Below are 576,716 nucleotides of genomic sequence, written 5' to 3' on the forward strand. Positions count from 1 at the left end.
AGCTGATAATTTCAAAGAAATTATTGGCATTATACCCTTTCCCGCCAGAGGTTAGGGAGCGCTGGGAAACACCTCCTAGGGTGGACAAGGCGCTAACACGCTTATCTAAACAAGTGGCGTTACCCTCTCCTGAGACGGCCGCACTTAAAGATCCATCAGATAGGAGGATGGTAAATATCCAAAAAAGTATATACACACATGCAGGTGTTATACTACGACCAGCTATAGCGACTGCCTGGATGTGCAGTGCTGGGGTAGTTTGGTCAGAGTCCCTGATTGAAAATATTGATACCCTGGACAGGGACAATATTTTACTGTCGTTAGAACAAATAAAGGATGCATTTCTTTATATGCGTGATGCACAGAGGGATATCTGCACACTGGCATCACGGGTAAGTGCTATGTCCATTTCGGCCAGAAGAGCTTTATGGACGCGACAGTGGACAGGCGATGCGGATTCAAAACGACATATGGAAGTTTTGCCGTATAAAGGGGAGGAGTTATTTGGAGTCGGTCTATCAGATTTGGTGGCCACGGCTACAGCCGGGAAATCCACCTTTCTACCTCAAGTCACTCCCCAACAGAAAAAGGCACCGACTTTTCAACCGCAGCCCTTTCGTTCCTTTAAAAATAAGAGAGCAAAGGGCTATTCATATCTGCCACGAGGCAGAGGTCGAGGGAAGAGACAGCAACAGGCAGCTCCTTCCCAGGAACAGAAGCCTTCCCCGGCTTCTACAAAAGCCTCAGCATGACGCTGGGGCTTCTCAAGCGGACTCGGGGACGGTGGGTGGTCGTCTCAAAAATTACAGCGCGCAGTGGGCTCACTCGCAGGTAGATCCCTGGATCCTGCAGATAATATCTCAGGGGTACAGGTTGGAATTAGAGACAGATCCACCTCGCCGTTTCCTGAAGTCTGCTTTACCAACGTCCCCCTCCGAAAGGGAGACGGTTTTGGAAGCCATTCACAAGCTGTACTCTCAGCAGGTGATAGTCAAGGTACCTCTTCTACAACAAGGGAAGGGGTATTATTCCACTCTTTTTGTGGTACCGAAGCCGGATGGCTCGGTAAGGCCTATTCTAAATCTGAAGTCCTTGAACCTGTACATAAAGAAGTTCAAGTTCACGATGGAGTCACTCAGAGCAGTGATAGCGAACCTGGAAGAGGGGGACTTTATGGTATCCTTGGACATCAAGGATGCGTATCTCCACGTTCCAATTTACCCCTCACACCAGGGGTACCTCAGGTTCGTTGTACAAAACTGTCACTATCAGTTTCAGACGCTGCCGTTCGGATTGTCCACGGCACCTCGGGTCTTTACAAAGGTAATGGCCGAGATGATGATTCTTCTTCGAAGAAAAGGCATATTAATTATCCCATACTTGGACGATCTCCTAATAAGGGCAAGGTCCAGAGAACAGCTAGAGATGGGATTAGCACTGTCGCAAGAAGTGCTAAAACAGCACGGGTGGATTCTGAATATTCCAAAATCCCAGTTAATGCCGACAACTCGTCTGCTGTTCCTAGGGATGATTCTGGACACGGTTCAGAAAAAGGTTTTTCTCCCGGAGGAAAAAGCCAAGGAGTTATCCGAGCTTGTCAGGAACCTCCTAAAACCAGGAAAGGTGTCTGTACATCAATGCACAAGAGTCCTGGGAAAAATGGTGGCTTCTTACGAAGCAATTCCATTCGGCAGATTCCACGCAAGAATTTTCCAAAGGGATCTGTTGGACAAATGGTCAGGGTCGCATCTTCAGATGCACCTGCGGATAACCCTGTCTCCAAGGACAAGGGTGTCTCTTCTGTGGTGGTTGCAGAGTGCTCATCTATTGGAGGGCCGCAGATTCGGCATACAGGATTGGATCCTGGTGACCACGGACGCCAGCCTGAGAGGCTGGGGAGCAGTCACACAAGGAAGAAACTTCCAGGGAGTATGGACGAGCCTGGAAACGTCTCTTCACATAAACATTCTGGAACTAAGAGCAATATACAATGCTCTAAGCCAGGCAGAACCTCTGCTTCAGGGAAAACCGGTGTTGATCCAGTCGGACAACATCACGGCAGTCGCCCATGTGAACAGACAGGGCGGCACAAGAAGCAGGAGTGCAATGGCAGAAGCTGCAAGGATTCTTCGCTGGGCAGAGAATCATGTGATAGCACTGTCAGCAGTGTTCATCCCGGGAGTGGACAACTGGGAAGCAGACTTCCTCAGCAGACACGATCTTCACCCGGGAGAGTGGGGACTTCATCCAGAAGTCTTCCACTTGCTGGTAACCCGTTGGGAAAGACCAATGGTGGACATGATGGCGTCTCGCCTCAACAAAAAACTGGACAGGTATTGCGCCAGGTCAAGAGATCCGCAGATAATAGCTGTGGACGCGCTGGTAACGCCTTGGGTGTACCAGTCGGTGTATGTGTTTCCTCCTCTGCCTCTCATACCAAAAGTATTGAGAATTATACGGCAAAGAGGCGTAAGGACGATACTAGTGGTTCCGGATTGGCCAAGAAGGACTTGGTACCCGGAACTTCAAGAGATGATCACGGAAGATCCGTGGCCTCTACCTCTAAGGAGGGACTTGCTTCAGCAGGGTCCCTGTCTGTTTCAAGACTTACCGCGGCTGCGTTTGACGGCATGGCGGTTGAACGCCGGATCCTAAAGGAAAAAGGCATGCCGGAAGAAGTCATTCCTACTTTGATTAAAGCAAGGAAGGAAGTAACCGTGCAACATTATCACCGAATTTGGCGAAAATATGTTGCGTGGTGCGAAGATCGGAGTGCTCCGACGGAGGAATTTCAACTGGGTCGATTCCTACATTTCCTGCAATCAGGATTGTCTATGGGTCTCAAATTGGGATCTATTAAGGTTCAAATTTCGGCCCTGTCGATTTTCTTTCAAAAAGAATTGGCTTCAGTCCCTGAAGTCCAGACCTTTGTTAAGGGAGTGCTACATATACAGCCTCCTGTGGTGCCTCCAGTGGCACCGTGGGATCTCAATGTGGTTTTGGACTTTCTAAAATCTCATTGGTTTGAACCACTAAAGAAGGTGGATTTGAAATATCTCACATGGAAAGTGACCATGCTTCTAGCCCTGGCTTCGGCCAGGAGAGTGTCAGAACTGGCAGCTTTATCTTACAAAAGCCCATATCTGATTTTCCATTCGGACAGGGCAGAACTGCGGACTCGTCCGCATTTTCTCCCTAAGGTGGTGTCAGCATTTCATCTGAACCAGCCTATTGTAGTGCCTGCGGCTACAAGTGACTTGGAGGACTCCAAGTTACTGGACGTTGTCAGAGCATTAAAAATATATATTGCAAGGACAGCTGGAGTCAGAAAATCTGACTCGTTGTTTATATTGTATGCACCCAACAAGATGGGTGCTCCTGCGTCTAAGCAGACGATTGCTCGTTGGATCTGTAGCACAATCCAACTTGCACATTCTGTGGCAGGCCTGCCACAGCCTAAATCTGTAAAGGCCCACTCCACAAGGAAGGTGGGCTCATCTTGGGCGGCTGCCCGAGGGGTCTCGGCCTTACAACTTTGCCGAGCAGCTACGTGGTCAGGGGAGAACACGTTTGTAAAATTTTACAAATTTGATACTCTGGCTAAGGAGGACCTGGAGTTCTCTCATTCGGTGCTGCAGAGTCATCCGCACTCTCCCGCCCGTTTGGGAGCTTTGGTATAATCCCCATGGTCCTTTCAGGAACCCCAGCATCCACTAGGACGATAGAGAAAATAAGATTTTACTTACCGATAAATCTATTTCTCGGAGTCCGTAGTGGATGCTGGGCGCCCATCCCAAGTGCGGATTATCTGCAATAATTGTACATAGTTATTGTTAACTAATTCGGGTTATTGTTGAAGGAAGCCATCTTTCAGAGGCTCCGCTGTTATCATACTGTTAACTGGGTTTAGATCACAAGTTGTACGGTGTGATTGGTGTGGCTGGTATGAGTCTTACCCGGGATTCAAAATCCTCCCTTATTGTGTACGCTCGTCCGGGCACAGTACCTAACTGGAGTCTGGAGGAGGGTCATAGGGGGAGGAGCCAGTGCACACCACCTGATCTGGAAAAGCTTTACTTTTTGTGCCCTGTCTCCTGCGGAGCCGCTATTCCCCATGGTCCTTTCAGGAACCCCAGCATCCACTACGGACTCCGAGAAATAGATTTATCGGTAAGTAAAATCTTATTATTACCCATGCCTCTGGAAGACATGATAATAGCAGTATAATATGCACACATTAGAGTAAATTTACTAAGATGGTAGTTCTATTTAAGATGGGATGTTGCTCATAGTAACCAATCATATTCCAGGTATTATCTTCTAGAAGGCGCTAGATAAATGAGAAGTAGAATTTGATTGGTTGCTATGGGCAACATCCCATCTTAAATAGAACTCCCATCTTAGTAAATTTACCCCATTGAGTGTATAGCCAAATAGTGCAATGTGACACTCCTCACAACTACAAGTAAATGTGAGGTGATACTGGCGTGACCACGGCGGCAGAGGACTAGGCAGCAGGATCGAGGAGCTCCCTGGATAATTAATCCTGAAACAATCCTGGGGCCCCGATCCTGCTCTCCTCTGGACTGATCTCCTGCTTGACGGTGCTGGGGAGGCTGTGGAGCGTGTGTACGAGCGCTCCCGGCCCGCGTCAGCGGCCGCCCGGACTCCGGGCCTAGGCCGCAGCTCAGTCCCCGGCCTCGATTTTGAAGCTCCGCCGGGCGCGTGCGCGCGCGCACACGATCGAGCGCCCGAGGCGGACGCGACGACCAGCGGCACAGGAGAGGAGAGGTACCCCACTCCTGTACCCCCAGGGCCACATATAGAAGACAACCTGACACCCTGAAGGCTGGTACAGAGAGGGAAGGAGGGGGAGATCTCTGTGCTGGGCGGCCATTTTAACTGCAGCTCCCTGAGGCACAGAATACAGCAAGGTGCAGTGTGGGTGAAGGCTGCACTGGGCTGGAGGACTGGACACTGTCCCAGCTGCCCTGTCTCCTACTGCTTATACTGCTGGCATACCACACACTGGACACATTTATTTATACCATTGGACCCCCCAGGTCCCCCTTCTCCCTTCATTACAACATCTGGCCATCCCAGTGACTGGCGTGCTGCTGTTACTGCATTTACCATCCACGGTTATACTTTTGATACTGAATAACGGGGCTCTTATTACTGCTGGACCCCCACAAGATGGTGAGGGGCGGCCAGAGCGCGGCCGCGGCTAAACTGGAGAAGTTCGCCCGACAGCCTACATCTCAGTCGACGCAGTCATCTCCTAAGCCTTCCCCCCCTGCCAGAATGGATCCATCGGCTGGGGCCGACTCGGGGGCGAACACGCAGCCGTCTGCACCCTCCATCCAGCAGGTCCTGGAGGCCATAGCGGCCAGCGAGCAACGCCTATCAGACAAGATGGAGAAGGTGCAGTGCGATTTATCACTGCTACGACAGGACGTCCAACGAGTACGGGAGAGGGTGGGCGAAACTGAGACAAGGGTCTCCAACCTGGAAGACCTCAGCGGCCCTCTGCAACAATCGGTGTCCGCAGTTACACAGCAAGTCACAACGATACAAGCCAAACTCCTGGACATGGAGGGCAGACTCCGCAGAAACAACGTGAGGTTCGTTGGCCTCCCTGAAAAAGAAGAAGGGACACACCCCGAGGATTTTCTGGAATCCTGGTTAAAAGAGGCATACGGTGCTGAATCCTTTACATCTCAGTTTGCAGTGGAGCGGGCTCACCGCGTGCCCTTCCGGCCTTTACCACCAGGTGCCCCACCACGAACTTTTATAGCAAAATTCCTGCACTACAAGGACCGGGACTCCGTCCTGCGCCTGGGACGTGTGAAGGGTCCCCTGATGAGGAATGGAGTCCGGGTGTCGGCATTTCCGGACTTTGCAGCGGACGTCCAAAAAGACCGAGCACAGTTTCTCCCCATAAAGCGACGCCTTCGTGACCTGAATATATCATACTCAATGCTGTTTCCCTCCAGATTGCGAGTGGTGGCGGACGGGGAGACTAAATTCTTCAGCTCGCCCAGGGAAGCGGCGTCATGGTTGGACAGATATGCTCCGGGGGCACGCCAGCTGGCTCCAGACTGACATCGGGTCGCCTTCCTTTATGGGCCTTCAACTCGCAAGTATAAGTCCGGGGAGCTTCCTCTTGTTTAGCAGTTCTGGACTTTACTGAGAAGTGTTATAAACGTATAAACGTATAAGGGTTTAAATATTGGGGTTGTTTGATCTGTACGCCTAGTACAGTGTTGCCGTAGGCTTTGGGTTCTCCAGGGCTAGAGTTCGGTTAGGGAACTAGGTATGCCACAGTTCGGGGAGGTATACGGGGAGGGGGGATGCTGGGGGGCTGCTGTTGGCCCCCCAGTAGTTTTTCTGTTTTATGTTTTGAATTTAAGAAGCCTACATATAAGTCATTCGGAGGGTGTGGCGGGGTTGCACTGTTCTCAGGGGTTTGGCTTGAGGTCCGGGGCCGGTGGACGGCGCGACCGCGCGAGTGAGGAGCCGGGGGGTCGGGTGGTAGATAGGAGTGATGTGCTCCAGCAGATGACTTGGCTGACATGCCTCCCTTAAAAATCTTGTCGTGGAATGTCCGGGGCATTAACAACAAAGTAAAGCGATCCTTAGTGTTTAAGATGATCAAGAAATATGGCCCGGATATAATCTGTTTAAGCGAAACTCATTTAGAGGGAAATAGGCTGTTGTCGCTCCGTAGGCCTTGGGTGGGCTGGGCATATCATTCCTCGCACTCCTCATATTCCCGAGGGGTGTCGGTAATGATAAAGAGGACTGTACAGTTTGAGATGATTAGGGTAAATACAGATCCGCATGGTAGATACGTGTTCTTAGAATGTAAATTATTCTCACGTAATTTTTTCCTGTTGTCTGTGTATGTTCCCCCCCCTTTTTCATACGATGTCCTGCAAAAGGCCGCCCTGTTTGTTGCCTCCTCCCCACACACCCCTGTCGTCTGCTTGGGGGACTTCAACGCTGTGTTGGATGCCTCCTTAGACAGATGGAGGGCGCCCCGGGATCGGGGGACGGGGGGCGGTTTAGCCTCATCGGGATCTAGATTCGCAGAATTTCTAGACGGTATGCAGTGGGTAGACGTCTGGAGAATTCGGAATCCTGGCCTCAGGCAATACTCCTGTTATTCGGGTACACATGGCTCTTTTTCTAGGATCGACCTGGCCCTGGTCTCGCCTGGGCTTTTGCCTGGCGTGACGGATGTCCGTTACGAGGCACGGGGGGTGTCAGATCACTCGCCCCTGGTGCTCTCAATAAATGGGGAATGTCAGAGGGGACAGTCATACTGGCGGCTACACCCTTCCTGGCTGGCCCAGCTGGGCGAATGCCCGGAGTTGGTGTCCACATGGGAGGGATTTTTTGCAGATAACGTGGGATCGGCCCGGGCCCCGGTTGTATGGGACGCGTTCAAGGCATATTTACGAGGTACAATGATCGGCAAAATTGCAGCCTGCAAGGTGGCTAGAAGGGCGACGGAAAGACAGCTTGAGACTGAGTGTAGGGATCTGGAGATGCGTTACCTGACAGAGGGTACTCCTGAGCTGAAGGCCCGCTGGCTTGTGGCTCAGGAGGCCTGGCTGGCCCACCTTTCAGATATAAATGCACGTTCCCTTTTGTTTAGGGCTACTAACATATATATGCAGGCGGACAGACCAGGTAGCCTGATGGCCCACTTAGTGCACTATGATAGACCTGGGACCACGATAGCGCAAATGCTCGACCCAGGCGGCTTCACGGTGGATGCCACCCCCGACATCGCTCAGATGTTCCTCGGCTACTTCAGAGAAATTTACGACAGTAGACTGACATGCTCCACGGAGGAAATAGACCTGTACCTGATAAACATTCCCCTTTCTAAACTCTCCCATGAGGCCAGGGACGCACTGGACGCACCTCTGACCCTGGAAGAGGTGGTGTCGGCGGTGGAGGTGTCTCCTAGAGGTAAATCCCCGGGTAGTGACGGTATTCCCACGGAACTATATAAACAGTATATAGAATTCTTTGGTCCCCAGCTGCTTGACACGTACGTTAAAATGAGTGTCACTGACAGCCTTCCTCCCTCGATGTCCGAGGCGATCCTTATAATGCTTCCAAAGCCTGGTAAGGATCCCATGTTGTTGGACTCCTACAGGCCGATCTCCCTCATCCCCACTGACGCCAAGATCCTGGCGAAAATTCTCGCGGTCCGTCTCAACCTAGTAATTGAATCCATAATTCATCCGGATCAAACCGGCTTCATGCCTGGGAAATCCACATCCATTAACTTGCGCAGGCTATACACCATTTTGCAGGCCCCCCGCGACTTCCCCTCGGACGCGGCTGTAGTCTCGCTGGATGCAGCCAAGGCATTCGACAGCGTTGAATGGCCTTACCTGTGGGGAGTCATGAGGAGCATGGGCTTCGGCCCAAACTTTATTCAGTGGATTAAATTGCTATACCAGAATCCACGCGCCAGGGTCTTGGTGAACGGCTACATCTCCTCCTCCTTCCCTTTGACACGGGGCACCAGACAAGGATGCCCCCTCTCTCCTGCTCTGTTTGCCATAGCCATAGAGCCACTCGCTTGCCTGATCAGATCGCACCCGGACATCGAGGGAATAGGTACCGGCCCCTGTACTGACAAGATAGCCCTTTATGCGGATGACCTGTTGCTATTCCTTCAAGACTACGCAGTAGAGATGCCCACTGTGCTGCGGGTCATCGAGACATTCGGTGGGTATTCGGGTCTCCGCATAAATTGGACTAAATCATTTATTATGCCCATTATAGGCTCCCTCCCTCAGGTTCCGAAAATATCTCTGCCACTGTGCTGGACAGTTCAGTTCAAGTACCTCGGAATTCTAATTACAAACGACCCATCAGACTTTGTGCCCTTAAACCTCGACCCCCTAGTACAAACAGTAGTGCGCAAATCTAGAGCCTGGGGTAAGTTACCACTGACAATGACGGGCAGGGTCGGCCTTATTAAAATGGTAGTCCTGCCTAAACTATTGTATGTTCTACTACAGTCCCCTGTATTCATTTTTCCAGCCTTCTTCAGGAAATTAAATAGCGTCCTGTCCTCCTTTGTATGGGCCAATAAAAGAGCTAGAATTAAATTAACCACCCTCACCAGACAGAAAAGGGACGGCGGTCTGGCCTTGCCTCACTTCCAACTATATTACTATGCTGCTCAGCTATCACATATCAGTATGTGGCTTCGGGAGGGGGGGGGGGCTGGGCTGGAACGGGCGTTCCTTCAGTGCTACTACCCAGACCTTTCCCCGGCACAGGTCTTGGTGGGGGAAAACCCTTCCAGATCTTTACCTCCTATTGTCTTTCAGGCGATGAGAATATGGCTAGCACTGAGGGGCCTGCTCGGGTATGAAGGCATGGACCCTGACACCCCCCTATGGCACTCCACAATGCTTAATGAGCTGAGGTCCCTAGAGGGCGGGGAGGTATGGGCTCCGTATTCGATAGACTCACTGTCCCAATTATATAGTGGCGGTTCATTGAAATCATTTCAACAATTAAAGGAGGAGTTTGGACTTCCGAACTCTCACTTCTACAGATTTTTACAGCTCAGGCACGCCTTGCAGGCGCAATTTGGAGACTCCCCCCCGGCGCTCCTCCCATTTCCCATCAAAACATTCCTACAATCTTTGGGTCGAGTCAAGGTGATCTCCTTCACTTACTCATACCTCCTCCAAACAATACACGCAGACCCGCTCTCGAATCTTCGGGCGAACTGGGAGCGTGACTTGGGTCCCATAGACGGGGGAAGACTGGGAGGGTGCTTTGGGCAATCCGAGTCAGGTCACCAAATCGCTACGGTTTCAGCAGATTCAGTTTTTCATTCTGCATAGGTCATACATGACACCGAGCAGGCTGGCCAGATTCAGGTCTGATAATGTTGATGTTTGTCCCAAGTGCAGGGCTGCCGGAGGCACATTCTGGCACCTCATATGGGAATGCCCGTCGCTACAGGTGTTCTGGGCTGGGGTCAGGTCGATTTTGGAACACACAGGAACACAGAGGGGAATGCTGACTCCGAGATTTTGCATTCTGGGGGTGGGTGACTCGAGTTCTGGGTCCAGATGGGAAAGCATGTATGCCCGCAGCGTATGCGCACTTGCAAAAGTGTGCATCGCGCGGACATGGATGGCCCCCAGCCCTCCCACAATACCTGCTCTTAAAAGTTTGATCAATGATACCCTATTAAAAGAACGATATGTATATATGAAATATAATGCCCTTACCAGATACGAGAAGATTTGGTCTCCTTGGATCACTTCCACATACTCCTCCCTTGCCCTTCAAATGTAGCGGGCACTGGCCATTGATGCAGAAGCGCTGTTTGGGCCCCGGGGCGTTGGGCCGAACCCTTTACCTCTCCTAACGCAGTTGCTTAGGTGGTTAGCTGTCGCACCACACCACGCACACATCAGGTTGACTAGGCTTGAGTTTGTTTAGAGGGTTAGTTTGGGGGTAGTGGGGTTGTGGGCTATATACGGCTCAATAGACGGGGTAATTACACATAAGGTGGGGGGAGAAAATCTAAAAAATGTTAAGTATGTGAATCATAACTTGGATACAGACTACATACAATATGCATATTGCGTGAAGGCCGCACGGAAATGGTGATGTGGGGAATAGTATTCATGCATGTATAATACCATAAAGCTGATATGAATGACTGAATAATGTGATTATCCAATATGACCAGAAATGTATCCTGAAGTGTCTGTATCTTTAACTTTTGTGGTGAATAAAAATTACTCTATTTAAAAAAAAAAAAAAATGTGAGGTGATACTGAACCCTGAAACATCTGGTATTTGGGCTACCAGATGTAAGTGTAAGTGATGGATATTTCTGGCAGAAATAGCAAAACTCACATTCAACTCAGTCTTAATAGGCTGGTAGAATCAGCACTGTATAACCTGGCCCTGGGGAGTATACAGGAAAACTGGACCCGATTCTCCTGAGACCTGCTGCAGCTAAAGCCTGTGAGGAAATGGCAGCTGAGCGTCGCACTGGAGGAGAAAGGTGAGGAGGAGCAGCGCAGAGGTGGGAAGCCTCTGTGGAAGCAGGCTCTGAGCTGGGGGAGGGGCCATCAGAGGAGAGCTGACCTCCCCTATGCGACATTATTCTCCAGGGCACACTGACCTCAATAAAAAGTGTCCCCAATGCCAGCCTCCGGTGGCCAGTGCCGTTTCTAGCGGCGGGCGAGCCGTGCAACCGCACGGGGCGCCCGCCGCGGCACTTTGCTACTTCTTATCGCCTCTCCCGAGCGCTCCTGCTCGGGAGGCGGAGTTTCGCGTAATGACGCGTTGCGTCGTGACATCACGACGCAAACGCGTAATTCCGCGAAGCCCTGCCCCCCGAGCAGGAGCGCTCGGGAGAGGAGATAAGCATGAAGGAGGAGGCGGCCGGCGCGAGGCACGTGAGGCGGCGGGACCGAAGAGCGGGAAGACGTAAGTATTCTCTCTCTCTCTCTCTCCCCCCCTTCCTTCCCCTCAACTTGAAACCTGCCTACCGCTGCCGCACTGTGTAAAATGGGGACACCTGCCTGCCGCACTGTGTAAAATGGGGGCACCTGCCTGCGTACTGTGTAATATGGGGGCACCTGCCTGCGTACTGTGTAATATGGGGGCATCTGCCTGCGTACTGTGTAAAATGGGGGCATCTGCCTGCGTACTGTGTAATATGGGGGCATCTGCCTGCGTACTGTGTAATATGGGGGCACCTGCCTGCGTACTGTGTAAAATGGGGGCACCTGCCTGCGTACTGTGTAATATGGGGGAACCTGCCTGCCTACTGTGTAATATGGGGGCACCTGCCTGCGTACTGTGTAATATGGGGGCACCTGCCTGCGTACTGTGTAATATGGGGGCATCTGCCTGCGTACTGTGTAATATGGGGGCATCTGCCTGCGTACTGTGTAAAATGGGGATATCTGCCTGCCGCGCTGTGTAAAATGGGGATACCTGCCTGCCGCACTGTGTAAAATAGGGATACCTGCCTGCGTACTGTGTAATATGGGGGCACCTGCCTGCGTACTGTGTAATATGGGGGCATCTGCCTGCGTACTGTGTAAAATGGGGATATCTGCCTGCCGCGCTGTGTAAAATGGGGATACCTGCCTGCCGCACTGTGTAAAATGGGGATACCTGCCTGTCGCACTGTGTAAAATGGGGATACCTGCCTGCGTACTGTGTAATATGGGGGCACCTGCCTGCGTACTGTGTAATATGGGGGCATCTGCCTGCGTACTGTGTAAAATGGGGATATCTGCCTGCCGCGCTGTGTAAAATGGGGATACCTGCCTGCCGCACTGTGTAAAATGGGGATACCTGCCTGCCGCACTGTGTAAAATAGGGATACCTGCCTGCGTACTGTGTAATATGGGGGCTCCTGCCTGCGTACTGTGTAAAATGGGGATATCTGCCTGCCGTGCTGTGTAAAATGGGGGCACCTGCCTGCCGCACTGTGTAATATGGGGATACCTGCCTGCTGCACTGTGTAATATGGGGATATCTGCCTGCCGTGCTGTGTAAAATGGGGATATCTGCCTGCCGTGCTGTATAAAATGAGGATATCTGCCTGCCGTGCTGTGTAAAATGGGGGCACCTACCTGCCGCACTGTGTAAAATGGGGATACCTGCCTGCTGCACTTTGTAAAATGGGGACACCTGCCTGCCGCGCTGTGTAATATGAGGACACATGCCTGCTGTAATGTGTAAAAAGGGGACTTTTTTATTTTTATTTCCCCCCCCTGTGGTGGGTGTGATGATATAAGATGAGGCCATGCCCACTTTAATGAGACCACGCCCATTTTAATCGGGCCACACACCCTTGTCGGGAGCGCGCATGCTTTTTCTTTTTATGGCTATATGGGGGGGGGGGGGGACGACATTTTTTTTTAGAGCAATTTGGGGGGGGGGGCGCATTTTGAAATCTCGCACTGGGAGCCAAATTGTCTAGAAACGGCCCTGCCGGTGGCCTAGTGGGGTTGCGGACGAACCAGACACCCACATCATCACCTCCGGTGGTCTCCACAATCAGAGGTTAAGGCTGTACATGACGCAAGCAGGAAATCGCCTTACCTGTGTCGTCATCCCCACCCATGACCCCCGGTATCTGGCTGCAGCCTAGGTCCCCTGAGGAGCATTTTGGTAGCAGAGCTCTGGGTGGTGCCCGCCAAAACACAACCACTTACCAGTGTGGCGGCACTGGCAGGAGGTTGTAGGAGCAGCAGTGGGGACATCCTATAGGACTGACCAGCGCTGCTTATTCCGATTAGGAATATGCTAAAAATTAAATACATAAAAAAAACAAAACCTTGGTGCTGCTTGAAGTTACATCCGGCTTCTGCTGGCACCAAACGAAAATTGGCTAACTTGGGGCTGGAGGCAGGCAGTATGGGAGGAAGAACCAGTGCATCCTGGGAGCAAAAGATTTAACTGTTGGGTGCCCCATCAGTCTCCAACCACCTACACTCTAGTGTAATCCCCGTGGACCCCTATGGACCCTGAAGAAAAAAATCTTGTTCTTCTAGTATTCACCTTCAGGGGTCAAGCTGGGAAACCCTATCTTTGGCATGTCCATAAGTTGATTTGTGAAACCTAACATTGTCCATTCCTCAACACCACCCCAACAGTGAAATATGGGGATTCACCTTCATGGGTCAAGCTGGGAAACCCCTACTCACCTTTGGCACGTTCATAAGTTGATTTGTGAAACCTAACACTGTCCATTCCTCAACACCACCCCAACAGTGAAATATGGGGATGACAGCATCATGTTGTAGAGCATGTTTTCCCTCTGCCAAAACTGGGAATCTTGTTGAAACAGAAAGACTGATTGATGGTGCAAAATACAGGTAGATACTGCAAAATAACTGCTAGAACATTAAAGCTTGGGAGAAAGCTCACCTTTCAGCATGACAACAATCCAATACTGGCATGGTTGAACAACAAAAAAGGAGCATTATGGTAGACTTACCATCATCAACTCTTTCTACAAAGTCCACAGGGAGACAAGGGCATGTAGGTGGTGGTAAAGAATGAGGTACCAAACAGTTGAACTTTTAAGTATCCTAAGATGGTCCAGTCCCCCTCCCCCCCTCCATGCTCAGTCACTTGTTTTGTCAAGAAGCCTAAGGCAGGAGCACAGACAGGAAACACACGCTCTCAGACAGGAGAATGGAACCAGTGACCAAGGAAAAGAGACCCATAAAAGCTAGGTGCGTCAGGGTGGGTGCCCTGTGGACTCTATGAACCTCGAAGAAAGAATTAACTAAGGTGAGTCTGCCATAACTCTCCATTTCTTCTTCGGGCTCCACAGGGAGACCAATGGGGATGTCCCAAAGCACTTGTTCAAGGGAGGGGACAATCCTGAGCAGATAGAAGAATCTGGCATCCAAAGGAAGCATCCTAGGAAGCAAAGGTATCATAGGCATAGAACCTGAGAAAGGTGTTGACAGAAAGCCACATGGCCACCTTGCACAGTTGTTCAACAGATGCACCATAGCCGACTGCCCACGAGGGACCCACAGAGAGAGTAGAATGAGCAGAGACTGTATCCGGCACAGGAAGGTCAGCCTGCGTGTAAGCCTGAGATAGTCATGCAAAGCCATCTGGCAAAGTCTGTCAGCTGGCCAGCCCCTCTTGTGGAAGCCATAGAGGACAAACAGGGAACTGGTTCGATCTACACAGATCAGTAGGTCACGGACCGCATCCAAGGAGGACTCCCACATCGAAAAGTCCAATGAGAGGAAGGCCAGTACTATGATTTCTCATTAAGGTGTAAACGGGACACCACTGTGGGAAGGTATCCAAGCAGAGTTCGAAGAACAGCCCTATCACAATGAAAAATCAGAAAGGGAGAGCACCCCCAAATCTGACACCATGAGGGCAGAAACAAAAGCCAGAAGGAATAGTCTTTGCAGTTAGCCACTTGAGATCCACCGAATCTAGGGGTTCAAACAAAGACTGAAGTGCTTTGAGAACCACTGACAAATCCCATGGAGGCACTGGAGGTACAAATGGAGGTTGAACACCTTGGAGAAAAGTGCAAAAATATGGCAGTGGAGCAATTCTGTGCTGGAACCAGACTAACAGAGCAGAGATGTGCACTTTTAAAGAAGCCAGGTGGACCCCGAGATCCAATCCAGCTTGAAAAAAAGGCAAGAATTCAGGATACTCTAAAAACCAGAACATCAAAACATCTAGCAGAGCACCATTTGAAATATGTATGCCACACACCGTAATAGATACGGGCAGAAGCTGGCTTCCACGTTCTGTGCATGGCCTGGATCACATAGCGAAAAGAACCCTTTAGATCTTAAGATGGAGCCATGCTATCACAGAAAGATGGGCTAGGTCCAGGTGTAGACAGGGACTTTGAGACAGCAGGTATGGTCATAGAGGAAGTGGAAAAGGAGAGTCTAAGGAGAGACTCAGTAAACCGGAGAACGAATGACGCCTGGGCCATGCAGGAGCCACTAAGAGGGCGGTGCCTCCTTCTTACTTGAACTTCCGAAGAACCTACGGTAGCAGGAAGATTGGAGTAAAGACTTAACGGCAGATCAAAGGCGTCCGCAAAGGCTGCTTCGGTATCTCTTGTCCTGGACCCATACACGGGAACCTTGTGGTTGTGTCTGGAAGCCATGAAGTCCACGTACGGTTGACTCCACCTATGCACCAGGAGCTGGAAGACGCTTTAACGGCTGAGGAAGTCCGCTTCCCAGTTGAGTATACCTGGGATGAAGACTGCTGAGATGGCCGGAAGATGGCGTTTCGGTCTACTTGAGAATATGAGCAACTTCCTGCATTGTTGACTGCGAGTGCTACCCTGTCGGTTGAGGTAGGCCACCGCCGTGGCAGTGTCAGACTGGACCTGGAAACGGTCAGCCCTAGAGAATGTCCTGTCAGAGTGAGTTCTCTGTAGACAGCTTGTAATTCCAGGACAATGACTGGTAAACAACTTTCTGTGAGGGTCCAATGGCCCTGAAAGGAGTGTTGTTCGGTTACCTGCACAGACTGGCATTAGTGGTAAGACGAACCCAATTCGGAATCTAGAGGGGCAGCCCCTTGTCCAAGTGTGGTGTCCAGAGTGACCAGGTTAGAGACAGTGGAACCTCTGGGGAGAGAACCATCGTTTGGGACCTGATCAGATGTGGTTGTCCATTCCACCAGGACAAGATCAGTTGATGAGCCAGCCATGCTGCTGCAGGAAGGCCATAGTCAGCTGGAGATGGCTTTGCAAGACCTCCGAGGAGTGGGACAGAAGGAGCTGGTCGTCCAGATGAGTATTCTGACTCCCTGATGACGTAGCTATGCCGCCATAATGTTGTTGGATGATAGCAAACCGTACGAATTGCTGATGAGAATCCTGAATGTCCAGGGACACCATAAAGTCCCCAGGCTCCATAGTTAGGACAATATAGCTGAGGATTTCCATACAGAACCTGGGTTCTCTGACAAACTTTGAGAGATTTGGAGAGTGAAGATAGGCCAATGAGACCCATTGGGTTTCTGAACCAGGAGCAGGGTGGACCAGAAACCGGTAGTGACCACGGAACTGGAACTATCACTTGATTGCTTGATGGATTGAATAACTGTTTGGGGGGCAAAAGCCTTGCTGGGGTCCAATGGAGGGCCTGTGCAAAAGAATTGTTGAGGGGACAGTCTTCTGAATGAGAAAGTGTACCCGTGAGACCACTACTTGCACACAGGCATCTGTAGTGATCAGGCATCAGGCTTGTGTGAACTGATGTCGGCCTCCCAACCCTGGGGTCCCCCAGGAGGAGGCCCTCCCAGTCAGGCTGAGGGCTTGTTGTCAGGTTTGGTAGGTGGATGTCTTGCCACCTAGGTCTGTTTGGGTCTGGACATGGTAGTCTTTGTTGAAGCAGTATGTCTAGGGAAGGACTAACCTTTAGCTTTATCTTGTGGGCGGAAGGAGTGAAAAGTGAAGGTTTGAGCCCATGGAGTAGGGGCCCAAGGGCAAGAGAGCTGTCTAAAGGGCCCCGTACACTAGGGAGATGTACCTCAGCAATTAGTAGCATCCAATTTTCCTGCAATCTGACCGGGAGCTTCCCGGGAGGCCTGTGATTGCGATTTATTAAACCTATTTCCATGCAATTGAGATAAATCTAACGTGTAGCACGTGAGATCTGCGATTGTGATGGGAGACACACGGGAACGTGCATTGCAATCGCACTAAAAAGACATGCAATGTGACACTTTTCATGCAAACCGTCTCAATTGCATGAAAATATACGTTATGATAAGAACTTACCGTTGATAACGGTATTTCTCCTAAGTCCACAGGATCCAGAGGATAACAATGGGATGATGAAGCGACAGTGGATATGCACCAATCGGTCAAAGCTTTCTGGCCTCCCAGCATGTAACGGGCCCGTCCACATATCCCCAGCTCCTGGCTCAGGCAAAGTTGTAATTCAAAGCTCAAGGCAGGCGCATCATAGATAACCCTAATCAGGCGATAAGAATATACATGCACACTCTTCCGTACAAGAAGGAAGAGGTTAGTGAGTGGACTTAGGTGAAATACCGTTATCAACGGTAAGTTCTTACCATAACGTATAGGCAGGGTCCACAGGTTATCCACAGGATAACAATGGGATTTCCCAAAGCAATTTAGTGGTGGGGACGCTCCTGATTGGACAGGAGAATCCTTCGTCTAAATTCAGCGTCATGAGGCAAAGGTATACATGGCATAATGTCTAATGAATGTGTTAATGGGAGACCATGTGGCTGCCTTACATATCTATTCTGCTGAAGCACCACGTTGTGCTGCCCATGATGGACCTACCCTACGAGTAGAATGAGCAGAGACATTAGCCGGAACAGGGAGATCAACTTGAGAGTATGCTTCTGAAATAGTCATCCGAAGCCATCTTGCCAGTGTCTGCTTATCAGCAGGCCATCCTCTCGAGAAATCCATAGACAATGAAAAGAGAATCTGTCTTTCTGATGGCACTGGTACGATCCATGTAGATCCTTAAGGCACGGACCACATCCAGCGATGCATCTTCCGCAGAAAGGCCCAGTACCTGGAAAGCCGGGACTACAATTTTCTTCATTAAGGTGGAATTTAGACACCACCTTCGGAAGATACCCAGCTCTAGTTCTGAGAACTGCTTTATCTGGATTAAAAAAAATCAGAAATGGGGAACAACATGATAATGCCCCTAAATCTGATACTCTTCTAGCTGATGCCACAGCCAGTAGAAAGAGAACTTTAGCTGTCAACCATTTAAGATCCACTTTCTTAAGTGGTTCAAATGTGGCAATTTGAAGGGTTTCCAGGACTAGACTTGAGTCCCACGGCACTGTAGAAGGAACAAAAGGAGGTTGAATGAGCAGCATTCCCTGGAAAAAAGTATGCACATCCTGTAAATTGCCAATTTTCTTTTGGAACCATAAAGTCAATGCTAACACTTGCACCCTCAAGGAAGCCACCTTCAAACCTTTATCCATTCCTGCCTGAAGGAATACTAAGACCCTAGAAACTCTGAAAGACTTAGGGTCCATTTTCCGTTCACTGCACCACTGAATATAGGTTTGCCATATTAGGTGGTAAATGCGAGCTGAGGAAGGTTTCCTTGCACTGAGCATAGTTTGAATTACCTGTTGTGAGAATCCTCTTGACTTCAGGATAGAGGTTTCAAGAGCCACTCTGTCAAAGATAGTCGATCCAGATGTCTGTGATAACAAGGACCCTGCATCAGTAGATCTGGACGTTGAGGGAGCAGAAGTGGAGCATCCATCGACATTCTCTGCAGATCTGTGTACCAATGCCTTCTGGGCCAAGCTGGAGCTTTTAGTATCATGGCACCTTTCTCTTGCTTTATCTTTCTCACCACCCTGGGTTATAGGGTGATTGGAGGAAACACATAAGCCAGATGAAAGTCCCATCTCACCGACAGGGCATCCACAAAGATCACTCTGGGATCCTTTGTTCTTGACCCGTATGCAAGAACTTTGTTGTTCAGATGGGACGCCATTAAATCTCTCTAGCAAACCCCACTTGTCTACTAGAGTCTGGAAGACCTCTGGGTGTAGAGCCCATTCGCTTCCCTGAATGGCGCGTCGACTGAGAAAGTCCGCTTCCCAGTTTAGGACTCCTGGAACGAACACTGCGGACAAGGCTGGATGATGAAGTTCTGCCCACTTTAGTATGTGACTTACCTCCTTCATCGCTTTTTGGCTGCGAGATCCTCCCTGATGGTTGAGGTACGCTACTGCCGTCACACTGTTCGAGCAGATCTGGACTGGTTTTTCCCTGAAGAATGTCCTTTGCCTGAATCAGTGCCATGTATATGGCCGAAGTTCCAATATATTTATTGGCAGGCAACCTTCCTCCTTGGTCCATTGCCCCTGGAAACAGCCTTCCTGACACTGCTCCCCAGCCCTGGAGACTGGCATCTGTCATCAAAATTTCCCAATCTGATATCCAAAAGGGTCTCCCCTTGTCCAGATGGGATGTCTGTAGCCACCAGGCTAATGACCTCCTATCGTAAGAACCATAGTCTGTGTTTTTATCGTCTGATGCAACCCATTCCATTTGGCAAGAATCAGACGCTGCAGAGGCCTTGAGTGGAACTGCAGACTCCACCATGTCGAATGTTGACACTATCAAACCCATCACACGCATTGCTGCGTGAATGGATACCTTTTGACTGTGTAGCAAGTCTTGAATCCTTGACTGAAACTTGGATATCTTGTTCAGACGTAACATTACTCTCTGAAGACTTGAATCCAGTACAGCCCCCAGGTGAGTCATCCGCTGTGACGGAACCAGAGACGATTTTGCCCAATTTATGAGCCACCCGTGCTTCAGCAGACACGTTATTGTCTGTTGCAGATGACATAAGAGCAATTCCTGCGACTGTGCCAGGATTAAAAGATCGTCGAGGTATGGAAAAATTCTTCTCCCCTGCTGTCGGAGATAAACTGCCATTACCACCATAATCTTGGTAAATACTCGGAGGGCTGTGGCTTTCCCAAAAGGTAGGGCCTGGAACTGAAAATGCTGTTGGAGGATAGCGAACCTGAGATAGCACTGATGGGACAGTGCTACCGGAACATGTACGTAAGCATCCTGTATATCCAGGGATACAATATAATCCCCTGGCTCCATGGGCAAAATGATGGAACGGAACGTCTCCATGTGAAACAGAGGTACCCAAATGTATTTGTTCAGTACTTTGAGATTGAGAATGGGCAGAAATGACCCATTTGGCTTCTGAACTAGAAACAGGTTGGAGTAAAACCCCTGTCCTCATTGTGCATGAGGAACTGGAATGACTACTCCTGACTGAAGCGATTTCTGAACTGCCTTTTGCAAAGCCCTAGCCTTAGTCTCTCCCCGAGAAAGGCTGGTACAAAAAAAAACCTTTGAGGAGGGTGCTTCTTGAAGGCAAAAGCATAACCTAGAGATACCGCTTCCTGCACCCAGGCATGTTGTAGACTGCTGCCAGATCTGTGCAAACTAAAGAAGTCAGCCCCCCACCCTGGGATCCCCCAGGTGGAGGCCCGCACCATCAGGCTGATGGCTTAATGCTTTTTAGTCTTACCAGACTTCTTGTATTGGGACTGCCTGCTATCAATTTTACCATTAGCTTTTCCTTGAGACCGAAAGGGCCGGAAAGCCGGAACTTTAGGTTTGAAATTGTATGTGGAAGGAAACTTTACTTTCTTGGAGTCTGCTTCTGACGCCAAAATATTTGTCAATTCTTTACAAAAAAAAAGAATATCTGCAGAAAAGGGCAAAGATTCCAAAACCTTCTTAGATTCTGAATCAGCTTTCCACGTACATAGCCAAACTGCTCTATGAGCAGCTATTGTTGAAGCTGATGCCCTGGAGGCAATTGTACCCATATTTAATGCTGCTTCTTCAAAGAACATTGCAGCCTGGTTTTATATGTGCTATATTGGATCTTTACTTTCTTGAATCCCCCTCCAATGCATCAGCCCAGGGAGCCACTGCCTTTGCCATCCAAGCTGAAGCCATGGCTGGCCTTATGACTGCCCCAGACATGGAAAAATAGTTTTTTTTAAAAACCACCCACTCTCCTATACGTGACATCATGTAATGATGTTGAAGGCAAAGGTAATGTAAATTTTCGCACTAATCGAATCACATGCATATCTACTTTAGGAGCCACCTCCCTTTTTAAAAAATCCCCAGCTGGAAGGGGATAATTGGAATTCTAAACTTTTTATTAGGCGTAGCCCAAACCTCTTCCATGATTTCCGTCAGCTGATCTGACCCTGGAAACTCAGTCTTAACTGTTTTGGGACATTTAAAGACAGGTGCTTTGGTTTATAACACAGGCGCCGCTGAATCCTCTAAGGATATAATGGCTTTTATTGTTTTAATTAACTCATTTATATCCACTGAGCTGAGACCTTCCTCCTCCTCTTCATATGCCGAAGAATTGAGCTTTCATCTGCCTCCGAATCCTCATCTGAACCATGTGTAGCCTGCGAGGATGAAGATTTACTTACCAAGGGCTTAGCCTGTTTCTTTTGAGAGGCAGCTGCTGGAAGTGATACACCACAGGTTGGAAGCTGCATGTAAGGATTAATAGTGTAATCTATCCCCGGTACAGGAGTTGGAGGAACTATCCTTTAAGCTATACTAGATAAAGTCTGTGCAAACATAGCACAAGGTGGATCAACCTGCCTTGTATTTTTCATTAACCCCTGGTGAAAGCTAAAACAATTTGCACACAAACCATCCTGAACCAGATCCTGAGAGGATAACACAGCTTTGCAAGACAAACATGATATGAGTGTTGGTGTTGCTGCGAGTGTATCTTCCTCACCTTTGCCGTTCTTAGACATGATAAATAATCAACACTTCCACAGTGTACTATACAATTTGTGACTGTAATCACTAAGCTTTTTAAGAAGTCATACAATACAACCCATGCACCAACATTGAGGATCGGAATAGAACAAAACCGACAGAATATAGTGAAGTCAACAATCACACTAGCAGTCAAGTCACATTATACATTAGTATAATAAGCAAAATGAGCAACTACATTTCAGGTATGTAGGAGAACATATTACTGAATAATGTTTAAACAGATCTGCTGTATTCAGACTCATTGTGAAAGAAACATTAAATGTATAGACACATATGCAATAGGAACTTATCTAACTATTCATACTCAAAAAGGTAGAGACTTAGTGCTCTATTACCTATACGCAGTAGAGTGGGATACAGGGAGACTATCCTCGCTTCCAGGACCGATCAATACATTATCGAACGCTAAGTGGATCCAGATGCTACTAGTGTACACTGCGGCTCCATGAACCTTCAGTGAACACAGACGCACCAGTCACACAGCCGCCTATGCTTAGACTGGGTCCCCTTCGTGTACAGCGTCTGAGATGGAAGCAGGAAACAGTTCATGGCGGGAGACTTGGAGGAAACTGGTCATGCACCGGGGGGAGGGGCGACCAGGAGAGCGTCTGCCTCCCCACTGCTGACATCAACCATAGGAATCACAGCCTCATACTATTCCTGGAGCCTCTGATCCCTAAGGCCTAGCACTGGTGCACCCGAGGTGGCATCCGCGCCAGCGACTGGTAGTCTCCTCCCAAAACAGTGCAGCTGTCTGTATTCCCCTTCTAAGCAGAACCGATGACTTACCTTCTCCCCATGCTCCAGCCACAGCCTTGTAATGTCTGTTGGACCTGCTAGTATATCCAACACAGACGCCCGCCGAAACAGCACTGTACTCGTGGGTAAGCGTCGCGACCCAGCGGAGAGTTGTAGGAGCGACTTTCTAAGGTACATATAAGACGCTGTTTAGAAAGATTGCTCAGAAAAATAGTAATACTATAAAAATAAAATAAGACAGCTTAGGGCTGCTAAAAACTAGCGGCCCTCTGATCATGGTCTGGCTCCTGCCGCACCAAACAAAAAACTGATTTGCCTGAGCCAGGAGGCGGGGATATATGGACTGGCCCGTTGCATGCTGGTTGGCTCAGAAAGCTTTGACCGATTGGTGCAAATCCGCTGTCGCTTCATATCCCATTGTTACCCTGTGGATAACCTGAGGACCCTGCCGGAGAAACAGGCAATATCACACTAGTGTATGGGGCCCTTTAGCAGCAGCCACAACTTTGTCCAACTCTGCTCCAAACAGGATAAACCCAAGGCTTTCTTGGAATCCATGTCCGCTTTCCACTGATATGCGATAGGCAAGATTCTCCAGTGAAATGTCTGAGGGAAGCACATCCTCTAAAATGTCAGCCCAGTGTTCAATATCCTTAGCTACCCAGGCAGTGGCCACTAGTAATAGTACCTATAAGGAAATAGACTTGAGACTAGCTTCAATCCTATCCGTAAGCTCTAATACTTTAGGTAAGAAGTTGAAGGGATAGGCAAAGTGGAGGATTTACCCAAACGGACATGAGAATCCACCGGTGGGGGAGTCTCCCACTTGGAACAGTCAGCTTCTGGGACAGGGTAGACGTTAGTTGCTTAGGGAGAGGAAACATTTTACCAGGAGTATTGCAAGCTTCACACCTGACCTCCATCAAACATCAGCCCCCCTCTTCCTCACCAGATGATGCCTTAACCGGTAAGCGGTGTAGATTGAGAGGAGGGGACAGTATGCCTAGTGGCACTAGAGGGCAAGGGCCTGTCGCTCTGTAACACCTGTTGGAAAACCATGTAGGTGTGTGCCCAGCTCTGTACTGAAGTAGAGAGCACGTCCACCTAAGAGGGAGTTATGGCTGTGACTGGTAGTCGGAGGCATGGCTGGGACTGGTATTGCAGGATGTACCTGCTAAGGGAATCCCATAGGGGGAGTAACCACAGGGGTAGCCAGGCTAATTGACCCAGTAACTGAGAAAAGGAAGCCCAGGGGGGTTCCTGCACCAGGTCTGGAGGTGCTGGATGGTTAGGTGGGATACGAGCTGCACATAAACCATCCTGTACAATGGGGGTAATTCAGAGTTGATCGCAGCAGCAAATTTGTTAGCTGTTGGGCAAAACCATGTGCACTGCAAGGGGGAGGGGGCAAATAAAACATTTGCAGAGTTAGATTTGGGTGGGTTATTTTGTTTCTGTGCAGGGTGAATACTGGCTGCTTTATTTTTACACTGCAATTTAGATTTCAGATTGAACTCACCACACCCAAATCTCTCTCTCTGCACATGTTATATCTGCCCCCCCCTGCAGTGCACATGGTTTTGCCCAACTGCTAACAAATTTGCTGCTGCGATCAACTCTGAATTAGTCCCAATGTCCTGAGGTGATAAACCTGCATGAGACTAACAGAGGTACTTCAGTCTCTTTACGATCCTTGCCTTTGCTAGACATAACTGCAAGATGAGTGTAGCACACAATACACCAATTCTATATGGTTAAAGGGGAAGGAGTATGCCGACAGTGAGAAAAAATAGGATTTTAATTACCTATCGGTAAATCCTTTAATCGTAGTCCGTAGAGGATGCTGGGGTCCACATTAGTACCATGGGGTATAGACAGGTCCACTAAGAGCCACTGGCACTTTAAGAGTTTGAGAGAGTGGGCTGGCTCCTCTATGCCCCTACTACCAGACTCAATCTAGAAACTGTGCCCGAGGAGACTGACAACTTCAAGAGGATTTTACACAGATAGTGGAGAGATTCACATCAGCTCACACATACAAGACAAACCAAGCTAACTAGCTTGAAACATCAGCAACGGCTGAACAAGAATACTTAACCAAGTAACAAACAGTACTTAACCAAGAACTAAGCAGTACTGAACTAAGTAACCACTGCAGGATCACGAAGCACTGGGCGGGCGACCAGCATCCTCTACCTACTGGTAAATCCTTTTCTCGTAGTCTGTAATTAAAATACTATTTTCTCTTACGTCCTGGAGGATGCTGGGGTCCACATTAGTACCATGGGGATGTACCAAAGCTCCCAGAACGGGAGAGTGAGCGCAGAAGCTCCTGCAGAACGTATTGCCCAAACTTCAGGTCCTCAGTAGCCAAGGTATCGAACTTGTAGAACTTTGCAAACATGTTCGACCCCAACCATGTAGCCGCTCGGCAAAGCTGTAAAGTTGAGACACCCTGGGCAGCCGCCCAGGAAGAACCCACCTTACGAGTAGAGTGGGCCTTAACAGACGTAGGATACGGCAATCCTGCCATAGAATACGCATGCTGGATAGTGAACCTGATCCAGCGAGAGATCATTTGCTTAGAAGCAGGACACCCAAGTTTCTTGGGATCAATGGACAGTCAGATTTTCTGTGACGTGCCGTCCTCTTCACATACCAAAGCTCTCAAAACAGAAGGGAGAGCGCGGAGGCTCCTACAGAACTGATTGGCCTCTGAAGATCTGAAGTTCAGTCAAAGTATCAAACTTGTAAAACTTTGCAAACGTGTTCGACCCAGACCAAGTTGCAGCTTGGCAAAGTTGCATTGCCGAGACACCCCAGGCAGCCGCCCAGGAAGACCCCACTTTACGAGTAGAGTGGGCATTAACAGATCTTGGACATGGCAGTCCTGCCGTAGAATAAAGCATGCTGGATAGTGAACCGAATCCAGCGATAAATACTCTGCTTAGAAGCAGGACACCCAATTTTCTTGGGATTATATAGGACAAACAGAGTCCGATTTTCTGTGACGAGTAGTACTCTTCAGATAGATTTTCAGAGCCCTTACAACATCCAAGGACTTTGATGAAATTGAGGATTCAGTAGCAACTGGCACCACAATAGGTTGGTTGATATGAAATGCCGACACAACCTTTGGAAGGAACTACTGACGTGTCCGGAGCTCAGCTTTATCTTCATGGAAGATCAAGTAGGGGCTCTTACAAGACAAAGCCCACAGCTCCGACACACGTCTAGCAGAAGCTAAGGCCAACAAAGTGACAGCCTTCCATATGAGAAACTTGACCTCAACCTCCTGTAGAGACTCGAACCAATCCGATTGGAGAAACTGCAGCACCACGTTAAGATCCCATGGTGCCGTAGGCAGCACAAAGGGAGGCTGGATGTGCAGAACCCCTTTAAAAAATGTCTGAACCTCAGGGAGGGAAGCCAACTGTTTCTAGATTAAAACGGATAGGGCCGAAATCTGGACCTTTACGGATCCCAACCTCAGGCCCATATCCACACCTGCATGCAGGAAGAGGAGAAACCGTCCCAGTTGAAACTCCACCGTAGGAAACTTCTTGGACTCTCACCAAGATACATATTTTTTTCCAAATACGATGGTAATGTCTAGACGATACTCCTTTCCTAGCCTGTATCAGTGTAGAAATAACCTTGTTCAGAATGCCCTTCCGAGCTAATATCTGGCGTTCAACCTCCATGCCGTCAAACGTAGCCGCAGTAAGTCTTGATAAGCGAACGGCCCCTGCCGTAGCAGGTCCTCCCAAAGAGGAAGAGCCCTCTGCTCTTCAAGCAGATCCAGAAGATCCGCGTACCAAGCCCTTCTTTGCCAGTCCGAAACAATGAGGATCACCTGAACTCTTGTTCAACTCTTGGAATGAGTGGAAGTGGAGGAACCACGTATACCGAAAGGAACACACAGAGTGACTAGGGCGTACACAGCCACGGCTTGAGTCTCCCTCGACCTGGAACAAGACCGCCGAAGCTTCTTGTTGAGACGAGAGTCCATCATGTCTATTTGAGGTACACCCCCAAAGATCTGTTACCTCCGTGAACACCTCCGGATGGAGTCCCACTCTCCTGGATGGAGATCGTGTCTGCTGAGGAAGTCCGCTTCCCAGTTGTCGACTCCCGGAATGAAGATTGCAGACAGTGCCAACACATGTTTTTCTGCCCAGGGGATGATTCTTGTTACCTCCGACATTACAGCTCTGCTCTTCATTCTGCCCTGTCGGTTTATGTAAACCACTGTCGTTACATTGAATGCATTTGAATGGCTCGATCTCGCAGAAGATGGGCTGTTGGAGAAGACCGTTTTAGACGGCTCTTAGTTCCAGAGTGTTGATTGGTAGGCCGGATTCCAGGCTTGACCACCTCCCTTGGAAGGTTTCCCCCTGAGTGACTGCGCCCCAGCCTTGGAGACTTGCAGCCGTGGTTAGATTGATCCAGTCCTGAATCCCAAACCTGCAGCCCTCGAGAAGGTGAGGTAGTTGTAGCCACCAGAGGAGTGAAACCCTCGCTTTTGGCGACAGACGTTTTCTCTGGTGCATGTGTAGATGAGATCCCGACCACTTGTCCAGGAGATCCAGTTGGAAGGGACAAGCATGAAACCTTCCGTACTGTAGAGCCTCTTAAGAGGCCATCATCTTCCCCAGAAGGCAAATGCACTGACGAACCGAAACCCGGTCTGGCTTCAGGACATCCCGGACAATTGTTTGTATCACCAATGCTTTCTCCTCCGGAAGAAACACCATCTGCACTTCTGTGTTGAGGATCATTCCCAGAAAAGACAACCTCCAGGTCGTCTCCAAATGTGATTTTGGAAGATTGAGGATCCAACCATGGACCCTGAGCAGATGAGTCATGAGAAGAATGGACTGCAACAACCTCTCCCTGGACGATGCCTTTATCAGCAGATCGTCCAGATATGGGATTATGTTCACCTTGTTTGCGGAGGAGAACCAGCATCTCTGCCATCACCTTGGGGCTGTGGAGAGGCCGAATGGCAGTGCCTGGAATTGATAGTGACTGTCTAACAGTGCAAATCTGAGATAAACCAGATGAGGCGGCCAAATCGGAATGTGGAGGTACACATCTTTGATATCCAGGGATACCAGAAACTCTCCCTCCTCCAGACATGAAATCACTGCTGAGAGACTCCATTTTGAATTTGAACACCCACAGGTAAGGGTTCAACATTGGTCTGACCGAACGGTCCGGTTTCGGTACCACAAAAAGGTTTGAATAACCCTCGTTTTGCATATGAGGTGGACCTGGGACAATGACCTGTGATTTTTCCAATCTTAGGATGGCTTCCTGTAGGATTGCCCTGTGTCAGCAAATCTGGCAAGCCTGATTTGAAGAACCGGTGAGGCGGGAGTTCTTGAAACTCCAGTCTGTACCCCTGGGACACAATATCCTGTACCCCGGGATCAAGGCTGGAGTACACCCAGACGTGGCTGAAACGTCAGTCTCTCGCACCCACCAGCCCGACCTCCAGACTTTGAGGTCCACCGTCATGTTGAGGATTTTGAGGAACCAGAAGCAGGTCTCTGGTCCTGGGAGCCTGCGGGTGCAGGCTTTTTGGATTTTGCCCGACCACCTCTAAAGGAAGGAGAAGGTTTGGGCTTTTTCGTCTTAGTGGTCCGAAAGGACTTCTGCGCAGCTGAAGAAAACGGTTTCTTCGTAGGAGTAGCAGAGGGAAGGAAAGGTGACTTACCCGCGGTTGCTGTGGAAATCCACGCATCCAACGCTTCCCCAAATAGAGCCTCCGGCGGCTGAGGGTATTTGCTCAGCCGCGCGGCATTGTGATCTCCCGCTGGCCGGCGCGCGCTGGGAACACTCTCATCAGGTCCTGTAGCGGCACCTCTCTCATGCTGACAGGGGAGACTTTTGCTGGTGCGCTGCTGAAGGGATCCCGGCTCGCCTCACACTGTTGTTACATTTCGTGCTGACTGACCGGCACGCTGCTGCGGGGATCTGAGTAGTTATTTAACTTCTCTATAAGGGAGCCTCTCCTATGCTATGAATAAAGCCCTTCTAGGAAAATAATTAAAAAATAATAAAAAACAAACAAAACAAAAAACACCTATGCTAACTGGCCCTTACAACAACCAGTACTCACAGACTTGATGATAGACCGAATTGAAGAGGATCTCCTGTGAGAGATGCAGGTCCCTTCAAAAGGGATCTTTGTCTCAATATTATCAGGCTTTGTCCTCCGTTTCATAGGGAGACGCAGCACATATATTTTCTTTATAGTTTAGGAGCTCAATGCCCCCACGTGCTGTACCTCCAGCACAATTTTTCAAACTGAGGGATGTGAAGGGGGAGGAGCCGGCTGTGCAGACAATGCTAATTTTTAGATTGTGCCACACCTCCGGTTGCAAGCTTCACACCCCTACTGTATAAGACTCCAGTGTCCCCTAGTGGATGAAAGAGAAATCAAATATATATCTGTGTTGCCTCAGAAATTGTGCTTTAAACCTATAGCTTCTATTGTCTGTAACTAGTATCTTTATTTCTGTAGAGTTAATTTTCATGAAGAAATGTTTTCTGTCAACCCTTGTCCATCATCTAAGTGGTTGCATGACTATTAGTAAGACCCTTGTAATTTAGATAACCAGGTTTTAATGACATTTTACGAGGTTATGTACCAAGACAACAAAGGACAAGATATGGAATATCTGATAGACCTTTGCTTTGGACAAACAACATGCCATTATGAACAAGAATGAGCCCTATGCTGACAAGGCCTAATCAAGGACCCAATTATTAAGTATAGGAGATCCAAGATTCATGGACCACTCTGCCATCTTCTGGAAAAGTTCATTCACTTCAATTAGCTCATCTGACCATATTTGGAACTTCCTCCTTTTGCCTTTCAACCAATGTATCGCTATGATTTAATCTATATGTACGCCTTGTTAGTAAAACAGTTATGAACGATTGTGTAATGTTATGGTATACTCAACTCAAAATGGCTGGTGTGAGTCTCTGAGGCAGAGAAGCAGCTCAGCTGCAGTGGAATGGCGCCATGAGCCGGGGAGAGACCACAGAGTGCTGACCTCCCATTTGCTGGCTTTACCTTCAGGTGCTCTGGCCCTTTTAAATTAAGTGCCTATGTCAGTAAAAAGCCCTGGCGATCTCATGGAGTCCTGGACAAACAGGGGGTCCACACCAGCCACTGAGGTCCTTCTGCAAGAACCGGAGGAAGGATTGCGATTAAGATGTGCTCCTCGTTCTCCCGCCAGAAGTACCTAGCCTGAGGCCGGAGTTTTGGCAGGGGTGGGGGTGTGTGTGTGTGAAGCAGCAGCGCTGCCATCCATAGGACAGCCTAGCGCTGCTACTTGTGTTCAGTAAAAAGAAAAATAAGATTTTACTTACCGATAAATCTATTTCTCGTAGTCCGTAGTGGATGCTGGGACTCCGTCAGGACCATGGGGAATAGCGGCTCCGCAGGAGACAGGGCACAAAATTTAAAAGTTTGACCACTAGGTGATGTGTATTGGCTCCTCCCCCTATGACCCTCCTCCAAGCCTCAGTTAGGATACTGTGCCCGGACGAGCGTACACAATAAGGAAGGATTTTGAATCCCGGGTAAGACTCATACCAGCCACACCAATCACACCGTACAACTTGTGATCTGAACCCAGTTAACAGTATGACAAACGTAGGAGCCTCTGAACAGACGGCTCACAACAATAACAACCTGATTTTTTTGTAACAATAACTATGTACAAGTATTGCAGACAATCCGCACTTGGGATGGGCGCCAGCATCCACTACGGACTACGAGAAATAGATTTATCGGTAAGTAAAATCTTATTTTCTATGACGTCCTAGTGGATGCTGGGACTCAGTCAGGACCATGGGGATTATACCAAAGCTCCCAAACGGGCGGGAGAGTGCGGATGACTCTGCAGCACCGAATGAGAGAACTCCAGGTCCTCCTTAGCCAGGGTATCAAATTTGTAGAATTTTACAAACGTGTTCTCCCCTGACCACGTAGCTGCTCGGCAGAGTTGTAATGCCGAGACCCCTCGGGCAGCCGCCCAAGATGAGCCCACCTTCCTTGTGGAATGGGCCTTGACAGATTTTTAATGCTCTGACAACGTCCAGTAACTTGGAATCCTCCAAATCGCTAGTAGCCGCAGGCACCACAATAGGCTGGTTCAGGTGAAACGCTGAAACCACCTTAGGCAGAAAGTGAGGACACGTCCGCAGTTCTGCCCTGTCCGAATGGAAAATCAGATATGGGCTTTTATACGATAAAGCCGCCAATTCTGACACTCTCCTGGCTGAAGCCAGGGCCAGTAGCATGGTTACTTTCCATGTAAGATATTTCAAATCCACCGATTTGAGTGGCTCAAACCAATGGGATTTGAGAAAATCCAAAACTACATTAAGATCCCACGGTGCCACTGGGGGCACAACCGGGGGCTGTATATGTAGTACTCCTTTTACAAAAGTCTGGACTTCAGGAACTGAAGCCAATTCTTTCTGGAAGAAAATCGACAGGGCCGAAATTTGAACCTTAATGGACCCTAATTTGAGGCCCATAGACAATCCTGTTTGCAGGAAATGTAGGAATCGACCCAGTTGAAATTCCTCCGTCGGGGCCTTCCTGGCCTCACACCACGCAACATATTTTCTCCAAATGCGGTGATAATGTTGTGCAGTCACCTCCTTCCTGGCTTTTACCAGGGTAGGGATGACCTCTTCCGGAATGCCTTTTTCCCTTAGGATTCGGCGTTCAACCGCCATGCCGTCAAACGCAGCCGCGGTAAGTCTTGGAATAGACACGGTCCCTGCTGAAGCAGGTCCCGTCTTAGAGGTAGAGGCCACGGATCTTCCGTGAGCATCTCCTGAAGTTCCGGGTACCAAGTTCTTCTTGGCCAATCCGGAGCCACGAGTATCGTTCTTACTCCCCTTTGCCGTATAATTCTCAGTACTTTTGGTATGAGAGGCAGAGGAGGAAACACATACACTGACTGGTACACCCATGGTGTTACCAGAGCGTCTACAGCTATTGCCTGAGGGTCTCTTGACCTGGCGCAATACCTGTCCAGTTTTTTGTTGAGGCGGGACGCCATCATGTCCACCATTGGTCTTTCCCAATGGACCACAATCATGTGGAAGACTTCTGGATGAAGTCCCCACTCTCCCGGGTGCAGATCGTGTCTGCTGAGGAAGTCTGCTTCCCAGTTGTCCACTCCCGGGATGAACACAGCTGACAGTGCTAACACATGATTTTCTGCCCAGCGGAGAATCCTTGCAGCTTCTGCCATTGCCCTCCTGCTTCTTGTGCCGCCCTGTCTGTTTACGTGGGCGACTGCCGTGATGTTGTCCGACTGAATCAACACCGGCTGACCCTGAAGCAGAGGTTTTGCCAGGCTTAGAGCATTGTAGATTGCTCTTAGCTCCAGTATATTTATGTGAAGAGACGTCTCCAGGCTTGACCACACGCCCTGGAAGTTTCTTCCCTGTGTGACCGCTCCCCAGCCTCTCAGGCTGGCATCCGTGGTCACTAGGACCCAGTTCTGTATGCCGAATCTGCGGCCCTCTAACAGATGAGCACTCTGCAACCACCATAGCAGAGACACTCTTGTCCTTGTGGACAATTTTATCCGCTGATGCATCTGCAGATGCGATCCGGACCATTTGTCCAGCAGATCCCACTGAAAAGTTCGTGCATGGAATCTGCCGAATGGAATCGCTTCGTAAGAAGCTACCATTTTTCCCAGGACTCTTGTGCATTGATGCACAGATACTTTTCCTGGTTTTAGGAGGTTCCTGACTAGATCGGATAACTCCCTGGCTTTCTCCTCCGGAAGAAATACCTTTTTCTGAACAGTGTCCAGAATCATCCCTAGGAACAACAGACGTGTCGTCGGGATCAGTTGGGATTTTGGAAAATTCAGAATCCACCCGTGTTGTTGGAGCACTACTTGGGTTAGTGCTACTCCGACCTCCAGCTGTTCTCTGGATCTTGCCCTTATCAGGAGATCGTCCAAGTAAGGGATAATTAAGACGCCTTCTCTTCGAAGAAGGATCATCATTTCGGCCATTACCTTGGTAAAGACCCGGGGTGCCGTGGACAATCCAAACGGCAGCGTCTGAAACTGATAATGACAGTTTTGGACCACGAACCTTAGGTACCCTTGGTGTGAAGGACAAATTGGAACATGAAGGTAAGCATCCTTGATGTCCATGGACACCATAAAATCCCCTTCTTCCAGATTCGCTATCACTGCTCTGAGTGACTCCATCTTGAACTTGAATTTTTGTATGTACAGGTTCAGAGATTTTAGATTTAGAATCGGTCTTACCGAGCCGTCCGGCTTCGGTACCACAAATAGCGTGGAGTAATACCCCTGTCCCTGTTGTAGGAGGGGTACCTTGACTATCACCTGCTGAGAATACAGCTTGTGAATGGCCTCCAATACCGTCGCCCTGTCGGAGGGAGACGTTGGCAAAGCAGACTTTAGGAAACGGCGAGGAGGGGACTTCTCGAATTCCAACCTGTAACCCTGAGATACTACCTGCAGGATCCAGGGGTCCACCTGCGAGTGAGCCCACTGTGCGCTGAAATGTTTGAGGCGACCCCCCACCGCCCCTGAGTCTGCTTGTAAGGTCCCAGCGTCATGCTGACGCCTTTGTAGAAGCCGGGGCTTCTGCTCCTGGGAAGGAGCTGCTTGTTGCAGTCTCTTACCCTTTCCTTTGCCTCGGGGCAAATAGGAATGTCCTTTTGCTCGTTTGTTCTTATAGGAACGAAAGGACTGCGGCTGAAAAGCCTGCGGCTTTTTCTGCTGGGAGGTGACCTGGGGTAAAAAGGTGGATTTTCCGGCCGTTGCCGTGGCCACCAGATCCGATAGACCGACCCCAAATAATTCCTCCCCCTTATACGGCAATACTTCCATATGTCGTTTGGAATCCGCATCACCTGACCACTGGCGCGTCCATAAACTCTTCTGGCAGATATGGACATCGCACTTACTCTTGATGCCAGAGTGCAAATATCTCTCTGTGCATCTCGCATATAAAGAAATGCATCCTTTAACTGCTCTATAGTCAGTAAAATACTGTCCCTATCCAGGGTATCAATATTTTCAGACAGTGACTCCGACCAAGCCACGCCAGCACTGCACATCCAGGCTGAGGCGATTGCTGGTCTCAGTATAACACCCGTATGTGTGTATATACTTTTTAATGTATTCTCCAGCCTCCTATCAGCTGGATCCTTGAGGGCGGCCGTATCAGGAGACGGTAACGCCACTTGCTTTGATAAGCGTGTGAGCGCCTTATCCACCCTAGGAGGTGTTTCCCAGCGCGCCCTAACCTCTGGCGGGAAAGGGTATAATGCCAATAACTTCTTTGAAATTAGCAGTTTTCTATCTGGGGTAACCCACGCTTCATCACACACTTCATTCAGTTCCTCTGATTCAGGAAAAACTATCGGTAGTTTTTTCACACCCCACATAATACCCCTTTTTGTGGTACTTGCAGTATCAGAGATATGCAAAGCCTCCTTCATTGCCGTGATCATATAACGTGTGGCCCTACTGGAAAATACGTTTGTTTCTTCACCGTCGACACTGGATTCAGTGTCAGTGTCTGTGTCGACCGACTGAGGTAAAGGGCGTTTTACAGCCCCTAACGGTGTCTGAGACGCCTGGACAGGTACTAACTGGTTTGCCGGCTGTCTCATGTCGTCAACCGACTTTTGTAGCGTGCTGACACTATCCCGTAATTCCATAAACAAAGCCATCCATTCTGGTGTCGACTCCCTAGGGGGTGACATCACCATTACAGGCAATTGCTCCGCCTCCACGCCAACATCGTCCTCATACATGTCGACACACACGTACCGACACACAGCAGACACACAGGGAATGCTCTGATAGAAGACAGGACCCCACTAGCCCTTTGGGGAGACAGAGGGAGAGTTTGCCAGCACACACCCAAGCGCTATAAATATATATAGGGACAACCTTAATAAGTGTGTTCCCTTTATAGCAGCTCAAATATTATAAATATCGCCAATAAGTGCCCCCCCTCTCTGTTTTTACCCTGTTTCTGTAGTGCAGTGCAGGGGAGAGGCCTGGGAGCCTTCCTCGCAGCGGAGCTGGGCAGGAAAATGGCGCTGTGTGCTGAGGAGAATAGGCCCCGCCCCCTTTTCGGTGGGCTTCTTCTCCCGTTTTTTTGGAACCTGGCAGGGGTTAAATACATCCATATAGCCCCAGGGGCTATATGTGATATATTTTAGCCAGAATAGGTATATTACATTGCTGCCCAGGGCGCCCCCCCCCCAGCGCCCTGTACCCTCAGTGACCGCTGGTGTGAAGTGTGCGGAGAGCAATGGCGCACAGCTGCAGTGCTGTGCGCTACCTCATGAAGACTGAGACGTCTTCTGCCGCCGGTTTCTGGACCTATTCTCTATTCGGCATCTGCAAGGGGGTCGGCGGCGCGGCTCCGGTGACCCATCCAGGCTGTACCTGTGATCGTCCCTCTGGAGCTAGTGTCCAGTAGCCTAAGAAGCAAATCCATCCTGCACGCAGGTGAGTTCACTTCTTCTCCCCTAAGTCCCTCGTTGCAGTGAGCCTGTTGCCAGCAGGACTCACTGAAAATAAAAAACCTAACAAACTTTTTCTAAGCAGCTCTTTAGGAGAGCCACCTAGATTGCACCCTGCTCGGACGGGCACAAAAACCTAACTGAGGCTTGGAGGAGGGTCATAGGGGGAGGAGCCAGTACACACCACCTAGTGGTCAAACTTTTAAATTTTGTGCCCTGTCTCCTGCGGAGCCGCTATTCCCCATGGTCCTGACGGAGTCCCAGCATCCACTAGGACGTCAGAGAAAATAATAAAATAAAGCTTGGGGCTGCTCAGAGGCAGCCCCACTGTTAAATGGACAGCATTCGAATCCTGCCAACACCAAAGCATAACTGAAGTGCCTAAGCATGGTGGAGGGGTATAGTGGGGAAGGAATCGGAGCATCTCTGGAATACCTAAAAGTTTAGCAGTTTGGTGCCGGGTCCTTTACCACCTATACCAGGCATTCCCATCCACGGTCCTCAAGGCACACTAACAGTGCAGGTTTTAGTGATATCCCTGCTTGAACACAGGTGACTTAAGTAGTAGCTCAGTTATTTTGATTTAACCATCTGTGCCGCAGCCTGGATATCACTAAAACCTGGTGTGCCTTGAGGACCGTGGTTGGGAATGCCTGACCTATACCCCCGTCTCCCTGTGGAGCCCTATGGAAGCCTTAGAATAAAGTTGAATGATCTACTATGACAAAGTCAAAGTACAAATATGAATCAAATTAAGAATCTGTGGTACTATTTGAAAATTACAGTCCACAAAAATCATCTGTAAAGTCGGGTGCAAACCTGACCAGAACGAATGGGCAAAAATAACTCCCAAAGGGGGAAATGTACTAAGCCTATGAGAGTGCTAAAGTGGAGAAAGTGCCAGCCAATCAGCCCCAACTGCCATGTTACAGGCTGTGTTTTAAAAAAAAAGACAGTTAGGAACTGGTAGTTTCTCCCTTTCCACTTTATCACTCTCCAAGGTTTTAATAACACTTTTTTTTTTAACCCCCCCCAGTTGCAAGCCACTCTACATATACACACAAAAAACGGGACATGAGACATCATAAAGCAGTGTACAGTTTATTGTACATATATACAAAGGTGTACAAATGACACAAGAACACTGAGAGACTTAAAGGGTGTCTTTCAGATACCAATCCATGTAAGAATCTTACCAAAAAGACATTTGTGTAAATGAAGTAATTATATACAACTCATAAAAAGTTAATACGTAAAAAAATTACGTAAAAAGTGTGTAGATGCTACACAACATTCACTTAATATGCAAAACAGAAGGGGTTTGCCAGGAGGATTACATTTAAGTTTTCTAAAGCTTTAAATAAACTGTTTTGTGTAAAAACTGTAAAAAGTTGGCACTATAGAAAAATCACTGATAAACCACCATGAAGAATGTGACACCAATGAGTATTAGACAAACTTCATATTAGCAGAGTGTAGCGAGAGCACTACTTTATCTAATGAATGCCAATTTGTGTCTATGATCTAAATAAAACATGCAGAAGGCAGTGAACTTGAAATAGAAATCTCAAATACTAAAAAAAAATTGAATGTCCAAGATGCGTTAGATTACTACATCAAGAAAACAATTTCTGTCCATCATTACACCGGACTCAAAACTGGGTCAGAAATCCCTGGTTTTCGGAAGAGTTCTAATGAACCAAAAAGATTGTAAAATAAAAGACATGTAACTTATCACCTTGCACAGATTTTACTGGACAGCAATATCCCTATTCTTTTGAAGCATACAATATATAGGATTTAAAATGCATACAGAAAGAAAAATAGCAGTTAATGGTTTGCCCTCTCGCTCACAACATCCTGAAGGCGTTTTAGCAGAGCATCGTCATTTTCCTGGCATAATCGCTTGGCTGGAGATTCAGAGTCACTGTCTATGGTTATTGCTCGTTTTTTGCTCCTCTGTTCTTGTTTAATCATGCTGTTTATATCCATCAAACTCTAAAAGGGAGGGAAAAAATAAAATAAAGATTAAAGCCATAGGAGAAGGGAGCATGCAATGTAAGATACAGTATATATAACTACTAACACACAGGCCAGAAGAGGGATCTAAGTAATCCAGTGAAATGAGAGGTTTCTCAATTAGAGGGGATTCCCACACATCCAAGTCTATTTTCATTTGAACCCTAAAAGTAGAAAGATGCTATTGGATCTGCACATTCCCTAAAATTAACCCATTTAAGAGCTAGAGTGGGAAAAAATAAGTGCAATAGAATAAATTCACAAAGGAGCCAGTACAGGACACAAAATCAGACACAGTCAGGACAAAACATTCAACTCAAGATTCCTATTTTACTACTACTGCACTCTTAATAAATGTAGTATTAAAGAATATGAATTTGCAATAAATCTGCAGCTATTTTTTCCCCTATTTTAGGCAAATTTTAATACATCAGAACAGAGAAAATATACTTCTATGCTGATGTTTATTTTTTATCAGTCATCTCAACTCTACTTTATGGGCTTTCTCCTCATGCCACATAAGGGGGGTACACACGGGAAGATGTGTGCTGAGCGATCTATGACAGACCGCTCAGCACACATCTCTCCCTCCACTCAGCGCGATGTGTGCTGAGCGGGAGGACGACACACACGCCGCTCACTTCACACATCGGTGAAGTGAGTAACCTGCCAATCTAGAGTCAGCAATAGCGGCGCGCGGGGCTGCACATCTCTATCGGGCACACACGCGCGATGTATGCTTCTTTTCTAAGGAATCTAGTAAGATTGCTTAGAAATTAAGCAAAAATCGCTACGTGTGCACCCCCTTTTCTTTTCTGCAAGATCAAGATAATGTTCAGAGAAGCACGAGACTGACCTGGAGTGCTGGGAAATGCAGAATAAGTCATTGGTGCTTATACGTGAGTTAATGAGCTTTTTCTTGCTCTACCTTCTGTTACTCGAGTCTGCATATTACAATGACAGGGCTGAAATGCTATATGGTAAACGGTACATTGGACATGTTTTGAGCATTAAACCTAACGGCACAAATGTAGTATAACCTTAATGAATGCAGAATGAAGCCAAATTTATGTACACAGCTTAGCGGCACTTTTTCAATGACGGCGTATATACAAAACGGAATGTCATTTGGTTCGTGCAGGCGTTTTTTTCACTTGCCACAATATTTGGATTGGATGAATCCTTTTGAGTCCATAGGAAGCAAAGGCATTTACGCTAGGTATAGGCTGGATAGGATGGAGTCCGGGCACCAAAGGGTTACAATTCTTGGAAACCAGCAGCCCTCAGTCCTCCACTCCCCTATACCCAGCCCGAGGCCCACCAGTTTAGTTAGGAAGCCCATGGCAGGAACGAGGAAGAAAGATCAGGAAGACCATCACACACAAGACATCCGCACCAGAGAGTCAAACACACACTCACCGATACAGGAAAACGATCACGCCAGCCAGGTGCATCAGGGAGGGTGAGTCCCAGTGGACTGAAAGAAAAGGATTTATCCATGTAAGACCATAAATCTCATTTTCTCTTACGTCCACTAGGGAGCACAGATCTATGCTGGGACAGCTTAAAGCTGTCCCCTCAAGGGCAGGGATGCTCCTGGACTGCACTAAGGACGGCATCAGCTGACGCAAAAGGTGTCAAACACAAATTCTAATGAAGGTATGGGCAGATCATCACTTGGCAGCCTTGCTTAAGCTGTCGCACCGGCAGGGGTAGGAAGGTTTGCCACCGAATAGCCTGGTTAGACATTCCCGCTTGAACTTGCGGAGAACTCACAGGAGGGAAGACCTAAATGAGTGGGAACATCCAAGGAGCAGTCAGTGCGTCCACCAGAAAGGCTGCAAGATTCTGTAAAAGAGAGCCATACCTCAGCACCTGATGGTTGTGGCAAGAGGACATATCATCAATGTTGGAAAGACCCCAACAGTGGACTAGTAACAAACACCTCTGGAGGCAGAGCCCACTCGCTGACGGCTTGGGAAGTCCGCTTCCCAGTTGGGTACTCCGGGTATGAACACTGCCGACAAAGCGGGTAGATGGCACACTGCCCAATGGAAGATGTGTCTCATCTCTAGCATGGCCACTTGACTGCACGTGCCTCCCTGATGATTTATGTATCTAAGACTGCTATCTCGTTGCCCGACTGAACTTTGACTAGACAACCTAACCTTGGAAGAGTGTCTGAACTGAGCAAAGTTTGTGTCTTGATGTGTGGATACGACCCGTTGCACTTAACCAGAATCGGCAGTTGCAGAGGACGGGAGTGAAATTGAGCGTACTCCACCATGTCGAAGGTGAAGCAAAGGAGGGAGCGCTATGAGAGTCTAATAGTTAAATTTATTAAAACAATGTTTCAAATGCCACATAGCTCATAATGGATATAAAAAGGTAAATACATTTATTTAATAAAATAAACAAGACATTGCAGCTGCAATATAACACCTGAATTGATAGAATTGTTATAAATTATCACTTTTGAGAACCAGTATTACGGCCGTGCGTCCACGGACTGTAAATTGTTATAAATGGGAGACTGATGATAGGTACTTCTTATAGAAGCATTGCTGTTAATAATATTGAGTATAAGTCTCTAATTTCTTTTAACATGTACAAGTCCCGTTGTATGAATTGGAGACGGCTCGGTTTGTCCGAGCAACCAGCGTCTCAATGATTAGGTCATGACCGTTAACACTGGACTGCTCATACGTACTGATCAGACGGGAGCCGACTTCTCTTGTTAGATGGTATCCGGTGAAGAGAAGGCTTTCGGTATTGAAGGCTGTACTGAGCCGGGTATGCAGCGGCTCAATGCACTCTGTGTACAGATCCTTTAACCGCTTGTTGATTCTGTCCGTAAATTGCGGTAGTGAGTAATGCACCCGACTGGAAAGATGCTAGGTGAATAAGCAGCAAGATGAAATCCTTAATAAGTGCCTTAACGCGTTTCTCGGCCTCTAGCACTGGCCATTTCTTCAGAAGGAAGTGAATGTTACCATTTTTCCCAGAAGCTGCATTCAAGAGTGGTTGGACACCCTGCGATGCCCAAGTAAGGACTGAATCTTGGACCGCAGGGTCTGAATTTTGTCCATTGGGAGGAAAACGATCTGAAAGCAGGAACCCAGTAATGCTCCTAAGTGTAACATCTCCTGTACAGGCGTAAGATATGCGCCAATTTATCTTCGAGCCGCGAGACTGTAGGAAGGGCTGCTGTTCCAGCACTTTCAGTGACCGGGCCATTATGAGAGTCTAGAAAAGGTAAGATTTTGACACCCCTGCTGTGCAAGTATGCAGTCATAACAGAGCAAATGTTAACACAAATTGGTAATGTTCCGTGTGAATGGCAAAACTGAGAAAGTGTTGATGGTTGGATGGAATAGGAATGTGCAAATATGCATCCTGAGTGTCCATGGATGCCATAAAGTCCCCCGCATCCAGAGCCAGAATGATGGATCTAAGAGACTCCATATGAAACCTGGGGACACGAAGATACTTGTTGAATGACTTTAAAGTGAGAATAGGGCGATTTGAGCCATCCAGCTTCTGTACTAGAAAAAGGGTGGTATAAAAATCCTGACCCTGCTGAGATGGAGGACCAGGAAAATGACATTTGAGGCCAGAAGGGAGCACGCTGACTTCCCTGAAAGCTTCTGCTTTTCTGGAATCCCCCGGCAGACCCGTGGTTATAAAAAAAAAAAAAAAAAAAACAACACCTGTTGAGGCAGCTGCTTTTGCTTGAAACATGGACATCAGGTAGCCCAGGGTGTTGTGCGAGGCTCTGATCCTCGGGATGAGCCTGGAACCGCAAGAACGTCTGATCTTTACCTTTTGTATGCAGGGTCTTGGGCCTTGTTGGCACACCAGCATGGAGATAGGATGTAGTTGAAATGCCGGCTGTATGGATTCTGACGTTCATGATACAGACGCCGGAATCCCGCCAGTCGGAATCCCGGCGCAACAGGGCTATTCCCACTAGTGTGGGAACATATTCTGGGGCAAGCGCAGCAAGCCTGCAGCGCGTCTACAAGGGTACTCTCTAGCGTTTGCCCCTCTGCTGGCATTCTGGTGGGTGTGACGCCGCTGCTGGGATATGGACAGCCGCTATCCCATCCACCAGTATAACGTATCTCACCCGTGGAGACTATCTTTATCACATCCGTGGGGACTAAAATGTGTCCCAATAGCAAAAAGAAGTGCTTCTAAAGCCTTAGTGTCCGCCCTCCGGGAATGGAGCCACAGGTCCCTTCTGGCTGCTATTGTCAAAGCAGACATATTGGAAGTTAACACTACCACGTCCATGACCGCCTCTACCAGGTATGTGCTCGTTCTCTGGTAACCGCAGAAAGGCCGTGTTCCAGTTACTCAATTCAGGTAGCAATGGCCTTGGCCACCCAAGATGATGTTAGGGCTGGGCGAGCAATAGCTCCAGCATACAAATAAGCGGCCTTCAGAAAATTTAAGTTTTCTATCTGTAGAAACCTTGAGGGAAGACGTATCTGAAATAGGAAGAACCGAGGCACTGACTAATCTTGCAACATGCGCGTCCACCGGAGGTGAAGCTTCCCACTTGGCCAGCTCCTTTGGTGGAAGCGGGTAAAAAGAAGCCATGTGCTTAGAACTCTCTCGCACAGGAGGTCTGCGCCTATCTCTGTCTAGCAGCTACTGGACTAAAAAACCTTTCCAGGAGCAAAGTACAGGGGAGACACAGCCCTGGCCTCCCTCTCTGTGCAGTGCTGGAGCAGCAATGTGCTTAAATGGCAGCCCAGCACTGTGAGGGAGGAGAGAGAAAGAGGAGTTACACCGAGCAGGAGGTTAACTATGGTTTCAAGCAAGCTCTAGGGGCAGGGGAGGGGCTACAGGCTAGGTCTACCTCCACCTCAGGTGCTAAACCTCCAGAGAACCCGCACTGACCTGTAGCACCTGCCCTGGTGGGAAAGTGCAGTGTCGTCCTGTGCCCCGTTGTCTCCTAAGAGCGTTGCGGTTTCCTGATGGCAGGGAGCCAGCCAGTCTGCTTCCCTTACCTGCTGTGCGTTCCCAGAGATGTGCGCGCTCCCTCCTGGAGTCCTGCAGCGGAAGTCACCAACCTGGTCGCTGGTGCTGCAGTCGCCTGTTGGGGTGGCAACCTGTACCACCGCTCACTGAAAAAAAATTAGGATTTTAATACCTACCGGTAAATCCTTTTCTCTTAGTCTGTAGAGGATGCTGGGGACTCCAAAAGGACCATGGGGTATAGACGGGATCCGCAGGAGACATGGGCACACTATAAGACTTTGAATGGGTGTGAACTGGCTCCTCCCTCTATGCCCCTCCTCCAGACCTCAGTTATAGGAACTGTGCCCAGAGGAGACGGACATTTCGAGGAAAAGGATTTTGTTAAACTAAGGGTGAGATACATACCAACTCACACCACACCACACCGTACAACATGGCATTCAACTAAACCCAGTTAACAGTGTGAACCAAAACAGATCAGCAACAGCCTGACCTTTACCAAACACAACCTTTGTGTAACTTAAACAATAACTATGTACAATTACTGCAGATAGAGTCCGCACTGGGACGGGCGCCCAGCATCCTCTACGGACTAAGAGAAAAGGATTTACCGGTAGGTAATAAAATCCTATTTTCTCCTTCGTCCTAGAGGATGCTGGGGACTCCAAAAGGACCATGCGGTTTATACCAAAGCTCCAAACCGGGCGGGAGAGTGTGGGGACTCTGCAGCACCGATTGAGCAAACATGAGGTCCTCATCAGCCATAGGTATCAAACTTGTAGAACTTTGTAAAAGAGTTTGACCTCGACCAAGTAGCTGCTCGGCAAAGCTGTAATGCCGAGACGCCCCGGGCAGCCGCCCAGGATGAGCCCACCTTCCTAGTGGAATGGGCCTTCACCGATTTCGGTAATGGCAATCCAGCCGTAGAATGAGCCTGCTGAATCGTATTACAGATTCAGCGTGCAATAGTCTGCTTAGAAGCAGGAGCGCCAACCTTGTTGGCCGCATACAGGACAAACAGAGCCTCTGTTTTCCTCACCCGAGCCGTTCTGGCTACATAAATTTTCAAAGCTCTGACCACATCAAGGGACTTTGAATCATCCAAGGCTTCAGTAGCCACAGGCACCACAATAGTTTGGTTCATGTGAAATGAAGAAACCACCTTCGGTAGAAATTGTTGACGAGTTCTCAACTCCGCTCTATCCTCATGAAAAATCAGTTAGGGTCTTTTGTGAGGCAAAGCCGCCAATTCGGACACCCGCCTTGCGGATGCCAAGGCCAATAGCATGACCACTTTCCAAGTGAGAAATTTAAACTCAACCTTTTGTAAAGGTTCAAACCAATGTGACGTAAGGAACTGTAACACCACGTTAAGATCCCACGGCGCCACTGGGGGCACAAATGGAGGTTGGATGTGCAGCACGCCTTTCACGAAGGTCTGTACTTCTGAAAGCGAAGCCAACTCCCTTTGAAAGAAAATTGATAATGCCGAAACCTGCACTTTAATGGAGCCTAACTTCAGGCCCGCATCCACACCCGCTTGCAAAAAATGGAGGAACCGACCCAGCTGAAATTCTTCCGTAGGAGCCTTCTTGGATTCACACCAAGACACATTTTCTCCAAATACGGTGATAATGCTTCGCCGTTACCTCCTTTCTAGCCTTAAGTAGAGTGCGGATGACTTCCCCGGGAATACCCTTTCTGGCTAGGATTTGGCGTTCAACCGCCATGCCGTCAAACGCAACCGCGGTAAGTCCTGGAACAAGCACGGTCCCTGCTGTAACAGATCCACTCTTAGAGGAAGAGGCCAGGGATCTCCTGTGAGTAATTCCTGAAGATCCGGATACCAGGCCCTCCGTGGCCAATCTGGAACCTTGTTCTTCTTATGATCCTTCTCACCTTTGGGATGAGTGGAAGAGGAGGGAACACATAGACCGACTGAAACACCCACGGTGCCACCAGAGCGTCTACCGCTACTGCTTGAGGGTCCCTCGACCTGGAACAATATGTCGGCAGCTTCTTGTTGAGGCGCGACACCATCATGTCTATTTGAGGAAGTCCCCAACGACCTGTCACTTCTGCAAAGACCTCTTGATGAAGACCCCACTCTCCTGGATGGAGATCGTGTCTGCTGAGGAAGTCTGCTTCCCAGTTGTCCACGCCCGGAATGAAGACCGCTTGCATGCTTTTCCGCGAAGGATCCTGGTGGCCTCCACCATCGCCACTCTGCTCTTCGTCCCGCCCTGGCGGTTTATGTGCGCCACGGCTGTTATGTTGTCCGACTGAATCAGGACGGGCAGGTCGCGAAGATGAGGTTCCGCTTGTAGCAGGCCGTTGTAGATGGCCCTTAATTCCAGAATGTTTATGTGCAGACAAGCTTCCTGGCTTGACCATTTTCCCTGGAATTTTTTTCCCTGTGTGACTGCTCCCCAACCTCGGAGACTCGCGTCCGTGGTCACCAGAATCCAATCTTGGATGCTGAACCTGGACCTTCTAGAAGGTGAGAACTTTGGAGCCACCACAGGAGAGAAACCCTGGTCCTGTGGGACAGTTATTTTCCGGTGCATCTGTAGATGGGACCCTGACCACTTGTCCAGTAGGTCCCACTGAAACGTTCTTGCATGGAACCTGCTAAATGGAATGGCCTCGTAGGCCGCCACCATTTTCCCTAGCACTCGAGTGCATTGATGAATCGACACTCTTGGCAGTGTCAGAAGTTCCTTGACCATGGTCTGGATTTCCTGGGAGAAAAATCCTCTGCCGTTCCGTGTCCAGGATCATGCCCAAAAAAGACCGCAAAGTTGTCGGAATCAACTGCGACTCTGGCAAATTTAGGAGCCAGCCATTCTGTTGCAGCACCTGCAGGGTGAGCGCAAGGCTGTTTAGCAACTGCTCCTGTGATCTCGCCTTTATCAGGAGATCGTCCAAGTACGGGATAATTGTGACCCCTTGCTTGCGCAGGAGTACCATCATTTCTGCCATTACTTTGGTGAAAATCCTCAGGGCCGTGGAAGGACCAAACTGCAACGTCTGAAATTGGTAGTGACAATCCTGAACAGCGAACCTCAGGTACGCCTGATGAGGAGGATAAATGGGGACATGCAGATAAGCATCCTTTATGTCGACTGACACCATAAAATCCCCCCCCTTCCCCTTCCAGACTGGAGATCACCGCTCGGAGAGACTCCATCTTGAATTTGAAACTTTTCAAATACACATTGAGGGATTTTAAATTCAGAATTGGTCTGACCGAGCCGTCCGGCTTCGGGACCACAAACAGGCTTGAATAAAACCCTTCTCCTCGCTGCGATGGGGGAACCTCAACAATAACGGACACAGCTTTTGTATTGCCGCACACACTACCTCTTTCCGGAAGAGAAGCTGGCAAAGCCGATTTGAAAAATTGGCATGGGGGCACGTCTTGAAACTCCAGCTTGTAACCTTGGGTCACAATTTCCAGTACCCAAGTATCCAGGCCCGAGAGAACCCAGACCTGACTGAAGAGTTGAAGACGCGCTCCCACCGGTGCGGACTCCCGCAGGGTAGTCCCAGCGTCATGCAGTGGATTTGGCAGAAGTCGGGGAGGACTTCTGCTTCTGAGAGCTTGCCACAACCGGCGATCTTTTTCCCCTTCCCTTACCTCTTGCCGCAAGAAAGGATGACCCACGTCCTTTCCGGAATTTATACGACCGAAAGGACTGCATTTGATATGGAGGCGTTTTCATTTGCTGTGGAGGAACAAAAGGCAGAAAAGAGGACTTACCCGCGGTAGCTGTAGAAACCAGGTCCGCGAGGCCTTTACCAAACAATACTCCACCCTTGTAGGGCAGAGCCTCTATAGCCTTCTTAGAATCAGCACCACCATTCCATTGATGAGTCCACAACGCCCTTCTAGCCGAGACTGCCAATGCATTGGCCCTTGATCCCAAGAGGCCAATATCCCTCGCTGTCTCTTTTAAATAGACTGCAGCGTCCCTGATATGACCCAGAGTCAACAGCACGCTATCCCGATCCAGGGTGTCTATGTCCGATGACAAGTTATCTGCCCACTTTTCAATCGCGTTACTCACCCACGCCGAAGCGACAGCCGGTCTGAGGAGTGTACCTGTCGTGACATAAATAGATTTCAAGGTAGCTTCCTGCCTCCGATCAGCAGGATCTTTAAGGGACGCCATTTCAGGAGATGGTAGAGCCACTTTCTTGCATAAGCGCGCTAGAGCTTTGTCTACTGTGGGTGTTGCCTCCCACCCAACCCTATCCTGAGAAGGAAACGGGTATGCCATAGCAATTCTCCTGGGAATGTGCCACCTCTTGTCTGGCGTTTCCCAAGCTTTCAAAAAAGGCATTCAGTTCATGAGAGGGAGGGAACGTAACCTTGTCTCAGGGACAGCGGGGTCTTCCGTAATATGTAACACGTCTTTTATAGCCACAATCATGTACTGAATACTCTTAGCCACCTTAGGATGTAACTTCGCATCATTATAGTTGACACTGGAATCAGAATCCGTGTCGGTATCAGTGTCTGCTATCTGGGTAAATGAACCTTTTTGGGACCCCGAGGGGGCCTGAGTGTGTGGTACCACGTTTCCCATGGATTGCCTCCATGCTTGGTTCTGAGACTCAGATTTGTCCAACCTCTTGTGTTACAAAGCCACACTGCTATTCAACACATTCCACATATCAACCCAATCAGCAGTCGGCGGTGCCGACAGTCACTCCTTCATTTTGTTCAGCTCTCACACTAACTTCCTCCTGGGAAGAGCATTCAGTTTCTGCCATGCCGACACACACGTACCGACACCCCCACACACACTGGGCTAAAGGGGACAGACCCACAATAAGGCCTTTCAGAGAGACAGAGAAGGAGTTTGCCAGCTCACAACCAGCGCCACCCCAGTCTGAAAACAAAATGTCCCAGACCTATAAGCGCTTGTAATATAATACAACCAATCACCAAATTATGTGCCCCCCCTTCGTTTTTAGCACCCTGTTACTTGTGACAGCAGTGGAAGGGCCAGGAGCAGCATCTCTGCAGCAAGCTGTGGAGAGAAAATGGCGCTGGTCAGAGCTGAGGAGGAAGCCCCGCCCCCTACACTTCGGTCCTGCTATAATTATACTGGCGGGGGTCTCAAAACAGTGCCTATGCACTTTATTTTAGCCAGATATTGCCCAAAAGAGGTTTACATTGCAGCCCAGGGCGCCCCCCCCCCCCTGCACCCATGCAGTGCCTGTGTCAGCGGGAGCAATGGAAGACTGAAGTCTTCTGCCGCCTTCCGATGTCTTCTTTGCTTCGGTTACTCACCTGTCTTCTATCTTCTGGCTCTGTGAGGGGGACGGCGGCGCGGCTCCGGGAACGAGCAGCTAGGCGACCCAAGTGATCGGACCCTCTGGAGCTAATGGTGTCCAGTAGCCTAAGAAGCAGAGCCTATCAGTCTCACAGAAGTAGGTCTGCTTCTCTCCCCTCAGTCCTGCTTCTCTCCCCTCAGTCCCACGATGCAGGGAGCCTGTTGCCAGCAGTGCTCCCTGAAAAAAATAAACCTAACAAAAGTCTTTTAGAGAAACTCAGTAGAGCTCCCCTAGTGTGTGACCAGTCTCCTCTGGGCACAGAATCTAACTGAGGTCTGGAGGAGGGGCATAGAGGGAGGAGCAAGTTCACACCCATTCAAAGTCTTAAAGTGTGCCCATGTCTCCTGCGGATCCCGTCTATACCCCATGGTCCTTTTGGAGTCCCCAGCATCCTCTAGGACGAAGGAGAAATAAAAAAAGCAACCAGGGGACTATGAACTTAGCCCCCAGCCCAGCCCAGCCCCCTCCTCCTCACGAAAGGTGCCCGCTCCTGATGGAAGCAAGAATAAAATAGGATTTTGAATACCTACCGGTGAATCCTTTTCTCATGGTCCATAAGGGATATGGGGGAAAGAATTAGTACGATGGGGTATAGACAGGTCCAAAGGAGCCAGTGCACTTTAAATTTCTTCCACTGGGTGTGCTGGCTCCTCCCCTCTATGCCTCCTCTTACAGCTCAGTTATAGGTAAAACAGTGCCCGAAGGAGAATGATAAACTTGAGAGAAGGAACATAACAGGTGTGGTGAGATTTGAACACCAGCAAACAAATACATTAATTAGCCAGCAAAGTCTGGCAACATTAACAGCTGAACAGGAACACGTAACAGAGAACCTGCAGAAAGTCACCGCACAGAGGGGGGTGCCCAATATCCCTTATGTACTACGAGAAAAGGCTTTACCGGTAGGTATTCAAAATCCTATTTTCTCTAGCATCCATAAGGCATATTGGGGACAGAATTCGTACAATAGGGATGTCCCAAAGCTTCCAGAACGGGTGGTAACGTGTGGAGACAATTGCAGCACCGCCAGCCCAAACTGGGTATCCTCTTTGGCCAGGGTATCAAACTGGTAGAACTTCACAAAGGTGTTAGTCCCCGACCAGGTAGCAGCTCGGCATAGTTACAGGGCCGAGACTCCACGGAAGAACCCACTGATCTAGTAGAGTGGGCCTTCAGAGACTGTGGAACCGGTAAGGCTGCCGACGCATAGGCTTGTTGGATAGTAAGCCTAATCCAACGAGCAAGGGCAACCCTTTTTCCGCGCATCATGCAGCACGAACAAGGAATCAGTCTTTCTGATCCGAGTCGTCCTCTTGACATAGATTTTCAAGGCTCGCACTGCATCCAATGCCTCCAGAAGAGCACAACCGGACGGAATCACAATAGGTTGATTCAAGTGAAACGCGGAGACCACCTTCGTCAGGAACCGCTGTCTAGTCAGGAGCTCCGCTCTGATCTCATAAAAGACAAAGAACGGACTTTGGCACGACAAGGCCACCAATTCTGAGACACGCCTAGCAGAAGCCAGGGCCATTAACATCACCGTTTTCCACGTGAGGTACTTGTCTTCTACAGTCATCAGAGGTTCAAACCAGGACGACTGTAGAAAGCGTAACACTACATCCAGATCCCAAGGTGGCGTAGGCGGCACGAAAGGAGGTTGTATGTGAAGCACCCCTTGCAATAAGGTCTGAACTTCCAGCAAGAGAGACGACTTCTTCTGAAAGAAGATGGAAAGAGCTGAAATCTGGACCTTAATAGATCCCTGACGTAAGCCTTTATCCACTCCAGCCTGCAGAAAATGGAGGAACCTACCCAAGTGGGATCCGCAGAGGGATATTTGCGTTCCTCGCACTACGAGACAACAGATCTCCGCCAGATATGATAGTGTTTTAACGTCACAGGTTTTCCAGCTTGCACCATAGTGGCAATGACCTTTTTGGAAAGCCCTTTGTGAGCTAGGATGCTCAACTCCCATGCCGTCAAACGAACAGTCCTTGCTGAACAAGATCCCTTCTTAGCGATAGAGGCCAAGGGTCCTCTACGGACATGTGCAGAAGAGCCGTGTACTACGTTCTTCGCGGCCAATCTGGGGCAATTAAGATTGCTTCCACTCTTTAATGTCTGATCCGCTTGAGCACCCTTGGGATCAGCAGAATCAGAGGAAACAGGTAGACCAGCTGGTAAGGCCAAGGCAATGTCAGCGTATACACTGCGCTCGCCTGCGGGATCCTGGTTCGTGAGCAATAGCAGCGAAGCTTCTTGTTGAGACGAGAGGCCATCAGGTCGATCTGTGGGCATCCCCAACTGCCGATGATTTGCTGAAACACCTGAGGGTGTAGTCCCCACTCCCCCGGACGGAGGTCGTGGCGACTTAGGAAGTCCTTTTCCCAACTGTCCACCACTGGAATGAAGATAGCGGAAAGTGCTCTTGCATTTCTTTCTGCCCACAGGAATATTCTTGACACTTCTCGCATGCAGGCCTTGCTTTTTGTCCCTCCTTGTCGATTGATGTACGCCACTGCCGTGGCGTTATCAGATTGCCTGATCCCGGAGTAGAGGGGATGCCTGAATCAGAGCATTGTAGATAGCCCGAAGTTCCAGAGTGTTGATCGGAAGTAGGGCCTCTTGGGCAGATTACCTGCCCTGGAACTGCGCCCCCTGGGTGACAGCTCCCCATCCTCTCAGACTCGCACCCATCGTGAGGATAAAATCCTGAATCCCAAAGCGTCGACTTTCCAGCACCAAGATTCCAGCATTAGGCTGTCACCACAGGAGAGAGATTCTGGCCTGAGGTGACAGCCGAATCATCCGGTGCATCTGAAGATGGTAACGGTACCACTTGTTCAGGATGTCCAATTGGAACGGTCTGGCATGAAACCTTCCGAATTGAATTGCCTTGTATGAGCCCACCATCTTTCCCAACAGTTTTATGCAAAGATGAATGGAGACTCAAGCAGGTCAGAGCACAATGCGAACCATTTCTTGAAGTGTTCTTACTTTGTCCTCTCGGAGGAACACTTTCTGTGCTACAGTATCCAGTAGCATCCCCAGAAACAGTAGCCGTTGAGACAGTTCCAGGTGGGACTTCTGCAGATTGAGGGTCCACCCGTGGTGTGACAGAAGTTGGATAGTGCGATCTATGTGGAGCAATAGAAGCTCCCTGGAGTTCACTTTTATCAGATCGTCCAGGTATGGAATTACATTGACCCCCTGGACCCTGAGCTGAAACATCATTTCTGCCATCACCTTTGTGAACACCTTCGGAGCTGTAGACAGGCTGAAGGGTAACGCCTGAAACTGGTAGTGATCGTTCAGTAGGGCAAACATCAGATAGGCTGGATGAGGAGGCGAAATTGTGATATGTAGGTAAACATCCTTGATATTCAGGGATACTAGGAATTCCAGTTCCAGGCCTGCGATCAGCGCTCTCAAAGATTCCATCTTGAATTTGAAAACCTTCAGGTAAGGATTCAAGGACTTCAGATTCAGAATGGGTCTCACAGACCCCTCTGGTTTTGGTAAGACAAAGACTGGAGTAGTAACCCCGTCCTTGTTGTAGTAGGGGTACTGGAACAATGACCTGGGACTGGACCAACTTGTTTATGGCCAGTAGTAGCGTACCACTCATACTTTCCAAAGCTGGTAAGTCTTTTTGAAAAACCATTGGGGAGGAGTACCGTTGAACTTCAGCATGTAACCCTGAGAGATAAGGTCCCTTACCCAAGCATCTTGGCAGGAACCGTCCCAGATGTGGCTGAAGTGACATAAACAAGCTCAAACCACAAGATTTCCTCGGGGTGGGTGAGCACCGTCATGCTGAAGTCTTTGCGGGAGCAGAACTGGTGTTCTGGTCCTGAGATCCAGCAACGGCTGACTTCTTAGGTTTTCCTCTGGAGCCTCTAGCTGCGCTGGAGGCCCCTCTGGCCCTCGAATAAAACCTGGAGGACCGAAAGGACTGAGTAGACGGTCTCGGATAGGTACGTCTAGCAGGTGGAGCCCCCGAAGGGAGAAACGTGCATTTTCCAGCAGTAGCTTTGGAAATCCATGCGTCCAATTAACTTCCAAAGAGCCATTCACCTGTGAAGGGAAGAAATTCCCTTGGAGCCAGCATCAGCAATCCACTGACGTAACCATATGGCTCTGTGCACAGACACAGCCATAGAAGTGGTCCTAGCATTAATATTGCCCGTCTCTTTAAGGGAATCACAGAAGACTCTTGCCGTGTCCTGAATGTGAGCCAGGACAGTAACAGTATTAACTAAGGTCATATCACCAGAGAGACCTTCCTTAATTTGATTAGCCCAGGAATGAATTGCATGTGTCATCCAGCAACCTGCTATTACCAGCCTTTGAGCAACACGTGCAGCAATGTAAATAGATTTTAGAGTGGTCTCAATATTCCTATCTGCCGGGTCCTTTACTGTAAAGAAGCCCGGAGCAGGGAGTACCGCCTTTTTAGAAAGGCGTGAGACTGAGACGTCTACTGCAGTAGATTTTTCCCAGAATTTTCTGCCATCAGGGGCAAAAGGGAATGTATGCAAAAACCGTTTGGACACCTGAAACTTTATCTGGATTCTTCCAGGCCAATTTAAATAAGTCATCTAATTCCTTGGAATCAGGAAATGTGACTGCCATTTTATCTTGTGGGAGAAAAAAATGACTGCAGATTAGTAGTATCATCCAGGGGGAGCTTTAACACATCCCTAATAGCCAATATGAGGGGCTCAATATCCTGGGTGAAGGTGGGATCAACACTTATGAGGTCCACATCATCATCAGTATCAGAGTAGTGCAGGTAAAGCACATTTATGTGCACCCCATAATAAGCAGGGTGAGGAAGGGGGGGGGGGGGGGGTGAGGATGTTTAGCAGTGAGACTTGCCACTGCTTGTTGCAGTTACTGAGTCTTATTGGCATTTGCAGTGAGCTGAGATGACATATCAGCCCCCCAACCAGGAGGGCTCTGGACTCTCCCCCACATTGTTAAAAGCATTTAGGGATGTCTGACTTTACTGCTCACATGATATGGAGTCAGATGAACTAGGAGAGAATCTAGCAGTACATAAACTGCATGACTTCTGTTTTACCACTGTGAATCAGAAAAAAAACAGGTTCAATATACATACAACACAGCCTGATATTGAGATATTGCAAGCCTGCCCTAGTGCATGTTAGAGGAGACACAGAATAGAGGACCCTAACGCACCCCAGTGAGGCTGTCAGCGTTTTTATGTAAACACAGTGAGACTGTAATTTGATAAAATCCCTCAGAGGAATTGTTATTGTGCAGTAATATAGCGGCTCTCCCCCTCTCTACCTGGTACCAGCGATCCAGGGACTGTTTGGAGGAGCTGTGGAGGCTGCTGCTGCTATGCAGAGGAAGGCGCAAAAATACAGCTGAGCCCGCTCTCATGTAGCTCCGCCCCCCCGCCATGGCACCGGAGCCACCTCTGTATATTTATACTGGCCAAGTCTCCCAAGTTGTAAAACCTTACATAAATGCTTGGTTTACCCTAAATTAGCCCAGGAGGGACCCGGTCGCCACACTCACGCTTTTTGCCGCACAGTAAACTGGGGGATCCCCCTAGGTCCCGGCTGGTACTCACCACCGATGATCACCCTCAGGCAGCGTTAGGGGTGTGCGGCATGCTGCCGCTGCGACAGCCAAGGCGCCATGCCCCGCTGATCAAATAGCCCCTCAGGACAGTGGTCCTGCAGCGGGGAAGTGGCTCTGTACCTCAAGAGGCCGGTGATCGTCTCCCCTTTAACTCCCACGGTGCAGGTATGCTGTTGTTCAAACAGCATACCGAAATATATATAACTTTAAAAGAAATTGAAGAAAAACTCTGGAGGCTAGCAGAGTGTGCAATCTCTCCTGAGGGCACTTTTTTCTAAACTAAACTGAGCTGTAGGAGGAGCATAGAGGGGAGGAGCCAGCACACCCAGTAAAAGAAATTTAAAGTGCAGTCTATACCCCATCATACTAATTCTGTCCTCAATATCCCTTATGGATGCTAGAGAAAATAGGATTTTAATAACCTACCGGTAAATCCTTTTCTCGTAATCAGTAGGGGATACTGGGAATCCTTTCAGTACCATGGGGGTATAGACGGGTCCACTAGGAGCCATGGGCACTATAGAAGTTTGATTGTGTGGGCTGGCTCCTCCCTCTATGCCCCTCCTACCAGACTCTGTCTAGAAAACTGTGCCCGAGGAGACGAACATACTTTGAGAAGAGGATATAGAGAAGGAAAGTGGTGAGAATACGAACCAACACACACAGAACAAGAGGATAGCTATGCTAACCAAACTTGAAAACAGGAACAGCAACAGCTGAACCAAACCAGAATACTAAACCAAGCAACAGTGCAGGAAGAACGAAGCATCGGGCGGGTGCCCAGTATCCTCTACAGACTACGAGAAAAGGATTTACCGGTAGGTAATTAAAATCCTATTTTCTCTTATGTCCTAGAGGATACTGGGGTCCACATTAGTGCCATGGGGATGTACCAAAGCTCCAAAACCGGATGGGAGAGTGCTGAGGGTCCTGCAGAACTTATCGACCAAACTGAAGGTCCTCAAAGGCCAAAGTATCGAACTTGTAGACCTTAGCAAACATGTTCGAACCAGACCAAGTAGCTGCTCAGCAGAGGGCCAAGGCCAAGACACCCCGGGCAGCCGCCCAGGAAGAACCCACCGACCTAGTAGAGTGGGCATGTACAGATCTAGGAACCGGCAAACCTGCCGTAGAGTAAGTATGCTGAATAGGAAGCTTGATCCAGCGAGCAATAGACTGCTTGGAAGCAAGACACCCAATTTTCTTGGGATCATAGAGGACAGTCAGATTTTCTGTGACGTGCCGTCCTCTTCACATAAATCTTCAAAGCCCTCACAATATCCAAGGCCTTTGAAGCAATTGAGGAGTCAGTAGCCACTGGCACCACAATAGGTTGCTTGATATGAAAAGCCGACACAACCTTAGGAAGGAACTGTTGACGAGTCCTGAGTTCCGCCCTATCTTCATGGAAGACCAGATAGGGACTATTACAGGACAAAGCCCCCAATTCCGAAACACGTCGAGCCGAAGCCAAGGCCAACAAAGTTACCGTCTTCCATGCGAGAAGCTTGATTTCAGCCTCCTGTAGAGGCTCAAACCAATCCGATTGCAGGAAATTTTAACACCACATCAAGATCCCAGGGTGCCATTGGCACCACAAAGAGGCTGGTTGTTATCCACACTTGCTTGCAGGAAAAGGAGAAAACGTCCAAGTTGAAACTCCACCGCAGGAAATTTCTTGGATTCACACCAAGACACATTTTTTCCAAATTCAATGGTAATGTTTAGACGTCACCACCTTCCTAGCCTGTATCAGGGTAGGAACAACCTCGCTCGGAATACCCTTCCGAGCTAAGATCTGGCGCTCAACCGCCATGCCGTGAAATGTAGCCATGGTAAGTCTTGATAAATGAACTGCCCCTGCAGTAGAAGCTCCTCCCGAAGAGGTAGGGGGGCCTTGGATCTTCCAGCAGTAGATCCAGCAGATCCGCGTACCAAGCCCTCCTTGGCCAGTCTGGAGCAATGAAGATTGCCAGAACTTTTGTTCTTTTAACAAGTTGTAGAACTCTAGGAATTAGAGGAAGTGGAGGGAATACATACACTCTGACATGAACACCCACGGCGTTACTAGTGCGTCCACCGCCATATACATATACACATATACATATATAAGATTTTACTTACCGGTAAATCTATTTCTCGTAGTCCGTAGAGGATGCTGGGACTCCGTAAGGACCATGGGGAATAGACGGGCTCCGCAGGAGATAGGGCACTTTAAGAAAGCTTTGGCTTCTGGGTGTGCACTGGCTCCTCCCTCTATGCCCCTCCTCCAGACCTCAGTTAGGGAAACTGTGCCCAGAGGAGATGGACAGTACGAGGAAGGATTTTTGTAAATCTAAGGGCGAGATTCATACCAGCCACACCGTATAACTTAAGATAAACTTACCCAGTTAACAGTATGAACAACAACATAGCCACGGTATCACCGAAAACTATAACATAACCCTTATGTAAGCAATAACTATATACAAGTCATGCAGAAAAAGTCCGCACTTGGGACGGGCGCCCAGCATCCTCGACGGACTACGAGAAATAGATTTACTGTTAAGTAAAATCTTATTTTCTCTAACGTCCTTGAGGATGCTGGGACTCCGTAAGGACCATGGGGATTATACCAAAGCTCCCAAACGGGCGGGAGAGTGCGGATGACTCTGCAGCACCGATTGAGCAAACAGGAGGTCCTCCTCAGCCAGGGTATCAAACTTATAGAACTTTGCAAAGGTGTTTGTCCCCGACCAAGTAGCTGCTCGGCACAACTGTAATGCCGAGACCCCTCGGGCAGTCGCCCAAGAAGAGCCCACTTTCCTAGTGGAGTGGGCCTTAACCGAATTCGGTAACGGCAATCCTGCCGTAGAATGCGCCTGCTGAATCGTGTTACAGATCCAGCGAGCAATAGTCTGCTTTGAAGCAGGGGCGCCAACCTTGTTGGCCGCATACAGAACAAACAAAGCTTCAGTCTTCCTGATCCGAGCCGTTCTGGTCACATAAATCTTCAAAGCCCTGACTACATCCAGGGACTCGGAATCTTCCAAGTCCCTTGTAGCCACAGGCACGACAATAGGTTGGTTCACATGAAAAGATGAGACCACTTTTGGCAGAAAGTGAGGACGAGTCCTCAACTCTGCCCTATCCACGTGAAAAACCAAGTATGGGCTTTTATGCGATAAAGCCGCCAATTCTGAAACACGTCTCGCCAAAGCCAACGCCAACAACATGACCACTTTCCACGTGAGGTATTTCAACTACACAGATTTAAGTGGTTCACACCAAGGTGACTTAAGGAAACTTAACACCACGTTAAGATCCCAAGGCGCCACCGGAGGCACAAAGGGAGGCTGAATCTGTAGCACCCCCTTCACAAAAGTCTGTACCTCAGGAAGAGAGGCTAATTCTCTTTGAAAGAAAATGGATAAGGCCGAAATCTGGACCTTTATGGACCCTAATTTTAGGCCCAAGGTCACTCCTGTTTGAAGGAAGTGAAGTAGACGGCCCAAATGGAACTCCTCCGAAGGATCAGCTCTGGCCTCACACCAAGAAACATATTTCCGCCATATACGGTGATAATGTTTCAACGTCACGTCTTTCCTAGCCTTGATCAGGGTAGGAATGACTTCCTCCGAAATTCCTTTTTCCACTAGGATCCGGCGTTCAACCGCCATGCCGTCAAACGCAGCCATGGTAAGTCTTGGAACAGACCGGGCCCCTGCTGCAGCAGGTCCTGCCTTAGAGGAAGAGGCCACGGATCTTCTGTGAGCAACTCTTGCAGTTCCGGATACCAAGTCCTCCGTGGCCAATCTGGAACAATGAGGATTGTTCTGACCCTGCTTATTCTTACAATTCTCAACACCTTGGGTATGAGAGGAAGAGGAGGAAACACATAGACCGATCTAAACACCCAAGGTGTCACCAGAGCGTCTACCGCTACCGCCTGAGGGTCCCTTGACCTGGCGCAATACCGCTTTAGCTTTTTGTTGAGACAGGACGCCATCATGTCTATTTGAGGCAGGCCCCACCGATCCGCGATCTGTGCAAAGACTTCTTGATGAAGTCCCCACTCCCCGGGATGCAGGTCGTGCCTGCTGAGGAAGTCCGCCTCCCAGTTGTCCACCCCCGGGATGAACACCGCTGACAGCGCGCTTACATGGCCTTCCGCCCAGCGTAGAATCCTGGTCGCTTCTGCCATGGCCACTCTGCGCCTTGTTCCACCTTGGCGGTTTATATGAGCCACTGCCGTGACATTGTCTGACTGAATCAGAACCGGTCTTCTCCGAAGTAAGTTCTCCGCTTGACGCAGGGCGTTGTATATGGCCCTCAACTCCAGGACGTTGATGTGGAGACAAGTCTCCAGGCTTGACCAGAGACCTTGTAAATTTCTTCCCAGTGCCACTGCTCCCCAGCCTCGGAGGCTTGCGTCCGTGGTCACCAGGACCCAGTCCTGAATGCCGAACCTGCGACCCTCTATAAGGTGAGCACTGTTCAGCCACCACAGGAGAGATACCCTGGTCCTGGGAGACCGGGTGATCCTTTGATGCATTTGTAAATGGGACCCGGACCACTTGTCCAAGAGGTCCCATTGAAAAGTCCTCGCATGGAATCTACCGAAAGGGATGGCCTCGTATGAAGCCACTATCTTCCCCAGGACCCGCGTGCACTGATGCACGGAAACCTTCTTTGGTTTCAATAGGTTCCTGACCATGGTCATGAGTTCCTGAATCTTTTCGATCGGAAGAAAAACTTTTTTCTGGTCTGTGTCTAGGATCAGGCCCAGAAAGGTCAGACGCGTTGTAGGAACTAGCTGGGACTTCGGTATATTGAGAATCCAGCCGTGTAGCTGCAACGTCTTCATGGACAGAGACACGCTGTCCAGCAACTTCTCCCGAGATCTCGCCTTTATTAGGAGATCGTCCAAGTATGGGATAATTGTGACCCCTTGCCTGCGCAGGAGCACCATCATTTCCGCCATTACCTTGATGAAAACCCTCGGGGCCGTGGAAAACCCAAACGGCAACGTCTGAAATTGGTAGTGACAGTCCTGCACTGCAAATCTCAGGAACGCCTGATGATTTTGGGGGGAATATCGGAACATGAAGGTATGCATCCTTTATGTCCAGGGACACCATCCAACCCCCCCCCCCCCCCCCCCCTCCAGGCTGGCGATGACCGGCCAGAGTGATTCCATTTTATACTTGAACCTTTTCAAGTACAAGTTCAGAGATTTCAGGTTTAAAATGGGCCTGACCGAACCGTCCGGTTTCGGGACCACAAACAGGGTTGAATAATATCCCTCTCCCTGCTGGAGATGAGGAACTGTGACAATCACCTGTTGAACATACAATTTTTGGATTGCTGTCAACACTGACTCCCTCTCTGACGGGGAAGTCGGCAGAGCCGATTTGAAAAACCGGCGAGGAGGCAAGTCTTCGAATTCTAGCCTGTATCCCTGAGCAACAATCTCTACTGCCCAGGGATCCACCTGCGATTGAACCCAGACGTGGCTGAAAAACAGAAGACGAGCCCCCACCAGATCTGCCTCCCCCCGGGAAGCCCCAGTGTCATGCGGTGGACTTTGCAGACGCAGGGGAGGACTTCTGCTCTTGGGAACTAGCTGTGTGCAGCTTCTTTCCCCTGCCTTTTCCTCTGGTAACAGAGGACGATCCCCGCACCTTCTTGTTTTTATTGGAACAAAAGGACTGCATTTGATAATGAACAAAAGAACAAAAGGACTGCATTTGATAATGAGGTGCCTTCTTAGTATGCTGCGGGGGGACATAAGGTAAGAAATTCGACTTACCAGCCGTAGCGACAAGGTCCGAGAGGCCGTCTCCAAACAACTCCTCCCCCTTGTACGGCAAGGACTCCATGTGCCGCTTAGAATCGGCATCTCCCGTCCACTGCCGGGTCCACAGGAGTCGCCTAGCAGAAATAGACATAGCATTTATTCTGGAGCTTAATAAACAAATGTCTCTCTGAGCATCTCTCATATACAAGGCAGCATCTCTGATATGCTCTATGGTCATTTGAATGGCATCCCTATCCAAGGTGTCAATCTCCGCAGATAAGGAATCTGCCCATGCCACAACCGCACTACAAACCCAGGCCGACGCCATAGCCGGTCTAGCAATAGTACCGGAGAGTGTAAATGTGCTTCAAGGTAATTTCCTGCCTGCGATCAGCCGGTTCCTTGAGGGAAGCCGTATCCTGAGAAGGCAGTGCCACCTTTTTGGACAAGCGTGTCAGCGCCTTGTCCACTTTTGGTGAAGATTCCCAGCGTATCCTATCAGTTTGTGGAAAAGGATACGCCATAAGAATCCTTTTGGGAACTTGTGGTCTCCTATCTGGAGAGTCCCAAGCCTTTTCGCACAAGTCACTTAATTCAAATGATGATGGAAAAGTGACTTCAGGCTTTTTCTCTTTATACATGTGTACCCTCGTGTCAGGAACAGGGGGTTCCTCAGTAATATGCAAAACCTCTTTAATGGCCATAATCATGTACCGAATACCTTTTGCCACCTTCGGCTGTAATTTTGCATCTTCATAGTCGACACGAGTCAGAATCTGTGTCGGTATCTGTGTCATCGATCTGTGATATGGTGCGCTTCTGAGACCCCGACGGGCCTGGCGCCACAGGGACAAGCATGGACTGGGTACCTGACTGATCCCTAGCTTCTGCCTTGTCTAACCTTTTATGCAATAGATGGACATTTGCATTCAAGACATTCAGCATATCCACCCATTCCGATGTCGGCGTTGCCGACGGCGACCTGACATTCAAGCACTCCCCCTCCACAGTAAGCGAGCCTTCCTCGTCAAACATGTCAACACACGCGTACCGACACACTTCACACACACACACAGGGAACCCCTTTTCTGAAGACAGTATCCCTGTCAAGGCCCTTTGGAGAGAGAGAGAGTATGCCAGCACACACCCCAGCGCAATAATCCTGGAGACCAACACAAAATGTTTTTCCCCAGCAGCACTGTATAATATGTAAACCGCCAATTATGTGCCCCCCCCCCCTCTTTTAAGCACCCTTTCACCGTGTGTAAGCAGGGGAGAGTCCGGGGAGCTTCCTCTCAGCAGTGCTGTGGAGAGAAAATGGCGCTGGTGAGTGCTGAGGGAGATGCCCCGCCCCCTCGGCGGCGGGCTTCTGTCCCGCTCAAACTTAGTAAAATATGGCGGGGGCTCTTTTATATACATGTACAGAGCCCACCTGTACATGTATATAGTCTTTTTGCCATGCAGAGGTTTATATTGCTGCCCAGGGCGCCCCCCCCTGCGTCCTGCACCCTTACAGTGACCGGAGTGTGTAAGGTGTATGGGAGCAATGACGCACAGCACTGCAGATGTGCGTCATTGCTCCCATACAGTGAAGCGGATGGCTTCTGCCGCCTGAGACGTCTTCTGACTTCTGTAATTCTGGCTCTGTGAGGAGAACGGCGGCGCGGCTCCGGGGGTGGATGCCCAGTAAGAACCTGCGTTCACCCCCTCTGGAGCTAATGGTGTCCAGTAGCCGAGGAAGCAGAGCCTATCTTTGACAAGAAGGTCTGCTCCTCTCTCCTCAGTCCCTCGATGCAGGGAGCCTGTTGCCAGCAGTGCTCCCTGTGAAAAAGTAGTAAAAAGTAGAAAGAAAAATCCAAACAAAAATGCTTTCGGGCAGAGAACTCTGGAGAGCTCTCTGCAGTGCACCCATCTTGCTCTGGGCACAGTGTAAAACTGAGGTCTGGAGGGGGGGCATAGAGGGAGGAGCCAGTGCACACCCAGCATCCAAAGCTTTCTTAAAGTGCCCTATCTCCTGCGGAGCCCGTCTATTCCCCATGGTCCTTACGGAGTCCCAGCATCCTCAAGGACGTTAGAGAAATTTTATATATATATATATATATATATATATATATATTGAGAGAGAGAGAGGACAGGAGCCATATGCCAATTGCATATGCAGGGCAGTAAACATAACTCAAGAATGATATAAGGAGGAGCCAGTCCTAGTAAAGGATCAACATCCTGCATACCCCAACACCTGAAGTGGAAGATTTTTTTTTTTTTTTTAAATATATACACGTCTTTGTTTTATCTCAAGTATTCCGATAGGCTCCCTTCAAAATATAAAACAAATAGAGATGCAAATTTTAACTCATTAGGGTGCATCAAACGCCCCGACATTTGGAATGCTTGCTGTCCCTATTCTTAAAATGTTCTTTTTTAGCATAGAAACAACTGTGCAAATTTTTTTTGATGTACGATTTGACTTAGGTGGTCCACCTCCACAGCTAAAAATTGTCTGTATCTTGGTACTAAAGCACGTGTATTGTATTATACAAAACTACTAACTTTAGCAAAACGAAGCCAACTTTTGTATGTGTGCCATCAATGCGTGTCTTATATTGATTTAAGAACATAAGAAAAGGGAACAGCATGAAGCCTCATGGGCCTATCGTGGCTGTTCCCATCCAAATCACAAAACATTAATCAAATCGTTATTTATTTTTCAGATTTGTCACATCAGAAATAGATTCATGGTTTATGTTTAACATTCTTCAGCTAAACAGTGATTTTCTTAAGAAAGACATTGGTGAATGGAAAGAATCTGATGCTTATCAGAATTCACAAACCAATAGTCAAGCATTGACTGTTGTCAATGATTGTGCTAAACAAGCTTAGTTCAGACTTCTTATCATCGGCTAAGAAGGAAGAGCACTATCAAAATGTACTCCAAGTAGTTGAAGATGGTCACAAAGAGAGACCAAACTTACGTAAGCCCAGCGGCCAGCAATAAGAGAGATTCAACTTTGTAATAAGCCAACTGTAACATGTTGTTCACTGTTCCGTCACTAATTCTGCTTATATCTCTGTTTAGTTGATAAAACAATTTAGTAGGTTAATGATAAAGTGATTAAGTCCTTGTATCAGAGAAGTTAAAACAAGTGTTATTGCATTTAAAATAAATAGAAATCTTTAGGGGTATATGCAATTGCGGTCGAATTCCCGAAAATGTCGAAAAACGGTCATTTTCGACACAAAAATAAATAAATAAGAATTTACTCACCGGTAATTCTATTTCTCGTAGTCCGTAGTGGATGCTGGGTACTCCGTAAGGACCATGGGGAATAGACGGGCTCCGCAGGAGACTGGGCACTCTAAAAGAAAGATTAGGTACTATATCTGGTGTACACTGGCTCCTCCCTCTATGCCCCTCCTCCAGACCTCAGTTAAGGAAACTGTGCCCGGAAGAGCTGACAATACTAGGAAAGGATTTGGAATCCAGGGTAAGACTCATACCAGCCACACCAATCACACCGTACAACTTGTGATAACTAAACCCAGTTAACAGTATGAAACAACAAATGAGCCTCAGTAACAGATGGCTCAAACAAAAACCCTTTAGTTAAGCAATAACTATATATACATGTAGTGCAGAGTGTCCGCACTTGGGACGGGCTCCCAGCATCCACTACGGACTACGAGAAATCGAATTACCGGTGAGTAAATTCTTATTTTCTCTGACGTCCTAGTGGATGCTGGGTACTCCGTAAGGACCATGGGGATTATACCAAAGCTCCCAAACGGGAGGGAGAGTGCGGATGACTCTGCAGCACCGAATGAGCAAACTCAAGGTCCTCCTCAGCCAGGGTATCAAACTTGTAAAATTTTGCAAATGTGTTTGAACCCGACCAAGTAGCAGCTCGGCAAAGTTGTAAAGCCGAGACCCCTCGGGCAGCCGCCCAAGAAGAGCCCACCTTCCTCGTGGAATGGGCTTTTACAGATTTAGGATGAGGCAGTCCAGCCGTAGAATGTGCAAGTTGAATCGTGCTACAGATCCAGCGAGCAATAGTCTGCTTTGAAGCAGGAGCACCCAGCTTGTTGGGTGCATGCAGGATAAATAGCGAGTCAGTTTTCCTGACTCTAGCCGTCCTGGAAACAGATTTTCAGGGCCCTGACTACGTCCAGCAACTTGGAATCCTCCAAGTCCCGAGTAGCCGCAGGCACCACAATAGGTTGGTTCAAATGAAACGCTGATACCACCTTAGGAAGAAATTGGGGACGAGTCCTCAATTCCGCCCTATCCATATGGAAGATCAGATAAGGGCTTTTACATGACAAAGCCGCCAATTCTGACACACGCCTGGCCGAAGCCAAGGCCAACAGCATGACCACTTTCCACGTGAGATATTTTAGCTCCACGGTTTTAAGTGGCTCAAACCAATGCGACTTTAGGAAATCCAACACCACGTTGAGATCCCAAGGTGCCACTGGAGGCACAAAAGGGGGCTGAATATGCAGCACTCCTTTAACAAATGTCTGAACTTCAGGCAGTGAAGCCAGTTCTTTTTGAAAGAAAATAGACAGAGCCGAAATTTGGACCTTAATGGAACCCAATTTTAGGCCCATAGTCACCCCTGACTGTAGGAAGTGCAGAAATCGACCCAGCTGAAATTCCTCCTTCCTGGCCTCACACCAAGCAACATATTTTCGACATATGCTGTGATAATGTTTTGCGGTCACATCCTTCCTAGCTTTAATCAGCGTAGGAATGACTTTCTCCGGAATGCCCTTTTCCTTTAGGATCCGGTGTTCAACCGCCATGCCGTCAAACGCAGCCGCGGTAAGTCTTGGAACAGACAGGGCCCCTGCTGCAGCAGGTCCTGTCTGAGCGGCAGAGGCCATGGGTCCTCTGAGATCATTTCTTGCAGTTCTGGGTACCAAGCTCTTCTTGGCCAATCCGGAACAATGAGTATTGTTCTTATTCCTCTCTATCTTATTATCCTCAGTACCTTGGGTATGAGAGGAAGAGGAGGGAACACATACACCGACTGGTACACCCACGGTGTCACTAGAGCGTCCACAGCTATCGCCTGAGGGTCCCTTGACCTGGCGCAATATCTTTTTAGCTTTTTGTTGAGGCAGGGCGCCATCATGTCCACCTGTGGCCGTTCCCAACGGTTTATAATCAGCTGGAAGACTTCTGGATGAAGTCCCCACTCTCCCGGGTGGAGGTCGTGCCTGCTGAGGAAGTCGGCTTCCCAGTTGTCCACTCCCGGAATGAACACTGCTGACAGTGCTATCACGTGATTCTCCGCCCATCGAAGAATCCTTGTGGCTTCTGCCATTGCCACCCTGCTTCTTGTGCCGCCCTGGCGGTTTACATGGGCGACCGCTGTGATGTTGTCTGACTGAATCAGAACCGGTTGGTTTTGAAGCAGGGGTTCTGCTTGACTCAGGGCATTGTAAATGGCCCTTAGTTCCAGAATATTTATGTGTAGGGAAGTCTCCTGACTCGACCATTGTCCTTGGAAGTTTCTTCCCTGGGTGACTGCCCCCCAACCTCGGAGGCTTGCATCCGTGGTCACCAGGACACGAATCTGCGGCCTTCGAGAAGGTGCGCACTCTGCAGCCACCACAGCAGAGACACCCTGGCCCTCGGGGACAGGGCGATCAATCGATGCATCTGAAGATGCGATCCGGACCACTTGTCTAACAGATCCCACTGAAAGATCCTCGCATGGAACCTGCCAAAGGGAATTGCTTCGTAAGAAGCTACCATCTTTCCCAGGACTCGCGTGCAGTGATGCACCGACACCTGCTTTGGTTTCAGGAGGTCCCTGACCAGAGATGATAATTCCTGGGCCTTCTCCTCCGGGAGAAACACAGAATCATGCCCAAGAACAGCAGACGCATCGCAGGAATCAGCTGTGACTTTGGGATATTTAGAATCCAGCCGTGCTGAAGTAGCACGTCCTGAGATAGTGCTACGCTGACTAGTAACTGCTCCTTGGACCTCGCCTTTATAAGGAGATCGTCCAAGTACGGGATAATTATAACTCCCTTCCATCGAAGGAGTATCATCATTTCGGCCATTACCTTGGTAAACACCCGCGGTGCCGTGGACAGACCAAACGGCAACGTTTGGAATTGGTAATGGCAGTCCTGTACCACAAACCTGAGGTACTCCTGGTGAAGTGGGTAAATGGGGACATGCAGGTATGCATCCTTGATGTCCAGCGACACCATAAAATCCCCCTCTTCCAGGCTTGCAATAACCGCCCTGAGCGATTCCATCTTGAACTTGAACTTCCTTATATAAGTGTTCAAAGCTTTCAAATTGAGAATGGGTCTCACCGAACCGTCTGGTTTCGGTACCACAAACATTGTGGAATAGTAACCCCGTCCCTGTTGAAGGAGGGGTACCTTGATTATCACCTGCTGATGGTACAGCTTGTGAATAGCCGCCAGTACTACCTCCCTTTCTCTGGGAGTAGCTGGCAAGGCTGATTTGAGGTAACGGCGAGGGAGAGTCGCCTCGAACTCCAGCTTGTATCCCTGAGATACCACTTGCAGAACCCAGGGATCCACCTGTGAGCGAACCCACTGGTCGCTGAAGTTTCGTAGACGCGCCCCCACCGCACCTGGCTCCGTCTGTGGAGCCCCAGCGTCATGCGGTGGACTTAGTAGAAGCAGGGGAGGATTTTTGTTCCTGGGAACTGGCTGTCTGGTGCAGCTTTTTCCCTCTCCTCCTGCCTCTGGGCAGAAAGGAAGAACCTTTGATCCGCTTGCCTTTGAGGCCGAAAGGACTGTACCTGATAGTACGGTGCTTTCTTAGGTTGTGAGGGAGCCTGAGGTAAAAATGTCGATTTCCCAGCTGTTGCTGTGGATACGAGGTCCGAGAGACCATCCCCAAACAATGCCTCACCCTTATAAGGCAAAACCTCCATGTGCCTTTTAGAATCAGCATCACCTGTCCACTGCCGGGTCCATAATACCCTCCTGGCAGAAATGGACATTGCATTAATTCTAGATGCCAGCCGGCAAATATCCCTCTGTGCATCCCTCATATATAAGACGACGTCTTTAATATGCTCTATGGTTAGCAAAATAGTATCCCTGTCGAGGGTATCAATATTATCTGACAGGGTATCAGACCACGCTGCAGCAGCACTACACATCCATGCTGAAGCAATTGCAGGTCTCAGTATTAGTACCTGAGTGTGTATAGACAGACTTCAGGATAGCCTCCTGCTTCCTATCAGCAGGCTCCTTCAAGGCGGCCGTAACCTGAGACGGCAGTGCCACCTTTTTTGACAAGCGTGTGAGCGCCTTATCCACCCTAGGAGACACCTCCCAACGTGACCTATCCTCTGGCGGGAAAGGGTACGCCATCAGTAACTTTTTAGAAATTACCAGTTTCTTATCGGGGGAACCCCACGCTTCTTCACACACTTCATTCAACTCATCTGATGGGGGAAAAACACTGGCTGCTTCTTCTCCCCAAACAGAATACCCTTTTTAGTGGTACCTGGGTTAATGTCAGAAATGTGTAACACATTTTTCATTGCCGTAATCATGCAACGGATGCCCCTTGTGGATTGTGTATATGTCTCATCCTCGTCGACACTGGAGTCAGACTCCGTGTCGACATCTGTGTCTGCCATCTGAGGTAGCGGGCGTTTGTGAGCCCCTGATGGTCTTTGAGACGCATGGGCAGGCACGGGCTGAGAAGCTGGCTGTCCCACGGCTGTTACGTCATCCAGCCTTTTATATAAGGAGTTGACACTGTCGGTTAATACCTTCCACATATCCACCCACTCTGGTGTCGGCCCCGCAGGGGGTGACATCACACTTATAGGCACCTGCTCCGCCTCCACATAAGCCTCCTCATCAAACATGTCGACACAGCCATACCGACACACCGCACACACACAGGGAATGATCTGACTGAGGACAGGACCCCACAAAGTCCTTTGGGGAGACAGAGAGAGAGTATGCCAGCACACACCACAGCGCTATTTAATCAGGGATTTACACTAATAGTGATTTTCCCCTATAGCTGCTTTACATATACAGTTTGCGCCTAAATTTAGTGCCCCCCCCTCTCTTTTTTACCCTTTGAGCCTGGAAACTGCAGGGGTGAGCCTGGGGAGCTGTCTTCCAGCGGAGCTGTGAAGAGGAAATGGCGCCAGTGTGCTGAGGGAGATAGCCCCGCCCCTTTTCCGGCGGACTTCTCCCGCTCTTATATTTATATTATGGCAGGGGATTTTTGCACATATATAGTTTATTTGACTATATTATGTGCTGTTTGCCAATGTAAGGTACTCTAATTGCAGCCCAGGGCGCCCCCCCCCAGCGCCCTGCACCCATCAGTGACCGGAGTATGTGGTGTGCATAGAGAGCAATGGCGCACAGCTGCAGTGCTGTGCGCTACCTTAATGAAGACCGGAGTCTTCAGCCGCCGATTTTCAGGATGTTCTTCTTGCTTCTAGCTCTGCAAGGGGGACGGCGGCGCGGCTCCGGGACCAGACGACCGAGGCTGGGCCTGTTCGATCCCTCTGGAGCTAATGGTGTCCAGTAGCCTAAGAAGCCCAAGCTAGCTGCAAGCAGGTAGGTTCGCTTCTCTCCCCTTAGTCCCTCGTAGCAGTGAGTCTGTTGCCAGCAGATCTCACTGAAAATAAAAAACCTAACAAATACTTTCTTTACTAGAAGCTCAGAAGAGCCCCTAGTGTGCAACCAGCTCGGGCCGGGCACAGATTCTAACTGAGGTCTGGAGGAGGGGCATAGAGGGAGGAGCCAGTGCACACCAGATATAGTACTTAATCTTTCTATAGAGTGCCCAGTCTCCTGCGGAGCCCGTCTATTCCCCATTGTCCTTACGGAGTAGCCAGCATCCACTAGGACGTCAGAGAAAAAAAAAAAATCGACAATGCAATACAGTACTTTTCGTCCAAAAAACTGACTTTTCAGGTTCGACTTTTTGCAATTCGACATTTTGAAAATTCGACATGTCTGCAGTGGTAAAAATGCGGCAATTCGACAAAAGTATATTCAATTGAAGAATGTGGATTCGACTTTAGTGCTTTTCGACAGTAATATCGTCAATTTCCTTCCGCCTCACTTTGCTGGCGGAATCTAATAAAAAAAATTTAAAACCTGTTTTTTTTATTGCTAATATCATATCTATTTATATTAGAAGGGATTATGTACTTGGTTTGTCTATTAGAGGGACACAAGTATTATTTTTATATTTTTTAAAAGATTTTTTTTTTTTAACTGACTAAAATAGAGAGAGCATGGTTTTTAGTGGGAATGGGTTAAAATCAGGAAAAAAAAAATGCGTGGGGTCCCCCCTCATAAGCATAATCAGCCTCGGGCTCTTTGAGTCGGTCCTGGTTGCCAAAATACTGGGAAAAAAAATGACAGGGGATCCCCCGTATTTTAACAACCAGCACCGGCTCTGCGCCTGGTGCAAAAAAATACGGGGGACAAGACGTAGGGGTCCCCCCGTACTTTTTGTACCAGCACCGGGCTCCACTAGCTGGACAGATAATGCCACAGCCGGGGGACACTTTTATACCGCTCCCTGCGGCCGTGGCATTAAAAACCCAACTAGTCACCCCTGGCCGGGGTACCCAGGGCCAGGGGTGAAGCCTGTCAAAGTCAGAAAAATGTCTCAATGCACGTTGCCATATTTGCACCGCACACTGGTCCGCGCTGCGCGTGCATGCGCTCTCCCGTGGATTCGCATACCCGCAATAACGTGCACTCGCAGGCGCGGTATGCGTATTTACGGTAGAGTTTATGTAGTCGTAGCGTGCGACTCATTCGTTACAAATGTTCACAATTAATGTAGTTTATAGATCATGGTCCCTTTGATAGATTCTGAAAGTTTGGTTAAAATACAATGTCCCAGAGCTGAGGAATCCCTCTTTATATCGTACAAAGGGTCTAACAGGAATCACACAGCAGTGTTTGGTACCCATCGGAAGAGTATTTAATTAGCAATATTCCGGTGTTGGTTTGGAGCGTATTAATCGCTCGTGCGAATAGTTATGAACATAAGAAGTTTATGTCCATTTCTATTAATTACACATACTCAGGTATGCGGCGGGAAACCCAGTTTCCCACCCACCTGAGCTGTTGGAAATCGTCACAGCCCACCTGTATGAATCACCCTATGACCTTTTGTTATGATACAGGGCCGAATTCCTTCGGCCAATGGACAATGGGATTGTAGGACCAGGAGATTGCATTGTGTGTGGGGCATAAATAGGCAGGCCGACCACATCCAGCTCTCACTCTCTCATCAACGGTTATCTGCTGATAGCCGGGAGCTGGATATCGAGGCGCAGGCGATCATACCCTTTGTGCGTAAGTTTCTCTCCGTAATCATTGTCTTTCTGTGAGCCAATATCTCTCTCTCTCTCTCTCTCTGTTCTGTTCTCTCATATCTCCCCTAGACTAGGCTAGTATTGTATTGTATTAGATAGTATTGTATTGTATTTCATTTAGGTCAGAGTAGTATTGTCCTTTTGTATTTATTGTTTAGTTCTGTGGTTAGGAAGTCTCTGTTATATTGTAGTGTATCATTTGTACTGTTATCCCCTTTTTACAAGTATATTAGATATAATACAGTTAATAGGCTTTGGAACCTAAACCAGCATCTGTGTATTTTCTATAGTGTTAAGTGTTCACTTGAGCGTCGGTGACGCTCAAGCAGCTTTGTAGTTAGTCAGGTTACACAAGGTTGCACTTACACCCTGTACTCACATTAAGGTATTCAGTGTATTTCATTGGTATAAGGTTTTATCATAAAGGTATAGTGTTGTGAGCGTCTGCATCGCTGGTGACCTCCTCGTGGTCTCGAGCGTAAGCTACGCCATAGCGAATCATTACCCTAGACATAACCAATAACGTGTCCTGTGATCGCTGGGCCGTGAGCGAATGTGACGCTTGAGCGTCTCGCCTACGGCTGAGCGATCGTTACGCAACTAGCGTACCATTACGGTACTTCTTAAGTAAACAGCGTACAGTGTTCTTAGCTTCATAAAAGGGTTGTTATACGACAAAGGAATTTAGCATTGTCAATTGCGGGCTCGTCCTATCCTTCTCATATCTGCACTAGGTAGATCAGCAGACATTATCCCTCCAGCAAAGGGTGGGAGGTTGTCTCACAGTGCTGACGGGATAAGCGTCTGCTTCGCTTAGATAAAGAGTGCTGAAGGAACCCGGTAACCGGAAGTAAGAACAAAACGCTTGTGTCTTTTAAAAACGGTTTTATTTCTCTTCTGTCTTGCGTATACACGCACGCATACATATATCTGCATTTTCTGTTTCATTTTCGTATATCACTATTCCTGTTTGCCAAATTTTATAGTTGATAGAAAGTGCTAAAAAGAGATTTGCTGTTATTTCATAGTAGAGGTGATAGTTAAAGTATAGAACAAACACACGGTTTGTCTGAGATACAAGGCAGTCAGTGTGGATTGCGGTAGATGATCAGGGATCATTTACATTGATAAAAATATATTGTGTTACGGTGGATCCTTTGCATTGCATACACGTGTCGCTAACAAAGACTAGCGTACGCAATCCAAAAGGCAGACGCACGCAGCGTACATTACGCAACGTAGCGTCCGGTTACGCCCACGTAGCTCAAGTTGTGATAAAGTGAAGTAACGCAAAGGCGATAATTAACGCACAGCGGTAGATAACGCGACGCGGTAAATAACGCAAATCTATTTTTGGAAAATCTGAAATTTAGTTTAACAGATCCTGCTCCTAATTGGTAACACTTTTGGCCTAAAGACAATTTCTGCGCAGAAATAGATATAGAAACAAAAGTGTACTTGTGTTGAGTGAGTGTGTTTTGTATACAAAAGTTTATATAACTTTAAGGTGGAACCAAAAGGAAAGCCGGGTACTCGTCAAGGGACATACGTGTAAGTGACATATACGGTGGCTAGGGAGGCATCTCTGGTTAAATAATATTTGAGCATTAGAGTATAGCGGACCATAAGGTAACAAGACCAGGAGGTCATAAGGTAACAAGACCAGGAGGTCGTAAGGTAAAAGGTCCGCTATAAAAGTCCAGTGGCACAATGCCTGGGGTGTTGGTGCAGAACCCATATAGGCCATACAAGCTCTGGCTGAAGGAATCGCAGCCGGAAACATAGATTCCATTGATCTTTCAGTACATGACAAGTAGTGCTCGTATACTGAACGATTGGACCGCACGTTATTGTGTGCAGTAGTTAGTAATCTGACCTAATACCATTAGAGTAAAGTGGTCACAAACGCTATCTGTACATTCTGACGTGATTTGTGTAATTTTTTATTTTTGGAAGGGAAGTTCGCTGGTCACTCAGGAACTATCTAACAACCCCAACTTTACTGGAAAGAGTAAGTGTCCTGCGGGTAACCCTCATATGTTCCAGTAAACTAAAGGTTCACAGGGGCCCTAGGTTGGGTCCAGCAGCTCTGGCTACAGTGATTGCAGCACAGGCCAACGTGGGCGAGAAGTAAGTGGGGTACTTGATAAACCACCACCGCCGGCCTGCCCAAGGACATCTTGGTTTGTTTGTAAGGGTTCGCTGAAAGCCTTGATATTCAAGGAGGAATAAGCAACGCCTGCAGATTATGGGGGCCAGTTGTTCAGGTAGGGGGCGATCAACCCTGGTTCAGGTTGATTCTGTGAACCGACCAGTTGGGTCGGCACGATATGTAATGTGTGAAAAATATGGAATTCACACCGAATCTTTATGTGATGAATGGGAGAGAATGACTGTACAAGACAGGGACAAATTCCCAAGAATAGGTAGCTTTAGTCCAGAAGTGTTACAAAATTTAAGGAGGAGGATATGTCTCGTAAAATCAACAAAGAGACGAATTCAACATCATGATTGTTTACAGTTATGGCACCAGGAAGGTGAGATACAGAGAGGTTTGGCTCTGGCGGCAGGATCTGGGGCAGTCAGGAAGTTGATTGCCACAGCTCCTCCTCCACCATACATTGCAGGAGAGAAGTTGATTGCGGAGAGAAACGCACTGGGTTGTAAAACACAAACTCTTAGTAACCCTGTAAATGTTAATGATGTTAACCAAATAACTCATGCAAGATGTACCCTGTTTTGAACCTTCCTCAGGAGTGTGATCAAGAAGACGATTCAGCAACAATTTCAGCTCTCTCTCTTGCAGCCACCATAGCAGAGACCACAGTAGGCACAGCGACACCCACGAGATTAGTGAAAGCCCCTAGCGGAGGGATAGGTGAGGTCGTGTCAACGGGTAAGTACGGCACCATGCACTACACTGAAACAATTGTACCACAACAAGCTGTAGAATCTACACAGGAAGAGGCTGTTAGAATTGCTCCTGTAAGGGTAATAGCAGTTCCCAATGGAAAAACAGATGTGTCTGGAGCCACTCCCATAAGGAACATTGCCATGTACACTCCATTTTCCAGAATGGAATTAAGAACAATAGTGTCCGAATTTCCTGACCCCAGGAAGGATTTAGTTGCTAGCCAAAAATACATCAGGGATCTAGGTAACACCGTAGAACCCAACAACAAGGATTGGCAGATACTGCTAAGAGCTTGTTTACCTTCCAATGTTGATGCAACTCAGTTTTTAGCTGATTGTGCATTGGATAAAGATGTACCGCTTACAGACGTGTACAACAAGGATAATGTAAAGAGGATAAATTTACAGCTAAAAGAGTATTTCCCAGCCGTTGTTAAATGGAATAAAATATTTTCCATTAAGCAAAAGGAGTCCGAAACGGCAACAGAATATTTTCACCGGGCACTATTAGAAATGGCAAAGTACACTGGTATAGAAGACATTAAGACCAACCCAAACCATCGGGAAGTAGCAGTATCTGTACTGATGGATGGTTTAAAGGAAACATTAAAGACTAGGGTTCAGACCACGCAACCGTGCTGGCGAGGTCTGTCAGTGTCCGGCTTGAGAGAGGCTGCTATTGATCACGACAGAAACATCACTAGGCACAGGGAATCGCAAAGTGATAAGTTGATGTCCGTAAGTATACAGGCGCTGACCACAAGGCAGCCTGCGTATGTACCACCGAATCCTGTGGGTAAGGCAAGTGTAATAACATGTTTTTCTTGTAACAGACCGGGACACTTTGCACGAGAATGTAGAACAAAGAATGTACAAAGGTCTTTTCAACCCCCTAGACAACAACACAACACACGACATTGGGAGCAGGGTCCACAGAGGCGGAGTTTTGAGCCACATACAGGGGAAACAAAAAGATATCCCCCAAACAGAGACTGGCATGCCTCTGGTAGTTCCCTAACTCCCTCACAAGTAGTTGCTGCCAGCGGGATTCAGGGAGGTCAGCATACCCAATAGGGGTGTGGCCATACCTGTAATCTGCACCCAGTTAAGTTGATTGCCAGTCTTGGAAGCGAACCAGAAATTGCAATCAATGTAGCTGGTAAAACTTTAAACTTTCTTGTAGACACAGGGGCGGCCAAGTCAGTGATAAATTCGACAGTGGGCATGAGAACCACTGGTAGGACAATTCCAGCCATGGGAGTAACAGGAGTAGTCCAGCACTACCCTGTTAGCAAACCAGCCGAGATTACAATAGGGCCTTTGCATACCAAGCATTCCTTTTTGCTGGCTGCATCGGCACCAACTAATCTCCTGGGGAGAGACTTACTATGTAAAATGGGTTGCGTCATTTATTGTACCCCTGAAGGTGTATTCTTGGACATTCCTGAGAATCACGCTCAGGAAGTACGAGACATGTTAGACTCCCCATCAAAATTAATGTCACATTCCATTATGACAAATAGGAATCCATCCCAAGTAGAAGAGATGATATCTCAGATACCAGAGTCACTTTGGACAAAAGATGGACAGGACACTGGATTAATGGCAAACGTAGCTCCAGTAGTTGTGCAAGTAAAAGATGGTAGGATAGCTCCAAAAATCCCACAGTATCCTCTGAAGCCAGAGGTGGAGCTAGGAGTTTTTCCCGTAATAGAGCGCTTGCTACAACAGGGCATTCTAGTAAGAACGTCCAGCGCCGCAAATAGTCCCATCTTCCCTGTTAAAAAGAGTGGGGGGAGGGGTTACAGGCTAGTGCAGGATCTAAGGGGGATTAACAAAATAGTTGAGAGTCAGTTCCCCGTAGTGCCTAATCCAGCTGTCATCCTAATGCAAATTCCTCCCACTGCCAAATTTTTCACTGTTATTGACCTCTGCTCCGCTTTCTTTTCGGTACCTCTGCACCCTGACAGCCAATATTTGTTTGCATTCACATACAGAGGAGTCCAATACACGTGGACTCGGTTACCCCAAGGTTTCATAGATAGTCCAAGTATATTTTCTCAGGCTTTGCATGATTGTTTACAGTCTTTCCAACCAGACAGTGGATCAGTATTGATACAGTATGTGGACGATTTATTACTGTGTTCAGATTCACTGGAAGCATCTCTGAAGGATACGAAACAGCTCCTGTTTCATCTTTCAGACACAGGTCACAAGGTTTCCAAAGACAAGTTACAATTATGCCAAACTAAGGTAAAATATTTGGGACACTGTCTAACACAAGGACTGAGACACCTGACCGCTGATAGAATCCAAGCCATTAGAAACATGACACTGCCACAAACCCAGCAACAGATCAGGACGTTTTTAGGAATGTGTGGGTATTGCCGTAATTGGATCCCAGGGTTTTCCATATTGGCGCTACCTTTGCAGGAAATGGTCTCTTCAAACAAACCTGATCGGATTTCGCATACAGACGAATCTGAAACAGCATTTGAGAGACTCAAACAGTGCCTAACGCAGGCACCAGCACTAGGTATGCCAGACTATGGGAAACCCTTTGAACTATACGGAACAGAAAGTGCTGGGTGCGCAGCAGGTGTACTAACACAAAAACACGGTGATGCCAGCAGGCCAATTGCATACTACAGCGCCCAGCTAGATACGGTAGCGCGATCCCTCCCCACATGCTTGCGTAGCGTTGCGGCGATAGCATTGCTAGTGACAAAAAGCGAAGATGTCGTGCTAGGCCACAACCTCACAATCCATACACCGCATGCGGTATCTGCCTTATTGAATTCTGCCCAAACCAGACACGTCTCATCTGCAAGGTTTACAAGATGGGAATTGGCATTAATGGCCCCCGTAAACATCACCATAAGGAGATGCAGCGCATTAAATCCTGCAACATTTCTCCCAGGTGTGCCTGGTCAGACACAAAGGGTGGAAGGTGAGAGTGATGGGGAAGGAGGATTTAATGCAAAGGAAGATACACATGATTGTATGGAATATTTGACCCAAAATTTTACCGCAAGGCCTGACATCAGTGACAATCCACTGGAAGATGCAGAACTCACGTTCTACACGGATGGTAGTTGTCACAGACAGTCAGACTCGGGAGACTTGTGTACTGGATACGCAGTCGTAGATGACCAAGACACCATAGAAGCGGAACCGCTAGGCCCACCTCACTCAGCCCAGGTTGCTGAACTGGTCGCCCTAACCAGAGCATGTGAATTGGCTAAGGGTAAGTCAGCCAATATCTACACCGATTCCAGATACGCGTTCGGGGTAGTCCATGATTTCGGAGCCCTATGGCGGCTCAGAAATTTCATGACGGCAGCTGGTACACCGATAGCGCATGCAGCTCACATAAAAAGGCTTCTAACAGCGATACAGGAACCCGACAGAGTGGCTGTTATCAAATGTAAAGCACATACATATAGCCAAGACCCAGTATCCCTTGGTAACAGCCGAGCAGACGAAGCCGCAAAGCTTGCAGCTGCTACCCCCACACGGACAGACACCACACAGTTGATGGTATTTAATACCATCAACACACAGAAGTTGTGTGAGATGCAGAATCTGTGTTCCACACAGGAAAGAGCAGTCTGGAAGGCAAAGGGATATGGCCAGGAGTCCTCAGGGCTCTGGACGGATGGACATGGTAAACCAGTGGCCCCCAGGGCATACCTTCCATGTCTGGCTGAAGCAGCTCACGGGCTGACTCATCTAGGCAAGGAGGGGATGTGCAAATTGGTAAGAGCATACTGGTGCGCCCCAGGATTCTCCTCTCATGCGAGTAAAAGAGCAATGTCATGCCTTACCTGTCTGAGAAAGAATATTGGAAAAGCAATACCTACAGAACCATCCCATATCCCACCTGCCGGCGGCCCTTTCCAGGTAATACAAATTGACTTCATTCAATTACCCCCATGTCGAAATTTGAAATATGTACTTGTCTGTATAGATGTTTTCTCGAATTGGGTCGAGGCTTTTCCAGCAGCTACAAATACCGCTATGTTTACAGCTAAGAAAATTGTGCAGGAATTTGTATGTAGATATGGTATCCCTAGAATCATTGAAAGTGATAGGGGTACCCATTTTACAGGTGATGTCTTTCAAGGAATGTGTAAATTGATGGGTATTGATAGCAAGCTGCACACTCCATACCGTCCACAGGCGAGTGCGAAGGTCGAAAGAGTGAACAGCACTATTAAAAATAAATTGAGTAAAGTAATGGCAGAGACAGGATTGACGTGGCCAGAAGCTTTACCCATTGTTTTGTATAGCATCAGAACCACTCCCAGGTCCCCTCTTAATCTGTCTCCTTTTGAAATCTTGTTTGGTCGACAACCGCATGTCATGATTAACCCTCAGGATGATTTGAAATGTAACAATGAAGTAACTGTAAAGTACTTGATTAGAGTAAACAGTTGAGGAATCAAAATGATAATCTGAAGTTGGTGATTCCTGATTTACCAGATAGTAATTGTCATGACATTGAACCTGGGGATTATGTAATGATACGAAATTTTCTACGCTCAGGTTGTCTTATTGATAGATGGGAAGGACCATACCAGGTCTTATTGACTAGCACCACAGCATTGAAGGTTGCTGAGAGAGAGACTTGGGTCCATTCATCCCACTGCAAAAAGGTTGCTGATCCAGAGAAGTCCCGCGATAAGGAACAGACGGTAGAGGTTGTATCACTGGAGTGTCTGTTCCAGGAGGATTGAGGCGGCACCTGAGCCTTGAAAATCGAAAGCAGCTGTCGACTCCCCTCTCCCTTTTATTGTTTTTCTCCACTTCCCAGCCCCTCTCCCTTAAAATTTCTTTTTCCCCCTTCTCATTCTTCTCTATTTCCTCCTCAAAGATGGACTTGCCCCAAGAGACTGTGATCCGGATTTTGATGTTAACCATGATGTTGACCAGAGCAGTCTGTTCCGGCGAGAGTACCATAGAGGTCGAAAGAGGTTCTGGAATGGGTTCCGATTATGATGATGGAGGCGTAGTTTTCCAAGATCAACCAAACCAACAAGCAAAGGCGAGTATCAGAAAACGATCCAATAGAAGAAATTGTGATGGATTGTTAGCTGAAGAAAATTGTATCTGTAGGCTCTGTGATAATCTGGTTGAAGATGGATGCATAAAGAAATGCCAATCTAGTTTTAATATCCATATAGACCGGCATCCATTGAGTGACTATCACTCCTTAGTGGGTAACGTGTTAAACCAAACAGATTGTTGGGTATGCTCTCAAGTACCTCAGGGTCACAGCAAATCAGGGCTAGTACCATTTCCTTTAACGTTAGGGGAGGTACTTGAGCTAAGTGGTGGGAGACCGGTGGACCGGAGGTTTAATATCTCCAGCCCTCCTAGTTTGAAGCTCCACCAATACCATGTGGATAGGTCCCTCTTATGTTTTAACATCTCCAATCCCAGAAAACCGGGAAATTGGGAAGTGTCATGGAGCAACCTTACCATGACCTTTTCACACAGAGCAGATAGAATGCCTACAGATACAGAGCTCGTACGCCACATAGCCAGTAGAGGAAAATCTTTCCGGTATCGATATACCTTAGGGAATAGGATTACTAGAGTTGGAGAGGTATCACCAGGATACTGTGCACATATCGTACAAACCGATACGTGCATTAAGCAGTTGGAAGAATTAGGGTCAGGAGATTTCACCTGGAAGGTTTGTAACATGGTCATGTCCTTCTCCGTCCCTTATGTTCTCCCCGATGATGCATATTTCATATGCGGGAGAAAGGCGTACAAGTGGCTTGCCCCAAACTCTGAAGGATTGTGTTACATTGGAAAAGTATTGCCTGAAGTGATGACTGTTACACATGACAAAATGAAGGACATACACCGTGGTGCCCAAGCTCCTTATACTCACACTCACTACGAGCACCGGGTTAAAAGACAACTGTCAGAAAGGTTAGAGCATCCGGCCTCTGATCTTATCCATGAATCCACCGGGATTCAGGTTCTGGTAGCGTTAGATTTCACTCGTACCGCTCGGGGAGTGATGAATTATAAATACATTTCCGCACTCGCCAATTTGTTAGATAATATCACTGAAATGTATGATGACACGTTTAGATACACTGGAAGAGAACTTCAAGCTTATAAAACAGAACTAGTTCAGCATAGGATGGTTCTTAATTATCTTACAGCAGTAACAGGCGGATATTGTGTTACATTGGCAACACAGTACGGCATAAAGTGTTGCACGTATATCACAAATAGCACCGAGGATCCGGTAGAGGTCATAGACCAAAAGATGGACGATATTCTCCAATTGAAGTGGGAATTTCGTCGAAAACACAATCTCACCCTTGCTGCTGTAGGTAATGAGCTGACTGGTTGGGTGTCATGGTTGAACCCGCGAAATTGGTTCTCCGGTTTAGGAGACTGGGCTCAAGGAGTCATAATGGATGTTGGAAAGTTTCTACTATGTATCTTGGGTGTCGTTATATCGATTGGATTGATATTTAGATGCGGGCAGGCTTTAATGAGGTGCAAACAAAGTACAAAAGTGATGAGCTTGAGGAGTGAGGAAACTGTAATTAACCTGGATTTGATTTATGACCCAATGATAGAAACCAGGATGTGATGAAAATGCGATTATACGGTCCGTTTCTTTCACCTGTTTTTCTGCTTTTCTCCAAGATACAAAGACCCCCTTGGACGAGGAAGCTGACGAGACGAGATGTATACAGACAACAGACAAGCACCGAAGAAGAAGATTTGACAACTTTAAATATGGACACTTGATGAACTTTGCCATGGATCCCCAGTTTCCCTAGTATCTTTAAACTCACGCTAGCCCAACATTTTTGTAAATCTGATGGCTCAGACAAAGCTATTTGCTCATGCCTAAGGAGCAAAACAGCGCAAAGAAGACGACTCTCAATAGATACCGAAAACAACTTCGACGACAGATGTACATTTCCCTGACATAGAATATCATTGCATTTTTCGTAAGTGTTCTTTATCTTCATCTCTACAACCCTCAGGTAACGACACACATAGACGATAGGGAATCCAGGCACAGATATCAGCAACCACATACCTCCCCCATTCATGTATCATCAACTAAAATGTGCATCCCCATTTTGTTACAACCACAGCCGAAATGAGCTCGGTAAAGTTTGACAGCCCATCCACAGACCTGTACCACAGGATAAGAAGGAATTCAAATGTATACTTCGCAATACCTCGAAGCTTGATTTACCACACGTACGGCACGATGATACATGACCCTCCAAACATGGACTCATACACACATGCTTCTGCTTTCTCACTAGGTCATACCCTCTTCACACCTTCTCCTCTCTCCTCCCCTACCCAACCATGGAAATCAATTAACCCCTGACTTACATTTTTCTCCTTAAATGTTTTGTGGCAGTTATTATTGACTGCCAAAGGGTGGACTGTCAAAGTCAGAAAAATGTCTCAATGCACGTTGCCATATTTGCACCGCACACTGGTCCGCGCTGCGCGTGCATGCGCTCTCCCGTGGATTCGCATACCCGCAATAACGTGCACTCGCAGGCGCGGTATGCGTATTTACGGTAGAGTTTATGTAGTCGTAGCGTGCGACTCATTCGTTACAAATGTTCACAATTAATGTAGTTTATAGATCATGGTCCCTTTGATAGATTCTGAAAGTTTGGTTAAAATACAATGTCCCAGAGCTGAGGAATCCCTCTTTATATCGTACAAAGGGTCTAACAGGAATCACACAGCAGTGTTTGGTACCCATCGGAAGAGTATTTAATTAGCAATATTCCGGTGTTGGTTTGGAGCGTATTAATCGCTCGTGCGAATAGTTATGAACATAAGAAGTTTATGTCCATTTCTATTAATTACACATACTCAGGTATGCGGCGGGAAACCCAGTTTCCCACCCACCTGAGCTGTTGGAAATCGTCACAGCCCACCTGTATGAATCACCCTATGACCTTTTGTTATGATACAGGGCCGAATTCCTTCGGCCAATGGACAATGGGATTGTAGGACCAGGAGATTGCATTGTGTGTGGGGCATAAATAGGCAGGCCGACCACATCCAGCTCTCACTCTCTCATCAACGGTTATCTGCTGATAGCCGGGAGCTGGATATCGAGGCGCAGGCGATCATACCCTTTGTGCGTAAGTTTCTCTCCGTAATCATTGTCTTTCTGTGAGCCAATCTCTCTCTCTCTCTCTCTCTCTGTTCTGTTCTCTCATATCTCCCCTAGACTAGGCTAGTATTGTATTGTATTAGATAATATTGTATTGTATTTCATTTAGGTCAGAGTAGTATTGTCCTTTTGTATTTATTGTTTAGTTCTGTGGTTAGGAAGTCTCTGTTATATTGTAGTGTATCATTTGTACTGTTATCCCCTTTTTACAAGTATATTAGATATAATACAGTTAATAGGCTTTGGAACCTAAACCAGCATCTGTGTATTTTCTATAGTGTTAAGTGTTCACTTGAGCGTCGGTGACGCTCAAGCAGCTTTGTAGTTAGTCAGGTTACACAAGGTTGCACTTACACCCTGTACTCACATTAAGGTATTCAGTGTATTTCATTGGTATAAGGTTTTATCATAAAGGTATAGTGTTGTGAGCGTCTGCATCGCTGGTGACCTCCTCGTGGTCTCGAGCGTAAGCTACGCCATAGCGAATCATTACCCTAGACATAACCAATAACGTGTCCTGTGATCGCTGGGCCGTGAGCGAATGTGACGCTTGAGCGTCTCGCCTACGGCTGAGCGATCGTTACGCAACTAGCGTACCATTACGGTACTTCTTAAGTAAACAGCGTACAGTGTTCTTAGCTTCATAAAAGGGTTGTTATACGACAAAGGAATTTAGCATTGTCAAGCCCGAGGCTGTCCCCTCCATCCAAGGGCTGCGGATGGGGGGCTGATAGCCTTGAGTAAAATTAAAGAATAATGTTTTTTTTTTTTGCAGAAGAACTACAAGAACCAGCAAGCCTCCCCCGCAAGCTGGTACTTGGAGAACCACAAGTACCAGCATGCAGGGGGGGGGGGGTCCCCGCTGGTACCTGTAGTTCTACTGCAAAAAAAAAAAATACCCAAATAAAAACAGGACAAGCACACCTTGAAAGTCCAACTTTATTGCATACATGTCGACACACACACATACTTACCTATGTTGACACGACGTTCGGTCCACTTGTCCAAGTAGAATCCATGGGGTGTACCTGAAAATAAAATTATACTCACCTAGATCCAGTGTCCAGTGATATTTGTAATCCATGTACTTGGCAAAATAAAAAAACGCATTTACCCGATCCACACGGACTGAAAGGGGCTGACCGCGGGTAACCTCACCGCTGACCGCAAAGTTCCCACCATTGAATATAATGGAGGACCTGTGCGTTGCGCTTCTGTCACGTCAGACGCGCACAGGCAATCAGGAGAGTGCCACGACGTGGCGCTCCCTGATTGCCTGAAGGGACCCTCTGTGACAGAAGGGACCCTCTGTGACAGGAGTCACAGGGGGTGTCAGCATTCGGGGAAAGGGGTCCCATGTTTTTCAGTCCGTGTGGATCGGGTAAATGCGTTTTTTTTATTTTGCCAAGTACGTGGATTACAAATATCACTGGACACTGGATTTAGGTGAGTATAATTTTATTTTCAGGTACACCCCGTGGATTCTACTTGGACAAGTGGACCGAACATCGTGTCAACATAGGTATGTGTGTGTCGACATGTAGGTAATAAAGTTTTACTTTCAAGGTGTGCGTGTCCTGTTTTTATTTGGGTATTTTTTTTGCAGTAGAACTACAGGTACCAGTGGGCCTGTTTCCCACCCGCATGCTGGTACTTGTGGTTCTCCAAGTACCAGCTTGCGGGGGAGGCTTGTTAAGACTTGTAGTTCTTCTGCAAAAAAACAATATTCTTCCATTTTACTCAAGGCTATCAGCCCCCCATCCGCAGCCCTTGGATGGGGGGGGGGACAGCCTCGGGCTTCACCCCTGGCCATTGGGTGGCTGGGGGGGGACCCCTTGATTGAAGGGGTCCCCACCCCTCCAGGGTACCCCGGCCAGGGGTGACTAGTTGGGTATTTAATGCCACGGCCGCAGGGAGCGGTATAAAAGTGTCCCCCGGCTGTGGCATTATCTGTCCAGCTAGTGGAGCCCGATGCTGGTGTTAAAAATACGGGGGACCCCTACTCTTTTTGTCCCCCGTACTTTTTGCACCAGGACCAGGCGCAGAGCCCGGTGCTGGTTGTTAAAATACGGGGGATCCCCTGTCATTCCCCCCCCCCCCCCCGTATTTTTGCAACCAGGACCGGCTCAAAGAGCCCGAGGCTGGTTATGCCTAGGAGGGGGGACCCCACGCAATTTTTTTTCAGGTTTTTTACCGTTTTTTGTACAGTCTGAAAAGTCGATTCAAAATCCGTCAATTGGTCCGTTTTTCGACAGCGGGACTGTCGAATCAGTTTTTTATTGAATATGTCGAATTCCGGCACCCGCCGGCCGGAATTCGACGGTCGAATTGTGTCGAATTTAAAAACGGGCGAAAAAGTGCCGCAATTCGCCCGGAATTGCATATACCCCTTAATCTTCAGGGGCATGGTGGGCCACATAAATATCATCTCAGATTCTTAAAAATTGGTATGCAATATATCCTTACCAATTCTAAAAAATGTAGCATGGGGACAAATTTTTTTTTTTTTTTTTTTTTAAATCATGCAAGTTTTTATTGAAATTTTACATATAGTTACATAAGTGAAACAAGAAAGAGAAGATAGAGAGAAGCAGAAAGGAAAAAAAAAAAAAAAAAAAAAAAAGAGAAGGCAATTCAAAACATGCAACGTACAGTACAGTGCATCATATTGATCAGTAAGTATTACAATGATTTACAGTATAAAACATAGAGTCAGTGATACTTGAAAGAGGGGGAGAGCGCTCAGAACACTAGGTCTGGTCCCTACAACACTATCGTCATTGATTTTTAACATGCATAGGTAGGAGGGAGGTCACCTATACGAATATAGGGTTATGTGTATGGGAAGCATGATAACATCATCAAAATAAAGAATAAACTGGGCGGTGTCAGAGAGCATCGGCCTCGGCCAAAAAGGTTAAAAGAAAAAAAAGAGAAAGAGGTCTACAATCTCTGCCTATCAACGTGCCCTGTCAGCTCCGCACCCGGATGCACCAGAGTCCACTTATCCCACTTACGGTGAAACTTGGACACAGAGTTGCGGGATAAGTACATTAGTTTTTCATGCCTTATGACCAAGGTCACCAGAGCTCTCCATTCCTGTAACCCGGGAGGGGTCTCTGCAAACCAGGAGCGTGCAATAACAACCTTGGCAAGCGTGATCAGACACAGGACATACTGATATGTGAGCAATGAGTGAGTTTCTTCCAGGTCCACCCCGAAGAGACAGGCCCTGGGGTTTAGTTGAGGAAGAGATGGGTCAGTAGCTAATATGTCAGACCAAACCCGAGTCCAAAATTCGGAGACTTTCGGACAGTCCCATAACAGATGCCAGAAGCCAGCATCTGCCATCCGGCATTTGGGGCACAGAGCGTCAGGCCTTAAACCCGCTCGCTGGAGAAGTAGAGGGGTACGGTAAACCCTGTGCAGGATAAAGAGGTGCACCTGTTGATATCTGACGCAAGGAGTGGTAGACCTGGCGGAGCCCAGTATTTGTAACCATTGCTCGTCTAACAAGGGGCCTATATCACCCTCCCAGCTCAGCCTAAGCGAATCTAAAGAGGCAGGTAGGACTCTATTGTTTAGTGAGGCATATATCGTTGAAATTTTCCCCGTGGAGGGCAAGCGTTGTAGCATAAGTTTAACTGGAGAGGGGGATATGGTGGGGGCCGTTCTGAACTGGGTTTGTATTGCATGTCTTAATTGGAAGTATCTAAATAGGGCTGTGTTTGGGAGCTTGAACTCAGCCTGTAGCTGCACGAATGATTTAAGGTAACCATCCACATACAGTTGTCCCAGGGAAATCACCCCACTTTTTACCCAAATGTTGTCTATAGACAGCTTCTGAAGTTCCACATAGGAGCTGTTGAACCATAAGGGTGAGTCTGCTTCTAAGTCGGACCAATCATGAAGGCTGTGCACTTGCTTCCAGACCAGAAGGGCCTGTCGTAGGATAGGAGGAAGACCCGACACAGACATTCCCGAAAGCAAGAAAAGGAGGGGAGTGAAGAAGGGTCCCACCCAGTCTGTCAAGTATCCCTGTAAGGACGGGCCACCCACTCCCGTGACCCAGTCAGAAAGGTGCACCAACTGTGCCGCCAGATAATACAATCTAAGGTTAGGCAGGCCCGCCCCTCCAGTGAGTTTGGTCCTACAAAGTTTTTTAATAGCTATCCTCGCCGGTTTATGACCCCAGATAAAGGAAGATATGAGACTGTCAATGCTAGCAAATACTTTTTTAGGCAAGTAAATGGGGGTGTGTTGCAGGACATATAGGTACTTAGGCTGGATAGACATCTTGAAGAGATTGATGCGTCCCAAAACAGTCAGCGGCAGTGCCTTCCATGTGTGGATTTTACGTTTAAAAAAGGCTGTGATAGGGTCAATGTTCCATCTAGCGTATTCTGATGCTGGCCCTGTAACCCAAACACCCAAGTATTTAAATTTCAGAGTCCATTGCAGTGAGTGTGACGTACATGCACTCTCCGGGATATGTCCTGAAATGGGAAAGATAAAGGATTTGTCCCAATTTATACATAAGCCAGAGTATTCCCCAAATTCATTAATTGTGTGGAGCATAGACCGGAGAGAGATATCCGAGTCCCCCAGGAACAGTAACATATCGTCGGCATACAGAGAGACCTTATCCACTGTGGAGCCTGCCGCCAGTCCCTGAATATCCGGGTTGTCCCGTATCATACAAGCCAGCGGCTCTATAGCCAGTGCAAACAGGGCTGGGGACAGTGGGCAACCCTGACGCGTGCCCCTGGCTAGAGAGAAGGAGGACGAGGTATACCCATTAACAGAGACACGGGCCACTGGAGAGGAATATAGCAACCGAACCCACCCGATGAATATGGGGCCAAAGCCAAACCCGTGCAACACCCGCCACAGGTAGGACCACTCAACCGAGTCGAAGGCCTTGGCGGCGTCAAGAGACACCACCACTGCCCCCGAACCCAGCAAGTCATCCCCCTGCAAGTGATAGAACAATTTTCGCAGGTTTTGCATAGTGGACCTCCCCGGCATGAAACCCGTCTGGTCCTGATGTACAATAGAACCGATGACCGTGTTCAGACGAATGGCAAGCATCTTTGCAAGGATTTTAACATCAGTAGAAAGCAGTGAAATAGGGCGGTAGGATTCGGGAGCCTTGGGATCCTTCCCCGGTTTGGGCAATACTATAATAGTGGCTTCAGACATGGACGGGGGGAGTCCACCAGCTTCAAACAAGGTATTGAATAATTCTAATAAATAGGGACTGAAATGGGAGTTAAATTTTTTATAAATCTCCACTGGGAGACCATCCCCACCAGGTGCCTTGGACGAGGGGAGCGACGACACAGCGCGCTCCACTTCCTCCAGGGTGAAAGGAGCCTCAAGTACCTCAAGCGCCTCCTGCGACAATCTGGGTAAATTCACCCGCGAGAGGTAGGAGTGCAGCTGCTCGTCGGAGTGGGAAACTCCTGACGAGTACAGTTTGGAATAAAATTTTTGAAATACCCCAGCTATATCTTTTCCCGAGTAAGAGACTGCCATCCCCATCGGCAATACACTGAACAGTGCGGGAGTGGGATTCATCCCTGGCCAGAAAAGCCAGGCAACTGCCCCCCAACTCCGCCTGAAAATACTGCCTGTGACTGGAAAACAACAGTCTGCGTTTGGATTTATCAAAGAGGTAATCGGCCCACTCTCTCTGTGCGTTTAGCCACGCCCCCCGATCCGACTGAGAATGTGATTCTATATATACAGATTCCAAATCACGGCAAGCCTGTTCAAGTCTCGCTTCCTCCCTCCTGTTAAACGACTTGACGCCAGCTATTCTCTTAATAAAAGTGCCTCTAATATATGCTTTATATGCGTCATGTCGGACAGTGGGGGAGGAGTCTGGGGGGTTGTAATCAAGGAAGTCTTTCCAGTCCGAAATAAGGTCGGAGCCCTCTCCCATTAAATTCAACCAGAATGGGTGCAATTTCCTCTGACTGTTGCCCCTATCGTGCGTCATAGACAGCTCTAGTAAAACTGGAGAGTGGTCCGATATACCCCTAGACAAATATGTTAGTTCAGAAATTCTAGGCGATAATGTCGGGGAAATGAGGCACAAGTCTATCCGTGACAGTGTGTTGTGGGTAGTGGAATGACAGGAATAATGCGCCATAGTAGGATTTCGCATTCTCCAGACATCTATCCAGCCAAGTTCAGCGACAAGTCTTGCAAAAGGGGTCGGGGCAGGGGGGAGAGAGGTGGAGTCGCGAGACTCCCGCCAGCGATCAATAGACAGGTCCATGACGTTGTTGAAATCACCCACACTAATAACCGGTGTGTCAGGGGACTGAGCTATAAAGTCAGCTGCTTTGCGCAAAACTTCACTGTTATAGGGAGGGGGGATATATATAGCCATGATATGGTACAGTGCGTGATGTATAACGGCCCGTAAAAAAACATAACGACCCTGAGGGTCCACACTACTATGTTCCAAATGAAAGTGTACCGACTTCTTAACCAATATCGACACCCCTCTAGCGCCGGAGGAAAACGTGGAGTGGTAAGCCCATCCAACCCATGGCCTCTTAATGGCCATGACCTTACTACCATACAGATGAGTCTCAGAAAGGCATGCTATGTCAACTCTATACTTTTGAAGTTGTTTCAGGACAAGTGAGCGTTTAATTTTGTCATTTAAGCCACGGACATTCCATCCCATCAGTCTAATCGTGTCCCTCCCCGTGGAGTCAGTGTTAGAACCCATACCGTTGATCGCATTGCATGGGCACAGGGAGAAAAGTCATGGGAGACAGAAAAGGTATAGTATGGGAGATTGGATTCATAGTAAATCGTATTGTAATAAAGCTATACCCTTTAGCATAGAAAACCCGTTCAGCACCAGAAGGTCGAGGCCGAGCACCCTCCAAATGTGACACCTGAAAAACCATGCACTTCCATAGCGTTTGAGCACAATAATAAGTTGCAGAGAGAAGAAAAAAAAGAAAAAAAGGGAAAGTAACAACAACAATTAAACATCCCATCCCGTACCCACCCTGTATGACCAGCAAGCAACCTAGTGTCATACCTATACACTAACAAAACTCAATTAAACTAGCTGGATTCAGAACAAACCAGCTGGGGAAAAAAAACAGAACTGTGGGACTAAACCCCTAAGCTATCTACAGCAGGGAACTCCCGCACATAGAGCTTAGCCAGTGTAGCTACCCGATGCTATGTAAGAAAAACAAACAGAAAAAAAAAATAAGCGATACATATCAGCCCATAAGTGTGAAGACAATAGGAACCGTACGGTTTACGCTATAATAGTTACCACACGCCAACAACATATGACCAATATGAGTTCATTCATGAGCTGGAGGTCTGCGTTCCAGCCAGGATTCCACATCTTTCGGGTTTGAGAAAAAGTGCGTGGTGTCGTTGAATATAACCCTCAGACGAGCCGGAAACAACATTGAGTATTGAATATTCCGGTCCCGGAGTTTGCGTTTGACAAGAGAGAATTGGGCACGGGATTTCTGAACTTCAATGGCAAAGTCCGGGAAGATTGAGATCGTGTGATTATCAAACATCAACGGGCCCTGGAGCCGAGCCAGACGAAGTATAGTGTCTCTATCCTTAAAATGAAGAAGACGAGCTATAAATGTTCGAGCAGGAGCGCCAGGTGGAGGACGACGAGATGGAAGACTATGCGCTCGTTCTACCGCGAATTGCGGGCTAAAGGCTTCACGTGTAAACATCTTAATCAGCCAGTCTTCAAAGAATTTCTCCGGTGCCGTTCCTTCCGCCCTCTCAGGCAGTCCGACCAGGCGGACATTGTTCCGGCGAAGCCTGCCTTCTATGTCGGATAGTTTAGCATGTGCCGATGATAATTGTGTGGAGAGGTCGTCCACCCTAGTTGTGAGTGGAGAGGTGGTGTCCTCCAGGTCTGATATGCGGTGCTCAGTCTCACTCACTCTTTCAAGAATCTTTTGAAGATCCTGACGAAGGAGAGAAACATCTATCTGCACACGTTCAATTTTATCAGAGACACGTTGCTCAGAGGCAGCAATAGCCTGTATTATTTTCTGTGTGGAATGCGTCGAGTCATTCAAGGCCGGGTCCTCGCCCTCAGAGCGCGGAGAAGGAGAGTTGTGAGCCGCATTGGAAGTGGATTGGGAGGAGGAGGATTCCCTCGCATATTTCTGTAGTTTCGCGGCCGCACCTGTTTTCCCCATTGTAGTATCCAATATATTGCACAGGGCTAGTGCAGGAAGCGTGTAGAGTAGGATTACAAGTGTGGAGGAGTATGGAGGGAAAGCAGCAGCAACACACCCCTAAAGAAGCACAATCACTTCGGTGTGATAAGCACAGCTTCCACGTGCAGCAAGTAGGGGAGCCAAGGAAGTCAGTATAGTATATATAGATGCCAGCACGTTGTATTAAGGCAGAGATATATTTTCGTAAGCGTGTGCAAAAACCGGGGTAGTGTGTCCTGTACAGTTCCCAGAAGGGTGCACTATCCAAGCAAGGGTTTAATGCAGGGGGCACTGCAGGAGAGGGTATGCAGATATATGCATATACATGTGCAGCCGGGGTGGTGTGTCCTGTCCAGCTCCCAGAAGGGTGCACTATCCAAGGAGGAGATTAATGCAGGGAGCACTGTGGGGAAGATGCGGTGTAATTACCGTGAGCTGCAGGAGCTGATGGTGTGCCGATTAGCCTGTATGCGTCGGAGAGGGATCAGGCTGAGTAGTGCAGGCCGCGCAATATCTCTCTGCGGCGGTGAAGATTTCCCTCCTAGGATGCAGCACGTGGGACGCTGCCCGGAGTCAGCGCCGGCCCCGGTGAGCGCCGACCCGGAAGCGCCGCGGAGCCCCAGTGACAGGGGGGTGAGAAGCGGAGGGGCACCCGGAGGGCGTCCAGGCACCGTGGCGGTAAGCTGGAGGTGTGCGGTTAGGGAGCGGAGGGCAGAGTGTGAGGCAGGCGTCCCGTCCCACGATGGCAAGATGGCCGCCGTGAGCAGCTCCGAGACACCACCCGCAGCACTCTCCGTCTTTTGGCCGCTATACGGATCCGATGGGACCGGCAGATAGATCCAGGGAGGCACCAGCAGTTGGGGCTGAAGTAGGTTCACTTTTTAAATAGGTAGCATCGGGCTGAAACGGATAAGTGTAGGATTTTGTGCGGGAGCTTAAAAGCTATGCTCCTACTCCATGCTATGCCAAGCCACGCCCCGGGACAAATCATTTTTATTACTTTTAAAAATTCATGGGGCGTTTGATGCACCTTAACACTCATCATTCTCCACCTTTTTTATCCAAGCAAAAACCCAACATATACGAATATATTTCACAAGACTCCTAAAGACTACTGTAACTGTCTTTTAGTAAGTCCATTCACAAAGTTCGTTCCTGAGGCTTTTCAATATACTCTGGCTGTATAAGAAACTTACTTTAGAAGGACTTCCATTAAACTTATATAGAAGTGCTGTGCAGGGCGCGAGACAATTCGTATTCTTGTGCGGAGAAACATAAATGGAATGCTGTTGGGACACACGACAGGGAGAGACAACTTGCTGTTTGATGTACTCCAAGTAGTTGAAGATGGTCACAAAGAGAGACCAAACTTACGTAAGCCCAGCGGCCAGCAATAAGAGAGTTTCAACTTTGTAATAAGCCAACTGTAACATGTTGTTCACTGTTCCGTCACTAATTCTGCTTATATCTCTTTGTTTAGTTGTTAACAATGAATAAATCACTTTATCATTAACCTACTAAATTGTTTTAAGTCCTTGTATCAGAGAAGTTAAAACAAGCGTTACTGCATTTAAAATAAATAGAAATCTTTAATCTTCAGGGGCATGGTGGGCCACATAAATATCATCTCAGATTCTTCAAAATTGGTATGCAATATATCCTTACCAATTCTAAAAAATGTAGCATGGGGACAAATCATTTTTATTACTTTTAAAAATTCATGGGGCGTTTGATGCACCTTAACACTCATCATTCTCCACCTTTTTTATCCAAGCAAAAACCCAACATATACGAATATATTTCACAAGACTCCTAAAGACTGTAACTTTCTTAGCAAGTCCATTCACAAAGTTCGTTCCTGAGGCTTTTCAATATACTCTGGCTGTATAAGAAACTTACTTTAGAAGGACTTCCATTAAACTTATATAGAAGTGCTGTGCAGGGCGTGAGACAATTCGTATTCTTGTGCGGAGAAACATAAATGGAATGCTGTTGGGACACACGACGGGGAGAGACAACTTGCTGTTTGATGCTGGGGAATGGGGACAGCGGTGGAGCTGCAGGCTAAAGATAAGACTTTGTTTAGCAAACAGATCCAAGTTGAGAACTTAACCACACAAAATGAAATATTCAAGTTCATACCAAATGTTCATTAGCGGTGACTGCATATTTTAGTGCAAATAATTTCACCCGTTCCATATAGACGTTGTTATAAAATGTAATCAAGTCTCCTCTTTCCACTGGATCGCCAGCACCACTGTCAGAATTTGTCGAGAAGGGCGGAGCCTCATTGGAGTCTGAAAAAAGTAAAAATACAAAGAACAATATAAGAAATTCGTCGTTCCAGGAGCAATATCCCCCACAGGCAGCTTATCCTATTGCATTTTTACATGCCCAGCATTACACCAGTTCTGTTATAAGAACTTTTTCAAACTCTCATTGGACCAACCCAGTAGACACTATTACAAAATCTGTGCTTGACGAAGAAAGCTATTTCGACAATTTACACTTGCATACGCCAGGTATTTATACCAGACAATTCCGCTAAGAATCTTACTCCATGGCTCTCCCAACTTTCCAATATACAATTGAACGATTTTCTTTGATTCCATGCCAAGGCATGTACACTATTACCCTTTTCTTCATATATTGCCATTTTTTAAACATAGTTTATTTATCATCAAACAGAAGGTTCTTGATAGGGGAGTTGTCAAACTCGAACTGTTACAAATGTGGAACTCATTCAGCAGATTTATTTCATTGTCTTTGGGGCTGCCCTGTAATCCAAGGCTTTTGGCTCCAGGATAAAAATAATTCTATAGCCAACATCCCTGTAACACCTGAATGGGCTGTTTGATATGCTTCCGCTAAACACTTGTATCATGCAGGGAGGCAAACGTCCCTTGTTGGCCATTAGTGTGGCAGATTGTAAGACTATCTAACAAACCAGGTTGCAACCCTCTCCACCATCACTTTCACTTTTCAAAGCTAAATTACACTACTTGTTTTGAATGCAATGGGTTGAGGTTATCCTAGATAGAGAAGACAAAACTGAGATATTTTTTCTAATGTGGGAGTCACACATAGCCACCCAATCAACTCCACTGAGAACACAAATTCACAACAGCTTGAAGAACTTGTCTTGGTATATGTTACAAATGGCAGCTAATGATCGTCCAATTCAATTGTAAAGTAATCATTAAGTTACTGGATGATGTAAGCCTAAGCACTTCATATACACCTTCTTTGGTTGAGGGGGGAGGCTGGGGGGGATGACGGGACACTGATGGCACAGCAACTTATCAATTTGGACATATCAAACATAATTGTTACTGTATGTAATTTAAATGTATTGTTCCTAGAGATGAGCGGGTTCGGTTTCTTTGAATCCGAACCCGCACGAACTTCACTTTTTTTTTCACGGGTCCGAGCGACTCGGATCTTCCCGCCTTGCTCGGTTAACCCGAGCGCGCCCGAACGTCATCATGACGCTGTCGGATTCTCGCGAGACTCGGATTCTATATAAGGAGCCGCGCGTCGCCGCCATTTTCACACGTGCATTGAGATTGATAGGGAGAGGACGTGGCTGGCGTCCTCTCCATTAGAATAGATTAGAAGAGAGAGAGAGAGAGAGAGAGATTGTGCAGACAGAGTTTACCACAGTGACCAGTGCAGTTGTTGTTAAGTTAACTTTTATTTAATATATCCGTTCTCTGCTATATCCGTTCTCTGCCTGAAAAAAACGATACACAGCAGTCACACAGTGTGACTCAGTCTGTGTGCACTCAGCTCAGCCCAGTGTGCTGCACATCAATGTATAAAAGCTTATAATAATTGTGGGGGAGACTGGGGAGCACTGCAGGTTGTTATAGCAGGAGCCAGGAGTACATAATATTATATTAATTTAAAATTAAACAGTGCACACTTTTGCTGCAGGAGTGCCACTGCCAGTGTGACTAGTGGTGACCAGTGCCTGACCACCAGTATAGTAGTATATTGTTGTATACTATCTCTTTATCAACCAGTCTATATTAGCAGCAGACACAGTACAGTGCGGTAGTTCACGGCTGTGGCTACCTCTGTGTCGGCAGTCGGCAGGCAGTCCGTCCATCCATAATTGTATTATAATATATACCACCTAACCGTGGTTTTTTTTTCATTCTTTATACCGTCATAGTGTCATACTAGTTGTTACGAGTATACTACTATCTCTTTATCAACCAGTGTACAGTGCGGTAGTTCACGGCTGTGGCTACCTCTGTGTCGGCAGTCGGCAGGCAGTCCGTCCATCCATAATTGTATTATAATATATACCACCTAACCGTGGTTTTTTTTTCATTCTTTATACCGTCATAGTGTCATACTAGTTGTTACGAGTATACTACTATCTCTTTATCAACCAGTGTACAGTGCGGTAGTTCACGGCTGTGGCTACCTCTGTGTCGGCAGTCGGCAGGCAGTCCGTCCATCCATAATTGTATTATAATATATACCACCTAACCGTGGTTTTTTTTTCATTCTTTATACCGTCATAGTGTCATACTAGTTGTTACGAGTATACTACTATCTCTTTATCAACCAGTGTACAGTGCGGTAGTTCACGGCTGTGGCTACCTCTGTGTCGGAACTCGGCAGGCAGTCCGTCCATCCATAATTGTATTACAATATATACCACCTAACCGTGGTTTTTTTTTCACTCCTAGATGGGCCCGGTGTTTGTGTCGGCCACTAGGGTCGCTAATCTTACTCACACAGTCAGCTACCTCATTGCGCCTCTTTTTTTCTTTGCGTCATGTGCTGTTTGGGGAGGGTTTTTTGGAAGGGACATCCTGCGTGACACTGCAGTGCCACTCCTAAATGGGCCCGGTGTTTGTGTCGGCCACTAGGGTCGCTAATCTTACTCACACAGTCAGCTACCTCATTGCGCCTCTTTTTTTCTTTGCGTCATGTGCTGTTTGGGGAGGGTTTTTTGGAAGGGACATCCTGCGTGACACTGCAGTGCCACTCCTAAATGGGCCCGGTGTTTGTGTCGGCCACTAGGGTCGCTAATCTTACTCACACAGTCAGCTACCTCATTGCGCCTCTTTTTTTCTTTGCGTCATGTGCTGTTTGGGGAGGGTTTTTTGGAAGGGACATCCTGCGTGACACTGCAGTGCCACTCCTAGATGGGCCCGGTGTTTGTGTCGGCCACTAGGGTCGCTAATCTTACTCACACAGCTACCTCATTGCGCCTCTTTTTTTCTTTGCGTCATGTGCTGTTTGGGGAGGGTTTTTTGGAAGGGCCATCCTGCGTGACACTGCAGTGCCACTCCTAGATGGGCCCGGTGTTTGTGTCGGCCACTAGGGTCGCTAATCTTACTCACACAGCTACCTCATTGCGCCTCTTTTTTTCTTTGCGTCATGTGCTGTTTGGGGAGGGTTTTTTGGAAGGGACATCCTGCGTGACACTGCAGTGCCACTCCTAGATGGGCCCGGTGTTTGTGTCGGCCACTAGGGTCGCTTATCTTACTCACACAGCGACCTCGGTGCAAATTTTAGGACTAAAAATAATATTGTGAGGTGTGAGGTATTCAGAATAGACTGAAAATGAGTGTAAATTATGGTTTTTGAGGTTAATAATACTTTGGGATCAAAATGACCCCCAAATTCTATGATTTAAGCTGTTTTTTAGTGTTTTTGGAAAAAAACACCCGAATCCAAAACACACCCGAATCCGACAAAAATAATTCGGTGAGGTTTTGCCAAAACGCGTTCGAACCCAAAACACGGCCGCGGAACCGAACCCAAAACCAAAACCCGAAAAATTTCAGGCGCTCATCTCTAATTGTTCCCTATTACAGTGACACTATTGATCCACAATCTAAATATGGATTTATAATACCATATGTTGAACAATCTGATTTCCAACAACTTTATTACTACTTGTCACTTTGTATGTGAATTTGACATTTGATGCTTCAATACAAAATAGACATTAGATATGGTTTTACATGAAACGTTGTTGTTGGCCCTGTTTGGCTGTGGGGAAAAAGTGAAATAACCATGACTCAACAAATTAGTGTGCCATGTTAATAAGTGTGATAGCTTTGATAAGCCATAAAAGCCATCTACAAAGCTACACATGGCTAGAGACAAGCCATGATCACAGTGCTTTAAACTAAGCTTTGTCCCTATTCTTACCACAATCAACCATTTCCACATCTTGGCTGACTCCAACACCTTCTTCCTGATCTTGATGCACCCTTTTCAGTAACACACTTCTATACACCTGATAAAAGAAAAAATAGGATTTTAATTACCTACCGGTAAATCCTTTTCTCGTAGTCCATAGAGGATGCTGGGGTCCACATTAGTACCATGGGGTATAGACGGGTCCACTAGGAGCCATTGGCACTTTAAGAGTTTGAGTGTGTGGGCTGGCTCCTCCCTCTATGACCCTCCTACCAGACTCAGTCTAGAAGCTGTGCCCGAGGAGACGGACAACTTCGAGAGAAGGATTTTACACAGATAGTGGCGAGATTCACACCAGCTCACACATACAGGGCAAACCAAGCTAACTAGCTTGAAACTCCGCAACCGCTGAAACATTACTTACCAAGTAACAATGCAGTACATAACTAAAAACAAAGTTGTACTGAACCAGATAACCATTACAGGAAAACGAAGCGCTGGGCGGGCGCCCAGCATCCTCTACGGACTACGAGAACAGGATTTATCCTATTTTCTCTTACATCCTAGAGGATGCTGGGGTCCACATTAGTACCATGGGGATGTACGAAAGCTCCCAGAATGGGGGAGAGAGCACGGAGGCTCCTGCAGAACTGACTGACCAAACTTTAGGTCCTCATAGGCCAAAGTATCGAACTAGTAGAACATTGCAAGCGCGTTCGACCCAGACCAAGTAGTCGCTCGGCAGAGTTGGAAAGCCGAGACACCCTAGGCAGCCGCCCAGGAAGAACCCACCTGTGACTAGCAGTCCTCCTCACAGATCTTGAAAGGCCTTACAACATCCAAGGACTTTGATGAAATTGAGGCGTTAGTCGCAACTGGCACTACAATAGGTTGGTTGATATGAAATGCCGACACAACCTTCGGAAGAAACTGCAGTCGCGTCCGGAGCTCAGCTCTATCTTCATGGAAGATCAAGTAGGGGCTTTTACATAACAAATCCCCCCAACTCCGATACACATCTAGCAGAAGCCAAGGCCAACAAAGTGACAGCCTTCCACGTGAGAACCTTGACCTCAACCTCCTGTAGAGGCTCAAATCAGTCAGATTGAAGGAACTGCAACACCACATTAAGATCCCATGGCGCCATAAAGGGAGGTTAGATGAGCAGAACTCCCTTCAAAAAAGTCTGAATCTCAGGGAGGGCAGCCAATTGTGGAAAAAAATGGATAGGGCTGAAATCTGGACCTACACGGATCCTAACCTCAGGCTCATATCCACACCTGCTTGCAGGAAGTGGAGAAACCGTCCCAGTTGAAACGCCACCGTAGGAAACTTCTTGGGCTCACGCCAAGATACATATTTATTTTTAAAATACGATGGTAATGTTTAGACGTTACGCCTTTCCTAGCCTGCATCAGGGTAGGAAGAACCTTGTTCGGAATGCCCTTCAGAGCTAGTATCTGGAGTTCAACCTCCATGCAATCAAACTTAGCCGTGGTAAGTCTTGATAGGCAAACGGCCCCTGCCATAGCAGGTCCTCCCGAAGAGGAAGAGGCCATAGCTCTTCTAGCAGTAGATCCAGAAGATCTACGTACCAAGTCCTTCTTGGCCAGTCCGGAGCAATGAGGATCGATTGAACTCTTGATTTCCTTATGAGCTTTAGAACTCTTGGAATGAGTGGAAGTGGTGGAAGCACATACACCGACTAGAATATCCACGGAGTCACTAGGGCGTCCACCGCCACTGCTTGCGGGTCCCTCGACCTGGAACAATATCGCCAAAGCTTCTTGTTGAGACGAGAGGCCATCCTGTCTATTTGGGGCACACCCAAAAGATCTGTTATCTCCTTGAACACCTCCGGAATGAAGATTGCAGACAGCGCCAATGCGTGTTTTTCTGCCCAGAGGATGATTCTGGTTACCTCTGACATTGCAGCTCTGCTCTTCGTTCCGCCCTGTTGGTTTAAGTAAGCCCCTGTCGTTACATTGCCCGACTTCACTTGAATGGCCCGATTTCTTAGAAGATGGGCCGCTTGGAGAAGACCGCTGTATACGGCTCTTAGTTCCAGAATGTTTATCGGCAGGCCGGTTTCCAGGCTTGACCACCTTCCTTGGAAGGTTTCCCCTTGGGTGACTGCGCCCCAGCCCCGATGACTTGCATCCGTGGACAGAAGGATCCAGTCCTGAATCCCGAACCTGCGGCCCTCCAGAAGATGAGGTAAATGTAGCAACCAGAGGAGTGAAATCCTGGCCTTTGGCGACAGAAGTATTCTCTGGTGCATGTGTAGATGAGATCCCGACCACTTGTCCAGGAGATCCAGCTGGAAAGACCGAGCATGAAACCTCCTAATACCGCAGAGCCTCGTAAGAGGCCACCATCTTCCCCAGAAGGCGAATGTACTGATGAAAAAAAAAGGAAGAGAAAGGGTGGTGCACAGTGTCTTATATTAAAATATAACTTTTATTACAATATATAGTAAAACCAGCGAATATTAAAAGGAAAATAGAATGGTGTGAATAAGAAAGAAATCGTGATTAAAATTAAATTGCTGTGCACTAGATGTCACCGGATTGGCTCATATATTGCTATTAAAGTTTATAGATGGTCAAGAGTGTGTTAGGAGTGTATAAATAAGATTTTACTTACCGATAAATCTATTTCTCGGAGTCCGTAGTGGATGCTGGGGTTCCTGAAAGGACCATGGGGAATAGCGGCTCCGCAGGAGACAGGGCACAAAAAGTAAAGCTTTTTCCGATCAGGTGGTGTGCACTGGCTCCTCCCCCTATGACCCTCCTCCAGACTCCAGTTAGGTACTGTGCCCGGACGAGCGTACACAATAAGGGAGGATTTTGAATCCCGGGTAAGACTCATACCAGCCACACCAATCACACCGTACAACTTGTGATCTAAACCCAGTTAACAGTATGATAACAGCGGAGCCTCTGAAAGATGGCTTCCTACAACAATAACCCGAATAAGTTAACAATAACTATGTACAATTTATGCAGATAATCCGCACTTGGGATGGGCGCCCAGCATCCACTACGGACTCCGAGAAATAGATTTATCGGTAAGTAAAATCTTATTTTCTCTATCGTCCTAGTGGATGCTGGGGTTCCTGAAAGGACCATGGGGATTATACCAAAGCTCCCAAACGGGCGGGAGAGTGCGGATGACTCTGCAGCACCGAATGAGAGAACTCCAGGTCCTCCTTAGCCAGAGTATCAAATTTGTAAAATTTTACAAACGTGTTCTCCCCTGACCACGTAGCTGCTCGGCAAAGTTGTAATGCCGAGACCCCTCGGGCAGCCGCCCAAGATGAGCCCACCTTCCTTGTGGAGTGGGCCTTTACAGATTTAGGCTGTGGCAGGCCTGCCACAGAATGTGCCAGTTGGATTGTGCTACAGATCCAACGAGCAATCGTCTGCTTAGACGCAGGAGCACCCATCTTGTTGGGTGCATACAATATAAACAACGAGTCAGATTTTCTGACTCCAGCTGTTCTTGCAATATATATTTTTAATGCTCTGACAACGTCCAGTAACTTGGAGTCCTCCAAGTCACTTGTAGCCGCAGGCACTACAATAGGCTGGTGCAGATGAAATGCTGACACCACCTTAGGGAGAAAATGCGGACGAGTCCGCAGTTCTGCCCTGTCCGAATGGAAAATCAGATATGGGCTTTTGTAAGATAAAGCTGCCAATTCTGACACTCTCCTGGCAGAAGCCAGGGCTAGAAGCATGGTCACTTTCCAAGTGAGATATTTCAAATCCACCTTATTTAGTGGTTCAAACCAATGAGATTTTAGAAAATCCAAAACTACATTGAGATCCCACGGTGCCACTGGAGGCACCACAGGAGGCTGTATATGCAGCACTCCCTTAACAAAGGTCTGGACTTCAGGGACTGAAGCCAATTCTTTTTGGAAGAAAATCGACAGGGCCGAAATTTGAACCTTAATAGATCCCAATTTGAGACCCATAGACAATCCTGATTGCAGGAAATGTAGGAATCGACCCAGTTGAAATTCCTCCGTCGGAGCACTTCGATCTTCGCACCACGCAACATATTTTCGCCAAATTCGGTGATAATGTTGCACGGTTACTTCCTTCCTTGCTTTAATCAAAGTAGGAATGACTTCTTCCGGCATGCCTTTTTCCATTAGGATCCGGCGTTCAACCGCCATGCCGTCAAACGCAGCCGCGGTAAGTCTTGAAACAGACAGGGACCCTGCTGAAGCAAGTCCCTCCTTAGAGGTAGAGGCCACGGATCTTCCGTGATCATCTCTTGAAGTTCCGGGTACCAAGTCCTTCTTGGCCAATCCGGAACCACTAGTATCGTTCTTACGCCTCTTTGCCGTATAATTCTCAATACTTTTGGTATGAGAGGCAGAGGAGGAAACACATACACCGACTGGTACACCCAAGGCGTTACCAGCGCGTCCACAGCTATTGCCTGCGGATCTCTTGACCTGGCGCAATACCTGTCCAGTTTTTTGTTGAGGCGAGACGCCATCATGTCCACCATTGGTCTTTCCCAACGGGTTACCAGCATGTGGAAGACTTCTGGATGAAGTCCCCACTCTCCCGGGTGAAGATCGTGTCTGCTGAGGAAGTCTGCTTCCCAGTTGTCCACTCCCGGGATGAACACTGCTGACAGCGCTATCATATGATTCTCTGCCCAGCGAAGAATCCTTGCAGCTTCTGCCATTGCACTCCTGCTTCTTGTGCCGCCCTGTCTGTTCACATGGGCGACTGCCGTGATGTTGTCCGACTGGATCAACACCGGTTTTCCCTGAAGCAGAGGTTCTGCCTGGCTTAGAGCATTGTATATTGCTCTTAGTTCCAGAATGTTTATGTGAAGAGACGTTTCCAGGCTCGTCCATACTCCCTGGAAGTTTCTTCCTTGTGTGACTGCTCCCCAGCCTCTCAGGCTGGCGTCCGTGGTCACCAGGATCCAATCCTGTATGCCGAATCTGCGGCCCTCCAATAGATGAGGACTCTGCAACCACCACAGAAGAGACACCCTTGTCCTTGGAGACAGGGTTATCCGTAGGTGCATCTGAAGATGCGACCCTGACCATTTGTCCAACAGATCCCTTTGGAAAATTCTTGCGTGGAATCTGCCGAATGGAATTGCTTCGTAAGAAGCCACCATTTTTCCCAGGACTCTTGTGCATTGATGTACAGACACTTTTCCTGGTTTTAGGAGGTTCCTGACAAGCTCGGATAACTCCTTGGCTTTTTCCTCCGGGAGAAAAACCTTTTTCTGAACCGTGTCCAGAATCATCCCTAGGAACAGCAGACGAGTTGTCGGCATTAACTGGGATTTTGGAATATTCAGAATCCACCCGTGCTGTTTTAGCACTTCTTGAGACAGTGCTAATCCCATCTCTAGCTGTTCTCTGGACCTCGCCCTTATTAGGAGATCGTCCAAGTATGGGATAATTAATACGCCTTTTCTTCGAAGAAGAATCATCATCTCGGCCATTACCTTTGTAAAGATCCGAGGTGCCGTGGACAATCCGAACGGCAGCGTCTGAAACTGATAGTGACAGTTTTGTACAACGAACCTGAGGTACCCCTGGTGTGAGGGGTAAATTGGAACGTGGAGATACGCATCCTTGATGTCCAAGGATACCATAAAGTCCCCCTCTTCCAGGTTCGCTATCACTGCTCTGAGTGACTCCATTTTGAACTTGAACTTCTTTATGTACAGGTTCAAGGACTTCAGATTTAGAATAGGCCTTACCGAGCCATCCGGCTTCGGTACCACAAAAAGAGTGGAATAATACCCCTTCCCTTGTTGTAGAAGAGGTACCTTGACTATCACCTGCTGAGAGTACAGCTTGTGAATGGCTTCCAAAACCGTCTCCCTTTCGGAGGGGGACGTTGGTAAAGCAGACTTCAGGAAACGGCGAGGTGGATCCGTCTCTAATTCCAACCTGTACCCTTGAGATATTATCTGCAGGATCCAGGGATCTACCTGCGAGTGAGCCCACTGCGCGCTGTAATTTTTGAGACGACCGCCCACCTTCCCCGAGTCCGCTTGAGAAGCCCCAGCGTCATGCTGAGGCTTTTGTAGAAGCCGGGGAGGGCTTCTGTTCCTGGGAAGGAGCTGCGTGTTGCTGTCTCTTCCCTCGACCTTTGCCTCGTGGCAGATATGAATAGCCCTTTGCTCTCTTATTTTTAAAGGAACGAAAGGGCTGCGGTTGAAAAGTCGGTGCCTTTTTCTGTGGGGGAGTGACTTGAGGTAGAAAGGTGGATTTCCCGGCTGTAGCCGTGGCCACCAAATCTGATAGACCGACTCCAAATAACTCCTCCCCTTTATACGGCAAAACTTCCATATGCCGTTTTGAATCCGCATCGCCTGTCCACTGTCGCGTCCATAAAGCTCTTCTGGCCGAAATGGACATAGCACTTACCCGTGATGCCAGTGTGCAGATATCCCTCTGTGCATCACGCATATAAAGAAATGCATCCTTTATTTGTTCTAACGACAGTAAAATATTGTCCCTGTCCAGGGTATCAATATTTTCAATCAGGGACTCTGACCAAACTACCCCAGCACTGCCCATCCAGGCAGTCGCTACAGCTGGTCGTAGTATAACACCTGCATGTGTGTATATACTTTTTTGGATATTTTCCATCCTCCTATCTGATGGATCTTTAAGTGCGGCCGTCTCAGGAGAGGGTAACGCCACTTGTTTAGATAAGCGTGTTAGCGCCTTGTCCACCCTAGGAGGTGTTTCCCAGCGCTCCCTAACCTCTGGTGGGAAAGGGTATAATGCCAATAATTTCTTTGAAATTATCAGCTTTTTATCAGGGGCAACCCACGCTTCATTACACACGTCATTTAATTCTTCTGATTCAGGAAAAACTATAGGTAGTTTTTTCATACCCCACATAATACCCTGTTTAGTGGTACCTGTAGTATCAGCTAAATGTAACGCCTCCTTCATTGCCAAAATCATATAACGTGTGGCCCTACTGGAAAATACGGTTGATTCGTCACCGTCACCACTGGAGTCATCGCCTGTGTCTGGGTCTGTGTCGACCGACTGAGGCAAAGGGCGTTTCACAGCCCCTGACGGTGTTTGAGTCGCCTGGACAGGCACTAATTGATTGTCCGGCCGCCTCATGTCGTCAAACGACTGCTTTAGCGTGTTGACACTATCCCGTAGTTCCATAAATAAAGGCATCCATTCCGGTGTCGACTCCCTAGGGGGTGACATCCTCATATTTGGCAATTGCTCCGCCTCCACACCAATATCGTCCTCATACATGTCGACACACACGTACCGACACACAGCAGACACACAGGGAATGCTCCTAACGAAGACAGGACCCACTAGCCCTTTGGGGAGACAGAGGGAGAGTTTGCCAGCACACACCAAAAGCGCTATATATATATCAGGGATAGCCTTATAATAAGTGCTCCCTTATAGCTGCTTTGTTATATCAAATTTTCGCCATAAATGTGCCCCCCCCTCTCTGTTTTACCCTGTTTCTGTAGTGCAGTGCAGGGGAGAGACTTGGGAGCCGTCCTGACCAGCGGAGCTGTGAGAGGAAATGGCGCCGTGTGCTGAGGAGATAGGCCCCGCCCCTTTTCTGGCGGGCTCGTCTCCCGCTATTTAGAAAAATTAGGCAGGGGTTAAATATCTCCATATAGCCTCTAGGGCTATATGTGAGGTATTTTTAGCCTTTATAGGTAATCATTTTGCCTCCCAGGGCGCCCCCCTCCCAGCGCCCTGCACCCTCAGTGACTGCCGTGTGAAGTGTGCTGAGAGGAAAATGGCGCACAGCTGCAGTGCTGTGCGCTACCTTTTGAAGACTGCAGGAGTCTTCAGCCGCCGATTCTGGACCTCTTCTGTCTTCAGCATCTGCAAGGGGGCCGGCGGCGTGGCTCCGGTGACCATCCAGGCTGTACCCGTGATCGTCCCTCTGGAGCTTGATGTCCAGTAGCCAAGAAGCCAATCCATCCTGCACGCAGGTGAGTTGACTCCTTCTCCCCTCAGTCCCTCGCTGCAGTGATCCTGTTGCCAGCAGGAATCACTGTAAAATAAAAAACCTAGCTAAACTTTTTCTAAGCAGCTCTTTAGGAGAGCCACCTAGATTGCACCCTTCTCGGCCGGGCACAAAAATCTAACAGGAGTCTGGAGGAGGGTCATAGGGGGAGGAGCCAGTGCACACCACCTGATCGGAAAAAGCTTTACTTTTTGTGCCCTGTCTCCTGTGGAGCCGCTATTCCCCATGGTCCTTTCAGGAACCCCAGCATCCACTAGGACGATAGAGAAATTCCTGTATATACGCCCATTAACTGTAGTTCACGTTCACACTACGGTTCTTCTGGCTATAAATAGGACTCCTAAAGTAAAAGTCTAAATTTTCTAATCCCTCCCAGGATTTAAAGTATGAGACCGTTTAAAGAAGCAGGATTCCAGATGTCATCGTATATAATAATGATAATACCCTGATTTGTAATGCTTACTGTGTGTGTGATGCTTTCAATAAATATTCTCAATGAAGTGATCAAACAAATAGTGTGTATTATACTTTCTTATTCCACTATATCTCAGAATTGGTGTCCATACTCTATTATAAGGTGTCAATAGCACCTATGTACCCTCCTAAACTTCATGAATAATGTTATGTCCACTGAAAGAGAAACATTAGGGCATTAGGATACAAATGTATTCTCTACAAGAGAGATAGCAGCTGTCAGTTCAAGGATTAAACTCTGGCGGTATTAAGCCTTTCAATTGTAACAAGTGATAGATACAATTATCCCAATTTCATTGTAACATCATTTTGGCTCATTTAGAGCTATAATAGTTGCTGACAGTAAGTAATCAATAATCCCTTGACAAGGTATTGCTATCACATTCTTTCTCTCAGAGTTCCTATAAATCAGTATGTGTTAGTGATCCATATGAGATCATTTTAGTTTCTCCGTATTATAACAGGAGATAATGAGGGCTCGTCCCGTTCTTATCTAAGTCTATTAATGGCTCATGCACTGTTCGTTTCTGTATTTTGATGAACCGTAAGAGTGTATATAGAATAGTAATTAGGGCTTACACCAATAGTCTGATACCTTAGTATATTTAGCACCCTGTAATTCACTGTTTTTTTGGGAGGGTTTCACAAACTCTGTGATTATATAGCATGTGCTGTAAATGAATCTGTGATCACCATAAAATAATTATAAATGTGTGTCATGTCACTGATGTCCTGACATGCTCAGCCCTTTTCTTAATGATTTCTAATATAGGCACGTATACACATTAAATATCTAATAATATGCGTATTAAAGCTTTATTATACAGCCTTATAGACACTATTTCAGATTGACACAATTCACTACACACAGTATATTTTTATATGAACATTTGAGTATATAAAATATACTGTGTGTAGTGAATTGTGTCAATCTGAATAGGTGCTATTGACACCTTATAATAGAGTCTGGACACCAATTCTGAGATATAGTGGAATAAAAGTATAATACACACTATTTGTTTGATCACTTCATTGAGAATATTTATTGAAAGCATCACACACACAGTAAGCTATACAAATCAGGGTATTATCATTATTATATGCGATGACATCTGGAATCTTGCTTCTTTAAACGGTCTCATACTTTAAATCCTGGGAGGTATTAGAAAATTTACTTTAGGAGTCCTATTTATAGCCAGAACCACCGTAGTGTGAACGTGAACTACAGTTAATGGGCGTATATACAGGAATTATACACTCCTAACACACTCTTGACCATCTATAAACTTTAATAGCAATATATGAGCCAATCCGGTGACATCTAGTGCGCAGCATTTTCATTTTAATCACGATTTCTTTCTTATTCACACCATTCTATTTTCCTTTTAATAATCGCTGGTTTTACTATATATTGTAATAAAAGTTATATTTTATTATAAGATTGTGTGCACCACCATAGGGCATTTCGAACCCTTTCTCTTCCTTATTTTTGTAGATTTATTTTGCCTGTGGTAGCACTCCCCAAATAGCTTTGAATAACATTAACATGTTCTTGATAAAAATGGGGGTCATTTACTCAATCGGAATCAACTAGTGCGACCAGTATTATAGCAGAATGTACTGATGAACCAATACCTGGGCTGGCTTCAGGACATCCCGTACCATTGTTTGTATCACCAATGCTTTTTCCTCTGGAAGAAACACCCTCTGCCCTTCCGTGTCGAGGATCATTCCCAGAAAGGACAACCACCTGGTTGGTTCCAAGTGTGATTTTGGAAGATTCAGGATCCAACAGTGTTCTCTAAAAAGATGGGTCGTGAGAACAATGGACTGCAACAGCTTCTCCATAGACGATGCCTTTATCAGCAGATTGTCCAGATATGGAAGTATGTTCACCCCGTCTGCGGAGAACCATCATCTCTGCCATCACCTTGGTGAATACCCTCGGTGCTGTGGAGAGGCCGAATGGCAGCGCCCGGAATTGGAACAGACAGTCCAACAGTGCGAATCGGAGATAAGCTTGATGCGGCGGCCAAATCGGAATGTGGAGGTACGCATCCTTGATATCCAGGGATAACAGGAATTCCCCCTCTTTCAGACCTGATACCACCGTCCTTCGAGACTCCATTTTGAACTTGAACCCCCTCAGGAAAGGGTTTAGCGATTAAGTTCAGAATGGGTCTGACCAAACAATCCGGTTTCGGTACCACGAAAAGGTTTGAATAGTAACCTTCGTCTTGCAAATGGGGTGGGACTGGTACAATAACCTGTGCCTCCACCAACTTCTGGATGGCTTCCTGTAGGATAGCTCTGTCTGCCAGCAAAGCTGGCAAGCCAGATTTGAAGAATCGGTGAGGGGGGAGATCTTGAAATTCAACCCTGTACCCCCTAGGACACAATATCTTGCACCAAGGGATCCAGGCTAGACGACACCCAGACATGACTGAAATGTCTGGAGTCTCGCCTCCACCGGCACCACTTCTAGGCCGTGCGGTCCACCGTCATGCTGAGGACTCTGGCGTACCTGAAGCAGGTTTCTGTTCCTAGGAACCCGCAGCAGCAGGTTGCTTGGATTTTGGCCGACCTCCCCTAAAGGTGGTGTTGGACTGTTTGGCCTTTCTTGGCTTGGCAGTCCGAAAGGACTGTGATGCAGCTGAAGAACAGGGTTTCTTCGTGGCAGGTGCAGCTGAGGGAAGAAACGGAGACTTACCCACTGTGGCCGTCCAACGCTTCCCCAAAGAGAGCCTGACCTGTGTAGGGTAGGGTCTCCACACCTCTCCTGGATTCCGTGTCGGCAGACCATTGGCGCAGCCAGAGACCTCTACGAGTTGAGACAGACATGGAGGATATTCCTGCAGCCATCGAACCCAGGTCTTTCATGGATTCTACTGTAAATCTCGCAGAATCCTGTATGTTACGCAAGAACAATTCAACGTTACTTTTATCCATTGTAACCAATTTCTCAAGTAACGTGCCAGACCACTTTACTATAGCTTTAGAAATCCATGCACAGGCAATGGTAGGCCGTAGTATCGTCCCTGAAGCAGTGTATATGGATTTGAGCGTAGTGTCAATCTTGCGATCAGCCGGTTCTTTCAACGCGGCAGATCCCGGGACAGGTAAAACCACACTCTTTGACAGTCTGGACACAGATGCGTCAACTATGGGTGGGTTTTTCCCAATTCTTTCTATCCTCCTCAGGGAAGGGGATAGTTACCCAGAACACTTTTGGGGATCTGGAATCCTTACACTCAGGATTTTTCAAATAGCGTTTAATACTTTAGACGCAGGGTAGATAAGGGAGGCTTTCTTAATGTCAGTGAAGTAAGCCTCCTCAACCTGCTCAGACGACATGTCTGCAATATTTAACATATCTCTAATGGCCTCAAACATGAGCGGGGTGCCGCCCCCCCCCAGCACGTCCCCATTACCGTCTGCAGTCTGTGGAATAGGAGCTGCAGACAGGAAAATGGCGCTGAACTCTGCTGGGTCCGCACTGAGAAGAAGCTCTGCCCTCCGAAGATGGTGCGTCTTCCCGCGCAACCTCTATATACTGGCCTGAGGATTCCGTCGCTAGCCGGGGAATTCAGTCCCTGGTTAGCGTATGTGTACTGGAGGATTCTGTCACTAGCCTGGGGATTCAGTCTCCAGTTAGCGTCTGTGTACTACGGATTCTGTCGCCAGCCTAGGGATTCAGTCTCCGGTTAGCGTCTGTGACCAGTGTAGGGTATTAAGACGCTGGCTCAGGACGCCCCTCATAGCGCCAACATTGTGTGCCGCTGAGCCTTCCCGGAGCGCAAAAAAGGGATTTTTGTTACGTACCGTAAAATCTCTCTTTCTCTGATTCCATCTGGGGGATGCTGCGCACTTACTGATGGGTTAGAGTGTGTGGGATAGGGAGTTTGGCACAGAACCTATAGAAACTAACTCCTCCCCCCTCTAACCCCTCCCATCTCCAGCCTGACTAGCAGATCACCTCAGTTTACGTTTAGCAAAGCCGGAAGAGAGAGAGCAGAACATAACCAATAATTCCAGACAAAACTACGGGAGGGATCGCAGCGTCCCCCAGATGGAATCAGCGAAAGATTTTACGGTAAGTAACAAAAACCCCTTTTTCTCTTTCATCCATCTGGGGGACGCTGCGCACTTACTGATGGGATTTCCCAAAGCAAGCTAATTAGAGGAGGGAGAAACAGACGGCATAGCTGTCTGCAAAATTTGACGCCCAACAGAGGCAGTCTCCAAACCGAAAGTTTGAAAACGGTAAAACTTAGTAAAGGTATGCACGGACGACCAGGTCGCCGCCCTACACAGCTGCTCGACAGAAAGACCACCGCGAACAGCCCAGGAAGCTCCCACAGCCCTAGTCGAATGAGCCCTCAATGAGTCAGGAACCGGTAACGCCGAAGAAATATAAGCCTGCCGAATAGCAGACGTAACCCAGCGTGCCACCGTATTCTTAGAGGCCGGCCAGCCTCGCTTGGGAGCATCAATCAAAACCAACAAGGTATCCGTACGACGAATAACCTTAGTACGGGACAAATAAATTAATAAGGCTCTTACAACATCTAATAACTCTAAATGACAATCCTGTCCAGAAGACTCCGGAACAAATGCTGGAAGGACTATGTCCTGATTCATATGGAAAGCCGACACAAATTTTGGCAAGAAGGAAGGCTTTGTACGTAAGACTACTCGATTTTCATGAAAGACCAACAAAGGAGGTTTGCAAGAAAGCGCCGCTAACTCGGAAACACGTCTGGCCGAAGCAATGGCCAAAAGAAAAACCACCTTTAGAGTAAGATAGCGAAGCTCAACAGAGTCCAGCGGCTCAAACGGAGGCTGCTGGAGTGCCCGAAGAACCAGATTTAAATCCCACGGTGGGACCGGAGGAACAAAAGGAGGCTGAATCCTGACCACACCCTGAAGGAACGTTTGAACCTCCAGAATAATAGCCAATCTTTTCTGAAAGAGAACCGATAATGTCGAAATCTGCCCCTTAAGGGAAGACAAACGAAGTCCTTTAGTCAGACCATCCTGAAGGAAAGACAATAGACGAGGTAAACGAAAGAGGTGCGGTGACAACCCCCGCTTTTCACACCAAGCAATGTAAATACGCCATACTCTGATAAATACGAGAAGTGACCGGCTTCCTAGCCTGAAGCATAGTCTTCACCACCGGTCGAGATAACCCTTTTGCTCTTAAAATGCCGTATTCAAGAACCAAGCCGTCAAAGCCAGACGATTTAAATCTTGGTGGAGACAAGGACCTTGTAGCAGGAGATCGGGTCGCAGTGGCAGATGGAACGGTTCCTTGGTCACCATGCTGCGGAGAAGAGTGTACCACTGACGACGAGGCCAGTTTGGGGCTATAAGAATGACCGGAAGACCCTCTCTCCGGATACGTTGAAGTAGACGTGGTATCAAGGGAATTGGTGGAAACACATATCCCAGGTGAAATTGCCACGGAGCTGTTAATGCATCGACTAGTGTTGCTTGAGGGTCCTGAGTTTGCGAGCCGTACTGAGGTAGCTTTCGGTTTAGACGGGATGCCATGAGATCGATGTCTGGTGTTCCCCACATAGACACTAGGGCTAGAAAGACCTCCTGATGAAGTTCCCATTCTCCCGGATGAATCGTGTGACGGCTCAAGAAATCCGCTTCCCAGTTGTGCACTCCTGGAATGTGAATTGCCGAGATGGTCAGAACCCACCGTTCTGCCCACTGGAGGATATGGGCGACCTCCTGCATGGCTCTCCCACTGCGAGTTCCGCCCTGTTTGTTTATGTAGGCCACTGCCGTGGCATTGTCCGATTGAATGCGCACTGGACGACCTTGGACTTTGTTTTGTACCTGAAGTAGAGCATAACGAATTGCTCTTAACTCGAGAATGTTGATCGGTAACCTCGATTCCTGATCGTTCCATAGACCCTGGAAGTGCTGAGATTGAAACACCGCCCCCCAACCGACTAGGCTGGCGTCCGTGGTGATCATCATCCAAGACCAAACAGTGAACGGTGCCCCCCTGGTCAGATTGGGACTGTGAAGCCACCAATGGAGAGACTGTCGAGTCTGAACCGACAGCCGGCACAATTGCGAGTCCAGATGTGGGCTCGTTAGATCCCAAGACCCCAGAATCTGAGCCTGAAGGGCCCGAGCATGGAATCTGGCATATGGTACTGCTTCGAAAGTCGCCACCATTTTGCCCAACACCTGCATACATCGGAGGACCGAGACCCTAGGTAATTGTATCAGGGGGGCGGACTCTGGATTGCAGATCCTTAAGTCTGTCCTGAGGAAGAAAAATCTTCTGGCGTCTCGTGTCGAACAGGAGACCTAGGAAAATCATCTCCTGAGAGGGAATCAAGGAAGACTTCCGGAAATTCACAATCCATCCGAAGGATTGGAGAGTGTCCGTGGTGTGTTGTAGATGTTGTTGAAGAAGGTCCGGTTATGGAGCCTTTATCAACAAATCGTCCAGGTAAGGAGTAATGTTGACCCCCTGACACCTGAGGATGGCCACCACGTGACCTAATATTTTTGTAAATACCCGAGGGGCTGTGGATAGACCGAAAGGAAGAGCTCGAAACTGGAAATGCCAAGGGCCTAGTGCGAACCTCAACAGTTGTTGATGACCTGACCAAATTGGAATATGAAGGTATGCGTCTTTTATATATCGATAGATGCCAAATACTCCTCCGGTTCCATGGCCGCGATGATCGAACATATCGACTCCATCTTGAATTTTTGAGTGGAAAGATATGGATTGAGGCATTTAAGGTTTAAAATGGGACGAAATTAACCTTCCAGTTTGTTTACCAGAAAAAGACTCGAGTAAAATCCCTGACCCTCTTGAGACCTGGGAACTTAAGAAATTACTCCCTGCTGAAAAAGTATGTAAGTAGCCTGAATGAGTGCTTGTCGTCTGAAGGGATCGCGTGGGAGGAGTAACGAAAAAACGGTGTGGAACAGGTTCCTCGAGGTCCAAAATGTAACCCCGGGTTAAGACCCCTGTCACCCATTGATCTGGATGTGACAGAAGCCACTTGTCTTTGAACTGTAGTAATCGTGCTCCCACCACCAAGTATCCCTCCGGATTGCTCCCCGAGTCATGCGGCAGGTTTATCAGTAGGCTTGGCTGCCGGTCTACGAGGTGTCTGTGCGCCTCTACCACGGTATGCACCTCTGCATGGAAATCGTGAGAAGGCTCGAAAGGACTGGACACCACCCCTGCTTTGAGTACGAAAGGACCGAAATTTCGTTGGCTTTGATTTTTGAGAGGCACTTGGAAGAAACGGGCTCTTGCCACCCGTAGTGTCGGAAATAATCTTTTTAAGTTCCGGACCAAAAAGAAATTCACCCTCAAACAGTACGGCTGTCAAAGTCTGTTTTGAATCAGAATCCGCGTTCCAAACACGAAGCCATAGTGAACGCCTCGCCGTAACCGCTAGAGCAGATACCCGTGATTGTAACGAAGCAGAGTCCAACAAGGCTTCTCCAACATAAGCGAGAGCTTCAGAAATTTGTTCAGCTAGTTGAATAGCTTCTGACGGATCATCCGACTGCATACCAGAAATTACTTGAGCTGGCCAGTCATCAACTCCCTTAAGGACCCAGGCACTAGCTAACATTGGACACAGAGAAATTCCTGATAAGGTAAAAACGGACTTAAGAATCGCTTCAATCTTCCGATCCGTCGAATCCTTCAACGTCACAGATTGTACCGAAGGGATTACCGTAGCCTTTGCCAAATGAGAGATAGGAGCATCCACCTTTGGTGCAGTTTCCCAGAACCTTGTATCTTCCTCTGCAAATGGATATAAAAATCTTAGTTTTTTAGGAGCCTGAAAGCGCGAGTCCGGCTTAAGCCAAGGCTCTTTTAAAATTTCTGCAAAATGTGTATATGAAGGAAATACCGTTACATGTCTTTTCTGACGTTTAAAGAAGCCCGACGAGGTCTCCGCCTCCACTGCATCCTGAAGATTAAGAGTCTGACGGATGGCCTCTATCAATAACCTGACACCTGAACAGGAAGACAATTCTTCCCCTTCCCAACCGGAAGCATCCTCCCACTCAGAATCCAATTCGCCTTCTTCCAGGGGGGTGGCTACCTGATCCAATTCCTCTCCTGGGAATGTGATAGCGGGAAGCTGATGCTGTCGTTTATTAGCCACGGGACCTGAAGAAGAGACAAACTTGTTAATAGACTGTGCTAAGTCTGAAAGACTCTTGCCCATATGTCTTGCCCATGGAGGTTCCACATTAGATTGACTAGAATCAGTACTTGACTGCGATTGGCGCAAATCAGCAATAGCCTCGGCCATGCTTTTGGCCCATAGAGGGACAGACTGGTCTGTAGACACACTAGGCTGTTCTACGTCAGGTGTAATGGAGCACGCCGTGCAGAGAGGACCCGGATCCGTGCTACCCTTTGAAAGTTTGGAGCCACACTGAGAACAAGCAAAAATAAGAATTTACTTACCGATAATTCTATTTCTCATAGTCCGTAGTGGATGCTGGGGACTCCGTCAGGACCATGGGGAATAGCGGCTCCGCAGGAGACAGGGCACATCTAAAGAAAGCTTTTAGGATCACATGGTGTGTACTGGCTCCTCCCCCTATGACCCTCCTCCAAGCCTCAGTTAGGTACTGTGCCCGGACGAGCGTACACAATAAGGAAGGATCTTGAATCCCGGGTAAGACTCATACCAGCCACACCAATCACACTGTACAACTTGTGATCTGAACCCAGTTAACAGTATGATAACAAACGAAGTAGCCTCTGAAAAGATGGCTCACAACAATAATAATAACCCGATTTTTGTAACAATAACTATGTACAAGTATTGCAGACAATCCGCACTTGGGATGGGCGCCCAGCATCCACTACGGACTATGAGAAATAGAATTATCGGTAAGTAAATTCTTATTTTCTCTAACGTCCTAGTGGATGCTGGGGACTCCGTCAGGACCATGGGGATTATACCAAAGCTCCCAAACGGGCGGGAGAGTGCGGATGACTCTGCAGCACCGAATGAAAGAACTCCAGGTCCTCCTTAGCCAGAGTATCAAATTTGTAAAATTTTACAAACGTGTTCTCCCCTGACCACGTAGCTGCTCGGCAAAGTTGTAATGCCGAGACCCCTCGGGCAGCCGCCCAAGATGAGCCCACCTTCCTTGTGGAGTGGGCCTTTACAGATTTAGGCTGTGGCAGGCCTGCCACAGAATGTGCAAGTTGGATTGTGCTACAGATCCAACGCGCAATCGTCTGCTTAGACGCAGGAGCACCCATCTTGTTGGGTGCATACAATATAAACAACGAGTCAGATTTTCTGACTCCAGCTGTCCTTGAAATATATATTTTTAATGCACTGACAACGTCCAGTAACTTGGAGTCCTCCAAGTCGCTAGTAGCCGCAGGCACCACAATAGGCTGGTTCAAGTGAAAAGCCGAAACCACCTTAGGGAGAAAATGAGGACGTGTCCGCAGTTCTGCCCTGTCCGAATGGAAAATCAGATATGGGCTTTTGTACGATAAAGCCGCCAACTCTGAAACTCTCCTGGCTGAAGCCAGGGCCAGTAGCATGGTTACTTTCCATGTAAGATACTTCAAATCTACAGATTTGAGAGGCTCAAACCAATGAGATTTGAGAAAATCCAAAACTACGTTTAGATCCCACGGTGCCACTGGGGGCACAATCGGGGGCTGTATATGTAGTACACCCTTGACAAAAGTTTGTACTTCAGGCACTGAAGCCAATTCCTTCTGGAAGAAGATTGATAAGGCCGAAATTTGAACTTTAATAGACCCTAATTTGAGGCCCATAGACAATCCTGCCTGCAGGAAATGTAAGAATCGACCCAATTGAAATTCTTCCGTTGGGGCCTTCTTGGCTTCACACCACGCAACATATTTTCTCCAAATGCGGTGATAATGTTGTGCGGTCACTTCCTTCCTAGCCTTAATCAAGGTAGGAATAACTTCCTCTGGAATGCCCTTTTCTTTTAGAATCCGGCGTTCAACCGCCATGCCGTCAAACGCAGCCGCGGTAAGTCTTGGAACATACAAGGTCCCTGCTGAAGCAGATCCCTTCTTAGAGGTAGAGGCCACGGATCCTCCGTGAGCATCTCTTGAAGTTCCGGATACCAAGTTCTTCTTGGCCAATCCGGAGCCACTAGTATTGTTCTTACTCCCCTTTTCCGAATAATTCTCAGTACCTTTGGTATGAGAGGCAGAGGAGGAAACACATACACTGACTGGTACACCCATGGTGTTACCAGAGCGTCCACAGCTATTGCCTGAGGGTCTCTTGACCTGGCGCAATATCTGTCCAGTTTTTTGTTGAGGCGAGACGCCATCATATCCACCTTTGGTTTTTCCCAACGGTTCACAATCATGTGGAAAACTTCCGGATGAAGTCCCCACTCTCCCGGGTGAAGGTCGTGTCTGCTGAGGAAGTCTGCTTCCCAGTTGTCCACTCCCGGGATGAACACTGCTGACAGTGCTATGACATGATTTTCCGCCCAGCGAAGAATCCTTGCAGCTTCTGTCATTGCTCTTCTGCTTCTCGTGCCGCCTTGTCTGTTTACGTGGGCGACTGCCGTGATGTTGTCCGACTGGATCAACACCGGCTGACCCTGAAGCAGCGGTTTTGCCAAGCTTAGAGCATTGTATATCGCTCTTAGCTCCAGTATATTTATGTGAAGAGACGTCTCCAGGTCTGACCATACACCCTGGAAGTTTCTTCCCTGTGTGACTGCTCCCCAGCCCCGTAGGCTGGCATCCGTAGTCACCAGGACCCAGTCCTGTATGCCGAACCTGCGGCCCTCTAACAGATGGGCACTCTGCAACCACCACAGGAGAGACAACCTTGTTCTTGGTGACAGTGTTATCCGCTGATGCATGTGCAGATGCGATCCGGACCATTTGTCCAGCAGATCCCACTGAAATGTTCGTGCATGGAATCTGCCGAATGGAATTGCTTCGTAAGAAGCCACCATCTTTCCCAGGACTCTTGTGCATTGATGTACTGACACAGTTCCTGGTTTTAGGAGGTTCCTGACCAGTTCGGATAACTCCCTTGCTTTCTCCTCCGGGAGAAACACCTTTTTCTGAACCGTGTCCAGAATCATTCCCAGGAACAGCAGACGTGTTGTCGGGGTCAATTGAGATTTTGGAAGATTCAGAATCCACCCGTGTTGCTGAAGCACTACTTGGGTTAGTGCTACACCGACTTCCAGCTGTTCTCTGGACTTTGCCCTTATCAGGAGATAGTCCAAGTAAGGGATAATTAATACGCCTTTTCTTCGTAGAAGAACCATCATTTCGGTCATTACCTTGGTAAAGACCCGAGGGGCCGTGGACAAACCAAACGGCAGCGTTTGAAACTGATAATGACAGTCTTGTATCACGAACCTGAGATACCCTTGGTGTGAGGGGTAAATTGGGACATGCAGATAAGCATCTTTTATGTCCAGGGACACCATGAAGTCCCCTTCTTCCAGATTCGCTATCACTGCTCTGAGTGACTCCATCTTGAACTTGAATTTCTGTATGTACAGGTTCAAGGATTTCAGATTTAGAATAGGTCTTACCGAACCGTCCGGCTTCGGTACCACAAATAGTGTGGAATAATACCCCTTTCCCTGTTGTAGGAGGGGTACCTTGACTATCACCTGCTGAGAATACAGCTTGTGAATGGCTTCCAATACCGTCGTCCTTTCTGAGGGAGACGTTGGTAAAGCAGACTTTAGGAACCGGCGAGGGGGAGACCTTTCGAACTCCAACATGTAACCCTGAGATACTATCTGCAGGATCCACGGGTCCACCTGTGAGCGAGCCCACTGATTGCTGAAAATCTTTAGTCGACCCCCCACCGCTCCCGAGTCCGCTTGTAAAGCCCCAGCGTCATGCTGATGGCTTTGTAGAACCCGGGGCGGGCTTCTGGTCCTGGGCAGGGGCTGCTTGCTGCCCTCTCTTACCCTTTCCTCTGCCTCGCGGCAGATAAGACTGTCCTTTTGCTCGCTTGTTTTTATAGGAGCGAAAGGACTGCGGCTGAAAAGACGGTGTCTTTTTCTGTTGGGAGGGGGTCTGAGGTAAAAAAGTGGATTTGCCGGCAGTTGCCGTGGCCACCAGATCCGATAGACCGACCCCAAATAATTCCTCTCCTTTATATGGCAACACTTCCATATGCCTTTTGGAATCCGCATCACCTGACCACTGTCGCGTCCATAAACTTCTTCTGGCAGATATGGACATCGCACTTACTCTTGATGCTAGAGTACAAATATCCCTCTGAGCATCTCGCATATAAAGAAACGCATCCTTTAATTGCTCTAGAGTCAATAAAATACTGTCCCTATCCAGGGTATCAATATTTTCAGTCAGGGAATCCAACCACACTACCCCAGCACTGCACATCCAGGCTGAGGCTATTGCCGGTCGCAGTATAACACCAGTATGAGTGTATATACTTTTCAGGTTAGTTTCCAGCCTCCTATCCGCTGGATCCTTGAGGGCGGCCGTATCAGGAGACGGCAACGCCACTTGCTTTGATAAACGTGTGAGCGCCTTATCCACCCTAGGGGGTGTTTCCCAGCGCGTCCTAACCTCTGGTGGGAAAGGGTATAATGCCAATAACTTCTTAGAAATTAGCAGTTTTCTATCTGGGTTAACCCACGCTTCATCACACACGTCATTCAATTCCTCTGATTCTGGAAAAGCTACAGGTAGTTTTTTCACCCCCCACATAATACCCCTTTTTGAGGTACCAGCAGTATCAGAGATCTGCAAAGCCTCCTTCATTGCCGTGATCATATAACGTGTGGCCCTGTTGGAAAATACGTTTGTTTCTTCACCGTCGACACTAGATTCATCTGTGTCGGTACCCGTGTCGACTGACTGAGGTAAGGGACGTTTTACAGCCCCTGACGGTGTCTGAGACGCCTGAGCCGGTACTGACTGGTTTTCCGGCCGTCTCATTTCGTCTACTGACTTTTGTAATGTACTAACATTATCACGTAATTCCATAACTAAAGCCATCCATTCCGGTGTCGACTCCCTAGGGGGTGACATCACCATTACCGGCAATTGCTCTGCCTCCACACCAACATCGTCCTCATACATGTCGACACACACGTACCGACACACAGCAGCCACACAGGGAATGCTCTAATCGAAGACAGGACCCCCTTAGCCCTTTGGGGAGACAGAGGGAGAGTTTGCCAGCACACACCAAAAGCGCTATAAATGTATATAAACAACCCTAAAAGGTGTTGTTTTTGTTATAAGCGCTTTTAATATATAAATATCGCCAATTTATGCCCCCCTTCTCTTTGTTACTCTGTTTCTGTAGTGCAGTGCAGGGGAGAGTCCTGGGAGCCTTCCTCACAGCGGAGCTGAGCAGGAAAATGGCGCTGAGTGCTGAGGAGAATAAGCTCCGCCCCTTTTCCGGCGGGCTTTTCTCCCGGGTTTTGAGAAATCTGGCCTGGGTTAAATACATACATATAGCCTTAATGGCTATATGTGATGTATTCTTTGCCACTAAAGGTATTTAATATTGCTGCCCAGGGCGCCCCCAGCAGCGCCCTGCACCCTCCGTGACTGGTCAGTGAGAAGTGTGTAGCAACAATGGCGCACAGCTGCCGTGCTGTGCGCTACCTTCATGAAGACTGAAGAGTCTTCTGCCGCCTGTTTCCGGACCTCCGATCTTCAGCATCTGTAAGGGGGGTCGGCGGCGCGGCTCCGGGACGAACCCCAGGATGACCTGTGTTCCGACTCCCTCTGAAGCTATGTCCAGTAGCCTAAGACTCCAATCCATCCTGCACGCAGGTGAGTTGAAAATCTCTCCCCTAAGTCCCTCGATGCAGTGAGCCTGTTGCCAGCAGGACTCACTGAGATTTAAAACCTAAAAAAACTTTTTCTAAGCAGCTCTTTAGGAGAGCCACCTAGATTGCACCCTGCTCGGACGGGCACAAAAACCTAACGGAGGCTTGGAGGAGGGTCATGGGGGGAGGAGCCAGTACACACCATGTGATCCTAAAAGCTTTCTTTAGATGTGCCCTGTCTCCTGCGGAGCCGCTATTCCCCATGGTCCTGACGGAGTCCCCAGCATCCACTAGGACGTTAGAGAAATAAACAGCTGAACCAGCTTTCCCTTTAGCAGTCTTGTCTGGCTTACTGGTCATTGTTAAACCTATCAGCAAGTATAACTATCAAAGAGAAAAAATAAAGAAAAAAATAAAGAAATTACAGTAGTCCTATAGAGCGGTAACCTATACAAGAATTCCCTTTAATATGTCCTGTACTGTAGTATATCCTATAGTGATCCTAAAGAATCCCTTAGAATAAAATGAGACCCAGAGCACATGAAATAAGCGTGTTATACTTGCTGTTTTTGCTGCCCCCCCGCCTGTACAAACAGGGTGAGTACGCTGGGCTCCCTTGTGCTGTGTTTTGTGCAGCGCAGCATCCCCCGCTGATCTCTCAGGCAGAGAGACGAAGATGGCGCCTGTAGCTGGGTACCGCCCCCACAGGGTACGGACGGCGGCGGGAAGAAGACAGGGAGCGAACACGTCACCGTTTAGCGCCCCGCCGCGGTGACCGCCTCCCTCCCTTGCAACCTCCGTACGGACAGCGCGGCAGTGACACCTCCCATGAAACGAGCGGCGGAAGTGGGACTGAACCGCTCCGACCGCTCGCGGGGGTGCGCTGTAGTCGGAGAAGTGTCGCAGTGACACCGATCTGTCCGCGGGCGGGGGAAGGGGGAATGGGGGGGCGCTGCACATATACATAAAAAAACATGAAACAACAGCCCAACGCTGCACAGGCAGGTTGTGGCTGTCTTACCCACACAGTGCCTCCTCGGAATCCATCCGGTGTCCAGTAAGTCCCAGTGACTAGAAGTATGGTGGCTACTTAGAGGCTCTGAAGAGTGGGAAACACACAACTAACTAACACCACTCTCAGCATGCTTGTCTCCCGTAAACAGGGACTAAGCATACTTAAATAAAAATGAAAAGAACAAAAAAAAACTAAAATCTACACTGAAGAAATCTGTGCCTGTACTCCTCAGGCACAAAACTAAAACTGAGGTGATCTGCTAGTCAGGCTGGAGATGGGAGGGGTTAGAGGGGGGAGGAGTTAGTTTCTATATGTTCTGTGCCAAACTCCCCATCCCACACACTCTAACCCATCAGTAAGTGCGCAGCGTCCCACAGATGGATGAACGAGAAATAATAAACTCTAAAAAATAACTTTACTAGAGAAACTCTGGTGAGCTGCCCTAGCTGTGACCGGCTCCTCCGGGCACATTTTCTAAACTGAGTCTGGTAGGAGGGGCATAGAGGGAGGAGACAGCTCACACACTCAAACTCTTAAAGTGCCAATGGCTCCTAGTGGACCAGTCTATACCCCATGGTACTAATGCAGACTCCAGCATCCTCTAGGACATGAGGGGGGGAAAAAATCACACGTGTAATTACTAATATAGCCTTGCATATCATTACCAGAAGTAATGTGATTACAGAATGTGGATTTAAATTGAAGTAGATTTTTATGGTCATCTATACCATATTTTGTTAATGGCTAAATCAGAGGTTCCCAAACTGTGTGCTGTGGCTCCCTGGGGTGCCTCGGGACACTTGCAGGGGTGCCCTGGGTTGGTATTCCAGAACCAATTCAAATTATTCATGGTCAATATAATAGGCAAAACCAGTGCTGATGGCTGGCAGTCATAAAATATGTGGCCAAACGGAAACAAATCTTGTCCCTCACCACACAACTGACCCTAAGGATGACATATAAACGCGATCTACTTAATGTAATGTTTCTTTCTAAATTTCTCAATAAGAAATTTTTGGCCTAGGGGTGCCGTGAAAAAAATTCTGATATTCTAGGGCGCCGTGATTCAAAAAGTTTGGAAACCACTGGACTAAATTGCTATTCCTAATGGGGTAGATTCAAATCAGTCACTAACCGGTTCACCCTGCAAGTAAGTTTGCGCACATTCTAGTTTTACATAACTACCGAATGCAGCTCCATAGGTCAAAATCTGCAAGTTCGTGGGGGGCTGATAGACACAGTTTAGGCCTCACCGCTAACTGAATTGATCCCTAAGTGGAAGAGAGGAACCAAAGATATTATATTTACTTACATGACTGTGTGCTTGTGGTTGATTTCTGTAACATTTCATTATGTCCTGAAATAGCTGTTCTTCTTTTGTAATCTAAGGGGGAACAAGGTGGTCAGATTAATACTTTGAATTAGTACCTTGTACAATATAAAATGTGCCCAAGAATGCATATTTACGAAGCAGCAGGTAGCGTCTTGCAGAGTTTAGCGAATATTAAGTCCAACACATGCAGGGCTTTGTACATATTAGTGTAGTTTTAAACTTCAAACTCAGCTAAAAACAGCAGCTTGCAATAGCCCCCACCTCCTCAATAAACCCCTTGTTGAGAGAATTGTTCCTTTTGTCTTGTACTGTGAGGTACCTGAACCTTTCAGATATTCCCATCTTAACCATTCTCTGATTCATGTTTGAGATTGTGATGTTAAGGGTTGTATATAGATGTATCCTAACCGCTTTCAAGACATGAGCATTACCATAAGCCAGAACTACAAAGAGATTCTAGTTAATAAAAAGACCTTCTGGCTATGCAGGACTTTAAACAGCCAGATTCCACACACAAAAAATAAAAAATATTTTTTTTCTATTCATCGTAAAATCAATTCCAGAGTCCATCTAGGGACACCAAAGACTGTGGGCTTAGAGGGGAGGCTGAGGAATAGGCACTAAATAGTTTTGGAGCTGAAATCTCCCCCTCCTCAAGCAAGCGCAAAGTATAATGCATCAGTGCAACAGGCACAACCAAACACCCCAAAATGCCCACACCATATCCAAGTGTTCAAAAAAAAATATCAGGAAACAATCTTCTGGTTCAGAAGCAATGGCCAACAAAAAAAAAAGCAATCTTCGAAGTAAGCCAATTCAGGTTAATCTCCAGAGGCTAAATGGAGCCCACTGAAGCACCACCAAAACCAAATTGAGCGCCCTAGGCAGATCAAGCAAAATGTATGGAGGATGAACATGCAGCACAGCCCTAACTAATTGAATGTCCAGAAACAAGGCCAGACTCCAGAAACCTGCCCCTATAAAGAGGATGACTGTAGCCCCCGAGTCAACCCAGCCTGTAAAAAGGTGTGGAGACATGTTAAGCGGAACTAAGTAGAGACTCCCTGGTGCTCACACCACTCAATGCAAGTCTTTACATCCGAAAATGGCTGCTGTGGCCAGTTTATGAGCATAAAGAATAGTCTGCATCACAGCCGCAGAAACAACTCACATCATGTGGTGCACACAGATCCGTTCTTGCGGTCTTTATTCCAGGAATGGACAGTTTGGAGGAAGACATTATCAGTTGGCACAGGGTTCACCTGGGTGTGTGGAAATTGCACCAGAACACATTCTACCTGCAAGTGATGGGACTCTCCGTAGATTAACCTCATCGTGTCCCACGTTAACAAAAGCTGCAGTGTTAGTGTGCGGGCCATAGATCCTCAGACAACCTTAGTAGACCCTGTGACTGCCAGGTGGTTCTTTCACCTGTCTTACCTGTTCCAACCCTGCTGCTGCACGTTATACAGCATTTCAAGACGAAGGCTCATGTTCTAGCTCTGGACTGGCTGTGGGAGGGAGTGGTAATCGTACCTTCTGTCTTGAAAAAAAATGAAATTGAGGCCAGTTCCTGCATCCTGATTTGCCTTGGATGGCATTGTTGGTCTGGTTCTTGAGGTGTAAGCAGTTTTCTGCCATAGCCTGGTGACTTCTAATCCCGCCCTGCCAGGTGATCTATGCCACTGCAGTGTTTTGTCCGATAGAATCCACTGAGCCTGAATCATGACAATGCAAACTGCTTAGAATTCCAGCACATTGATGGCTGATGACAGGACTGTACTAGCTCGAGCATGCTAATAAGCGGTCTTCAGAAAAATCTCCATATTTTTATCAGTAGGATCCATGAGGCAATATGTATCCGGAATAGGAAGGACAGAGTACCTGACTAATCTTGCAACATGAGCATTCAGCAGCTTCCCACTTAGGCCGCTCCTTTGACCGAAGTGGGTACAAAGAAGCCATGCGCTTAGATAGCTGAAAAAATAGACGAACCTGACAAGAGCTTCCACGTCAGCAAGGGACATAGAATCTTCCGGTACGGAGGAGGATTCCACCTCCGACGTGGCGGAACCACTATCCTCCTGGTTCGAAGGGGGCTCTTGCTCAAATTCTCCCTCAGATATCGGAGTAGAACTCTCCCGCACAGGAAGTCTGTGCGCAGATGCCCTCTCTGTCTAGCAGCTGCTGGACAGAGGTGGAAACTTGTGTTCTGTCCTGCACAGGCTGCGCAAAAAAGACTGCATCCAAGACGGCTCCACTGTAGAAAAGTGGACAGCCTGCGTAAGTCCGGCACGGACTACAGGTCAGACAAGAAATCGCACCAATAGAGATAGCTACTTGCGGAGCAGACAGTCTTACTGAGACATTACCTGTGTCAATGTAGTAACTGAAGCTGGTTCTTGAGTGGTTGACGTAGCTGAAGGCGTTTCCCGTGGAGGAGCCGCAAAGCAACGGACACACAGGCCCTCGTTGTCTGGATCCTGAGGAGAGAGAATGTTGAAACAAACTCTGCAAGTATGAGGCATTGGAGTAGCCGCCTCTTTGTTAGCTCTGTTTCTGGAAGACATGTTAATGCAATCCAATATCGATCCCTCACTCTAAGCTGCAACAGCAGAAAGTAGTTGAAAGGGAGTGGGAGAGAGTAAGGCCTACCCAAACTACAAGTACTGGGGTAGCTATAAAATATCTATAACTAAAGCACAATATAGATATGCATATATATGAGGCACCAACCAAAGGTTGTTCCTACAGTGAGTGGCTATTGGTACACAAACACAACAGATAAACTTCAGGCACACAGACTCTCAAAAGTATAACCGTAGTGGGCAATGATACTCAACCGTCCAGCTATGGGTAGCAGGAAGGCGTAAAGGCAAGGTACAGGGGAGACAGTACCCAGGGCTCCCTCTCTATTCAGTGCTGTAGCAGCAATGTGCTTAAAATGGCTGGCAAGCGAGGAGATAGATGGATGAAGATTTACCCCAGACAAGTAGTTAAGCATGTTCTAAGCAAGCCTCAGGGGTGGGGGAGGGACTACAAACTAGGCCTACCGCCCCCTTAGGTGCTAAACCTACAGAGACCCAGTGATCTGTTGCATTTGCCCTGGTGGTCTAGCGAGAAAGCATAGTATCCTGTGCGCCCACTGCAACCTGCTGTCTCCCAATAGCGGGACATATCGATGCAGCGGTGTGGCTCCCTGAGGGCAGGGAGGCGGTCTACTTACCGCCACAGGCTCCTGGAGATGCGTGTGGTCCCTGAATGGAATCCCGTAGCTGAAGTCACCAAACCTGTCTCTGGTGCGGCTGACAGGTGTTGGAGCGGCTGTATGGGCAGCCACTGGACGCCTGTACTGCCGCTCAAAATGGAAAAGTTAAAAATGAAATAAATATTAACCTGCTCAAAAATGGTGCAAAGAAAATTCTGACAGGCTTCGGGCGGGGTATAGGGGATAGGAGGACTAAGGGATGCTGGGTACACAAATGCCCAATCCAGCCTACGCCCTCAGCGTTATTCCCTGTGCCCCCAGTGGACGAAAAAGAAAAGGGAAGCACTCACTGCCCTGGTAGAGTTTGCAGCCACTTACTCCTAAACTGACCACCCTGCACTGTCTGGGTGATTAAAGAGCGGATCCACCATGCAATAGTCTGCTTTCCTGCTGGTCAATCATGCTTTTCACATGAGGAAATAATCGGTCCATACAGATAAAGGGCCATGATCACATCCAAAAGAGCCAATCTGTCCTCATCTCCAGAAGGATGTTTTGCAATATATCCGACTCTGTGAAGCACCTTAAATAGGTGTTATATAGGAAAACGTGTAAGTTAGATTGTTTAAATTTGCCCTCTGTGCTCATCTATAACATCTCGTTTAATTTGATCGCGGAGTAAGTATCTAGTGCGGATTCTAAACCTTCTGATGATTTCCAAATGTAAAAAGAGGACACATCCTTTGGCTGAAATGATGAAACCATATGCAACACCACCCGATCCTCATGCAAGCCAAGAAAGGAAAGTTAACTTGCAAGACAAGACCCCAAGCTCAGATACCTTCCGGGCTATTGTTATAGCTATCAGGAAAAAAAGCTTCCAGGTTAAAAACTTCAGTTCCACAGACTCCCAGTCACTGGAGTCACTGAAGTAACAAAGGTAGGATGACCACCGAAAACACTGCAAAAAAAAGTACAACAGTCTGGAAGAAGGTCAACCAGAGCTGGACTGGACTCTGAAAATAATTGCATAGTGCACTTTCAGGGAACCTCGGTTGAGACCCGCTTCCAAACCAATCTGACAGAAACCTAGGAATTGGAAAGGCAAATCAGTGTCGCTTTTTCTAGCAGAAACACTTTCTGGCTCGCAACATGGTCTGTATGATGCTGGAAGAAAACCCTCAAGATACCAGCTTCAATAAAAAGCTGCACCATTAAACACAACTGTGGAATGTTGTGGAGTAAAAATGGACCTTGCTGCAACAGATTTGCATGCAAGAGAAGCTGCCAACTGGGACTTAACTACCAGTTTGAGAACATGCAAGGCAAAACCATACCTTGTAAGTTATTACCCCTTTTTATTTATTTTTTGAAGTTAGAATTTTTTATTGAGAATGAACAGTGTCCATAACATGAACAATAGTTAGGTTGTACAGGTAGAGGGCATAAACTTGGTTACAGGATGTGTACATAACATACCGCCTAAATAGAGACAGTTCTATGGCGACAAAAACAAATCGGTATCATCAAAATATGTCATATAAAAGTCTATTCGTAAGCCTAAACAATTCTCAATTTTATTTTTTATTTATCGAATCAATTCTAAATCTAGACTGAGTGTAATTCCATGGAGGATAGAGCAAGAAAGAGGAGGAGGGGGAAGGGAGTAGAGAAGCAAGAGAGTGGGCGGTGTTAAAGGAGGAAGATTAAGAAGGTTCCCTATAAGAAAGCAAGAGGTTGGGGATATTCTTCTGGTTTGATACCATAAGGAGGGACAATCAGTGGGCTAGAGGAGAAAGTAATGCTAGTGATAGTAGCATTATTAGCTATATTATTAATATTAGCAGTATTATCAGTATTAGGAAAATTAACAGGGTTATCAGAGTTAGAGTCCGGGCATCACTAGAGAGCGGGCGAAGTACCAAGGAGACCAGGTGTTGTGGAACTGCGCCACAGTGTTATTCCTTAGGCTTGTAATGTACTCCATATTGGCTATGTGGTTAATCTTATTCATCAGTACAGCCTTGGAGGGTGGCTTATGGTCTTTCCAGCATTTAGCTATCATTGCTTTAGCCGCCATGCAAAGTTGCATGATTAGCTTGTCTTGGGTATTGACGGTATGGGGGTGTGGAGCAAAGCAATGTCAGGAGAGAGGTCAAAGGTATGCCCGCAGGTTTGAGCAATAAGTGCTCCGACCATGTTCCAGAAGGGACGGATAGAGGGGCAAGTCCACCATATGTGAAAAAAAGTTCCCTCCTCTCCACAGTGTCTCCAGCACAGATTTGATGTTGTGGGGAAAATGGCGTGAAGCCTGGAGGGGACCAGATACCACCTAGTGTAGACCTTATAACATGTTTCCTTAAGTGCTACACTGATAGAAGCCTTAGCTATACGCATTCTAATTTCCTCCCATTGATCGTCTTCCAACGGATGGGAGAGATCTGATTCCCAGGCTATTTCGTGGGGTTCTCGGATTGGGGGGTCTGGTGCCAAGATTGAGTTGTATATTGTTGAGATATTCCCCTTTTTGCCGATTGAACGTAGACACATATGCTCATAGGAGGTGGGTGTTTTTAGAGGGGCGGTTTTAAGCTGAGACTTGAGGAAGCTGAGGATTTGGATATATTGGTATTGGCACGAGGATGGAATACCAAAGCGTTCTTGAATTTCTCCAAAAGTGGACGGTGCTGAGATGCCTTTAACATGTAAGAATCTCGTGATACCCTGAGATTACCATGGGGCCGCTATTCTTTGCTCGCACCCTGGGGGCCCTTTTTATTTATTTTTATGAATAAAGTCTGTATCAGAATTACACCATATTTTGATCTCCTCTTCTATATGTATACCACATTGGAGTATTCAGAAGTAACCCAGATGAGGTTATACGCTGACTAAATTCTGTCATTGGAGGAGAACCAATGACAAGATTTACCATCCATTGAATGCAGCGCTACATGTGTGGTGTTTCCAATTTGTCCAAATTATCCATAGCAACAGGATAAGTTAAACATCTAGGGACCTGAAACAGTCTCTCTCGTCTTTGCCATGCTTCAGGAAACACTAGTTGCAAGAGGCAAAGAGAAAACCTTTTGTGGGGCGCTCATCAACAAATCAGAATTTTTTTTTAAACTTAACTTTTAATATTACTCTGAGAACACTTATAAATGTGTTCGTATTAATAGAACATCTATGTCACGTTATAAAATAGATATTTTTGGAAAAAATATACAGCAGCAATCACTTTATGGATAAATCAATTGGTAAGAGCTATACAGTGTGGAAATACATCTCCTTTAATTTAATTTGGTTTTCCCAATAGTGGCATCAATTGTCCAGAAAATTAGCTGAAACAATTGGTCTATATTCTTGTATTCAAGGAGAGAAACACCAGAGTCTTCCTTAGGATCAGGTTGACCCTAAAAAATCTGTAGCAGACATATAACCAATATCAGTGAACCAGAATATCCAATCACAACCCTTAATATTTTCTGAACCTTCCTGACAATCCTCTAGGTCTACTCAGACTGTTTTAATCAGTGTCCTCCTTGAAATTAACTTTAGAAGAATCTGAATATTTTTTTAAATTTAAAAGAGGATACTTCACATAAACATCCAAAGTAGATGCTACTAAAGAAAAATCCTTCAGCATAGTTGAGACCCACTTTTACAGTATAATACTATCAAAAACACTAAATTTCAGCTATAGTTACATACACTAACGTATGTAAACAATAGTCCTGTAGTAATGTAAAGTACAAAAAAAAACCAAAGTCCCAAAAAAAACCACCTCAGACAAACAGCAAACCATTTTGAGGACTATTTCATTAAAATGAAGTGTATGGGCAGGATGTAATGAAGTCAGAGGTCGTAGGAGATGCCGGCGATAGAGGACTTTTTTTTTTTTTTTTTAAAGGGGCAACCACTTACAAGGTATGGGTTTGCCTTGCAAGTGACTGCTCCTTTCCAAGAAAAAACAAAACAAAAACACGCCAGATCGTCCGGCAACCCAACCCTCGGCAATCTTGAACTCCATTACATCCCGCCGCAGACATAAAAAAAAAAAGATGCTGAAATACAGTGCTGCAATCCCCCAGAGTGAAGCAGTACAGTTACTTCAGCTTCCTGGGGCTAGTGATGGAGCTCAGTCAGGAAAAGCCTATCCTGAAGTAGATCAGCCACCTCCTCCACTGTCAACAAGGCAACATGACACCTCTGAATGAAATGGGCGACGGGGAGTCTGCAGGTAATAACCATGGTCTCTCTGGACAGCACGTAGTCGCGGCAATCTGACACTCGCATTGTAGGGGGCGATATCTGGACAGGTCAAAATGCAGAGACAAGGGTTAAGTATGATAGTCAGGGTTAGGTTGCAGAAGGAGGGGGTATAGGGTTTGGCTTGTGCACAGGTAAGGTAGGGTTAGCGTTAGAATATGTATGAAAAATTACAGCGATCACGCTGCCAGAATTCTTACAGTTTGAGTGCGGTGCACAATCCCCCTAGACTACCCAGACACTAGAGTCCTTTACTAGCCAGGTGGGCATGACCGATCCCTTGACAATCTCCTTAGAGACAGCCGTCCTCATAACAACTCTCGATCCTGATAGTGATCCCCAACAGTCTCAGTGAGCCTGCATAGCTGTGGTACCGAAAACTTGCATCTCAGTCTCCAAATATGGACAGTTATAAAACGGAGAGCCATGATGTTAAAAAAGTGCGGTGGTCAGATAGTAGGAAAAAGTTTTATATTAAAAATAAAATAAAAATACAATATTTTTTTAAATTATAAAATTCTTTATTTTAAATGGTGAGCCAAAAAAGGAATAAACGTAGAAAAAAAAGGACAAGAGACCAATACAGACCACATTTTAAATACTGTAGTATACAAAATAAAAAAAACAAAAATCAGATGGCAAATGGAAGGGAGAGGGTAGTACGGGGGACATGGGCAAAAAGAGGGAGGTGGGGACGACAAAACAATAGCAAAAGGATAAATACACAGTAAGCATCCATAAAGAGAAACATACGGGGTAGAAACAAAGAAGTGAAGAGGAAACATCATTCGATGCCCACAAGTCCAAGTATGAGGATGAGACTCAAGAGGAAGTGAGCGGGTGGTACGCTCAGTAAACATCCAATGAGACCAAAAGTTGGGTAAAAACATGCCCTCTATCATGAAGGTAATAAGTTATTACCTCCATGGCCGCAACATGCCAAAACTGGGTCTTAAGTGCTGAGAGAAGTGGGGGAGAGGTAATTTTCCAATTTAGAGCAATCAGGCATTTTGTCGCCACCACAATGTGCGCAGCCAATTTTTCGTGAAAACTTGCAGAGGTCTGGAGGGAGGGAAATAAAAAAATATCCAGAAATCCGATAACTTTTTTTGTAGACTCAGGAGCAGATTCAAAAAGATAAGTACCATCTGGGCACAAGTATGAAACAGGAGTTACAGGCTGATTTGATTTAGACTGTTGAGATGTAGAGGAGAAAAGCTTTGTTTCACACACGTTAGGAAGGTTGTGCAAGGAGCGATTTGCAGATGTGGTTAAGCTCCACCCCCCCTCAATCATTACTGACTGGGTGGAACACTCCTGTGCAGACTTCCTGGCTGCGGAAGAAGAGTACTGGACAAGTACTGAGCGGTCGGACTCCGTATACACCCAGCCAGGCCTGGATGCTGCATGAGAATCAAGGTGATAGACCTGGCCACCATCTGGGTTCCTTCATGCTGGTCGTTTTCTACTTCCAGAATAGCCTGACCTCAGGTAAGTGTATCATGACTTAATCCCCCCCCCCAATCCATTTTTAACTTCACTTGCAGACATAACATGCAGACACTATCTGAGGAAAAGGTCTTCCCTGGCTTTATCACAGCAAAGGTGGGGTAATGTTTTTCTTCTTCAGGTGGCTGCAATCACTCACGCCATGTTTGGTGCATTCTAACTCGCGCTCTCTGTTTGGCTCTATTCGCTCTTGCACTCACTCTGCTTGGCTGCATTCTCTCAAGCTCTAGGACATCTTTCTTGGGTCATAAGCTGGCCATACACCTAAAGATTTATCTGTCAGATCTGGCTGGTTGGAATGAAAATCTGGTGATGGATGAGAGCAGATGACAATTACCATTTGCTCCAAAACACTGGAAAACAGACAAAAATGGTCAAATTGGTTAAATCCATTTGATTTAACCAATTTGTCTGAATAATAGGCCCTACACACAGGGCAATATCACTCAAACATATGAACGATCTTATTCATTAATGAACGAGATACCGTTCATATCTTTGAGTGTGGAGGCACCAGCGATGAGCGATGCACGGCCCCGCACTCGTTCACCGCTGGTGCCCCGTCAGCTGTGCATGCAGGCCAATATGGACGATCTCGTCCATATTTGCCTGCACTTCTATGAAGCCGGGTAACGGGGGGAGTGAAGAAACTTCACTCCCCCCGTCACTGCCCTCCCGCCGCCGGGTCACCCGTCGACCGTATCCACCGTCGGGCAGCTCGGCGGCGGATCGTTAAATGTGTAGGGCCCTTAACCTTTGTCAGTTTTACGGCATTTAGAAGCAAATGGTAATTGTCATTTGCTCTCATCCATTACCAGATTTTCATTCCAACCAGCCAGATCTGACAGATAAATCTTTAGGTTATGGCCAGCTTTAGAAGAACACAGCGACAAGAGCTTTGAATGGAGGTATGCTGTATAGCATTCACTGTGATGCTGCCAACACTAGAGCTTAATGGTCTGCTAACCTCACAAACAGCTGCTTTTTGCCATGCTTACATTGGGACACCTTTGGAAATATTTCCAGGACCCCTATAAATTCCCATTCCGTCCCTGACCACAGCATACACAGTATATCATTCTACAAACACCTACATTATACATTATTGCTGGCTTCACGTTATTTGAGTATTGTTAGCCTAATCATTTTAACTGGTTTTGGGACATATTCCATCTCTAATGTGTTTAACCATAACTTCTACGTACACAGTCAACATTGTTGACTTTGGAGGCAGGACCTACACTCAATATTCTGGAACATGAGCAAAGGTGTTACAGTCTCAACCAGCTGTGGTCACGTCAGCTTTATTACATCCTGCCCATTGCTTGTGTTTATTATACTTTTGCTGTTTTGCCTACTTACACAAGTTATTTGCTGTTAAAGTAACAGCATTAGTCTTATTAACTTGCTGACATGACCACAGCTGGTTCAGACTAACACCTTCGCTCATGTTCCATAATATTGAGTGTAGGTCCTGTCCCCAAGAATGTGTATTGTGTACTTACAAGTTATGGTTAAGAAACACAGAGATGGAATATGTCACAAAACCTTTTAGAATGATTAGGCTAACATTACATCCTGACCAAGATATTAAAACTTATTTGCTTATTATTTTACTAAGCTAAAGACAAAACTTTACCTTTGCCATGATGTAGACTGCACACAGGAGGAGTTGATCAAGATGTCTATCTTTCATTAGGTCTGTGCAATGAACCAGGGAGTATTCAAATAAAGTCCAAATCTTGCGTCTCAAATCATTCGACAAATCCAGCTTTAGACACAAATCTCTTAAGCGAACACTGGCCAAATGGTACATCTGGGTGTATAAGATGTCACATTTGAAATATATGGGAAACAATGAAAAAGTTACTGAATAGTAATTTTGAACAACCTTTTAAAATTGCTAGGGAAATAAATCACGTGCGACTTCATCAGTGATACATGTAGAAACCCCAATGAATGGAACAGGAAAACTATGTATTTGTTTGGAGTTCCGCCCTATTAGACACATTGCTGGAAAGTGTTGTGTATATTGCAAAGGATTCTGCACGGTGTACAAATTAGCATTTAAAAGTGTTTGGAGATACTCAGCAGTGTTAATGGTTGTACTGCCACAGAGATTCTGAAGTCTAAAGCTGGCCATACACAAAGATTTATTGTCAGATCTGGCTGGTTGGTACAAAAATCTGGTAATACATGAGAGCAAATGACAATTGACCATTTGCTCGTAAATGCCATAAAACTGACAAAAAACGGTCAGACATATTGGTTAAATCAAATGGATTTAACCGATTTGTCTGATTGACCATTTTTGTCTGTTTTCCAGTGTTTGTGAGCAAATGGTCAATTGTCATTTGCTACCATGTCATTACCAGATTTTCATTCCAACCAGCCAGATCGGAAAATACATCTTTAGGTTCAAGAAAAAGTAGAGGTGAGTAAGCACTTGCGCGCAAAGGTTCTATAATCACCCAAAAGTGCAACACCGTATAAGAACCAAAAATTCTTCTCAATACGATCTTGCTTTACTGTATAAGATATGCTTCCATATATAGAACGTCAACGGATATATGCAAAAGAAAAGAATTTCCACATAGTATAATACTGTTTTAGCTCAACTATCTTGGGTGCAGAATGCCCCAGTGTTCAATATAATAACTCCTTAGTTTATCCACCAGTTGATCTGGTAAAGCCTCCATTTTTTATCATATTGGTGGCTAAACTGAGGAGTGATTATATTGAACATTTGGCTTTCTACACCCAAGACAGTTGATCTAAACGGTATTATGTGGAAATTCTTTTGTTTTGCATATATCCGTTGACATTCTAAATACAGAAGCATATCTTATACAGTAAATCAAGATGGTATTGAGAAGTATTTTTGGTTCACATACGGTGTTGCACTTTTGGGTGATTATAGAACCTTAGCACACAAGTGCTCAGTCACCTCTACTATATCTTGAACTTCATATTTTAGTTATAGTGTATAACCACAACAGAGTACAGCAGCTGCTTCGTTAGCACCTATAGGGTGTCTCCACAAAACCTTTTTTTGCAATAAATCTTTAGGTGTATGGCCAGCTTTAGTGGTCTATTTTCTCACCAAGATTATGCTCAATAGGGAAATTTCCCCAAAACATTACACTAATGCAGCATTTCCGAAACTCAATCCACAAGGAACTCCCCACAGAAACAGGATTTTTGTACTTGCCAATACCACCTATTTCTCTAATACCATGGGGGACACTGGGGTATAGATGGTGTGGAGTAGAGCCTGGAACTTTTCATCGATTTTGACTGGGTTCCTTCCCCTCTATTCCCCACCTGAGTTAAAATTAACCAAGCACAGAGGAGATACAGGACAGAACAAAAATAAATCCCATAACATCAATCCGACATAAGCGTCAAAGACAATAGAAAGTGTCACAACAGACAACTGAAACAAATAAAAAGCAGAGCTGGGTGGGCCTCAATGGAATCGGAAAAAGGGAATTTACTATGAAGTACAAAAATTCTGCTTTCTCCTACTTCCACTGGGGACGTCTGAAGGCAGTCTTCGCAGAAGGAAACGCTCTGTAGCAGCAGCAAGAACCATAGGTCAAAAACTTGCATCCCTAGATGCCAAGGTGACAAACCGATAAAATTTTATAAAGGCACCCACTAAATGTGTGGAAAGAGCCATAAACCTGAGAGGAACATCCAGCAATGTAGGCATGTCAAATAGCAGCACACAAACGTAATTTTGAAAGTGGCCAAACCCACTTGTGAGAATCATAGAGGACAAATAAGTCGTCCATCTTGATGAATGACAGAGGTTCAGCAATCATAAATCTGAAGAGCATGGACCACATCCAAAGGACGTTAAGCATCACTCTCAAGGTGAAGAGCCATCATTGGAGAAAACCGAAACCATCGACTGATTAAGGTTGAACTGATAAAACCACCTCCAGTAATAAGGAAGGTTGCGTATGAATCAATGCTCATCCTGTTGAGAAACACAAGAAAAGGGGGTCAAGACAGAGCACTAATCTGTATCCTCCTAACCAAGCCAATTGCAAAAATTAAAACCATCCATGTTAGATACTCAAGATCGACATAAGCCAGAGTTTCAAAAGGATCTCACTGCAGAAAGCAGACAAAACCGAGGTCCCACGGCACTGCAGGAAGAACAAATGGCAGTTGGACATAAAGTACACCCTGCATGAATGTCTGAACTTCTGGGAATAATGGCAAGGTACTGCTGATAAAACACAGGCAAGGCTGACACTTGCTTCTTCCAGGAACCCAAATAAAACAGTATCCAAGAATCTTGACAGACCACCACTTTAATTTTATACTCCGCTATGTAACACTTTATGCACATAAGCTGCTAGTTAATAAAGTAACACATAATAAAACTGCTACATCTTACTAGTGTGATGCCTTTGGGCAGTTGGGTTGTGCTGGACTCTAATGTGCCCATACATTTGTGAGATAATCGGTGCTAACTTTCGATTTCGACTGCATCTGTATTGTATGCACATTTTAGGTGCCTTTTTACGCGATGCGTGGGCACGCTGGTCGAATCTCACATCTCAAGATAGTATGTGCTGCATTTAATATTTATCGAGTCGCAGTGCGATCGCATGTGTTTTTAAAACACATGCTATATATTGCACTGCGAAGTGCGATGGGCACCCGCCGGGAGCGGCCAGAGGCTGCTCCCACTCTGGTGACATGCCCATTACAAGATTACCATGCAATCTATCGCATGGTAATCACTTCGGCAGAGCAGGTGCGATTTCATCGCACCTGAACTGCCAGTGCGATGCCCCATGATGTCGTGTCGCGGGGCATCGCACAAGTGCATGGGCACCATAATCTTAAGAACCCACCTGCTGAGGTCACCTGGGCGTGGTAGGTGGGCCGATATTTTTGCACAAAAATTATGCTACGAACATCAATTTTACTCCATGTTAAACTGCAGCGTTAATTACCAGTGTTCTTAGTGCTTAGAGTGCACACATGCATATTTTTTTTCCTGTGGGAGAAAGAAAAAAAAAAACCAGTAGGACTGTTGCTTGTTCCATCTTAATGCATTTCAGAAGCTGCAGAAGCAGGAAGGGGAGGATTTGAGATGAATCAGGCAAAAATATACGTTATGGTAAGAATTTACCGTTGATAACGGTATTTCTCGGGCAGGGTCCACAGGATAACAATGGGATATGATGGAGCGACAGCGGATTGGCACCAAACGATCAAAAGCTTTCTGGCCTCCCAGGATGCAATGGGCCCATCCATATACCCCACCCACTGGCTCAGGCAAATCAATTGCATTCCAAAGCACAAGGCAGGAGCATCGTGTAGAGCCCCAATCAGGCACACATGCACCCCCTTCCATACAAGAAGGAAGAGGTTAGTGAGTAGAAGGATCCTCAAATCAGGTGCGTCAGGGTGGGATCCCTGTGGACTTAGGAGAAATACCATTATCAACGGTAAGTTCTTACCATAACGTATATTTCTCCGGCAGGGTCCAGAGGTTATCCACAGGCAATTTAGTGGTGAGGACGCTCCTGATTGGACAGGAGAACCTTACGCCCGAATTCAGCGTCATGAGAGGCAAAAGTATCCAAGGCATAATGTCTAATGAATGTGTTAATGGAAGACCATGTGGCTGCCTTACATATCTGTCCTGCTGAAGCACCATGTTGTGCTGCCCATGAAGGACCTACCTTACGAGTAGAGTGAGCAGAGACAATAGCCGGAATAGGGAGATCAGCATGATAATATGCTTCTGAAATAGTCATTTGAAACCACCTTGCCAGCGACTATTTAGTAGCAGGCCATCCTCTCTTGTGAAATCCGTAGAGAATGAAGAGAGAATCTGTCTTTCTGATGGCACTGGTACGATCCACGTAGATCCTTAATGCCCGGACTACGTCAAGCGACGCATCTCCCGCAGAAAGTCCCGATACCTGAAAAGCCGGGAATACAATTTCGTCATTAAAGTGGAATTTAGACACCACCTTCGGAAGATACCCAGACCTAGTTCTGAGAACTGCTTTATCTGGATAAAAAAAAATCAGAAATGGGGAACGAGATGACCGCTCCTAAATCTGATACTCTTCTAGTTGATGCCATAGTCAGTAGAAAGAGTACTTTTGCTGTCAACCATTTAAGATCCACCTTGTTAAGTGGTTCAAATGGGGCAACTTGAAGGGCTTTCAGGACTAAACTTAAGTCCAACGGTGCTGTAGGTTAAACAAAAGGAGGTTGAATGCGCAGCATTCCCTGTAAAAAAAAAGTATGCATATCCTGCAAATTGGCAATGTTCTTTTGGAACCATACAGCCAATGCAGATACCTGCACTCTCAAGAAAGCCACCTTCAAACCTTTATCCATTCCTGCCTGAAGGAATGCTAGGACCCTGGAAACTCTAAGAGATTTCGGGTCCATACCTCCTTCGCTGCACCAATGAATATAGGCCTGCCATATTCGGTGATAAATACGAGCTGAGGAAGGTTTCCTTGCTCTGAGCATGGTTTGAATAACCTGTTTAGAGAATCCTCTTGACTTTAGGATAAAGGTTTCAAGAGACACGCCGTCAAAGACAGTCAATCGAGATGTCTGTGATAACAGGGACCCTGCACCAGTAGATCTGGACGTTGAGGGAGCAGAAATGGAGCATCCATCGACATTCCGTGCAGATCTGTGTACCAATGCCATCTGGGCCAAGCCGGAGCTATTAGAGTCACGGCACCCTTTGCTTGCTTTATTTTCCTCACCACCCTGGGTAACAGGGTGAATGGAGGAAACATAAGCCAGATGAAAGTCCCATTTCACCGACAAGGCGTCCACAAAGATCGCTCCGGGATCCTTTGTTCTTGACCCGTATACGGGCACTTTGTTGTTCAGACGGGATGCCATGAGATCCATCTCTGGCAACCCCCATTTGTCTGATACAAAATACAAATTGTGCATTTAACAGTAGCGCTCTCCAACCACCATGTTTAAACTCCCCCAACAGAAGTGAAACAAAATTATAAAAAATGATTCACCCTGAGGGAATGGAGGGATTCTTCGCCCTCCCTTTGCTTAGATCTATATAAGCAGCAGCACACACTTCTCTCTTTAGATCACAGGACAAGGGGAAAATTCTCCAGAGCCTCAGAGAAAAAATCCGTAATGGATTGGGATGTTTTTACTTCTTGCTGAACATCCTAAAACACTTTAGAAAGAGAGAGACATAGTGTAGCAGTCCTTAGACATGGATGTTAATTTATTCCACAGACCGCACTTACAAAACAATGATTAAAAAGAAGCATTTAAAATCAACTCCAATGGACATATCACCAAGATGGCATCTTTCCTCCTCGGGAAATTCCTGCAACACCAGCTGGACACGGTGAGTGGAAGTGCCGGGTTCCGGATCCACAGCTCCACAAAAACCAGGAAGATCCTTCAGAGCGAATGGAGAAAAGTCCACGGAATAAAATAACAAGCGAAGCTCAACGTGTATCGGACATTCAGTCCTTCATCAGGACTGAAGGATGAAGGACTGAATGTCCGATACGCGTTGAGCTTCGCTTGTTGTTTTATTCCGTGGACTTTTCTCCATTCGCTCTGAAGGATCTTCCTGGTTTTTGTGGAGCTGTGGATCCGGAACCCGGCACTTCCACTCACCGTGTCCAGCTGGTGTTGCAGGAATTTCCCGAGGAGGAAAGATGCCATCTTGGTGATATGTCCATTGGAGTTGATTTTAAATGCTTCTTTTTAATCATTGTTTTGTAAGTGCGGTCTGTGGAATAAATTAACATCCATGTCTAAGGACTGCTACACTATGTCTCTCTCTTTCTAAAGTGTTTTAGGATGTTCAGCAAGAAGTAAAAACATCCCAATCCATTACGGATTTTTTCTCTGAGGCTCTGGAGAATTTTCCCCTTGTCCTGTGATCTAAAGAGAGAAGTGTGTGCTGCTGCTTATATAGATCTAAGCAAAGGGAGGGCGAAGAATCCCTCCATTCCCTCAGGGTGAATCATTTTTTATAATTTTGTTTCACTTCTGTTGGGGGAGTTTAAACATGGTGGTTGGAGAGCGCTACTGTTAAATGCACAATTTGTATTTTGTATCTGTCTCTTGTGTGTTTGGTGGATTTACACACTTGTGTATTGTGTAGCTGCACTTCAGTCTAGTGTGCACGGAATCTGAAATTTCTCCTTTCAACCCCCATTTGTCTACTAGAGTCTGAAAGACCTCTGGGTGTAAAGCCCATCCGCTTGCTTGAATGGTGTGTCGACTGAGAAAGTCCACTTCCCAGTTTAGGATTCCTGGAACGAACACTGTGGACAAGGCTGGAAGATTGAGTTCTGCCCACTTTAGTATGTGACTTATTGCTTTTTGGCTGGGAGTTCCTCCCTGATGGTTGAGGTACGCTACTGCCGCCGCATTGTCCGAGCAGATCTGAACTGGTTTTCCCTGAAGAATGTCCTTTGCCTGAATCAGTGCCATATATATAGGCCGAAGTTCTAACAGGTTTATCGGCAGACAATTTTCTTCTCTGGTCCATTATCCCTGGAACCATAATTTTCCGGACACTGCTCCCCAGCCCTGAAGACTGGCATCTGTTGTCAGGATCTCCCAATCGGATATCCAAAAGGGTCTCCCTTTGTCTAGATGGGATGTCTGTGTAAAGACTTCCTTACCTTTACTGGAAGTACCATTGTCTGTTTCTTTATTGTCTGATGTACTCCATTCCATCTGGCCAGAACAAGACGCTGCAGAGGCCTGGAGTGGAATTGTACATACTCCACCATGTCGAATGTTGACACCATCAACCCCATCACTCGCATAGCTGCGTGAATGGATACCCTCTGACTGTGTAACAAGTCCTAGATCTTTGACTGTACCATGGATATCTTGTTCCGAGGTAAGAATACTCTCTGCAGACCTGAATCCAGTACAGCCCCCAAGTTAGTCATCCGTTGTGACGGCCCCAGAGATGATATTGCCCAATTTATGAGCCACCCGTGCCTCTGCAGACATGTTATTGTCTGTTGAGATGGCACAGGAGCAATTCCTGTGATTGTGACAGGATTAAAAGGTCGTCGAGGTATGGACAAATTATTATCCCCTGCTTGCGGAGATAAGCTGCCATAACCACCATAATCTTGGTAAATATTCTGGGGGCTGTGGCTAACCCAAAAGGTAGGGCCTGAAACTGGAAATGCTGCTGGAGGATAGCGAACCTGAGATAACACTGATGGGACAGTGCTATAGAAACATGTAGGTAAGCTTCCTGAATATCCAGGTATACCATATAATCCCCTGGTTCCATGGCCAAAACTATGGAGCGTAACATCTCCATGTGGAACCTTAGTACCCAAATATATTTGTTTAGCATTTTGAGATTGAGAATGGGCCGAAATCACCCATTTGGCTTCTGAACCAAAAATAGTTTAGAGTAAAACCCCTGTCCCCGTTGTGCAGGGGGTACTGGAATGATTACTCCTGACTGAAGCAATTTCTGCACTGCTTCTTGCAAAGCCGTGGCCTTAGTCTCTACCCGAGATGGGGTGCAGGAGAACCTTCGAGGAGGATGCTTCTTGAAGGGAAACACATAACCTAGATATACCGTTTCTTGCACCCAGGCATCTGTTGTAGACTGCCGCCAGGTCTGTGCAAACTGAAGAAGTCGGCTCCCCACCCTGGGATCCCCCAAGTGGAGGCCTGCACCATCAGGCTGATGGCTTATCTTCTGGTTTGGAAGCTGGCCCTCTGGTAGCCCAATGCTTTTTTGACTTGCCAAACTTATTGAATTGGGGCGGTTTACAATCACTTTTCCCTTTGGTTTTCCTTAAGACTGAAAGAGCCAGAAAACTGGACCCCTAGATTTGGGGTTATATGTACAAGGAAATTACCTTCTTGGTGTCTGCTTCTGCCTCCAGAATATCTGTCAATTCCTTACCAAACAAAATATTTCCAGAAAAAGGCAAAGATTCCAGAACCTTCTTAGATTCTGAATCAGCTTTCCGCGTACTCAACCAAACTGCTCTGGCGAGCAGCTATTGTTGAGGCTGATGCCCTAGAAGCAATAGTACCCATATCTAATGCCGCTTCTTCCAAGAATACTGCAGCCTGTTTAATATGGGCTATATAGGATTTTTGCTCTCTAGAAGCTGATGAAAAATCACCTTCCAATGCATCTGCCCAGGCAGCCACTGCCTTTGCTATCCAAGCTGAAGCCATGGCCGGCCTTATGATTGCTCCAGACAGGGAAAATATGTTTTTTTAGAAAACCATCCACACTCCTATCTGTGACATTTAAAGATGTTGACGGCAAAGGCAATACAGATTTTCGCACTAATCGAATCACATGCGTATCTACTTTAGGAGCCTCCTCCCTTTTTGAACAGTCCCCAGCTGGAAAAGGATAATTTGAATCCCATTTTTGGGGAATTCTATATTTTTTGTTGGGTGTTACCCAAGCCTGTTCCATGCTTTCCGTCAGCTGGTCTGACCCTGGAAACTCAGTCTTAACTGTTTTGGGATGTTTAAACACAGGTGCCTTGGTTTTTAACACAGGTTCTGCTGAATCTTCTAAGGACAGAATGGCCTTCATTGCTCTAATTAATTCAGCTACATCTATTGAGCTGAGACCTTCTTCCTCCTCTTCATATGTTGAGGTAGAGTAAACTGAGCTCTCATCTTCCGATGAATCATCGTGTAGCCTGTGAAGGTAAAGATTAACTTACCATCGGTTTATCAGCTTGTTTCATTTGAGAAGCTGCTGGGGTAAATTATATACCGTAGTTAGGGAGCTGCAGGTATGGGTACCCTGTACCTGGTACTGAAGCTGTAGGAAATATCCGTTCAGCTATACTGGACAAAGTCTGTGCAAACATAGCCCAAGGTGGATCCATCTGTACCTGATTTTGTACAGGGATCTGCCTTGTATTCTGCTGAAGAGCAAAACAATTTACACAAACTATCCTGAGAGAATACAATTTTGTAGAACAAACATGATATGAGTATTGCTGAAAGTGTACCTTCGTCACCTTTGCCGCTCTTAGACATTATAGATAAATCAGGACTTTCACAGTGTACTACACAATTTGTGACAATTTGTGTTTGTTTGGTGCGGCTCCTGCCGCAACAAACAAAAAATAATTTGCCTGAGCCAGTGGGCGGGATATATGGACGGGCTCGTTGCATCTTGGGAGGTCAGAAAGCTTTTGATCGTTTGGTGCCAATCCGCTGTCGCTCCATCATATCCCATTGTTATCCCGTGGATAACCTGTGGACCCTGCCGGAGAAAATCCCACTGAATAGCTAAGGTGTCGATTGAGAGGGCTGCAGGATTCCTAGTCTTGATGCAATAAAGCAGAACCTTATGGATCAGACGAGACGCCATCAGATCGACGTCTGGCAGGCCCCACCTATCTACCAGGGACCAAAAAGGTAGTCTGCTTCCAAAATATTGACCCTGGAAATGTACACGGTCAATATCACTGCATGTGACATTCTAGAGACCCTTACAGATAAACCTGAGCCACCAATGCTTGGAAGATGGCCATAAGTTCCAGCACATGTATAGGTAAGGAGCTCTCCCAGAGGGATCAAACACCCTAGAATTTGAACTGAAGAACCACAGCCACCCAAGCCTTGAGATTTGCATCTGTGGTCACAAGAAAACCAAACGCCAAAGTGTCAACTCATACTGAGATGTCTGGAATTCGGGACAGATGAACCTGAGGGGAGAGACTGATGATCTGGGACAGGCGACGTGAGCAATCTCTTTTGGACAACAGAAGGTCCTGGGAATGCAACTGTCCAAACTGAACCAGTTTGAAGAAGGACACAAGTTTTCCCAATGGTCACATACAGAGATGGATTGAAACTGCAGTCTTTCATTAAACCATATGAATCAAGGTCTGGATGGCCACAGTCCTGTCCTGGGACCCGTTTAGTGGTGTCGAACAGCATGCTTAGGAAAATAATTTTCTGTGATGGGACATGCTTGGAGTAGTTTTTTTAAATTGATGATCCAAGTCCCGATGCATCAGCAAAATATGGGACTGAAGTATCTTAGCAGAAGGGGCTTAAATGAGAATGTCATCTAGGTATGTAATAATCGTGACAACCAGTGATTGGAGGTGCGCCACCATGACTGCCATGGAGCGGTCAGATGGTAGAGTCCTGAAATGGTAAGGATGGTCTCGAACCACAAATCCATGGAAGGATTTAGGAGTATCCCATATGGGAATGTTGATTAAGTACCCTTGATGTCTGTGGATACCAGGAACTCCCCATTTGTCCATCCAGAGGTTCACGGAACAAAGAGAAATCTTGAACCTCCAAAGTAAAATATGAGCATTCAGGTACTTTAGATTGAGAATAGGTCTCCCAAAACTATTCAACCTTAGTACCACAAAGACATTGGGATAAAAACTCTGTTGCTCTTGATCTGCGGCGACTGGACTTAAGACTCACATGGAGTGTGCACAGCCCCCTTCAAAGCCAGATGCTTGTGACAAGACACCAGAAACCCTGTGGTGAAGATTATTTGAGGAGGAAGTGCCATCAGGTTTATCTGTACTCCACAGAGCGCTCTCCTCTCAACCAGGCATCAGAAGATATCCGAAAAGAGGCATCCAGAGCAAACAGTTGTTCTAAAGGTTTTTCTAAAGGACTCAAGTTTGCTTCAAGACCAGGATTGATGGCCCCACACTGCAGAAAACTGCCCACTAGAACATAAATATGCGATTTACCAGAGTGCCAAAATAGAGGTCCTAACAGACTATCCCTTGGAAGCTGAGGAAGAGAAAAACAGACCCCTCTCCCTGTGGAGGATGATCATGGTCAAGCAGAAGACACCACCAGCAAAGGTGAAAAGGCTCCAAAAGATCATTTTGAATATGCACTGGCCAGTCAGGACCACTGCTAAAGCAGAGACCCTAGAACAGATCAAACCTACAAGCATCAGCACCTCACCCAAATAAGTGGCAGATTCCCAGATATGCTTCACCAAATGAATCGATTCAGAACACAGGGTACCAGACCAGAGTCCCTCGCCAAGTAGCTCTACCTATTTTCCTACCATATTGTTTACCCAGTCCAAGATAGGATGAAGAGAAGTACCAGCAGCAACATAGATGTTCTTCAAAGTGGATTCCAGATTACGACCAGAGATATCCCCAAAGAGAGGAAGACCCCGGAACTGGAATTGATGTATTCTTGGGAAGTCTGGCAATGGAGGGGTTCACCAGCAGCCGGGATTCTCACTTTGATCTATCTCCAGACGGTAAAGGATAGAGAGATTACATGCACAGAGAAATCTGGAACTTATTATCCAAATGGGACCAAGCCGTGTATAGGATCTCTAACGTCAGAGAAACAGTTAAGGTAAGCAGCTGCTTAAGTTTCATCTAGAAAAAATAATCCTCATGAGACACTGGGGACTCATGAGAAAAGAGCCACATCCAATTCTTCCAAAGGGTCATCCTCCGTCGGACACTAAGCTTCCAGATAAAAACCCTCCCAAGAATGAAATTCACAGAAGTCTGGAAGACCAAATTTCTGTGAAAAAGGGACCTAAATCCGTTCCAGAGGCAGAAGCAGCGCATGCCGCAAAGTACCAATGTTTGGGACTTTGCGTATGTGCCAGACCGTTACTGCACATGTGCAGTACGGGTCCAGTGATCGCGCTGAGCCAAAAAAAAAAAAAAAAAGTGGGTCCCAGGGACCCCTCACTTTTAAAAATTGGAGTCCTATCGGTCTTTTTCTGGGTCCCATTGGAATGAAGGTTCGTATTAATCTTAATCTTGTTTGGACACTACAAAAGTGTTGCAAGGTGGGGGGGATGGGGGTGACAACGCTGATGGGCCGTGTAGCATGCAGGACATCCTGCACCAGATGTGTAACTAGACATTTTGGTGCCCTTAGGCAGAAAGTGAATTGGTGTTCCACCTCCTAGACCGGAAAGCATAGGTAGTGCGCTGCAAAATTTTAGGGGTGTGGCTTCATGGGGATGGGGCGTGGCCAAATAGTGCCGCTTATACACATTGCACCAGGTAGAACCTCCTATGCACAATGCTCCAGGTACAGCACGTTATACACAATGCTCCAGGTACAGCACGTTATACACTATGCTCCAGGTACAGCACGTTATACACTTTGCTCCAGGTACAGCACGTTATACACTTTGCTCCAGGTACAGCACGTTATACACTTTGCTCCAGGTACAGCACGTTATACACTTTGCTCCAGGTACAGCACGTTATACACTTTGCTCCAGGTACAGCACGTTATACACTTTGCTCCAGGTACAGCACGTTATACACTTTGCTCCAGATACAGCACGTTATACACTTTGCTCCAAGTACAGCACGTTATACATTTTGCGCCAGGTAGAACACGTAATACACATAGCACTCGGTAGAGTGCATTATACACATTGCACCAGGTACAGTGCATTATACACATTGCACCAGGTACAGCGCGTTATACACATTGCACCAGGTACAGCACGTTTGTCAAAGTCAGAAAAATATCTCTATACACACTGCCATATTTGCACCTCATACACGTCCGCGCTGCGCATGCGTACGCTCTCCCGTGTGTGCGCATACTCACAGTCGCGGGCACCCGCAGGCGCACGGTATGCGTATTTACGGTAGAGTTTATGTGATCGTAGCGTGCGACTCAATCGTTACATATTTTAACTATATAATGTATTTTGTAGATCATGGTCCCTTTGATAGATTCTGAAAGTTTAGTTAATATAGCATGTTCCTGGACAGGGGGATCCCTCTTTGTATTGTACGAAGGGTCTAACAGGAGTCATACAGTGGTGTTTAGTACCCATCGGAAGAGTATTTAATTAGCAATATTCCGGTGTTGGTTTGGAGCGGATTAATCGCTCGTGCGAATAGTTATGGACATAAGAAGTTTATGTCCATTTACTATTATTTGCTCTTACTTAGCCATGCGGCGGGAAACCCAGTTTCCCTCCCACCTGAGCTGTTGGAAATCGTCACAGCCCACCTGTATGAATCAACCTATGACCTTTTGTTATAGTGCGAGGAGGAATTCCTGTGTCCAATGAACAATGAGATTGTAGGGACCATTGAATTGTATTGTGTGTGGGGCATAAATAGACAAGCCGATCACATCTAGCTCACTCTTCAACGGTTATCATTGCTGAAAATCGGGAGCTGGATGTCCAGAGGCGCATGCGATCGTTTCCCCTTGTGCGTAAGTGTTTCTCCGCAACCATATTGTTCTTACTGTTATTGTGGGCCATTTCTCTCTCTCTCTCTCTCGTCTCCTCTTTCTCTCTTATTTTCCCTTAAAACATAATTGTATTGTATTGTATTTCCTGTGTAGTTATCTGGTTAGGTAGTCTATGTTATATTGTAGTGTATGACTTGTATTGTGTTAATTCTTTTGCAAGTATATCATTCATAATATATATATATATATTAGGCGTTGGACCCTAAGCTCAGGTATCTGTGTATTTCTTATAGTGTTTAGTATTCTCAGAGCGTCGGTGACGCTCGAACAGCATTTGAGTTAATAAGGTTACACTAGGTTGCATCTACACCCTATTTCTACACTAAGGTTTTACTGCATAATATACTGTTTATGGTTTAGATATAAAGGTTTAACATTGTGAGCGTCAGCGCCGCTGGTGATCTCCTCGTGGTCCCGAGCGTCCGCTACGCTATAGCGAATCATTACGTTAGACGGCAGCCAATAGCGTGCCTGCCTGTGATCTCTTGGCCGTGAGCGAACGTGACGCTTGAGCGTCTCGACTACGGCTAAGCGATTGCTACGCAACGAGCGTACCCTTACGGTACTCCATACGTGAATAGCGTACAGTGTTCTTAGACCTCATAAAGGGTTTTATATAAGATAAATATTTAGCTTTATCACGTTATACACATTGCACCAGGTACAACGCGTTATACACATTGCACCAGGTACAACGCGTTATACACATTGCACCAGGTAGAGCTCATTATACACATTGCACCAGGTAGAGCTCGTTATACACATTGCACCAGGTGACCATTTAGACACACTGTAGCCACCATCTCGGACCGCCAGTTGTCATCCCCAGACACAGTGATCGTGGGTGTCAGCGGAGGGGGTGTCTACAGTGATTGCGGGTGTCAGCGGGGGAGGGTGGTGTCCACAGTGATTGCGCGGGAAGGGGGTGCCCATAGTCATCGCATGTGTCCGTGGAGGGGGTGATCGCGGGTGTCAGTGACGGAAGGGGGTGCCCACAGTCATCACGGGTGTCAGTGGGGGTGCCGAGGGGAGGTGTGATGACTGACATGTAGTGCAGCAGCTCTGGTCCTCTTCCTGCTCTGGTGCTGCAGCGATGGCCACTGAGCCCAGTGTGATAGATGTAGGAGCCCGCTCTAAACCCTCCACCCAGCTCTCACCTCTCCCCCGCACAACACACGAACAGTCACCGGCGCAAACTCCCCCCCTTCCCCGCAGCACATACATAGGCACCAGCTCTCACCTCTGCCCCCCGCACAACGCACACACAGTCACCGGCGCTCACTCCCCCCCCTTCCCCGCAGCACATACATAGGCACCAGCTCTCACCTCTCCCCTCCGCACAGCGTACACACAGTGACCGGCGCTCACCCCTGACGGATGAGCACATATAGTCTCCGGTGCCCGGCGCCCCCCCAGTACTCACCGTTGTTGCATAGAAGGAGGGCGCTGGTGACACTGTGCTGGGTGAGCAGGGCCAGTCTCTGCTAGTGCTGCAGCACAGATACATGGTGCTGGCAGCAGAGCCTAGGATCAGCGTGCAGCGGCACCGAGAGGAGGATTCAAAGCCGCAGAGTGCCGGACTGGCGGGCACTGAGAGGGAGACACCGCAGGGCAGGCTATGATACGCTGGAGACTACAGGAGGTGACTGGCTGGGGAAGCAGCCAGTCACCTCCTTCGTACAGCTGATTGGCTAGGGCACTGACACATAGATCTAGAATGAGCGCGTCCTGTGGGGCCCGCTCATCTTCTAAAAGTGGGTCCCAGGTGGCAGTTTTGGGGTAAAATACACGCTATAGCGCGTTTTTGCGATCACTGGGGTCTGTGGTGCCGGTTGCACTGCGGCATCAGACTGTCAGTGATTGTTGTTTGGGGGTGACGGTGGCCTCCGTAACCCGGCTTGCGCTGCCTGCAGATTGTGTCGCAGATGATCTGATGTTGCCTTCTAGGACATGGCTTGGATCAGTAATGCATCTCCTGCTGCATTACCATATTAGTGCTATCGCTGCTGGTTTCATGTAAGCAGAAGCGATAGCACCTCTGTCCACACCTGAATAAGGCCCAGTGTGCGTACCTGGAAGAAGCGGTCCAGAACCTTCTTTAAGGAGGATGAAAACTTAACCAAAACCTGGACCAAGCAAGCCTGTCCCTGGGCCCAAGGCAGTTGGCACGGACGCCCACAGCATAGGTTTCATAGCCCCGGGGAACAAGAAGAAAATAAAAAAAAAACCTAACAGGCTACAGCTGTTGCCTGAAAAAAAAAAAAAAAAAGATGCCCAGCTCCATCAAGCACTTAAACTGAGTCAGGTGGGGTACAGAGGGGTAGGAGCACAGTCAAAATCTGCTCATAACCATCTTTACACCAGAGTTCCCAATTGGAATTAGGAGAAATAATTAGAACAACCTGTGAATCTTTTAAAAATGTGTCAATCAGTAATAAATATACCTCTTCTCAAGCAAAAAGCTCTGGAAAACATGCACTGATAGGGTTTCCTATTCCTGTCCTCAGGGAACCCCAACACAATGGAAGTAACATCCATACTAAGCAGAAGGCGTTGTGGAATTTTAAAAGAAAAACAATTAAGTAATAACTATGTGGAGACACGGAAATAAAGAAACTAAAATAAAATAGGAGTTATGCTAAAACTCACCTTTGTTCACGCTTTTTCTTCAAAATACATAGGATCCACAGGGATTACATTGTGGTATGATGGTTGAAACCAGGATCAGGCAGCAAACAGTTTAGCCTTTTGAGCTCCCAAGATGCACTAGTCCTTCTCCCTCATACCCCACCCACAGCTCAGGCTCTTCAGTTTTGTTAACAAGCCCAATGCGGGAGCTGGAGATGAGAGAAGGAAGAACGGTACACACAGGAAACACTAATATACTACCAAGACGGGAACCGGTGACCAAGAGAAGTAACCCACTGAAGCTAGGTGCATCAGGGTGGGCACCCTGTGGATCCTATGGACCTTGAAGAATGAGTTAACAAGGGTAAATTTTACCAAAACTCTTATTTTCTTCTGCAGGATCCATAAGAATACACAATGATTAATTGGGGATGTCCCAAAGCAGTTAATCTAGGGAAGGGACGCTCCTAAACTGAGAGGAGACTACTGCATCCAAATGAAGCATCTGGAGAGACAAATATCAAAGGCATAGAACATAAGAAATATGTGGACAGAAGACCATGTGGCTGCCTTATGTGCCTCAGCGGGCTGCTCACGAAGGTCCACAGAGCGAGTAGAATGAGCAGAGACTGTATCCGCCACCGGAAGATCAGCCTGCGTGTAAGCCTGTGAGTGAAGTCATGCAAAGCCATCTGTTAGCTAGCCAGACTAGCTTGTGGACTCTATATTGTACAAAGAGGAAATACATTTTCCTGATGGAACTAGTATGGTCCACGTAGATCTGAAGAACACAGACCACATCCAAATAAGCCTCACCTACCAAAAGGTCTGGTGATTGGAGGGCCGGAACACCTATTCCTTGATTAAGATGAAAGCTGGACATCACCTTGTGGAGATAACCCTGCCTGGTCCGTGGGACCACTCTGTCGCGATGAAAGATCAAGAATGGGAAGCGGCATGAAAATGCTCCCAAATCGGATACCCTTTGTGTCGAGGCTATAGCCGAAAAAAATAAGGTATGGACCTCAGGAAATGGAGCAATTTGTCTCTGGTACCAAACTGACAAAGCCGAAACCTATACCTTAAGATGCAAGTCCAAGATCTTAAACCTGTCTGGAAAAAGGCAAGGATTCTATTAGTCCGAAAAACCAGTGGATCATAGTGTAATTGAGCACACCACTGGAAGTATGCCATACTAGATTGATACGGGCTAACGCATCAAAGCATGATCTGAACACAGAACTGAGAAATCTTTAGACCTTAAGAGGGATGACTCAAGAGCAACTACATCAAAGACAGTCAAGCAAGGTCCTGATGGAGACAGGGACCCGGAAACAATAGGTCTAGTTGTACAGGAAGATGAAAGGGAAAGTCCCTGGAAAAACTTTGGAGATCCTTGAACCAATGGCGCCTGGGCCAGGCCAAAGTTAGTTGGATCATGGTGCCACCTTCCTGCTTTAATTTGCAAAGTACCCTGGGAAGGAGGGAGAACAGAAGGAAGAGGTACGCTGGATTGAAAGGCCATTTGACTGCCAATGCATCCACAAAGGATGCATTGGGGTCCCTTGTCCTGTACCTGTTTATCGGAAACTTGTAATTGTGCCTTGAGGCCATGAGGTCTACCTCTGGAAGACCCTACTTGTCTACCAGAAGCTGGAAGATATCTGGATGTAGAGACCATTCTCAGGCGTGCACATCCCGACGACTGAGGAAGTCTGCCTCCCAGTTGAGGATCCTTGGGATGAAGACCGCGGAGATGGCATTCGGCCCATCTGTGTATTTGTGCCACCTCCTTAATTGCAGAGATACTGCAAGTGCCTCCCTGGTGATTGATGTAGGCTACTGCCGTGGTATTGTCTAAATGGACAGAGACAGGACAACCCTGAAGAATGTCCTGAGCTAGAGCGAGTGCCCTGTAGACAGCCCAAAGTTCTCGTAGTCCGTAGTGGATGCTGGGGACTCCTTAAGGACCATGGGGAATAGACGGGCTCTGTAGGAGACAGGGCACTTTAAGAAAGAATTAGTACTACTGGTGTGCACTGGCTTCTCCCTCTATGTCCTTCCTCCAGACCTCAGTTAAGGAAACTGTGCCCGGAAGAGCTGACAGTACAAGGAAAGGATTTTGGAATCCAGGGTAAGACTCATACCAGCCACACCAATCACACCGTATAACTCGTGATAAACTTACCCAGTTAACAGTGTGAACAACAGAGCATCAGATAACCCTGATGCAACCATAACATAACCCTTATTTAAGCAATAACTATATACAAGTATTGCAGAAGAAGTCCGCACTTGGGACGGGCACCCAGCATCCACTACGGACTACGAGAAATAGATTTACCGGTAAGTAAAATCTTATTTTCTCTAACGTCCTAGTGGATGCTGGGTACTCCGTAAGGACCATGGGGATTATACCAAAGCTCCCAAACGGGCGGGAGAGTGCGGATGACTCTGCAGCACCGAATGAGCAAACTCAAGGTCCTCCTCAGCCAGGGTATCAAACTTGTAGAATTTTGCAAATGTGTTTGAACCCGACCAAGTAGCAGCTCGGCAAAGCTGTAATGCCGAGACCCCTCGGGCAGCCGCCCAAGAAAGAGCCCACCTTCCTTGTGGAATGGGCTTTTACTGATTTAGGATGCGGCAGTCCAGCCGCAGAATGTGCCAGCTGAATCGTGCTACAGATCCAGCGAGCAATAGTCTGCTTTTAAGCAGGAGCACCCAGCTTGTTGGGTGCATGCAGGATAAATAGCGAGTCAGTTTTTCTGACTCTAGCCGTCCTGGAAACATAAATTTTCAGGGCCCGGACCACGTCCAGCAACTTGGAGTCCTCCAAGTCCCTAGTAGCCGCAGGCACCACCATAGGTTGGTTCAAATGAAACGATACCACCTTAGGGAGAAATTGGGGACGAGTCCTCAATTCTGCCCTTTCCATATGGAAGATCAGATATGGGCTTTTACATGACAAAGCCGCCAATTCTGACACACGCCTAGTCCAAGCTAAGGCCAAAAGCATGACCACTTTCCACGTGAGATATTTTAGCTCCACGGTCTTAAGTGGCTCAAACCAGTGGGATTTTAGGAATCCAACACAACGTTAAGATCCCAAGGTGCCACTGGTGGCACAAAAGGAGGCTGAATATGCAGCACCCCTGTAACAACGTCTGAACTTCAGGCAGTGAAGCCAGTTCTTTTTGAGAGAAAAAGGGATAGGGCCGAAATCTTGACCTTTATGGATCCTAATTTTAGGCTCATAGTCACTCCTGACTGTAGGAAGTGCAGGAATCGACCCCGCTGGAATTCCTCTGTAGGGCCTTCCCGGCCACACACCAAGCAACCTATTTTCGCCATATACAGTGAAAAAGTCTTGCTGTCACGTCTTTCCTAGCCTATATCAGCGTAGGAATAACTGCATCCGGAATGCCCTTTTCCGCTAGGATCCGGCGTTCAACCGCCATGCCGTCAAACGCAGCCGCGGTAAGTCTTGGAACAGACAGGGCCCCTGTCGCAACATGTCCTGTCTGAGAGGCATGGGCCATGGGTCCTCTGAGAGCATTTCTTGCAGTTCCAGGTACCGAGTCCTTCTTGGCCAATCCGGAGCAAAGAATATTGTTCACACTCCTCCTTTTATTACAATTCTCAGCCTTGGGTCTGAGAGGAAGAGGAGGGAATACGTAGACCGTCTGGAACACCCACGGTGTTACTAGTGCGACCACAGCTATCGCCTGAGAGTCCCTTGACCCAGCGTAAAACCTTTTTTTCTTTTCATTGAGGTGGGACGCCATCTAGTCCACCTGAGGCAGTTCCCATCAATTTGCAAAACTGCGTGAAGACTTCCTGATGAAGTCACCACTTTCCCGGGTGGAGGTCGTGCCTGCTGAGGAAGTCTGCTTCCCAGTTGTCCACTCCCGGAATGAACACGGCTGACAGTGCGCTTACTTGATTCTCCGCCGAGCAAAGTATTCTGGTGGCTTCTACCCTCGCCACCCTGCTCCTTGTGCCGCCATGGCGGTTTACATGAGCCCCTGCGGTCTGACTGGATCAGAACCGGTTGGTCGTGAAGCAGGAACTCCGCTTGACTTAGGGCGTTGTATATGGCCCTTAGTTCCAGGATATTGATGTGAAGGCAAGTCTGTTGGCTTGACCACAAACATTGGAATTTTCTTCCCTGTGTAACTGCCCCCACCCTCGGAGGCTTGCATCCTCGAGAAGGTGAGCACTCCGCAGCCACCACAGGAGAGACAACCTGGCCCTGGGGGATAGGGTGATTAACCGATGCATCTGAAGATGTGATCCGGACCACTTGTCCAGTAAGTTCCATTGTCCTTGCATGGAACCAGCCGAAGGGGATGGCCTCGTATGATGCCACCATCCTTCCCAGGACTCGAGTGCAGTGATGCACTGACACCTGTTTTGGTTTTCAATAGATTCCTGACCAGTGTCATGAGCTCCTGAGCTCTCTCTATCGGGAGATAAATCCTTTTCTGGTCTGTGTCTAGGATCATGCCTAGGCGAGGCAGATGAGCTGTAGGAACCAACTGCGACTTCGGAATATATAGAATCCAGTCGTGTTGCCGTTTCACTTCCAGAGAAAGTGATACGCTGTCCAGCAACTGCTCTGTTGATCTCGCTTTTAGGAGGAAATCATCCAAGTATGTGATAATAGTGACATCTTGCTTCCGCAGAAGCACCATCATATCTGCCATTACCTTGGTGAAATTGGTAATGACAATCCCGTACCGCAATTCTGAGGTACGCCTGATGAGGTGGATAAATGGGGACATGAAGGTATGCATCCCTTATGTCCCGAATCACGATAAAGTCTCCCCCTTTTCAGGCTTGCAATGACCGCTCTTAGCGATTCCATCTTGAACTTGAACCTTTTCAGGTATATGTTCAGGGATTTTAATTCAATATGGGTCTAACCGAACAGTCTGGTTTCGGGATTATAACATGGTCGAATAATAACACCCTCTTGTTGAAGGAGGGGACCCTTGACCACCACCTGTTGAAGATACAATTTGCTAATTGCAGTTTACACTGGCTCCCTCTCTTGGGGGGAAGCCCGCCGGGTCATCGGTGAGGGGGCATCTTCTCACAGTCCAGCCTGTATCCCTGCGACACAATTTCTATTGCCCAGGTATCTAACAGGGAGTGAACCCACTTGTGGCTGAACTTACGAAGGCGTGTCCCCACCGGGCCTAGCTCCGCCTGTGGAGCCCCAGCGACATGCGGTGGATTTTTGTAGAGGCCGGGGAGGACTTCTGTTCCTGGGAACTAGCTGTGTTGTACAGCTTCTTTTCTCTGCCCCCGGCTCTGACAAGAAAGGATGCACCTCAGACTTTCTTGTTTCTTTATTCGAAAAGCTGCATTTAATAATGTCGTGCTTTCCTAGGCTGTGCAGGAATATAGGGCAAACTAGCAGAATTACCAACTATAGCTGTGGAGACCAGGCCCGAGAACCTTTCTCCACACAATCATCAGCCTTCCATATGCCTCTTAAGTCGGCATCCTCTGTCCAATGTATATTCTACAGGACACGTCAAGCAGAAATCGACATAGCTTTGACTCTAGGACCCAGTATACTCATGTCCCTTTGGGCATGCTTTATAATTATATATCTATCACTTAAGACAGCATCTTAATATATTTATATGCATACTAGGGTCTCAATCTCTGCTGATAAGGTACCTGTCCACGCTGCCACAGCGCTATAAACCCATGCCGACACAATCGCCGGTCTGGGTAGTATACTAGAATGTGCACACTATCTGCAGGATCCCTGAGAATAGCTAGTGCAAACAGTACACCCAAGGGGAAGATTCTCAACACATCCTGGCCCTAGTGGGGAAAGGATACAGCCTGAGAATTCTCTTGTGGGAAGCTGCCGTTTCTTGTCTGGAGATTCCCGCTCTTTTTCCTCATGAGAGGAGGGAAATTTACCTCAGCATTCTTACCCTTAACATGTGTACTCTCGTGTCAGGGACAGATGAGTCATCAGTGATATGCAAATCATGTTTTATTCCAATAATCATATATTGAATATCCTTTAGCCCTCTTGGCTGTAACTTTGCATTATCGTAGTCGACAGTGGAGTTAAACTCCATGTCGATACCAGTGTTTGTTATTTTGGATAGTGAGCATAGAGAGACTCTGAAGGACTCTGTGACATAGGGACAGACATGGGTAGATTTCCTGTCTGTTCTCTAATCTTTTGTGCAATAAATTCACCTTAGCACTTACACATATCCAAACAGGTGTCGGCGTTGTCGACAGAAACACCCTCTCACACACATATTAGCTCCATCTCCTCCTTAGGGGAGCCTTTTACCTCCGACATGTCGACACACACGTACCGACACACCACACACACAGGGGATGCTCTATTTGAAGACAGTTCCCCCACAAGGCCCTTTGGAGAGACAGAGAGAGTATGCCAGCACACACCCCAGCGCTATATGACCCAGGAATCACAGTAACGTAGTGTTAACCCAGTAGCTGCTGTATATATTGTTTTTACGCAAAATTTATGTGCCCCCCCTCTCTTTTCACCCTCTTCTATCGTGCTTCTGCAGGGGAGAGCCTGGGGAGCTTCCTCTCAGCGGAGCTGTGGAGGGAAAATGGCGCTGGTGAGTGCTGAGGAAGAAGCCCCGCCCCCTTAGCGGCGGGCTTCTGTCCCGCGATTTTGTGTAAAATAATGGCGGGGGCTCATGCATATATACAGTGCCCAACTGTATATATGCCCACTTTGCCAAGGGGTCTCTAATTGCTGCCCAGGGCGCCCCCCCCCTGCGCCCTACAGTGACCGGAGTGTGTGGGTGTAATGTGGGAGCAATGGCGCACAGCTGCAGTGCTGTGCGCTACCTCATATGAAGACTGGAGTCTTCTGCCGCCGCTTTTGACGTCTTCTTGCTTCACAAGCCGGATTCTGGCTTCTGGCTCTGCGAGGGGGACGGCGGCGCGGCTCCGGGATCGGACGACCAAGGGTGCGTTCCTGTGTTCGATCCCTCTGGAGCTAATGGTGTCCAGTAGCCTAAGAAGCATGACCTATCCGCAGTTAGTAGGTCTGCTTCTCTCCCCTCAGTCCCACGTAGCAGATAGCCTGTTGCCAGCAGATCTCTCTGAAAAAAAAAATCCTAACAAAATACTTTCTTATTAGCAAGCTCAGGAGAGCTCACTAAAGTGCACCCAGCTCGTCCGGGCACAGGTTCTAACTGAGGTCTGGAGGAGGGACATAGAGGGAGGAGCAAGTGCACACCAGTATTCCTAATTCTTTCTTAAAGTGCCCTGTCTCCTGCGGAGCCCGTCTATTCCCCATGGTCCTTACGGAGTCCCCAGCATCCACTAGGACATTAGAGAAACAGTGCCGTCTGGGCCACGTTGGAGCTATGAAAAGCAGGATTCCTCTTTCTTGCTTGAACTTCCAAATTACCCTGGGCAGGAGTGACACCTGAGGGAACACGTACAGCAATCGAAACCTCCACGGCACCACCAGCGCATCCACGAATGCTGCTTGAGGATCCCTTGTCCCTGCTCCGAAGATCGGAACCTTGTGACTGTGTCGAGACGCCATCAGATATACGTCTGGAAGGCCCCACGTTTCCACTAGGAGTTGAAACACTTCTGGATGGAGGCCCCACTCTCCGGTGTGTACGTCCTGACGACTGAGAAAGTCCGCTTCCCAATTCAGGACTCCCGGAATGAATATCGCAGATATGGCCGGTAGATGGCGTTCTGCCCATTGAAGAATCCGTGAGACTTCCTTCATCGCCAAGCGGCTTCGAGTGCCTCCTTGATGATTTATGTAAGCCACTGTGGTGGCGTTGTCCGACTCTACTTGAACAGGACGGTTCTGAATTAAATGCTGGGCCAGGTTCAACGCATTGAAGACCGCCCGCAATTCCAGAATGTTGATCGGGAGGAGAGACTCCTCCTTGGTCCACCGACCCTGAAGGGAATGTTGCTCCAGCACCGCACCCCAACCCCTTAGACTGGCATCTGTAGTCAACAGGACCCAGTTCGATATCCAGAAGGGACGGCCCCTGCACAATCGTTGGTCCTGGAGCCACCAGTGCAGCGACAGACGGACCTCCGGAGTCAATGAGATCATGTGAGACCTGATCCGGTGAGGCAGACCGTCCTACTTGGCCAGAATCAGCCTCTGGAGGGGGCGAGAATGGAATTGAGCATACTCCACCATGTCGAATGCTGACACCATGAGACCCAGCACCTGCATTGCCGAATGTATCGACACTTGCGGACGAGAAAGGAAGCAACGAATCCTGTTCTGAAGCTTCAGGACTTTCTCCTGAGACCAGAACAACTGCTGGTTGTGAGTGTCCAATAGCGCTCCCAGGTGCACCATGCTCTGAGCAGGGACCAGGGATGATTTCTTCCAGTTGATGAACCACCCGTGGGCTTGCAGCAACCGGACAGTCCTATCCAGATGACGCAGGTTAAGTTCTGGGGAATTTGCCAAGACCAACAAGTCGTCCAGATACAGTAGGATCCTGACCCCTTGACGGCGGAGCACCACCGTCATCACCGCCATAACTTTGGTGAAGACTCGCGGAGCCGTAGTTAAACCAAATGGTAATGCCCGAAACTGGTAATGGAGGTTGCCAATCGCAAACCTCAGGCATTGCTGATGCGACACTGCTATAGGAATATGCAGGTAAGCATCTTGTATATCCAGGGAGACCATATAATCCCCAGGTTCCAAGGCCAGAACTATAGAGTGAAGGGTTTCCATACGGAACTTGGAGACTTTCACAAACTTGTTCAATGCCTTGAGATTGGGACAGGAGGACCCATTCGGTTTCGGGACTAGAAACAGCGGAGAATAGTACCCCCGGCCTCTCTGAGCAAGAGGCACCTGTACTACCACTCCTGTACCCAGGAGGGTCTGTACCACAGAGTGTAAAGTCTTTGCCTTTGTCTGGTCCAAAGGGACGTCTGTCAGGCAAAATCGATGAGGGGGGCGGTTTTTGAAGGCTATGGCGTAACCTCGAGTGACGACTTCCTGTACCCAGGCATCTGAAGTGGTCTTCAACCATTCTTGGGTATACCCTAGAAGCTGGCCCCCCACCCTGGGATCCCCCAGGGGGAGGCTCACCCCCCGTCATGCGGCAGGCTTATCGGTCTTGGAAGCTGGATGACGGGCAGCCCAGGCTCTTTTGGGCTTTGGCTTACCAGGTTTGGAAGTGCGGGCCTGCTTGTGGTACGCCTGACCTTTTGCTTTACCTGAAGAATGAAAGAGACGAAAGGAAGTACCTTGAGCCTTCGACACAGAAGGAGCAGTACTTGGTAGACAGGCAGTAGCCAAGTCAGCCACAATCTTATTTAAGTCCTCCCCAAACAGAATATCTCCCTTGAAAGGGAGTACCTCCAGGGTTTTTCTAGAGTCCAGATCCACAGATCAGGATCTCAGCCACAATATCCGGCGAGCCAGGACTGACGTAGTAGAGGCCTTGGCTGCTAGAATACCGGCATCAGAAGCCGCCTCTAATATAGTGAGAAGCTGTGACAATATATGACCAGCATTGTCTAGCATGGTCAGAAGAGATTTCAGCTTCCGACTCTAGGGCCCATGCTTCAATAGCCTCTGCAGCCCATGTTGCTGCAATAGTGGGCCTTCGTGCAGCACCCGTGAGGGTGTAAATCGCTTTCAGACAACCCTCCTCACGTTTATCCGTAGGCTCTTTTAGAGACGTGACGGTAGTGACAGGTAGAGCTGAGGAAACAACCATCCTAGCCACATGCGAGTCCATTGGAGGAGGAGATTCCCAATTTTTAGACAGCTCTGGCGCGAGGGGATAGCGAGCCAGCATCATCTTTTGAGGCACAAACTTCTTCCCTGGTTTTCCCCAGGATTCCTGACGTATTTCCACCAGGTGGTCAGAATGAGGTAAAACTTGTTTAACCACCTTCTGACGCTTGAACCTATCTGGTTTCTTAGGAGGGACGGATGGCTAGGGTTCATCCGTAATATGTAGAATCAATTTAATAGCCTCCAAAAGATCAGGAACATCCACATGTGAACTACCCTCCCCATCAGCCGTATCTGTGTCAGAATCTGTGGGGTCAGTGTAAGCGCCATCTTCATCAGACGAGGTGTCAGTGACAGCAAGGGATTGTGAGGAAGTTCGAGCTCGCTTAGAGGACCTCTTGGTCTTAGGCGAGCGAATGTCAGACTTTTTAGTAGTCAAGGACTGGTTCAATTTCTTCAATTGAGCAGACAAATTATCTGCCCACGGCAGGTTAGCCGCGGGGACCACATATGGCTGAACCAGCATAGGAGGTCCCATAGGGGGCGTTAGTTTAGTAACTAGCGTATTCAGAAGTGTGGAGAAAGTGGCCCACAGCGGGTAATTATGGACCCCCGCTGCCACAGTTCCACTGGGAGGCAAGGAGCACCCAGAACCAGAGCCCGCAGCTGCTATATTCTCCTCATAGGGATCTGTGGCGTCAGCAATACCTGTAGTGTTCAGCCCCAGAACCGTTACCCTCAGAAGTAGACATGATATAACTTGCAATAACAGGTAACACGGTACAATTGTCAGCAGCACACTTGCCCAAACCCCTGCGCAGTGTAGTCAGCACAAGCAGGGATACAGGAGAGATATGGTGACTAAAATCACAGAGAAAAATACAATCAGAGTAAATCTTGTGAATATCCTATATTATATTATTATAAACCTGATGCACCAAGCCCCCTCAGGTTATAGAATATAGGGATAGCAAGTTGAGTGAGAAACACGAAAGAAAATCACCCAGCAAGCTAATGCACACACATATAGTCACAGTTATACAATGCAGAGGTTATTATCAACAATAATACTGCACTGGACTAGCTTATATATATAGCTATGTAGTCAATAGATATAACACTGCACAGTAAGAACTGGATGTATATCACAGGGTACTTGTACCAGAGAACCCTGACTAAATGCACTCTTTCTTAACTATCATTATCTAAATGACATGTAGAATACTTGTCTTGTAAAGTCACAGCGCTGACTACCAGGCGGCTTTACAAAGGAGGATTTGCCCAAGCAGTCCCAGGAACAGTGTAGCTGAGAGAAATGGCGCCCACACAGACAGGGAGTGAGGGAGAGACAGATATGCAGCTCCAGGGCGGGAACATTTACTGGAAATGGCGCCCTGGGGCTGGGGGAGGGGCTCCAGGTCTAAGCCTTATCCCCTCTGCTGGCAAAACCACCTGGTACTGCGGGCTACAAATAAAAAGGTTTAGAGAGAAAACCTGACCTGCACCCATGCCCTGGTGATCTAGTGGGATCGTCTGTACTGCCACAGTGTCCACCGGCCGCACCGGACCGCGATAAAGCTCGGGTCCCGCGAACGGGACCCACTCACCTCCTCCCGAAGCGCGGCCACGCGATCCCCGAGAGCCCCAGTCGTGTGTGCCTGACCAGAAGAAAACCAGAGCCTCCCGCTGTAGTCACCCGACATCCAGGGCGCGGGAGTGTACAGCACCGCTGGGGAGAGATGGAGCTGCAGCAGTGAATGTCTCCTGGCATCTACACACTGCTGCAGCCCTTGAAGTCTTCACTTTTCTTCATAAAAAAAGCTCTTTTTAGGGCTGCCTGGAGCAGCCGCTCTGTTATGTGCCTGCTACCTGCGGCACCAACTACAAAACTGAGCTCCTGTGCAGGAAGGCGGGGTTATAGAGGAGGCGGCACTATGCATCTTGGGAACAGTCAAAGCTTTTGAGCCTGTTGGTGCCTCGGATCAAGATCCTACTCTACACCCCAATGTCTATCCTTGTGGAGCTTAGTGTACCCCGCAGCAGAAAGATACCTTAGAACCAGAGAGCGGCGTAGACCGAGAATGGCATGGCACGCTTAGCAGGGTTACTAAGTAAAGCTCCTTGGTCCTGCAACATATGGTGAAAGGTAGCAGAAGAGGCAGTGAGAACATGTCAATCCATGGAGGAGGTACAGGTGTGAAGGGTATAGCCGGGTGTACCTGTTGTGGGGTAACTGGTGCGTAATTCCCGTAAGGATAGCCATTGCAGGGGCTGTAATGAGGTACGCAATTTCAGCCCGCATTTGTGAAAAGGAAGCATAAGGGGATTCTTGTGCTGGGGCTGGAGAGGCTGACTGGCCAGGTGGGGAACAACGAAAAGGCACACAGAACATCTTGAACCACATCCTGCTGGGATAATCCTGCTAAACAGGATACTAGTGTAGGAGCCAGAACCTGTTTATTACCCTTGCCATTGCTAGTCATAGCTGCAGAGATCGTGTTATACAATGAACAGTGAATAGTTTGTAACCGAAACAGTATGTGACAGCCTCCACAAATGCAGTGAAATTGCAAGTACAGTGAACACCTTACACTCCTGGATCTTGGGGTTGTAGTGAATAAGAGGGAAAGGTATTAGCAGACAGTAGGAAAAAGCAGACAGTAGAGCCAGCACGTCACATACAATGCAGAGTATATACACAGGTGGAACTCAGAAATTTAGAATATCGTGCAAAAGTTAATTTATTTAAGTAATTCAACTTAAAAGGTGAAACTAATATAGCATATAAACTCACTGCATGCAAAGTGAGATATTTCAAGCCTTTGTCATAATTTTGATGATTGTGGCTTACAGTTCAAGATAACCCCAAATCCAAAATATCAGAAAATTAGGCTATTACATAAAATCAATTAAAAAAGGATTTTAAAATAAGAATTTACTCACCGGTAATTCTATTTCTCGTAGTCCGTAGTGGATGCTGGGAACTCCGTAAGGACCATGGGGAATAGACGGCTCCGCAGGAGACTGGGCACATCTAAAGAAAGAATTAGGACTATCTGGTGTGCACTGGCTCCTCCCCCTATGACCCTCCTCCAAGCATCAGTTAGGACACTGTGCCCGGAAGAGCTGACACAATAAGGAAGGATTTTGAATCCCGGGTAAGACTCATACCAGCCACACCAATCACACCGTATAACTCGTGATAGGAACCCCGGTTAACAGTATGATAACAAAAGGAGCCTCTGAACAGATGGCTCGCAATAATAACCCGATTTGTGTAACAATAACTATTTACAAGTATTGCAGACAATCCGCACTTGGGATGGGCGCCCAGCATCCACTACGGACTACGAGAAATAGAATTACCGGTGAGTAAATTCTTATTTTCTATGACGTCCTAGTGGATGCTGGGAACTCCGTAAGGACCATGGGGATTATACCAAAGCTCCCAAACGGGCGGGAGAGTGCGGACGACTCTGCAACACCGAATGAGAGAACTCCAGGTCCTCCTCAGCCAGGGTATCAAATTTGTAGAATTTTGCAAACGTGTTTGCCCCTGACCAAGTAGCAGCTCGGCAAAGTTGTAAAGCCGCCCAAGATGAGCCCACCTTCCTTGTGGAATGGGCTTTTACAGATTTAGGCTGCGGTAGTCCTACCGCAGAATGCGCCAGCTGAATAGTGCTACAAATCCAGCGCGCAATAGTCTGCTTAGAAGCAGGAGCACCCAGTTTGTTGGGTGCATACAGGATAAACAGCGAGTCAGTTTTCCTGACTCCAGCCGTCCTGGAAACATACATTTTCAGGGCCCTGACTACGTCCAGTAACTTGGAATCCTCCAAGTTCCCAGTAGCCGCAGGCACCACAATAGGCTGGTTCAAGTGAAACGCTGATACCACCTTCGGGAGAAACTGAGGACGAGTCCTCAATTCTGCCCTATCCATATGGAAAATCAGATAAGGGCTTTTATAGGACAAAGCCGCCAATTCTGACACACGCCTGGCCGAAGCCAGGGCCAACAGCATGACCACTTTCCATGTGAGATATTTCAAATCCACAGTCTTAAGTGGTTCAAACCAATGTGATTTCAGGAACTCCAAAACCACATTGAGATCCCAAGGTGCCACTGGGGGCACAAAAGGAGGCTGAATATGCAGAACTCCCTTGACAAAAGTCTGAACTTCAGGCAGGGAAGCCAGTTCTTTCTGGAAGAAAAATCGACAGGGCCGAAATCTGGACCTTAATGGACCCCAATTTGAGGCCCAACGTCACCCCTGTTTGCAGGAAATGCAGGAATCAACCCAGTTGAAATTCCTCCGTTGGGGCCTTCCTGGCCTCACACCAAGCAACATATTTTCGCCAAATGCGGTGATAATGGTTTGCGGTGACATCCTTCCTGGCTTTGATCAGGGTAGGAATGACTTCCTCCGGAATACCCTTTTCCTTCAGGATCCGGTGTTCAACCGCCATGCCGTCAAACGCAGCCGCGGTAAGTCTTGGAACAGACAGGGCCCCTGCTGCAGCAGTTCCTGTCTGAGCGGCAGAGGCCAAGGGTCCTCTGAAAGCATCTCTTGAAGTTCCGGGTACCAAGCTCTTCTTGGCCAATCCGGAACCACGAGTATAGTTTTCACTCCTCGCCTTCGTATTATTCTCAGTACCTTGGGAATGAGAGGCAGAGGAGGAAACACATAAACCGACTGGTACACCCACGGTGTTACTAGAGCGTCCACAGCGATCGCCTGAGGGTCCCTTGACCTGGCGCAATATCTTTTTAGCTTTTTGTTGAGGCGGGACGCCATCATGTCCACCTGTGGTCTTTCCCACTGGTTTACCAGCATTTGGAAGACTTCTGGATGAAGTCCCCATTCTCCCGGGTGGAGGTCGTGCCTGCTGAGGAAGTCTTCTTCCCAGTTGTCCACTCCCGGAATGAACACTGCTGTCAGTGCTAACACATGATTTTCCGCCCATCTGAGAATCCTTGTGGCTTCTGCCATTGCCCTCCTGCTTCTTGTGCCGCCCTGTCTGTTTACATGGGCGACCGCCGTGATGTTGTCTGATTGGATCAGTACCGACTGGTTCTGAAGCAGGGGCCTTGCTTGGCTTAGGGCATTGTAGATGGCCCTTAGCTCCAGAATATTTATGTGAAGCGAAATCTCCTGATCTGACCACAGTCCTTGGAAATTTCTTCCCTGTGGGACTGCCCCCCAGCCCCGAAGGCTGGCATCCGTGGTCACCAGGACCCAGTCCTGTATTCCGAATCTGCGGCCCTCTAGTAGATGAGCCCTCTGCAGCCACCACAGCAGCGACACCCTGGTCCTTGCCGACAGGGTTATCCGCTGTTGCATCTGGAGATGGGACCCGGACCATTTGTCCAACAGGTCCCACTGGAAAGTCCTTGCGTGGAACCTTCCGAATGGAATTGCTTCGTACGAAGCTACCATTTTTCCCAGGACTCGTGTGCATTGATGTACCGACACCTGTCCCGATTTTAGGAGGTCTCTGACTAGAGATGACAACTCCTCGGCTTTTTCCACTGGAAGAAACACTTTTTTCTGGTCTGTGTCCAGAATCATTCCCAGGAACAGAAGACGTGTCGTCGGGACCAGCTGTGACTTTGGAATATTGAGAATCTAGCCGTGCTGTTGTAGCACTTCCCGAGAAAGTGCTACCCCCCACTACCAACTGTTCTTTGGACCTCGCCTTTATCAGGAGATCGTCCAAGTACGGGATAATTAAAACTCCCTTCTTGCGAAGGAGTATCATCATTTCGGCCATTACCTTGGTAAAGACCCTCGGTGCCGTGGATAACCCAAACGGCAGCGTCTGGAACTGATAGTGACAGTCCTGTACCACAAATCTGAGGTACTCCTGGTGAGGGGGGTAAATGGGGACATGTAGGTACGCATCCTTGATGTCCAGGGAGACCATGTAATCCCCCTCCCCCCTCGTCCAGGCTCGCAATAACCGCCCTGAGCGATTCCATCTTGAACTTGAACCTTTTGATATAAGTGTTCAAAGCTTTTAAATTTAAGATGGGTCTCACCAAACCGTCCGTCTCGAATTCCAGCCTGTACCCCTGAGATACTACTTGAAGGGTCCAGGGATCCACCTGTGAGAGAGCCCACTGTGTGCTGAAATTTCTGAGACGGGCCCCCACCGTACCCGGGTCCGCCTGTGAAGCCCCAGCGTCATGCTGTGGACTTACCGGACGCGGGGGAGGACTTTTGCTCTTGGGAACTGGCTGTATGCTGCAGCTTTTTCCCTCTACCTTTGCCTCTCGGCAGAAAGGACGCGCCTCGAGCCCTCTTGTGTTTTTGGGGCCGAAAGGACTGTACTTGATAATACGGTGCTTTCTTTTGCTCTGGGGTAGCTTGTGGCAAAAATGTCGATTTCCCAGCCGTAGCTGTGGAAACGAGGTCTGAAAGACCATCCCCAAACAGTTCCACCCCCTTATAAGGCAAAACTTCCATGTGCCTTTTTGAATCGGCATCACCTGACCACTGCCGAGTCCATAACCCCCTTCTGGCGGCAATGGACATTGCACTTATTTTTGATGCCAGCCGGCAAATATCCCTCTGTGCATCACGCATGTATAAGACAGCGTCTTTTATATGCTCTACTGTCAGCAAAATATTGTCCCTATCCAGGATATCAATATTATCCAACAGGGAATCTGACCACGCAGCAGCAGCACTGCACATCCATGCTGATGCAATCGCTGGTCGCAATATAATGCCCGTGTGTGTATATATAGCTTTTAGGGTAGCTTCCTGCTTTCTATCGGCAGGATCCTTTAGGGCGGCCGTATCCGGAGACGGTAGCGCCACCTGTTTTGATAAACGTGTAAGCGCTTTATCTACCCTAGGGGATGTTTCCCAACGTGACCTATCCTCTGGCGGGAAAGGGTACGCTGCCAATAACCGTTTAGAAATTATCAATTTCTTATCGGGGGAAGTCCAGGCTTCCGCACACACCTCATTTAATTCCTCAGATGCAGGAAAAACTACTGGGAGTTTTTTCTCACCGAACATAATACCCTTTTTTGTGGTACCTGGGGTACTATCAGAAATGTGTAATACATTTTTCATTGCCTCAATCATGTAACGGGTGGACCTATTGGAGGGTACATTAGTCTCATCGTCGTCGACACTGGAGTCGGTATCCGTGTCGACATCTGTGTCTGCCATCTGAGGTAGCGGGCGTTTTAAAGCCCCTGATGACATTTGAGACGCTGGAACAGTCACAAGCTGAGTAGCCGGCTGTCCTATGTCGTCAAACCTTTTTTGTAAGGAGCTGACACTGTCACGTAATTCCTTCCATAAGTCCATCCACACAGGTGTCGACCCTTCAGGGGGTGACAACACACTTACAGGCATTTGCTCTGCCTCCACATCATTTTCCTCATCATACATGTCGACACAGCAGTACCGACACACAGCACACACACAGGGAATGCTCTGACAGAGGACAGGACCCCACAAAGCCCTTTGGGGAGACAGAGGGAGAGTATGCCAGCACACACCAGAGCGCTATATACCACAGGGATATCACCTATAAAGTGTGTTTTCCCCTTATAGCTGCATATATATTATACTGCGCCTAAATTTGTGCCCCCCCTCTCTTTTTTACCCTTTCTGTAGTGCAGGACTGCAGGGGAGAGCCAGGGAGTGATCCTTCCAGCGGAGCTGTGAGGGAAAATGGCGCCAGTGTGCTGAGGGAGATAGCCCCGCCCCTTTTTCGGCGGGCTTTTTCCTGCAATTTTAAGATTTCTGGCAGGGGTTAATATACACCTATATAGCCTCTGGGGCTATATATGGTGTCAGTTTGCCAGCCAAGGTGTTATTTATTGCTGCTCAGGGCGCCCCCCCCCCAGCGCCCTGCACCCAGTGACCGCAGTGTGTGGTGTGCATGAGGAGCAATGGCGCACAGCTGCAGTGCTGTGCGCTACCTTGGAGAAGACAGAAGTCTTCAGCCGCCGATTTTCCGGACCTTCTTGCTTCTGGCTCTGTAAGGGGGACGGCGGCGTGGCTCCGGGAACGGATGACGAGGTCGGGTCCTGTGTGCGATCCCTCTGGAGCTAATGGTGTCCAGTAGCCTAAGAAGCCAAAGCTACCACCACTTAGGTAGGTTCGCTTCTTCTCCCCTTAGTCCCTCGGTGCAGTGAGCCTGTTGCCAGCAGGTCTCACTGTAAAATAAAAAACCTAAATTATACTTTCTTTCTAGGAGCTCAGGAGAGCCCCTAGTGTGCATCCAGCTCAGCCGGGCACAGAAATCTAACTGGGGCTTGGAGGAGGGTCATAGGGGGAGGAGCCAGTGCACACCAGATAGTCCTAATTCTTTCTTTAGATGTGCCTAGTCTCCTGCGGAGCCGTCTATTCCCCATGGTCCTTACGGAGTTCCCAGCATCCACTAGGACGTCAGAGAAATACAGAAATGTTGGCCCTCTGAAAAGTATTGGTTTGGGCCCCTTTTGCATATATTACTGCCTCAATGCGGCGTGGCATGGATTCTATAAGCCTGTGGCACTGCTGAGGTGTTATGGAAGACCAGGATGCTTCAATAGCGGCCTTGAGCTCTTCTGCATTGTTCGGTCTCATGTCTGTCATCTTCCTCTTGGAAATGCCCCATAGATTCTCTTTTTTCTTTAGCCCAGGTAAGACACTTCTGATGTTGTTTGTTGTTCAGGAGCGGCTTGACAATAGAAATACAACATTTGAAGCCCATGTCCAGGATCAGTCTGTGTGTGGCAGCTCTTGAAGCACTAACTTCAGCCTCAGTCCAATCCTTGTGAAGCTCCCCCACACTTTTGAATGGCCTTTTCCAGACAAGAAAAAAAAAAAGAACTGGTCTGTTGGCTCAGTGGTCCAAAGTCCTCTTTTCTGATGAGAGCAAGCATCTCATGTGAAAACCAAGTACCCAGAGTCAACATAACCATCTACCTGGACATTTTAGAGCATTTCATATTTCTTTCAGCAGACAAGCTTTATGGAGATGCAAACTTCATTTTCCAGCAGGACTTGGCACCTGCCCACACTGCCAAAAGTACCAAAACCTGATTCAATGACCGTGGGATTACTGTGCTGGATTGGCCAGCAAACTCGCATGACCTGAACCCCATAGAGAATCTATAGGGCATTGCCAAGAGAAACATGAGACTGAACAATGCAGAAGAGCTGACAGCAGCTATTGAAGCATCCTGGTCTTATAACACCTCAGCAGTGCCACAGGCTGATAGAATCCATACCACGCTGCATTGAGGCAGTAATTCATGCAAAAGGGGCCCAAAGCAAGTACTGAGTATGATTATACTTTTCAGAGGGCTGACATTTCTGTATTTAAAATCTTTTATTGATTTTATGTAATATTCTAATTTTCTGAGATTTTGGATTTGGGGTTATCTTAAGATGTAAATCATCAACATGATAAATAAAGGCTTGAAATATCTCACTTCGCATGTAATGAGTCTATATACAGTAACATATTAGTTTCACCTTTTAAGTTGAATTACTGAAATAAATAAAACTTTTGCACGATATTCTAATTTTCTGAGTTTCACCTGTAATGAAACTGCAATGGGCACTAAATTTAACTACAGACACCACAGTGGCTGGTAGGAAATAGCGCTGTATAACCTGGCTCCTGGGATTCAAGCCTCCTCCTATGGCACCAGATGCTACAATGGACCCATTTCATACACTAATGGTCTTAACCAGAGACTGTACCTACAAGCTCAGATATTTTAGATCTACTCTTAGTGTTTCAATGAGAGAAACTCTGGAGGGGGGCAGTGGAGAGATGAAAACTGGATATCCCTTCACTGGAGTCATATGACTGTGTTTTGGATAATATTACTGCAGCCTTCCGTTTTCTCCACTCGGCCACTCTACAGGAGGTTCACCTGAAGACCCTTCAGAGGGTATATATTGCTCCTAATCAGCGAGCACACATGGTCCCAAGTGAAACTGGATGTGTGTATATATAGATATAGATATATATATATATATATAGATATAGATATATATATATATAAAAATATATATATATATTAGGATTTTGGTACTTACCGATAAATCCCTTTCTCCGATTCCACAGGGGCCACTGGAGCGTAGTTACAATGGAGAATAGTAGGCAGTAATTGGGAGCTGGCACTTTAAAAAAACTCTAACCCTGTGGCTAGCTCCTCCCCTACTATCTCCCCTCCAAGCCAGTCTACGTAAAACTGTGCCCAAGGAGAGCTGTAATAAATAAAACCTTAAGGTAGAGGAGGTTATTGACGTCTGGTCAACCAGGATAACCCAAACTAACCCTGGAATAGAACCTAACAATAAACAGGCTAACCTGAACTCAACAAGCGGTCATTTATTGAACCGCAAACCGTTAAGCAAAAAACAACAAGGAGGAACAACGCTGGGCGGGCGTCCAGTGGCCCCTGTGGAATCGGAGAAAGGGATTTATCGGTAAGTACCAAAATCCTAATTTCTCCTTCATCCACTAGGGGCCACTGGAGCGTAGTTACAATGGGGACGTCCCAGAGCTCCCAGAACGGGTGGGAGAGCGCTGAGAGTCCTGTAAAACCGCTCGGCCAAACTGAGATGCAGAGGCCGCAAAAGTGTCAAACTTGTAGAATTTGACAAACGTATGACGGCCGGACCAAGTAGCCGCCCGACATAAAGTAGTCATAGAGACCCCCCGGGCAGCCGCCCAAGAAGGTCCTACAGAGCGTGTGGAGTGTGCTGAAATGGAAGATGGAGGTTCCCGAGAAGCCGCCAAATAAGCTTGTCTGATGGTCAGTCGAATCCATCGAGACAAGGTTTGCTTAGAGGCCGGCCAACCACGGCGGGTAGCGTCGTACAGAACAAATAAGGAATCAGACTTCAGAATAGCTGAAGTCCTATCCACATAGATCTTGAGCGCTCTTACAACGTCCAATGATCTCGCATCCGGAGAGTCCACCGAGAGGGCCGGGACGACAAGCGGCTGATTGATGTGAAAATCAGACACCACTTTAGGTAGAAAGGACATACGAGTACGAAGCTCGGCCCTATCCGCATGAAACACCAGGTAAGGAGACCTGCAAGAGAGAGCCCCCAGTTCCGACACCCGTCTAGCTGAAGCCAGCGCCAGGAGAAGAACCACCTTCCAGGTGAGATATTTTATCTCTACTGATTCCAGGGGCTCAAACAATGAAGACTGCAGAAAAGACAGGACAAGAATGAGGTCCCATGGCGCTGTCGGAGGTCGGAAGGGAGGCTGTATTCGAAGAACCCCTTGAAAGAAGGTCTGAACCTCAGGCAGCAAGGCTAACCTTTTCTGGAAGTAAACCGAAAGAGCAGAGACCTGCACTTTTAGTGAGCCCAGTCTTAGGCCTGCTGAAAAACCCGCCTGCAAAAAACGGCGAAGACGGGCTAAGCTATACACGGAAGGAGAAAATTCTCGACATTCACACTATGCTACATAAGCCTTCCAAATGCGGTAGTAGTGAGAAGATGTAACTGACTTTCTAGCCCGAAGCATAGTAGGTATAACTGTACGAGGAATCCCCTTCCTTGTCAAGATGGCTTTCTCAACAGCCACGCCGTCAAACGTAGCCTGCGTAAGTCTGGATAAAGAAAAGGACCCTGTTGTAGAAGGTCGTCTCGTAGTGGTAGGGTCCAAGGCTCGGCCACCGACAACAGATGTAGAGTGGAGTACCAAACCCTGCGTGGCCAATCCGGAGCCACTAGGAGAACCAGAGCGTCTTCCCTCTTGATGCGTTGCAGAACCTTCGGCAACAGCGGGAAAGGAGGAAAGAGGTAGACGAACCGGAAATTCCAAGGAGCCGTGAGGGCATCCACGGCCGCCGCCGCCGCCGGGTCCCTTGTCCGAGAGTAATAAAGAGGCAACTGATGGTTCAGGCGGGATGCCATGAGGTCGATCTGTGGTTTTCCCCACCGACGTACCAGTTGCCAAAACACCTGGGGATGTAGCGACCACTCTCCCGGGTGCATGTCCTGTCGGCTTAGATAGTCGGCTTCCCAATTGCCCACCCCCGGAAAGAATATTGCCGAGAAGGACAGAGCATACTTCTCCGCCCAGAGAAGGATTTTGGTGACTTCCCTCATCGCTGCACGGCTGCGAGTGCCGCCCTGACGGTTGATGTACGCTACCGCCGTGGCGTTGTCGGACTGAACTCTGACCGCTCGACCTCGCAGGAGGTGATGTGCCTGCAGCAGGGCGTTGTACACCGCCCTTAGTTCGAGAATGTTTATGGGGAGAGCGGATTCGTGGATTGACCAGCGCCCCTGAAACTGATGTCCCAGGGTCACTGCCCCCCAGCCTCGCAGACTGGCGTCCGTGGTGAGGAGAGTCCAATCCCATATGCCGAACCGTCTTCCTTCCAACAGATGGGTCGACTGGAGCCACCAGAGCAGCGATGACCGTGCCTTTGGAGATAGCGTCACCCGCTGATGAAGGAACAGATGAGATCCTGACCACTGATTTAGAAGACACAGCTGAAACGGTCGAGAGTGGAAGCGACCGTACGGAAGAGCTTCGAACGCTGCTACCATCTTTCCCAGCAGGCGAATGCACAGATATACTGACACCCGACGGTGCTGAAGGACCAATCTTACCAGTGTCTGCAGAGACAGTATCTTGTCCCGTGGAAGGAAAACCCTCTGATGGACTGTGTCGAGAATCATTCCCAGAAACAACAGCCGTTGTGAGGGGCATAAGTGAGACTTCGGAAAATTCAGGACCCACCCGTGTCGGATCAGAAGGTCCTGTGTCATCCGGATATTCTGAAGTAACCCTTCTGCTGAGCTTGCTTTTATTAGCAGATCGTCCAGATAGGGAACAATTGTCACACCCTGCTTCCGAAGTAGAGCCATCATGACCGCCATGACCTTTGTGAACACTCTGGGAGCAGAAGAGAGACCGAAAGGAAGGGCCTGGAACTGTAAATGAGCGTCCTGTATTGCGAACCGGAGAAAAGCCTGATGAGGAGGCCAAATGGGAACATGTAAGTATGCGTCCTTGATGTCTAAGGATGCCAGAAACTCGTCTTTTTCCAACCCCGCAATAACAGACTGGAGGGACTCCATCTTGAACTTGAATACCTTCAAATACGGATTGAGATCTTTCAAGTTCAGGATTGGTCTGACTGAGCCGTCCAGCTTCGGTACTAGAAACAGGCTTGAGTAATAGCCCTGTTTCCGATGATGCGAGGGAACAGGGATCACAACCCTTGCAGACAGAAGCTTCTGGACCGCGGCTTGTAAGGCAACTCCCCGGTTGTCGGAAACTGGCAAACCCGTGGTAAAGAACCGCTGGGGTGGTTGTTCCTGAAAAACGAGCTTGTAACCGCAAGTGATGAGATCCCGGACCCAAGCATCTGGGCAGGACTGTATCCAGACCTCATTGAAATCCCACAAACGAGCTCCCACCCTGTGATCTCCCAGGTGGGAGGGAGGCCCGTCATGCGGTGGCAGTGGTAGAAGACTTAACATCTGACTGGGCTGAGGCTGCGAAACCTCTACCCCTGCCGCCGCCTCTACCTCTATGGCCACGGAAGGTAGAAGCTCCACCCCTGGCCTGTCCTCGAAACCTGGAAGGTGCACGAAAGGATCAAAAAGAGGGACCCCTATATGGTCTGCGAGTGGCTGGAGCAGCAGAAGGAAGATAAGCCGACCTACCCCCCGTGGCCGTAGAGATCCAGGCATCCAGATCCTTACCAAACAGAAACTCACCCGTAAAGGGCAACGCCTCTGCCGCCCTTTTGGATTCCGTATCCGCATGCCAATGCCGGAGCCATAGCGCTCTGCGGGCCGCAATTGTTAAAGCAGAAATTCTAGCTCCGAGAACACCTATGTCCTTGGACGCTTCGCAAAGATAAAGGGCTGATTCACGGATGTGTTCTGCCAACTCTATCAATTGATCCGCCGGTAATTCGTCACGAATTCCAGAGGACAATTGTTCCGCCCAAGCTTCGATCGCCTTGTTGACCCAACAACCTACCTGCGCCGGGCGATGTAAAACCCCTGCCGCAGAGTAAATATTCTTTAAGGTAGACTCCAACTTCCTATCTGACGCCTCCTTAAGTGAAGTTGCCCCCGGAACAGGCAGGACCGTCTTTTTGGACAGATGAGACACCGAAGGATCCACGATCGGAGAGGTCTCATAGCGCGTTCTGCTACCTGCGGGAAAAGGATAGGAAGACATTTTTCTTGATACCTGAAATTTCGCATCTGGATGCTTCCAGGCTGTTGTTATAAGCGCATCCAGCTCCTCCGAAACTGGAAAAGTCACCGGCAGGTATTGGTCGGTGCCAAACCTTGAAGGGCGTAAGGTGTCTTCCGTCTGCTCCACCTGTAAGACTGAGCGAATAGCAGTAATAAGAGCCTCTATACCCTGAGCTACTGGTTCAGAGTCCTCATATACCTGATCGTCAGTATCCTGGATATCCACATCCTATATATCCTGTACATCTAACCCCGCCTCATCTAATTGAGGCATATCATCAAAGTCCTGTAACACAGAGGCTAGCAATCTCTTTTTTGCAGCCTGTTGGGGGGGGGGGGGGGGGGGGGCTAAAGGACGGGGCTTGGGAAGGGATTACAGCCCTGGAAAGCCCTTCCACTGACTTTGCCAATGAGACTGCCCATGCAGGTTCTGGCGCCGGTACCGGGACAAGCTGTCGGAACCGGGCCGCCTCTCTATCTTCCCGAGAGGCTTTAAGTTCCCCAGTCAGCAGGGACATCACCTATGTGAGTTGTGTCGTCCATGTCGGGGGGCTCTGGGGTTCTGAGGAGGGCTGAGCCGATGGCTGTGACTCCTCACCTAAAACCTGACCCTGCTTTTGTGTTGCCTTGGAGCCTTTGGTGGCCATGGCAGCACCTAAACTTTATACCCTTCCCCCACAGGAAAACAGCTATAGGCAGAATGGGAGGGAGGGGAGTGAAGCAGGGAAAAGAATGTAGCCACAGCAGCCCGATCTGTCCTGCACGATACTGTGTGCAGTAACAGGCTGCAATAAACAAATAGTGTACCTGCAGTGCCCCCGAGTGCCCCCCTTCCCCACTGTAACTGCTCGTTGTGTGGTCACGTGGCCTCCGTCCCGCGCTGCGGCAGACAGGAAAATGACGGGTCCCCAGCGCGCTCTACTTCCGGGCGCGCAGAGCGGGACTAAGCCCCGCCACCCTCCTCGACGGCGCCAAATTCAAAGTTGCCGTGTCTTATGCCGGATCCCTGTAGCGGCTCTGTGAGCCGCGCTGGCGGGGATCCGAGCAGGGAGGAGGGCGGGCGAGCGAGCGGGAGCGCGGCACTGCGCTGTTACTTTTACTTTTAAAATAAATATTAAATAAAAATGATTAATAATAATTAATAATCCGAGGGGAGGGGGGGATTGGGGGGGTTGTTTGGGTGCTGAAGGGGTGTTCTGTCACTGTCCCCCTGTCAGTCAGTCACCAATAATAAAATTAATTCTTCAAAACCCCCCTGTCACCCCAACACTCTGGGGGGAAGTGGGGGAAATACACACACTCGCCTTTCAGTGGTGGAGGGTGGCCCCGACACACGCAGCGGTGTCCGGCCGCAGATACTCACCGCTGCCGTGCTGCCGGATGGAGTGGTCCCGACACGCGCCGCACGCAGCGGTGTCCGCCAACTCAGGAGAGCTCAGTGTCTCCCTCAGCCGGGGCCCATCCCGAGCCGCACGCAGCTGCGATGGGACCCCGCCGGCAGCTCCCATGGTGCAGACTGGCAGTGGCAGAGCTGCCAGTCTGTGCGTGTGTGTAAAGAAAAATAAAATAATAAAGAAAAAAGGAAAAATTTTCTTCAGCTAAACCCAAGTGAACCAGCTCCCTTGGGCACTAAACTAAGACTGGCTTGGAGGGGAGATAGTAGGGGAGAAGCTAGCCACAGGGTTAGAGTTTTTTTTAAAGTGCCAGCTCCCAATTACTGCCTACTATTCTCCATTGTAACTACCCTCCAGTGGCCCCTAGTGGATGAAGGAGAAATATATATATATATATATATATAGAGCTGAACTGGAACCCAAGTACTGGTGCTTAGTGGACCTGGCATTAACCCACTAGAACCCTTAGATCCCATTGCTAGGGATTATACCTCCCCCCTCCACTTGTCCTATAAACGTGGGTGGTGAGTGTAAGCCCCCCCAGCCCCCCATTGTAAGCCCTGGACTGGAGCTGACGGCCCGCAGCACAGAGAGAGAGCTGTCCCTGATAATGAGCAGGGAGAGACGAGCCGCTGCAGCCGTGGAGCTGTCCGCGTCTCCCTTACCTGCCGTGATGCTGCGGGCCTGTGGGGGAGTGGCGGCGGCCAGCAGCAGCGTGACTGTGCTGTCTGCGGCCGTACATGAGGGTGAGCCGCGAAAGCCCCGGCGCTGTCCGCGGCTCTCCCCCTTCTGCATACAGAGCCACCGTTCGCGGCTCTACAGTTCTGGCAGGTAGCACTAGCAGAAGCTAACCGCGGGTGAGAGGGGGGAAACGGCGCTGGAGAGCGGGCGCCGGGGAGCAGTCGGCCGGGAACAGCGGCGGCTGCTGTGCAGTCCGCGGCTGGGCAGGCAGGAGGAGGAACAGTGGTACGGGGGGGAGCAGTGAGGATCCACAAGCCTGTTCTGCCACAGCAGTACACATAGACCCAGACCCAAGCTTCTTTGTAAGCTGGGAAGGGCTGTGGATAAAAAATGAAAAATTAATAAAAAAATATTTTTTTTAAATATATCTGGAAGCGTCCAGTATGTGCTTCCCATGAGGCACATAAAAAACACTGAGGTACTCGGGAGTATGGAGGCGGGAACAGGAGGTTACACATTTAAATATTCAAATGTGCCTTCCCTGCTAATGCACCATCCATATCCCAAGAGTACTCCAGTGACCCCTAGTGGATGAAAAAGAAATGGTGTGTGTGTGTATGTGTATATGTGTGTGTGTGTGTGTGTATATATATGTGTGTGTGTGTGTATATATATATGTGTGTGTGTGTGTGTGTGTGTGTGTGTGTGTGTGTGTGTGTGTGTGTGTGTGTGTGTGTGTGTGTGTGTATATATATATATATATATATATATATATATATATATATATATATATATTTTTTTTTTTTTTTTAGGATTTTAGTACCTACCGGTAAATCCTCTTCTCCTAGTCCGTAGAGGATGCTGGGGACTCCAAAAGGTCCATGGGGTATAGACGAGATCCGCAGGAGCTTGGGCACACTAAAAAGACTTTGACTGGGTGTGAACTGGCTCCTCCCTCTATGCCCCTCCTCCAGACCTCAGTTATAGGAACTGTGCCCAGGAGACACGGACATTTCGAGGAAAGGATTTTTGTTTAAACTAAGGGCGAGAAACCTACCAGCCCACACCACAAACATACCGTACAACCGGAGAATCAGGAAACCAGATAACAGTATGAATTAAACAACAGCAACAAGCTGAATACAATTAAAACACAACCCTCGTGTAAACAAATTTAACCAGTAATAGTACACTGCAAGTAACAGTCCGCACTGTGATGGGCACCCAGCATCCTCTACGGACTAGGAGAAAAGGATTTACCGGTAGGTACTAAAATCCTATTTTCTCTTACGTCCTAGAGGATGCTGGGGACTCCAAAAGGACCATGGGGTCTATACGAAAGCTCCAGAACGGGCGGGAGAATGCGGTCGACTCTGCACCACAGATTGAGCAAACATGAGGTCCTCATCAGCCAGGGTATCAAACTTGTAAAACTTAGCAAAGGTGTTTGAACCCGACCACGTAGCTGCTCGGCAAAGCTGAAGTGCCGAGACCCCTCGGGCAGCCGCCCAAGACGAGCCCACTGTTCTGGTAGAATGGGCCTTTACTGACTTCGGCAACGGTAGCCCAGCCGAAGAATGAGCTTGCTGAATCGTACTACAAATCCAGCGTGCAATAGTTTGCTTAGAAGCAGGATTTCCAATCTTGTTGGAAGCATACAGGACAAACAAAGACTCAGTTTTCCTGGTAAGAGCTGTTCTGGCGACATAAATTTTCAAAAACTCTTACAACATCAAGAGACTTTGGAACCGCCACAGCATCTGTAGCCACAGGAACCACAATAGGTTGATTAATGTAAAACGAAGAAACCACCTTCGGCAGAAATTGTTGACGAGTCCTCAATTCTGCTCTATCTGAATGGAAGATCAAATATGGACTCTTGTGAGATAAGGCCGCCAACTCTGACACTCGCCTGGCAGATGCCAGAGCCAACAGCATGACCACCTTCCAAGTGAGAAACTTTAACTCCACCTTACGCAAAGGTTCAAACCAGGAACACATAAGAAACTGCAAGACCACTTCAAGATCCCACGGCGCCACAAAAGGAGGATGGATATGCAGCACTCCCTTCACAAAAGTCTGCACCTCTGGAAGGATGGCCAATTCCTTTTGAAAGAAAATAGATAAAGCCAAAATCTGTACTTTGATGGAGCCCAATTTCAGGCCTGCATCGACGCCTGCCTGCAAAAAATGGAGAAAACGACCCAAGTGAAACTTCTCAGCGGGAGCAGTTTTGGTCTCGCACCACGAAACATACTTTCTCCAAATACGGTGATAATGTTTCGCCGTAACCTCCTTCCTAGCCTTAAGGAGAGTGGGGGTGACCTCCCCAGGAATACCTTTTCGAGCTAAGATTTGGCGCAGCCGCGGTAAGTCTGGAAACATGCATGGCCCCTGCAGTAACAGGTCCTCTCTTAGAGGAAGCGGCCAAGAATCTTCCACTAGTAATTCCTGAAGATCCGGATACCAGGCCCTGCGTGGCCAGTCTGGAACGACGAGAATCGCCTGAACCCTTGCTCGTCGTATGATCCCCAGCACCTTTGGAATGAGAGGAAGCGGAGGGAACACGTACACAGACTGAAACACCCACGGAGTCACCAGGGCGTCCACTGCACTGGCTTGGAGGTCCCTTGACCTGGAACAATACCTCGGAAGCTTCTTGTTGAGGCGAGACGCCATCATGTCTATCAGAGGAATTCCCCAACACTTCGTCATTTCTGCAAATACCTCTTGGTGAAGAGCCCACTCTCCCGGATGGAGATAGTGTCTGCTGAGGAAGTCTGCTTCCCAGTTGTCCACGCCCGGGAGGAAGACTGCTGACAGAGTGCTCACGTGCTGTTCCGCCCAGCGAAGGATTCTTGTGGCCTCCACCATAGCCGCCCTGCTCCTTGTTCCGCCTTGACGGTTTACATGCGCCACTGCTGTCATGTTGTCCGACTGGATCAGGACAGGGCGACCCTGAAGAAGACTCTTTGCTTGTAGCAGGCCGTTGTAAATGGCTCTTAACTCGAGAACATTTATGTGGAGACAAGATTCATGGCTTGACCATTTCCCCTGGACATTTAGTCCTTTGGTGACTGCGCCCCAGCCTCGGAGACTTGCATCTGTTGTCAGTAGGACCCAGTCCTGGATTCCGAATCGGCGCCCTTCTAGAAGGTGAGAGCTTTGCAGCCACCACAGGAGAGAAATCCTGGCCCTGGAAGATAGACTTATTTTCCGGTGCATGTGCAGGCGAGACCCGGACCATTTGCTCAGCAGATCCCACTGAAACACCCTGGCATGGAACCTTCCAATGGAATGGCTTCGTACGCCGCAACCATCTTCTCCAGAACCAGAGTACATTGATGAATCGACACACTTGTCGGCCTCAGAAGCTCCCTGACCATTGTCTGTAATTCCAGAGCTTTGTCTTCCGGAAGAAACACTCTCTGTAACTCCGTGTCTAGAATCATGCCCAGAAAAGGCAGCCGAATGGCCGGAATCAACTGAGACTTTGGCAAATTTAGAACCCAACCGAGTTGTCGCAGAACCGACAGAGACAGATCCACATTACTTAACAATTGTTCCTTGGACCTCGCCTTTATCAGGAGATCGTCCAAGTATGGGATAATTGTAACTCCTTGTTTGCGAAGGAGAACCATCATTTCCGCCATGACTTTGGTGAAAATCCTCCGGGGCGTGGAAAGCCCAAACGGCAAAGTCTGAAATTGGTAATGACAATCCTGTACCGCAAATCTGAGGAAGGCCTGATGCGGAGGATATATCGGGACGTGTAAGTAGGCATCCTTTATGTCGACTGACGCCATAAAATCCCCCCCTTCTAGGCTGGAGATCACAGCTCGAAGAGATTCCATCTTGAACTTGAAAACTTTCAAGTATGGATTGAGGGATTTTAGGTTCAGAACCGGTCTGACCGAACCGTCCGGCTTCGGTACAACAAAGAGGCTCGAGTAGAACCCCTCCCCCCGTTGGGACGGGGGAACGGGAACAATGACCCTCTGTTGACACAACTTTTGTATCGCTGCATTCACCACCTCCCTGTCCGGAAGAGAGACTGGCAAGACTGAAATGAAAAAGTGGCGAGGGGGCATCTCCTGAAACTCCAGCCTGAATCCCTGAGACACTATGTCTAGGACCCAAGGATCCAGGCCTGATTGAACCCAGACATGACTGAAGATCCGCAGATGGCCCCCCACCGGCCCGGACTCCCTCAGGGGAGCCCCAGCGTCATGCGGTGGACTTGGTAGAGGAGGGGGAGGACTTTTGGTCCTGGGCGGCTGACACTGCAGGCGACTTTCTTCCCCTTTCTCTACCCTTTGAAGTGAGAAAGGACGAGCCTTTTCCTTGCTTGTATTTATTGGGGCGAAAGGATTGCATCTGCTGATGGGGTGCCTTTTTCTGTTGTGTGAGAACATAAGGAAGAAAAGATGACTTACCCGCAGTCGTGGTAGACACCAGGTCAGCCAGGCCATCACCAAGCAAGACACTACCTTTGAAGGGAAGAGCTTCCATATTGTTCTTGGAGTCGGCATCAGCATTCCATTGATGGATCCACAGCGCCCTCCTGGCTGAGATTGCCATGGCATTGGCTCTTGATCCCTAGAGACCAACATCCCTCGCCGCATCCTTCAGGTAATCTGCAGCGTCCTTGATATAACCAAGAGTCAAAAGAATATTATCTTTATCAAGGGTATCCATATCAGAAGCTAAATTATCAGCCCATTTAACAATAGCACTACTCACCCATACTGACGCCACAGCAGGTCTGAGTAATGCACCCGTATTAACGAAAATGGCCTTCAAAGACGTCTCCAGCTTGCGATCCGTCGGATCCTTGAGAGCTGCCGTGTAAGGAGACGGAAGCGCCACCTTCTTAGACAAACGGGATAGAGCCTTGTCGACATTCGGAGACGACGCCCATTTTTCCATGTCATCAGAGGGAAAAGGATACGCCATGAAAATCCTCTTGGGAATCTGCCACCTCTTATCTGGTGACTCCCAAGTCTTTTCACAAAGAGCATTCATTTCATGAGAGGGGGGAAATTTTACCTCAGGCCTTTTCCCTTTAAATAAACAAATCCTTGTTTCCTGCACCGCAGTTTCATCAGAGATACGTAAAACATCTTTAATAGTCACAATCATGTACTGAATACTCTTAACTAGCCTTGGGTGTAAAGTAGCCTCATTGAAATCGACATCGGAATCAGAATCCGTGTCGGTATCCATATCTACCATCTGGGTTAACGAACGCTTTTGTGACCCCGACGGGGCCTGCACCTGAGTCAAAGCATCCTCCATGGATTTCCTCCACACTTGTGTCTGAGACTCAGATTTATCCAACCTCTTAGACAATGAGGTCACATTTGCATTAAGTGGACTTAACATAGTAACCAAATCAGGTGTCGGCTGTGTCAATAGAGCCATCTCCAGCCCCGTTTCTGCGCCCCCAGCAACCTCCTCCGGGGAGGAACACTCAGCCTCAGACATGCCGACACGTAGTGCCGACACCCCCACACACACTGCCTCAGCCAGGGGACAGACCCACAAGGAAGCCCGGAGAGAGAACACAGAGGGAGTATGCCAGTTCACACCCCAGCGCCCATATATCACACCAAACCAATATATGACAATAGTGCTGCTCTTAATTAAACTTAAGCACCAAAATATCTGTGCTGTGCCCCCCCCCCCCCGTTTTGCTCCCTTTTACTTGAATGGAGCCTGGAAGTCCCGGGCCAGTCTCATGCAGCGGCTGTGGATGAGAGAAAATGGCGCTGGTGAGCTGTGCGGCTAAGCCCCGCTCCTTCCCGGCGCGCTTAAGTACCGCAAAAATTCTAACGGTTATGCTGGCGGTGGTATAGAAAACGGTGCCCGGGCACCGAAAATGCCTGTCTGCCAGCCCTTTAAGACCCCAGTAACATGCTGCCCAGGACGCTCCCCCCCCCAGTGCCCTGCACCCGCAAGTGCCATTGGTGAAGTGTGTGGGAGCATGGAGCGCAGCACTACCGCTGCGCTGCTACCTCGTTACTGAAGTCTTCTGCCGTCTGATGTCTTCGGATCTTCACATACTCACCCGGCTTCTTTCTTCTGGTTTCTGTGAGGGGGGTGACGGCGCGGCTCCAGGAACAAGCAGCTAGGCGAACCAAGTGATCGAACCCTCTGGAGCTAATGGTGTCCAGTAGCCTAAGAAGCAGAGCCCTTAACTAAGTAGAAGTAGGTCTGACTTCTCTCCCCTCAGTCCCACGATGCAGGGAGCCTGTAGCCAGCAGGTCTCCCTGAAAATAAAAAACCTAACAAAAGTATTTTCTAGAGAAACTCAGTAGAGCTCCCCTAGTGTGTGTCCAGTCACTCCTGGGCACAAAGTCTAACTGAGGTCTGGAGGAGAGGCATAGAGGGAGGAGCCAGTTCACACCCAGTCAAAGTCTTTTCAGTGTGCCCAAGCTCCTGCGGATCCCGTCTATACCCCATGGTCCTTTTGGAGTCCCCAGCATCCTCTAGGACGTAAGAGAAATAAATATATATATATATAGCAAACAGTTACAGCCGGCACTCCAAAAGCATCAGTCCATTACCTGCTCCGGTGCCCTCCCTCAGTCAGCATGACTGCAAATAGACAGGAATCACGGCGGCACTCAGGAGACTGTTATACTTGCAGTAAGTTTTATTGCCAAATGTGCATCCAACACATGTTTCGGGACACAGCCCGTCGTCAGGGACGACGGGCTGTGTCCCGAAACATGTGTTGGATGCACATTTGGCAATAAAACTTACTGCAAGTATAACAGTCTCCTGAGCGCCGCCGTGATTCCTGTCTATATATATATATATATATATATATATATATATATATATAAAACCAGCCTCCTGGGAGAGGTATATAGGGAGACTGAACCCAGCATTCTCAGAAACCTGTACGGAGGTGAAAATGGCTGCAGTCTGTCTCAGATGCGGAGGAGGGTGAGGGAGGAGCAGCTCACTGGCAGGAAGAGAGGCCACAGGGAGAGGGCTGTCCTCTCCTATGTGGACATAACCAGGTGTCCCTGCGCCAGTAACCATGTGCACCGGTGGTCTAGTCCCAGACGAATCAGGCAGGTGTCCACTTCAGCACCTCCGGTCTGTCTGGAGGTGCTGTGTTTTGCAGGACTGCTGCAAAACACAGGATCCCGAAAGCAAGAGCCGGCCTTACTAGCCCCTGGATGTTCCAGTTGCAGTCCGGGACATCGCCGTGGGACCCTGCTAGCTAGGTCTCCAGGCGCCCTGCCAAAAGAACCTAGCTGTGGCTGGAGTTGCAGCACCAGCAAGGGTGATTGCAGTTAGAAAAACAGCAGAAAAAAATAAAATCTGAAGAAGAAAAAAAAAAAAGAATGGGTTGTTTAAAAGCAGGCCCACTGTTATGAAGGTGAACCAGCTATTGTCTGCACCAAACGAAAAATGTTTGGTGCCTTACCCTGGTCGCCACCATCATACCCCAATGTAATAACCCTGTGTAACTCTGCAGAAGAAAGTTGGAGAATAATTTTAGAATACACGCGACAACTCTGCAAGGTATCCAAATGTCACAGTATTCAATGATTGAGCTATATCTATACCTCTACATACATAACCAAGAGCTTGATACAAAAAAAAATAAAAAAAATATTTCTTTGGTTTTTGCCCTTAGCAGATCTCACCCATAATATCTATAAGCACTATTCTTCAGAAAAATGTCTGACAAAAAAACACAACACAAACTCACCTTTCTGAAGAACAAACCAAGAGACCCTGTTCTCTTGGGCTTGCTGGCCAAAGTTGGGCATGTGTCTTGTGTTCTGCAAACCTGCCATTTTGTGGGACTAATCAAGGACTGTGCCGTCAAGGGGCCATTTTCACTGTGTGTCTTCAGCAATATTGAAGGCTGATAGGCAATTTCATTATGTGTACCTGGAAGAGGTAAATGTGTACAGACCAATTGAATAAATTATGGTTACAAATTGAAAGATCATGCATGATGGCATGTGTCCAGCTATTACCTGTTATAGGTAAAGTCAGTCTCTGTCCATACAAAGTTTTGTCTGGAGACACACACATACGTTCAGGTGGCTGGGTTGGGACAATTCTTATTCTGGTAATTTCAGGTGTGGTGTGTAACCTCTCTACTGGTGACTCCTTTGGACAATCATCCCCAAATAGTCTCCTTTTGGCGCTACCAGCAGCTGGAGAGTTGTATCGTTCGTGAACAGACAATGGAGACAGCGGTTGGGAATCTGAAACATGAGAAATAAAAAAAGGAAGTTTGCATAACTAAAAAAAAAAAAAAAACATTCTGTTTCAAGTTAGAACATACATATATACACACACACACAAACACTAATATATATATATATATATATATATATATATATATATATATATATATATATATATATATATATATATATATCTCAGTGGAGGTGCTCATAAACTAAAAATCAGATAAGACTGAACGTACCTCTCTTGGAAGAGCCTCCAAGATCAGTTCGTACTTCCTTCAGACGAGGATGAATAATAGGTGAAGCTGGCATCATAGGTAGATGGCCTAAGCCGGCTTCATTGCCAGTTTCAAAATTGCTTGGTATTATAACCTCAAAGTAAAAAAATATAAAAAGATCATTCAAAATGTGTATTACATTAGTTGATGTTACTACTGCATGACACCAAAACGATCAGAATTGCAAAGAATCATCACTGTAGTTGCTAAGAACATTGTCACAGTTGTAAATACGGTTTTAAGAGGATTGTCAGAGCTAACCATTAAAATCAATCACATTTATTCTAGCTCAGGGATTCTCAACTCCAGTCCTTAAGTACCACCAACAGGTCATGTTTTGTGGATTTATATAATCATGCACATGTGAGCTAACTTATTTTGCAGGGTCAGTAAGTATCCCACCTAATTCCACAGACAGAGATTGAGTCTTGAAAACCACTGTTCCAACAGTTCCACTTGAGGATGGACTGTGAGTGAGTGCACAGGTTGAGCTGTAGTGCTTGGTTACCTTAAATCCTGAGCATATATAAAATATGTAGGGCTCAACATAAAGTCATACACCCTGCCGATGATTGAGTGGAGTGATTTTCTTCTGCACACTCAGCTAAATCGCACTGCGCATATGCCCAGACAGTTTATGCAGAGGGTCGGAGTTGAGATTGAGACACACTATCTCAGAAATGTGTTGAAAATATAATTGACGTTGATTGGGCAGTGACTTTGCATACACAGATGGACCATCTTATGGGACGGTTGTTTACACAGGTGTTAAACTCTTTGAACTTTCAAAACTTTGTATTGGCATTTGCATAAAGTCACAAAGACAACCATCAAAGATGCAGGCACAGAAGCGGCTGCGTCCGTCTCGGCTCAATAATGTTTAAATAAAACCAAATGGTACAATACTCAAATATGTTTGATTGTTTTATAAAGCAGTCTTTGATGCTCCTCAAACTAAGTTTAAAGATCACAATGCAATTAATGTACAGGGAAAGACATTACAACATTTAACAATTACATTGTTCAAGTTCATCCACTGTCTTGCAATACTGACTTCAGCATATATTATGTAGGGAGGGTATTCAAATGTTATTGCCCCCGATCTCCCACAGGTGGCGACACACAATTGAGGTCCCCTATCGTGCCCACTGGTGTCAGGCTTCGCTGCATAAAGCGGCTAAACCCAACTAAACTAATGGGCGCGATCTGGAAAAGTGCAGTTTGGGCACCCAAATCACTTTGCACACATTTCAGCTAGCCACCCCCAGCGGGTTTGCGCTGAAGTGCAGACACCAGCAGCCGATCGCACCCAAACAGAGCTACATTAGAATAGCTCTGTTCGACGCCATCTAGTCGCTGCTGGCGGAAATAAGATTTTAATTCCGCCCATAGAATACATACCTCTTCACAAGTTGGAACATTCTCAAATGCCTGCAGCAATTCCCATAGAACAGAATCGCTTGTCCAGGCACGGCTCTCCAAGATCTGCTCCTCAATGCTGTTAAGGTGTTTTACCATATCTCGTGACAAGCCATCCTCTGATCGGATAAAGACTTCAATGACCTATGAAATATATTAAACAGTGAGCATTTTTTATTTATTTTTTAAATTCTAGCTATCCAGCACAATTATAATATAAAAATATAAGAGGACCAAACAATGATACTTACAAAATGATTTAATAGCTTAAACTTTAAACTATTAGTTTAACTGACACCAGTTGAATCACAATACTGTCATGGTTGTTATGAGCACTCTGCTGTTTGTCACTGCAAGTTAATACGGCTTTGAAATATATGCACAGGTAACCATATTTTCAACAATGCTATAGATATCAGACATCTGCTATTGTCCAAAAGTGCCTTCTATTTTAATTGGCAAATCTACTATTTGCAGACTTGCCTGTGTAAAAGGGATGAAGTAATTTTAATTCTTTGGGGGTGTACACACAGTGTGATGTTGACTTATGGACTATATCAGCTAGAAACTGCCCGGAGGAATGATCCTCCGATCTAGCCAATATAGACCCTGCCTGCAGAGTTTTTTTTTTTCTTATGATGCCGATCCCGCGGAAGCGCACACAGGCATCGCAAGAGCATACACATGGTGCGATTTGCACTAAGTTTTCTTACGAATTTGACTATATAGTCAAAATCATAAAGCCAAATCGCACAGTGTGTACGGGGCTTTAGATACAGTATATGGCATTGTGGAATGCCATGTTTGTTTGTTTAAGTCAAGATTCCAATTTTTGGGAACACGTGCATTGTATTTCTACTTCAGTTTCATTCCATAGGCTGTGGCCATTTATATTACTGTATATCTAAGTGTGCATATTTAGCAACGTGTGATTAAAATGGAAGCATAACTTCAGCGTTATACAGTTATTAAACCGAAGGAAAACAGAAACACATTCCAACAATAAATCAGGAATACTGAAGGACTGGTTTAATCAAAATTAACTTTATTGGCCAGGTATACAAGCATATACTAGGAATTTGTTTCCGGTGTCCAAAGCATCAGCCAGGTAGTCACATAGAAAGGGTAAACACACACACGACATACATGTGGGTACACAGTGCCGTAAAAATAAGATTTTAAACCTACCGGTAAATATTTTTCTCGTAGTCCGTAGAGGATGCTGGGACTCCGTAATGACCATGGGGATAGACGGGCTCCGCAGGAGACATGGGCACTTTAAGAGAGACTTTGACTCTGGGTGTGCACTGGCTCCTCCCTCTATGTCCCTCCTCCAGACCTCAGTTAGAGAAACTGTGCCCAGAGGAGACGGACAGTACAAGGAAAGGATTTCTGTAATCCAAGGGCAAGATTCATACCAGCCACACCGATCACACCGTATAACTTGTGATATACTAGTTAACAGTATGAAGAACAACATATCATCGGCCCAAAACTGATAAAACTATAACATAACCCTTATGTAAGCAATAACTATATACAAGTCTTGCAGAAGTAGTCCGCACTTGGGACGGGCGCCCAGCATCCTCTACGGACTACGAGAAAAAGATTTACCGGTAGGTTTAAAATCTTATTTTCTCTAACGTCCTAGAGGATGCTGGTACTCCATAAGGACCATGGGGATTATACCAAAGCTCCCAAACGGGCGGGAGAGTGCGGATTATTCTGCAGCACCGATTGAGCAAACAGGAGGTCCTCCTCAGCCAGGGTATCAAACTGATAGAACTTTGCAAAGGTGTTTGACCCCGACCAAGTAGCAGCTCGGCACAGCTGTAGTGCCGAGACCCCTCGGGCAGCCGCCCAAGACGAGCCCACCTTCCTAGTGGAATGGGCCTTAACCGATTTCGGTAACGGCAATCCTGCCATAGAATGCGCCTGCTGAATCGTGTAAAAGATCCAGAGAGCAATAGTCTGCTTTGAAGCAGGGCCGCCAACCTTGTTGGCTGCATACAGGCCAAACAGTGCTTCTGTTTTTCTGATCCTAGCTGTTCTGGCAACGTAAATTTTCAAAGCCCTGACCACATCAAGGAACTTGTAATCCTCCAAGTCACGTGTAGCCACAGGCACGACAATAGGTTGGTTCATATGAAAGGATGAGACCACCTTAGGTAGGAATTGAGGACGGGTCTGCAACTCCGCTCTATCCATATGGAAAACCAGATAGGGGCTTTTATGTGATAAAGCCGCCAATTCCGAAACTCGCCTAGCCGAAGCCAAGGCTAACAACATGACCACCTTCCAAGTGAGATATTTAAACTCCACTGTTTTAAGTGGTTCAAACCAATGTGACTTAAGGAAACTCAACACCACGTTAAGGTCCCAAGGCGCCACCGGAGGTACAAAAGGAGGCTGAATATGCAGTACTCCCTTCACAAAAGTCTGTACTTCAGGTAAAGAGGCCAATTCCTTTTGAAAGAAAATGGATAAGGCCGAAATCTGAACCTTAATGGAGCCTAATTTTAGGCCCAAATTCACTCCAGTTTGTAGGAAGTGAAGAAAACGGCCTAGATGGAGTTCTTCCGTAGAAGCATTCCTGGCCTCACACCAAGAAACATATTTTCGCCATATTCGGTGATAATGTTTAGACGTCCCGTCCTTCCTAGCCTTTATTAGCGTAGGAATGACCTCATCCGGAATACCTTTTTCCGCTAGGATCCGGCGTTCAACCGCCATGCCGTCAAACGCAGCCGCGGTAAGTCTTGGAACAGACAGGGACCTTGTTGTAACAGGTCCTGCTTTAGAGGAAGAGGCCACGGATCTTCTGTGAGCATTTCTTGCAGATCCGGATACCAGGTCCTTCGTGGCCAATCTGGAACAATGAGAATTGTTCTCACTCCTTTTTCTTATTATCCTCAACACCTTGGGTATGAGAGGAAGAGGAGGAAACACATATACCGACTGGAACACCCACGGTGTCACTAGGGCGTCCACAGCTACCGCCTGAGGGTCTCTTGAACTGGCGCAATACCTTTGTAGCTTTTTGTTGCGACGGGATGCCATCATGTCTATTTGGGGTAGTCCCCACCGACTTGCAATCTGCGCGAAGACTTCCTGATGAAGTCCCCAATATCCCGGATGCAGATCGTGTCTGCTGAGGAAGTCTGCTTCCCAGTTGTCCACTCCCAGAATGAACACTGCTGACAGAGCGCTTACATGATTCTCCGCCCAGCGAAGAATTCTGGTGGCTTCCGCCATTGCCACTCTGCTCCTTGTGCCGCCTTGGCGGTTTACATGAGCTACTGCGGTGATGTTGTCTGACTGGATCAGAACTGGTCGATTGCGAAGTAAGATCTCCGCTTGACGTAGGGCGTTGTATATGGCCCTTAGTTCCAGGATGTTGATGTGAAGACAAGTCTCTTGACTTGACCAAAGTCCTTGGAAATTTCTTCCCTGTGTGACTGCTCCCCAACCTCAGAGGCTCGCGTCCGTGGTCACCAGGATCCAGTCCTGAATGCCGAACCTGCGACCCTCTAGAAGATGAGCACTGTTTAGCCACCACAGGAGAGATACTCTGGCCCTGGGGGACAGGGTGATCCGCTGATGCAATTGTAGAAGCGACCCGGACCATTTGTCCAATAGGTCCCATTGGAAGGTCATTGCATGGAATCTGCCGTATGGAATGGCTTCGTATGTTGCCACCATCTTTCCCAGAACTTGAGTGCAATGATGTACTGACACTTGTTTTGGTTTCAACAGGTTCATGACTAGAGTCATGAGTTCCTGCGCTTTTTCCGTCGGAAGAAAAACCCTTTTCTGGTCTGTGTCCAGAATCATGCCCAAGAAGGGCAGACGAGTTGTAGGATTCAGCTGCAACTTTGGAATATTGAGAATCCAGCCGTGTCGCTGTAACACATTCAGTGAAAATGATACGCTGTTCAGCAACTTCACCCGTAATCTTGCTTTTATGAGATCGTCCAAGTATGGGATAATTGTGACACCCTGCTTGCGCAGGAGCACCATCATTTCCGCCATTACCTTGGTGAAAATTCTTGGTGCCGTGGAAAGCCCAAACGGCAACGTCTGAAATTGGTAATGAGGAGGATATATGGGGACATGCAGGTATGCATCCTTTATGTCCAGAGATACCAAAAAATCTCCCCCTTCTAGGCTGGCGATGACCGCCCTGAGCAATTCCATCTTGAACTTGAACCGTTTTAAGTAAAGGTTCAGGGATTTTAAATTAAAAATGGGTCTGACCGAACCGTCCGGTTTCGGAACCACAAACAGAGTTGAGTAGTACCCCTGCCCTCTTTGAAGCAGGGGAACCTCTACAACCACTTGTTTAAGACACAATTTGTGAATCGCATGTAACACTATCTCCCTTTCCAGGGGTTGTTTCGGTAGGGCCGATTTGAAAAACCGGCGAGGAGGCACTTCTTCGAATTACAGCTTGTAACCCTGGGAAACTATTTCTATTGCCCATGGATCCACCTGTGAGTGGACCCAGACGTGGCTGAACAGTCGAAGACGTGCCCCCACAGGAGCTGACTCCCTCAGGGAAGCCCCAGCGTCATGCGGTGGATTTAGCAGAGGCCGGGGAGGACTTCTGTTCCTGGGAACTAGCTGTGTTGTGCAGCTTTTTCCCTCTGCCCTTACCTCTGGCAAGAAAGGACGATCCACATGCTCTCTTGCTTTAATTGGAACGAAAGGACTGCATTTGATAATGAGGCGCTTTCTTAGATTGTGAGGGAATATATGGCAAAAAATTTGATTTACCTGCCGTAGCCGTGAAGACGAGGTCCGAGAGTCCCTCTCCAAACAATTCCTCACCCTTGTAAGGCAACAACTCCATGTGTCTCTTGGAGTCGGCATCACCAGTCCACTGTCGTGTCCATAAGACACGCCTAGCAGAAATAGACATAGCGTTTATCCTGGAACCCAGTAAACTAATGTCTCTTTGAGCATCCCTCATATACAAGACCGCATCTTTTATATGCCCTAGGGTCAATAAAATGGTATCCTTATCAAGAGTCTCAATATCCGTTGATAAGGAATCTGTCCATGCTGCTACAGCACTACAAACCCAGGCCGACGCAATAGCCGGTCTGAGTAACGTACCAGAATGTGTGTAAATGGACTTCAGGGTAACCTCCTGCTTGCGGTCAGCAGGATCCTTGAGGGTAGCCGTATCTTGGGATGGAAGCGCTATCTTTTTTGATAAGCGCGTCAAGGCCTTGTCCACCCTAGGGGAGGATTCCCACCGTATCCTGTCCTGCGACGGGAAAGGATACGCTGTTAGGATCCTTTTGGGAATCTGCAGTTTTTTGTCTGGAGTTTCCCACGCTTTTTCACATACTTCATTCAGCTCATGTGAGGAGGGAAAGGAGACCTCAGGTTTCTTTCCTTTATACATGTGTACCCTCGTGTCAGGGACAGGGGGTTCCTCAGTGATATGCAAAACATCTTTTATTGCGATAATCATATATCGAATACCTTTAGCCACCTTTGGCTGTAATTTTGTATCATCTTAAATCGACACTGGAGTCTGAATCCGTGTCGGTATCTGTGTCAACTATTTGGGATAGTGGGCGCTTCTGAGACCCCGAAGGTCCCGGCGACATAGGGCCAGGCATGGGTTGACTCCCTGACAGTGCCCCAGCTTCGGCTTTGTCTAGCCTTTTGTGCAATAAATTAACATTTGCACTTAAAACATTCCACATATCCATCCAGTCCGGCGTCGGCACCGCCGACGGAGACCTAGTAGTCATAAACTCCCCCTCCTCCTTAGGTGAGCCCTCAACCCCAGACATGTCGACACATACGTACCGACACACCACACATACACAGGGAAGCTCTTTTCTGAAGACAGGTTCCCCACCAGGCCCTTTGGAGAGACAGAGAGAGAGTATGCCAGCACACCCCAGCGCTATATGACCCAGGAATAACAGTAAATTAATGTTTACCCAGCAGCGCTGTTTTATGTATCTGCACCAATGATGTGCCCCCCTTCTACTTTAAAACCCTCTGTCACCGTGTGTCAAGCAGGGGAGAGTCCGGGGAGCTTCCTCTCAGCGGTGCTGTGGAGAAAAATGGCGCTGGTGAGTGCTGAGGGAGAAGCCCCAACCCCTCGGCGGCAGGCTTCTGTCCCGCTCAATTTTTCAATACATGGCGGGGGCTCTTTTTATACATGTACTCAATACATGGCGGGGGCTCTTTTTATACATGTACAGTGCCCAGCTGTACATGTATATATACATCTGTGCCATAAGAGAGGTTTATATTGCTGCCCAGGGCTCGACCCCCGCCCCCCCCCCCCCCCCCTGCACCCTTACAGTGACCGGAGTGTGTGAGGTGAAGGGGAGCAATGGCGCACAGCTGCAGTGCTGTGCGTTACCTCAGTGAAGATTCAAGTGTCTTCTGCCGCCTCAGATAGGTCTTTTCCTCACATACTCACCCGGCTTCTTTCTTCCGGCTCTGCGAGGAGGACGGCGGCGCGGCTCTGGGACGGACGGCGAGGGTGAGACCTGCGTACCGATCCCTCTGGAGCTAATGGTGTCCAGTAGCCTAAGAAACAGAGCCCTGAACTCAGAGAAGTGGGTCTGTTTCTCTCTCCTCAGTCCCTCGATGCAGGGAGTCTGTTGCCAGCAGGCTCCCTGAAAATAAAAAACCTAACAAAAATGCTTTCTTACAGGAAACTCAGGAGAGCTCCTGAAATGCACCCAGTCTCCACTGGGCACAGTATCAAACTGAGGTCTGGAGGAGGGACATAGTGGGAGGAGCCAGTGCACACCCAGAGTCAAAGTCTTTCTTAAAGTGCCCATGTCTCCTGCGGAGCCAGTCTATCCCCATGGTCCTTACGGAGTCCCAGCATCCTCTAGGACGTTCGAGAAATACAGTTATACTGTAAATACAAAACCAATCACGAAAGACTACAATACCATAAAATGAAAGTGTCTGCCATCCAGCAGCAATACAGTGCAATATTACAATAGAAGGAGATTTAGCCTCCTAGTTGTTGTTCAACAGGTGGATTGCTTGTAGGAAAAAACTTTAAGCTTCTAGCTGACTTTGCAGGTAGCGCCCTATATCGCCTGCCTGATGGCAGCAATTTGAGCAAGTCGTGGCCAGGATGTAACTGAACCCCTGCAATCTTCCCTGCATGCTTCTTAGCTCTGGACTGGTACAATTCTTGGACAGATGGTAGGTCAGTCCCAACAATCTTTTCTGCCGTACTCACCACCCTCTGTAGCCTGCATCTGTCACTCTCATTGGCAGAGCTGTACCAGACTATGATTGAAGAACATAGTACAGACTCAACAATGGCTGAATAAAAGAGCAGCAAAAGCTTTAACAACAAATGTGAGTAAGTTCACGTACTCGACACAACAAACACCTCCTGGTTGTATAACCTGGACACTCTGCACTGAACTCCCTGTTTTGAACACTGCCAAGAACTTTCCACTTCGCCTACAACTGCTTGTATTTGTACTTTGTTTTTCACAAACATCTGAATGCTCAGCTGTACCAAGGTCATTTTGCATTTATACATTTTTAAAGTCCTGACTGAAGTACCAATGCTTCTTTTGCCTACTCTCATATTTCCAACATCAATCTAAAAATAAAATTTCTGCACCCATATTATTTTATTTCACCCGAAATAAATACATTATATATATATAAATAGAGGAAATCCACAGCACTCACAATGTCCAAAAATTGGTATGCATATAAACGTGCCGGTGCCCTCCCTGGTAGCAGCATGCGCTGTGTCCAATATAAAAGTGTAACAATGGGCGGCACTCACGGCATGGAAAAAAAGACAGACAAGCTGGTCTGATGTTAAATCTAACATCAGACCAGCTTGTCTGTCTTTTTTTCCATGCCGTGAGTGCCGCCCATTGTTACACTTTTATATATATATATATATATATATATATATATAAATATATATATATATAATTTTATTTCTTTCATATAGTCTTACTGGCTGACCACACATACCTTGTAGAAATAAAAAGGACTCAAATTGAGAACTTCAATCGTCCAAGGGAAAGTACGGGGAGAACTGTAAGCAAAAAGCACAATTTCTAGACAGCAGGCCACCAGTGACTGGTGGAATAGGTCTTGCTCCAGTAAAGCCTAAAACATAAAATTTAATTAGTATATGTAAAAAAAAAAATTTAAATACTACATTAGAGGAGTATAGCTCAAACAAGGAAAAATGACTGCTTATCTTACCGTCAAATCTTTCCCGTGAAGTCTCCTCATTTCTTGGACAACAATGGATTCTAAGACCTTATAGTACAAAATCTCTGCCAGTTTCCAACGATTAACAGCAAAATCTAAAAATGTAACAGCTTAATGTAGTAAGCAATAAAGATTTTTTTTTTTAAAATAAATTTAACATAGAACGCGCTGGTGTAGCTACCATCTGCTTCCATGATTACAAGTGCTTGACTATTCTTTATTTTTGAGGTACATAGAAATCTGGGGAAACATGGAGTAAGCCTCTTACAAGACTCCATGTCTATTTCTCTTACCAGTACCTCACTTTATTGTATAGCTTATCCTTCGTAATACATTTTTTTCTTTCCCATTATAATTAGTAATTTGACCGTTTTTCCTAAAGAGTATTTTATCTTTCTGTATGTGACCAGTACATTTTTGATTGTGGTAATGTTTATTTTTAGGATTATCTTCATGTTTATTATAAGGGGGTATGTGATGAGTAAAGGTGTGTACACACAGATTTCTCCTTCAGATTTTGACAATCGTCAAAATCGCAAGGAAAGTTAGTGCAAATTGCAAGGTGTCAGCCACCTGGCGATCCCGATGCGCACACTCGCGGGGTCGGTATCTCAAGGCTAGATAGACTGGGCAGGCAAAGCAATCTTGACTATACAGTGTACTATCTAGTACAAAGTACTGTATAGTCAAAATTGGTACTTAGTCAAAATCGTACATAGACAAAGGGGTATATTCAATTGAAGTCTGATCCATTCCGACATTCATTTGTCGGAATGGATCCGACCTGGGCTATTCAATGTCATCTCAATTCGACTTTTAAAAACATTGAATTGAGATGCGGGAGCTAAGACAGGGGAGAGCCTCGGGCAGACGGGGGGAGAGCAGCGCTATTCCCGCATCACAGCCGCCGCTCACGGCAGTGTCCACCCGGCTCCAGCAATCGAGGTCTCAAGTCGAATTCCTCGACTTGTCGAATAATTTGGGGTTAGATTGAATAGGTCGGAACCCATTCCGACCTAAAAAAGTCGAAAACCGCGTTCTTTTCAACTTCAATTGAATATACCCCAAAATCTCAGATACAGATACTCAAAATCTGTACTATCTGTGCGAGTTCAAAAGGAAATCACATAGTCAAATTCAGGCATAGCAAGGCTCTCACCGTGTGTATAAACCTTAAGTATGGGAAATAACAGAAGTAATCTATATGTGTTATGCCAGAACACTCTGGCTAGAGCATAACTGACACAGGTGGAAAGGGTCAAAGCTCATGCCAACTACGATTTATCAAGTCCTGGTGAGAGATAAATTGCACGGTGATAAAGTACCAACTAATCAGTTCAAAACTGTCATTTTTCAAACACAGCCTGTAACATGACAATTATGAGCTGGTTGGTTGGTACTATATCACCATGCAATTTATCACTCTCCAAGGCTTGATAAATCTGGGCCTAAATTACAAATCCTTTTTAATACTCTCCAGACAGAAGAGAATATATACCACAGTAACATTTATTATTTTATTACCAGTTATTTATATAGCGCACACATATTCCGCAGCGCTTTACAGAGAATATTTTGTCCATTCACATCAGTCCCTGACCCAGTGGAGCTTACAATCTATATTAGTAGTAAACAGAATATACAATTTAAATTAGGCAATCCACAAACTGTTTAATACTAAATCACTTTGAAATATGTTAAGATTTATTAAGCATTACTAGATGAATATAAACAATTTAAAATCTCACCAATATGAGAACCAGTTTGATCTCCAAATGGTTGAGTGTAATGATGGCAGAACCGCTGCCCAATGTCCTTCACAGTATTCAATATATTATCCATGGGGTTGCGAGCACATAATCTAGGGTGAGGAACAAAAGGTTACAACTGGATATGTGCCAAAAACGGAGCACATGCAATGCCCAGTCATGCAATTTGCAAACAGCATCTCCACTTGCCGGCACTAGGCAGAACGAGGTCATAACATGTAGGCTAAGTTCATTAAAGATGTGTCAGAATATCAGGCTATGCAGAGTTGGGTGTAAGCGTAAATAGGCTTCTTTTCAGATGTATCTTTTACAAGAAAGCTTGTGCAAATGTGCATTGACGACTGCTACCAAACCATGTGGATAGGGGCAGTTTGGTTGCAATGATGCATACAATATACATGCCAGTGAATGTATGCCTTTTAATGCATGCTCGCAAAGCGGGAAATATTGTTGCCAAGTAGCACTCCTCTCTGCTTGGACTACAAAGTATTCATATTAAATGGAAGAATTTATGTCATGTCTCCTGACAGCACTTTAAAAACCACTGAGGCATTGACAAACTATCTTCAGCTAACATTGTTGACTGATTAATACAATGTCAAGAATTTCTATTCAACTTTATTTACAGTGCCTTGCTAAAAGTATTCATCCCCCTTGACTTTACCTATTTTGTTTACATTACAACCTTTAATTTTTTATTTTTTTTATTTGAATGTTATGTGATGGATCTGCACAAAATAGTCTAAGTTGGTGAAGTGAAATGAGAAAAATTTCTCTAAAAAATAATTTTTGTAAATAAAAATTTGAAAATTTACATGTGAATATGTATTCACTCTCTTTGCTGTGAAGCCCCTCAAACGTTCTGGAGCAACCAATTATCTTCAGAAGTCACATAATTAGTGAAATAAAGTCCACCTGTGTGCAATCTAAGTGTCACATGATCCGTCAGTATAAACACACCTTTTCTGAAAGGCCCCAGAGGCTGCAACAGCACTAAGCAAGAGGCATCACACCATGAAGACCAAGCAAACAAGTCAGGGACAAAGTTGTTGAGAAGTACAAGTCAGGGTTGGGTTATAAAAAAATATCCAAATCTTTGATGATCCCCTGGAGCACCATCAAATCCATCATCTTCAAATGGAAAGAACATAGTACCACAACAACCCTGCCAAGAGCGGGCCGGCCACCAAAACTCACAGACCAGGCAAGAAGGGCATTAATCAGAGAGGCAGCACAGAGACCAAAGGTAACCCTGAAGGAGCTGCAGAGTTCCACAGCAGAGACTGGTGTAGCTGTGCATGTGACCACAATAAGCCGTACACTCCATAGAGCTGGGCTTTATGAGAGAGTGGCCAGAAAAAAGCCATTACTTACTGTTAAAAATAAGGCGGCACATTTTGAGTTTGCAAAAAGGCATGTGGACTCCCCAAATGTATGGAGGAAGGTGCTCTGGTCAGATGAGATTAAAATTTAACTTTTCAGCCACCAAGGAAAACGATATGTCTGACGCAAACCCAAAACATCCCATCACCCCAAGAACACCATCCCCACAGTGAAACATGGTGGTGGCAGCATCATGCTGTGGGGATGTTTTTCAGCAGCAGGGACTGGTAAACTGTTTCTAGTCGAGGGAAAGTTGGATGGTGCTAAATACAGTGATAATCTTGAGCAAAACCTGTTTCAGTCTGCCTGTGATTTGAGACTGGGATGGAGGTTCACCTTCCAGGAGGACAATGACCCGAAGCATACTGCTAAAGCAACACTCGAGTGGTTTAAGGGGAAACATTTAAATGTGTTGTAATGGCCTAGTCATAGCCCACATCTCAATTTAATTGAGAATCTGTGGTCAGACTTGGAAGATTGCTGTTCACAAGCGGAAACCATTCAACATGAACGGGGTGGAGCAGTTTTGCCTTGAAAAATGGGCAAAAATCCCAGTGGCAAGATGTGGCAAGCTCATCGAGACTTATCCAAAGTGACTTGCAGCTGTAATTGTCGCAAAAGGTGGCTCTACAAAGTACTGACTTTAGGGGGGGGGGGGTGAATAGTTATGCATGCTGAAGTTTTCTGTTTTGTCCTATTTGTTGTTTGCTTCACAATAAAAAACAAACACATCTTCAAATGTTGTAGGCATGTTCTGTGAATGAAATGACGCAAACCTTCAATCAACCCATTTTAATTCCAAGTTCTGAGGCAACAAAATATGAAAAATGCAAAGGGGGGTGAATACTTTAGCAAGTCACTGTATATAAATTAAACTAATGAAGCCATCAAATCCATTACCACCTATTACTACTAGTAATACACCAGTCTTTTTTTTGAATAAACTACCTTGCTTTAAAATTATTATTTTAACTATGGCCATTATCCTCCCAATTTTAAATTTTGACAAACATTTAACATTAGTATAGACTATTTCCTGAATTTATTTTTTACTTTTTTGTCGACTCACTGAGATAATCACTATCAAAAATTTCAGTTTGAATTTGGAAAAAGGAGATTTGTGGTAAGAACTTACCCTTGTTAAATCTTTCTGCGAGGTACACTGGATTCCACAGGGAATAACATCGGGGTGTATAGTAGGATCTTGATCTGAGGCACCAACAGGCTAAAAGCTTTCACTGTTCTCAAGATGCTCAGCGCCGCCTCCTCTATAACCCCGCCTCCATGCAAAGGAGCTCCGTTTCGTTAACCAGTCCAATGCCGTAGAACGCAAGAGAGACAGCCGTTAGTAGCTGCGTACACCACATTCTCACGACAGAAGAAGTTATAAGCAGCTAATGCCATACCAACCCAAAGAAGCTAAGTGCGTCAGAGTGGGCGCCCTGTGTAATCCAGTGTACCTCGCAGAAAGATTTAACAAGGGTAAATTATTACCATAAATCTCCATTTCTGCAGCGGGGTACACTGGTATTCCACAGAGAATAACATTGGGGGTGTCGTAAAGCAGTTTCTTATGGGAGGGGATGCACTGTAGCGGGCACAAGAACCCAGTGTCCAAAGGAAGCATCCTGGGAGGCGGAAGTATCGAAGGCATAGAACCTTATGAACGTGTTCACTGAGGACCACGTAGACGCCTTGCACAATTGTTCAAAGGTCGCACCACGGCGGACCGCCCAAGAAGGTCCAACAGACAGAGTAGAATGGGCTTTGATGGTAGCAGGAGCTGGAAGGCCAGCCTGTACATAAGCATGTGCAATCACCATTCTAATCCATCTGGCCAAGGTCTGCTTGTTAGCAGGCCAGCCACGTTTGTCAAAACCAAATAATACAAAGAGAATCAGACTTCCTAACGGAGGCTGTCCTCTTTACATAGATATGGAGAGCCCATACCACATTCAAAGACCGCTCTTTGGAGGATAAATCCGGAGACACAAAGGCCGGAACCACAATCTCCTGGTTAAGGTGGAAAGAAGACACCACCTTAGGTAGATAACCAGGGCGCATTGTAAGAACCGCCCAGTCACGGTGAAAAATCAGATAGAGGGACCTACAAGACAAGGCACCCAAATCTTAATACCAATCTAGCAGAGGCAATAGCCAGCAGAAACAAGACCTTGTGGGAAAGCCACTTAAGGTCAAACGGAGACTCTTGCAAAGCCTCCAGAACCACCGAAAAATCCCAAGGAGCCACAGGTGGGATATAGGGAGGTTGAATCCGTAAAACACCCTGAGTGAAGGTATGAACATCAGGCAGAGTCGCAATTTTTCTCTGAAACCATACCAACAAGGCAGAAATATGAACCTTGAGGGAGGCCAGCCGAAGGTCCAAGTCCAGGCCTTGTTGTAGGAAGGCCAAAAGTTTGGCCGTACTAAACTTGTAAACGTTATGATTGTTAGATGCGTCATGATTGTTAGATGCGTCATGATTGTTAGATGCGCACCAAGCAAAGTAAGAATTCCAGACCCTATAGTAAATCCGAGCAGAAGCCGGCTTACGGGCCTTCAACATAATTAGAATGGCCGCCTCAGAAAATCTTTTGATCTTCAGTACGGAAGCTTCAAGAGTCACACCGTCAAAGCCAGTCGGGCCAACTCCTGGTAAACACAATGGCACTGAACGAGGAGGTCTGGTCGTTGCGGAAGCAGAAGAGGACGCTCTAGCGAGAGACCCTGTAGGTCTGAGAACCAATGCTGTCTGAGCCACGCTGGAGCTATTAGAAGAAGGATTCCTTCTTCTTGCTTGAACTTCCTCACCACTCTGGGCAGGAGTGACACTGGAGGGAACATGTACGGCAGCCGAAAGTTCCATGGAATTGCCAGTGCGTGCACGAACGCCGCTCGAGGATCCCTTGTTCTTGCTCCGAAGACCGGAACCTTGTGATTGTGTCGAGACGCCATCAGCTCTACATCTGGTAGGCCCCACTTGTCCACTAGGCGTTGAAATACTACTGGATGAAGGCTCCACTCTCCGGCGTATACGTCCTGATGACTGAGGAAGTCCGCTTCCCAGTTGAGGACCCCCGAAATGAACCCTGCCGATATGGCTGGCACATGGCGTTTCGCCTATTGAAAAATCTTTGACACTTCCAACACTGCCATGCGGCTTCGAGTGCAGACTTGATTTATGTATGCCACCATGGTGGCGTTGTCTGACTGTACTTGAACAGGCCTGTTCAGTACCAGATGCCGGGCCAGTTTCATAGCATTGAACACTGCCCGCAATTCCAGAATGTTTATCGGGAGGAGAGACTCCTCCCTGGTCCACCGACCCTGAAGAGAGTGTTGCTCCAACACCTCGCCCAAAACCTTTAGACTGGCATCAGACGAACCCAGTTGGCGATCCAGAAGGGACGACCCCTGCTCAAATCGATGGTCCTGCAGCCACCAGGTCAGTGACAGACGGACCTCCGGAAACCAGGAGATCATTTGAGACATGATCCGGTGAGGCAGGCCGTCCCACTTGGCAAGGATCAGTTTCTGCAGAGGGTGGGAATGAAAATGAGCATACTCCATGTCGAAAGCCGACAGCATGAGGCCTAGTACTTGCGTCGCCAAGTGTATCGACACATGCGAACGAGAGAGGAAGCAGCGTACCTTGTCCTGAAGCTTCAGGACTTTCTTCTGTGACAAAAACAACCTCTGGTTGTGTGTCCAACAACGCTCCCAGATGCAACATGCTCTGGGCAAGGACCAGGGATGATTTCTTCCAGTTGATGAGCCACCCGTGGGCTTACAGAAACTGGACAGTCAGATCCAAATGACAGAGGAGAACTTCTGGGGAATTGGCCAGGATCAGCAGATCGTCCAGTTACGGCAGGATCCAGATGCCCCGACGGCAAATTGAAGCAGTCATTACCGCCATGACCTTGGTGAAAATTTGCAGAGCAGTGGTCAGACCAAACGGTAAGGCCCAGAATTGGTAATGGAGTTTTGCCAATAGCAAACCACAGGTATTGCTGATGTAACATGGCACTAGGGATATGCAGGTAAGCATTCTGTATATCCAGGGATACCATATAGCCCCCTGGTTCCAAAGCCAGGACAATAGAGCGAAGGGTCTCCATACGAAACTTGGAGACCATCACAAACTTGTTCAAAGATTTAAGGTTGATCAAGGGCCGGGAGGAACCATTCGGTTTGGGGACTAGGAACAGCGTTGAATAGTACCCACTGCCCCTCTGAGCCAGAGGCACCGGTACTACCACTCCGGTGTCCAGGAGGGATTGTACCACTAAACGGAGAGAGTTGTTGCCTTCACCTGATCTGAAGGGATGTCTGTCAAGCAACAGCGAGGAGGGGGGCGCTTCTTGAAGGATATACCGTATCCGTGAGTGACTACTTCCCGCACTCAAGCATCTGAAGTGGTCTTCAAGCATACCTGGGTGAACTGTAGAAGTTGGCCTCCCACCCTGGGGATCCCCTAGGGGGAGGCCCGCCCTGTCATTCTGCAGGCTTGTCAGATTTGGTAGCCGGCTGACAGGCAGCCCAGGCACGTTTAGGCTTGGGCTTCGTGGTTTTGGAAGTGCGAGACTGTTTTGGGTACGCATGACCCTTTGCTTTTCACAGAGGGAGAAAGGAATGAAAGGAAGTACTCTTAGCCTTCGGGGCCGAAGTAGTAGTACTAGGTAGACATGCAGTCTTAGCAGACGCCAAGTCAGCGACAATCTTGTCGAGATCCTCACCAAAGAGGAGGTTTCCTTTAAACGGGAGCACCTCCAGGGTTTTCTTAAGAGTCCAAGTCCACCGACAAGGACCGCAAACAGAGAATACGGCGAGCCAAAATGGATGTCGTAGTAGCCTTGGCCGCCAGAACATCTGAAGCTGCTTCTTTAATGTAATGAGATGCTGTGACAATATAAGAGACTTTGTCTGGCATGTTCAGAAAATTTGGACGGAAATTCAGCCTCTATTTCCCGAGCCCACGCTTCAATAGCTTCTGCGGCCCAAGTAGCCACAATGGTGGGCCTATGCGCAGCCCCTGCAGGGGCATAGATAGCTTTAAAGCAGCCCTCCACACACTTACCCGTCGGCTCCTTGAGAGAAGTGACAGTAGTCATAGGCAGAGCAGATGACACCACCAGCCAAGCAATTTGCGAGTCAACCGGCGGTGGAGTTTCCCAATTTTTACTCAATTCTGCTGCAAGAGGATAGTGGGCTAGCATCTTCTTGTGCGGGGTGAATTTCTTTCCTGGGTTCTCCCAGGATTCCTGACGTACGTCAACCAAGTGGTCAGAATGAGGTAAAACCAATTTAGTAACCTTCTGACGTTTAAACCTGTCCGGTTTCTTAGATGTAGTAGCAGGCTCAGGATCAGAATAATCTGAAAAATGAGCCTGATAGCCTCTAATAGATCAGGAACATACACCTGTGAAACAAATTCCCCATCAGTAACATCATGATCAGAGTCTGTGGGGTCAATATACACGCCACCTTCATCGGAAGAGGTATATGGAACATGCGTGGATTGAGAGGAAGTAACAGCCCGCTTAGAGGACTTCTTAGGTTTAGTCTTAGGCGGGCGAGGGTCAGGAATACGTTTACCAAAGAGTTATTCAATTGCTGTAAAACTGAGTGGACAGAGCATCTGTCCATGGCGGATTAACCGCAGGGACCATATAGGCCGATAAGGCACAGGAGGTCCCATAGAGAGCGCGAGTCTAGTTACCAGCATAGTCATTAAATTAGAAAAGGCAGCCCAAGGCGGGGCCTGATGTGCTACCGTTGTTACAAACTGACTGGGGGGTACAGAACCCCCAAAACCTGAACTCTCCGCAGCCATGTTATCCTCAAATGCATCTGGGACCTCATAGCCACGCACGGCGGAACCAGCCACTGACCTATCGCCCCTTGTAGCTGACATGATATGAAAGCAGAAACCATGGGCGACACAGTACAATATCAGCAGATGAAATACGTAACACAAACCCTGGTGCAGTGTGACAGCACAGGATTTCTGAGGTAAAATGTGACTGAAAAATACAGAAAAATACAAAATACGTATATCCTGTGAAATAGCTGTATTATCTAATAACCCTGACGAACAGAGCCTCCTCAGGTTACAGAATATAGGGATAGCAGTAGGAGTGAGTTACACGGAGTAGAGATCACCCAGCAGCTATATGCACACACAGTCATATGTACAATGCAGGAATTATGACAGCAAACAATAAAACTGCACTGGACTAGCAATACTATTACTGAGTACAGCTATGTATATAAACAGATATATCAATGCACAGTAAAAACTGGATGAATATCACAGGGTACTTGTACTAAATAACCCGTAAGTATGCACTTGTTCTTAATTAACACTGTCTAAACGACATGTAGAATACTTAAGTGTCCTGTAAATGCACAGCGCTGATGATGCAGGAGGCTTTACAGAGGAGTCCCAGAATCAGCGCAGCTGTGTGTAATGGCACCCAAACGCTGACAGGGAGTGAAGGAGACAGAAAGATGCAGCTCCAGGGTGGGAACATTTACTCTAAATAGCGCCCAGGGGCTGGGGGTAAGGGCTACAGGCCAGAGCCTTATCCCCTTGCTGGACTTCACCTGCCTGTTAGCGGCCTGCACTGGAAGCACCAACTTACAAACTGAGCTCCTGTGCATGGAGGCGCGGTTATAGAGGAGGCGGCGCTGAGCATCGAGAACAGTCAAAGCTTTTAGCCTGTTGGTGCCTCGGATCAAGATCCTACTCTACACCCCAATGTTATTAACTGTGGAATACCAGTTCACCCCGCTACAGAAAAGTTATTTCTGACAAAGCCTGTTGTGTTGTACATTATAAAAAAAACCCACCATAAAATGACACCCCTTCCCCCCCCCCTTTAGCTGCTATGGCGAATTGAAAATATGCAGGTGAGGCGTTTCAGATTTTTAAAAATGTACATGCATAGATCGTTCTATATATATATATATATAAGTTGTAACACTGTAGGGGTGCAAGGTGCCTTTTCCTGGGGAATATGGCAGCCCGCAGCAGCTGAGGAACAACACAAGTCCAGTTTCTGGTACAACCGACCCCGGCCAGTTTTATTGAAACAGAAAATAAAACAAACCCCAAAATAAAAATACCTTGCCTGTCCGGCACTAACTAAACATAAGATGTTCCTAACTGTCACTAAACAAAACACAGAGTTCTTCAGTACATACTGTATAGCTTACTTGCATCAGAAAGCGTGTGTCTCACACACAGATCCTGCAGCCTTCCCAGGCAGTCTGCCCATACTAATCAGGTTAGAAGCACTATATCACTCTTACACAGCTGAAACCCTGATTAGCCCTCTGTGAGGCCAAAGACCCGAACTGGGCCCAATGTCTAGAACTCGCCTTATCTCTCTCTCAGAGCCTTTTCCCAGCTTTTACAGCAAACTGAAAAGGTTCAGACAAAACAAAAAGCATTTTTCCTAGAAGTTAACATTTTCTGAAACATGTAAGACAAGAACCTGGGACAAATATACCTGCCCTCAAACACTATCCCAGTGTTCTTGTCACATATCCCCCTCCCCTGTTTCGACCTAGGGGCCGGAACACTTGTAGCCCCCAAACAGAAGATGCGAGACAATGCATCTGCGTTGGCCAATTGTGTTCCCGGTCTATGTTCGACAGTAAACTTAAAGTCCTGCAACGCTAGAAACCATCTAGTTACACGAGCATTCTTGCCTCTATTTACATACATCCATTTTAAAGGGGCATGGTCTGTCACTAGTCTGAATGGTCTACCCAAGAGGTAATATCTCAAGGTATCTAGTGCCCACTTAATGGCCAAAGCCTCCTTTTCCACAATGGCATACCTTTTTTCATGCTCATTGAGTTTCCTACTCAAATAAATGATAGGGTGTTCGTCCCCATCTCTGGTTTGGGACAGCACAGCACCTATCCCTACCTCTGAGGCATCTGTCTGTACCACAAATTCTTTTGAAAAATCTGGTGTTATCAACACCGGTTGTGAACACAAAGCCACTTTTAATGCTTGGAACGCCTTTTCTGCATCAGGGTTCCATTTCACCACATTTGACTGCTTCCCTTTGGTAAGGTCTGACAACGGCACCGCTGTGGTCGCAAAATTAGGAATAAACCGTCTATAGTACCCAGTAATTCCCAAAAAAGCCCTTACCTGTTTTTTATTCACTGGACGAGGCCAGTTTTGAATAGCATCAACTTTATTCAATTGGGGCCTAATCAGACCTCTGCCTATGGTGAAGCCCAAGTATTTGACCTCCTCCATTGCGAGGCAGCACTTCTTTGGGTTAGCAGTTAACCCTGCCTCTCTGATTGAGTCCAGTACTGCTTGTACTTTAACCAAATGGGACCCCCAGTCTGTACTGTGAATTACCACATCATCCAAATAGGCAGCTGCATATTTTCTATGGGGCCTCAAAATTTTATCCATCGCCCGTTGAAAGGTTGCTGGAGCCCCATGCAACCCAAAGGGTAACATCTTATACTGGTACAGCCCCTCCGGAACCGAAAAGGCTGTTTTTTCTTTGGCGCTATCAGATAAAGGTATTTGCCAGTAACCTTTGGTCAGGTCCAATGTGGTGAGAAACCTGGCTGTTCCCAGCCTTTCTACAAGCTCATCCACACGGGGCATGGGGTATGCGTCAAACTTGGACACCTCATTTAACTTACGAAAGTCATTACAGAAGCGTATGCTACCGTCGGGCTTCGGGATGAGCACTATGGGACTGGACCACTCACTGTTAGACTCCTCTATGACTCCAAGTTCTAACATGGTTTTAACTTCCTTAGAAATAGCTTCTCGCTGAGCTTCAGGAATCCTATATGGCTTTAAATGAACCCTGACCCCTGGTTCTATGACAATGTCATGTTTTATTATGGTCGTTCGGCCAGGCCGCTCTGAAAATACCTCCCTATTTTGGATGAGAAATTCTTTAACATGATTGTTCTGATCAGCTGATGTCTCTGACACCTTCACTGCGGGAAGCAACCGGGGTGAAGACACCGAAGGGCAAGGCTCCGCTGACAGAGACAACCTATCTTTCCAGGGTTTGATTAAGTTAACATGGTAGATCTGTTCGGGTTTTCTCTTTCCCGGCTGGTATACTTTGTAATTAACCTCATTCACTTTTTCCCTAATCTCAAATGGACCCTGCCATTTAGCTAGGAATTTGCTTTCCACAGTGGGTACCAAAACAAGAACTCTATCTCCAGGAGCAAATTCCCGTATCTTGGCACTCCGGTTATAGACCCTCTGTTGAGCACTTTGGGCCTGTTCCATGTGCTCTCTGACAACAGGTACCACGGCTGCAATCCTATCCTGCATTTGTGTTACATGCTCAATAACGCTTCTATAAGGAGTGGGCTGTCCTTCCCACGTCTCTTTGGCAATATCCAACAGCCCTCTGGGGTGTCTACCATACAACAAATCAAATGGAGAAAACCCCGTAGAGGACTGAGGGACTTCTCTGATGGCCATTAACAAGTAGGGCAACAAACAATCCCAGTTTTTCCCATCTCTCTCAACAACCTTTTTTAACATACTTTTTAATGTTTTATTAAACCTTTCCACCAACCCGTCAGTTTGGGGATGGTAGATGGACGTCCTGAGGTGAGTGACCTTAAATAACTTGCACAATTCTTTCATGATCCTTGACATAAATGGAGTACCTTGGTCAGTCAAAATTTCTTTTGGTATTCCCACTCTACTAAATACCTGCACCAGCTCCCTAGCTATCGCCTTGGTTGTGATAGTGCGTAAAGGGACAGCCTCAGGATATCGAGTGGCATAGTCCATAATTACCAGGATATACTGATGGCCCCGAGCAGACTTTAACAAGGGCCCCACGAGATCCATGGCTATTCTGTCAAACGGGACCTCTATAATAGGCATGGGAACTAGTGGGCTCCTGAAATGGGGTCTAGGGGCATGATACTGGCATTCAGGACAGGAAGAACAATATTCAGACACTTCTTTATAAACCCCTGGCCAAAAGAACCTTTGTAAAACTCTTTCAGTGGTTTTTTCTGCCCCTAAATGTCCTGCGGTAACGTGACTATGAGCTAAATCTAGTACCGTTCTCCGATAAGGCTGGGGAACTACCAGCTGTTCCACCACATCCTCACCCCTTTTGACAATGTGGTACAAGAGCTCATTACAGATGGCCATGTGGGGATACGTAACCCTGTCACCTGGTACCACAGGTTCCCCATTAACAATCTTAACATTCTCTCTAGCCTTTATTAAGGTAGGATCCTTTAACTGTTCAGACGCAAACAGATCCTTCTTTACCTCCAGGTCAGGCACGCTTTCAGTTCTAACTACTATGTCTCTGTTCCCGGCAAGAGGGTCCTCACTGGACTCCCCATCTGTCACTTCCCCAGCCAAACTAGCAAAAGGCAAAGGGCCAGAAAGTTCCGAAGACCCACGTACATCCATAAAATCACCGGTATTATCAACTGGCTTTTTACTTCTCACATCTGTTGATAACCGTGATTCCCACAGTTTCCAAAAATGAGGAAAATCCCTCCCTATTATGGCCTCATGCACCAAGGTAGGGAACAGTCCCACTTTAACCATTGCTGACCCACAACAAGTTTCTATATTCACCTCAGCAGTGGCATAATGTTGGGTATCCCCATGTATGCAAGTTACCCCAATAGGTATTTGCTGGACCTTTAAGGGGTTCACTAACCCAGCTTTCACGAGGGTAACTAAACTTCCTGAATCTAGCAAGGCCTCTACCCGGTTACCTTCTAAGAACACATCACACATTTGTTTTTCCAGCTCAGGTGAAGGTACCACAGTACAAGCTAACCTAGCAAAGAAAGACATTCTGCGACATTCAAAGGCAGCATCACATTGCATGGGTTCTTGCGTGACTGGGCAATTGGCAATAACATGACCTGGCATACCACACCTAAAACATTTAACCACACGATTATCAACCCATTTGGGCAGCATAGACCGTTCTAGCCCCATTGGCCTGTTTCCAGGGCCAGTGTTTACAGTCTCTCCAGCCTTGCGTTCTCTTAACCGCCCAGCAACGTTTTCCCACGGAACAGTCTTACCAGTCTTTACTGAAGGGCGCTGTCGAGGACCTATGGGTTGCTGGGTGGTCATCAGTAGTTCCTCTGCTGCCAAATACCTCTCTACCATGTCCACTAACTGGTCAGCAGTACCCGGGTTTCCATGGCTCACCCACTTGCGCAGGACCATGGGCAAAGATCTCAAGTAGCGGTCCATGACGACTCTTTCCACCATCTGGGGACCAGTTAATGTCTCTGGCTGCAGCCATTTTTTTGTTAGCTGAATAAGGTCGTGCATCTGGGAGCGCGGAGGCTTCTCCATGGCGTACAGCCAACGGTGCACCCGTTGCGCTCGTACTGACAGCGTGACTCCCAGGCGGGTCAGGATCTCAGTCTTTAGTTTATCATAGTCCCGAGCCTCAGCAGGGCTTAAATCAAAGTAAGCTTTTTGGGGCTCACCTGACAGGAAAGGTGCCAGCAGACTGGCCCACTGTGCTTTCGGCCAGTTCTCACGCTCGGCAGTCCTTTCAAACGTGGTCAGATAGGCCTCCACATCATCAGCCTCTGTCATTTTCTGCAGGAAGTGACTGGCTCGTATAGAACTAGAGCTGGTTGGAGCACTGACGGCCACATCTCCAACCCGAGCTGCAAGTCTCTGCACCACTTCTGTTAAGGCCTCTCTATCCTGACGCTGTTGCCTGTAAAGTTCATCAACAACTGCCTGCTGTTGTCTCTTATTTTCCTCCATTGCCACCTGCTGTAGTCTCCAATTTTCCTCCATTGCCACCTGCTGCTGTCGGTTGGCCTCCTGCTGAGCCGCTGTAGCTTGCAGCAAGGCTTTAAGCAGATCCTCCATGTCAACAGATTTTTCAGGCGGCTTTGCAGCTGCTTTCACCCAGGACATATATCAAACCCTCAGGGGTGAGTCTCAGTAACTTCACACTGGGCTGTATCTGCATAAACCACCGTTTTCTGCAGGCCTCACAAAGCTGCTGCTTTCACTTATGCGCAGAACGGCCTGCTCGCATTCTCCACCAAGTTGTAACACTGTAGGGGTGCAAGGTGCCTTTTCCTGGGGAATATGGCAGCCCGCAGCAGCTGAGGAACAACACAAGTCCAGTTTCTGGTACAACCGACCCCGGCCAGTTTTATTGAAACAGAAAATAAAACAAACCCCAAAATAAAAATACCTTGCCTGTCCGGCACTAACTAAACATAAGATGTTCCTAACTGTCACTAAACAAAACACAGAGTTCTTCAGTACATACTGTATAGCTTACTTGCATCAGAAAGCGTGTCTCTCACACACAGATCCTGCAGCCTTCCCAGGCAGTCTGCCCATACTAATCAGGTTAGAAGCACTATATCACTCTTACACAGCTGAAACCCTGATTAGCCCTCTGTGAGGCCAAAGACCCGAACTGGGCCCAATGTCTAGAACTCGCCTTATCTCTCTCTGAGCCTTTTCCCAGCTTTTACAGCAAACTGAAAAGGTTCAGACAAAACAAAAAGCATTTTTCCTAGAAGTTAACATTTTCTAAAACATGTAAGACAAGAACCTGGGACAAATATACCTGCCCTCAAACACTATCCCAGTGTTCTTGTCACAATATATATATATATATATATATATATATATATAATAAGAATTTACTTACCGATAATTCTATTTCTCGGAGTCCGTAGTGGATGCTGGGGTTCCTGAAAGGACCATGGGGAATAGCGGCTCCGCAGGAGACAGGGCACAAAAAGTAAAGCTTTAGGATCAGGTGGTGTGCACTGGCTCCTCCCCCTATGACCCTCCTCCAAGCCTCAGTTAGGTACTGTGCCCGTACGAGCGTACACAATAAGGAAGGATTTATGAATCCCGGGTAAGACTCATACCAGCCACACCAATCACACTGTACAACCTGTGATCTGAACCCAGTTAACAGTATGATAACAGCGGAGCCTCTGAAAAGATGGCTCACAACAATAATAACCCGATTTTTGTAACTATGTACAAGTAATGCAGATAATCCGCACTTGGGATGGGCGCCCAGCATCCACTACGGACTCCGAGAAATAGAATTATCGGTAAGTAAATTCTTATTTTCTCTATCGTCCTAGTGGATGCTGGGGTTCCTGAAAGGACCATGGGGATTATACCAAAGCTCCCAAACGGGCGGGAGAGTGCGGATGACTCTGCAGCACCGAATGAGAGAACTCCAGGTCCTCCTTAGCCAGGGTATCAAATTTGTAGGATTTTACAAACGTGTTTGCCCCTGACTAAATAGCCGCTCGGCAAAGTTGTAAAGCCGAGACCCCTCGGGCAGCCGCCCAAGATGAGCCCACCTTCCTTGTGGAATGGGCATTTACATATTTTGGCTGTGGCAGGCCTGCCACAGAATGTGCAAGCTGAATTGTATTACACATCCAACTAGCAAAAGTCTGCTTAAAAGCAAGAGCACCCAGTTTGTTGGGTGCATACAGGATAACAGCAAGTCAGTTTTCCTGACTCCAGCCGTCCTGGAACCTATATTTTCAGGGCCCTGACCACATCTAGCAACTTGGAGTCCTCCAAGTCCCTAGTAGGCGCAAGACACCACAATAAGCTGGTTCAGGTGAAACACTGACACCACCTTAGGGAGAGAACTGGGGACGAGTCCGCAGCTCTGCCCTGTCCGAATGGACAAACAGATATGGGCTTTTTTGAGAAAAAAACCACCAATTTGACACTCGCCTGGTCCAGGCCAGGTCCAAGAGCATGTTCACTTTTCATGTGAGATGCTTCAAATCCACAGATTTGACTGGTTTTAAACCAATGTGTTTTGAGGAATCCCAGAACTACGTTGAGATCCCACAGTGCCACTGGAGGCACAAAAGGGGGTTGTATATGCAATACTCCCTTGACAAACTTCTGGACTTCAGGAACTGAAGCCAATTCTTTCTGGAAGAAAAATCGACAGGGCCGAAATTTGAACCTTAATGGACCCCAATTTGAGGCCCATAGACACTCCTGTTTGCAAGAAATGCAGGAATCGACCGAGTTGAAATTTCTTCGTGGGGCCTTCCTGGCCTCACAACACGCAACATATTTTCGCCACATGTGGTGATAATGTTGTGCGGTCACCTCCTTTCTGGCTTTGACCAGGGTAGGAATGACCTCTTCCTGAATGCCTTTTCCCTTAGGATCCGGCGTTCCACCGCCATGCCGTCAAACGCAGCTGCGGTAAGTCTTGGAACAGACATGGTACTTGCTGAAACAAGTCCCTTCTTAGCGGCAGAGGCCATAAGTCCTCTGTGAGCATCTCTTGAAGTTCCGGGTACCAAGTCCTTCTTGGCCAATCCGGAGCCATGAGTATAGTTCTTACTCCTCTACGTCTTATAATTCTCAGTACCTTAGGTATGAAAAGCAGAGGATGGAACACATACACCGACTGGTACACCCACGGTGTTACCAGAACGTCCACAGCTATTGCCTGAGGGTCTCTTAACCTGGCGCAATACCTGTCCCGTTTTTTGTTCAGACGGGACGCCATCATGTCCACCTTTGGTAATTCCCAACGGTTTACAATTATGTGGAAAACTTCCCCATGAAGTTCCCACTCTGCCGGGTGGAGGTCGTGCCTACTGAGGAAGTCTGCTTCCCAGTTTCCATTCCCGGAATGAAACACTGCTGACAGTGCTATCACATGATTTTCCGCCCAGCGAAAAGTCCTTGCAGTTTTTGCCACTGCCCTCCTGCTTCTTGTGCCGCCCTGTCTATTTACGTGGGCGACTGCCGTGATGTTTTATCCCACTGGATCAATACCGGCTGACCTTGAAGCAGAGGTCTTGCTAAGCTTAGAGCATTATAAATTTACCCTTAGCTATATTTATGTGGAGAAAAATCTCCAGACTTGATCACACTCCCTGGAAATTTTTTCCTTGTGTGACTGCTCCCCAGCCTCTCGGGCTGGCCTCCGTGGTCACCAACATCCAAAACTGAATGCCGAATCTGCGGCCCTCTAGAAGATGAGCACTCTGTAACCACCACAGGAGAGACACCCTTGTCCTTGGATATAGGGTTATCCGCTGATGCATCTGAAGATGCGATCCGGACCATTTGTCCAGCAGATCCCACTGAAAAGTTCTTACATGAAATCTGCCGACTGGAATTGCTTCGAAGGAAGTCACCATTTTTTTACCATGGCCCTTGTGCAATGATGCACTGATTTTAGGAGGTTCCTGACTAGCTCGGATAACTCCCTGGCTTTCTCTTCCGGGAGAAACACCTTTTTCTGGACTGTGTCCAGAATCATCCCTAAGCACAGGAGACTTGTTGTCGGGATCAGCTGCGATTTTGGAATATTTAGAATCCACCCCTGCTGTTGTAACAGTATCCGAGATAGTGCTACTCCGACCTCCAACTGTTCCCTGGACTTTGCCCTTATCAGGAGATCGTCCAAGTAAGGGATAATTAAGACGCCTTTTCTTCGAAGAAGAACCATCATTTCGGCCATTACCTTGGTAAAGACCCGGGGTGCCGTAGACAATCCAAACGGCAGCGTCTGAAACTGATAGTAACAGTTCTGTACCACGAACCTGAGGTACCCTTAGTGATAAGGGCAAATTTGGGACATGGAGGTAAGCATCCCTGATGTCTCGGTACACCAGATAGTCCCCTTCTTCCCGGTTCGTTATCACTGCTCTGAGTGACTCCATCTTGATTTGAACCTTTGTAAGTGTTCAAATTTTTTTAGATTTAGAATAGGTCTCACCTAGCCTTCTGGCTTCAGTACCACAATATAGTGTGGAATAATACCCCCTATTCTTGTTGTAGGAGGGGTAATTTAATTATCACCTGCTGGGAATACAGCTCGTGAATTTTTTCCCATACTGCCTCCTTGTCGGAGGGAGACCTTGGTAAAGCAGACTTCAGGAGCCTGCGCAGGGGAAACGTCTCGACATTCCAAACTGTACCCCTGGGATACTACTTGTAGGATCCAGGGGTCCTGTACGGTCTCAGCGTCATGCTGAGAGCTTGTCAGAAGCGGTGGAACGCTTCTGTTCCTGGGAATGGGCTGCCTGCTGCAGTCTTCTTCCCTTTCCTCTATCCCTGGGCAGATATGACTCTTATAGGGACGAAAGGACTGAAGCTGAAAAGACGGTGTCTTTTTCTGCAGAGATGTGACTTAGGGTAAAAACGGTGGATTTTCCAGCAGTTGTCGTGGCCACCAGGTCCGATGGACCGACCCCAAATAACTCCTCTTCCTTTATACGGCAATACACCTTTGTGCCGTTTGGAATCTGCATCACCTGACCACTGTCGTGTCCATAAACATCTTCTGGCAGATATGGACATCGCACTTACTCTTGATGCCAGAGTGCAAATATCCCTCTGTGCATCTCGCATATATAGAAATACATCCTTTAAATGCTCTATAGTCAATACAATACTGTCCCTGTCAAGGGTATCAATATTTTTAGTCAGGGAATCCGACCAAGCCACCCCAGCTCTGCACATCCAGGCTGAGGCGATCGCTGGTCGCAGTATAACACCAGTATGTGTGTATATACTTTTTATGATATTTTTCCAGCCTCCTGTCAGCTGGCTCCTTGAGGACGGCCCTATCTATAGACGGTACCGCCACTTATTCTGATAAGCGTGTGAGCGCCTTATCCACCCTAAGAGGTGTTTCCCAACGCGCCCTAACTTCTGGCGGGAAAGGGTATACCGCCCATATTTTCTATCGGGGGGAACCCACGCATCATCACACACTTCATTTAATTTATCTGATTCAGGAAAAACTACGGTAGTTTTTTCACATCCCACATAATACCCTCTTTTGTGGTACTTGTAGTATCAGAAATATGTAACACCTCCTTCATTGCCCTTAACGTGTGGCCCTAATAAGGAATACGTTTGTTTATTCACCGTCGACACTGGATTCAGTGTCCCTGTCTGTGTCTGTGTCGACCGACTAAAGTAAACGGGCGTTTTAAAACCCCTGACGGTGTTTTTGAGACGTCTGGACCGGTACTAATTGTTTGTCGGCCGTCTCATGTCGTCAACCGACCTTGGCGCGTGTTGACATTATCACGTAATTCCCTAAATAAGCCATCCATTCCGGTGTCGACTCCCTAGAGAGTGACATCACCATTACAGGCAATTTGCTCCGCCTCCTCACCAACATCGTCCTCATACATGTCGACACACACGTACCGACACACAGCACACACACAGGGAATGCTCTGATAGAGGACAGGACCTACTAGCCCTTTGGAGAGACAGAGGGAGAGTTTGCCAGCACACACCAAAAACGCTATAATTATATAGGGACAACCTTATATAAGTGTTTTCCCTTATAGCATCTTTTTTATATTTCTAACGCCAAATTAGTGCCCCCCCTCTCTGTTTTAACCCTGTTTCTGTAGCGCAGTGCAGGGGAGAGCCTGGGAGCCTTCCCTCCAGCCTTTCTGTGAGGGAAAATGGCGCTGTGTGCTGAGGAGATAGGCCCCGCCCCTTTTTCGGCGGCCTCGTCTCCCGCTCTTAACGGATTCTGGCAGGGGTTAAATATCTCCATATAGCCCCCGGAGGCTATATGTGAGGTATTTTTAGCCAAAAAAAGGTTTTCATTTGCCTCCCAGGGCGCCCCCCTCCCAGCGCCCTGCACCCTCAGTGACTGCCGTGTGAAGTGTGCTGAGAGGAAAATGGCGCACAGCTGCAGTGCTGTGCGCTACCTTAAGAAGACTGAGGAGTCTTCTGCCGCCGATTCTGGACCTCTTCTCGTTTCAGCATCTGCAAGGGGGCCGGCGGCGAGGCTCCGGTGACCATCCAGGCTGTACCTGTGATCGTCCCTCTGGAGCTAATGTCCAGTAGCCAAGAAGCCAATCCATCCTGCACGCAGGTGAGTTCACTTCTTCTCCCCTAAGTCCCTCGTTGCAGTGATCCTGTTGCCAGCAGGACTCACTGTAAAATAAAAAACCTAAGCTAAACTTTTCTAAGCAGCTCTTTAGGAGAGCCACCTAGATTGCACCCTTCTCGGCCGGGCACAAAAATCTAACTGAGGCTTGGAGGAGGGTCATAGGGGGAGGAGCCAGTGCACACCACCTGATCCTAAAGCTTTACTTTTTGTGCCCTGTCTCCTGCGGAGCCGCTATTCCCCATGGTCCTTTCAGGAACCCCAGCATCCACTAGGACGATAGAGAAATATATATATATATATATATATATATATATATATATATATATATATATATATATACATACATACATACACATATACATATATATGCACACACAGTATATGTATCTATATACTCACACATACACCGTTACAGTGCATCCAGACAATATTCACAGACCTTCACTTTTTCCACAATTTGTCATGTTACAGCCTTGTTCCAAAATGGAACAAATTCATTTTTGTCCTCAAAATTCTACACACAATACCCCATAATGACATGAAAAAATAAGATTTTACTTACCGATAAATCTATTTCTCGTAGTCCGTAGTGGATGCTGGGAACTCCGTAAGGACCATGGGGAATAGCGGCTCCGCAGGAGACTGGGCACATCTAAAGAAAGCTTTAGGACTAGCTGGTGTGCACTGGCTCCTCCCCCTATGACCCTCCTCCAAGCCTCAGTTAGGATACTGTGCCCGGACGAGCGTACATAATAAGGAAGGATATTGAATCCCGGGTAAGACTCATACCAGCCACACCAATCACACCGTACAACTTGTGATCTGAACCCAGTTAACAGTATGATAACAATGAAGGAGCCTCTGAAAAGATGGCTCACAACAACAATAACCCGATTTAGTTAACAATAACTATGTACAAGTATTGCAGACAATCCGCACTTGGGATGGGCGCCCAGCATCCACTACGGACTACGAGAAATAGATTTATCGGTAAGTAAAATCTTATTTTCTCTGACGTCCTAGTGGATGCTGGGAACTCCGTAAGGACCATGGGGATTATACCAAAGCTCCCAAACGGGCGGGAGAGTGCGGATGACTCTGCAGCACCGAATGAGAGAACTCCAGGTCCTCCTCAGCCAGGGTATCAAATTTGTAGAATTTAGCAAACGTGTTTGCCCCTGACCAAATAGCTGCTCGGCAAAGTTGTAAAGCCGAGACCCCTCGGGCAGCCGCCCAAGATGAGCCCACTTTCCTTGTGGAATGGGCTTTAACAGATTTTGGCTGTGGCAGGCCTGCCACAGAATGTGCAAGCTGAATTGTACTACAAATCCAACGAGCAATAGTCTGCTTAGAAGCAGGAGCACCCAGCTTGTTGGGTGCATACAGGATAAACAGCGAGTCAGATTTTCTGACTCCAGCCGTCCTGGAAACATATATTTTCAGGGCCCTGACAACGTCAAGTAACTTGGAGTCCTCCAAGTCCCTAGTAGCCGCAGGCACCACAACAGGTTGGTTCATGTGAAAAGCAGAAACCACCTTAGGGAGAAATTGAGGACGAGTCCTCAATTCTGCCCTGTCAGAATGAAAAATTAAGTAAGGGCTTTTATATGATAAAAGCCGCCAATTCTGACACACGCCTGGTTGAAGCCAGGGCTAACAGCATCGTCACCTTCCATGTGAGATGATATTTTAAGACCACAGTGGTGAGTGGTTCAACCAATGTGACTTAAGGAACCTCAAAACAACATTGAGATCCCAAGGTGCCACTGGAGGCACAAAAGGAGGTTGTATATGCAGTACCCCTTTTACAAATGTCTGAACTTCAGGTACTGAAGCCAGTTCTTTCTGGAAGAAAATCGACAGGGCCGAAATTTGAACCTTAATGGACCCTAATTTTAGGCCCATAGACAGTCCTGTCTGCAGGAAATGGAGGAAACGACCTAGTTGAAATTCCTCTGTAGGGGCCTTCTTGGCCTCACATCACGCAACATATTTTCGCCAAATGCGGTGATAATGTTTTGCGCTTACATCCTTCCTGGCTTTGACCAGGGTAGGGATGACTTCATCTGGAATGCCTTTTTCCTTCAGGATCCGGCGTTCAACCGCCATGCCGTCAAACGCAGCGGCGGTAAGTCTTGGAACAGACAAGGCCCCTGCTGGAGCAGGTCCTTTCTTAGAGGTAGAGGCCACGGGTCTTCCGTGAGCATCTCTTGAAGTTCCGGGTACCAAGTCCTTCTTGGCCAATCCGGAACCACGAGTATCGTTCTTACTCCTCTCCTTCTTATGATTCTCAGTACTTTTGGTATGAGAGGCAGAGGAGGGAACACATACACTGACTGGTACACCCACGGTGTCACCAGAGCGTCCACCGCTATTGCCTGAGGGTCCCTTGACCTTGCGCAATATCTGTCCAGTTTCTTGTTAAGACGGGACGCCATCATGTCCACCTTTGGTTTTTCCCAACGGTTTACAATCAGTTGGAAGACTTCTGGGTGAAGTCCCCACTCCCCCGGGTGGAGGTCGTGTCTGCTGAGGAAGTCTGCTTCCCAGTTGTCCACTCCCGGAATGAACACTGCTGACAGTGCTATCACATGATTTTCCGCCCAGCAGAGAATCCTTGCAGCTTCTGCCATTGCCCTCCTGCTTCTTGTGCCGCCCTGTCTGTTTACGTGGGCGACAGCCGTGATGTTGTCCGACTGGATCAATACCGGTTGACCCTGAAGCAGAGGTTTTGCTTGACTTAGGGCATTGTAAATGGCCCTTAGTTCCAGGATATTTTTGTCTCCAGGCTTGACCATAAGCCCTGGATATTTCTTCCCTGTGTGACTGCTCCCCAGCCTCGCAGGCTGGCATCCGTGGTCACCAGGACCCAGTCCTGAATGCCGAATCTGCGGCCCTCTAGAAGATGAGCACTCTGCAACCACCACAGGAGGGACACCCTTGTCCTTGGTGACAGGGTTATCCGCTGATGCATCTGAAGATGCGACCCGGACCATTTGTCCAGTAGGTTCCACTGGAAAGTTCTTGTGTGGAATCTGCCGAATGGGATTGCTTCGTAGGAAGCCACCATTTTTACCCAGAACCCTTGTGCATTGATGCACTGAAACTTGGTTCGGTTTTAGGAGGTTCCTGACTAGCTCGGATAACTCCCTGGCTTTCTCCTCCGGGAGAAACACCTTCTTTCTGGACTGTGTCCAGGATCATCCCTAGGAACAGAAGACAAGTCGTCGGAACCAGCTGCGATTTTGGAATATTGAGAATCCACTCGTGCTGCCGCAACACTACCTGAGATAGTGCTACACCGACCTCCAACTGTTCTCTGGATCTTACCCTTATCAGGGAATCGTCCAAGTAAAGGATAACTAAAATTCCCTTCCTTCGAAGGAATATCATCATTTCGGTCATTACTTCAGTAAAGACCCGGGGTGCCGTGGACCATCCCTACGGCAGCGTCTGAACTGATAGTGACAGTTCTGTCCCATAACCTGAGATACCTTTGGTGAGAAGGGTAAATTTTGACATGAAGGTAAGCATCCTTGATGTCCCGAGACATCATGTAGTCCCCTTCTTCCAGGTTTGCAATCACTGCTCTGAGTGACTCAATTTTGAATTTGAACCTCTGTATGTAAGTGTTCAAAGATTTTAGATTTTAAAATTGGTCTCACCGAGCCGTCTGGCTTCGGTACCACAATAGTGTGGAATAATACCCCGTTCCCTGTTGCAGGAGGGGTACCTTAATTATCACCTGCTGGGAATACAGCTTGTGAATGGCTTCCAAAACTGCCTCCCTGACAGCGGGAGACGTCGGTAAAACAGACTTTTTGGAAACGGCGAGGGGAATACGTCTCGAATTCCAATTTGTACCCCTGAAATATTACCTGAAGGATCCAGGGGTCTACTTGCGAGTGAGCCCACTGCGCACTGAAATTCACTGAGAACGGGCCCCCACCGTGCCTGAACTTGTAAAGCCCTAGCGTCCTACTGAGGGCTTGGCAGCGGCGGAAAAGGGTTTCTGTTCCTGGGAACTGGCTGATCTCTGCAGCCATTTTCCTCTCCCTCTGTCACGAGCAGAAAAGAGGAACCCTTTTGTCCGCTTGCCAACCAGGACTGCGCCTGATAATACGGCGTCTTATTTTGAGAGGCGACCTAGGGTACATCCCCTTTTTTAAGGCAATTCCAAATGCCGTGTGGAATCCCTGACCACTTTACTGGTAGATACAAAGCACTTATACTTGATGCCAGTCGGCAAATATTCCGCTGTGCATCATGCATATATAGAAAAGCATCTTTTAATTGCTCTATAGGCAATAATATACTGTCCTTATCTAGGATATCAATATTTCCAGTCAGGGAATCCGACCACGCCACCCAGCACTGCACATCCAGGCTGAGGCGATTGCTGGTCGCAGTATAACACCAGTATGTGTGTAAATACATTTTAGGATACCCTCCTGCTTTTTATCAGCAGGATCCTTAAGGGCGGCCATCTCAAGAGAGGGTAGAGCCCTTGTTCTTACAATCGTGTGAGCGCCTTATCCCCTGTAGGGGGTGTTTCCCAACGCACCCTAACCACTGGCGGGAAAAGGTATACTGCCAATACCTTTTTAGAATTATCAATTGTTATCGGAGGAAAACCCACGCATCATCACACACCTCATTTTATTTTTCAGATTCAGGAAAACTATAGGAAGTTTTTCCTCACCAAACATAATACCCCTTTTTTGGTGGTATTCATATTATCAGAAAAGTGTAAACATTTTCCATTGCCTCAATCATGCAATGTGTGGCCCTATTGGAAATCACGGTTGTCTCTTCACGTCGACACAGGAGCCAGTATCCGTGTCGGCGTCTGTATCTGAGGTAACGGGCGCTTTAGAGCCCCTGTATGAGACATCTGGACATGCACAAGCTGAGTAGCCGGCTGTCTCATGTCAACCACTGTCTTTTATACAAAGCTGACACTGTCACGCAATTTCAACAGTACATCCACTCAGGTGTCGACCCCCTAGGGGGCGACAACACTATTACAGACACTCTACTCCGTCTCCACATCATTTTTCTCCTCATACATGTCGACACAAAAGTACCGACACACAGCACACACACAGGGAATGCTCTGATAGAGGACAGGACCCACTAGCCCTTTGGGGAGACAGAGGGAGAGTTTGCCAGCACACACCAGAGCGCTATATATATACAGGGATAACCTTATATAAGTGTTTTTCCCTTTATAGCTGCTGTATTGTTTATACTGCGCCTAATTTGTGCCCCCCTCTCTTTTTTAACCCCTTTCTGTAGTGTAGTGACTGCAGGGGAGAGCCAGGGAGCTTCCCTCCAACTGAGCTGTGAGGGAAAATGGCGCCAGTGTGCTGAGGAGATAGGCTCCGCCCCTTTCTCGGCGTCCTTATCATCCGTTTTTCTATATGTTTTGGCAGGGGTTAAATGCATCCATATAGCCCAGGAGTTATATGTGATGCATTTATTTTAGCCATATAAGGTTTTATCGATTTATTGCGTCTCAGGGCGCTGCCCCCCCAGCGCCCTGCACCCTCAGTGACCGGAGTGTGAAGTGTGCTGAGAGCAATGGCGCACAGCTGCGGTGCTGTGCGCTACCTTATCTGAAGACAGGATCGTCTTCTGCCGCCGATTTCACCGGACCTCTTCGCTCTTCTGGCTCTGTAAGGGGGCCGGCGGCGCGGCTCCGGGACCCATCCAGGCTGAACCTGTGATCGTCCCTCTGGAGCTAATGTCCAGTAGCCTAAGAAACCCGATCCACTCTGCACGCAGGTGAGTCCGTTTCTTCTCCCCTTAGTCCCACGATGCAGTGAGCCTGTTGCCAGCAGGTCTCACTGAAAATAATAAACCTAAACTAAAACTTTCACAAAGAGCTCAGGAGAGCCCCTAGTGTGCACCCTTCTCGTCGGGCACAGAAATCTAACTGGGGCTTGGAGGAGGGTCATAGGGGGAGGAGCCAGTGCACACCAGCTAGTCCTAAAGCTTTCTTTAGATGTGCCCAGTCTCCTGCGGAGCCGCTATTCCCCATGGTCCTTACGGAGTTCCCAGCATCCACTAGGACGTCAGAGAAAGTTTAGATTTCTGTAAAATTCTTAAAAATAAAGAACTAAGAAATCACATGTACATAAGTATGCCCAGCTTTTGCCATGAAGCTCAAAATTGAGCTCAGGTGCATCCTGATTCCACTGATCATCCTTGATATGTTTCTACAGCTTAATTTGAGTCCACCTGTGGTAAATTCAGTTTATTGGACATGACTTGGAAAGGCACACACCTATCAGTGATTGCGATGAGAAAAGAAATAAAAAAAATAAATTGTGGGTCTCAGGGCCCCTTTACTTTACTATTTCTGGGTCCAATCACATATTATGGAGTGTGAGGGAAGGCAAGGAGGGGGTTAGGGGCAAACAGTACGGGGATGAGTGGGTGGGGGGGGGGTTGGAGGTGGTAGGCGTAGATAAAAGTTTGGGCAGTACTGGGGAAAAGGAAAGGGATTGGGGCAGGTAATAGGATCTGTAGTGACATTACATTGGAGATAAATATATATAATACATATATAGAATACATGTAAGTGTGTATATAAATCATTCATAGCTTTTTGGATGTTTAGTAAAGGAGGTACCTTTATGTGTTGTTGCATTTCAGATTACAATCTTATGAGATGATAGGCATACGAAATAGATAGATAGATAGGTAGATGGATAGGTAGATGGATAGGTAGATGGATAGGTAGATAGGATAGGTAGATAGGATAGGTAGATAGGATAGGTAGATAGGATAGGTAGATAGGATAGGTAGATAGGATAGGTAGATAGGATAGGTAGGATAGGATAGATAGGATAGGATAGATAGGATAGGATAGGAGTGTGTGTATTTTTTTTTATTTTTTTATGTGTGTGCATATGTAAAGTCCAAGGGACCGGCACTCCTCTGCTAAACTAGTGATGGCCTCCCGATGCCATCTAATCCCGAAAGGGATAAGTCATATACAGTTCGCAACAGCGGCACTCAGCGACAACTTCTCCAAGAATTTAAAACACCATCAGCGTTTCAGGATCATTTATTTTAAACCCTTTCGTAAGGCTACAAAGTTACCAAATGACACCAACATTTCTTAAAAACCCCTTCCCACCAAAGGTGAACGCCCCGCTACCTGCCCTTAGACATGTGTGGAGAATGAAACACATGTGTGAGACAATCATGCACCACATAATGAGCAGGTGTATAAATCCAATAGGAGCAAACTATAATAACTATAATACATATAACACCATTTAATAGTAAAACATTATCTATCTCTATATATACACACACACATATATATATATATATATATATATATATACATACACATACATACATATATATATATATATATACATACATACATACATACATACACACACACACACACACACTATTATATATAGACTGATGAGATAACATTTTTGACAAAAAGGTGTGTTGATTTCATACGGAATGATCCACGCAGCAAGTAATACTCCCGGATGGGGTATGCGGAATCCACCCATCAAATTTTTTCACACGTTTATCCAGCAACTAAACAGCGTGTATTAACACACTGACTGTAAATGTATATACCGACCAGCAACTTCTCCCTGCACTGTGGCTAAAGCTGAAGCACAGCAACACTCTGGGACATGACATTGGCGAATCATTTAAGACTGGTACTAGTCTACTCAGTGGACAAAACTCCCACATTCTTCTTCATCAGACTACATCGCAACAGCATCTGAAAGGTCAACATCCTACTGTACACAGCAGCGGTGTATGGGATTAGAAAGTAACAGCACAAAAGTAAACAAGTCTCCATATACATAATAAGCTTATTTAGGCAGCAACTGAGTTGCGGCTAGTCGCAGCAACTATGCTATACAGTAGTTGCAACCACAGCTGCAGTGACAGAAACCAGAGCATCTAGCAAACCTTTAATGTATGAACTACAGTATAGACCACATACAGCATCATGTTGGGTCATAACGACAGCACTACAACAGTCACACCTGTGGATTTATTAGTACTCTGTTTACTCGCCTCCTGGATAGCAAATACTGAATAAAGCCATTTCCACTATAACAGATGATAGAGCAGCAACTTCTATGGGGTATATGCAATTCACGACGAATCGCGGCAATTTTTCGCCGTTTTTTAATTCGACTAAATTCGCCAGGTGAATTCAGGCAGGTGGCTGCCGGAATTCACCATATTCAATGAAAAACGGATTCGCCAGAATCGCGGGCGAAAATCGGCCGATTTGGCGGATTTTGCCGCGATTTTAAAAAACGGGGGAAAACGGGAAAAACCCGGAAAAAAAAATGGCGTGGGGTCCCCCCTCCAAAGCATAACCAGCCTCGGGCTCTTCGAGCTGGTCCTGGTTCTAAAAATGCAGGGGAAAAATTGGGCAGGGATCCCCCGTATTTTTAAAACCAGCACCGGGCTCTGCGCCTGGTGCTGGTGCCAAAAATACGGGGGACAAAAAGAGTAGGGGTCCCCCGTATTTTTAACACCAGCATCGGGCTCCACTAGCTGGACAGATAATGCCACAGCCGGGGGTCACTTTTATGCCGTGCCCTGCGGTCGTGGCATTAACTACCCAACTAGTCACCCCTGGCCGGGGTACCCTGGGGGAGTGGGGACCCCTTCAATCAAGGGGTCCCCCCCCCCAGCCACCCAAGGGCCAGGGGTGAAGCCCGAGGCTGTCCCCCCCCATCCAATGGGCTGCGGATGGGGGGGCTGATAGCCTTTTGTGATAATAAAAAGATATTGTTTTTTCCAGTAGTACTACAAGTCCCAGTAAGCCTCCCCCGCAAGCTGGTACTTGGAGAACCACAAGTACCAGCATGCGGGAGAAAAACGGGCCCGCTGGTACCTGTAGTACTACTGGAAAAAAAATACCCAAATAAAAACAGTACACACACACCGTGAAAGTAAAACTTTATTACACACTACCGACACACACATACTTACCTATGTTGACACGCCGACTGCCACGGTCTCCGACGATCCGAGGTACCTGTGAAAAAATTATACTCACCTTCCAGCGTCCAGAGATAAATCCACGTCCAGAGAGATAAATCCACGTACTTGTAAAAAAAAAAAAAAACGCAAATACCCGCTCCATACCGGACTGAATGGGGTCCCATGCTGACACATCAGACCCCTTTCTCCCGAATGCCGGGACATCACGTGACTCCTGTCACTGAAGTCCCTTCAGCCAATCAGGAAGCGCTACTTCCGTGGCGCTCACCTGATTGGCTGTGCGCTGTCTGTGCTGTCAGACAGCGCATCGCAAAGCCGCTCCATTACTTTCAATGGTGGGAACTTTGCGGGTAGCGGTGGGGTTAACCCGCGGTCAGCCGCTGACCGGCGGGACCTCACCGCTAGCCGCTAAGTTCCCACCATTGAATATAATGGACGGGGCTGTGCGATGCGCTGTCTGAGTTCAGACAGCGCACAGCCAATCAGGTGAGCGCAACGAAGTTGCGCTTCCTGATTGGCTTTAGAGACCTTTCAGTGACAGCTGTCACTGAGAGGTCTCTCTGCATTCGGGGATAGGGGTCCCATGTGTCAGCATGGGACCCCTTTCAGTCCGTTTGGTCGGGTGTCCGGTTTGTTATTTTCTACAAGTACGTGGATTTATCTCTGGACCCTGGTTGAGGTGAGTATATTGATCTTTTATTTTCAGGTATCCGTGGATTCTACATGGAGAAGAGGACCGATGTCGGCGTGTGAACATAGGTAAGTATGTGTGTCGACGTATGAAATAAAGTTTTACTGTCGACGGTGTGTGTGTCCTGTTTTTATTTGGGTATTTTTTTTCCAGTAGTACTACTACAGGTACCAGCGGGACCGCTTTTCTCCCGCATGCTGGTACTTGTGGTTCTCCAAGTACCAGCTTGCGGGGGAGGCTTGCTGGGACTTGTAGTACTGCTGGAAAAAACAATATTCTTTTCATGATCACAAAAGGCTATCAGCCCCCCCATCCGCAGCCCATTGGATGGGGGGGGGGGGACAGCCTCGGGCTTCACCCCTGGCCCTTGGGTGGCTGGACCCCTTGATTGAAGGGGTCCCCACTCCCCCAGGGTACCCCGGCCAGGGGTGACTAGTTGGATATTTAATGCCACGGCCGCAGGGCACGGCATAAAAGTGACCCCCGGCTGTGGCATTATCTGTCCAGCTAGTGGAGCCCGATGCTGGTGTTAAAAATACGGGGGACCCCTACGCTTTTTGTCCCCCGTATTTTTGGCACCAGCACCAGGCGCAGAGCCCGGTGCTGGTTTTAAAAATACGGGGGATCCCCTGTCAATTTTTTCCCCGCATTTTTAGAACCAGGACCAGCTCGAAGAGCCCGAGGCTGGTTATGCTTTGGAGGGGGGACCCCACGCCATTTTTTTTTAGGATTTTACCGTTCCAGCAATAAAAAAAAAATTTAAAAAAAATAATATTTAAAAAAATATATAAATAATATTTGTGCCTCCAAAAAAAAAAGTACCTAATCCCTTCTAATATAAATAGATCTGCTATTCCCAAAAAAAAAAACCACAAAAAAAAACATGTTTAAATTTTTTTTATTTGTTTTCACCCTCCAAAGTGTGGCGGATTGAAAATGACGAATTTGCTGTCTAAAAGCACTGCTGTCGAATTTCCAAACTTGAATTGAATATGCTTTGGTCGAATTGCAGCACTTATATCATTGCAGAAAAGTCGAATTTGCAAAAATTCGAATTTCAAAAAGTCGAATTTTGAAAGTCCGTTTTTTGGTCGGAAAGCACTGAATTGCATAGGCGAATTTTTTTTTTTGGTCGAAAATGACCCGAAATTCGACAATTTCGGGAATTCGACCGCAATTGCATATACCCCTATATCTGTACACTGGTATAAATAATAAAACCTGGTAAAGTTTTGTTAGGTAAATTAACTTTCATGTTGTTCGGCTTGAGGAGTTAATTTTTATTTTTTGCCTGCTTCATACTAACCTATTAGAGAGTATATCTTGGTTGCTATATATTGGCATAGAACCTCTTTTCTGGACATATGCATATTCATTTTATTAAATTGTCAGACAAACTGAATACATGGGTGCATACTAATCTAATCTATTGTTTTTAGTTGAGGGTTTAGTGGTTTGTTCCTACCTGCAAGGTATATTTTAGTAATCGTATATGTGGATATTTTACATGAATTATGTATGTTTATTTGTATTAAGTTTTGTTCACATTCATAAATAGCGCTCCATTCGATAATCACTGTTACATAACTACATGACAGCATAAAAAAGCACTGTGCCACTGTAAAAAATTAAACATTTTATGTTGTTCTTACTTAAAAACATTTATAAGATGTTCACTAGGAGCATTTCGAAGTCCAGTCACCATGCTCTGCAGCTTGCTCACACACTGTGTTGCTGATGATACGGGAGTGATCACAGCCTCTTTCTCTTTCAGGTATCTTCTACCAGTCAGTGGTGTTGATGGAGCAAAGGATTTTCTCTATGGGATGAGGAATAACATTACAATAAACCAAAACAATCTACTAACACAAATTTATCAGATTATCGTTTAAGGCATGTAATAAGTTTTCGGGTGGGTTGCTTCTTTCTCAAATGTTCTGAAGCTTGACTATTCTTTCAGGTGGCACATCTTACACATCTGATCATAAATTAGCATTTTACAAACGTTTAAACATGAAAGCCAGCACAGAATTATTCATAGAATATTATTCCACAAAGATTTAATAATAGGTACCTTCTCAAAATGCTGGTGGAGATTCGATTCCACCTGTTTCCGTGGTGTGCAGTTGCTCACAGGAAGGTCTGCTACAAACTTCCTGGGGGTCCCAATCTCCTCTTCCGCGTCATCTCCAAGAAACACCCGCTCATCAAAGTCTCCAACTGTAAGGACATACTCCTCATACTCTTTATTCAAGGCTTTACTGTAAAAGGGACAAAATCAGAATGGAATTTTCAGAGAAAACATGAATTAAAAAAAAAAAAAAAATTCAGACAGACTTCAGAGAGAAATCAGGAGGAGGGGAGAGTTGGAAGACTCCAACTACTACCAAAGCAAGCTGCTCCTCCCCACCACATTAATGTACTGAAGCATGTCCATGTGCTGACGCTATATAGGAAATAACTGTATAAATCACTTGTTCGCCAATTTTATAGTAATAGTGTAGATACTGACCGAAACAAAAACAAAAATGTCTGACCTCTTTTTACAGTCTAACACATAGCATTTACGGATGGCGACATCAAATAAATAAATAAATAAAAAAATCAGAAACTTGCAGTTGGAATAATATATATCTACACACGTGTCAGGTTATAATTAACTCACCACGTCGGCGGCTTTGGGTGTTGTATGAGCCTTAGGTCTTATACTAGTCTGCAGACCAGGGGATCCAGATAAACATACAAGGGCTATTGATGTAAGGTAGATGCAGCACTTCTGCAGGTTGGGTAATCAAAGGGGTGTAGTATGTGATGCCGGCGGCCAGCATACCGGCGCCGGCATACCGACAGCTGGGCGAGTGCAAATGAGCCCGTTGAGGGCTCGCTGCGCTCGTCACGCTGCAGGCACGGTGGCGCACGACACGTTATTCTCCCTCCAGGGGGATTGTGGACCCCCAAGAGGGAGAAAAGCTGTCGGTATGCCGGAGGTCGGGATTCCGGCCGCCGGCAACCTGAAGACCGCCCAATTAAGGTAGCACAGTGTGTCTGTCCACCCTGGGTTTTAAAAGACTGGAGGGACTGTCATTCAGGGATCCGTACCTAGGCAATGTCTAATGCAGAGCAAAAGGGAATGTCGTCATCCAGGGTCCGTAAAGTGGTCATCTTCCCTCTATTGGTGTCATCTAGTCTAAATGGATAACCCAATCTGAACTTGATATTGCGTGTACGTAAGACGTCAGTTAATGGTTTCAAATGACGTCTCACTTGCAAGTTATGCCATGAAATGTCCTGGAATACTTGAATGGACTGGCCATTGAACTCGAACCCCTCAGAAACTCGGAGCATGAGAAGTATCTTATCTTTCTGGGCAAAGTAATGTAGGTGGTATATGACAACATGTGGACGCTCAGACTGTAGGCCCCTAGGTCATAGTGCCCTGTGGGCTCTATCAAAAGCGATAGAGTCACTGGAGACATGCCCCAGAACCTCACTGAACAGCTTGGTAAGGACAACCTGCAGACCTTGGTGTGGAATGTCCTCAGGCATGCTGCGTATTCTCAAATTATTTCTTTGGTTTCTGTTATCGAGATAATCTAAAAGGTCCCAGAGGCTCTGAATTTCTGCAGCCTGTAATTCAGTGTCAACCAACGCTTGGTGAAAATCATCAGTCTCCTCCTCCATATCTCCAATGTGAGAATGCCAGTTCTTAAATGAGTCGGTTCCACTTTAAAAGTAGAGACTTCTGAGTGAACCACCTCTCGCAATTTACTTCCTAGAGAAGCAAAATCTGCCTTAGTTGGGATATCAGCTTTGGCGGGGAAGGACTGGAGAAGTCGAAGGTCTGTCTTCATATTGTGTTTCTCACCGAAGTCTGAACTACTCCAAGGTTCCCGCATATCCGTCGTATCCTCAGAGGATGTTGATAGAGCAGGAGAGGCAGACATCTCAGAGTGTTGAGATAACACCAGAGATCAGGGTAAGGCGAGGCCTCAGAAGAACGAGGGACACTTTTTGGGACTTTTCGCTTCTGTCAACTCATGAAAGAAGTGCTCTAGCACAGGATGTGAGATGAGCAGTGAAAAGGTAACTGTAAAGTAAAAAAGTGGAGAAACACTTGGAAAAGCTAGGTCAGCGTAAGGAAGGCACAAAACTGCAGGCTGCGTAGAAAGATGGTGGAGCAGTGAGAGGCAGGTTATGAATTTAGGACTTAATGAAGCCAGCAATCATGTTGCATAGGTGACAGGCAATAGAGGAAGAATAAGAAGATTCACAAAAAAATAAAATTGCAATCACATAATGAGGCATACATGTCAAGTGATGTCAGACATCCCTCCCCAGAGAGGGATGAGGCGGCCATCAAAGGGACAGATGCCACTATTTGAGAGGAAAATCACAAGAGACTTTAGTTACCAAAGACGGACAACAAGATGGCTCCAGGTGAATAGAGGTCATGCACAGCTTAAACAATATGAGGTATAGAAAAGGGCAGACAAAAAAGGCAGGCACCTCAAATCTCAATATTAATTTGGAACAAACTCTCAGGGGAGTAGAAATTAGGATTTTAATTACCTACCGGTAAATCCTTTTCTCGTGGTCCGTAGAGGATACTGGGGATCCATTTAGTACCATGAGGTATAGACGGGTCCACTAAGAACCATGGGACTTTAAGAATCTTATAGTGTGGGCTGGCTCCTCCCTCTGTATCCCTCCTACCAGACTCAGTCTAGGAAACAGTGCCCGAGGAGACGGACATACTTAGAGAGAAGGATATAAAAGGACAGTGATGAGATTCTGAACCAGCACACACAAACAAGGGGAAAGACAAGCTAACCCAACATGGAAAAATAACAGCAACAGCTGGACCAAACAACAATACTTAACCAAGTAACAGTGCAGGACGAACGAAGCACCGGGCGGACGCCCAGTATCCTCTACGGACTACGAGAAAAGGAATTACCGGTAGGCAATTAAAATCCTATTTTCTTGTACGTCCTAGAGGATACTGGGAATCAATTTAGTACCATGGGGAAGTACCAAGGCTCACAAACCAGGTGGAAGAGTGCCGAGGTTCCTGCAGAAATTATGGACCAAACTGAAGGTCCTCAGAGGCCCAAGTATCGAACTTATAGAACTTTGCAAAAGTGTTCGAACCTGACCAAGTAGCTCCTCAACAGAGCTGTAAAGCAGAGATACCGCAGGCAGCCGCCCAAAAAGAACCCACTGACCTAGTCGAGTGGGCCTGTACAGATTTTGGAATCGGCAATCCTGCTGGATAGTGAGCATGACCCAGCGTGCAATTGACTGCTTTGAAGCAGGACACCCAATCTTATTGGGATCGTAAAGAACGAAGAGCAAGTCAGACTTCCTGTGACGAGCTGTCCTCTTCACATACACCTTCAAAGCCCTCACAACAACCAAAGACTTTAAAGTAACAGAGGTGTAGGTAACAACCGGAACCACAATGGGTTGGTTGATGTGAAACGCAGACACCAATTTAGGAATAAATTGTTGACGAGTCCTGAGTTCAGCTCTGTCCTCATGGAAAATTAAATAGGGGCTCCTGTGAGACAAAGACCCTAACTCCGACACACGTCTTGCTGAAGCCAAAGCTAACAGTGTGACGGTCTTCCACGTAAGATATTTTACGTCTACCTCCTGTAACCGTTCAAACCAGTCCAATTGGAGGAACTGCAGCACCAAATTGAGATTCCAAGGTGCCGTGGAAGGCAGAAAGGGAGGCTGGATGTGCAGAACACCTGCACCTTCGGAAGAGAAGTCAATTGTTTCTGAAAGAAAATGGACAAGGCTGAAATCTGGACTTTTATGGAGCCCAGACGTAGGCCCACATCCACACCAGACTGCAGAAAAAGTACCAGATTAAATCACCGCAGAATATTTTCTGCTCTCACACCAAGAGATGTAGTTCTTCCAAATAAATATGGTGGTAATGTTTAGACGTAACCCCTTTTTGGATCATAGTTGGGAAGACCTCGTCAGGGATGTTTCTCCTGGCTTAGAATCAGCCGTCAAACTTCCATGCCACCAAACGTAGCCGTGGTAAGTCCTGATAGACGAACAGGCCCTGTTGCAGAAGATCCCCACGAAGAGGTAGAGGCCTCGGATCTTCCAGGAGCATCCCCATAAGGTCCGCGTACCAGGCCCTTCTTGGCCAGCCAGGAGCAATGAGGATTGCTTGAACTTTTTCCCTTTTTATTCTTTTTGGAATTTTTGGGATTAGTGGAAGGAACACGTACACCATCTAATAGACCCATGGAGATTTCGAGAGATTTAGAATCCACCCGTGATCCAGCAGTAGTTTGGTTGTGAGACCAATGCTATCCAACAAACTTTCCCTGGACGGTGCCTTTATCAGAAGATCGTCCAGGTACGGAATTATGTTCACTCCCTGCTCGCGAAGGAAAAACATCATCTCTGCCATCACCTTGGTGAACACCCTTGGTGCCGTGGAGACCAAATGGCAGGGCCTGGAACTGGTAGTGACAGTACTGTAGTGCAAAGCGTAGATAAGCCTCGTGAGGCAGCCAGATCGGAATGTGATGGCACGCATCCATGATATCCAGAGACATTAGGAATTCCCCCTCTTCCAGACCTGAGATCACTCGTAAATAAAGGTTCAACGATTTTAGATTCAAAATCAGCCTTACCGCACCGTCTGGTTTCGGTACCACAAAGTTGGAATAATATCCCTTGTTTTGGAGATGAAGTGGAACTGGAACAATGACCTGAGTCTGCAACAGTTTTTGAATGGCATCCTGTAAGGTTATACTTGCCTCTTGTGAAACTGGTAAGCCTGATTTGAAGAATCTGTGAGGTGGGAGATCCTGAAACTCCAGCCTGTAAGACCTGGGAAATAAGATCTATGAGCCAGGGATCCTGGCATGATGTTGTCCAGATGTGACTGAAATTTTTTTACCTTGGCTCCCACCTGCCAGTCTTCCAGGCCTCACGGTCCACCAACATACAGAAAGAAGGCTTTGAGGAAGCAGAACTGGAGCTCTGTTCCTGAGACCCGGCAGTTGCTGGTATGTGCGGTTTACCTCTAGAGCCTCTGTTGGCAGTAGAAAATCCTCTGACTTTGCCCTTAAACGTGGTAGTCCAAAAGGTACTGAGTAGGTCTTCCTGGAGTTCGCGTCCGCAGTCCACTGGTGAAACCATAAGCCCTTGCGTGCTGACACTGCCTTAGCAGTGGTGCGTGCATTAAGCAAACCTACTTCTTTTATGGCTTCCACCATAAAGTTTGCAGAGTCCTGTATATGTTGCAGGAGTAACACAATCTCCCTAGATAAGGAATCCAACCCTTCAATAAAGGTTACCCAACCATTTAGCAATGGCTTTAGTAATCTACGTACATGCTATAGCGGGTCTCTGAGCCACCCCAGCAGCTGTGTACAAGGATTTGAGTGTTGTCTCAATCCTACGATCAGATGCGTCTTTCAGGGAGGCTGCACCAGGGACGGGTAACACAATCTTCCATGACAACCTGCATCCACTACCGGTGGACTTTCCCATTTTTCTCCAGCAGGGTCCACAGGTTATCCACAGGATAATAGGATATGATGAAGCGACAACGGAATTTGCACCAATCGGTCAAAGCTTTTCCGGCCTCCCAGCATGCAACGGGTCCGTCCATATATCCCCGCCTCCTTGCTCAGGCAAATTTTTGTTTGGTGCGCAGGAGCCGGACCATGGTCAGAGGGATGCTGGTTTAGCAGCCCTAAGCTTTCTTATTTTATTTTTACAGTCTTACTATTTTTTTGAGTGATCCTTCTAAACAGCGTCTTATACGTACCTTAGAAAGTCGCTCCAACAACTCTCCGCCGGGTTGCGACAACGCTTACCCACGAGTACACTGTTGTTTCGGCAGGCGTCTGTGTCGGATATACTAGCAGGTCCAGCAGATGTTACCAGGCTGTGGCCAGAGCACGGGGAGAAGGTAAGGCATCGGTTCCGCATAGACACAGCCGCACTGTTTTGGGAGGAGACCACCAAATAGTCGCTGACGTGGCTACCACCTTGGGTGCACCAGCGCTAGGCCTTAGGGATCAGAGGCTCCAGGAATAGTATGAGGCCACGATCCCTAGGGTTGATGTCAGCAGTGGGGAGTCAGAAGCTCTCCTGGTCACCCCTCCCCCCGGTTCATAATAAGTTTCCTTTGAGTTTACCGCCATGAACTGTTTCCAGCTTCCGTCTCAGGCACTGTACACGTAGGGGACCCAGTTGTAGCATAGGCGGCTGTGTGACTGGTGCGTCCGTGTTCACTGAGCGTCTGTGTTCACTATAGGTTCATGGAGTAGCAGTGTACACTAGTAGCGTCTGGATCCACTCAGCGTTCGCTAACGTATTGATCGGTCTTGGAAGCGAGGTGACAGTCTCCCTGTATCCCACTCTACTGATTACGGGTTATACAGCACTAAGTCTCTATCTACCCTTTGAGTACGAATAGTTAGAAAAGTGCCTATTGCATAGGAGTCTGTATACATTTACTGTTTCTTTTGCATCGCGTCTGAATACGTTAGATCTGTTTAAACATGATGCAGTAATATGCTCTCCTACATACTTAAAATGTAGTTGATGTGCTCATATTGTTTATTATAATAATGTATAACATGTGACGACTGACTGCTAGTGTGATCACTGACTTTACTATTTTTCTGTCAGTTTGTTATTCCGATCCTCAATGCCGATGCATGCGTAGGGTCGGATTGTATATCACGTTAAGAAATTTCAAGTGATTACAGTCACAAATATCAACACTGTGGAAGTGTTGACTTATGTCGAAGAGCGGCAAAAATAGGATTTTGGTACTTACCAGGTAAATCCTTTTCTTTGAATCCATAGGGGGCACTGGAGTACTCTTGGGATATGGACAGGGCGTTAGCAGGGATAGGCACATCTAAATATTAAAATGTGTAACCCTCCTCCATACTCCCCTAGAGACCTCATTGTTTTTTACTGAGCCGAACAGGAGCGAAATAGAGGATGAACAATGGAGAAAACATAACATAACGGACAACTAAAAAGTTGACACATAACATAACGGACAACTCGAAAATGGACACGACAATAGATAATCACCTTAATATCAGAATAAGTCGGTGATAACGTGTTACCATAAGGTCTTCTGAACTTACCACAAGCCAGGTGAAAACTGCTCTGGGCGGGCGTCCAGTGCCCACTATGGATTCAAAGAAAAGGATTTACCTGGTAAGTACCAAAATCCTATTTTCTTTTTCATCCACTAGGGGTCACTGCAGTACTCTTGGGACGAACCAAAGTTTCCCCCTTGGGCGGGAGAGCTGTTTGGCACCTGTAACAGTAGATGGCCAAAGCCAGATGCTGATTCCGCAAACGTATCAAACTTGTAAAAGCGCACAAACGTGTGCACTGATGACCATGTAGCTCAGCAAAACTGAGTCGTAGAAGCTCCACGACCCGCTGCCCAACATGTGGAATATGAAATAGATGCAGGCAGTTGTAGACTAGCATGACTGTAAGCTTGACGAATGGTCAGCTTAATCCATCTGGCCACGGTCTGCTTGGCCAACCCATCTTGACTGCATTATAGAGAACAAACAATGTATCCGTCTTACGTACTGTTGATGTTCAAGCTACATAAACACGAAGCACGCGTACTACATCCTAAAGTAGCTGGAGTTCCTGAATCTTCTTAGAAAACAGGAACGACGATTGGTTGATTGATATGAAAAGAAGATACCACCTTTGGTAAGAAAGCGGAATTCGTCCGAAGTTCCGCTCTGTCATTATGAAACACCAGATATGGTGGCTTGCATGACAAGACACCCAATTCTGAAACACGCCTTGATGAAGGCTAAGGCTAGGAGAAACACTATTTTCCATGTTAGAAACTTAACCACTTGTTGTAAGGGTTCAAAAGTTGAAGACTTCAAAAATCTAAAAATAGATTCAAGTCCCATGGAGCTGTAGGTGGTATAACTGGAGGTTGAACTCTGAGAACACCTTGCAGGAAAGTGTAACCTGTTGGCAAAAGAGCCAAATGCCTTTGAAAGAAAATTGACAAGGCTGAGACCTGCACCTTTAGTGTAGATAAACGTAGTCCTCCATCTAACCCAGTCTAAAAATAGCAAAAGATGGGATAAACTGAAAGATGTCGGAAACTTCCGAGCTTCACACCTATATAAGCTCACCCAATGCAGTGATAATGAGCTGCTGTAACTGGCTTCCTAGAATGTAACATGGTTGGTATAACTGACTCTGGAATACCCTCTCGTCTTAAGAGAGCGGTTTCAACACCCACCCCGGCAAATGCAGCCGCGCTAAATTGGGGTAAAAGAACGGACCATGTTATATTAGGGCTGGACGTATCGGAAGCGGCCATGGCTCGTCTGCGAGTAGCCCGCGGAGATCCGAGAACCAAGCTCTCCGAGGCCAATGAGTAGGACTGTCGTGAATTCTGTTTATTCGCTTTAGCAACCGAGGAAGCAGCGGAAATGGTGGAAACAGATGCACGAGGCTATACGGGCACGCTATTTTGAGAGCATGCAATGCTTTTGCATCTCTTGTTCTGGACACATACTGGGGTGTTTGATGATTTTGGTGAGATGCCATTAGAACTTGTGGGTAACCTCACCGCTGGACCAACATCTGGAACACTTCTGAATTTAATGCCCATTCTCCTGGATGAAAATCCTGACGGCTGAGAAAATCTGCTTCCCAGTTGTCCACTCCTGGAATTAACACTGCCGACAATATCACCTGGTGATGCTTGGCTCAATTTAGGATTCGAGCAACTTCTCGCATGGCCATGCGACTGAGTTCCTACTTGTTTGTTGATGTATGCGACTGCCGTTGCGTTGTCTGACTGAACCTGAACAGTCAGAGACTGGAGCCTGTAAAGTGCTTGTCGCAGCATGTTGAAATCGCCCTGAGTTGTAGGACATTTATTTGACAGTAATATCTCTCGGTCTGACTAGAGACCCTGAAGCTGACAATGTAGGACCACTGCTCCCCAACCTCTGAGACTTACGTCCGTCGTAAAAAATTATCCAATTCCAGACGTCGAACCTTTTCCATGCAGTGAGATTGTGCAATTGGAGCCACCAGAGTAGTGATACCCTGGCCCTTGGAGACAACCGCACCATCTGATGAATTTGTAGATGCGAGCCTGACCAGTGTGTGAGAACATCCAGTTGAAAAGGACGCAAGTGAAATCTTCTGAACTGGAGCGCTTCGAAAGACGCCACCTTCCGAATGCACAGAGACTGTCCGTGGTTTGAGCACTAACTGTACCAGATGACAAATACTTTGTACCTTTTGTTCTGGCAGGTAAATTTGTTGAGCCACCGTATCGAGAATCATTCCTAAGAATTGAAGTCGTTGAGACGGAATCATTGTACGTTAGCAAGGCATGTTGAAGGAGCATCTGTTGAGACGGAGCTTTGATGAGCAGATCATCTAAGTACGGAACTATTATCACTCCCAGGGATCTGAGATGAGCAATCATCACAGAAATCACTTTTGTGAATACCCTAGGCGCTGACGAGAGGCCAAACGGTAGGGCCTGAAATTGATAATGGTTTTGTTGTACTGCAAACATTAAGTACACCTGATGCGGTGGCCAAATTGGAATGTGCAAGTACGCATTCTTGAGACTCAATCATGAATTCCTGTGGATCTAAACCTGTAATTACTGACCGCAGGCATTCCATCTTGAATCTGTAGTAAGTGACGTACTGATTGAGCCCCATTAGATTCAATATCGGTCTGACAGAGCCATCCGGCTTTGGTACTACAAAAAGACTGGAATAACCACCTTGACCCTGTTGGTGAACTGGAATCAAAACTGCTGAATCTACCAGAGACTGAATCGCGGTCTGCAGAACCGCCTTTTTGTCTTCTGACACAGACAGACCGGTCGTGAAAAAGTGCTTTGGAGGAAGACAATCGAACTCTATTTTGTAACCTTTTAACACTAAATTGCGGATTCACCCATCTGTGGACGTCCGAAAACACGCCAAATGAAACGTCTGAAGGCATGCTCCCACAACTGAAGATCCGAGATGGGCTGGGAACCCGTCATGCCACTGGCTTGTCTGTGGTCTTAGCGCCCTGACGACGGTTAGTGGCTTGTTGAAAACCACGTCCTCTACCACATCTACGGTGTGTGACTGTTCCTCTAGCACGGCCTCAAAAGGACTGAGGTCTAAAGGATTTGAACGCTGGTCCTGAATATTTTCGTTTAGGAACCAGTGTATGCAATGATAGGAAAACAGATCCCCCCCCCCCCCCCCCCCCCCGTGGCCCGAGAGATCCTTTTGTCCAATTCAGGACCAAACAACATCTCGACAGCGTAAGGTAACGCTTCTCTTCCTCGTTTGGACTCTGCCTCCGCCTGCCAAGAACGCAGCCAAAGTGCACGTCGTGCCGCAACTAGTGAAGCTGAAAGGCGAGCAGTAACCTGGCCGACATCCATAGAAGCCGTACATAGATACTCGGCTGATTCACAGATGTGATCAGCGAGAAGTATAAGGTGGTCGTCCTGTAGGGCCGACTTGAGCCGTCTCTGTCTCACCGGTAATTCTATTTCTCGTAGTCCGTAGTGGATGCTGGGAACTCCGTAAGGACCATGGGGAATAGCGGGCTCCGAAGGAGACTGGGCACATTTAAGAAAGAATTAGGACTACCTGGTGTGCACTGGCTCCTCCCTCTATGCCCCTCCTCCAGACCTCAGTTAGGAAACTGTGCCCGGAAGAGCTGACACAATAAGGAAAGGATTTGGAATCCCGGGTAAGACTCATACCAGCCACACCAATCACACCGTACAACCTGTGATACTATACCCAGTTAACAGTATGAATAACAACTGAGCCTCTCAACAGATGGCTCCAACAATAACCCTTTAGTTAAGCAATAACTATATACAGGTATTGCAGACAATCCGCACTTGGGATGGGCGCCCAGCATCCACTACGGACTACAAGAAATAGAATTACCGGTGAGTAAAATAAGAATTTACTCACCGGTAATTCTATTTCTCGAAGTCCGTAGTGGATGCTGGGGACTCCGTAAGGACCATGGGGAATAGACGGGCTCCGCAGGAGACTGGGCACACTATAAGAAAGATTTGGTACTACCTGGTGTGCACTGGCTCCTCCCTCTATGCCCCTCCTCCAGACCTCAGTTAGGATACTGTGCCCGGAAGAGCTGACACAATAAGGAAGGATTTTGAATCCCGGGTAAGACTCATACCAGCCACACCAATCACACCGTATAACTCGTGATATTAAACCCAGTTAACAGTATGAAATATAACTGAGCCTCTCAACAGATGGCTCAACAATAACCCTTTAGTTAGGCAATAACTATATACAAGTATTGCAGACAATCCGCACTTGGGATGGGCGCCCAGCATCCACTACGGACTACGAGAAATAGAATTACCGGTGAGTAAATTCTTATTTTCTCTGACGTCCTAGTGGATGCTGGGGACTCCGTAAGGACCATGGGGATTATACCAAAGCTCCCAAACGGGCGGGAGAGTGCGGATGACTCTGCAGCACCGAATGAGAGAACTCAAGGTCCTCCTCAGCCAGGGTATCAAATTTGTAGAATTTAGCAAACGTGTTTGCCCCTGACCAAGTTGCAGCTCTGCAAAGTTGTAAAGCCGAGACCCCTCGGGCAGCCGCCCAAGATGAGCCCACCTTCCTCGTGGAATGGGCTTTCACTGATTTAGGATGCGGCAATCCAGCCGCAGAATGCGCCAGCTGAATTGTGCAACAAATCCAGCGAGCAATAGTCTGCTTAGAAGCAGGAGCACCTATTTTGTTGGGTGAATACAGGATAAAAAGCGAGTCAGTTTTCCTGACTCCAGCCGTCCTGGAAACATAAATTTTCAAGGCCCTGACTACGTCCAGTAACTTGGAATCCTCCAAGTCCCTAGTAGCCGCAGGCACCACAATAGGTTGGTTCAAGTGAAAAGCTGAAACCACCTTAGGGAGAAACTGGGGACGAGTCCTCAATTCTGCCCTATCCATATGGAAAATCAGATAAGGGCTTTTACATGACAAAGCCGCCAATTCTGACACACGCCTGGCCGAAGCCAAGGCCAATATCATGACCACTTTCCACGTGAGATATTTCAGATCCACGGTTTTAAGTGGTTCAAACCAATGTGATTTTAGGAAACTCAACACCACATTGAGATCCCAAGGTGCCACAGGAGGCACAAAAGGGGGCTGAATATGAAGCACTCCCTTTACAAAAGTCTGAACTTCAGGCAGTGAAGCCAGTTCTTTCTGGAAGAAAATCGACAGAGCCGAAATCTGGACATTAATGGAACCCAATTTTAGGCCCATAGTCACTCCTGACTGTAGGAAGTGCAGAAAACGACCCAGCTGAAATTCCTCTGTAGGGGCCTTCCTGGCCTCACACCACGCAACATATTTTCGCCAAATGCGGTGATAATGATTTGCGGTTACTTCTTTCCTGGCTTTTATCAGCGTAGGAATGACTTCCTCCGGAATGCCCTTTTCCTTTAGGATCCGGAATTCAACCGCCATGCCGTCAAACGCAGCCGCGGTAAGTCTTGGAACAGACAGGGCCCCTGCTGTAGCAGATCCTGTCTGAGCGGTAGAGGCCATGGGTCCTCTGATAACATTTCTTGAAGTTCCGGGTACCAAGCTCTTCTTGGCCAATCCGGAACCACGAGTATCGTTCTTACTCCTCGCCTTCTTATTATTCTCAGTACCTTTGGTATGAGAGGCAGAGGAGGGAACACATAAACCGACTGGTACACCCACGGTGTCACTAGAGCGTCCACAGCTATCGCCTGAGGGTCCCTTGACCTGGCGCAATATATCTCTAGCTTTTTGTTGAGGCGGGACGCCATCATGTCCACCTGTGGCCTTTCCCAACGGTTTACCAACAGTAGGAAGACTTCTGGATGAAGTCCCCACTCTCCCGGGTGTAGGTCGTGTCTGCTGAGGAAGTCTGCTTCCCAGTTGTCCACTCCCGGAATGAACACTGCTGACAGTGCTATTACGTGATTTTCCGCCCATCGGAGAATCCTTGTGGCTTCTGCCATCGCCACCCTGCTTCTTGTGCCGCCCTGTCGGTTTACATGGGCGACTGCCGTGATGTTGTCTGATTGGATCAGAACCGTCTGGTTTTGAAGCAGGGGCCTTGTCTGACTTAGGGCATTGTAAATGGCCCTCAGTTCCAGAATGTTTATGTGTAGGGACGACTCCTGACTTGACCAAAGTCCCTGGAAATATCTTCCCTGTGTGACTGCGCCCCAGCCCCGAAGGCTGGCATCCGTGGTCACTAGGACCCAGTCCTGTATGCCGAATCTGCGGCCCTCTAGAAGATGAGCACTCTGCAGCCACCACAGTAGAGACACCCTGGTCCTTGGAGACAGGGTTATCAGTTGATGCATCTGAAGATGCGATCCCGACCACTTGTCCAAGAGGTCACACTGGAAGGTCCTTGCATGGAACCTGCCGAATGGAATTGCTTCGTACGAAGCCACCATTTTTCCCAGGACTCGTGTGCAGTGATGCACCGATACCCGTTTTGGTTTTAGGAGGTCTCTGACTAGAGATGACAGCTCCTTGGCTTTCTCCTGCGGGAGAAACACTTTTTTCTGTTCTGTGTCCAGAATCATCCCCAGGAACAGTAAGCGTGTGGAAGGAACCAGTTGTGACTTTGGAATGTTTAGAATCCAGCCATGCTGTTGTAGCACTTCCCGAGATAGTGCTACTCCGACCAGTAACTGCTCCCTGGACCTCGCCTTTATTAGGAGATCGTCCAAGTACGGGGTAATTAAAACTCCCTTTTTTCGAAGGAGTATCATCATTTCTGCCATTACCTTGGTAAACACCCTCGGTGCCGTGGACAGTCCAAACGGTAGTGTCTGGAATTGGTAATGGCAATCCTGTACCACAAATCTGAGGTACTCCTGGTGAGGAAGGTAAATTGGGACATGCAGGTAAGCATCCTTGATGTCCAGGGATACCATGTAATCCCCCTCGTCCAGGCTTGCAATAACCGCCCTGAGCGATTCCATCTTGAACTTGAATCTTTTTATGTATGTGTTCAAGGATTTCAAATTTAAAATGGGTCTCACCGAACCGTCCGGTTTCGGTACCACAAACAGTGTTTAATAGTAACCCCGTCCTTGTTGAAGTAGGGGTACTTTGACTATTACCTGCTGGGAATACAGCTTGTGAATTGCCTCTAGTACAGCCTCCCTGCCCGAGGGAGTTGTCGGTAAGGCCGATTTGAAGAAACGGCGGGGGGGAGGCGCCTCGAATTCCAGCTTGTACCCCTGAGATACTACTTGAAGGATCCAGGGATCCACCCGTGAGCGAACCCACTGATCGCTGAAATTTTTGAGGCGGCCCCCCACCGTACCTGGCTCCGCCTGTGGAGCCCCACCGTCATGCGGCGGATTTGGAAGAAGCGGGGGGAGGACTTTTGTTCCTGGGAACCTGCTGCGTGGTGCAGCTTTTTTTCCCCTTCCTCTGCCTCTAGACAGAAAGGACCCGCCTTTTCCCCGCCTGTTTTTCTGGGGTCGAAAGGACTGTACCTGATAATACGGCGCTTTCTTAGGCTGTGAGGGGACATGGGGCAAAAATGCTGACTTCCCAGCTGTTGCTGTGGAAACAAGGTCTGAGAGACCATCCCCGAATAACTCCTCACCCTTATAAGGCAAAACTTCCATGTGCCTTTTAGAATCTGCATCCCCTGTCCACTGCCGAGTCCATAAGCCTCTCCTAGCAGAAATGGACAATGCACTTATTCCAGATGCCAGCCGGCAGATCTCCCTCTGTGCATCTCTCATGTACAAGACTGAGTCTTTTATATGCTCTACGGTTAGCAATATAGTGTCCCTGTGCAGGGTGTCAATATTTTCCGACAGGGAATCTGACCAAGCAGCAGCAGCACTGCACATCCACGCTGAAGCAATAGCTGGTCTCAGTATAACACCAGTGTGTGTATATATAGACTTTAGGATAGCCTCCTGCTTTCTATCAGCAGGTTCCTTTAGGGCGGCCGTATCCGGAGACGGTAGTGCCACCTTTTTAGACAAACGTGTGAGCGCTTTATCCACCCTAGGGGAGTTTCCCAACGTGACCTATCCTCTGGCGAGAAAGGGAACGCCATTAGTAATTTTTTGGAAATCACCAATTTTTTATCAGGGAAAGCCCACGCTTCTTCACACACTTCATTTAATTCTTCAGATGGGGGAAAAACTATTGGTAGTTTTTTCTCCCCAAACATAATACCCTTTTTTGAGGTACCTGGGTTTATATCAGAAATGTGTAAAACCTCTTTCATTGCCTCAATCATGCAACGAATGGCCCTAGTGGACATTAAATTTGACTCATCGTCGTCGACACTGGTATCAGTATCCGTGTCGACATCTGTGTCTGCCATCTGAGGTAGTGGGCGTTTTAGAGCCCCTGATGGCCTTTGAATTGCCTGGGCAGGCACGAGCTGAGAAGCCGGCTGTCCCGCATTTGGCATGTCGTCAAATTTTTTATGTAAGGAGTCGACACTTGCACGTAATTCCTTCCATAAGTCCATCCACTCAGGTGTCTGCCCCGCAGGGGGTGACATCACATTTATAGGCATCTGCTCCGCCTCCACATAAGTCTCCTCATCAAACATGTCGACACAGCCGTACCGACACACCGCGCACACACACAGGGAATGCTCTTAAAGGAGACAGGACCCCACAAAAGCCCTTTGGGGAGACAGAGTATGCCAGCACACACCAGAGCGCTATATAATGCAGGGACTAACTGAATTATGTCCCCTATAGCTGCTATAATATTTACTGCGCCTCAAATTTGTGCCCCCCCTCTCTTTTTTACCCTTTTCTGTAGTGTAGACTGCAGGGGAGAGTCAGGGAGCTTCCTTCCAGCGGAACTGTGAGGGAGAAATGGCGCCAGTGTGCTGAGGGAGATGGCTCCGCCCCTTTTTCGGCGGACTTTTCTCCCGCTTTTTTCTGTATTCTGGCAGGGGTAATTACCACATATATAGCCTCTGGGGCTATATATTGTGGTTATTTTGCCAGCCAAGGTGATTTTATTGCTGCTCAGGGCGCCCGCCCCCCCCCCAAGCGCCCTGCACCCTCAGTGACCGGAGTGTGAAGTGTGTATAGGAGCAATGGCGCACAGCTGCAGTGCTGTGCGCTACCTTGGTGAAGACTGAAGTCTTCTGCCGCCGATTTTCCGGACCATCTTCTTGCTTCTGGCTCTGTAAGGGGGGACGGCGGCGCGGCTCCGGGAACGAACACCAAGGACGGGTCCTGCGGTCGATCCCTCTGGAGCTAATGGTGTCCAGTAGCCTAAGAAGCCCAAGCTAGCTGCAAGCAGGTAAGTTCGCTTCTTCTCCCCTTAGTCCCTCGTTGCAGTGAGCCTGTTGCCAGCAGGTCTCACTGTAAAATAAAAAACCTAACATATACTTTCTTTCTAGGAGCTCAGGAGAGCCCCTAGTGTGCATCCAGCTCGGCCGGGCACAGAAATCTAACTGAGGTCTGGAGGAGGGGCATAGAGGGAGGAGCCAGTGCACACCAGGTAGTACCAAATCTTTCTTATAGTGTGCCCAGTCTCCTGCGGAGCCCGTCTATTCCCCATGGTCCTTACGGAGTCCCCAGCATCCACTAGGACGTCAGAGAAATTCTTATTTTCTCGGACGTCAGAGAAATTCTTATTTTCTCTGACGTCCTAGTGGATGCTGGGAACTCCGTAAGGACCATGGGGATTATACCAAAGCTCCCAAACGGGCGGGAGAGTGCGGATGACTCTGCAGCACCGAATGAGCAAACTCAAGGTCCTCCTTAGCCAGGGTATCAAACTTGTTGAATTTTGCAAATGTGTTTGAACCAGACCAAGTAGCAGCTCGGCAAAGTTGTAAAGCCGAGACCCCTCGGGCAGCCGCCCAGGAAGAGCCCACTTTCCTCGTGGAATGGGCTTTTACAGATTTAGGATGCGGCAGTCAAGCCGCAGAATGTGCAAGTTGAATCGTGCTACAGATCCAGCGAGCAATAGTCTGCTTTGAAGCAGGAGCACCCAGCTTGTTGGGTGCATACAGGATAAATAGCGAGTCAGTCTTCCTGACTCTAGCCGTCCTGGAAACATAGATTTTCAGGGCCCTGACTACATCTAGCAACTTAGAATCCTCCAAGTCCCGAGTAGCCGCAGGCACCACAATAGGTTGGTTCAAATGAAACACTGATACCACCTTAGGAAGAAATTGGGGACGAGTCCTCAATTCCGCCCTATCCATATGGAAAATGAGATAAGGGCTTTTACAAGACAAAGCCGCCAATTCTGACACACGCCTGGCCGAAGCCAAGGCCAACAGCATGACCACTTTCCACGTGAGATATTTTAGCTCCACGGTTTTAAGTGGCTCAAACCAATGCGACTTTAGGAATTCCAACACTACGTTGAGATCCCAAGGTGCCACTGAAGGCACAAAAGGGGGCTGAATATGCAGCACTCCCTTAACAAAAGTCTGAACTTCAGGCAGTGAAGCCAGTTCTTTTTGGAAGAAAATTGACAGAGCCGAAATCTGGACCTTAATGGAACCCAATTCGAGGCCCATAGTCACCCCTGACTGTAGGAAGTGCAGAAATCGACCCAGCTGAAATTCCTCCGTTGGGGCCTTCCTGGCCTCACACCACGCAACATATTTTCGCCATATGCGGTGATAATGTATTGCTGTCACATCCTTCCTAGCTTTAATCAGCGTAGGGATGACTTCCTCCGGAATGCCCTTTTCCTTCAGGATCCGGTGTTCAACCGCCATGCCGTCAAACGCAGTCGCGGTAAGTCTTGGTACAGACAGGGCCCCTGCTGCAGCAGGTCCTGTCTGAGCGGCAGAGGCCATGGGTCCTCTGATCATTTTTTGAAGTTCTGGGTACCAAGCTCCTCTTGGCCAATCCGGAACAATGATTATAGTTCTTACTCCTCTTCTTATTCTCCTCAGTACCTTGGGTATGAGAGGAAGAGGAGGGAACACATAAACCGACTGGTACACCCACGGTGTCACTAGAGCGTCCACAGCTATCGCCTGAGGGTCCCTTGACCTGGCGTCATATCTTTTTAGCTTTTTATTGAGGCGGGACGCCATCATGTCCACCTGTGGTCGTTCCCATCAGTGTACAATCAGCTTGAAGACTTCTGGATGAAGTCCCCACTCTCCCGGGTGGAGGTTGTGTCTGCTGAGGAAGTCTGCTTCCCAGTTTTCCACTCCCGGAATGAACACTGCTGACAGTGCTATCACGTGATTCTCCGCTCATCGAAGAATCCTTGTGGCTTCTGCCATTGCTATCCTGCTTCTTGTGCCGCCCTGTCGATTTACATGGGCGACAGCCGTGATGTTGTCTGACTGAATCAGCACCGGTTGTTTTGAAGCAGGCATTCTGTTTTACTCAGGGCATTGTAAATGACCCGTAGTTCCAGAATATTTATATGCAAGGAAGTTTTTGCCCGTGGACGTTTTCTTCCCTGAGTGACTGCCCCCCACCCTCGGAGGCTTGCATTCGTGGTCACCAGGACCCAGTCCTGTATGCCGACTCTGCGGCCTTCACGAAGATGAGCACTGCAGCCACCACAGCAGAGACACCCTGGCCCTTGGTGACAGGGTGATCCACCGATGCATCTGAAGATGCGATTCGGACCACTTGTCCAATAGATCCCACTGGAATATCCTCGCATGGAACCTGCCAAAGGGAAACGCTTCGTAAGAGCTACCATCTTTCCCAGGATTCGCGTGCAGTGATGCACCGACACCTGTTTTGGTTGCAGGAGGTCCCTGACCAGAGATAATTCCTGGGCCTTCTCCTCCGGGAGAAAAACCTTCTTCTGTTCTGTGTCCAGAATCATACCCAGGAACAGCAGACGCGTAGCGGGAATCAGCTGCGACTTTGGGATATTCAGGATCCAGCCGTGCTGATGCAGCACTTCCTGAGATAGTGCTACGCTGACTAGCAACTGCTCCTTGGACCTCGCCTTTATCAGGAGATCGTCCAAGTACGGGATAATTATAACTCCCTTCTTTCTAAGGAGTATCATCATTTTGGCCATTACCTTGGTAAATACCCTCGGTGCCGTGGACAGACCAAACGGCAACGTCTGGCATTGGTAATGACAGTCCTGTACCACAAACCTGAGGTACTCCTGGTGAGGTGGGTACATGGGGACACCCTCTTCCAGGCTTGTATAACCGCCCTGAGCGATTCCATCTTGAACTTGAACTTCCTTATATAAGTGTTCAAGAATTTCAAATTTAGGATGGGTCTCACCGAACCATCTGGTTTCGGTACCACAACATTGTGGAATAGTAACCCTGCCCCTGTTGAAGGGGGGGGGGGGGGGTACCTTGATTATCACCTGCTGGAAGTACAGCTTGTGAATAGCGTCCAGTACTACCTCACTTTCTTTGGGAGCAGCCGGCAAGGCAGATTTGAGGTAACGGCGAGGGGGAGTGGCCTCTAACTCCAGCTTGTATCCCTGATATACCACTTGTAGAACCCAGGGATCTACCTGTGAGCGAACCCACTGGTCGCTGAAGTTCCAGAGACGCGCCCCCACCGCACCTGGCTCCGCCTGTGGAGCCCCAGCGTCATGCGGTGGACTTTAGAGGAAGCGGGGGAGGATTTTTGGTTCCAGGGAACTGGCTGTCTGGTGCAGCTTTTTCCCTCTTCCCCTGCCTCTGGGCAGAAAGGAAGCGCCTCTGACCCGCTTGCCTTTTTGTGGCCGAAAGGACTGTACCTGATAATACGGTGCTTTCTTAGGCTGTGAGGAAACCTGAGGTAAACATATCGACTTCCCAGCTGTTGCTGTGGATACTAGGTCCGAGAGACCCTCCCCAAACAATTCCTCACTCTTATAAGGCAAAACCTCCATGTGCTTTTTAGAATCAGCATCACCTGTCCACTGCCGAGTCCATAATACTCTTCTGGCAGAAATGGACATTGCATTAATTTTAGATGCCAGCCGGCAAATATCCCTCTGTGCATCTCTCATATATAAGACCACGTCTTTAAAATGCTCTATGGTTAGCAAAATAGTATCCCTGTCTAGTATCCATATTATCTGACAGGGTATCGGACCAAGCTGCTGCAGCACTACACACTGAAGCAATTGCAGGTCTCAGTATAATACCCGAGTGTGTATATACAGACTTCAGGATAGCTTCCTGCTTTTTATCAGCAGGCTCCTTTAAGGCGGCCGTATCCTGAGACGGCAGTGCCACCTTTTTTGCCAAGCGTGTGAGCGCCTTCTCCACCCTAGGGGACGTCTCCCAACGTAACCTGTCCTTTGGCGGGACAGGGTACGCCATCAGTAACGTTTTAGAAATTACTATTTTCTTATCGGGGGAACCCCACGCTTCTTAACACACTTTATTCAATTCATTTGATGGGGGAAAAACCACTGGATGCTTTTTCTCCCCAACTATAATACCCTTTTTTGTGGTAACTGGGTTAATGTCAGAAATGTGCAACACATTTTTCATTGCCGGAATCATACAACGGATGGCCCTTGTGGATTTTACATTTGTCTCATCGTCGTCTACACTGGAGTCAGACTCCGTGTCGACATCTGTGTCTGCCATCTGAGGTAGCGGGCGTTTTTGAGCCCCTGATGGCTTTTGAGACGCCTGGGCAGGCACGGGCTGAGAAGCCGGCTGTCCCACTGCTGTACGTCATTTAGCCTTTTATGTAAAGGAGTTGACACTGTCGGTTAATTAGTGAACAACAGATCTGGACAATTGTCACAGACCTGTTAATATCCGGCGCTAATAGTAAAAAGTAAAATTCAGAATAGACTTAAATAAAAAATGTAAAATGTGTAAATTGGCAGCTGAGTAGAAGCAACTTGCTAGGTTGCTTATGATTAAAACAATTAAACAGGAAAAGAATTTACTCTGCGCCAAAAGACACTTTACAAAACCACAGTGTGCAGTCTGTCATGTGTAGTAATTGACTCAATACAACTTCAGATCTATGTAACCACTTTTATATTTGGTCTGTTAAAATTGACACAATAAGACACACATATATAACAAACACTTTGTAGCAGTAACTTGCTCTCTATGTAAGAAATGTAGAAATATACAATATATTTAAAAATAACTAGTTGGCTCTGTTTGGTTGGAATTATTACTTAACTCTGGCGTCCCAGTGTTCAGTTAGATGGAAGAAAGTCCCGCAATATAATGATGCAGTCTCTTAATAAATAACTTACAGAAATTGCAGCATATAATTACCCATGTGCTGGTTCCTGGAGTATTTAGATACAGGGTCCGTTTTGTAGAATAATGCACATATGCAGGTAGTCAATATGGTATCAGCACAAGCTCACCCTGATTGTTAGCTTTATCAGGAAACCTCTGTAACTATTTCCACGTCACAGGCAATAGACCCCACAGCAGAGGACAGCGGTGAATACCCAATGTGAGCAGGTGGAATCCTGGATGTAATTGAGGCGGCTATGAACGGCCGTGAGCAGTGATCAGCTGGTATCTGCTGGCTTTGATGTCAGTAGTAAGCCTTTTATCGGTAAACGTTGCAGGGTGCCGCCGGCTCTGGGCACCTGTCAGAATCACCAGCGAGGTTGTCAGCGGGTAGTCGCCGGCTGGAGCGCCCGGCGTGCAGCGTGCAGGCGTGTACTGTCAGAGTCTCCAGCAAGGTTTTTCAACGGGTAATCGCCGGCTAGAGCGCCCGGCGTACATACAATTTTGTGCTGAGGCGGTGTGGGATAGCAGGACCGCTCTAAAGACCAATTGAGCCAAACAGAGAACCAACGTGGAGAGGGCGTCAACGCGTTTCGTCTCCTAGGCAACCGGAGACTTCCTCAAGCCGGCGACTACCCGCTGACAACCTCGCTGGTGATTCTGACAGGTGCCCAGAGCCGGCGGCACCCTGCAACGTTTACCGATAAAAGGCTTACTACTGACATCAAAGCCAGCAGATACCAGCTGATCACTGCTCACGGCCGTTCATAGCCGCCTCAATTACATCCAGGATTCCACCTGCTCACATTGGGTATTCACCGCTGTCCTCCGCTGTGGGGTCTATTGCCTGTGACGTGGAAATAGTTACAGAGGTTTCCTGATAAAGCTAACAATCAGGGTGAGCTTGTGCTGATACCATATTGACTACCTGCATATGTGCATTATTCTACAAAACGGACCCTGTATCTAATTACTCCAGGAACCAGCACATGGGTAATTATATGCTGCAATTTCTGTAAGTTATTTATTAAGAGACTGCATCATTATATTGCGGGACTTTCTTCCATCTAACTGAACACTGGGACGCCAGAGTTTAGTAATAATTCCAACCAAACAGAGCCAACTAGTTATTTTTAAATATATTGTATATTTCTACATTTCTTACATAGAGAGCAAGTTACTGCTACAAAGTGTTTGTTATATATGTGTGTCTTATTGTGTCAATTTTAACAGACCAAATATAAAAGTGGTTACATAGATCTGAAGTTGTATTGAGTCAATTACTACACATGACAGACTGCACACTGTGGTTTTGTAAAGTGTCTTTTGGCGCAGAGTAAATTATTTTACTGTCGGTTAATACCTTCCACATATCCACCCACTCTGGTGTCGACCCCGCAGGGGGTGACATCACACTTATCGGAACCTGCTCCGCCTCCATATAATCTTCCTCATCAATCATGCCGACACAGCCGTACCGACACACGCACACACAGGGAATGCTCTGACTGAGGACAGGACCCCACAAAGTCCTTTGGGGAGACAGAGAGAGAGTATGCCAGCACACACCAGAGCGCTATATAATGCAGGGATTCACACTACACACAGTGATTTTTCCCCTATAGCTGCTATAAATATACAGTTTGCGCCTATATTTAGTGCCCCCCCTCTCTTTTTCACCCTATTGAGCCTGGAAACTGCAGGGGAGAGCCTGGGGAGCGTCCTTCCAGCGGAGCTGAGAGGAAATGGCGCCAGTGTGCTGAGGGAGATAGCCCCGCCCCCTTCTCGGCGGACTTCTCCCGCTTTTTTAAGGATATTTTTGGCAGGGGATTTTACACATATATAGTCTTACTGACTATATTATGTGTTTTATGCCAATATAAGGTACTCTTATTGCAGCCCAGGGCGCCCCCCCCCAGCGCCCTGCACCCATCAGTGACCGGAGTGTGTGGTGTGCATGGGGAGCAATGGCGCACAGCTGCTTAATGAAGACCGGAGTCTTCAGCCGCCGATTTCCTGGACGTTCTTCTTGCTTCTGGCTCTGCAAGGGGGACGGCGGCGCGGCTCCGGGACCGGACGACCGAGGCTGGGCCTGTGTTCGATCCCTCTGGAGCTAATGGTGTCCAGTAGCCTAGAAGCCCAAGCCAGCTGCAAGCAGGTAGGTTCGCTTCTCTCCCCTAAGTCCCTGGTAGCAGTGAGTCTGTTGCCAGCAGATCTCACTGAAAATAAAAAACCTAAATATATACTTTCTTTTCTAGGAGCTCAGGAGAGCCCCTAGTGTGCAACCAGCTCGGCCGGGCACAGAATTCTAACTGAGGTCTGGAGGAGGGGCATAGAGGGAGGAGCCAGTGCACACCAGGTAGTCCTAATTCTTTCTTAGATGTGCCCAGTCTCCTTCGGAGCCCGCTATTCCCCATGGTCCTTACGGAGTTCCCAGCATCCACTAGTACGTCAGAGAAACTATCCTACATAACCTTTTCTTGGTCGGTGGATACACTAAAAATCCTACTTGTGTGCCGATTAGATGACGTCTGCTCTGTATGGTTTGTAGAGATGCTGGTAGAACCCGTAAAGTAAACAGGAAAAAAGCTATTTAAAAATCTGTATATTTTTTTTGGCGCCAAAAGAGTACACAACAAAAGGCACCCATACCCTTTGTATACCCTCTCACATTGTTGCCATAAGACTCAAATTGTTAGATTCATTTAGATCTGTGTGAAATCGGTTACATTTTGTTGCTATATAGTTAAAACTAAAATAAATGTTTAAGGAAGTAAGTGTAAAGCACAAACGCAGTCTGGCCTGGTTTTAAAGGTTTATACAGAAAGAAACTGTGTTGTGTTAAGTGAGCGATCATAGTTAGTATTGCTCACATTTATAGAAGTTGTGCGATTTGTTTTATTGCGTACGCACATTGGTACATGTGGTACGGAACGTGAGGACAGCGTACAAAAACGTGCACGTGGCATAGAGGTACGCACGTTGCGTAATTACGCAAGCTTGTGTAGGGTTGAGTGCGCATAATAAAACCACACGATAGTTCGTTTAGTTTAAAGGTGGGACAGTAGCCACGCTACAATAGCACAAAAATGCCTGGTTTCTAAAGCAGATTAGCATAAAAACATTTTTTTTTTTTCAATTGCCTCTGGGGTAAAGCTGCTAACCTGAATGTTTTTCTGTACAGAAAATTTGGATTCAAAGTATTTGAGTGAGCGAACGTAGGAGTGAGTGGCTATTTGAACCCAGGGAATTTGGGATCCCGTCGTGTGGTACATCAAGTAAGAGGAGGCTTGGTGGCGTGAAGTGGCTGACTCAAGTTAGTATAAGGTTTAATACGCAAATCGTGAGGTGATTTGCAAAGGAGCGTGATAGTGCATAAGTATTGCGAAGTATTGAAGTAAAAAGGTTTTTGTATTACGCTCCGAGCTGAGGGTCACAGTTTGTACATTGACCCGTGGTTGTACGGCAGATAGGTAACAAGTACAGGTTGAGTATCCCTTATCCAAAATACTTGGGACCAGAGGTATTTTGGATATCGGATTTTTCCGTATTTTGGAATAATTGCATACCATAATGAGAGAACAGGGTGATGCGACCTAAATCTAAGCACAGAATGCATTTATGTTACTTATACACCTTATACACACGGCCTGAAGGTAATTTTAGCCAATATTTTTTATAACTTTGTGCATTAAACAAAGTGTGTGTACATTCACACAATTCATTTTTGTTTCATATACACCTTATACACACAGCCTGAACGTCATTTAATACAATATTTTTAATAACTTTGTATTAAACAAAGTTTGTTACATTGAGCCATCAGAAAACAAAGGTTTCACTATCTCACTCAAAAAAGTCCGTATTTCGGAATATTCCGTATTTCGGAATATTTGGATATGGGATACTCAACCTGTACCTATACGCTGTGCAATTGGACCGCGCGTTTGTGGGTGCGATAAATACAGCGCAACTTGATACCCCTTTACGAACTTTTGCGTAAAATCGCGGTATCATTAGCACTGTATAGAGCATACGCAAGCGTGAGGTGTGTATAAAAGTGTATAGGGAGTTTTCTCTAGTCTCTCAAGCGGTGTATATTCACTGGAATAGGTAAGTCACTCCTAAATACTTCCAGTGAATAGAAACCAGATAGGGGCCTCACTGGATTCGCTGTGGTTACTATTGGAGTGAATCGTGGTACTCAGCGGAGAATGAGTGGGTGAAAGCTCTCCAAGAACTTTCACCGTCTATTCGTATTGTGCATTGAGGATTGCGTAAAAAGAAAAAAAAGTCTGCGATGGGATCCAATTGCACAAGCGGTGGACGTTTTGTAGCCAGGGTTCAGGTTGAAGAGCCGCGGCCCAAGGGGTCAGCGAGGTTTGTTATGCGTGGTAAATATGGATCACACACGGAAGACTTTGTCTGAATGGGTACGTATGACTGACAAAGATAGGGTACCATTCCCTAGGGTGGGCAGCTTTGAACCAGAGGTATTACAGAACTTAAGGATAAGGATATGTCTGATAAAATCCAAGAAACAAAGGATTAGACATACAGATTGTTTAAATTTATGGCAACAGGAGGGGGATGTGCAAAGGGAATTAGCTCGCGCAGCAGGTTCCAAACCTAGCGGGAAAACAATGGCGACCGCACCACCACCATATATTGTGGGGGAGAAAGTGGCTACAGACAATGGTACATTGGTACAGGATAGGAGAGTAATTGATAAATGTACTAACGCTAACCCCTTGCCAGTTGTATCCCATTTAAAAATTTTCCCCAGGACTGCGAGCAGGAAGATGAGCCCAGCACGATATCGGCACTCTCTCTAGCAGCCACCATACAGGACACTCAGGTGGGCACGGCCCAACCAATAAGAGCAGTAGTCAGGCCCCCTAGCGGAGGTATAAGTGAGGTCGTGTCCACAGGTAAGTACGGTATACATTATGCAGAGACAATAGCTCCCCACATTGTAGAATCAAACCAGAATGATGTAATTGAATTAAATCCTGTCAGGGTGATCGCAGTCCCCAATGGGAAGACTGACGCTCAGGGAGTCACTCCCATCAGGAACATTGCCATGCACTGTCCCTGGTCCCGAGCAGAGTTAAGGTCAATTATGTCAGAATTTCCCGATCCCAGAAAAGATCTAGTCGCATGCCAGAGGTTCATTAAAGAGTTAGGCAACGCCAACGAACCTACGAACAAAGTTTGGCGAACAGCGCTACGGGTATGTTTACCCTCAAATATTGACCACGCAAAATTCATAACTGATTGTAAGTTAGACGCAGAAGTACCTCTCACTGATGAATACAATCAGGAGAATGTACGGCAAATCAATCTGCAATTAGGAGTATATTTCCCTACGGTTGTCAAATGGAATAAAATCTTTTTCATAAGACAAAAGGAAGGTGAAATGACATCCGAATATTTCCATCGAGCACTACAGGAAATGTCTAGATACACTGGGATCGAGGACATAAAAGATAATGCGCATCACAGGGAGGTAGCTGTTACTGTATTAATGGATGGGTTAAAAGAGGCATTAAGAGCAAGGGTACAGACCTCTCTACCAAACTGGAGAGGTATCTCGGTGGCTGCATTGAGAGAGTCCGCTATCGAGCACGACAGGAACATCAGTAAGCACAGGGAGTCTCAGGGGGAAAAGCTGATGACAGTGAGTATAGACGCACTTACCAAAAAGCCATATCAGCCGAAACCCCAGACCCCTAATAGTAAGTCACGTATAGTAACATGCTATACTTGTCACCAGGTAGGACATTACTCGAGGGAATGTAAGAATAAAAGGTACACATAATGTATACCGACCACCTAGACCAGGATATGAACCACACTACAATGCACATAATTGGGATCAGGGACCACTTAAGAGAAATAACGAGCCACATGCAGGGGAAACAAGGAGGTACCCACCAAGGAGAGACTGGCAGGCCTCCGGAATTTCTCAGCTACCCCCCTCACATATTGTAGCTGCCAATGCGCTGCGGGAGGGTTTCAACACACAATAGGGGTTGGGCCACACCTGTAGTCTGCAGCCAGTGAAGTTGATTGATAGCCTTGGTAGTGAACCTGAGGTAACGGTTGATGTAGCTGGAGTACCATTACCTTTTCTTGTAGACACAGGGGCGGCCAGGTCAGTGTTAAATTCAACTGTAGGTATGAAAACAACGGGTAAAACAATTTCGGCAATGGGAGTAACAGGAACTGGGCAACAATACCCTTTGAGTAGACTGGCAGAGATTACGATATGTAATCCAAATGTTTGCAAACCAAACATTCTTTTCTGCTGGCTGCATCGGCTCAGACTAATCTACTCGGCAGAGATTTATTGTGTAAAATGCGGTGTGTCATATACTGTACTACTGAGGGTGTCTTCTTGGATATACCTGGGAACCACGCTCAAGAAGTACAAGATATATTAGACACCCCTCAAAGGCTAATGTCGCATTCTACTGTTATAGACAAGTTTCCATCAAAGGTAGAGGAAATGATCTCACAAATACCGGGTTCCCTTTGGACCAAAGATGGACAAGACACTGGATTGATGGCGAATGTAGCTCCAGTAGTAGTACAAGTAAAAGATGGTAGGATAGCTCCAAAAATCCCTCAGTATCCTCTGAAGCCAGAGGTAGAATTAGGAGTGTACCCTGTCATAGAGCGGCTGCTACAGCAGGGCATCCTAGTCAGGACGTCCAGCACTGCCAACAGTCCCATCTTCCCTGTGAAAAAGAGTGGGGGGAGGGGTTATAGGCTAGTGCAGGATCTAAGGGGGATAAACAAGATAGTTGAGAGCCAATTCCCCGTAGTGCCCAATCCAGCAGAGATCCTCATGCAAATTCCCTCTATGCCAAAATTTTCACTGTCATTGACCTATGTTCTGCTTTCTTTTCTGTCCCTCTTCACCCTGACAGCCAATACCTTTTTGCTTTTACATACAGAGGAGTACAGTACACCTGGACTCGTCTCCCTCAAGGTTTCATTGACAGCCCGAGTATTTTCTCTCAGGCCTTGCATGACTGTTTACAATCCTTTCAACCTGAGAGTGGATCAGTGCTAATACAGTATGTCGATGACTTATTGTTATGTTCTGACTGACTCGAATCGTCCTTGAAAGACACAAAACCGCTTCTGTTTCATCTTTCCCAAACGGGACACAAGGTTTCAAAGGATAAGTTGCAATTGTATGGAATACCTGAATCAGACTTTCACAGCGAGACCTGACATCAGAGACAACCGACTGGAAGGAGTAGACTTTACCTTCTATAGTGACGGTAGTTGCCACAGACCGACAAAATCGGGAGACTTGTGTACTGGATATGCAGTTGTAGACGACAGAGGTATTCATAGAAGCTGAACCCCTGGGCCCACCGCACTCAGCACAAGTTGCTAAGTTGGTCGCCCTAACCAGAGCGTGTGAATTGGCCAAGGGTTAGTCAGCTAATATATACACGGATTCCAGGTACGCCTTTGGAGTAGAGCATGAATTCAGGGCCCTATGGCACCTCAGAAATTTCATGACGGCAGCTGGCACACCTGTAGCGCATGCGTCCCACATAAAAAGGCTTCTAACAGCGATACAGGAACCAGACAGAGTGGCTGTTATCAAGTGCAAAGCACAGACTTACAGCCAAGACCCAATTTCACTTGGTAACAGCCGGGCAGACGAAGCTGCTAAATCAGCAGCCAGCACCCCCATACAAACGAACATCACATCACTGATGACATTCAACACAATCAATACAGAAAAATTAATTGAAATGCAAGATTTGTGTTCTTTACAGGAAAAGGCGGTCTGGAGGTCAAAGGGGTATGGCCAGGAGTCCTCAGGACTTTGGACAGGTGGACACGGTAAGCCAGTGGCCCCAGTGCATATCTTTCAAGTCTAGCTGAGGTGGCACACGGTCTGACTCATCTGGGCAAAGAGGGTATGTGTTAGCTGGTGAGAGCCTACTGGTGTGCGCCAGGATTCTCTTCTCATGCAGGTAAGAGCAATGACATGTTTTACTTGCTTGAGGAAGAATATTGGAAAGTCAATACCAACAGAGCCATCCCATATCCCTCTGACAGACGGACCTTTTCAGGTAATACAAATCGATTTCATACAGTTACCACCCTGTAGGAATTTAAAATATGTGTTAGTTTGTATTGATGTATTTTCCAACTGGGTAGAAGCATTCCCTGCTGCCACAAATACTGCTACGTTCACTGCAAAGAAAATTGTGCAGGAATGTGTGTGTAGATATGGTATCCCTAGAATAATTGAAAGTGACAGGGGTTTACAGGTGAAGTCTTTCAGGTCATGTGCAAACTGATGGGAATTAATAGCAAGCTGCATACTCCGTACCGTCCACAGACGAGTGCAAAGGTGGAGAGAGTGAACAGCACTATTAAGAACAAGCTGAGCAAATTAATGTCTGAAACTGGATTGTCGTGGCCAGAAGCTTTGCCACTAGTGTTGTACAGCATCAGAACCACTCCCAGGTCTCCCCTTAACCTATCACCCTTCGAAATTCTTTTTGGTCGACAACCTTATGTAATAAGGATTGACCCCCAGGATGATTTGAAATGTAATAACGAAGTGACTGTGAAATATTAGGTTGGGATGAGCCAGCAGCTAAGAAATCAACAAAGAAATTTAAAGCTGGTGATTACCGACCTACCGAACAGTAATTGTCATGACATTGAGCCTGGGGATTATGTGATGATTCAAAATTTCTTACGCTCAGGTTGCCTCATAAACAGGTGTGAAGGACCATACCAAGTCTTGTTAACCAGCACAACAGCATTGAAGGTCGCCGAAAAAGACTTGGATCCACTCGTCCCATTGCAAAAAGGTCGCTGACCCGGAGAGAACTCGTGACAAAGAGCACAGTGTAGAGAACCTCGTATCACTAGAGTGTCTGTTCAGAGAGGCAGGACTGTTGAAGGGCATCTGAGCACAGAGAGTAACAAGATCTAGAATGGTTGTCATACCATTTTCCTTTTTCACCACCTCCTGCATTTTCCTTCCTTTTCTCCTTCTTATTTTCCTCCTTTCCCCTAACGAAATGGATCGATCACAAGAGACTGCGTTTCGGGTTCTGTTAGTATTTCTGGTTTTGGTCAGGACAGTTTGCTTTGGTGAGGGTCCCAGAGAGGTCGAGCAGGGATCTGGAATGGGTTCTGATGGCGAGTATGAATTTGTAGGATCTCAGGAGCAGCACATAACTTTAGTAAAGGCTGGCATCAGTAAGCGCTCTGGTAGTCAGGGAGCTCGGAGGCACTGTGAGGGGTTATTGTCTGATGAATATTGTATTTGTAGGTATTGTGAGAATATAGTTGAGGATGGGTGCATCCAGAGATGTCAGTCCAACCTTAATATCGACATGGACCATCATCCGTTGAGTGATTACCACTCACTAGTGGGTAAGGTCTTAAACCAGACAGAATGATGGGTGTGCTCACAGGTACCTCAAGGTATGAGCAAGTCAGGATTAGTACCGTACCCTTTAGCAATAGATGAGGTACTCGAATTACGGGGTGGGAGACAGGTGGACAAGAAATTCAATATCTCTAGGCCCCCTAGCTTGAAGCTCCACCAGTATCATGTAGACAGGTCCTTATTGTGTTTTAATATTTCCAATTACCGAAAACCGGGAAATTGGGAAGTGACGTGGAATAACCAGACAATGACCTTTCCACACAGAGCTGATAGGATACCCATAGACTCTGAACTTGTACGCCAAATGTGGGAGGTATTTCCGGTATAGGTATACTCGTGGAAGCAAGACCATGTGGGTTGGAAAAGTATCGCCAGGGTATTGTGCTCATATCACCCAGCCCGATACTTGTACTGAGCAGATGGGAGAACTAGGGATTGGTTTCTTTACTTGGAAAATTTGTAATATGGTGATGTTATATTTTGTCCCCTATGTTCTCCCAGATGATGCCTATTTCATATGTGGGAGGAAGGCGTATAAGTGGCTTGCCCCGAGCTCAGAGGGATTGTATTACATTGGGAGAGTACTGCCAGAGGTCATGACCATAACCCATGATAAGATGAAAGACGTTCACCGCAGTGCCCAGGCTCCTTATACTCATACTCACTATGAACACATCAAGAGACACCTCATAGATAGGGCAGAGCACGCAGCCTCTGATTTGATCCACGAATCCAACGGGATTCAGTTCCTTCTCGCATTAGACATCACCCGTACTGCCAGAGGAACTATAAATTATAGGTATATCCATGCGCTAGCGAACTTGATAGATAATATCACTGAGATGTATGACGACACCTTCAGGTATACGGGAAGGGAGTTACAAGCTTACAAGGAGGAACTGATTCAGCACAGAATGGTCCTTAATTATGTCACAGTCGTGACAGGTGGGTACTGTGTTACTCTGGCAACTCAATATGGTGTGAAGTGCTATACATATATCACGAACAGCACTGACGACCCCACGGATATCATCGATCAAAAGATGGACGATATCTTGCAGTTGAAGTGGGAGTTCAGGAGGAAGCACAACCTTACCTTAGCGACTGTGAGTAATGAACTGACCGGCTGGGTCTCATGGTTGAACCCACGCAAATGGTTCTCAGGTTTAGGAGAGTTGGCTCAGAAAGTCATTATGGGTGTTGGGAAGTTTCTCCTTTGTACCCTGGGAGTCGTCATAATTATTGGTTCGATATTTAGGTGTGTTCGAAATCTAATGCGGCGCAAGCACGGCACAACTCTGATGAGTCTAAGGAGCGAGGGCGCTGTTATAGCAGCAGATTTAATTTATGACCCATCCATAGAGACAGTGTTATGATAAGGATTGCAAATGAATTCCATGGCCTGTTTCTTTCACCCGTTTTTCTTTCGTCTCCCCCTCTGCCCAGATACGTCCATCCAGAAAAATACGTCAGCCCTACCCAAAATGTTTATGTGAATGTATTTTCATATATGTGTCTTATCTTCATCTCTGCAAGCTCCAGTTAACAGCACACATAGTCGACAGGTGATATCCACATATACTAGCACTCACAAATGTTTCCCCCTCCCTGTATCATCAACTAAATGTGCACCCCATTTGTTGGAACAAGAAGCCGAAAAGAGCTCAGAAGTGTTTGTTGGCCCATTTACAGACCCTTAATACGGGATGAGAAGGATTTAATGTATACTTCGCAATACCTCGAAGCTTATTACATATACGGCACAATGATATATGCCCCTCATACATGGATTCATACATACATGCTTTTTACTATCCCACTAGGTCATATTTCCTACCTACAACTCTTCCCCGACCATCCAAACTTCTGTAGATATTGTGTAGATATTTTTCTGTTTATTGATTAGATAGTGGCAGTTATTGGTGACTGCCAAAGGGAGGACTGTCAAAGTCAAAAAATATTGCAGTACACACATCAAGTACAAACTACACACAGATGGCCTCCGCGCGTGTACTTGTTCTGCCGTGCGTGCACATATCCGCAATTTGCGTATGGTCACCCCGCGGTCCTGCACATTAGCGCGTGGTATGGGTATTTACGGTAGAGTTTGTGAACGCATGGTAAACACATTACATATTTAATCCAAATAGTGCACAATGTACACATAGTCTCCCTGCACCACATCAGTAAGTTACAGCAGTTTAAATGGTAACAGAACAAAGGGATTCACCTTTACAGGATAGGAGGGGACAGAACAAGGTTATAAGGTGGTGTTTGGTATCCAGCCGTAGGGTATTGTAAGGGTAATATTCCGGTGTTGGTTTGAAGAAGATCGCATGTTCCTGCGAATAGTTATGTGCAGGAGCAGAATATAGATATAAACTGTATTTACTGTACATTATGTATGCCGCGGGAATCCAGAGGAGACCACCCACAAGAGCAGTTGGAACAGACATCGCCCACCTATTCAAACCGACCTATGACCTCTCCTGTACTGTAAATGACCATCCCTGTGTCTAATGGACAAAGATTACAGTATCCATTGTGTTAGGTTTTGGAAGAATTGTATAAAGAGAGCCTGCTGCAGGCCTGGTCAGACAGAAGACTCACAAAGTTATCTATCAGATGACTGAGGACCAAACTGGGTAGCGCGGCGAATCCAATCACGTATGTACCATTGACTCTAGCCATTATTCTGTTGTATTGTATTGTATATATAGTAACCCCCTTTCAGTAATAATATGCTGTGGTGTCGGAACCCAGCAGTTTAATTACAATCTGGTGTCGTGTCTTCCTTTCCCTGCTAAGGTTTAAAGTGTATTAATATCGCATTGCATAGCTGTTAAGGGTTTGCGGTGTATCTCTGGGTGTGTACGCACTGTGTGTACTTTGTACCGTCAGCGCAGCGTTTGTGCGCAAAGTCCGTACACAGTACGGGACCCTTTACGCTAACAGCGTAAAGAGTACGTAGAGTGTGTATTAAGTAGAGCGGCCACAGTGGCTCCATGGTAAAATGTATTTAAAGTGTGTTTAAGGTATAGCTTTTCATTCCTGTATATAAATCAGCATTCTCAAAGCGTAGTAGCAGTTGGTACTGGTATGGTTAATTTCTTCGTAAGTTTGGACACAGACGAATCCACCAATGGTGGATTCTCCAATGTAGATGTCACAGACTCTGGAAACGGGTAACTAGACTTAAATCTGCGAGGTATAGAAAACCGTTTATCCGGATTCTTCCGTGTTTCCACTATCATTTTATTAAGAGATTCCGAAAGAGGAAAACACATCGGAGATCTCTGTCGTTTAGTAATTACGACTTCATCATTTGTCAGAGGCTCCTCAGTTTCTGTAAACTTCAGAGACTGACGCACCGATCTGATGAGATTATCAATGTCTGGGCTGTCAAAATCTTCACTATCTGACTGCTGGTCTACTTCACCCTCCTCACCCTCATCTTGCGCAGTGAGGTCTGGCATAGAATCGTCAGAATGCAACATAGCAGAAACTGGTAAATCATAGGACAAATTAAATTTATCCCTTCAACCCAAAATGGACCTGGACCTTTGGCAAGGCTGAGACCCCTCCGGTAGTTCTGGCGGTCTCACCCGAGACTCCGATCTTGCCGCATCCCGCTCTCGTCGAGCGGTGGCCAATTCTGATTTCATCCCAGCCATGACATCTGTTAGCATAGCCCATGGAGGATCCGGGGATGAAACCGGAGCGGAAATTGTATTCGTAACAGAATCCACAAAACATACTGTACATGTGGTAGATCCATCCGGTAACACACTCTTACAGACCTTGCAGTGAAACTGCTTTATTGATTTTGCTGGTGCCTTACTCATTATGCAGACAGACAATACAATATACAAAGACAGACACTTGCACGACTCAGTAAAATTGTACTAAGGTGTGTCCAATATATATATATGGCTGAAGTGCAGTGCACGTGGCCAGTTATGAAATCTGATCCAAAGTTCCCACTAACACCCCTGTGGAGTAGAGATGTAGGACAGGAACGTTCTGGAATCACAAACAGGAAAAACAGGAAGCATGGTTAAAATGGCAACCATGCCATGCTTACACTCATAATCACAGTGCAGGTTATAAATTGTGGAAAGACATGTATAACCTGGAAATATGCTGTTAAAAACAAATCCCGTTAGTAAAGGCTTAATAGCCTATACATTTCTCACAACCCATGCAGCCTATTATGCAGCTGCTGTGCTATGGGTATTATATAGTTCTCCCCTCTCCCCCCGTGCAGCTGCGCTGCATGTGAAGACTGACCCCCCCCCCTCCCCCGTGTACCGCTGTCTATTCCAGCGGGGCCAGGTACACTGAGTCGGGGCGCGGGTAGAGGGAGTCGGGGCGCGGGTAGAGGGAGTCGGGGCGCGGGTAGAGGGAGTCGGGGCGCGGGTAGAGGGAGTCGGGGCGCAAGTAGAGGGAGCCAGGGAGCGCGCTCCATGGAGCCAGGGAGCGCGCTCCATAGAGCCGTGGAGCGGCGGCTATGGAGTGAGAGAAGTGCGGCCGGCGTACGGGGCTCTGTGCGGCGGGCTGGGCAGCTGTTCTAACCAGCGGCGGTGCACTTAGCGCGGGCGGCGCGCATAGCGGCGCTAAAAGTAAAGTGTTCTTACACAGCGGGGCGGCAGCGTGAGCTGACCGCCCCGTCCCCCAACATACCTGGATGCCTGTGGTGAGGGCTATGACGGGGCTTATTCTGCAAGCTCCGTTCAGCCTTTCCTGCTGGTTGTCTGCACTTGGCTGTGAGGGTGCTCTGTAGTGAGGACAGACACGCCAGCAACTGCTTGTAGCAGCTTCCACTATCCCGGACCCACGCCTTTTGGAAGGGGGAAAGGGATGTGGATAAAGTTTAGTAAAAATAAAAATTAAAAAGAAAAATAAAATATTCAAAATAAGTGTGGGAGCTCCACACAAGCCTTGTTGCTACTTCGAGCACAGAAAAAACACTGAGGTACTCTGGGAATATGGAGGGGAGGAGAGTTACTAAATTTAAATATTCAGTGCCCTGGTTCTGCTAAAGCCGTCCATATCCCAGGAGTACTCCAGTGACCCCTAGTGGATGAAAAAGTAGTAAGAATCCTTCATCTGCTCAGGAACCTTCTCAGTAATGTGCAAAACATCCCTAACGGCTTCAATCATTAGTTGCACTCCTTTAGCAAGGGATGCATCTCCCCCCTGCATATCCCCCATCACCGTCCCCTGTATCAGAGTCGTTATCAGTGTCAGCTTGCATTATCTGGGCAAGTGTACGCTTTTGTGGGTATGTAGGTGTGGATTTTGACGTATTAGTGGGGGCCAAATACTGCAAACCCTCCACAGATTTCCTCAAAAACTGCGTCTTTCTCAGTATGTGACATCCTTGTAGAAATCTGGGATATCCTTCCCCTAAAAGAATCCACCCATGCGGGTTCAGATTCAGAAGTCTCATCTGTCCATAGGATGTTGTTCCAGAACTGTAAAGGATTTATTAGATGTTGTTTGGAAAACTCTAATCTGGACACCCTGTTTTTGTGGCTCACCAATGGTTTACATCTTGTGGTGAACTCTCTATATTCACTCTTGTGAAGTCTTCTCTTGATTGTTGACTTTAACAAATAAACACCTACCTCCTGGAGTGTGTTCTTGATCTGGGCAACTGTTGTGAAGGGGTTTTTCTTCACCAGGGAAATAATTCTTCTGTCATCCTCCACAGTTGTTTTCCGTGGTCTTCCAGTGTTGCTGAGCTCTCCTGTGCGTTCTCTCTTTTTAAGAATGTTCCAAACAGTTGATTTGGCCACAACTAATGTTTTTGCTCCTCTCTGATGGGTTTGTTTTGATTTTTTAGACTAATGATGGCTTGCTTCACTGATAGTGGCAGCTCTTTGGATCTCGTGTTGAGAGTCGACAGCAACAGATTCCAAATGCAAATGTCACACCTGGAATCTACTCCAGACCTTTTACCTGCTTAATTGATGATGAAATAACGAGGGAATAGTCCATTCCTGGCTATGAAATCGCTTTTGAGTCGATTGTCCCATTACTTTTGGTCCCTTAAAAAGTGGGAGGCACATATAGAAACAGTTGTAATTCCTACACCGTTCACCTGATTTGGATGTAAATACCCTCAAATTAAAGCGGAAAGTCTGCAGTTAAAGCACATCTTGTTTGTTTCATTTCAAATCCATTGTGGTGGTGTATAGAGCCCAAAATATGAGAATTGTGTCGATGTCGCAATATTTATGGACCTGACTGTATATTCTTTGTACCCTGTTCTAGTGTTGTCCACATTATGCTGGTTTATTAATACATTTTTTTTCTCTTTGAGGGAAAAACCTTTTGGAATTACAAATTCATATACAAATACGCATCAATGTGAAAGACTATCGCTTCCATTTTTCTACAAACGGTGGTTTTATATTTGTTTCTGTAAGAGAAAACCAAAATGGCAGCAGCATGATCTTCGGACCAAGACTGAAGATTATTACATAATTTAAATATAAAATATAAAACAAAAAAGATATTCCAAAAATAAATATTATATATATTTATATTTATTTCCATTTAGTTTGCTCTTAAACAAAATGGCGGCTGCAGGACTTCCAGTCTACGATTTGGGATTTTTTGATATAAAAAGACCATTTAACCCATTATGATTAGACTCATACATGGAAAATGTATCTGAGAATTAAAATCTCACAGAAACCTAAAATACAATCTCTTAAACAGTTTCTATTTTATTTCCCCTTAATCAAAATGGTGGCTTCAAATTCAAAATAGCGGCTGCGGGACTTCTGGGCCGTGATTTGGGATTCCGTGGCTCATAAAGACTCTTTTCCATACTAAAACTACCTGTAAATATCTGGGAACCGAATAAAGAAGTACAGCATGCTGTATTCTGTACTATATGACTATTTACATACACTGATATCACTTCCAGTTCCGGGTATGGTGAATAGTTATTTAATGTAAAGCAAAATTTTGTCTCCCTGTACTGTCCTTTGTACGGCACTGCGAAACACTTGTGGCGCCTTATAAATAAAATGCAATAATAATAAATAATAATCAGGAAGTAACTCAGCTTCAGGCTTTATAAACTGTCAGAAGCATGAAGGTGTATACAGTATATGCCTTGAAAAAGGAACATCAAGTTCCGAAACGCATTGGCGCCAGCACTTCCAGGGACAGTGGAGATTTTGTCAGGGAGGACTTTTAGATCTGGGAACTTGTGCAGGGTAAGTCCCCGACTACTCTGCACTACTTTGTGACCTGCAGCTACCCCACCATCCTTCAGGTAGGACTCCTTATTTTATTCATGATATTATGCTTTTATAAAAAAAATTTCATTACATTTTATAAATTAAATTTTATATGTTAGCAACTGAACAGCCCCATTTTTAACCTACCATTGTATTCTGCATTAGCAGCCACTTAGGGGTTTGAAATTTCTTGTCAGGGTTAACCCACACCTCTTTAAAGAGAGTGTTTAATTCCTTTGAGACAGGAAATGTGGTCGAAGATTTAGGTTTCACATTAAAAAAAACGAATCATCAGGCTCTGCCTCTTTATCTGGGATATTCAGGACCTCCCTAATAGAATATATTAGAGCTTCCACACCCTGAGACAGAGTATTGTCACTCTTGTCAATTTCTACCTCCCCCTCTTCCAAATCTGGCATGTCATTATCAGAGACAGACTGGAGAACGTGTGGTAGTGTGCGCTTTTGTGAAACCAGCAGAGGGGGCTGGGGAGCAGGTCTGTGGTCTGGAGCCAGAGCTGAGAACTTTGTGTTACAGGATGGACATAAAGCCTTTTTACCAGACATGTTTATCAGCAGAACACACACACAGACACACAGGAGCAGTGAAGTAACACAGAACCCCAGACAGTCTAAATGGAGTGATAGAGAGGGATAAAACCAGCACACAATGCCGCAGCAGCTAAAGCAGTACTTTACCGGGCATAAACTAGAGCCTTAGATAAGGAAACTAGTTTTTCTGACAATATATTGCCCCCCTCCCTTCTACAGACCCCCTTGATACCAGTTTAAGGCGACTTTAGAGTATCCTTGGAGGAGCAGCACATCGTTGCCTGGAGTCTAATGCAGCAGGAAATAGCACCACCTAGCCGCTGGTCCCACTCTACCCTTAATGGCACACGGTCCTGTGCAAAATTATACTAGCTTTTAACTCCCTAATGCAGAAAATGGAGTTAAAACCCTTTCTGTGCCAGTGTAGAGCTCTGCAGCAGGCACCGCAGCTAAGTGCCTGCAGCGCCCTTATGCCACCACTACAACTGGGGACCCATTAACCGGGACCCAGGTCTGTGTACTCACCGCACCAGCGCCTTCAGGTCTCTTACGGGTGGCAGCATGCAGTCTGAGTGCGCGCACACCTTGGGGGTAATGCGAAACACCACCTCAGGAGCTTTGTCCTGTCAGCGGGGATACGTACCATTAACTCTATAAGAGGTTGGTTCGGTCCCCCTTCTAAGTCCCACAACGCAGACAGACTGGTGCCAGCCAGTGCTGCCTGAAAAAAAACAATCTAAAATAAATTTTTTAAGAAAAAAAAAAACCTGTGGAGCTCCAGAGAATGGACCCGGCACCTTGGGCACATTTTCTAAACTGTAATTGGGTGCTGCGGAAACTGGTGGCGCCATATAAATAAAGGATAACAATAATAATCTGAGTCTGCAGGAGGGTCATAAAGGGGATGAGCCAGCACACACTGAAGACTTTGAAAGTGCCAAGGCTCCAATGAACCCAATCTATACCCCATGGTACCGATACCATTCCAGTACCCCCTAGGACATTAGTTGCAAATTACACAAAATTTCTCTAATCAGGCTAAGTTCAAGAAATAGAATAAAAGTTAAGTGGCACCTGACAACTATGCAAGGCTCTGTACATGCTGAACTTCAAGGTTAATATTCTTTTTCAGGACTCACAGAAGTTATAACTTATGTTTTACCCACACTTGACTTTTCATAATTTAAAAAAATAAAAAATAAAATACATCAGGTTGCTTTATAATCCAATAATAGAATGTCAGTAATTTCTCAAAATTAGCAATATTAAAAAATTAAAGTGAAAAAAAAAAAAAAAGTTTAAAAAGCATTTAGTAAACTAGACAACTTGTAACAAAAAGGGGAGGCATTACCTATCCAAACCACACCTGATATGCAGGTTATATACGAGTTGTCAATGATTAGCTTACTATAATCACCACAACTCAACCACCAGGGTAAAGTATTTGGGATGACAGCACACCATTCGTAGCAAAACATTTACTTTTAATTCACCGGTATGAAAAAACCCATATGGCATAGTGTAAGAAAATTTTAACAAACTGCAGTAGGGATGTATTACTGTCACCATCCATATTCAAAAGTGCTTTTAGAATCATTGCTTTGTAGTCGACGGAACAGTTTGGCGACTACAAGGTGACAATTGTAAAAGCACTTTTGAATATGGATGGGCAACTATAATATACTGCAATTATTGACTGCAGTTTGTTAAAATCTTCTTGCACTATGCCATATGGGTTTTTGCGAATACGACGTGTATTATATATATATATATATATATATATATCATACATATATACATATACACACATACAGTATATTATATAAGACTGTCATGAATGAATGACACAACTCATGCTTACTTGTTGTCTGTAAAACTTGAGATGTCCAACAAGCAGTCTCCTCTAATAATCTGAAAAACATTTAACAAAATAGGTTAATACATTCTAAAAAAATATTATTCTCTTGTGTGTGCTTACTTTTTTTCCCCTATGACACACAGCGCACCCTACTTTGTATGGATGTGCTCCCACTAATTTAGACTACCTAATAAAGTGAAACCAAGCAGCTACAGTGCAAAAAAAGAAAAAGAAGAAAAAAAAAACCACACACAAAAAAACAGGTTAGGACTTTAATCTGATATCTACAACCAGTTTGGTAGCTCAAGAAACTTTACATCAGCATTATCAGGTTTGAAAAATGGTGCAAACATACATAAGTATTTTTGTATTTCAGTCCAATTCTCTAAATTCATTTGAGCAAGGGGAAGGGGGGAATAAGGATGCTAACCTTTGTGGAAAGTTGGCACAGATGCCAAAAGAGACATTAAATGTAAACTACAAAACTTGCTTGTATTCTATAGAGTTCCTTTTCCCTGTACACCTCCAGTAAGTGCTCGGTTTCTTAAGAGTCCGTAGAACATAAATAACCCCTGAAAACCCGACCACCACTTAAACAATACAGAATGTGAAAGCAGTGCTCAAAAAAATGGATTCAGAAGTGAGAAGCGAATGTAACAGTATGATCAAAAATCCACTGTGGGGCTGTACTGCTAACAGAACCTTTGGGAAGCCTTTTCATGCTAAGAATTTCCATTATGTGCATTTTGCTGCAGCCATTAAGATTAACGGCTTGTTGGAACTTGGTGATCAGGGTGTCGTAGGTCTTCTAGAATTTCTTTGCAAGCATCCTGTGGACTTTAGCATTGGACAACTTACATAGCCCATGTCTGTATGACCATCAGTGAATGATTAATGTGCATTTCCTATTTAATGTACTGTCTTCGTTCTTGTGCATTTGACTTAGTGATTATTTGTTTTTCTTTGATCTATTTTGTCACTGCTCTGTTTCAATGCCCAAATGTATTAAGCCTTAAACAAGAGATAAATCTGAGATGCATAAGGAAAGATAAATGACCAATCACCAGCTCCTAACTGCCTCGTCACAGGCTGTCGCAAGAGCTGGGTTTGTATTCATTACAACGCTGCCTATTGTTTTCCTGAGTGAAGTGTTTTATAAGTCTGGGCTCACTGAAGGGGGGAGGGACTATTAGTGCTGCTTTACATGAACGCTCACAATGTAAAGCTGGGTCCACTCTAGATGATGATATGCTAAGGATACAATGTCGCTCATGATATCCCATGATCTCCCGGACAAACGAATTTGCACTAACAGACTAAGCGATTTTACAAACGACATACATCAAATCACCCAACACAAGCAAATTGGGCTTCAGTCTTACTTAAATACTGGACAGGTGTTTAGTGGGATTGGGAGGGGGGATTGGATATTTGGCTACCTCACCTCCCTTCAAGCTTTGGACCTCATCATAACAGAGACCTGCAAAGCCATCATTACTGTCCTCAAGCAGCAATAATTTAAGGAAAGACTGCACACTAGTGAAAATAGGATTTTAATTACCTACCGGTAATTCCTTTTCTCGTAGTCCGTAGAGGATGCTGAGGTACACATTAGTACCATGGGGTATAGACGGGTCCGCTAGGAGCCACTGGCACTTTGAAAGTTTAATAGTGTGGGCTGGCTCCTCCCTCTATGCCCCTCCTCCCAAACTCAGTCTAGAAACTGTGCCCGAAGAGACTGACAACTTTGAGAGAAGGATTTTACACAGAGTGGCGAGATTCACACCAGCTCACACAAACAAGACAAACCAAGCTAACTAGCTTGAAAACTCAGCAAAAGCGGAATAAAATTACTGAACTAAGTAACAACGCAGTACGTAACTAAGAACAAAGCAGTACTGAACCCAGTAACCACTGCAGGATAACAAAGCGCTGGGCGGGCGCCCAGCATCCTCTACGGACTACGAGAAAAGGATTTACCGGTAGGTAATTAAAATCCTATTTTCTCTTACGTCCTAGAGGATGCTGGGGTCCACATTAGTACCATGGGGATGTACCAAAGCTCCCAGTACGGGAGGGAGAGCGCGGAGGATCCTGCAGAACTGATTGACCAAACTTTAGGTCCTCAGAGGCCAAATTATCGAACTTGTAGTACATAACAAAAGTGTTCGACCCTGACCAAGTAGCCGCTCTGCAAAGTTGCAAAGGGAAGCCAATTGTTTCTGGAAGAAAATGGATAGGGCCGAAATCTGGACCTTTACGGATCCCAACCTCAGTCCCATATCCATAACTGCTTGCAGGAAGAGAAGAAACCATCCCAGTTGAAACGCCACCGTAGGAAATTTCTTGGACTCACACCAAGATACATACTTTTCCAAATGCGATGGTAATGTTTAGACATTACTCCTTTCCTAGCCTGTATCAGGGTAGGAATAACCTTGTTCAGAATGCCCCTCCGAGCTAAGATCTGGCGTTCAACCTCAAACGTAGCCGCGATAAGTCTTCATAAGCGAACGGCCCCTGCTGCAGCAGGTCCTCCCGAAGAGGAAGAGGCCTCAGCTCTTCCAGCAGTAGATCCAGAAGATCCGCGTACCAAGCCCTTCTTGGCCAGTCCGGAGCAATGAGGATTGCAAGAACTCTTGTTCTCCTTATGAGTATTAGAACCCTTGGAATTACAGTAGTGGAAGTGGAGGAAACGCGTACACCGACTGGAACACCCATGGAGTAACCAGGGCGTCCACCACCACTGCTTGCGGGTCTCTTGACCTTGAGCAATAGCTCCAAAGTTTTTTGACTGTCTAACAGTGCAAATCTGAGATAAGCCTGATGCGGCGGCCAAAACGGAATGTGGAGATGCACATCCTTGATATCCAGGGATACCAGAAACTTCCCCTCCTCCAGACCTGAGATCACCACTCTCAGAGACTTAAATCTGAACTCCCTTAGATAAGGGTTTAGCGATTTCAAGTTCAAAATTAGTCTGACCGAACCATCTAGTTTTGGTACCACAAACAGGTTTGAAGAGTAACCCATGTTGTACATATGGAGGTGGAACTGGAACAATGACCTCTGACTTTCCCAATTTTTGGATAGCTTTCTGTAGGACAGTTCTGTTTGACAGTAAAGTTGGCAAGACTGATTTGAAAAATTGGTGAGATGGGGGTTCTTGAAACTCCAGTCTGTACCCCATGGACACAATATCCTGTACCCAAGGATCCAGGCTGGACGACACCCAGACGTGGCTGAAACGTTTGAGTCTCGCACCCACCAGCCCGTCATCTAGGCTTTGAGGTCGACCGTCATGCTGAGGATTTTGAGGTACCAGTAGCAGACTTCTGGTCCTGGGAGACTGCAGGCTTTTTGCCCGCCCACCTCTAAAGAAGGTAGTAAGAGGCTTGGACTTTTTTGTCTTTGCGGTCCGAAAGGACTGCGATGCAGATGAAGAAAAATAAGATTTTACTCACCGGTAAATCTATTTCTCGTAGTTCGTAGTGGATGCTGGGGACTCCGTAAGGACCATGGGGAATAGACGGGCTTCACAGGAGACTGGGCACTCTACAGAAAGCTTTAGTACTACCTGGTGTGCACTGGCTCCTCCCTCTATGCCCCTCCTCCAGACCTTAGTTAAGGAAACTGTGCCCGGAAGAGCTGACAGTACAAGGAAAGGATTTTTGGAATCCAGGGTAAGACTCATACCAGCCACACCAATCACACCGTACAACTTGTGATAACATACCCAGTTAACAGCATGAACAACAAACGAACATCACTCAACGGATGCCACATAACCTATCCCTTTAGTAAGCAATAACTATATACACGTATTGCAGAAAGTCCGCACTTGGGACGGGCGCCCAGCATCCACTACGGACTACGAGAAATAGATTTACCGTTGAGTAAAATCTTATTTTCTCTAACGTCCTAGTGGATGCTGGGGACTCCGTAAGGACCATGGGGATTATACCAAAGCTCCCAAATGGGCGGGAGAGTGCGGATGACTCTGAAGCACTGAATGGGCAAACACAAGGTCCTCCTCAGCCAGGGTATCAAACTTGTAGAATTTTGCAAATGTGTCTGAACCCGACCAAGTAGCAGCTCGGCAAAGCTGTAATGCAGAGACCCCTCGGGCAGCCGCCCAAGAAGAGCCCACCTTCCTTGTGGAATGGGCTTTCACTGATTTTGGATGCGGCAATCCAGCCGCAGAATGAGCCTGCTGAATCGTGTTACAGATCCAGCGAGCAATAGTTTGCTTTGAAGCAGGAGCACCCAGCTTGTTGGATGCATACAGGACAAACAGCGAGTCAGGCTTCCTGACTCCAGCCGTTCTGGTTACATATATCTTCAAAGCCCGGACTACGTCAAGCAACTTGGAATCCTCCAAATCACGAGTAGCCGCAGGCACCACAATAGGTTGGTTCAAATGAAAAGATGACACCACCTTTGGCTGAAATTGCGGACGAGTCCGCAATTCTGCCCTGTCCATATGGAAAACCAGATAGGGGCTTTTTTACATGACAAAGCCGCTAATTCTGACACGCCTAGCCGAAGCTAAGGCCAACAGCATGACCACTTTCCATGTGAGATACTTTAGCTCCACAGTTTTAAGTGGCTCAAACCAGTGGGATTTCAGGAAACCCAACACCACGTTAAGATCCCAAGGTGCCACAAAAGGGGGCTGAATATGCAGCACTCCCTTAACAAACGTCTGAACCTCAGGCAGTGAAGCCAGTTCTTTTTGAAAGAAAATGGATAGGGCCGAAATCTGGACCTTTATAGACCCTAATTTTAGGCCCATAGACACTCCAGACTGTAGGAAGTGCAGGAATCGACCCAGCTGGAACTCCTCTGTAGGGGCCTGCCTGGCCTCACACCAAGCAACATATTTTCGCCATATACGGTGATAATGCTTCGCTGTCACGTCCTTCCTAGCCTTTATCAGCGTAGGAATAACTTCATCCGGAATGCCTTTTTCCGCTATGTGCCGGCGTTCAACCGCCATGCCGTCAAACGCAGCCGCGGTAAGTCTTGGAACAGACAGGGCCCTTGTTGCAACAGGTCCTGTCTGAGAGGCAGAGGCCATGGGTCCTCTGTGAGCATTTCTTGCAGTTCCAGGTACCAAGTCCTTCTTGGCCAATCCGGAACAATGAGTATTGTTCTCACTCCTCTTTTACATTCAATTCTCAGCACCTTTGGTATGAGAGGAAGAGGAGGAAACACATAGACCGACTGGAACACCCACGGTGTTACTAGTGCGTCGACAGCTATCGCCTGAGGGTCCCTTGACCTGGCGCAATACCTTTTTAGCTTTTTGTTGAGGCGGGACGCCATCATGTCCACCTGTGGCAGTTCCCATCGATTTGCAATCTGCGTGAAGACTTCTTGATGAAGTCCCCACTCTCCCGGGTGGAGGTTGTGCCTGCTGAGGAAGTCTGCTTCCCAGTTGTCCACTCCCGGAATGAACACTGTTGACCATGCTTGTACGTGATTCTCCGCCCAACGAAGAATCCTGGTGGCTTCTGCCATTGCCACCCTGCGTCTTGTGCCGCCCTGGCGGTTTACATGGGCTACTGCAGTGATGTTGTCTGACTGAATCAGCACTGGTTGGTATCGAAGCAGAGGCTCCGCTTGACTCAGGGCGTTGTATATGGCCCTTAGTTCCAGGATATTGATGTGCAGACAAGTCTCCCGACTTGACCACAGCCCTTGGAAGTTTCTTCCCTGAGTGACTGCCCCCCATCCTCGAAGGCTTGCATCCGTGGTCACCAGGACCCAGTCCTGTATGCCGAACCTGCGGCCTTCGAGGAGGTGAGCACTTTGCAGCCACCACAGAAGAGACACCCTGGCCCTGGGGAACAGGGTGATCAGCCGATGCATCTGAAGATGCGATCCGGACCACTTGTCCAGCAGATCCCACTGAAAGATCCTCGCATGGAACCTGACGAAGGGAATGGCTTCGTATGACGCTACCATCTTTCCCAGGACTCGCGTGCAGTGATGCACCGACACCTGTTTTGGTTTTAGGAGGTCTCTGACCAGAGTCACGAACTCCTGAGCCTTCTCCGTCGGGAGAAACACCTTCTTCTGGTCTGTGTCCAGAATCATGCCCAGGAAGGGCAGACGCGTCGTAGGAATCAGCTGCGACTTTGGAATATTCAGAATCCAGCCGTGCTGTTGCAACACTTCCTGAGAGTGTGCTACGCTGATCAGCAACTGCTCCCTGGACCTCGCCTATATGAGGAGATCGTCCAAGTATGGGATAATTGTAATTCCTTGATTTCGAAGGAGTACCATCATCTCCGCCATTACCTTGGTAAATATTCTCGGTGCCGTGGACAGGCCAAACGGCAACGTCTGGAATTGGTAATGACAGTCCTGTACCACAAACCTGAGGTACTCCTGATGAGGTGGATAAATAAGAATTTACTCACCGGTAATTCTATTTCTCGTAGTCCGTAGTGGATGCTGGGAACTCCGAAAGGACCATGGGAAATAGCGGGCTCCGAAGGAGGCTGGGCACTCTAGAAAGATTTATGACTACCTGGTGTGCACTGGCTCCTCCCACTATGACCCTCCTCCAAGCCTCAGTTAGGACACAGTGCCCGGACGAGCGTACACAATAAGGAAGGATTTTGAATCCCGGGTAAGACTCATACCAGCCACACCAATCACACCGTATAACTCGTAATATTATACCCAGTTAACAGTATGAAACAATTGAGCCTCTCAACAGATGGCTCAACAATAACCCGATTTAGTTAACAATAACTATGTACAAGTATTGCAGATAAACCGCACTTGGGATGGGCGCCCAGCATCCACTACGGACTACGAGAAATAGAATTACCGGTGAGTAAATTCTTATTTTCTCTGACGTCCTAGTGGATGCTGGGAACTCCGAAAGGACCATGGGGATTATACCAAAGCTCCCAAACGGGCGGGAGAGTGCGGATGACTCTGCAGCACCGAATGAGAGAACTCCAGGTCCTCCTTAGCCAGGGTATCAAATTTGTAAACGTGTTTGCTCCTGACCAAGTAGCAGCTCGGCAAAGTTGTAAAGCCGAGACCCCTCGGGCAGCCGCCCAAGATGAGCCCACCTTCCTTGTGGAATGGGCATTGACAGATTTTGGCTGTGGCAGGCCTGCCACAGAATGTGCAAGCTGAATTGTACTACAAATCCAACGAGCAATAGTCTGCTTAGAAGCAGGAGCACCCAGCTTGTTGGGTGCATATAAAATAGACAGCGAGTCAGATTTTCTGACTCCAGCTGTCCTGGAAACATATTTTCAGGGCCCTGACAACGTCTAGCAACTTGGAGTCCTCCAAGTCCTTAGTAGCCGTAGGCACCACAATAGGCTGGTTCAGGTGAAACGCTGACACCACCTTAGGGAGAAACTGGGGACGAGTCCTCAATTCTGCCCTATCCGTATGGAAAATTAGATAAGGGCTTTTACATGATAAAGCCGCCAATTCCGATACTCGCCTGGCCGAAGCCAAGGCCAATAACATGACCACTTCCCACGTGAGATCTTTCAGATCCACGGTCTTTAGTGGCTCAAACCAATGCGATTTTAAGAAACTCAACACCACGTTGAGATCCCAAGGTGCCACAGGAGGCACAAATGGGGGCTGAATATGCAGCACTCCTTTTACAAATGTCTGAACTTCAGGTACTGAAGCTAGTTCTTTGTGAAAGAAAATCGACAGAGCAGAGATCTGTACCTTAATGGAACCTAATTTTAGGCCCATATTCACTCCTGCTTGCAGGAATGCAGAAATCGACCTAGTTGAAATTCCTCTGTTGGGGCACTTTCGGCCTCACACCATGCAACATATTTCCGCCATATGCGGTGATAATGATTTGCTGTAACCTCTTTCCTGGCTTCAATAAGCGTAGGAATGACTTCTTCCGGAATGTCCTTTTCCTTTAGGATCCGGCGTTCAACCGCCATGCCGTCAAACGCAGCCACGGTAAGTCTTGGAACAGACAGGGCCCTTGCTGTAGCAGGTCTTGTCTGAGCGGCAGAGGCCACGGGTCCTCTGAGATCATCTCTTGAAGTTCCGGGTACCACGCTAGTCTTGGCCAATCCGGAACCACGAAAAATTGTGTTTACTCCTCGCCTTCTTATTATTCTCAATACCTTTGGTATGAGAGGCAGAGGAGGAAACACTACACCCCCGGTGTCACTAGAGCGTCCACAGCTATTGCCTGAGGGTCTCTTGACCTGGCGCAATACCTCTCTAGTTTTTTGTTTAGGCGGGACGCCATCATGTCCACCAGTGGACAATCCCACTGATTTACAATCATTTGGAAGACTTCTGGATGAAGTCCCCACTCTCCCGGGTGGAGGTCGTGCCTGCTGAGAAAGTCTGCTTCCCAGTTGTCCACTCCCGGAATGAACACTGCTGACAGTGCTAGTAGATGATTTTCCGCCCATCGGAGAATTCTTGTGGCTACTGCCATTGCCATCCTGCTTCTTGTGCCGCCCTGTCGATTCACATGGGCAACTGCCGTGATTTTGTCTGACTGGATCAGCACCGGCTGGTGTAGGAGCAGGGATTTTGCTTGACTTAGGGCATTGTACATGGCCCTTAGTTCCAGAATATTTATGTGAAGGGAAGTCTCCTGACTTGACCATAGTCCTTGGAAGTTTCTTCCCCTTGCGACTGCCCCCCAGCCTCGAAGGCCGGCATCCGTGGTCACCAGGACCCAGTCCTGTATGCCGAATCTGCGGCCCTCCAGAAGATGAGCACTGTGCAGCCACCACAGAAGAGACACCCTGGTTCTTGGAGACAGGGTTATTAAACGATGCATCTGAATATGCGATCCGGACCACTTGTCTAACAGGTCCCACTGAAAGTTTCTGGCATGGAACCTGCCGAATGGAATTGCCTCGTAAGAAGCTACCATATTTCCCAGGACCCGCGTGCAGTGATGCACCGATACCTGTTTTGGTTTCAGGAGGTCTCTGACTAAAGAAGACAACTCCCTGGCTTTCTCCTCCGGGAGAAACACTTTTTTCTGGACTGTGTCCAGAATCATACCCAGGAACATTAGATGTGTAGTCGGAACCAGCTGTGACTTTGGGATATTCAGAATCCAGCCGTGCTGGCGCAGCACTTCCTGAGATAGTGCTACTCCCACCAACACTGTTCCTTGGACCGTGCCTTTATTAGGAGATCGTCCAAATACGGGATAATTAAAACTCCCTTTTTTCGAAGGAGTATCATCATTTCGGCCATTACCCTTGGTAAACACCCTCGGTGCCATGTACAGTCCAAACGGCCGTGTCTGGACCTGGTAATGGCATACCTGTACCACAAATCTGAGGTACTCCTGGCGAGGATGGTAAATGGGGACAAGCAGGTAAGCATCCTTGATGTCCCGGGGTACCATGTAATCCCCCTCGTCCAGGCTTGCAATAACCGCCCTGAGCGATTCCATCTTGAACTTGAATTTTTTTATGTATGTGTTCAAGGATTTTAAATATAAAAATGGGTCACACCGAACCATGCGGTTTCGGTATCCCAAACCGTGTGGAATAGTAACCCCGTCCTTGTTGAAGTAGGGGCACCTTGAGTATTACCTGCTGGGAATACCGCCTATTAATTGCCTCTAGCACAGCCTCCCTGCCTGAGGGAGTTGTCGGCAAGGCATATTTGAGGAAACGGCTGGGGGGAGACATCTCGAATTCCAGCATGTACCCCTGAAATACTACTTGAAAGAAACAGGGATCCACCTGTGAGCGAGCCCACTAATTGCTGAAATTTTTGATACGGCCCCCCACCGTACCTGGCTACACCTGTGGAGCACCCGCGTCATGCTGTGGACTCACAGGAAGCGGGGGAAGAATTTTGATTCTGGGAACAGGCTGACTGGTGCAGCTTTTTCCCTCTTCCCTTGTCTCTGTACAGAAAAGAAAGCGCCTTTGACCCGCTTGCTTTTCTGAAGGCGAAAGGACTGTACCTGATAATACAGTGCTTTCTTAGTCTGTGAGGAAACCTGAGGTAAAAATATTTCTTCCCAGCAGTTGCTGTGGATACGAGGTCCCACAGACCATCCCCAAATAATTCCTCACCCTTATAAGGCAGAATCTCTATGCGCCTTTTAAGTCAGCATCACCTGTCCAGTGACAGGTCTCTAATACCCTCCTGACAGAATGGACATTACATTCATTTTGGATGCCAGCCGGCAAAATATCCCTCTGTGCATCCCTCATATATAAGACGACGTCTTTAATATGTTCTCATATTAGTAAACTAGTATGCTTGACAGGGTCACCGACCACGCTGCAGCAGCACGATCTGCAGGTCTCAGTCTAGTACCTGAGTGTGTAAATACAGACTTCAGGATAGCCTCCTGCTTTTTATCAACGGGTACCTTCAAAGTGGCCGTTCCTAAAACGGCAGTGCCACCTTTTTTGACAACAGTGTGAGCGCCTTATCCACCCTAGGGGATATCTCCCAGCGTAACTTATCCTCCTGGTGGGAAAGGGTACGCCATCAGTAACTTTTTAGAAATTACCAGATTCTTATCGGGGGGAACCCACGCTTTTCACACACTTCATTTATTCATCTGATGGGGGAACAAAACACTGCCTGTTTTTTCTCCCCAAACCTAAAACCCATTTTTAGAGGTGCTTGGGTTAATGTCAGAAATGTATAACACATTTTTTATTGCCGGGATCAAGTCACGGATGTTCCTAGTGGATTGTGTATATGTCTCAACCTTGTCGACACTGGAGTCAGACTCCGTGTCGACCTCTGTGTCTGCCATCTGAGAGAGCGGGCGTTTTTGAGCCCCTGATGGCCTTTGAGACGCCTGGCAGGTGCGGGCTGAGAAGCCGGCTGTCCCACAGCTGTTACGTCATCCACCCTTTTATGTAAGGAGTTGACACTGTCGGTTAATACCTTTCACCTATCCATCCACTCTGGTGTCGGCCCCCCAGGGGGCGACATCACATATATCGGCCTCTGCTCCGTCACCATATAAGCCTCCTCATTCAACATGTCGACACAGCCGTACCGACACACCGCAGACACACAGGGAATGCTCTAAACGAGGACAGGACCCACAAAAGCCCTTTGGGGGGACAGAGTGAGAGTATGCCAGCACACACCAGAGCGCTATATAATGCAGGGACTAACTGAGTTATGTCCCCTATAGCTGCTGTTTTTATATAATATATATACTGCGCCTAAATTTAGTGCCCCCCCTCTCTTTTTTAACCCTTTTCTGTAGTGTAGACTGCAGGGGAGAGCCAGGGAGCTTCCTTCCAGCGGAGCGGTGAGGGAAAAATGGCGCCAGTGTGCTGAGGGAGATAGCTCCGCCCCTTTTCCGCAGCCTATTCTCCCGCTTTTTTATGGAATCTGGCAGGGGTATTTACCTCATATATAGCCCCTGGGGCTATATATTGAGGTATTTTTGCCAGCCAAGGTGTTTTTATTGCTGCCTCAGGGCGCCCCCCCCCAAGCGCCCTGCACCCTCAGTGACCGGAGTGTGAAGTGTGAGAGGAGCAATGGCGCACAGCTGCAGTGCTGTGCGCTACCTTGGTGAAGACTGATGTCTTCATGCCGCCGATTTTCCGGACCATCTTCTTGCTTCTGGCTCTGTAAGGGGGACAGCGGCGCGGCTCCGGGACCGATCATCAAGGCTGGGCCTGCGGTCGATCCCTCTGGAGCTAATGGTGACAAGTAGCCTAAGAAGCCCAATCCGGCTGCAAGCAGGCGAGTTCGCTTCTTCTCCCCTTAGTCCCTCGCTGCAGTGAGCCTGTTGCCAGCAGGTCTCACTGAAAATAAAAAACCTAAGTCTATCTTTCTTTCTAAGAGCTCAGGAGAGCCCTTAGTGTGCATCCAACCTCGGCCGGGCACAAGATCTAACTGAGGCTTGGAGGAGGGTCATAGTGGGAGGAGCCAGTGCACACCAGGTAGTCATAAATCTTTCTAGAGTGCCCAGCCTCCTTCGGAGCCCGCTATTCCCCATGGTCCTTTCGGAGTTCCCAGCATCCACTAGGACGTTAGAGAAAATGGGGACATGCAAGTAAGCATCCTTGATGTCCAGAGACACCATAAAATCCCCCTCTTCCAGGCTCGCAATGACCGCTCTGAGCGATTCCATTTTGAACTTGAATTTCTTCAGATAAATGTTCAGGGATTTTAAATTCAAAATGGGTCTGACCGAACCGTCCGGTTTCGGCACCACAAACAATGTGGAAATAGTAGCCCCTTCCCTGTTGAAGAAGGGGAACCTTCACCACCACCTGCTGGAGATATAACTTTTGAATCGCCGCCAACACTACCTCCCTTTCCATGGGAGAAGCCGGCAGGGCCGATTTTAGGTAACGATGAGGGGGCGTCACTTCGAATTCCAGCTTGTATCCCTGAGACACAATTTGTATAGCCCAAGGATCCACCCGTGAGCGAACCCACTGGTGGCTGAAATTTCGGAGACGCGCCCCCCACCGCTCCTGGCTCCACCTGTGGAGCCCCAGCGTCATGCGGTGGATTTAGTGGAGGCCGGGGAGGACTTTTGTTCCTGGGAACTAGCTGCATGGTGCAGCTTCTTTCCTCTACCCCTGTCTCTGGCAAGAAAAGATGCACCTCAGACTTTCTTGCTTTTTTGTGAACGAAAGGACTGCATTTGGTAATACGGTGCTTTTCTTGGCTGTGAGGGAACATATGGCAAAAAATTCGACTTCCCAGCCGTTGCCGTGGAAACCAGGTCCGAGAGACCGTCCCCAAACAATTCCTCACCCTTGTAAGGCAAAACCTCCATCTGTTTTTTAGAGTCGGCATCACCAGTCCACTGCAGAGTCCACAGGACCCTTCTGGCAGAAATCGACATTGCGTTTACTCTAGAGCCCAGTAGGCAAATATCCCTCTGGGCATCCCTCATATATAAGACAGTGTCTTTGATATGCCCCAGGGTCAGTAAAACAGTCTCCCTGTCCAGGGTATCTATCCCCTCAGACAGTATCTGTCCATGCTACTACAGCACTACACATCCAGGCCGAAGCAATTGCTGGCCTCAGTAGAGTACCAGAATGTGTATAAACAGACTTCAGGATACCTTCCTGCTTCCTATCCGCAGGATCCTTTAGGGCGGCCGTATCCTGTGACGGCAGGGCCACCTTCTTAGATAAGCATGTCAACGCCTTATCTACCCTAGAGGAGGATTCCCAGCGTAACCTGTCCGTTGGCGGGAAAGGGTACGCCATAAGCAATCTTTTGGAAATCAGTACTTTCTTATCAGGAGAATCCCAAGCTTTTTCACATAATTTAATTCATGTTAAGGGGGAAAAGTCACTTCTTGCTTTTTCTCTCCATACATATAAACCCTCTTGTCAGGGACAGGGTTTTCCTCTGATATGTGCAATACATCCTTCATTGCTATAATCATGCAGCGGATGGCCTTAGTCATTTTAGGCTGCAACTTAGCATCGTCGTCATCGACACTGGAGTCAGGATCCGTGTCGATATCTGTGTCAACAATCTGGGATAGTGGGCGCTTTTGAGACCCTGACGGCCTCTGAGCTGTAGGAGCAGACATGGGTTGAGACCCTGACTGTCCCAAGGCTTCAGCTTTATCCAACCTCTTATGCAAGGAGCTTACGTTATCATTTAACACCTTCCACATATCCATCCAATCAGGTGTCGGCGCCGACCCCACATTCATCTGCACTTGTTCTGCCTCCACGTATCCTTCCTCGTCAAACATGTTGACACAAACGTACCGACACACCGCACACACCCAGGGAATGCTCACTTGAGGACAGGACCCCCACAAAGGCCTTTTGGGGAGACAGAGAGAGAGTATGCCAGCACACACCGCAGCGCTATATAACCCAGGGATTACACAGTAACTTAGTGTTTACCCAGTAGCTGCTGTTTATGACAATTTGCGCCTAAATTTATGTGCCCCCCCTCTCTTTTTCACCCTTTTTCTACCTGGATACTGCAGGGGAGAGCCTGGGGAGCTTCCTCTCAGCGGAGCTGTGGAGAGAAAATGCCGCTGGTTAGTGCTGAGGAAGAAGGCTCCGCCTCCTCAGCGGCGGGCTTCTGTCCCGGGTCTGTGTAAATAAAATGGCGGGGGCTCGTACATATATACCGGCTGCATATATGTGTCTTTTTGCCAAGAGGTATCCTAATTGCTGCCCAGGGTGCCCCCCCTGCGCCCTGCACCCTACAGTGACTGGAGTGTGTGGGTAGTGTGGGCGCAATGGCGCACAGCTGCAGTGCTGTGCGCTACCTCATGTGAAGACAGGAGTCTTCTGCCGCCGATTTCGATGTCTTCTTGCTTCTGCCGGCTTCTGCTTCTGGCTCTGCGAGGGGGACGGCGGCGCGGCTCCGGGAACGGACGACCAAGGTTAAGATCCTGTGTTCGAACCCTCTGGAGCTAATGGTGTCCAGTAGCCTAAGAAGCGCAACCTAGCCGCAGTTAGTAGGTTTGCTTCTCTCCCCTCAGTCCCTCGTAGCAGAGAGTCTGTTGCCAGCAGAAGCTCTCTGAAAATAAAAAACCTAACTAAAATACTTTCTTATTAGCAAGCTCAGGAGAGCCCACTAAAAGCACCCAGCTCTAGCCGGGCACAGATTCTAACTGAGGTCTGGAGGAGGGGCATAGAGGGAGGAGCCAGTGCACACCAGGTAGTACTAAATATTTCTTTAGAGTGCCCAGTCTCCTGTGGAGCCCGTCTATTCCCCATTGTCCTTACGGAGTCCCCAGCATCCACTAGAACTTTAGAGAAAATAAGAATTTACTCACCGGTAATTCTATTTCTCGTAGTCCGTAGTGGATGCTGGGTACTCCATAAGGACCATGGGGAATAGACGGGCTCCGCAGGAGACTGGGCACTCTTAAAAGAAAGATTAGGTACTACATCTGGTGTGCACTGGCTCCTCCCTCTATGCCCCTCCTCCAGACCTCAGTTAGGGAAACTGTGCCCGGAAGAGCTGACATTACTAGGAAAGGATTTGGAATCCAGGGTAAGACTCATACCAGCCACACCAATCACACCGTACAACTTGTGATAACTATACCCAGTTAACAGTATGAACAACAACTGAGCCGCATTCAACAGATGGCTCATAACAATAACCCTTTAGTTAAGCAATAACTATATACATGTATTGCAGAGAGTCCGCACTTGGGACGGGCTCCCAGCATCCACTACGGACTACGAGAAATAGAATTACCAGTGAGTAAATTCTTATTTTCTCTGACGTCCTAGTGGATGCTGGGTACTCCGTAAGGACCATGGGGATTATAACAAAAGAGAGATATGCTCTGCGCTCCAAATTTATTGGTAATTAATTAAATAATAAATTAATTAATCAAGTGCAGTCTAGCAGGGTGAATAATTGACTCAATGCAACTATTTTATGTCACAAAAGTTTATATCAAATTGTCAAACTCAACGAATACAAAGAATCGGTTTACATAGAAAACATATTAAAAGGACACATATATCCTATCTTTATAATGTGCACATTAAAGAATAATAATGTGTCTAGCCTAAAAATGTGCTGATTCTAACAGCAGACTGTAAAATCACTGTTAATTTAAACAGGGAAAAAGCTCTTTGTGGTATCAACTTCTAAAAACACTGGCGTCCCAGTGTGATTATAGATGGTATAACTCCGCAATAGGTTAAAGTTACTTTAGGTATGTATGCCGTAATAATTACCACCGTGCTGGTTCCTGAGTGATGCTGCAGGGTCCTGTGTGAAATTACACGGGGTGAGACATGGTGCTGCAATTGGTGTCTCTGATGATCAATGTGAAACTGACCCGCTTGTGATAAATTGTAACTAAATTCAGGGCCGTCAGTCCTCAACAGAATGTGGCTGACTCCAGAAAATTCACAGCGGAGGACGTCACCCGTATGATAGATGATTCGGTGAATGGCTGTGTGGCTACCACTTAGCCGGCACTGACTCGACCTCACTGCGGGGGTCCGTGTATGAGTGGCTGTGTAGCTCCACTTTGCCAGCGCTGACTCAACCTCACTGCGGGGGTCCGTGGATAGATGGCTGTATAGCTCCACTTAGCCGGCACTGACTCGACCTCACTGCGGGGGTCCGTGGGTGTCCGTCTCGCGGGTCTGTTTATCCAGAGGCAGCTGCGGCTATGGCTTTGCCCAGTTGGAATGGCTATACTGAAGGTAACCAGCGGAGTGCGGGAATTTCAAACACAAGGAGCTGATCCGTGCTGTGTGAGTGTTCAATCAATCACACTCAGATGTGAGAAAGGGGCGTCAACGCGTTTCGTCTCCTAGCAACCGGAGACTTCCTCAAGACGAATGCCTTCCTGTTGAAAGCTGGGTTATTTATACCCAACTAATTACTTAAATGAAATCCGGTGTATCAATTAAAAATTAAAATGTTGTTTAGGCACATAATACTCAAAAACTATGAAATGAGTGTATTTAGGATATCCGTCATTTAACTATAATGCATACATGATTTAAGGAACATTGAGTCAATCATTATTTTATTTTCTAATCACAGAATTAAACATCTAATAAAGTATTTTAGATTTATTCGCCAATAATTAAAGCTTTAAAGAGTGAGCAGAGAAAAAAGGGTGGTGGAAACTTAACCCTCTCTAATCCGCAAAACAGTGGATATAGGGGTATATGCAATAGCGGGCGAATTGGCAAAATAGGCGAATTCCGGGCCGTTTTCGCCTCCAAAAATCAATTCGCCTATGCAGTGCAGTCATTTTTCGCAAAAAAACGGCCCGTCAAAATTCGCCTTTTCTCAATTCGCCTTTTTCCGAATTCGCCTTTTCTGCAATGGTACAGATGCTGCAATTCGCCTCCAGCATATTCAATTCAAGTTTGGAAATTCGCCTGCAGTGCTTTTAGACAGCAAATTCGCGATTTTCACTCCGCCACACTTTGGAGGGTGAAAACAAATAAAACATTTTTAAACATGTTTTTTTTTGTGTTTTTTTTTTTAGGAATAGCAGATCTATTTATATTAGAAGGGATTAGGTTTTTTTTTTTTTTTTTGGGGGAGGCACAAATATTATTTATATATTTTTTAAAATAATATTTTTATTTTTTTATTTTTTTTATTGCTGGAACGGTAAAATCCGGGGAAAAAATGGCGTGGGGTCCCCCCTCCAAAGCATAACCAGCCTCGGGCTCATTGAGCTGGTCCTGGTTCTAAAAATGCGGGGAAAAAATTGACAGGGGATCCCCCGTATTTTTAAAACCAGCACCGGGCTCTGCGCCTGATGCTGGTGCCAAAAATACGGGGGACAAAACGAGTAGGGGTCCCCCGTATTTTTAACACCAGCATCGGGCTCCACTAGCTGGACAGATAATGCCACAGCCGGGGGTCACTTTTATACAGTGCCCTGCGGCCGTGGCATCAAATATCCAACTAGTCACCCCTGGCCGGGGAACCCTGGGGGAATGGGGACCCCTTCAATCAAGGGGTCCCCCCCCCCCAGCCACCCAAGGGCCAGGGGTGAAGCCCGAGGCTGTCCCCCCCCCATCCAATGGGCTGCGGATGGGGGGGCTGATAGCCTTTGTGTTCAAAAAAAAAAGATATTGTTTTTTCCATTAGTACTACAAGTCCCAGCAAGCCTCCCCTGCAAGCTGGTACTTGGAGAACCACAAGTACCAGCATGCGGGAGAAAAACGGGCCCGCTGGTACCTGTAGTTCTAATGGAAAAAAAATACCCAAATAAAAACAGGACACAGACACCGTCGACAGTAAAACTTTATTACACACTGCCGACACACATACTTACCTATGTTCACACGCCGACATCGGTCCTCTTCTCCATGTAGAATCCCGGGGTACCTGAAAATAAAAGATCAATTATACTCACCTCAACAGGCTCCAGAGATAAATCCACGGACTTGGCAAAAAAAGAAAGCGCATTTACCCGCACCAAAAACGGACTGAAAGGTGTCCCATGCTGACACATGGGACACCTATCCACGATTAAGATCTGTCAGTGACAGTTGTCACTGACAGGTCTCTAAGCCAATCAGGAAGCGCAACTTCGTTGCGCTAACCTGATTGGCTGATCGCTGTGACAGCGCATCGCACAGCTCCCTCCATTATATTCAATGGTGGGAACTTAGCGGCTAGCGGTGAGGTCACCCGCCGGTCAGCGGTGACCGGCGGGTGACCCCACCGCTAGCCGCTAAGTTCCCACCATTGAAAGTAATGGAGGGAGCTGTGCGAGGCGCTGTCAGAGTACAGACGGCGTCCAGCCAATCAGATGAGCGCCACGGCAGTAGCGCTTCCTGATTGGCTGAAGGGACATCAGTGACAGGAGTCACGTGATGTCCCGGCATTCGGGGAGAGGGGTCCCATGTGTCAGCATGGGACCCCTTTCGGTCCGCAGGTCCGGTTGTTCGTTTTCTTTTTTTGCCAAGTCCGTGGATTTATCTCTGGAGCCTGTTGAGGTGAGTATAATTGATCTTTTATTTTCAGGTACCCCGGGATTCTACATGGAGAAGAGGACCGATGTCGGCGTGTGAACATAGGTAAGTATGTGTGTGTCGGCAGTGTGTAATAAAGTTTTACTGTCGACGGTGTCTGTGTCCTGTTTTTATTTGGGTATTTTTTTTCCATTAGAACTACAGGTACCAGCGGGCCCGTTTTTCTCCCGCATGCTGGTACTTGTGGTTCTCCAAGTACCAGCTTGCAGGGGAGGCTTGCTGGGACTTGTAGTACTAATGGAAAAAACAATATCTTTTTTTTTTGAACACAAAGGCTATCAGCCCCCCCATCCGCAGCCCATTGGATGGGGGGGGACAGCCTCGGGCTTCACCCCTGGCCCTTGGGTGGCTGGGGGGGGGGGACCCCTTGATTGAAGGGGTCCCCATTCCCCCAGGGTTCCCCGGCCAGGGGTGACTAGTTGGATATTTGATGCCACGGCCGCAGGGCACTGTATAAAAGTGACCCCCGGCTGTGGCATTATCTGTCCAGCTAGTGGAGCCCGATGCTGGTGTTAAAAATACGGGGGACCCCTACTCGTTTTGTCCCCCGTATTTTTGGCACCAGCATCAGGCGCAGAGCCCGGTGCTGGTTTTAAAAATACGGGGGATCCCCTGTCAATTTTTTCCCCGCATTTTTAGAACCAGGACCAGCTCAATGAGCCCGAGGCTGGTTATGCTTTGGAGGGGGGACCCCACGCCATTTTTTTTTCGGGTTTTTCCCCGTTTTTTCCCGTTTTTTAAAATCGCGGTAAAATCCGCAAAATCGGCCGATTTTCGCCCGCGACTCTGGCGAATCCGTTTTTCATTGCATATGGTGAATTCCGGAAGCCACCTTCCGGAATTCACCTGGCGAATTTGGTCGAATTGAAAAAACGGCGATAATTGCCGCGATTTCGCCCGCTATTGCATATACCCCATAGAGTTTATACTTATAACCAATACTTAAACAGTTTAATTTGCTGTATTTTGTTTTATGTTTATATTTTATATATTAACCAGTATCGATCACTGCACAATGTTATATACTAATACATAAGAAAACTATTTGCGCTGCTTTATTGGTAGCATCAAATTAATAATATATAGAGAATTAGAAAAAAAAAAAAAAACAACATTTTCTTAATTTTGTCTTGTTATTTGAGTTGAAATTGTCCTATACCAGTGTATACAGGGTTATAAAGAATGTGTATCAGATACATATTCATTTTTAGATGGAGATTCTTTTACATATAGTTAGTGTTGGTAATATTTTGTCAGTAAAATTAAACCAATAAGAAATTGTCCAGATATATAAACATATTTGTTATTATATTTTTGTAGATTTCTTTATATTATTTCTTTATATATTTCATATACATCTTACAGTTTTTTTATATATATATTTTTTTATAGTTTTCTTATGTATTATATAACATTGTGCAGTGATCGATACTGGTTAATATATAAAATATAAACATAAAACAAAATACAGCAAATTAAACTGTTTAAGTATTGGTTATAAGTATAAACTCTATATCCACTGTTTTGCGGATTAGAGAGGGTTAAGTTTCCACCACCCTTTTTTCTCTGCTCACTCTTTAAAGCTTTAATTATTGGCGAATAAATCTAAAATACTTTATTAGATGTTTAATTCTGTGATTAGAAAATAAAATAATGATTGACTCAATGTTCCTTAAATCATGTATGCATTATAGTTAAATGACGGATATCCTAAATACACTCATTTCATAGTTTTTGAGTATTATGTGCCTAAACAACATTTTAATTTTTAATTGATACACCGGATTTCATTTAAGTAATTAGTTGGGTATAAATAACCCAGCTTTCAACAGGAAGGCATTCGTCTTGAGGAAGTCTCCGGTTGCTAGGAGACGAAACGCGTTGACGCCCCTTTCTCACATCTGAGTGTGATTGATTGAACACTCACACAGCACGGATCAGCTCCTTGTGTTTGAAATTCCCGCACTCCGCTGGTTACCTTCAGTATAGCCATTCCAACTGGGCAAAGCCATAGCCGCAGCTGCCTCTGGATAAACAGACCCGCGAGACGGACACCCACGGACCCCCGCAGTGAGGTCGAGTCAGTGCCGGCTAAGTGGAGCTATACAGCCATCTATCCACGGACCCCCGCAGTGAGGTTGAGTCAGCGCTGGCAAAGTGGAGCTACACTGCCACTCATACACGGACCCCCGCAGTGAGGTCGAGTCAGTGCCGGCTAAGTGGTAGCCACACAGCCATTCACCGAATCATCTATCATACGGGTGACGTCCTCCGCTGTGAATTTTCTGGAGTCAGCCACATTCTGTTGAGGACTGACGGCCCTGAATTTAGTTACAATTTATCACAAGCGGGTCAGTTTCACATTGATCATCAGAGACACCAATTGCAGCACCATGTCTCACCCCGTGTAATTTCACACAGGACCCTGCAGCATCACTCAGGAACCAGCACGGTGGTAATTATTACGGCATACATACCTAAAGTAACTTTAACCTATTGCGGAGTTATACCATCTATAATCACACTGGGACGCCAGTGTTTTTAGAAGTTGATACCACAAAGAGCTTTTTCCCTGTTTAAATTAACAGTGATTTTACAGTCTGCTGTTAGAATCAGCACATTTTTAGGCTAGACACATTATTATTCTTTAATGTGCACATTATAAAGATAGGATATATGTGTCCTTTTAATAGGTTTTCTATGTAAACCGATTCTTTGTATTCGTTGAGTTTGACAATTTGATATAAACTTTTGTGACATAAAATAGTTGCATTGAGTCAATTATTCACCCTGCTAGACTGCACTTGATTAATTAATTTATTATTTAATTAATTACCAATAAATTTGGAGCGCAGAGCATATCTCTCTTTTGTTGTATTTATATTCTTTCAGTCTAACCAGCTGTTTTTGCTCAGCAGCTCCTTAGCTTTTATACTTTTTTGAAAAAATTTTTAATTTATTAATCTAATCATATAAAGCGCCAGGTTATACAGTTTGAGAAATCATCTCCAGCTGTATAGACATTTTTTTGCATACCATGGGGATTATACCAAAGCTCCCAAACGGGCGGGAGAGTGCGGATGACTCTGCAGCACCGAATGAGCAAACTCAAGGTCCTCCTCAGCCAGGGTATCAAACTTGTAGAATTTTGCAAAAGTGTTTGAACCCGACCAAGTAGCAGCTCGGCAAAGTTGTAAAGCCGAGACCCCTCGGGCAGCCGCCCAAGAAGAGCCCACATTCCTCGTGGAATGGGCTTTTACGGATTTAGGATGCGGCAGTCCAGCCGCAGAATGTGCAAGCTGAATCGTGCTACAGATCCAGCGAGCAATAGTCTGCTTTGAAGCAGGAGCACCCAGCTTGTTGGGTGCATGCAGGATAAATAGCGAGTCAGTTTTTCTGACTCTAGCCGTCCTGGAAACTACGTCCAGCAACTTGGAATACTCCAAGTCCCTAGTAGCCGCAGGCACCACAATTGGTTGGTTCAAATGAAACGCTGATACCACCTTAGGAAGAAATTGGGGACGAGTCCTCAATTCTGCCCGGTCCATATGGAAAATCAGATATGGGCTTTTACATGACAAAGCTGCCAATTCTGACACACGGCTGGCCGAAGCCAAGGCCAACAGCATGACCACCTTCCACGTGAGATATTTTAGCTCCACAGTCTTAAGTGGCTCAAACCAATGTGATTTTAGGAAATTCAACACGACGTTGAGATCCCAAGGTGCCACTGGAGGCACAAAAGGGGGCTGAATATGCAGCACTCCCTTAACAAACGTCTGAACTTCAGGCAGTGAAGCCAGTTCTTTTTTAAAGAAAATAGACAGGGCCGAAATCTGGACTTTAATGGATCCTAATTTTAGGCCCATAGTCACTCCTGACTGTAGGAAGTGCAGAAATCGACCCAGCTGAAATTCCTCTGTTGGGGCCTTCCTGGCCTCACACCAAGCAACATATTTTCGCCATATGCGGTGATAATGTTTTGCTGTCACATCCTTCCTTCCTAGCCTTTATCAGCGTAGGAATGACTTCATCCGGAATGCCTTTTTCCATTAGGATCCGGCGTTCAACCGCCATGCCGTCAAACGCAGCCGCGGTAAGTCTTGGAACAGACAGGGCCCCTGCTGGAGCAGGTCCTGTCGGAGCGGCAGGGGCCATGGGTCCTCTGAGATCATGTCTTGTAGTTCTGGGTACCAAGTTCTTCTTGGCCAGTCCGGAACTATGAGTATAGTTCTTACTCCTCTCTTTCTTATTATCCTCAGTACCTTGGGTATGAGAGGAAGAGGAGGGAACACAAACCGACTTGTACACCCACGGTGTCACTAGAGCGTCCACAGCTATCGCCTGAGGGTCCCTTGACCTGGCGCAATATCTTTTTAGCTTTTTGTTGAGGCGGGACGCCATCATGTCCACCTGTGGCCTTTCCCAACGATTTACAATCAGCTGGAAGACTTCTGGATGAAGTCCCCACTCTCCCGGGTGGAGGTCGTGCCTGCTGAGGAAGTCTGCTTCCCAGTTGTCCACTCCCGGAATGAACACCGCTGACAGTGCTAGCACGTGATTCTCCGCCCATCTGACTGAATCAGCACCGGCTGGTTTTGAAGCAGGGGTTCTGCTTGACTTAGGGCATTGTAAATGGCCCTTAGTTCCAGAATATTTATGTGTAGGGAAGTCTCCTGACTCGATCACTGTCCTTGGAAGTTTCTTCCCTGAGTGACTGCCCCCCAACCTCGGAGGCTTGCATCCGTGGTCACCAGGACCCAGTCCTGAATGCCGAATCTGCGGCCCTCGAGAAGATGAGCACTCTGCATCCACCACAGCAGAGACACCCTGGCCCTCGGGGACAGGGTGATCAACCGATGCATCTGAAGATGCGATCCGGACCACTTGTCTAACAGATCCCACTGAAAGATCCTTTCATGGAACCTGCCGAAGGGAATTGCTTCGTAAGAAGCTACCATCTTTCCCAGGACTCGCGTGCAGTGATGCACAGACGCCTGTTTTGGTTCCAGGAGGTCTCTGACCAGAGATGACAACTCCTGGGCCTTCTCCTCCGGGAGAAACACCCTCTTCTGTGTTCTGTGTCCAGAATCATGCCCAAGAACAGCAGACGCGTCGTAGGAATCAGCTGCGACTTTGGGATATTCAGAATCCAGCCGTGCTGTTGTAGCACTTCCCGATATAGTGCTACTCCGACTAACAACTGCTCCTTGGACCTCGCCTTTATAAGGAGATCGTCCAAGTACGGGATAATTATAACTCCCTTCTTTCGAAGGAGTATCATCATTTCGGCCATTACCTTGGTAAATACCCTTGGTGCCGTGGACAGACCAAACGGCAACGTCTGGAATTTGTAATGACAGTCCTGTACCACAAACCTGAGGTACTCCTGGTGAGGAGGGTAAATGGGGACATGCAGGTAAACATCCTTGATGTCCAGTGACACCATAAAATCCCCCTCTTCCAGGCTTGCAATAACCGCCCAGAGCGATTCCATTTTGAACTTGAACTTCCTTATATAAGTGTTCAAAGATTTCAAATTTAGAATGGGTCTCACCGAACAGTCTGGTTTCGGTACCACAAACATTGTGGAATAGTAACCCCGTCCCTGTTGAAGGAGGGGAACTTTGATTATCACCTGCTGAAGGTACAGCTTGTGAACTGCCGCCAGTACTACCTCCCTTTCCTTGGGAGTAGCTGGCAAGGCTGATTTGAGGTAACGGCGAGGGGGAGACGCCTCGTACTCCAGCTTGTATCCCTGAGATACCACTTGTAGAATCCAGGAATCCACCTGCGAGCGAACCCACTGGTTGCTGAAGCTCCGGAGACGCGCCCCCACCGCACCTGGCTCCACCTGTGGAGCCCCAGCGTCATGCGGTGGACTTAGTAGAAGCAGGGGAGGACTTTTGTTCCTGGGAACTGGCTGTCTGGTGCAGCTTTTTCCCTCTACCCCTGCCTCTGGGCAGAAAGGATGCGCCTCTGACCCGCTTGCCTTTCTGAGGCCGAAAGGACTGTACTTGATAATACGGTGCTTTCTTAGGCTGTGAGGGAACCTGAGGTAAAAAAGTCGACTTCCCAGCTGTTGCTGTGGATACGAGGTCCGAGAGACCGTCCCCAAACAATTCCTCACCCTTATAAAGCAAAACCTCCATGTGCCTTTTAGAATCAGCATCACCTGTCCACTGCCGAGTCCATAATACTCTCCTGGCAGAAATGGACATTGCATTAATTCTAGATGCCAGCCGGCAAATGTCCCTCTGTGCATCCCTCATATATAAGACTACGTCTTTAATATGCTCTATGGTTAGCAAAATAGTATCCCTGTCAAGGGAATCAATGTTATCTGACAGGATGTCAGACCAAGCAGCTGCAGCACTACACATCCATGCTGAAGCAATTGCAGGTCTCAGTATAGTACCAGAGTGTGCATACACAGACTTCAGGATAGCCTCCTGCTTTCTATCCGCAGGCTCCTTTAAGGCGGCCGTATCCTGGGACGGCAGTGCCACCTTTTTTGATAAGCGTGTGAGCGCCTTGTCCACCCTAGGGGATGTTTCCCAACGTAACCTGTCCATTGGCGGGAAAGGGTACGCCATTAGTAACCTCTTAGAAATCACTAATTTCTTATCTGGGGAACACCACGCTTCTTCACACAAATCATTTAACTCATCAGATGGGGGAAAAGTCACTGGCTGCTTTTTCTCCCCAAACATAATAGCCTTTTTTGTGGTAATCGGGTTAATGTCAGAAATGTGCAACACATTTTTCATTGCCGTAATCATGCATCGGATGGCCCTTGTGGACTGTACATTTGTCTCATCCTCGTCTACACTGGAGTCAGACTCCGTGTCGACATCTGTGTCTGCCATCTAAGGTAGCGGGCGTTTTTGAGCCCCTGATGGCCTCTGAGACGCCTGGGCAGGCGCGGGCTGAGATGCCGGCTGTCCCAAAGCTGCTACGTCATCCAACCTTTTATGCAAGGAGTTGACACTGTCGGTTAATACCTTCCACATATCCATCCACTCTGGTGTCGGCCCCGCAGGGGGCGACATCACACATATCGGCTCCTGCTCTGCCTCCACGTAAGCGTCCTCATCAAACATGTCGACACAGCCGTACCGACACACCGCACACACAGGGAATGCTCTGACTGAGGACAGGACCCCACAAAGTCCTTTGGGGAGACAGAGAGAGAGTATGCCAGCACACACCACAGCGCTATATAACAGAGGGATTTACACCAATACAAAATTTTCCCCCAATAGCTGCTTATATCACCTTTTTGCGCCTAAATTTATGTGCCCCCCCTCTCTTTTTTACCCTTTCCGTAGTGTATACTGCAGGGGAGAGCCTGGGGAGCGTCCTTCCAGCGGAGATGTGAAGAGAAAATGGCGCTGGCTGTGCTGAGGAAGATAGCCCCGCCCCTTCAGCGGCGGGCTTCTCCCGCTTTTTAGATAATATTTATGGCGGGGGATTAGGCACATATACAGTTTATAACTGTATTATGTGCATTTTGCCAACAAAGGTATACATATTGCAGCCCAGGGCGCCCCCCCCCCCAGCGCCCTGCACCCACCAGTGACCGGAGCGTGTGGTGTGCTGTGGGAGCAATGGCGCACAGCTGCAGTGCTGTGCGCTACCTTATTGAAGACCGGAGTCTTCAGCCGCCGATTGTCTTCTGGCTCTGCAAGGGGGACGGCGGCGCGGCTCCGGGAACGGACGATCGAGGTCGGGCCCTGTGTCCGATCCCTCTGGAGCTAATGGTGTCCAGTAGCCTTAGAAGCACAAGCTAGCTGCAAGCAGGTAGGTTTGCTTCTCTCCCCTAAGTCCCTCGTAGCAGTGAGTCTGTTGCCAGCAGATCTCACTGAAAATAAAAAACCTAACAAATACTTTCTTTTCTAGGAAGCTCAGGAGAGCCCCTAGGGTGCATCCAGCTCTGGCCGGGCACAGATTCTAACTGAGGTCTGGAGGAGGGGCATAGAGGGAGGAGCCAGTGCACACCAGATGTAGTACCTAATCTTTCTTTTAAGAGTGCCCAGTCTCCTGCGGAGCCCGTCTATTCCCCATGGTCCTTACGGAGTACCCAGCATCCACTAGGACGTCAGAGAAATAAGATTTTAAACCTACCGGTAAATCTTTTTCTCCTAGTCCGTAGAGGATGCTGGGGACTCCGTAAGGACCATGGGGTATAGACGGGCTCCACAGGAGACATGGGCACTATAAAGAACTTTTAGTATGGGTGTGCACTGGCTCCTCCCTCTATGCCCCTCCTCCAGACCTCAGTTAGAGAACTGTGCCCAGAGGAGATGGACAATATGAGGAAAGGATTTTGTTAATCTAAGGGCAAGATTCATACCAGCCCACACTAATCCTACCATATAACCTGTAATATACGCAACCAGTTAACAGTATGAACAAAAAACAGTATCAGTCAAAGACCGATCCCAACTGAAACATAACCCTTATGTAAGCAACAACTATATACAAGTCTTGCAGATTTAGTCCGCACTGGGACGGGCGCCCAGCATCCTCTACGGACTAGGACAAAAAGATTTACCGGTAGGTTTAAAATCTTATTTTCTCTTACGTCCTAGAGGATACTGGGGACTCCGTAAGGACCATGGGGTTTATACCAAAGCTCCCAAACGGGCGGGAGAGTGCGGATGACTCTGCAGCACCGACTGAGCAAACACTAGGTCCTCATCAGCCAGGGTATCAAACTTGTAGAAATTTGCAAAAGTGTTTGAACCCGACCAAGTAGCTGCTCGGCAAAGCTGTAATGCCGAGACGCCTCGGACAGCCGCCCCAGAAGAGCCCACCTTTTTAACGGAATGGGCCTTTACCGAATTTGGTAACGGCAATCCAGTCGTAGAATGAACCTGCTGAATCGAGTTACAGATCCAGCGAGCAATAGTCTGCTTAGAAGCAGAAGCGCCAACCTTGTTGGCTGCATACAGGACAAACAGAACCTCTGTTTTCCTAACCCAAGCCGTCCTGGCTACATAAATTTTCAAGGCCCTGACTACATCCAGGGACTTGGGAGTCCTCCAAGTCCCCCGTAGCCACAGGCACCCCAATAGGTTGGTTCATATGAAAAGACGAAACCACCTTAGGTAGAAATTGAGGACGAGTCCTCCATTCCGCTCTATCCAACTGGAAAATCAGATAGGGGATCTTGTGAGACAAAGCCGCCAATACGGACACCCGCCTTGCAGATGCCAAGGCCAATAACATGACCACTTTCCAAGTGAGAAATTTCAATTCAACTGTTTGAAAAGGCTCAAAGCAGTGTGATTTAAGGAACTGTAACACTACGTTAAGGTCCCATGGTGCCACCGGGGGCACAAAAGAAGGCTGGATGTGTAGCACTCCCCTTACAAAAGTTTGGACTTCTGGGAGAGAAGCCAATACCTTCTGGAAAAATATAGACAGGGACGAAATCTGTACCTCAATGGAGCCTAACTTTAGGCCCATATCCACTCCTGTCCGTAGAAAGTAGAGAAAACGCCCAAGTGGAAACCTTCCATAGGATCATTCTTGGCTTCACACCAAGATACAAACTTTCTCCAGATACGGTGATAATGTTTCACCGTCACTTCCTAGCCTTTATCAGAGTAGGTATAACTTCTTCCGGAATACCCTTCTCCGCTAGGATTCGGTGTTCAACCGCCATGCCGTCAAACGTAATCGCGCTAAGTCTTGGAACACGCAGGGCCCCTGCTGCAACAGGTCCTCTCTGAGAGGAAGAGGCCATGGATCTTCTGTGGGCATACCCTGAAGATCTGAATACCAGGCCCTTCGAGGCCAATCTGGAACAATGAGTATTGTCCGTACTCTTTTCCGTCTAATGATTCCCAATATTTTTGAGATGAGAGGAAGAGGAGGAAACACATAGACCAACTGAAACACCCATGGTGTCACCAGGGTTCCACCGCTACTGCCTGAGGGTCCCTTGACCTGGCGCAATACCGCCAAAGCTTCTTGTTGAGGCGTAATGCCCTCATGTCTATTTGAGGAAGCTCCCAACGATACGTTATCTCTGCAAAAACTTCTTGATGAAGTCCCCACTCTCCTGGATGGAGATCGTGTCTGCTGAGGGAGACCGCTTCCTAGTTGTCCACTCCCGGAATGAATATCGCTGACAGAGCGCTTACGTGACTTTCTGCCCACCGCAGAAACCTGGTGGCTTCCGCCATTGCCACTCTGCACTTTGTCCCGCCTTGGCAGTTTACATGATCCACAGCTGTGACGCTGTGATTGAATCAGAACCACCAGGTCGCGAAGAAGATTCTCCGCTTGTCGTAGGCCGTTGTAACCGGCCCTTAATTCCAGTCTGTAGATGTGCAGGCAAGCTTCCTGGCTTGACCACAGTCCCTGAAAATTCCTTCCTTGTGTGACTGCTCCCCATCCTCGGAGGCTCGCGTCCGTAATCACCAGGACCCAGTCCTGAATGCCGAACCTGCAACCTTCTAGAAGATGAGCACTCTGCAGCCACCACAAGAGAGAGACCCTGGCCCTGGGGGACAGGGTTATCTTCTGATGTATTGGAAGGTGAGACCCGGACCACTTGTCCAGAAGGTCCCCCTGAAAAGTCCTCGCCTGAAACCTGCCGAAGGGGATGGCCTCGTAGGTCGCCACCATTTTTTCCAGTACTCGAGTGCATTGATGGACTGAAACGCTTTTTTGTTTTAACAGGTCTCTGACCCTGTTCTGGAGTTACTGGGCTTTTTCCATTGGGAGAAAAAATAGGATTTTGGTACTTACCAGGTAAATCCTTTTCTTTGAATCCATAGGGGGCACTGGAGTACTCTTGGGATATGGACGGGCGTAGCCGAACAAAGGCACTGAATATTCAAATTTAGGACCCTCCCCCCCCTCCATATCCCCAAGTACCTCAGTGTACTTTGCCAGTGTTTTTTACTGAGCGAACAGGATATAGAGAGGTTGACAATGGAGAATCCCTATAACATAACGGACAACCACAAAGTTGACTCGTAACCTTATTGTCAACTAAAAAGTTGACAGCTTAACCGATAGAACTTATAATTTGAACCAACCGGTGAAAATGTGTTACCATAAGCTCCTTTGAGCTTAATACCATCCAAGTTAAATTTGTTCACTAAGCTCCCTTGAGCTTAAAACAACCCAGGTAAAACTGCTCTGGGTGGGCGTCCAGTGCCCCCTATGGATTCAAAGAAAAGGATTTACCTGGTAAGTACCAAAATCCTATTTTCTTTATCATCCACTAGGGGTCACTGGAGTACTCTTGGGACGTACCAAAGCTTCCCTCGTGGGCGGGAGAGCTGTTTGATACTTGTAACAGTAGGCAGCCAAAGCTAAATGCTGATGGCGCCACCATTTATAACGTGTAAACGTGCACAAACGTGGTGCACTGAAGGCTATGTAGCCGCGTCGTAGACTCTCCACGACCCGCTGGGTCTGACATTCCCACAGAACCTGTGGAATGAACTATTACTGACGTAGGCGATTGTAACTTAGCCTTAAAGTAAGCCTGACTTGTAGTCATTATTATTCAACTGGATAATGTCTGCTGAGAAACTGGCTAACCCCAGTTTACAGTATCATATATAACAACAACGTATTCATATCACGTACTGTAGACGTTCGGTACATATATAAACGCGTAACGCGTGTACCACATTCAGAATGTTAGAATGTGCTGTCCACACAGGAACCACTATTGGTATATTGATGTGAAGAATACGAAAGCGGATTTCGTCCGAAGATCTGCTTTGTCATGAGAAAACTCAAATACGGTGGCTTGGAATACAAGGCACCCAAATATGAAAACAAACCCCTTGTCGAAGCACCATTGCCGAAGGCAAGGCTAGAAGAAAAATGTTTTCCAAAGTGAGAAACTTAATCCCCATTTGTTGAAAGGGTTCCAAAATATGAAACTGTAAGAAAATCTAAACCCAACCTCAAATCGCCTGGCGCTGTAGGTGGGATAAATAGAGTCTGAACTTTGGTGACACCTTGTAGAAAGATGTTGACAGACGCAAATAGAGGCAAACGCTTTGAAAATAAGTTTACCACACAGATACCTGCCCTCTTAGTGCAGATGAACGCAGTTTGCCATCCCATCCTGTTTAACAGAATACGGGTACTTGAAGTATGATGTTGGAAACTTCCGAGGTTTACACCCTATGTAAGCACACGAAATTTTTTTTTTTTTTTTTTTTTTTTTTTAGTCATGAGCTGCCTTAAGCGGCTTAGTATTTCGTGACATGGTTGGTATAACCGATACTGTAATGCTCTATTTTTTTAAGAGGGCGGTCTGAACCCTCACCCCGTCAACCGCAGCTGCGGTACATAGATAATAGGTACATAGGTAACTATGGGTAAAAGAACGTTCCCTGATGTAACAGGTTGGACGTATTATGAGCGGGCCAAGATCGTGTGCAAGTATTCCTTGAAAATTCGAGAAGCAAACTTCTCTGAAACCCATGAGATACCACCAGTATGACTGTGACGAACTGTCTTCTGATCCGTTTTGGCAACGAAGAAAGAAGCGGACAATGGTGGAGCCAGATACACGATGCTGAATGACCCCATGAATGTGATGTACACATACTGAGCTTTTGTAATTGTGGCGAGATGCCCTCATGTATACCTGAGGGTAACCCCCTTCTGTGGACTCACATATGAAACACCTCTGGATTTAATGTCCAGTTTTTAAGATCCAAACCCTGACGGTTGAGATCGCCTGTCTAACAGATGTCCACTCACGGATTGATGTCTTGACATTTTCACATAATAGCGTTCTGAGCCATTGAAGATTTGAGTTACCTACCGCCTTGCCATGCGGCTTATTGGTTCTCACTGGTTGTTGAGTATGCAACTGCCTTTGCTTTGTTTGACTGCTTAAGGGCAGCGTGAGCCAGGCATGAAAAAAAAAAACAAAATTACATGAAACTCACGGTTGTTCCTCTCCACAGAAATCTTTAGTAAAAAACGAAAGATTTATTTGTTATGAAGAGAAACCAGAGTCTATCCCTGGTCAGACTGAAAGCGAATCATTTATTGCATTGTAAAATGCACAGAGATGTAGGACATTTATCTATTGCATTGTAAAATGCACAGAGTTCTAGTACCTTTATCGACAGGAATCTGTCGTGTTTTAGAACCTTTGCGTTGATTTTAACTACAAATCCTGACTCTCTGTGACTGTCGTCCAGAGTATACGCACCCTTGTCCCTCTGTGGGAAACGCGATTGAAGGGTGGTGCACTAAATTGAAAACACATCTTTATTCTTAATAATTGAATACACCAATGTACCGCTAGTGTGCGTGTACTTTTGTTCTAGTTGGTGTAGTAGGTAAAAGTCTTTGATTTACCGTATTTATAAACTTACCTAGGAATTGACATCGTTTAGACAGACTTAGATGTGATTGTTTTCGAACTTAATCTGCTACCGCAGTATAACTTAGTAGCGCAAGATAGAGGAACTTTGTTGATACATAGTTCTTATGTGAGATGAGCTATTATTCCAACATCACTTTGGTAAATACCGGAAGCGATAAGCAACGGTATAAATGAAATGGTTAATGGTTGTGGCGATTTTCAAACGCTAGAACCTATGATGAAGAAACCGGACTGGGTAAATACGCATTGTGAAGATCAAATGCAATTATACAATTTTGTGGCTGCAATAAGCAAAAACTAACTGCAGAAAATCCATTTTCTAACTGTAGTAAATGACTTGCTGATTGATATTGCAACGGAGCTGTTTGATTTTGCTCAAACAGAGGGGAATAAGTAACTTTGACTCTGTTGGCGTACTATTGCCTGGTTTATAAACCAGCAAAGACTAAATGACAACCTGCCAAACCGTTCGCCAGAAGCAGTTTTGTACTCTAAGCTGTAAATAGCTGAGACATATATGAGTTGAAGTCATGAAACCTCGCAAATGTAACATGAAAAGACGCACTTCCACAATTGTAAAAGAGGTCATCAAACCACTGGCTTGCTGACTGTAACGTCCTGTCGTTACAAGGCGTGACTGTTTCTTATAAAGGAATAAAACACCGTTACAAGTATACTGTATGCGCTAATGGCAGAATATCCTATAGGGATAAAATGCCGTTACACATATATCAAATTCAGGCGCAAACAAGCTCTGGCCTTGTCGCGCTTAACTAGAGACAATGAAAATAACCGGCGTTAGCAGAAGCTTTACAGATATACTCTGCAGCTTTTTTGAACCGTGATCGGCATGGTTTCATACATAGATTCTAGTGACCCAAATGTATCTGTGGTTTTTATAATGTTTGACAGAAACACATATACCAATGGCGGATCGCGTCCTTTTGGAAACGATTATGTATGGTTGTCCAAAACCCCGCACTATCTGAATGCTGGACTAATGTACCCTTCTCACTTGTAGTTATCGGTGTGAGATTTGACATAGAATCGTGCATTAAATTATAAGACTAGTGAAATAAACACTCTGGTACCCAAAGGAAAATTGTCACTTTGGAAAGATTGTCTTTTGTTAGCGCTGGCGGAGTTATTCTGAGACTCCGATTACCGCTGTTTTAATTTGAATTGCCAATGTTAACATTTTTAGTCTGCACTAGAGCCTTATTTGCTATGTAGACAGACATCATAATAGGCAACAGACAGACACTTGCACGACTTAATAACATTATTATATGGCATATATATCTATATATATATGTTATTGCTGAACAGCATATTTATTAGGAAACTAAAGTGTTCTTTATGTGAAAAGCAGTTCACATAGGCATGAAACCCGAACCAAATTCCTACTAACACCCCTGCGCCTTCTGGTGGCTTAAAGATGTAGGGCAGGAATGTTCTAGATTATCCTGAAGTAAAAAATTCCCACTAACACCCCTGCGCCTCCTTGTGGAGTAGAGGTGTATGGTCTGGAATTATAACTGGAAAACCAGCAATGATTAAAATGGCCGTCATGCCATGCTTTCACAGAAAATCACAGTACAGGTTACTTGCTGCAGTTTTAATATAGGCTTAATAGCCTATTATACAGTTACTATGCTTAATAGCCTATTATACAGTGATAACCCAGGTGTAGGATACAGTAAAATATATGCATTTAGTCAATTAATATGAGCACTGCCTGCAGTGTATTTATCTTGCAACCTTAACCAAAAATAACAGAAAACATGGTTAAACGTGCAATAGGTTATGCCACTGCTAACCCATGGCCAGCCAAAGCCTCCTATATATATTATATATATATACAAAGTGTTTACACATATAATCACAGTTCATGCTGATATTATAGACAGTTCTGCCAGCAAAAGCTTCATTATATATTATATATATAAAACGTGCTGAAACATATATCACAGTACACATGTACATTGTTTAAAGTGCTGCGCTGCTTGTTTATTTTGAACCCATGCAGCCATTGCTGCTGCTATGGGTATTATTCCCCCTCCCCCCCCTGCATCCCCATGTACGGGGATCGGGTGCAGGGAGAGCAGGAGAGCCTGAATGTAGCGCCGGGGAGCTGACCGGAAGCTCCTTCCTACAGCAGTACACAGTCTCCCTGTGTCTGCGGTGTTTCACTGGGAGAGTGGCCGGCGTCCTTGAGTGACGTGCGGCCACTCTTTAGTACCCAGGAGAGTCTCGGCGGCGTGTAGCGGTGCCGGGCCATCCGAGCAGTGAGAGCGGCCGGCGTCTGAGTGACGTGCGGCCGCTCTGCTTAGTTCAGCGCCCGGAGAGTGTCGGCGGCGTGTAGCGGTGCCGCATCAGGGCAGTGAGAGCGGCCGGCGTCTGAGTGACGTGCGGCCGCTCTGCTTATGTAGCGGTGCCGGGCCATCAGAGCAGTAAGAGCGGCCGGCGTCTGAGTGACGTGCGGCCGCTCTGCTTAGTTCAGCGCAGGGAGAGTCATGTACGAGTGAGGTGGAACTTCATATATAAGAAGTGGTCCTTACTACTTCAGCGGGACCCGTCAGCGGCGTGCTCAGCGGCGGCCAGCTCCCTGTACAGTATAACACTCACACAGCAGGGCGGCAGCGTGAGCTGACCGCCCTGACACCCATACCTTGCTCCATCCTGGCTGTGACGAGCTCTCTGTAAGCTCCGTTTCAGTCCTTCTTCCAGCTCTTTGTCACATCCTGGCTGTAACGGATCTTCTTTCTGTAAGCTCCGTTCAGCTTGCAGGAGACAGTGGCTGCCTGTGGCTGTGAGGGTGCTCTTTGTGAGGACCGACACGCCATGCGCTGCCCTATAGCGCCTGTGGCTGTGAGGGTGCTCTTTGTGAGGACCGACACGCCATACGCTGCCTTGCAGCGGCACCATCCCGGACCCAAGTTTTTCCAGAAACTGGGACGGGAAGTGTAAAAATTAAAAATAAAAATAAAAATCTTCTGAAAAGTGGCCATTGCCACAAGCCGATGTTCATCTGTGAGCACCGAAAAAACACTGGCAAAGTACACTGAGGTACTTGGGGATATGGAGGGGGGGGGAGGGTCCTAAATTTGAATATTCAGTGCCTTTGTTCGGCTACGCCCGTCCATATCCCAAGAGTACTCCAGTGACCCCTAGTGGATGATAAAGAAACACTCTTCTGTTCTGTGTCCAGAATCATTGCCTAAGAAAGACAGCCGAGTTGTTGAAACCAACTGTGACTTTGGTAGATTTAGAATCCAGCCATGTTGCTGCAGCACTCTCAGGGAGAACGACACGCTTTTCTGCAACTGTTCCTTTGATCTCGCTTTTATCAGCAGATCGTCCAAGTAAGGGATAATTGTGACTCCTTGCCTGCGCAGGAGTACCATCACTTCCGCCATTACCCTGGTGAAAACCCTTGGGGCCGTGTAAAGCCCAAACGGCAACGTCTGAAATTGGAAATGACAGGCCTGTACAGCGAATCTCAGGTACGCTTGATGAGGAGGATAAATGGGGACATGAAGGTATGCATCCTTTATGTCTAGTGACACCAAAAAATCCCCCCCTACCAGGCTGTAGATCACTGCCCTGAGTGATCCCATCTTGAACTTGAACCTTTTTAAGTACAGGTTCAGGGATTTTAAGTTGAGAATGGGTCTGACCGAGCCATCCGGTTTCAGTTGCCCCAAATAGGGTTGAATAGTACCCCTTTTCCCTGTTACATTAAGGGAACCATGATAATCACTTGCTGTAGACACAGCTTTCGAATTGCAGCCCACACTATCTCCCTCTCCGGGGGATACGTTGGTAAAGCCGATTTGAAGAATCGGCGGGGAGGCACATCTTAATTCCAGCTTGTAACCTTGGGACACAATTTCCATCGCCCAAGGATCCACATCCGACTGAACCTAGACTTGGCTGAGGAGTCAAAGACAGTGGAGCCCCAGCGTCATGCGGTGGATTTAGTAGAAGCCGGGCAGGACTTCTGTTCCTGGGAACTGGCCGTAGCAGGCATTCTTTTTCCCTCTACCTTTACCTCTGGCGAGGAAGGAAGAGCCCCGACCTCTTCTGGACTTGCGCGACCGAGAGGAGTGCAGCTGATACTGCAGCGTTTTCTTTTGCTGTGGGGGAACATAAGGCAAAAAAGGTAGATTTAACCGCGGTAGCTGTTGAAACCAGGTCCGCGAGACCTTCCCCAGTTAAAAGCTCACCCCTGTAAGGCAAAATTTCCATATGCCTCCTTGAGTCGGCATCACCAGTCCATTGGCGGGTCCACAGCATATATAAGACTGCGTCTTTGATGTGACCTAAGGTCAATAAAATGGTATCCCTATCTAGGGTATCAATATCAGCTGACAAGGTATCTGTCCAAGCTGCTACCGCGCTACAAACCCAAGCCGATACTATTGCTGGTCTGAGCAAAGCCCCCGTATGTGTATAAATTGATTTTAAGTTAGTTTCATGCCTGCGATCCGCAGGACCTTTTAGTGTCGCCGTGTCCGGGGACGGTAGGGCCACCTTTTTGGACAAGCGTGTTAAGGCCTTGTCGACCGTGGATAATGATTCCCACCGTAACCTGTCCTTTGAGGGGAAAGGATACGCCATAATAATTCTTTTGAGAATCTGCAATTTTTTGTCTGGAGTTTCCCAAGCTTTTTCAAATAATGCGTTCAGCTCATAAGATGGGGGAAACGTTACCTCAGGTTTCTTTACCGTAAACCTGTGTACCCTCGTGTCAGAGACGGGAGTTATCTGTGATATGCAAAACATCTTTTATTGCAATAATCAAATAATGAATACTTTTTGCCACTCTTGGGTGTAACCTTACATCATCATAGTCGACAATGGAGTCAGAATCCGTGTCGGTATCAGGGTCTACTATTTAGGACAGGGGACGTTTTTGAGGCCCTGAAGGGCCCTGTGACAGTCAAATCCTTGGACTCTGCTTTGTCCACTCTCTTATGTAATAAATTTACATTTGCATTTAAAACATTCCACATATCTAAACCAATCAGGTGTCGGAATTGCCGACAGACACCACAATCATCTGCTCCACCTCCTCCGTAGATGAGCCTTCCGCTTCAGACAAGCCGACACACACGTACCGACACAACCCCACCTCCCTCTGGAGCTAATGGTGTCCAGTAGCCTAAGAAGCAGAGCCTATCACTTAAGTAGGTCTGCTTCTCTCTCTCTCCTCAGTCCCACGATGCAGGGAGCCTGTTGCAGCAGTGCTCCCTGAAAATAAAAAACCTAACAAAATTCTTTTTCAGAGAAACTCGGGAGAGCTCCCCTGTAATGCACCCTAGCTCCTCTAGGCACAAGATCTAACTGAGGTCTGGAGGAGGGGCATAGAGGGGGGAGCCAGTGCACACCCATACTAAAAGTTCTTTATAGTGCCCATGTCTCCTGCGGAGCCCGTCTATACCCCATGGTCCTTACGGAGTCCCCATCATCCTCTAGGACGTAAGAGAAGGGTTTTCTTCGTAGAGGGTGTAGCTGAGGGAAGAAAAGGTGACTTACCCGCGGTTGCCGTGGATATCCACGCATCCAATACTTCCCCAAATAGAGCCTGACCTGTGTAGGGTAGGTTCTCCACACTTTTCCTGGATTCCGCGTCTGCAGACCATTGGCATAGCCAGAGTCCCCTCGAGCTGAGACAGACATGGAAGATATCCTTGCAGTCAGCGTACCCAGGTCCTTCATGGATTCCACCATGAACCCCGCAGAATCCTGTATGTTACGTAAAAATAATTGAACGTCACTTCTATCCATTGCATCCAAATCCTCTAGTAACGTGCCTGACCACTTTACTATAGCTTTAGAGATCCATGCGCAGGCAAAAGTAGGCCTCAGCGCCACCCCTGAAGCAGTGTATATGGATTTGAGCGTAGCGTCAATCTTACGATCAGCGAGTTCTTTCAACGCGGTAGACCCAGGGACAGGTAAAACCACCTTTTTCGACAGTCTGGAAACAGATGCGTCAACTATGGGTGGGTTTTCACATTTTCTTCTATCTTCCTCAGGGAAAGGAATAGCAACTAGAATCCTTTTGGGAATCTGGAATTTTTTCTCTGGGTTTTACCAGGATTGTTCAAATAAAGCGTTTAATTCTTTAGACGCAGGGAAGGTTAGCGACGCTCTCTTATTGCCTGTGAAGCAAGCCTCCTCAACCTGCTCAGGTTGTGTGTCAGTAATATTTAGCACATCTCTAATGGTCTCAATCATGAGCTGCACCCCCTTTGCAAGGGATACCGCCCCCCTCAGCACATCCCCATAACCGTCTGCCGTGTCAGTATCCGTGTCGTCTTGCATAATCTGGGCAAGTGCACGTTTCTGTGGGTATATGCTAGGAGATTTTGAAGGAATAGGTACAGAACCTGACCAAAACTGCCATAGATGTCTTTAAAACCTGCGTTTCAGTCTCAGTATGCGCTACCCTAGTAGAGATCAGAGAGATCATTCCCTTAATAGAGGTTTACCACTCAGGCTTATTAACGGGGATCTGAGACAAGGCATTACATTCCTGTGTACATGGAATGGATTCCTCCTGAGAGGAATGTCCTCTGCAGCATAAGACACAGAGTCCCTAGACATGGCTATGTGAGACAACAAACACCCACACATGAAAATGTAAGACACAGTGTCGTCGTCCCCCCCCCCACCACAAAGAAAGACAGAGCTTGGAGCCAGAACACACACATCGCTTCCCTAGATAGTTATAATATAACTACCAGGCGCTGACTGTGTACCTTAATAGACTACACAGTAAATTCACCGCCTCCCCCCCCTTCTACAATCCCCTGGTACCGCACAGGATAGCTGGAGTTGTTTAGAGGGACAGCTCTCCCTGTCAACATCTCTGTACAGGATCTGCAGGAGGGGAAATGGCGCTGAACACTGCTGGGTCCACTCTGAGAAGCTCCGCCCCCTTAACATGGCGCTGCTTGCCGCTCTTCACATCTTTATACTGGCCTGAGAAATGGTGCTGGCAGCTTTACAGCCTTGGTTGACCAGTGTAGGGTATAGGCACTGGCTCAGGGCGCCCCTTACAGTGCCGCACTATGTACTGCGCTCCCACCCTGTTGACGCCATCTTCACACCGGCTCCCTGCTTGCTATGGGGAGCGGTGACTCACTCACCACCGGAATCTTCTGGCTCTGTTAGGGGGTGGTGGCAGTGCTGCGGGAGTGAGCGGTCGCGTGGGGCGGCTAACGATCATCACCCTCAGGAGCTCAGTGTCCTGTCTGTGGAGATAGTGGCTCGAACCCCGCAGGGCAGACACTACTCCCCCTCCCCCTTAAGTCCCACGAAGCAGGGAGGCTGTAGCCTGCTACCTCCCTGTGCCTAAACTCTAAGAAAATAATAAAACCAGAGAAACTCCTATGGAGCTCCCATAGCTGTGACCAGCACCTCCGGGCACATTTTCTAAACTGTGTCTGGTAGGAGGGGCATAGAGGGAGGAGCCAGCCCACACTCTCAAACTCTTAAAATGCCAATGGCTCCTAGTGGACCATCTATACCCCCATGGTACTAATGTGGACCCCAGCATCCTCTAGGACATAAGAGAGAAAAAAAAAACCACACAAAAACCTGTGTGGGTGTAGTCCGTAAGAGATACACGGCATAACCTTTTTCTATGATCCCCTTTGTCCAACAAACAGAAGAAAATCCGATCCCATGATGCTGAAATGGCAACAGATGGGATCCCACCATAGATTATCTGGGTGGACAGAACTCATTCATGGTCTGTTTTATAGTACGCTTTGGACCCTACTACTACCAAACTTCCTTGGTGAGGCAACCAAATCCTCCCAGGAACCAAGACAGGTTGTTGCCTCTGTCTACAAATCATTGCTCAGCCTAGACTTATCACGTAATTTTCCAGTGGGGACCAGAAAACGCATCTACTGTGATAAAGAGATTGAAATATTCCTTCACATTTTATATCTATCCCTGAATGCAGCAATTGGAATAGGAACAGTGGTGGATAGGGACATCCATGTGAAATGAAAACTACCATTAACCCATACCTTCCTAAAAGAATCTGCATTATCCTTATCCATTTTATACCAGGCGTCACCCAAAAAGAGTTTGTCAACTGTGAGGACAGTCATTAGCTCGTTTCTTTATCCTGATGTGAACAAGGAAACTAATCTCAGGTTAGACTAAATTTGCCAAAAGGAAAACACCAGGTCCTCAGCTGATTGAGTCTCCTACTGTTTATCAACTATCACTCTTTTCCTGAGAGAATGTAAATCTTCTAGGGAGTACCCTGGGTAAAGGGGCAAGAAATAGGAGGAGGTTCATTTGCCTCCACAGCTCAGCACATCAAGTCAGTTCTGCGAAGAACTAAGCATTGACTTGGAACAGGTCTACTCTACCCACTTTGTAGAGACCCCACACCGCTGACTGATGTGGACCTTGGATCAGTGTCCAAAGCCGCACACTACATATCTGGTTCTAAATACCCAAATGGAAATTTTGCCAAGACTTTTTCTTATATGGAATACATAGCGTGTCCGTCCTTAACATTTTTGAAAATGGAGTGCAGTAACAGAACAACATACAGTAGCTAAATAGGGTCAGTACTGATCAATAAAGCAGAGCTTAGTTACAGAACACTGTAGCTAAATTAAATCAGTACTCTACATTAATAAAAAAGTGAGAGTACAGACCGGACAGTAGTAAAGACAAAAAGGCATCACATTCATAGATCAAGTAGACCAGATTTCCAAAAGCCGACCATGGTGATTTTGCCACTACAGATAAATCTGTGTCCCAGTACAAATTTGGCACCATCCTTAGGGACATATTCCCCGTAGTCCTGCTTATGCCTAGTGCAAGGCTTACCTTATGCACACCTCAAATGACCACACTGCTTTAATCACCTCTAGAATCTTTGTAATAAATTGTCCTGTAGACTAGCTGCCAAGAAGAGATCAGAGCTGGTCACTGTCAGAGCTCCCATAATGTAGTCTGGTGCTGCACCTGCATAGTACAGTCACTGGGTACCCAGTCACTATCTTATGCTGGGTACAAACAACACAGATATCATTGGATTGACAAACGATATATATGTAGCTGGCAGTCGGGTCATTCACAGAATATCGGGTTGGCCCCACAGCACAGCTGATGCAGATAAATCTGTATGCCTTGCTGTGTATGGGCGACCCGCCGACTGCCCATACACTGGCTGCAACAAATGACATCACAGCTGAACGGGCAAATTGAAATGCCCAACCAGTTGTGAGGTCTGGCCTGACATATTAAGAGGCCGATTGGCAAGTGTGTATGCTTAGCCGCTCTGACCGTATGTACCCAGCATTACAGTTATGACTACACTAGGAGGAGTGCAATATTGAGATAGTACAAACAGAGTAGAGCTGTAATGGTGCTTATGCACCCTCTCCATAGAGTGATGTCCTCAGACACCACTTCTATAAATAAGTTTTATTTTTAATTTATTTTCTTTGCAGCCATAACAAAAAAACAAAAAAAACAAACAAAAAAAAGATTTTAAACCAACCGGTAAATCTATTTCTCCTAGTCCGTAGAGGATGCTGCGGACTCCGTAAGGACCATGGGGTATAGACTGGCTCCGCAGGAGATAGGGCACCTAAAAAGAACTTCGACTATGGGTGTGCACTGGCTCCTCCCTCTATGCCCCTCCATACCTCAGTTAGAGAACTGTGCCCAGAGGAGATGGACAATACAAGGCAGGATTTAGCAATCCCAAGGGCAAGATTCATACCAGCCCACACCAATCATACCAAGTAACCTGGAACATACATAACCAGTTAACAGTATGAACAAAACGACAGTAACGGTTCAAGACCGATGTCAACTGTAACATAACCCTTATGTGAGCAACAACTATGTACAAGTCTTGCAGAGTTTCCGCACTGGGACGGGCGCCCAGCATCCTCTACGGACTAGAAGAAATAGATTTACCGGTAGGTTTAAAATCTTATTTTCTCTTACGTCCTAGAGGATGCTGGGGACTCCGTAAGGACCATGGGGTTTATAACAAAGCATCCAATCGTGCGGGAGAGTGCGTATGACTCTGCAGCACCGACTGAGCAAACGCTAGGTCCTCATCAGCCAGGGTATCAAACTTGTAGAATTTAGCAAAAAAGTGTTTAACCCCGACCAAGTCGCCGCTCGGCAAAGTTGTAATGCCGAGACGCCTCGGGCAGCCGCCCAAGAAGAGCCCACCTTCCTAGTGGAATGGGCCTTAACCGAATTTGGTACCGGCAATCCAGCCGTAGAGTGAGCCTGCTGAATCGTATTACATATCCAGCGAGCAATAGTCTGCTTCGAAGCAGGAGCGCCAATCTTATTGGCCGCATACAGGACAAACAGAGCCTCTGTTTTCCTAATTCTAGCCGTCCTGGCTACATTAACGAAGAAACCACTTTAGGCAAAAATTGAGTACGTGTCCTCAATTCAGCTCGATCCACATGAAAAATCAAGTAGGGCTCTTGTGTGACAAAGCCGCCAATTCTGCCACTCGCCTTGCTCATGCTAAGGCCAACAACATGACCACCTTCCAGGTAAGAAATTTCAACTCAACCTTGTTAAGCGGTTCAAACCAGTGTGATTTTAGGAACTGTAACACCACGTTCAGGTCCCATGGTGCCACTGGAGGCACAAAGGGGGGCTGGATGTGCAGCACTCCCTTTACAAACGTCTGGACTTCTGGAAGAGAAGCCAATTCCTTCTGAAAGAAAATCGAGGGGGCCGAAATCTGTACCTTAACAGAGCCTAATTTCAGGCCCATATCCACTCCTGTCTGTAGGAAGTGGAGAAGACGACCCAGATGAAAATCTTCCGTAGGTGCATTCTTTGTCTCACACCAAGACACATACTTTCGCCAGATACGGTGATAATGTTTTACAGTCACCTCCTTCCTAGCCTTTATTAAAGTAGGGATGACCTCTTCCGGAATCCCCTTTTTCGCTAGGATTTGGCGTTCAACTGCCATGCCGTCAAACCTAACCGCGGTAAGTCTTGAAATACACAAGGACCCTGCTGCAACAAGGTCTTCCCTCAGAGGAAAAGGCCAGGGATCTCCTGTGAGCATCTCTTGTAGATCCGAGTACCAGGCACTTCGAGGCCAGTCTGGGCAACGAATATCGTCTGTACTCTTCTTCGTCTTATGATCCTCAACACTTTTGTGATGAGAGGAAGAGGAGGAAACACGTAGACCGATTTGAACATCCACGGTGTTATCAGAGCGTCTACTGCTACTGCCTGAGGGTCCCGAGACCTGTCGCAATACCTCCGAAGTTTTTTGTTGAGGCGTGACGCCATCATGTCTATTTGAGGAGTTCCCCAAAGACGTGTTACGTCTGCAAAGACTTCTTGATGAAGTCCCCACTCTACTGGATGGAGATCGTGTTTGCTGAGGAAGTCTGCTTCCCAGTTGTCCACTCCCGGAATGAAGACAGCCGACAGAGTGCTTACGTGATTTTCCGTCCAGCGAAGAATCTTGGTTGCTTCCGCCATCGCGACTCTGCTTCTTGTCCCGCCTTGGCGGTTCACATGAGCCACTGCTGTGACATTGTCTGATTTAATCAGAACCGGTAGGTTTCGAAGAAAACTCTCCGCTTGTCGAAGGCCGTTGGAAATGGCCCTGAGTTCCAACACATTGATGTTTAGACTGGACTCTTGGTCTGACCAAAGACCCTGAAAATTTTTTCCCTGTGTGACCGCTCCCCATCCTCGGAGGCTCGCGTCCGTGGTAACCAGGATCCAATCCTGAATTCCGAACCTGCGACCCTCCAGGAGGTGAGCACTTTGCAACCACCACAGGAGGGACACTCTGGTCCCTGGGAACAGAGTTATTTTCCGATGTAAGTGCAGATGGTACCCGGACCACTTGTCCAGAAGGTCCCATTGAAAAGTCCTTGCATGGAACCTTCCGAAGGGAATGGCCTCGTAGGCCGCCACCATTTTCCCCAGAACTCGAGTGCATTGGTGAACTGACACCCTTTTCGGTTTTAGCAGGTCTCTGACAATGTTCTGGATGTCTTGGGCTCTCTCTATTGGGAGGAAGACCTTCATTTGTTCCGTATCCAGTATCATACCTAGGAACGGTAGTCGAGTTGTCGGAATCAACTGTGACTTCGGTAGATTTAGAATCCAACAGTGTTGCTGGAGCACTCTCAGAGAGAGCGCCACACTGCTCAGCAATTTCTCCCTTGATCTCGCTTTTATCAGGAGATCGTCCAAGTATGGGATAATTGTGACTCCATGCTTGCGCAGGACCACCATCATTTCCGACATTATCTTGGTGAAAATCCTCGGGGCCGTGGAGAGTCCAAACAGCAACATCTGAAATTGGTAATGACAATCCTGTACAGCGAATCTCAGGTATTCCTTATGGGGGGTCTATATGGGGACATGAAGATACGCATCCTTTATGTCCAGAGACACCATAAACTCCCCCTCCTCTATGTTGGCTATTATCGCTCTGAGAGATTCCATTTTGAATTTGAATCTTTTTATGTACAGGTTTAGGGATTTCAGATTCAAAATAGGTCTGACCGAACCGTCCGGTTTCGGGACCACAAAGAGGGTTGAATAGTAACCTCTTCCCTGCTGGTGCAGGGGAACCTTGATTATCACTTGCTGTATACACAGCGTTTGAATTGCAGCTAACACTACATCCCTTTCCGATGTGTAAGCTGGTAGGGCCGTTTTGAAAAATCGGCTTGGGGCACCTCCTCGAATTCCAATTTGTAACCCTGGGAAACTATTTCCAACACCCAGGGATTCAGGTCCGAACTGACTCAGGCCTGACTGAAAAGTCGAAGACGTGCCTCCACCGGTGCGGATTACCTCAGGGGAGCCCCAGCGTCATGCTGTGGTTTTTGGAGCAGCCGGGGAGGACTTTTGTTCCTGGGCACCTGCCAAAGCAGGTGCTCTCTTGCCTCTGCCCTTACCTCTGGCGAGGAAAGAGGATCCCCGACCTCTTTTGGACTTGTGCGACCGAAAGGACTGCATCTGATAGGGTGTTACTTTCTTTTGCTGTTGGGGAATATATGGTAAAAAATGTGATTTACCTGCTGTAGCTGTGGAAACCAGGTCAGTCAGCCCATCCCCACACAATACATCACCCTTATAGGGTAGTACTTCCATATGTTTCTTGGAATCCGCATCACCCGTCCATTGGCGAGTCCATAAGGATCTTCTCGCTGAGACAGACATGGCATTGGCCCTAGAAACTAGCAATCCAATGTCCCTTTGAGCATCCCTCATAAATAAGACTGCGTCTTTAATATGGGCTAGAGTTCGGAATATAGTATCCTTATCCATAGTATCAAATTGATCTATCAGCTCATCTGTCCAAGCTGCAATAGCGCTACACACCCATGCCGACGCAATTGTCGGTCTTAGCACAGCACCCGTATGAGAATAAATACACTTTAAGGTAGTTTTTGCCTGCGATCTGCAGGGTCCTTAAGGGCCGCTGTGTCAGGAGACGGTAGCGCCACTTTCTTTGACAAGCGCGTCCAGTGGGGGATGATTCCCAAATCTCCCTGTCCTGCTTAGGGAAAGGGTATGCCATATAAATTCTTTTGGGGATCTGCGGTCTCTTATCCGGATACTCCCAAGCTTTTCCAAAGAATTCATTTAATTCATGAGATGTGGGAAAGTTAATAATCTGTTTCTTTTCCTTAAACATGTGTACCCTTGTGTCGGGGACCGAGGGTTCATCCACAATATGCAACACATCCCTTATTGCCACAATCATACACTGAATGGTTTTAGTCACCCTAGGGTGCAATTATACTTCGTCATAGTCGACACTGGAATCAGAATCCGTGTCGGTAGTAGTGTCTTGTGTTAAGGGACGCTTTTGAGACCCCGACGGGCCCTGTGAGACAGTCCAATCTGAGGATTGACCCCCTGATGTCCCCCCTAAATCAGCCTTATCAAGCCTTTTATGTAAAGATGCCACACTTGCATTCGACATATACCACATGTCCATCCAATCTGGAGTCGGCACAACCGACGGGGACACACCACTCATTTGCTCCACCTCCTCCTTGGAGAAGCCTTCCGCCTCAGACATGCCGACACACACACCCCACACACACACACAGGGATTAACCTATAAGGGGACAAAACCCCAACCAGGTCCTAAGGAGAGACAGAGAGAGTATGCCAGCACACACCAGCGCTTAAAAACACTGGAAAAAATATGTCCAGATTGCGTTTTTAATATATATATATATATATATATATATATATATATATATATATATATATATTTCCAATTCTCACTCACTGCGTCGCTAATGTACCCCCCTCCTCTTTTTTCCAGCCTGTGAGTTCAGCAGGGGAGAGACTAGGGAGCCAGCGTTTTCCTCATGCAGCTTCTGTGGAGAAAATGGCGCTGGTTAGTGCTGAGGATCAAGCCCCGCCCACCCGACGGCGGGCTTCGGTCCCAGTGATTTTTCAATAAAATGGCGGGGGATAATAGATTTACTGCCTCCGCAGTCTAATCCAACTGTATTTGTGCCAAAATGTGAAGTTTATTGCTGCCCAGGGCGCACCCCCCCTGCACCCTTCAGTGCTGGTGTGTGTGTGTGTGTGTGTGTGTGTGCGTGTGTGTGCGTGTGTGTGTGTGTGTGTGTGTGTGTGTGTGAGTGAGAGAGAGAGAGAGAGCGACTGGGAGCAATGGCGCGCAGCGGTACCTCATGAAGATCTGATGTCTTCTGCCTTCTCTATCCGGCTTCTATCTTCGGCATCTGTGAGGAGGACGGTGGCGCGGCTCCGGGACGAACCCCAGGTGAGACCTGTGTTCCGACTCCCTCTGGAGCTAATGGTGTCCAGTAGCATTAGAAGCAGTGCCTAACTTGACAAGCCAGCTCTGCTTCTCTCTCCTCTGTCCCACGATGCAGGGAGCCTGTTGCCAACAGGACTCCCTGAAAATAAAAAACCTAACAAAATTCTGTTACCACAGAAAACTCTGGAGAGCTCTCGCCAGTGCACCCATTCTCCTCTGGGCACAAGATCTAACTAAGGTCTGGAGGAGGGGCATAGAGGGAGGAGCCAGTGCAAACCCCATAGTCAAAGTTCTTTTTAGGTGCCCTATCTCCTGCGGAACCTGACTATACCCCATGGTCCTTACGGAGTCCCCAGCATCCTCTAGGACGTAAGAGAAAAGAAGATGCTCCAATAGATTAGTGGAGAGGTATAGATCGAAGGAGCCAGAATACAAACAAGCTTGCAGTTTACATTTAGTACCTACACCAGCACCAGAGTCAAGGTCAGTAATGTTCCCAAAGAGGATGAAAGATAAAGGGGAATGTCTGCTCAGGTGCATTTATCCCCCAACCCCAAATTCTGTTTTTCTTTTACACAACCCTCCACAAATAGTACATTTATTTTATATAAAGTTTAAAATAAGAATTTACTCACCGGTAATTCTATTTCTCGTAGTCCGTAGTGGATGCTGGGGACTCCGTAAGGACCATGGGGAATAGACTGGCTCCGCAGGAGACTGGGCACTCTAAAGAAAGATTCAGAACTATCTGGTGTGCACTGGCTCCTCCCTCTATGCCCCTCCTCCAGACCTCAGTTAAGGAAACTGTGCCCGGAAGAGCTGACATTACAAGGAAAGGATTTTGGAATCCAGGGTAAGACTCATACCAGCCACACCAATCACACTGTGCAACTTGTGATAAACTTACCCAGTTAACAGTATGAACAACAACTGAGCATCACTCAACCGATGCCACATATCCATAACCCTTTGTTAAGCAATAACTATATACACGTATTGCAGAAAGTCCGCACTTGGGACGGGTGCCCAGCATCCACTACGAACTACGAGAAATAGAATTACCGGTGAGTAAATTCTTATTTTCTCTAACGTCCTAGTGGATGCTGGGGACTCCGTAAGGACCATGGGGATTATACCAAAGCTCCCAAACGGGCGGGAGAGTGCGGATGACTCTGCAGCACCGAATGGGCAAACACCAGGTCCTCCTCAGCCAGGGTATCAAACCTGTAGAATTTTGCAAAAGTGTTTGAACCCGACCAAGTAGCAGCTCGGCAAAGCTGTAATACCGAGACCCCTCGGGCAGCTGCCCAAGAAGAGCCCACTTTCCTTGTGGAATGGGCTTTCACGGATTTCGTCTGCGGCAATCCGGCCGCAGAATGAGCCTGCTGAATCGTGTTACAGATCCCGCGAGCAATAGTTTGCTTTAAAGCAGGAGCAACCAGCTTGTTGGATGCATACAGTCATTCTGACTCCAGCCGTTCTGGTTACATAAATCTTCAAAGCCCGGACTACGTCCAGCAACTTGGAGTCCTCCAAGTCTCGAGTAGCCGCAGGCACCACAATAGGTTGGTTCAAATGAAAAGATGACACCACCTTTGGCTGAAACTGCGGACGAGTCCGCAATTCTGCCCTGTCCATATGGAAAACCAGATAGGGGCTTTTACATGACAAAGCCGCCAATTCTGACAAACGTCTAGCTGAAGCTAAAGCCAACAGCATGACCACTTTCCACGTGAGATACTTTAGTTCCACGGTCTTAAGTGGCTCAAACCAGTGGGATTTCAGGAAACCCAACACCACGTTAAGATCCCGAGGTGCCACAAAAGGGGGCTAAATATGCAGCACTCCCTTAAAAAACGTCTGAACCTCAGGCAGTGAAGCCAGTTCTTTTTGAAAGAAGATGGATAGGGCCGAAATCTGGACCTTTATGGACCCTAATTTTAGGCCCATAGTCACACCTGACTGTAGGAAGTGCAGGAATCGACCCAGCTGGAATTCCTCTGTAGGGGCCTTCCTGGCCTCACACCAAGCAACATATTTTCGCCATATACGGTGATAATGCTTTGCTGTCACGTCCTTCCTAGCCTTTATCAGCGTAGGAATAACTTCATCCGGAATGCCCTTTTCTGCTAGGATCCGGCGTTCAAACGCCATGCCGTCAAACGCAGCCGCGGTAAGTCTTGGAACAGACAGGGCCCCTGTTGCAACAGGTCCTGTCTGAGAGGCAGAGGCCATGGTTCCTCTGTGAGCATTTCTTGCAGTTCCGGGTACCAAGTTCTTCTTGGCCAGTCCGGAACAATGAGTATTGTTTTCACTCTTCTTTTTCTTACGATTCTCAGTACCTTGGGTATGAGAGGAAGAGGAGGAAACACATAGACCGACTGGAACACCCACGGTGTTACCAGTGCGTCCACAGCTATCGCCTGAGGGTCCCTTGACCTGGCGCAATACCTGTTTAGCTTTTTGTTGAGGCGGGACGCCATCATGTCCACCTGTGGCAGTTCCCACCGATTTGCAATCTGCTTGAAGACTTCTTGATGAAGTCCCCACTCTCCCGGGTGGCACTCTGCAGCCACCACAGAAGAGACACCCTGACCCTGGGAGACAGGGTGATCAGCCGATGCATCTGAAGATGCGATCCGGACCATTTGTCCAGCAGATCCCACTGAAAGATCCTCGCATGGAACCTGCCGAAGGGAATGGCTTCGTATGACGCCACCATCTTTCCCAGGACTCGCGTGCAGTGATGCACAGATACCCGTTTTGGTTTTAGTAGGTCTCTGACCAGAGTCACGAGCTCCTGAGCCTTTTCCTCCGGGAGAAACACCTTCCTTCTGGTCTGTGTCCAGAATCATGCCCAAGAAGGGCAGACGCGTCGTAGGAATCAGCTGCGACTTTGGAATATTCGGAATCCAGCCGTGCTGACGCAACACTTCCTGAGAGTGTGCTACGTCGATCAGCCACTGCTCCCTGGACCTCGCCTTTATGAGGAGTTCGTCCAAGTATGGGATAATTGTAACTCCTTGCTTCCGAAGGAGCACCATCATTTCCGCCATCACCTTGGTAAATATTCTCGGTGCCGTGGACAGGCCAAACGGCAGCGTCTGGAATTGGTAATGACAGTCCTGTACCACAAACCTGAGGTACTCCTGATGAGGTGGATAAATGGGGACATGCAAGTAAGCATCCTTGATGTCCAGAGAAACCATAGAATCCCCCTCCTCCAGGCTTGCAATGACCGCTCTGAGCGATTCCATTTTGAACTTGAATTTCTTCAGATAAATGTTCAGGGATTTTAAACTCAAGATGGGCCTTACCGATCCGTCCGGTTTCGGTACCACAAACATCGTGGAATAGTAACCCCTTCTTTGTTGAAGGAGGGGAACCTCTATTATCACCTGCTGGATGTACAGCTTGTGAATTGCCGCCAGCACTACCTCCCTTTCCATGGGGGAAGCTGGCAAGGCCGACTTTAGGAAACGGTGAGGGGGCGTCACTTCGAATTCCAGCTTGTATCCTTGAGACACAACTTGTATAGCCCAAGGATCCACCCGTGAGCGAACCCGCTGGTGGCTGAAATTTCTGAGACGCGCCCCCACCACTCCTGGCTCCAGTCGTGGAGCCCCAGCGTCATGCGGTGGATTTAGTGGAAGCCGGGGAGGACTTTTGTTCCTGGGAACTAGCTGCCTGGTGCAGCTTCTTTCCTCTACCCCTGCCCCTGGCAAGAAAAGATGCACCTCTGACTTTCTTGCTTTTTTTGAGAACGAAAGGACTGCATTTGGTAATACGGTGCTTTCATTTGGCTGTGAGGGAACGTAAGGCAAGAAATTTGACTTCCCAGCTGTGGCCACAAGGTCCGAAAGACCGTCCCCAAATAATTCCTCACCCTTGTAAGGCAAAACCTCCATGTGTTTTTTAGAGTCGGCATGCCCTGTCCATTGCCGAGTCCATAAGACCCTTCTGGCAGAAATGGACATTGCATTTATTCTCGAGCCCAGCAGGCAAATGTCCCTCTGGGTATCCCGCATATATAGGACGGCGTCTTTGATATGCCCTAGGGTCAGTAAAATAGTCTCCCTGTCCAGGGTATCTATCTCCTCAGACAGAGTATCTGTCCATGCTGCTACAGCACTACACATCCAGGCCGAAGCAATGGCTGGCCTCAGTAGAGTACCAGAATGTGTATAAACAGACTTCAGGATACCTTCCTGCTTCCTACCAGCAGGATCCTTTAGGGCGGCCGTATCCTGTGACGGCAGGGCCACCTTCTTAGATAAGCGTGTCAGCGCTTTGTCTACCCTAGGGGAGGATTCCCAGCGTAACCTGTCCGTTGGCGGGAAAGGATACGCCATCAGTAGCTTTTTGGAAATCACCACTCTCTTATCAGGGGAACCCCACGCTTCTTCACATAATTCATTTAACTCATGTGAAGGGGGAAAAGTCACTTCTTGTCTTTTCTCCCCAAATATATAAACCCTCTTGTCAGGGACAGGGTTTTCCTCTACAATGTGCAATACCTCCTTCATTGCAATAATCATGTAGCGGATGGCCTTGGTCATTTTAGGCTGTAATTTTGCCTCATCATCATCGACACTGGAGTCAGACTCCGTGTCGACATCTGTGTCAACCAGCTGAGATAGTGGGCGCTTATGAGACCCTGACGGCCTCTGAGCTGCAGGAGCAGACATGGGTTGAGACCCTGACTGTCCCAAGGCTTCAGCCTTATCCAATCTTCTATGTAAGGAGCTTACATTATCATTTAAGACCTTACACATATCCATCCAATCCGGTGTCGGCCCCGACGGCTGCGACACCACATTCATCTGCACTTGTTCCGCCTCCACGTAACCCTCCTCATCAAACATGTCGACACTGACGTACCGACACACTGCACACACACAGGGAATGCTCTGACTGAGGACAGGGTCCCACAAAGGCTTTTGGGGAGACAGAGAGAGAGTATGCCAGCACACACCACAGCGCTATATAACTCAGGGATTTACACTGTAATTAGTGTCCACCCAGTAAGCTGCCGATTATAACGTTTTTGCGCCTAAATTTATGTGCCCCCCCTCTCTTTTTTCCCTTCTTGTACCTGGATAGTGCAGGGGAGAGCCTGGGGAGCTGCTTCCAGCGGAGCTGTGAAGAGAAATGGCGCTGGTTAGTGCTGAGGAAGAAGGCCCCGCCCCTTTAGCGGCGGGCTTCTGTCCCGCTTTCATGTGTAAAACATGGCGGGGGCTCGGGCATATATACAGTCCCCTACAGTGACCGGAGTGTGCGGTGTGCTGTGGGAGCAATGGCGCACAGCTGCAGTGCTGTGCGCTACCTTAAGTGGAGTCTTCTGCCGCCGCTTTCGATGTCTTCTTGCTTCTGCTGCTTCAGTTCTTCTGTCTCTGCGAGGGGGACGGCGGCGCGGCTCCGGGAACGGACGATCAAGGTTAGGTACCTGTGTTCGATCCCTCTGGAGCTAATGGTGTCCAGTAGCCTAAGAAGCGCAACCTAGCTGCACTGAGTAAGTTTGCTTCTCTCCCCTCAGTCCCACGTAGCAGAGAGTCTGTTGCCAGCAGAAGCTCTCTGAAAATAAAAAACCTGACAAAATACTTTCTTTTCTAGCAAGCTCAGGAGAGCCCACTAGGAGCACCCAGCTCTGGCCGGGCACAGATTCTAACTGAGGTCTGGAGGAGGGGCATAGAGGGAGGAGCCAGTGCACACCAGATAGTACTGAATCTTTCTTTAGAGTGCCCAGTCTCCAGCGGAGCCCGTCTATTCCCCATGGTCCTTACGGAGTCCCCAGCATCCACTAGGACGTTAGAGAAAAATAGACTAAACAGAGGGTAAAAGTACTCACAAATACTAAGTAAGAATCGGCTAGTACCATTAAAAAAAAAACCCCCACAAAACAGATAAATATGAATAAAAAACTCTGAGATAAGAGAATGCTGCTCATCTTTATGTGGAGAGTCATATGGGGCACACCCAATGCGTTTCGTCACTCTGACTTCATCATACATATATACACACACACAGTTAAGGAGTACCTTAACTGTTAAAAGTGACAGATTTTTTATTTCCTAAGTCTCTGAGACAAAATACCTTTTTATCATACAGCTTGGAGATGTAGGGTTTGAAGTAATGCTCTTTAATTCCTTTGGCTTCCACTGTAAGTCCATCGTAATAGTCACACAGTGAACTGATAATGCAAGGGAGATCCTCATCACAGTCATCTGAAGCATGTAGCTTTGCTGTTTTACACAAGAGTTTTAGAGAAGAACATTTTTAGTATGTACAATGTTTTCCTTTCTGAAATGTATGCAAAAAAAAAAAAAAAAAATAGTTAAAACAAATAAAAGGTGTTGCTGAAGGGCACGAAAAACTTCTTCAGACCACTGCCTACAAGCAGCCAAGGAACTAGAGAATGCCGACCAACAGCCATTAAATAACAGATCAGGAAGGATGACAAAATAAGAATTTACTTACCGATAATTCTATTTCTCGTAGTCCGTAGTGGATGCTGGGAACTCCATAAGGACCATGGGGAATAGCGGCTCCGCAGGAGACTGGGCACAAAAGTAAAGCTTTAGGACTACCTGGTGTGCACTGGCTCCTCCCCCCATGACCCTCCTCCAAGCCTCAGTTAGGATACTGTGCCCGGACGAGCGTACACAATAAGGAAGGATTTATGAATCCCAGGTAAGACTCATACCAGCCACACCAATCACACCGTACAACTTGTGATCTGAACCCAGTTAACAGCATGATAACAGAGGAGCCTCTGGATAGATGGCTCACAACAATAACCCGATTTAGTTAACAATAACTATGTACAAGTATTGCAGACAATCCGCACTTGGGATGGGCGCCCAGCATCCACTACGGACTACGAGAAATAGAATTATCGGTAAGTAAATTCTTATTTTCTCCGACGTCCTAGTGGATGCTGGGAACTCCGTAAGGACCATGGGGATTATACCAAAGCTCCCAAACGGGCGGGAGAGTGCGGATGACTCTGCAGCACCGAATGAGAGAACTCCAGGTCCTCCTCAGCCAGGGTATCAAATTTGTAGAATTTAGCAAACGTGTTTTCCCCTGACCAAGTAGCTGCTCGGCAAAGTAGTAAAGCCGAGACCCCTCGGGCAGCCGCCCAAGATGAGCCCACCTTCCTTGTGGAATGGGCTTTTACAGATTTTGGCTGTGGCAGGCCTGCCACAGAATGTGCAAGCTGAATTGTATTACAAATCCAACGAGCAATAGTCTGCTTAGAAGCAGGAGCACCCAGCTTGTTGGGTGCATACAGGATAAACAGCGAGTCAGATTTTCTGACTCCAGCCATCCTGGAAACATATTTTCAAGGCCCTGACTACGTCCAACAACTTGGGAGTCCTCCAAGTCACTAGTAGCCGCAGGTACCACAATAGGTTGGTTCAGATGAAACACTGAAACCACCTTAGGGAGAAAATGAGGACGAGTCCTCAATTCCGCCCTGTCTGAATGGAAGATCAGATAAGGGCTTTTACAGGATAAAGCCCGCCAATTCTGACACGCGCCTGGCCGAGGCCAGGGCCAACAACATGACCACTTTCCATGTGAGATATTTTAACTCCACAGATTCAAGTGGTTCAAACCAATGTGACTTTAGGAACCCCAAAACTACATTGAGATCCCAAAGTGCCACTGGAGGCACAAAAGGAGGCTGTATATGCAGTACCCCTTTTACAAACGTCTGAACTTCAGGAACTGAAGCTAGTTCTTTCTGGAAGAAAATTGACAGGGCCGAAATTTGAACCTTAATGGACCCCAATTTTAGGCCCATAGACACTCCTGTTTACAGGAAATGCAGGAATCGACCTAGTTGAAATTCCTCCATCGGGGCCTTACTGGCCTCGCACCACGCAACATATTTTCGCCAAATGCGGTGATAATGCTTTGCGGTTACATCCTTCCTGGCTTGATCAGGGTAGGGATGACTTCATCCGGAATGCCTTTTTCCTTCAGGATCCGGCGTTCAACCGCCCTGCCGTCAAACGCAGCCGCGGTAAGTCTTGGAATAGACAGGGTCCTTGCTGGAGCAGGTCCCTTCTTAGAGGTAGAGGCCACGGGTCATCCGTGAGCATCTCTTGAAGTTCCGGGTACCAAGTCCTTCTTGGCCAATCCGGAGCCACGAGTATAGTTCTTACTCCCCTCCGTCTTATAATTCTCAGTGTTTTTGGTATGAGAGGAAGAGGAGGGAACACATACACTGACTGATACACCCACGGTGTTACCAGAGCGTCCACAGCTATTGCCTGAGGGTCCCTTGACCTGGCGCAATACCTGTCCAATTTTTTGTTTAGGCGGGACGCCATCATGTCCACCTTTGGTTTTTCCCAACGGTTTACAATCATGTGGAAGACTTCTGGATGAAGTCCCCACTCTCCCGGGTGTAGATCGTGTCTGCTGAGGAAGTCCGCTTCCCAGTTGTCCACTCCCGGAATGAACACTGCTGACAGTGCTATCACATGATCTTCCGCCCAGCGAAGAATCCTTGCAGCTTCTGCCATTGCCCTCCTGCTTCTTGTGCCGCCCTGTCTGTTTACGTGGGCGACTGCCGTGATGTTGTCTGACTGGATCAACACCGGCTGACCCTGAAGCAGGGGTTTTGCCAGGCTTAGAGCATTGTAAATCGCTCTTAGCTCCAAAATATTTATGTGAAGAGACATCTCCAGGCTTGACCACACTCCCTGGAAGTTTTTTCCCTGTGTGACCGCTCCCCAGCCTCTCAGACTGGCATCCGTGGTCACCAGGACCCAGTCCTGTATGCCGAATCTGCGGCCCTCTAACAGATGAGCACTCTGCAACCACCACAGAAGAGACACCCTTGTCCGTGGAGACAAAGTTATCCGCTGATGCATCTGCAGATGCAATCCGGACCATTTGTCCAGCAGATCCCACTGAAAAGTTCGTGCGTGGAATCTGCCGAATGGAATCGCTTCGTAAGAAGCCACCATTTTTCCCAGGACTCTTGTGCATTGATGCACAGACACTTTTCCTGGTTTTAGGAGGTTCCTGACAAGTTCGGATAACTCCCTGGCTTTCTCCTCCGGAAGAAACACCTTTTTCTGAACCGTGTCCAGAATCATTCCCAGGAACAGCAGACGTGTCGTCGGGGTCAATTGAGATTTTGGAAAATTCAGAATCCACCCGTGCTGTTGCAGCACTACTTGGGTTAGTGCTACTACGTCCTCCAGCTGTTCTCTGGACCTTGCCCTTATCAGGAGATCGTCCAAGTAAGGGATAATTAATACGCCTTTTCTTCGCAGAAGAAACATCATTTCGGCCATTACCTTGGTAAAGACCCGAGGTGCCGTGGACAATCCAAACGGCAGCGTCTGAAACTGATAATGACAGTTTTGCACCACGAACCTGAGGTACCCTTGATGTGAAGGGCAAATTGGGACATGCAGGTAAGCATCCTTGATGTCCAGGGACACCATAAAGTCCCCTTCTTCCAGATTCGCTATCACTGCTCTGAGTGACTCCATCTTGAACTTGAATTTTTGTATGTACAGGTTCAAAGATTTCAGATTTAGAATAGGTCTTACCGAGCCGTCCGGCTTCAGTACCACAAATAGTGTGGAATAATACCCCTTTCCCTGTTGTAGGAGGGGTACCTTGACTATCACCTGCTGAGAATACAGCTTGTGAATGGCTTCCAATACCATCGCCCTGTCTGAGGGAGACGTTGGCAGAGCAGACTTTAGGAACCGGCGAGGGGGAGACTTCTCGAATTCCAACCTGTAACCCTGAGATACTACCTGTAGGATCCAGGGGTCCACCTGTGAGTGAGCCCACTGTGCGCTGAAATTCTTGAGTCGACCCCCCACCGCCCCTGAGTCCGCTTGTAAAGCCCCAACGTCATGCTGAGGGCTTTGCAGAAGCCGGGGAGGGCTTCTGCTCCTGGGAGGGAGCTGCTTGGTGCACTCTCTTACCCTTTCCTTTGCCTCGGGGCAGATATGACTGTCCTTTTGCCCGCTTGTTCTTATAGGAACGAAAGGACTGCGGCTGAAAAGACTGTGTCTTTTTCTGTTGGGAGGGGACCTGAGGTAAAAAGGTGGATTTCCCGGCTGTTGCCGTGGCCACCAAATCCGATAGACCGACCCCAAATAATTCCTCCCCTTTATACGGCAATACTTCCATATGCCGTTTGGAATCCGCCTCACCTGACCACTGTCGCGTCCATAAACTTCTTCTGGCAGATATGGACATCGCACTTACTCTCGATGCCAGAGTGCAAATATCCCTCTGAGCATCTCACATATAAAGAAAAGCATCCTTTAATTGCTCTATAGTCAATAAAATACTGTCCCTATCCAGGGTATCAATATTTTCAGTCAGGGAATCCGACCAAACCACCCCAGCACTGCACATCCATGCTGAGGCGATGGCTGGTCGCAGTATAACACCAGTATGAGTGTATATACTTTTCAGGGTAGTTTCCAGCCTCCTATCAGCTGGATCCTTGAGGGCGGCCGTTTCAGGAGACGGTAACGCCACTTGTTTTGATAAGCGTGTGAGTGCCTTATCCACCCTAGGGGGTGTTTCCCAGCGCGCCCTAACCTCTGGCGGGAAAGGATATAATGCCAATAACTTCTTTGAAATTAGCAGTTTTCTATCGGGGTTAACCCACGCTTCATCACACACTCATTCAATTCCTCTGATTCAGGAAAAACTACAGGTAGTTTTTTCAGACCCCACATAATACCCCTTTTTGTGGTACTTGCAGTATCAGAGATATGCAAAGCCTCCTTCATTGCCGTGATCATATAACGTGTGGCCCTACTGGAAAATACGTTTGTTTCTTCACCGTCGACACTAGATTCGGTGTCCGTGTCTGGGTCTGTGTCGACCGACTGAGGTAAAGGGCGTTTTACAGCCCCTGACGGTGTCTGAGACGCCTGGACAGGTACTAACTGGTTTGCCGGCCGTCTCATGTCGTCAACTGATTTTTGTAACGTGCTGACATTATCACGTAATTCCATAAACAAAGCCATCCATTCCTGTGTCGACTCCCTAGGGGGTGACATCACCATTACCGGCAATTGCTCCGCCTCCACACCAACATCGTCCTCATACATGTCGACACACACGTACCGACACACAGCAGACACACAGGGAATGCTCTTATCGAAGACAGGACCCCACTAGCCCTTTGGGGAGACAGAGGGAGAGTTTGCCAGCACACACCCAAGCGCTATAAATATATAGGAACAACCCTACAGAAGTGTTGTTTCCTTTATAGCAGCTTAATATATCAATATCGCCAAAAAAGTGCCCCCCCTCTCTGTTTTTTTTACCCTGTTTCTGTAGTGCAGTGCAGGGGAGAGTCCTGGGAGCCTTCCTCGCAGCGGAGCTGTGCAGGAAAATGGCGCTGTGTGCTGAGGAGATAGGCCCCGCCCCCTATTTCGGCGGGCTCTTCTCCCGGTGTTTGTGAGACCTGGCAGGGGTTAAATACATCCATATAGCCCCAGGGGCTATATGTGATGTATTTTTAGCCAGAACAAGGTATTATCATTGCTGCCCAGGGCGCCCCCCCCCAGCGCCCTGCACCCTCAGTGACCGCTGGTGTGAAGTGTGCTGACAACAATGGCGCACAGCTGCAGTGCTGTGCGCTACCTCATGAAGACTGAAAAGTCTTCTGCCGCCGGTTTCTGGGCCTCTTCACTTTTCGGCATCTGCAAGGGGGTCGGCGGCGCGGCTCCGGGACCGGACTCCATGGCTGGGCCTGTGTTCGATCCCTCTGGAGCTAATGGTGTCCAGTAGCCTAAGAAGCCAATCCATCCTGCACGCAGGTGAGTTCACTTCTTCTCCCCTAAGTCCCTCGTTGCAGTGAGCCTGTTGCCAGCAGGACTCACTGAAAATAAAAAACCTAATAACTTTTTCTAAGCAGCTCTTTAGGAGAGCCACCTAGATTGCACCCTGCTCGGACGGGCACAAAAACCTAACTGAGGCTTGGAGGAGGGTCATAGGGGGAGGAGCCAGTGCACACCACCTAGTCCTAAAGCTTTTATTTTTGTGCCCTGTCTCCTGCAGAGCCGCTAATCCCCATGGTCCTGACGGAGTCCCAGCATCCACTAGGACGTCAGAGAAATGTATGGTTTCAGTAAGAGCTCACTACATATAACAGCATTTTACGTCCCCACAAACTTTTTTTTTTATTTTTAGTTAGTGTTAGTGAATGTCGACACATGCACCCTGAATAGGGTCACAAGCCTGGTGGCAGAAACCTAAACAATCATGCAAAGAAGTGGTAAGCTGCGCAGGGGTAGGGGGCGTGGGGCGCATAGTTAGTTTTATGCACGGGGGGTAGGTGAGGGGGAATGTTTAGGTTCAGGCGCTAAGGGGAGGGTTAGCCTGTGGGTGAGCCCGCCCACAGGCTACCACTCTACAGTGGCGGGATATCACGGTCAGGATTCTGACAGCCGACAAAGAGTGAGATAGAGTCCAGCGGCCACAGAGCAGTTGCTGGTCAGATGACAGGTCTGCTTACTAACCAATTTACTGAGAAGTAAGAAAGCTTGGTTGCCAGCACTGAATGGTAAACAGGCAGGGCCTAACTCCCACTTATCAAGATGCTGTTAGGGATCTATGTACAGTACTAAGCCTAGGAGAGAGATCAAGTGGAAGGAGATAAAAATCCCTGCCAACCAGCTACTAACTGCCATGTAGGCAGTATCCCATTAGCTGAGGTCATTTACTGCCATTAATTAACGCACCACCCCTCCCCCCCAGGGCTAACCAATTAGGCCCGAAAACGGACCGTTATCTGGGATTTTATTCCACCTTCCAAAGGCAGGAGAATAAAATTCCTAATAACCAGTTTTCGTGGTTGCGAAAACACATGGGTCCTGTGGTGTTTCCATGCGAAAATGGGTTGCTTTTCTTGTAAAAAAACAAACAAACAAAAAAAATACTAATTGGATAGCCAGATAATGAGCATCAACAAGATTCACGATAGCAGCACATTTTTTGTTCCGCGAAACACTCTTTGGTAATTGGTTACCACCTTGTTTCTGAAAAAGCAGCTGGTTGGTTGGTACTTTATATCCATCCACTTTCTCTCTCCCCAAGGCTTAGTTTGTAGACCGTTACTAGTTGGGAGATGTTGCCTTACTGTTCGGAATCAAATGTTCTCTATTTGGCACAATAAGGGAGACCAGGGGAGCTTAGGGTGTTAATACAGGTGCCTTTCAAAATCATGAATCAAAACAAAAAAAGCCCTGTGGGTAGCACAATGGAGGTCTGAGAATCAGAGAAGTCAGCAAGAGTCATCTGTTTCTACATGCAAGTGCCATCATCCAGTGTCAGCAAGGGTTGAAGCCATTTCAGCTAACAAGCACCTACAATAGTTTCTTATTGTAGCCATCACACAGATCTGACTTTTGCATCACTGCTTTAGTCTACGGTTATGCAGAACTCATGTGTCGCACATCATTTTCAAATCAGGCAGATAGTGTCCTAACTAATGCAACCATCGTGTTAAACTTGTGTGAGACATGGTGACTGCATACAGGAATTTTACACTTACATTGCAAAACTGTGTAAGCTGAACTGGTAGTTACAAGTGTTATATGAATCTTAAACAATAGTACCTCAATGCATTTTAATTGTCAAGTGTCTGCTAGTCATTTTGTTAATAAATTGGAGACTCTGAAAATAATGTCCTAGTAGTATAGAGTGACCATCACTTACATATGATCTGATTGGCATGATGCACCATGAAATCATTTGATGAGTCCGATCAGTCCAGACTAGTATTCCAAAACCTAATGTAGGCTGTTTTTTTTGACAAAGAAGCCATGACGAAAGAGGTAAAAAGATCATGTCATGGTAAAATGTGAAATGTTTTTCTTTTGTTAAATTCTTTTTTTGTGTAGCCCATTGGGGTTTCCAGGTGTATAAAAGTACGGTGATATGGAGCTTGGTTACTTTAAATTTACCAGCAGAAGCGCCTCCCTTTATTGCCTGCTAGAAACTTATGTGTCAAAGTACAGGCCAAGAGTACAGAAAAAAAATTGGATTTTGGTACTTACCAGATAAATCCTTTTCTTTGAATCCATAGGGGTCACTGAAGTACTCTTGGGATATGGACGGGGCGTTAGCCGGGATAGGCACATTTAAATATTTAAATTAGTAACCCTCTCCCCCCTCCATACTCCCAAGATGCCTCAGTGTTTTTTGATGAGCCGAACAGGAGCGACAGAGTGGATGAACAATAGAGAATTACATATAATATTATAAGATACCGCACAACTAGAAAACTGAAACGACAACAGATAATCACCTAAACATTCAAAACAAGCAAGTGATAATGTGTTCCATAAGATAAACTGAACTTACCACAAGACAGGTGAAACTGCCCTGGGCGGGCGTCCAGTGTCAATATGGATTCAAAGAAAAGGATTTATCTGGTAAGTACAAAAAGGGGATTTTTGTTACTTACCGTAAAATCTCTCTCCGATTCCATCTGGGGGACGCTGCGCACTTACTGATGGGTTAGAGTGTGTGGGATGGGGAGTTTGGCACAGAACCTACAGAAACTAACTCCTCCCCCCTCTAACCCCTCCCATCTCCAGCCTGACTAGCAGATCACCTCAGTTTACGTTTAGCAAAGCCGGAAGAGACAGAACAGAACATAACCAATAATTCCAGACAAAACTACGGGAGGGATCGCAGCGCCCCCCAGATGGAATCAGAGAAAGATTTTATGGTAAGTAATAAAAATCCCCTTTTCTCTTTCATCCATCTGGGGGACGCTGCACACTTACTGATGGGATTTCCCAAAGCAAGCTAAGACGCCCAACAGAGGCAGTCTCCAAACCGAAAGTATGAAAACGGTAAAACTTAGTAATGGTATGCACGGACGACCAGGTCGCCGCCCTCCACAGCTGCTCGACAGAAACACCACCGTGAACAGCCCAGGAAGCTCCCACAGCCCTAGTCGAATGAGTCCTCAATGAGTCAGGAACAGGCAACGCCGAAGAAATATAAGCCTGCCGAATAGCAGATGTAACCCAGCGTGCCACCGTATGCTTAGAGGCTGGCCAGCCTCGCTTGGGAGCAGCGATCAAAACCAACAAGGTATCCGTACGACGAATATCCTTAGTACGGGACAAATAAATTCGTAAGGCTCGAACAACATCTAATAACTCTAAAAGACAATTCTGTCCAGAAGACTCTGGAACAAATGCTGGAAGGACTATGTCCTGATTCATATGGAAAGCCGACACAACCTTTGGCAAGAAGGAAGGCTTTGTACGTAAGACCACTCTTTTCATGAAAGACCAACAAGGGCGGTTTGCAAGAAAGCGCCGCTAACTCGGAAACACGCCTGGCCGAAGCAATGGCCAAAAGAAAAACCACCTTTAGAGTAAGATAGCGAAGCTCAACAGAGTCCAGCGGCTGCTGGAGTGCCCGAAGAACCAGATTTAAATCCCACGGTGGGACCGGAGGAACAAAAGGAGGCTGAAACCTGACCACACCTTGAAATAACGTTTGAACCTCCGGAATAATAGCCAATCTTTTCTGAAAGAGAACAGACAATGCCGAAACCTGCCCCTTAAGGGAAGACAAACGAAGTCCTTTAGTCAGACCATCCTGTAGGAAAGACAATAGACGAGGTAAACGAAAGAGTTGTGGTGACAACCCCCGCTTTTCACACCAAGCAATGTAAATACCCCATACTCTGTGATAAATACGAGAAGTGACCGGCTTCCTAGCCTGAAGCAGTCTTCACCACACACCGAGATAACCCTTTTGCTCTTAAAATGCTGTATTCAAGAACCAAGCCGTCAAAGCCAGACGATTTAAATCGTGGCGGAGACAAGAACCTTGTAGCAGGAGATCGGGTTGCAGGGGCAGATGGAACGGTTCCTTGGTCACCATGCTGCGGAGAAGAGTGTACCACCGACGACGAGGCCAGTTTGGTGCTATAAGAATGACCGGAAGACCCTCTCTCCGGATACGTTGAAATAGACGTGGTATCAAGGGAATTGGTGGAAACACATCCCAGGCGAAATTGCCACGGAGCTGTTAATGCATCGATTAGTGTTGCTTGAGGGTCCTGAGTTCGCGATCCGTACTGAGGTAGCTTTCGGTTTAGACGGGATGCCATGAGATCGATGTCGGGTGTTCCCCACATAGACACTAGGGCTAGAAAGACCTCCTGATGAAGTTCCCATTCTCCCGGATGAATCGCGTGACGGCTCAAGAAATCCGCTTCCCAGTTGTCCACTCCTGGAATGTGAATTGCGGAGATGGTCGGAACCCACCGTTCTGCCCACTGTAGGATATGGGCGACCTCCTGCATGGCTCTCCAACTGCAAGTTCCGCCCTGTTTGTCTATGTAGGCCACCGCCGTGGCGTTGTCCGATTGAATGCGCACTGGTCGACCTTGGACTTCGTTTTGTACCTGAAGTAGAGCATAACGAATTGCTCTTAGCTCGAGAATGTTGATCGGTAACCTCGATTCTTGATCGTTCCAGAGACCCTGGAAGTGCTGAGATTGAAACACCGCCCCCCCAAGCGACTAGGCTGGCGTCCGTGGTGACCATCATCCAAGACCAAACAGTGAACGGTGCCCCCTGGTCAAATTGGGACTGTGAAGCCACCAATGGATAGACTGTCGAGTCCAAACCGACAGCCGGCACAATTGCAAGTCCAGATGTGGGCTCGTTAGATCCCAAGACCCCAGAATCTGAGCCTGAAGGGCCAGAGCATGGAATCTGGCAAATGGTACTGCTTCGAACGTCGCCACCATCTTGCCCAACACCTGCATACATCAGAGGACCAAGACCCTTGGTAATTGTATCAGGGAGCGGACTCTGGATTGCAGATCCTGAAGTCTGTCCTGAGGAAGAAAAACCTTCTGACGTCTCGTGTCGAACAGGAGACCTAGGAAAATCATCTGAGAGGGAATCAAGGAAGACTTCCGGAAATTCACAATCCATCCGAAGGATTGGAGAGTGTCCGTGGTGTGTTGTAGATGTTGTTGAAGAAGGTCCGGTGACGGAGCCTTTATCAACAAATCGTCCAGGTAAGGAGTAATGTTGACCCCCTGACACCTGAGGATGGCCACCACGTGACCCAATATTTTTGTAAATACCCGAGGGGCAGTGGATAGACCGAAAGGAATAGCTCGAAACTGGAAATGCCAAGGGCCTAGTGCGAACCTCAACAGTTGTTGATGATCTGACCAAATTGGAATATGAAGGTATGCGTCTTTTATGTCGATAGATGCCAAATACTCCTCCGGTTCCATGGCCGCGATGATCGACGTATCGACTCCATCTTGAATTTGTGAGTGGAAAGATAAGGATTGAGGCATTTTAGGTTTAAAATGGGACGAAATGAACCGTCCGGTTTGTTTACCAGAAAAAGACTAGAGTAAAATCCCTGACCCTCTTGAGACCTGGGAACTGAAGAAATTACTCCTTGCTGAAAAAGTGTGTAAGTAGCCTGAATGAGTGCTTGTCTTCTGAAGGGATCGCGTGGGAGAGGAGGTTCATCGAGGTCCAAAATGTAACCCCGAGTTAAGACCCCTGTCACCCTTTGATCTGGATGTGACAGAAGCCACTTGTCTTTGAACTGTAGTAATCGTGCTCCCACCACCAAGGATCCCTCCTGATTGCTCCCAGAGTCATGCGGCAGGTTTATCGGTAGGCTTGGCTGCCGGTCTACGAGGTGCCTGTGCGCCTCTACCACGGTATGCACCTCTGCGTAGAAATCGTGAGAAGGCTCGAAAGGACTGGACACCACCCATGCTTTGAGTACGAAAGGACCGAAATTTCTTTGGCTTTGATTTTTGAGAGGCACTTGGAAGAAACGGGCTCTTGCCACCCGTAGTGTCGGAAAATAAGATATTAAACCTACCGGTAAATCTATTTCTCCTAGTCCGAAGAGGATGATGGGGACTCCGTAAGGACCATGGGGTATAGACGGGCTCCGCAGGATAGGGCACCTAAAAGAACTTTGACTTTGGGTGTGCACTGGCTCCTCCCTCTATGCCCCTCCTCCAGACCTCAGTTAGAGAACTGTGCCCAGAGGAGATGGACACTACAAGGCAGGATTTTAGCAATCCAAGGGCAAGATTCATACCAGCCCACACCAATCATACCATGTAACCTGGATCATACATAACCAGTTAACCGTATGAACAAAAACAGCAACGGTCCAAGACCGATTCCAACTGTAACATAACCCTTATGTAATCAACAACTATACACAAGTCTTGCAGAGTTTCCGCACTGGGACGGGCGCCCAGCATCCTCTACGGACTAGGAGAAATAGATTTACCGGTAGGTTTAAAATCTTATTTTCTCTTACGTCCTAGAGGATGCTGGGGACTCCGTAAGGAGCATGGGGTTTATACCAAAGCATCCAATCGGGCGGGGGAGTGCGTATGACTCTACAGCACTGACTGAGCAAACGCTAGGTCCTCATCAGCCAGGGTATCAAACTTGTAGAATTTAGCAAAAGTGTTTGACCCCGACCAAGTCGCCGCTCGGCAAAGTTGTAATGCCGAGGCGCCTCGGGCAGCCGCCCAAGAAGAGCCCACCTTCCTAGTGGAATGGGGCTTAACCGAATTTGGTACCGGCAATCCAACCGTAGAGTGAGCCTGCTGAATCGTATTACAGATCCAGCGAGCAATAGTCTGCCTTGAAGCAGGTGCGCCAATCTTATTGGCCGCATACAGGACAAACAGAGCCTCTGGTTTCCTAATTCTAGCCGTCCTAGCTACATAAATCTTTAAGGCCCTGACTACGTCCAGGGATCTGGAATCCTCCAGGTCCCTTGTAGCCACAGGCACCACAATAGGTTGATTCACATGGAATGAAGAAACCACCTTAGGCAAAAATTGCGGACGTGTCCTCAATTCAGCTCGATCCACATGAAAAATCAAGTAGGGGCTTTTGTGTGACAAAGCCGCCAATTCTGATACTCGCCTTGCCGATGCCAAGGCCAACAACATGACCACCTTCCAAGTAAGAAATTTCAACTCAACCTTGTTAAACGGTTCAAACCAGTGTGATTTTAGGAACTGCAACACCACGTTCAGGTCCCATGGTGCCACTGGAGGCACAAAAGGGGGCTGGATGTGCAGCACTCCCTTTACAAACGTCTGGACTTCTGGAAGAGAAGCCAATTCCTTCTGAAAGAAAATCGAGAGGGCCGAAATCTGAACCTTAACAGAGCCTAATTTCAGGCCCATGGGGGTCATTCCGAGTTGTTCGCTCGTTATTTTTTTTCCCGCAACGGAGCGATTAGTCGCTAATGCGCATGCGCAATGTCCGCAGTGCAACTGCGCCAAGTAAATTTGCTATGCAGTTAGGTATTTTACTCACGGCATTACAAGGTTTTTTCTTCGTTCTGATGATCGTAATGTGATTGACAGGAAGTGGGCGTTTCTGGGCGGAAACTGGCCGTTTTATGGGAGTGTGTGAAAAAACGCTACAGTTTCTGGGGAAAAACGGGGGAGTGGCTGGAGAAACGGGGGAGTGGCTGGAGAAACGGGGGAGTGGCTGGAGAAACGGGGGAGTGGCTGGAGAAACGGGGGAGTGGCTGGAGAAACGGGGGAGTGGCTGGGCGAACGCTGGGTGCGTTTGTGACGTCAAACCAGGAACGACAAGCACTGAACTGATCGCAGATGCCGAGTAAGTATGGAGCTACTCAGAAACTGCTAAGAAGTGTCTATTCGCAATTTTGCTAATCTTTCGTTCGCAATTTTGATAAGCTAAGATTCACTCCCAGTAGGCGGCAGCTTAGCGTGTGCAAAGCTGCTAAAAGCAGCTTGCGAGCGAACAACTCGGAATGAGGGCCCATATCCACTCCTGTTTGTAGGAAGTGGAGAAAACGACCCAGATGAAAATCTTCCGTAGGTGCATTCTTGGTCTCACACCAAGACACATACTTTCGCCAGATACGGTGATAATGCTTAACCGTCACCTCCTTCCTAGCCTTTATTAAAGTAGGGATGACCTCTTCCGGAATCCCCTTTTTTGCTAGGATTCTGCGTTCAACCGCCATGCCGTCAAACGTAACCGCGGTAAGTCTTGAAATATACAGGGCCCCTGTTGCAACAGGTCTTCCCTCAGCGGAAGAGGCCAGGGATCTCCTGTGAGCATCTCTTGTAGATCTGAGTACCAGGCCCTTCGAGGCCAGTCTGTGACAACGAGTATCGTCTGTACTCTTCTTCGTCTTATGATCCTCAACACTTTTGTGATGAGAGGAAGAGGAGGAAACACGTAGACCGATTTGAACATCCACGGTGTTATCAGAGCGTCTACTGCTACTGCCTGAGGGTCCCGAGACCTGGCACAATACCTCCGAAGTTTTTTGTTGAGGCGTGACGCCATCATGTCTATTTGAGGAGTTCCCCAAAGACGTATTATGTCTGCAAAGACTTCTTAATGAAGTCCCCACTCTCCTGGATGCAGATCGTGTTTGCTGAGGAAGTCTGCTTTCCAGTTGTCCACTCCCGGAATGAAGACAGCCGACAGAGCGCTCACGTGATTTTCCGCCCAGCGAAGAATCCTGGTGGCTTCCGCCATCGCGACTCTGCTTCTTGTCCCGCCTTGGCGGTTCACATGAGCCACTGCTGTGACATTGTCTGACTGAATCAGAACCGGTAGGTTTCGAAGAAGACTCTCCGCTTGTCGAAGGCCGTTGTATATGGCCCTGAGTTCCAACACATTGATGTGTAGACATGACTCCTGGTCTGACCAAAGTCCCTGAAAATTTCTTCCTTGTGTGACTGCTCCCCATCCTCGGAGGCTCGCGTCCGTGGTAACCAGGATCCAATCCTGAATTCCGAATCTGCGACCCTCCAGTAGGTGAGCACTTTGCAACCACCACAGGAGAGATACCCTGGCCCCTGGGGACAGAGTAATTTTTCGATGTAAGTGTAGATGGTACCCGGACCACTTGTCCAGAAGGTCCCATTGAAAAGTCCTTGCATGGAACCTTCCGAATGGGATGGCCTCGTAGGCCGCCACCATCTTTCCCAGAACTCGAGTGCACTGGTGAACAGACACCCTTTTCGGTTTCAGCAGGTCTCTGACCATGTTCTGGATGTCCTGGGCTGTCTCCATTGGAAGGAAGACCTTCATTTGTTCCGTATCCAGTATCATACCTAGGAACGGTAGTCGAGTTGTCGGAATCAACTGTGACTTCGGTCGATTTAGAATCCAACCGTGTTGCTGGAGCACTCTCAGAGAGAGCGCCACACTGCTCAGCAATTTCTCCCTTGATCTCGCTTTTATCAGGAGATCGTCCAAGTATGGGATAATTGTGACTCCATGCTTGCGCAGGACCACCATCATTTCCGACATTATCTTGGTGAAAATCCTCGGGGCCGTGGAAAGTCCAAACGGCAACGTCTGAAATTGGTAATGACAATCCTGTACAGCGAATCTCATGAATTCTTGATGGGGGGGGATATATGGGGACATGAAGGTACGCATCCTTTATGTCCAGAGACACCATAAACTCCCCCTCCTCCATATTGGCTATTATCGCTCTGAGCGATTCCATTTTGAATTTGAATCTTTTTATGTACAGGTTTAGGGATTTCAGATTCAAGATAGGTCTGACCGAACCGTCCGGTTTAGGGACCACAAAGAGGGTTGAGTAGTAACCTCTTCCTTGCTGGTTCATGGGAACCCTGATTATCACTTGCTGTATACACAGCGTTTGAATTGCAGCTAACACTACATCCCGTTCCGACGTGGAAACTGGTAGGGCCGACTTGAAAAATCGGCGCGGGGCACCTCTTCGAATTCCAGTTTGTAACCCTGGGAAACTATTTCTAACACCCAGGGATTCAGGTCTGAGCTGACCCAGACCTGGCTGAAAAGTCGAAGACGTGCGCCCACCGGTGCGGACTCCCTCAGGGGAGTCCTGGTGTCATGCTGTGGGTTTTGGAGTAGCCAGGGAGGACTTTTGTTCCTGGGCGCCTGCCGAAGCAGGTGCTCTTTTGCCTCTGCCCTTACCTCTGGCAAGGAAGGAGGTTCCCCGACCTCTTCTGGACTTGCGCGACCAAAAGGACTGCATCTGATAGGGTGGCATTTTCTTTTGCTGTTGGGGGAATATATGGAAAAAAATTTGATTTACCTGCTGTAGCTGTGGAAACCAGGTCCGTCAGCCCATCCCCAAACAATACATCACCCTTATAGGCTTTTTGGAATCCGCATCACCCGTCCATTGGCGAGTCCATAAGGATCGTCTCGTGAGATCGACATGGCATTGGCCCTAGAAGCCAGCAATCCAATGTCTCTTTGAGCATCCCTCATAAATAAGACTGCGTCTTTTATATGGGCTAGAGTTAGGAATATAGAATCCTTATCCATAGTATCAAATTGATCTGTCAGCTCATCTGTCCAAGCTGCAATTGCGCTACACACCCATGCCGACGCAATAGTCGGTCTTAGCACAGCACCCATATGAGAATAAATACCCTTTAAGGTAGTTTCTTGCCTGCGATCTGCTGGGTCTTTAAGGGCCGCTGTGTCCGGAGATGGTAGCGACACTTTCTTGGATAAGCGCGTCAGAGCCTTGTCCACAGTGGGGGGTAATTCCCAAATCTCCCTGTCCTGCTTAGGGAAAGGGTATGCCAAAAAAAAATCTTTTGGGGATCTGCGGTCTCTTATCCGGAGTCTCCCAAGCTTTTCCAAAGAACTCATTTAATTCATGAGATGTGGGAAAATTAATAATCTGTTTCTTTTCCTTAAACATGTGTACCCTTGTGTCGGGGACTGAGGGTTCATCCACAATATGCAACATCCCTTATTGCCACAATCATACACTGAATGGTTTTAGTCACCCTAGGGTGCAATTTTACATCGTCATAGTCGACACTGGTATCAGAGTCCGTGTCGGTAGTAGTGTCTTGTGTTAAGGGACGTTTTTGAGACCCCGACGGGCCCTGTGAATCGGTCCAATCCGAGGATTGACCCCCTGATGTTCCCCTTAATTCAGCCTTATCAAGCCTTTCATGTAAAGATGTCACACTTGCATTTAACCTATGCCACATGCTCATCCAATCCTGAGTCGGCACCAGCGACGGGGACACACCACTCATTTGCTCCACCTCCTCCTTGGAGAAGCCTTCCGCTTCAGACATGTCGACACACAGTTACCGACACCCCACACACACAGGGAGTTACCTATAAGGGGACAAAACCCAAACCAGGCCCTTAGGGGAGACAGAGAGAGAGAGAGAGAGAATGCCAGCACACACCCAGCACCCAAACACTGGAATATATGACCAGATAGCGCTTTTATATATTTATAATGTTAATCTCCACTCACTGCGACGCCAATGTGCCCCCCTCCTCTTTTTTCCAGCCTGTGAAGCTCAGCAGGGGAGAGAACAGGGAGCCAGCGTTTTCTCATGCAGCCTCTGTGGAGAAAATGGCGCTGGTTAGTGCCGAGGATCAAGCCCCGCCCACCCGACGGCGGGCTTCGGTCCCCTCATGATATTGTAAGAAAATGGCGGGGGTCCGTGTATTTACTGTCCCACAGCCTAATCCAACATATTTATGCCCGTATTTAGGTTTATTGCTGCCCAGGGCGCCCCCCCTGCGCCCTGCACCCTACAGTGCCTCTTGTGTGTGTGTGTGACTGGGAGCAATGGCGCACAGCTTACCGCTGTGCGCTTACCTCATGAAGATCTGATGTCTTCTGCCGCCTGAAGTCTTTTCCTCAATACTCACCCGGCTTCTATCTTCGGCATCTGTGAGGAGGACGGCGGCGCGGCTCTGGGACGAACCCCAGGTGAGACCTGTGTTCCGACTCCCTCTGGAGCGAATGGTGTCCAGTAGCCTAGAAGCAGTGCCCAACCTTACAAGCCAGCACTGCTTCTCTCTCCTCGGTCCCACGATGCAGGGAGCCTGTCGCCAACAGGACTCCCTGAAAATAAAAAACCTAACAAAATTCTTTAAAACAGCAAACTCTTAAGAGCTCACTGCTTTGTACACTTTCTCCTCTGGGCACAGAATGTAACTGAGGTCTGGAGGAGGGGCACAGGGGGAGGAGCCAGTGCACACCCATAGTCAAAGTTCTTTTAGGTGCCCTATCTCCTGTGGAGCCCGTCTATACCCCATGGTCCTTACGGAGTCCCCAGCATCCTCTAGGACGTAAGAGAAATAATCTTTTTAAGTTCCGGGCCAACAAGAAATTCACCCTCAAGCGGAACGGCTGTCAAACACGAAGCCATAGTGAACGCCTCGCCATAACCGCCAGAGCAGATACCCGTGATTGTAACGAGGCAGAGTCCAACAAGGCTTCTCCAACATAAGCGAGAGCTTCAGAAATTTGTTCAGCTAGTTGAATAGCCTCTGACAGATCATCTGACTGCATACCAGAAATTACTTGAGCTAGCCAGTCATCAACTCCCTTAAGGACCCAGGCTACTACCTAACATTGGACGCAGAGAAATACCTGATAAGGTAAAAACGGACTTAAGAATCGCTTCAATCTTCTGATCCGTCGAATCCTTCAACGTCACAGATTGTACCGAAGGGATTACCGTAGCCTTTGCCAAATGAGAGATAGGAGCATCCACCTTTGGTGCAGTTTCCCAGAACTTTGTATCTTCCTCTGCAAATGGATATAAAAATCTTAGTTTTTTAGGAGCCTGAAAGCGCGAGTCCGGCTTAAGCCAAGGCTCTTTTAAAATCTCTGCAAAATGTGTATATGAAGGAAAGACCGTTACATGTCTTTCCTGGCGTTTGAAGAAGCCTGACGAAGTCTCCGCCTCCACCGCATCCTGAAGATTAAGAGTCTGACGGATGGCCTCTAACAATAACCTGACACCTAAACAGGAAGACAATTCTTCTTCCCAACCGGAAGCATCCTCCCACTCAGAATCCAATTCGCCTTCTTCCAGGGGGGTGGCTACCTGATCTAATTCCTCTCCTGGGAATGTGATAGCGGGAAGCTGATGCTGTCGTTTACTAGCCACGGGACCTGAAGAAGCGACAAACTTGTTAATAGACTGTGCTAAGTCTGAAAGACTCTTGCCCGTATTTCTTGCCCATGGAGGTTCCACATTAGATTGACTAGAATCAGTACTTGACTGCGATTGGCGCAAATCAGCAATAGCCTCGGCCATGCTTTTGGCCCATAGAGGGACAGACTGGTCTGTAGACACACTAGGCTGCTCTACGTCAGGTGTAATGGAGCACGCCGTGCAGAGAGGACCCGGATCCGTGCTACCCTTTGAAAGTTTGGAGCCACACTGAGAACAAGCAAAATAAACAGCTGAACCTGCTTTCCCTTTAGCAGTCTTGGTCTGGCTTACTGGTCATTGTTAAACCTATCAGCAAGTATAACTATCAAAGAGAAAAACAAAAGAAAAGAAAGAAATCACAGTAGTCCTATAGAGAGCTAACCTTATACAAGAATTCCCTCTAATATGTCCTGTACTGTAGTATATCCTATAGTGATCCTAAAGAATCCCTTAGAATAAAATGAGACCCAGAGCACATGAAAATAAGATTTTACTTACCGATAAATCTATTTCTCGTAGTCCGTAGTGGATGCTGGGGACTCCGTCAGGACCATGGGGATTAGCGGCTCCGCAGGAGACAGGGCACAAAAATAAAGCTTTAGGATCAGGTGGTGTGCACTGGCTCCTCCCCCTATGACCCTCCTCCAAGCCTCAGTTAGGATACTGTGCCCGGACGAGCGTACACAATAAGGAAGGATTTTGAATCCCGGGTAAGACTCATACCAGCCACACCAATCACACCGTACAACTTGTGATCTGAACCCAGTTAACAGTATGACAAACGTAGGAGCCTCTGAACAGACGGCTCACAACAATAACAACCCGATTTTTTTGTAACAATAACTATGTACAAGTATTGCAGACAATCCGCACTTGGGATGGGCGCCCAGCATCCACTACGGACTACGAGAAATAGATTTATCGGTAAGTAAAATCTTATTTTCTCTGACGTCCTAGTGGATGCTGGGGACTCCGTCAGGACCATGGGGATTATACCAAAGCTCCCAAACGGGCGGGAGAGTGCGGATGACTCTGCAGCACCGAATGAGAGAACTCCAGGTCCTCTTTAGCCAGGGTATCAAATTTGTAGAATTTTACAAACGTGTTCTCCCCCGACCACGTAGCTGCTCGGCAGAGTTGTAATGCCGAGACCCCTCGGGCAGCCGCCCAGGATGAGCCCACCTTCCTTGTGGAATGGGCCTTGACAGATTTAGGCTGTGGCAGGCCTGCCACAGAATGTGCAAGTTGAATTGTGCTACAAATCCAACGAGCAATCGTCTGCTTAGAAGCAGGAGCACCCAGCTTGTTGGGTGCATACAGTATAAACAGCGAGTCAGATTTTCTGACTCCAGCCGTCCTTGAAATATATATTTTCAATGCCCTGACAACGTCCAGCAACTTGGAATCCTCCAAATCGCTATTAGCCGCAGGCACCACAATAGGCTGGTTCAGGTGAAACGCTGACACCACCTTAGGCAGAAACTGAGGACGCGTCCGCAGTTCTGCCCTGTTCGAATGGAAAATCAGATATGGGCTTTTATACGATAAAGCCGCCAATTCTGACACTCTCCTGGCTGAAGCCAGGGCCAGTAGCATGGTTACTTTCCATGTAAGATATTTCAAATCCACCGATTTGAGTGGCTCAAACCAATGGGATTTGAGAAAATCCAAAACTACATTAAGGTCCCACGGAGCCACTGGGGGCACAACCGGGGGCTGTATATGTAGTACTCCTTTTACAAAAGTCTGGACTTCAGGAACTGAAGCCAATTCTTTCTGGAAGAAAATCGACAGGGCCGAAATTTGAACCTTAATGGACCCCAATTTGAGGCCCATAGACAATCCTGTTTGCAGGAAATGTAGGAATCGACCCAATTGAAATTCCTCCGTGGGGGCCTTCCTGGCCTCACACCACGCAACATATTTTCTCCAAATGCGGTGATAATGTTGTGCAGTCACCTCCTTCCTGGCTTTTACCAGTGTAGGAATGACCTCTTCCGGAATGCCTTTTTCCCTTAGAATTCGGCGTTCAACCGCCATGCCGTCAAACGCAGCCGCGGTAAGTCTTGGAATAGACACGGTCCCTGCTGAAGCAGGTCCCGTCTTAGAGGTAGAGGCCACGGATCTTCCGTGAGCATCTCCTGAAGTTCCGGGTACCAAGTTCTTCTTGGCCAATCCGGAGCCACGAGTATCGTTCTTACTCCCCTTTGCCGTATAATTCTCAGTACTTTTGGTATGAGAGGCAGAGGAGGAAACACATACACTGACTGGAACACCCACGGTGTTACCAGAGCGTCCACAGCTATTGCCTGAGGGTCTCTTGACCTGGCGCAATACCTGTCCAGTTTTTTGTTGAGGCGAGACGCCATCATATCCACCTTTGGTTTTTCCCAACGGTTCACAATCATGTGGAAGACTTCTGGATGAAGTCCCCACTCTCCCGGGTGTAGATCGTGTCTGCTGAGGAAGTCTGCTTCCCAGTTGTCCACTCCCGGAATGAACACTGCTGACAGTGCTATCACATGATCTTCCGCCCAGGGAAGAATCCTTGCAGCTTCTGCCATTGCTCTCCTGCTTCTTGTGCCGCCCTGTCTGTTTACGTGGGCGACTGCCGTGATGTTGTCCGACTGGATCAACACCGGCTGACCCTGAAGCAGGGGTTTTGCCAGGCTTAGAGCATTGTAAATCGCTCTTAGCTCCAGTATATTTATGTGAAGAGACATCTCCAGGCTTGACCATACTCCCTGGAAGTATCTTCCCTGTGTGACCGCTCCCCAGCCTCTCAGACTGGCATCCGTGGTCACCAGGACCCAGTCCTGTATGCCGAATCTGCGGCCCTCTAACAGATGAGCACTCTGCAACCACCACAGAAGAGACACCCTTGTCCGTGGCGATAAGGTTATCCGCTGATGCATCTGCAGATGCGATCCGGACCATTTGTCCAGCAGATCCCACTGAAAAGTTCGTGCGTGGAATCTGCCGAATGGAATCGCTTCGTAAGAAGCCACCATCTTTCCCAGGACTCTTGTGCATTGATGCACAGACACTTTCCCTGGTTTTAGGAGGTTCCTGACAAGTTCAGATAACTCCCTGGCTTTCTCCTCCGGAAGAAACACCTTTTCCTGAACCGTGTCCAGAATCATTCCCAGGAACAGCAGACGTGTCGTCGGGGTCAATTGAGATTTTGGAAAATTCAGAATCCACCCGTGCTGTTGCAGCACTACTTGGGTTAGTGCTACTACGTCCCCCAGCTGTTCCCTGGACCTTGCCCTTATCAGGAGATCGTCCAAGTAAGGGATAATTAATACGCCTTTTCTTCGCAGAAGAAACATCATTTCGGCCATTACCTTGGTAAAGACCCGAGGTGCCGTGGACAATCCAAACGGCAGCGTCAGAAACTGATAATGACAGTTTTGTACCACGAACCTGAGGTACCCTTGATGTGAAGGGCAAATTGGGACATGCAGGTAAGCATCCTTGATGTCCAGGGACACCATAAAGTCCCCTTCTTCCAGATTCGCTATCACTGCTCTGAGTGACTCCATCTTGAACTTGAATTTTTGTATGTACAGGTTCAAAGATTTCAGATTTAGAATAGGTCTTACCGAGCCGTCCGGCTTCGGTACCACAAATAGTGTGGAATAATACCCCTTTCCCTGTTGTAGGAGGGGTACCTTGACTATCACCTGCTGAGAATACAGCTTGTGAATGGCTTCCAATACCGTCGCCCTGTCTGAGGGAGACGTTGGCAGAGCAGACTTTAGGAACCGGCGAGGGGGAGACTTCTCGAATTCCAACCTGTAACCCTGAGATACTATCTGCAGGATCCAGGGGTCCACCTGTGAGTGAGCCCACTGTGCGCTGAAATTCTTGAGTCGACCCCCCACCGCCCCTGAGTCCGCTTGTAAAGCCCCAACGTCATGCTGAGGGCTTTGCAGAAGCCGGGGGGGGCTTCTGCTCCTGGGAAGAAGCTGCTTGGTGCACTCTCTTACCCTTTCCTTTGCCTCGGGGCAAATATGACTGTCCTTTCGCCCGCTTGTTCCTATAGGAACGAAAGGACTGCGGCTGAAAAGACGGTGTCTTTTTCTGTTGGGAGGGGACCGGAGGTAAAAAGGTGGATTTCCCGGCTGTTGCCGTGGCCACCAAATCCGATAGACCGACCCCGAATAATTCCTCCCCCTTATACGGCAATACTTCCATATGCCGTTTGGAATCCGCATCACCTGACCATTGTCGCGTCCATAAACTTCTTCTGGCAGATATGGACATCGCACTTACTCTCGATGCCAGAGTGCAAATATCCCTCTGAGCATCTCGCATATAAAGAAAAGCATCCTTTAATTGCTCTAAAGTCAATAAAATACTGTCCCTATCTAGGGTATCAATATTTTCAGTCAGGGAATCCGACCAAACCACCCCAGCACTGCACATCCATGCAGAGGCGATGGCTGGTCGCAGTATAACACCAGTATGAGTGTATATACTTTTCAGGGTAGTTTCCAGCCTCCTATCCGCTGGATCCTTGAGGGCGGCCGTTTCAGGAGACGGTAACGCCACTTGTTTTGATAAGCGTGTGAGCGCCTTATCCACCCTAGGGGGTGTTTCCCAGCGCGCCCTAACCTCTGGCGGGAAAGGATATAATGCCAATAACTTCTTTGAAATTAGCAGTTTTCTATCGGGGTTAACCCACGCTTCATCACACACTTCATTCAATTCGTCTGATTCAGGAAAAACTACAGGTAGTTTTTTCAGACCCCACATAATACCCCTTTTTGTGGTACATGCAGTATCAGAGATATGCAAAGCCTCCTTCATTGCCGTGATCATATAACGTGTGGCCCTTTACTGGAAAATACGTTTGTTTCTTCACCGTCGACACTAGATTCGGTGTCCGTGTCTGGGTCTGTGTCGACCGACTGAGGTAAAGGGCGTTTTACAGCCCTTGACGGTGTCTGAGACGCCTGGACAGGTACTAACTGGTTTGCCGGCCGTCTCATGTCGTCAACTGATTTTTGTAATGTGCTGACATTATCACGTAATTCCATAAACAAAGCCATCCATTCCGGTGTCGACTCCCTAGGGGGTGACATCACCATTACCGGCAATTGCTCCGCCTCCACACCAACATCGTCCTCATACATGTCGACACACACGTACCGACACACAGCAGACACACAGGGAATGCTCTTATCGAAGACAGGACCCCACTAGCCCTTTGGGGAGACAGAGGGAGAGTTTGCCAGCACACACCCAAGCGCTATAAATATATAGGAACAACCCTATAGAAGTGTTGTCTCCCTTATAGCAGCTTAATATATCAAAAAACGCCAAAAAAGTGCCCCCCTTTCTCTGTTTTACCCTGTTTCTGTAGTGCAGTGCAGGGGAGAGTCCTGGGAGCCTTCCTCGCAGCGGAGCTGAGCAGGAAAATGGCGCTGTGTGCTGAGGAGATAGGCCCCGCCCCCTATTTCGGCGGGCTCTTCTCCGGTGTTTGTGAGACCTGGCAGGGGTTAAATACATCCATATAGCCCCAGGGGCTATATGTGATGTATTTTTTAGCCAGAACAAGGTATTCTCATTGCTGCCCAGGGCGCCCCCCGCAGCGCCCTGCACCCTCCGTGACCGCTGGTGTGAAGTGTGTGACAACAATGGCGCACAGCTGCAGTGCTGTGCGCTACCTCATGAAGACTGAAAAGTCTTCTGCCGCCGGTTTCTGGGCCTCTTCACTTTTCGGCATCTGCAAGGGGGTCGGCGGCGCGGCTCCGGGACCGGACTCCATGGCTGGGCCTGTGTTCGATCCCTCTGGAGCTAATGGTGTCCAGTAGCCTAAGAAGCCAATCCATCCTGCACGCAGGTGAGTTCACTTCTTCTCCCCTAAGTCCCTCGTTGCAGTGAGCCTGTTGCCAGCAGGACTCACTGTAAAATAAAAAACCTAAAAACTTTTTCTAAGCAGCTCTTTAGGAGAGCCACCTAGATTGCACCCTGCTCGGACGGGCACAAAAACCTAACTGAGGCTTGGAGGAGGGTCATAGGGGGAGGAGCCAGTGCACACCACCTGATCCTAAAGCTTTATTTTTGTGCCCTGTCTCCTGCGGAGCCGCTAATCCCCATGGTCCTGACGGAGTCCCCAGCATCCACTAGGACGTCAGAGAAATAGTGTTATACTTGCTGTTTTTGCTGCCCCCCGCCTGTACAAACAGGGTGAGTACGCTGGGCTCCCTTGTGCTGTGTTATGTACAACGCAGCATCCCCCGCTGATCTCTCAGGCAGAGAGACGAAGATGGCGCCTGTAGCTAAGTACCGCCCCCATAGAGTAAGGACGGCGGGAAGACGCTGCAAGGTGGGAGAAAACAGGGCGCGAACACGTCATCGTCTAGCGCCCCGCCACGGTGACGCCTCCCTCCCCTGCAACCTCCGTACGGACAGCGCGGCAAGCAAGACACGGCTCCCATGAAACGAGCGGCAGAAATGGGACTGAACCGCTCCGTCCGCTCGCGGGGGGGGTGTTGTAGTCGGAGAAGTGCCGCAGAGACACCGATCCGTCCGCTAGGTGAGGGGTATGATGGGGCCAGTAGATCCAGCGCTGCATATATAAATAAAAAAACATGGAATAACAGCCCAACGCTGCACAGGCAGGTTGTGGCTGTCTTACCCGCACAGTGCCTCCTAGGAAGTCCAACCTGTATCCAGTAAGCTCCAGTGACTAAAAAGTATGGTGGCTACTTAGAGGCTCTGAAGAGTGGGAAACACAACTAACTAACCCCACTCTCAGCATGCTTGTCTCCCGTAAACAGGGACTAAGCATACTTAAATAAAAATCAAAAGAAACAAAAAAAAAAAAAAACTAACTAAAATCTACACTGAAGAAATCTGTGCCTGTACTCCTCAGGCACAAAACTAAAACGGAGGTGATCTGCTAGTCAGGCTGGAGATGGGAGGTCTTGATCAGTAGATCGTCTTGATAAGGTATGGTCGTGACCCCCAACTGTCTCAATCCTGTCATCACTATTGTTATGATCTTTATAAAGAGTCTTGGGGCTGATGATAGACCTAATGGCAGGGCCCTGGTTCGGTAGTGATCCCACACCGGTGCAAATCTTAAGTAAGCTAGGTGAGGGTTCCGAATCGGAATATGAAGGTATTTTGCATTACCAAAAGTTTTGAATAAAATCCCGTTCCTCAGTGAGGATCAGGGACTGGCGACTTAAGCCTTTGTATGCAGGAGTCTTTGAATTTGCCTTCTGTAACGCTCCTGCTCGCAACGGGCACCTTAGGCCCTCGCGTTGTTAATAAACAGCCTGAGTGTACACTATTCCAACTCTATCCTGTAACCCTGGGAAATATCTTGTTGACCCAGACGTCTGGTGATGTTTTTGGCCCAGATGTCCCCAAGGTGGACCCCAGGTGAGCAGGGAGACCCTCATGTCATAGGTTTGTCCTGCTTTTGTGGTGTCGACTGTCTTCTGGCTAGATACGACAACGATCGAATGAACTTAAACACTGGTCCCGAGCAACCTCCTCTAACGTGTGAAGTGGTGCTCGAGTAAGAAGTAGGTAGAAAGGTAGATTTTACTGTAGTTGCCTGCAAAATCCACTTGTCTAACTCCTAAAATAACATCTAACCCCCAAAATGGAATAGCCTCTACTCCTGGAATCGTAGACCACTAGCCATTCTCTGAGCCATAAAATTCTTCTAGTGGAAATGGCCGAAACAGAGATGTGGGACGCTGTGTTACTAGCGTCCCTTGAAGTCTGGCACATATAAGTCGCTGATTCTCGAATATGCTCCGCTGAGGAATTTCCTCCAGGCGACTTTCTTACGCCCAGCCCATGCTATAAATGTGCTGTTATAAAATGTGATTTTAATGCAGTGTGCACCCTGCGACAGGACATATCCTTCAAGGCGGTCACGTTAGGCATAACTGACATTTGTCAACGAGGAGAGGGATACGAATAAATCGAAAAACACTCTGGTTCCTTAACTCCTTACGTCAGGAAGCTTAGGATCTCCATAACCGCTTCTATAAGGGAATCTAAACTCCTGAACCAAGGCAGACACAACTATCTCGCCCTTACAACTATAAGACCCTCTTCCTCCTTCGTGTAAGATGGGGAGGGTTCCTTGAAACGCCTTACTCACATTGCATAATGCTTGCGCAGGAGGGATTAAGTTAAATCAGAATACCTCCATGGTCTTTGATAATCTGACATTTATTTTGAAATCTTTGGCGGAACCTTTCTCCCGTGGTGAGCGCCTTTAAATAAACAGGAAACGCATACCCGGGAGTCACCCAAACTAGCGCTGATCTTATTACAGTTTGTGCACACATAATGAGCTCTTGGTAAGTGCTTTTAACATTTGAAGCCGCACCCCATAGAGCGCTTCTCAGTGCTTTCCACCTTTATAATAGGAACAGAAAGACCGTAACGGGTGATGGATATTAAAGGTACACCGGATTCATCTAGCTGGATATTTTCTTTATATACTACAGATGAGTCCCCGGCTATCTCGACTAGTTTTCTGCGCATAGATACAACATGACTTATTAGCATAAACCCTTTGGCTATGGTCTTCGAACAATACAGCAGGGGATTAAGTCATTACAGCAGGTAAATCCGACTGGCCAGTCTCAGTAATCCTATTAAAGGTCAAGGTAATGTGGACCCATACATAAAAAAATAAAAAAATAAAAAAATAAAGTAATAATAATAATATTTTACTCACCGGTAAATCTATTTCTCGTAGTCCGTAGTGGATGCTGGGACTCCGTAAGGACCATGGGACTCCGTAAGGACCATGGGGATTAGCGGCTCCGCAGGAGACTGGGCACAACTAAAGAAAGCTTTAGGACTACCTGGTGTGCACTGGCTCCTCCCACTAAGACCCTCCTCCAGACCTCAGTTAGGATACTGTGCCCGGAAGAGCTGACACAATAAGGAAGGATTTTGAATCCCGGGTAAGACTCATACCAGCCACACCAATCACACCGTATAACTCGTGATACTATACCCAGTTAACAGTATGATAACAACTGAGCCTCTCAACAGATGGCTCAACAATAACCCTTTAGTTAGGCAATAACTATATACAAGTATTGCAGACAATCCGCACTTGGGATGGGCGCCCAGCATCCACTACGGACTACGAGAAATAGATTTACCGGTGAGTAAAATCTTATTTTCTCTAACGTCCTAAGTGGATGCTGGGACTCCGTAAGGACCATGGGGATTATACCAAAGCTCCCAAACGGGCGGGAGAGAGCGGATGACTCTGCAGCACCGAATGAGCAAACTCTAGGTCCTCCTCAGCCAGGGTATCAAACTTGTAGACTCTTGCAAGAGTGTTTTAACCCGACCAAGTAACAGCTCGGCAAATTTGTAAAGCCGAGATCCCTCGGGCAGCCGCCCAAGAAGAGCCCACTTTCCTCGTGGAATGGGCTTTCACAGATTTAGGGTGCGGCATTCCAGCCGCCGAATGTGCAAGTTGAATCGTGCTACAGATCCAGCGAGCAATAGTCTGCTTAGAAGCAGGAGCACCCAGCTTGTTGGGTGCATACAGGAGAAATAGCGAGTCAGTTTTCCTGACTCCAGCCGTCCTGGAAACATATACTTTTCAGGGCCCTGACTACGTCCAGAAAACTTGGAATCCTCCAAGTCCCAAGTAGCCGTAGGCACCACAATAGGTTGGTTCACATGAAAAACTGATACCACCTTAGGAAGGAATTGAGAACGAGTCCTCAATTCCGCCTTATCCATATAGAATACAGATAAGGGCATTTGTATGACAAAGCCGCCAATTCTGATACACGCCTGGCCGACGCCACGGCCCACAGCATGACCACTTTCCACGTGAGGTATTGTAGCTCCACAGAATTAAAGAGGCTCAACTCAATGCGACTTCAGGAAATCCAACACTACGTTGAGATCCCACGGTGCCACTGGAGGCACAAACGGGGGTTGACTATGCAGCACTCCCTTAACAAAAGTCTGAACTTCAGGCAGTGAAGCCAGTTCTATTTTGGAAGAAAGTCGATAGAGCCGAAATCTGGACCTTAATGGTACCCAATTTGAGGCCCATAGTCACCTCTGACTTATAGGAAGTGCAGAAAACGACCTAGCTGAAATTCCTCCTTTGGGGCCTTACTGGCCTCACAGCACGCAACATATTTCCGCCATATGCGGTGATAATGGTTTGCGTTCACTTCTTTCCTAGCTTTAAATAGCGTAGGGATAACTTCCTCCGGAATGCCCTTTTCCTTCAGGATCAGGCGTTCAACCGCCATGCCGTCAAACGCAGCCGCGGTACGTCTTGGAACAGACAGGCCCCCTGCTGCAGCAGGTCCTGTCTGAGCGGCAGAGGCCATGGGTCCTCTGAGATCATTTCTTGGAGTTCTGGGTACCAAGCTCTTCTTGGCCATCCGGAACAATGAGTATAGTTCTTACTCCTCTCCTTCTTATTATTCTCATTACCCTGTGTATGAGAGGCAGAGAAGGGAACACATACACCGACTGGTACACCCACGGTGTTACCAGAGCGTCTACAGCCATCGCCTGAGGGTCCCTTGACCTGGCGCAATATCTTTGTAGCTTTTTGTTGAGGCGGGACGCCATCCTGTCCACCTTTGGCCTTTCCCCACGCTGTACAATCATTTGGAAGACTTCTGGATGAAGTCCCCACTCCCTCGGGTGGAGGTTGTGTCTGCTGAGAAAGTTCTCAGTTGTCCACTCCGGGAATGAACACTGCTGACAGTGCTAACACATGATTTTCCGCCCATCGGAGAATCCTTGTGGCTTCTGCCATCGCCATCCTGCTTCTTGTGCCGCCCTGTCGGTTTACATGAGCGACTGCCGTGATGTTGTCTGACTGGATCAGCACCGGCCGGTGTAGAAGCAGGGGTCTAGCCTGACTTAGGGCATTGTAAATGGCCCAAAGTTCCAGAACATTTATGTGTAGGGAAGTCTCCTGACTTTTCCATAGGCCTTGGAAGTTTCTTCCCCGTGTGACTGCCCCCCAGCCTTGAAGGCTGGCATCCGTGGTCACCAGGACCCAGTCCTGTATGCCGAATCTGCGGCCCCCTAGAAGATGTGCAGTCACCACCACAGCGACACCCTGGCCCTTGGAGACAGGGTTATCCGCCGATGCATCTGAGAATGCGACCCGGACCACTTGTCCAACAGATCCCACTGGAAGATCCTTGCATGGGACTTGGCGAATGGAAATTCTTCGTAAGAAGCTACCATCTTTCCCAAGGCTTGGTGCATAGATGCACAGATACCTGTATTTGTATTAGGAGGTCTCCGTCTAGAGACGCCAACTCCTTGGACTTCTCCTCCGGGAGAAACCCTTTTTATCCTGTTGTGTCCAGAACCATACCCAGGAACAGTAGACGCGTCGTAGGAACCAGCTGTGACTTTGGAATATTCAGAATCCAGCCGTGCTGTTGTAGCACTTCCCGAGATAGTGCTACTCCGACGAACAACTGCTCCCTGGACCTCGCCTTTATAAGGAGATCGTCCAAGTACGGGATAAGTACTTCGCCCATTACCTTGGTAAATACCCTCGGTGCCGGGGACAGACCAACGGCAACGTCTGGAATTGGTAATGACAATCCTGTACCACAATTTTGAGGTACACCTGGTGACGAGGGTAAATAGGGACATGCAGGTAAGTATCCTTGATGTCCAGTGATACCCTGAAATTTTCCAGGCTTGCAATAAACGCCCTGAGCGATTCCATTTTGAACTTGAACCTTCGTATATAAGTGTTCAAGGATTTCAATTTTAGCATGGGTCTCACCGAACCGTCAGGTTTCGGTTCCACAACATTTTGGAATAGTAACCCCGGCCTTGTTGAAAGAGGGGTACCTTGATTTCACCTGCTGGAAGTACAGCTTGTGAATTGCCGCCAGTACTACCTTTCTCCGAGGGCAGCAGGCAAGGCTGATGTGAGGCAACGGCGAGGGGGAGTCGTCTCGAACTCCAGCCTGTATCCCTGTGATACTACTTGCAGAACCTAGGGATCCACCTGTGGGCAAGCCCACTGGTCCCTGCAGTTCCCGAGACGCACCCCCACCGCACCTGTCTCCACCTGTGGAGCCCCAGCGTCATGCGGTGGACTCAGAGGAAGCGAGGGAAGATATTTGATCCTGGAACTGGCTGACTGGTGCAGCTTTTTCCTTCTTCCCTTGTCTCTGTGCAGAAAGGAAGCGCCTTTGACCCGCTTGCTTTTCTGAAGTCGAAAGGACTGTACCTGAAAATACAAAAGCCTAAAGAAAGCACTGTGAGGAAACCTGAGGTAAAACATTTTCTTCCCAGCTGTTGCTGTGGATACGAGGTCCCAGAGACCATCCCCAAACAATTCCTCACCCTTATAAGGCAGAATCTTCATGTGCCTTTTAAATGCAGCATCACCTGTCCACTGCCGGGTTTCTACTACCCTCCTGGCAGAATGGACATTGCATTAATTCTGGATGCCAGCCGGCAAATATCCCTCTGTGCATCCTTTATATATAAGACTTTCTTAAATATGCTCAATGTTAGCAAATATTATTATCCCTGTCTTAGCGTATTAATATTATCTGACAGGGTGTCAGACCACGCTGCAGCAGCACTATTCATGCTGAGGCAATTGCAGGTTTCAGTATATAACCCGAGTGTGTAAATACAGACTTCAGGATCGCCTCCTGCTTTTTATCAGCAGGTTCCTTCAAGGTGGCCGTATCCTAAGACGGCAGTGCCACCTTTTGACAAACGTGTGAGCGCCTTATCCACCCTAAAGGATATCTCCCAACGTGACCTATCCTCTGGCGGGAAAGGGTACGCCATCAGTAACTTTTTAGAAATAACCAGTTTCTTATCGGGGGAAACCACGCTTCTTTACACACTTCATTCATTCATCTGATGGGGGAACAAAACAGTGGCTGTTTTTTCTCCCCAAAAATAAAACCCCTTTTATGTGGTACTTGGGTTTATGTCAGAAAATGTGTAACACATTTTTCATTGCCGAGATCATGTAACGGATGTTCCTAGTGGATTGTGTATATGTCTCAACCTCGTCGACACTGGAGTCAGACTCCGTGTCGACATCTGTGTCTGCCATCTGAGGTAACGGGCGTTGTTTGAGCCCCTGATGGCCTTTGAGACGCCTGGGCAGACGCGGGCTGAGAAGCCAGCTGTCCCACAGCTGTTACGTCATCCAGCCTTTTATGTAAGGAGTTGACACTGTCGGTTAATACCTTCCACCTATCCATCCACTCTGGTGTCGGCCCCACAGGGGGCGACATCCCATTTATCGGCCTCTGCTCCGCCTCCACGTAACCTTCCTCATCCAACATGTCGACACAGCCGTACCGACACACCGCACACACACAGGGAATGCTCTTGACTGAGGACAGGACCCCACAAAGTCCTTTGGGGAGACCGAGAGAGAGTATGCCAGCACACACCAGAGCGCTATATAATACAGGGATTAACACTATAACTGAGTGATTTTTCCCCAAATAGCTGCTTGTATACATATATTGCGCCTAAATTTAGTGCCCCCCCTCTCTTTTTAACCCTTTGAGCCTGAAAACTACAGGGGAGAGCCTGGGGAGCTGTCTTCCAGCTGCACTGTGAAGAGAAAATGGCGCCAGTGTGCTGAGGGAGAAGCCCCGCCCCCTTTTCGGCTGACTTTCTCCCGCTTTTTCTGTGATACTGGCAGGGGTAATTTTACATCTATATAGCCTCTGGGACTATATATGATGTATATTTTGCCAGCCAAGGTGTTATTTATTGCCCTCAGGGCGCCCCCCCCAGCGCCCTGCACCCATCAGTGACCGAAGTGTGAGGTGTACATGAGGAGCAATGGCGCACAGCTGCAGTGCTGTGCGCTACCTTGGTGAAGACCGAAGTCTTCTGCCGCCGATTTTCCGGACCTTCTTCGTGCTTCTGGCTCTGTAAGGGGGACGGCGGCGCGGCTCCGGGAACGAACACCAAGGTCGGGTCCTGCGGTCGATCCCTCTGGAGCTAATGGTGTCCAGTAGCCTAAGAAGCCCAAACTACCACCTGTTAGGTAGGTTCGCTTCTTCTCCCCTTAGTCCCTCGCTGCAGTGAGTCTGTTGCCAGCAGATCTCACTGAAAATAAAAAACCTAAATATACTTTCTTTCTAGGTGCTCAGGAGAGCCCCCAGTGTGCATCCAGCTCAGCCGGGCACAGAAATCTAACTGAGGTCTGGAGGAGGGTCTTTGTGGGAGGAGCCAGTGCACACCAGGTAGTCCTAAAGCTCTCTTTAGTTGTGCCCAGTCTCCTGCGGAGCCGCTAATCCCCATGGTCCTTACGGAGTCCCAGCATCCACTTAGGACGTTAGAGAAAATAAGAATAATATCACCAGCCGTTACCACCCTTGCACACCCAACTGTATTTCAGTTCTGGGGTCGGGTTTGTGATCCAGTCGTTCCCTTTATTTCGTCGGGATCTTTTGTGTAGAAGTCCCTTGAAAATATATATCCAACTCTTTGTTAGAGTACATTGAAAATCCAGTGCAGCAGAGTCCTAATATATAAAATATCCAGTAGAGGGAGCAGTGTTCTGACATAACAAAACCTGTTCTTTTGCTATGGCTGGTCTGGAAGCCCGACTAGTCTAAAGGGGGCGTATACCTTTTGATATGAAACTTTTAGGCGCCGCTAATAGTTTTAAAATGGTCGCCACTATATATTTAAAATAAAAAATAAAAAAAATATTATATATATATATATATATATATATATATATATATATATATACACATATATATATATATATATATATATATATATATATATATATATATATATATATATATATATACACACACACATATATATATATATATATATACACACACACACACACACTGTATAATATATATATATATATATATATATATATATATATATATTCACTAAAGTGTCACTCTGCCCCCTTTTGTGGCTGCCCCAGCCCATTTTCTATACATTCCCTCCACATGTATTGTCTCCCCCAGTGTTGCGCTGGCAGCGGGAGGTCTATAAAAGAAGGGGAGCGGCGGGGGAGCTTGCTGCTACCCTGCCAGTGATTAAGTTATACGGCAGCAGCGTATGAGCAGCCGCTGCTGCTCTTTTCCCCTGTCAGTTGTACCAGCCCCCCGCGCCCTCGTACTAGCGCCGGCGGCGGGAGGCGTGTGGGGGATACAGGCCATGTCCCGGCGGGTGCATGGAAAGCTGCGGCTGCTAGCCACGAGAGATCGTTTCAGCGGGAGGCGCTTTGAAGTATCCCGCTGTGTTTAAGCGGCGGCGTTATAAGGCCGCTGACAGCCGCGCTATGTCTCCCTCAGCCCTCCGTTTGTAGAGGCAGGAGGGGCGGACGGGGGAGCAGACATGAAGCGGGATTTAAAAGTGATCCCTTGTCTAGCTGGCCAGTTTGCTGTCTCCCCTTGTGTCACAGCGCCAGCAGAAGGAGGGGGGTGGTGGGGAAAGCTGTGCTGCTGAGTTCCAGGGCTTAGAGCTAGAAAGTAACAGCGTTTGCGGTCCGGGGGAGGGAGTCTGTTAAACTGCCTCCTGGATCCATGAAGAAGCTATGCTGTTTTTTCTTTTTATGCCCTGTATCTAACGTTTAACTATAACAAGGGCCCTTTTACAAGTAGTACTCACTGCTGACTCTGTGCTCCGGATTTTCTGAGGAGAGATGCAGATCCCCTTTAGTAGGGATCATTGTCTCTCTATTGTTAAGACTTTCGTCCCCCTTTTCATTAGGTTAACTCAGTCTCAGTATTGAAATGGAGCAGGAGCTCCTTCTGTGCCTGTTACCTCCTTGGCACAATTTTTCAAACTGAGGGAAGAGGGATGTGAAGGGGGAGGAGCCGGCTGTGCAGACCATGCTAATTTTTAGATTGTGCCACACCTCCGGTTGCAAGCTTCACACCCCTACTGTATAAGACTCCAGTGTCCCCTAGTGGATGAAAGAGAAATAGTAAGAGATGGGATAACTTGAAAGAAGATAAGAAACTTCAGAGATTCACACCAACCAAAATAAGATTGCCAAATCCTGTGATAATGAGCTGCTGTAACTGGCTTCCTAGCACGTAACATGGTTGGTATAACATACTCTGGAATGCCCTCTTGTCTTTAGAGCAGTTTCAACAGCCAAACGCAGCCGCGGTAAATCAGGTAAAGAAACGGACCCTGTTGCAGAAGGTCTGAACGTAGCGGAAGCGGCCACGGATAGTCTGCGAGTAGACCGCGGAGATCAGACAACCAAGCTCTCAGAGGCCAATGAGTCGCCACTAGTATGACTGTCGTGGACTCTTGATCCGCTTTAGCAACCGAGGAAGCAGCGGAATTGGTGGAAATAGATATACGAGGCTGTACGGCCACGCTATCGTGAGAGCATCCACGGCCACTGTCCTTGGATCTCTTGATCTGGACACATATTTGGGTGTCTGATTATTTTGGCGAGATGCCATTAGATTCACCTGTGGCTAACCCCACCGCTGGACTAACATCTGGAACACTTCTGGATGTAAAGCCCATTCTCCTGGATGAAAAACCTGACTACTGAGATAATCTGCTTCACAGGTGTCCACTCCTGGAATGAACACTGCTGATAATATCACTTGGTGATGCTCGACCCAATTCAGGATTCGAGCAACTTCTCGCATGACCATGCGACTTCAAGTCCCTCCTTGTTTGTTAATGTATGCGACTGCCGTCCCGTTGTCTGACTGAACCGAATAGTCAGAGACTGGAGCATGTGTACTGCCTGTTGAAAAGCGTTGAAAATTGTTCTGAGCTCTAGGACATTTATGGACTAATCTTTCTCGGTCTGACCATAGATCCAGAAACTGACAATGCAGGACCACTGCTACCCAACCTCTTAAGACTTGCATCCGTCAGAATTATCCAATTCCAGACTCCGAACTTTTTTTCCTGCTGAGAGATTCCTTATTTGGATCCACCAGAGCAGCGAAACTCTGGCCCTTGGAGACAAACGCACCATTTGATGAATCTGTAGATGAGATCCTGACCACTGTGCGAGCAGATCTAGCTGAAAAGGACGCAAGTGAAATCTTCTTAACTGGAGTGCTTCGAAAGATGCCACCATCCTTCCTAACAGTCGAATGCACAAGTGCAGAGAGACTGTTCGAGGTTTGAGCACTAACTGCACCAGATGGCGAATACTTTGTGCTTTCACCTCTGGAAGGTAAATTCATTGATCTACCGTATCCAGAATCATTCCCAGAATTTGAATTAGTTGAGACGGGACTAGGCTTGATTTTTTGAAGTTGACAAACCAAACGTGCTGAACTAGGACATTGTATGTCCGTAAGGCATTTTGACCAGTATTTGTTGATACGAAGCCTTGATGAGTAGGTCATCTAAGTACAGAACTATTATCACTCCCAGGGATCTGAGATGAGCAATCACCACAAACATCACGTTTGTGAATACCCAAGGCGCTGATGAGAGGCCAACCGGTAGTGCCTGAAATTGATAATGGTTTAATTGTACTGCAAACCTTACGTACGCCTGATGCGGTGGACAAATTGTAATGTGTAAGTAAGCATCCTTGACATCCAGGAAAATAAACGTTATGGTAAGAACTTACCATTGATAACGGTATTTCTCCTAAGTCCACAGGATAACAATGGGATATGATGAAGCGACAGCAGATTGGCACCAATCGATCAAAGCTTTCTGGCCTCCCAGCATGCAACGGGCACATCCATATATCCCCGCCTCCTGGCTCAGGCAATCAGTTGTATTCCAAAGCACAAGACAGGAGCATCATGTAGAGTCCTAATCAGGCGAGAAGAACACACATGCACACCCTTCCGTACAAGAAGGAAGGAGGAAAGGGTTAGTGAGTAAAATGAACCTCAGATCAGGTGTGTCAGGGTGGGATCCCTGTGGACTTATGAGAAATAGAGTTATCAACGGTAAGTTCTTACCATAACGTAGATTTCTCCAGCAGGGTCCACAGGTTATCCATAGGATAACAATGGGATCCCTCAAAGCAATTTAGTGGTGGGGACGCTCCAGATTGGACAGGACAATCCTTCGCCCAAATTCAGCATCATGAGAGGCAAAGGTATCTAAGGCATAATGTCTAATGAATGTGTTAATGGAAGACCATGTGGCTGCCTTACATATCTGTTCTGCTGAAGCACCACGCTGTGCTGCCCATGAAGTACCTACCTTACGAGTAGAGTGAGCAGAAACATTAGTAGGAACAGGGAGATCAGCCTGAGAATATGCTTCTGAAATCGTCATCCGAAGCCATTTTGCCAGCGTTTGTTTACTAGCAGGACATCCTCTCTTGTGAAATCCGTAGAGAATGAAGAGAGAATCTGTCTTTCTGATGGCACTGGTATGGTCCACGTAGATCCTTAATGCATGGACCACGTCCAGCGACGCATCTCCCGCAGAAAGTCCCAGTACCTGAAAAGCCAGGACTACAATTTCTTAATTAAGGTGGAATTTAGACACCACCTTCAGAAGATATCCAGATCTAGTTCTGAAAACTGCTCTACCTGGTTATATAAAAAAAAAAAAAAAAAAAAAACAAATGGGGGGACAACATGACTATGCCCCTAAATCTGATACTCTTCTAGCTGACGCCATAGTCAGTAGAAAGAGCGCTTTAGCAGTCAGCCATTTAAGATCCACTTTATTAAGTGGTTCATATGGGGCAAGTTGAAGGGCTTTCAAGACTAAACATAAGTCCCATGGCACTGTAGGCAGAACAAACAGAGGTTGAATGAATGCGCAGCATTCCCTGGAAAAAAGTACAAACATCCTGTAAATTGGCAATTTTCTTTTGGAACCATACAGTCAATGCAGACACGTGCACTCTCAAGGAAGCCACCTTCAAACATTTATCCATTCCTGCCTGAAGGAATGCTAAGACCCTGGAAACTCCTTTCTTTCACTGCACCAATGAATATAGGCTTGCCATATTCGGTGATAAATACGAGCGGAGGAAGTTTTCGTCGCTCTGAGCATTGTTTGAATTACCTGTTGTGAGAATCCTCTTGACTTCAGGATAGAGGTTTCAAGAGCCACACCGCCATAGACAGTCGATCCAGATGTCTGTGATAACAAGGACCCTGCGTCAGTAGGTCTGGAAGTTGAGGGAGCAGAAATGGAGCATTCGACATTCTCTGCAGATACGTATATCAATGCCTTCGGGGCCAAGCCAGAGCTATTAGTATCGCGGCTGTCGAAGTCGGAAAATATTACGGTACACACATCACGTGCAAACACCACACAGATGGCCTCCGTGCGCGTACTTGTTCTGCCGTGCATGCGCATATTCGCAAGTTGTGTATGACCGCTCACGCGGTCATGCGTATTAGCGCGTGGTATGAGTAATTACGGTAGCATTTGTATTCGCATGGAAAAACCAAACACACATCTCATATTTAATCCACATAGTGCACAATGTACACATAGCCCATACGCACCACACCAGCAAGTTATACTTGTTTAAAAGGTACAACAAAGGGATTCACCTTTACAGGATATGAGGGGACAGCATTAGGTTATGAGGTGGTGTTTGGTATCCAACTGTAGGGTATTTGAAGGGCAACATTCCGGTAGCAGTTTGCAGAAGATAGCATGCTCCTGTGCATAATTATGCGCAGGAACAGGATATTAATATTATACTGTGTTTACTGTACTCTCTGATATTCGGCGGGAACCCAGTGGAGACCACCTGCAAGCACACCTGGACCAGACATCGCCCACCTATTCAAACCAACCTATGACCCCTCCTGTACTGTAAATGACCAGCCTTTTGACCTATAGATGAAGAGGTTACAGTTTCTATTGTATTGTGTTTTGACCAACTGTATAAAAGCTAAGCTGCCTAGCCGGTCAGTCATCTCTCTCTGAAGGTCATCTTGCTTGATTGACTGAGCACCAGGACCGTGTGGCACTGGCGAAACAAAACGTATGTACCATTGATTGTAGCCTCTTTTCTGTTATTGTGATTGTATATCTGTTGTAACCCCCTTTCAGCAATTATATGTTGGTGGGTCGGATCCCAACATCTTAAATACAATTGGTGTCGTGTCTCATTCCTGCTAAGTTTTAAAGTGTATTTCAGTCACACGTGTAGCTGCATTGTGCTCTCAGTGTGTGTGTGTGTGTGTGTGTGTGTGTGTGCGCACTGCATGTACTTTGTACGTCCGTCGCGGTGTGTGTATGCAAAGTGCGTACACGGTACGGGCCTTTGTACGCTGAGTAAAAAGTACGTAGGTTAAGGATTACATACAGCGGCCGCTGCGGCTCGAATTTAAAGTGTATTGAGTGTATTAAGGTATTGCTTTTAGTCCTGTAAGTAAACCAGCATTTACACGGCACCCTTTTCTTGCTTTATCTTTCTCACCACCATGGGTAATAGAGTGGCTGGAGGAACACATAAGTCAGATGAAAGTCCCATTTCACCGACAAGGCATCAACAAAGATCGCTCTGGGATCCTTTGTTCTTGACCCAAATGCGAGCACTTTGTTGTTCAGACGGGACGCCATGAGATCTCTCTCTGGCAACCCCCATTTGTTTACTAGAGTCTGGAAGACCTCCGGGTGTAGAGCCCATTCGCTTGCTTGAATGGTGTGCCGACTGAGAAAGTCCGCTTCCCAGTTTAGGACTCCCGAACGAACACTAAGCACAAAGATGGATGATGAAGTTCTGCCCACTTTAGTATGGGACTTAACTCCTTCATTGCTTTTTGGCTGAGAGTTCCTCCCTGATGTACGCTGCTGCCGTCGCATTGTCAGAGCAGATCTCGACTGGTTTTCCCTCGAAGAATGTCCTTTACCTGAATCAGTGCCATGTATATGGCCCGAAGTTCCAGCACATTTATTGGCAGGCAACTTTCTTGTTTGGTCCATCGCCCCTGGAAACACAACCTTCCGGACACTGCTCCCAGCCCTGGAGACTGGCATCTGTCATCAGAATTTCCCAATCTGATATCCAAAAGGGTCTCCCCTTGTCCAGATGGGACGTCTGTAGCCACTAGGCTAATGACCTTCTTACTTTTATCGAAAGTACCATAGTCTGTTTTTATCGTCTGATGTAATCCATTCATTTGCCAAGAATCAGACGCTGCAGAAGCTTTGAGTGGAATTGTGCATACTCCTCCATATTAAATGTTGACACCATCAAACCCATCACTTGCATTGTTGCATGAATGGCTACTGTTTGACTGTGTAGCAAGTCTTGAATCCTTGACTGAACCTTGGTCATCATGTCCAGAGGTAAAAAATAAGAATTTACTTACCGATAATTCTATTTCTCGGAGTCCGTAGTGGATGCTGGGGTTCCTGAAAGGACCATGGGGAATAGCGGCTCCGCAGGAGACAGGGCACAAAAAAGTAAAGCTTTTACCAGATCAGGTGGTGTGCACTGGCTCCTCCCCCTATGACCCTCCTCCAGACTCCAGTTAGGTACTGTGCCCGGACGAGCGTACACAATAAGGGAGGCAATTTGAATCCCGGGTAAGACTCATACCAGCCACACCAATCACACCGTACAACTTGTGATCTAACCCCAGTTAACAGTATGATAACAGAAAGAGCCTCTTAAAGATGGCTCCTTAACAATATAACCCGAATTTGTTAACAATAACTATGTACAGTATTGCAGATAATCCGCACTTGGGATGGGCGCCCAGCATCCACTACGGACTCCGAGAAATAGAATTATCGGTAAGTAAATTCTTATTTTCTCTATCGTCCTAAGTGGATGCTGGGGTTCCTGAAAGGACCATGGGGATTATACCAAAGCTCCCAAACGGGCGGGAGAGTGCGGATGACTCTGCAGCACCGAATGAGAGAATTCCAAGTCCTCTTTTGCCAGGGTATCAAATTTGTAGAATTTTACAAACGTGTTTTCCCCCGACCACGTAGCTGCTCGGCAGAATTGTAATGCCGAGACCCCTCGGGCAGCCGCCCAAGATGAGCCCACCTTCCTTGTGGAATGGGCCTTAACAGATTTAGGCTGTGGCAGGCCTGCCACAGAATGAGCAAGTTGAATTGTGTTACAAATCCAACGAGCAATCGTCTGCTTAGAAGCAGGGGCACCCAACTTGTTGGGTGCATATAGTATCAACAGCGAGTCAGATTTTCTGACTTCAGCCGTCCTTGAAATGTATATTTTTAAGGCTCTGACAACGTCCAACAACTTGGAGTCCTCCAAGTCGCCAGTGGCCGCAGGCACCACAATAGGTTGGTTCAGGTGAAACGCTGATACCACCTTAGGGAGAAAATGCGGACGAGTCCTCAGTTCTGCCCTATCCGAATGGAAGATTAGATAAGGGCTTTTATAAGATAAAGCCGCCAATTCAGATACTCTCCTGGCGGAAGCCAGGGCCAGTAACATAGTCACTTTCCATGTGAGATATTTAAAATCCACCTTTTTCAATGGTTCAAACCAATGGGATTTGAGGAAATCTAAAACTACATTTAGATCCCACGGTGCCACCGGAGGCAACACAGGAGGCTGTATATGCAGTACTCCTTTAACAAAAGTCTGTACCTCAGGAACTGAGGCCAATTCTTTTTGGAAGAATATTGACAGGGCCGAAATTTGAACCTTAATAGATCTCAATTTGAGACCCATAGACAATCCTGATTGTAGGAAATGTAGGAAACGACCCAGTTGAAATTCCTCCGTCGGAACACTCCGATCCTCGCACCACGCGACATATTTTCGCCAAATGCGGTGATAATGTTTCGCGGTGACTTCCTTCCTTGCCTTAATCAAGGTAGGAATGACTTCTTCTGGAATGCCTTTCCCTTTTAGGATCTGGCGTTCAACCGCCATGCCGTCAAACGCAGCCGCGGTAAGTCTTGAAAGAGACAGGGACCCTGTTGTAGCAGGTCCCTTCTCAGAAGTAGAGGGCACGGGTCGTCCGTGACCAACTCTTGAAGTTCCGGGTACCAAGTCCTTCTTGGCCAATCCGGAGCCACTAGTATTGTTCTTACTCCTCTTCACCGTATAATCTTCAATACCTTTGGTATGAGAGGCAGAGGAGGAAACACATATACTGATTTGTACACCCAAGGTGTTACCAGTGCGTCCACAGCTATTGCCTGTGGATCTCTTGACCTGGCGCAATACTTGTCCAGTTTCTTGTTGAGGCGAGACGCCATCATGTCTACCATTGGTCTTTCCCAACAGTTTATTAGCATGTGGAAGACTTCTGGATGAAGACCCCACTCTCCCGGGTGAATATCGTGTCTGCTGAGGAAGTCTGCTTCCCAGTTGTCCACGCCCGGGAAGAACACTGCTGACAGTGCTATTACGTGATTTTCCGCCCAGCGAAGAATCTTGGCAGCTTCTGCCATTGCACTCCTGCTTCTTGTGCCGCCCTGTCTGTTTACATGGGCGACCGCCGTGATGTTGTCCGACTGAATCAACACCGGTTTTCCTTGCAGGAGTGGTTCCGCCTGGCTTAGAGCATTTTAGATTGCTCTTAGTACCAGAATGTTTATGTGAAGAGACTTTTCCAGGTTCGTCCATACCCCCTGGAAGTTTCTTCCTTGTGTGACTGCTCCCCAGCCTCTCAGGCTGGCGTCCGTGGTCACCAGGATCAAATCCTGTATGCCGAATCTGCGGCCCTCCAATAGATGAGCCTTTTGCAACCACCACAGAAGATATACCCTTGTCCTTGGCGACAGGGTTATTCGCAGGTGCATCTGAGGATGCGACCCTGACCATTTGTCCAACAGATCCCTTTGGAAAATTCTTGCATGGAATCTGCCGAATGGAATTGCTTCGTAAAAAGCCACCATTTTTCCCAGGACTCTTGTGCATTGATGTACAGACACCTTTCCTGGTTTTAGGAGGTTCCTGACAGGTCGGATAACTCCTTGGCTTTTTCCTCGGGAAGAAAAACCTTTTTCTGAACCGTGTCCAGAATCATCCCTAGGAACAGCAGACGTATCGTCGGAAAACAGCTGCGATTCTTGGAATATTTAGAATCCAGTCGTGCCGTCGAAGAACTACTTTAGATAGTGCTCTTCCGACCTCCAACTGTTCTCTGGAACTTGCCCTTTTTAGGTCGTGCAAGTAAGGGATAATTTAGATGCCTTTTTTCTTTGAAGAAACATCTTTTCGGCCATTACCTTGGTAAAAAGGCCCGGGGTGCCGTGGATAATTCAAACGGCATCGTCTGAAACTGATATTGACAGTTCTGTACCACGAACCAGAGGTACCCTTGATGAGAAGGACAAAATTTGGACATGGAGGTAATCCTTGATGTCCAGGGACACCATATAGTCCCCTTTTTTCCGGTTCGCTATCACTGCTCTGAGTGACTTTATCTCGATTTGAACCTTTTATGTAAGTGTTCAAAACATTTTAGATTTAGACTATGTGTCACCAAGCCGTCTGGCTTCAGTACCACCATATAGTGTGGAAAAATAATACCCTTTTCCTTGTCGTAGGAGGGGTACTTTGATTATCACCTGCTGGATATACAGCTTGTGAATTGTTTCCAATGCTGCCTCCCTGTCGGAGGGAGCCGTTGGTAAAGCAGACTTCAGGAACCTGCGAGGAGAAGATGTCTCGACTCTCCAATCTTTACCCCTGGGATAATACTCGTACGATCTAGGGGTCAACTTGCGAGTGATCCCACTGCGCCCTGAGACTCTTGAGACTACCCCCCCACCTTGAGTCCGCTTGCACGGCCCCAGCGTCATGCTGAGGACTTGGCAGACGCGGTGGAGGGCTTCTTTTCCTGGGAAAGGGCTGCCTGCTGCAGTCTACTTCCCTTACCTCTATGTCTGGGCAGATATGACTGGCCTTTTGCCTGCATGCCCTCATGGGAAAGGAAAGATTGAGGCTGAAAAGACGGTGTCTTTTTTAGCTGAGATGTAACTTGGGGTAAAAAAGGTTGGATTTCCCAGCTGTTGCTGTGGTCCCCAGGTCCGATGGACCGACCCCCAAATAACTCCTTCCCTTTATACAGCAATACTTCCATCTGCCGTATGGGATCTGTATCACCTGACCACTGTCGTGTCCCTGACATCTTCTGGGAGATATGGACAACGCACTTATCTTGATGCCAGAGAGCAAATATCCCTCTGTGCATCTCACATACATATATATAGAATGCATCCTATTAAATGCTCTACATGAATAAAATATTTTCAGTCAGGGAATCCGACCAAGCCAACCCAGCACTGCATCTCCAGGCTGATGGCGATCGCTGGTCGCAGTATAACCACCGTATGTGTGTATATACTTTTTAGGATATTTTTCCAGCTTCCTATCAGCTGGCTCCTTGAGGGCGGCCGTATCTGGAGACGGTAACGCCACTTGATAAGCGTGTGAGCGCCTTATCACCCTAAGGGGTGTTTCCCAACGTACCCTAATTTCTGGCGGGAAAGGGTATAACGCCAATATTTGCTATCGGGGTAACCCTACGCATCCTCACACACTTCATTTTATTTTATCTGATTCAGGAAAAACTACAGGTAGTTTTTTCACTCCCACATAATACCCTTTCTTGTGGTACTTGTAGTATCAGAAACACGTAACACCTCCTTCATTGCCCTTAACGTGTGGCCCTAATGAGAAATACGTTTGTTTATTCACCGTCGACACTGTATTCAGTGTCCGTGTCTGTGTCTGTGTCGACCGACTGAGGTAAATGGGCGTTTTTAAAACCCCTGACGGTGTTTCTGAGACGCCTGGACCGGTCCTAATAGATTGTCGGCCGTCTCATGTCGTCAACCGACCTTGCAGCGTGTTGACATTCTCACGTAATTCTCTAAATAAGCCATCCATTCCGGTGTCGACTCCCTAGAGAGTGACATCACCATTACAGGCAATTTCTCCGCCTCCTCACCAACATCGTCCTCATACATGTCGACACACACGTACCGACACATAGCACACACACCGGGAATGCTCTGACAGAGGACAGGACCCACTAGCCCTTTGGGGAGACAGAGGGAGAGTCTGCCAGCACACACCAAAAACGCTATAATTATATAGGGACAACCTTATATAAGTGTTTCTCCCTTATAGCATCTTTTATATATATACAATATCGCCAAAATCAGTGCCCCCCCTCTCTGTTTTAACCCTGTTTCTGTAGTGCAGTGCAGGGGAGAGCCTGGGAGCCTTCTCTCCAGCTTTTCTGTGAGAGAAAATGGCGCTGTGTGCTGAGGAGATAGGCCCCGCCCCTTTTTCGGCGGGCTCGTCTCCCGCTATTTTTGAAGTTAGGCAGGGGTTAAATATCTCCATATAGCCTCTGTGGGCTATATGTGAGGTATTTTTTGCCTCTAATAAGGTTTTTATTTGCCTCTCAGAGCGCCCCCCCCAGCGCTCTGCACCCTCAGTGACTGTTGTGTGAAGTGTGCTGAGAGGAAAATGGCGCACAGCTGCAGTGCTGTGCGCTACCTTTATGAAGACTCAGGAGTCTTCAGCCGCCGATTTTGGACCTCTTCTCTCTTCAGCGTCTGCAAGGGGGCCGGCGGCGCGGCTCCGGTGACCATCCAGGCTGTACCTGTGATCGTCCCTCTGGAGCTAGTGTCCAGTAGCCAAGCAGCAAATCCACTCTGCACGCAGGTGAGTTCACTACTTCTCCCCTAAGTCCCTCGTTGCAGTGATCCTGTTGCCAGCAGGACTCACTGTAAAGTAAAAAACCTAAGCTAAACTTTCTCTAAGCAGCTCTTTAGGAGAGCCACCTAGATTGCACCCTTCTCGTTCGGGCACAAAATCTAACTGGAGTCTGGAGGAGGGTCATAGGGGGAGGAGCCAGTGCACACCACCTGATCTGGTAAAAGCTTTACTTTTTTGTGCCCTGTCTCCTGCGGAGCCGCTATTCCCCATGGTCCTTTCAGGAACCCCAGCATCCACTTAGGACGATAGAGAAATACTCTGCAGACCTGAATCCAGTACAGCCCTCAAGTGAGTCATCCGTTGTGACGGAACTAGAGACGATTATACCCAATTTATGAGCCACCCGTGCCTCTGCAGACATGTTACTGTCTGTTGGAGATGACATAGGAGCAACTCCTGTGACTGTGCCAGGATTAAAAGATTGTTGAGGTATGGAAAAATTCTTATCCCCTGCTGGCGGAGATAAGCTGCCATAACCACCATAATCTTTGTAAAATACTCTGGGGGCTGTGGCTAACCCAATGGGTGGAACCTGGAACTGAAATTGCTGTTGGGAGGATAGCAAACCTGAGAGAACACTGATGAGACAGTGCTATAGAAACATGTAGGTAAGCATCCTATATATCCAGAGATACCATATAATCCCCTGGCTCCATGGCCAAGACTATGGAACGTAATGTCTCCATGTGAAACAGAGGTAACTAAATGTATGTTTAGCATTTTAAGATTGAGAATGGGCCAAAATTACCCATTTGGCTTCTGAACAAAAAACAGGTTGGAGTAAAAACCCTGTCATCGTTGTGCAGGGGGAACTGGAATGACTACTCCTGACTGAAGCAATTTCTGAAATGCTTCTTGCAAAGACCTGGCCTTCGTCTCTACCAGAGACTGGCTGGTACAAAAAAACCTTAGAGGATGCTTCTAAAAGGGGAAAGCATAACCTAGAGCTACCGCTTCCTGCCCCCAGGCATCTGTTGTAGACTGCTGCCAGATCTGTGCAAATTGCAGAAGTCGGCCGCCTGCCCGGGATACCCCAGGAGGAGGCCCGCACCATCAGGCTGATAGCTTGTCTTCTGATTTGGAAGCTGGCCCTCTGGTAGCCCAATGCTTTTTTTGACTTACCAGACTTGTTGTATTGGGGCTGCTTGCGATCCCTTTTTCCCCTAGCTTTTCCTCAAGACCGAAAGGTTTGAAGTTGTATGTGGAAGGAAACTTGACCTTTTTGGAGTCTGCTTCGGACTCCAGCATATCTGTCAGTTCTTTACCAAAAAGATTATTTCCAGAAAAAGGCAAAGATTCCAAAACATTCTTAGATTCTGAATCAGCTTTCCACGTACGTAACCAAACTGCTCTGCGAGCAGCTATTGTTAAAGCTGATGCCCTGAAGTAGTACCATTATCTAATGCTGCTTCTTCCAAGAATATTGCAGCCTGTTTTATATGAGCTATATGGGATTTTTGCTCTCTAGAAGTTACAGAAAAATCCCCCTCCAATGTATCAGCCCAGGCAGCCACTGCCTTTGTCATCCAAGTTGAAGCCATGGCTGGCCTTATGACTGACCCAGACAAGGAAAATATGGTTTTTAAAAACCCATCCACTCTCTTATCCATGACATCATTTAATGATGTTGAAGGCAAAGGTAATATAGATTTTCACACTAATCAAATCACATGCGTATCTGCTTTAGGAGCCACCTCCCTTTTTATACAATCTCCAGCTGGAAGAGGATAATTGGAATCCCATTTTTTAGGAATTCTAAACTTCTTATTGGGTGTAGCCCAAGCCTCTTCCATGATTTTCGTCAGCTGATCTGACCCTGGAAACTCAGTTTTAACTGTTTTGGGACGTTTAAACACAGGTGCCTTGGTTTTTAACACAGGCTCTGCTGAATCCTCTAAGGATAGAATGGATTTAATTAACATATATATATATATATATATATATATATATATATATATATATATATATATATATATATACTCTATATTCACTGAGCTAAGACCTTCTTCCTCCTCTTCGTATGCCGAAGTAAAATTAATTGAGCTTTCATCTTCCGATGAATCCTCCTCTGCCTCATGTGTAGCCTGTGAAGGTGAAGATTTACTTACCATCAGTTTATCAGCTTGTTTCTTTTGAGGAGCTGCTGGTTGAAGTGATATACCGTAGGTAGGGAGCTGCATGTAAGGGTTAATAGTGTAACCTATTCCTGGTACAGAAGCTGTAGGAATTATCCATTCAGCTATACTGGATTTTAAGGTCTGTGCAAACATAGCCCAAGGTGGATCCATCTGTACCCGACGTTGTACAGGGATCTGCCTTGTACTTTGCTGAAAACTAAAACAATTTGCACAAAAACCATCCTGAACCAGATCCTGAGAGGATAATACAGTTTTGCAAGACAAACATGCTTTGAGTGTTGGTGTTGCTGTGAGTGTACCTTCCTCACCTTTGCCGCTCTTAGACATGATAATCAGCACTTTCACAGTATACTACACAATTTGTGACTGCAATCACTTTAAAGTTTCTAAAGTGACATACAATCTGACCCTACCCATGCACCAGCATTGAGGATCAGAAAAACAAACTGACAGACATATAGTAAAGTTAGCAATCACACTAGCAGTCACATGTTATACATTAGTATAATTAGCAATATGAGCACATCATCAACTACAAAACACATTTTTAAGTATGTAGGAGAACATATTACGGATCATATTTGAATGGATCTAACTTATTCAGACGCAAAGAAACAGTAGTAAATGTATACAGACTCATATGCAATAAGCACTTATATAACTATTCGTACTCAAAAGGTAGATAGAGATTTAGTGCTGTATAACCCGTACTCAGTAGAGTGGGATACAGGGACACTCACCTTGCTTCCAGGATCAATCAATACGTTAGCGAACGCTGAGTGGATCCAGACACTACTAGTGTACACTGCTGCTCCATGAACCTACAGTGAACACAGACGCTCAGTGAACAGATGCACCCATCACACAGCCGCCTACGCTGCGACCGGGTACCTACGTGCACAGCGTCTGGGACGGAAGAGAGGAAACAGTTCATGGCGGGAGACTCTGAGGAAACTGGTCATGAACCGGGAGGAGGGGCGACCAGGAGAGCGTCCGACTCCCCCTGCTGACATCAACCCTAGGGATCGTGGCCTCATGCTATTCCTGGAGCCTATGATCCCTAAGGCCTAGCGCTGGTGCACCCACGGTGGGAGCCGCGTCAGCTACTGTTTGGTGGTCTCCTCCCAAAACAGTGCAGCTGTGTCCGTATTCCATCGAGCTAAGTGGAACCGATGCCTTACTTTCTCACCGTGTTCCGGCCAAAGCCTGGTAACATCTGCTGGACCTTCTAGTATATCCGACACACACCCTGTAGAAGGCCCTTAAACATTTGAATGCCCAATTGATCAGCCATCCGTGATGCTGCAGAAGAACATTGTCACCAGTAGGTGACGGTACAGTACCTCCGGAGACTGCGCCAGAAGCAGGAAGTCGTCTAGGTAAGGGAGTATTCAAATTCCCTGTAGCCGGAGGTGAGCCGCCATCACCTCCATGAGCTTGGGGAACACCGTGGGAGCTGTTGACAGTCTGGATGATAGGGCCTGGAATTGGGGGGGGGGGGGGGGGGGAGGATTTTTGTACTTACCGATAAATCCATTTCTCTGAATCCTCTAGGGGACACTGGAGCACTCTTTAGACATTAGGGGTGTGAAGCTTGCAACCGGAGGTGTGGCACAATCTAAAATTAGCATTGTCTGCACAGCCAGCTCCTCCCCCTTCACATCCCTCCTCCCTCAGTTTGGAAAATTTGACTGCGAGAATAGGACATGATACTATAGCACATGGCGAGGAACCGAACCGTACAACCTATCAAACAGCATCCAGGAACCTCTTAACCTAAAAACCTTCGCTGTTTGTACGAACAAGAACTTTGAACACAGCAGGCTGACAGCACCGAGGCGGGCATCCAGTGTCCCCTAGAGGATTCAGAGAAATGGATTTATCAGTAAGTACCAAAATCCTCTTTTCTCTTTCATCCACTAGGGAACACAGGAGCACTCTTTAGACATTAGGGGATGTCCCAAAGTTATCCCCCAGGGAGGGAGTGCTGTCGGTAGCCTGCAAAATTAAACGTCCGAACTTCGGACGCAAAGGTATCAACTTGTAAAATTTCACGAACGTGTGGGTTGAGGACAACGTCGCCGCTCTGCAAAGTTGAGTTAGTGGAAACACCTCTGGGTGCCGTCCATGAGGCACCCAGTGATCGGGTTGTAGGAACACCCGTCTGAACCGGAAACTGTTTACCACAGGAAATATAGGCCTCGGAATGGAAAAGCTAGTCCAGTTAGACAAAGATCGTTTAGATGCTGGCCAAACCTTCCATGGCCCATTATAAAAACAAACAAAAAGGTCCGACTTTCTGAAGGACGACGCAAGTTGTACGCATACCCGGAACACTCGGACAACATCCCAGGACACGTCTGTGTGATCTTAGAATTATGGTAACACAATTGGTTGGGTTACGCGAACTCCGAAAGAACTTGAGGAAGGAAAGCTGCTCTTGTACCGAGTGCTGTCCTATCCTCAGGAAACCTTTAAAAAAAAAAAAAAAAAACACACACACACACCTCTTACCCGATAAGGCTCCCAACCCAGAAACCCCGCCTGGCCGGAGCCAAGGCAAGAATTAATGTGACCGTCCAAGAGAGATATTTCAGGTCTGTCTTGATCACGGCTCAAAAGTTGGATAACAAAAAATTTCAACACCAAATGCAAGTCCCAAGGCGCATTAGGAGGTCCTCTTGTAAAAAGGTTTGAACCTCTGGCAAGGATGCGAACCGCTGTTGAAAGAGGATGGAGAGAACTGAAGCTTGACCCTTCAGAGAGCCCAGCCTCAGTCCTACCTCCAGACCTGCCTAGAGGAAAAGTAGGTCTGGATAAGTGGAAGTTCGTCGAATTCCACCCACGCTCTTGACACCAGTCCTAGGACCTCGTAGTAGTGTATGGCCGTGACCGGCTTTCTAGCGTCAATCATCGTAGAATGACCGTTCTTGGTATCCCGCTGCTTCATAAGATTCGGGATTCAATAGCCGCACAGTTAAGCGCAGTTTCTGGGAGTTGGAACAGTCCATGAGAGAGCAGATCCCCTCTCTGAGGTAACCTTCAAGGATCTTCTGTTAGTAACCCACGCAGGTCTGAGTACCAACTCCTGCAGGGTCCATCTGGTGCGATGAGAATCGCCGACACTTGCTCTCGCTTCAACCTCTTACAGAATCCTAGGTATGAGTTGGAAAGGTGGAAAAATGTAAACCTTCCTGTAACACCAAGAAACTGTTAATGTGTCCACTCCTGGATACATTCTTTGTGGCTTCCTTTAACGCCATTCCGCTCCTTTTTCCTCCTTGACGGTTTAAGTATGCCGCTGTCGTGACGTTGTCCGACTGCATCCTTATGTGTTGACCCATGACTTGGCCTGTGGCCAAGAAAGGGTTATTCTCCAGTAGCGTCCAACTGCTCTGAAACTAATGCTACTCTAAGATGGCACCCCAACCTCTGAGGTTGGCGTCTGTTGTCAGGATCCTCCAATCCCAAATGCCGAATCTCTAGGCTGCTGCAATATTACTGTGCAACGACCAGTAAAGTAATGAGGTGCGTATGCGTGGTGGGAGTCGGATTTTTCGACGTAGAAGCCAGTGTGACCTTGCTCCATGAGCAATGAGAGGCTACCTTGATGCGGTGGGTAAGCTCATAGCCCTGGCAAGGAATATGCTAAACGCCCCTGGTTATTACAGGTTGAGCTAGTGTGAGATAAGTACACCTGCTACTTTTTTCCCGAGCAATGAGGTCCATCCGTAATGGACGGGAATGAAGTCTGCCGTACTGGCAATTTTTTCCCCAAAAATTCCACAGAGGTGTAGAAAACAGTTTGTGACCTCAGTACCTGAGCCACTACTCTCTGTAAGTCCTGGACCTTGTTCTTTGGTAGGAATACGCTCAGTAGTACCCTATCCTAGAGGAGACCGAGGAATTGAATCCGTTGAGTTGGCATGAGGTTGGATCTCTGGAAATTCACAATCTCCCCCTGTTGAAAGAGAAATGGATGGGATGTCTGAACATCCCTGATCAACTGGTCTCGATAGGATGCATTGATTAGCATGTAGTCTATATAAGGACTAATCGTGACTTTCAACAGTCCCAATGATAGACTGAACGGCAAGGCCCTGATTTGGTAGCGATCCATCAGCAGTGCGAACCATAAGTAAGCCTGGTGAGGGGCCCAGAGTGGGATATGCAGATCTAAATGTTCTAAGCCTGCAATGATCGACTGGATTGATTCCAGCTTGAATTTGTAGACACTTAGAGACCGGTTTAAAACATTTAAATTGAGTATCCGCCTGACTGTCCCGTCTGACTTTGGCATGACAAAATGATTAGAGTAGAGAGCCGTTCCTCACTAAGAGGCGGCAACCGGGATAATGACCTCTGAACGTAGCAATCTTTCCATTGCTGGCAGCAGCGCTTATTGTTTCTGAGGGCACCGAGGCAACTCCAAACTTTCGCCCACCAAGGAGAATACCAGGCGAGCCGGGAGACCGTCCTGCCACGGTCCTGTCAGCAGATTCATCCCGCCTTCTGGCTGCCTGTGAGCGGCCTCTACCTCTGCCCTCACGTACTTGTGTACTGAAACCTCTTCCTCGGGCTCGCAAGGTCTGGGATCTAAAGGAATTACACGCTGGTCCTGAATAACCTCTCCTAACCTGTGTAGTGGTTCTTGTATAAGGGGTAGGCAGACAAGTGGATGCTGTAGCTTGCGAAATCCATTTGTCCAACACTGGACCGAAAAACATCTCATCCTCAAAGGGGGTGGATTCTACCGCCCCTTGGTGTCAGTCTCCACGCCAGTCTCAGTCCGTCTAGCCGATATGGCTGATGCAGAGATGCGCGGTGCTATCCTGTGAATATCCCTAGACGCTTGACACAAGTGTGAAGGTGAATCTCGAATGTGTTCCGCCAGTTGGGTAATTTCTTCCAAGCCATTTTCCCCCTAAATAGCCTGTACTATGCGCCCAGACCATGCTCCCATGGCCTGGTTAACCCACGCGCAGATGACCGTAGGTCTCTGTGCTGCACCTGCCACAAAAAATAAGAATTTACTTACCGATAATTCTATTTCTCATAGTCCGTAGTGGATGCTGGGGACTCCAAAAGGACCATGGGGGAATAGCGGCTCCGCAGGAGACTGGGCACAAAGTAAAAGCTTTAGGAGTAGCTGGTGTGCACTGGCTCCTCCCCCTATGACCCTCCTCCAAGCCTCAGTTAGGATACTGTGCCCGGACGAGCTTACACAATAAGGAAGGATTTTGAATCCCGGGTAAGACTCATACCAGCCACACCAATCACACCGTACAACTTGTGATCTGAACCCAGTTAACAGCATGATAACAGAAGGAGCCTCTGAAAAGATGGCTCACAACAACAATAACCCGATTTTTGTAACAATAACTATGTACAAGTAATGCAGACAATCCGCACTTGGGATGGGCGCCCAGCATCCACTACGGACTATGAGAAATAGAATTATCGGTAAGTAAATTCTTTTTTTCTCTAACGTCCTAGTGGATGCTGGGGACTCCGAAAGGACCATGGGGATTATACCAAAGCTCCCAAACGGGCGGGAGAGTGCGGATGACTCTGCAGCACCGAATGAGAGAACTCCAGGTCCTCCTCAGCCAGGGTATCCAATTTGTAGAATTTAGCAAACGTGTTTGCCCCTGACCAAGTAGCTGCTCGGCAAAGTTGTAAAGCCGAGACCCCTCGGGCAGCCGCCCAAGATGAGCCCACTTTCCGTGTGGAATGGGCTTTTATAGATTTTGGCTGTGGCAGGCCTGCCACAGAATGTGCAAGCTGAATTGTACTACAAATCCAACGAACAATCGTCTGCTTAGAAGCAGGAGCACCCAGCTTGTTGGGTGCATACAGGATAAACAGCGAGTCAGATTTTCTGACTCCAGCCGTCCTGGAAACATATATTTTCAGGGCCCTGACTACGTCCAGCAACTTGGAATCCTCCAAGTCCCTAGTAGCCGCAGGCACCACGATAGGTTGGTTTAAGTGAAATGCTGAAACCACCTTAGGGAGAAATTGAGGACGAGTCCTCAATTCTGCCCTGTCCGTATGAAAAATTAGGTAAGGGCTTTTATAGGATAAAGCCGCCAATTCTGATACACGCCTGGCTGAAGCCAAGGCTAACAGCATTACCACTTTCCAAGTGAGATACTTCAAGTCCACAGTGGTGAGTGGTTCAAACCAATGTGATTTTAGGAATCCCAACACTACATTGAGATCCCAAGGTGCCACTGGAGGCACAAAAGGAGGCTGTATATGCAGTACTCCCTTGACAAACGTCTGAACTTCAGGTACAGAAGCTAGTTCTTTTTGGAAGAATATCGACAGGGCCGAAATTTGAACCTTAATGGACCCTAATTTGAGGCCCATAGACAGTCCTGTTTGCAGGAAATGCAGGAATCGACCCAGTTGAAATTCCTCCGTAGGGGCCTTCCTGGCCTCGCACCACGCAACATATTTACGCCAAATACGGTGATAATGTTGTACGGTTACATCCTTCCTGGCTTTGATCAGGGTAGGGATGACTTCATCCGGAATGCCTTTTTCCTTCAGGATCCGGCGTTCAACCGCCATGCCGTCAAACGCAGCCGCGGTAAGTCTTGGAACAGACATGGTCCCTGCTGGAGCAGGTCCTGTCTTAGAGGTAGAGGCCACGGGTCTTCCGTGAGCATCTCTTGAATTTCCGGGTACCAAGTCCTTCTTGGCCAATCCGGAGCCACGAGTATAGTCTTTACTCCTCTCCTTCTTATGATTCTCAGTACTTTTGGTATGAGAGGAAGAGGAGGGAACACATACACTGACCGGTACACCCACGGTGTTACCAGAGCGTCCACAGCTATTGCCTGAGGGTCCCTTGACCTGGAACAATATCTGTCCAGTTTTTTGTTGAGGCGAGACGCCATCATGTCCACCTTTGGTTTTTCCCAACGGTTTACAATCATGTGGAAGACTTCCGGGTGAAGTCCCCACTCCCCCGGGTGAAGATCGTGTCTGCTGAGGAAGTCTGCTTCCCAGTTGTCCACTCCCGGAATGAACACTGCTGACAGTGCTATCACATGATTTTCCGCCCAGCGAAGAATCCTTGCCACTTCCGTCATTGCCCTCCTGCTTCTTGTGCCGCCCTGTCTGTTTACGTGGGCGACTGCCGTGATGTTGTCCGACTGGATCAATACTGGCTGACCCTGAAGCAGAGGCCTTGCCTGACTTAGGGCATTGTAAATGGCCCTTAGTTCCAGGATATTTATGTGAAGTGACGTTTCCATGCTTGACCACAAGCCCTGGAAATTTTTTCCCTGTGTGACTGCTCCCCAGCCTCTCAGGCTGGCATCCGTGGTCACCAGGACCCAATCCTGAATGCCGAATCTGCGGCCCTCTAGGAGATGAGCACTCTGTAACCACCACAGGAGAGACACCCTTGTCCTTGGAGACAGGGTTATCCGCTGATGCATTTGAAGATGCGATCCGGACCATTTGTCTAGCAGATCCAACTGAAAAGTTCTTGCGTGGAATCTGCCGAATGGAATCGCTTCGTAAGAAGCCACCATCTTTCCCAGGACCCTTGTGCACTGATGCACTGACACCTGGCCTAGTCTTGACAGTTCTGTACCACAAACCTGAGGTACCCTTGGTGAGAAGGGCAAATTGGGACATGGAGGTAAGCATCCTTGATGTCCAGAGACACCATGTAGTCCCCTTCTTCCAGGTTCGCTATCACAGCTCTGAGTGACTCCATCTTGAACTTGAACCTTTTTATGTAAGTGTTCAAGGTTTTCAGATTTAAAATGGGTCTCACCGAGCCGTCCGGCTTCGGTACCACAAACATCGTGGAGTAATACCCCTTTCCCTGTTGTAGGAGGGGTACCTTGATTATCACTTGCTGGGAATACAGCTTGTGAATGGCTTCCAATACCGCCTCCCTGTCGGGGGTAGACGTTGGTAAAGCAGACTTCAAGAACCGGCGAGGGGGAGACGTCTCGAATTCCAATTTGTACCCCTGAGATACTACCTGCAGGATCCAGGGGTCCACTTGCGAGTGAGCCCACTGCGCGCTGAAATTCTTGAGACGGGCCCCCACCGTGCCTGAGTCCGCTTGTAAGGCCCCAGCGTCATGCTGAGGACTTGGCAGAAGCGGGGGAGGGCTTCTGGTCGTGGGAAGAAGCTGTCTGTTGTAGTCTTTTTCCCCTTCCTCTGCCCCGGGGCAGATATGAGTGGCCTTTTGCCCGCTTGCCCTTATGGGGACGAAAGGACTGAGCCTGAAAAGGCGGTATCTTTTTCTGCTGCGAGGTGACTTGGGGTAAAAAGGTGGATTTCCCAGCCGTTGCCGTGGCCACCAGGTCCGATAGACCGCCCCCAAATAACTCCTCCCCTTTATACGGCAATACTTCCATATGCCGTTTGGAATCCGCATCCCCTGACCACTGTCGCGTCCATAATCCTCTTCTGGCAGAAATGGACATCGCACTTACTCTTGATGCCAGAGTGCAAATGTCTCTCTGTGCATCTCGCATATATAGGAATGCATCCTTTAAATGCTCTATAGTCAATAATATATTGTCCCTGTCCAGGGTATCAATATTTTCAGTCAGGGAATCCGACCAAGCCACCCCAGCACTGCACATCCAGGCTGAGGCGATTGCTGGTCGCAGTATAACACCAGTATGTGTGTATATACTTTTAAGGATATTTTCCAGCCTCCTATCTGCTGGCTCCTTAAGGGCGGCCGTTTCTGGAGACGGTAACGCCACTTGTTTTGATAAGCGTGTGAGCGCCTTATCCACCCTAGGGGGTGTTTCCCAACGAGCCCTAACCTCTGGTAGGAAGGGATATAGTGCCAATAATTTTTTAGAAATTAGCAGTTTTCTGTCGGGGGTAACCCACGCTTCATCACACACTTCATTCAATTCATCTGATTCAGGAAAAACTACGGGTAGTTTTTTCACACCCCACATAATACCCCTTTTTGTGGTACTTGCAGTATCAGAGATGTGCAAAACCTCCTTCATTGCCGTGATCATGTAACGTGTGGCCCTACTGGAAAATACGTTTGTTTCTTCACCGTCGACACTGGAGTCAGTGTCTGTGTCTGGGTCCGTGTCGACCCACTGAGGTAATGGGCGTTTAATAGCCCCTGACGGTGTTTGAGACGCCTGGACAGGCACTAACTGAGCTGCCGGCTGTCTCATGTCGTCAACAGTTTTCTGTAACGTGCCGACACTGTCACGTAATTCCTTAATTACGGCCATCCATTCAGGTGTCGACTCCCTAGGGGGTGACATCACCATTATAGGCAATTGCTCCGCCTCCACATCATTTTCCTCCTCATACATGTCGACACACACGTACCGACACCCAGCACACACACAGGGAATGCTCCGATAGAGGACAGGACCCACTTAGCCCCTTGGGGAGACAGAGGGAGAGTTTGCCAGCACACACCAGAGCGCTATATATGTATAGGGACAACCTTACAATAAGTGTCTATCCCTTATAGCTGCTTATATCTGTTATTTTGCCAAATAAGTGCCCCCCTCTCTTTTTTACCCTGTTTCTGTAGTTGCAGGATGCAGGGGAGATTCTGGGAGCCTTCCTACCAGCGGAGCTGTGTGGGAAAAATGGTGCTGTGTGCTGAGGAGATAGGCCCCGCCCCCTTCACGGCGGGCTCTACTCCCGCTTTTTTCTGGAAAACTGGCAGGGGTTAAATACATCCATATAGCCCAGGAGCTATATGTGATGTATTTTTCGCCAACTAAGGTAAATTCATTGCTTCCCAGGACGCCCCCCCCCCCAGCGTCCTGCACCCTCAGTGACCGGAGTGTGAAGTGTGCTGAGAGCAATGGCGCACAGCTGCAGTGCGCTACCTTATGAAGACAGGAAAGTCTTCTGCCGCCGATTTATGGACCTCTTCTTGCTTCAGCATCTGTAAGGGGGCCGGCGGCGCGGCTCCGGGACCCATCCATGGCTGGGCCTGTGATCGTCCCTCTGGAGCTAATGTCCAGTAGCCTAAGAAACCCAATCCACTCTGCACGCAGGTGAGTTCGTTTCTCTCCCCTAAGTCCCTCGATGCAGTGAGCCTGTTGCCAGCAGGTCTCACTGAAAATAAAAAACCTATTTAAACTTTTACTCTAAGCAGCTCAGGAGAGCCACCTAGATTGCACCCTTCTCGTTCGGGCACAAAATCTAACTGAGGCTTGGAGGAGGGTCATAGGGGGAGGAGCCAGTGCACACCAGCTAGTCCTAAAGCTTTTACTTTGTGCCCAGTCTCCTGCGGAGCCGCTATTCCCCCATGGTCCTTTCGGAGTCCCCAGCATCCACTAGGACGTTAGAGAAATTGACGTTAAAGCTGCATCAACCTCTTAAGGTCGTTACATGAGGTAACGGTAAGATTGTCTTCTTTGACAACCTTCCTAGGAACACATCCACTACCGGCGGAATCTCACACTTATCCATTATACCCTTAGGAAGGGGATAAGTTACTGGAAACCCCTTTTGGAAATTGAAAACGTTAGTCAAGTTGGTTCCAAACCTCCTCTATTTGAGACTGGAGGGATTTAGGAATGGGAAACGCTGCTGAACGCGCTTTTGGGATTCGAACAATTCGAATCTACTGGCTCCGTTACTTATTCTACTTAAAGTCTAGGATCACAGATTGTTGTGATTGCAGTGTCCTCTTCTGGAAAATCGGCGTCTAGGTTAGATTCAATCAAATCACCTTTAGTATCAATGAGAAGGCCCTCTTCCTTCTTTGTTTCCGGTACAAGAGGAAGAGGCCTTTTAACCGCCTTGTACTGTACATAGTTACTACTTGTGCGAGAGGCGTTAACCTGATGAGAAATTTTTCCATCGTCTTTGAGAATCCCGCAGCACTGATTGTTGCGTGCGGGATTTCGGTATCTCATTGGAGATTTTATCCTTGTCCTAGCAGGAGCACTGCTCCCAGGTGGAGCGTCCCTGTCGAAGCAGGAATCGCACACCCCAGGACTGCCAACCCGCGTGCTCATCTCGATACATTACGTACAAACATAACCGGTCTCTGTCCCGTTGGAGGTCTTTGCATTAAACCTGTCATGGAAACCCCCTACCAGGAAATTTCGTGACGCTTTCACCCTTTAAACTAGGAAGAGAAAGGCTTTGAGAGACGACGGAAGCAAAGTTATCGGATTCAGCTGGAATTACTGTTCCCTTCTTTATATAGAAACCAGAACAGGACAAAAATATACTTATATAAATAAAAAATTAAATAAAGTGAAACACCAGCCGACATGCAACCCCCACACATCAAACCGTAACTCAGCTACGATGGTAGAGTTGGTATCCGCTTGCTTCCTTGTATTTTCTTTAGGATCTTTCTAATAGAAGTCCTTTGAAAATATAAATAGTATGGTAAAATCATTTGTTCAGGAGATCTCACATTTCTGGGTATATGTTGGCACCAGTAGAGGGAGCTATTGACACACATACAACATCCCTCTTGATAGTTATACGAGTGGGAGGGCTTACCCTTCCCCGTAGATGGCGCCAGGTAGGGATAATTAAAATGGGAGACACTGAAAATTTCTGTCACTTCATAATGTCTTATGGACTGGCCATTAGCTCAAGGAATATAATTTAACATATGGGGAGGCGCGCTGGATGTGCTGAGTGCCCTCCTTTTTTCTTTTACCTCAGGGTCAACAGAGGTTTTTCTGTTCACGCGGCTGAAGGCTCTCCTCAGCCGCGCTGAAAACTGCGTCTATGGCGCGCGCGCTACGGGACCGCTTCACACTAAGTCCCGTAGCGGCGCTGGATCCTTTCCTTCTCTACGCGGCTCTCTTCCGGCGTTGCACGCTACGGGACCGCTCACCATGTCCCATAGCAGCGGCGCTTCTGTCTCCTCCTGGTGACGCACGCTACGGGACCATTTCATTCAGTGCCGCAGCGGCGCCACTGTCTGCCCTGGTGATGGACGCTACGGGACCAGTTCTCACGAAGTCCTGCAGTGGCGCCACTGTCTGGCCTGGTGATGGACGCTACGGGACCGTTCTCACTCAGTCCCGTAGCGGCGCCTCCTTTGCCTTGCCGCTGAAGAGATCCAGCACTGTGACCGCTGCCCAGTGGGGAGATAATTACAAAAAGTTAATTTAAATTAGTCCACTAGGGTCTCAATCCAGTGACCCACCATACGGAAGTCTGAAGCCCTACCAAGTGAGCTCTAATAGCTCCCTGCTGCTATAGGGAAAATAAAATAAATATACTACCTAATCTGCCTGCGGGGCCATTTTAAAAACAATCTGTACTTACAGTTGGCGCCTGTATAGAGATGCAGACCCCTTTAGCCGGAATCATTGTCTCCACTCCTGAACTTTGTCCCCCCTTTTATTAGGGGGATGCAGTCTTTTCGTCTGGTAAAGCCTGCACCCCCGTAGGTGGGATCGGGCATTTACCATCTTTTCTTTTAAAAACTTGCACCCTACCTTTAGTTAGGAGGGATTGGGCCAGTATAAAAAAAAAAGAATTTACTTACCGATAATTCTATTTCTCGTAGTCCGTAGTGGATGCTGGGACTCCGTCAGGACCATGGGGAATAGCGGCTCCGCAGGAGACTGGGCACAAAAGTAAAAGCTTTAGGACTACCTGGTGTGCACTGGCTCCTCCCCCTATGACCCTCCTCCAAGCCTCAGTTAGGATACTGTGCCCGGACGAGCGTACACAATAAGGAAGGATTTTGAATCCCGGGTAAGACTCATACCAGCCACACCAATCACACCATATAACTTGTGATCTAAACCCAGTTAACAGTATGATAACATGAGGAGCCTCCAGAACAGATGGCTCACTACAACAAAACCCGAATTTTTGGCAACAATAACTATGTACAAGTATTGCAGACAATCCGCACTTGGGATGGGTGCCCAGCATCCACTACGGACTACGAGAAAAAGAATTATCGGTAAGTAAATTCTTATTTTCTCTGACGTCCTTGTGGATGCTGGTACTCCGTCAGGACCATGGGGATTATACCAAAGCTCCCAAACGGGCGGGAGAGTGCGGATGACTCTGCAGCACCGAATGAGAGAACTCCAGGTCCTCCTTAGCCAGGGTATCAAATTTGTAGAATTTTACAAACGTGTTTTCCCCTGACCACGTAGCTGCTCGGCAAAGTTGTAAAGCCGAGACCCCTCGGGCAGCCGCCCAAGATGAGCCCACCTTCCTTGTGGAATGGGCATTGACAGATTTTTGGCTGTGGCAGGCCTGCCACAGAATGTGCAAGCTGAATTGTACTACAAATCCAACGAGCAATAGTCTGCTTAGAAGCAGGAGCACCCAGCTTGTTGGGTGCATACAATATAAACAGCGAGTCAGATTTCCTGACTCCAGCCGTCCTGGAAACATATATTTTCAGGGCCCTGACTACATCCAGTAACTTGGAATCCTCGAAGTCCCCAGTAGCCGCAGGCACCACAATAGGTTGGTTTAGGTGTAACGCTGAAACCACCTTAGGGAGAAATTGAGGGCGAGTCCTCAATTCCGCCCTATCCGAATGAAATATCAGGTAAGGGCTTTTATAGGATAAAGCCGCCAATTCTGATATGCGCCTGGCTGAAGCCAGGGCCAACAGCATTACCACTTTCCATGTGAGATATTTTAAATCCACTGTGGCAAGTGGTTCGAACCAATGTGATTTTAGGAATCCCAAAACCACATTGAGATCCCAGGGTGCCACTGGAGGCACAAAGGGAGGCTGTATATGCAGTACCCCCTTTACAAAAGTCTGGACTTCAGGAACTGAAGCCAATTCTTTCTGGAAGAAAATCGACAAGGCCGAAATTTGAACCTTAATGGATCCTAATTTTAGGCCCATGGACAGTCCAGTTTGCAGGAAATGCAGGAAACGACCTAGTTGAAATTCCTCTGTCGGGGCCTTCCTGGCCTCGCACCACGCAACATATTTCCTCCAAATACGGTGATAATGTTGTGCAGTTACATCCTTCCTGGCTTTGATCAAGGTAGGGATGACTACATCTGGAATGCCTTTTTCCTTCAGGATCCGGCGTTCAACCGCCATGCCGTCAAACGCAGCCGCGGTAAGTCTTGGAACAGACAGGGTCCTTGCTGAAGCAGGTCCCTTCTTAGAGGTAGAGGCCACGGATCCTCCGTGAGCATCTCTTGAAGTTCCGGGTACCAAGTCCTTCTTGGCCAATCCGGAGCCACGAGTATAGTTCTTACTCCTCTCCGTCTTATAATCCCCAGTACCTTTGGTAGGAGAGGCAGAGGAGGGAACACATACACTGACTGGTACACCCACGGTGTTACCAGAGCGTCCACCGCTATTGCCTGAGGGTCCCTTGACCTGGCGCAATACCGGTCTAGTTTTTTGTTGAGGCGGGACGCCATCATGTCCACCTTTGGTTTTTCCCAACGGTTTACAATCACTTGGAAGACTTCTGGATGAAGTCCCCACTCTCCCGGGTGGAGATAGTGTCTGCTGAGAAAATCTGCTTCCCAGTTGTCCACTCCGGGAATGAACACTGCTGACAGTGCTATCACATGATTTTCCGCCCAGCGAAGAATCCTTGCAGCTTCTGCCATCGCTCTCCTGCTTCTTGTGCCGCCCTGTCTGTTTACGTGGACGACTGCCGTGATGTTGTCCGACTGGATCAACACCGGCTGACCCTGAAGCAGAGGCCTTGCTTGACTTAGGGCATTGTAAATGGCCCTTAGTTCCAGGATATTTATGTGAAATGACGTTTCCATGCTTGACCACAAGCCCTGGAAATTTCTTCCCTGTGTGACTGCTCCCCAGCCTCTCAGGCTGGCATCCGTGGTCACCAGGACCCAGTCCTGAATGCCGAATCTGCGGCCCTCTAGAAGATGAGCACTCTGCAACCACCACAGGAGAGACACCCTTGTCCTCGGAGACAGGGTTATCCGCTGATGCATCTGAAGATGCGATCCGGACCATTTGTCCAGCAGATCCCACTGAAAAGTTCGTGCGTGGAATCTGCCGAATGGAATCGCTTCGTAAGAAGCCACCATTTTTCCCAGGACCCTTGTGCATTGATGCACTGACACTTGGCCTGGTTTTAGGAGGTTCCTGACTAGCTCGGATAACTCCCTGGCTTTCTCCTCCAGGAGAAACACCTTTTTCTGGACTGTGTCCAGAATCATCCCTAGGAACAGCAGACGTGTCGTTGGAATCAGCTGCGATTTTGGAATATTTAGAATCCACCCGTGCTGTCGTAGCACTACTTGAGATAGTGCTACTCCGACCTCTAACTGTTCCCTGGACCTTGCCCTTATCAGGAGATCGTCCAAGTAAGGGATAATTAAGACGCCTTTTCTTCGAAGAAGAATCATCATTTCGGCCATTACCTTGGTAAAGACCCGGGGTGCCGTGGACAATCCAAACGGCAGCGTCTGAAACTGATAATGACAGTCCTGTACCACAAACCTGAGGTACCCTTGGTGAGAAGGGTAAATTGGGACATGGAGGTAAGCATCCTTGATGTCCAGAGACACCATATAGTCCCCTTCTTCCAGGTTCGCTATCACTGCTCTGAGTGACTCCATCTTGAATTTGAACCTTTGTATGTAAGTGTTCAAGGATTTCAGATTTAAAATAGGTCTCACCGAGCCGTCCGGCTTCGGTACCACAAACAGCGTGGAATAATACCCCTTTCCCTGTTGTAGGAGGGGTACCTTGATTATCACCTGCTGGGAATACAGCTTGTGAATGGCTTCCAATACCGCCTCCCTGTCGGAGGGAGACGTTGGTAAAGCAGACTTCAGGAACCGGCGAGGGGGAGACGTCTCGAATTCCAATTTGTACCCCTGAGATACTACCTGCAGGATCCAGGGGTCCACTTGCGAGTGAGCCCACTGCGCGCTGAAATTCTTGAGACGGCCCCCCCACCGTACCTGAGTCCGCTTGTAAGGCCCCAGCGTCATGCTGAGGACTTGGCAGAAGCGGGGGAGGGCTTCTGTTCCTGGGAAGAGGCTGCCTGCTGCAGTCTTTTTCCCCTTCCTCTGCCCCGGGGCAGAAATGAGTGGCCTTTTGCCCGCTTGCCCTTATGGGGACGAAAGGACTGAGCCTGAAAAGACGGTGTCTTTTTCTGCTGAGAGGTGACCTGGGGTAAAAAGGTGGATTTCCCAGCCGTTGCCGTGGCCACCAGGTCCTATAGACCGACCCCAAATAACTCCTCCCCTTTATACGGCAATACTTCCATATGCCGTTTGGAATCCGCATCACCTGACCACTGTCGCGTCCATAACCCTCTTCTGGCAGAAATGGACAGCGCACTTACTCTTGATGCCAGAGTGCAAATATCCCTCTGTGCATCTCGCATATATAGAAATGCATCCTTTAAATGCTCTATAGTCAATAATATACTGTCCCTGTCCAGGGTATCAATATTTTCAGTCAGGGAATCCGACCAAGCCACCCCAGCACTGCACATCCAGGCTGAGGCGATTGCTGGTCGCAGTATAACACCAGTATGTGTGTATATACTTTTTAGGATATTTTCCAGCTTCCTATCAGCTGGATCCTTGAGGGCGGCCGTATCAGGAGACGGTAACGCCACTTGTTTTGATAAGCGTGTGAGCGCCTTATCTACCCTAGGGGGTGTTTCCCAACGCGCCCTAACCTCTGGCGGGAAAGGGTATAATGCCAATAATTTTTTTTAGAAATTAGCAGTTTATCATCGGGGGAAACCCACGCTTCATCACACACCTCATTTAATTCATCTGATTCAGGAAAAACTACGGGTAGTTTTTTCACACCCCACATAATACCCTTTTTTGTGGTACTTGTAGTATCAGAAAATAAGAATTTACTTACCGATAATTCTATTTCTCGGAGTCCGTAGTGGATGCTGGGGTTCCTGAAAGGACCATGGGGAATAGCGGCTCCGCAGGAGACAGGGCACAAAAAAGTAAAGCTTTACTAGGTCAGGTGGTGTGCACTGGCTCCTCCCCCTATGACCCACCTCCAGACTCCAGTTAGGTACTGTGCCCGGACGAGCATACACAATAAGGGAGGCATTTTGAATCCCGGGTAAGACTCATACCAGCCACACCAATCACACCGTACAACTTGTGATCTAAACCCAGTTAACAGTATGACAACAGAAAGGGCCTCTTAAAGATGGCTCCTTAACAATAACCCGAATTAGTTAACAATAACTATGTACAAGTATTGCAGATAATCCGCACTTGGGATGGGCGCCCAGCATCCACTACGGACTCCGAGAAATAGAATTATCGGTAAGTAAATTCTTATTTTCTCTATCGTCCTAAGTGGATGCTGGGGTTCCTGAAAGGACCATGGGGATTATACCAAAGCTCCCAAACGGGCGGGAGAGTGCGGATGACTCTGCAGCACCGAATGAGAGAACTCCAGGTCCTCCTTTGCCAGGGTATCAAATTTGTAAAATTTTACAAACGTGTTCTCCCCCGACCACGTAGCTGCTCGGCAGAGTTGTAATGCCGAGACCCCTCGGGCAGCCGCCCAAGATGAGCCCACCTTCCTTGTGGAGTGGGCTTTTACAGTTTTAGGCTGTGGCAGGCCTGCCACAGAATGTGCAAGTTGAATTGTGTTACAAATCCAACGAGCAATCGACTGCTTAGAAGCAGGTGCGCCCAACTTGTTGGGTGCATACAATATAAACAGCGAGTCAGATTTTCTGACTCCAGCCGTCCTTGCAATGTATATTTTTAAGGCTCTGACAACGTCCAACAACTTGGAGTCCTCCAAGTCGCTAGTGGCCGCAGGCACCACAATAGGTTGGTTCAGATGAAATGCTGATACCACTTTAGGGAGAAAATGCGGACGAGTCCGCAGTTCTGCCCTATCCGAATGGAAGATTAGATAAGGACTTTTATAAGATAAAGCCTCCAATTCAGATACTCTCCTGGCAGAGGCCAGGGCTAGTAACATAGTCACTTTCAATGTGAGATATTTCAAATCCACCTTTTTCAATGGTTCAACCCAATGGGATTTGAGGAAATCTAAAACTACATTTAGATCCCACGGTGCCACCGGAGGCACCACAGGAGGCTGTATATGCAGTACTCCCTTGACAAAAGTCTGGACCTCAGGGACAGAGGCCAATTCTTTTTGGAAGAATATTGACAGGGCCGAAATTTGAACCTTAATGGATCCCAATTTGAGACCCATAGATAATCCTGATTGCAGGAAATGTAGGAAACGACCCAGTTGGAATTCCTCCGTCGGAACCCTCCGATCCTCGCACCACGCTACATATTTTCGCCAAATGCGGTGATAATGTTTCACGGTGACTTCCTTCCGTGCCTTAATCAAGGTAGGAATGACTTCTTCTGGAATGCCTTTCCCTTTTAGGATCTGGCGTTCAACCGCCATGCCGTCAAACGCAGCCGCGGTAAGTCTTGAAAAAGACAGGGACCCTGCTGTAGCAGGTCCCTTCTCAGAGGTAGAGGCCACGGTTCGTCCGTGAGCATCTCTTGAAGTTCCGGATACCAAGTCCTTCTCGGCCAATCCGGAACCACTAGTATTGTTCTTACTCTTCTTTGCCGTATGATCTTCAATACCTTTGGTATGAGCGGCAGAGGAGGAAACACATACACTGACTGGTACACCCAAGGAGTTACCAGTGCGTCCACAGCTATTGCCTGTGGATCTCTTGACCTGGCGCAATATTTGTCCAGTTTCTTGTTGAGGCGAGACGCCATCATGTCTACAATTGGTCTTTCCCAACGGTCTATTAACATGTTGAAGACTTCTGGATGTAGACCCCACTCTCCCGGATGAAAATCGTGTCTGCTGAGGAAGTCTGCTTCCCAGTTGTCCACGCCCGGGATGAACACTGTTGACAGTGCTATCACGTGATTCTCCGCCCAGCGAAGAATCTTGGCAGCTTCTGCCATTGCACTCCTGCTTCTTGTGCCGCCCTGCCTGTTTACATGGGCGACCGCCGTGATGTTGTCCGACTGAATCAACACCGGCTTTCCTTGCAGGAGAAGTTCCGCCTGGCTTAGAGCATTGTAGATTGCTCTTAGTTCCAGAATGTTTATGTGAAGAGACTTTTCCAGACTCGTCCATACTCCCTGGAAGTTTCTTCCTTGTGTGACTGCTCCCCAGCCTCTCAGGCTGGCGTCCGTGGTCACCAGGATCCAATCCTGAATGCCGAATCTGCGGCCTTCTAATAGGTGAGCCTTCTGCAACCACCACAGAAGTGACACCCTTGTCTTTGGTGACAGGGTTATTCGCAGGTGCATCTGCAGATGCGACCCTGACCATTTGTCCAACAGATCCCTTTGGAATATTCTTGCATGGAATCTGCCGAATGGAATTGCTTCGTAAGAAGCCACCATTTTTCCCAGGACTCTTGTGCATTGATGTACTGACACTTTTCCTGGTTTTAGGAGGTTCCTGACCAGATCGGATAACTCCTTGGCTTTTTCCTCTGGAAGGAAAACCTTTTTCTGAACCGTGTCCAGAATCATTCCTAGGAACAGCAGACGAGTTGTCGGGATTAAATGGGATTTTGGAATATTCAGAATCCACCCGTGTTGTTTTAGCACCTCTTGAGATAGTGCTAAAGCTGTCTCCAGCTGTTCTCTGGACCTTGCCCTTATTAGGAGATCGTCCAAGTATGGGATAACTAATACGCCTTTTCTTCGAAGAAGAATCATCATCTCGGCCATTACCTTGGTAAAGACCCGAAGCGCCGTGGACAATCCGAACGGCAGCGTCTGAAACTGATAGTGACAGTTTTGAACAATGAACCTGAGGTACCCCTGGTGTGCGGGGTAAATCGGAACGTGTAGATACGCATCCTTGATGTCCAAGGATACCATAAAGTCCCCTTCTTCCAGGTTCGCTATCACTGCTCTGAGTGACTCCATCTTGAACTTGAACTTTTTTATGTAGAGGTTCAAGGACTTCAGATTTAGAATAGGCCTTACCGAGCCATCCGGCTTCGGTACCACAAATAGAGTGGAATAATACCCCTTTCCTTGTTGTAATAGGGGTACTTTGACTATCACCTGCTGAGCGTACAGCTTGTGAATGGCTTCCAACACCCTCTCCCTTTCGGAAGAGACGGTTGGTAAGGCAGACTTCAGGAAACGATGAGGAGGATCCGTCTCTAATTCCAACCTGTACCCCTGAGATATTATCTGCAGGATCCAGGGGTCTACCTGCGAGTGAGCCCACTGCGCGCTGTAATTTTTGAGACGGCCCCCCACTGTCCCCGAGTCCGCTTGAGAGGCCCCAGCGTCATGCTGAGGTTTTTGCAGGAGCCGGGGAGGGCTTCTGTTCCTGGGAAGGAGCTGCCTGTTGGTGTCTCTTCCCTCTTCCTCTGCCTCGTGGCAGGTACGACAAGCCCTTTGCTCTCTTATTTTTGTAGGAGCGAAAAGGCTGCGGTTGAAAGGTCGGTGCCTTTCTCTGTTGGGGAGTGACTTGAGGTAAAAAAGTGGATTTCCCGGCAGTAGCCGTGGCCACCAAGTCTGATAGACCAACTCCAAATAACTCCTCCCCTTTATACGGCAAAACCTCCATGTGACGTTTTGAATCCGCATCGCCTGTCCACTGTCGTGTCCATAAGGCTCTTCTGGCTGAAATGGACATAGCACTCACCCGAGATGCCAGTGTGCAAATATCCCTCTGTGCATCACGCATATAGATAAATGCATCCTTTATTTGTTCTAACGACAGTAAAAGATTGTCCCTATCTAGGGTATCAATATTTTCAATCAGGGATTCTGACCAAACTACTCCAGCACTGCACATCCAGGCAGTTGCTATAGCTGGTCGTAGTATAACACCTGCATGTGTGTATATATTCTTTTGAATAACTTCCATCTTTCTATCTGATGGATCCTTAAGTGCGGCCGTCTCAGGAGAGGGTAACGCCACTTGTTTGGATAAGCGTGTGAGCGCCTTGTCCACCTTAGGGGGTGTTTCCCAGCGCGCCCTAACCTCTGGCGGGAAAGGGTATAATGCCAATAACTTTTTTGAAATTATCAACTTTTTATCAGGAGCAACCCACGCTTCATCACACACGTCATTTAATTCTTCTGATTCAGGAAAAACTGTTTGTAGTTTTTTCACACCATACATAATACCCTGTTTTACGGTATCTGTAGTATCAGCTAAATGTAACGTCTCCTTCATTGCCAAAATCATATAACGTGTGGCCCTACTGGAAAATACGTTTGAATTTCTACCGTCGTCACTGGAATCAGTGCCCGTGTCTGGGTCTGTGTCGACCGACTGAGGCAAAGGGCGTTTTACAGCCCCTGACGGTGTTTGAGGCGCCTGGACAGGCATTAATTGATTGTCCGGCCGCCTCATGTCCTCAACTGACTGTTTAAGGGAAGATAAACCATCACGTAATTCCACAAATAAAGGCATCCATTCTGGTGTCGACCCCCTGGGGGGTGACATCTGCATATTTGGCAATTGCTCCGCCTCCACACCAATATCGTCCTCATACATGTCGACACCACGTACCGACACACACCGCAAACTCACAGGGAATGCTCTAATGAAGACAGGACCCACTAGCCCTTTTGGGGAGACAGAGGGAGAGTCTGCCAGCACACACCACAAAGCGCTATATATACAAGGGATATCCTTATATTAAGTGCTCCCTTATAGCTGCTTTAATATATATATATATAGCCATTAATGTGCCCCCCCTCTCTGTTTTACCCTGTTTCTGTAGTGCAGTGCAGGGGAGAGACCTGGGAGCCGTTCTGACCAGCGGAGCTGTGACAGAAAATGGCGCCGTGTGCTGAGGAGATAAGCCCCGCCCCTTTTTCGGCGGGTTCTTCTCCCGCTATTTTTCCAGTCAGGCAGGGGTTAAATATCTCCATATAGCCCCTATGGGTTATATGTGAGGTATTTTTAGCCTTGTATAAGGTTTATATTTGCCTCTCAGAGCGCCCCCCCCCAGCGCTCTGCACCCTCAGTGACTGCCCAGTGAAGTGTGCTGAGAGGAAAATGGCGCACAGCTGCAGTGCTGTGCGCTACCTTATGAAGACTGAGGAGTCTTCAGCCGCCGGTTTCCGGACCTCTTCACGCTTCAGCATCTGCAAGGGGGTCGGCGGCGCGGCTCCGGGACCGGACTCCACGGCTGGGCCTGTGTTCGATCCCTCTGGAGCTAATGGTGTCCAGTAGCCAAGCAGCAAATCCACTCTGCATGCAGGTGAGTTTACTACTTTCCCCCTAAGTCCCACGTTGCAGTGATCCTGTTGCCAGCAGGACTCACTGTAAAGAAAAAAAAACCTAAACTAAACTTTCTCTAAGCAGCTCTTTAGGAGAGCCACCTAGATTGCACCCTTCTCGTTCGGGCACAAAATCTAACTGGAGTCTGGAGGTGGGTCATAGGGGGAGGAGCCAGTGCACACCACCTGACCTAGTAAAGCTTTACTTTTTTGTGCCCTGTCTCCTGCGGAGCCGCTATTCCCCATGGTCCTTTCAGGAACCCCAGCATCCACTTAGGACGATAGAGAAATGTTCAAAACCTCCTTCATTGCCGTGATCATAGCCGTGTGGCCCTACTGGAAATCACGTTTGTTTCCTCACCGTCGACACTGGAGTCAGTGTCCGTGTCTGTGTCGACCATCTGAGGTAACGGGCGCTTTAGAGCCCCTGACGGTGTTTGAGACGCCTGGACAGGTACTAACTGATTTGCCGGCTGTCTCATGTCGTCAACAGTCTTTTGTAAAGTGCTGACGCTATCACGTAATTCCTTCCATAAGACCATCCAGTCAGGTGTCGACTCCCTAGGGGGTGACATCACTATTACAGGCAATTGCTCCGCCTCCATACCATTTTCCTCCTCATACATGTCGACACAAACGTACCGACACAGCACACACACAGGGAATGCTCTGATAGAGGACAGGACCCCACTAGCCCTTTGGGGAGACAGAGGGAGAGTTTGCCAGCACACACCAGAGCGCTATATATATACAGGGATAACCTTATATAAGTGTTTTTCCCTATATAGCTGCTGTATAGATTAATCTGCCAATTTAGTGCCACCCCCTCTCTTGTTTTACCCTGTTTCTGTAGTGCAGGACTGCAGGGGAGAGTCAGGGAGACGTCCTTCCAGCGGAGCTGTGAGGAAAAATGGCGCTTGTGTGCTGAGGAGATAGGCTCCGCACCCTTCTCGGCGGCCTTTCTCCCGCTTTTTGAGGAAAACTGGCAGGGGTTAAATGCATCCATATAGCCCAGGAGCTATATGTGATGTATTTTTTGCCATCTAAGGTGTTTTTATTGCGTCTCAGGGCGCCCCCCCCCCAGCGCCCTGCACCCTCAGTGACCGGAGTGTGAAGTGTGCTGAGAGCAATGGCGCACAGCTGCGGTGCTGTGCGCTACCTTATTGAAGACAGGACGTCTTCTGCCGCCGATTTCCCGGACCTCTTCTGTCTTCTGGCTCTGTAAGGGGGCCGGCGGCGCGGCTCTGGGACCCATCCATGGCTGGGCCTGTGATCGGTCCCTCTGGAGCGAATGTCCAGTAGCCTAAGAAGCCCAATCCACTCTGCACGCAGGTGAGTTCCCCTTAGTCCCTCGATGCAGTGAGCCTGTTGCCAGCAGGACTCACTGAAAATAAAAAACCTATACTTAAACTTTTTCACTAAGCAGCTCAGGAGAGCCACCTAGTGTGCACCCTTCTCGTTCGGGCACAAAAATCTAACTGAGGCTTGGAGGAGGGTCATAGGGGGAGGAGCCAGTGCACACCAGGTAGTCCTAAAGCTTTTACTTTTGTGCCCAGTCTCCTGTGGAGCCGCTATTCCCCATGGTCCTGACGGAGTCCCAGCATCCACAAGGACGTCAGAGAAAAAATATAAGATTTTACTGGCTCTTTGCCAGTTTTGGATCTAATCTGGCCTCACTATAGTAGACACTTGAGTCACAGATACCGACACGGACACTGTCTGCCAGCTGGGCAAATGAACGTTTTAGTGACCCCGAGGGGGTCCGGACTTGAAACAACACATTCTCCACGGATTTTATCCAAGCCTGGCTCTGAGACTCACATTTATCCAATCTTTTATTTATCAGAGCCACATTAGCATTCAAGGCACTCAAAACATTCACCCAATCCGGTGTCGGCGGTGCCGACAGGGTCACCCCCACAGCCGTTTGTGTCCCTAACATAGTCTCCTCCTGGGAAGAGCACTCCGCCTCAGTCATGCCGACACATGCACCCACCACACGCAGACACACTGGGCCTATAAGGGACAGACCCACAGTAGAGCCTGTCAGAGAGACACAGAGGGAGTATTGCCAGCTCACACCCCAGCGCCTAATCCCGGACTGAAAACACCCAGAAGATGTCCCAGTCCTACAACGCAAAATAATATATATACATATATATATACATATATATATACACATATATATATGTATATATATCTATATCTCTCTCTCCAAAACAACTGTGCCCCCTCCCCCTTTTGCACCGTTACTTGACGCCGAGTGTGGGAGCGTGACCGCTGTGCGGTACCTCAAAGCCGTCACTGAAGTCTTCTGATCTTCTTCTACTCACCTGTCTTCTGACTCTGCAAGGGGGTTGACGGCTGGCTCTGGGAACGAGCATCAAGGCGTACACAGCGATCAGCACCCTCAGGAGCTAATGGTGTCCTGTAGCCAGAAGCAGAGCCCTTGAACTCACTGGAAGTGGGTCATACTTCTCTCCCCTAAGTCCCACAAAGCAGGGAGACCGTTGCCAGAAGCCTCCCTGAAAATAAAAAACCTAACATAAGTCTTTTCAGAGAAACTCAGTAGAGCTCCCCTGTGGCGCGTCCAGTCTCACTGGGCACAATTCTAAAACTGGAGTCTGGAGGAGGGGCATCGAGGGAGGAGCCAGTTCACACCCTTTCAAAGTCTTAAAGTGCCCATGTCTCCTGCGGATCCCGTCTATACCCCATGGTTCTATGGTGACCCCAGCATCCTCTAGGACATATGAGAAAGGGGTATATTATGGTCACATTCAAAGGAAACGACTCAAAGGTATGTTTTAATATAAATAATCTTATCAAAATAATAAATAAATAAATACACACACACACCAAAAAAAAAAAAAAAAGAGTGCTCCAAAAAAGGAATCTTCTTTGGAACCAACGCCCAACACCTGATACTAGTATATGAATAGAAACAAGTAATCTACATGTAGTAAATTTACCTTTGAATGATGGATTCAGCAAATCATCTTTATGGGGGCATTGCAAAGTGTGAACATAAACCAAGTCCAGGCAGCACAGAAGTAAGTGATAAGAATTAACCAAGTCATCTCCTATTCGGCTAAAATTGCCTAAAAAAAAAAACCAAACACACCGACAGTCTCTTATTTAAAGTTAAATCATAACTTCACATAAAAATAAAAAGGCATTTTAAACAAACGTTACAGATATTTAACATTGCTTTCAACATTCTACTGTCTAAACCGCAGTGCCAATGAAAGTTGGCCACACATCAAGATTATTTTTCCAACAAGCCATCTAGGTAGATGATGCGAGTGAAAATCTGGTTATGTATGGAAGCACACGACCATTGGTAGTCTGCTCCCAAACGCTGCAAAACAGGGGTTCAGATAAATTGGTTAAATGGAACAGATTTATAATATACAGTACATTACAGAAAATAAGATTTTACTTACCGATAAATCTATTTCTCGGAGTCCGTAGTGGATGCTGGGGTTCCTGAAAGGACCATGGGGAATAGCGGCTCCGCAGGAGACAGGGCACAAAAAGTAAAGCTTTTCCGATCAGGTGGTGTGCACTGGCTCCTCCCCCTATGACCCTCCTCCAGACTCCAGTTAGGTACTGTGCCCGGACGAGCGTACACAATAAGGGAGGATTTTGAATCCCGGGTAAGACTCATACCAGCCACACCAATCACACCGTACAACTTGTGATCTAAACCCAGTTAACAGTATGATAACAGCGGAGCCTCTGAAAGATGGCTTCCTTTAACAATAACCCGAATTAGTTAACAATAACTATGTACAACTTATGCAGATAATCCGCACTTGGGATGGGCGCCCAGCATCCACTACGGACTCCGAGAAATAGATTTATCGGTAAGTAAAATCTTATTTTCTCTATCGTCCTAGTGGATGCTGGGGTTCCTGAAAGGACCATGGGGATTATACCAAAGCTCCCAAACGGGCGGGAGAGTGCGGATGACTCTGCAGCACCGAATGAGAGAACCCCAGGTCCTCCTTAGCCAGAGTATCAAATTTGTAAAATTTTACAAACGTGTTCTCCCCTGACCACGTAGCTGCTCGGCAAAGTTGTAATGCCGAGACCCCTCGGGCAGCCGCCCAAGATGAGCCCACCTTCCTTGTGGAGTGGGCCTTTACAGATTTAGGCTGTGGCAAGCCTGCCACAGAATGTGCAAGTTGGATTGTGCTACAGATCCAACGAGCAATCGTCTGCTTAGACGCAGGAGCACCCATCTTGTTGGGTGCATACAATATAAACAACGAGTCAGATTTTCTGACTCCAGCTGTCCTTGCAATATATATTTTTAATGCTCTGACAACGTCCAGTAACTTGGAGTCCTCCAAGTCACTTGTAGCCGCAGGCACTACAATAGGCTGGTTCAGATGAAATGCTGACACCACCTTAGGGAGAAAATGCGGACGAGTTCGCAGTTCTGCCCTGTCCGAATGGAAAATCAGATATGGGCTTTTGTAAGATAAAGCTGCCAATTCTGACACTCTCCTGGCAGAAGCCAGGGCTAGAAGCATGGTCACTTTCCATGTGAGATATTTCAAATCCACCTTTTTTAGTGGTTCAAACCAATGAGATTTTAGGAAGTCCAAAACCACATTTAGATCCCACGGTGCCACTGGAGGCACCACAGGAGGCTGTATATGCAGCACTCCCTTAACAAAGGTCTGGACTTCAGGGACTGAAGCCAATTCTTTTTGAAAGAAAATCGACAGGGCCGAAATTTGAACCTTAATAGATCCCAATTTGAGACCCATTGACAATCCTGATTGCAGGAAATGTAGGAATCGACCCAGTTGAAATACCTCCGTCGGAGCACTCCGATCTTCGCACCACGCAACATATTTTCGCCAAATTCGGTGATAATGTTGCACGGTTACTTCCTTCCTTGCTTTAATCAAAGTAGGAATGACTTCTTCCGGCATGCCTCTTTCCTTTAGGATCCGGCGTTCAACCGCCATGCCGTCAAACGCAGCCGCGGTAAGTCTTGAAACAGACAGGGACCCTGCTGAAGCAAGTCCCTCCTTAGAGGTAGAGGCCACGGATCTTCCGTGATCATCTCTTGAAGTTCCGGGTACCAAGTCCTCCTTGGCCAATCCGGAACCACTAGTATCGTTCTTACGCCTCTTTGCCGTATAATTCTCAATACTTTTGGTATGAGAGGCAGAGGAGGAAACACATACACCGACTGGTACACCCAAGGCGTTACCAGCGCGTCCACAGCTATTGCCTGCGGATCTCTTGACCTGGCGCAATACCTGTCCAGTTTTTTGTTGAGGCGAGACGCCATCATGTCCACCATTGGTCTTTCCCAACGGGTTACCAGCATGTGGAAGACTTCTGGATGAAGTCCCCACTCTCCCGGGTGAAGATCGTGTCTGCTGAGGAAGTCTGCTTCCCAGTTGTCCACTCCCGGGATGAACACTGCTGACAGTGCTATCACATGATTCTCTGCCCAGCGAAGAATCCTTGCAGCTTCTGCCATTGCCCTCCTGCTTCTTGTGCCGCCCTGTCTGTTCACATGGGCGACTGCCGTGATGTTGTCCGACTGGATCAATACCGGTTTTCCCTGAAGCAGAGGTTCTGCCTGGTTTAGAGCATTGTATATTGCTCTTAGTTCCAGAATGTTTATGTGAAGAGACGTTTCCAGGCTCGTCCATACTCCCTGGAAGTTTCTTCCTTGTGTGACTGCTCCCCAGCCTCTCAGGCTGGCGTCCGTGGTCACCAGGATCCAATCCTGTATGCCGAATCTGCGGCCCCGAAATGGACATAGCACTTACCCGTGATGCCAGTGTGCATATATCCCTCTGTGCATCACGCATATAAAGAAATGCATCCTTTATTTGTTCTAACGACAGTAGAATATTGTCCCTGTCCAGGGTATCAATATTTTCAATCAGGGATTCTGACCAAACTACCCCCGCACTGCCCATCCAGGCAGTTGCTACAGCTGGTCGTAGTATAACACCTGCATGTGTGTATATACTTTTTTGGATATTTTCCATCCTCCTATCTGATGGATCTTTAAGTGCGGCCGTCTCAGGAGAGGGTAACGCCACTTGTTTAGATAAGCGTGTTAGCGCCTTGTCCACCCTAGGAGGTGTTTCCCAGCGCTCCCTAACCTCTGGCGGGAAAGGGTATAATGCCAATAATTTCTTTGAAATTATCAGCTTTTTATCAGGGGCAACCCACGCTTCATTACACACGTCATTTAGTTCTTCTGATTCAGGAAAAACTATAGGTAGTTTTTTCATACCCCACATAATACCCTGTTTAGTGGTACCTGTAGTATCAGCTAAATGTAACGCCTCCTTCATTGCCAAAATCATATAACGTGTGGCCCTACTGGAAAATACGGTTGATTCGTCACCGTCACCACTGGAGTCATCGCCTGTGTCTGGGTCTGTGTCGACCGACTGAGGCAAAGGGCGTTTCACAGCCCCTGACGGTGTTTGAGTCGCCTGGACAGGCACTAATTGATTGTCCGGCCGTCTCATGTCGTCAAACGACTGCTTTAGCGTGTTGACACTATCCCGTAGTTCCATAAATAAAGGCATCCATTCTGGTGTCGACCCCCTAGGAGGTGACATCCCCATATTTGGCAATTGCTCCGCCTCCACACCAATATCGTCCTCATACATGTCGACACACACGTACCGACACACAGCAGACACACAGGGAATGCTCCTAATGAAGACAGGACCCACTAGCCCTTTGGGGAGACAGAGGGAGAGTTTGCCAGCACACACCAAAAGCGCTATATATATATCAGGGATAGCCTTATAATAAGTGCTCCCCTATAGCTGCTTTGTTATATAAAAATATCGCCATAAATTTGCCCCCCCTCTCTGTTTTACCCTGTTTCTGTAGTGCAGTGCAGGGGAGAGACCTGGGAGCCGTCCTGACCAGCGGAGCTGTGAGAGGAAATGGCGCCGTGTGCTGAGGAGATAGGCCCCGCCCCTTTTCCGGCGGGCTCGTCTCCCGCTATTTTGAGAAATCAGGCAGGGGTTAAATATCTCCATATAGCCTCTAGGGCTATATGTGAGGTATTTTTAGCCTTTATAGGTACTCATTTTGCCTCCCAGGGCGCCCCCCTCCCAGCGCCCTGCACCCTCAGTGACTGCCGTGTGAAGTGTGCTGAGAGGAAAATGGCGCACAGCTGCAGTGCTGTGCGCTACCTTTAGAAGACTGCAGGAGTCTTCAGCCGCCGATTCTGGACCTCTTCTGTCTTCAGCATCTGCAAGGGGGCCGGCGGCGCGGCTCCGGTGACCATCCAGGCTGTACCTGTGATCGTCCCTCTGGAGCTTGATGTCCAGTAGCCAAGAAGCCAATCCATCCTGCACGCAGGTGAGTTGACTCCTTCTCCCCTCAGTCCCTCGCTGCAGTGATCCTGTTGCCAGCAGGAATCACTGTAACATAAAAAACCTAGCTAAACTTTCTCTAAGCAGCTCTTTAGGAGAGCCACCTAGATTGCACCCTTCTCGGCCGGGCACAAAAATCTAACTGGAGTCTGGAGGAGGGTCATAGGGGGAGGAGCCAGTGCACACCACCTGATCGGAAAAGCTTTACTTTTTGTGCCCCGTCTCCTGCGGAGCCGCTATTCCCCATGGTCCTTTCAGGAACCCCAGCATCCACTAGGACGATAGAGAAAGTAAAGAATGGCTCGCAACCTCAAGTTTTACAACCGTTCATGTTTTCAGGATTTTGGTCTATGGAGATAGATGAGATAACAGACCCAACAAAATAGATTAACTCACATGTGCATGATTAAAGAAATCCTCAAGACATGACATGTTGGTGGTACTTGAGGACTGAAGCTGAAAATCTTTAGTAAAGTATAAATATGTAGACTAGACTCACCCTTTGCATATACGAATAAGGTCCAGCAGAAGTTGAAGAGGTCTTTAACATTACACTGCAATTTCCTACAAAGCAGAGAGTTTAAAGCTTAGATCAGTGCTCCTCAGCCAAGTGCAGAGATTACCAAACCACAGGAAACTGGCCCTTTTAGTACATGGTGCAGCTAACAAAGATATTTTGCAGCACTTTACAGACTATTTGGCCACTCACATCAGGCCCTGCCTCAGTGACACTTATGATCTAAAATATCTGCTGCGGTACCTCCATAGTATATTCTGGGATAATTAATATTTGAGTGCATCCCCCAAAAACAGCAGTCTTTGGGGGATTATTATTCGATAGTTTGACCTACGGAGGCCAATCCCGGGAATCTGGATTGAAAAATATTCAATCCCAGGATTGGCTGCATTTCAATGTGTTGTCGCCCGCCCCCATGCCAGATAACTCACAGCAATCTGGCCGGGAGGGAGTGGGGGACACTTCCTACGCGATCCGGCGGCTGGGCAGGCAGTACGGCGGTGAGGTAGGTGGCTGCACAGCGTGACCTCTGACTTCACGTCATGCTGCGCAGGTCAGCAGAAGCAGAGGTACGTAAGCAGGGGGAGCCGGGCAGCATCTGAGTGTCCCGAGGATGCTCAACGCTACCCGACATATCCAAAAATAGGTTGGTGGCCAATCCTGAAATCCCCTGGATTTGAAGCTCCAATCCACGGATTGAATGCGCCAAGCCACGGATTGAATGTCACCCAATTTTAGGCAGGGATCTCAATCCCGGGATTGGCCACCCTAGTTAGACCCCTGTCCAAACAGCTAACAGTTGGATTGGCACTGTGACCAGTAACACTGACGATTTTCCTATGCACCCTACAGAAATGCATTACGATATTCTATTATGTATGTAGCCGTACATTGTGGCAGCACATTGGAGATATTTGCATCTACTCCTTTAAATCCAGTGGGGGAAATGGAAACAACCGGGTATAGGAGGTACAATGAAGGATCTTGGGCACTATAAATATCTACACAAAAGTTTAAACTATGCCCCTCCATAACCATACTGGCTGCTGGGGAACCTCTGTATTTTCTTCCAACACACATTTAGAGCTCAGAGGCCCTTACTACATTGTTCTGGCACAGAACATACCTCCAAACGGTTCCGGTATGAAAGATAGTGTCTAGTTAGACAGTCAATAGATAGACACCATGTTAGATGGTCAAAAGGTCGTCGACATGAAAAAGGTAGACACCATGTTTTTTGCATTTTTGTGGTTTGTGTGGATAGTTTTGTCATCTGGGACCCCCAATTGTAGAAAGGCTTCGCTCGCCACGCATCGGGCACGGTGGCTCGCCACAAGGTTTATAACCAACTCTATGCCGACATGGAAAGAGAAAAGTATGAAATAATCCAAAAACATGTTACATTTAAAAAAAAAACATTTGTCTATCTTTTTCATGTCGACCATTTTCATGTCGGCCTTTTGACCCTGTCGGCCTTTTGACCCTGTCGGCCTAATGTCTGTCTAATATATGGTGTCTATCTATTGACTGTCTAACTAGACACTGTCTATCAAACGGATAGGCCTCCAAACACCTGTGGAAGACAGTAAATATTATACAGTATATATTCTTAACACATGTATAACACGCTGTGCTATTTGCTAGCTCAGCCCTGCAAGTTTATACACCTATTAGCCATAAAATGAAACACACTGATAGGTGAAGTGAACATTATCTCAATAAAAATAGGATTTTAATACCTACCGGTAAATCCTTTTCTCCTAGTCTGTAGAGAATGCTGGGGTCCACTTCATGACCATGGGGTATAGACGGTTCCGCAGGAGCCATGGGCACTTTAAGACTTTTCAAGGGTGTGAACTGGCTCCTCCCTCAATGCCCCTCCTCCAGACCTCAGTTATACGAACTGTGCCCAGGGAGACGGACATTTCGAGGAAAGGATTTACTTTATACTAATGAGTGAGATTCATAACAGCTCACACCACAACACACCGTACAACATGGCATTCAACATAACACACGCCAACAGGCATGAACCAATTACAGCAACATGCTGAAAACTAATATAACACAACTTGTGTAACTCTAATAAACAAAACTGCAGGTAAAGTATGCACTGGGTCAGGCGCCCAGCATCCTCTATGGACTAGGAGAAAAAGGATTTACCAGTAGGTATTAAAATCCTGTTTTCTCTTACGTCCTAGAGGATGCTTGGGTCCACTTCATGACCATGGGGTTTATACCAAAGCTCCTGTACGGGCGGGAGAGTGCGGATGACCCTGCAGCACAGATTGACCGAACTCGAGTTCCTCATCGGCCAAGGTGTCAAACTTGTAGAACTTTGCAAAGGTGTTTGACCCTGACCAAGTAGCTGCTCGGCAAAGTTGTAATGCCGAGACCCCCCGGGCAGCAGCCCAGGATGAGCCCACCTTCCTAGTAGAATGGGCCTTCACCAACGTCGGTAACAGCAATCCAGCCGTAGAATGAGCCTGCCGAATCGTACCTCTGATCCAGCGCTCAATAGTCTGCTTGGAAGCAGGACACCCAATCTTGTTGGGAACATACAGGACAAACAGAGCCTCTGTTTTGCTTATCCAAGCTGTTCTAGCTACATAAATCTTCAAAGCCCTAACCACATCTAGAGACTTTGACTCAGTGAACGTGTCAGTAGCCACTGGCACCACAATAGGTTGGTTTATGTGGAAAGACGAAACCACCTTTTGAAGAAAATGTTGGCGAGTTCTCAACTCTGCCCTATCTTCATGGAAGATCAGGCAAGGGCTCGTGAGACAAGGCCCCCCAACGCCGACACCTGCCTTGCGGATGCCAAGGCCAAAAGCATCACCACTTTCCAAGTGAGAAACTTCAACTCTATCTCCTGTAGAGGTTCCAACCAATGTGATTGAAGGAACTGCAACACCACATTAAAAGGTCCCAAGGTGCCACTGGAGGCACAAATGGAGGCTGGATGTGCAGCACCCCTTTCACGAAGGTCTGAACTTCCGGAAAAGAGGCCAATTGTTTTTGAAAGAAAACTGGTAAGGCCGAAATCTGGACCTTAATTGAACCCAATCTAAGGCCCGCATCCACACCAGCCTGCAGAAAAAGGAGAAAACGTCCCAACTCAGACTCTTCCGTAGGAGCCTTCTTGTATTCACACCAAGACACATATTTTCTCCAAATACAGTGGTAATGTTTAGACGTTACTCCTTTCCTGGCCTGAATAAGAGTGGGGATGACTTCCTTGGGAATACCCTTTCGGGCTAGGATTCGGCGCTCAACAGCCATGCCGTCAAACGTAGCCGCAGTAAGTCTTGATACACGCACAGCCCCTGCTGCAACAGGTCCTCACGAGAAGGAAGAGGCTGAGGATCTTCTATGATCAACTCCTGAAGATCTGGGTACCAAGCCCTCCTTGGCCAGTCTGGGGCAATGAAGATTGCTCGAACTCTTATTCTTCTAAGTATCTTGAGAACTTTTGGGATCAGTGGAAGTGGAGGGAAGACATACACCGACCGGAATACCCACTGGGCCACCAGTGCATCCACTGCTATTGCTTGAGGGTCTCTCGACCTGGAACAATATCTCTGAAGCTTCTTGTTGAGACGAGATGCCATCATGTCTACTTGAGGAACTCCCAAGAGACTTGTCACCTCTGCGAAGACTTCTTGGTGTAGGCCCCACTCTCTTGGATGGAGATCATGTCTGCTGACGAAGTCTGCTTCCCAGTTGTCTACTCCCAGAATGAAAATCACCGACAGAGCCTTTACATGTCTTTCTGCCCAGAGTAGGATCTTTGTCACCTCTGCCATTGCCACTCTGCTTTTCGTTCCGCCCTGCCTGTTTATGTACGCGACTGCTGTTACATTGTCCAACTGGATCTGCACGGGATGATCTTGAAGATGTACTGCCTGTCGAAGCTCGTTGTAAATGGCTCTCAAAGGCAGGCTTCCCGACTTGACCATTTTCCTTGGAAGCTTTCCCCGTGTGACAGCTCCCCAGCCTCGGAGACTTGCATCCGTGTTTATTAGGACCCAGTCGTGAATCCCAAACCTGCGTCCCTCTAATAGGTGAGAACTGTGTAGCCACCACAGGAGCGAAATCCTGGCTTTGGGTGACAGGATTACTTTCCGGTGCATGTGTAGGTGGGATTCGGACCACTTGTCCAACAGGTCCCACTGGAATACTCTGGCATGAAATCGGCCAAACTGTATGGCCTCGCAGGCCGCTACCATTTTCCCCCAACAACTGAATGCATTGATGGATTAACACGCTTGTTGGATTCAATATTTGTTTGACCATTTTCTGGATTTCCAGAGCCTTTTCCACTGGAAGAAATACTCTCTCTACTTCTGTGTCCAGAATCATCACTAAAAAGGACAATCTTGTCGTCGATTCCAACTGCGACCGTGTTGTTGGAGTATTGCCAGGGAGAGTGCGATGTTCTGCACCAACGCTTCCCTGGATCTCGCTTTTATCAGGAGATCGTTCAGATAAGGAATTAACACTGCCCAAAAAAAATAAGATTTTACTTACCGGTAAATCTATTTCTCGTAGTCCGTAGTGGATGCTGGGGACTCCGTAAGGACCATGGGGAATAGACGGGCTCCGCAGGAGACACAGGCACTTTAAGAAAGAATTTAGATTCTGGTGTGCTCTGGCTCCTACCTCTATGTCCCTCCTCCAGACCTCAGTTAGAGAAACTGTGCCCAGTAGAGCTGACAGTACAAGGAAAGGATTTTGGAAATCCAGGGCAAGACTCATACCAGCCACACCAATCACACCGTATAACTTGTGATAAACTTACCCGGTCAACAGTATGAACAACAACGGAGCATCAGTTCAACCCTGATGCAAAATAACATAGCCCTTATTGCGGCAATAACTATACACAAGTATTGCAGAAAAAAGTCCGCACTTGGGACGGGCGCCCAGCATCCACTACGGACTACGAGAAATAAATTTACCTGTAAGTAAAATCTTATATTCTCTAACGTCCTAGCGGATGCTGGGGACTCCGTAAGGACCATGGGGATTATACCAAAGCTCCCAAACGGGCGGGAGAGTGCGGATGACTCTGCAGCACCGATTGAGCAAACAATAGATCCTCCTCAGCCAGGGTGTCAAACTTGTAGAACTTTGCAAAAGTGTTCGAACCTGACCAAGTAGCAGCTCGGCATAGTTGTAATGCCGAGACCCCTCGGGCAGCCGCCCAAGAAGAGCCCACCTTCCTAGTGGAATGGGCTTTAACAGATTTTGGCAGCGGCAATCCAGCCGCAGAATGAGCCTGCTGAATCGTGTTAAAGATCCAGCGAGCAATAGTTTGCTTTGAAGCAGGAGCACCCAAGCTTGTTGGATGCATACAGGATAAACAGTGACTCCGTTTTCCCCGACTCTAGCCGTTCTGGCCACATAAACCTTCAAAGCCCTGACCACATCCAGTAACTCGGAATCCTCCAAGTCACGAGTAGCCACAGGCACCACAATAGGTTGGTTCATATGAACAGATGACACCACTTTTGACAGAACTTGTGGACAGGTCCGCAATTCTGCTCTATCCATATGGAAAACCAGATAGGGGCTTTTATGTGACAAAGCCGCTAATTCTGACACACGCCTAGCCGAAGCCAAGGCTAATATCACGACCACTTTCCACGTGAGATATTTTAACTCCACCGCTTTAAGTGGTTCAAACCAGTGTGAATTCAGGAAACTTAAAATCACGTTAAGATCCCAAGGTGCCACTGGAGGCACAAAAGGAGGCTGAACATGCAGCACTCCCCTTTACCAACGTCTGAACTTCTGGTAGAGAAGCCAACTCTTTTTGAAAGAAAATGGATAGGGCCGAAATCTGGACCTTAATGGAACCCAATTTGAGGCCCAAATTCACTCCTGACTGTAGGAAGTGAAGGAAATGGCCCAGCTGGAATTCCTCTGTAGGAGCATTCCTGGCCTCACACCAAGAAACATATTTTCGCCATATACGGTGATAATGTTTAGCTGTCACGTCCTTCCTAGCCTTTATCCGCGTTGGAATGACCTCGTCCGGAATGCCCTTTTCTGCTAGGATCCGGCGTTCAACCGCCATGCCGTCAAACGCAGCCGCGGTAAGTCTTGGAACAGACAGGGCCCCTGTTGCAACATGGTCCTGTCTTAGAGGAAGAAGGCCACGGGTTCTCTGTAAGCATTTCTTGCCGATCTGGATACCAGGTCTTTCGTGGCCAATCTGGAACAATGAGGATTGTTCTCCCTCCTCTGTTTCTTATTATCCTCAGCACCTTGGGTATGAGAGGAAGAGGAGGAAATGCATAGACCAAGTGGAACACCCACGGTGTCACCAGTGCGTCCACAGCTATCGCCTGAGAGTCTCATGACCTGGCGCAATACTTCTGTAGCTTTTTGCTGAGGCGGGATGCCATCATGTCCACCTGTGGCAATTCCCACCGACTTGCAATCTGCGTGAAGACTTCTTGATGAAGTCCCCACTCTCCCGGGTGGAGGTCGTGCCTGCTGAGGAAGTCTGCTTCCCAGTTGTCCACTCCCGGGATGAACACTGCTGACAGTGCGCTTACGTGACTCTCCGCCCAGCAAAGAATCTTGGTGGCTTCCGCCATCGCCACTCTGCTCCTTGTGCCACCTTGACGGTTTACATGAGCTACTGTGGTGATGTTGTCTGACTGAATCAGAACCGGTTGGTCGCGAAGCAGGGTCTCCGCTTGACGTAGGGCATTGTATACGGCCCTTAGTTCCAGGATGTTGATGTGAAGGCAAGTCACCTGACTTGCCCACAGACCTTGGAACTTTTTCCCCTGTGTGACTGCTCCCCACCCTCGGAGGCTTGCATCCGTGGTCACCAGGATCCAGTCCTGAATGCCGCATCTGCGGCCCTCGAGAAGGTGAGCACTCTGCAGCCACCACAGGAGAGACAACCTGGCCCTGGGGGATAGGGTGATTAACCAATGTATCTGAAGATGTGATCCGGACCCCAGGTCCAGTAAGTCCCATTGAAAGGTCCTCGCATGGAACCTGCCGAAGGGAATGGCCTCGTATGATGCCACCATCTTTCCCAGAACTAGAGTGCAGTGATGCACTGACACCTGTTTTGGTTTTAACAGGTTCCTGACCAGTGTCATGAGCTCCTGAGCTCTCTCTATCGGGAGATAAACCCTTTTCTGGTCTGTGTCTAGAAACATGTCTAGGAAAGGCAGATGAGCCATAGGAACCAACTGCGACTTTGGAATATTTAGAATCCAGCCATGTTGCCGTTACACTTCCAGAGAAAGTGATACGCTGTTCAGCAACTGCTCTCTTGATCTCACTTTTATGAGATCGTCCCAGTACGGGATAATTGTGACACCTTGCTTCCGCAGGAGCACCATCATTTCCGCCATTACCTTGGTGAAGATTCTCGGGGCCGTGGAGAGACCAAACGGCAACGTCTGAAATTGGTAATGACAATCCTGTACCGCAATTCTGAGGTACGCCTGATGAGGTGGATAAATGGGGACATGAAGGTATGCCTCCTTTATGTCCAGAGACACCATAAAATCTCCCCCTTTCAGGCTTGCGATGACCGCTCTTAGCGATTCCATCTTGAACTTGAACCCTTTCAGGTATATGTTCAGGGATTTTAAATTCAATATGGGTCTGACCGAACCGTCTGGTTTCGGGACTACCACATGGTCGAATAATAACTCCCTCCTTGTTGAAGGAGGGGAACCTTGACCACCACCTATTGAAGATACAATTTGTGAATTGCAGTAAACACTATTTCCCTCTCGTGGGGAGAAGCCGGCAGGGCCGATTTGAGGTATCGGTGAGGGTGCATCTCCTCAAAGTCCAGCTAGAATCCCTGAGACACAATATCTATTGCCCAGGGATCCAACAGTGAGTGAACCCACTTGTGGCTGAAATTACGAAGACGTGCCCCCACCGGGCCTAGCTCCGCCTGTGGAGCCCCAGCGACATGCGGTGGATTTTGTAGAGGCCGGGGAGGACTTCTGTTCCTGGGAACTAGCTGTATTGTGCAGCTTCTTTCCTCTGCCTCTGGCAAGAAAGGACGTACCTCGGACTTTGTTTCTTTGTGATCGAAAGGCTGCATTTGATAATGTCGTGCTTTCCTAGGCTGTGCAGGAATATAAGGCAAAATATCAGAATTACCAGCCATAGCTGTGGAGACCAGGTCCGAGATCCCTTCTCCACAAAATCCTCAGCCTTCCATATGCCTCTTAAGTCGGCATCACCTGTCCATTGCATAACTACAGGACACGTCAAGCAGAAATCGACATAGCGTTGACTCTAGAACCCAGTAGAATAATGCCTCTTTGGGCATGTTTACTATATATATCTTAAGACAACATATATATATATATATATATATATATATATATATATATATATATATATATATATATATATATTTATTAATTTACATACTAGGGTCTCAATCTCCGCTGATAAGGTACCTGTCCACGCTCTTACAGCGCTATAAACCCATGCCGACACAATCGCCGGTCTGAGTAGTGTACCAGAATGGTGCGCCCAGCATCCACTACGGACTACGAGAAATAGATTTATCGGTAAGTAAAATCTTATTTTCTCTGACGTCCTAGTGGATGCTGGGACTCCGTCAGGACCATGGGGATTATACCAAAGCTCCCAAACGGGCGGGAGAGTGCGGATGACTCTGCAGCACCGAATGAGAGAACTCCAGGTCCTCCTTAGCCAGGGTATCAAATTTGTAGAATTTTACAAACGTGTTCTCCCCTGACCACGTAGCTGCTCGGCAGAGTTGTAATGCCGAGACCCCTCGGGCAGCCGCCCAAGATGAGCCCACCTTCCTTGTGGAATGGGCCTTGACAGATTTTGGCTGTGGCAGGCCTGCCACAGAATGTGCAAGTTGAATTGTGCTACAAATCCAACGAGCAATCGTCTGCTTAGAAGCAGGAGCACCCAGCTTGTTGGGTGCATACAGTATAAACAGCGAGTCAGATTTTCTGACTCCAGCCGTCCTTGAAATATATATTTTCAATGCTCTGACAACGTCCAGCAACTTGGAATCCTCCAAATCGCTAGTAGCCGCAGGCATCACAATAGGCTGGTTCAGGTGAAACGCTGAAACCACCTTAGGCAGAAAGTGAGGACGCGTCCGCAGTTCTGCCCTGTCCGAATGGAAAATCAGATATGGGCTTTTATACGATAAAGCCGCCAATTCTGACACTCTCCTGGCTGAAGCCAGGGCCAGTAGCATGGTTACTTTCCATGTAAGATATTTCAAATCCACCGATTTGAGTGGCTCAAACCAATGGGATTTGAGAAAATCCAAAACTACATTAAGATCCCACGGTGCCACTGGGGGCACAACCGGGGGCTGTATATGTAGTACTCCTTTTACAAAAGTCTGGACTTCAGGAACTGAAGCCAATTCTTTCTGGAAGAAAATCGACAGGGCCGAAATTTGAACCTTAATGGACCCTAATTTGAGGCCCATAGACAATCCTGTTTGCAGGAAATGTAGGAATCGACCCAGTTGAAATTCCTCCGTCGGGGCCTTCCTGGCCTCACACCACGCAACATATTTTCTCCAAATGCGGTGATAATGTTGTGCAGTCACCTCCTTCCTGGCTTTTACCAGGGTAGGGATGACCTCTTCCGGAATGCCTTTTTCCCTTAGGATTCCGCGTTCAACCGCCATGCCGTCAAACGCAGCCGCGGTAAGTCTTGGAATAGACACGGTCCCTGCTGAAGCAGGTCCCGTCTTAGAGGTAGAGGCCACGGATCCTCCGTGAGCATCTCCTGAAGTTCCGGGTACCAAGTTCTTCTTGGCCAATCCGGAGCCACGAGTATCGTTCTTACTCCCCTTTGCCGTATAATTCTCAGTACTTTTGGTATGAGAGGCAGAGGAGGAAACACATACACTGACTGGTACACCCATGGTGTTACCAGAGCATCTACAGCTATTGCCTGAGGGTCTCTTGACCTGGCGCAATACCTGTCCAGTTTTTTGTTGAGGCGGGACGCCATCATGTCCACCATTGGTCTTTCCCAATGGACCACAATCATGTGGAAGACTTCTGGATGAAGTCCCCACTCTCCCGGGTGCAGATCGTGTCTGCTGAGGAAGTCTGCTTCCCAGTTGTCCACTCCCGGGATGAACACAGCTGACAGTGCTAACACATGATTTTCTGCCCAGCGGAGAATCCTTGCAGCTTCTGCCATTGCCCTCCTGCTTCTTGTGCCGCCCTGTCTGTTTACGTGGGCGACTGCCGTGATGTTGTCCGACTGAATCAACACCGGCTGACCCTGAAGCAGAGGTTTTGCCAGGCTTAGAGGATTGTAGATTGCTCTTAGCTCCAGTATATTTATGTGAAGAGACGTCTCCAGGTTTGACCACACGCCCTGGAAGTTTCTTCCCTGTGTGACCGCTCCCCAGCCTCTCAGGCTGGCACCCGTGGTCACTAGGACCCAGTTCTGTATGCCGAATCTGCGGCCCTCTAACAGATGAGCACTCTGCAACCACCATAGCAGAGACACTCTTGTCCTTGTGGACAATTTTATCCGCTGATGCATCTGCAGATGCGATCCGGACCATTTGTCCAGCAGATCCCACTGAAAAGTTCGTGCATGGAATCTGCCGAATGGAATCGCTTCGTAAGAAGCTACCATTTTTCCCAGGACTCTTGTGCATTGATGCACAGATACTTTTCCTGGTTTTAGGAGGTTCCTGACTAGATCGGATAACTCCCTGGCTTTCTCCTCCGGAAGAAATACCTTTTTCTGAACAGTGTCCAGAATCATCCCTAGGAACAACAGACGTGTCGTCGGGATCAGTTGGGATTTTGGAAAATTCAGAATCCACCCGTGTTGTTGGAGCACTACTTGGGTTAGTGCTACTCCGACCTCCAGCTGTTCTCTGGATCTTGCCCTTATCAGGAGATCGTCCAAGTAAGGGATAATTAAGACGCCTTCTCTTCGAAGAAGGATCATCATTTCGGCCATTACCTTGGTAAAGACCCGGGGTGCCGTGGACAATCCAAACGGCAGCGTCTGAAACTGATAATGACAGTTTTGGACCACGAACCTGAGGTACCCTTGGTGTGAAGGACAAATTGGAACATGAAGGTAAGCATCCTTGATGTCCAAGGACACCATAAAATCCCCTTCTTCCAGATTCGCTATCACTGCTCTGAGTGACTCCATCTTGAACTTGAATTTTTGTATGTACAGGTTCAGAGATTTTAGATTTAGAATCGGTCTTACCGAGCCGTCCGGCTTCGGTACCACAAATAGCGTGGAGTAATAACCCTGTCCCTGTAGTAGGAGGGGTACCTTGACTATCACCTGCTGAGAATACAGCTTGTGAATGGCCTCCAATACAGTCGCCCTGTCGGAGGGAGACGTTGGCAAAGCAGACTTTAGGAAACGGCGAGGAGGGGACTTCTCGAATTCCAACCTGTAACCCTGAGATACTACCTGCAGGATCCAGGGGTCCACCTGCGAGTGAGCCCACTGTGCGCTGAAATGTTTGAGGCGACCCCCCACCGCCCCTGAGTCTGCTTGTAAGGTCCCAGCGTCATGCTGACGCCTTTGTAGAAGCCGGGGAGGGCTTCTGCTCCTGGGAAGGAGCTGCTTGTTGCAGTCTCTTACCCTTTCCTTTGCCTCGGGGCAAATAGGAATGTCCTTTTGCTCGTTTGTTCTTATAGGAACGAAAGGACTGCGGCTGAAAAGCCTGCGGCTTTTTCTGCTGGGAGGTGACCTGGGGTAAAAAGGTGGATTTTCCGGCCGTTGCCGTGGCCACCAGATCCGATAGACCGACCCCAAATAATTCCTCCCCCTTATACGGCAATACTTCCATATGTCGTTTGGAATCCGCATCACCTGACCACTGGCGCGTCCATAAACAACTTCTGGCAGATATGGACATCGCACTTACTCTTGATGCCAGAGTGCAAATATCTCTCTGTGCATCTCGCATATAAAGAAATGCATCCTTTAACTGCTCTATAGTCAGTAAAATACTGTCCCTATCCAGGGTATCAATATTTTCAGACAGTGACTCCGACCAAGCCACGCCAGCACTGCACATCCAGGCTGAGGCGATTGCTGGTCTCAGTATAACACCCGTATGTGTGTATATACTTTTTAATGTATTCTCCAGCCTCCTATCAGCTGGATCCTTGAGGGCGGCCGTATCAGGAGACGGTAACGCCACTTGCTTTGATAAGCGTGTGAGCGCCTTATCCACCCTAGGAGGTGTTTCCCAGCGCGCCCTAACCTCTGGCGGGAAAGGGTATAATGCCAATAACTTCTTTGAAATTAGCAGTTTTCTATCTGGGGTAACCCACGCTTCATCACACACTTCATTCAGTTCCTCTGATTCAGGAAAAACTATCGGTAGTTTTTTCACACCCCACATAATACCCCTTTTTGTGGTACTTGCAGTATCAGAGATATGCAAAGCCTCCTTCATTGCCGTGATCATATAACGTGTGGCCCTACTGGAAAATACGTTTGTTTCTTCACCGTCGACACTGGATTCAGTGTCAGTGTCTGGGTCTGTGTCGACGACTGAGGTAAAGGGCGTTTTACAGCCCCTAACGGTGTCTGAGACGCCTGGACAGGTACTAACTGGTTTGCCGGCTGTCTCATGTCGTCAACCGACTTTTGTAGCGTGCTGACACTATCCCGTAATTCCATAAACAAAGCCATCCATTCTGGTGTCGACTCCCTAGGGGGTGACATCACCATTACAGGCAATTGCTCCGCCTCCACGCCAACATCGTCCTCATACATGTCGACACACACGTACCGACACACAGCAGACACACAGGGAATGCTCTGATAGAAGACAGGACCCCACTAGCCCTTTGGGGAGACAGAGGGAGAGTTTGCCAGCACACACCCAAGCGCTATAAATATATATAGGGACAACCTTAATAAGTGTGTTCCCTTTATAGCAGCTCAAATATTATAAATATCGCCAATAAGTGCCCCCCCTCTCTGTTTTTACCCTGTTTCTGTAGTGCAGTGCAGGGGAGAGTCCTGGGAGCCTTCCTCGCAGCGGAGCTGGGCAGGAAAATGGCGCTGTGTGCTGAGGAGAATAGGCCCCGCCCCCTTTTCGGCGGGCTTCTTCTCCCGGTTTTTTTGGAACCTGGCAGGGGTTAAATACATCCATATAGCCCCAGGGGCTATATGTGATATATTTTAGCCAGAATAGGTATATTACATTGCTGCCCAGGGCGCCCCCCCCAGCGCCCTGCACCCTCAGTGACCGCTGGTGTGAAGTGTGCGGAGAGCAATGGCGCACAGCTGCAGTGCTGTGCGCTACCTCATGAAGACTGAGACGTCTTCTGCCGCCGGTTTCTGGACCTCTTCTCTATTCGGCATCTGCAAGGGGGTCGGCGGCGCGGCTCCGGTGACCCATCCAGGCTGTACCTGTGATCGTCCCTCTGGAGCTAGTGTCCAGTAGCCTAAGAAGCAAATCCATCCTGCACGCAGGTGAGTTCACTTCTTCTCCCCTAAGTCCCTCGTTGCAGTGAGCCTGTTGCCAGCAGGACTCACTGAAAATAAAAAACCTAACAAACTTTTTCTAAGCAGCTCTTTAGGAGAGCCACCTAGATTGCACCCTGCTCGGACGGGCACAAAAACCTAACTGAGGCTTGGAGGAGGGTCATAGGGGGAGGAGCCAGTACACACCACCTAGTGGTCAAGCTTTTAAATTTTGTGCCCTGTCTCCAGCGGAGCCGCTATTCCCCATGGTCCTGACGGAGTCCCAGCATCCACTAGGAAGTCAGAGAAATAAGATTTTACTTACCGGTAAATCTATTTCTCGTAGTCCGTAGAGGATGCTGGGACTCCGTAAGGACCATGGGGAATAGACTGGCTCCGCAGGAGATAAGGCACTTTAAGAAAGCTTTGGACTCTGGGTGTGCACTGGCTCCTCCCTCCATGCCCCTCCTCCAGACCTCAGTTAGGGAAACGGTGCCCAGAGGAGATGGACAGTACGAGGAAGGATTTTTGTAAATCTAAGGGCGAGATCCATACCAGCCACACCGTATAACTTGTGATAAACTACCCAGTTAACAGTATGAACAACAACATAGCCACGGTTCAACCAATAAACTATAACATAACCCTTATGTAAGCAATAACTATATACAAGTCTTGCAGAAGAAGTCCGCACTTGAGACGGGCGCCCAGCATCCTCTACGGACTACGAGAAATAGATTTACCGGTAAGTAAAATCTTATTTTCTCTAACGTCCTTGAGGATGCTGGGACTCCGTAAGGACCATGGGGATTATACCAAAGCTCCAAAACGGGCGGGAGAGTGCGGATGACTCTGCAGCACCGATTCAGCAAACAGGAGGTCCTCCTCAGCCAGGGTGTCAAACTTATAGAACTTTACAAAGGTGTTAGACCCCAACCAAGTAGCTGCTCGGCACAACTGTAATGCCGAGACCCCGCGGGCAGCCGCCCAAGAAGAGCCCACTTTCCTAGTGGAATGGGCTTTAACTGATTTCGGCAACGGCAATCCTGCCGTAGAATGCGCCTGCTGAATCGTGTCACAGATCCAGCGAGCAACAGTCTGCCTTGAAGCAGGAGCGCCAACCCTGTTGGCTGCATACAGAACAAACAGAGCTTCAGTCTTCCTGATTCTAGCCGTTCTGGTCACATAAATCTTCAAACCCTGACCACATCCAGGGACTGGGAATCCTCCAAGTCCCGTGTAGCCACAGGCACGACAATAGCTTGGTTCATATGAAAAGAGGAGACCACCTTTGGCAGAAATTGAGGACAAGTCCTCAACTTTGCCCTATCTACGTGAAAAACCAAGTATGGGCTTTTATGTGATAAAGCCGCCAATTCTGAAACACAAAAAGAGGGAGCGACTGGGCACTGGGATGTAATCAGTTATTGATATTATTGAGATTATTGAAAAAAACAAAGGCGGACAATTGAACTAAGGGAAAGAGAGATACGATCTTTCAGTAATAGTCCTTATTTGGTGGTGCGCCCAGAGCCAGGAAGTACAAGTACTAGCAGTGGGAGAAAAAGAAAGCTCTTGTGTGGGCGCACTCTTAGGAAAAGAAAAGAAGAAAAAGAAGAAAATTCTTCAATTGGAAAAGATTATATTAAAACATGAGTTTATTAATTAATTAGTTAAGAACAAATATCCTTCTACGATCCTAAAGAAAAATGCACAGAAAATGCAAAAAAGTTTTTTTTTTAAATTATGTTAAAATGTTCTGGTCTGTAAATCATGAAGGAAAGATTTAGAAAGGTTGCAGACACTAAATAGTTTGACACCCCCGTTTCTCCTGACCAGTACAGATAATCTGTATTAATGGGACCCACGGAGGAGGTCGTGTACATATTTAGTCATAGAAAGACTAATTACATTGGGTCAATACTATACACTTTGTTAGTTACCCGTGAAATCATATGGCATAAATTCAGATTGGATGTCTAGCTGTGCTCATGAAAAATAGGTCCTCATAAGGAAGGATATAGGAAAGAAAAAGGCTGAAAAGAGTGTAAATAGTGGCGATACTGCTGTTGGTGTCCACCCTTCAGAGGAAGGGGAATAGTTCCTGTCCCACAACACCGGGTATTCCCAGGGAGTCTCCTCTCGTGGTACTGACCCAGCCCAGCGCTGTTTAGCTTCCAAGATCGGACGAGATCGGGCACAAGCAGCGTGGTATGATAGTAGGAGGGATATCTACCAATGAGAGTGCACCTATATATGAAAATATAGAATGATAGAAATTCTGAAACACGTCTAGCCGAAGCTAATGCCAACAACATGACCACTTTCCACGTGAGGTATTTCAACTCCACAGTTTTGAGTGGTTCAAAACAAGGTGACTTGAGGAAACGTAACACCACGTTAAGATCCCAAGGCGCCACCGGAGGCACAAAGGGAGGCTGAAAATGCAGCACACCCTTCACAAACGTCTGTACTTCAGGAATTCCATTTGAAAGAAAATGGATAAGGCCGAAATTTGGACCTTTATGGACCCTAATTTTAGGCCCAAAGTCACTCCTGTTTGAAGGAAGTGAAGTAGACGGCCCAAATGGAACTCCTCAGTAGGAGCAGCTCTGGCCTCACACCAAGAAACATATTTCCGCCATATACGGTGATAATGTTTTAAGTCACGTCTTTCCTAGCCTTGATCAGGGTAGGAATGACTTCCTCCGGAATTCCTTTTTCCGCTAGGATCCGGCGTTCAACCGCCATGCCGTCAAACGCAGCTGCGGTAAGTCTTGGAACAGACCGGGCCCCTGCCGCAGCAGGTCCTGCCTTAGAGGAAGAGGCCACGGATCTTCTGTGAGCAACTCTTGCAGCTCCGGATACCAAGTCCTCCGTGGCCAATCTGGAACAATGAGGATCGTTCTGACCCTGCTCATTCTTATTATTCTCAACACTTTGGGTATGAGAGGAAGAGGAGGAAACACATAGACCGATCTGAACACCCAAGGTGTCACCAGAGCATCTACCGCTACCACCTGAGGGTCCCTTGACCTGGCGCAATACCGCTTTAGCTTTTTGTTGAGACGGGATGCCATCATGTCGATTTGAGGCAGTCCCCATCGATCCGTGATCTGTGTGAAGACTCCTTGATGAAGTCCCCACTCTCCCGGATGCAGGTCGTGCCTGCTGAGGAAGTCCGCCTCCCAGTTGTCCACCCCCGGGATGAACACTGCTGATAGCGCGCTTACATGGCCTTCCGCCCAGCGTAGAATTCTGGTCGCTTCTGCCATGGCCACTCTGCTCCTTGTTCCGCCTTGCCGGTTTATATGAGCCACTGCCGTGACGTTGTCCGACTGAATCTGAACCGGTTTTCTCCGAAGCAATTCCTCCGCTTGACGCAGGGCGTTGTATATGGCCCTTAACTCCAGGACGTTGATGTGGAGACAAGTCTCTAGGTTTGACCAGAGACCTTGGAAATTTCTTCCCAGTGTTACTGCTCCCCAGCCTCGGAGGCTTGCAACCGTGGTCACCAGGACCCAATCCTGAATGCCGAACCTGCGACCCACTAGCAGGTGAGCACTGTTCAGCCACCACAGGAGAGATACCCTGGACCTGGGAGACAGGGTGATCCTTTGATGCATTCGCAAATGGGACCCGGACCACTTATCCAAGAGGTCCCATTGAAAGGTCCTCGCATGGAACCTGCCGAAAGGGATGGCTTCGTATGAAGCCACCATCTTCCCCAGGACCCGCGTGCAATGATGCACTGAAACCTTTTTTAGTTTTAATAGGTTCCTGACCATGGCTATGAGCTCCTGAACCTTTTCGATCGGAAGAAAAACCTTTTTCTGGTCTGTGTCTAGAATCAGGCCCAAAAAGGTCAGACGCGTTGTAGGGACTAGCTGGGACTTCGGTATATTGAGAATCCAGCCGTGTATCTGCAACGTCCTCATGGACAGAGACACGCTGTCCAGCAACTTCTCCCGAGATCTCGCCTTTATGAGGAGATCGTCCAAGTATGGGATTATTGTGACCCCCTGCCTGCGCAGGAGCACCATCATTTCCGCCATTACCTTGGTGAAAATCATCGGGGCCGTGGAAAGCCCAAACGGCAACGTCTGAAATTGGTAGTGACAGTCCTGCACTGCAAATCTCAGGAACGCCTGATGAGGGGGGAATATCGGAACATGAAGGTATGCATCCTTTATGTCCAGGGACACCATCCAATCCCCCCCGTCCAGGCTGGCGATGACCGCCCTGAGTGATTCCATCTTGAACTTGAACCTCTTCAAGTACAGGTTCAGAGATTTTAGGTTTAAAATGGGTCTGACCGAACCGTCCGGTTTCGGAACCACAAACAGAGTTGAGTAATAGCCCTCTCCTTGCTGGAGATGAGGAACTGTGACAATCACCTGTTGAATATACAATTTTTGGATTGCCGCCAACACTAGCTCCCTCTCTGGCGGTGAAGCCAGCAGAGCCGATTTGAAAAACCGGCGAGGAGGCAAGTCTTCGAATTCCAGCCTGTATCCCTGAGAGAAACTCTCTAATGCCCATGGATCCACCTGCGAGTGAACCCAGATGTGGCTGAAAAACCGAAGACGAGCCCCCACTAGATCTGCCTCCCCCTGGGAAGCCCCAGCGTCATGCGGTGGACTTTGCAGAGGCATGGGAGGACTTTTGCTCTTGGGAACTAGCTGTGTGCAGCTTCTTTCCCCTGCCTTTCCCTCTGGCAACAAAGGACGATACCCGTACCTTTTTGTTTTTATTGGAACGAAAGGACTGCATTTGATAATGAGGTGCCTTTTTTGTATGCAGTGGGGGGACATAAGGTAAGAAATTCGACTTACCAGCCGTAGCGACAAGGTCCGAGAGGCCGTCTCCAAACAACTCCTCCCCTTTGTAAGGCAAGGACTTCATATGCCGCTTTGAATCGGCATCTCCTGTCCACTGTCGGGTCCACAAGAGCCGCCTAGCAGAAACAGACATAGCATTTATTCTGGAGCTTAATAAACAAATGTCTCTCTGAGCATCTCTCATATACAAGGCAGCATCTCTGATATGCTCTATGGTCATTTGAATAGCATCCCTATCTAAGGTGTCAATCTCCGTAGATAAGGAATCTGCCCATGCCACAACCGCACTACAAACCCAGGCCGACGCCATAGCCGGTCTAGCAATAGTACCTGAATGAGTGTAAATGTGCTTCAAGGTAATTTCCTGCCTGCGATCAGCAGGTTCCTTGAGGGAAGCCGTATCCTGAGAAGGCAGTGCCACCTTTTTGGACAAGCGTGTCAGCGCCTTGTCTACTTTAGGCGAAGATTCCCAGCGTATCCTATCAGTTTGTGGAAAAGGATACGCCATGAGAATCCTTTTGGGAACTTGTGGTCTCCTACCCAGAGATTCCCAAGCCTTTTCGCACAATTCACTTAGTTCAAATGAGGATGGAAAGGTGACTTCAGGCTTTTTCCCTTTATACATGTGTACCCTCGTGTCAGGGACCGGGGGTTCCTCAGTAATATGCAAAACCTCTTTAATGGCAATAATCATGTACCGAATACCTTTTGCCACCTTCGGCTGTAATTTTGCATCTTCATAGTCGACACTAGAGTCAGTATCTGTGTCATCGATCTGGGATATGGTGCGCTTCTGAGACCCCGAAGGGCCTGGCGCCACAGGGACAGGCATGGACTGGCTACCTGACTGATCCCTAGCTTCTGCCTTGTCTAACCTTTTATGCAATCGATTGACATTTGCATTCAAGACATTCAGCATATCCACCCATTCCGGTGTCGGCGTTGCCGACCTGACATTCAAGCACTCCCCCTCCACATTAAGCGAGCCTTCCTCGTCCAACATGTCGACACACGCGTACCGACACACTTCACACACAGGGAACCCCTTTCCTGAAGACAGTATCCCTGTCAAGGCCCTTTGGAGAGACAGAGAGAGAGTATGCCAGCACACACCCCAGCGCAATGATCCTGGAGACCAACACAATGTTTTTCCCCCAACAGCGCTGTATAATATATAAACCGCCAATTATGTGCCCCCCCCCTCTCTCTTTTAAACACCCCTTCACCGTGTGTAAGCAGGGGAGAGTCCGGGGAGCTTCCTCTCAGCAGTGCTGTGGAGAGAAAATGGCGCTGGTGAGTGCTGAGGGAGAAGCCCCGCCACCTCGGCGGCAGGCTTCTGTCCCGCTCAAACTTACAAAAATATGGCGGGGGCTCTTTTATATACATGTACAGTGCCCACCTGTACATGTATATTGTCTTTTGCCATAAGAGGTGTTTATATTGCTGCCCAGGGCGCCCCCCCCCTCTGCACCCTTACAGTGACCGGAGTGTGTGAGGTGTATGGGAGCAATGACGCACAGCTGCAGTGCTGTGCGTTACCTCCGTGAAGCTGAAGGCTTCTGCCGCCTGACTTCTGTCTTCTAGCTCTGTGAGGAGAACGGCAGCGCGGCTCCGGGGGTGGACGCCCAGTAAGAACCTGCGTTCACCCCCTCTGGAGCTAATAGTGTCCAGTAGCCGAGGAAGCAGAGCCTTTCTTAGACAAGAAGGTCTGCTCCTCTCTCCCTCGATGCAGGGAGCCTGTTGCCAGCAGTGCTCCCTGTGAAAAAGTAGAAAAATAAGAATTTACTCACCGGTAATTCTATTTCTCGTAGTCCGTAGTGGATGCTGGGAACTCCGTAAGGACCATGGGGAATAGCGGGCTCCGAAGGAGGCTGGGCACTCTAGAAAGATCTTAGACTACCTGGTGTGCACTGGCTCCTCCCACTAAGACCCTCCTCCAAGCCTCAGTTAGGTACTGTAAAGATATCTACCAATCGAATGGAGGATCGGGCTCTTGTAGGTGCTGTGTCTCTAATGCTGCTGCTATGACGTTGGGGATAGTCACACCCCAACCATATGACAAGGAAAAAAAGGAAAAGAATAGCAGCGCTAATGGAATGACAAATGATTCTAATATGAAGGATTGTGTGAAAAAAGTCATACATTTAATAAAACATTTTCTTATATTTTAATAAAAGTTGGATACAGTATCCACTTGTAAAAGTTCTTGTTAAAAACAATAATGACAATTTTAAAGGGTCAAGAGTGCTAGGCTGCCTATCACATTGATATCCGTTCCTAATGTAACTGGACCATAAAGCAGATATAAACAGACTGACAGCGCAGTCACACCGATAACTTTACCCACACGCCGCTAGAGGTGTAGTCCCTTAAGAGTGTCTCTGATGTTAAAGCTCAAAAACCAGCCAGGTTCGGGAATCCTCATTTGGTACGGTGTCCTCTTTATAGAGATGGGGTGATGGTGTTCCAAGTTGTGAAAAATGTTAGCACGTGATATCTGCAGATGGCAAAGTCCAGTATGGTCCGGATGTGACTTGGCAGCCACAAGTTGCACAGTGTGATGACCCAGATAGCCTCCTCCTGACGCGTTTCGCTGCCAACAGTGCAGCTTTTTCAAAGATGTTGGCAGCGAAACGCGTCAGGAGGAGGCTATCTGGGTCATCACACTGTGCAACTTGTGGCTGCCAAGTCACATCCGGACCATACTGGACTTTGCCATCTGCAGATATCACGTGCTAACATTTTTCACAACTTGGAACACCATCACCCCATCTCTATAAAGAGGACACCGTACCAAATGAGGATTCCCGAACCTGGCTGGTTTTTGAGCTTTAACATCAGAGACACTCTTAAGGGACTACACCTCTAGCGGCGTGTGGGTAAAGTTATCGGTGTGACTGCGCTGTCAGTCTGTTTATATCTGCTTTATGGTCCAGTTACATTAGGAACGGATATCAATGTGATAGGCAGCCTAGCACTCTTGACCCTTTAAAATTGTCATTATTGTTTTTAACAAGAACTTTTACAAGTGGATACTGTATCCAACTTTTATTAAAATATAAGAAAATGTTTTATTAAATTTATGACTTTTTTCACACAATCCTTCATATTAGAATCATTTATGTCATTCCATTAGCGCTGCTATTCTTTTCCTTTTTTTCAGTTAGGTACTGTGCCCGGACGAGCGTACACAATAAGGAAGGATATTGAATCCTGGGTAAGACTCATACCAGCCACACCAATCACACCGTACAACTCGTGATATGAAACACAGTTAACAGTATGAAACAATAGAGCCTCTCAACAGATGGCTCAACAATAACCCGATTTAGTTAACAATAACTATGTACAAGTAATGCAGATAAACCGCACTTGGGATGGGCGCCCAGCATCCACTACGGACTACGAGAAATAGAATTACCGGTGAGTAAATTCTTATTTTCTCTAACGTCCTAGTGGATGCTGGGAACTCCGTAAGGACCATGGGGATTATACCAAAGCTCCCAAACGGGCGGGAGAGTGCGGATGACTCTGCAGCACCGAATGAGAGAACTCCAGGTCCTCCTCAGCCAGGGTATCAAATTTGTAGAATTTTGCAAACGTGTTTGCCCCTGACCAAGTAGCTGCTCGGCAAAGTTGTAAAGCCGAGACCCCTCGGGCAGCCGCCCAAGATGAGCCCACCTTCCTTGTGGAATGGGCATTGACAGATTTTGGCTGTGGCAGGCCTGCCACAGTATGTGCAAGCTGAATTGTACTACAAATCCAACGAGCAATAGTCTGCTTAGAAGCAGGAGCACCCAGCTTGTTGGGTGCATATAGGATAAACAGCGAGTCAGATTTTCTGACTCCAGCCGTCCTGGAAACATATATTTTCAGGGCCCTGACAACGTCTAGCAACTTGCTCCAAATCCTTAGTAGCCGCAGGCACCACAATAGGCTGGTTCAGGTGAAACGCTGACACCACCTTAGGGAGAAACTGGGGACGAGTCCTCAATTCTGCCCTATCCATATGGAAAATCAAATAAGGGCTTTTACAAGACAAAGCCGCCAATTCTGATACTCGCCTGGCAGAAGCCAAGGCAAATAACATAACCACCTTCCATGTGAGATATTTCAGATCCACGGTTTTTAGTGGTTAAAACCAAAGTGATTTTAAGAAAACTCAACACCACGTTGAGATCCCAAGGTGCCACAGGAGGCACAAACGGGGGCTGACTATGCAGCACTCCTTTTATAAATGTCTGAACTTCAGGTACTGAAGCTAGTTCTTTTTTGAAAGAAAATCGACAGAGCCGAGATCTGTACCTTAATGGAACCCAATTTAAGGCCCATAGTCACTCCTGCTTGCAGGAAATGCAGAAATCGACCTAGTTGAAATTCCTCTGTTGGGGCCCTTTCGGCCTCACACCATGCAACATATTTTCGCCATATGTGGTGATAATGAGTTGCTGTAACCTCTTTCCTGGCTTTAGTAAGCGTAGGAATTACTTCCTCCGGAATACCCTTTTCCTTCAGGATCCGGCGTTCAACCGCCATGCCGTCAAACGCAGCCGCGGTAAGTCTTGGAACAGACAGGGCCCCTGCTGCCGCAGGTCCTGACTGAGTGGCAGAGGCCATTGGTCCTCTGATATAAATTCTTGAAGTTCTGGGTACCAAGCTCTTCTTGGCCATCCACGAGTATCGTTCTTACTCCTCGCCTTCTTATTATTCTCAGTACCTTTGGTATGAGAGGCAGAGGGGAGAACACCTAAACCGACTGGTACACCCACGGTGTTACCAGAGCGTCCATAGCTATCGCCTGAGGGTCCCTTGACCTGGAGCAATATCTTTTATAACTTTTTGTTAAGGCGGGACGCCATCATGTCCACCTGTGGCCTTTCCCAATGGTGTACAATCCTATTGGAAGACTTCTGGAGGAAGTCCCCATTCTCCCGGGTGGAGGTCGTGTCTGTTGAGAAGATCTGCTTCCCAGTTGTCCACTCTGGGAATGAACACTGCTGACAGTGCTAACACATGATTTTCCGCCTATCGGAGAATCCTTGTGGCTTCTGCCATCGCCATCCTGCTTTTTGTGCCGCCCTGTTGATTACATGGGCGACTGCCGTGATGTTGTCTGATTGGATCAGTACCGGCTGGTTTTGAAGCAGAGGCCTTGCTGGCCTCAGGGCATTGTAAATGGCCCTCAGATTCAGAATATTTATGTGTAGGGAAATAACCTGACTTGACCAAAGTCCCTGGAAGTTTCTTCCCTATGTGACTGCCCCCCAGCCTCAAAGGCTGGAATCCATGGTCACTAGGACCTAGTCCTGTATGCCGAACCTGCAGCCCTCTTGAAGATGGGCACTCTGCAGCCACCACAGTAGAGATACCCTGGTCCTTGGAGACCGGGTTATCAGCCTATGCATCGGAAGATGCGATCCGGACCACTTGTCCAACAGGTCCCTCTGAAAAGTTCTTGTATGGAACCTGCCTAATGGGATTGCTTCGTAAGAAGCTACCATTTTTCCCAGGACTCGCGTGCAATGATGCACCGCTACCTATTTTGGTTTCAGGAGGTCTCTGACTAGAGATGACAACTCCTTGGCTTTCTCCTCCGGGAGAAACACTATTTCTGGTTTATGTCCAGAACCATCCCCAGGAACAGTAGACGTGTCATAGGAACCAGCTGTGACTTTGGACTGTTTAGAATCCACCTATGCTGTTGTAGCACTTTCCAAAATAGTGCTACCCCGACTACCAACTGCTCCTTGGACCTCGCCCTTATAACGAGATTGTCCAATTACGGGATAATTACAACTCCCTTTTTTTGAAGGAGTATCATCATTTCGGCCATTACCTTGATAAAACACCCTCGGTGCCATGTACAGTCCAAACGGCAGTGTCTGGACTTGGTAATGGTAATCCTGTACCACAAATCTGAGGTACTCCTGGCGAGGATGGTAAATGGGGACATGCAGGTAAGCATCCTTGATGTCCCGGGATACCATGTAATCCCCCTCGTCCAGGCTTGCAATAACCGCCCTGAGCGATTCAATCTTGAACTTGAATTTTTTTATGTTCAAGGATTTTAAATATAAAATGGGTCACACCGAACCATGCGGTTTCGGTACCCCAACCCGTGTGGAATAGTAACCCCGTCCTTGTTGAAGTAGGGGCACCTTGAGTATTACCTGCTGGGAATACCGCTTATTAATTGCCTCTAGCACAGCCTCCCTGCTTGAGGGAGTTGTCAGCAAGGCATATTTTAGGAAACGGCTGGGGGGAGACATCTCGAATTCCAGCTTGTACCCCTGAAATACTACTTGGAAGAAACAGGGATCCACCTGTGAGCGAGCCCACTAATTGCTGAAATTTTTGAGGCGGCCCCCCACCGTATCTGGCTACACCTGTGGAGCACCCGCGTCATGGTGTGTACTCACAGGAGGCGGGGGAAGAATCTTGATTCTGGGAACAGGCTGACTGGTGCAGCTTTTTCCCTCTACCCTTGTCTCTGTACAGAAAGGAAGCGCCATTTGACCCGCTTGCTTTTCTGAAGCCGAAAGGACTGTACCTTTTTCTGTGAGGAAACCTGAGGTAAAATTATTTCTTCCCAGCAGTTGCTGTGGATACGAGGTCCCAGAGACCATCCCCAAATAATTCCTCACTCTTATAAGGCTCTCTATGCGCTTTTTAAGTCAGCATCACCTGTCCAGTGACAGGTCTCTAATACCCTCCTGACAGAATGGACATTACATTTATTTTGGATGCCAGCCGGCAAAATATCCCTCTGTGCATCCCCCCCCCATATATAAGACAACGTCTTTAATATGTTTTTATGTTTGCCAACTATTATCCCTGTTTGACAGGGTCACCAACCACGCTGCAGCAGCACTATCTGCAGGTCTCAGTCTAGTACCTGAGTGTGTAAATACAGACTTCAGGATAGCCTCCTGTTTTTTTTTTTTTTATCAACAGGTACCTATTAAAGTGGCCGTATCCTAAGACGGCAGTGCCACCTTTTTTGACAAACGTGTGAGCGCCTTATCCACCCTAGGGGATATCTCCCAGCGTAACTTATCCTCCTGGCGGGAAAGGGTACGCCATCAGTAACTTTTTATAAATTACCAGTTTCTTAACGGGGGAACCCACGCTTTTCACACACTTCATTTATTCATCTGATGGGGGAACAAAACACTGCCTGTTTTTTCTCCCCAAACCTAAAACCCATTTATAGAGGTTAAAGTCAGAAATGTATAACACATTTTTTATTGCCGGGATCAAGTCACGGATTGGATTGTGTATATGTCTCCACCTTGTCGACACTGGAGTCAGACTCCGTGTCGACATCTGTGTCTGCCATCTGAGAGAGCGGGCGTTTTTGAGCCCCTGATGGCCTTTGAGACGCCTGGGCAGGCGCGGGCTGCGAAGCCGGCTGTCCCACAGCTGTTACGTCATCCACCCTTTTATGTAAGGAGTTGACACTGTCGGTTAATACCTTTTACCTCTCTATCCACTCTGGTGTCGGCCCCACAGGGGGCGACATCACATATATCGGCCTCTGTTCCGTCACCATATAAGCCTCCTCATTCAACATGTCGACACAGCCGTACCGACACACCGCAGACACACAGGGAATGCTCTAAACGAGGACAGGACCCACAAAAGCCCTTTGGGGGGACAGAGTGAGAGTATGCCAGCACACACCAGAGCGCTATATACTGCAGGGACTAACTGAGTTATGTCCCCTATAGCTTTATATCTATATATATATATATATATATATATATAATGTATACTGCGCCTAAATTTAGTGCCCCCTCTCTCTTTTTTTAACCCTTGTAGACTGCAGGGGAGAGCCAGGGAGCTTCCCTCCAACGGAGCTGTGAGGGAAAATGGCGCCAGTGTGCTGAGGAGATAGGCTCCGCCCCTTTTTCGGCGCCTATTCTCCCGTTTTTTATGGACTTCTGGCAGGGGTATTTACCTCATATATAGCCCCTGGGGCTATATATTGAGGTATTTTTGCCAGCCAAGGTGTTTTTATTGCTGCCTCAGGGCGCCCCCCCCCAGCGCCCTGCACCCTCAGTGACCGGAGTATGAAGTGTGTGAGAGGAGCAATGGCGCACAGCTGCAGTGCTGTGCGCTACCTTGGTGAAGACTGAGTCTTCATGCCGCCGATTTTCCGGACCATCTTCTTGCTTCTGGCTCTGTAAGGGGGACGGCGGCGCGGCTCCGGGACCGAACATCAAGGCTGGGCCTGCGGTCGATCCCTCTGGAGCTAATGGTGTCCAGTAGCCTAAGAAGCCCAATCCGGCTGCAAGCAGGCGAGTTCGCTTCTTCTCCCCTTAGTCCCTCGCTGCAGTGAGCCTGTTGCCAGCAGGTCTCACTGAAAAGAACAAATTCTAAGACTATAACTTTCTAAGAGCTCAGGAGAGCCCCTAGTGTGCATCCAACCTCGGCCGGGCACGAAATCTAACTGAGGCTTGGAGGAGGGTCATAGTGGGAGGAGCCAGTGCACACCAGGTAGTCTAAGATCTTTCTAGAGTGCCCAGCCTCCTTCGGAGCCCGCTATTCCCCATGGTCCTTACGGAGTTCCCAGCATCCACTAGGACGTTAGAGAAAAGTAGAGAGAAAAATCCAAACAAAAATGCTTCTAGGCAGAGAACTCAGGAGATCTCTCTGCAGTGCACCCATCCTGCTCTGGGCACAGTGTAAAACCGAGGTCTGGAGGAGGGGCATGGAGGGAGGAGCCAGTGCACACCCAGAGTCCAAAGCTTTCTTAAAGTGCCCTATCTCCTGCGGAGTCCATCTATTCCCCATGGTCCTTACGGAGTCCCAGCATCCTCAAGGACGTTAGAGAAATTATCAATGGAAATCAAATTTATTAACCCATGGAGGTCTGGATTTGGAGTCACACTCAAAATTAAAGTGGAAAAACACACTACAGGCTGATCCAACTTTGATGTAATGTCCTTAAAACAAGTCAAAATGAGGCTCAGTAGCGTGTGTGGCCTCCACGTGCCTGTATGACCTCCCTACAACGCCTGGGCATGCTCCTGAAGAGGTGGCGGATGGTCTCCTGAGGGGTGGTCTTCAGTATGCCGGCGGTCGGGCTCCCGGCGACCAGCGCCGACAGCCGGCATACCGACACTTATTCTCCCTGGTGGGGGTCCACGACCCCCCTGGAGGGAGAATAATAAGATTTTACTTACCGATAAATCTATTTCTCGGAGTCCGTAGTGGATGCTGGGGTTCCTGAAAGGACCATGGGGAATAGCGGCTCCGCAGGAGACAGGGCACAAAAAGTAAAGCTTTTTCCGATCAGGTGGTGTGCACTGGCTCCTCCCCCTATGACCCTCCTCCAGACTCCAGTTAGGTACTGTGCCCGGACGAGCGTACACAATAAGGGAGGATTTTGAATCCCGGGTAAGACTCATACCAGCCACACCAATCACACCGTATAACTTGTGATCTGAACCCAGTTAACAGTATGATAACAGCGGAGCCTCTGAAAGATGGCTTCCTTCAACAATAACCCGAATTAGTTAACAATAACTATGTACAATTTATGCAGATAATCCGCACTTGGGATGGGCGCCCAGCATCCACTACGGACTCCGAGAAATAGATTTATCGGTAAGTAAAATCTTATTTTCTCTATCGTCCTAGTGGATGCTGGGGTTCCTGAAAGGACCATGGGGATTATACCAAAGCTCCCAAACGGGCGGGAGAGTGCGGATGACTCTGCAGCACCGAATGAGAGAACTCCAGGTCCTCCTTAGCCAGAGTATCAAATTTGTAAAATTTTACAAACGTGTTCTCCCCTGACCACGTAGCTGCTCGGCAAAGTTGTAATGCCGAGACCCCTCGGGCAGCCGCCCAAGATGAGCCCACCTTCCTTGTGGAGTGGGCCTTTACAGATTTAGGCTGTGGCAGGCCTGCCACAGAATGTGCAAGTTGGATTGTGCTACAGATCCAACGAGCAATCGTCTGCTTAGACGCCGGAGCACCCATCTTGTTGGGTGCATACAATATAAACAACGAGTCAGATTTTCTGACTCCAGCTGTCCTTGCAATATATATTTTTAATGCTCTGACAACGTCCAGTAACTTGGAGTCCTCCAAGTCACTTGTAGCCGCAGGCACTACAATAGGCTGGTTCAGATGAAATGCTGACACCACCTTAGGGAGAAAATGCGGACGAGTCCGCAGTTCTGCCCTGTCCGAATGGAAAATCAGATATGGGCTTCTGTAAGATAAAGCTGCCAATTCTGACACTCTCCTGGCAGAAGCCAGGGCTAGAAGCATGGTCACTTTCCATGTGAGATATTTCAAATCCACCTTTTTTAGTGGTTCAAACCAATGAGATTTTAGGAAATCCAAAACCACATTGAGATCCCACGGTGCCACTGGAGGCACCACAGGAGGCTGTATATGCAGCACTCCCTTAACAAAGGTCTGAACTTCAGGGACTGAAGCCAATTCTTTTTGAAAGAAAATCGACAGGGCCGAAATTTGAACCTTAATAGATCCCAATTTGAGACCCATTGACAATCCTGATTGCAGGAAATGTAGGAATCGACCCAGTTGAAATTCCTCCGTCGGAGCACTCCGATCTTCGCACCACGCAACATATTTTCGCCAAATTCGGTGATAATGTTGCACGGTTACTTCCTTCCTTGCTTTAATCAAAGTAGGAATGACTTCTTCCGGCATGCCTTTTTCCTTTAGGATCCGGCGTTCAACCGCCATGCCGTCAAACGCAGCCGCGGTAAGTCTTGAAACAGACAGGGACCCTGCTGAAGCAAGTCCCTCCTTAGAGGTAGAGGCCACGGATCTTCCGTGATCATCTCTTGAAGTTCCGGGTACCAAGTCCTTCTTGGCCAATCCGGAACCACTAGTATCGTTCTTATGCCTCTTTGCCGTATAATTCTCAATACTTTTGGTATGAGAGGCAGAGGAGGAAACACATACACCGACTGGTACACCCAAGGCGTTACCAGCGCGTCCACAGCTATTGCCTGCGGATCTCTTGACCTGGCGCAATACCTGTCCAGTTTTTTGTTGAGGCGAGACGCCATCATGTCCACCATTGGTCTTTCCCAACGGGTTACCAGCATGTGGAAGACTTCTGGATGAAGTCCCCACTCTCCCGGGTGAAGATCGTGTCTGCTGAGGAAGTCTGCTTCCCAGTTGTCCACTCCCGGGATGAACACTGCTGACAGTGCTATCACATGATTCTCTGCCCAGCGAAGAATCCTTGCAGCTTCTGCCATTGCACTCCTGCTTCTTGTGCCGCCCTGTCTGTTCACATGGGCGACTGCCGTGATGTTGTCCGACTGGATCAACACCGGTTTTCCCTGAAGCAGAGGTTCTGCCTGGCTTAGAGCATTGTATATTGCTCTTAGTTCCAGAATGTTTATGTGAAGAGACGTTTCCAGGCTCGTCCATACTCCCTGGAAGTTTCTTCCTTGTGTGACTGCTCCCCAGCCTCTCAGGCTGGCGTCCGTGGTCACCAGGATCCAATCCTGTATGCCGAATCTGCGGCCCTCCAATAGATGAGCACTCTGCAACCACCACAGAAGAGACACCCTTGTCCTCGGAGACAGGGTTATCTGCAGGTGCATCTGAAGATGCGACCCTGACCATTTGTTCAACAGATCCCTTTGGAAAATTCTCGCGTGGAATCTGCCGAATGGAATTGCTTCGTAAGAAGCCACCATTTTTTCCCAGGACTCTTGTGCATTGATGTACAGACACCTTTCCTGGTTTTAGGAGGTTCCTGACAAGCTCGGATAACTCCTTGGCTTTTTCCTCCGGGAGAAAAACCTTTTTCTGAACCGTGTCCAGAATCATCCCTAGGAACAGCAGACGAGTTGTCGGCATTAACTGGGATTTTGGAATATTCAGAATCCACCCGTGCTGTTTTAGCACTTCTTGAGACAGTGCTAATCCCATCTCTAGCTGTTCTCTGGACCTCGCCCTTATTAGGAGATCGTCCAAGTAAGGGATAATTAATACGCCTTTTCTTCGAAGAAGAATCATCATCTCGGCCATTACCTTTGTAAAGATCCGAGGTGCCGTGGACAATCCGAACGGCAGCGTCTGAAACTGATAGTGACAGTTTTGTACAACGAACCTGAGGTACCCCTGGTGTGAGGGGTAAATTGGAACGTGGAGATACGCATCCTTGATGTCCAAGGATACCATAAAGTCCCCCTCTTCCAGGTTCGCTATCACTGCTCTGAGTGACTCCATTTTGAACTTGAACTTCTTTATGTACAGGTTCAAGGACTTCAGATTTAGAATAGGCCTTACCGAGCCATCCGGCTTCGGTACCACAAAAAGAGTGGAATAATACCCCTTCCCTTGTTGCAGAAGAGGTACCTTGACTATCACCTGCTGAGAGTACAGCTTGTGAATGGCTTCCAAAACCGTCTCCCTTTCGGAGGGGGACGTTGGTAAAGCAGACTTCAGGAAACGGCGAGGTGGATCTGTCTCTAATTCCAACCTGTATCCCTGAGATATTATCTGCAGGATCCAGGGATCTACTTGCGAGTGAGCCCACTGCGCGCTGTAATTTTTGAGACGACCCCCCACCGTCCCCGAGTCTGCTTGAGAAGCCCCAGCGTCATGCTGAGGCTTTTGTAGAAGCCGGGGAGGGCTTCTGATCCTGGGAAGGAGCTGCGTGTTGCTGTCTCTTCCCTCGACCTTTGCCTCGTGGCAGATATGAATAGCCCTTTGCTCTCTTATTTTTAAAGGAACGAAAGGGCTGCGGTTGAAAAGTCGGTGCCTTTTTCTGTTGGGGAGTGACTTGAGGTAGAAAGGTGGATTTCCCGGCTGTAGCCGTGGCCACCAAATCTGATAGACCGACTCCAAATAACTCCTCCCCTTTATACGGCAAAACTTCCATATGCCGTTTTGAATCCGCATCGCCTGTCCACTGTCGCGTCCATAAAGCTCTTCTGGCCGAAATGGACATAGCACTTACCCGTGATGCCAGTGTGCATATATCCCTCTGTGCATCACGCATATAAAGAAATGCATCCTTTATTTGTTCTAACGACAGTAAAATATTGTCCCTGTCCAGGGTATCAATATTTTCAATCAGGGATTCTGACCAAACTACCCCCGCACTGCCCATCCAGGCAGTCGCTACAGCTGGTCGTAGTATAACACCTGCATGAGTGTATATACTTTTTTGGATATTTTCCATCCTCCTATCTGATGGATCTTTAAGTGCGGCCGTCTCAGGAGAGGGTAACGCCACTTGTTTAGATAAGCGTGTTAGCGCCTTGTCCACCCTAGGAGGTGTTTCCCAGCGCTCCCTAACCTCTGGCGGGAAAGGGTATAATGCCAATAATTTCTTTGAAATTATCAGCTTTTTATCAGGGGCAACCCACGCTTCATTACACACGTCATTTAGTTCTTCTGATTCAGGAAAAACTATAGGTAGTTTTTTCATACCCCACATAATACCCTGTTTAGTGGTACCTGTAGTATCAGCTAAATGTAACGCCTCCTTCATTGCCAAAATCATATAACGTGTGGCCCTACTGGAAAATACGGTTGATTCGTCACCGTCACCACTGGAGTCATCGCCTGTGTCTGGGTCTGTGTCGACCGACTGAGGCAAAGGGCGTTTCACAGCCCCTGACGGTGTTTGAGTCGCCTGGACAGGCACTAATTGATTGTCCGGCCGTCTCATGTCGTCAAACGACTGCTTTAGCGTGTTGACACTATCCCGTAGTTCCATAAATAAAGGCATCCATTCTGGTGTCGACTCCCTAGGGGGTGACATCCTCATATTTGGCAATTGCTCCGCCTCCACACCAATATCGTCCTCATACATGTCGACACACACGTACCGACACACAGCAGACACACAGGGAATGCTCCTAACGAAGACAGGACCCACTAGCCCTTTGGGGAGACAGAGGGAGAGTTTGCCAGCACACACCAAAAGCGCTATATATATATCAGGGATAGCCTTATAATAAGTGCTCCCTTATAGCTGCTTTGTTATATCAAAATATCGCCATAAATGTGCCCCCCCCTCTCTGTTTTACCCTGTTTCTGTAGTGCAGTGCAGGGGAGAGACTTGGGAGCCGTCCTGACCAGCGGAGCTGTGAGAGGAAATGGCGCCGTGTGCTGAGGAGATAGGCCCCGCCCCTTTTCCGGCGGGCTCGTCTCCCGCTATTTAGAAAAATTAGGCAGGGGTTAAATATCTCCATATAGCCTCTAGGGCTATATGTGAGGTATTTTTAGCCTTTATAGGTACTCATTTGCCTCCCAGGGCGCCCCCCTCCCAGCGCCCTGCACCCTCAGTGACTGCCGTGTGAAGTGTGCTGAGAGGAAAATGGCGCACAGCTGCAGTGCTGTGCGCTACCTTTAGAAGACTGCAGGAGTCTTCAGCCGCCGATTCTGGACCTCTTCTGATTTCAGCATCTGCAAGGGGGCCGGCGGCGTGGCTCCGGTGACCATCCAGGCTGTACCTGTGATCGTCCCTCTGGAGCTTGATGTCCAGTAGCCAAGAAACCAATCCATCCTGCACGCAGGTGAGTTGACTCCTTCTCCCCTCAGTCCCTCGCTGCAGTGATCCTGTTGCCAGCAGGAATCACTGTAAAATAAAAAACCTAGCTAAACTTTCTCTAAGCAGCTCTTTAGGAGAGCCACCTAGATTGCACCCTTCTCGGCCGGGCACAAAAATCTAACTGGAGTCTGGAGGAGGGTCATAGGGGGAGGAGCCAGTGCACACCACCTGATCGGAAAAAGCTTTACTTTTTGTGCCCTGTCTCCTGCGGAGCCGCTATTCCCCATGGTCCTTTCAGGAACCCCAGCATCCACTAGGACGATAGAGAAAAAATAGTGTGGTGGCGCAAGGGGCTCATTTGCGCTCGCCACACTGTCGGTAAGCCGGCGGCCGGCATGCTGGTCGCCGGGAGGCCGGCCGCCGGTAGATCGTAGTGAACCCCTCCTGAGGGATCTCCTCCCAGACCTGGACTAAAGCATCCGCCAACTCCTGGACAATCTGTGGTGCAACGTGGCGTTGGTGGATGGAGCGAGACATGTCGTCCCAGATGTGCTCAATTGGATTCAGGTCTGGGGAACGGACGGGCCAGTCCATAGCATCAATGCCTTCATCTTGCAGGAACTGCTGACACACTCCAGCCACATGAGGTCTAGCATTGTCTTGTATTAGGAGGAACCCAGGGCAAACCGCACCAGCATATGGTCTCACAAGGGGTCTGAGGATCTCATCTCAGTACCTAATGGCAGTCAGGCTACCTCTGGCGAGCACATAGAGGGCTGTGCGGCCCGCAAAAATTTTTTCTACCCCACACCATTACTGACCCACTGCCAAACCGGTCATGCTGGAGGATGTTGCAGGCAGCAGAATGTTCTCCTTGGCGTCTCCAGACTCTGTCACATGTGCTCAGTAAGAACCTGCTTCCATCTGTGAAGAGCACAGGGCGCCAGTGGCGAATTTGCCAATCTCGGTGTTCTCTGGCAAATGCCAAACGTCCTGCACGGTGTTGGGCTGTAAGCACAACCCCCACCTGTGGACGTCGGGACCTCATACCACCCTCATGGAGTGTTTCTGATCGTTTGAGTCGACACATGTACATTTGTGGCTTGCTGGAGGTCATTTTGCAGGGCTCTGGCAGTACTCCTCCTGTTCCTCCTTGCACTAAGGCGGAGGTAGAGGTCCTGCTGCTGGGTTGTTGCCCTCCTACGGCCTCCTCCACGTCTCCTGATGTACTGTCCTGTCTCCTGGTAGGGCCTCCATGCTCTGGACACTACGCTGACAGACACAGCAAACCTTCTTGCCACAGCTCGAATTGATGTGCCATCCTGGATGAGCTGCACTACCTGAGCCACTTGTGTGGGTTGTAGGGAGGTCATACAGGCACGTGGAGGCCACACACACTACACACACACTACTGAGCCTCATTTTGACTTGTTTTAAGGACATTACATCAAAGTTGGATCAGCCTGTAGTGTTTTTCCAATTTAATTTTGAGTGTGACTCAAATCCTGACCTCCATGGGTTAATAAATTTGATTTCTATTGATAATTTGTGTGGATTTTGTCGTCAGCACATTCAACTATGTAAAGAACAAAGTATTTAATAAGAATATTTAATTCATTCAGATCTAGGATGTGTTATTTTAGTGTTCCCTTTATTTTTTTGAGCAGTGTATATGGACTCCTTTTTGACGAAGGAGGACCATCATCTCCGCCATCACCTTGGTGAATACCCTCGGTGCCGTGGAGAGTCCGAAGGGCAACATAAGTCTTTTCAGAGAAACTCAGTAGAGCTCCTCTGGAGTGCATCCAGTCTGCCTGGCACATTTCTAAAACGGAGGTCTGGAGGAGGGGCATAGAGGGAGGAGCCAGTTCACACCCTTGAAAAGTCTTAAAGTGCCCATGGCTCCTGCGGAACAGTCTATACCCCATGGTCATGAAGTGGACCCCAGCATCCTCTAGGACGGATGAGAAATAGCAAATGTCAAGGGGTGGTATACATTAGGCAACAAGAGAACACACAGTTGTTGAAATGGATATGTAGTCTGCTACAGTACAGCATATGCATCAGCATATGCTAAACATATTCATATCGCAACATTAGTGTCATTGGTGCCTTCGGGTACAATCAAAAACTGCCAAAGCTCGTTTCCGTGGGACCAGCTTGTTCAATGCTGAACCAGAGCCTTCTGTGAGTAATCCTTGTATCCGTGAAAGATCCAAGTGGCAGCCAATCACAGTGCGTCACACACACTAAAGGTGACAGCCGCTGAGGTATAAGTATCACAAAAACATATGAAACTTCTACCCCTTCCACATCGCACAAACAACCCGGTATCAACCCGGCATATTGCCAAGTCGATACAGGTCAGTGTGCGGTGTGAAAGGGCCATGTCTGAATTCCAGGGTCGCCTAACCCGGTAATTCAACTCGGGTAATAAGAAGGGTTATTCCCGGGTTGAATACCGGGTCAGGCGCAGTGTGAATGGGTTGCCGGGTCGATGCGACCCGGTTCCCATTTACAACATAGGGAGAGGCGGTGCGGAGAGGAGCTTATCTCCCAGTGCCGGATCCGCCCCCCGCCACTATGGCAAACGACCCGGCAATCTGCCGGGTTGAGAAGCCAGAAGATAGTCTCCAATGCCGGCTTCCACCCGGGAAGAACCCGTTTCCAATTCCTGGGTGAGATCCGGCATTGGAGATGTGAAAGAGGTATAATTTTCACCAGCAACTCACAATACTCTGTAATTTAGGTTAGGTTACACACAGACAATTTTACAATTTCTTTGCAGGAATTTATTTATCCGATACTTTGATAAAAGCTCCCTCTTCTGTGAACTTGAGAAATAAGTATCACATTCAATAGTAACAGAATAATGCATGCATATCTACATAGCATAAGAATACATTTCAACCTTTGACAACTTAACACACAGGGCTCGACAAATCCTGGGGGCCAGGTCGCGATGGCGACTAAAATTTTAATGTTATGGCGACCGGATTTTAGGAGATCCAACTTGTCAAATAGCAGCTCCCCCGAGTCACAATTTTTGACGCGCTCATTGGTGGTCAGCGGGAAGCCCAGCCGCTACACTGGTCTAGTGCTGTCTGCCTCTCAGCTGCCGGCTCCACCTCCTATTCCCCCAGCACTGTGGATTTCTCTCCCTGGGACTACAGACAGAGCACACAGAGCAGTACCAAAGCCATCCCATGCAGCCGCACCAGGTTGTGGCGACGACAGGTACTGCTGTCTCAATCCTGCGCGCTATGAATAATCAGGATTTTGGTACTTACCGATAAATCCCTTTCTCCGATTCCACAGGGGCCACTGGAGTGTAGTTACAATGGGGAAATAGTAGGCAGTAATTGGGAGCTGGCACTTTAAAATTCTCACTGTGGCAAGCTCCTCCCCTACTATCTCCCCTCCAAGCCCGTCTACGTAAAACTGTGCCCGATGAGAGATGGAATAAACAAACCTTAAGGTAGAGGAGGTTAATGATGCCCTGTAAACCAGGATAACCCAAACCAAACCTGGAACAGAACCTGACAAAAACCAGGCTAGCCTGAACTCAACAAGCAGTCATATGGTGATCTGCAAACCTTTTAGCAAAAAACAAGGAGGAACAGCGCTGGGCGGGCGTCCAGTGGCCCCTGTGGAATCGGAGAAAGGGATTTATCGGTAAGTACCAAAATCCTGATTTCTCCTTCATCCACTAGGGGCCACTTGAGTGTAGTTACAATGGGGACGTCCCAGAGCTCCCAAAAACGGGTGGGAGAGCGCTGAGAGTCCTGTAAAAACTGCTCGGCCAAACTGTGATGCAGAGGCTGCAAAAGTGTCAAACTTTTAGAATTTGACAAAACGAATGTCGGTTCGACCAAGTAGCCGCCCGACAAAGTATTCATGGAGACCCCACGGGCAGTCGCCCACGAAGGTCTTACAACGCGCGTAAAGTGTGCTGAAATGGAAAACGGAGGTTCCCTAGCAACCGCCAAGAAGACTGTCTGATGGTCAGATGTATCCAACGGCCCAGCGTATGCTAGGACCCCGGAAGAAACAACCGCTGAGGCCGAAGCTCAGCCAGGGGAGTTGCCAATAGAGTACTCCCTGAAAAAGAGGCCGAACTTACGGCCGCTAGGCTAATCTCTTTTGGAAGAAAACCGAAAAAGGCAGAGACCTAAAATTCCGGTCAGTGTGGTTTGAAGCGCAGCGGAGCAAAACCTCCCAGAGAAACCAAAGATGAATGGTAACTGAAAGAAGGGGAAAACCCCTTTTATCATTATTATGTCCCATAAAGTTTTCCAAAAGTGGCAAAAGCGAGAAGAGGTAACAGACTTCTGAAATCGGGGGCCCAGTAGGCCTAACCGAACTAGGGAACTCCTCCCTTCTGAGGTCTCGTGAACAGTCACACGGTTAAACGAAACCAGTGTAAGATTGAACAAAGAAAAAGGAGCCTGTTGAAGTAGACAGTCCAGTCGAGGTAGGAGCCAAGGCTCCTCTACTGACAACAGGTGTATCTGTATCTTCAAGTCATGCGTGGCCCAACCAGCGCCACCGAGAGGACTAGCACGCATAATCCCCTCCTGTGTTACTGAACATGAGGTAGAAATAGAAAAGGGGGCAGGATAGAATAACCAGAAAACTCCCCGGAGCCCTGAGGGCCTCCTCGGCTACTGCCGCCAGAGCTCACGTCCGAGAGTAATAAAGGGTTAAAGAGTCAGTCAGAACGCCCTGAGGTCGATCCGAAATCTCCGCCCACAGCGGACCAGCTGACAAAACTCCGGGGAATGTTCCCTCACCCGGGAGTCTGACCTGGTGGCTTGACCTGGAAAGAAGATTGTTGTCCCCCGCTCAGAGAGGAATGGAGGCGACCACTCATTGCGTCGCAACTTGACTGAAGGAATAGAGTACCTGGTGCAGAGGAAGGAAAAAAATAAGAATTTACTTACCGATAATTCTATTTCTCGTAGTCCGTAGTGGATGCTGGGAACTCCGTAAGGACCATGGGGAATAGCGGCTCCGCAGGAGTCTGGGCACATCTAAAGAAAGCTTTAGGATCACCTGGTGTGCACTGGCTCCTCCCCCCATGACCCTCCTCCAAGCCTCAGTTAGGATACTGTGCCCGGACGAGCGTACACAATAAGGAAGGATTTTGAATCCCGGGTAAGACTCATACCAGCCACACCAATCACACTGTACAACTTGTGAACTGAACCCAGTTAACAGCATGATAATAGAGGAGCCTCTAGAAAAGATGGCTCACTACAGCAATAACCCGATTTTTTTTGGTAACAATAATTATGTACCAGTATTGCAGACAATCCGCACTTGGGATGGGCGCCCAGCATCCACTACGGACTACGAGAAATAGAATTATCGGTAAGTAAATTCTTATTTTCTCTGACGTCCTAGTGGATGCTGGGAACTCCGTAAGGACCATGGGGATTATACCAAAGCTCCCAAAACGGGCGGGAGAGTGCGGATGACTCTGCAGCACCCAATGAGAGAACTCCCGGTCCTCCTCAGCCAGGGTATCAAATTTGTAGAATTTTACAAACGTATTTGCTCCTGACCAAGTAACTGCACGGCAAAGTTGTAAAGCCGAGACCCCTTGGCAGCTGCCCAAGATGAGCCCACCTTCCTTGTAGAGTGGGCATTTACAGATTTTTGGCTGTGGCAGGCCTGCCACAGAATGTGCAAGCTGAATTGTACTACAAATCCAACGAGCAATAGTCTGCTTAGAAGCAGGAGCACCCAGTTAGTTGGGTGCATACAGGATAAACAGCAAGTCAGATTTCCTGACTCCAGCCGTCCTGGAAACATATTTTCCGGGTCCTGACAACGTCTAGCAACTTGGAGTCCCCCAAGTCCCTAGTAGCCGCAGGCACCACAATAGGTTTGGTTCAGGTGAACGCTGAAACCACCTTAGGGAGAAACTGAGGACGAGTCCTCAATTCCGCCCTGTCCGAATGGAAACTCAGATAAGGGCTTTTACAGGATAAAGCCACCAATTCTGACACGCGCCTGGCCCAGGCCATAGCCAACAGCATGACCACTTTTTCTGTGAGATATTTTAACTCCACAGATTTAAGTGGGTCAAACCAATGTGACTTTTGGAACCCAAAAAACCACATTGAGATCCCAAAGTGCCACTGAAGGCACAAAAGGAGTCTGTATATGCAGTACCCCTTTAACAAACGTCTGAACTTCAGGGACTGAAGCTAGTTCTTTTTTGGAAGAAAATCGACAGAGCCGAAATTTTAACCTTAATTGACCCCAATTTCAGGCCCATAGATACTCCTGTTTGCAGGAAATGTAGGAATCAACCCAGTTGAATTTCCTCCGTCGAGCCTTACTGGCCTCGCACCACGCAACATATTTTCGCCAAATGCGGTGATAATGTTTTTCGGTTACATCCTTCCCGGCCTTGATCAGGATAGGGATGACTTCATCCGGAATGCCTTTTTTCTTCAGGATCCGGCGTTCAACCGCCATGCCGTCAACGCAGCCGCGGCAAGTCTTGGAACAGACAAGGTCCCCGCTGAAGCAGGTCCCTTCTTAGAGGTAGAGGCCACGGATCCTCCGTGAGCATCTCTTGAAGTTCCGGTTACCAAGTCCTTCTTGGCCAATCCGGAGCCACTAATATAGTGCTTACTCCTCTCCATCTTATCAATCTCAGTACCTTGGGTATGAGAGGCAGAGGAGGGAACCCATACACTGATTTGGTACACCCACGGTGTTACCAGAGCATCTACAGCTATTGCCTGAGGGTCCCTTGACCTGGCGCAATACCTGTCGAGTTTTTCCCAACGGTTTATAATCATGTGGAAGACTTCTGGGTGAAGTCCCTACTCTCCCGGGTGGAGGTCGTGCTGAGGAAATCTGCTTCCCAGTTGTCCACTCCCGGAATGAAAACTGCTGACAGTGCTATCACATGATTTTTCGCCCAGCGAAGAATCCTTGCAGCTTCTGCCATTGCCCTCCTACTTCTTGTGGCACCCTGTCTGTTTACGTGGGTGACTGCCGTAATGTTGTCCGACTGGAACAACACCGGCTGACCTTGAAGCAGAGGTCTTGCTAAGCTTAGAGCATTGTAAATGGCCCTTAGCTTCAGGATATTTATGTGAAGTGATGTCTCCAGGCTTGACCATAAGCCCTGGATATTCCTTCCCTGTGTGACTGCTCCCCAGCCTCGCAGGCTGGCATCCGTGGTCACCAGGATCCAGTCCTGAATGCCGAATCTGCGGCCCTCTAGAAGATGAGCACTCTGCAACCACCACAGGAGGGATACCCTTGTCCCTGGTGACAGGGTTATCCGCTGATGCATCTGAAGATGCGACCCGGACCATTTGTCCAGTAGGTTCCACTGGAAAGTCTTGCGTGGAATCTGCCGAATGGGATTGCTTCGTAGGAAGCCACCATTTTTACCCAGAACCCTTGTGCATTGATGCAATGAGACTTGGTTTGGTTTTAGGAGGTTCCTGACTAGCTCGGATAACTCCCTGGCTTTTTCCTCCGGGAGAAACACCTTCTTTCTGGACTGTGTCCAGGATCATCCCTAGGAACAGAAGACAAGTCGTCGGAACCAGCTGCGAATCTGGAATATTGAGAATCCAATCGTGCTGCCGCAACACTACCTGAGATAGTGCTACACCGATCTCCAACTGTTCCCTGGATCTTACCCTTATAAGGGAATCGTCCAAGTAAAGGATAACTAAAAATTCCCTTCCTTAGAAGGAATATCATCATTTCGGTCATTACTTCAGTAAAGACCCAGGGTGCCGTGGACCCTCCCTACGGCAGCGTCTGAACTGATAGTGACAGTTCTGTACCATAACCTGAGATACCCTTGGTGAGAAGGGTAAATTTTGACATGAAGGTAAGCATCCTTGATGTCCCGAGACATCATGTAGTCCCCTTCTTCCAGGTTTGCAATCACTGCTCTGAGTGACTCAATTTTGAATTTGAACCTCTGTATGTAAGTGTTCAAAGATTTTAGATTTTAAAATCGGTCTCACCGAGCCGTCTGGCTTCGGTACCACAATAGTGTGGAATAATACCCCGTTCCCTGTTGCAGGAGGGGTACCTTAATTATCACCTGCTGAGAATACAGCTTGTGAATGGCTTCCAAAACTGCCTCCCTGTCAGCGGGAGACGTCGGTAAAACAGACTTTTTGGAAACGGCGAGGGGAATACGTCTCGAATTCCAATTTTGTACCCCTGAGATAACACCTGAAGGATCCCGGGGTCTACTTGCGAGTGAGCCCACTGCGCACTGAAATTCACTGAGAACGGGCCCCCACCGTGCCTGAACTTGTAAAGCCCTAGCGTCATACTGAGGGCTTGGCAGAGGCGGAAAAGGGTTTCTGTTCCTGGGAACTGGCTGATCTCTGCAGCCATTTTCCTCTCCCTCTGTCACGAGCAGAAAAGAGGAACCCTTTTGTCCGCTTGCCAACCAGGACTGCGCCTGATAACACGGCGTCTTATTTTGAGAGGCGACCTAGGGTACATCCCCTTTTTTTAAGGCAATACTTCCAAATGCCGTTTGGAATCCCTGACCACTTTACTGGTAGAATACAACGCACTTATACTTGATGCCAGTCGGCAAATATTCCGCTGTGCATCATGCATATATAGAAATGCATCTTTTAATTGCTCTATAGGCAATAATATACTGTCCTTATCTAGGATATCAATATTTCCAGTCAGGGAATCCGACCACGCCAACCCAGCACTGCACATCCAGGCTGAGGCGATTGCTGGTCGCAGTATAACACTAGTATGTGTGTAAATACATTTTAGGATACCCTCCTGCTTTTTATCAGCAGGATCCTTAAGGGCGGCCATCTCAAGAGAGGGTAGAGCCCTTGTTCTTACAAGCGTGTGAGCGCCTTATCCCCTGTAGGGGGTGTTTCCCAACGCACCCTAACCTCTGGCGGGAAAAGGTATACTGCCAATAACTTTTTAGAATTATCAATTGTTATCGGGGGGAAACCCACGCATCATCACACACCTCATTTTATTTTTCAGATTTAGGAAAACTACAGGAAGTTTTTCCTCACCAAACATAATACCCCTTTTTTTTGGTGGTATTCATATTATCAGAAAAGTGTAAACATTTTCCATTGCATCAATCATGCAATGAGTGGCCCTATTGGAAATCACGGTTGTCTCTTCACCGTCGACACAGGAGTCAGTATCCGTGTCGGCGTCTGTATCTGAGGTAACGGGCGCTTTAGAGCCCCTGTATGAGACGTCTGGACATGCACAAGCTGAGTAGCCGGCTGTCTCATGTCAACCACTGTCTTTTATACAAAGCTGACACTGTCACGCAATTTCAACAGTACATCCACTCAGGTGTCGACCCCCTAGTGGGTGACAACACTATTACAGACACTCTACTCCGTCTCCACATCATTTTTCTCCTCATACATGTCGACACAAACATACCGACACACAGCACACACACAGGGAATGCTCTGATAGAGGACAGGACCCACTAGCCCTTTGGGGAGACAGAGGGAGAGTTTGCCAGCACACACCAGAGCGCTATATATATATATATATATAGGGATAACCTTATATAAGTGTTTTTCCCTTTATAGCTGCTGTATTGTTTATACTGCGCCTAATTTGTGCCCCCCTCTCTTTTTTAACCCCTTTCTGTAGTGTAGTGACTGCAGGGGAGAGCCAGGGAGCTTCCCTCCAACTGAGCTGTGAGGGAAAATGGCGCCAGTGTGCTGAGGAGATAAGGACGCCGAGAAAGGGGCGGAGCCTATCATCCGTTTTTCTGTATGTTTTGGCAGGGGTTAAATGCATCCATATAGCCCAGGAGTTATATGTGATGCATTTATTTTAGCCATATAAGGTTTTTATCGATTTATTGCGTCTCAGGGCGCTGCCCCCCCAGCGCCCTGCACCCTCAGTGACCGGAGTGTGAAGTGTGCTGAGAGCAATGGCGCACAGCTGCGGTGCTGTGCGCTACCTTATCTGAAGACAGGATCGTCTTCTGCCGCCGATTTCACCGGACCTCTTCGCTCTTCTGGCTCTGTAAGGGGGCCGGCGGCGCGGCTCCGGGACCCATCCAGGCTGAACCTGTGATCGTCCCTCTGGAGCTAATGTCCAGTAGCCTAAGAAACCCGATCCACTCTGCACGCAGGTGAGTCCGTTTCTTCTCCCCTTAGTCCCACGATGCAGTGAGCCTGTTGCCAGCAGGTCTCACTGAAAATAATAAACCTAAACTAAAACTTTCACAAAGAGCTCAGGAGAGCCCCTAGTGTGCACCCTTCTCGTCGGGCACAGAAATCTAACTGAGGCTTGGAGGAGGGTCATGGTGGGAGGAGCCAGTGCACACCAGGTGATCCTAAAGCTTTCTTTAGATGTGCCCAGACTCCTGCGGAGCCGCTATTCCCCATGGTCCTTACGGAGTTCCCAGCATCCACTAGGACGTCAGAGAAATAAGAATTTACTCACCGGTAATTCTATTTCTCGTAGTCAGTAGTGGATGCTGGGAACTCCGTAAGGACCATGGGGAATAGCGGGCTCCGAAGGAGGCTGGGCACTCTAGAAAGATTTATGACTACCTGGTGTGCACTGGCTCCTCCCACTATGACCCTCCTCCAAGCCTCAGTTAGGACACTGTGCCCGGACGAGCTGACATAATAAGGTAGGATTTAGAATCCCGGGTAAGACTCTTACCAGCCACACCAATCACACCGTACAACTCGTGATACTATATCCAGTTTGACAGTATGAAAACAACTGAGCCTCTCAACAGATGGCTCAACAATAACCCTTTAGTTAACAATAACTATTTACAAGTATTGCAGACAATCCGCACTTGGGATGGGCGCCCAGCATCCACTACGGACTACGAGAAATAGAATTACCGGTGAGTAAATTCTTATTTTCTCTGACGTCCTAGTGGATGCTGGGAACTCCGTAAGGACCATGGGGATTATACCAAAGCTCCCAAACGGGCGGGAGAGTGCGGATGACTCTGCAGCACCGAATGAGAGAACTCCAGGTCCTCGTCAGCCAGGGTATCAAATTTGTAGAATTTTGCAAACGTGTTTGCCCCTGACCAAGTAGCTGCTCGGCAAAGTTGTAAAGCCGAGACCCCTCGGGCAGCCGCCCAAGATGAGCCCACCTTCCTTGTGGAATGGGCATTTACAGATTTTGGCTGTGGCAGGCCTGCCACAGAATGTGCAAGCTGAATTGTACTACAAATCCAGCGAGCAATAGACTGCTTAGAAACAGGAGCACCCAGCTTGTTGGGTGCATACAGGATAAACAGCGAGTCAGATTTTCTGACTCCAGCGGTCCTGGAAACATATTTTCAGGGCCCTGACAACGTCTAGCAACTTGGAGTCCTCCAAATCCCTAGTAGCCGCAGGCACCACAATAGGCTGGCTCAGGTGAAAAGCTGACACCACCTTAGGGAGAAATTGGGGACGAGTCCTCAATTCTGCCCTATACATATGGAAAATCAGATAAGGGCTTTTACATGATAAAGCCGCCAATTCTGACACTCGCCTGGCTGAAGCCAAGGCCAATAACATGACCACATTCCACGTGAGATATTTCAGATCCACGGTTTTTAGTGGCTCAAACCAATGTGATTTTAAGAAACTCAACACCACGTTGAGATCCCAAGGTGCCACAGGAGGCACAAACGGGGGCTGAATATGCAGCACTCCTTTCACAAATGTCTGAACTTCAGGTACTGAAGCTAGTTCTTTTTGAAAGAAAATCGACAGAGCCGAGATCTGTACTTTAATGGAGCCTAGTTTTAGGCCCATATTCACTCCTGCTTGCAGGAAATGCAGAAATCGACCTAGTTGAAATTCCTCTGTTGGGGCCTTTTTGGCCTCGCACCATGCAACATATTTCCGCCATATGCGGTGATAATGCTTTGCCGTAACATCTTTCCTGGCCTTAATAAGCGTAGGAATGACTTCTTCCGGAATACCCTTTTCCTTTAGGATCCGGTGTTCAACCGCCATGCCGTCAAACGCAGCCGCGGTAAGTCTTGGAACAGACAGGGCCCCTGCTGTAGCAGGTCCTGTCTGAGCGGTAGAGGCCACGGGTCCTCTGAGAGCATCTCTTGAAGTTCCGGGTAGCACGCTCGTCTTGGCCAATCCGGAACCACGAGAATTGTGTTTACTCCTCGCTTTCTTATTATTCTCAATACCTTTGGTATGAGAGGCAGAGGAGGGAACACATAAACCGACTGGTACACCCACGGTGTCACTAGAGCGTCCACAGCTACCGCCTGAGGGTCCCTTGACCTGGCGCAATAGCTTTTTAACTTTTTGTTGAGGCGGGACGCCATCATGTCCACCTGTGGTTTTTCCCAACGGTTAACCAGCATCTGGAAGACTTCTGGATGAAGTCCCCACTCTCCCGGGTGGAGGTCGTGTCTGCTGAGGAAGTCTGCTTCCCAGTTGTCCACTCCCGGAATGAACACTGCTGACAGTGCTAGTACATGATTCTCCGCCCATCGGAGGATTCTTGTGGCTTCTGCCATCGCCATCCTGCTTCTTGTGCCGCCCTGTCGATTTACATGGGCGACTGCCGTGATGTTGTCTGACTGGATCAGCACCGGCTGGTGTAGGAGCAGGGATTTTGCTTGACTTAGGGCATTGTAGATGGCCCTTAGTTCCAGAATATTTATGTGAAGGGAAGTCTCCTGACACGACCATAGTCCTTGGAAGTTTCTTCCCTGTGTGACTGCCCCCCAGCCTCGAAGGCTGGCATCCGTGGTCACCAGGACCCAGTCCTGTATGCCGAACCTGCGGCCCTCTAGAAGATGGGCACTCTGCAGCCACCACAGTAGAGACACCCTGGTTCTTGGAGACAGGGTTATTAAGCGATGCATCTGAAGATGCGATCCGTACCACTGGTCCAACAGGTCCCACTGAAAGATTCTGGCATGGAACCTGCCGAAGGGAATTGCTTCGTAAGAAGCCACCATCTTTCCCAGGACCCGCGTGCAGCGATGCACTGATACCTGTTTTGGCTTCAGGAGGTCTCTGACTAGAGATGACAACTCCCTGGCTTTCTCCTCCGGGAGAAACACTTTTTTTTGGACTGTATCCAGAATCATACCCAGGAACAGTAGCCGTGTCGTCGGAACCAGCTGTGACTTTGGGATATTCAGAATCCAGCCGTGCTGGTGCAGCACCTCCTGAGATAGTGCTACTCCCACCAACAACTGTTCCTTGGACCTCGCTTTTATTATTAGGAGATCGTCCAAGTACGGGATAATTAAAACTCCCTTTTTTCGAAGGAGTATCATCATTTCCGCCATAACCTTGGTAAATACCCTCGGTGCCGTGGACAGTCCAAACGGCAGCGTCTGGAATTGGTAATGGCAATCCTGTACCACAAATCTGAGGTACTCCTGGTGAGGATGGTAAATGGGGACATGCAAGTAAGCATCCTTGATGTCCAGGGATACCATGTAATCCCCCTCTTCCAGGCTCGCAATAACCGCCCTGAGCGATTCCATCTTGAACTTGAATTTTTTTATGTATGTGTTCAAGGATTTCAAATTTAAAATGGGTCTCACCGAACCGTCCGGTTTCGGTACCACAAATAGTGTGGAATAGTAACACCGGCCTTGTTGAAGTAGGGGTACCTTGATTATCACCTGCTGGGAATACAGCTTGTGAATTGCCGCTAGCACCGCCTCCCTGTCTGAGGGAGCAATCGGCAAGGCAGATTTTAGGAACCGGTGGGGTGGAGACGCCTCGAATTCCAGTTTGTACCCCTGAGATACTATTTGAAGGATCCAGGGATCCACCTGTGAGCGAGCCCACTGATCGCTGAAATTCTTGAGGCGGCCCCCCACCGTACCAGGCTCCGCCTGTGGAGCCCCACCGTCATGCGGCGGACTTGGCAGAAGAAGCGGGGGAGGACTTTTGCTCCTGGGAACCTGCTGTTTGTTGCAGCCTTTTTCCCCTAACTCTGCCTCTGGATAGAAAAGACCCGCCTTTTCCACGCCTGTTTTTCTGGGTCCGAAAGGACTGAACCTGATAAAACGGCGCCTTCTTAGGCTGTGAGGGGACATGGGGTAAAAATGCTGACTTCCCAGACGTTGCTGTGGAAACTAGGTCCGAGAGACCATCCCCAAATAATTCCTCACCCTTATATGGCAACACTTCCATGTGCCTTTTAGAATCTGCATCTCCTGTCCACTGGCGAGTCCATAAGCCTCTCCTAGCAGAAATGGACAATGCACTAACTTTAGATGCCAGTCGGCAGATTTCCCTCTGTGCATCTCTCATATATAAGACTGAGTCTTTTATATGGTCTATGGTTAACAGGATCGTGTCTCTGTCTAATGTGTCAATATTTTCTGACAGTTTATCTGACCACGCAGCGGCAGCACTGCACATCCAAGCTGACGCAATAGCTGGCCTAAGTATAATGCCTGAGTGTGTATATACAGACTTCAGGATCGCCTCCTGCTTTCTATCAGCAGGTTCCTTGAGGGCGGCCGTATCCGGAGACGGTAGTGCCACCTTTTTAGACAAACGTGTGAGCGCTTTATCCACCCTAGGAGGTGTTTCCCAACGTGACCTATCCTCTGGCGGGAAAGGGAACGCCATTAGTACCTTCTTAGGAATTACCAATTTTTTATCAGGGAAAGCCCACGCTTCTTCACACACTTCATTTAATTCATCTGATGGGGGAAAAACTACGGGTAGTTTTTTCTCCCCAAACATAATACCCTTTTTAGTGGTACCTGTATTTATATCAGAAATGTGTAACACCTCTTTCATTGCCTCAATCATGCAGTGAATGGCCTTAGTGGGCATCAGGTTAGACTCATCGTCGTCGACACTGGTGTCAGTATCAGTGTCGACATCTGGGTCTGCGGTCTGAGGTAGCGGGCGTTTTAGAGCCCCTGATGACATGTGCGACGCCTGGACAGGCACGAGCTGAGAAGTCGGCTGTCCCACATTTGGCATGTCGTCAAATTTCTTATGTAAGGAGGCTATACGTGCACTCATTTCTTTCCATAAGCTCAACCACTCAGGTGTCTGCCCCGCAGGGGGTGACATCCCTTCTAAAGGCATCTGCTCCGTCTCCACATCATTATCCTCATCAAACATGTCGACACAGCCGTACCGACACACCGCACACACACAAGGAATGCTCCAACAGAGGACAGGACCCACAAAAGCCCTTTGGGGGGACAGAGTGAGAGTATGCCAGCACACACCAGAGCGCTATATAATGCAGGGACTAACTGAGTTATGTCCCCTATAGCTGCTTTTTCTATATAATTTATACAGCACCTAAATTTAGTGCCCCCCCTCTCTTTTTTTTTACCCTTGTAGTGTAGACTGCAAGGGAGAGCCAGGGAGCTTCCTTCCAGTGGATCTGTGAAGGAGAAATGGCGCCAGTGTGCTGCAGGAGATAGCTCCGCCCCTTTTCCGCGGCCTATTCTCCCGCTTTTTTCTGGATTCTGGCAGGGGTATTTTCCACATATATAGCCTCTGGGGCTATATATTGTGGTATTTTTGCCAGCCAAGGTGTTATAATTGCTTCTCAGGGCGCCCCCCCCCCCCAGCGCCCTGCACCCTCAGTGACCGGAGTGTGAAGTGTGTGTGAGGAGCAATGGCGCACAGCTGCAGTGCTGTGCGCTACCTTGGTGAAGACTGATGTCTTCTGCCGACGATTTTCCGGACCTCTTCTTGCTTCTGGCTCTGTAAGGGGGACGGCGGCGCGGCTCCGTGACCGAACACCAAGGACTGGGCCTGCGGTCGATCCCTCTGGAGCTAATGGTGTCCAGTAGCCTAAGAAGCCCAATCCGGCTGCAAGCAGGCGAGTTCGCTTCTTCTCCCCTTAGTTCCTCGCTGCAGTGAGCCTGTTGCCAGCAGGTCTCACTGAAAATAAAAAACCTAAATCTATACTTTCTTTCTAAGGGCTCAGGAGAGCCCCTAGTGTGCATCCAACCTCGGCCGGGCACAAAATCTAACTGAGGCTTGGAGGAGGGTCATAGTGGGAGGAGCCAGTGCACACCAGGTAGTCATAAATCTTTCTAGAGTGACCAGCCTCCTTCGGAGCCTGCTATTCCCCATGGTCCTTACGGAGTTCCCAGCATCCACTAGGACGTGAGAGAAATCCTCTGACGGACAGTGTTGAGAAACGTCTACAAGGAGCATAAATTGGATCTGTGTCGAATCAGAAGCTCCTGGATCCTCCGGATATTCAGAAGCCACCTAATGTACAGAGTGGGATAGTAGCAGTAGATTGTCCCATTAGGGAACCAACGTCACCTACTGCCCTTGAAAAAGTTATTCTGTGATCTTCCTGAACTCTGTGGGAGCGGAAGAGAGACCGAAAGGAAAGGACTGACAGCAAAAATGAGAATCCTGTAATGCGAATCTGAGAAAAGCCCGTCCAACGGAAATCAGTAAACAGGCATCTCTGAAGACAAGGGACACGTAAATCTCCCTTTCTTGTTCAAACTAGCAATCACAGACTAAAAGGATTCTAAGGCCAGAATAGGCCTGTCCGAGCCAACTGGCTTCGGAACGTGAAAAGAAAACAAAGGCCTGAGAACTGTCCCGATTCAAATGATATGTGAAAAACAGGGATCAACACCCTTTGCGGTTAGAAGCCTATGGAGCGCCGCCTGCAGTATGACTCTCTTGTCATCGTAAATCGGCCGACCCATGCCGAGGGACTCCTGAGACGGTTGTACTCCAAAATCTAGTTTGTAACCGCCCAAGCCTTCTCTCACCGACCTGCGCCTACCCTGGGACCCTCCAGGTGGTAGGAAAGTCTGACCTGTAGTGGGTGTATAGGATGACATAAAATCAGACTGGACCGAGGATGTTGAACCTCTGCTTCAGCTTTTTACCCTGAGAACCCCTGGCGACGGAAATATCGCCCGTGTGGAGTCGAAAGCTTGAAAGGGCACGGAAAAATCTAAAGGAAAGACCAGTAAAGGTCTGTCTTGGAGCTGGGGCAGTAGTAGGAGAAAGCAAAGTGGACTTACCTCCAATGGTTCAAGAAATCCAGCAGAAAGTTCCTTCCCCAGAACCATCTGCCCCGTAGGATTTCATGTTCACCTGTCACTGTCGCAGCCCCAGAGGTCGTCGGGTTAAGACAGCCCAAGCGAAAATGCAGGGTCCGAGTCTGCAGACGTGGAGACCTCCAAAGAACATAAAGCAGAATCGTGATTCTGACCTGTACCAAAGTATCAATTGATCCTGATGCGAAACATCCTGTAACCTAGAGGACAATTGTTCCACAACCTACCTGCTCCGGACACGGTAGAACCGCGCTGCCGTATATGTCGATGGATCCCTGAGCAAGGTTGCCTCAGGAAAACGGCAGCTTGATGGACCGGCGATACATCGAGGGGTATACCCTGGAGAGGTTCTGATACCATCTCCTGCCGTCTGCGGGGAAAGGATAGGAAAACAAACATTGTTTGATACCCGATATTGTGTATTCGGGTGTCTGTCGCCCGCCTACCGAGCCTGCCCAGCTCATCCGAAACTGGACCAGTCGCTGTCATTTCGTCATTGGCGTGGAACCCTGATGGACTTGACGTCTCCGCCTCCTTTACCTGCAGTATCAGACGAACTGCTGTATAATGCATCTGGATATTCTGAGACACTGGTTCAGACTCCACAGAAAACAGACATCATCAGTATTGTAACCTGGAATGTTAGCAAGGTTCCTTTAGAAACCTGGAAAGGTGAAATGACGTACAAGGTCTCTGGTTAACAGTGACATTACCTGCATAATCTGAGCTGTTCAAACAGGAGTGTTCTGCCGGTGCGTGGAGGGCTAAGCAGATGGCTCCACCCCATACTTCACACCTAAGAGGGAATTCTTTGACTATCCCAGGTGAGACAAACGAAAGTAGAAAAGGTGGGTTAAATAAACAGAGCCCTACGTAAGGTCTGCACTATAATGTGTAGTGACCGACACGATTCAAATAAACTTTCCTCCTCCCTTCTGGAGCAGCGGAGACCTGAACCAGTAGCGCTGCGCTGTGGGACAGGAGTCTTAGCCCTAGGCTATAGGAGCTCCCTTTAAAGTTTTTTGTTTTTTTTGGATTCAAACCCTGGTCCCCCAGTTCAGGTACCCGCTACTAGCATACTGAGCCACAGCGCTATTTGTCTGATGCCTTACACGCATTCCCCAAATTACAAATAGCATTAGTAACTAGTGACACCAAGGAATAATAAAGGGAAGGCAACACCCCGCCCTGTATGTAGTGTACCGCTAATTTAGGTGCACCAGATGTTTTCGGAGGTTCCGCTGGCTTTTCAAAATGGTGACCAGCCTGTGAGAAAAGATGGGGGAAAATGTTATGTGGCAAGGTGGGGTATTTTGTTATTAGAAAACATTGCGGAAGCGTGTTTCATCCCTATATATGGTATTGTATGCATATATCTATATACATACCCACTTAAATATAAATAAATATATATATATATATATATATATATATATATATATATATATATATATATATATATATATATATATATATATATATACACACACAAACATAACTATATATGTATATATACACACACACACAGCACAGTGAACCCAACCGGGTAGATAAATACTGTCTATGTGAGCCTAATAGGGTAGATAATAAGAATTTACTTACCGATAATTCTATTTCTCATAGTCCGTAGTGGATGCTGGGGACTCCGAAAGGACCATGGGGAATAGCGGCTCCGCAGGAGACTGGGCACAAAAGTAAAAGCTTTAGGACTACCTGGTGTGCACTGGCTCCTCCCCCTATGACCCTCCTCCAAGCCTCAGTTAGGATACTGTGCCCGGACGAGCGTACACAATAAGGAAGGATTTTGAATCCCGGGTAAGACTCATACCAGCCACACCAATCACACTGTACAACTTGTGATCTGAACCCAGTTAACAGCATGATAATAGAGAAGCCTCTCGAAAAGATGGCTCACAACAATAATAACCCGATTTTTGTAACAATAACTATGTACAAGTATTGCAGACAATCCGCACTTGGGATGGGCGCCCAGCATCCACTACGGACTATGAGAAATAGAATTATCGGTAAGTAAATTCTTATGTTCTCTAACGTCCTAGTGGATGCTGGGGACTCCGAAAGGACCATGGGGATTATACCAAAGCTCCCAAACGGGCGGGAGAGTGTGGATGACTCTGCAGCACCGAATGAGAGAACTCCAGGTCCTCCTCAGCCAGGGTATCAAATTTGTAGAATTTTGCAAACGTATTTGCCCCTGACCAAGTAGCTGCTCGGCAAAGTTGTAAAGCCGAGACCCCTCGGGCAGCCGCCCAAGATGAGCCCACTTTCCGTGTGGAATGGGCTTTTACAGATTTTGGCTGTGGCAGGCCTGCCACAGAATGTGCAAGCTGAATTGTACTACAAATCTAACGAGCAATCGTCTGCTTAGAAGCAGGGGCACCCAGCTTGTTGGGTGCATACAGGATAAACAGCGAGTCAGATTTTCTGACTCCAGCCGTCCTGGAAACATATTTTCAGGTCCCTGACTACGTCCAGCAACTTGGAATCCTCCAAGTCCCTAGTAGCCGCAGGCACCACAATAGGCTGGTTTAAGTGAAATGCTGAAACCACCTTAGGGAGAAATTGAGGACGAGTCCTCAATTCTGCCCTGTCCGTATGAAAAATTAGGTAAGGGCTTTTATAGGATAAAGCCGCCAATTCTGATACACGCCTGGCTGAAGCCAGGGCTAACAGCATTACCACTTTCCATGTGAGATATTTTAAGTCCACAGTGGTGAGTGGTTCAAACCAATGTGATTTTAGGAATCCCAAAACTACATTGAGATCCCAAGGTGCCACTGGAGGCACAAAAGGAGGCTGTATATGCAGTACCCCCTTGACAAACGTCTGAACTTCAGGAACTGAAGCTAGTTCTTTTTGGAAAAATATTGACAGGGCCGAAATTTGAACCTTAATGGACCCTAATTTGAGGCCCATAGACAGTCCTGTTTGCAGGAAATGCAGGAATCGACCCAGTTGAAATTCCTCTGTAGGGGCCTTCCTGGCCTCACACCACGCAACATATTTACGCCAAATACGGTGATAATGTTGCACAGTTACATCCTTCCTGGCTTTGATCAGGGTAGGGATAACTTCATCTGGAATGCCTTTTTCCTTCAGGATCCGGCGTTCAACCGCCATGCCGTCAAACGCAGCCGCGGTAAGTCTTGGAACAGACATGGTCCCTGCTGGAGCAGGTCCTCTCTTAGAGGTAGAGGCCACGGGTCTTCCGTGAGCATCTCTTGAATTTCCGGGTACCAAGTCCTTCTTGGCCAATCCGGAGCCACGAGTATAGTCTTTACACCTCTCTCCTTCTTATGATTCTCAGTACCTTGGGTATGAGAGGCAGAGGAGGGAACACATATACTGACTGGTACACCCACGGTGTTACCAGAGCGTCCACAGCTATTGCCTGAGGGTCCCTTGACCTGGCGCAATATCTGTCCAGTTTTTTGTTGAGGCGGGACGCCATCATGTCCACCTTTGGTTTTTCCCAACGGTTCACAATCATGTGGAAGACTTCTGGGTGAAGTCCCCACTCCCCCGGGTGAAGATCGTGTCTGCTGAGGAAGTCTGCTTCCCAGTTGTCCACTCCCGGAATGAACACTGCTGACAGTGCTATCACATGATTTTCCGCCCAGCGAAGAATCCTTGCAACTTCCGTCATTGCCCTCCTGCTTCTTGTGCCGCCCTGTCTGTTTACGTGGGCGACTGCCGTGATGTTGTCCGACTGGATCAACACCGGCTGACCCTGAAGCAGAGGCCTTGCCTGACTTAGGGCATTGTAAATGGCCCTTAGTTCCAGGATATTTATGTGAAGTGACGTTTCCATGCTTGACCACAAGCCCTGGAAATTTTTTCCCTGTGTGACTGCTCCCCAGCCTCTCAGGCTGGCATCCGTGGTCACCAGGACCCAATCCTGAATGCCGAATCTGCGGCCCTCTAGGAGATGAGCACTCTGTAACCACCACAGGAGAGACACCCTTGTCCTTGGAGACAGGGTTATCCGCTGATGCATTTGAAGATGCGATCCGGACCATTTGTCCAGCAGATCCCACTGAAAAGTTCTTGCGTGGAATCTGCCGAATGGAATCGCTTCGTAAGAAGCCACCATCTTTCCCAGGACCCTTGTGCATTGATGCACTGACACTTGGCCTGGTCTTAGGAGGTTCCTGACTAGGTCGGATAACTCCCTGGCTTTCTCCTCCGGGAGAAACACCTTTTTCTGGACTGTGTCCAGAATCATCCCTAGGAACAGCAGACGTGTCGTCGGAATCAGCTGCGATTTTGGAATATTTAGAATCCACCCGTGCTGTCGTAGTACTACTTGAGATAGTGCTACTCCGACCTCTAACTGTTCTCTGGACCTTGCCCTTATCAGGAGATCGTCCAAGTAAGGGATAATTAAGACGCCTTTTCTTCGAAGAAGAATCATCATTTCGGCCATTACCTTGGTAAAGACCCGGGGTGCCGTGGACAATCCAAACGGCAGCGTCTGAAACTGATAGTGACAGTTCTGTACCACAAACCTGAGGTACCCTTGGTGAGAAGGGCAAATTGGGACATGGAGGTAAGCATCCTTGATGTCCAGAGACACCATATAGTCCCCTTCTTCCAGGTTCGCTATCACTGCTCTGAGTGACTCCATCTTGAACTTGAACCTTTTTATGTAAATGTTCAAGGATTTCAGATTTAAGATGGGTCTCACCGAGCCGTCCGGCTTCGGTACCACAAACAGCGTGGAATAATACCCCTTTCCCTGTTGTAGGAGGGGTACCTTGATTATCACCTGCTGGGAATACAGCTTGTGAATGGCTTCCAATACCGCCTCCCTGTCGGGGGGAGACGTTGGTAAAGCAGACTTCAGGAACCGGCGAGGGGGAGACGTCTCGAATTCCAATTTGTACCCCTGAGATACTACCTGCAGGATCCAGGAGTCCACTTGCGAGTGAGCCCACTGCGCGCTGAAATTCTTGAGACGGGCCCCCACCGTGCCTGAGTCCGCTTGTAAGGCCCCAGCGTCATGCTGAGGACTTGGCAGAAGCGGGGTAGGGCTTCTGTTCGTGGGAAGAGGCTGTCTGCTGCAGTCTTTTTCCCCTTCCTCTGCCCCAGGGCAGATATGAGTGGCCTTTTGCCCGCTTGCCCTTATGGGGACGAAAGGACTGAGCCTGAAAAGACGGTATCTTTTTCTGCCGAGAGGTGACCTGGGGTAAAAAGGTGGATTTCCCAGCCGTTGCCGTGGCCACCAGGTCCGATAGACCGACCCCAAATAACTCCTCCACTTTATACGGCAATACTTCCATATGCCGTTTGGAATCCGCATCACCTGACCACTGTCGCGTCCATAACCCTCTTCTGGCAGAAATGGACAGCGCACTTACTCTTGATGCCAGAGTGCAAATATCCCTCTGTGCATCTCGCATATATAGAAATGCATCCTTTAAATGCTCTATAGTCAATAATATATTGTCCCTGTCCAGGGTATCAATATTTTCAGTCAGGGAATCCGACCAAACCACCCCAGCACTGCACATCCAGGCTGAGGCGATTGCTGGTCGCAGTATAATACCAGTATGTGTGTATATACTTTTTAGGATATTTTCCAGCTTCCTATCAGCTGGTTCCTTGAGGGCGGCCGTATCAGGAGACGGTAACGCCACTTGTTTTGATAAGCGTGTGAGCGCCTTATCTACCCTAGGGGGTGTTTCCCAACGCGCCCTAACCTCTGGCGGGAAAGGGTATAATGCCAATAATTTTTTAGAAATTAGCAGTTTTTTATCGGGGGAAACCCACGCTTCATCACACACCTCATTTAATTCATCTGATTCAGGAAAAACTACGGGTAGTTTTTTCACACCCCACATAATACCTTTTTTTGTGGTACTTGTAGTATCAGAAATGTTCAAAACCTCCTTCATTGTCGTGATCATGTAACGTGTGGCCCTACTGGAAAATACGTTTGTTTCCTCACCGTCGACACTGGAGTCAGTGTCCGTGTCAGTGTTTGTATCGACCTGAGGTTACGGGCGTTTTAGAGCCCCTGACGGTGTTTGAGACGCCTGTACAGGTATTAACTGATTTGCCAGCTGTCTCATGTCGTCAACAGTCTTTTGTAAAGTGCTGACACTATCACGTAATTCTTTCCCTAAGACCATCCAGTCAGGTGTCGACTCCCTAGGGGGTGACATCACTAACACAGGCAATTGCTCCGCCTCCACACCATTTTCCTCCTCATACATGTCGACACAACGTACCGACACACAGCACACACACAGGGAATGCTCTGACAGAGGACAGGACCCCACTAGCCCTTTGGGGAGACAGAGGGAGAGTTTGCCAGCACACACCAGAGCGCTATATATATATATATATATATATATATATATATATATATAACCTTAGATAAGTGTTTTTCCCTGATATAGCTGCTGTATATATTTATCTGCCAATTAGTGCACCCCCTCTCTTGTTTTACCCTGTTTCTGTAGTTCAGGACTGCAGGGGAGAGTCAGGGAGCCTTCCTCCAACGGAGCTGTGAGGAAAAAATGGCGCCAGTGTGCTGAGGAGACAGGCTCCGCCCCCTTCTCGGCGGCCTTTCTCCCGCTTTTTTATGGAAAAATTGGCAGGGGTTAAATGCATCCATATAGCCCAGGAGCTTTTTTTCTAAGCAGCTCAGGAGAGCCACCTAGACTGCACCCTTCTCGTTCGGGCACAAAAATCTAACTGAGGCTTGGAGGAGGGTCATAGGGGGAGGAGCCAGTGCACACCAGGTAGTCCTAAAGCTTTTACTTTTGTGCCCAGTCTCCTGCGGAGCCGCTATTCCCCATGGTCCTTTCGGAGTCCCCAGCATCCACTAGGACGTTAGAGAAAAATACTGTGTATATGTAGGGTAAAGAAATACTGCACAGTAGATTTTTAATTATTAATGAGCCGAGTCCCAGCTCCTGTAATAGAGCAGGTTCCCTGATCTACATGTAGGAAATGCCGGGCAGAGGACTCCCCTGCAGGGAGGAATGTAGCTATATTTCAGCAGCACAAAGCATGGAAAAGCTAAAAACCACAGAGACAGGGTCTGTTGCCTAGAGACACTGAGCTTGGGAGCCCGCTGAGTAAAGCGGGTTATAAGCCTTTACTCCCCCCTCCTACATGCAAAGAAATCCTCCCTGCACAGCCAGGAGAGGAAATGAGCCTTCAGCGGGAGACTGTGGAGCGGCGTGCTGCAGCGACGCGGGGAACGGAGAGCCCCCGCCGTACAGAGCGGGAGTTAGCTCCGCCCCCCCGCTTCGGCGCCCAATTTAAATCCGCTGCCAATGTATCCCCCGGCCGCCTTGCTGCGGCCGGGGAGCGGTGTGTAACCCCCGGCCGCCTGTATGCTGCGGCCGGGGAGCGGAGAGTCTGAGCCCGCCGGACGGACCGGGAGTTAGCTCCGCCCCCGTTCCGGCGCCACTTTTAAATTTAAAAACCCGCTATGTATTACCCGGCTGCCTGCAAGCTTGTATGCTGCGGCCGGGTAGTGTAAATGTATCACCCGACTGCCTGTCTGCTGCAGCCGGGGATTGAAGAGCGCTGAGCCCGCTTACAGAGCGGGCTGAAGCTCCGTCCTCCACATAATGGTCCTGTCCTGATGCACTGCAGCCTTATAAGGGGGTTAGAGGTTAGGCTGGCGCAGGACACAACGCAGTAAAGACCGCACATCTAAAGAGTCTCACTCTGCACATATTAATGTAAAATCACACATCAGCCTGGAGGGGGGGGGGATTGTACTCACCGCTGTCCTGATTTAGACCGATCGGCCCCGACACGCGCCGCACGCAGCGGTGTCCGGCCCCTTTTGATACTCACCGCTGCCGTGCTGCCGGAATCTTCTGCTGGTGGAGCGGCCCCGACACGCGCCGCACGCAGCGGTGTCCGGCCAACTCAGGAGAGCTCAGTGTCTCCCTCAGCCGGGGCCCATCCCGAGCCGCACGCAGCTGCGATGGGACCCCGCCGGCAGCTCCCGCGGTGCAGACTGGCAGTGGCAGAGCTGCCAGTCTGTGTGTGGAAGAAAGAAAAATAAAATAAAGAAAAAAGAAAAAATTTCTTCAGCTAAATCCAAGTGAACCAGCTCTCTCAGGCACTAAACCAAGACTGGCTTGGAGGGGAGATAGTAGGGGAGGAGCTAGCCACAGTGTGAGAATTTTAAAGTGCCAGCTCCCAATTACTGCCTACTATTTCCCCATTGTAACTACACTCCAGTGGCCCCTAGTGGATGAAGGAGAAATAAAGGTTAAACAATAGTTTAGCAGCGCTTTAACCCCTGTACGTAGTTAGTGCAGTATTACCGTAAGTATACATAATGGTTCAGTGCAATAATACAGTAGATGTGTATGTAGTTATTCAATAGTGTCAATGATAATAAAGCTCATCAGCATTTATAAGTGCAGTTTATTTGGTTGAACATGTATTATTTCTTAACATCTCATATGGTGAGTGCCATACACAGAGTTCACAACATACAATAGAAACAGAACTTGAAATAGGGTAATTGGTGTTGTGTTACCCTATATCAAGTGCCATTTCTATTGTATGTAGTGAACACTGTGTGCATACTGCAATATTATTGCACTCACCATATGAGATGTTTTTAAATAATACATGTTCAACCAAATAAACTGCACTTGGGCAGTATAAATACGGTTTAGCTTCATCACTGACGATATTGAATCAGTATAAACACATACTGTATTGCACTGAACCAGTATGTATACATATTTACTGTAATACTGCACCAATATACAGGTGTTGGAGCGCTGCTAACTATTGTTTAATCCAGTTATCCTCACAAGGTGGGCATCCTTGTCAAGCAGCAGTTGACACCTATTATTTTCTATGAAGAGACAAGCCCTGTGTGGACTACACTACCCATGGAGTGAAGTCCACTCCATAATGTTTACAGCTGATTAGTCGCATGTATTCGGCTAACACACATCGATACTGGTGACACAATTGCAGGTGTACAGGGAATATAAGGCCATGCTTGTTGGTTGCCAAATGTATCTATGTTTTCCACGTGATACAGACGTTACTGCTGGCTCTATAGGCGAGACAAGGGGAGTACATTGTAGCTGCGCTTGCTCACTATGTGCCGGCCAGAGTCGCTGAGCATGTTGGATCACAGCATGGCTCCAAATGGTTGGTTGGGTTTCCAGCTTTAACCTTGTGCGGTACGGAGAGTCTTGGAACAGAGCTTGGGTATAACTTCTAGCAGTTCAGGAGTGATTAACCAAGAGGGTATTATACAATACTAAGGGGCAGATGTATTAACCTGGAAAAGACATAAGGAAGTGATAAACCATTGTTAAGTGCAAGGTGATAATGCACCAGCCAATCAGATCCTAACTGTTAATTTACATATTGGAGCTGATTGGCTGGAGCGTTATCACCTTGCACTTAACAATGGTTTATCACTTCCTTATGCCTTCTCCAGGTTAATACATCTGCCCCCAAGTATGTTCTGTGATGCACAGTCCTGTACCTTACACTGCGGGGTATGCCAAAATATGTAGCCCTTCTAATTTAGTTTGCTTTCCCAGTGTCTTTGTCCTTTAGTCATGTTTATTTTACAGCGCAAAGAACTTCATATCTTTTGGTATGTATACATCCATTGTGTTTAGGTATTGATGGAGCAAGTTTTCATATTTAGGTAGCAGATCATGTTCCTTAACTTTTAAGCTAGCGCCTAGATTTTATAAAAATTTGTCGAGCCCTGACTTAACACACTATACTGCAAGACCGGAAATAAGAACGGTTAAAACATTTTTGAAATTTGGGCCCCATTAAATCTGTATCCTGTTTGTCCCACAATCTTAGCCATTATAGATTGGCATTGATTCTGACCAACTGAGGATGACTTCCACCTACTCCTATAGCTAACTTTATGATACAAAAGAAGCAACAATGTTTCTATGTATCTACTGAAGTTGACAGTTGCCATTTCTAGAACAAGTTATACACAAGATTAAAGGAATAGTGGAGCAGATGTATTAAGCCTGGAGATGTGATAAAGCAGTTTCATGTTCATGTTCATGATTTGTAGCTTGAATACTGCCCTTGTTTCATAATACTTGACAAATGTGCAGAAAATGTGTTAAGTGTTAAACTGTACATGGCGATAGCTGCCGTCTCAGTCAATTTTGACACAGGAGCACTTTAAGGCCATGGGGTAAATGTAATCGAGTCCAGGTTTGCCAGAGGTGTGGGATTTTGGCTGTGAATACCCAGATTTCTAAAGCTGCAATCATTTACAAGTCAAAACCAAGTTTTTGTTGTTTTAAACCCCACTTTAACATAATTTATCCTTATTTTATCCCCCCTTTGTCGCACCCCCCCACCTCAACAAGCGGTTGATAAACAACCCCCACCGCTTATGGGCATATTTCCCCACCAGCCCAAACATGCATAGCACAGCAGAACTTGTGTAGGAGGGACGGATGATCAGTCCCGCTGCTGCAGCTGATCTCTGCACAGAGATCAGCCAAAATGTACTGGGAAAGGAAATAAGTTCCGCTCTGCACTGCACTTCCCAGAGCAATGTGGTCCAGAATGCCGGCCACAAGGCATTCTGCTGTGCGATTTCGGAAGTGATGTCGATGGTCAGAGACCGCTGCATCACTCTGGGAGGTCCAGGCAGCCAGAGGAGGAGATCTCCTCTTCCAGACAACGGGGGATATGGCATAAAGCGCGTCGCAGGTAACTTAACCTGACTTCAGTTACATCGCATGTGACAATGCCAGGCAAGTGGTTAATTTACTTGTTTACCATATGAGCAAAATGAGGGCAGCCAACTAGATTTAAACTGGTAGTGTAAAAAGACTATTTTCATGCTTCGGATCCACAAACCAACTTGACCAGAAACTCATCACACATCATACACTTGCTATACTGAACCAATTTAGGTGCCCATTCTAAAACGGTCGGGAAAGTGGAAACGTAGCTGTACGTATTCATTTCTTAGCTCTGCTCTCTGGTAGGAGATGATTGATACTTATTTGATTATCTACATTTATGTCTGATGTTAGCGGATGCTTCAATTTAGGAACTAAACTGAATATTCTGGACGCCTGTGATAACATTGGCATAAGCCAATTTGATTTGTACCTGATCATTTGTGCTCCAATTCTTATATAACAGTCAGCTTTATTTTTTTCCGAATTGCCGTATATTTTTAAAGTGGTTTTTATATATGTTTATAATCTTAAATTGTCCATTTTAAGCTAGTGATCTTTTGGAAAATAAGAATTTACTTACCGATAATTCTATTTCTCGGAGTCCGTAGTGGATGCTGGGGTTCCTGAAAGGACCATGGGGGAATAGCGGCTCCGCAGGAGACAGGGCACAAAAAGTAAAGCTTTCCGATCAGGTGGTGTGCACTGGCTCCTCCCCCTATGACCCTCCTCCAGACTCCAGTTAGGTACTGTGCCCGGACGAGCGTACACAATAAGGGAGGAATTTTGAATCCCGGGTAAGACTCATACCAGCCACACCAATCACACTGTACAACCTGTGATCTGAACCCAGTTAACAGTATGATAACAGCGGAGCCTCTGAAAAGATGGCTCACAACAACAATAACCCGATTTAGTTAGCAATAACTATGTACAAGTATTGCAGATAATCCGCACTTGGGATGGGCGCCCAGCATCCACTACGGACTCCGAGAAATAGAATTATCGGTAAGTAAATTCTTATTTTCTCTATCGTCCTTGTGGATGCTGGGGTTCCTGAAAGGACCATGGGGATTATACCAAAGCTCCCAAACGGGCGGGAGAGTGCGGATGACTCTGCAGCACCGAATGAGAGAACTCCAGGTCCTCTTTTGCCAGGGTATCAAATTTGTAGAATTTTACAAACGTGTTCTCCCCCGACCACGTAGCTGCTCGGCAAAGTTGTAATGCCGAGACCCCTCGGGCAGCCGCCCAAGATGAGCCCACCTTCCTTGTGGAATGGGCCTTAACAGATTTAGACTGTGGCAGGCCTGCCACAGAATGTGCAAGTTGAATTGTGCTACCAATCCCACGAGCAATCGACTGCTTAGAAGCAGAAGCACCCAGCATTGTTGGGTGCATACAGGATAAACAGCAAGTCAGATTTCCTGACTCCAGCCAACCTGGAAACTATATTTTCAGGGCCCTGATAACATCCAGCAACTTGGAGTCCTCCAAGTCCCTAGTAGCCGCAGGTACCACAATAAGCTGGTTCAGGTGAAACGCTGACACCACCTTAAGGAGAAACTGGGGACGAGTCCGCAGCTTTGCTCTGTCCGAATGGACAATCAGATATGGCTTTGTGAGATAAAGCCGCCAATTCTGACACTCGCCTGGCCGAGGCCAGGACCAACAGCATGGTCATTTTCCATGTGAGATATATCAAATCCACAGATTTGAGTTGTTTAAACCAATGTGATTTTTTAGGAATCCCAAAACTACGTTGAGATCGCCCAGTGCCACTGGAGACATCAAAGGGGCTGTATATGCAGTACTCCCTTAACAACTTCTGGACTTCAGGAACTGAAGCCAATTTCTTTCTGGAAGAAAATCAACAGGCCGAAATTTGAACCTTAATGGACCAATTTTGAGACCCATAGACACTCCTGTTTGCAGGAAATGTAGAAATTAACCTAGTTGAAATTCTTCCGTGGAGCCTTCCTGGACTCACACCCTGGCACATATTTTCACCTAAGTGGTGATAATGTTGTGCGGTCACCTCCTTCCTGGCTCTGACCAGGGTAGGGATGACCTCTTCCGGAATGCCTCTTTCCCTTAGGATCCGGCGTTCACCCGCCTTGGCGTCAACGCAGCTGCGGTAAGTCCCGGAACAGACACGGTTCTTGCCGAATCAAGACCCTTCTTAGTATCTCTTGAAGTTCCGGGAACCAAGTCCTTCTTGGCCAAACCGGAGCCACGAGTATAGTTCTTACTCCTCTCCTTCCTATCATTTTCAATACATTGGGTATGAAAAGCAGAGGATGGAACACATACACCGACTGGTACACCGACGGTGTTACCAGAGCGTCCCAGCTATTGCCTGAGTGTCTCTTGACCTGGCGCTTCAGGTGGGACGCCATCATAACCACCTTTGGTCTTTCCCAACGGTTTACAATCATGTGGAAACTTCCAGATTAAGTTTCCACTTTTCCGGGTGGAATTCATTTATGCTGAGGAAATCTTCCCAGTTGCCCACTCCCGGAATGAACACTGCTGACAGTGTTATCACATGATTTTCCGCCCAGCGAAGAATCCTTGCTGTCATTGCCCTCCTGCTTCTTGTGTCGCCCCGTCTGATAACGTGGGCGACCGCCATGATGATGTCCTACTGGATCAGCACCGGTTGACTTTGAAGCAGGAGTCTTCCTAGGCTCAGAGCATTGTAAATTGCCCTTAGCTCCAGTATATTCATGTGGAGAGAAGTCTCCAGACTTGACCACACTTCCTTGGAAATTTTTTCCCTGTGTGACTACTCCCCAGCCTCTCAGGCTGGTATCCGTGGTCCCCAGAACACAGTCCTGAATGCTGAGTGTGCTGCCCTCTAAAAGATGAGCACTCTGCAGCCCCCACAGAAGAGACACCCTTGTCCTTGGAGACAGGATTATCCGCTGATGCATCTGAAAATGCGATCCGGACCATTCGTCCAGCAAATCCCCTGAGATCTGCCGAATGGAATCGCTTCGTAAGAAGCCACCATTTTTCCCAGGACTCCTGTGCATTGATGCACTGATACTTGGCCTGGTTTTAGGAGGTTTCTGACTAGGTCGAATAACTCCTTGGCTTTTTCCTCCCGGAGGAACACCTTTTTCTGGACTATGCCCAGAATCATTCCTAGGAACAGCAGACGTATCGTCGGAAAACAGCTGCGATTCTTGGAATATTTAGAATCCAGTCGTGCTGTCGTAGAACTACTTTAGATAGTGCTCTTCCGACCTCCAACTGTTCTCTGGAACTTGCCCTTTTCAGGATATCGTCCAAGTAAGGGATAATTTAGATGCCTTTTTTCTTTGAAGAAACATCTTTTCGGCCATTACCTTGGTAAAAGGCCCGGGGTGCCGTGGATAATTCAAACGGCATCGTCTGAAACTGATATTGACAGTTCTGTACCACGAACCAGAGGTACCCTTGTTGAGAAGGGCAAATTTGGACATGGAGGTAATCCTTGATGTCCAGGGACACCATATAGTCCCCTTTTTTCCGGTTCGCTATCACTGCTCTGAGTGACTCCATCTCGATTTGAACCTTTTATGTAAGTGTTCAAAGATTTCAGTTTAGACTATGTCTCACCAAGCCGTCTGGCGTCAGTACCACAATATAGTGTGGAAAAATAATACCCTTTTCCTTGTTGTAGGAGGGGTACTTTGATTATCACCTGCTGGATATACAGCTTGTGAATTGTTTCCAATGCTGCCTCCCTGTCGGAGGGAGCCGTTGGTAAAGCAGACTTCAGAAACCTGCGAGGAGAAGATGTCTCGACTCTCCAATCTGTACCCCTGGGATAATACTTGTACTATCTAGGGGTCAACCTGCGAGTGATCCCACTGCGCGCTGAGACTCTTGAGACTACCCCCCCACCTTGAGTCCGCTTGCATGGCCCCAGCGTCATGCTGAGGACTTGGCAGACGCGGTGGAGGGCTTCTTTTCCTGGGAAGGGGCTGCCTGCTGCAGTCTACTTCCCTTACCTCTATGTCTGGGCAGATATGACTGGCCTTTTGCCTGCATGCCCTCATGGGAAAGGAAGGATTGAGGCTGAAAAGACGGTGTCTTTTTCAGCTGAGATGTAACTTGGGGTAAAAAGGTTGGATTTCCCAGCTGTTGCCGTGGTCCCCAGGTCCGATGGACCGACCCCACTAACTCCTTCCCTTTATACGGCAATACTTCCATGTGCCGTATGGGATCTGTATCACCTGACCACTGTCGTGTCCATGACATCTTCTGGGTGATATGGACAACGTACTTATCTTGATGCCAGAGAGCAAATATCCCTCTGTGCATCTCACGTACATATATATATAGAATGCATCCTATTAAATGCTCTATATGAATAAAATATTTTCAGTCAGGGAATCCGACCAAGCCAACCCAGCACTGCATCTCCAGGCTGATGGCGATCGCTGGTCGCAGTATAACCACCGTATGTGTGTATATACTTTTTAGGATATCTTTCCAGCTTCCTATCAGCTGGCTCCTTGAGGGCGGCCGTATCTGGAGACGGTAACGCCACTTGATAAGCGTGTGAGCGCCTTATCACCCTAAGGGGTGTTTCCCAACGCGCCCTAATTTCTGGCGGGAAAGGGTATAACGCCAATATTTGCTATCGGGGTAACCCCACGCATCATCACACACTTCATTTTATTTTATCTGATTCAGGAAAAACTACAGGTAGTTTTTTCACTCCCACATAATACCCTTTTTTGTGGTACTTGTAGTATCAGAAATATGCAACACCTCCTTCATTGCCCTTAACGTGTGGCCCTAATGAGAAATACGTTTGTTTATTCACCGTCGACACTGGATTCAGTGTCTGTGTCTGTGTCGACCGACTGAGGTAAATGGGCGTTTTTAACGCCCCTGACGGTGTTTCTGAGACGCCTGGACCGGTACTAATAGTTTGTCGGCCGTCTCACGTCGTCAACCGACCTTGCAGCGTGTTGACATTCTCACGTAATTCCCTAAATAAGCCATCCATTCCGGTGTCGACTCCCTAGAGAGTGACATCACCATTACAGGCAATTTCTCCGCCTCCTCACCAACATCGTCCTCATACATGTCGACACACACGTACCGACACACAGCACACACACCGGGAATGCTCTGACAGAGGACAGGACCCACACTAGCCCTTTGGGGAGACAGAGGGAGAGTTTGCCAGCACACACCAAAACGCTATAATTATATAGGGACAACCTTATATAAGTGTTTTCCCTTATAGCATCTTTATATATATCTCAATATCGCCAAAATCAGTGCCCCCCCTCTCTGTTTTAACCCTGTTTCTGTAGTGCAGTGCAGGGGAGAGCCTGGGAGCCTTCTCTCCAGGCTTTCTGTGAGAGAAAATGGCGCTGTGTGCTGAGGAGATAGGCCCCGCCCCTTTTTCGGCGGGCTCGTCTCCCGCTATTTAGTGAATCTTGGCAGGGGTTAAATATCTCCATATAGCCTCTGGGGGCTATATGTGAGGTATTTTTCGCCAAAAAAGGTTTTCATTTGCCTCCCAGGGCGCCCCCCTCCCAGCGCCCTGCACCCTCAGTGACTGCCGTGTGAAGTGTGCGGAGAGGAAAATGGCGCACAGCTGCAGTGCTGTGCGCTACCTTTAGAAGACTGCAGGAGTCTTCAGCCGCCGATTCTGGACCTCTTCTTACTTCAGCATCTGCAAGGGGGCCGGCGGCGCGGCTCCGGTGACCATCCAGGCTGTACCTGTGATCGTCCCTCTGGAGCTGATGTCCAGTAGCCAAGAAGCCAATCCATCCTGCACGCAGGTGAGTTCACTCCTTCTCCCCTAAGTCCCTCGTTGCAGTGATCCTGTTGCCAGCAGGACTCACTGTAAAATAAAAAACCTAAGCTAAACTTTCTCTAAGCAGCTCTTTAGGAGAGCCACCTAGATTGCACCCTTCTCGGCCGGGCACAAAAATCTAACTGGAGTCTGGAGGAGGGTCATAGGGGGAGGAGCCAGTGCACACCACCTGATCGGAAAGCTTTACTTTTTGTGCCCTGTCTCCTGCGGAGCCGCTATTCCCCCATGGTCCTTTCAGGAACCCCAGCATCCACAAGGACGATAGAGAAACAAATAATTTATTGTATCAAAGTATTAATAATGTTTTCGCTCATTCAGAAATATCAGTTGGAAGGGATTTTGACCCACATTACAGCACTGCCTTTCTTGTTACAATATGTGGCACAAACGAGAGCTAGTATACCTGTTAGGATACATCTGGGTAATAAGACTGCTAGCAAGTTACCTTTGCTTTCTGCTTCTGGGGAGTCTTGGAGGCTCTTCATGAGGATTATGAAATATATCCATGAATATTGGTTCAAACTTCTTGAAGATTACAGTGGAAACTTCAAAATTTCTCTCCAGCCTTTCAACTCGTTCTCTGAACTCATGGGGAAGGTTAGACATGTCCATCCACTTCTTCATTTTATTGAAGAACTGTATCAGACTGCAGGACAGATGATTACAAAAACAATTAGTTATGAATGTGCATTATCATACAAGTTTTAGATCAAAGGTGAGGAGACCAACCTTAACTTGGCAGAGCGGAGAATACGTGTAAGGGACACTCCATTACCCTCCATGATACCTCTTCCAACAGTTGGAATTACACCTTTTCGACAAGCAGCATATAAAGCACATGCCAACCAGTGCTTTACTTCCCCCTGAAGGCAAAAAACACTAACTGTAGAAATGAAAATTGGATGCATCAAGACAATTTGCAGCATGGCCTTTAAAAATAAACAAAACATGTACATTAAAGGCCCGTATTCACAGGCAGATCTGGGGAGAGATGTGTGCTGAGCAAACTGCTCAGCACACATCTCTCCCCTCGCTCACCACAGGCCAATCTAGCACCAGTGATAGCGATGCACAGGGCTGTGCAGCGCTATCGCTGTGAGAGGTACACACGGAGCAATCATGCTTAAAATCTAAGCAATCTAGTCAGATTGCTTAGATTATCGCTCCGCGAGTACCCCACTTTAGAGTACTTGTTTAAAGTCATTAATCTGCTTATGATTTAATCAGGTGGTGTTATCTTGTACACAGGCACAGGATAAGAGTCGCTCCATCCTTACTTCTCATAGAGCCATTCTTCGCTTATCCCCATCAGATTGTTAGGATAATACTATGTTGAACCTTACAGATGTCACTTTAAATGATCATCGAATTTCCCAATGTGTGGATGTAATGAGTTTCTAACTAGTGTAAATTTAGAACTTTAAGAGAACTCATCCTAACAGCTTCGCTCTGACTGCCATTTTTTTTTTTTTTTTAAATGTTAACAGAATACTTTAATGCAGGTTAAATATAGCATATATTCTGCGCTAAACTGTAGTTTAGGGCAGTGGTTCTCAACCGCGGTCCTCAAGTACCCCCAACAGTTCATGTTTTCCAGGTCTCCTCACAGGATTGCAAGTGAAATAATTAGCTCCACCTGTGGGTCTTTTAAAATGTGTCAGTGAGTAATGAATACACTTGTTCAACTGCTAGGTGACCTGGAAAACATGAACTGTTGGGGGTACTTGAGGACCAAGGTTGAGAACCACTGGTTTAGGGAATGGGATAAGTGCAATTTTGCAACTTGGTTGAGTTAGACTAATACTCCAGTCCCTCAAAAGTAAGTATAAACACCCATCAGCAATAGCATTAAAACCACCTGCCTAATATTGTGTAGGTCTCCCTCATGCTGCCAAAATCGCTCTGACCCATCAAGGTATGGAATAGAGAGGTGTCCTGTGGTATCTGGCACCAAGACATTAGTAGCATATCCTTTAAGTTGCGAGTTCGGGCTTTCATGGATCAGACTAGTTACCACATCCAACAGATGGTTGATTGGATTATGATCTGGGGAATTTGAAGACCAAGACAATACCTCTTTGTTACGTTCCTCAAACCATTACTGAAAATGTTTTGCAGTGTTGCAATGCACATTACCCTGCTGAAAGAGAACACTGCCATCATCGGATAGTTGGTCTGCAACAATGTTTAGGTAAGTGGTACGGTAAGTTTAGGGCTGCATATCAGCAATCGGAGTTGGGGATTTGGTCAGGATTAATGGTGTCCACAATGCTGAGAAATACAGGCAGGTACTTAACCCTCATGCAATACCATCAGGGATGCATCAGATTGTCTCCAAATTTATTCTGCAACAGGACAACGACCACAAACAAAGCCAACATCATTTAGAACTATCTTCAGCTTAAAGAATAACAGAGTCCTGGAAGTGATATGTCCCTGATCTCAACATCATTCAGTCTGTTTGGGAATACATGGAGACAGAAGGATTTGAGCAAGCCTACATGAAATCTGGCAGGACCATTATGCAATAGGTAGCACCTACAGCATCCTTGTGCATCAATGCCTATTTCCCTATAGATTGTAAACTTGCGAGCAGGGCCTTCCTTCCTCCGTCTGTTATTACCCAGTTTGTTCGATTACTGTCGTTCAAATTATAAAGCGCAACAGAATATGCAGCACTATATACAAAAGTGTTAAATAAATATGTGGTTAGTTCTCCAATATGTTTGAAACAACCTTCCTGAAGAGTTCCTTCAAAAACTGTATGCAAGAGTACCTAGAATTGATGCATTTTTAAGGCAAAGGGTAGTCATACCAAATAATGATTTTATTTCTCTTCTGTACAGTCACTTGGAATTTTGTTAATTGATAAAAAGAAACTATTAACACTTATTTTTGAAAGCATTTTTACTTTGCAGCGTTTCTTTTCCCACACCTACCTAAAACTTTCGTACAGTACTGTATAATTAGTGTATTTTGTCACTAAGTTCAGGAATGCTAACTTATAAATATATTGTTGCCCTGTGGTAACAACCCATACCAAATCTGTATAAACAAATTATATATTGTACTCAGAGTGACGGAAGTGTGAGGCAATACTCAGCTGGCCACTCACATGGAATAGCACTTTCTTCCAGCAAGCGATTCTTTGCTGAATGGCATCATGCATAAAAGTCCATGCCAAGTACAGTCTGAGGTAGTGTGAAACGTTACAGTCATCTACCGTGATGCAGAGCTTGTTACCATTCTCCATATGGTCATGGGATCATAAGTATCCTCTCCTCCTAGTAGCTAGTATACAGTCTCTCATACCTATTGGGATCATTTTTTGCAGACTTCGTAATATACATTTCTCTAACGTCCTAGTGGATGCTGGGGACTCCGTCAGGACCATGGGGAATAGCGGCTCCGCAGGAGACAGGGCACATCTAAAGAAAGCTTTTAGGATCACATGGTGTGTGCTGGCTCCTCCCCCTATGACCCTCCTCCAAGCCTCAGTTAGGTTTTTGTGCCCGTCCGAGCAGGGTGCAATCTAGGTGGCTCTCCTAAAGAGCTGCTTAGAAAAAGTTTTTTTAGGTTTTAAATCTCAGTGAGTCCTGCTGGCAACAGGCTCACTGCATCGAGGGACTTAGGGGAGAGATTTTCAACTCACCTGCGTGCAGGATGGATTGGAGTCTTAGGCTACTGGACATAGCTTCAGAGGGAGTCGGAACACAGGTCATCCTGGGGTTCGTCCCGGAGCCGCGCCGCCGACCCCCCTTACAGATGCTGAAGATCGGAGGTCCGGAAACAGGCGGCAGAAGACTCTTCAGTCTTCATGAAGGTAGCGCACAGCACGGCAGCTGTGCGCCATTGTTGCTACACACTTCTCACTGACCAGTCACGGAGGGTGCAGGGCGCTGCTGGGGGCGCCCTGGGCAGCAATATTAAATACCTTTAGTGGCAAAGAATACATCACATATAGCCATTAAGGCTATATGTATGTATTTAACCCAGGCCAGTTTTCTCAAAACCCGGGAGAAAAGCCCGCCGAAAAGGGGGCGGGGCTTATTCTCCTCAGCACTCAGCGCCATTTTCCTGCTCAGCTCCGCTGTGAGGAAGGCTCCCAGGACTCTCCCCTGCACTGCACTACAGAAACAGGGTAACAAAGAGAAGGGGGGCATAAATTGGCGATATTTATATATTAAAAGCGCTTATAACAAAAACACCACCTTTTAGGGTTGTTTATATACATTTATAGCACTTTTGGTGTGTGCTGGCAAACTCTCCCTCTGTCTCCCCAAAGGGCTAAGGGGGTCCTGTCTTCGATTAGAGCATTCCCTGTGTGGCTGCTGTGTGTCGGTACGTGTGTGTCGACATGTATGAGGACGATGTTGGTGTGGAGGCAGAGCAATTGCCGGTAATGGTGATGTCACCCCCTAGGGAGTCGACACCGGAATGGATGGCTTTAGTTATGGAATTACGTGATAATGTTAGTACATTACAAAAGTCAGTAGACGAAATGAGACGGCCGGAAAACCAGTCAGTACCGGCTCAGGCGTCTCAGACACCGTCAGGGGCCGTAAAACGTCCCTTACCTCAGTCAGTCGACACGGGTACCGACACAGATGAATCTAGTGTCGACGGTGAAGAAACAAACGTATTTTCCAACAGGGCCACACGTTATATGATCACGGCAATGAAGGAGGCTTTGCAGATCTCTGATACTGCTGGTACCTCAAAAAGGGGTATTATGTGGGGGGTGAAAAAACTACCTGTAGCTTTTCCAGAATCAGAGGAATTGAATGACGTGTGTGATGAAGCGTGGGTTAACCCAGATAGAAAACTGCTAATTTCTAAGAAGTTATTGGCATTATACCCTTTCCCACCAGAGGTTAGGACGCGCTGGGAAACACCCCCTAGGGTGGATAAGGCGCTCACACGTTTATCAAAGCAAGTGGCGTTGCCGTCTCCTGATACGGCCGCCCTCAAGGATCCAGCGGATAGGAGGCTGGAAACTAACCTGAAAAGTATATACACTCATACTGGTGTTATACTGCGACCGGCAATAGCCTCAGCCTGGATGTGCAGTGCTGGGGTAGTGTGGTTGGATTCCCTGACTGAAAATATTGATACCCTGGATAGGGACAGTATTTTATTGACTCTAGAGCAATTAAAGGATGCGTTTCTTTATATGCGAGATGCTCAGAGGGATATTTGTACTCTAGCATCAAGAGTAAGTGCGATGTCCATATCTGCCAGAAGAAGTTTATGGACGCGACAGTGGTCAGGTGATGCGGATTCCAAAAGGCATATGGAAGTATTGCCATATAAAGGAGAGGAATTATTTGGGGTCGGTCTATCGGATCTGGTGGCCACGGCAACTGCCGGCAAATCCACTTTTTTACCTCAGACCCCCTCCCAACAGAAAAAGACACCGTCTTTTCAGCCGCAGTCCTTTCGCTCCTATAAAAACAAGCGAGCAAAAGGACAGTCTTATCTGCCGCAAGGCAGAGGAAAGGGTAAGAGAGGGCAGCAAGCAGCCCCTGCCCAGGACCAGAAGCCCGCCCCGGGTTCTACAAAGCCATCAGCATGACGCTGGGGCTTTACAAGCGGACTCAGGAGCGGTGGGGGGTCGACTAAAGATTTTCAGCAATCAGTGGGCTCGCTCACAGGTGGACCCGTGGATCCTGCAGATAGTATCTCAGGGTTACATGTTGGAGTTCGAAAGGTCTCCCCCTCGCCGGTTCCTAAAGTCTGCTTTACCAACGTCTCCCTCAGAAAGGACGACGGTATTGGAAGCCATTCACAAGCTGTATTCTCAGCAGGTGATAGTCAAGGTACCCCTCCTACAACAGGGAAAGGGGTATTATTCCACACTATTTGTGGTACCGAAGCCGGACGGTTCGGTAAGACCTATTCTAAATCTGAAATCCTTGAACCTGTACATACAGAAATTCAAGTTCAAGATGGAGTCACTCAGAGCAGTGATAGCGAATCTGGAAGAAGGGGACTTCATGGTGTCCCTGGACATAAAAGATGCTTATCTGCATGTCCCAATTTACCCCTCACACCAAGGGTATCTCAGGTTCGTGATACAAGACTGTCATTATCAGTTTCAAACGCTGCCGTTTGGTTTGTCCACGGCCCCTCGGGTCTTTACCAAGGTAATGACCGAAATGATGGTTCTTCTACGAAGAAAAGGCGTATTAATTATCCCTTACTTGGACGATCTCCTGATAAGGGCAAAGTCCAGAGAACAGCTGGAAGTCGGTGTAGCACTAACCCAAGTAGTGCTTCAGCAACACGGGTGGATTCTGAATCTTCCAAAATCTCAATTGACCCCGACAACACGTCTGCTGTTCCTGGGAATGATTCTGGACACGGTTCAGAAAAAGGTGTTTCTCCCGGAGGAGAAAGCAAGGGAGTTATCCGAACTGGTCAGGAACCTCCTAAAACCAGGAACTGTGTCAGTACATCAATGCACAAGAGTCCTGGGAAAGATGGTGGCTTCTTACGAAGCAATTCCATTCGGCAGATTCCATGCACGAACATTTCAGTGGGATCTGCTGGACAAATGGTCCGGATCGCATCTGCACATGCATCAGCGGATAACACTGTCACCAAGAACAAGGTTGTCTCTCCTGTGGTGGTTGCAGAGTGCCCATCTGTTAGAGGGCCGCAGGTTCGGCATACAGGACTGGGTCCTGGTGACTACGGATGCCAGCCTACGGGGCTGGGGAGCAGTCACACAGGGAAGAAACTTCCAGGGTGTATGGTCAGACCTGGAGACGTCTCTTCACATAAATATACTGGAGCTAAGAGCGATATACAATGCTCTAAGCTTGGCAAAACCGCTGCTTCAGGGTCAGCCGGTGTTGATCCAGTCGGACAACATCACGGCAGTCGCCCACGTAAACAGACAAGGCGGCACGAGAAGCAGAAGAGCAATGACAGAAGCTGCAAGGATTCTTCGTTGGGCGGAAAATCATGTCATAGCACTGTCAGCAGTGTTCATCCCGGGAGTGGACAACTGGGAAGCAGACTTCCTCAGCAGACACGACCTTCACCCGGGAGAGTGGGGACTTCATCCGGAAGTTTTCCACATGATTGTGAACCGTTGGGAAAAACCAAAGGTGGATATGATGGCGTCTCGCCTCAACAAAAAACTGGACAGATATTGCGCCAGGTCAAGAGACCCTCAGGCAATAGTTGTGGACGCTCTGGTAACACCATGGGTGTACCAGTCAGTGTATGTGTTTCCTCCTCTGCCTCTCATACCAAAGGTACTGAGAATTATTCGGAAAAGGGGAGTAAGAACAATACTAGTGGCTCCGGATTGGCCAAGAAGAACTTGGTATCCGGAACTTCAAGAGATGCTCACGGAGGATCCGTGGCCTCTACCTCTAAGAAGGGATCTGCTTCAGCAGGGACCTTGTATGTTCCAAGACTTACCGCGACTGCGTTTGACGGCATGGCGGTTGAACGCCGGATTCTAAAAGAAAAGGGCATTCCAGAGGAAGTTATTCCTACCTTGATTAAGGCTAGGAAGGAAGTGACCGCACAACATTATCACCGCATTTGGAGAAAATATGTTGCGTGGTGTGAAGCCAAGAAGGCCCCAACGGAAGAATTTCAATTGGGTCGATTCTTACATTTCCTGCAGGCAGGATTGTCTATGGGCCTCAAATTGGGGTCTATTAAAGTTCAAATTTCGGCCTTATCAATCTTCTTCCAGAAGGAATTGGCTTCAGTGCCTGAAGTACAAACTTTTGTCAAGGGTGTACTACATATACAGCCCCCGATTGTGCCCCCAGTGGCACCATGGGATCTAAACGTAGTTTTGGATTTTCTCAAATCTCATTGGTTTGAGCCTCTCAAATCTGTAGATTTGAAGTATCTTACATGGAAAGTAACCATGCTACTGGCCCTGGCTTCAGCCAGGAGAGTTTCAGAGTTGGCGGCTTTATCGTACAAAAGCCCATATCTGATTTTCCATTCGGACAGGGCAGAACTGCGGACACGTCCTCATTTTCTCCCTAAGGTGGTTTCGGCTTTTCACTTGAACCAGCCTATTGTGGTGCCTGCGGCTACTAGCGACTTGGAGGACTCCAAGTTACTGGACGTTGTCAGAGCATTAAAAATATATATTTCAAGGACAGCTGGAGTCAGAAAATCTGACTCGTTGTTTATATTGTATGCACCCAACAAGATGGGTGCTCCTGCGTCTAAGCAGACGATTGCGCGTTGGATCTGTAGCACAATCCAACTTGCACATTCTGTGGCAGGCCTGCCACAGCCTAAATCTGTAAAGGCCCACTCCACAAGGAAGGTGGGCTCATCTTGGGCGGCTGCCCGAGGGGTCTCGGCATTACAACTTTGCCGAGCAGCTACGTGGTCAGGGGAGAACACGTTTGTAAAATTTTACAAATTTGATACTCTGGCTAAGGACCTGGAGTTCTCTCATTCGGTGCTGCAGAGTCATCCGCACTCTCCCGCCCGTTTGGGAGCTTTGGTATAATCCCCATGGTCCTGACTGAGTCCCCAGCATCCACTAGGACGTTAGAGAAAATAAGAATTTACTTACCGATAATTCTATTTCTCATAGTCCGTAGTGGATGCTGGGCGCCCATCCCAAGTGCGGATTGTCTGCAATACTTGTACATAGTTATTGTTACAAAAATCGGGTTATTATTATTGTTGTGAGCCATCTTTTCAGAGGCTACTTCGTTTGTTATCATACTGTTAACTGGGTTCAGATCACAAGTTGTACAGTGTGATTGGTGTGGCTGGTATGAGTCTTACCCGGGATTCAAGATCCTTCCTTATTGTGTACGCTCGTCCGGGCACAGTACCTGAGGCTTGGAGGAGGGTCATAGGGGGAGGAGCCAGTACACACTATGTGATCCTAAAAGCTTTCTTTAGATGTGCCCTGTCTCCTGCGGAGCCGCTATTCCCCATGGTCCTGACGGAGTCCCCAGCATCCACTACGGACTATGAGAAATAGAATTATCGGTAAGTAAATTCTTATTTTTAAAATTATGGACATGATGATCTTTCCTACAGTTAATCTTCAAATACACAGTCATATAACAGTCATTTATAGCTCTGATCTCTGGAGTTTACATAGATAAGTGCCATCCCTCATCTTCTGAACTTGTAAGGGCAACGTTACATGACACAGGATCAGCTGCTATACAACTCTTCCTTCTGTCATCGGTTAGGTCTAAAACCAAGTTGGAGAAGGGACCTCTGACGTCACCAGGGAGAGGAGCCATGACCAAACAGGGTACCCGAAATGTTTGCTTGCCACACTTCGGGCACGGTGGCTTCGCTCGCCACCAGGTTACTAAAGGGAGTAGTTGGTGGTGTGGATAGTAGAACTATCCTGCTGGCCTATCTCCTCCCCATCGTGTCATGGCTCCTCCCCCTGTCAGAGGTCCTTTAGCCGACTTGAATATAGCAACTACCTTCTATCATCCCAGAGCCCCACAAAGCTGGAAAACCCTACACTGGGATATCCTCTTCAGCGAGATGAAGGGTCGCATCCCCAAGGAGAGGTTTCTCTAGATTATTAGTAGCTACTCGGGACAGAGCCAAGCTCTTCCCAAGTCGTAGAACCTGTATCATATACTGTAACAAACCCCTATGTCCCCCCCTGCAGCAGCTGCACTGCACTCACGTTCCTAGTAACCATTTTAGGGGTTCACTACGGCTGGCCGGCGGTCGGGCTCCCGGCGACCAGCATCCCGGCGCCGGGAGCCCGACCGCCGGCTTACCGACAGCTTGGCGAGCGCAAATGAGCCCCTTGCGGGCTCGCTGCGCTCGCCACGCTACGGGTACGGTGGCGCGCTATGCGCGCCACACTTTTATTCTCCCTCTATGGGGGTCGTGGACCCCCACGAGGGAAAATAAGTGTCGGTATGCCGGCTGTCGGGCTCCCGGCGCCGGTATACTGAGCGCCGGGAGCCCGACCGCCGGCAAACAGAAGAAGACCACCCCCATTGGGTTCACTACGGCTGGCCGGCGGTCGGGCTCCCGGCGACCAGCATCCCGGCGCCCGACCGCCGGCTTACCGACAGCTTGGCGAGCGCAAATGAGCCCCTTGCGGGCTCGCTGCGCTCGCCACGCTACGGGCACGGTGGCGCGCGTAGGGGTCGTGGACCCCCACGAGGGAAAATAAGTGTCGGTATGCCGGCTGTCGGGCTCCCGGCGCCGGTATACTGAGCGCCGGGAGCCCGACCGCCGGCAAACAGAAGACCACCCCCATTTTAGAGGATAATTGCATGCTATACGGAATGTTCAACCTGTGACTAAAACAATGTTGCTCTGCTGAGAGGAAGCAGTGCTGTGGGGGACAGGGCAGACAGCGGGGGAATCACATACAATAACAAACTGTTATTTCCACCAATAAGAAAATAATTCCTCTCTGGGCGCCGCAAATGAGCTGCACAGGAAAGTACTAAATAGAACACCAATCTATACAACCTTGTAAAAAAAAAGAAAAAAGTACGATCTCACTTTTGCGCTCAATGTCCAGAAAATTCAGTTTTGCCACAGTGGACCGATGTAGTTCATTCAATATGAAAAAGAAAAAAAATGCACCATAGTATAATACTGCATTGAGACCAGATCTTTCACCACTGTGTAATACAGGGAATGGAAATGTGGATATAGTCCCAAAACTGGAAAGTTCAAGCTTCCACCTCTTTTTCAAGGCACCCAACGTGATATGCAGGATTTATGGTGATGGACGCTTACATGTAAGCTTACTTCTGTAAGACGTGATGAAAACTCATAAAGGTTTCTTTTGTTGGCCTTACGATCTCTTCATATAGGTAGATGGACCCCAATATCCCTCGTAACAAATCAAAGCCAGAGATACAATCCAATTAGGACAAGGACACTCCCTGGAGTGCAGCGTGTCCTACGCTACGGGCACGGTGGCGCGCGTAGGGGTCGTGGACCCCCACGAGGGAAAATAAGTGTCGGTATGCCGGCTGTCGGGCTCCCGGCGCCGGTATACTGAGCGCCGGGAGCCCGACCGCCGGCAAACAGAAGACCACCCCCATTTTAGAGGATAATTGCATGCTATACGGAATGTTCAACCTGTGACTAAAACAATGTTGCTCTGCTGAGAGGAAGCAGTGCTGTGGGGGACAGGGCAGACAGCGGGGGAATCACATACAATAACAAACTGTTATTTCCACCACAACACATGAAATTAATTTTAAAGTTGCATGAAGTTTCTCCATGCGTTACACGGGATGCCACCTGACAGCAGCCAGCGCTTCTCCAGACATATACCGCAGCACCGTACACACAGCGGCGTCGCTCCCACCCGTATAGCCAGTAACTTGTCAGCGCTCCCCACTGCCCTGCCAGTCACCCACCCTGGCCACACGTACCCTCCCCGCTGCAGCATAGTACGTCTGCCGCACAGCCCGGACCCCACCCCCGTGCTGCCCCCTCACCTCCAGGCTGTACGTGCTCCAAGTCTTGGTGAAGTTGCTCATAGTCTCCGCCGCCGTCTCCTGGTCCAGGTTCAGCTCCCCGCACAGAACCTCCAGCTGCTCCCGCACCCGCTCTCCGGGGCCCCCGTCCGAGGAGCTAGAGGACTCCGGGTCGGTTTCATCCCTCTGCATCCCCGCGGTGTCTGCGCCGGTCACGGCCACACTCCTACAGCAGCCGCAATCACTGTCCTGAGCAGCTGGTGCCGGTGCCCAGCTCTTTCCCACAACACCTTGCGTAGCCAAAAAGGCGCGAAAAGTGGACAGTCTCACTTCCTTACTGTCCGTGCAAGGTATCCTTCCGCCGCACCACCCAAGCCCAAATACACCAGTTATATCCCTGGTGCTCTCATATGCAGTATATTCCTTGGCTGTCCGGGGCAGGAAGGTGACAGCACGGGGGACTACATGTAAATTCCAGTGGGGGGAATGTAATGTACAGCGCCTGCTCCCTGTACTTCCCGGAGAGTGGATGGATATCAAACATACTTCAGAGGAGTGCATTCTGGGACATGTAGTATTTACCTAAATTAAAGTCCAAAGTGGCATTTAATCTGGAGGAGGGGTGTGTGACATGATGTTTACCTTATGGTGCTTTAGCTGCACTACAAGTCCAAGCATGCCATGCTGCCAGCTGCCGGGAGATTGCAACTCCTCACGTGTTATGGTGCCCATACACTTGTGCGATTGCATTCAACACGATATCAGGCCCAATTTCCCTTGAAGCTCATCTTGAGATGAATCGCATCGAAAGTGCTTTTTTTTTGTGTGCATTCAATGCACATACAATCCTACGATTTATCGCATGCCCCTTACGACCAGAAATCAGGTGGTATCGGATGATCGAATTCGAGCGCATCGCATGCTGACCAAAGCACACCAGCTTTATCTGCAAGATTTCTAAAAATTTAAATAGAGGGCTGGCCTATCTGGGGTATATATTAACAAGCAGCCATTTTAATTCTGTGCACTTCTGTTTGCTTTGTGACTAGAGAAGTTTGGTTTATACCTGCTGCTCATTCCACTTTGCTAGCTATCGTGCACTGCTTTGTTCTGCTTGCATTACAAAGTGTTACTATTTAGCTGTGTGTGTGTCATACTTAACTACATTTATTTTCTCCTCTCCAGGAGATACTCGGAGGAGAAGCAGGTGGGTGGCAACGGAGGCAGGGCTAAGCCAATAACATCATTAGGCCCCACCCATTACACAAGCAAATTTACTGAATCATGTTTAACTGATCTAACGTATTCAGACGCAATGCGAAAGAAACAGTAATGGTATACAGACAGGGCCGGTTCCGGGGCTTCTGGCGCTCCGGGCGGCATTAGGGGGCGTGGCATCGTAAGGGGGCGTGGTCATTTACGCCCCCTGTACAGACTGAAATGATGTGCGGTGCGCGATGACGTCATCGCACACCGCACAGCAAAGGTCCGCGTCTAGTTCCCTTCGTGGAGAGGACCTTTGCTGTGCGGTGCGCGATGACGTCATCGCGCACAGTAAAGGACCTCTCCACGAAGGGAAACTAGACGCGTACGCATCTAATTTGCCTTCGCAGCGGGGGGCACACAGCAGCAGCGGATCTTGCCTTGGTGCGGCGCCCTCCGGAAGGCGGCGCCCCGGGCAAAAGTCCTGCTTGCCCGTGGCAAGATCCGCTACTGTATACAGACTCATGTGCAATATGCACTTATCTAACTATTCGTACTCAAAAGGTAGATGAGATTTTAGTCCTGTATTACCCGTACTTAGTAGAATGGGATACAGGGAGACTCACCCCGCTTCCAAGATTGATCATACGTTAGCGAACGCTGAGTGGATCCAGACACTACTAGTGTACACTGCCGCTCCATGACTTAGTGAACACAGATGCTCATTGAACACAGACGCATTGGTCACACAGCCGCCTATGCTGCAACAGGGTCCCCTCATGGTAGCGACCAGTGAACACAGAGGCACCGGTCACACAGACGCCTAAGCGGCGACCGGGTCCCCACTTGGTAGCGTCGGGCCGGAAGCGAGGAAACAGTTCATGGCGGGAGACTCGGTGGAAACTGGTCATGAACCGGGGGGAGGGGCGACCAGGAGAGCGTCTGACTACCCACTGCTAACATCAACCCTAGGGATCGCAGCCTCATACTATTCCTGGAGCCTCTGATCCCTAAGGCCTAGCGCTGGTGCACCAGAGGTGGCAGCCACGTCAGCTACTGTTTGATGGTCTCCTCCCAAAACAGCTGTGTCCGTATTCCATCTACTGAGTGGAATCGATGCCTTACCTTCTCCCCATGCTCCGGCCAGAGCCTGGTAACGTCTGCTGGACCTGCTAGTATATCCGACACAGCTGCCCGCCGAAACAGCACTGTACTTGTGGGTAAGCGTTGTCGCGACCCGGTGGAGAGTTGTTGGAGCGACTCTTTCTAAGGTACATATATGACGCTGTTTAGAAAGATCACTCAAAAATTTGTAAGACTATAACAATAAAATAAGAACGCTTAGGGCTGCTAAAAACCAGCAGCCTTCTGACCATGGTCCGGCTCCTGCCGCACCAAACTGATTTGCCTGAGCAGTGGGCGGGAATATATGGACAGGCCCGTTGCATCCTGGGAGGTTAGGCAGCTTTGATTGATTGGTGCCAATCCGCTGACGCACCATCATATCCCATTGTTATCCCGTGGATAACCTGTGGACCCTGCCGGAGAAAATGTGCTTCTTATTTCAAGACATCATTTTATTAAATATGTGGCCAACATGGCTAAACTTTAGCAAACAGTATACATTTTCATAATGCAGCACCATCTGCAGCTTTACATTTATGAAAAAAAAAGCTATATATAGCGACAAATGTGGTGCATTCTGATACTACACCATTGAGTGGCACCGCAGCCAGGGGCACAATGCACACATGCAACTTGGGGTGGGAAGTTGGGTCCCCAGTACCATCAACCTGCACCAAGTTGCATGTGTGCATTGTGCCCCTGGTAGCGGTGCCACTCAACGCCATAGTATCAGAATGCACCACATCTGTTGCTATATATAGCAAGGGCAGCATTACATTTGTGAAATGTAAAAAAATGCTATATATATATATATATATATATATATCAAAATATAATGCTTTTTATAAATATGCAGCCAACATGGCTGAACTTTTTCAAACACTATCTGTATAGTAGCATCTGGTGCAGTAAGAGATATGGTGGTAGTGGCACATGATTTCAGACTATACCATGAGGAAGAGTGCCTGTGGGTGACTGAACAAACAGAAGAGAGAGGCTGCCTATAACCGGCTGGTGGAGTAGTCAAAGCCCACCTTCTTAGCGGACACTGTGGCCTGGGTCTGGAAAAATATTGCAAATTTACGGACTGTCAATACACACATGAAGGTAGGTGCAGATTGAGGTTCCCCGGAACCAACCAACCTGCCCCTAGCAGCATGTGTGTATTGTGCGCCTGAAAACGGTGCCACTCTTAACCACGGTTTTCATGATGCAGCACATGTGCTTCATTACATTTATGAAATGAAAAAAAAATTGCTATATATAGCAGCAGATGTAGTGCATTCTGATACTACGGTGTTGAGTGGCACCGCAGCCAATGGCACAATGCATACATGCAGCTTGGAGTAGGAAGAGGAGTCCCCGGTACCATCAACCTGCACCAAATTGCATGTGTGCATTGTGCCCCTGGCTGTAGTGCCACTCAAAGCCGTAGTATCAGAATGCACCACATCTGCTGCAGTATATAAGTGCATGAATACACTTGTGAACCAAAAAAAAAAAAAATTGTGTAGATATATATCAAAACATAAGTATTTTTATAAATATGGCAGAAGTTTTTCAAACACTAGAACTTTATATTAATGTTTCTTCAAATTTAAATTTAGCATATAAATATGGCACAGTATGATATACAGTGTTTTTTGAGTGGCAGTGTTTCAGGGGCACAATGCACACATGTAGGTAGGACCGGCTTCAGGCTCCCCGGCACCATCAACCTGACCCAAGCTGCATGTGTGTATTGTCCACCTGAAAGCGGCGCCACTAAAATGCCGTATATCATAGTGCACCAGATCTATCGCAGTATATACCAGGGCAGCATGAATTTTATATATACCAACAGATGTGGTGCATTCTGATACTACAGTGTTGAGTGTCACAATGCACACATGCAGCTAGGGGCAGGAAGATGGGTCCCCGTTACCATCAACCTGTCCCTAGCAGCATGTGTGCATTGTCTGCCTGAAAGCGTGGACACTCACCGTAGTATCAGACTGCACCATATCTGTTGGTATGTATAACAAGGGCAGCAGCAAATGAGAATCACCCTACATTTGAAAGAGACTTGTCTCCTCCGCCTCCTCTTGTCCCCCCTGTGACATCAAGGAGGTCAAAATTGCGGAGGGGACGGTGGATGTGTGGCTGGCTTGGGAAGGGTAGCTGGTTTGAGGAGGAGATTGGATAGTGGGGGAAGGGTGGGTGGATGGGGGTTGACGATAACGGGAAGGTGGCTGGTTTGATGAGAAGGGGTTTGAGGAGGATGGAAAGTGGAGGAGGGGTAGATGGATGGGGTCTGCGGTTGCAGATAACCGGAATGATAGCTGGGATGCAGAGGAGGATGGGTACTGGAGGAAGAGTAGGTGGGTGGTGAACTGAAGGTCAGTGGGAGACGAGGAGCAGATGCTTGAGGTTCTGGCCCATGAATGTTCCACTCTGATGTCAGTTGTCATGTGAGTGTTTTGTACAAAACCTGTGACACCAGGCATTGGCACTCTACTTGCTGTTGCTCGGAAACCTTACGCATATTTTTACTAACATATGACGCAATGTCATCAAATTCATCAGGGCCTCCAATAGTAGCGGGTTTTCCACAAATTTTGTTTTCCGTGGCTTCCTCCTGGAACCCTGTAGCTTTGGAGATTTCGGTTCCTCTGGTGATGTGTTGTTGAGGTCAGGGGTATGGCTGAGGTCTTCAGGTGTCCGTAGGGTAAAAAAAAACCATTCTGTAAATATTCAAAACATTTTTTTTTTCTTTTACAGTTCCCTACAAGCGTGGAAGAATGGAAAGTTATTGCAGAGGACTTTGACAGGCGCTGGAATTTCCCAAACTGTGTTGGTGCGATATACTGGAAACATGTGCGCATCACCAAACCTACCAACAGCGGGTCAGACTACTTCAATTATAAAGGCTACTTTAGCATTGTTCTCATGGCGGTGGGTTCTCATGGTGGTGGTCAACGCAAACTATGAATTTATTTTTCTGGATGTTGGGAAAAATGGTCATTGCTCAGATGGTGGATCCTTGAAAAATACGCACTTCTATGATAGGCTCACCACCAGCTCCATTCATCTGCCGCCTGTGGAGCAAACAAAGAATGGCCTTGGATTTGTGTTCGTGGCAGATGAGGCCTTCGCACTGCACGAACACATAATGAAGCCCTACCCGCAAAGAGTCCTGAACCACAATAGTCGCATTTTCAACTACCGCCTTTCTAGGGCCCGTCGGGTTATTGAGAATGCATTTGGCATTCTCAGCAACCGATTCAGGATCTTCCACAAATCCATCAACATGAGGCTGGACAAATTTGACTGTGTAGTAACCGCATGCTGTATACTGCACAACATGCTCCGACGCAAGGCCACGAGGCAAATGCCTTTGCTCCCAGCAGGACCGGAAGACCCCAACCAGCCAGGGATGATAGTGCCGATTTCCTCGGTGGGACCACCTACAGTAACTTTACACGGCACTGCAAGGACAAGAGGGCCAGGAAAAATATAATTCCTTTATCAATGGGGAAGGAGCTGTGGAATGGCAGGAGGAATATATTAGGTAATAATTAAAAAGCAACTTACCACTTCGGCCTCCTCCACATCGAGACTTCCCTCCTCAGACTCTGCCATCACCACTAGAGACTCCTTAGCTAACCGTTTCTCCAGGAGGAAGTTTAGTTCTTTGTAGTACCACAGCTGTGGCACATACACCTTGTCTGCACTGGCCCCTGACCTCTTGAATTCCTCCACCGTGCGGTTCTCTTTTACAAAGACTGTCCATATATTGGCAATTTTCTTCCAGACCCAGGCCACCGAGGCAGCAAAGTACGTGGGCTCAGAGTACTCCACCAGGGGGTTATAAGCAGCCTCCCTCTTCTGTTTGCTGCTGTAGTCTGGTGAGGACGTCAGCCACAGACACTCCTCCTCACGATACAGGCTGATAAAGCCCATTAGGACATCACGGCTCTCATAGGACATCTGCAGAATGCAAAAAAAAGAAAGGGAATAAACATGAAAAAAGTTCCATTATTCTGGTTACATAATGTTTGTTTTCTAGTTAAAGTTCCAATATTCTGGTTAAATAAAGTTTGTTTTCTAGTTACTGTTGGGAGTTATCTGAAATATGTTGTGATAATACATTGGTGTGCAGGGTGCAGCAGCATAATGGTGAGCTGTGGATTGCAGTTGCGCAGTATAATGGCGTTTAGGGCCGGCCAGGGACTTGCAGAGGTGCAGCATTTTGGGCAGTGGGCCAGTAAATGGTGGGTGCAGCAGCATAATGGTGGCTTGCAGTGGCGCAGTATAATGGTGTTTAGGGTGCGGCCAGGGGCTTGCAGTGGTGCAGCATTTTAGGCAGGGAGCCAGTGGGCAGTGGTGGTAAAACATCATAATAGTCATTAGTGGCCAGTCGCCTGCCTGCCTTGTGCGCTGTTTGGGAGCTCAGCAGCGTGCTTCTAGCCTCCTCTTAAGTCATGTGCGCAGTGGGGGGAAGAGGAGTGTCCAGTAAGTTGGCTCCTGTCTTCTCATATCGCAGTGTGATAAATCGAAAGTGGTAAAAAACAGCATGCGATCGCACCGCGATTCAATAAATATTAAGTGCAGCACATACTATCTTGAGACGCGAGATTTGACCGCTGTGCAAACGCATTGCGTTGCATGGTGCCTAAAATGTGCAAACAATCTTTCGATTTATCTCACAGATGTGGTCGAAATCGAAGGATTATCTCACAAGTGTATGGGCACCATTACATAGGTGTATTGGAACACTGACATCAATGTGAGCCATTTGGGGTTGGACTGGCCCACAATAGTATAGGGGAAAACCCCCAATAGCCCACTGTCCGCGAGCCCACATCCTCCTCTAGGGATCGGCCTCCAGACTGTGCACTTGAATTATTCATTATACATGTGTTACATTATACTGCACAGGACTAACATGTAGACAGAGTGAGTAAAGGATTTGCAGGAGAGGGTGGTCCATAGTGTCAAAAGAAACAAAGCAGTCTAGGAGAATGAGCATAGGGGAGTAGTCTGTGCACTTGGAAGCAAGGAGGTCATTGCTGACTTTGGTGAGGGCAGTTTCAGTTTCAGACTGAAATGTGTCAAGCAGGGAAAGAAAAGAACCGCTCAGGCTAGGGATGGACATAGCTTCGCGATGGTTTGCAACCATCAATGTTTTCACCATCCGATGTTTGCATCCATCTAAATGGTAAACATTTGCTGGTGTAGCAATGGTCCCGCCCCAAGTCCCATCCCCGGCCGCCATACTTAAGAGGGTTACACATGTGCAAACAGGACTTTTTTTGCACATGCTTTAATCATATTATTTTTTTTTCTTTTATCAAATTCTATTGATGTGATGTCAGTTACCATTGCATCGAAAGATTCAATGGCAGAAGCCCAGACATCATATGATGAGCTTCTGATGTCCATCCTTAGCTCAGGCTACCTCTACTCTATACCCCACCTCCAGCCACAGGCAGCCAGTTTTAGTTTGGAGCAGGCACCATTTTGAGGAAGGCTGCTTTTAAATGGTTCCTCATTATTTTTCTCTTTTTTTATATTATCCATTTTCTTTGTTGTACTTAGTGGCCAGTGAACGGAATCCTATAGGACAAGCTAACTGCAGCTGCAATGACCACAGCGCCAACTTCTTCTTGCTCCTTGCCTTGGGCTTGCTAACTTAACTGGCCACCTGTGACTGGGGGCGGGGCATAGAGGAGAGGGAGCCTGGGCTGCTGGAAAACAAAGTTGAACTATTTGGTGCCCAGACTCTACCTCTCCACTGTGATCACAAATCTCATTATTTAGATGTAAATTATGAGCTAAAGTATCCACTAGATTGTTAGCCCTTCAGAGCAGGGCGCTCTTTCCTCTTGTTGTCAAAGTCCTCTTCTCGACACATTTAGCTCACATCTCTCTCCTCCTCAGCGACCATCTTTACGCGCTTTCTCCTCTGCTTGTAAAGGCTCATCTCTATGGTCGCCAGCCACAAGTAGTATGATGATTACTCCCTCGCTACTTACATCTTAGCTGTATTGTTTCTCATACGTCCTAGAGGATGCTGGGGTCCACTTCATGACCATGGGGGGGTATAGACGGTTCCGCAGGAGCCATGGGCACTCTTAAGACTTTTCAATGGGTGTGAACTGGCTCCTCCCTCTATGCCCCTCCTCCAGACCTCCGTTTTAGAAATGTGCCCAGGCAGACTGGATACACTCTGTGGAGCTCTACTGAGTTTCTCTGAAAAGACTTATGTTAGGTTTTTTATTTTCAGGGAGAACTGCTGGCAACAGTCTCCCTGCTTCATGGAACTGAGGGGGCAGAAGTAGGAACCAACTTCCTGAAGAGTTTCTTGGCTCTGCTTCTGGCTGACAGGACACCATTAGCTCCTGAAGGGAACTGAACGCTAGCCATGTCTAGATGCTCACTCCCACAGCACGCCGTCACCCTCCTCAGAGAGCCAGAAGTCAGAAGACTGGTGAGTGTATGAAGACAGATCTTCAATCAAGCAAAGTGAAGGCTGAGGTACCGCGCGGCTGGCGTGAGCGCAGTGCGCCATTTCTGCCCGCACATACACATGCACTGCAGGGGGCGCCCTGGGCAGCAAATAACCTCGTAAACTGGTTAAAAGGGGGCATAAGATGACAAGGCACAGCCCTACCCCCGCCAGTATAAATATTATGTGAAAAATCTGAGGAGAAACGCGTCATTGCGGGGGCGGAGCTTCCTCCTCAGTCAGCCAGCACACTGTTCAGCGTCATTTTCTCTCATTCACAGACTGCAGAGAAGAAGCTAGTCCTCCTCCACTTCTGAACAAGTATCAGGGTGAAAAAAGGGGGGCCTGGGTGCTAATACATATTGTGCATAATATAGTAGCGCTTAAATGTTTCTGTGTACGGAGTAAGCGACACAGGGATTTTGTCTCTGTGTACAAAGTACGTGGCACAGGGATTTTTTTCTTTGGCGCTGGGTTGTGAACTGACTGCTCCTAAACTGTGTCCCTCTGACAGATTTTACTGTGGGTCTGTCCCCTATAAGTCCCAGTGTGTCTGTGAGTGTGTGTTGTACACGTGTGTAAGACATGTCTGAGGCAGGGAGTTCCTCCCCGGAGGAAGGCATTTTAGGGACACCAAGAGTATGCATGGGTGAAAGAAATACGTGATAGTATGCATCATATCAATAGGAGATTAGATAAGTCTGAATCTCATGCTGAGTGCTGGAGAAAATCTGTGGAGGATATGATTTTTCAGGGTTCGGTTCTTCCATCCGCAGAGACCATTTGCGAATATTGTGAATACTGATACCGACACGGACACTGATTCTTGTGTCGACGATAGTGACTCCAGAGAAATAGATCATAAATCGGCAAAAAATATACAATATATGATTGTAGCTGTAAGGGAGGTTCTGGAAGTCATGGAAGCCACTCCTGTACCTCAAGAGAAGGCTTATTTCTATAAAGAAAATAAATCTAAGGCCACTTTCCCTCCTTCCCACGAGCTTAATACTCTCTTTGAAGGGATGTGGGTGAATCCCGAAAATAAATTTCGTATTCCCAAGAGAATTCAGATAGCTTATCCTTTCCCGGTAGAGGACAGGAAAAAATGGGAGTCACCCCCTGTGTTAGACAGTGCTCTGTCCAGGTTGACAAAGAAGGTAATTCTCCCAGCACCTGGCACGGCTTCACTAAAGGAGCCAGCAGGCCGCAAAATAGAGACTACATTGAAATCCATTTATGTTGCTAATGGTACGCTGCTCAGGCCCACAATTGCTTGCACGTGGGTGAGTCGCGCTATTGAAAAATGGTCAGTAAACGTGTCATCAGAAATTGACACGATTGATAAAGATGAGATACTCCTTAAGTTAGGGAATATCAAAGACGCTGCCGCATATATGCTAGAAGCTATGAAAGATATTGGACTCTTGAGTTCACAAGCCGCTACCATGGCAGTATAGGCTCGGCGGGCATTGTGGATTCACCAGTGGAACGCGGATGCAGATTCCAAATGAAATATGGAGGCTCTCCCATATAAAGGTGAGGCCTTATTTGGCGATGGACTGGATGCGTTAGTCTCGGCAGCTACCGCAGGTATGTCGAATTTTTTGCCCTCTGCGCCTGCACCGGAAAAAAGACATATCACCTGCACATGCAGTCCTTTCGGCCCAATAAATACAAAAAATCGAGAGGTTCCCCCTTCTTTGCAGGTAGGGGAAGGGGCACGTCTCAAACTGTTCAGCCAAGGTTGGATTCTGTCTGGCCTGGACCCCTGGGTTTTGGAGATAGTATCCCAGGGGTACAAGCTGGAGTTTCAAGACGTTCCCCCATGCCGATTTTTAAAATCGACCTTGCCAGCTTCTCTTCCGGAAAGGGAAGCAGTAACAGCGGCAATCCAAAAATTATGTCAGGATCACGTCATAGTCCTGGTACCTTTGTCACAACAAGGGAAGGGGTTTTATTCAAGCCTATTTGTAGTTCCGAAGCCGGACGGCTCGGTCAGAACGATCCTAAACCTACAAAATTTGAATCTCTACTTGAAACGATTCAAGTTCAAAATGGAATCACTGAGGGCAGTGATTTCCAGTCTGGAGGAGGGGGACTACATGATGTCTGTAGACATAAAGGATGCTTACCTGAATGTTCCCATTTATCCTCCTCACCAGGCTTATCTGAGATTCGCGGTTCAGGATTGCCATTATCAATTCCAGACGTTACCTTTCGGTCTCTCCACGGCGCCGAGGGTATTCACCAAGGTGATGGCGGAGATGATGGTTCTACTGCGTCAATAAGGAGTCAATATAATTCCTTATCTAGACGATCTCCTGATAAAGGCGAGATCCAGGGAGCAGTTGTTACAAAACATCACACTCTCCCTGTCAATACTCCAACAACACGGTTGGATCATAAATTATCCAAAGTCACAGTTGGAACCGACAACAAGATTGTCTTTTCGCGGGATGATTCTGGACACAGAAGTTCAGAGAGTATTTCTTCCGGTGGAAAAGGCTCTGGAAATCCAGAAAATGGTAAAACAGATATTGAAACCATCAAGTGTGTCGATCCATCAGTGCATTCGATTGTTGGGGAAGATGGTGGCGGCCTACGAGGCTATACAGTTTGGCAGGTTCCATGTCAGAGTATTCCAGTGGGACCTGTTGGACAAGTGGTCGGGATCCCACCTACACATGCACCGGGAGATAATCCTGTCGTCAAAAGCCAGGATTTCGCTCCTGTGGTGGCTACACAGTTCTCACCTACTAGAGGGATGCAGGTTCGGGATTCAGGACTGGGTCCTGGTAACCACGGATGCAAGTCTCCGAGGCTGGGGAGCTGTCACTCAGGGGGAAAGCTTCCAAGGAAAATGGTCAAGTCAGGAAGCCTGCCTTCACAGAAACGTGCTGGAATTGAGAGCCATTTACAACGGCCTTCAACAAGCGGTACATCTTCTTCAAGATCATTCCGTGCAGATCCAGTCGGACAATGTAACAGCAGTCACGTACATAAACAGGCAGGGCGGAACGAAAAGCAGAACGGCAATGGCAGAGGTGACGAAGATCCTCCTCTGGGCAGAAACACATGTAAAGGCTCTGTCGGCGATTTTCATTCCGGGAGTAGAGAACTGGGAAGCAGACTTCCTCAGCAGACACGATCTCCATCCAGGAGAGTGGGGCCTCCACCAAGAAGTCTTTGCAGAGGTGACAAGTCTTTGGGGAGTTCCTCAAGTAGACATGAAGGCATCTCGTCTCAACAAGAAGCTTCAGAAATATTGTTACAGGTCGAGAGACCCTCAAGCAATAGCAGTGGATGCGCTAATGACCCAGTGGGTATTCCGGTCAGTGTATGTCTTCGATCCACTTCCGCTGATCCCAAAAGTTCTCAGGATCATAAGAAGAACAAGGGTTCGAGAAATCTTCATTGCCCCAGACTGGCTGAGGAGGGCTTGGTACCCAGGTCTTCAGGAGTTACTCATAGAAGATCCTCGGCCTCTTCCTCTTCGCGAGGACCTGCTGCAGCAGGGGCCGTGCGTTTATCAAGACTTACCGCGGCTATGTTTGCCGGTATGGCTGTTGAGCGCCGGATCCTAGCCCGAAAGGGTATTTCCAAGGAAGTCATCCCCACCCTTATTCAGGCCAGGAAAGGAGTAACGTCAAAACATTACCACCATATTTGGAGAAAATATGTGTCTTGGTGTGAATCCAAGAAGGCTCCTACGGAAGAGTTTCAGTTGGGACGTTTTCTCCATTGTCTGCAGGCTGGTGTGGAGGCGGGCCTCCGATTGGGGTCAATCAAGGTCCAGTTTTCGGCCTTGTCAGTGTTCTTCCAAAAACAATTGGCCTCTCTTCCAGAGGTTCAGACCTTTGTGAAAGGGGTTCTGCACATCCAGCCTCCATTTGTGCCTCCAGTGGCACCATGGGACCTTAACGTGGTGTTGCAGTTCCTTCAATCGGATTGGTTTGAGCCTCTATAAGAGATAGAGTTGAAGTTTCTTACTTGGAAAGTGGTGATGCTTTTGGCATTGGCATCCACACGGCGGGTGTCAGAATTGGGGGCCTTGTCTCACAAGAGCCTTTACCTGATCTTCCATGAAGATAGGGCAGAGTTGAGAACTCGTCAACATTTTCTTCCAAAGGTGGTTTCATCTTTCCACATAAACCAACCTATTGTGGTGCCAGTGGCTACTGACACGTTCACTGAGTCAAAGTCTCTAGATGTGGTTAGGGCTTTGAAGATTTATGTCACTAGAACAGCTCGAATACGGAAAACAGAGTCTTATTTTGTCCTGTATGCTCCCAACAAGATTGGGTGTCCTGCTTCCAAGCAGTCTATTGCGCGTTGGATCAGAGGTACGATTCAGCACGCTCATACTACGGCTGGATTGCCGTTACCGACGTCGGTGAAGACCCATTCCACTAGGAAGGTGGGCTCATCCTGGGCGGCTGCACGGGGGGTCTCGGCATTGCAATTTTGCCGAGCAGCTACTTGGTCAGGGTCAAACACATTTGCAAAATTCTACAAGTTTGACACCTTGGCCGATGAAGACCTCAAGTTCGGTCAATCGGTGCTGCAGGGTCATCCGCACTCTCCCGCCCGTACTGGAGCTTTGGTATAAACCCCATGGTCATGAAGTGGACCCCAGCATCCTCTAGGATGTATGAGAAAACAGGATTTTGATACCTACCGGTAAATCCTTTTCTCCTAGTCCGTAGAGGATGTTTGGCGCCCGTCCCAGTGCGAACTTTACCTGCAGTTTTGTTATTACAGTTACACAAGTTGTGTTATATTAGTTTCAGCATATTGCTGTTATTGGTTCATGCCTGTTGGCGTGTGTTATGTTGAATGCCATGTTGTGCGGCATGGTTGAGGTGTGAGCTGGTATGTATATCACCACTAGTATTAAAGTTAATCCTTTCCTCGAAATGTCTGTCTCCCTGGGCACAGTTCCTATAACTGAGGTCTGGAGGAGAGGCATAGAGGGAGGAGCCAGTTCACACCCATTGAAAAATCTTAAGCGTGCCCATGGCTCCTGCGGAACCGTCTATACCCCCCCATGGTCATGAAGTGGACCCCAGCATTTTCTACGGACTAGGAGAATAGGATTTACCGGTAGGTATCAAAATCCTGTTTTTTAGAATTGTGGTGCTCTTTGTTAACTGTACTCTATTTTTTTTATTTATTTACTGTAATGCTAAGTTTTGTCTCCCTGTACTGTGTACGGCGCTGAGAAACACTTGTGGCACCTTATAAATAAAATGTAATAATAATAATAATAATAATAATAATAATAATAATAAAGTACAAGGTTCTATCTGCAAACCGAACACCTCCTACAGCATAAGTAGTAGCAGTTGATCAAGAGGACATGTGAAAGCAGAGCTGGATTAAGGCTTCTGGGGGCCTGGGGTACATAAGACAGGGGGGCCCTAAAATTTAGTTTCCAGGGAGGAGATGGAGCCGTGATATAGTGGAAACGTTCGCACTGGGTGCCGCAAAGTGTAGAACTGTATATATATATATATATATATATATATATATATATATATAGTACATACATAGGAATGGATGGCCTGGCACTCCAATAAAGGAGAAAATGCCACTGGTGTCTTCTGTAATTAGTACAACAGGAAGAAAAATAGTGGTACAAAAAATGAAAACATTGAACTATTTCAACAAAACCATCAGACTGCAGCGGTCTTCTTCCTGTTATATATATATATATATATATATATATATATATATATATATACATATATATACACATACATATATATATATATACATACATACACACACATACAAAATATATATATATATATATATATATATATATATATATGTAAAAAAGAGATAGTACAGCGCCACTTGTGAGGTTAAAATCTCAGTAAAAACTATACGATTGTGTTTAAAAACTTCCGTTATAAAAGCTTTACGCCCACTTAACCTTAAAAAGGTGTCAGCCCACCCCTAAAAATACAAAACTGGTATGGTAATGTTAAAAAGGTATAAAATTGGGGGGATAGGGGTACCGGCGACGAGTGTGGCTAAAAACTATGTTTTTAAAGCTTAAAGTTAGGAGCCAAAAAATGTTTCTTTTAAAATTTAAAAATTTTTAATATATATGAGAGTAAAAACAGTTTCCAAGAATGGTTAAAAAACAAGCATAAAAAAACTTTTTGTCCATAAATAAGCAGTAAAAATACACTTAAAAGGATAGGAATTCAAAAAAATTTAGCTTGTAAAATGTGGGTGGTCAGTATAGGCCCAACGCGTTTCGTCTCAACAGACTTCTTCAAGGGGTAGGGACAGAATGAAGCTGTATGTCTATTTATACCCATAACACTGAGTCAGGGGGTTGTGACATCATAATTGATCATGTGATAGGGATATACATTTATACATTAAAAAAGGTTAACAGAGCTAATTTTTAAAAACACAGCTGGATTAGTTCATGTCAGACAGACTCCTTAGTTCAAAAAACGAGTGGTTACAGATAATAATGTGGGTGAAAACGTTTAAAAACGTTCATAATGTAATTATGAGTCACTTCCGCCACACTTCCGGTGACGGAGGACTGGACGGGTCACTTCCGCCCCACTTCCGGTGTCAACTGCGCATGCGCCCGCGGCGGTTCCCGGCTTCATTGCGCCTGCGTCTGTGGGTGTTCAGGGCTGCTCTTCAGTGGATGGTGCACATCTGACTTCTTAAACTTATGCCAAATGGAGTCCATTTTTCCTGGGATGTTTAAGATGCTTTTCATGTTATTACGGCGGCCATCTTTGTGTGGATACGCAGACACCTCTAGATACCAGGCACCTCAGTTTCCATGGTAACGGGTCCGATGCATGGAATAAATAGAAAAACAATGGTAATATCAAAAGTAGTGGATCATATGTATTTCAAAGACACTTGTTACCTGACAAATTAGTGTGTTATTATTTAAGGTGAGGTAAAAATAGGGTGACTCACTGCCCATATGATAACAGGTGCTGGTGCAGCATAGGTGATTCCATAAGGTGACTGTAGTTATTTAATGGTGCTATTGGTGCAGGCTAGATTATATTAAGCCTTATGATTATATAGGTATAGATATAAAAATCCGGTGACACATGTTTTGGCTTAAATATAAGTCCATCCGAAGGATCATATTAAATAAATAAATATATAAATTAATAAATAAATAAATAATCAGTGATACATAAAAGTGATTCTAATTAGGTGCTAATTTTTGGTGAGTATCCATTGGAAATCGTTTGTTATCATTACAGTACCTGATCTTCCCAGGTAGTCTCCTCCCTGGTACTGGTCAGGCCCGGACACTGCTTAGCTTCCAAGATCAGACGGGGTTGGGCGTGCCAGTGTGGTTTGACTGTACGCGAATCTGTAACAGATACCATGGCACCATTGCACCCGGAGCCCGGTTGTCACTATATACGTGTGATTCTAAAATAGTGATAATAATATTAAATACTTAGTGTGCAACGGTTAACATCCTTTACAGTACCCGATCTTCCCAGGTGGTCTCCCTCCCTGGTACTGGTCGGGCCCAGACACTGCTTAGCTTCCAAGATCGGACGAGTTTGGGCGTGCCAGTGCGGTTTGACTGTACGCGGATTCAATAAACGTATTAAAGACATACACACTAGTAGTACGATGTTTATTTTATTTGTGAGTGTGCTCTAGTCAAGTGTAATATAGGGAAACAAGAGGGAGAGGGGGGTAGAGGATACTGCACCTCATAGAAAAGGCGCTATCTCTTATCCTTCATTCAGACCAACTGGATGTAGAGTCTGCAACTGGAATATCCAGTACATCTCCCGTCTGGAAAGTTTATTGGCAAGGTCCCCTCCTCTCTCACCCAAAGCCACATGTTCAATAGCCTTGAATGTAATTTCCTCTGGGTTGGAGTTATGTTGCAGCGTAAAGTGTCTGGAAACTGCGTGACTTTCCACTTTGTTTTTAATGTTCCTTATGTGCTCTTGGATCCGTAGTTTCAACGGTCTTTTTGTCTTTCCTACGTACTTCATACTACAGGTGCACTCCAAGAGGTAAATAACGGATGTAGTGTTGCAGTTCATAAAGTCTTTTATGGTATATTCCTTGTCACCTTCTGTACCACTGAAAGTTTTTCTGTTCCGGTGTAGGTATCTGCAGATATTACATTTTCCACACTTGTATGAACCTTGTCACGATCCGGGTATCTGGACGCCATTACTTACCCTTCAGATGCCTCCTAAGGCTGGCTCAGCGTTCCAGGACCGGATCCCGCTGTTCCTGAGTTTCCACATGCAGAATGTCAGAGTGGTGATTTCATCAGCCGCGGCCTCCGCTGTGCCCGCGTGGTTAAATGTGCGCTTGTCAGTCTGGCGTCTCCTGTCTCCTGTGGCCGGCGTCGCCATTACTGTTTCAATTCTCACATGGATTACAAACCAAACTTCCCTCCAAGTGTCTGCATGGGCGCAGCCATCTTGGATTTTGTCATCTGAGCATTTCCACCAATCTGCTGTCTGTATTGTTGATTTGCATAATTGCCTAGCCAACCCCTTCCTTGCTGCAGGTATAAGTAAGCTGTGCCTGAGCAAGGAAGGCGTCAGTGCTTTGGTTGTCTAACCTAGTTCCAGTTTGTCTCTCTCCTGTGGTTGTCTTCCAGGTTCCAGCTCCTGTCTCCAGACTTCTGCTATAGAGACCCGCACCAGCATTCCATCTGCGGTGTAGCCTGACTCTCCGATCCATTCTGGACTCACCTGTTTCCAGTTACAACAATCACCTGCTTCCAGCCCAGCTTCCAGCAGTGTACAGCTTCTCTTAAAGGGCCGGTGTCCTTTCTGCAGTTTACCACTCTCCACCGGTATTATTATTTCACCGCTCTCAAACTCCAAACTTCATCAATCACCTGCTTCCAGCCCAGCTTCCAGCAGTGTACAGCTTCTCTTAAAGGGCCGGTGTCCTTTCTGCAGTTTACCACTCTCCACCGGTATTATTATTTCACCGCTCTCAAACTCCAAACTTCATTATTATTTCATCGCTCTCAAGTTCGTTTATTATTTAACTGGTTCCAGCCAGTATCCACTCCGTACCAACAACAGTCTGGTTCCAGCCAGTATCCACAGCAGCCGTTTTATCTTCAGCAACCCAGCCTTTCCTGGAACACCAGCTGGTACGATCCTGGGTTCTCTCCATTGCTACAGTCAGGTCTGGTAAGAACTTTCCAACTAGAAGATTATAAGAACTGTCTCACTCTACCAGTGCCTGTGGCCCTTGCCACCCTGTAGTACCCAGGAATTGTATTTATCCTCTGTTGACTTTTATGTTTCCTTTACTGCTGCTGTGTTACGGAGTTTGACATAATAAACATCATTGACTTTTATCCTGGTTGTCGTGGTCACGCCTTCGGGCAGTTATTCTACATGTTACTTACATGTCTAGGGGTCTGATACAACCTCCCAGGTTCCGTTACATCTCAGCCCCTACAACTGAGGCTGCCTCCCGTCAGCTCAGGCCCTCAGTTGTGACAGTAAGCACTGACCTAATGAATCCAGCCGGAGACCAGGATCAAGCGGCCAGGCCAATGCAAGAACTGGCAGCCCGACTTGAACATCAGGAGGCTGCACAGGGCCACATCACCCGCTGTCTCCAGGAACTCTCTACACGGCTGGATGGGATTCAAACGACCCTCCGTGGACCTGGCACGTCCGGTGCGTCCACTACAGTGACACCAGCTGTAACCCCACCCACCTTACCCATTTCCAGTCCACATCTTCATATTCCAACGCCAGCAAAATTTGATGGATCTCCAAGGTTCTGCAGGGGATTTCTCAATCAATGTGAAATCCACTTTGAGCTTCTACCTGGCAATTTCTTCAGTGACCGTACCAAAATTGCCTATATCATCTCCCTTCTCAGTGGCTCAGCCCTTGACTGGGCATCACCTTTATGGGAGAAGTCTGATCCCCTGCTATCCTCCTATACTGACTTTGTAGCTACATTCAGGCGCATCTTCGACGAGCCAGGCCGGATAACATCTGCTTCATCTGAGATTCTCCGTTTACGCCAGGGAACACGTACTGTGGGACAGTATCTTATACAGTTTAAAATCCTGGCATCCGAACTGGCATGGAACGACGAGGCCCTGTATGCTGCATTCTGGCATGGCTTATCAGAACGCATCAAGGATGAGTTAGCTACCAGAGACTTGCCCTCTAAGTTGGATGAGCTAATTTCTCTTTGCACGAAGGTTGATCTACGTTTCAGAGAGAGAGCAACTGAGCGAGGAAGATCATCTACTCCTAAATCTTCTGCTCCTCCTCCTCGTCAACCATCTCCATCCAAGGATGAGCCTATGCAAATTAGTCGTTCTCGTCTATCTCCCGCTGAGCGCCGAAGACGTCTCTCTGAGTCTCTCTGTCTCTACTGTGCAGCTCCGTCGCACACTATCAATGCCTGTCCCAAACGTCCGGGAAACTCCAGATCCTAGCTCGCCAAGGAGAGGGCCGGCTAGGAGTAATGATCTCCTCTCCATCTCCTCATGACTGTAACCTCCCAGTGTCGCTCCAAATTGCTCAACGTTACAGGAACGTCATTGCCATCCTTGATTCCGGAACAGCTGGGAATTTCATAACCGAAGCTTATGTTAAACGGTGGTCCCTACCCACCGAGAGACTGTCCTCGTCCATCTCTTTGACTGCCGTGGATGGCAGCAAGATTTTTGACGCAGTCATTTCCTTAAGGACTCTTCCAGTTCGTCTGAGAGTGGGAGTTCTTCATTCTGAGTATATTTCTTTTTTAGTGATTCCAAGAGCCACACATCCAGTGGTTTTAGGCCTTCCATGGCTCCGTCTCCACAACCCATCAATTGACTGGACGACTACGCAAATACTGGCATGGGGTCCCTCCTGTGCTGAGACTTGTTTAGCCAAAGTTCTTCCTGTTTGTTCTTCCTTCCCCAGGTCATCTGATGTTCCGCCTCCTCCTTCACGGACGTGTTCAGTAAAGCCTCTGCTGATATCCTTCCTCCTCATAGAGAATGGGACTGCCCAATCGACCTCATTCCAGGGAAGGTTCCACCGCGAGGTCGAACTTATCCGTTGTCTCTGCCTGAGACGCACTCCATGGAAGAGTACATCAAAGAGAACCTGGCGAAGGGTTTCATCCGACCATCTTCTTCTCCAGCCGGCGCAGGCTTCTTCTTCGTTAAGAAGAAAGACGGTGGTCTGCGTCCGTGCATCGACTACAGAGGTCTGAACGACATTACCGTCAAGAACCGATACCCTTTACCCCTGATTACCGAGCTCTTTGATAGAGTTAGTGGTGCAACTATTTTCACAAAGCTGGACTTGAGGGGTGCCTACAATCTCATCCGAATCCGTGAGGGTGACGAGTGGAAGACCGCCTTTAACACCCGTGACGGACATTATGAGTACCTCGTCATGCCCTTCGGATTGAGCAATGCTCCAGCAGTCTTCCAGCACTTCGTGAATGAGATTTTCAGGGACATCTTGTACCGCCATGTCGTGGTTTATCTAGACGACATCCTCATCTTTGCTAATAATCTCGAAGATCATCGTTTCTGGGTAAAAGAGGTTCTTTCCCGTCTCCGTGTCAATCACCTCTATTGTAAATTGGAGAAGTGTGTGTTTGAAGTTAAAACCATTCCGTTTCTAGGTTACATTGTGTCCGGTTCCGGACTAGAGATGGATCCTGAGAAACTCCAAGCAATCCAGAATTGGCCTATACCCTTAAGCCTCAAAGGGGTCCAGAGGTTCTTAGGGTTCGCCAATTATTATAGAAAATTTATACGAGACTTTTCCACCATTGTGGCGCCTATCACTGCATTAACCAAGAAAGGTGCTAATCCGTCCAAGTGGTCCGAGGAAGCTACACAGGCCTTTCACCTTCTGAAGCAACGGTTCATCTCTGCACCAGTTCTGAAACAGCCCGACACCGACTCTCCTTTTATCTTAGAGGTAGATGCCTCCTCCGTTGGAGTAGGAGCAGTGTTATCCCAGAGGGCCAAAGATGGACATCTACATCCTTGCAGTTTCTTCTCCCGGAAGTTCTCCCCAGCTGAGCGCAACTATGCCATTGGCGATCAGGAGTTGCTAGCCATCAAGCTCGCTCTGGAGGAGTGGAGATACCTGTTGGAGGGAGCTTCCCACTCAATCACCATTCTTACCGACCACAAAAATCTTTTATATCTCAAAGGCGCACAATGTCTGAATCCTCGTCAGGCCAGATGGGCACTTTTCTTCTCTAGGTTTGACTTTAAACTCCAGTTCTGTCCGGGTTCTCAGAATCGTAAGGCCGATGCCCTTTCCCGCTCATGGGAGCAAGAAAATGAGTCCGAGTCTGCAGACAAGCATCCTATTATTAATCCGTTGGCATTCTCCACGGTAGGGATGGACTCTACGCCTCCACCAGGGAAAAGTTTTGTTAAGCCAGTTCTAAGGAAGAAGCTCATGCATTGGGCCCATGCTTCCCGTTTTGCTGGACATACAGGCATTCAGAAAACCCTTGAATTTATTTCTAGGTCCTACTGGTGGCCAACTCTGAAGAAGGACGTTATGGAATTTATTGCCTCCTGCCCGTGTCAATCACCTCTATTGTAAATTGGAGAAGTGTGTGTTTGAAGTTAAAACCATTCCGTTTCTAGGTTACATTGTGTCCGGTTCCGGACTAGAGATGGATCCTGAGAAACTCCAAGCAATCCAGAATTGGCCTATACCCTTAAGCCTCAAAGGGGTCCAGAGGTTCTTAGGGTTCGCCAATTATTATAGAAAATTTATACGAGACTTTTCCACCATTGTGGCGCCTATCACTGCATTAACCAAGAAAGGTGCTAATCCGTCCAAGTGGTCCGAGGAAGCTACACAGGCCTTTCACCTTCTGAAGCAACGGTTCATCTCTGCACCAGTTCTGAAACAGCCCGACACCGACTCTCCTTTTATCTTAGAGGTAGATGCCTCCTCCGTTGGAGTAGGAGCAGTGTTATCCCAGAGGGCCAAAGATGGACATCTACATCCTTGCAGTTTCTTCTCCCGGAAGTTCTCCCCAGCTGAGCGCAACTATGCCATTGGCGATCAGGAGTTGCTAGCCATCAAGCTCGCTCTGGAGGAGTGGAGATACCTGTTGGAGGGAGCTTCCCACTCAATCACCATTCTTACCGACCACAAAAATCTTTTATATCTCAAAGGCGCACAATGTCTGAATCCTCGTCAGGCCAGATGGGCACTTTTCTTCTCTAGGTTTGACTTTAAACTCCAGTTCTGTCCGGGTTCTCAGAATCGTAAGGCCGATGCCCTTTCCCGCTCATGGGAGCAAGAAAATGAGTCCGAGTCTGCAGACAAGCATCCTATTATTAATCCGTTGGCATTCTCCACGGTAGGGATGGACTCTACGCCTCCACCAGGGAAAAGTTTTGTTAAGCCAGTTCTAAGGAAGAAGCTCATGCATTGGGCCCATGCTTCCCGTTTTGCTGGACATACAGGCATTCAGAAAACCCTTGAATTTATTTCTAGGTCCTACTGGTGGCCAACTCTGAAGAAGGACGTTATGGAATTTATTGCCTCCTGCCCAAAGTGTGCCCAACACAAAGTCTCCCGCCAGTCGCCTGCGGGGCAACTGGTTCCATTATCTGTTCCCCGTCGACCTTGGACCCATTTGTCGATGGACTTTGTTTCCGATCTACCTATCTGCAACAAGTTTAATACCATCTGGGTGGTAGTTGACCGGTTCACCAAGATGGCACATTTCATCCCTCTCACCGGTCTTCCGTCAGCTTCCAAGTTGGCTCAAGTGTTTATACAAGAGATCTTCCGACTTCACGGTCTTCCTGAAGAGATCATCTCGGATCGTGGAGTACAATTTGTAGCCAAATTTTGGCGAAGTTTGTGTCAAGCCCTCCAAGTCAAGTTAAAGTTTTCCACGGCTTACCATCCTCAGACCAATGGTCAAACCGAGAGGGTGAATCAGGACTTGGAGGCCTTCCTCCGTATATATGTGTCTTCCTCTCAAGATGACTGGGTTCAACTCCTTCCTTGGGCCGAGTTCAGCCACAACAATCAATACCATTCCTCATCTTCTTCTACACCATTCTTCATTAATTATGGATTCCACCCTAAAGTCCCAGAATTCCAACCGCTTCCCGCAACTTCTGTTCCAGCAGTGGATGTCACCTTGCGTCAGTTTTCAAATAACTGGAGGAACGTCCACGCAGCCCTGCTTAAAGCCTCATTCAGGTATAAGAAGTTTGCCGATAGAAAGCGTAGAGCGGTTCCTGCTCTCAAGGTGGGTGATCGTGTGTGGCTGTCCACGAAGAATTTGAGGTTGAGAGTTCCCAGCATGAAATTTGCACCTCGCTACATCGGACCCTTCAAGATTGAACAAGTCATCAATCCTGTTGCCTACAGGTTACAGTTACCATCCTTCTTGAAAATACCCAGGACATTTCATGTTTCTTTGTTGAAACCGCTGATCCTGAATCGGTTTCATTCCGCACTTCCTCCAGCTCCCAAAGTTCAGACTCAACGGGGAGTCGAGTACGAGGTGGCCAAGATTTTGGACTCACGTTTCCGTTACGGTCAGTTACAATACCTCATTGACTGGAAGGGCTATGGTCCTGAAGAACGCTCTTGGACCAATGCCTCAGACGTCCATGCTCCTGCCTTGGTCCGAAATTTCCACGCAAAGTTTCCTTTAAAGCCTAAGAAGTGTCCTGGGGCCACTCCTAAAGGGGGGGGTGCTGTCACGATCCGGGTATCTGGACGCCATTACTTACCCTTCAGATGCCTCCTAAGGCTGGCTCAGCGTTCCAGGACCGGATCCCGCTGTTCCTGAGTTTCCACATGCAGAATGTCAGAGTGGTGATTTCATCAGCCGCGGCCTCCGCTGTGCCCGCGTGGTTAAATGTGCGCTTGTCAGTCTGGCGTCTCCTGTCTCCTGTGGCCGGCGTCGCCATTACTGTTTCAATTCTCACATGGATTACAAACCAAACTTCCCTCCAAGTGTCTGCATGGGCGCAGCCATCTTGGATTTTGTCATCTGAGCATTTCCACCAATCTGCTGTCTGTATTGTTGATTTGCATAATTGCCTAGCCAACCCCTTCCTTGCTGCAGGTATAAGTAAGCTGTGCCTGAGCAAGGAAGGCGTCAGTGCTTTGGTTGTCTAACCTAGTTCCAGTTTGTCTCTCTCCTGTGGTTGTCTTCCAGGTTCCAGCTCCTGTCTCCAGACTTCTGCTATAGAGACCCGCACCAGCATTCCATCTGCGGTGTAGCCTGACTCTCCGATCCATTCTGGACTCACCTGTTTCCAGTTACAACAATCACCTGCTTCCAGCCCAGCTTCCAGCAGTGTACAGCTTCTCTTAAAGGGCCGGTGTCCTTTCTGCAGTTTACCACTCTCCACCGGTATTATTATTTCACCGCTCTCAAACTCCAAACTTCATCAATCACCTGCTTCCAGCCCAGCTTCCAGCAGTGTACAGCTTCTCTTAAAGGGCCGGTGTCCTTTCTGCAGTTTACCACTCTCCACCGGTATTATTATTTCACCGCTCTCAAACTCCAAAATTTATTATTATTTCATCGCTCTCAAGTTCGTTTATTATTTAACTGGTTCCAGCCAGTATCCACTCCGTACCAACAACAGTCTGGTTCCAGCCAGTATCCACAGCAGCCGTTTTATCTTCAGCAACCCAGCCTTTCCTGGAACACCAGCTGGTACGATCCTGGGTTCTCTCCATTGCTACAGTCAGGTCTGGTAAGAACTTTCCAACTAGAAGATTATAAGAACTGTCTCACTCTACCAGTGCCTGTGGCCCTTGCCACCCTGTAGTACCCAGGAATTGTATTTATCCTCTGTTGACTTTTATGTTTCCTTTACTGCTGCTGTGTTACGGAGTTTGTCATAATAAACATCATTGACTTTTATCCTGGTTGTCGTGGTCACGCCTTCGGGCAGTTGTTCTACATGTTACTTACATGTCTAGGGGTCTGATACAACCTCCCAGGTTCCGTTACATCTCAGCCCCAACAACTGAGGCTGCCTCCCGTCAGCTCAGGCCCTCAGTTGTGACAAACCTGTGCACTTCAGGCTCGACGTCTTGTGGGTAGATTCTCCTCTTAACATACATGGTGCAATAATGTCCTTTAGATTTCTGGATTTTTTGAAGATAAGTTCTGGTTGTGGCGGTAAGATCTCTTTAAGCACTGGGTCCATTAGGAGGATGTTCCAATGGGTTTTTAAGGATTTTCTTACCACTCTTTCGTGTTGGCTAAAGGTTGTAATGAAGGCCACTGAGTCTTTCTTCACCTCCCTGGTTTTGTATTTGAGTAGGTCTTCTCTGTTGAGATTTTTAGTCTTTGTTAGAGCTGTATCAAGGATAGGCCCAGGGTATCTTTTGTCCTCGAACCTTTTCTTGTAAACCTCGAGTTGGTCGTTGCAGTCCTCGGAGCTAGTGCAATTCCTCTTAAGGTTTACAAGAAAAGGTTCGAGGACAAAAGATACCCTGGGCCTATCCTTGATACAGCTCTAACAAAGACTAAAAATCTCAACAGAGAAGACCTACTCAAATACAAAACCAGGGAGGTGAAGAAAGACTCAGTGGCCTTCATTACAACCTTTAGCCAACACGAAAGAGTGGTAAGAAAATCCTTAAAAACCCATTGGAACATCCTCCTAATGGACTCAGTGCTTAAAGAGATCTTACCGCCACAACCAGAACTTATCTTCAAAAAATCCAGAAATCTAAAGGACATTATTGCATCAAGTATGTTAAGAGGAGAATCTACCCACAAGACGTCGAGCCTGAAGTGCACAGGTTCATACAAGTGTGGAAAATGTAATATCTGCAGATACCTACACCGGAACAGAAAAACTTTCAGTGGTACAGAAGGTGACAAGGAATATACCATAAAAGACTTTATGAACTGCAACACTACATCCGTTATTTACCTCTTGGAGTGCACCTGTAGTATGAAGTACGTAGGAAAGACAAAAAGACCGTTGAAACTACGGATCCAAGAGCACATAAGGAACATTAAAAACAAAGTGGAAAGTCACGCAGTTTCCAGACACTTTACGCTGCAACATAACTCCAACCCAGAGGAAATTACATTCAAGGCTATTGAACATGTGGCTTTGGGTGAGAGAGGAGGGGACCTTGCCAATAAACTTTCCAGACGGGAGATGTACTGGATATTCCAGTTGCAGACTCTACATCCAGTTGGTCTGAATGAAGGATAAGAGATAGCGCCTTTTCTATGAGGTGCAGTATCCTCTACCCCCCTCTCCCTCTTGTTTCCCTATATTACACTTGACTAGAGCACACTCACAAATAAAATAAACATCGTACTACTAGTGTGTATGTCTTTAATACGTTTATTGAATCCGCGTACAGTCAAACCGCACTGGCACGCCCAAACTCGTCCGATCTTGGAAGCTAAGCAGTGTCTGGGCCCGACCAGTACCAGGGAGGGAGACCACCTGGGGAGATCGGGTACTGTAAAGGATGTTAACCGTTGCACACTAAGTATTTAATATTATTATCACTATTTTAGAATCACACGTATATAGTGACAACCGGGCTCCGGGTGCAATGGTGCCATGGTATCTGTTACAGATTCGCGTACAGTCAAACCACACTGGCACGCCCAACCCCGTCTGATCTTGGAAGCTAAGCAGTGTCCGGGCCTGACCAGTACCAGGGAGGAGACTACCTGGGAAGATCAGGTACTGTAATGATAACAAACGATTTCCAATGGATACTCACCAAAAATTAGCACCTAATTAGAATCACTTTTATGTATCACTGATTATTTATTTATTTATTAATTTATATATTTATTTATTTAATATGATCCTTCGGATGGACTTATATTTAAGCCAAAACATGTGTCACCGGATTTTTATATCTATACCTATATAATCATAAGGCTTAATATAATCTAGCCTGCACCAATAGCACCATTAAATAACTACAGTCACCTTATGGAATCACCTATGCTGCACCAGCACCTGTTATCATATGGGCAGTGAGTCACCCTATTTTTACCTCACCTTAAATAATAACACACTAATTTGTCAGGTAACAAGTGTCTTTGAAATACATATGATCCACTACTTTTGATATTACCATTGTTTTTCTATTTATTCCATGCATCGGACCCGTTACCATGGAAACTGAGGTGCCTGGTATCTAGAGGTGTCTGCGTATCCACACAAAGATGGCCGCCGTAATAACATGAAAAGCATCTTAAACATCCCAGGAAAAATGGACTCCATTTGGCATAAGTTTAAGAAGTCAGATGTGCACCATCCACTGAAGAGCAGCCCTGAACACCCACAGACGCAGGCGCAATGAAGCCGGGAACCGCCGCGGGCGCATGCGCAGTTGACACCGGAAGTGGGGCGGAAGTGACCCGTCCAGTCCTCCGTCACCGGAAGTGTGGCGGAAGTGACTCATAATTACATTATGAACGTTTTTAAACGTTTTCACCCACATTATTATCTGTAACCACTCGTTTTTTGAACTAAGGAGTCTGTCTGACATGAACTAATCCAGCTGTGTTTTTAAAAATTAGCTCTGTTAACCTTTTTTAATGTATAAATGTATATCCCTATCACATGATCAATTATGATGTCACAACCCCCTGACTCAGTGTTATGGGTATAAATAGACATACAGCTTCATTCTGTCCCTACCCCTTGAAGAAGTCTGTTGAGACAAAACGCGTTGGACCTATACTGACCACCCACATTTTACAAGCTAAGTTTTTTGAATTCCTATCCTTTTAAGTGTATTTTTACTGCTTATTTATGGACAAAAAGTTTTTTTATGCTTGTTTTTTAACCATTCTTGGAAACTGTTTTTACTCTCATATATATTAAAAAAATTTAAATTTTAAAAGAAACATTTTTTGGCTCCTAACTTTAAGCTTTAAAAACATAGTTTTTAGCCACACTCGTCGCCGGTACCCCTATCCCCCCAATTTTATATATATATATATATATATATATACAAAAAAGAAATATCCGGCACTCTGATAAGTAGAATAACGCCTGGGTGCCCTCCAAAACATAATGCAGACAAACAGTCCCTTCCCACCTGTGGCTCAGGTGTTGTGTAGGGGAGGAAACAGGCGGCACTCCAAGGACTTGTATAACAAACTTGTATTCAAAACATGGTGAAAAAAACAAACAAAGCAAAACAAAGGTACAGGTATCTTACAACGTTTCAAGGCATGGCAGCCTTTTCATCAGGTAAGTGACCCTGGTTTTTCTTTTCTTTCACAGCACCAGGGTCACTTACCTGATGAAAAGGCTGCCATGCCCTGAAACGTTGTAAGATACCTGTACCTTTGTTTTGCTTTGTTTGTTTTTTTCACCATGTTTTGAATACAAGTTTGTTATACAAGTCCTTGGAGTGCCGCCTGTTTCCTCCCCTACACAACACCTGAGCCACAGGTGGGAAGGGACTGTTTGTCTATATATATATATATATATAAAAACATATAATAAGATTTTAAACCTACCGGTAAATCTTTTTCTCGTAGTCCGTAGAGGATGCTGGGGACTCCGTAAGGACCATGGGGATAGACGGGCTCCGCAGGAGACATGGGCACTTTAAGAAAGACTTTAGGATTTGGGTGTGCACTAGCTCCTCCCTCTATGCCCCTCCTCCAGACCTCAGTTAGAGAAACTGTGCCCAGAGGAGACGGACAGTACAAGGAAAGGATTTTTGTTAAACCAAGGGCAAGATTCATATCAGCCCACACCAATCACACCGTATAACTTGTGATAAACTAACCAGTTAACAGTATGAAATTCAACATAGCTTCAGTCGGAAACTGAAAGCAACCATAACATAACCCTTATGTAAGAAAAACTATATACAAGTCTTGCAGAAGTAGTCCGCACTTGGGACGGGCGCCCAGCATCCTCTACGGACTACGAGAAAAAGATTTACCGGTAAGTTTAAAATCTTATTTTCTCTAACGTCCTAGAGGATGCTGGAGACTACGTAAGGACCATGGGGATTATACCAAAGCTCCCAAACGGGTGGGAGAGTGCGGATGACTCTGCAGCACCGATTGAGCAAACAGGAGGTCCTCCTCAGCCAGGGTATCAAATTTGTAGAATTTTGCAAACGTGTTTGGCCCTGACCAAGTAGCCGCTCGGCACAGCTGTAGTGCCGAGACCCCTCGGGCAGCCGCCCAAGAAGAGCCCACTTTCCTAGTGGAATGGGCCTTGACTGATTTAGGTAACGGCAATCTAGCCGTCGTATGCGCCTGCTGAATCGTGGTACAGATCCAGCGAGCAATAGTCTGCTTTGACGCAGGAGCGCCAACCTTGCTGCATACAGGATAAACAGCGCTTCAGTTTTCCTGACTTTGGCCGTCCTGGCCACGTAAATTTTCAAAGCCCTGACTACATCCAGATACTCGGAATCCTCCAAGTCTCGTGTAGCCACCGGCACCACAATAGGTTGGTTCATATGAAAGGATGACACCACCTTAGGCAAGAATTGAGGACGGGTCCGCAATTCCGCCCTATCCATATGGAAAACTAGATAGGGGCTTTTGTGAGACAAAGCCGCCAATTCTGACACTCGCCTAGCCGAAGCTAAGGCCAACAACATGACCACCTTCCAAGTGAGATATTTTAACTCTACTGTCTCAAGTAGTTCAAACCAGTGCGACTTAAGGAAACTCAAAACCACGTTAAGGTCCCAAGGCGCCACCGGAGGTACAAAAGGAGGCTGAATATGAAGCACTCCCTTTACAAAAGTTTGTATTTCTGGAAGTGAAGCCAATTCTTTTTGAAAGAAAATGGACAATGCCGAAATCTGAACCTTAATGGAGCCTAATTTTAGGCCCAAATTCACTCCAGTTTGTAGAAAGTGAAGGAAACGGCCCAGATGGAATTCTTCCGTAGGAGCATTCCTGGCCTCACACCAAGCAACATATTTACGCCATATATACGGTGATAATGTTTAGCTGTCACATCCTTCCGAGCCTTTATCAGAGTAGGAATGACCTCATCCGGAATGCCCTTTTCCGCTAGGATCCGGCGTTCAACCGCCATGCCGTCAAACACAGCCGCGGTAAGTCTTGGAACAGACAGGGCCCCTGTTGCAACAGGTCCTGTCTTAGAGGAAGAGGCCACAGATCTTCTGTGAGCATCTCCTGCAATTCCGGGTACCAGGCCCTTCGTGGCCAATCTGGAACAATGAGAATTGTCCGAACTCCTCCTTTTCTTATTGTTCTCAACACCTTTGGGATGAGAGGAAGAGGAGGAAAAACATATACTGTGGAACACCCACGGTGTCACTAGTGCGTCCACCGCTACCGCCTGAGGGTCTCTTGACCTGGCGCAATACCTTTGCAGTTTTTTGTTTAGGCGGTCCGCCATCATGTCTATCTTGGGCAGGCCCTACTGGCTTGCAATCTGTGTGAAGACTTCCTGATGAAGTCCCCACTCTCCCGGATGCAGGTCGTGCCTGCTGAGGAAGTCTGCTTCCCAGTTGTCCACTCCCAGAATGAACACTGCTGATAGGGCGCTTACATGGTTTTCCGCCCAGCGTAGAATCTTTGTGGCTTCCGCCATTGCCACTCTGCTCTTTGTGCCGCCCTGGCGGTTTACATGAGCTACTGCGGTGATGTTGTCTGACTGGATCAGAACTGGTAAGTCGCGAAGCAAAGTCTCCGCTTGACGAAGGGCGTTGAATATGGCCCTTAGCTCCAGGACGTTGATGTGAAGACAAGTCTCCTGACTTGACCAAAGACCTTGGAAGTTCCTTCCTTGTGTGACTGCACCCCAACCTCGGAGGCTCGCGTCCGTGGTCACCAGGACCCAGTCCTGAATGCCAAATCTGCGGCCCTCTAGAAGGTGAGCACTCTGCAGCCACCACAGGAGAGACACCCTGGCCCTGGGGGACAGGGTGATCAACCGATGCATTTGTAGATGCGACCCGGACCATTTGTCTAGTAGGTCCCATTGGCAGGTCCGTGCATGGAACCTGGCGAATGGAATGGCCTCGTAAGATGCCACCATCTTTCCCAGGACTCGCGTGCAGTGATGCACTGACACCTGTTTTGGTTTCAATAGGTTCCCGACCAAAGTCACGAGTTCTTGAGCCTTTTATATCGGCAGATACACCCTTTTCTGGTCCATATCCAGAATCATGCCCAAGAAGGGTAGACGAGTCGTAGGAACCAGCTGCGACTTCGGGATATTGAGAATCTAGCCGTGTTGCTGTAACACCTTCAGTGAAAGTGACACGCTGTTCAGTAATTGTTCTCTTGATCTCGCTTTTATGAGGAGATCGTCCAAGTACGGGATAATTGTAACACCCTTGCTTGCGCAGGATCACCATCATTTCCGCCATTACCTTGGTGAAAATTCTCGGGCCCGTGGAAAGCCCAAACGGCAACGTCTGAATTTGGTAATGACAATCCTGTACCGCAAATATCAGGTACGCCTGATGAGGTGGATATATGGGAACATGAAGGTATGCATCCTTTATGTCCAGAGATACCATAAAATCTCCCCCTTCCAGGCTGGCGATGACTGCCCTGAGCGATTCCATCTTGAATTTGAACCTTTTCAAGTATAGGTTCAGGGATTTTAACTTTAAAATGGGTCTGACCGAACCGTCCGGTTTCGGGACCACAAACAGGGTTGAGTAATATCCCCTGCCCTGTTGAAGCGGGGGAACCTTGACCACCACCTGTTGAAGATACAATTTGTCGATTACATTTAACACTTTCTCCCGTTCTTGAGGAGACGTTGGCAGAGCCGATGTGAAAAACCGGCGAGGAGGCACCTCTTCGAATTCCAGTTTGTAACCTAGGGAAACAATTTCTATTGCCCAGGGATCCACCTGCGAGTGGGCCCAGATGTGGCTGAAAATTCGAAGACGTGCCCCCACTGGGGCGGACGCCCTTAGTGGAGCCCCAGCGTCATGCGGTGGATTTTGCAGAGGCCGGGGAGGACTTCTGTTCCTGGGAACTAGCTGTGTTGTGCAGCTTTTTCCCTCTGCCCTTACCTCTGGCAAGAAAGGACGATCCACGGCCTTTCTTGTTTCTATTTGATCGAAAGGACTGCATTTGATAATGCAGTGCTTTTTTAGGTTGTGAGGGAATATAAGGTAAAAAATTGGATTTGCCTGCCGTAGCAGTGGAGACCAGGTCCGAGAGACCTTCCCCAAACAATTCCTCACCCTTGTAAGGTAAAACCTCCATATGCCTTTTTGAGTCGGCATCACCTGTCCATTGTCGGATCCAAAGGACTCTTCTAGCCGAGATCGACATAGCGTTGATTCTCGAACCCAATAGACCAATGTCTCTTTGTGCATCTCTCATATATAAGACAGCATCTTTTATATGTCCTAGGGTCAATAGGATGGTATCCTTATCCAGGGTATCAAATTCCGATGATAAGGTATCTGTCCATTCTGCTACAGCACTACACACCCATGCCGACGCAATAGCCGGTCTGAGTAAGGTACCTGAATGTGTATAAATGGACTTCAGGGTAACCTCCTGCTTGCGATCAGCAGGATCCCTGAGGGTAGCCGTATCTTGTGAAGGCAGCGCTACCCTTTTTGGATAAGCGTGTCAAAGCTTTGTCCACCCTAGGGGATGATTCCCACCGTATCCTGTCCGTTGGCGGGAAAGGATACGCCATAAGAATCCTTTTGGGAATCTGCAGTTTCTTGTCTGGAGATTCCCAAGCTTTTTCACATAACTCGTTCAGTTCATGTGAGGGGGGAAAATTTATCTCAGTTTTCTTTCCCTTATACATGTGTACCCGCGTGTCAGGGACAGGGGGTTCCTCTGTGATATGCAAAACATCTTTGATTACAATAATCATATATCGAATACATTTAGCCACCTTTGGCTGTAATTTTGCATCATCATAATCGACACTGGAGTCAGAATCCGTGTCGGCATCTGTGTCAACTATTTGGGATAGTGGGCGCTTTTGGGACCCCGAAGGTCCCTGCGACATAGGTACAGGCATGGGTTGACTCCCTGACTGTTCCCTAGCTTCAGCTTTATCCAATCTTTTGTGCAATAAATTTACATTGGCACTTAAAACATTCCACATATCCATCCACTCAGCTGTCGGCGCCGTCGACGGCGACACCACATTCATTTGCTCCTCCTCCCTCAAAAAGCCTTCTACCTCAGACATGTCGACACACACGTACCGACACACCACACACTCAGGGAACCCTCTTATCTGAGGACAGTTCCCCCACAAGGCCATTAGGAGAGACAGAGAGAGAGTATGCCAGCACACACCCAGCGCTATAATAACCCAGGATAAAAACACAATATTTATGTTTACCCAGATAGCACTTTTATACTCAATTCGCCAATTATGTGCCCCCCCTCTACTTTAAAACCCTCTTGTCACCGTGATCTAAGCAGGGGAGAGTCCGGGTAGCTTCCTCTCAACGGTGCTGTGGAGAAAAAATGGCGCTGGTGAGTGCTGAGGGAGAAGCCCCGCCCCCTCGGCGGTGGGCTTCTGTCCCGCTCTAAAATACAAAACTTTGGCGGGGGCTCGTAGGTACATACAGTGGCCGGCTGTATATACCCATCTTTTGCCAGGAGAGGTTTATTTGCTGCCCAGGGCGCCCCCCCTGCACCCTGCACCCTTACAGTGACACAGTATATGAGGTAAATGGGAGCAATGGCGCACAGCTGCAGTGCTGTGAGTTACCTCAGTGAAGAACATTGAAGTCTTCTGATGTCTTATAACTTCTCATACTCACGTGGCTTCTACCTTCAGCTCTGTGAGGAAGACGGCGGCGCGGCTCCGGGACGGACGGCTGGGATGAGACCTGCGTACCGATCCCTCTGGAGCTAATGGTGTCCAGTAGCATAAGAAGCAGAGCCTTTCAACTCACAGAAGTAGGTCTGCTTCTCTTCCCTCAGTCCCTCGATGCAGGGAGTCTGTTGCCAGCAGGCTCCCTGAAAATAAAAAACCTAACAAAATACTTTATGTCAGAAACTCAGGAGAGCCTCTGAAAAGCACCCAGTCTCCTCTGGGCACAGTAATCAACTGAGGTCTGGAGGAGGGGCATAGAGGGAGGAGCCAGTGCACACCCAAATCCTAAAGTCTTTCTTAAAGTGCCCATGTCTCCTGCGGAGCCCGTCTATCCCCATGGTCCTTACGGAGTCCCCAGCATCCTCTAGGACATAAGAGAAATATATATATATATATATATATATATATATATATATATATATATATATAGAGAGAGAGAGAGAAGAAAAAGACCTTTATCGCGCTAAGAATGACCAGCTGCACCTTCGGGGAAAGTACCCCCTGTTAGATAGGGGTACTTAAATTAAGAATAGAAACGGCAAAGTTTCCCCAGGGCGCTAATGGATCCCTTTGGTATATCTAAAGTTCTTACTTATAATAAAACTTCATAATTCACTTATATTGAAATATTCATAAAATCAATTATATTTATTTAACAAAGTACAATTGAATACATTATGTCACAATATGTTTACAGTGACCATCGACAAAGTTTTGTACAGATATTAAATGTTGATTTCAGTACATTTCAATCGCAGAACAACAGAGAAGTCTTCCTCAAAGACAAGACAAAGGCTGCTGTCTTAACCCAACGCGTTTCGTCCTACGGACTTCATCAGGGGTTGTACTTATAATCTAAACAATGTAGAGAGTATTTCATAAGCATATCATTTTAGTTATCAAAATTGTACTTATTTTCTTTGCAATTATAATTAATACATACCAAAGGATCACTATAAGAATAAGCAACTTAACGTATCTTCAATGATACATAAAAACACTTAAAAGTGATATCGTACTAGATCTCACCACATGGGATATCTGTAGATTTAAATGATAAGAAAAATATGAATGAGGAGGGGTATAAGATAACAAGACTGAATGATACATATATAGTATTTCCCTTTTGGTCTGTGTTTACATTACACTATAACATTTGTTCAATTGATTAAAGGAAACTACTATTTTTATCACTGACAGACTGGATGGAACTATTCAAAATGTTTTATCATATGCATCGTTTGTAAACTAAAAAACGGGGGATATGTCCTACCTAATTGATATATTTGTACATACCTAATCAGTAGATGATTGGATGTTATCCATTCTACTGAACCCAGTTGTGTTATTTCTGAGGGCAATTGTATTTTTGACCTATGATGGAAAACACGCTTCCAATGTTATATGGGTATAATACACCTTAAAACGTTAACCCATAATTTTTTCATACATACCAATTGCGTTGGAAATTAATAAATAGAGCAGCTTTTCACATCCAAGCGTGAATTTTTACATAAATCAGAAAACTGTAAATGAGCCTATAATGGGACAAAGTATGTAGAAAAAAGAAGAAAAATGGACTTTAAACCACTTCAGCTCTGATCCAAATACCAATATATACTGGAAAAAATTCAAACGATATTAATTCGTATCAAATACAAAGAGGACAAGGTAAAATATATATAAACCTTTATGTCCATATAAATTTATAATAAATTGTATGTCTCGTAATAGATTTTATAATGAATTTTATAATGAGAATGGATGCCTTCATTCAACCAAGATTCTGGGACTGTTTTAGCCCAATTTATATTAACATATTAATCACCCAGGAAAGTTGTATTCATTTATTTCTATACATCCTTAATCGTAGAACCACAATCTGTACTCTTAAGACTGAAAATGGTCCTCACACATTTTAACAATTGCTAGCATTTCCTATTACACACCAGAATAAATATATAAAGGACCATAAGATCAAAGGGCTTACCTCTCTGCATTCAGTAATGTTCCTAGCTGCTGCACAATAAAGAATTGAAACGGCTGGGTTTTTAAACCTCACTGCCAATGACCTCACTTCCTGTTATTAAATTATCTATTTATAATATTATTTTATTACTAATCCTTCATAATATGTAATATGTGCTTGATTAGCTAGTATTAGGTTTGAGTGCTTATTGTGCCCATATAATTTCTAAAGGATAGCAAGCCTTTTCACAGATATACTTATTAATTAGATAATTGCGTTCCAATATTCCTACTAGCGTGCGTTCCACGCCACTGAGAAACTTCCTGTAATTATATGTCTCCTGCTGTGTAGCCCGCCAAGCGGTAAGGCTCCGTTGCTATATACACAGAGTATTGTCATGGTGACCTTGTTGCTGCGAAGCTCCACGGCTCAGAACGCAACGCGTTGCCATGGTACTCCGTCCGTGTGACCATGACGCGCTTCCGTCTTCCGGCGCGTCATGCGTGTCACTACTCGGGATCTTCCTGTATTTGCGTTCCATCTCACATATATAGAATCGGCTCGATCTACCTGAGTTGTAATCACTTTACAAACAGTGAACCAGACCTAATATATTGATCTAAATGTACCAAATCTATACGTTCATCTCAATTTGTGCATTGTTGCTTATAAACTAAATATAATATTCGATCTATGTGAGGATTAGCTATATTGCATGCGTTCTCCTAAAAAGATGGACTTATTACAAGTCCTTTCCAAACTCAGATTATATATTGTGAAGATTTAATTTCCTTTTAATCCCTATGTGAATATTAATTATTGTGCTGGTATAAACCTTAATTAATGTGTATACTAATAAAATAAAATAAAATAAAATAAAAATTCTTTGGAGATGAACAATAATCTACTCCCAAGTTTTATATATAATTTCCTCATGAATTAAATATCCATCTAATGTCGAATCAATTATTCGTGTGCTTTAACGTGTAAATAAATTACATTAATTATTATAATATTTGTGTAAGAAACCATAATAAAAGTGACTTGCTTATTAATTGGTAATTAGTATGTAATAATAACCTACTAGGAGGTATCAATTAAATTTCTTCTATTAATTATTATATATGTAACTTCCCAATCTAATTCCACCAAAATGTGGTACAGTATGAAAATACTGAATGGATTTTTACAATATTCAATTTACTTGATATGGTTCTAAATTAATTATTAACGTTATATAATCTCGTATAGTTGTGACCATTAATCCTATAGGGTATGGTGCAGACATCTCTAAATAAATGAAGAGTACCCAGCATATGATCTCATGCTCCTCTATTTACAGTAACATACATATGTACATAAATTATAACATAGTATCTAATCAAAAACATGTCTTTACATATAAATATATACACACATATGCAATATGGACATATGCCCTTCAACCTCAAACTCCTACTCTGTCACAGTACCTTCTTACTACTCTAACTCTATTTTATTAGACAATTTCCTAATAGTTGTTCTTTTAGGGATAAGTTTATCATAGTTTCATGATGGAACTGAATTTATAGAAAAGAGACGATGTCTAAGCCCTCATTATGACCCCTGGGGGACTGGGTATCAAGGGTGTAGATCCAAAAAGTTTCACGTTTAGCCAATGTAAGTTCTCGGCTACTACCTCTTGTATCCACTGGTATATATTCTAGTACTGTGAAAAAGAGATTCTCCCTACAGACTGCGGAGTTATGTTTTTCTCCATAGTGTCTAGCCAAGCTGTGTGTGGTGATCTTATTTTTTATATTCCTCATGTGTTCTTGCACCCTGATCTTAATTGCTCTTTTTGTCTTCCCTATATATGACTTATTACAGCTGCAGGTGATCCTGTATATTACAAACTCTGTGTTGCAGTTAACCAGATGACCTAATTTGTATAATTTTCCTGTATCCATCAAATGTTCAAAAGGTTTACGTCCCATGAATTTGCAACAAATGCATTTGGAACATGGAAAACAGCCCTTAGTGGGGATGAGAGAATTTGCACGAGAATTCTGGATATCCAAATTCATCAATCTACTTGGTGCTATTTTGCTTTTCAAATTAGGGGCTCTTTGGAAGACTATATCTGGTTTTCTTGGTAAAGTGGGGCCCAAAATTGGATCTTTTAGCAAGATGCCCCAATGCCGATCCATAATCTTTCGGATGGTGTAGTTCTCCCGATTATACTGAGTGACGAATGGTCGAACCGGTCGTCTGATGTTTTCAGACCCTCTAATCCGTGGTTGTAGCATCTGTTCTCTGTTTTTCCCTGAAGCTTTGTTCATGGCTTCACGGATTAGGTCATGAGTATAACCTCTTTCCAGAAATCTCTTCTGTAGTATCGTTGCTTGTTCCCAGTAGTCATTAATACTACTACAATTACGTCTCAGACGTACAAATTGGGCAAATGGAACCCCTCTTTTCCATGTTGGATGGTGACAGCTGGACTGTGGTATATAGCTATTAGCATCTACCTCCTTGAAATGAGTTTTAGTTTTAACTATTCTATCAGGTTCACCTATTAGGACTAAATCTAAATAATCAATTTTCTTAGCGTCTACCTTATGGGTGAATTTTAAATTAAAATCATTTATATGTATATATGAAATGAAATCTCCAATACTAGCCATATCTCCTTTCCAGATAAATAAAAGGTCATCAATATACCTCTGATAGAATAATATATTGTTGGAATACCTTGAATTATATATAAACATATCTTCCCAGACTCCCATGAAGATGTTTGCGTATGATGGGGCAAATTTAGTCCCCATCGCGGTCCCTTGTTGTTGTAAATAGAATTTCTTATTGAATTCAAAATAGTTGTGATTTAGTATAAATGTTATACTTTCCAAAATGAATTCAATCTCCTTAAGGGATTTATCAGGATCCGCTGAGAGTGTCATCTTCACAGCTTGAAGGCCTTTAGTATGAGGGATGCAAGAATATAGTGCCTGAACATCCACAGTTAGCCAGCAAAATTCCTCTGACCAGGTAAAAGATTCCAATTTGCGTAGAACACTTGTTGAATCTTTTAAATAAGAGGTAAGCTTAACTACATATGGTTGCAGTTTCAAGTCCAAAAAGTGTGACAGATTGGACGTCAGGGAATTAATCCCTGCCACTATAGGGCATCCCGGTGGTTTGGCTTTATCCTTATGTACCTTCGGGATGTGATAGAACGTTGGAATTATGGGAAATTTCACAAATAAGTAATCAAACTCCTGTCTACATATTAAATTTTCATCCAGGGCTTTATGAAGTAGGGATTTAAGTTCTTCCTGATATTGGACAATAGGATTAGATGGTAATTCAATATATGTAAGACCATCATCAAGGATCCTAGATGCTTCGTCCATGTATGCAGCTTTCGTTTGTAAGACTACTGCCCCTCCTTTATCGGCACTCTTGATGACAATATTTTGATCTTTAACTAAAGACTTTAGTGCTCCTTTTTCTTGTGTGCTGAGATTGGATTGAAACTTATTATTCTGTACTTTCATTTGTTTAAAATCATCTCTCACAGATTCATAAAATATGTCGAGATTGCTCCCTCTCGATTCCACTGGATAAAATTTAGAAGGTAGTTTGACTAAAGGTTCTCTTTCGTTGGTTGATTTTGAATACGGTGGATTTTTTAAGAAATGTCTTTGAATTGTGAGTTTTCTTATATACTTGTTCAAATCTATAAACAAATTGAATTTATTCACATGGGAGTCGGGTGCGAACTTAAGTCCTTTCATCAATAATGAGTTCTCCGCTGTTGACAGCTGTCTCTCTGCATTATTGATGATCCCTGTCTGGATTTCTCTTGGTTGAACAATGCCCTTCTCTTTTTGGGACTTTTTTCTACCACCTCTAGATCCTCGCCTATTCCATTGTACCCTCTTTTGGTACCTTGGGGTGAATCTATTCGATCGAATAATTCTTCCTCTTGTTGAATAAAGGGAAGTTTGTATCTCTGTCTTCCATCTAAAAAACGTTTCGGTGGTTGTTCTCTTGGTGTCAACGACCAATCACTATCTATTCGATTTCTAGAAGACCAGTGACTATTATGGTCAGTACGATAATTGTGATATTCCTTCCTATAACCATAATTGGATGGAACCCTACTCCTATAATTTCCGAAATCCTCTCTCCTACTCGGGTATGGTGACCGATATTGTCGTCTTGGTCTATAATTTTGTTGTCTATCAACATAGTTCTGAACATTCCGTCGTCCTCTGTCTTGTTGTCCGAATTTTGTTTTAAAGGATGGATTCCTTCCGGTATTAATTCTATCTTCCTGAATGGGTAGATTATGGATCTGACCAGAAATGTAATCGTTCTTATCTCGAATGAACTTTCTTTGTTTACGTGAAATGATTTCATTCTCAATATTATCCAATTTATATTGTAAATCAGACACATCACGTTTAAATTCCTCACTACTTTCAAATTTCACTGCCTGAGACTCAATGTTTTTAATTTCCTCATCCAAATGATTTAACTCACGTTTTCTTTCGGAAATGATTAGGGCAATCAATTTTGCTGAACACCCATCTAGTATGGCATTCCAATTTGTGATAAATTCCTCGTTACCTCCCCCTATTGTAGGATTCTTATGTAATCTGAGTCCTCTTGGGACTCTTCCCACTTCAAGATATTTCTCCAATGTTATGATATCATACCAGCTCCAAAGAATTTTTATTTTATTTTATTTTATTTTATTAGTATACACATTAATTAAGGTTTATACCAGCACAATAATTAATATTCACATAGGGATTAAAAGGAAATTAAATCTTCACAATATATAATCTGAGTTTGGAAAGGACTTGTAATAAGTCCATCTTTTTAGGAGAACGCATGCAATATAGCTAATCCTCACATAGATCGAATATTATATTTAGTTTATAAGCAACAATGCACAAATTGAGATGAACGTATAGATTTGGTACATTTAGATCAATATATTAGGTCTGGTTCACTGTTTGTAAAGTGATTACAACTCAGGTAGATCGAGCCGATTCTATATATGTGAGATGGAACGCAAATACAGGAAGATCCCGAGTAGTGACACGCATGACGCGCCGGAAGACGGAAGCGCGTCATGGTCACACGGACGGAGTACCATGGCAACGCGTTGCGTTCTGAGCCGTGGAGCTTCGCAGCAACAAGGTCACCATGACAATACTCTGTGTATATAGCAACGGAGCCTTACCGCTTGGCGGGCTACACAGCAGGAGACATATAATTACAGGAAGTTTCTCAGTGGCGTGGAACGCACGCTAGTAGGAATATTGGAACGCAATTATCTAATTAATAAGTATATCTGTGAAAAGGCTTGCTATCCTTTAGAAATTATATGGGCACAATAAGCACTCAAACCTAATACTAGTTAATCAAGCACATATTACATATTATGAAGGATTAGTAATAAAATAATATTATAAATAGATAATTTAATAACAGGAAGTGAGGTCATTGGCAGTGAGGTTTAAAAACCCAGCCGTTTCAATTCTTTATTGTGCAGCAGCTAGGAACATTACTGAATGCAGAGAGGTAAGCCCTTTGATCTTATGGTCCTTTATATATTTATTCTGGTGTGTAATAGGAAATGCTAGCAATTGTTAAAATGTGTGAGGACCATTTTCAGTCTTAAGAGTACAGATTGTGGTTCTACGATTAAGGATGTATAGAAATAAATGAATACAACTTTCCTGGGTGATTAATATGTTAATATAAATTGGGCTAAAACAGTCCCAGAATCTTGGTTGAATGAAGGCATCCATTCTCATTATAAAATTCATTATAAAATCTATTATGAGACATACAATTTATTATAAATTTATATGGACATAAAGGTTTATATATATTTTACCTTGTCCTCTTTGTATTTGATACGAATTAATATCGTTTGAATTTTTTCCAGTATATATTGGTATTTGGATCAGAGCTGAAGTGGTTTAAAGTCCATTTTTCTTCTTTTTTCTACATACTTTGTCCCATTATAGGCTCATTTACAGTTTTCTGATTTATGTAAAAATTCACGCTTGGATGTGAAAAGCTGCTCTATTTATTAATTTCCAACGCAATTGGTATGTATGAAAAAATTATGGGTTAACGTTTTAAGGTGTATTATACCCATATAACATTGGAAGCGTGTTTTCCATCATAGGTCAAAAATACAATTGCCCTCAGAAATAACACAACTGGGTTCAGTAGAATGGATAACATCCAATCATCTACTGATTAGGTATGTACAAATATATCAATTAGGTAGGACATATCCCCCGTTTTTTAGTTTACAAACGATGCATATGATAAAACATTTTGAATAGTTCCATCCAGTCTGTCAGTGATAAAAATAGTAGTTTCCTTTAATCAATTGAACAAATGTTATAGTGTAATGTAAACACAGACCAAAAGGGAAATACTATATATGTATCATTCAGTCTTGTTATCTTATACCCCTCCTCATTCATATTTTTCTTATCATTTAAATCTACAGATATCCCATGTGGTGAGATCTAGTACGATATCACTTTTAAGTGTTTTTATGTATCATTGAAGATACGTTAAGTTGCTTATTCTTATAGTGATCCTTTGGTATGTATTAATTATAATTGCAAAGAAAATAAGTACAATTTTGATAACTAAAATGATATGCTTATGAAATACTCTCTACATTGTTTAGATTATAAGTACAACCCCTGATGAAGTCCGTAGGACGAAACGCGTTGGGTTAAGACAGCAGCCCTTGTCTTGTCTTTGAGGAAGACTTCTCTGTTGTTTTGCGATTGAAATGTACTGAAATCAACATTTAATATCTGTACAAAACTTTGTCGATGGTCACTGTAAACATATTGTGACATAATGTATTCAATTGTACTTTGTTAAATAAATATAATTGATTTTATGAATATTTCAATATAAGTGAATTATGAAGTTTTATTATAAGTAAGAACTTTAGATATACCAAAGGGATCCATTAGCGCCCTGGGGAAACTTTGCCGTTTCTATTCTTAATTTAAGTACCCCTATCTAACAGGGGGTACTTTCCCCGAAGGTGCAGCTGGTCATTCTTAGCGCGATAAAGGTCTTTTTCTTCTTTCTATACTTTGTTTTCTGTTAGTAAGACCCTAACCGCTGCTTGTAGGCAAAGATGCCGATTTTTAAGGATAGATCTAAGAGATCATTGAAGGTTAGGAATATTTTTGAGGAGGAGGAACAGGTATTTCAAACTGATGAAAATGATTACTATGGTTATTTAAACTTGGTAGAAAAATTAGCCATAAAAGAACTAAAGAGCTGGTATGATATCATAACATTGGAGAAATATCTTGAAGTGGGAAGAGTCCCAAGAGGACTCAGATTACATAAGAATCCTACAATAGGGGGAGGTAACGAGGAATTTATCACAAATTGGAATGCCATACTAGATGGGTGTTCAGCAAAATTGATTGCCCTAATCATTTCCGAAAGAAAACGTGAGTTAAATCATTTGGATGAGGAAATTAAAAACATTGAGTCTCAGGCAGTGAAATTTGAAAGTAGTGAGGAATTTAAACGTGATGTGTCTGATTTACAATATAAATTGGATAATATTGAGAATTAAATCATTTCACGTAAACAAAGAAAGTTCATTCGAGATAAGAACGATTACATTTCTGGTCAGATCCATAATCTACCCATTCAGGAAGATAGAATTAATACCGGAAGGAATCCATCCTTTAAAACAAAATTCGGACAACAAGACAGAGGACGACGGAATGTTCAGAACTATGTTGATAGACAACAAAATTATAGACCAAGACGACAATATCGGTCACCATACCCGAGTAGGAGAGAGGATTTCGGAAATTATAGGAGTAGGGTTCCATCCAATTATGGTTATAGGAAGGAATATCACAATTATCGTACTGACCATAATAGTCACTGGTCTTCTAGAAATCGAATAGATAGTGATTGGTCGTTGACACCAAGAGAACAACCACCGAAACGTTTTTTAGATGGAAGACAGAGATACAAACTTCCCTTTATTCAACAAGAGGAAGAATTATTCGATCGAATAGATTCACCCCAAGGTACCAAAAGAGGGTACAATGGAATAGGCGAGGATCTAGAGGTGGTAGAAAAAAGTCCCAAAAAGAGAAGGGCATTGTTCAACCAAGAGAAATCCAGACAGGGATCATCAATAATGCAGAGAGACAGTTGTCAACAGCGGAGAACTCATTATTGATGAAAGGACTTAAGTTCGCACCCGACTCCCATGTGAATAAATTCAATTTGTTTATAGATTTGAACAAGTATATAAGAAAACTCACAATTCAAAGACATTTCTTAAAAAATCCACCGTATTCAAAATCAACCAACGAAAGAGAACCTTTAGTCAAACTACCTTCTAAATTTTATCCAGTGGAATCGAGAGGGAGCAATCTCGACATATTTTATGAATCTGTGAGAGATGATTTTAAACAAATGAAAGTACAGAATAATAAGTTTCAATCCAATCTCAGCACACAAGAAAAAGGAGCACTAAAGTCTTTAGTTAAAGATCAAAATATTGTCATCAAGAGTGCCGATAAAGGAGGGGCAGTAGTCTTACAAACGAAAGCTGCATACATGGACGAAGCATCTAGGATCCTTGATGATGGTCTTACATATATTGAATTACCATCTAATCCTATTGTCCAATATCAGGAAGAACTTAAATCCCTACTTCATAAAGCCCTGGATGAAAATTTAATATGTAGACAGGAGTTTGATTACTTATTTGTGAAATTTCCCATAATTCCAACGTTCTATCACATCCCGAAGGTACATAAGGATAAAGCCAAACCACCGGGACGCCCTATAGTGGCAGGGATTAATTCCCTGACGTCCAATCTGTCACACTTTTTGGACTTGAAACTGCAACCATATGTAGTTAAGCTTACCTCTTATTTAAAAGATTCAACAAGTGTTCTACGCAAATTGGAATCTTTTACCTGGTCAGAGGAATTTTGCTGGCTAACTGTGGATGTTCAGGCACTATATTCTTGCATCCCTCATACTAAAGGCCTTCAAGCTGTGAAGATGACACTCTCAGCGGATCCTGATAAATCCCTTAAGGAGATTGAATTCATTTTGGAAAGTATAACATTTATACTAAATCACAACTATTTTGAATTCAATAAGAAATTCTATTTACAACAACAAGGGACCGCGATGGGGACTAAATTTGCCCCATCATACGCAAACATCTTCATGGGAGTCTGGGAAGATATGTTTATATATAATTCAAGGTATTCCAACAATATATTATTCTATCAGAGGTATATTGATGACCTTTTATTTATCTGGAAAGGAGATATGGCTAGTATTGGAGATTTCATTTCATATATACATATAAATGATTTCAATTTAAAATTCACCCATAAGGTAGACGCTAAGAAAATTGATTATTTAGATTTAGTCCTAATAGGTGAACCTGATAGAATAGTTAAAACTAAAACTCATTTCAAGGAGGTAGATGCTAATAGCTATATACCACAGTCCAGCTGTCACCATCCAACATGGAAAAGAGGGGTTCCATTTGCCCAATTTGTACGTCTGAGACGTAATTGTAGTAGTATTAATGACTACTGGGAACAAGCAACGATACTACAGAAGAGATTTCTGGAAAGAGGTTATACTCATGACCTAATCCGTGAAGCCATGAACAAAGCTTCAGGGAAAAACAGAGAACAGATGCTACAACCACGGATTAGAGGGTCTGAAAACATCAGACGACCGGTTCGACCATTCGTCACTCAGTATAATCGGGAGAACTACACCATCCGAAAGATTATGGATCGGCATTGGGGCATCTTGCTAAAAGATCCAATTTTGGGCCCCACTTTACCAAGAAAACCAGATATAGTCTTCCAAAGAGCCCCTAATTTGAAAAGCAAAATAGCACCAAGTAGATTGATGAATTTGGATATCCAGAATTCTCGTGCAAATTCTCTCATCCCCACTAAGGGCTGTTTTCCATGTTCCAAATGCATTTGTTGCAAATTCATGGGACGTAAACCTTTTGAACATTTGATGGATACAGGAAAATTATACAAATTAGGTCATCTGGTTAACTGCAACACAGAGTTTGTAATATACAGGATCACCTGCAGCTGTAATAAGTCATATATAGGGAAGACAAAAAGAGCAATTAAGATCAGGGTGCAAGAACACATGAGGAATATAAAAAATAAGATCACCACACACAGCTTGGCTAGACACTATGGAGAAAAACATAACTCCGCAGTCTGTAGGGAGAATTTCTTTTTCAGAGTACTAGAATATATACCAGTGGATACAAGAAGTAGTAGCCGAGAACTTACATTGGCTAAACGTGAAACTTTTTGGATCTACACCCTTGATACCCAGTCCCCCAGGGGTCATAATGAGGGCTTAGACATCGTCTCTTTTCTATAAATTCAGTTCCATCATGAAACTATGATAAACTTATCCCTAAAAGAACAACTATTAGGAAATTGTCTAATAAAATAGAGTTAGAGTAGTAAGAAGGTACTGTGACAGAGTAGGAGTTTGAGGTCGAAGGGCATATGTCCATATTGCATATGTGTGTATATATTTATATGTAAAGACATGTTTTTGATTAGATACTATGTTATAATTTATGTACATATGTATGTTACTGTAAATAGAGGAGCATGAGATCATATGCTGGGTACTCTTCATTTATTTAGAGATGTCTGCACCATACCCTATAGGATTAATGGTCACAACTATATGAGATTATATAACGTTAATAATTAATTTAGAACCATATCAAGTAAATTGAATATTGTAAAAATCCATTCAGTATTTTCATACTGTACCACATTTTGGTGGAATTAGATTGGGAAGTTACATATATAATAATTAATAGAAGAAATTTAATTGATACCTCCTAGTAGGTTATTATTACATACTAATTACCAATTAATAAGCAAGTCACTTTTATTATGGTTTCTTACACAAATATTATAATAATTAATGTAATTTATTTACACGTTAAAGCACACGAATAATTGATTCGACATTAGATGGATATTTAATTCATGAGGAAATTATATATAAAACTTGGGAGTAGATTATTGTTCATCTCCAAAGAATTTTTATTTTATTTTATTTTATTTTATTAGTATACACATTAATTAAGGTTTATACCAGCACAATAATTAATATTCACATAGGGATTAAAAGGAAATTAAATCTTCACAATATATAATCTGAGTTTGGAAAGGACTTGTAATAAGTCCATCTTTTTAGGAGAACGCATGCAATATAGCTAATCCTCACATAGATCGAATATTATATTTAGTTTATAAGCAACAATGCACAAATTGAGATGAACGTATAGATTTGGTACATTTAGATCAATATATTAGGTCTGGTTCACTGTTTGTAAAGTGATTACAACTCAGGTAGATCGAGCCGATTCTATATATGTGAGATGGAACGCAAATACAGGAAGATCCCGAGTAGTGACACGCATGACGCGCCGGAAGACGGAAGCGCGTCATGGTCACACGGACGGAGTACCATGGCAACGCGTTGCGTTCTGAGCCGTGGAGCTTCGCAGCAACAAGGTCACCATGACAATACTCTGTGTATATAGCAACGGAGCCTTACCGCTTGGCGGGCTACACAGCAGGAGACATATAATTACAGGAAGTTTCTCAGTGGCGTGGAACGCACGCTAGTAGGAATATTGGAACGCAATTATCTAATTAATAAGTATATCTGTGAAAAGGCTTGCTATCCTTTAGAAATTATATGGGCACAATAAGCACTCAAACCTAATACTAGCTAATCAAGCACATATTACATATTATGAAGGATTAGTAATAAAATAATATTATAAATAGATAATTTAATAACAGGAAGTGAGGTCATTGGCAGTGAGGTTTAAAAACCCAGCCGTTTCAATTCTTTATTGTGCAGCAGCTAGGAACATTACTGAATGCAGAGAGGTAAGCCCTTTGATCTTATGGTCCTTTATATATTTATTCTGGTGTGTAATAGGAAATGCTAGCAATTGTTAAAATGTGTGAGGACCATTTTCAGTCTTAAGAGTACAGATTGTGGTTCTACGATTAAGGATGTATAGAAATAAATGAATACAACTTTCCTGGGTGATTAATATGTTAATATAAATTGGGCTAAAACAGTCCCAGAATCTTGGTTGAATGAAGGCATCCATTCTCATTATAAAATTCATTATAAAATCTATTACGAGACATACAATTTATTATAAATTTATATGGACATAAAGGTTTATAGATATTTTACCTTGTCCTCTTTGTATTTGATACGAATTAATATCGTTTGAATTTTTTCCAGTATATATTGGTATTTGGATCAGAGCTGAAGTGGTTTAAAGTCCATTTTTCTTCTTTTTTCTACATACTTTGTCCCATTATAGGCTCATTTACAGTTTTCTGATTTATGTAAAAATTCACGCTTGGATGTGAAAAGCTGCTCTATTTATTAATTTCCAACGCAATTGGTATGTATGAAAAAATTATGGGTTAACGTTTTAAGGTGTATTATACCCATATAACATTGGAAGCGTGTTTTCCATCATAGGTCAAAAATACAATTGCCCTCAGAAATAACACAACTGGGTTCAGTAGAATGGATAACATCCAATCATCTACTGATTAGGTATGTACAAATATATCAATTAGGTAGGACATATCCCCCGTTTTTTAGTTTACAAACGATGCATATGATAAAACATTTTGAATAGTTCCATCCAGTCTGTCAGTGATAAAAATAGTAGTTTCCTTTAATCAATTGAACAAATGTTATAGTGTAATGTAAACACAGACCAAAAGGGAAATACTATATATGTATCATTCAGTCTTGTTATCTTATACCCCTCCTCATTCATATTTTTCTTATCATTTAAATCTACAGATATCCCATGTGGTGAGATCTAGTACGATATCACTTTTAAGTGTTTTTATGTATCATTGAAGATACGTTAAGTTGCTTATTCTTATAGTGATCCTTTGGTATGTATTAATTATAATTGCAAAGAAAATAAGTACAATTTTGATAACTAAAATGATATGCTTATGAAATACTCTCTACATTGTTTAGATTATAAGTACAACCCCTGATGAAGTCCGTAGGACGAAACGCGTTGGGTTAAGACAGCAGCCTTTGTCTTGTCTTTGAGGAAGACTTCTCTGTTTTGCGATTGAAATGTACTGAAATCAACATTTAATATCTGTACAAAACTTTGTCGATGGTCACTGTAAACATATTGTGACATAATGTATTCAATTGTACTTTGTTAAATAAATATAATTGATTTTATGAATATTTCAATATAAGTGAATTATGAAGTTTTATTATAAGTAAGAACTTTAGATATACCAAAGGGATCCATTAGCGCCCTGGGGAAACTTTGCCATATATATATATATATATATATATATATATATATATATATATATATATATATATACACATAAACACATATATATATATATATATATATATATATATAAACCCTGTACATAATAATACAGCCAGCTTACGTTTTTGAGAAATTTGCTCCTGGTAGGCTGCATAGATAATATACAGTACAACTGTATAGGAGAGCTGGCTGGGTGCTGGCTGCCTCCATGCGATGTGTGCTCCTTTTTCACTGCAGCCTGCGCGCCCAGCCAATGACTGAGCCGCAGGCTGCTGCTCCTCAGAAAATTGGACAGCTGAGCCGTCGCTCAGCTGTTCTTCCCTCTGTCTCCCTGTACCAGCCTTTCTTTGCACTGCAGACTGCAGTGGGGAGCCTCCCGGGAGCCGCCAGGGACAGCAATCAATTAGCTGCCCTGCGTGTGACGCAGACGCCGCGCCGGCTCCTGGGAGCGGGGGCCGGGAGCGCAGTGCAATACCGCTGATCGGACCAGAGATCCGATCAATGGCGGCGGGGGGCCCTTTTAAAAAAGGGGGCCCGGGGTACTTATCCCCGGGACCCCCCTCTTAATCCGGCTCTGTGTGAAAGGTTTGTGATTGAGAATGCAAATGTATTATTAGCTTTTAGCAGCATATTCAAAACACTTCATTTTTTTACATTTAATTTCTGTATAATGTCCAGCACGTATATTTGTAAGATGAGCACAAAGATAAATAAAATAACAATATGTTTTAGCTATCAATATGAAAGGTGGGTACATAATCTAAATGGTAAAAGAGAGGGTATGTATTTATATCGATCCAGACAACGGAGTAAAGAAATAGATATTTTTGCTTACTATTTTATATAAGCTATGTAAGTCATGGGACAATTTACAGATGGAATAGCCTAGATTCTATTGTACATTGTACATTAAAATGTTACTACCATTCTTCTGGCCATTTGAAAAACATGGAATCTTAGCTTGCTTTAAGTTCAAATTAGACCATTTATCAAAGGCATAAAGCAGTAGATTTGGCTTTTTCCCCATTTATCAAAGCCCTTCTTCTGGTGAAGGTTATCACAATTTATAGCCTTCACCAAGCAGAGCATTGCAAAGCATGGAGAGCCTATTTATCATGGACAACTGTATTACAAGTACCACAGTTGTCATTCAATGGCTAATGTCATCTCAGCCAGGTGTTCCTACACAATCAATGCTTTATTAGTCATATATATATATATATATATATATATATATAGATACACACACACACACACACACACACACACACACACACACACACACACACACACACACACAGTGGTGGCCAAAATTGCAGACACTTTTTGAAATTTGAATGTTTTTCAACTTCGAATGCTCATAAAAACATACACTTTATGCAGTGCAATTATTCATATATCAAATGAAAGGAAATTTAATGCTGAATTTAACAATAAACATAGGTCAAATATTTGCATTACAAGGGAAGTTATGAAGTGAAAACAACACTTAGGGTGAAAATCCCTGTGTACTTATGATGTCACTGTCCTATCGGTATTTCGTTGGGTATCCTTTATTTTTCAAGATAGCAGCACAGCGACGTGGCATTGAGCTAACCAATGTTTGGCGCTCTTCCTTCTTTATTATGTGGTGCCATGAGACAATTATAGCCTCAATTAATTCTCTTTTATTGGATGGACACCTCAGATGTACCAGTTTTTTCAAACGGAACTACAAATGTTCTATGGGGTTCAGGTCTGGGCTGTTTCCTGGCCATCCCAGTACCTGTATGTCATTCTCCGTGAACCACTGTTTGTATATCCATGCAGTGAATCCTGTTGTAAAAAAAATGGGGCATTATCTGGAAAAAGATCCCTGGTAGAAGGTAGAAGTTTTTGTTGTAGGGTGGTGTCAATGTATTTTCTGCTGTTCAGTGTGCCATCTATGACATGAAGGCGGCCTACAGCATCTGCTGTCATACATGCCCAGATCATAACATTTGTAGGATTCTTTGTTGTCGCTTGAATGCAGTCTGGATGTACCTCTTCCCCAATGCGACGTTTCACATATTTCCCCCCATCACTACCAAATATCGATATCTTAGTTTCGTCACTCCATATCACTTGTTTCCACTGACCTTCTGTCCATGCAATGTGTTCTTTTGCCCACTGTATTCGTTTCTGCCGCTGCTTTTTATTCAGGAATGGCTTTTTTTCGGGGAATCCTACCTTTTAGGCCAACCTCCGTTAGTCTTCTCTGTACTGTTCTTGCACTGACAAAAACACCAGTTGCACTCAGTTCACTGCTAATGGCCGCAGATGGCGGATATGCAAACAGTGGTTCACGGAGAATGACATACAGGTACTGGGATGGCCAGGAAACATTCCAGACCTGAACCCCATAGAACATTTGTAGTTCCGTTTGAAAAATCTGGTACATCTGAGGCGTCCATCCAATAAAAGAGAATTAATTGAGGCTATAATTGTCTCATGGCACCACATAATAAAGAAGGAAGAGCTCCAAACATTGGTTAGCTCAATGCCACGTCGCTGTGCTGCTGTCTTGAAAAATAAAGGATACCGAAAGAAATACTGATAGGACAGTGACATCATAAGTACACAGGGATTTTCACCCTAAGTGTTGTTTTCACTGCATAACTTCCCTTGTAATGCAAATATTTGACCTTCTGTTTATTGTGTTGAATTCAGCATTACATTTCTCTTACGTCCTAGAGGATGCTGGGGACTCCAAAAGGACCATGGGGTATAGACGGATCCGCAGGAGCTTGGGCACACTAAAAAGACTGACTGGGTGTGAACTGGCTCCTCCCTCTATGCCCCTCCTCCAGACCTCAGTTAGACTTTGTGCCCAGGAGTGATTGGACACACACTAGGGGAGCTCTACTGAGTTTCTCTAGAAACGACTTTTGTTAGGTTTTTTATTTTCAGGGAGACCTGCTGGCTCCAGGCTCCCTGCATCGTGGGACTGAGGGGAGAGAAGTCAGACCTACTTTTACTTAGTTAAGGACTCTGCTTCTTAGGCTACTGGACACCATTAGCTCCAGAGGGTTCGATCACTTGGTTCGCCTAGCTGCTTGTTCCTGAAGCCGCGCCGTCACCCCCCTCACAGAAGCCAGAAGAAGCCGGGTGAGTAAGTATGAGAAGATCCGAAGACATCAGACGGCAGAAGACTTCAGTAACGAGGTACAGAGCAGCGGTAGCACTGAGCTCCATGCTCCCACACACATCACCAACGGCACTTGCGGGTGCAGGGCGCTGGGGGTGGGAGCGCACTGGGCAGCATGTTACTGGGGTCATTGTGAGCTGGCAGACAGGCATATTCGGTGCCCGGGCACCGTTTTATCATACCCCCGCCAGCATAAGAGATTTGAATTTTTGCGGGAGTGAAGCGCGCCGGGAAGGGACGGGGCTTAGCCGCACAGCTCACCAGCGCCATTTTCTCTCATTCACAACCGCTGCATGAGACGCTGGCCCGGGACCTCCAGGCTCCATTCAAGTTAAAGGGAGCAAAACAGGGGGGGGGGGGTTGGGGGGGGCACAGATAGATTGGTGCTTGTTTATAATTAAGGGCAGCGCTATCATCATATATTATATTGGTGTGATATATGGGCGCTGGGGTGTGAGCTGGCATACTCCCTCTGTGTTTTCTCTCTCTGGGCTTCCCTGTGGGTCTGTCCCCTGGTTTGGGCAGTGTGTGTGTGGGTGTGTCGGTACTACGTGTCGGCATGTCTGAGGCTGAGTGTTCCTCCCCGGAGGAGGTTATGGGGGGTGCAGAAAAGGGTCTGGAAATGGTTCTGTCGGCACAGCCGACATCTGATTTGTTTACTATGTTGAGTACACTTAATGCAAATGTGGCTTCATTGTCATTGTCTAAGAGGTTGGATAAATCGGAGTCTCAGACACAAGTATGGAGGAAATCCATGGAGGATGCTTTGACTCAGGTGCAGACCCCTTCAGGGTCACAAAAGCGTTCGTTTACCCAGATGGTAGATCCGGATACCGACACGGATTCTGATTCAGATGTCGATTTCAATGAGGCTACTTTACACCCAAGGCTAGTTAAGAGTATTCAGTACATGATTGTGCTATTAAAGATGTTTTACGTATCTCCGAGGAACCTGCGGTGCAGGAAACAAGGATTTGTTTATTTAAAGGGAAAAGACCTGAGGTGAAGTTTCCCCCCTCTCATGAAATGAATGCTCTTTGTGAAAAGGCTTGGGAGTCACCAGACAAGAGATGGCAGATTCCCAAGAGAATTTTCATGGCATATCCTTTCCCTTCTGATGACAGGGAAAAATGGGAGTCATCTCCGAATGTCGACAAGGCTCTATCCCGTTTGTCTAAGAAGGTGGCGCTTCCGTCCCCTGACACGGCAGCTCTCAAGGATCCGGCGGATCGCAAGCTGGAAATGTCTCTGAAGGCCATTTTCATTAATACGGGTGCATTGCTCAGACCTGCTGTGGCGTCGGTATGGGTGAGTAGTGCTATTGCTAAATGGGCTGATAATTTAGCTTCTGATATGGATACCCTTGATAAAGATAATATTCTTTTGACTCTTGGTTATATCAAGGACGCTGCAGATTACCTGAAGGATGCGGCGAGGGATGTTGGTCTCTTGGGATCAAGAGCCAGTGCCATGGCGGTCTCGGCCAGGAGGGCGCTGTGGATCCATCAATGGAATGCTGATGCAGACTCCAAGAAAAATATGGAAGCTCTTCCCTTCAAAGGTAGTGTCTTGTTTGGTGACGGCCTGGCTGACCTGGTGTCTACCGCGACTGCGGGTAAGTCATCTTTTCTTCCTTATGTTCCCACACAGCAGAAAAAGGCACCCCATCAGCAGATGCAGTCCTTTCGACCCAATAAATACAAGCGAGGAAAGGGCTCGTCCTTCCTCGCTTCAAAGGGTAAAGGAAGGGGAAGGAAGTCGCCTGCAGTGTCAGGCGCCCAGGATCAAAAGTCTTCCCCCGCCTCTACCAAGTCCACCGCATGACGCTGGGGCTCCCCTGCGGAGTCCGTGCCGGTGGGGGGCCGTCTATGGATCTTCAGTCAGGTCTGGGTTAAATCAGGCCTGGATCCTTGGGTCCTAGACATAGTGTCTCAGGGATACATTAGGAATCACTATCGATATTTTAGTAATTTAAAAATGTTCTTTGAATAGATGATCACAATTTCTTTTTTTCTTAAATAAATAAAATTAGAAAGATTGCAAAAACTTTTATTTTGATTGTAATTTTTATTATTACTAATAGAACTCTAAGAAATTTTGAGTGGTGTGAGTCAACATCATACTTGATTGAACTAGCGCTGGGAGGTAACCCTTGTTTTGTGTCTCAGGGATACAAGCTGGAGTTTCAGGAGATGCCCCCTCACTGCTTTTTCATTTCGGCCTTGCCAGTGTCTCTTCCGGAAAGAGAGGTGGTAAATGCTGCAATACAAAAGTTGTGTCAACAGAGGGTCATTGTTCCCATTCCCCCGTCCCAACGGAGGGAGGGGTTCTATTCGAGCCTCTTTGTCGTACCGAAGCCGGACGGTTCGGTCAGACCGATTCTGAACCTAAAATCCCTCAATCCATACTTGCAAGTTTTCAAGTTCAAGATGGAATCTCTTCGAGCTGTGATCTCCAGCCTAGAAGGGGGGGGGGGGGTTTATGGCGTCAGTCGACATAAAGGATGCCTACTTACACGTCCCGATATATCCTCCACATCAGGCCTTCCTGAGAATTGCGGTGCAGGATTGTCATTACCAATTTCAGATGTTGCCATTTGGGCTTTCCACGGCCCCGAGAGTTTTCACCAAGGTCATGGCAGAAATGATGGTTCTCCTTCGCAAGCAAGGTGTTACAATTATCCCGTACTTGGAAGATCTCCTGATAAAGGCGAGGTCCAAGGAACAGTTGTTAAGAAATGTGGATCTGTCTCTGTCGGTTCTGCGACAACACGGTTGGGTTCTAAATTTGCCAAAGTCTCAGTTGATCCCGGCCACTCGGCTGCCCTTTCTGGGCATGATTCTAGACACGGAGTTACAGAGAGTGTTTCTTCCGGAAGACAAAGCTCTAAAAATACAGACAATGGTCAGGGAGCTTCTGGAGACCGACAAGTGTGTTGATTCATCAATGTACTCGGGTTCTGGGGAAGATGGTTGCATCTTACGAAGCCATTCCGTTTGGCAGGTTTCATGCCTGGGTGTTTCAGTGGGATCTGCTGAACAAATGGTCCGGGTCTCACCTTCACATGCACCGGAAAATAAGTCTATCTTCCAGGGCCAGGATTTCTCTCCTGTGGTGGCTACAAGGCTCTCACCTTCTAGAGGGACGCTGATTCGGAATCCAGGACTGGGTCCTGCTGACAACATATGCAAGTCTCCGAGGCTGGGGCGCAGTCACGCAAGGAAGAAATTTCCAGGGAAAATGGTCAAACCAGGAATCTTGTCTCCACATAAATGTTCTCGAGTTAAGAGCCATTTACAACGGCCTGCTAAAAGCAAAGGGCCTTCTTCAGGGTCGTCCTGTCCTGATCCAGTCGGACAACATGACAGCGGTGGCGTCCGTAAACCGCCAAGACAGAACAAGGAGCAGGGCGGCTATGGCGGAGGCTACAAGAATCCTTCGCTGGGCGGAACAGCATGTAAGCGCTCTGTCAGCAGTCTTCCTCCCGGGCGTGGACAACTGGGAAGCAGACTTCCTTAGCAGACACGATCTCCATCCGGGAGAGTGGGCTCTTCACCAAGAGGTATTTGCAGAAGTGACGGGGCGTTGGGGAATTCCTCTGATAGACATGATGGCGTCTCGCCTCAACAAGAAGCTTCCGAGGTATTGTTCCAGGTCAAGAGACCCCCAAGCCAGTGCAGTGGACGCCCTGGTAACTCCGTGGGTGTTTCAGTCGGTATATGTGTTCCCTCCGCTTCCTCTCATTCCCAAGGTGCTGGGGATCATACGACGAACAAGAGTTCAGGCGATACTCGTCATTCCAGACTGGCCACGCAGGGCCTGGTATCCGGACCTTCGGGAATTGCTTGTGGAAGATCTTTGGCCGCTGCCTCTAAGAGGGGACTTGTTACTGCAGGGGCCCAGCGTGTTTCTGGACTTACCGCGGCTGCGTTTGACAGCGTGGAAGTTGAACGCCAAATCTTAGCTCGAAAAGGTGTTCCTGGGGAGGTCATCCCCACTCTCCTTAAGGCTAGGAAGGAGGTTACGGCAAAACATTATCACCGTATTTGGAGAAAGTATGTTTCGTGGTGTGAAACCAAAGCTGCTCCTGCGGAGGAATTTCACTTGGGTCGGTTTCTCCATTTTTTGCAGGCAGGCGTAGATGCAGGCCTGAAATTGGGTTCCATCAAAGTGCAGATTTCGGCTTTATCTATTTTCTTTCAAAAGGAATTGGCCGTCCTTCCAGAGGTTCAGACTTTTGTGAAGGGAGTGCTGCATATCCATCCTCCATTTGTGCCGCCTGTGGTGCCGTGGGATCTTGAAGTGGTGTTGCAGTTTCTTATGTCTCCCTGGTTTGAACCTTTGCTTAAGGTTGAGTTAAAGTTTCTCACTTGAAAGGTGGTCATGCTTTTGGCTCTGGCGTCGGAGTTGGCGGCCTTATCTCACAAGAGTCCATATTTGATCTTCCATTCAGATAGAGCAGATTTGAGGACTCGTCAACAATTTCTGCCGAAGGTGGTTTCTTCGTTTCACATTAACCAACCTATTGTGGTGCCTGTGGCTACAGATGCTGTGGCGGTTCCAAAATCTCTTGATGTTGTACGAGCTTTGAAAATTTACGTAGCCAGAACGGCTCTTACCAGGAAAACAGAGGCTTTGTTTGTCCTGTATGCTTACAACAAGATTGGAAATCCTGCTTCTAAGCAAACTATTGCACGCTGGATTTGTAATACGATTCAGCAAGCTCATTCTTCGGCTGGGCTACCGTTGCCAAAGTCAGTAAAGGCCCATTCTACCAGAAAAGTGGGCTAGTCTTGGGCGGCTGCCCGAGGGGTCTCGGCACTTCAGCTTTGCCGAGCAGCTACGTGGTCGGGTTCAAACACCTTTGCTAAGTTTTACAAGTTTGATACCCTGGCTGATGAGGACCTCATGTTTGCTCAATCGGTGCTGCAGAGTCGTCCGCACTCTCCCGCCCATTCTGGAGCTTTGGTATAGACCCCATGGTCCTTTTAGAGTCCCCAGCATCCTCTAGGACGTAAGAGAAAATAGGATTTTAGTACCTACCGGTAAATCCTTTTCTCCTAGTCCGTAGAGGATGCTGGGCGCCCGTCCCAGTGCGGACTGTTACTTGCAGTGTATTATTACTGGTTAAATTTGTTTACACGCGGGTTGTGTATAAGTTATGTTCAGCTTGTTGCGGTTATTAAATTCATACTGTTATCTGGTTTCCTGATACTCCGGTTGTACGGTATGTTTGTGGTGTGGGCTGGTAGGTTTCTCGCCCTTAGTTTAAACAAAAATCCTTTCCTCGAAATGTCCGTCTCTCCTGGGCACAGTTCCTATAACTAAGGTCTGGAGGAGGGGCATAGAGGGAGGAGCCAGTTCACACCCAGTCAAAGTCTTTTTAGTGTGCCCAAGCTCCTGCGGATCCCGTCTATACACCATGGTCCTTTTGAAGTCCCCAGCATCCTCTACGGACTAGGAGAAAAGGATTTACCGGTAGGTACTAAAATCCTATTTTCCTTTCATTTGATATATGAATCATTGTACTGTGTAAAGTGTAACAGTTTTTATAAGCATTCGAAGTTGAAAAACATTCAAATTTCAAAAAGTGTCCGCAATTTTGCCCACCACTGTATGTGTGTGTGTGTGTATATATATATATATATATATATATATATATATATATATATATATACGGATAAGGGAGGGAGGCGGCACTCAAACAGGCTTGTATTGCAGTATAAAAAGGTCAATTTATTCCGACATGTTTCGGGGTAATCACCCCGTCCTCAGGGTCATCATAGCCCAAAGTAAGACCAAAGACATACATATATACACATAACAATTAACATCAAAGAACTAATCTTACTCACCTGCTTACCCGCGCCATTCTGCACCGCCGGACGCTCAGCCGCGCTTCCGCGTCGCTCCCCGGTGATGTCATTGAGTCGCGCCTTGACCCGGTTCCCATGGAGACCACCAAGCCCGCTCTCAGTGCACTCGGGATACGTGTGCAGGCTGCACGCTGCTGGCCCGTGACAGCAACAGACTGCGTCAGGTGCAGGAGGTGTCTAGGCAACAAGACAAAACAAAAACAAATTAAATACAAGTGAAAACATGCAGTGCCACAAATATTAACCAATGTAATCCCCACCCCCACCAGACAGTAATCTGGCAACTCCGCTACTAACTATGGTTTAAACTGCTGTGCAATATCGCCATAATAGAATCAATAATATAATATGTAATGGGGTAACAATCTGAACAACTAGTGATCGCTGTGAATAAAAAGTTTAGTGCTAATTTACATAAAGCACTGTAGCCCCAGATTTTCATTAAGACCCCGTGGTGACAGGGTTCCAAGCTTAAAGATCCATCTGGATTCTTTCTGCAAAAGAGCTCTATCACGGTCACCCCCTCTCAGGCTTTTAGGGACATGATCAATCAATATGGCCCTAATGCTAGGTACTCCATGTTTCAACAACAGACAGTGTCGCGCAAATGGTTGATCACTGCTACCTTTTTCGAGAGCTTTCTTTATGGCACTTCTATGTAGGGCCATGCGCTCTCTGAACTGGCGGACTGTTTTGCCCACATAAATGTTTTCAAAGGAATAAACAGAACAGGACACCAGTCCTTAACTGTTATTCTTCCGGCGCTGATAATAATTAATGATTAATTAAAGTGTATCAAAAGCAGCTGAGTAAGACAACTAGCTAGGTTGCCAAGTAATTGAAAAACAAGGAGAGAAGGGGTGTATACTCCGCGCTATATGTACACTGTATATAATTAAACTATAGTGTGCAGTCTGTCATATAGAATAATTGACTCAGTAGAATTAAAAGTTGTAACAATAAATTCTTTATCTAATAAAAAAAGATGTGCATTTCATACAAGACAAGCAGCATATATTAAGCAACAATTGATTTGTGATCACAATTAGTATAGCATATAATGAGATAAAATATCTTGGTTATAATGCTAAATAAAACTGAAATGCACTGGCGTCCCAGTGTTTAATAAATGTCTCATAAAATGAATCACAGCCTTATTCGTGATGAACTTTTGTATATATTGAGGTATAATTACCCATGTGCTAGTTCCTGAGATTATGAATAAACAGGGTCCGTTAAAATATCTGTGCACATATATGGGTATAAATAAATTTAGCTGACTGTAGCTGGTTTGGAAAAAGCCGTCTATTTATCACTGTTGTGCTTCGAATAAATAAAAATTCTTGATAACCTGTGTAAGGATTTCCAAGAGGCTCGCTTCCTCAAACCGGGTGTTAGACCTCACTGCGGAGGCCAGTAGCAGTCACTCGGTGCGGGTGAGCGGAGAACTGGATATCTGCAGTACGGCACGTAGCAGTCACTTGGAGCAGGTGAGCGGAAAACCGGACATCTACAGTGCGGCACATAGAATGGAATCAGTGCACTTGCCGGGAGCCGCCGGCTGAAGCGCCCGGCGTGAATCCAAACCGTGATAAGATGAGGCTGTGAAAGAGGTTAGCTGTGTGGCCGTTAGCAGGATCGACCAGCGGGTAATACCGAACAGCTGAACTTGGAAAAGTGGGCGTCAACGCGTTTCGTCTCCTAGGTAACCGGAGACTTCCTCAGGACGAATACTTCCCCTCTGTTGGATCACACATTTATACTCTTACTAATGAGATTACTTATAACAGCTGGATCTGTTTGATAGGTTGAAATGTTTAGATTATTGTTACAACTTTTAATTCTACTGAGTCAATTATTCTATATGACAGACTGCACACTATAGTTTAATTATATACAGTGTACATATAGCGCGGAGTATACACCCCTTCTCTCCTTGTTTTTCAATTACTTGGCAACCTAGCTAGTTGTCTTACTCAGCTGCTTTTGATACACTTTAATTAATCATTAATTATTATCAGCGCCGGAAGAATAACAGTTAAGGACTGGTGTCATGTTCTGTTTATTCCTTTGAAAACATTTTTGTATATTGCTAATTTCTGGCTGCGATAAGTTTAATATATATTATCACTTTAATATAAATCTATTGTATAATACAATTGATTTGGATTTTTGTGTGTGCAGTCTGACATGGCAGAATTCAGAAGTTATCATGATAGAAAAGGGAGGCGGGATTTATATCTGTCTACTTTTTCATGTGAAGCAGAGAAAGCAAATACTCAAACAGATCCTGATATGAACAGACTCTTCTACCAATTAGAGGATCTCCTAAAAGATGAGATGCGTAATTGGTGGGACAGTGTATCATTACAGAGATACATTGATGCCAAGATCATCCCAAGGGGATTGAGGGTTTATAAGCATCTATCAATTAATGATAACCCCACCCTTCAAAAGCAATGGGATGAAGTCTTGGATCAATGTTCCCTTTCATTAATGAAACTCCTTGTTAACTACAGAAATGAAAAAGTTGATAATACAGTAACTAAAATTGAAAAGATTAAGGATGATTTACTTAGATTTAAAGAGAAACCCACATTTAAAGAAAGAGATGAGCAAATAAATGATAGAGTAGAAAAATTTGAGAAAGATCTGTTATATACTAAGAAAAAGAAGTGGTTCAGAGACCAAGATGACTACAAAATGAATAAAATTAGAACATACAACAAACAGAAAACCAAGCCAGAAAGAATAGATACTAATTATCATAATGAATATGTTTCTAAACCTATACGGACGAGAACACAACCTAAACCAGAAATAGGTCCATATTCTCCAAAAAGAAACAGTACATATAGACAGTATAATACTTTCAGGTCAGGAAACAGGTATCGAGGAGATTACCAGGATAAACATGTTTCTGAGGGAATTTCTGGTACTCCTCCAGGGGATTTTCCCAGGCAGAATACTTACCACCATCCGAATCCGTACAAGACACTATCAAACCATACACCAAAAAGAGCCAGAGAAAACGAGGATGCAGAGGTGGAGGAAAGAGATCTCAGAAAAACAAAATACAGATAGACAGTAAAGGAATTTATAATCTCACATCCAAAAGTTTAACTAATGATCAGATATCACTCCTAAAAAAAGGTTTAAGTTTTGTTCCAAGTAAAGAACCCAACATCTTTGAGTTATTTGTCGACCTAAATAAATTCACGAGAGATCTTTGTAGAAAAAGATTTTTTGCTATTAAAGAATTAGAAAAAATATATCCAAATGAGGAGTTCTCCCCTATTGTTTTGGATGAATCTGATAGACTCAGTCTACTTACATTGGAAGAATTGCTCCAAGAGAATGTTGTTGCTGACAATACAGAATTGATGTTATTTGATGTTACCAATTCAAACTCTGAAACATTACGTCCAAAATTTAAAAGGAAATCTAACTTTTTTCCTTTGAATCAAAAAAGTGCTGCCATTAATGTCTTTTATAATAAGACATTAAAAGATTTCAAGTCAATATGTACAAAAACAGATAGGAATAAGAGAAGGTCCACGGTTTACCATATGCAAAATCTTAATAAAAAGGAAAGAGAAGCTATAAAAACATTGAAAGATGATCCTTTATTAATAATAAAACAAGCAGATAAAGGGGGAGGGATAGTTTTACAATCTAGGGAAGATTATGTAGCAGAAGCTCATAGACAATTAAAAGATCTAGATTACTATACACCCTTAAAATATAATCCCAGCAAACCCTTTTTATCAGAACTAAAAAGTTTATTACAAATGGCCAAAGAGGAAGCAGTGATATCAGAAGATGAATTTTATTTTTTGTTACCCACACACCCCATCACTCCAATTTTTTACCACTTACCCAAAATTCATAAAGATTTGTCACATCCACCTGGGAGACCTATTATTTCGGGAATAGATTCACTCTCTTCTAATTTATCTCACTTTGTAGACTTTCATTTACAGAGTCACGTGGCCACTTTAAAATCCCACATTAAAGATACTCACCATATATTACAACAAACGGTGGGGAGGGACTGGTCTGAAGGTTGGGGATTTCTAACCTTAGACGTTCAATCCCTCTACACTAATATACCACACATAAAAGGGATCGATTCTGTTAAATATTATTTGGATAAGGATCCCGATCTGAATCCGGGCCGACGTGATTTTGTTCTGAAAGCTATTTTGTATATTTTGACACACAATAATTTTTTGTTTGAAGATTTTTATTATTTACAGCGTCTTGGAACGGCCATGGGGACCAGGTTTGCACCTAGCTTTGCTAACCTCTATATGGGCCGCTTCGAAGAAGATTACATCTGGAGCGGCCCATTTAGAGAGAACCTGGTCCTCTATGGCCGTTACATAGACGATTTATTTATTATTTGGAATGGGGGAGCACAATTAGCACAAGATTTCGTCACTTTCTTAAATGATAACGATTATAATTTAAAGTTCACTCACAATTTTGATTTATACACTACTCACTTTCTAGATATCACTTTATCAATTAACAATAATAAAATAATTTCAACCAATTATGTTAAACCAGTAGGGGCAGGAAATTATCTTCATTATTCAAGTGGTCATTATAAACCATGGATAAGAAACATTCCAAAAAATCAAATTATTAGAATAAGACGAAATTGTTCGGAAGATTCAGCTTTTCAATCACAAGTTGAAATTCTCTTACATCAATTTAATGAGAGAGGTTATCCATCACATATCTTGGAGGAGTCTAAAAGGTTCGCCAATTCACTCATGAGAAATAATGGAGATGTTGAACCAACAAATATAGCTTCTTTAGTCACTTTAGTAAAAAAAGAATTTAAGACTGAGACTAAAAATACATCCATAGTAGGCTCTTTGAAGTTTATTTCCAAGTTTAATAATAAATCTAAAGACATAAAAAAGATAGTTCTTGATAATTTTGAGTTGGTCAAACAAGACTCTATTCTAAACAAATGCTTAATAGATAAACCGAAGGTTATCTTTAGGAGAAATACAAACTTAAAAGAGATGCTGGCTCCCAGTTATTTAAAACCGCTTGACTTTACTGTAAATTCCACTTGGTTACCAAAAAGACCATTGGGAAATTTTAGATGTAACAAGCAAGTCTGTCTGACATGTAAATTTATGCTAAACAAAACTACAAATGTTAGTTCTACAACTAATGGTAATATTTTTCCAATTAAACAATTTATTAACTGTGATACAGAATATTGCGTATATCTGTTACAGTGTCCTTGCTCCCTCCAATATGTAGGGAGAACTACAAGGCCTTTGAAGTCCAGATTCAGGGAGCATAGATTAAATATTATTAAGAGACTACAAACTCATAGTGTATCTCGTCATTTCTCTAGGGTACATAATGGTGATCCATCTTTTCTCAGTATTGTTGGCTTGGAACAATTTACTTGTACAAAAAGAGGGGGTGATAGGTTTAGAAAATTGTGCATTGGAGAATCCTCCTGGATTTTTAAGTTGGACACCCTACACCCGAACGGCCTCAATGAAGCTTTAGATTATTTATGTTTAGAGTGATTTATATTTATTTATATTGTTATATATTTTTTACATATATAAAAAAGTTTTTTTTATATAAATTTTTTTTTATATATATGTTTATCTTTTATATTTAAATTTGTTATTATTTATTATTATTTTTTATTATTATTATTTTTTTTTTCTATTTATATATATATATATTTTTATATATGTATTTCAATATTCATATGATTTTATACTGTCATATCTCTAGATTTATTAATCTCTGGTATTTATGATTTATGTGGTATCAAGTCCATTCATGGGCTAATGAAAAATAAAAAAATCAAATAATCAATAAAAAGAAAATCTATAGGTAGTCCATTCTGGGTTATTCTCTATCTGAATTTGCTCACTAAATACGGAGTTCTTTATATCTATTATGGAACTAATTAATCAATTCAAGATAAATGTTTTAGATATGTACTAATTAATTATATATTTATTACTGGTAGATTATATGTATATAAACGAATTGAAATATTGTGGAGATCTAATTATTGATTATTGTGTTTAGGAGTTTTATAATGTTTGGGAACTCTTGTTTACTAATAAGAGAAAGTCGTTTAGTCAATAGTTTATATAATAAAGAAACATATGTCTGAATCTGATGTTTGGCTAATGGACAGAAACTATGGTAATTAAGTCTAAATGGAAAGAAATGCCTATTAATGTATAAAATTCGTTAGATTGACTCAGTAGATTTTGAATATAAGATCAATTGTGCTGTAGAAATAACTTTTAATTACAAAGAATGACTTTCTATTATGCGCAGCATATAATCTAAACATTTCAACCTATCAAACAGATCCAGCTGTTATAAGTAATCTCATTAGTAAGAGTATAAATGTGTGATCCAACAGAGGGGAAGTATTCGTCCTGAGGTTACCTAGGAGACGAAACGCGTTGACGCCCACTTTTCCAAGTTCAGCTGTTCGGTATTACCCGCTGGTCGATCCTGCTAACGGCCACACAGCTAACCTCTTTCACAGCCTCATCTTATCACGGTTTGGATTCACGCCGGGCGCTTCAGCCGGCGGCTCCCGGCAAGTGCACTGATTCCATTCTATGTGCCGCACTGTAGATGTCCGGTTTTCCGCTCACCTGCTCCAAGTGACTGCTACGTGCCGTACTGCAGATATCCAGTTCTCCGCTCACCCGCACCGAGTGACTGCTACTGGCCTCCGCAGTGAGGTCTAACACCCGGTTTGAGGAAGCGAGCCTCTTGGAAATCCTTACACAGGTTATCAAGAATTTTTATTTATTCGAAGCACAACAGTGATAAATAGACGGCTTTTTCCAAACCAGCTACAGTCAGCTAAATTTATTTATACCCATATATGTGCACAGACATTTTAACGGACCCTGTTTATTCATAATCTCAGGAACTAGCACATGGGTAATTATACCTCAATATATACAAAAGTTCATCACGAATAAGGCTGTGATTAATTTTATGAGACATTTATTAAACACTGGGACGCCAGTGCATTTCAGTTTTATTTAGCATTATAACCAAGATATTTTATCTCATTATATGCTATACTAATTGTGATCACAAATCAATTGTTGCTTAATATATGCTGCTTGTCTTGTATGAAATGCACATCTTTTTTTATTAGATAAAGAATTTATTGTTACAACTTTTAATTCTACTGAGTCAATTATTCTATATGACAGACTGCACACTATAGTTTAATTATATACAGTGTACATATAGCGCGGAGTATACACCCCTTCTCTCCTTGTTTTTCAATTACTTGGCAACCTAGCTAGTTGTCTTACTCAGCTGCTTTTGATACACTTTAATTAATCATTAATTATTATCAGCGCCGGAAGAATAACAGTTAAGGACTGGTGTCCTGTTCTGTTTATTCCTTTGAAAACATTTATGTGGGCAAAACAGTCCGCCAGTTCAGAGAGCGCATGGCCCTACATAGAAGTGCCATAAAGAAAGCTCTCGAAAAAGGTAGCAGTGATCAACCATTTGCGCGACACTGTCTGTTGTTGAAACATGGAGTACCTAGCATTAGGGCCATATTGATTGATCATGTCCCTAAAAGCCTGAGAGGGGGTGACCGTGATAGAGCTCTTTTGCAGAAAGAATCCAGATGGATCTTTAAGCTTGGAACCCTGTCACCACGGGGTCTTAATGAAAATCTGGGGCTACAGTGCTTTATGTAAATTAGCACTAAACTTTTTATTCACAGCGATCACTAGTTGTTCAGATTGTTACCCCATTACATATTATATTATTGATTCTATTATGGCGATATTGCACAGCAGTTTAAACCATAGTTAGTAGCGGAGTTGCCAGATTACTGTCTGGTGGGGGTGGGGATTACATTGGTTAATATTTGTGGCACTGCATGTTTTCACTTGTATTTAATTTGTTTTTGTTTTGTCTTGTTGCCTAGACACCTCCTGCACCTGACGCAGTCTGTTGCTGTCACGGGCCAGCAGCGTGCAGCCTGCACACGTATCCCGAGTGCACTGAGAGCGGGCTTGGTGGTCTCCATGGGAACCGGGTCAAGGCGCGACTCAATGACATCACCGGGGAGCGACGCGGAAGCGCGGCTGAGCGTCCGGCGGTGCAGAATGGCGCGGGTAAGCAGGTGAGTAAGATTAGTTCTTTGATGTTAATTGTTATGTGTATATATGTATGTCTTTGGTCTTACTTTGGGCTATGATGACCCTGAGGACGGGGTGATTACCCCGAAACATGTCGGAATAAATTGACCTTTTTATACTGCAATACAAGCCTGTTTGAGTGCCGCCTCCCTCCCTTATCCGTGCATTAGAGGTCTTCGCCTCCAGGAGGGCACCGCAGCATACACCATCTTTTCAGAGTGAGTGCCGAGCATACAGCATTTTAAAGATATATATATATATACATATATTGTCAAAGTCGAAAAATATCATGATGCACATGCCCGCTGCTCGTACAATCGGTCTGCCGTGCGTGCACATATCCGCAATTTGCGTAAGATCGCTCCGGCGATCACGCGCGTGGTATGCGCATTTACGGTAGAGTTTGTGAGCGTGTAGCGGGCGACTCGATCGTAGCATATTTTACCCAAATAGCGTATATTGTAGATAATATTCCCCTAGACAATGTCAGCAAGTATGTTTAGTTTAAACTGTTCCTGGACAGAGAGATTCCTCTTTACATGATAGGAAGGGTCAGACAAAGGTTGAAAGGTGGTGTCTAGTATCCAGCTGTAGGGTATTTTAAGGGTAACATTCCGATGCTAGTTAGGAAAGGATCGCTCGCTCCTGCGTATAGTTATGTACAAAAGTAGTTTATGAACATTAACTGTATTTGCTGTATATTACACATGCGGCGGGAATCCTGAGGATACCTCCCACCAGAGCAGTTGGGGAAAGACACAGCCCACCTGTTCAAATCCACCTATGACCTTTGCTATAATGTGGAGACACATCCCTGTGTCCAATGAACAATGAGATACAAGGTACCATTGTATTGTGAATGTATGTTGTGCTATATAAAGACCACCATTGCCTGGCCAGACTCACTCTCTCTGAAAGCTTTCTCCCTGAATGCTGAGGACTGGATCCAGGTCGCGCTTGCGAATCATCCCCACGTATGTATTATTCTCTGTAGCCATTTTGTTCGCCATTTGTTCCCATTGTGTTCTCATTCTTTTCGCTCTTGTTTGCGATTGTTCGCTATTGTTCATGTATTATTCTCAGTTATTCTGTTTAGATTTCCCTGTTAGTTTGTAGTGTATAACTTGTATTGTGTTTCCCTTTTTCTCTAAACCGTCCACGGCGGTGTTAGAGCTGCTGTGGTTTTTAAATCCAAACCAGGTCTGGTGTTTTCACTGTTTACTGCAAAGGGCTTTTCTTAGCGTCTCAATCGCTCAAACAGCATTCACATTGTTAAGGTTTTTTTAACGTCACATCATTACAGTACTTGGTTATTAAGGTTTAGAGTATAAGTATATTCTCACTGTGTTTTATTAGCAAGGTAAAGGTTATCAACTGTGTGTGCGCCCGCTGTGTGTAATCCGTACACTCAGCGCAGCGTGTGTACGCCAAGGGAGTACCACGTGCGGGACTCTGTACGCAAATAGCGTACAAAGTGCGTAGCACGTGCACGTCGGCTAGCGGCCATAGCGGCTCCACGGTAATAGTGTATAGCTTTATGTTTAAAGATAATAATTGACATTATCAATATATATGGATCTGTGTGTGTACGTATGTAGTGCTGCAACAGCTGCTAGTGTGGTCACCTCAACCCCAAGGATAAGTTAAATCGAAAAAAAGGTTAGCAGACGTTCGCACTTCTGGGAGTAAATCAGTCAAAAAATAAAAGGGTAGTGATTTCAAACCATCAAATTTATCAGTTGGACCCAAGGTCTTCAAGTGGTTGTCCTCCTCTTGGTGATGTGACCTTTTAAGAAATTGTTCGGTCGACACTCATCTTTGGGATGTCAGCGGTTGGTATTTCGGCACTGGGATTCCGGCATCAGTCACATGAACGCTGGCATCCCGACTGCTGGGATGCTAACTGCATCCCGTAAATACAAAGTATTCTGCAGAAACCACACAGATCCAAACAAACTGACCAGGAACTAATGCTGATGCCAAAGGTAAGCTTGATGTTCTGGTACAATTGAAAAGCTGAAGCAGGTATGTTAGAATGAGGGGCAGGTGCTCAATCATTAGCTCACAACGTGACCCTCTCCATGACGCTCTCTTAGCAAAAAAAAAAAGCAAAACTGCTGCTGCTTACAATCGCATTTTGGGGGCCGCACAGCACAGTGCAAGGCCACCCAGCATGTTAATTCACCGTCCGCCGATGCGATCGTAATTCAATTGCATCACCAAAATCGGCATTTAGCGGTAGTTTCCCGCATATGCAGCCCAGCTGCGTATGCAGGCGCATTGCTGCCATGTTTCCTATTGCAGGAAACGCAGGCGTCGTTATTGGGCCGCCCTGAAAACATCATGACACACCTGCGTTTTCCTGGCCGACTCTCCCCAAACGCCACATCGCCGCCCCTGATTGCCTGCCACCTGTCTCAGATTGCGATTGCATCCTTCCGGGATGCGATCGCATTGTGAATGTCCACACACGCTCTACGGACACTGTCCATGCGCAAATTGCCGAAAAGCGACTGTTTGCGATTTTAGCAGAACAGCAACTGTAGCTGAATGAGGGCCATAATCCACATCAGTTTTAAAAAGTACTCTAGGCTGACAATCTTCTCATTGTTATGGGATGATGCTATAGTTGCTTGTATATTGGAAGGATTTGTGGTTCATCTGTGAAAGGATCATGATTAAATACTTGCATCCATGTTGTGTCATTTCAGTATTGGTATTTGTGGTTGTGGCTGCCTGCTATGCAGTATTTGGGTGAACATTTGTTATGGCTTTTGGGAAATGTTTATGTGTTGTACCTGTGTTAAAACACCTTTCAGCTTGAACACCGTCATCAGCGCTGAATGCCAAGAAAATCATGCCATCACATTTGCAAAGGGAAAAAGATAAACAGTCAATCTGTTCCAAACAAAGTACAAGTAGCAGTATCCAAGTGCCAAGTATGGAACAGTGCAGAAACGGCACTTGCTTTGCAGAACAGGACTATTAAATTGAGATAACAAGCTTAATGTTTTGTGTTTTTTTCGGGTCTCAGCCTATACTCTTATTGGGACCTGTTCTGTTTCTTATTGTTCTCTTATAGTGGAGAATCACAGTGTAGGCAATGTTTAAAAAAGCTTCACACAGAATCTGGACATGTAATAAAGTCCATCTCACTTGCTGATCACTCTCATGATTCATATAAGCCATTAATAAGGCTGAATTGATCAATATTTTAGGAGATAAAGTTGATGTTAATGAAAGGGGTGGGATACTAGAATTTATAAACCTGGTGGTTACACGGAGCTCTGCATGCCGAGGTGCATGTCTAATTTGTGACACCATCTCCTGATAGAGCAAACGTGCAGCAACAAGTGCACGGGCGCAATAATTGGTCTTTTTGCAATGCACATCTGGTCTGAAATGACTGCCATTGTATAACTGCTCGAGGTTTTCAGCAATATCTTTTCACCTATGAAATATGATTAGTAAAAAAACCCACATACTTATCTAATTCATTGTCCGTTCTGATAAAGTCCTAACATTTAAAAAAAGAATAATTTTCATAATAGTTCTAATAGTAGATATAATACCATCGTAATTATAAGAGCTCTCACCACAAGCTAACCAAGCTACTGTATCTGTTCTAAAGCTCAGAGTTTTTTTTTTTTTTTAACAATAATTTTTATTTAATTTTATCATTATATTCTCGGTAGCATACAACAAATCAAATACAATCAAACATTAAGTGAAAGATGGTAAAAATGTAAAAGAAAAGAGGAGGAGGGGGGAAGAAGGGGGAGGGAAATGCCAGACCTAGTCTATAACTGTAAAAAAAAATTACGGACAAAACCGCCACATAAACATGGAGTCAGGGAATACGATAACAAGGTGTCTATTCAGAAACAATAGCAGTATCACAGGGGTTTTCCACAGGGGAATCCAGAACCGTATAGTCTATGGGCACACTGTAGATGACAGAATGTCCCGTGCGCTCACTCCACTTAAACCCCTGCATATGACTGGAGGAGGAATATGCCGTTTCTGCCGTTTCAAATAGTGTCTGTGGACTTTATCTAAAATAGCCGTAAGCGTAGGAATTAAAGGAGATTTCCACAGATGGGCTATGGAGGCCTTGGTGGCAATTAAAATATGTCCCATAAGGTACCTATCCCCCCTGGGATAGTGGCTCGGGATAAAAGTGAAACAAAGCCGTTGGGTCCGCAGGGACAATAGATCCCAATACTTCACTAATCATCCAAAATACTTCCCTCCAGAGCGGCCGCACGGCATGGCAAGCCCAAAAAACATGATAGATATCTCCAATCGAGGTACAGTTCCTCCAGCAATACTGGGAAACCGTAGGCCAGATCTTATGCAACCGCTCTGGAGTGAAATAGGCCCGGTGGAGTAGCTTAAAAAACATCTCTGAATGGTGAACACATTTGGAAACCTTAAAGCAAGTGCGGAAAATTACATCCCAGTCTTCATCTGCCAATACCCGGGAGAGGTCCCTCTCCCATTTAACCATAGAGGGTAGTTTCCCATAAGTCCGTCCCAACAGTATAAATTGATACCACCAGGAGATAATACCTCTCTGGGCTGATGATTTAAGTTTAGATAACAATAGGGGAGGGCAAGCTAAATTAGCCAAGGGAAATGAGATATGGCTCTGAATCCAGTGTCTTAACTGGAGATACTTATAAAATCCAGAGGTGAAATATTAACCGTACTCTGGAGGTGTGAAAAAGGAACTAGACCCTCTACTCAAAGCACATCTTTCAAAGAAGTCACCCCCATTTCAGCCCACGTGTCTAGGTTTAAAGAAGGTATCAGGGCAGCTATGGCAGATAGGGACCGTTCTGAAAAGGGTAGAGAAATCTCTGTTTGAGAAGATATAAATTTACGCCAAATCTGAAGTGTTGTAGCTATCGCCTTACAGGTGTGAGTCTGGCGAGGAGCCACCGTAACAGGTAACCATAGAAGATCGGGGAGACTAAAGGGGGACACCATGCAACCCTCAATAATGGCCCACTGTTTAGGAGACCCTGATAGGAACCAGTCTTTAACTTGACTCAGTATACAGGCTGATTGATAAGCCTCGAGATCTGGGAAGGCAGCACCTCCCCTAAGTTTCGGAAGGGAAAGGGTATGTCTAGCAATTTTAGGCTTAGAGCCTTTCCATATGTAGTTGATTAGAGTTTGATTAAACTTGTGGAGTAGAGGCTTGGGGATAAGTCTTGGGATAGTTCTGTAAAGATACATTAACTTTGGCAGCAGCACCATTTTAGCAGCTGCTATGCAACCCAACCAGGATACTTCATGTAGCATCCAATCTTTAGTCAGAGTCTCAAAGGCCTGCAATAGCGGTTTACAATTGCAGTTGATCAAATCGCGTTCTCTAGCTAGGTTAACACCTAAGTATTTGAGAGATTTAGACTGCCACGCATACCTGAATTCAACCTGTAATTCTTGTAATATGTCTGTAGAAATATGTAGAGGGAGGGCCTCAGTTTTGGAGGTATTCAACTTATAATATGACACCTCGGAAAACTGCTTCAAGACTCTGTGTAGAGTGCGGAGAGAAATCTCTCGTCTCGTTAAACATAAGAGGATGTCATCTGCAAAGAGACAGATTTTGTGAGAAACATCACCAATAATAGGACCATGAATGTCCGCCGTCATCCTTATCTTCTCCGCCAAGGGTTCAATTGCTAAAGCAAATATGATAGGCGACAACGGCCAGCCCTGTTTCGTACCATTGGCGATATCAAAGCTAGCAGAAAGGCATCCGTTGACCGAAACCGTCGCCGAAGGTGAAGAATACAGGGCAAGGATAGAGTCCAGAATACCTCCGCTAAATCCGAAGCAATGCAACGCAGCCTGTACAAACCCCCAGTGAAGCCTATCGAATGCTTTTTCGGGATCCAAAGAAAGAATTAGAAGAGGGGACCCAAGAGAGTCACAGTAATCCATTACATCTAAAACCCGGCGAGTGTTGTCTGGAGCCTGCCTGCCCGGAATGAACCCCACCTGATCTGGTTTAATAAGTTGGGACAGAAAGGGGCAAATGCGAGTAGCGATCATTTTTGCATATATCTTGATATCCGTGTTTAGCAAAACTATAGGTCTGTAGTTCTGTACTGAGGAAGGGGATTTCCCAGGTTTAGGAATGGTCACAATTCGTGCATTGAGCATTTCCTTCAGGAAACGCCCAACCGACGTGGCCTCGCCAAACACAGACGCCAGTACTGGAGCTAGCTTTGCTTTAAAAGATTTATAAAAGTTAGCAGGGAACCCATCTGGGCCAGGGGCTTTATCGGATGGAAGCAAGTCAATACTCGCTACTACGTCATTTGTAGTCCAGGGGGAACTTAGGGACAGGCAGGCTGCGGAGTCTAATGAAGGAAGGGATAAGGATTGCAGGAAAGTAGCAATATATATCTGAGAAGGTTGGGGGGTGTCTAAATCATCCCAGAGATTATAGAGGTTAGAATAATATTCCACAAATGCGTTAGCGATTTGGTGTGGGTCAGATAGCCTCGAGAATTAAAGACATGGTGCACGCGCGTCCTCGCTTTTCGTCCCCTTAATTTACTAGCTAATAATCGGCCAGCCTTATTGCCAAAGGCATAGAATTTCTGATTCAGTCGCGCTATATTAGCTGCCCTTCACGCAATAAAAGGAATTAACTTTTTCCCAAGCTAGAAAGAGTTGCCTATATAGAGATTTGTCCGTCGGAGTCACCTTGTGGGCCCTCTTCAAATCAAGAGCCTCCAGTTCAGCTTGTTCATAAGTCCGTTTATAGTCCCTCTTCAATTTTGCAGCAATTTGTATAGCCGACCCTCTAACGACAGCCTTAAGGGAACACCAATGATTAAATAACGAAGTGTCGTTGGGGTCATTTTCTTGAAGATAATGGGACACAGACTGCTGAATAGCTTGTCAAGCCTCCGGATGGGAGAGGGGACCACAACCCAGTCTCCACGGCCCAGTGGTGACTCTCCTACCACCTATATCCCACACTAACAACAAGGGAGAGTGGTCCGACCACGTCATAGGCAGGATGTCAATTTTGCTGATAGAGTGCAACGTCCATCTGTCAGAAAAGGCCAAATCTATACGAGAATATGATCGATGGACATGTGAGTAGAATGAATAGTCTCTCGTTGTAGGATGTTGAGATCTCCAAATGTAATAAAGATCATACTCCGCTATCAGTCTACTAAACCCTTTAGCGAAATCTTGAGGTTTGAGACTACGTGACAAGGTCATCCTGGACCTATCCATATTCGGATCAAGAACCATATTAAAGTCCCCCAAGACCAAAAGTGCACCAGTAACATGCGTCTGCAATACTAAGAAAAACTTTTTACAAAAGGCCAACTGTCTAGTGTTGGGGGCATAGCAGGACACTAGGGTGACATCTACATTATCTAGCTTCCCGACCAAAATCAGGTATCTCCCCTCGGGATCCGGATGTTGAGCTAAGACACCGAATGAGCATTGTTGGGAAATCAAGATGGCCACACCCGCTTTCTTCTCCGGGCCATTAGCCATGTAGCAATGGGGGAATTTAGAGTTCCGAAACAGGGGAGGTGCCGTCCCTTTGAAGTGGGTCTCTTGGACCGCGACAATATGTGCTTTAAGCCTATGGAAGTAGTTAAGGGCAAGCTTCCTCTTCTGAGAAGAGTTTAAGCCCTTAACATTAAGTGAAACTACATTGAGCATTATTAAGAGAAGAGAGGGTGCGATACATGACCAACATACAAGGTGACATAAAAGAATACAAGGGCTGGCAATAGGACAACAAAATAAGGAAAATAAAATACAGATTAACATATAGGGAAAAAAAAGACAACTGAACTGACCCCATCAGGGGCCAAAACAGGCGCCATACCATGGTCGCCTGGAGAGTAAACATGGGGGTTAGCGGCTAGAGCCCTGTCGCCCCTAAATAAAAAAACCAGAAGGCATCCGTTGGTGCCCCTCCGCGCCTTTCGAAGCAACGATAAAATCCATTGTTCACTTTGAAAAAGCAATAGTAAGCCAACAGTCAGCATATGGAAGCACGGAGGGTCCACCAACCAGATAACCAAACGCAATAAACAACAGTCATAACAATGTATAAAGTCGTAATAGGAGAAGGAACTTTACTCAAAAGGAAAATCTCTCACTCCGCTAATGCAAAAAAAAAAAAAAAATTAATTAAGTAAACATTAAATGCAGGTCTACAGCAGTGGAGCCAAGAGAGACTAAGAGAAACCGCGGCACAGAGATCAGCCCGGTCCAGCCGTGGACCAGTCCTGTTTAAGACCGTGAGCAGGAGAGCTACGGTCAGAAGGGCCGACTAAGTTCCATCTCTCCAACATTTTCATGCCGTCCGGCACATTAGTGAGAACAATCATGGAGCTGTCCTTCGATATCAGCAATTTAGTGGGGAACCCCCACTGGTAGGGAATGTTGGCCTTCCTAGGAGCGCTGGTAACAGGTTAAAAGGAACGTCGTTTCAGTAGCGTGTCCCTAGAAAAGTCACCAAACAGTTGAAGGGAGCCCAGCGCCTCAGCTGTATCTGAGGATGGCCGAGCCGCCTTTAATAGCGCCTCCTTAACGTGGAAGAAATGGATCCGCATCAGGACATCCCTGGAGACATCCGCAGGTGCGTTTCTGGCCTTGGGTAGTCGATGTATACGGTCGATCAGGAGTTCACTAGAAGTAAACAACGGGGCCAACTTCCGGAATAACGTAATAGTGTAATCATGCAAGGAACTATTGGAGACAGTATCCGGGACACCTCTCAATTTAAGGTTATTCATCCTGGAGCTGTCCTCCATTTCTGACACCTTATCCCGCAAACGAGAGACCTCCATTTCCAATTGATCGTGGGAAGAAACAAGAGCATTATGAGATCCAACTACCTCCTCCATCTTTGTCTCGAGGTGGTCAGTCCGGCCACCTAATTAGTCTATAGACTGTTGACACGTGTGGAGGGAGGCTCTAAACTCTGTAGCCAATTCATCTTTAAAGTAGAGATGAGCGCCGGAAATTTTTCGGGTTTTGTGTTTTGGTTTTGGGTTTGGTTCCGCGGCCGTGTTTTGGGTTCGACCGCGTTTTGGCAAAACCTCACCGATTTTTTTTTGTCGGATTCGGGTGTGTTTTGGATTCGGGTGTTTTTTTCAAGAAACACTACAAAACAGCTTAAATCATAGAATTTGGGGGTCATTTTGATCCCAAAGTATTATTAACCTCAAAAACCATAATTTACACTCATTTTCAGTCTATTCTGAATACCTCACAACATTATTTTTAGTCCTAAAATTTGCACCTAGGTCGCTGGATGACTAAGCTAAGCGACCCTAGTGGCCGACACAAACACCGGGCCCATCTAGGAGTGTCACTGCAGTGTCACGCAGGATGGCCCTTCCAAAAAATACTCCCCAAACAGCACATGATGCAAAGAAAAAAAGAGGCGCAATGAGGTAGCTGTGTGAGTAAGATAAGCGACCCTAGTGGCCGACACAAACACCGGGCCCATCTAGGAGTGTCACTGCAGTGTCACGCAGGATGTCCCTTCCAAAAAACCCTCCCCAAACAGCACATGACGCAAAGAAAAAAAGAGGCGCAATGAGGTAGCTGTGTGAGTAAGATAAGCGACCCTAGTGGCCGACACAAACACCGGGCCCATCTAGGAGTGTCACTGCAGTGTCACGCAGGATGTCCCTTCCAAAAAACCCTCCCCAAACAGCACATGACGCAAAGAAAAAAAGAGGCGCAATGAGGTAGCTGTGTGAGTAAGATAAGCGACCCTAGTGGCAGACACAAACACCGGGCCCATCTAGGAGTGTCACTGCAGTGTCACGCAGGATGTCCCTTCCAAAAAACCCTCCCCAAACAGCACATGACGCAAAGAAAAAAAGAGGCGCAATGAGGTAGCTGTGTGAGTAAGATAAGCGACCCTAGTGGCCGACACAAACACCGGGCCCATCTAGGAGTGGCACCGCAGTGTCACGCAGGATGTCCCTTCCAAAAAACCCTCCCCAAACAGCACATGACGCAAAGAAAAATTAAAGAAAAAAGAGGTGCAAGATGGAATTGTCCTTGGGCCCTCCCACCCACCCTTATGTTGTATAAACAGGACATGCACACTTTAACCTACCCATCATTTCAGTGACAGGGTCTGCCACACGACTGTGACTGAAATGACGGGTTGGTTTGGACCCCCACCAAAAAAGAAGCAATTAATCTCTCCTTGCACAAACTGGCTCTACAGAGGCAAGATGTCCACCTCATCATCATCCTCCGATATATCACCGTGTACATCCCCCTCCTCACAGATTATCAATTCGTCCCCACTGGAATCCACCATCTCAGCTCCCTGTGTACTTTGTGGAGGCAATTGCTGCTGGTCAATGTCTCCACGGAGGAATTGATTATAATTCATTTTAATGAACATCATCTTCTCCACATTTTCTGGATGTAACCTCGTACGCCGATTGCTGACAAGGTGAGCGGCGGCACTAAACACTCTTTCGGAGTACACACTTGTGGGAGGGCAACTTAGGTAGAATAAAGCCAGTTTGTGCAAGGGCCTCCAAATTGCCTCTTTTTCCTGCCAGTATAAGTACGGACTGTGTGACGTGCCTACTTGGATGCGGTCACTCATATAATCCTCCACCATTCTTTCAATGTTGAGAGAATCATATGCAGTGACAGTAGACGACATGTCCGTAATCGTTGTCAGGTCCTTCAGTCCGGACCAGATGTCAGCATCAGCAGTCGCTCCAGACTGCCCTGCATCACCGCCAGCGGGTGGGCTCGGAATTCTGAGCCTTTTCCTCGCACCCCCAGTTGCGGGAGAATGTGAAGGAGGAGATGTTGACAGGTCGCGTTCCGCTTGACTTGACAATTTTCTCACCAGCAGGTCTTTCAACCCCAGCAGACTTGTGTCTGCCGGAAAGAGAGATCCAAGGTAGGCTTTAAATCTAGGATCGAGCACGGTGGCCAAAATGTAGTGCTCTGATTTCAACAGATTGACCACCCGTGAATCCTTGTTAAGCGAATTAAGGGCTCCATCCACAAGTCCCACATGCCTAGCGGAATCGCTCCGTGTTAGCTCCTCCTTCAATGTCTCCAGCTTCTTCTGCAAAAGCCTGATGAGGGGAATGACCTGACTCAGGCTGGCAGTGTCTGAACTGACTTCACGTGTGGCAAGTTCAAAGGGCATCAGAACCTTGCACAACGTTGAAATCATTCTCCACTGCACTTGAGACAGGTGCATTCCACCTCCTATATCGTGCTCAATTGTATAGGCTTGAATGGCCTTTTGCTGCTCCTCCAACCTCTGAAGCATATAGAGGGTTGAATTCCACCTCGTTACCACTTCTTGCTTCAGATGATGGCAGGGCAGGTTCAGTAGTTTTTGGTGGTGCTCCAGTCTTCTGTACGTGGTGCCTGTACGCCGAAAGTGTCCCGCAATTCTTCTGGCCACCGACAGCATCTCTTGCACTCCCCTGTCGTTTTTTAAAAAATTCTGCACCACCAAATTCAAGGTATGTGCAAAACATGGGACGTGCTGGAATTTGCCCATATTTAATGCACACACAATATTGCTGGCGTTGTCCGATGCCACAAATCCACAGGAGAGTCCAATTGGGGTAAGCCATTCCGCGATGATCTTCCTCAGTTGCCGTAAGAGGTTTTCAGCTGTGTGCGTATTCTGGAAAGCGGTGATACAAAGCGTAGCCTGCCTAGGAAAGAGTTGGCGTTTGCGAGATGCTGCTACTGGTGCCGCCGCTGCTGTTCTTGCGGCGGGAGTCCATACATCTACCCAGTGGGCTGTCACAGTCATATAGTCCTGACCCTGCCCTGCTCCACTTGTCCACATGTCCGTGGTTAAGTGGACATTGGGTACAGCTGCATTTTTTAGGACACTGGTGAGTCTTTTTCTGAGGTCTGTGTACATTTTCGGTATCGCCTGCCTAGAGAAGTGGAACCTAGATGGTATTTGGTAACGGGGGCACACTACCTCAAGAAATTGTCTAGTTCCCTGTGAACTAACGGCGGATACCGGACGCACGTCTAACACCAACATAGTTGTCAAGGCCTCAGTTATCCGCTTTGCAGCAGGATGACTGCTGTGATATTTCATCTTCCTCGCAAAGGACTGTTGGACAGTCAATTGCTTACTGGAAGTAGTACAAGTGGTCTTCCGACTTCCCCTCTGGGATGACCATCGACTCCCAGCAGCAACAACAGCAGCGCCAGCAGCAGTAGGCGTTACACGCAAGGATGCATCGGAGGAATCCCAGGCAGGAGAGGACTCGTCAGAATTGCCAGTGACATGGCCTGCAGGACTATTGGCATTCCTGGGGAAGGAGGAAATTGACACTGAGGGAGTTGGTGGTGGGGTGGTTTGCGTGAGCTTGGTTACAAGAGGAAGGGATTTACTGGTCAGTGGACTGCTTCCGCTGTCACCCAAAGTTTTTGAACTTGTCACTGACTTATTATGAATGCGCTGCAGGTGACGTATAAGGGAGGATGTTCAGAGGTGGTTAACGTCCTTACCCCTACTTATTACAGCTTGACAAAGGCAACACACGGCTTGACACCTGTTGTCCGCATTTCTGATGAAATACCTCCACACTGAAGAGCTGATTTTTTTGGTATTTTCACCAGGCATGTCAACGGCCATATTCCTCCCACGGACAACAGGTGTCTCCCCGGGTGCCTGACTTAAACAAACCACCTCACCATCAGAATCCTCCTGGTCAATTTCCTCCCCAGCGCCAGCAACACCCATATCCTCCTCACCCTGGTGTACTTCAACACTGACATCTTCAATCTGACTATCAGGAACTGGACTGCGGGTGCTCCTTCCAGCACTTGCAGGGGGCGTGCAAATGGTGGAAGGCGCATGCTCTTCACGTCCAGTGTTGGGAAGGTCAGGCATCGCAACCGACACAATTGGACTCTCCTTGTGGATTTGGGATTTCTAAGAACGCACAGTTCTTTGCGGTGCTTTTGCCAGCTTGAGTCTTTTCAGTTTTCTAGCGAGAGGCTGAGTGCTTCCATCCTCCTGTGAAGCTGAACCACTAGCCATGAACATAGGCCAGGGCCTCAGCCGTTCCTTGCCACTCCGTGTGGTAAATGGCATATTGGCAAGTTTACGCTTGTCCTCCGACAATTTTATTTTAGGTTTTGGAGTCCTTTTTTTACTGATATTTGGTGTTTTGGATTTGACATGCTCTGTACTATGCCATTGGGCATCGGCCTTGGCAGACGACGTTGCTGGCATTTCATCGTCTCGGCCATGACTAGTGGCAGCAGCTTCAGCACGAGGTGGAAGTGGATCTTGATCTTTCCCTAATTTTGGAACCTCAACATTTTTGTTCTCCATATTTTAATAGGCACAACTAAAAGGCACCTCAGGTAAATAATGGAGATGGATGGATACTAGTATACAATTATGGATGGACTGCCGAGTGCCGACACAGAGGTAGCTACAGCCGTGGACTACCGTACTGTGTCTGCTGCTAATATAGACTGGATGATTGATAATGAGATGAAATCAATATATATATGTATGTATATATAATATCACTAGTACTGCAGCCGGACAGGTAGATAATATATTTATTAGGTATTGGTAATGATGACTGATGACGGACCTGCTGGACACTGTCAGCTCAGCAGCACCGCAGACTGCTACAGTAAGCTACTATACTATAGTAGTATGTACAAAGAAGAAAGAAAGAAAAAAAACCACGGGTAGGTGGTATACAATATTATATATATATATATTATATACAATTATATATATATTAAACTGGTGGTGATTGATTATTAAACTGGTGGTCAGGTCACGTTGCAACTTGCAACTAGTACTCCGAGTCCTAAGCAGACAATCACAAAATATATTATTATACTGGTGGTCAGTGTGGCCACACTGACTCTGGCAGCAAAAGTGTGCACTGTACGTTATATGTACTCCTGAGTCCTGCTCTCAGACTCTAACTGCTCCCCACTGTCAGTGTCTCCCCCACAAGTCAGATAATACACTTACAGTCACACTATCTAATCTATAAATATCACTTCAGCAAGTAGTATAGTAGTATACAGTATAGTAGTACTCCTCCTAATAATGCTCCCCAAAATACTGTGTCTGAGTAGTATACAGTATAGTAGTACTCCTCCTAATAATGCTCCCCAAAATACTGTGTCTCTCTCTTCTCTAAACGGAGAGGACGCCAGCCACGTCCTCTCCCTATGACTCTATAAATATCACTTCAGCAAGTAGTATAGTAGTATACAGTATAGTAGTACTCCTCCTAATAATGCTCCCCAAAATAGTATACTGTGTCTCTCTCTTCTCTAAACGGAGAGGACGCCAGCCACGTCCTCTCCCTAGGACTCTATAAATATCACTTCAGCAAGTAGTATAGTAGTATACAGTATAGTAGTACTCCTCCTAATAATGCTCCCCAAAATACTGTGTCTCTCTCTTCTCTAAACGGAGAGGACGCCAGCCACGTCCTCTCCCCCTATGACTCTATAATATCACTTCAGCAAGTAGTATAGTAGTATACAGTATTGTAGTACTCCTCCTAATAATGCTCCCCAAAATACTGTGTCTCTCTCTTCTCTAAACGGAGAGGACGCCAGCCACGTCCTCTCCCTATGACTCTATAAATATCACTTCAGCAAGTAGTAGAGTAGTATACAGTATAGTAGTACTCCTCCTAATAATGCTCCCCAAAATAGTATACTGTGTCTCTCTCTTCTCTAAACGGAGAGGACGCCAGCCACGTCCTCTCCCTATGACTCTATAAATATCACTTCAGCAAGTAGTAGAGTAGTATACAGTATAGTAGTACTCCTCCTAATAATGCTCCCCAAAATACTGTGTCTCTCTCTTCTCTAAACGGAGAGGACGCCAGCCACGTCCTCTCCCCCTATGACTCTATAAATATCACTTCAGCAAGTAGTATAGTAGTATACAGTATAGTAGTACTCCTCCTAATAATGCTCCCCAAAATAGTATACTGTGTCTCTCTCTTCTCTAAACGGAGAGGACGCCAGCCACGTCCTCTCCCTAGGACTCTATAAATATCACTTCAGCAAGTAGTATAGTAGTATACAGTATAGTAGTACTCCTCCTAATAATGCTCCCCAAAATACTGTGTCTCTCTCTTCTCTAAACGGAGAGGACGCCAGCCACGTCCTCTCCCTATGACTCTATAAATATCACTTCAGCAAGTAGTAGAGTAGTATACAGTATAGTAGTACTCCTCCTAATAATGCTCCCCAAAATACTGTGTCTCTCTCTTCTCTAAACGGAGAGGACGCCAGCCACGTCCTCTCCCTATGACTCTATAAATATCACTTCAGCAAGTAGTAGAGTAGTATACAGTATAGTAGTACTCCTCCTAATAATGCTCCCCAAAATACTGTGTCTGAGTAGTATACAGTATAGTAGTACTCCTCCTAATAATGCTCCCCAAAATACTGTGTCTCTCTCTTCTCTAAACGGAGAGGACGCCAGCCACGTCCTCTCCCTATGACTCTATAAATATCACTTCAGCAAGTAGTAGAGTAGTATACAGTATAGTAGTACTCCTCCTAATAATGCTCCCCAAAATACTGTGTCTGAGTAGTATACAGTATAGTAGTACTCCTCCTAATAATGCTCCCCAAAATACTGTGTCTCTCTCTTCTCTAAACGGAGAGGACGCCAGCCACGTCCTCTCCCTATGACTCTATAAATATCACTTCAGCAAGTAGTATAGTAGTATACAGTATAGTAGTACTCCTCCTAATAATGCTCCCCAAAATAGTATACTGTGTCTCTCTCTTCTCTAAACGGAGAGGACGCCAGCCACGTCCTCTCCCTATGACTCTATAAATATCACTTCAGCAAGTAGTATAGTAGTATACAGTATAGTAGTACTCCTCCTAATAATGCTCCCCAAAATACTGTGTCTCTCTCTTCTCTAAACGGAGAGGACGCCAGCCACGTCCTCTCCCTATGACTCTCAATGCACGTGTGAAAATGGCGGCGACGCGCGGCTCCTTATATAGAATCCGAGTCTCGCGAGAATCCGACAGCGGGATGATGACGTTCGGGCGTGCTCGGGTTAACCGAGCAAGGCGGGAGGATCCGAGCCTGCTCGGACCCGTGGAAAAAAGCTGAAGTTCGGGCGGGTTCGGATTCAGAGGAACCGAACCCGCTCATCCCTACTTTAAAGGACGATAAGAGAGCCTTCATAGAACCGACTGTAAGCGCATCATTGTCGTCCATATCTCTAGGCTTGACAGAAATTGGACCCGGTGAGGAAGCACTACCACCAGATGCCGAAGCAGGAGAAAGACCTCTGGAGGAGGGAGCATAGGGTTCCTGCGGTTTAGGTGACGGTTTAAAGAAGGCAACCTGAGAAGCAGTTTTAGCGACTTTCACTTTTTTAGGAGGCATAATGTAGAGGAGACGTGGGGTTTAAAAAGTGTCTCCAGTAGTACAAGTATAAACGAAAGGACAGCTGCACTATAGGTATATTAGTTATGACATTACACGAAACAAAAGGAGCGACAGGGGGTTAGAAAAGCTTCATTAGCACGGGCGAGAGTCCCCAACAGAAGGGAGCACTAGCATCGTGTGTGCGGGGAAGGAAGCAAGGAACAAGTGGTGGGTGGCAGATCCAGTGCAGTCAGCGAGGCCGCACTGTAATTGAAAAGTGGCCTCAGTACCCACTATTTAAATGCAGAGTAGATGCAAAGGGGTAAGTGCAGCTGCATGCCACTCCAAAATATAATTCTCCCCATAATAGTGATTAGTATGGGCAGTGAGTGTCACTAAAGGCAGTGGGGAGAGGGTTCCCAGCAACTCTTACAGTCAGTGGCAGAAGTTGGAGCAGAGCAGCGCCCCCCCACAGCCCAGCGTCTCCCAGTAAAGGCACTTCTCCAATCACCAAGATGGCCCTGCCAGGCTCTATCAGTGAGCTCCAGCAGTGCCAGTACCTGAAGCCCCAGCCAGCGGGAGAAGTAGCACGCGAGTATCCCGGCGGCCGCAGGGCGACCTCAAGCAGCTGGAGAGCGGAAAGCGGGTGATGGAGGCGGCGGCCGCGGGCGGTCCCGAGTGCACTATCGTGGGAGAAGCGCCGCTCACCACCGCTGTAACGGAGCTTCACTCTTGCTGCTCAGGGCAGCCGGACTGGAGGTGAATGCAGGAACGGTAGGGAGGAGCGGGTAGAGGTTCCCAGCAGCCCGCGATCACAGGGCGCTCCACTTCCGGTCCGGGGTAGCACCGAACTCGAGTCCCCGGCTCCAACCAGGCAGACAGGCCGCAACCCGCACGGGTACAGGAGGCACCCGCCGGCTCCGCAAACCAATCTACCAGGTGCAGGGGAGCCTAAATAAGTTAACGTGAGTCTCCACTAGCAACAAGCAGGGCTAGTTAATTAGAAAATTATGTCTCCAGCAGGAGCTCAAGCTTAGCAGAGCCGCCCGTATTCACAGCCAAGCCACGCCCCCCAAGCTCAGAGTTTTCACTTTAAAGTGGTTGGTACATGAGACTAAAGTTTTAAATGGGATAAGCCTTTAATGTTCCCGATCAATGTTTCGATGTTTGGACAAATATTTTAAAAAATAAATAAAAAACAAATATATATATTTTAACTAAAATTATTTGGGATAGGGTTAAATTCATGTTCTTCACCTAATTCACTTATAAAAAACCCCGACAATTTCGGAGCTGTTTTCAGCAAAATAAATCGCCAAGTTAAGTGGTTAAGTGGCATGCCCGGAAAATCTCAGGGGCCAGTTGCACTGTGTGGATATATATGTGGATAAAATCTCTATATTCACAATTAGCAGCTCTAATAATACAAAAGAGGTAGAATCACATCCAATTCTACAAAAACAGCAATAGAAACAAAAGGTTCACTTCCACATTTAGACCAAAATCCACCTTTTTCCCCTCCTATTTAAAGCGTGGCTTCATAGAGACCTTTTCAGCTCAAGTATTAAATGGCATGGAAGGTAAAAGAAGAGAATCACTGTCAACCTCAGAGACTGAGCAGCGTTAGAAAGATTGAAAAAAAAAATGAGATTGTAGTGATACCTGCCAATAAGGGGTGTGGGGTAGTACTCCTGGACGTGTCATCATATGAAACAGAAGTGTATAGGAAATTAGGAGATGTAAAAATGTATAAGAAATTTAAAAAGGATCCAATCGATCGTTTTATGGAAGAGTTAAAAAAACATTATTGATGTATACGTGAATAATGGGACATTAAGCGATCCGGTATCTAGCTTTTTGATAAACAACCCTAAAATCCCGGTGATTTACATATTGCCATAAATACACAAGGATCCGATTAAACCTTCCGGTCGACCCATAGTATCGGGGATCGAATCTATAACTGCAAATTTATCTGCTTTTATAGATTTATATTTCCAGCCACTGTTTTTTTAAAATAAGTCACATCTTAAAGATACTTACGATATCTTAAATAAACTGAAGAGAAACAAGACGGTAGCACTTACATCTTCATGATGAACAAATGCTGGGGTGTCCACTCAAATACCGAGGAATTAAAATTGTAGATAAAATTCAGAGGGGGCACTCTCCAGACTTTTCAATATCAAATGTTCATTTATTGATAATATACTTTACATAGTCAGCATAATGACAGGGTAGTCCTCAAGCGCTTTCGGCCCAGCATGGGCCTTCCTCAGGAGGCACTGCACATCAGTATCAGCTTCAAACAAAATAGAACAGGAATCCAGACATCCAGCAGTAACGCTGGTCATGTCTGAATGGCTCTATATACCCTCACCAATTCAAACTGGCGCCAACAAACTTATGACATCATCACTCTGAGACAGATAAATTACTCTGTTGCTCAACTAACTAAATACCATCGTTCAGTCAACTAATACATCAGTCACAAACCTAAAGCACATGTACCTAGATCCTCTTACATCTAATATGAGACACTGGGTCTAAAGCAGCCCATCTCCAGCAGCCGCCGCGTCCCGGCGTGAGGCACTTCCGGTCCGTGGAACGCATGCGTCACCCGACCGGAAATGAACAAGCGCCGCATGGAACGCAAACAGGAAGAGAGGCGCTGATCAATCTCCACCACAGAGCACATTTTAGAAACACCATCCAGTGTAGCATATCTTCACCAAATGTCCTCAAACACGTTGGCAATCCCCTCCAAGCAATAAAATAATGCTAGGAGAGAAGGTCAACCTCAAAGTGGTACCGTACAAATAGACTAAAGCGCAGGGCAACGGAGCCAGACAGTGCAATAAAAACATTCCCCCTAACTAATTAAATCCTCGGTGTGCACAGATTGGGAGATGATGCACTGCACCATATAAATCACATATTTCTAGAATAGTGTATTCAACTCTAATTAAGCAGGTTCATCATCTCACCCTATGTACCATGAGGATAACAACAATTAATCTAAAATTCAAACCACACATATATCAAATTATATACATATAAAAAAGAGAAAAAAGAACAAAAAAAGCATATCAGGTGCATCGGGCAAAATCTATATCCCATGAATCAAGAGGTAGTACGTAGAAAGAAATTTAAAGGGTTTGACTCATTCAGACCATTTGGTGCCACTGAGCGTAATCTGTGTATCCATCTTGCTTCTAGTTTTTTTAGAAGGAGTGAACGGTCTCCCCCTCTATTCGGTACAGGAACCCAATTAATTATCCTGCATTTTAGGGATGCCACTTGATGACCCGCGTTTAAGAAGTGCTGGGCCACCGGTTTATCTGTACGACCTGTTTGGTGTGCTTGATGAATTGAACTACGGTGGTTTGCCATCCGTTCCCTAAACGAGCAGGTGGTCATCCCCACATATGGAAGGCCACATGGGCATAAAAGCATATAGATGACATGGTCCATCCGACAGTGCAATCGGTATCGAATTGTAATAGGCTGTCCACTTAGAGGGTGTGGAAATTTCTCACCGACCAACATAGAGCGACATGTCACACAGCCTAGGCATTTGACACAGCCTTTTCTTTGCATGCTTAACCAATTGTTTTCAGCACAGGCCGTTTGCCTAGCCGGATGCATCAGCAATTGCTTTAGATTGCGCCCACGTCTGTAGGCCAACATAGGTGGATGTTCAAGTGTATTTTTGAATTTTGGATCTGAATTCAGTATTGGCCAGTGCCTCCTTAGTGATGCGCTAACAGCAGGCGATTTTGCATCAAATTGTGTGACATAAATCATCCGTGGCTCTTTGGTCGGTTTCACCTCAGCAAGTCTGGATCGTGCCTTATCTAGACATTTGTTGATGACACACATTCTGTACCCCCTCTGAATAAAGCGAGATTTCATTTCCACAATCTGCCTTTCAGCAGTGATCGGGTCTGTATTATTTCTCAAGACCCTCAAACTGTGAGATCGGTAAGCTTGATCTCAAGGATGGTGGGTGGTTACTCGTGGCGTGTAAGATCGTATTGCGATCGGTCTCTTTTCTAAATAGAGTTGTACCCAGCCTGGCACCATTGCGGAAGATAGTCAAATCCAAAAAGTTAATAGATTTTGTGTCCGAATGTCCTGTAAAGCGCACAGTGGAATTTAGGTTATTCAGATACTCCAACATGCAATTCAATTCAAGTTCGGTACCATCCCACAGCATGAAAACATTGTCTATGAAACGTTTGTAGTAAATAATCTTATTACTATAGTTAGGCATGATATTGGTTGTCTCATGCATGAATATACCTGCATATACAGGGGCCACATTCGAGCCCATAGCCATCCCTGAACATTGCATATAGTACTCTCCTTGATACATAAAGTGGTTGTTAGTCAGAATTACCTCTAAAAATTCCAAAATACAATCAATGGGGATAGTAGTCATGTTAGATGAAATTAACAATTTCTTAACAGCCTCCAAACCCAATCTGTGCGGGATAATCGTGTATAGAGAGGATACATCAAGTGTTGCAAGTAGGACCCCCTCTCTAATCTCCCCAAGGTCCATGATTTTAGTCAAAAAATCTCCTGTGTCTTTATGGTAGCTCGGTATGAATGGTATTAATTCTTGTAAAAAACCATCCACAAACATCGCTACTGGTTGTAAAAGGGACCCCCTGGCAGATATAATAGGTCTGCCAGGGGGATTAACCATGCTCTTATGGACCTTGGGGAGTGTATAGAGCATAGGGCAAATGGGAAAATCAACCTTGAGAAAATCAGACATCTGTTCGGTCAACCACCCTAGATTCACTGATCTATCAATTAAAGAGTCAACTCTTCTTTTAACCAGGGGCATTGGGTTGTAACCACATTTAGAGTATGTCTCAGGATCTGCAAGTTGGCGCTTGACCTCAGCATCATAATCAACAAAGTTCTGAATAACTAGGGGGAATGTTTTTATTGCACTGTCTGGCTCCGTTGCCCTGCGCTTTAGTCTATTTGTACGGTACCACTTTGTGGTTGACCTTCTCTCCTAGCATTATTTTATTGCTTGGAGGGGATTGCCAACGTGTTTGAGGACATTTGGTGAAGATATGCTACACTGGATGGTGTTTCTAAAATGTGCTCTGTGGTGGAGATTGATCAGCGCCTCTCTTCCTGTTTGCGTTCCATGCGGCGCTTGTTCATTTCCGGTCGGGTGACGCATGCGTTCCACGGACCGGAAGTGCCTCGCGCCGGCTGCTGGAGATGGGCTGCTTTAGACCCAGTGTCTCATATTCGATGTAAGAGGATCTAGGTACATGTGCTTTAGGTTTGTGACTGATGTATTAGTTGACCGAACGATGGTATTTAGTTAGTTGAGCAACAGAGTAATTTATCTGTCTCAGAGTGATGATGTCATAAGTTTGTTGGCACCAGTTTGAATTGGTGAGGGTATATAGAGCCATTCAGACATGACCATCGTTACTGCTGGATGTCTGGATTCCTGTTCTATTTTGTTTGAAGCTGATACTGATGTGCAGTGCCTCCTGAGGAAGGCCCATGCTGGGCCGAAAGCGCTTGAGGACTACCCTGTCATTTTGCTGACTATGTAAAGTATATTATCAATAAATGAACATTTGATATTGAAAAGTCTGGAGAGTGCCCTCTCTGAATTTTATCTACAATTTTAATACCTCGGTATTTGAGTGGACACCCCAGCATTTGTTCATCATGAAGATGTGAGTGCTACCGTCTTGTTTCTATTTAAGGAAGTTTGTGAATATGAACCAGTTCCTGGTTAGACATCAATTATATTACTCAGGATGTCTTGTTGATTAGAACCTCTCTGGACATTTGTGGCCAGTAACTATTGGTCTAATGCGGTTGATATTTCCCCATTAATTTTTTATGTTGTTTTTTTTTTTTAAATCTTTTTTTTTTTTTGCATTATATATACATCTTTTTTGGTGCATCGGGCAATTAGTTTGGTACCGTCCTACAGTTAGTTGGAGTGTTTTCTCGTATATTTAATTTTTGTTTCAGATATTTCCTATAAAATCTGGGTGGTAGAAACTCTTTTCTTATGTACATGATCTAGTATACATCAATTTACGTAGATTGTGTCGAGTATTTTGGTGTCATGTCCCAGTCTGGATCTGCTGGATTTGATGAGGGTCTATTATTTGCAGCAGAAAATCAGCTAGTATTATTAACGGTTGACGATGCGGAAAAAGTGTACTTTGATCACTTTGAGTTTACCAGCTTACCGGTAGAAAAACCGATTGATTTATTCCATAGGTTGTTACGCTTGAAGCGAAGGGAGGTTGAACTCACACTTCACGGTCAGTTCCTTTCCGAATACCATTGGTTTAAACGTATACCACGTGGGGTCCGGGTGAGCAATACTCCCACCATTGGAAGAACTAATGCAGCATTTTGCAGTAAATGGTGTGGAGTATTAAATAAATGCTCACTCAACCTCATCTTATTAGTTATTGAAGAGGTGGGACTAGAGTTGGTTAAAGTTCGGGAGGAAATTGGAAAATTTGAAAAAAACTATCAGCAGACCCTTAAGACTGATAAGTCTGATAAGTGGTGTGATAAATTACAAACTCAGTTGGATACCTTTAAAGACCAATTGGTGACTTTTAAGAGGAAAAAATTACAGACGGTTAACCATGATTATGCCACTCACCAAGTATATAGATGGTTAACAGGTGGATCAGGCAACACTAGGCGCTTTAGACAGAACAGGCCTCATTATAACAAATTCCAACAGAGTAGTGACTCCTCAACTTCACATTCAGCTTCAGATTCTGAAGCTAGGGGTGCACGACCACCGAGTGGATTTTTAGGGAGAGGCCCACGAGTACCCCTTACAAGAGACCTAGAAGACCCAACCCAAGGAGAGGCAATTTCAAAAAGAAGAGGGAGAAGGAAGAAGGATTAGATAGTGTATTTAATTTATCTGATCATATTTTGAATGAGGGGTAATCCTCACTTTTATCTTTAGGTCTGTCTTTTGTACCAACCTCCAGACATGATGATTTCAACCTAGCGGTTGATCATTATAAGTTTGGACGTAAATTGAGACTCCGTGAATTTTTTGGTGATATAAACATACAGGTGGTGAAGATACAATTGATCCAAAGATATTCAAGAAACCTAGTTTGTTTGATCCCCCCTCATCTAGCCCTAGTATCCGTACATTCTTGAGGATGACGGAAAATTATTTCAAAACTAACACCTCTAAAGGATTCGCTAATTTGACGCCGGAGCAGCGTAAAGCTTTGACATCATTGAGAAATAATGACAAGATTGTCATCAGGCCCGCCGATAAGGGCGGGGCCGTGGTTATTCAGAACTTTGTTGATTATGATGCTGAGGTCAAGCGCCAACTTGCGGATCCTGAGACATACTCTAAATGTGGTTACAACCCAATGCCCCTGGTTAAAAGAAGAGTTGACTCTTTAATTGATAGATCAGTGAATCTAGGGTGGTTGACCGAACAGATGTCTGCTTTTCTCAAGGTTGATTTTCCCATTTGCCCTATACACTCCCCAAGGTCCATAAGAGCATGGTTAATCCCCCTGGCAGACCTATTATATCTGCCAGGGGGTCCCTTTTACAACCAGTAGCGATGTTTGTGGATGTTTTTTTACAAGAATGAATACCATTTATACCGAGCTACCTTAAAGACACAGGAGATTTTTTGACTAAAATCATGGACCTTGGGGAAATTAGAGAGGGGGTCCTACTTGCAACACTTGATGTATCCTCTCTATACACGATTATCCCGCACAGATTGGGTTTGGAGGCTGTTAAGAAATTGTTAATTTCATCTAACATGACTACTATCCCCATTGATTGTATTTTGGAATTTTTTGAGGTAATTCTGACTAACAACCACTTTATGTATCAAGGAGAGTACTATATGCAATGTTCAGGGACGGCTATGGGCTCGAATGTGGCCCCTGTATATGCAGGTATATTCATGCATGAGTATGAGACAACCAATATCATGCCTAACTATAGTAATAAGATTATTTACTACAAACGTTTCATAGACGATGTTTTCATGCTGTGGGACGGTACCGAACTTGAATTTAATTGCATGTTGGAGTATCTGAATAACCTAAATTCCACTGTGCGCTTTACAGGATATTCGGACACAAAATCTATTAACTTTTTGGATTTGACTATCTTCCGCAATGGTGCCAGGCTGGGTACAACTCTATTTAGAAAAGAGACCGATCGCAATACGATCTTACATGCCACGAGTAACCACCCACCATCCTTGAGATCAAGCTTACCGATCTCACAGTTTATGAGGGTCTTGAGAAATAATACAGACCCGATCACTGATGAAAGGCAGATTGTGGAAATGAAATCTCGCTTTATTCAGAGGGGGTACAGAATGTGTGTCATCAACAAATGTCTAGACAAGGCACGATCCAGACTTGCTGAGGTGAAACCGACCAAAGAGCCACGGATGATTTATGTCACACAATTTGATGCAAAATCGCCTGCTGTTAGCGCATCACTAAGGAGGCACTGGCCAATACTGAATTCAGATCCAAAATTCAAAAATACACTTGAACATCCACCTATGTTGGCCTACAGACGTGGGCGCAATCTAAAGCAATTGCTGATGCATCCGGCTAGGCAAACGGCCTGTGCTGAAAACAATTGGTTAAGCATGCAAAGAAAAGGCTGTGTCAAATGCCTAGGCTGTGTGACATGTCGCTCTATGTTGGTCGGTGAGAAATTTCCTCACCCTCTAAGTGGACAGCCTATTACAATTCGATACCGATTGCACTGTCGGATGGACCATGTCATCTATATGCTTTTATGCCCATGTGGCCTTCCATATGTGGGGATGACCACCTGCTCGTTTAGGGAACGGATGGCAAACCACCGTAGTTCAATTCAGCAAGCACACCAAACAGGTCGTACAGATAAACCGGTGGCCCAGCACTTCTTAAACGCGGGACATCAAGTGGCATCCCTAAAATGCAGGATAATTGATTGGGTTCCTGTACCGAATAGAGGGGGAGACCGTTCACTCCTTCTAAAAAAACTAGAAGCAAGATGGATACACAAATTAGGCTCAGTGGCACCAAATGGTCTGAATGAGTCAAACCCTTTAAATTTCTTTCTACGTTGATATACTACCTCTTGATTCATGGGATATAGATTTTGCCCGATGCACCTGATATGCTTTTTTTGTTCTTTTTTCTCTTTTTTTATATGTATATAATTTGATATATGTGTGGTTTGAATTTTAGATTAATTGTTGTTATCCTCATGGTACATAGGGTGAGATGATGAACCTGCTTAGAGTTGAATACACTATTCTAGAAATATGTGATTTATATGGTGCAGTGCATCATCTCCCAATCTGTGCACAACGAGGATTTAATTAGTTAGGGGGAATGTTTTTATTGCACTGTCTGGCTCCGTTGCCCTGCGCTTTAGTCTATTTGTACGGTACCACTTTGATGTTGACCTTCTCTCCTAGCATTATTTTATTGTTTGGAGGGGATTGCCAACGTGTTTGAGGACATTTGGTGAAGATATGCTACACTGGATGGTGTTTCTAAAATGTGCTCTGTGGTGGAGATTGATCAGCGCCTCTCTTCCTGTTTGCGTTCCATGCAGCGCTTGTTCATTTCCGGTCGGGTGACGCATGCGTTCCACGGACCGGAAGTGCCTGGCGCCGAGACGCGGCGGCTGCTGGAGATGGGCTGCTTTAGACCCAGTGTCTCATATTCGATGTAAGAGGATCTAGGTACATGTGCTTTAGGTTTGTGACTGATGTATTAGTTGACTGAACGATGGTATTTAGTTAGTTGAGCAACAGAGTAATTTATCTGTCTCAGAGTGATGATATCATAAGTTTGTTGGCACCAGTTTGAATTGGTGAGGGTATATAGAGCCATTCAGACATGACCAGCGTTACTGCTGGATGTCTGGATTTCTGTTCTATTTTGTTTGAAGCTGATACTGATGTGCAGTGCCTCCTGAGGAAGGCCCATGCTGGGCCGAAAGCGCTTGAGGACTACCCTGTCATTATGCTGACTATGTAAAGTATATTATCAATAAATGAACATTTGATATTGAAAAGTCTGGAGAGTGCCCCCTCTGAATTTTATCTACTATTTAAATAAACTGAAGGATATCGAGTGGCAAGATGGATATTATATGGTCAGTGCAGACATTAGCTCTTTGTATACAGTCATCTAACATGGTAAAGGCATTTTAGCAGTAAAACAATACTTAGGTGGTTCAGAGTTTAACCCTGGATTACAAGAATTTCTGGTAAAATGAATTTCTTTTATACTGGACCACAACTATTTTTTATTTAAGGGTGATTTTTTTTTTTTTTTTAATCAGATGACAGGCACCGTTATGGGTACCAGGTTTGCCTCCAGCTATGCTAATCTGTTCATGGACTGTGGGAAGAGGAGTCCATGTGGCAAATATGGGGCAAACCTAGTACTATGGTCACGTTATGTAGTTGATATTTTTATTTAGGAAGGGAATAGAGATACCCTGTAAAAATGTAGCACTTATTTAAATACCAATGATTTTAACATTAAATTGACTTTTAATATTGAGACTATGGTTTAAATTTGTTTGGACGTTACTATAACATTAAGGATAGTAACTTACACATCAGAAACCAACTGATTCTTCAGCCTATATCTATGCAGACAGCTGCCACCATAAGAACTAGCTTGACTCCAATTCCCGGGGGACAATTTAAGTGGCTAAAGCGCGATTGTACGGAAAATTAGATATTTGAATCTCAGGCAGAGGATATAAAATTATAATTTATTGCATGTGATTATGAAAAAAGGAAGGTGGAGAAAAGTTTAGAAGGGGCAAAGGCAATAAAAATGGAGGATTTGTTGTGTATAGATAGAAAGAAAAAAAAATCAAATACCAAGTGTGATATAAATGGGCCTTTGTTACAGAGTTTAATGTTCATCACAAAGAAATAGAGAAGGCTTTTAAAAAGCACTGGGCCACTTTGAAGTTAGATCCTGTAATAGGGAAATATCTACCTGAAAAAAACGGTACATATTTATAGGAAGGCAGGAAATTTAAAAACCTATTCGGTAAAGAGCTTGCACTGAGAACGCACAACCAGGCTATAATAGATCTAAGGGTTATAGATGTAGAAATTGCATAGGGTGTCGAAACATCAATAGGTGTACTACATCAAAATGTGATACTATTTTAATTAATAACTATAAGCATAAGGTCATGGAGCTCATAACCTGCAATACAACTAATGTGGTTTATGCCATATCATGTGATTGTAAAGTTAGAATTGGAGAGCAATTTATGGAATATTAAAAAGGGTGTAGCGACACACTTAAGGGCCCTACACACTAATAGATTTTACTAAACGATATGAACGTTCTCATTCATTAATGAACAAGAACTCGTTCATATCGTTTAGTGTGTAGGCACAAACGATGAATGATGCGTGGCCCCGCACTCGTTCATCGTTGGTGCCCAGTCGCTTATGCATGCATGCCAATATGGACAATCTCGTCCATATTGGCATGCACTGCTATGGAGTCGGGTGACGGGGGGAGTGCCCAGTCACCTCCCCCTCGCCGCTGGGTCGCTCTTCAGCCGTATCTGCCGTCGGGCAGCTCGGGGGCAATCGCCAAAATGTGTAGGGGGCATTACTATGTGCACATTTTAAGAAAGTGTATAACTGCTCCCCAAATCATATTAAATTTTTTTTAATGGGATTAAACATGTTAAATCCACAGAGAGAATTAAAGATGTATCTACCCTCTTGGAAAAAACTGAAATGAAGCTGATTTATGTGTACAGTACAAAACACTTGCGCCACAGGGGTTAAATCAGGATTTTGAACTCAAGTGGTTTTTATGATCGGTTATATTTATACTTTTATATTTTTACTTATTCGTATGTATTTATTACCACTATTGGTACATCGTAATATTTTAAATTATGATTGTATTTATTCTAGGTGGAATCGCTGCTAAAAATTACCTATTGTTCCAGACCGGAAATATAGTGTCCACCATCTTATAAAATAGGAATTTAATACCTACCGGTAATTCATTTTCTCGTAGTCCATAGGGGATACTGGGATGGTATTAGTACCATGGGGTATAGATTGGGTCCATTGGAGCTTGCCACTACAAGAAATCTTCAGTGTGTGCTGGCTCCTGCCCTCTATGCTCCTCCTGCAGACTCAGTCTAGGAAAACTGTGCCTGAGGAGATGGACATATTTTGAGAGAAGGAACAAACTTATAGAACTTCACAAACGTGTTCGAACCAGACCAAGTAGCTGCTCAGCACAACTGTAAGGCCGAAACACCACAGGCAGCCGCCTAGGAAGAACCCACTGACCTAGTGGAGTGGGCATGAAAATAACTCTGCAATGGCAATGCTGCCGAAGAATAAGCCTGTTGGATAGTCATCCTGATCCAACAAGCAATTGACTGCTTGGAAGCAGGACATACAAACTTGGTAGCATTGTAAAAGACAGAGTGAGTCAGTCTTTCTGTGATGAGCTGTCCTTGACGCAAGTCTTCATAGCCCGAACCACGTCCAGGGACTTTGGAGCAACCGACGTGTCAGACACCACCGGAACCATGTGAAAAGCCGACACCACTTTTGGCAAAAAGTGTGGGCAAGTCCTGAGCTCCGCCCTATCCTTGTGGAATATCAAAAAGGGGCTCCTACTACAGGATAAGGATCCCAGTTCCGACACCCGCCTCACAGAGGCCAAACCCAGCATCATGACAGTCTTCCAAGTTAGATATTTCAAGTCCACCCTGTGTAAGGGTTCAAACCAATCCAATTGGAGAAAGGTCAGGACCAAGTTGAGATCCCACAGAGCCGTGAGAGGGACAGAGAGTGGCTGAATGCAAAGGACACCTTTCAAGAACATCTGTACTTCCGGAATCAAAGCCAGCTGTTTCTGGAAGAATATGGACAAGGCAGATATCTAAACTTTGATGGAGCCTAACCGTAGGCCCATATCCACACCTGCCTGCAAGAAAAGCAGGAAACGGCCAAGTTGAAATTCCACAATAGAATTTTTTCCACCCTGGAGGGAAGTCCTTTTCTGGCTAGAATCTCCCTCTCAACTTCCATGCCGTTAAATGTAACCGCAGTAAATCTGGATAGATGATCGTCTCTTGCTGGAGAAGATCTTTTGAAGTGGCAGAGGCCAGGGCTCGTCGAGGGAGGTTAGGAGGTCCACATACCAGCCCGACGAGGTCAATCCGGGGCAATGAGAATTGCTTGAATGCATTCCCTTTTGAGTCTTCTCAGAACTCTGGGAATGAGAGAAATTGGAGGGAAGAGATAATTGAACTGGTCAGTCCACGGTGCCGTCAGACTTGTAAATCACCATGAGTTCTAGAATGTTTATTGGAAGGGAGGACTCCTGACATGACCACCTGTCTTGGAACTGAGCAGCTTGGGTCACAGCACCCCACCCGTGGAGGCTCACATCCGTTGTCAACAGAATCCAAGACCGGATCCCGAACCGTCGACCTTCCACCATGTGAGAGATCTGCAACCACCATAACAGGGAAATCCTCGCTTTCGGTGAGAGGGAAATCCTCTGGTGCATATGAAGATGCGATCCCGACCATTTGTCCAGCAGATCTAGTTGAAATGGACGAGCATGAAACCTTCCGTACTGAATTGCCATGTAGGATGCCACCATCTTGCCTAGAAGGCGGATGCAAAGGTGCACCGAAATCTTGCGGGGTTTGAGTACGGAGCAGACCATAGTCTGAATTGTCAAGGCTTTGTCCATAGGGAGGAAAACCTTCTGAAACACCGTGTCTAGTATCATCCCCAGGAACTGAAGTCTTTGTGACGGTTCCCGGTGCAACTTCTGTAGATTCAGGATCCACCCATGGTCCATAAGAAGTCGCTTAGTTCGGTCGATGCTTTGCAACAGTCACTCTCTGGACACTGCTTTTATGAGATCGTCCAAGTAAGGGACGATGTTCACCCCAATCACGTGGAGTTGCAGCATCATCTCTGCCATAACTTTCGTGAACACTCTTGGTGCCGTGGATAGGCCAAAAGGCATGGTCCGAGACTGGAAGTGGCGATCCTGCAAGGCAAACCTGAGATAGGCCTGATGAGGGAGCCATATCAAGATGTGTAAGTATGCATCCTTGATATCCAGGGATACCAGTATTTCCCCTTCCTCCAGGCCGGAGACCACCGCTCTTAGAGATTCCATCTTGAACTTGAATACACGTTGAATAAAATCCCGTTTTGGAGGGACTGGAACAATAACCAAGGTAACTCTTGCTACAGGTGAAGCTGGTAAGCCCGACCTTAAGAATCTGTGAGGAGGGAGTGCTTGAAATTTCAACCGGTAACCTTGGGATATTAGGTCTCTTACCCAAGGGTCCCGACAGGATTCTACCCAAACCAGGATGAAATATTGCAGTCGAGAGCCCACCGGATAGTCCCACTACAGCTGAGGCCAACCGTCACGCGGAGGGCTTAGTGGAGGAAGAACCGGATGTCTTTCCACATGTTCCTCTAGCTCCATTTGAGGCACCCCTGGCCCTCCTCGAAACCTGGCCACACGAAAGGACTGTAAAGAGGGGCCGGGGTAAGGTCTTCTAGCCGAAGAAGCTGCAGACGCCAGATAGGTGGACTTACCTGCCGTTGCTTGCGAAATCCACCACCAAACAAGGCATCTCCCTTGAAAGGAAGATTCTCAATGCCTTTTTTGGAATCCGTATCCACTGTCCATTGTCGCAGCCATAGTGCCCTGCGAGCTGATACTGCCATAGCCGTGGAGCGGGCATTAATGTGGCCTATCTTCTTGAATGCCTCACTCATGAAGTTAGCAGCATCCTGGATATGTTGTAACAGAGTTAGGATCTCATCCTGAGGCATAGTATCAAACCGTTCAATTATATTACTAGACCATTTGACCATGGCCCTTGTGATCCAATCACAAGCAATGGTGGGTCTATGTGCTACTCCCACCGCAGTGTAAATGGATTTCAGCGTAGTTTCAATTTTACAATCTGCAGGGTCTTTAGGGGGAATCAGTACGAGATCCCGCCGGACGGGATCCCGGCAGTCGGAATACCAACACCGGGATCCCGACCGGCACAATCCCGACAGGGGAACGAGTGCAATGCAGCCCCTTGCGGGCTCGCTATGCTCGCCACGCTGCGAGCACTGTGCCGAGCGTAGTTGTTCTCCCTCTATGGGTGTCGTGGACACCCACAGAGGGAGAATATGTCGGGATTGTGCCGGTCGGGATCTCGGTGTTGGTATTCCGACCACCGGGATCCCATCCGGCGGGATCTTGACCACATCCCCTTTCAGGGAGATAGCACCAGGTACAAGCAGTACAAATTTTTGTGACAGCCTGGAGACTGAAGTATCCACAGTAGGGGGATTACCCCACACTTTCCTACCCTCAAAAGGAAAGGAGAAAGAGGTTAGCAACCGCTTAGCGGTTTGATACTTTTTGTCAGGATTAACCCGTCTCCTTAAAAAAAGTGTTTAATTCTTTTGAGACAGGAAATGTGGCAGTAGATTTAGGCTTTGCATTAAAAAAAATATTCTTCATCAGGTTCTGCCTCCTTATTTAGGATATTGAGGACTTCCCTAATAGAATATATTAAGGTTTCTACACCCTGAGACAGAGTAATGTCACCTTTGTCCCCATCTACTTCACCCTCTTCCAAATCTGGCATGTCAGTGTCAGATTGGAGTACATGTGGGAGTGTGTGTTTCTGTGAAACCAACAAGGGGGGGGGGGGCACCGAAGCAGGTCTGTGGTCAGAAGTATGAACTAAAAAAATCATCTACAGATTTTTTAAGCATTTGTCTTTCCTGTCTAGCAGTAGCCAATACAGTATTATTATTAGATATCATTCCTTTAAAAGAATCCAGCCATGCTGGTTCCTGTGTGCTGCTTACTTGAGAGGGGGGAGTTCACTGAGTACGCAGCAGATACCCCTGGAGAAGGGGAAAACCTTGTGCTACATGAGGGACATACAGCCTTTTTGTCTGACATGTTTGTACAGCAGAGCACACACACAATAGTAGTGAAATATAAAGTTTTGTAGAAAACTCTCTGGAGCTCCAGAGAATGCACCCGCCTCCTTGGGCACATTTTTCTAAACTGAGTCTGCAGGAGGGGCATAGAGGGGAGGAGCCAGCACACACTGAAGATTTCTTAAAGTGCCAGGCTCCAATGGACCCAATCTATACCCAATGGTATAGCATCCCAGTATCCCTTAGGACGTTAGAGAAAAGGTCGTTGGGAATAGTGAAATTTATAAACCGGAAGTATGGAGAATGACATCATGGGGAGAGGAAAAAGAGTATGGAGGCAGGAAGGAAATAGTGCAGACACCATCTTGGAGGCTGGACACCATCCTGGAGGCAGGATGGAAGTAGTACGGCCGCCATCTTGGAGGTGGCATCCAGCGGTACGGAGATTACAACCAGAGGGAACCGAGACATTTACACAAGGACAGTGACATAATTTCCTGAGGATGACCAGAAGTACTCTCTAAACAGGACCATGTATAGTGGCGAACTAGAGACTTTCCAATGGGAGATTGTTTTGATTTATTCAATCTACAGGGCGATACTAATAACAGGTACACACCTTTAATCATTGAACAATTACTGGGGTATAGAAGGACAAATTGACAGGATTCTCCTACACCTTGACAAAGACCCCTGGACGGGTCGAAACGCATAGGTGAGGTAGCCTATGCTGGAACTTGAAGGACTGACAGGGCCCTGTTCATTTGTTTTGATTACATCTATACCTTTGTGGACTCTTGAGTACAAATTTACTTGACCTGTGCTTTTGAATGAGATGTTTTGCTATATGTGTTTAATTAAAGACGTTTTTAACACTAAAACATTTTTTCCTACACACAGGCTTATTTTTCCCCAGAGGGAATATATATGACCCATATAGAGAGATTAGAGGAAAAAGACCCACCTGATGTGCCTGTCTTTGAAAGGGGGCAACCCAAAAGCTATTTACACGGTGATGGTTGGATTCACTACAGGACATTGTGAGGACATGCTGACTTATTACGCACCAGTGTGAGTGGTTGGGAAGGGGTGTGGGGAAGGGGGGGATGATTTCAGTGCTGGCGGGCTAGTGCCTGCCAGCAAAAACACACCTACTTGGTAACCAGCATGGATCCCAGAGCATGAAACCCCTGGCAACGAGCATGACACGCAGCGTGTGAAACCCCTGGCAACACACATGGAACCCCTGACAAAGAGCAGGTAGTTCATTTAAAAACCAACCCTGGGAGGTGTGACATAGTAAAAATAGTCACCATAGAGGTTAAGGTAGAATTCTTTGATTTTGTTGCCCTATTGATGTTACATGTTCTTTCATAACATTTTTGCTCAATATCAATGTGTGTTGCACTATAAGAAAAATATATTGTATTGCAATTAATATAGTCATTGAAGACATCCAATTTGCTGTTTAGATACAATTGAATCCAATATAGAGAATTGTCTTCTCAAGAAGAGAGGAAAATAAACTAGTCCATGAACAGATGTTCTACATCCTAACAAAGTTATTGCCCTGTTGCATAATATGTAACTTTGCTCAAGCACTTAACGTGTCAAACTGACTTTAGAACAGGCCTAAATAACCTGTGCTTCTGCAGATGTAATGAAACTACAACTCCCAGCATTCTGTACTAGGTATCTAGCAGAGTATTTTGAGACTTGTAGACTCACAACACATGGAGAGCCTAGGGTTGTCCATGTCTGCTTTAGAACAATATACAGACTATAGACCTACTGAAGTAGAGTATGTATGACTAAAAAGGACACTGATTGAAAGTAATCTGGCAATTGTAGTCGCTGTTATATAGAAATTTAGATGTTAAACGTGAATTTCCCTTTTTGGGAAGTATTAATATAGTCGATAGTCACTATGTTGACTGAATATGATGCACAGCTGTAATGTTACTTAAAGTATTTTAAATGTTTTGGCATTATAACTTTGAACTTGATGCTTTACAATCATGTTTCAAGCTGCACAGTTAAATGCTTTAAGTAACATTACAACTATGTTGGTATTATACCATCAAGATATTCACTGTCACCTAAATACATGTGTCTCCACTTTCTGATCTGGACTTCCCATGTAAGGGTTGTATACCCTACAACTTGTTACCTGGAGCTGGCATGAGCCATATGAGTTATTACTCCATGTCTGCCAAAGTGAAATTTCCCTTTAACTTGGGAATATACAGCAAGGGTATGGGTCGTTGGGTCGACTCAACTTAGGTCGACAGTCATTAGGTCGACCACTGAAGGTTGACATGCATTAGGTCAACAGGGGTTTTTGGACTTTTTTTGGTGTCATTTTCTTCATAATGTGACGGGTAACCTCAATTAGTGCACCGTGTCCTCTCACACGGCGAGCGAGCCGCTACGCTCGGCACAGGTTACCGTTCCCAATTGTAGTCCATGTGAATCGTAAAGTCCAAAAATTGCTTTAAAAAAATAAAAAATAAAACTCATGTCGACCTAATGACCATGTCGACCTTCTGTGGTCGTCATAATGACTATCGACCTAAGTTGTGTCTGCCTAACGACTGTATCACTACAGCAAATAGCTGTCACACTTTTACTCATAAATGCACGTGTTCTCTTCAGTGAATTAATTAGGTCAGTGTTAAATAATAATTACAGAAAACAGAGAACTCATATTGGTTAAATTTCTATTTTATAAATGTATATATGTGTGCAACATTTTTTTTTAAATGTTTTAAAAGGAATGGCATATTTCCTTTCAACATTTAACTTTATATTTAAAAAAAAGGTTTGGATCATATATTGTTTTGAGAGCCTGACAATAGCACAGTATCATAGACCAGGAGGCCCTCAAAGCAGATTTTTCTCTTTTCCCAAGCACCATAATGAGTAATAAAATTAAATACACCCACCCGAAATGATCTGTTTTTAACAATTCAAAATTAAATCATGGAGGTTTGATCATATGGCACATAATACAAACTGATATACACATGCAATTCTTCTGAATGCTTATCCTGTTCTTATGTAATATTCTTCTAGCCACCACAATGTCAGTAAAGTTTGAAGAGTTTCCCAGGTAGGAAGTAGTGAGCCATATGTCATATTAAATATATATCATTATCCAAATATTGGAAATCACTGGCTGATACATTTATTGCTTTTTGTATCAATTTGAATATATGCCTATTAACCTGTATATATTGTGAGCACCTCTTATTATCCTGTATAATCACTTTACATTCTGTTATCACAAACTAAATTTGATTCTACATTTACTGTACCTGTGATCTATATCACACAATTGAACTTTTGTATCTTCTCGCATTTATTAATAAACTGTGATACGAATTATATAACTCAATGAAGTGTGTTCTTTCAAATCTGTTTCTTTGTTGTTAAAAGGCTTCCAAGCAGAGAGAGTGAATGCTCTTTTCTTTTTTATGTATATAAATAAAAATGTAAGTTTTAATCAAACAATATATAATCAATCAATCAATCAATCAATCAATCAATCGAGTGCCCCAACAAAAATTCTTTTTCCTCCTCTGGTCTATATGAAAATAAATGGAAGTAGAAAAAAAAGTGGGAAAGAACAGAGAAAAAAAAAGCAGATTATTAATATTAGTAGATTATACTAATTATAGATTTTTATTATGAAAAAAGCTACTTAAAAACATTAAATATGGTTTACAATCTTTCCAAGATGAAAAGGGAAGCTTTAAAATCACTTAAGGAGACACTCTCATTAGTTAGTAAATGTGCAGATAAGGGGGTGGGTAGTCATTTTAGATCTACAGTATATATAAAAGAAATAGAGAAACAATTAAATGATGGGAACACACACCTTAAATTAAAAACAGATCCAATGGGCAAAATTAAACAGAGTATGAAAATAAGAATTTACTTACCGATAATTCTATTTCTCGTAGTCCGTAGTGGATGCTGGGGACTCCGTCAGGACCATGGGGAATAGCGGCTCCGCAGGAGACAGGGCACAAAAGTAAAAGCTTTAGGATCAGGTGGTGTGCACTGGCTCCTCCCCCTATGACCCTCCTCCAAGCCTCAGTTAGGATACTGTGCCCGGACGAGCGTACACAATAAGGAAGGATTTTGAATCCCGGGTAAGACTCATACCAGCCACACCAATCACACTGTACAACCTGTGATCTGAACCCAGTTAACAGCATGATAACAGCGGAGCCTCTGAAAAGATGGCTCACAACAATAATAACCCGATTTTTGTAACAATAATTATGTACAAGTATTGCAGACAATCCGCACTTGGGATGGGCGCCCAGCATCCACTACGGACTACGAGAAATAGAATTATCGGTAAGTAAATTCTTATTTTCTCTGACGTCCTAAGTGGATGCTGGGGACTCCGTCAGGACCATGGGGATTATACCAAAGCTCCCAAACGGGCGGGAGAGTGCGGATGACTCTGCAGCACCGAATGAGAGAACTCCAGGTCCTCCTCAGCCAGGGTATCAAATTTGTAGAATTTTTCAACGTGTTTGCCCCTGACCAAGTAGCAGCTCGGCAAAGTTGTAAAGCCGAGACCCCTCGGGCAGCCGCCCAAGATGAGCCCACCTTCCTTGTGGAATGGGCATTTACATATTTTGGCTGTGGCAGGCCTGCCACAGAATGTGCAAGCTGAATTGTACTACACATCCAACTAGCAATCGTCTGCTTAGAAGCAAGAGCACCCAGTTTGTTGGGTGCATACAGGATAACAGCAAGTCAGTTTTCCTGACTCCAGCCGTCCTGGAAACCTATATTTTCAGGGCCCTGACAACATCTAGCAACTTGGAGTCCTCCAAGTCCCTAGTAGCCGCAGGTACCACAATAAGCTGGTTCAGGTGAAACGCTGACACCACCTTAGGGAGAAACTGGGGACGAGTCCGCAGCTCTGCCTTGTCCGAATGGACAATCAGATATGGGCTTTTGAGAGACAAAGCCGCCAATTCTGACACTCGCCTGGCCAAGGCCAGGGCCAACAGCATGGTCACTTTCCATGTGAGATATTTCAAATCCACAGATTTGAGCGGTTTAAACCAATGTGATTTGAGGAATCCCAGAACTACGTTGAGATCCCACAGTGCCACTGGAGGCACCAGACATGGTACTTGCTGAAGCAAGTCCCTTCTTAGCGGCAGAGGCCATGAGTCCTCTGTGAGCATTTCTTGAAGTTACGGGTACCAAGTCCTTCTTGGCCAATCCGGAGCCACGAGTATAGTTCTTACTCCTCTACGTCTTATAATTCTCAGTACCTTGGGTATGAGAAGCAGAGGAGGGAACACATACACCGACTGGTACACCCACGGTGTTACCAGAACGTCCACAGCTATTGCCTGAGGGTCTCTTGACCTGGCGCAATACCTGTCCAGTTTTTTGTTCAGGCGGGACGCCATCATGTCCACCTTTGGTCTTTCCCAACGGTTCACAATCATGTGGAAGACTTCCCGATGAAGTCCCCACTTTCCCGGGTGGAGGTCGTGCCTGCTGAGGAAGTTTGCTTCCCAGTTTTCCACTCCCGGAATGAACACTGCTGACAGTGCTATCACATGATTTTCCGCCCAGCGAAGAATCCTTGCAG

The 576,716-nt window shown here is 46.9% G+C and overlaps 1 protein-coding gene, 1 non-coding gene and 4 pseudogenes across 3 annotated transcripts; 1 reads left to right on the forward strand and 5 right to left on the reverse strand.

The window, feature by feature from the left end:
• Positions 1-36,352: 36,352 nt before the first annotated feature.
• Positions 36,353-472,783, reverse strand: RBL1 (RB transcriptional corepressor like 1). Of its 2 annotated transcripts, XM_063960185.1 has the most exons (23): positions 472,311-472,783; positions 461,587-461,720; positions 461,303-461,503; positions 394,425-394,489; positions 389,513-389,641; positions 316,628-316,776; positions 263,872-263,921; positions 223,580-223,766; positions 223,158-223,324; positions 192,457-192,569; positions 190,700-190,803; positions 190,463-190,600; positions 182,444-182,605; positions 181,004-181,136; positions 180,546-180,779; positions 180,272-180,456; positions 130,221-130,397; positions 121,965-122,075; positions 119,572-119,643; positions 94,926-95,013; positions 90,888-91,042; positions 90,645-90,809; positions 36,353-37,265 (listed from the first exon to the last, which is right to left on the reverse strand). In XM_063960185.1, the coding sequence occupies exons 1-23, from the start codon at positions 472,479-472,481 to the stop codon at positions 37,098-37,100; spliced, it is 3,258 nt and encodes a 1,085-aa protein (XP_063816255.1). In that variant the 5' UTR covers positions 472,482-472,783; the 3' UTR covers positions 36,353-37,097. The 2 variants fall into 2 exon arrangements, with proteins under 2 accessions (XP_063816255.1, XP_063816256.1); XM_063960186.1 differs by lacking the exon at positions 121,965-122,075 and having other exon boundaries at positions 472,311-472,780.
• LOC134899907 (U5 spliceosomal RNA) lies at positions 295,227-295,342 on the reverse strand. The gene has a single exon (XR_010173451.1). It is a non-coding gene; the product is annotated as a U5 spliceosomal RNA (small nuclear RNA).
• LOC134894429 (5S ribosomal RNA) lies at positions 410,034-410,152 on the reverse strand (annotated as a pseudogene).
• Positions 472,784-488,363: 15,580 nt separating the features above from the next.
• On the reverse strand, positions 488,364-488,481 carry LOC134898436 (5S ribosomal RNA; annotated as a pseudogene).
• Positions 488,482-488,596: 115 nt separating this feature from the next.
• Positions 488,597-488,715, reverse strand: LOC134898483 (5S ribosomal RNA; annotated as a pseudogene).
• Positions 488,716-498,720: 10,005 nt separating this feature from the next.
• On the forward strand, positions 498,721-498,838 carry LOC134898437 (5S ribosomal RNA; annotated as a pseudogene).
• The last annotated feature ends 77,878 nt before the right edge of the window (positions 498,839-576,716 follow it).

Source organism: Pseudophryne corroboree, chromosome 3 (genome assembly GCF_028390025.1).
Source record: "Pseudophryne corroboree isolate aPseCor3 chromosome 3, aPseCor3.hap2, whole genome shotgun sequence".
NCBI lineage: Eukaryota > Metazoa > Chordata > Amphibia > Anura > Myobatrachidae > Pseudophryne > Pseudophryne corroboree.

Excerpts from the sequence above, each read along its gene's own strand:
- RBL1 (XM_063960185.1), bottom strand. The coding sequence starts at position 472,481 with ATGCAGAGGGATGAAACCGACCCGGAGTCCTCTAGCTCCTCGGACGGG. Across the intron at positions 180,457-180,545 it reads ACTGACTTTACCTATAACAG|GTACACATAATGAAATTGCC; the intron begins GTAATAGCTGGA and ends TACCTCTTCCAG. Across the intron at positions 91,043-94,925 it reads TGTGGAAATGGTTGATTGTG|ACTCCAATGAGGCTCCGCCC; the intron begins GTAAGAATAGGG and ends TACTTTTTTCAG.